General features: G+C 45.7%; 5 protein-coding genes, 2 long non-coding RNA genes, 1 other non-coding gene and 3 pseudogenes across 43 annotated transcripts; 5 read left to right on the forward strand and 6 right to left on the reverse strand.

Moving 5' to 3' along the window:
• The first annotated feature begins 5,906 nt into the window (after positions 1-5,906).
• On the forward strand, positions 5,907-6,008 carry LOC112849198 (U2 spliceosomal RNA; annotated as a pseudogene).
• A 52,357-nt stretch (positions 6,009-58,365) lies between these two features.
• TSN (translin) lies at positions 58,366-68,110 on the reverse strand. Its single transcript, XM_025933587.2, has 6 exons — positions 67,898-68,110; positions 66,647-66,740; positions 64,927-65,023; positions 62,879-62,994; positions 61,445-61,524; positions 58,366-60,548 (listed from the first exon to the last, which is right to left on the reverse strand). Exons 1-6 carry the CDS (start codon positions 67,961-67,963, stop codon positions 60,315-60,317), a joined length of 687 nt encoding a protein of 228 aa, XP_025789372.1. The 5' UTR covers positions 67,964-68,110; the 3' UTR covers positions 58,366-60,314.
• Positions 68,111-75,045: 6,935 nt separating this feature from the next.
• NIFK (nucleolar protein interacting with the FHA domain of MKI67) lies at positions 75,046-87,025 on the forward strand. Its single transcript, XM_025935002.2, has 7 exons — positions 75,046-75,234; positions 76,179-76,316; positions 81,903-82,011; positions 83,909-84,120; positions 85,372-85,437; positions 85,562-85,633; positions 86,245-87,025. The coding sequence occupies exons 1-7, from the start codon at positions 75,130-75,132 to the stop codon at positions 86,431-86,433; spliced, it is 891 nt and encodes a 296-aa protein (XP_025790787.1). The 5' UTR covers positions 75,046-75,129; the 3' UTR covers positions 86,434-87,025.
• Positions 87,026-89,064: 2,039 nt separating this feature from the next.
• Positions 89,065-90,928, forward strand: LOC147578400 (large ribosomal subunit protein eL24 pseudogene; annotated as a pseudogene).
• A 41,159-nt stretch (positions 90,929-132,087) lies between these two features.
• On the reverse strand, positions 132,088-132,187 carry LOC112849105 (U6 spliceosomal RNA; annotated as a pseudogene).
• An 11,455-nt stretch (positions 132,188-143,642) lies between these two features.
• On the reverse strand, positions 143,643-145,308 carry LOC147578401 (uncharacterized). The gene is made up of 2 exons (XR_015255160.1): positions 144,128-145,308; positions 143,643-144,086 (listed from the first exon to the last, which is right to left on the reverse strand). It is a non-coding gene; the product is annotated as an uncharacterized LOC147578401 (long non-coding RNA).
• A 147-nt stretch (positions 145,309-145,455) lies between these two features.
• On the reverse strand, positions 145,456-149,382 carry LOC147578402 (uncharacterized). The gene is made up of 2 exons (XR_015255161.1): positions 149,015-149,382; positions 145,456-148,900 (listed from the first exon to the last, which is right to left on the reverse strand). It is a non-coding gene; the product is annotated as an uncharacterized LOC147578402 (long non-coding RNA).
• Positions 148,152-423,960, forward strand: CLASP1 (cytoplasmic linker associated protein 1). Of its 35 annotated transcripts, XM_086718377.1 has the most exons (44): positions 148,152-148,675; positions 185,880-186,359; positions 243,206-243,284; positions 245,071-245,174; positions 246,039-246,130; positions 248,521-248,596; positions 253,814-253,911; positions 266,748-266,815; positions 297,950-298,102; positions 301,014-301,087; positions 302,194-302,286; positions 303,198-303,343; positions 304,780-304,915; positions 305,932-306,002; positions 309,778-309,837; positions 316,703-316,780; positions 318,707-318,874; positions 319,475-319,524; positions 320,265-320,435; positions 322,212-322,259; positions 322,743-322,766; positions 334,978-335,082; positions 337,363-337,389; positions 338,708-338,875; positions 344,916-345,023; positions 352,743-352,846; positions 354,763-354,786; positions 356,133-356,377; positions 359,131-359,194; positions 360,614-360,682; positions 361,439-361,441; positions 361,565-361,728; positions 368,105-368,183; positions 369,202-369,345; positions 379,549-379,692; positions 380,177-380,283; positions 384,274-384,390; positions 388,821-388,971; positions 393,009-393,255; positions 395,693-395,883; positions 397,646-397,774; positions 412,367-412,573; positions 414,028-414,144; positions 420,813-423,960. In XM_086718377.1, the coding sequence occupies exons 2-44, from the start codon at positions 186,165-186,167 to the stop codon at positions 420,897-420,899; spliced, it is 4,785 nt and encodes a 1,594-aa protein (XP_086574503.1). In that variant the 5' UTR covers positions 148,152-148,675; positions 185,880-186,164; the 3' UTR covers positions 420,900-423,960. The 35 variants fall into 35 exon arrangements, with proteins under 35 accessions (XP_086574503.1, XP_086574476.1, XP_086574479.1 ...); XM_086718350.1 differs by lacking the exons at positions 360,614-360,682; positions 361,439-361,441 and adding an exon at positions 349,740-349,802; XM_086718351.1 differs by lacking the exons at positions 360,614-360,682; positions 361,439-361,441 and adding an exon at positions 349,740-349,802 and having other exon boundaries at positions 148,643-148,763.
• On the reverse strand, positions 231,402-248,115 carry LOC147578403 (uncharacterized). Its single transcript, XM_086718385.1, has 3 exons — positions 247,966-248,115; positions 247,713-247,766; positions 231,402-231,656 (listed from the first exon to the last, which is right to left on the reverse strand). Exons 1-3 carry the CDS (start codon positions 248,091-248,093, stop codon positions 231,485-231,487), a joined length of 354 nt encoding a protein of 117 aa, XP_086574511.1. The 5' UTR covers positions 248,094-248,115; the 3' UTR covers positions 231,402-231,484.
• On the reverse strand, positions 242,530-242,655 carry LOC112849170 (U4atac minor spliceosomal RNA). Its single transcript, XR_003222596.1, has one exon. It is a non-coding gene; the product is annotated as a U4atac minor spliceosomal RNA (small nuclear RNA).
• A 35,924-nt stretch (positions 423,961-459,884) lies between the features above and the next one.
• Positions 459,885-522,443, forward strand: TFCP2L1 (transcription factor CP2 like 1). 2 transcript variants are annotated; one of them, XM_086718386.1, is made up of 16 exons: positions 459,885-460,070; positions 460,677-460,706; positions 463,494-463,645; positions 492,551-492,627; positions 493,160-493,265; positions 493,954-494,060; positions 495,305-495,457; positions 498,621-498,731; positions 501,161-501,252; positions 503,582-503,630; positions 503,718-503,811; positions 506,399-506,489; positions 507,517-507,620; positions 510,032-510,174; positions 514,361-514,412; positions 515,201-522,443. In XM_086718386.1, the coding sequence occupies exons 1-16, from the start codon at positions 459,886-459,888 to the stop codon at positions 515,245-515,247; spliced, it is 1,593 nt and encodes a 530-aa protein (XP_086574512.1). In that variant the 5' UTR covers position 459,885; the 3' UTR covers positions 515,248-522,443. The 2 variants fall into 2 exon arrangements, with proteins under 2 accessions (XP_086574512.1, XP_086574513.1); XM_086718387.1 differs by lacking the exon at positions 460,677-460,706.
• Positions 522,444-575,034: the final 52,591 nt, after the last annotated feature.

Raw genomic sequence — 575,034 nt, forward strand, 5'->3', positions numbered from 1 at the left:
TGGCTCTGTCGGTTGAGCATCCAACTTTGGCTCCCGGGGGTTCAAACCCCGTGTCAGGCTCTGTGCTGACAGCTCAGAGCCTGGAGCCTGCTTCTGATTCTGTGTCTCCCTCTCTCTCTATCTCTTCCCTGCTCACAGTCTCTCTCTCCTCTCTCTCTCTCTCTCTCTTTCAAAAAACAAACATTAAAAATTTTTAACATTTATTCATTTTTTTTTCAACGTTTATTTATTTTTTTGGGACAGAGAGAGACAGAGCATGAACGGGGGAGGGGCAGAGAGAGAGGGAGACACAGAATCGAAAACAGGCTCCAGGCTCCGAGCCATCAGCCCAGAGCCCGACGCGGGGCTCGAACTCAGGGACCGCGAGATCGTGACCTGGCTGAAGTCGGACGCTTAACCGACTGCGCCACCCAGGCACCCCAACATTTATTCATTTTTGAGAGACAGAGTGTAAGTGGGGGAGGGGCAGAGAGAGGGAGACACAGAATCGGAAGCAGGCTCCAGGTTCTGAGCTGTCAGCACAGAGCCGGACACGGGGCTTGAACTCATGAACCACGAGATCATGACCTGAGCTGAAGTCAGACACTTAACCGACTGAGCCACCCAGGTGCCTCCTAAAATGCTGCATGGCTTAACGACTCCATCCAGAGGCCCTCTCTTGGTCCCTCCCTTCTGATAAAACTGGCCCTTTCCACCACTCCCTGGGAGGCCTCAGTCAGTTCACCAGGCCTCTAACTGGAGCCCCCTGAGGGCCGGGGTCAGGTCTTCCTCCTCCTCCTGATTGCAGGACCCAGAAGGGGCCGGGCACCATCCCACCCAGAGCTGGGCCCCCATGTGTGTGTGTGTGTGTGTGTGTGTGTGTGGCTTCTCCCAGCTTCTGCTGCATCCTGATTTCCTAACTGCTTCCGGTGGCTTTCCTCCAGGGTCAATGTAAGTGACTCTTTCTACCTGAGGTGTGAAAGGCTAACAGCTCACCCGCTGCTGCCCCAGGTACCAGAGGCGTCCTCCTGGGGCCTCGAGCACCTTCACCAGAGGAGGTACCAGAGGCGTGTGTGAAATGTGGGGTTCTCTGGGCTGAAGCAAGGGATGGCTGGCTGCGACTTACTGTTCCCTACCCTACTCTCTGTTACAGGGAGTGAGCGGGCTGCTTCCTGCGGCAAGGAGGATCTGGACATACGCCAACAGCCTTCGGAAGACCAGTGCAGGTGTTTTCTTTCTGAGAATCTGGAGTGTTTGGGGACTAAGTCGGCAACTGTCAAATGGTGAAGGTCGAATGCTCCTTCTAAGCTTATGGAAGATTCAAGAAAGATTCAAGAAAATGTGAGATTTGCCCTGGAGTGACTGGTGAAGTGACAAGACACGCCTGAAGGACTTCCAGCGAGACGCAGGTTCAGGTGGTGAACAATCTACAGATGTAGTGGTTTACGATTTGGGTTTTTTTTTTTTTTTAAACAATTGACCCTCTCTCTACTCTCATTATAAGAAATTATGAATGAAAGGCTATGAATTATATAAGAACGGTGACTGGGCGGCTCTGTCATTTAAGCGTCTGACTCTTGATTTCGGCTCAGGTCATGGTCTCATGGTGGTGAGATTGAGCTCCACGTCTTCAGATTCTCTCTCTCTTTCTCTCTGTCCCTCTGGCCCTCCCTTGCTTGCTCCTGTGCTCTCTCTCGCTCTCTCTCTGTCCCTCTGGCCTTCCCCTGCTTGCTCATGTGTGCTCTGTCTCTCTGAAAATGAATAAACATTGAAAAAAACCACAAACTATGAATGAGAAGTATAGAGCCCCCTGGTAGGGCTGATATCGCTGGGAAGGAGGCAATGGAAATAAGGCAAAAGGGCCTAGTAATAACCCCAAGACGCAGTGTCAGAGCATAACCGATGAAAGCTATGGCATGAATGTCAAGGTGGTACCAGGATTCAGGGAAGCCTACTATGTATTCCATTGGCTCATACTTCCGAGGTCAGAGACCCCGTGTGCCTTACCCACTACCAGCATGGCACCTCTTTACATGTGTCAGTTAAAGTAATTCATCGGTGCTGTCTGTCTACCTACTCACCTATAACTAAAGCCCTTTCTGGCCGTGGGCAATGAGACGGGGAGGAGGACAGACACTGGGAGTAGCTTGTAGCTGGAGGCCGTCTCATCATGAATGGTCCTTGTCTGCGCCACACCTAGTGGCTTCAGACAGGGACACATCTGAAAGGCTGGTTAAGTTTGCCTGCCTGATGCCCCACCCCTCAAGGTCAGGACCAAGGACAAAGTTCTGATAGGCAAAGAAGAGGGGAAAGAATATTACAAAATGAGGAAGGGGACCATATCTATGCTTATATTTTGACTACTCAAAAGCAACAACACACTTTCTGAAATTTTGGTCAAAGAACTGATCAAAGAATAGTACCTGCTAGCATAAAACACCAAAGAATGCTGGATAGATATAATAAGCACCCTTCCAAACCATAACAAAACCCCTAAAGAAGGAATGGGATTCCTGAGAGGTGACCCTATGAAACTCGGTCAGGAGGATGAGGCCAGGAGGGGTAGCGAGAGACCAAAACTGGAGGAGTTGGGATCTGGTGTCTGTATGGAGTGGAGATATGAAAAAAAAAAAAAAAAAAGCAAGAAAGTACAAACTAAAAAAAATGTGTCACCAACACAGCTTAACAATAAAGAAATCTTAACTGGATGGATGGATGGATGGATGGATAAAATTTTTCCCTGGAAATTCATAACCACAAACTTTTTTTCACACAGGTGTGGGGCTCAAGTTTATACAACCTAAGTTGACCCAGGACCCGCCAAGGTATAAAAAGAATAATAACTCAAAAGTCGGTTCTAAGCTAACGATGCCCTGGGGGACTTGGCAGACGCAAATGCTCTGAAGGCCGATATGTTATTGGAAAACCTAGTATTACAAATGTGCATGCTCTCCAAGTACATTCATAGATTCAATGCAATACTAATCAAAACCTTAGAGGGTATTTTTGTGAAAAGTGATAAGCTGATTCTAAAATTCACACGGAATGCGAAGAACCAAAACGCTTTTGAAAAGGAAGAGCAAAGCTGAAGGTCTTACACTATAGACATAAAGACCTTTTGTAAAACCATAGCATTTAAGGGGCGCCTGGGTGGCTCAGTCGGTTGAGCATCCAACTTCGGCTCAGGTCGTGATGTCATGGTTCGTGGATTCGAGCACTGCACCAGGTTCTGTGCTGACAGCTCAGAGCCTGGAGCCTGTTTCAGATTCTGTGTCTCCCTCTCTCTCTGCCCCTCCCCTGCTCACGCTCTGTCTCCCTCTGTCTCAAAAATAAGTAAACATTTTTAAAAATTTTTTAAAAAACCCATAACATTTAAGACAGGGCTGCACTGGTACAAGGACAGACCAATGGGGAAAGTCCAGAAGTAGACCTTCACATAAATAGTCACACCATTTATGAAAAAGGTGACACAGCAGTGCAAAAATAAAGCTTGACCCCTACCTCACACCATACCAAAAAAAGCAATAAAGCAATTCCCAGTGGATTGTATATCTTGTTTGTAAAAGGTCAAACAACATTTCTAGTTACTAATATAGGAGAATGCCTTCATGGCTTTGGGTAGGCAAAGATTTTATAAGCAGGACACAAAAAGCACTAACAACCATTAAGGGGGAAATTAATAAATTGGACTATATTACATTAAGAATTTATGGGGCACCTGGGTGGCTCAGTCGGTTAATGTCCAGCTGTTAATTTCAGTTCAGGTCATGATCTCACGGTTCATGAGATTGAGCCCCACATCAGGCTCTGTGCTGACAGTGTGGAGGCTGCTTGGGATTTTCTCTCTCCCCTCTCTCTCTCTCTCTCTCTCTGTCTCTCTCCCTCTCTCTCTCTCTCTCTCTCTCTCAAAATAAATAGACTTTAAAAAAAGAAAATGAGCACTGTTGCTATATACAATGGCATAAATAAATCTCACAAGATAATGCTGAGGGGAAAAGCCAGGTACTGAAGGGTACACACTATGATTGTGTGTATCTAAAGTTCAAAAACAAGCAAAATGAATCTATGTTGTTAGAAGTCAGAATATTGCTTACCTTTGGGAAGTAGTGACTAGAAGAGGGTATAAAGGGGATTCTGGAAAGCTAATAATGTTTTTATTTCTTGATTTATGTGGTGATTACACACAGATCAAGAGTTTATTTTTTGAAAATTCATTAAGCTGTATACTTGTAACGTGTACTTTTTGGTATGATGTTACACTTTAATAAAAAGTATACTTAACAAAATTGCTTAAATCTTTTGGAAGAGATATGCCCTTGACCCATACCACACAGGATTGCTATAAACAAAGCTCTAGTAAAGATCACTTGAGAATCCCAAGTTCCAAAATATGCAAAGAAATGATTTACCATGAGCAAGAGCCAGAAAATGCCAAAGAAATCCGAAAACAAAAACAAAACCAGGATTTGACTTCCAAGAACATCAGACAACAGAGATTATGAAATTCCAGGCCAGTGGCTCCTAAATTGTGGTCCCAACCCAGCAGCATCAGCATTAGCTGAGAACTTGTCAGAGACGCACTCTTTCCTCTGCCTCACACAAGCTGACACTGAGTTACCCAGTATCTTATCCTGTTTTCTTACTTCACGAGTGAGTCCACCTCCCCCAAAAAAGCCTGTAAGCTTCCAGACAGCAAGGGCTGGGTCAGCACTAATAGAGCCAGAGGGATCCAGGCTGGGGTGTCTCCTGGACAGAGCTATGGTCCCATCTTCTCATTTTATAGATGCGAGAGCAGAAGCCCCCAGGGCCACCTGATCCACCTGGAGCATGGTATCCAGAACGCAGACTGCCAGAACTCTTCCCACTATGTGTTCTACATAGGGGACGTCTAGCCAATGTTGCACCTAAAACAGTACCCTTAGTGCCTGCTGAGATCACTGGCTGTGCTCTTCCCCTGCCCCTGGGACATCCCAACACATCGCTGGTGGTGACGTCAGCCACTGACTGGGTGATGTTCCCACCCCCATCCAAACTGACCCTCTTGAAAGACACCAAACCCAGGGTCCTAAAGCCACACTGCTCCTTGGTGGCGCTTTCCAGAGTTTAAAAACAGCCCTGTGTTTCTCCTACGTGAGTGATTCCCTACTGATGGGGAGAACGGAGTGTAAAACAGAGAACAGCCTTCGGTTACTTCATTTCATTAACAATTATTTGAAATTCAATGCTATAAAATGAGAGGACCAAAAAAAATTAATGTTCTTCAATTGGAAGCTCGTGAATCTCTGGTGGTGTCAAAAAGTATTTTAACTACTCTGGGCTTCAGTGAAAGAGAGCTATTGCCTTCGGAGCTGTGGGATCATGGAGCTCACAGGTGCAGCCAATGCCAGCCTGAGAGGCAGAGGTGGCCCATCTAATCTAAGAGTGGCTGTGAAATAGGCCCCATTAGTAAAACCGTGGGCACCAGATCCCATGAAGCTTTGGGATGGAATTATTCAAACAGTGTCATTGTGTATCCACCTTCTTCCTGGTGGAGAGCTCATTTTCCAGCTTGGATTCGCATCAGGGCTTTACTCTTCTGGCCAACTGGAAAAGAATAGAATACTAGCACCGTGCCACATCGCACCTTGACCACATCTGGAACGAAGGCATTAGACCCAGGCAGATGTGTAGGGCCTTAGAACAACGTAAAAAGGTGGAAACCTTGGGCGCCTGGGTGGCTCAGTCGGTTAAGCGTCCGACTTCGGCTCAGGTCATGATCTCGCGGTTCGTGGGCTCGAGCCCCGAGTCAGGCTCTGTGTTGACAACTCTGAGCCTGGAGCCTGCTGTGTCTTCCTCTCTCTCTGCCTCTCCCCCACTTGCGCTCTCTCTCTCTTTCTCTTAAAAGTCAATAAACATTTTTAAAATTTATTTTTAAAAAAGTGGAAACCATCGCTTCTCGGCCTTTTGGCTAAGATCAAGTGTAGTATCTGTTCTTATCAGTTTAAAAAAGTGGAAACCATCCCCAGGTTGGTAGGAGAAGCACATCCCCATCTCTGGGAAGCCTCTGGGGACCACGCCCAGCTGACTGCGGGCTCTCCCTCTCCTACAATCCCACGGTTCCAAAGATAATTCCATCATGGTCGTTAGCTGGTTACCTAAGGATGGTTGGCTTGAATGTGTCCTCCATAGACCATGAGATTCCCCATCTCTAACCCCCAGGGTCCCAGTAGAGCTGGAAGAGGAAATGAAGTCAGACGGATCCCAACGCCATCACTTATGCCCTGTGACAAGTAGCAAGTTGCCTACCCTGCGCCACCTGAGCTCCCCAGTGGTGGGATGGGATTCACCCCGCGCTTGCCTCCTAGGTGAAAGCAAGTTCAACAAAATTGTGGTTTTTTAAGATTTTATTTTTAAGGACTCTCTACACGCAGCACGGAGCTCCCGCTTGCAACCTTGAGATCAGGAGTCACACGCTCCCCTGACTGATCCAGCCAGACACCCCCAAAACTGTCTTTTAAAAGCACCCAGAAAAAAATAATAAAAGCACCTAGCACAATGCCTGATCTGTAGCAAGCACTCAATAAATGTTAACAATTATTAATAGGAGTTACTAGGAGCTCCATAAATGTTATTGTCGCTGCTGCTACTCGTAGGAGAAAATTACAGAGTATATCCGAAGGAAGAAACTTCCACAGGAATCAATAAAGATCACACTTCAAGAAATTTATGAGGGACGCCTGGGTGGCTCAGTCGGTTAATCATCCGACTTCAGCTCAGGTCACCGTTTGTGGGTTCGAGCCCCACATTGGGCTCTGTGTGGGCAACTGGGAGCCTGGAGCCTGCTTCAAATTCTGTGTCTCCCTCTCTCTCTGCCCCTCCCCGACTCACAGTCTGTCTCTCTCTCAAAAATAAATAAACATTCAAAAAAAAAAAAAAGAAAAGAAATATTTGAGCATCCCCAGCACTATACCAAGTGGGGACTTGATACAAATTAGAAAAAGTGTCCCACAAGACACTTCATGGCCATCTGCCCCAAGATTGTTACAGTCACTCCCCAGATCTGCAATTCTTGGATTTCCAGAGCAGTCCCTGGAGGTCTGCGGCGGCTGCTGGAGGGAGTTCTCAGTCAGGAAACAAAGGTCAGGGTCTCTGGGAGTGGCCCTCCAGCCGGACTGCCCATGCCACATGGACAGAAAGAACTGGGCCCACAGGGAGAGAGAGTGGTCAAGAAGTCCCCTAACAAAGGATCAGTCCCTCAGCAAAAGATTTTGCATTGTTCTCTTTGGATTATGTAACTTCAAGGGAGCCAAAAAAAAAAAAAAAAAAGTGGGGGGGGGATGCAGGCATCACTCTGTGTACGTAGAATTTTCTTATCTAACATTTCATACATTTCTCTCCTTAGAAAAGCAGAAGAGAACTTCTGGTTCTGGGAAAACGGTGAAAAAAGCTAACGCAAAACCCTCCTATCACAAATACATAGAGATTCTAGATAAATTAATCCTAAAAATACGTTTTTAATCAACTATTTTTTTTATTTTTCCCGTAAGGCAGACAAAACGGTAATTAGAAACCTCGCTCCCAAATGGTTCTTGGGAGGAAATACACCGGCAAGAGAGTAGCGGTTACTATTCCCAGAGAAACAGGGCAAGAAAGCTGTGCCCTGAGCTAACAAACACCACGGGAAAAACACCCACCACGTGGGCAGAGGTAGGTGGTTGGCACCCACTTCCCTCCTGTCCATTACATCCACATAATGAGGCCTCTTTTTCTTTTCTTTTGTTTAATGTTTTATTATTTATTTTTGAGAGGAGAGACAGAGAGCGCAAGCAGGGGAGGGGCAGAGAGAGAGGGAGACACAGAATCCGAAGCAGGCTCCAGGCTCCGAGCCGTCAGCACAGAGCCCCACGCGGGGCTTGAACTCACGAACCGCAAGATCATGACCTGAGTCAAAGTCAGATACTTAGTCAACCAAGGTGCCCCGAGGCCTCTTCACTGGCCACGTTATAGACAGAACTCAGCTTGGGTGTGCAAGGGAGGATGATTGACACAGATCATCTGCAAATCTCCCAGGCTGGTCCCAGGCTGGTCCACAGGCTGGTTTGTTATTCCACAAACTGCCTGCTTCTCCCTGCCACGGAATGTGGCTTTAACAGACATTATTTCTATCAAAAGCAAAAAGGCAGCCACATAGAATGCTTAAACGCCTCCTTTCCCTTTGGGGTGCCTGGGTGGCTCAGTCAGTTGAGCATCCGACTTTTGCTTTCAGATCAGGTCGTGATCTCACGGGTTATAGGTTCGAGCCCTGCATCAGGCTTTAGGCTCTGCGCTGAGAGTGTGGAGCCTGCCTGGGATTCTGTCTCTCTCTTTCAAAAATAAATAAATAAACATTAAAAAAATAATAATAATAATAGAAAAAAAAAGACCTCAGGCTTCAGGCTTTGCACTGACAGTGTAGACCCTGCCTGGGATTCTGTCTGCCTCTCTCTCTCTTTCTCTCTCTCTCTCTCTCTCTTTCTCAAAAGTAAATAAACATTTTTTAAATTAGTTTTAGGGGCGCCTGGGTGGCGCAGTCGGTTAAGCGTCCGACTTCAGCCAGGTCACGATCTCGCGGTCCGTGAGTTCGAGCCCCGCGTCGGGCTCTGGGCTGATGGCTCAGAGTCTGAAGCCTGTTTCCGATTCTGTGTCTCCCTCTCTCTCTGCCCCTCCCCCGTTCATGCTCTGTCTCTCTCTGTCCCAAAAATAAATAAACGTTGAAAAAAAAAAATTAAAAAAAATAAAAATAAAAATAAATAAATTAGTTTTAAAAGACCTCCCTGGCCAAAAATGTCTACCATTAGCCAAGAGCAGCCTGAAATTTCACCAACAAAGATTCATTGTCTGGAGTTAAACACTTCAAAGACTAGTGGAGACCGGGGGGCCCAGGGAGGGGGAGGTCTTCACGGCCTCTGGGTTCTACGGTAGTGGGAGGGGGAGGGTCGTGAGAGGGGCCAGGGGGCCGCCGAGGGCCAATTCTGCAGGCTTGACCGCTTGACCGGGGCCTGCGGCGCAGACACACTTTGGAAACCCTTGAGACGGAAAGCCAGAGAGAGGCATGTGAAGTCAAGGCCCAGAGTAAATCAGCAAAGAGAAAATTAAGAGGATCAATAAAAGAGTTTAATGAAACATAAACAGGTTCAGGGAGGGCTTAAATAAATTCGCAGTCAATCCATAGCAGGTTGTTAAGGAGCATCCCTGACTCGGGGGTTGATGTTGCAGGAAAACACCGGCCCCCTCCTTGCGGGTGCCCTGGGAGCCCTGCCAGGGGCTGAATTCCTGGCCTGAGCTGCAGACACCAGAAGGGGGACATTTCCTTGTGAATTTGTAACCGAGGGTCCAGAATGAAGGGTGAGAGGATGTCCCCAAGCCATTGCAAGGCCAGCAACACTAGCCATTGGCTGGAGGCAACTGAGGGCCCTGAAATGGTAGGAGCAGAGCCAGGACACCTGGCCCCTGGCACTTCACAGCGTCTCACCTGTCCCAGGCACCCCCGCTGCTCCCAGGGCGACAGGCCCTCCCACGGGGATGTAGGAACCTGAGGTCACCACCGTGCCCTGACCCAGAAGTGCCAGCTCAGGACCTCTCCCTGCCCCCGCACCACACGTCCTCCGATGCAGGCCCCCATGTTGATATGGGGACAGGGCGCCCCACAAGTAGATCCATGCTGGGGAGAAGGGTAAAGCCTCTCTTCCTTCCCGCTTCTTCACACTACCAACCCCCCGCCCTCTCGCCTCCCCCAGCATCTCCAGGGTTCCCCAGACTCTGCTCAGAGGGGAGAAACCAGGCCCCAATCTGGCAGCTTGCCTGCCTGCCTCTGACTCTCCCACCAACCCCCACTCCCTTCCCAGGTGGAAGGAAAAGGCCGGCCGCGTCTGCCTGTCTGGCTGACGCTCTTCTAGCAAATCCTCTACCCTCGCCAGAACAGCAGGCCTCAGCGCCAACCATGCGAGATGGGAAAGGCATTCTCTTCACCGGAGAGGAAACGCTTTGATCGGAGGCCATGGCACTGGGCTTTAACTAGGAAGCCATAGAATAGAAACTACCGAACACAACCCCGCCACATTTTCCCGTAGGAAACTGTGTAGCCCACAAAGGACTACTATGCTTCCCTAGATGCCTTTGGCTTCCAAGAAAATGGGAGTGGAGTCTGCCCGGCCAGAATCCTCCAGGGTTGGCTGGGCACATCTGGATACTAGGTGAGGTCCCCAGCTCCTAAAACTCATTCACCACAATCTTGCTTTCTGCCCATCGGTCTCAATCGATGCCACCCAACCCAACCAGGAAGCTTGGCCAGGTGGCCACGCAAAAGGTCCCCAGCCTTAGGGAATAGCCCCCTGGAGGGTCTTGCATCATAAGGCAGGGAGGCAGATGGAGAGCAGGCATTTCTACTTGAAGGAAGTGGGACGCAGCCTGAACCCCCCACTCCCCAGAATCAGACCCAATTGCTCTAGGTTGACCGAGGCAGGAGACAGCATGACCCCTCTCCACAACCGCTGCACTGGGCCTTGGCTTTCACACTAGCATCCTCTTACTGGAAAACTCAGGAGGCCCAGCCGTTCCTCCAAACATGCTCTCTCTGGCTCAGGTCGCCATGTATGTGGCCTGACTTTCTTCTCTTCTTTGAGAAGAAATCAGGACCTTAAAATATCTTAAGCCCAGTGGCGCCTGGGCGGCTCAGCCGGTTAAGCGCCTGACTTAGGCTCAGGTCATGATCTCGAGGTTCGTGAGTTCGAGCCCCACGTCGGGCTCTGTGCTGACTGCTCAGAGCCTGGAGCCTGCTTCGGTTTCTGAGTCTCCCCCTCTCTCTATCCCTCCCCAACTCATTCTCTCTCTCTCTCTCTCTCTCTCTCTGTCTCAAAAATAAATAAATAAAATATTCCAAGCCTGAGTAGGGCCCTTTGATAGCTTTGATTGTTCCCCCACTTTCCTCCCTTCCTGGTGACTCCCCAGCCCCTGCCCCTGCAACCTTTTCCCTCCCAGGCCCCTGCTCTGACTTCACAAAGGCCAGGCTCTCCGATGGCAGTCCAGGGTGGCAAGCAGCCCACAGGACACAAAAAAACTTCCCCAGCTTCTAAGCGGTTCCTGGCAAGACTGCCAAATAAAATAGGTACAAGTTGAGCAGCTTCTGTTCAGCCAGGCGCCAGCCTGAAACTTTTCGTTTATGTTCACTGCTAGTAATTTTGCTGAGTACCCAACCCCTCCGCAGTAACAGAGAAGTTAGCTGCGGGAAGAGGGTAGTGGAGGGAAGAGAGCTTGGTCTTCCCAAATAAATGTGTCTTTGGCCCTCCTGATAATTTCTCAGCCACTTCTGGCCACGGCGGTGCAATTTCAGGTAAACGCGATCACAGATAGATACGGTTTTCTCAGTGCTAATGAGCTCATAGCCTGCATCTCAGAGCCTGGGCAGAGAGAGGGCGGCAGCCAGGCCTCACCCTCAGGGAAGGGGTTCAGTGTCTCGAGGGAGCCTCTTCCAGAATGTGCTCTTCTCTCCCCAGGGCGACCTGCTGGCTCCTGCAGATACCGGATGGTGGGATCATAGAGCCTCCCAGGTGCCTTCATGGCCCTCCCCAAACCAAGAGATACTGATGGAAGCCTGTCCTGTCCGCCTCAGGAGGGTGGGCCCATCACGTCCCCATGCCATTAGAAACAGACACCTGGCCCATGACCCTGAGTCACCCTTGAACCTCATGGGCAATTCTCTTGAGGCTTCTCTCCCTACACACACACACACACACACACACACACACACACACACACACACGCACAGTGCTTGGCTGGCATGAGGAAAGAGCAGAGGCAAAGAGGCCCCTCCCACAAGGAAAGGAGGAGAAAGGGAGGGTCCCTGCCATTCTAATTCTGCTCCACTCAGAAGACAGGCCCCTTCTCAAAGGCAAAGGAGAAGAACGCCAAGGAAGCCACTGCCCAGGAGTCCTGGGGAACACTTATTCTTCAGACAGAGCACAGAGGACCCGGGCCTCTCTCGGCCGGCCCCAGCCGTGTCTCCTCACAGTGACCAGGGCACGACGGCGTGGAAGATGAGTCTTCATTCATGACTAGATCCAAATACGGCAAAACCTTGGGTGGCGAGTAGCTTGCTCGGCGAGCGTTCTGCAAGACGAGCAAATATTTGTAATACATTTTAACTTGATAAATGAGCGAGGTCTCGTCATACGAGTAGCACATGATGCCGAACATCACACGATCACAATGGTTCTTCTCCCTGTCTCTCCCTCTCCCTCTCTCGCTCTCGCTCTCACTCTACGGGATTGTGGGTGATCGTCTCCCATGCTTGGATGCTTCGTCTCAGGCCGCGGTGTTTGGCAGACATCAGTAATTTTTCAGAACATTGGAAGGTGCCCACAACTGGCACTAGGGTATTTTTTGTCACTTCAAAGCACCTACGGACAGTCCTTTGCTCTTCCATCCAAGACTAAGCTTAGGAACGCTTTGCTTCATTCTAGGTCTGGCGGCCTGCAGATATAGACCCTTTCCTCTGTTGCCATATTGCCAGTTACATTAAATACAGTATATGACATGAGTTTATCAATACTGTAGTGTAGTCAACATCCGTTAGCGATAGTGAAAGTCGTCCTACACAATCACCCTCCTCTCTCTCGTCTCCCCCACACCAGCCACGAAGGTTTTCAAAGGTCAGCGCAGGTTAACTTATTTTTCTTTATATTTTATACTTGTTTTATGATTTTGTATTATATTACAGTATTGTAATCATTTTTATATGAATATTTTCGGGTTGTGGAACAAATCATCTGAGTTTCCATGACTTCTTTTTTTATTTTTTTTAATGTCTTTATTTATTTTTGAGACAGAGAGACAGAGCATGAGCAGGGGAGGGGCAGAGAGAGAGGGAGACACAGAATCGGAAGCAGGCTCCAGGCTCTGAGCTGTCAGCTCAGAGCCCGACGCGGGGCTTGAACTCACAGACTGTGAGATCATGACCTGATGTGAAGTCGGACGCTTAACCGACTGAGCCACCCAGGCGCCCCATGAGTTTCCATGATTTCTTATTGGGAAATTCGCTTTGATATCCAAGTGCTTTGGATTACAAGCATGTTTCCGGAACAAGTTGTGCTCCCAAACCAAGGTTTTACTGCATTTAGATTTTGCTCCCATGCAGCGCATTCCTGGATAAGGAAAGGAAATTCCTTGTCCCAACCAAGATGCCAGGGTTCCATTGCATCAGCCCCTATCAGATGAGGAGGAGAGGGGGGTGGTCGGCCAGGGAGAAGCATGGGGCCCTGCGCAGAGGGCTGGACCAGAGGGCAGCCGCGGCCAAGTCACCACACAGAGGTTGAAGGCCAAGCAAGTCACCCTCTCCCAGGGCCTCTCCTCCCTCCCCTCCTCTCCTGGACTCACTGACAGAACACCCCCCTACAAAAAAGCTCAAGGAAATTCACACCTCCTGTGAAAGTGTAGGAACCTGCTGTCCACACCCGCTGGGCACCAGTGACCATGGGCCTATCTCTGGGCCTCAGTTTCATCACCTGTAAGATGGAGATGACAGGAGAGGATGGCTGCAAGGCCAGAGGCTGTCTGTCGTCAGTTAGAAAGCGGCCATGGGGTCACCCACAAAATCCTCATGGGGCAGGGCAGCTTCCGGACCGTCAGGGGCCAGGAGCCACGGGCATCTCCATCCCCCTCCAAGTCGCCCCTCCCACTGGTGGGCGGGGCCTGCCGTGGGCGGGGCGAAGCCAGGTTGGATGCAGCCCTATGGCGGGCTAGGCGCTTTCCTGGAGGGGACAACCTATCTCTCTAGTCTCCCTTGCTTCTCAGGCTTTTCTTCTTTCTTATCCCCCCACCAGCTGGCCTCATTCCCACCTTACTTCAACATCCACCTGACCCTCACGGCCACCCCAGCCCTGTTGAGGTCATGGCCTCTCTCACAGACACCTGACAACCTCTCTCCCCATTTTTTAGTTCAAGTTCAAGTTGAGAGAATGCATCCAATTGGTCCAGCTCCACCTGTGGTGCGAGGCTATAATCACCAGTCCACCACGGCCTTGGCCCACAGGACTGGCTGGCAAGCTACTCCCTGGGCAGAGGCGAGGGCCTCTGGGTAGTGACTGGCAGAGTCGTTCTTAGGTTTAAACGAGATGCGGAACGGGTACTCCTGGCTTTGAACTCGGTGCACGGCAGGTGCCCACTTCCCCTCTCACCTCCAGCCCTCTCGGTGGTGGGACAACCTTCCTAGTGGTCCTCCTCCTCCCTGCACAGTATCCCTAACACCCCTCTCCCCCACCTTCGCACCTGGGCCTCCTCTCAGCCCTCACTGCTCAGCAGCACTTGCTGCCCCGAGTGGAGTCGATTAGTTGCAAAGCTGGTGGTGTGTGGACAGCCACAGCCTCTTTCACTGGGGGAAGGGATGGGTGGAGTCTTCAAGAGAAGAAAGGGGGTGAACAGAAAGAGGACACAGCTGCCAAACTTCGCGACGTGCCCGGCACTGACCGCTGAAAGCCAAGCCTTCCCCAACTGCAGAGAGACTTGGCTAACAACAGTTTCCATTTACTCTTCCCCATCTCTCCCCAGACCCCTCTCATGCCAGAGAATTTTTCTAAGCAAAACGGACCGTCCACCCCTCCTCTGGATGGTGGCCAGGTGGACAAGGAAGAAGGTCAATGACAGCAGAAAGAATAGAGGGATACAGAAGGCATGGGGTGGAGGCAGGGAGTGGAGACAGTACTTACTTCCCCGAAACATAAGAGCTTGGTTTTCTCTGGACCCAGGGACCCATGGACTTGAACATGAGCAATAAGATGCCACCTCAGTCATGAGAGCAGGAGGGTGTGGAGCATCTGCAGCTGAATCCCACCTTCTAATCAGACCCACCCACCAGTGTAGAAGGCTCCAGCACGTGACATAACTCTGGGACGTCATCTGCAAAATGGGGGTAAGTAGAACCTGGCTCCTAGAGCTGATGCAATCTCTAAAGGAAGAGAGGTGTGTGCAACACTCAGCACAGACCCTGACATTTACTAAGTGGTCAGTGAGTGACGGCCATTATCTACTTGGTCAGAGAGAGACAAAGAGCGCCATCACATTCCCTGCGTCTTGACAACCCTGCCCAGTGCCTGAAGTGCCCTGCAGCGTCACAGAGACGGGGCTGGCCAGCTGGAGAAGCTGTGTGTGAAGCCGGACTGTTGTCTCTGGTCCCTCTGGTTAACATTCCACTCATCTGCAAGAAGTAAGGAAAGAATTGCTTTACAGGACAGCTCTGCCCTTTTTTGCCCCCAAGGAAACTTCTGGTCTTTGAAAGCTAAGCTTTGTGCGCTTCTCCGGTTCATTTCCTTAGTGCTTCGCCCACTTCTGGGGAGTAGTCTCCCCGAACATCTGAAGATTTCCATTTTCTTTATTGCTTTGCCTCTTCCTCCTCCGTTTTTCATATTCCTCTCCTCTTTTCGTGTCTAGCTAAAGCGAAGACTTGAGTCTTATTAACATTGCCGGCCCTGCACCTTCTCCACGGAGCACGTGGGTGTCAGAATATCATAACCCGGGTGTCACTCAAACCTTCTCTCCGCTTCAGGGTGTCACTCATACAGCACCGCGGACCCGAGCCGTAGTTGGTGGGGGTGAACATGAACCAGTGGCGTGCAAGGTGAGGAGGAGGGGTCTTAGAGAGGTGGTGGGGCGATGCCACCCTGGGCTCCAGCCAGTTCCACCACCCCCAGCCTTTGTCCAGCCCCGGGTCTCTCCACAAGCACCCCCTTCCCTTCCCTGGGGGAAGGAAGCGTTCCATCTCTTCAGGGCCAATACACCACCCACAGGGAGGGGACAGTGTCTACTGTGAGTGGCATTTTCAGACCGAGCCTGTGCCCTCCAGCACTCCTGTTTAGCCAGGAAGCATTCCCTGCCACCCACCACCACCCCTTAGCTCTCCGTCAAGGCAGCCATCGGCCTAACAGATCACAAGTAGACCCGTCCAGATGCAGCCCTGCCTGACCCATCCGCTTAGGAGGAGAAGGGAGATCTGTGCTGTGCCCAGCAGGGATGGCCTTTCCAACCTCTGCAAGGCCATGTAGAGCCACTCGGGAGAGAGGAAGGAAGAGAAGGGAAGGAGGGAAGCAAAAAGAGAATTGAAGAGAGGCTCCTGGCGGCTAGAGTCAAAATCTGCAGGAGGTGCACATACGCGCGACTCTCCAGAAGCCCCAGTGGTCAGGTGGGAAGGGGACTGACTCTGGCCGCTGCTCACATATGCGGCCCTCCAGATCACCTTCTGCCGCTGCCTTGCCCCATCTGGAGCCCCATTGGTGTTTGGTCCATTCCACAGACATTTATGAGGTGCCAACACGGCGACAGTCACATCGCACCGTCCCACCGCTGTCAGCTTTGGGCCCACACACCGGAGGGCTCCCCAGATCTGACCCTTGTCAGCAATAAGCCAAGAGTGGCCAGACGGGTCCAGCGTACAGACGTGCCCCGGGGGGCTGGAGGCCCTTCGGGAAGATGGGAGAGGAGACCGGGCCTGAGGCTGAGGGCGGCAAGCAGCTGGGCGAATGGGAATGCAGGGACAGGATATGAAGGCCAGGTCCTGGGCAGACCCGCAGAGGTGGGGAAGACTCCAACAAAGATGCCGCCAGGGCTGGAGACTGCAAAGTCTCAGGAGATCTAGAATGAAACTGTAGGCCACCACTCCCTACCCCTCTACCCAAGACCCCTGAATTAAGAACCTTCTGGGCTGAGCTGGGGGAAGGTAAGCGAGCTCCCCTGGTGCCAGCTGGGGGGGCGATGCAGCCAGCCAGCACTCTGACATTGCTAATGCAAGCATTTTATTCCTTTGCTCGGTGTTATCTTGTTTATTGGCTTCCTTTCATTCTGTTTCTTTTCCCGTTTTTGGCTTCCTCATTAACATCATGTTCTACTCAGGATTATGTGCTTCAGAAGCTTAGGAAAAGGCCAGGAAGCCCGAGTAGGATAGGGGGTTTAGGCAGCTGTGAAAGCGCCCTGGCCTTTCAGCCGGGTGGAATCATTTGTGTCTAGCGCCATCTTTCGGCCATTTTCCGAAACTGCAACTGACGATACTAAAGTAAGGAGCCCGCTTGCCCTCTATGCTTGAAAACCTTTTTCTTTGCTGCCAGCTTAGGGAAAAGGCCAGTCCAACGTAGCAAAAAGTCTGAGCTGGAGAGCATTTCTTTATTTTTTTAAGTGGGCTCCGTGTCCGGTGTGGAGGAGCTTGAACTCACCACCCGAGGTCAAGAGTTGCATGTTCTGGGGCACCCGGGTGGCTCAGTTAAACGTCCTACTTCAGCTCAAGTCATGATCTCACCATTCACGAGTTGTAGTCCCGCATAGGACTCTGTGCTGACAGCGCGGAGGCTCAGAGCCTGGAGCCTGCTGCGAGTGAGCCTGCTGCGAGTTCTGCGTCTCCCTCTCTGCCTTTACCCTGTGCGCTCTCTCTCTCTCTCTCTCTCAAAAATAAACATTAAAAAGTTTTTTAAAAAGAAAGAAAAGAGTTACGTGTTCTACAAATGGAGCCAGCCCGGCCACCCTGGAGACCATGTCTGGGTGAAACAACTGTTCTAAATTTTTCAAGAGGTTATAGTAACAGTTACTGGGCCAGGAGGCAGGATCAGGAACTGGTTTAGTCTTCTGCAAAACTGGAAGTTCTTGATGGGTAAGATACAGCACGTAGCTCAATCTTCATGTTAGCAAACACCTGGATAAAATCGTTTTTTTTACATGTGAAAGCAACTCTGGGTTTTGACCTTAAGAAGAGCACGACGAGGAGGTTCCTGGGTGGCTCAGTCGGTTGAGCGTCCAACTCTTGATTTCAGCTCCGGTCAGGATCCCAGGGTCGTGGGATGGAGCCCCCCAACGGGCTCCGCACTGAGCGTGAAGCCTGCTTAAGATTCCCTCTCTCTTTCCCTCCCCCACTCTCCCCTGCTGGCGCGCTCTTGCTCTAAAATAAAAAATTGAGGGGCGCCTGGGTGGCGCAGTCGGTTAAGCGTCCGACTTCAGCCAGGTCACGATCTCGCGGTCCGTGAGTTCGAGCCCCACATCGGGCTCTGTGCTGACCGCTCAGAGCCTGGAGCCTGTTTCCGATTCTGTGTCTCCCTCTCTCTCTGCTCCTCCCCCGTTCATGCTCTGTCTCTCTCTGTCCCAAAAATAAATAAACGTTGAAAAAAAAAAATTAAAATAAAAAATTGATTAGTTAATTTTCAAAAAAAGATTTTGTAGAGTGAATGTTAATTACATACAACAGGCCCTTATGAAACTATTTTAGATTTCACCTTCCAGTGTGATTTGCTGGGAGGTGTCCGGGCCATTCTCACTAACCATGAAAAAACCATGAGCTGCGGCACGATGGAATACTAGGGAGCCATAACAACAGGGAATGATGTGGAAAGATCTCCAAGCCCTATTGTCATGTGCAAACGGTGCACAGTGCGCTGCCATACACAAGTGTGGGCACGTGTGTGTCGGTGTATGAAGTAGACACAATTGAAAATTTGTGAAAAAGCACACAAGAAAGAATACACAATAACACTGGAGCCTTTGGGGAGGGGATCTGAGTGGCTGTGGACAGGATTGAGAGGGAGACTTTTGTACTAACTTTAAACAAATTTATTTTAAATAAGGGTTTATTTTTTCAAAAGTATTCCAAGAAACAGCACCTGGCGCATGGAGGCTGGCCAGGAGCTGGAAGGGAAGCATTCTGTGGTGGACTATATGCAGAAAACAAAACACATTTTGTAGCGAGATTAGCAGCTTTCATGCATGCCTCTGCATTTGCTTCTCTTGTTATTCCAGAGCTTTTGGTAAGGTACTGTTTGCGTATTCCAGGCTTCTGTCAGCCATGTGGCAGGATTCAGCTAGCAACACTGAAAATGCTAAGATGTGGGTCCTGCCTTCAAAGAGTTTCCAGTTTCCTGAGGTCAAGAAATACATGTAACACCTTGCAATTAAAATTTTGTGATGAAAATTTTATCTATCGCGATGCGATAAACTGCCACCGTACCGAATGGCTTCAAACAATATTTTATTATTATCCCCTTGTGTTCCAAGGGTTCACTGGGATCAGCTGGTGGTTGCAGTCTGAAGGTGGCTGGATTGGAGTCAGCTGAGGGTTCCCGTGGACTGGACATTGAAGATGATGTCTTCACTCACACGTCTGGCTCCACAGCTGGGTGCTGGCCCAACACCTCTCTCCATGTAGCCCCTCCAAAGGGCTAGTTTGGCTTCCTCACAGCATGGCTGTCATAGCTGGTGAATGGCTTCTCCCAGAAGCTGTGAGGCTTCTTAAAACTCAGAAGTCATGCAGAGTCTTCTGTATTGGTCAAAAGTGAGTCACGGGGCCAGCCCAGATTCAAAAGGAGGGGACTATCCAGGACATGAATAGTAGGAGGACTGGTTTATTAGAGGGTCATCTTTGGAGAATGGCACAGCAAAATAATATAAAGACAAGGTACAATAGGACCCAGAACTTGATCCTGACTGACTGTCTCAGAGCTTATTCAAAACTAGAGCCTTTTCCAAACTATAAAAGAGTCTTAAATACAGAGAACAAACTGAGGGTTGATGGGGGCGGGCAGGGGAGAGGGGAAAATGGGTGATGGGCATTGAGGAGGGCACTTGTTGGGATGAGCACTGGGTGCTGTATGTAAGCAATGAATCATGGGAATCTACCCCCAAAACCAAGAGCACACTGTATACACTGTATGTTAGCCAACTTGACAATAAATCATATTTTTCCATGCTTTGGGGGGGAAAAAAAAGCTTCTTGGAGGGTTATTATTCAGGACTTCAAATTTCATGCCTAAAAAAATTAGAAAACCAATCATTTAAACCTTGTTTCTCATTTACTGTATTAGAAAGACACCTGGCCCAAAAAAACTTACCTCAGAATCAACTTTATCCAGCTCAAAACTGAGGAACATCTGGAACATTAAGGAATCAAAATGCCCCTGGATAGCATGTGGCGGGCCTTCTGGGTATTGAAGCCACCACCCCGTCTTCTCTCCACAAACTGCAGACACGTATGTACACACATCCTCTGGGAAAAGAACGGCTTTCTCCACCTGCTCCCTACCCCATTCACCCTGAAACAACACCATCACCCCTGCGGGGTTCTTGATGTATCCAGAAATGGACCCAAATAATCAACAAGGAAGTTATATTATAGTAAGCTTCATCCTTAGACTTCATTCAGATATATATGATATAAACAGAATAGACTATAAATAGAATAACATCTTGTAGAACTAATTAAAATTACATCTTTTAGGGGTGCCTAGGTGGCTTAGTCGGTTAAGCATCTGACTCTTGGTTTCAGCTCAGGTCATGATCTCACAGCTTGTGGGTTCGAGCCCCACATTGGGCTCTGTGCTGACAGCACGGAGCCTGCTTGGGATTCTGTCTCCCTCTCTCCCTGCCCCTCCCCTGCTCGCTCATTCTCTCTCTCTCCCGCTCTCTCTCAAAAATAAATAAACATTTAAAAATTTTAAAAAGAATAATAAAATAATAACTTTTCAACAAGATTTAATGATGAGTAGGTGGTCACAATATGTTCTTAACTGAAGAAAGAAGGCACACAAAACTATCTACAGTATTTATAAACACAGGGGAAAATATTAGTGGAAAATACACTGAAAACATTAACACTGATTCTCTCTGTTAAGACTATGGGAGACTTTTATTCTTTTTTTATTTTAAGTTTATTTCTTCATTTTGAGAGACAGTGCACGTAAGTGGAGGAGGGGCAGAGAGAGAGGGAGAGAGAGAGAGAATCTCAAGTAGGCTCTGCACTCACCGCACAAAGCCCAACACAGGGCTCGATCTCACAAACCATGAGATCATGACTTGAGCCAAAAATCAAGAATCGGAGGCTTAACCGACTGAGCCACCCAGGCGCCCCTTTCTTTTTTTTAAGATTTTATTTTTAAGTAACCTCTGTGCCCAACATGAGGCTCAGAGTCACAACCCTCAGATCAAGAGTTGCACGCTCTACTGACTGAGCCAGCCAGGCACCCCGGGAAACTTTTATTCTTTATACATTTCTGTATTTTGTACAATGAACATACAGTCCTCTCATAATCAGGAAGAAATTCCACATATGCATATGTATCCACTTTGATCTCTTTTCTCACAATCCCCTTTCTCAATTCTCCCATTAGAACGTCCCCATGGACTCCAGTTTGAAGTGACAGCTTGACAGGAGCTGTTAGGGCAGGAAATGGGATGTTCTGAAGTCCTCCCCAGGTTGACAACAGTCCCCTGTTTGGATTCTGCTCTGGTTCTCGGTGTTGGTATCAAGGGTATACAAATGTGAGCTACTCATGAACCCGTGGGAGGGGCTGGAGTAAAGTGGTGGCATGGTGAAGAAACCTGTGAAGGTGGTAATTTGAACAAAAGACATTTGACTGCTAAGAACAAGGCCAAGGGAAGAACAGAAGACAACAGCAAAAATAGAAGACATGTCCTTTAGGAAGGTTTGCAGGTCATTCCACTCCACAGACTCCCTCTCAATGTTTGTACACTGCTGACTTCCTGCACCTCACAATGGCATCTGCTATTGTCATCAGCATCGTCACCAGCACCATCATCACCATCATCACCAGCACCATCATCACCATCATCATCATCACCATCATCACCATCATCACCATCATCATCATCATCATCATTACCATCATCATCACCATCATCACATCATCATCATCAACATCATCATCACCATCATCACCAGCACCATCATCACTATCACCATCACCATCATCACCATCATCATCATCACTATCATCACCATCATCATCATCCTCATCACCATCATCATCACCATCATCACCATCACCATCATCATCATCATCAACATCGTCATCACCATCATCACCAGCACCATCATCACTATCACCATCACCATCATCACCATCATCAACATTATCATCATCACCATCATCACCATCATCACCATCATCATCATATCATCACCATCATCACTATCACCATCATCACCATCATCATTATCATCATCACCATCATCACCATCATCACCATCATCATCATCATCATCACCAGCACCATCATCATCATCACTATCATCACCATCATCACCAGCACCATCATCACCTTCATCACCAGCACCATCACCATCACCATCACTTCTTTAGCACGGCAAAGAATATCTATTTCAACCCAGCTGCCCACAGCATCCATCACAGTGAAATCCTAAAGCAGCACTTCCCAGAGTGTGTCCCTAGATCACCAATACATGACAGCCTCTGTCAAAAGGCGGTGGGGGAAGAAGAGGGTCCCTGCCTGCCACACCCATTTCCCGAAGATGTATGGTGAGCACTGTCACACCTAAAACTCAGAAGCGGTGCAGTAAAAAAAAAACAAAAAAACTTTTTTTTTTTAACCAAGTCTTACCCAAAACATCTTGGAAACTCAGAATCCTGTGGAACACATTTTAGGAAACACTACATTCTAAATAAAGTTGTAGGCCTTGGGGCGCCTGGGTGGCTCAGTCAGTTGAGCATCTGACTTCGTGAGTTCGAGCCCCACTTTGGGCTCTGTGCTGACAGCTCAGAGCCTGAAGCCTGCTTCAGATTCTGTGTCTCCCTCTCTCTGTGTTCCTCTCCCTCTCGCACTCTGTCTGTCTGTCTCTCTCTCTCTCTCTCTAAAATAAATATTCAAAAACAGTTTTTTTTTTTTTAATTACAGGCCAGGGGCACCTGGGTAGCTCAGTCAGGTAAGCATTCAACTTCGGCTCAGGACATGATCTCGAAGTTCACAAGCTCAAGCCCCACATTGGTCTGTGCTGACAGCTCGGAGCCTGCAGCCTGCTTCAGATTCTTGTCTCCCTCTCTCTCTCTGCCCCTCCCCAGCTCATACTCTCTCTCTCAATAATAAATAAAACATTAAAAAAATTATTGGGTGCCTGGGTGTCTCAGTCGGTTAAGTGTCCGACTTCAGCTCAGGTCATGATCTCATAGTTCACGGGTTCGAGCCCCATGGTGGGCTCTGTGCTGACAGCTCAGAGCCTAGAGCCTGCTTTGATTCTGTGTCTCCCTCTCTCTCTGCCCCTCGCCTGCTCACACTGTCTCTCTCTCTCTCTCAAGAATAAATAAACATAAAAAAAATTTGTTTAAAGAAATGAATATTTTTTAAATAAATAAAATTAAATTAAATAAGTAAATTAAAATAAAATAAGTAAATAAATATTAAATAAGTAAAATTACAAGACTAACCCTATGTCAATTATTGTATATATACTTTTTCCATATTTTTTTGCCAATATTATACCACATGAAATGGAAATAAAAGTTGAAACTTTTAGGAAGATAGAGAGAGGAATCACACTGTTGGCCGATGTTTTGTTCATCGATATATTAGAAAAGAATAAGCTCTAAAACTATTAGAACTAGTAAGAATTCAGCAAAGTCACTAGGATGGAAGCTAAGTATTCAGAATAATGGATATAATAGCTCAGCAACAACATATTAGAAAAATTAAGATATTGAATTCCAACAATAACGTTTTTAAATTATCTGGACATTGTTTTAAGTAAAAAAGTTAACATTTCCATTAGGAAGATGAGGTTGCATTTTTTGAGTAAATACATAGTTCTTATTCATAAAACTATTAGCTTCTTATAATAACATGAATTTAAGGGTAGAGCAAAATAAATTTTGGAGCTAGTTGGCCTTTCCCTGGAATAATGCCCTGCCCCTTCCCTGTGGCCTCCAACATTTCTTGTGAGAATATTTCTCTCATTCCAATCATTTTCTCTCACAGATAATGCCTCGCCTCTCTAGATGCTTTCAAGATTCTCTGGCTTTGTCTTTTTTCTTTGTGTTTAGTTTTTTATTGTGATGTATCATCATAGATTCTTTTGGGTTATGCTGTTTGGGACAGTTTCTAGAATCTGTAGGTTTATGTCTTTTGCCAAATTTGGACAGTTTTCCATCATTATTTTTCCAAATCTCTTTCATCTCCCACTTCTTCTCTCTCATTATAGGACCCCCCACAATACAATGTTAGATCTTTTGGGGGTGCCTTGGTGGCTCCATCAGTTAAGTGTCTGACTATTGATTTCAGCTCAGGTCATGATCTCACAGTTGGTGACCCTCCCCCACCCCAGGTCTGCGTTGGCAGTGCAAACCCTGCTTGGGATTCTCTTTGCCCCTCCCTTGCTTGTTCTCTCTCTCTCTCTCTCTCTCTCTCTCTCTCTCTTTCTCTCTCTCTCAAAGTAAATAAATATTTAAAAACAACAACAAATGTTAGATCTTTTGTTACTGTCCCATAGGTCCCTGGGGTTCTTCTCATTTCCTTTCAGTTTTCTCTGTTGTTTTCTCTCTGTTGTTCAGGTCAGGCAATTTCTATTGTTCTGTCTTCAAGCTCATTGATTCTTTCCTCTATCATATTTGTTCTGATGTTGAGCACATCCAATGAATTTTTTTTAATTCTAATTAAATTTTGCAGCTCTTAAGTTTGTTCATTCTTCTTTATATCTATTTCCTTGTGAGACTTTCTATTTTTTCATTTGTTTCAAATATGTTTAGAATAGCTTGTTGAAGCATTTTAATAGTGGCTGCTTTAGAATCTAATTTCTGTATCATCTCTGTGATGGTGTCTATTGATTGTCTTTTCCTGTTCAAAATCAAATTTTCATGGTTCTTTGTATGAGAAGTGATTCTAACTGTATCTTAGACATTTGGGTTATTATTCTATGAGACTCTGGATCCTACTTAACCTTCTTATGCAGACCGTAACATGTTTAGATGTAGTATTCAGGTCCAAGTGTAGTGGGATTTCCCTGCTGGGCCCCACTGACACCATCCCACCAAATGTACAGCATAGACTCACTCCACCCCATTGCCAATAGGTCAGGGTGGAAGCTCACTGCCAGAAGCCCACCAGCACTGCAGGGTGGGAGTGAGGAAATTCAGGGAAGTTCTTCCTTTGGTGTTTGGCTGCAATGGGGTAGGTACTGTCTGCTGTTCTGCTCTTTTCTCGGTCCTTTGACTAGAGTGAGGAGGCTCTCCATGGGGCTTTTTCTTTTCATGCCTGTTTATGGTTCCAGGTCACTGGCTTCTCCAGCCCCCCATCTGTGATACATGAGAGGCAAAATGAAAATCCTAGGAATCCACTGACAAGTTATTCCTCAAGCCCCAAGGTCCCTCACCAGTCCTAGCCAGCCTAGGGAGGAAGACACTTATGAAAAGAGACAGCTGAGCAGTCTGAACACCATGAGAGGGGGAAGCTAGCACCTTGTAGAAGAGAGGGGGCTTCCCCACACACATCCAGAGGTACATATTCAGACACTAATATGTCCCAGGTGCCCTCGAAGACCTCCCTAAGAAGAGCTCTGGGGTCTCAAAGTGAAATCATTCCGTTTTCCCTGAGGAAAGCACAGACTCTTTACTGACATTTTTATTTTTCTTTTTTAAAAAGAGTTATTGAAATATAGCTCACATGTCATACAATTTGTTCATTTAAAGTGTAAAATTCAATGGTTTTTAGTATATTCATAGACTTGTGCATCCCATCAATTTTAGGATATTTTCATTACCCCCCCCAAATAAATCTCCTACCACTTAGTTGTCATCCCCCAACTATTCCCCCAGCCCCTGCCCCAGGAAGCCACTAAACTACTTTCTGTCTCTACTTTCTGATTTGCCCATTTTGGACATTTCATATAAATGGAATCATAGGATACATGGCTTTTAATGGCTGCTTTCTTTCACTTAGCATAATATTTTCAAAATTCACCCATGCTGTACCATGAGTCACTACTTCATTCCTTTTTATGATGGAACAATATTTCATTGTATGAATATACTACATTGTGTTTATCCATCCATCAACTGATGAATGGTTTAACTGTGTGAGAAACTGTTAGACTATTTTACAAAATAGCTCTACTATTTTTGCACTCCTGCCAGCAATGAATGAGGGTTCCAATTTCTCCACTTCTTTGGCAACACTTGTTATCATCTGTCTTTTTTATTATACCCATCCTAGTGGATATGAAGTGGTATCTCATTGTGGTTTTGATTTGCATTTCCCTGGTGGCTAATAATATTGAGCATCGTTTTATGTGCTTATTGGCCATTTGTATATCTCCTTTGGAGAAATGTCTATTCAGATACTTGGCCAATTTTTAATTGTATTGCCTTTTATTGTTGAGTTGTAAGAGTTTATTTTATATATTCTGGATACTAAACCCTTATCAGATATATGACTTGCAAATACTTCCTCCCAATCTGTGGATTGTCTTTTCATTCTATTGATGCCTTCCTTTGATGTGTAAAAGTCTTCCATTTTGAGGGTGTCCAGTGTATTTTTTCTTTTGTTGCTTGTGCTTTTGTATCATGTCTAAGAAACCACAGCCTAACCCAAGGTCATGAATATTTACTCCTATGTTTTCTTCTAACAGTTTCATAGTTTTTGTTGCTATGTTTAGAGTTTTGATCATTTTGAGTTAACTTTTGTATAGTGTGAGGTAGGGATCCAACTTCATTCTTTTGCTTGTGTCTATCCAGATGTTCCAGCACTATTTGTTGAAAACATTATTCCTTCCTCGTATCATTATCTTTACACACTTGTCAGAAATCCATTGACCATATACACAAAATGTCAAGCAATTTTTTTTCCTGGTCTGAGTGAAAAACCCAAACCAGGAATAGAAAGTCTTCCTAGAGAAGAAGATGCTTGACTTGTGTCTTAAACAATGAACAACAGATTAAATGCAGAGATAGCAGGAGAACTCACATGGGAGAATCTAAAGGAGTGACGTCTTGGGCTAAGATCAAGAGCTACACTTTAGGATGTGAAGCAGAAGACGGCCCTCGCTCTCCCCAAAGGCTTCACCACCAGTTTGAAGGCAGCAGAAAAGTGATCTTTCACAGAAAAAGAGAACAAAGAAGGAAAATGACAGAGAACGTAGCCATTTTAGATCTCCCAAGGACACCAGATGAGAAAAAATCATTAGTCTTACCATAATCTGCCCTCATCTTCCCCTCACCTATCTTTCAGCAGCAAGTGTCTTGATCATTACTAAACAGAACTAACCAGGAAGGAGTAAATAGCCTCCCCTTCTAGACCAGGAATTTCTTTAGTCACCTCAACTGAAAAGTGGTTCTTCTCATCACCTCCAGAAAAAATTAGTATGCAGACTCCCCACAGGGCCCTTCATATTTGGAGAAGTCTCCCGGGGGTGGGGGGGGGGGGGAGAGTCCAGATCAAGTCCAGTGGGTTGGTCACTTGTCACAGAGGCAAATATCTTCTGAGAGGTGCAGAGCCTGCTCACAGGCTTATGTTGTGTACAACCAAGCAACCTTGTGGCCAGAATCAGATCAACACCACTGTCCAGGAAATATCAGTTTAACTCCAAACATCTTTTTAAAATGAATAACTTCGCCATAGATTTTCTTGTGAAGCAGCTCAGGGACTTTCGAGAAAGCACACACAGCAGACCTTTGTTACAACCCCATGACATATGACATCCTCTCTCACAAGCTCCACCCTCCACCAACCTATAACCCTTCATGCAACCTCACCTCCTTTCTGTGGTCCACGATTCAAACATATGACACACCCTGTCACTGGGCAGTGGAGCATGTGTCCCATTCTGACTGCTCTTCTCACTGTGGGCAGCATCCCAGGAACTTTTGTGAATAAACTCTTCCATTTTGTTACATGGACAAATCTAACCATTGTCCCTAAAGCCCAAGAGATCAACTGAAACTTGGCATGACTTTCCCAGCCACAGAAAAGCAAGCGATGAGAGCTGAAAGTGTCCCTGAAGTCCCTTTTCCAAACATGAAAACACTCCCAACAAGAACCTTATCTCTCATTAAAATAAGTATGCATTACAGGTTCCAAGAGGCCCTTCACCCCAAATCTCTCCAGCATCAGGCTGACAATGCATGCCTCTGGAGTCACTAACGGTTGGACACAAAGGCAGAGGATTTGATTTGTGAAAGGCCATTTAAATACATGAGCAATGGAATGCTGCCTGAGTCAATTATAACACAATTTTTTCCAAAAAAATTGCATGGCCAACGGAAAAGGATAGTGTAATGTAAGAGATGAACAAAAACCAAACTTTTAACAGTCCTACAGTGTGAATATATTTAATGCCCCTGAACTGTACACTTAAAAACGGGTAAAATAGTCAATTTTATGTTATGTGCATTTCACCACAATTTTTTAAAACTCCATAAAGAGAGTACATAGAGTTTTTTCCCTTTTCTTTCTGCTTTTTTAATTTTCTATAGAAACTATACACATATGGTCTCTCTGTATCTACATCTATGTATCAATATACACGCATATATATTCTATATATGATACATAAATATATATGGCATATATGTATATATAAATTATATACATATACACTAATAAGCACGCATTACTTTTATGGGCAGCAACATAGTATATTCAACATACTACATCAATTATTGTGGAATGGGCATGCCCTTCAGAAGCAAACAGACCTGCATTTGAATACTTGTGTCATCATTCACTATCTTTGTACCTTTGGTTTCTAAATCTCATTTTTCTCATCTATAAAGTTGGCATAATACCGATCTTGCAGATTTCTTTTTTTTTTTCATGTTTATTTATTCTTGAGAGAGAGAGTGAGCAGGGAAGGGGCAGAGAGAGAGGGAGAAGGGGATCCCAAGTGCGCTCTGCGCTGACAGAAGGAGCCCCATGTGGGGCTCAAACTCATGAACCATGAGATCAAGAACTGAGCTGAATTCCGACACTCAATCCCCGGAGCCATCCAGGTGCCCCGCAGCGGATTTCTTAGGGAGACAAACAGGAACAAGCACAAAGCACAAGATGCAGCGTCCAGAACACAATTGAAGACCAGCTCGTGTTTGTTCTTATGAGGAGAGAAAATAAGCTTTATTTTCAATTGATGAATAAACAAATATACAGTAAACATGAACATGTTGCTTGGTAATGGCTCCCATAGTCATTTCCTATTTGTTAATTCAATTAACGTCTACTTATGGAGTGCCGACTGTACGCCAGGCACCTTAGCCCAGATTAGCTGCTGAATGAATGTTCTGACACTTCCAGATGCCAAAAAGAGAACATTCAAGGCCAGCAAGATCCAGAGGAGCCGGTGCTATGCAAGCACACGCTCTGGGGGAGGGAGAGAGAAATGAAGAGCATCCGACCAGGGAGGTGGTATATCTGAGCCAGCCACCTAAGATCCTGGAACCATTCTCAGGTGGGTTCTTGACTTAGGACCCAATTGCAGTCAGTCTTGGAGAACTTTCCTCACTGCCCTTTTAGCTGATCCTTGCCCCCACTGAACCCAGATGGCCAGATCCCAAGCCGTGCTGTAGGAGTCGGGGCTGCATTCAAGCCGAAAATCACTGCCGTAACAACATCACAGACAGGCTGGTGTTCACAACAACAGTTTATTTTCTCACAGCTCTGGAGGCTGGAAGTCCAAGATTAAGGTGTCATAAGATCTGGTTTCTTCATTAGACTCTCTCCTTAGCCTGTAGATACCTGTCTTCTCACTGGGCACTCATATAGCCTTTCCTACGTGCATGGGTCCCTGATATCTCTCTGTGTGTCCAAAGTTCCTCTTCTTACAAGGACACCACTAAGATTGGATTAGGGCCCCCATATGACCTCATTTAACCTTAATTACATCTCTAAAGGTCCTATCTCCAAATACAGTCACATTCTGAGGTACCGGGTGTTAGAACTTCAACATATGAATTTGAAGGGACACAATTCAGCCCACAGCAGCCACCAAAAACCTACGTTAAAATAAGGAATTATTGGGGCGCCTGGGTGGCTCAGTCGGTTGGGCATCTGACTTCAGCTCAGGTCATGATCTCACGGTGCGTGAGTTCGAGCCTCGCGTCAGGCTCTGTGCTGACAGCTCAGAGCCTGGAGCCTGTTGCAGATTCTGTGTCTCCCTCTCTCTCTGAACCTCCCCCATTCATGCTGTCTCTCCCTGTCTCAAAAATAAATAAACGTTAAAAAAATTTTTTGTTTAAATAAATAAATTAATTAAATAAAATAAGGAGTTATTTGTCACATGTAATGAGAATCTAGAAGAAGTTGCTCAGGGCTAGTGCTCAAAGATATGATCAAGGACCCTGCTTCTTATATTTTCCTGACTTCCATCCCTAATGTGGTTTTCAATCTCTAGGTCACAAAATTTTCACTGTGCTTTTACTCCACCCAGAATCTTCCTGCCAAGCAGATGGCAAAGGGCCAAAAGTTATGCTAATTAGAGCATGTCCCTTTTCAGTATTTCCCCAGAAGGACCACCAGGCAACTTCCACTCCCAGCTTATTGGCCAGAATGTCACACAGCAACCTCTAGCTGCAAGGGACTCTTGGAAGATGAGTGTTTTTTTCACTGTGCTCATGGTTTCCCTGAAAGACCAGATTTCCACTGCTAAAGGAGAAAAGGAGAATGGCTGTTGTGTAAGGATTAAGCAGTGCCTTCCCCAGTAAGGTGGTGCAGGTGCTCGTGTTCTAATGGTGGACATTGGAAGTCCTGGAGAAAGAGTGCTGGGTGACTGGGGAAATACCGTGAACGCCATTTTGGGAGGAAGCCAACGCCACGCTCTGGGCATCAGCTAACATGTGGCCATTAGAGCAAGGGGGGAGCTATCCCTCATAATCCAGAGGAAGATACTTAGAGCTTCCAGAGACGATGAGAGGGGGAGAGGATGCAGCCAGAAATAGACTCTGGGGAGCAAGAGAGAAGGAGAAGAAAGTTAACGGGATCTGATAATCCAGGGCAAAGATGGGCAATTGAAAATTTAAAAAGGAAAAGCCTGGTCATAGAAGGGCCAAGATGGGATCTGGGGAGAACAAAACTCCCAGAAAATAAGGGATGGAAGGGGAGAGTGCAAGGCAAACCCCTCCTCCTCTGACTCCTGGATCTTCTGCAAAGTCCACATTGCTCATGAATGTTTTGTTGGGCCAGGGAGAGAGGGCACTTTGAAGGGACAATGCGTTTCAAGTCAGAATTGGTGGTGGCTGCCTAGAGACTGCTCACAGTCAAACCCAGGAGCTTCAAAAGAGAGCATACGAATCTCTGGGAATCCACAGAAATGAGGGACATGTGTCAGGCTTGCACAGATCTAGACCTGGCAAAGGGTGCAGCCAAAGCGTATGAGGGCCCCAACCATCATCCAAGCTTCATAAGGGAAGGACAGCGGCTAGAAAAAACATGATTTCTTTCTGAGATCTCTCTTCCACTGGCACCTGACCTGAATAAGAGGAAGCCACCATATATAAAAAGATAGCCCCAAATCCGCCCTCCCCAGGTCACCTCTGTTGGTCCCAAGAGAGAATCTTCTAAGGATCTGCTCTCAGCCAACTGCCCCAGTAAGGAAGGATTCCACTAACCCTGCCCCCAGCTGCACACTCCCCCTCTCCCTTCCTTGCTCTATATTTTACATAGCATTTATCATCATGTATACTATGCATACTGTACGTTTTACATATTTAATTTGCATATTGTTTATCTCCCTCAAGTCAAATAGAAACTCCATGAGGGCAGGGGTTTTGTTTGTTTTCTTCATAGCAAATTCCCAGCTCCCAGTACATAGGAGATGCTGAGTAAACACGTTGTGTGAATCAGTGACATGAATACCCAATATAGCATTAGCTGAAAACTGGTAAAATCTGTACACTGTGTCCCTAAGGTGTTTGCTTTTTAATATAGGAATCCAAGAGCTTATGTAACATGAACAGTCCATTGAGTCTAAGTGATGGAATCTCAGGGGCGCCCGGGTGGCTCAGTCGGTTAAGCCTCCAACTCTTGATTTCAGCTCAGGTCATGATCTCACCAGTTCGTGAGTTCAAGCCTCGTGTCTGAATGCTGACGGCACAGGGCCTGCTTGGGATTCTCTCTCTCTCCCTTTCTCCCTCTCTCTCTCTCTCTCTCTCACTTCACTCGCACACTATCGCTCTCTCTCGCTCTCTCTCTCTCTCTCTCAAAAATAAATAAATAAACTTAAAAAATTGTTCAAGTGACGGAATCTCAGACAAAGTGACAGACTCATTTGTGGGAGATATTTGAAAGCAGACAGAACTTCCTGACCCACTTGTGGTCACCCCTTGGAATCAGCTGTTTGCTTCCTTGGAGTAAATCCCACAGGAGAGGTCTACAGGTGCCAGGTGAGCTGGGAGAGTGGGGAGTCAGGACCCGGGTCCAGCCTCCCCGGACACGGCCGCAGCCACTTCTCCTTCCGAATATCACAAGCCAGCCCATGGCCCTGAGTCAGAGCCTCTGAGCTGCGAGGGGCCACAATGTCATCCTGGGGGAGTTTATGGCGTTATTAATATGGAAATAGGCAACGGTGCTGCCGCGCTGCTCGCCCCTTTATTAATAACGGTTATTCACGGCCCAGGAGTCAAAGGCGTTTCTGCTTGGGTGCTCATTAAAACTGGCCCCATAAAGAGTAGGAGAAAGGCAATAAATCAGCACTGGATCCAATCATTTCGTGTCGCTGGGGGTGGGGGTCTTTGCCACCCGAAAGCGGGGTGACAGCCAGAGAAACCACCTCGGTGAGATCCTGCTCACCAAGCAGTCAACGGGACAGACCAGCCCACGATCATCACCTCTGTGCCACCCTGGGCCCGACCCCGCTCCTGAGGAGGCAATCTAGGACTAGGTGTGTCATCTTCAGAGACTCTCCAACAATGGAGAGGTGGGGAAAGACAGAGGGAAAACCTGGAGGCCCCGCGGACACCCAGACTCCCACAGCCCTTCCCACAAGATCCGGTGACCCTGGAACCGGAGGTTCTGGGTTATGACAGGGAAGGGTGAATACGGATCCAACACGTAGACGCTTCCTGAGGGAACATGGGGGCACTTTTCCTTGACTTGTCTCAGAGCTGAGGAAATAAATAATGTCCATGTGAGGTTCAGAGTTGACACAAATGCGTTGTCACCACATTTCACACTCCACGTGTGTTGTGTCTTAACTCTGTGTGCCATGATGTTTATTATTATGACCACTGCTTCTATTACAGGGATTCCTCTAATCGCCAGAAACTTCAGCAAGGTTACTTAGAAAATTAATCTAGGAGCGCCTGGGTGGCTCAATCGGTTGAGCGTCCGACTTCAGCTCAGGTCATGATCTCACGGTTCGTGAGTTTGAGTCCCGGGTCGGGCTCTGTGCTGACAGCTCAGAGCCTGGAGCCTGTTTCAAATTCTGTGTCTCCCTCTCTCTCTGCCCCTCCCCCCGCTCAAAAATAAATAAAAAAAAATTTTTTAAAGAAAAATAAATAAAAACAATAAAAATTTAAAAAATAAAAGAAAGAAAATTAATCTAGGGCTCCTGGGTGGCTCAGTTGGCTGAGTTCAACTTCATCTCAGATCATGATCTCATCGTTCATGAGTTCGAGCCTCGCATCAGGCTGTCTGCTGTCAGCACAGAGCTCTCTTCAGATCCTCTGTCCCCATCTCCCCAGCCCCTCCCTCACTGGTTCTCTCTCTCTCTCTCTCTTTCCCTCTCTCTCTCTCTCAAAAATAAATTAAAAAAAAGAAAAAGAAAACTAATCTTAAAAATGCATAAATGTTGGGGCACCTGGGTGGCTGTCAGTTAAGTGTCCAACTTCAGCTCAGGTCACGATCTCGCAGTTCACAAGTTCGAGCCCCACTTTGAGCTCTGTGCTTACAGTTCAGAACCTGGAGCCTGCTTCACCTTCTGTGTCTCCCTCTCTCTCTGCCCCTTCCCCGCTCACGCTCTGTCTCTGTCTGCCTCTCTCTCTCTCTCTCAAAAATAAACATTAAAAAAAAACTTTTTTTAATGTATAAATATTTCCAAATGATAGTTGAACATGACTTTCCATTATCTATGGCTACTTAACAAACTACCCCAGAACTCAGTGGCTTAACACAATGATTTGTTATTTCCCATGATTCTGTGGGTTGCCTGGGCTTGGCTTCCTGACATAACAACGAGATCTAAGATGACTGGCACAGAAGCTACAAGACCTCTGAAGGTCTGGGCCAAGGAGTTACACGGTGTCCTTCCTACCATATACAGTGGTCAAAGTCACAGGGCCAGCCTGGGTTCAATAGAAGAAGCAAACTCCCCCTTTTGATGGAAGGAGGGGCGTGCGTACAAGCTTGGCTATCCATATGCCACAGCCAAACACCCTTCAACAAGCCAGACCCACTTTCTCCCTGGGTGAGCATGTGCTCACCTCCTGGCCTACATGGGCCTTGACTTTCTCAACAGGAAAATGGGGATCCAGCGTCTGGTCTGACCAAAAGGAGCTGGGTAGGAGAACCTTCTAAAATTCCCTTTCAAGGGGCACCTGGGTGGCTCAGTTGGTTAAGTATCCAACGCTTGGTTTGGGCTCAGGCCATCATCTCGCGGTTCATGAGTTCGAGCCCTGCATTGGGCTCCGCACTTACAGTGCTTTGGATTCTCTCTCTCTGCCTCTCTCTCTGCTCCTCCCCTGCTCATGCTCTCACTTTCTCTCAAAATAAATAAATAAACTTCTTTAAAATTTTTTTAAGAAAAAAGATAGTAAAATTCCCTTCCAGAGCTGAATCTGTAGCTTCTGCTACCTCACAAATGCTTTCAGCTAAAAATGCTCCAATTTATTCTTAGAACTTTGAGACATTAAAAAAAAAAGGTGAAAAATCTATCTTCCTTCTACCACCAAGTCTTTTTAAAGTTTAAACTATGTTTAGTGATCTTTTACTTCCACAGTGAGGTCAGAAACCACAGACTCGGCTGACTTTGTTCCTTAAATTTCTCTTGGCCCGCGTTTTTCTACCGTAAAGGAAAGACGACAATTTGGATCAAGAGTCAAATAAGAAGATCCTTTCTCGGTATTTCTGTGGGAGAGCATGAGATTGACAAATGAGAGGGAAAATTGCATCAGACTGTACGAAAAGAGGTATCAGCACGGGATTTTTGAACCAAACAAACACGAGTTATGCGAGATGATGGGGGGCTAACTGACCCACGCAAACAATAAGAAGGCTCTTCCTTGGAAAGTACCCTAGAATGGTCCAAGTGTGCAACCATAAAAAAAAAAAAAACTTCCTTTCTGAAAAAAAGAAAAAATGTTAAAGTATCATAAACACAATTTCTCTTACACAAAATTCCAAATACTGTTGAATACATTTACTCATGAAGCCAACCAAAATTCCCTCAAGGGGTGCCTGGGTAGCTCAGTTGATTGAGCATTCGACCTCGGCTCAGGCCATGATCTCATGGTTCATGGGTTCGAGCCCCACATCAGGCTCTGTGCTGACAGCTCAGAGCCTGGAGTCTGCTTAGGATTCTGTGTCTCCCTCTCTCTCTGCCTCTCCCCTGCCTGTGCTCTCTCATGCTTGCTCTCTCTCTCTCTCTCTCTCTCTCCCCCAAAAATAAATAAATAAGTAAATAAATAAATAAATAAATAAATAAATAAATAAATGTTTAAAAAATAAAAAAAAAAAGAAGTCCCTCAAAGTTCCAAAATTTACTTGTGTAAATCACTAGCCTCATGCTCCTCTGTACTATTGCTTGAGGTCCTTTTTTCTTTTCCTTCTTTTCTTTTTCTTTCTTTTTTTTTTTTTTTTTTTTTTTTGGCTTTTGCTTTATCTGCACACAATGTCATCAAAGCATCAAATAAATTTGATGTGTAAGTACAACATGTCTCACACCCACAACCCTGACCGTCTGCATATGGGCATCTCGACCTTCTGCTCTGAAGACGTCTCTAGAACAGGACCGAGAAGAGCTCTTAGCGTGGGATCCAGCGAAGACAACAAAAGATGAGTCATGGCTTAGCTGGACGCTCGCTACAAAACACAAACTATATGAATCTGAGCATCAATAGTAACACAAACTAAATCCATAACAGGATCCTGAGAGTAACTTTCAGTCCTTCCACCTAAGGGCTACAATTTCCCTGGGAAGAGTCATTTTGTGTTCTGCCCACACTCCACAGAAAAGAGGGAGAGTTTTGTCTTTCTTGCTAGCTAGTCAAAGGTGACTTCCGTAATCAGGATCCTCTCTCCCCCTCTCTTGCCATCTGCTCAGGCCTTCACGGACGTATTCACAGCTGCTGTCACACGTGCCACACAAGCACTGAAAGCCCAAGTCACGATTGTCTTAGAGCAGCCAGTGACTCTGGAGATCACCACTTCCCATCCCTCCCGTTGCAAAGATGAGGAAACTGAGACCCAGAGAAGAGAAGTCATTTATTAGTGTTTGCACAGAGGGAAAAGAATAGAACTTGAGTCTCTGAACTCCTGACCAATTCAAATGTGACCTACTCTGGATTCCAGACTAGCCACAGAGACTAGGCAGCGAATGGGGACCTCTCGATTCTCGGGCTCTCCTCCCAAGCCCAAGCCTTCCATCTGCCCCTGACTTCTGAGTGTCCTTCTGCCTCCCTTCCCTGGGCGTGGCTCACAGATGTCTAGCATAAGTGTCCACAAGAGAGCCAGCCTCATGGGGGCGGGACCAGTGTGGTCAGTGACTCAGAACCTTAAACCCACCCAGCTGGGTTTAAGGTTCTAATGCCACCATCTTGAAATCTTGCATAGTGTCTGGACACAGAGCCCCATCCTGTCGCTTTGCACTGGGCCCTGAAAGTTACGTAGCCAGTCCCGTGCACAGTCCATACCAATGATGCAGCTCTGACTACTGGCAACACACCCAGAGCTTAGAACTCTCCTTCACATCGTGAGTGTGGGCAGAACACAGTGATTACAAAGCCACGGTGACCTCCCTCATATTTCTCATCCAAGGAGGATGAGCAAGGAGATCAACACGAATCATTGCTAAGTCTCCCCTCCCCGCGCTGTGGGCACAGGGAGACAACTCTTGTCCCAGGATCCCTGATCCTGTACAGCAAGTACAACCTTGGGCTAATTAACTAACCTCTCTGAGGCCCTGCTCTTGCTTCTCTCCAGTTATAAAAGTAATAAATGCTCATTATAGAAAATCTAAAAAGCGCAGGAAAACAGAAGGAAGAGCACCTATAACCTCATTATCTAAGTACCACCATTGTGAACACCTTTCCTCCAGCCTTCTCTCCAGACCTCAGTTTCACACTTCACATGTGTAGGAGAGAGTCCACCCTCTTGCCCTTCCCCTCAAAAAAGAGGATCAGTAATCTCCGGGGGCTTCTGCTGCTGGTGGCCTAGACAGCCAATAGAAGGAGCAGAGAAGTGCTAGCTGGCTTCGGGAATGGTGACAGAAAGTGGGCACTGCCCAGCCACTGTGGCTCCCAGGGGCCTGTTCTTTCGAGATAGAGATGGGGCCTGGGAGAAGAACAGGATAAGCAACCCAGCCCCCACAGGTGACACAGACCCTCTGTCACCCAGGAGCACCCTGCTTCGCTGGTCTCCACAGCAACAAAGACAACCAGACAAGGGAGCAAAATAGGGAGGGCGAAATCTTCAGTTTGGGAGAGAGATGGTCAAGGGCTAAGCAGACATGGGTTGACGAGTCATGTCTTCCAAACCACAGCTCTCGAAGATTAACAGAAAAGATGTTTGTTTCTAAGATCAGCATCCCTCCATGACCGGTGGCGGGGATTTGCAGGGGGCTGCTGGGAGGACCAGAGTGGGGAGAAGGGAGGAAGAAGCTGCAGGTGGCCACCATTCCTGCTGCCTCCAAAGGCCAATGGCATCTGGGAAAGACCTGCTACTAAGGGGGTAATCACATTGCATATATATATATATATATATATATATATATATAGTTGCATATCTTGTTTTTTCATGCAACATTACATCACAAGTGATTTTCTATCTTATTATTAAATCTCATAAACTTCATAATTTGCCGTTACATGAATGTACCACAATCTATTTGGTAACTGCAACGAACATGTTTGTAATTAAAGATTTTTCAATATTTAGGATTATTGCCTTAGGCTATAACCTAGGAAAAGAATAATTAGATGAAACATATTGTACATTTTGTACACTGCTTTCCACATGACACCAATATACGACCCACAGGATTAGGTGAGAGCCTTTTAAGGGCAAAAATGTGTAGACGGTGTCTGTTCTCTCTTGGCCGTGCAGCCTCCAACTTTGCTTCCCACCCACACTGCTGGCACACGGTGAACCTGGCTAAATTTGGGGGGCGCCACCTCCCTTTGGTTCTTGCACATTTTCCAAACCTGGTTCTCCGACTTCACAGTCAATTCCCAGTGGCCTTCCACGAAACATCTTTTCTGCTTCGGTTAACCAGAGTCTGTTCCTGATGCTTCCAAGCAAGAACCCTGAGTGATAAGCCACCCGTGCGTGTCCTCTCCTCAGGACCCCTCAGAGACAAAACAGGCTCGCTCGGGGAGGCAAAAATGCACCGGGGAGAGTTGTAAGAAGTGAAGGAAAACCACAAGACACGTCTCACCCGCACCCCCACCCCCAGAAGGGAGCCGAGGATGACCTCTGCTGGGCCGGTGGCTGGGCGTTGGCTTTGCTGAGTGAAGCCTTAAGCACAGGCGAGGGGCTGAGTGAGCCAGCCCAAAGGGGTTTGGGGAAGCCAGGGAGGTAGAGGAGGAGAAAGAGAGAGTCCCGGCTGCAGAGAGCAGCAGAGACTGGCAGGAGAAAGAGATGGTGTTTGGAAACCAATTACAATTTGCTTCGAGGAGTGTCCTCTTTGTGATTCGCACCTTAGAAATGAGTCTTGTCTTATGGGAGCACCTGGGTGGCTCAGTCGGTTAAGCGTCCGACTTTGGCTCAGGTCATGATCTCACACTCTGAGTTCGAGCCCCATGTCAGGCATCTGTGCTGATGGCTCAAAGCCTGGAGCCTGCTTTGGATTCTGTGTCTCCCCCTCTCTGCCCCACCCCTGCTTGTGCTCTCTCTGTGTGTCTCTCTCAAAAATGAATAACGTTAAAGAAAATTTTTTTAAGAAGTGAGTCATTTTATTTCTGCAGAGAAGTGTCATCGCCATTGTCTGTGTCCCACTCCTGTGCCTCTCAGACCCGGCCTGAGGCCTCCACGCTCCCAGGAAGCAGAGTCCACGTTCAGTCCCCTCTTCTAGCCGGAAGCCCGTCGGCTCTTCAGAGGCCACATCCCACCCTCAGAACAGCCCAGAGTAGCTGTGGAATTGCTCTTGGGGACAGAGGACCCAGGGAAGCTGGGGACTGGGACACTGTGTCTCTGTAACAAAGGGGGCATCTGGAAGGGCCTGGTCCTGCCAACCTGCAGGTTCTGCCCCATGGCCCCCACGGGTGTTGTCACCTCTGCAGTGTTAGCTAGCACAGCATCTTTATCTGAAAGGTGCCAATATTCAAAACTTGCAGCTGCTCTCAAAAATCAGGAGACCTGAACTGAGAACAAACTGAGGGTTTATGGGGGGTGGGAGGGAGGGGTGGGTGGGTGATGGGTATTGAAGGCACCTGTTGGGATGAGCACTGGGTGTTGTATGGAAACCAATTTGACAATAAACTTCATAATAATAAATAAATAAATAAATAAATAAATAAATAAATAAATAAATTATTAATTAAAAAAAAAATCAGGAGACCTGAGGGGCACCTGGGTGGCTCAGTCGGTTAAGCGTCTGACATCAGCTCAGGTCATGATCTCAGGGTCCCCATTAGTTCGGGCCCTGCGTCAGGCTCTGTGCTAACAGCTCGGCTTCAGATTTTGTGTCTCCCTCTCTCTCTCTTCTCTCTCTCCCTCTCTCTGTCTCTCAAAAATAAATAAACATTAAAAAAAATTTTTTTTTAATCAGGACGGGCACCCGGATGGCTCAGTCGGTTAAGCCTCCGACTTCAGCTCAGGTCATGATATCACAGTTGGTGAGTTCAAGCCCCACATCAGGCTCTATGCTGAGCCTGCTTCGGATTCTGTGTCTCCCTCTCTCTCTGCTCCTTCCCCGCTCATGCTCTGTCTCTGTCTGTCAAAAATAAATAAACATTAAAAATAATTTTTTTTAATAAAAAATAAAATCAGGAGACCTGGCAGTTCTGGGCCCACATGTCCACATGGTGACAGCCATCTAGACACAGAGCCTATGTGCTGAGGCCCCTCCGCCCTGGCTCCTCCAGGACCTGAGGCTGAGGGCCAGGCCATCTCTCCCCTAACCTGCTCCTCAGCCCTCAGGCCTGCCTGCTGTGGGGAGCGCTGGGGTTCAGCGGCATGCAGGCCCAGGGGAGACGCTAAACAATGCTCCTATCTTTTGTACCTATGCTTTCTATAGTCTACTCTTTTCACTGCTCGTCATCACAGAAGCAATTAGTAATGAAGGAAAGGCAACCGAAAAGCCATCAGCATTATCCCAGTGGGAAATTCACCCAGGACCAGGGGCTGAGCTACTGTTAACCTGAACTTTGTTTGGTACTTCTTACCTAATAGTATCAAAGAGAGGTTCCCATGGCAATGAGGGCTTGGGGCTTGGTGTCAGCCTTGCTGGTGCTGACCACTCAGTGTTTAGAAAGCAGGGGCAGGGGGAGACGACAAAGCCAATGAGCGAACGTTGGCTACAAATGAGTTCTGTTGGCTACCTTAGTCTCGTCGTGAGCTCTCTTCTGTGGCCATCCATACGTTCGGCAACGGTGGACAGTTATGCTTCTGAATTGTGACCTCTAGATTTTGGGGGTAGCAAAGGCTCACTCACCCAGTTTTTCTTTCTTTTCTTTTCCTCCATCATGTGTGGGAGCAGTCCCCCCTATATTGTTATGAGTAGCTCTCCACACATGTTTACCATTCACTCATTCATTCAATAAGCACCTACTGGGCTGCCTGGGTGGCTCAGTCAGTTAGGCGTCCAACTATTGATTTCAGCTCAGGTCATGATCCTAGGGCGGTGGGATTGAGTCCTGCATCAGGCTCCATGCTAAGTGTGGAGCCTGCTTAAGATTGTCTCTCTCTCCCCCTCTGCCCCTCTCCCCAACTCATGCTCTCTCTCTCGCTCTCTCTCTCTAAAATAAAAAATAAGTGTTTTCAATAAGCACTTACTGAGCCTTTACTATGTGAACAAAACAGACATGGCCCCTTGCAGAGGTAAACCATGGACAGAAATCACACTGTGATAATAGTGACCGCTGCTCTGAGGGGGTAATTTAGGCAGCGATAAAAAGCATAAGTGGAGGGGCGCCTGGGTGGCTCAGTCGGTTAAGCGTCTGACTCTTGATTTCAGCTCAGGTCATGCTCTCACAGTTCGTGGGGTTGAGCCCTGTGTCAGGCTCTACACTGATGGCGTGGAGCCTGCTTGGGATCCTCTCTCTCTCTGCCCCTCCTTTGCTCAGGTTCTCTCTCCCACCCCTCTCTGAATAAGTAAATGTTAAAAAAAAGAAAACTGTAAGGGCAAGCCTAGCTTACGATGGAAGGGCCTAGAAGTTCTCTCTGAGGAAGGGCCGTTTCCCTGAGACCAGAGGATGAACATGAAGAAGTCGGGCAACGAGCCTTCCCGGCAGAAGAGGAAGCACAAAGGCCCCAAACTGTGCAAAATACAGGCACATCCCAGGAACCGAGCAAGCACTGTGACACACAGTAAACAAGGGGGACAGTGGCCCACGATGAAGCTGGAGAGAGAGGCAGGGGCCAGCTTGAATGTGGCTGTGTAGTCTAGGCAATGATTTTATCCTAAAGACAATGAGCATTTGAAACAAAGTGGCTGTATGGAGAAGAGATTAGAAAAGAGATTAGAAAAGGGTTTATGACAGATTGAATTAAGTAGTGGCCGGCAGGGTGAAGGGAAGGGAATGATTTAAGATAATTTTTTAGGTAGCATTGACAAGCCTCTGTGATGGGGGTAAGGGGCCAAGGGAAAGAGTATCCAAGGCTGACTCACAGTAATTAATTTTTTAAAAGTGTAAAAGCCTCTTAAATATATGAAAAGATGCTCAACCAGGCTCACAATAAAGGAAATGCAAATTAAAACAACACAGGGATGCCTGCATGGCTCAGCTGAGCATTCAACTCTTGATTTAGGCTAGGGTCGTGACCCCAGGGTTGTGGGATGGAGCCCGCCACCCTCTGCCCCATGCTCAGCTCAGAGGCTACTTGGGATTCTCTCTCTCTCTCTCTCTCTCTCAAACAAAACAAAACAAAACAAAAACAAAATGGAGGTACCAACTGTGCCTTACCAAATAGACAAAAATCTATAAACTCCACAAAACACACTGATGATAAAGCTATGGAGACACAGAAATTCTCTTACGCTGCTGACAGGAATGCAAAATGGTACAATCCCTCTGAAAGGGAATTTGGCAACATCTGGCAGAATTACATACGCATCTTCCCTTTGTACCAGATCTTCTTCTGTCTCAAGGAAATACCAGAGAAATAAAGGGAAAAAAGATCTTTGCACAGAGCCCCATTAGTAATAGCAAAAGACAGAAAAAAACCCAAATATCTACGAACAGTTAAACATGTACTTTCGTATCAGACAGCAATTCCATTCCCAGATATTTACTCAAGAGAAATAAAAGCGCATCTACAAAAAGACCTGCATGGGATTGTTTATAGCAGCCTTAGTCATAATATCCAAAAACTGGAAACAATCTAAACACCCACCCACCGGTGAATGGATCGATTACAGCACGCCCATACAGTGGAATCTGCCCAGGAATAGAAAAGGAACAAACTACCGATATACATAAAACACAGATTAATCTCAAAGGCAGGATGTTAAGTGAAAGAAGCCAGACACAAAGGCTACATACTCTACAACTCCATTTACACGAAACTGTGGAAAAGGCAAGACTATAGTGACAAAGCAGACCAGTGGTTGCCAGGGGCCAGGATTAGGGGAGAGGCCTGACAACAAAGAGACACAATGGTTTAGGGTTGCTAGAAATGTTCTACATCTTGATAGTGATGGTGGTTACATGATTAAATTCAAAACTCGTTGAAATTGTATGCTTAAAATTTGTGACTTTTATTTTAAAGTATACATCACTAGGGGTGCCTAGGTGACGCAGTCAGTTAAGCATCCGACTCTGGATTTTGACTCTTGATTTCAGCTGGGGTCATGATCTCACAGTCTGTGAGTTTGAACGCCACGTCAGGTTCTGTGCTGACAGTGTGGAGCCTGCTTGGGATTCTCTCTCTCTCTCTCTCTCTCTCTCTCTCCCTCCCTCCTTCTCTGCCCGTCCCCAACTCAAACTCTCCCTGTCTCTAGAATATAAAAAAATAAACTTAATGGGGCGCCTGGGTGGCTCAGTTGGTTAAGCGGCCGACTTCAGCTCAGGTCATGATCTCGCGGTCCGTGAGTTCGAGCCCCGCGTCGGGCTCTGTGCTGACAGCTCAGAGCCTGGAGCCTGTTTCAGATTCTGTGTCTCCCTCTCTCTGACCCTCCCCCGTTCATGCTCTGTCTCTCTCTGTCTCAAAAATAAATAAACGTTAAAAAAAATAATAATAAAATAAACTTAAAAAATTGTTTAAATAAGGGGCGCCTGGATGGCTCAGTAGATTAAGCAGCTGACTTCGGCTCAGGTCATGATCTCACCGTCCATGTGTTCAAGCCCCGCATCAGGCTCTGTGCTGACATCTCAGAGCCTGGAGTCTGTTTCAGATTCTGTGTCTCCCTCTCTCTCTCTGCCCCTCCCCGCTCGCACTCTCTCTCTCTCTCTCTCTCTCTCTCTCTGAAAAATAGACATTAAAAAAAAAAAAAAGATTTAAAAAAAATTTTAAATAAATAAAATAAATAACTTACACTTCAATAAAAGCCAATTTTTTTTAAGAATAAGGAGAAAGGGGGAGGGGGATTCTAACTGGCGACTTTTGAAGGTTGTTGAAAAATTACAATTAAAGGGAAAGAATCAAGCAGTTTGTTTCCCGTACAGACTGTATTTCAGGGTACAACCTCTACCGTGGTCCTTTCAGATTCTGCTAAACACCAAACTCACAAGCCAACAATGGGCCATGCTAGGGATCAGAGTCACTGGAAGGTCATAGTGCAGGAACACAGATGGCCAGCAGGGGTGGCACCAGGTACTCCTCTCCATGGATGTGTCCTCACAGAAGTCCATGCAGCAGCCCTCGGGCCACCCCAGGAGCTGTCCTCTCTCCAGGGGACAGTTCAGTGCCAGGGAAGGAGACCTCTCTAGGGCTTGTGCAGGAGCCATACTGGCATAGAAGCCTTGTGTCCACAGGAAGAATTATCTCTGTCACAAGTCCATAGACAAGAGTTTCCAGGGCCTCCACAGGAGTCCCTGCACTCAGGGAATCTGTGGTTGATTTTCCAAGGCATTTTCCAAAAAGGGACCTAACAGTACTCTGAGTGGACCTGCCCCTCCCTCCACACCTCCATGGTGGATTAGGCTCTTTGACGGACACCATTCTTCCAGCTGGCTAGCAACTGACAAGGCTGGCTCTCTCACCGACAATTTAATTAACCCTACCTCACACCATACACAAAAAAATTAATTCTAGAAGGTCTGAAGGAAGACCTACAGGGAAAAGCAAAATAAAGCTCATAGGGGAATTTCTCATGAATCTCTAAATGTGGGCAAATACACTTAAACAGGGAACAAAAGGTATTAACCACAAAAGAAAAGATTGATAGTTTTGATGACAGCAAAATTAAAGATTTCTGTTAAGAGTCGCCATTAAAGAGTCACCATTGAGAGAGTGAAAAGACAAGTCAGAAAGATAAGTCACAGAATAGAAAAAGGTATTTGTGACACATTTATCTCTGAGAGGATTCCTATTGAAAATATACAAAGAACCGTTACAAATTACTATGAAAAATACAATCCAATTTTAAAAAGGACAAAAGACTGGCACCATTTCACAAAAGAGGGTATCCAAATAGCCAATAAATGTATGAAAAGGTACTCAACATTACTACGTATCAGGTCAATGGAAAAAAATAGGGAGGAAAAAAAAAACCCAGTTAAACACCATGACACATACACCAGGATGGCTTAAAATAAAAGGCCACCAGCAACAAGGATGGCGAGGATGTGGAGCTCCTAGGTCCCCAGGGTGCTGCGGGAGGCCCAGTAAAACTGTACAACCGCTTCCTAAAACAATATGGCAGCATCCACTCAAGCCAAACTGACCTTTATGCTATGACCCAGAAACTCCCCTCCTAGGCCTAGCCCCGCCCCCAGAAATATACAAGAATATACACAGTAGCTTTGTTCATAGCAACCACACCTGGAAACTCAAACGCCCAGCGAAAGGAGGATGGATTTTAAAATTGGTGTATTCACGCTGTGAACAAAAGAGAGCAAAAAAAAGAGAGACAGAATTGTTGCCCCACACAGTGTCATGGCTGAAGCCCAGAGACACATGACCAAAAGAAGCCAGACACAAAAGAACACATATTGTTTGATCCCATGTCTACAAAGTTCAGCAAAACAAATCTGCAGCGATGGAAATCAGAACAGGGAGAGGTTCTGGACCGGGAAGGAACATGAGAGCTTTCTGGAGAGCTGAAAGAACTCTCTATCTTGATATCAGCTTCATCGCGTGTAGAAATTCATCTGTAACACTCTACTATGTTAAATTTAGTACCTATGTTAAGTCTCATCTAATCTCTGTTAAATTTACACATGTTAAATCTTAACAAATAAACTCATCATTTAACTAGCAGTGCATGAATCTGAAAACACACGCAGGATAAGTGCCAGAGGAAGCCCAGAGCAGGCCCAGGTTCCAGGGAGGAGGGTAGGGCTTATGGCAAGGAAGCCAGCCCCAGAGCAGAGAATGGGGCACAAGGAGTATAGTGCGAAGAGGCTCCAGCTGCCCCTGAGACTCAAAGGTCATTACTCAGTCCCAGCCCCAGCTCCAAGTCCTGACTTCCTTTCAGTGAGACCTCAGCCTTCTGATAGCAAACTCCACTATTACTTGAGGTGACTGGCACGGATGGAACCCAAGCTTGTGATCTGCTACCCAGTCCATTAAGTTGTTTCCAAATGTAAAACCCACAGATGGGGAGGGTCTGGGCAAACGGATGATAGGAGTACAAATTGGTGTACATTTTCAGAAGACAGTTTTTGTAATATAAAGCAGAAGCTTTAAAAATGAACCATCCCTAGGAATCCTAGGACAATATTTGGATATTCCCAGAGATTTATTTAAAAAGCAAAAAAAATGGGGCGCCTGGGTGGCGCAGTCGGTTAAGCGTCCGACTTCAGCCAGGTCACGATCTCGCGGTCTGTGAGTTCGAGCCCCGCGTCCGGCTCTGGGCTGATGACTCAGAGCCTGGAGCCTGTTTCCGATTCTGTGTCTCCCTCTCTCTCTGCCCCTCCCCCGTTCATGCTCTGTCTCTCTCTGTCCAAAAAAATAAATAAACGTTGAAAAAAACATTTAAAAATAAATAAATAAAAAGCAAAAAAAGGAGGTGGCGGGGGGTGCACCTGGCTGGTTCAGTCAGAAGAGCATGCCAATCTTGATCTCAGAGTTGTAAGCTCCAGCCCCACATTGCGCATTGAGATTACTTAAATACATAAATATTTTTTTAAAAAGGAAAATAACCAAAATGTTTAACAATAGTATTAAACTATTTGTCCGTCCCATGATTTTTTACGATTTTATTTTTAAGAGATCTCTACACCCAACGTGGGGCTCAAACTCACAACCCCGAGATCAAGTGTGGCACATTCCACTAACTGGGACAGCCAGGCACACCACACGGTTTCTTTTTAAAATATGTTAGGATATCAATAGAGCAGTATTTATAACAGAAAAATTCAAGACACCTTAATGTCTATGAAAGGGATGATGATTAAATTACATAGCCACACTATGGACTATCATGAAATTAAAAAGAAAAAAGAAAAAAGAAAAAGAAGGGCGCCTGGGTGGCTCAGTCAGTTAAATGTCTGACTTCAGCCCAGGTCATGATCTCACAGTTTGTAAGTTCGAGCCCTGTGTCGGGCCCTGTGCTGACAGCTCAGAGCCTGGAGCCTGCTTCGGATTCTGTGTCTCCCTCTCTCTCTCTGCCCCTCCCCACTTGTGCTCTCTCAGTCTCTCAAAAATAAATAAGTGAAAAAAAAAATTTTTTTAAAGAAAAAATTAGGCAAACCTGTATGTCCTGACATGTTGACTGATAAAATGCTGATACAAAAAAGCAAATTGCGAATAAAATGTATAATATGAACAGATTTTGTGGAAAATAACAAATATAATGCTTATATATTTACATTTGCATTTGAAATATATTATTAAAGTATAATTATTTTTTAATTTCATACTCATGAACTATTTCGGTTTTTATAATGAGCACACTATTGATGTAATTTTTTTAACTAATATAAATTTATTTTATTTTATTTTATTTTATTTATTTTAGAGAGAGAGAGCACACCCAAGCAGATGAAGGGCAGAAAGAGAGGGAGGGAGAGAATCCCAAGCAGGCTCTGTGCTGTCAGCACAGAGCCCAGCGCAGGACCCAAACTCATGAACCATGAGATCATGACCTGAGCCAAAATTAAGAATCAGACGCTTAACTGACTGAGCCACCCAGGTGCCCCTGAACTCGTGAAAATTTTTAAATAATAATAAAGTTGGTATAAAGAAAATATATGGAAACCAAGATCCACAATTAGTTTCTAAATTTAAAAGAAGAAATTTGTTAAAGAGAATGTAGAAAATGATGCTATTTTCTGCAAAATTTAGAACCACACCTATTTTAACAGTGGATGTTTCTAGAGGTTGGTGTTAAGGAAAAGATGAACCATAAAATGGTAACAAGATACTCTGGTAAAAGTAGGCAAAACTTTTAGACAAAAAATAAGCTATACTAATGACAATGTGTTGAGACAGTCACTTTCACACATAGCTGTGGAAGCATAAACTGGGACTTTTCTGGAAAACAATTTGAAATGTTATTATCCAGGGTCTTAAAACTATAATCTTAGTCCAAAAATATGATCTAGAACTCTATCCTCAGGAAATAATCTCAGAGATGCAATCAGAGATGGTATCCCAAGATATTCATAACACTATTATTTGTAACATTGAAAAGCTGGAAACTGTACAGAGCTCCAATATGACTCTTTATAAAGACATAGGAAAAAAAAATCGGAAGAATATGAACTAAAATTTTCACAATGGTTTCTTCTGGGTGGTGATAAAAGATTTTTTTTTTAATTTTTTTAATGTTCATTTATTTCTGAGACAGAGAGAGACAGAGCATGAGTGGCGGAGGGGCAGAGAGAGAGGGAGACACAGAATCTGAAGCAGGCTCCAGGCTCTGAGCTGTCAGCACAGAGCCCGACGCAGGGCTCGAACTCACAGTGAGATCATGACCTGAGCCGAAGTTGGACACTCAGCCGACTGAGCCACCCAGGCACCCCAAAGATTTTTATTTTACTTTTTTACAGGTTCCTGTATTTTTTAAACTTACTAGTGACCCTCTACTGCTTTTTAAAGCTGTAAAGAGAAAATATTTTTCTAAAAACAATAGAGAAGCCAATAAATCAATGTTTGTTGTAAGATTTCACTCATACGAGTGACCTGAAGTAGTCAAATTCATAGAGACAAAGTACAATGGTGGTTGCCAGAAGCCGGTGGGGAGGGAGAATGGGGGAGTTGTTTAATGGGTAGAGTTTCAGCTGGGGAAGATGGCACAATTTTGGAAATGGATGGTGGTGATGGTTGTACAACAATGTAAATGTATTTAATGCCACAGAATCGTACACTTAAAATGGTTAAAATGGGTGGGGGGTACTGGCTGGGTCAGCTGGAAGAACATGCGACTCTTGATCTCTGGGTTGTGAGTTCAAGCCCCACGTTGGGTATAGAGATTACTGAAAAATAAAATCTCAAAACACAAATGGTTAAAATGGTTAATTTTGTTATGTACATTTTAGCCACAATAAAAAAAAAAAAGGAAGAATGAAGAAGAAAGGAAGAAGAAGAAGAAGAAAGGAAGAAGGAGGAGGAGGAGGAGGTGGAGGGCACCTGCATGGCTTGGTTGAGCATCTGACTTCAGCTCAGCTCATGATCTCAAGGTTCATGAGCGTGAGCCCTGCATTCGAACCCTGCGTCAGGCTCGATGCTGTCAGCGTAGAGCCCGCTTTGGATCCTCTGTCCCCCTCTCTGCCTCTCCCCCACTCACGCTCTCAAAAATAAAATAAACATTTAAAAAAAAAAGGGAGGGGTGGGGTCCATAAGATTTTGAATAGCTACTAGACTATTCCACATCTTTCCAAGAACTTTTTTCTTTAATGGTTTACAACTCTTACAAGTAAAGGTTTCTAACTAATCATAAGGAGTGATCAGATGTACAATCTGCATGATACACCCAGGAAGAAAGCCACCGCAATGTGCCAAAAGATAGCAATAATCTTTGCACTACAGAATTTATGTGGATCTTTCCCATCAGTTCCCCCATGAATGAGAACAAAGCTACACACACACACACACACACACACACACACACACACACACACACACAGACTCCCAATGCCTTCAGTGTGGGGCCATGGTTGACCCCAGTCTAGACAATGAAATGGTCACGTGCCCTCATCTGAACCTGCCACCCATGTTTCCTGATGGTACTGGATCCTTCAGCTCTTCCCTAGGGTCTTCTTTGCCTCTTCCCACCCATCTCCCTTTGGAAGCAACAGCCCACTGACAGCTGCAGCATCATAGAAGAGGCTCAGAGAAGAGGGCGAGGCAAGATGCCAGACTGCTGTTCTCCGTGCTTAGAGAGAGGCTTACAGAAAGGTTTTTGACATCTGAGGGGTTAGCATGTTTTATCTAGTCTCCAAGCGCTAAAAAAGAAAAAGGTCCGCAAAGGCTAACAATTTTTCCCTTTGCTGAGATAAAATTTAAATTACGTACTTCCTCTTTTCAATTCAATCTCAAAAATACCTGTTGAGCTTTTTTTTTTTTTTTTTCAACGTTTATTTATTTTTGGGACAGAGAGAGACAGAGCATGAACGGGGGAGGGGCAGAGAGAGAGGGAGACACAGAATCGGAAACAGGCTCCAGGCTCTGAGCCGTCAGCCCAGAGCCCGACGCGGGGCTCGAACTCACGGACCGCGAGATCGTGACCTGGCTGAAGTTGGACGCTTAACCGACTGCGCCACCCAGGCGCCCCCCTGTTGAGCTTTTTTTACACGCCAGGCACTAGTACAAGAGCCTGGCATTCAATGATGAGCAAGGCAGCGAGCCTGCCCCCAAAGAACTCAGATCCGGTGGAGAATACAGACAAGTAAACGGGCAAGGACCACACAATCAGAACTCAATGTTGGACAAGCTATACTGCAATGAAGTGTCAGGCGTCATGGCGCTGGGGGAGGGGCCTGGAAGCGAGCATCACGTGCTAAGCGGAAGCCCAAACTCACCCTCTGCTCAGCCCCACGTCTCAATGTGGCCTTCCTGCGTTGCATTTGCTAATATGCAGAAATCTTTATGACACATTTGTAATCTCTTAGTATTTTCATTTATTCTTTACTGCGTATCAACGGTAAAATTATTTGCTTTAGCTCATTGGTTTCTCAAACTTGGCACTACTTACATTTAGGACTTGACAATCCTTTGCCATGCACCATCCTGTGCAGGACAGGATGTCGAAGCAGCATCCCTGGCTTCAACTCACTAGGTGCCAGTAGCACTCCTTTGCCCAAGTCATGGTGATGATTAAAAAAAAAAAAAAAAAAAAAAAAAAGTTTCTAGATGTTGCACAAGTCCCCTAGGGGACAAAACTGCCCCCAGTTGAAAATCACTGCTCCTCTCTTACTGACAGGCTGAGGAACCCTAAAGGTCCCTGAATGTTTCCCCTTTGAGTTGTCAAAGTATGATTCCCTCCTGAGTGGTCAGTAGAGCCTCTGCGAATTCCAACCCGCTATGGCTGTGCTCCAAGAGCACACACAGTGAGTAGGGTTCCGGGGCATGCAGGGAGGCGTGGGCAGGCAAGCAGAGAGCACTGCTGTCGTAAGCCTTGGATGCCAGCCTGAGGAGTGTGCACTGGGGCACAGGCAGCCATGGTTTTAGAGCAGGCGAGTGATCAGGCTTGAAAAATCAGATTTCACAATGTGGCAGCAGCAGAGTGCTGGGTAGATCAGGGGAATGACAGATTGCAAGACAGGAGACTAATGGGCTCTCGGAACAGGCCTGGCAACAAGTGACAGCATTCTAATCTAGGGATGTGGTATAGACTGAAAAGTAGAAAACAGGCACAAGAGGCACGGAGAAAATAAACTACTCAGGAACAGGTGGAGACGCAAGGGAGAAGAGCCAAAGTTGGCTCCCCCGTGTTAGGCGTCAGTGGCCCAGAAGCGGAACGTAGAAGGGCTTGGGGCTGGTCAGGATAAGCCGGCTGGGAACCACAGATGGGCTGGGGGATAGCAAGGAGTCACCCCTGTGCTCCCGACTTCAGTTTCTTCCTCTATAGATGGAGACAACAGCCAATACAAAATGCTGGCCAGATTAAATATTTCATGTGAGCGCCCCACCCCCAGTGCCACCAGCAGAAACCACAAGCAGCAATTTGCAAAGATAAATGGCAAGATCAGTTTGGGCTTTTTATTAAGATATAATTTGCATACTACAAAATCCATCCTTTTTTAAAAGAGTACAGTTCACTGCTGCTTAGTATATTCATCACCACTATCTGCTTCCAGAACACGTTCGGCTTCCCAGAAAGGAACTCCATCCCCCTTAGCAGTCACTTCCCGTTCCCCCCACCCCCCCACCCCCTCCCCATGGCAACCACTAATCTACTTTGTCACTATACATTTCCCCAGTCTGTGGACTTTCCTATAGGTGAAGCACACAGCATGTGGTCTTTGTGATGGCTTCTTTCATTTAGCATGTGTCCAAGGTCATCCATGCTGTGGCTTGTATCTGTACTTCATTCCTTTTTATTGCCAAGTAACATTCTATTGCAGGGATATACCACCTTTTGTTATCCATTCACTAGGTGATGGACATTTAGACCGTTTCCACTCATAGGCTATTATTATAAGTAATGTTGCCAAGAATATTAACGTGTAAGTCTTTGTATAGACGGAAGTTCTAGCTCTCAAATACATATCTAGCACTGGAACTGCTAAGTCATGTGCTAACTCTAGGTTTAACTTTTTGAGGAACTGCCAGGTTGTTCCCAAAGCAGCACAAAGCGGAGATCAGAATTCAAGACTAGAGAATAAGCCGATCAGCTTGAGTGGATGGCGGCCCAGAGGAGACAGGCTAAGGAAGAAAGGAAAGTCCCTGGGAATACCTCCTCCTTCATTTGTCCGGGCCTCCTGAGTTGTCACAAGAATGTGGTAGGACAGCTTCGAAAGTCAGATGTGGTGATAAATGTAAAAATACTTTGACAAAGCAGAAAGGGACAAACATTCCTTTCTAACTCCATTGGAAATTATAAAATCCAATTATAAAACTGTAAAATGCAATTAGAGTATGTTTGTTTCGATGCCAGCAATGTGAAAGGTGCTGCTGAAGGACAGGGGAAGCTTGATCGTGGCGCCTGAGTGTCTCCACGGAGCCTGGGGAGAAGACATCCATCTGTATCTCTGTGAAAGGAGCTCAGGAAAACGAACAGACATTTACAAAGCCGCTAGCTAAACGGTAATACTTCTGATCAAAAGTTACCAGCAGAATCCACAATCACCTCGAAAGAAAGTTTTTAAAGTCAGTAGTATACTTAGGATAAACCACAACACAAAAAATATATACGCACCTTTACGATTTTTGTCATTTCCCAATTTACCACAATGCTTACACAATTCTTTTGTAATCACAAAAGTAACACAAGTCCACAGTGAGAAAAATGTATGAAATGTATCATAAACCAATGGTGTGCACATTCACATATTCCCCAAAGTGTCCCTGTAGCCCCTATCGTATCACCTATTCCTTCCTTCTGATGTGTAAACAATACGTAATGATCAGAGTTTTTCTGCAGCCAGTTCAAAACAAGCCTGTGCCAATCCAATTTCCTTTTGTTTTTCCCCAGTGAGGGTATTTTGTAAATGTTCCTATTTCCAGACTGTTCTGAGCTCAAGGCAAGGTTACAGCTGCTTGATGCCACAAGGCAGGCCACAGCCCAATAATCAGGTGCCCCTTTGGCCAGTTTTCTTAAACAAGATGAAGTTATGTCCTTGTCCTGTGACAGGTGGGACTGTAGGTGAGGAATGGAAAGGCTCACTAAGCCACACAACCCTGGGCTCATGTTGTTTCCCTGCCAATGCCCACCCCCAAGACTAGTCCCCAGAAGACTGACGGCTAAGTATTACCAGGCATGATTGAAGAAGAGAACGTAGGTCCATCCCTCTGATCCTCTGGGATGGAAAATTAACTTCTGGGTGCAAAAAAAAGAAGCCTTAAAGTTTATTAATGTTAGTCTTTTTTAACACTGATTATCGGTCTCTTAGTTGTGTCAGTTCTGGGTCTAATTAAATAGCGTCTTATTAAAGTAGAAGGGCCCAGCCCCCTGACGGATTCTGCTCCCCAAACCACCCCGTCATGATTAAAACAATCTTGTAGCCTTCCCCAAAAAGCGAAAACAAACATCCTGCCCTTTGTTATCTCCCAACTGAGAAAAATAATCTGGCTTCACTTCAATTGCCAGAGTGAACGAAAAGTTCATCAATGGAAGCTTTGACAACAGGGACATGGCAGAGGAGGCTGAAGTCCCCCCTCGACTTCTGAACGGGTCTCAATGGCATGGCAGGTCCAGCTGGTACATACACGTAGCAAGGCCAGCATTCTGTCACTGAAACACACAGCTGAAATGGATGAACGCAGAACTCAAGCCAGAGCAGATGGCGGTGGGTAAATGTTAATTAATATTAAATGACACCAGATGATCATGAGTAATGATTTAAGAAACAGGGTAAATAAGGAGGAAAAAAACCAAAATCACAAAGTAACTAACAAGCCCAACTTTCTTGTCTGGGGATTCTACATATTTTCATAGGTTTATTTTGTTTTCTTTACAGTAAGTAAAGGATTACTATGGCAATGGGAGAGAGCAGGGGACATACATCACTTTTCTATTGGTCCCGGCTCCTGCTTGGGACAGACCTGAACTAGAGAGAAGGACAAGGGCCTCTGGCTCCTCTGCCATCTTCTCCTCAGGGTCTTCAACCGCCTCCAGGGACTCGCTGGGTTGATTATGGTCCAGAGCCCTACATTTCTCCCCCTTACCTCTCCCTGGCTTCAGGAGCTCCTCTGCAGTCAGTCAGATATCCACTCTACCAAATCTCAGGGACTCCCTCAGCTCCAGTCTTAGGGCCCCAAATTCTACTCCAGAAAGTACAGCCACGCCTGCACCATCTACCACAGAAAACTCAACACTGGCAAAACTAACCTTCTCATCTTCCCCCAGAAACTAGCTCCCCCTTTTCCACATTCATTTTTTCAGCTTAGGCATCTCTGATTCTTCTCAGTTGCTCTTCCCCTGTCTTGGTCTGTTCAGGCTGCTATAAAAGAACTACCACCTTCCGGGTGGCTTCAACAACAGATCTATGAGCAAGGTGATCAGGCGCCAGCTGATTCAGTATCCAGTGGGGGCCCGAATCCTGGCTGTGTCCTCCCATGGTGGAGGCATGAGGGAGCTCTGGGTCCCTTTTATTCAGGCACTAATCCCATTCCTGAGAGCCCCACCTTCATGACCTAATTACCTCCGCAGGTCCCACCTCCAGTACCATCCAACTGAGGATCAGGCTTTACTGTATGAACATGGAGGGACACACACATTCAGTCCACAGCATCCCTCCTACCCCGGATTCCAAGCCTACCCCTTTATAGCACACTGCATCTGTGTCAGCCAGGACCGCGACCAGCTGCCCAAGCTGACCTTCACAACCTCAAAGACAGCAAGCACTTCCTCACAGGTCTCCCTGCCTTTGGTCTCTTCTATTGGTAACATGACAGCCAGGATTCAAAACTACGGCTGACTCCAAAGCTGCTCTCTCCCCTCTTCAAAATAAAAGGAAGGAAGGAAGGAAGGGAGGGAGGGAGGGAGGAAAAGAAAAGAAAAGAAAAGAAAAGAAAAGGAAGAAAAAGAGAAGAAAAGAAAAAAGGAAAAGAAAGAAAGAAAGAAAGAAAGAAAGAAAGAAAGAAAGAAAGAAAGAAAGAAAGAAAGAAAGAAAAGAAAAGAAAAGAAACCATACAGCCCCCAATGCTTATCATTCTAAGTCCAAACTCCTTAACCTCCCAATTCAGGCTTTTCTAAACTTAACAGTCCGACCTCACCACGTTCTCTCCTGCCATCAAATGCATGATATCCCCATCCCTATGAAATTAACACCGGCATGCCTCGTCTGACTGCACTTCACAGATACGGCGTCTTTTACAGATCGAAGGCTGTGCAACCCTGTGTCGAGCAAATCCATCGGCCCCATTTTTCCAGTGGCATTTGCTCACTTCACATCTGTCACGTTTTGGTAATTCTCACAATATTCCAAACTTTTCCATTATTATATGTGTTATGGTGATCTGTGATGAATGATTACAACTCGCTGAAAGCACACATAGCATTTTTAGCAATAAAGTATTGTTTAATGACGGCATTTTTTTAGACATAATGTTATCGCACACCTCATACACTATGGTACAGCATAAACGTAACTTTTATCTGCACTGGGAAAAAACTCACTTGGCCTGTTTCATTGCGATATTCACTTTACTGCAGTGATCTGGAACTGAATCCACCATATTTCCATGGCATGCCTGTACCATTTCTATTTGGTTTCAATTCTGTCCCCCGAAAAATGACCGTCTCCTAGTTCCATGCTTCTCTAAATCCTACCTCTTTCATGAACCATTCCATATAACACATCCCCAACTCCTACAGCAATCATTCACGACTTATTTAGCAATAAAGTTGTTATAACGTCCTGTCTAGTACTGTCTTGACTATTAACTTATAGGTTGCTGAAAGGAAAACAGGTCAAGTTTCTTCAAAAGCTAAACATAAAATCACCATTTTTACAACAGACTCCTGGGTATCTATGCAAAAGAAATGGCAGTACCCACTCAGACAGACTTGCACAAGGTTGTTCATAGCAACATTAGTTAGAACAGCCAAAAAGTAGAAACTTAAATCTTCCTCATCTAATGAATGGATAACATGTGGAATACCCACAAAGGAATGCCACTCAGGAATACGAAGGAACAAACTACCAACACATGCTGTGCTGGGACACGGACAAACCGTATAAACATTACGCTAAGTGATGAGACACAAAAGACCACAGACTGCATGATTCCATATATAGGAAATATCCTGAAAAGGCAAATTTATGGAAACAAAGTAGATTAGTGGTGGCCTGGGGCTGGGATCTTTCTGGAAGATAATACATGAGGATTGTTGCACTACTTTATAAATCCCTTGATTTGAGTCATTTTATTTGTAAAACGTACTTCCATAAAGCTGTTAAGAATTCCAAAACATTACAAGAGGTGCTCAAATATTAGTTGGATGTTTCATCTCTTACCTGTTTATATCTTTCTCACCACCCTCTCCCCTGTAACTAGACCCTAAACTTCTGGAGGGCACAGACCTAGCTTCCCACTCGTTTTTTATGCTAAGTTCTAACAGAGACGGCACCCAACCCAAAGCTACGCATACACTGTGTTCGTAACTCTTGGTGGATTTGGGATTTTCCTGGTCAGGCTACAGAGGCCTTCAAAAGCATCAGGGAAGAAGCGGCATATGTGGATGCAGGGGCAGAGTTAAGTGGGTCGGAATCACAGCCTTTCCGTTTCATCGCTGTGAACTCAGGGCAAGCGGACTGCCCTCTCTAAGCCTGCTCCCAGTCTAAAACGGGGGAAATGGTGGTAGGCACCTCACAGGGTTTATATGGGCAGGAAATCAGATGATCTGGATAAAATGTTTAACCCGGTGCGTGCAACATACAAAAACTCACTGAACGTTGGCCTAAAACACCCATACACAAACCGACACAAACGCACACACCAGAGAAATCTCTTTCAAACGGGAAACCACCTTCAACAGCAGAGGGGACTACTGACGGGTCCACCCTCTTCTCGTCATCTGACAGGTAAGAGCGGCCCCTCCCAAGCCCAGTGAAGTTCACGTGTGACCAGAAGTACTACTATTCATCCAACCGAAGGAAGTACCCATTGCTGAAGACTTTCAACATTTGGTTTGACCTTCCATCTGCAGACTCCCATCCTACCAGGCCCCCTTGCACTTTGTTTAGCAGGAAGGCGTATCCAGTTCTAACCAGTGAACTGTGAGAGGAAGTGGCAGGTCACTTGGAAACCGGAACATGTGTTTGTAGAAGACCCTCCACAACTGATTCCCTCTCCCACGGCAACAGGCAATGGGCCAGTTGATGGCTCCTGTCAGCTAGATGAGGACAACGTGGAGCACGTGCCCCAGCAAACCTGCAACGGACACACAGTGTCAGTGAGAAATAAACTCTGTACTATGCCTGTTGAGTTTGGGGGTTTATTAGCACAGCATAACCAAGACTCACCCGACAGTGTCACAGGGCTCTCAGGCTGTGGAGAAAGTTTATTTATTTTGAAAGAGAGAGAGAGGGAGAACGCTCGCACGAGGGTGGGGAAGAGGGAGGGAGAGACAGAATCCCAAGCAGGCTCCTTACTGCCAGGGCAGAGCCCCACTTGGGGCTCGAACTCACAAACCGTGAGATCATGCCCTGAGCCAAAATCAAGAGTCAGACGCTTCACCGACAGCCACCCAGGCGCCCCTGAAAGTCTGTATTTTAAATCTCTTAAATCCCCCTCCCCCGAAAAAAGCCTTCTAGAGCCTCTTTATTCCCCTGGCTTCTGTGACAAGCCACTCTCACTGTTCTTTCAGTCTCTCTAACCCCTTCTCCATTTCCTCATGGTCTCTCCCTCTGCCTAACTCACTAAACCCCACCAACCAGGGTTTTGTCCTTAGCCCCTTACTCTTCTCATTCTACACGCTCTCCTGGGGGGTCATACCCACTCTCCTGACCTACCTTCCACGTACACACTAATGCTGCCCCAAACTATCGCAGGCTGGCTCCGAGCTTTCCTCACGCCCAAAGTCCTGCTGGCCATCTCCCCCTCAGGCTCAACTAGCATCATGAACCCAACACATTCAGAAGTCTTCCCACGCCAGCCCCTCCCCCACCCCGACCTCAGCTAACAGCACCTAAATCGACTTAGTCTCCCAGACTAGAAACCGGACCATGAAGTCAGATTCCCTCCTCTCCCCTCTCTCACCCTCAGTCAAACCATCAGTCCAGTCAATCCATTTAACCCTCTGTAGATGTTTCTTATTGTTGTTTGGAGCGGAGGGGTGATTTTTTTTTTTTTTTTTTTTTTACTTGTTTACTATTCATTACAGTGACTACTAAGAAAACAAATGACTTCAGGTTCAGGGAATACCTTATTTTGGCGTCAGGCAGACAATGATGCTCTGCCTGAAGAGTACAGTCCGGTCCAGACCGCGAAACAAGAAAGCCATGATTTCTGAGTGCACGCCACGAACTTTGCCGGTGGCTTTCTGCATCTGTACCTCGACTGCAGCCACTTAAGTAAAGGACCCAAAACACTGCCAAAGAAGCTTTCGTTCTTTATTAAATTCTCTTAGGCGTTACCAGTATTATTCAAGTTTAAGACAGGGCAAATCTTATGAAGTATTTAAGGGTTCTCTTCTTATAAATAAATTTATAAAGAAAACATCCACTAATTCATCTCTACTTTTTCTAACCCGCTCAATCTTCTAGAGTCGAAAAGAACAATTCTGGTGCACTAAAACCAGAGCCGAGGCTTTTCAATACCGTCAATTAAAATACTTTCAATTTAACTGAGCGGCTGGTGTCGTTCAATAATTTTAACTGTTACACAGCAGGATGTGCTTGTCACCCCTGGTCTTCTTCAGCCTCAACACACATTCAGAGTCCACTCTCCACGTAGAAGAAAACTACTACTGAACTTACTGCATGTATTTGATCACGTAATTTGAAGCCTTTTGTGCTCAATCCGGGCAGTGCTATTACTGCATATCTTAGATGACCACCCTAGGCACTTCAAAGACCCAAACGCCTTTCTTCCTTCTACACACTCTTCCGCAGAAAGAGCTGTCAAGAAAGTTGTTTAAAACCCAAAAATGCATAGCGATTGATGCTTCATTTCTACTTGTCCTCCTCATGATGGAAAATCTGGTCAGTCCTTAACTTGGCCTGAGAACGGCTCTGATAGCAATGCCAAATATTCCACTGCACAAACGGAACGCCTAAACTGGTAGCAGGCAGGAGAGGATGACACTTCTAAATGCTTTCTGTTATTCTGGAAACACTAGCATCTTCCTTTCAGTGAGCTCCAAAAAACCGTGGATGACGTCACCATTTTAAACCGTTTCAACAGCAAAAATTACACGGCGAGTATTCTTAGCACTACCTGAAAACCAGGAGGGGGAGGAGGGTGCCAACAAGGTTTACAGGACTTGCCCCAAACTGTAAATCTAAAACCTGACCGTTGGGATAGCTGCCAAAACCTGAAATTGCTTACTCTAAAAAACATTACCAAATCAGCTGGTCTTCCTTTTTAGATCCAAGGTTTTCTCTTTTTTCCAGACAAAGCACAGCATTTGTCTCTCAGAACATACCAGTCAGGGTATTGCTAATTAACTTGACTGGGTGGCTTTGTAGTCTCAGACCAGCCGGTCTAGCTGGCTGCTAGGAAAAAGGTTTCATAGCCTAAAAATATATTATATGAAGTGTTAGTTCAAGATGTGTGTGAAAACGATCTTTAAATTGCTGCAAGAGCAGAATGTTAAGGCAACATCAGAAAACAGAGGTGTTGTAAGACACTAAGCCCTACTCCCCACCTGGCAAAGAGAGCCAAATGATAAGATGTGACTCAATCCCTTAATACAAAAACGTCCCGAGATAATCTGAGCTTGACTTTGCAATTTTCTCTTTTATATTTTGATGGCAGTGAGAGAGACCCTGGGGCTGTAACTCCCTTGCAAAAAAATGTCAACATATGATTTACTCACGAGGCTTAAAATAACGAAAGAAAATATAAAATAAGTTGTCCTTTGCTTGGCAACCATCCTTTTTAATTACTCATTTTTATCCGGTATCCAGGCTACACACACCTGGGTATGGATGGCTAATTTGGATATAGAAAACACCAAGGATCACTTCTGGAAGAAACACAAGACCATAAACTTCTCAATCAGTACATCAACAGCATCAGGGTGAGCAAGAAAAGGACTTTACCAAGAGACTGACATTTACACTTTCTGACAGAACTGAAATACACTGAATTACAGAGCAAATTCACTGAAACGACAAAGAAAGTCTGTCCTTGAAAAGGCTATTGTTTCACCCCCAGAAAAAAGCGTTTCCATTTGGATACTTCCACCACACAACCAACCGGTTAAGAAAATAAAGCGCGGTGTTTAGCAACGGGGCAAGGCTAACTACCCGAGAGGCAAGGGGTCCACCCCCACCGGCGACCGCTGAGGTCAGCAGGGCCCGGCGCCAGCGGAGCCTCCGGCTTCACTTCTCGGCACACGCCGCGGCCGTCTCCTTGTTGAAGCCCCGGATGGAGAGATCGTAGACCACCTCCTCCACCTTCTTCACGTCATACTTCAAGCCGTCGTAGCGCTTCCTCAGGGAGTCGTTTTTCAGGTTGAGAAGGCGGAAGCCCGAATCCAGCTCGTTGATGAAGGTGGAGATGTGGAGCGGCCGGGAGTAGTCTCCGGCGGTCACGCTGTTGACGGACAGCCTCGACTACACGAGGGAAGGGAAACCGAGACACCTTACAACAGGCCTCGTGAGCACGTCTTCCTCCGCATCACAACCAAGAGACCCCCAAGGCCCCCAACTTTCCCACGCTGCCTTTCCGAATTACATGTTGACCACCGCTTAACATTACGAAGTTACTTCAAGACTTAAGAGATCGTTCCCTTTCTGTTGGGGGTTTCTGTGGTCTACAAGTTTCCATCCATGCGAATCAAGACTAGTGGGAACACCTTTATGACAGCCTTTTTTTCTTCTTTAGAATTATCTCCATAGGACAATTTCTCAAGAGACAGATGAAGAGAATAAAAGAAAAATAACCTATATACAGTTAAATTAGTCCCCGAAGCAAGTATACGTATTGACACAGTTACTAGGAATGTGTGTGTCTTGCCACCACTTTGAAAGGGAGAGGCATTACCATCTTTTAAAAATTCACACATTTGGGGCGCCTGGGTGGCTCAGTCGGTTAAGCGTCCAACTTCAGCTCAGGTCACAATCTCACGGTCCGTTAGTTCGAGCCCCGCGTCGGGCTCTGGGCTGATGGCTCAGAGCCTGAAGCCTGCTTCCGATTCTGTGTCTCCCTCTCTCTCTGCCCCTCCCCCGTTCATGCTCTGTCTCTCACTGTCTCAAAAATAAAAAAAACGTTAAAAAAAAAAAATTTTTTTTTTTAAAAATTCACACATTAGTCAGTATGCACAGGCCGCTCATCGTATGAACTGGCCTTTCTCTGATGACTAGCAAAGCAGCACACACAGCACATGATGACAAACTGGTGACAGATAGAGGGCTTAGAAAAGACTTCCTGAATTTTTGTGCCCATTTTAAAAACTGACAGCGAGGTGGGAAGATCAAAAACGCAAATGGCAAATTACTAAGCTTCTTACCAATTCACTGGCAAGAATTAGAACTCCCGAGAGATAATCTTCCACATCCAGATGAAAGCCTTTCTCCCGATCTGGCTCAACTAAAAAATACACCAAAGTAAAAATAAGGTCATGATGTGAACAGAATGTGAGCCTAAGAATATAAAATACTATATATACACACACATACATATACACGCACACACATATTGTTTCTCTCAAAGGAAAAAAAGATCTTTTAAAACTATATGATGTGCTCATACTTTTGGCAACTAGGCCTCATTGTGGATTTTTGAGCTCTTAAGACTTCAATTTTTCCTTTCATTCTTCTCTCAGAAAGTACTATCACCCAGAACGTTATCTAGTTATATCAGAGAATACCTATGTTTTTGGACAAAGCATGTCGCAGCATTTAAAGGAGAAGCCATGACACCCTTAAGTGACATTCACATGGTTCACACGGGCACACGAATGCATGAATGCACATACACGTGCACAAAGTGAGAAGACCTCACAAATGTGGCAAAATGTTGGGGAGCCTGGGTGGCTCATTCGGTTGAACATCTGACTCTTAATTTCAGCTCAGGTCATGATCCCAGGGTTGTGGGATCGAGCCCCACATTGAGCATGGAGCCGGCTCAGAGTTCTCTCTCCCTCTACTCCCCACCCCCTTCACGCACACTAAAATAAAAATTAAAAATTAAAAATTAAAAATTGTGGGGGTGCCTGGGTGGCTCAGTCGGTTAAGCAACCAACTTCAGCTTGAGTCATGATCTCACGGATCATGAGTTCAAGCCCGTCAGGATCTGAGCTGTCAGCTTCAGATTCTGTGTCTCCCTCTCTCTCTGCCCCTCCCCAGCTTGCACTCTGTCTCTCTCAAAAATAAACAGTAAAAAAATAATAATAATAAAATAAAATAATTTTTTAAAGACATGGCAAAATGTTAACAAGCAGAAAATCTAAGCGGTCTTCACTGTACTATTCGTTCAACTTTCTGTAGGCTTGAATTTTTAAAAAAAAATTTTTTTTAATGTTTATTTATTTTTGAGACAGAGACAGAGCATGAACAGGGGAGGGTCAGAGAGAGAAGGAGGCACAGAATCTGAAACAGGCTCGAGGCTCCGAGCTGTCAGCACAGAGCCCGACGCAGGGCTCGAACTCACGGAGTGTGAGATCATGACCTGAGCCGAAGTCGGCCGCTTAACTGACTGAGCCACCCAGGCGCCCCTGTAGGCTTGAATTTTTAAAAACTAAATTTTAAAAACTAAAAGCAACACCCAAGTACAAAAAGCAAGCCACTACATGTTCTTACTTTTTGTGTTTCCAAGTCACTATTTTTCCATTTAGTTCTCGTATGTTCTAATAAGTAGGAAGTACAAGCAACAGCCTCCCCCACAACCAAAAATTAAGCGACCGTGCCTGATTGTGTAGACCGACGCTATAGGAGACACTTACTGCCAAGAATTTCTGTAACTGCTTCTCGAGTCACTAGTGTTTCTGATTCCAAGTACACAACAAATGCTGCCAAGAAGACCAAACGCTGCAACACAAACCTCCAGTGCTCATGAAATCTGCACGGATAGAAGCTCATTTAGGTGGAACGATTAGGGGCTTTATAAAAGATAAATTTAGTACGGTCGTAGTCAAACATTTTGGAAATACAATGCTTTTCCAAATCAAATCCATGTGAAACCCCAACATAAAAAACATGTAAAAACATGCCATTTAAGTATATTAGATGGATTTAATATAAGTTTTACAAGTTCACATTTATAGCAATTACTTATTAGAAGTTTAGTAGACAAACGAGAAGCATGATCCAACTTCAACGAATATAAAGATATTTACAATCGAAGATTATGGACAAGAACAACTGTGCTTGTGAAGTTTAATCAGTAAAAACAATGATACTGCTGAGAAAAATTAAAACTGGCGACGGCAGATTGATGAGAACTGCACTGTACATCAGCCTCAATACCTAACTTAATCTCACATTTTGAGTGTAGAATATTAAAAAAAAACCTTGATTTATACATATAATAACTACCATTTGGAATCACTAAACCGACACTTAAACCTTCAGGATCCTGCAGTTAAACTGAGCTAGAAGCCTGAAAAAAAAAAAAAATAGGAAATTTTATACCCCCAAATATTAATGCTATGCCTCCTGAATTTCAAATATGGCAAATTCAAAAAAAATTTTCAATACAATACAGGTCAAATAAAACCCTCTAAGGGCCAAATCACCCAGAGGTCAGCCTCTGTGTGACCTCCAAACTACCCGATCTCTCAAGATCCTGCCAATCCTATCGTTCAAGGTCTCTCTACATCCGTTATTACCTTACAGCAGGGTCAGCAAACTTTTTCTGCGAAGGGCCAGATAGTAACATTCTAGGCCTTGTGAGCCACATTCAGTCTCTGTCACATATTCTTATCTGGGTGTTTTTCTTTTTTTAACAACCCTTTAAAATATAAGCAATTCTCAGCTTCCAGAGGCGGCGGGCCACAGGCAGTGTGCCAACCCCTGCCTTAAATTATTCTGTGGAGCTGTATTACCCACTTCCCACATACATGTCTTGTTTTGTGCCCACGTGTGTCTTAACAGAACATCTTTTTCAGTAGAAAAGAGACACAAGTAGAGATTTTAGGTTCTTATTCACTGTATTTCATCAATACTCAGATGCAGTTCTTTCCAATTTAACATCTGTGAGGCTGGGATGCTTTTTACAATCTATAAATTTCACAATTATGACTGGCAGCAAATTTTCTTCCCTAAATAATGGAGACTCTTAAAAATTAACGGTGCTATAGGTCAACAAGTTACAGAATATTAGCTAAAATGTTATTTGGCAGTATAATTCAAACTTTGAGGAAAAACTCAACTCCATTTATATAGTGCCCTCTAATCCCATAACCTTAATAGCATAGACATGGTTAGGGGCGCCTGGGTGGCGCAGTCGGTTAAGCATCCGACTTCAGCCAGGTCACGATCTCGCGGTCTGTGAGTTCGAGCCCCGCGTCCGGCTCTGGGCTGATGGCTCAGAGCCTGGAGCCTGTTTCCGATTCTGTGTCTCCCTCTCTCTCTGCCCCTCCCCCGTTCATGCTCTGTCTCTCTCTGTCCCAAAAATAAAATAAATAAATGTTGAAAAAAAAAATTAAAAAAAAAAAAAAAATAGCATAGACATGGTTCACCCAATTTCACAAGCAACTTAAATATACTAAAAAGATACTCTATTTGACCTTAATACAACAAATATTTTTTAATTCCTTTTTCATTGTAAAAATTATGTTTTCCTTAGGAAAATTCTCAAAGGAGGGGAAAAAAATCCCCATCTCTGTCACCATTAAAATACCACCACTAGTAATAGTCTGACTCTTTTTCCTTGTTTCTTCTACATAGAGAGGTTTTTACTTCGTTCTCAGCAATCATTCAGTACATATAATTTTTGTCCTGCCTTTATTTTTACTTGACATTACAAAATAATACGACTTTTCTTACAAACCTGTAATACTGTTCAGCAGGGAACTTGGTCTTCAACGATGTTAGATGTGTTTTCACTGTACCAAAATGTTCTCGAGCTTTCAAACACCTCTTTGGAACTGATCACAAAAAGATAATCAAACACAATAATGAGTAAGATTTACCAAATTTCAAATACAGTTCTGGCTTAATAATCTACAGTCTCTCTGGAAATAAATCAACTCTGAAAAAAAAAAAAAATCTCATGACTAAATGCAGGGTATGCATCTCTACTTTCCAATCTGGCTCTCAAAATTCCAACTCTAGTTTCCCTACTCATTAACCAACACTGAAAAATAGACAAAAACTTGCTGAAAGGGAATAATATTTAGCAAACAAGTCAGTAAGCTGTCATAAATAATGTCATCCTTGGGGTGCCTGGGTGGCTCAGTTAGTTAAGCGTCCAACTCTTGGTTTCTGCTCGGTTCATGACCTAGCAGTTCGTGGGTTCGAGCCATGCATCAGACTGTGCACTGACAATGCAGAGCCCGCTTGGGGTTCTCTCTCTCCTTCTCTCTCTCTCTGCCCCCCCCCCCCATCCCATATATCTCTAGCTCTCAAAATAAACTAACTTCAAAAAAAATTAAAAATATAATAATAATTGTGGGGCCATGCACCAGCTGCTATTCCAAAAGGATGCCTAAAATTGGACAGCTTCTAGCTCCCACATTTGGTCAAAAAGCTTTATCAATAATACTCAGACTGACCGACTCCATATCACTGAGAAAAAAGACTTTCCTGTGACACCTGTAAGTTACACCATTTTATCATTCTCTACCTGAAAATATATTTCAGCTCTTTTAGTTATGCTGGCTACATCCTACATTGAAGGTCCCATGTTTAAACTTATCATATGATTTCCATGAAAGGTGGTGACTATAAACCCATTAGGAACCTTTTACACTGAACATTTCTTACATACAAATGCATATTAAACCATATTCAATGAATCAAAGACTGTGTTTATTTCTCTTTTAATGTTTATTTTGAGAGAGAGAGCAAGCAAGCAGGGGCAGAGAGAGAATCCCAAGCAGGCTTCATGCCATCAGTGCAGTCGGACACGGGGCTCAATCTCACTCTCTTGGACTGTGAGATCATGACCTGAGCTGAAATCAAGAGTCAGACACTTAACTGACTGAGCCACCCAGGTGCCCCACGAAAGATTGGGTTTAAAAACAAGAGAGCCATATAAAAGATACACAAGAGAACTACAAACCTACAACAATTATCACATTAGAATCACATTACTACATTACTACGTGGAAGTGGAAAATCAACCGTAACACACAGAATTCCAGAATTCTGTAAACCTATAAAACACTCAACTCACCTACTTCTCCATAGGATATGAGGGACATTTTTCTTAATAAAATGATAACAGACTTGAAATGTCTTCTGAATGGAAATTAACTCTTTTAAGTGAAAGACTCATAATTTGGACTCTTAAAAAATATTCAAAATCAATGGGGCACCAGAGTGGCTCAGTCAGTTAGGTGTACGACTCTTGATTTCGGCTCAGGTCATGATCTCGTGTTCGTGGAATCAAGCCCCACGTCGGGCTCTGTGCTAGCAGTGCAGAGCCTACTTGGGATTCTCTCTCTCCCTCGTTCTCTGCCCCTCCCCTGCTCTCTTGCGCGCTCTCTCTCTCTCTCAAAAGAAATAAATAAACTTAAAAATCTTCAAAATCAAAACAAAGAACTTACTGTCCTGAAAACCAGCACCCTGATGGACCCCTTGCAGTAAAGTTAAAATCTCTCGAGCTGTTTGTTCTAAACTCTGTACAACTTTTCGGATTTCCTAGAAAGAATTAAAAATCAAAGTATCAGATAAACTCAATGTAACTATTTTCATAACCTCAAACCAGATATATCAGACAGCACAGGTTAAGTACCTATGACACCTTCACACACATTTAAAACTCCAACCATCTTTACTGAACTGAACTGGTACAGAAAATATCCAGGTTTGAATCCCAACGTTGCCACTTACTTCCTCTGTGAGACCTTCAAGAGGTCACTACAGGGCCTGAGATTTCTCATGCAGCCTTCAAAGGATAATCGCCACCCACCCCAAATATCCCACTGAAACACCATAAATATCAAAAGAAATGAAATATCTGAATGCAATTTGTAAAAAAGAAAAATGCAATGCAATACGAAGACTGGGTGCTTTTCAATCATTTTATGAATATTCACAGCACATTTATGTGAGAAGCACTGTGTAAATACTGGTTCCCAATTAGTCCCTTCCTTCTTGCCGTTTAGAGAATAGGGTAGACAGACGTTTAAAAAATACGGATCGCACAAAATATTCTAACGTGAATTCTCTACTAAAAAACATGACAGATTGTGAGGTCAAGAATATGAATACGAAGTAACCACCAGGAAAGGAGAGGAAAGATGCGAATTCCAGGAAAAGCATACAGTACATGCAAATATCCTGAGGCAAGAAACTCTCTGCGGAACTAGAAAAAAAAAAAAAAGATAACTAAACTGAACATAAAACACAACGGAAGATGGCGTAAAATGAGATGGAGGGAGGGGAGAAGACACCTGTGGGCTACAGTAGAATCTGGATTATTATTCTATGTGGAATAAGAAGCCATAAGAGAGTTTTAAAGAGAGGAGGCCACACGTGCTACAACAAACAGTGAAACGCGTGTTCTCTGAGTCCCAAGCGCTGAGCCTTCGACATAAACAAGCGCCAGAAAGCAGGAAGACTGACACTCAAACGAGGTGGGCGATGCCGAAGAGCCGAGACTCGAACACACAGAATCAGGACCGGAGAGCAGAATCGGGGGCGGGAGAGGAAGGTTCCCTAAGCTGATACAAGAGGGGAAGCAACCCATCCCCGGAGGCTTCCCCACTGCTCGAGACAGAGCGACAGAGGAGGGCCGGGCGCGGTGGCCAAGCAAGAAAGGAAAGGGAAAGGGGAGGGGAAGAGAGGAGGCTCGCCTCTCGGATGTCCTGCTCGGCAGCCAAAAAACCCTGCAGCTCCACGAAGATCTCGCTCACAGACATGGCGCCGGCTGCACAACAATCGACCAGAGCGGCGAGTGTGGCCGCCGAAAAGCGTTTCAGAGCCCACCGGCGCAGTCAGTCGCAACGCCAGCCGCCGCCGCCGCGTCCACCCGGCCCTACGCTACGGACGTCGCTGGGGTCCTCCGAGGTCCGCGGCGCGCAGGATCCTGGGCTGTCCGCCGTGCTGCCTGATGTGCCGCGGCGGGAGCGAGACGCGCGCTCAGGGGGCGGGGCGGGAAATGCTGGGCGGGGCTTTCATCTGGGGAACTTCGAACAGGCAACGCCGGAAACCTTAAGCTAAGCGGGGAGAAGGGTGCCCGGGGGCCAGTGGGCCTGAAGGGGCGGGGCGGGCTTGGAGGCTGAGCAAACAAGCGCAACGCTTAACGTTGTTTTTTGCTGTGGCGGATGGGAGGAGAAATGTTTCAATACTGAAGCATTTGCGTAAAAATACAGGTGCAGAAAAACGTAGAGAGAGTGCCATCTCCGTGTGGAAACATGCGTTCGTATTTGCAAAGAATACACGGGAAATAAAAGGGGGGGGGAGTACAGGATGGATTGCGAGGGAAAAATTTTAATTCCTTCCCTGTATGACTGTATAACTTATTTAAATTATATGGATCTTTAAAGCGTGTATGGTGGGAAATTTCTCTTCTACTCAACTAACACCTCCTTATCCCGATTCCCTTGAGGCAAGCGCCTTAAGGATTTCTTGACGTTGCAGAGTTATTCCATACATCTGTTCTACAAATAGAAATGTGTATGAATGCGTTGGGTCAACCTGAACATAAAAAGATACTATGAGAGCCAAACAAGTGTTTGAGATTTAAGAATTGCAATTCGGTGAGCACAGACTCCAGCAATAATCAAATAAGTGTCCCTCCTGCAGGGTGAAAGCAAGGGTTGGGGGGGCGGGTGGGAAGGCGGGGAGAACTACATGACTTTGATAAAAAAAAAAAAAAAAAAAAAAGATAATTTATACTAACAGGCTAAGGGCTAATACGCTTTTGGTTACACACTGATAACTATTCTGTTGACAAACGAAGCTATTCTTGATATATATTACTCTTATGATTGGGAAGAGTCTTATGATTGGGAAGCCTGTGGTCCTGTTGATTTTAGGAGCAATTGCTTGTGGAACAATGGCTTCTAGACCAGTCCTTTTGTCCAGTTCAAGGGTTAATTAGCCATTTGTTATAGAACGGGAAATGGAGCTTTTCTCGAAATAGGGTCTCTCGTGTCTAGAAATTTTATATTTATATACATAATTGTACACGATTCCACAGTAGAATGCACTCTCCAAATGATTTAAAATGATTACTTATTTCAACTAGATGGGGGTTGTTTGCTTTGTGTGAGAGGTTATTCTAAAACTTACAAGAAAGACATTGTAACTTCATTATACTTTTGTAAAGTGGATATTAATGTTACCTTATAAATGAAATAACTATAGTAACAGATTAATTGACTTGCCTAAGGTCGTATGCAGCTGGTAAATGTTGAAGCTGGAATCCAAATGCTTTGTCTTAATTTCTATGTTATTTTTCGTCTATGTACCATTTAACAATAATATTTGCAAGAGGATTCAAATGCCTTATCTAACTTGACCCCTACAACTTTAAAATGTGACAGGCTAGAAAAGCTGTTTTGACAAATTGCTCAAACCCAATATTTTTTTTTTTTTAATTTTTTTTAATGTTTATTTATTTTTGAGACAGGGAGAGACAGAGCATGAACGGGGGAGGGTCAGAGAGAGAGGGAGACACAGAATCTGAAACAGGCTCCAGGCTCTGAGCTGTCAGCCCAGAGCCCGACGCAGGGCTTGAACTCACGGACCACGAGATCATGACCTGAGCCGAAGTCGGACGCTTAACCGACTGAGCCACCCAGGCGCCCCTATTTTTATTTTATTTTTATTTTATTACTATTTTTTGCCTGTGTTCCTCTGACATCAGATGCCATTTTGTGGTGTAACATAAGCAGTAGAATCTCCTAATTCACAAAAAAGAATGAAAATAGGAACAGAAGCTCATTTTTATTTAGACTTGGTACTTGCCAAACACGTTCTTAGCACCACCACTTTTTGTGTATTGACTGACTTCATATAAATCCGAAATCATTTTTCAAATCCTGCAACATTTCTCTCTATTCCCACTCAAAATAAAGATCATGAGTTTTGAAACTAGCAGACATAAGAGTCTGCCAAATCTCTTTTTTTTCTAAAAATCTAAATGATTTAAGCATCCCCTAAGGGTGTCTTTTCTCAATTGTCAGATCAGCATTCAATAACACCTGTCTCTAAAAGTTTGGAGAACTATAAATGTGCACAAGAGTACTTTCTGTCCCTGTGAATTTGACTCTTCTAGGTACCTCAAAGAAGTGGAATCATATGGTATTGTCTTTTTGTAACTGGCTTATTACACATAGGATAATGATCTCAGAGTTCATCTGTGTTGTACCATGTGTCAGAATTTCATTCCTTCTTGAGGCTGAATAATATTCTATTTTATGTGTGTACCACATGTTATTTATCCGTTCATCCTTCAATAGAAATTTTGGTTGTTTCCTCCTTTTGGCTGTTGTGAAGAATGCCGTTATGAGCATAGCTATGCAAGTATCACTTGAAGTTCCTGTTTTCAATGGTTTGAGGTATATAATGTTAACCTGAGAAATAAAACAGACAGTTATTTTACCAGGAAAAGGTGTTGTTTGTTGGGGAATAACAGAGAATTGCAATTCAGGTCAAACAAACTGTGGCAAAATTATAGCCAAGTGGGGGAGGGGGGGACAAACGGGAGGAATCCTCTTGTAGAGAGGGCAGTGGGAAGTTGGGAGGCTGTTATAAACAAAAAGTTCATGGATGTAAACTGGGAGTTCCAAATGTAGTGATTTTTCATTGGCTGGCCTGTGACTGTTTCTCCGTTGGCTGGGCTATTGCTGGGGCCAGGGAGGAGGAAAGCCTTTCTTCTTCCTGCTGGGGGAGTAAGGTGGTATCCGAGGGGGAAGTCAGTCTCTTTCCACTGGAAGGGCAATTGACCACAGTAGTGGGACCCGGAAGCTTTCCCAGCCAAAGTTCCCAACCCTATTTTAGTGAGGTTTCCCTTTCGCCCATCCCCCCACAGCTCAAATGGAAACATCATGAGATTATAACTCTTAGGATAGTGTTTTATAGATGTACATTATAGAGATGATCTTACTTATTTCTACATAGGGAAAGCGGAGTGTGCTCCTGAAGGGGCTGAATTACCGATCACCTGACCCTCCTCAGAACTTTTCTCAGTGTCTGTCAAACACTCAATAGACACGCGGTGAGTGAATCTGCTTTACCAAATTGCCCTGCCGTGTCGTTGTGACAATCACACTCTGTTTTAATGTGTAAATATCTTCTAAGTGCTACAATCTGATCAGGGAGTAAGGGAGCCTCCCTTAAATTTGTAATGTGTGTTTAAACTTTTCTTGGGGCGCCTGGGTGGCTCAGTCGGTTAACCGGCCGACTTCGGCTCAGGTCATGATCTCACGGTCCGTGAGTTCGAGCCCCGCGTCGGGCTCTGTGCTGACAGCTCGGAGCCTGGAGTCTGTTTCAGATTCTGTGTCTCCCTCTCTCTGACCCTCCCCCGTTCATGCTCTGTCTCTCTCTGTCTCAAAAATAAATAAACGTTAAAAAAAAAAAAAACGTTTCTTATTATATTGACATTTCTTTGGGACATTCCCGATTTATGTGTTTTACACATATTTCTATTAAAGTTTTCATTGGGGGGGGGCGCCTGGGTGCCCCCAACTGACCTCAGTCAGTTGAGCGTCTGACTTTGGCTCAGGTCATGATCTCGAAGTTCATGAGTTTGAGCCCCACATCAGACTCACTGCCATCAGTACCAGAAGCTATCAGCACGGAGCCCACTTTGGATCCTCTGTCCCCCTCTCTCTTGGTCCCTCCCCCACTTGTGCACACACTCTCTCTCAAAAATAAATTAAAAAACAAAGTTTTCACTTTTGTCTTACTCATTTCTAATAAATTTTGTCACTTAAAATTAATATTTCTCACTTTTTTTAATGTTTATTTATCGGTGAAGGAGAGAGACAGCATGAATGGGGAAGAGCAGAGAGAGGGAGACACAGGATCCAAAGCAGGCTCCAGGCTCTGAGCTATCAGCACAGAGCCCAACACAGAGTCTCGAACTGTGAGATCATAACCTGAGCTGAAGTTGGACGCTTTGCCGAGTGAGCCACGCAGGTGCCCCAATATTTCTCACTTTTATGTAATTTTTGAAATAATCTTTTAAATGGAGACAGTGTTAATGTGGTTTTATTTGTGGAACAAAGATGCCATATTCATTAACTCAGTCTTTTATCAAAGGCTGTTTTGTTTGGTTCCAGTTTTTCCCATTATAAATAGCATTGTGATAAACGTCTTTGTAAGCCCTTCTCAAGATTGCAAATCATTTTTAATAGGTCCTATTTTTAAAATTCTTGATATATTTTGCCAAATCACTATCCAGAGAGATTAAACTAATTTCCACTCCCCTGCCCACCACAGCCTGAAAAAGCCAACTTGGCTACACTCTTCCCAGCGCGAATATTAACACCGCAAACATTCCAGGCTAATTTCAGGGTGAAATTATACCTCTCTTAATAGCATGGAAAACTATGTAACTGGTGATGCGCTTCTGCAAGGCTCTTTGAAGGGCAAAAGAGTAGAAACCGAAGACAGTTTGGGTGTCATTGCCTGCAGTCAGAGAGCAGGGAGAAGGGGTTAGGGAATCAGCGAAAGAGGGAGAATAGGAGACAGGACTCAGGTTCTGTCTCATTTGTACCCATGGGATTTTATAATAGATAACGGAGTGACAACATGGAGAGGTCCGTGTCATTGAAAGAAGAATGTATCACATTTCCCAAGAGGACAGGGCATCCCATGCCCTGCAGGGGACCGCATGGGGAAGCTCCAGGTTTGGTCTGGAGGCAGAAGCAGGACTGAGGGAAAACCTGAACCAGATGCCTTTACTGGGGTTTCTGCAGGAAAGGCAAGGCAGGGCAAGGTAACTAGCCTAGGACTGGCCAGCCTGAATAATCCTCATGGGCTCTACGCTGGTATCTGGTCATGGCATGATTTAAGACCAGGGAAATCTTGACTTGCCATAAGAGTTGGGTAAGGAAGTGGCATAAGAAAGACATACCCCAGGGGCTCCTGGGTGTCTCAGTCAGTTGAGCGTCCAACTGGGGCTTAGGTCGTGATCTCGCAGTTTGTGGGTTTGAGCCCCCTGCTATCAGTGCAGAGTCTGCTTCGGATCCTCTGTCTCCCTCTCTCTCTGCCCCTCCCCTGCACTCTCCCCCTCTTTCTCTCTCTCTCAAAAATAAATAAACATTAAAAAATAAATAAAAAGTAGTGTCCCTACTGCACCAGAGGGCACAGACTCCCCCAAGAGATCGACCTTCACAATCATGTCACCCAAACTCTTCCTTATGGATGAAAAAGCTGGGGATTTCCCCCAGCACAGGGCACAGGGGTTAACGGTTCCCAGGCTCTCTGAACAGGATGCCACATCAACTCCTGTGACCACCTGTCCAGGTCCCAGAGTGACCCTTGGGTCCTGGGCAGCAGAGGCACAGCCCAACGAGATGTTACCCAACAGGGCCAGGGTGAACATCACCAGCGGTCGCTGTTAACGGAGAGTGACTGACAAAGGTTTGGAAGGGGAAAAAAAAAAAGCCGGTGAAGTCTGGGCTGCGGTGAGAACCTGGGGTCAGAAATCCAAATTCGAGATATTGGCACGGCCATTGTCTCTCTGAAGACTATAGGAGAGAGTCCTTCTTTACCTCTCCTAGCTTCTGCTGGTTGCCAGGCATCTTTCACATTCCTCGGCTTGCAAACACATCACTCCACTCTCTGCCTCTGTTATCAAGTGGCATTGTGTGTGTGTGCATGTGTGTGTGTGTCCAAATTTCTCTCTTTATGTAAAGACACTAGCTATTGGAATAGGGCCCATCCTACTCCAGCATGACCTCGTCTTGATTACACCTGCAAGGGCTCTGTTTCCATCACATGTACGGTGGCAGGGGGGAGACTTAAATTTATCTTGGGGAGGACACATTTCACTCAGTACAGTGATCAATCCCCAAATCTCTGCTCCTGTTACCCAAAGTGAGATCTATGGAGCATATGAATTGCCTGGTGGGCGAAGGGGGTTTGTTTCTAAGCAGATTCTGATTCATAGGTCTGGGATGGGGCCCCAGATTCTGTGTTTCTACTGTACAGGCTTACTGTCCGCTCTTCCCACACATACACCTGGGCGCCAGCCAAACTTGGCCATCCCGGGTGCCAGAACACCTGCCACCACGATCCCCCGCACCAGCTCTGTTTGGACTGCTGCTGTCGCCTCCACTCCACTCCACACCCTACTTTCCCTGTGTTAAAGAACAAAATCCAGGGGCACCTGTCTGGCTCAGTTGGTAGAGCATCCAACTCTTGATCTCAGAAACTCTTGATCTTAGAAAACTACTAGCCCCCAACGCAGTCACTTATGTTAAGGACCCATGTGAGTAAATGAAGACTTAATACTTAACTGGACTATAGTTCACACCCCACCCCCACCCCCGTAAACTTTAATCTGCCAAACTGGAGGTCATTCTGATAGATCCCTTCCCTCTGCCTTAGGAGGGTGACAGGTGACAATGCATTATTTTCTAATAATTCCCCTCCCATCCCCTTTGCCTTTAAAACCTTTCCTTTTCTGCAGCTCCATGGAGTTCCTTTCTACTTGGTAGATAGGATGCCGCCTGGTTCATGAGTCATTTAATAAAGCGATTTAGATCTTCAAATTTACTTGGTTGTGTTTTATTTGTTTTTAAAGATTTTATTTTTAAGGAATCTACACCCAACGTGGGGCTCGAACCTCTCTTTGAAATTGGCTGGCCGCAAAGTAGACGGGAACAAGTTAGCGTCTGCCATTTTAGACAGGTGGCCGGAAAGAGAGCAAGGCCAAGCGGGGCCCGGCCAGCAGTGGGCGCCCGTGTTCGCTCGGGCCCCTCCCGGCTCCGCCCCATCCCGCGCTTTATGCCCCGCCCCCCGCGCCTCGCCGCGCAGGTCTCCTGCCTCCACTTCCGCTTTGGAGGACCTGAGGGCTCGGCGTTTCCGGGGCCGCCGCGTGGAGCTCTTCGGCTTGGAAGCTGTCGCCATGGCGGTCTTTGCAGGCCCGGCTAAGCCGTTCCTGTCGCTGAACCCGCAGGAGGAGGCCAAGTTTCAGAAGGAGGTGGCGCAGTCTCGCCGGCGCGCAACCCAGGTGAGCAGCCACCGCGGGCCGAACTGAGAGGGGAGGCGGCAAGCCGGGTCTGGGGGTCTCCGGGACAGCGCGGAAGCCCGTGCGGTTCCCTGCCCCCGCGCTCCTCGCCTTCCTCGCGCCAGCGTCTCTCGGGGTGGCCCGCCGGCCTTAACGAGCTTGGAGGCCAAGGCCTCCCCGAGACCGGAAGGGGTATGCCGATCGAGAGATGGAGTTTGGCCGTGTAGGCCTTAGGGTTCTCCTATGGAAATACGCGGGAGGTAATCAGGGTGATGCCAGGGGAGAGAGCCAGCTGTTGGGAATGGAATCAACCCCAGCTTAGAGCTGTCACGCCTCCGCCTTGCCCCCGAATTTGAGAGTTTTGTTTGCCCAGTTGGTGATTTTGGAGTTCTTAAAAGACAGTGTTTGCCGAGTTTCATTGGCTGACTAGGGCCCTTGACATCAAGTTGTATTTGCCTTGGTTTTTAAGCATAAAACACACATTTGGCAAAATTGAAAGTTCTTGCTTATAGAAAGCAAGGGCATGACTGAGGTGCTAGAAGGTTGTTCGGGATCGTGAAAGTCAGTGTCTTCAAATTGTTCAGTTCAGTGGGTGTGAGTAAACGGTGAACTGCAAGCAAAATTGAAGGGTATGTTTGTGTGGAGTTTGGCCAGAAGATTTAAAACGATGTGTGCAAATATTGCTTATCCATCGATTCAGCATATACTTACTGAACGTTTACAGGGCGCTGGGTGCTGCGATACTGGAGGCTAAGACTACCTACCACTAGACCGCTGCCCTCTTGGGGAGGTAGATGTTAAACACCAAAGTTTTTAATCACTACTTTGTCATTGGAAATGCAGGGCAAGTCTTTTGTCTTGGACTGAAAGCCAGCAGTCTTGAAGTTGTGTTGCAATGTGATTTTTTTTAATTAAAAGTTTTGTTTACCTGGTCTTTACGTCTTCAGCGAAAGGAGAAAGAGAAACTTACTCCTGGAGTAATCTATGTGGGCCACTTACCTCCAGCACTTTACGAAACCCAGATCCGAGCATATTTCTCCCAGTTTGGCACTGTTACGAGATTCAGACTGTCCAGAAGTAAACGGGTAAGATTAGATCGTTTTATATCTTACAAGTAAGTAAGTTATGACACTTTACAGTGCACGTTCATATACTATTGTTTATCCCAGTTCATATCAGAAAGGGGAGGGTAAGATTTAGAACCTGCAACAGTCAAAGGCACAATCAGTATTAATGTAAATGTTTGTTTTGCTATTTTTTTAAATTGCTCGAAATCCTCAATTTAAATTGATAATCCTGATAAGTGAATCCTATTTATTCTATGGTTACTAGGCCACGGGTACATGAACTTCAGTTTGAAGAGCAAGTATGAATATCTTTTTTAAACAGAGCTTTTTTTTTTTTAATTTTTTTTTTTTTAACGTTTATTTATTTTTGAGACAGGGAGAGACAGAGCATGAACAGGGGAGGGTCAGAGAGAGGGAGACACAGAATATGAAGCAGGCTCCAGGCTCTGAGCTGTCAGCACAGACCCGACGCAGGGCTTGAACTCACAGACCGTGGGATCGTGACCTGAGCCGAAGTCGGCCGCCTAACCGACTGAGCCACCCAGGCGCCCCTATCTTTTTTTTTTTTTAATATTTAAAAAAAAATTTTTTTTTAATGTTTATTTTTGAGAGATAGGACAAGAGCAGACGAGGGGCAGAGAGAGAGAGGGAGACACAGAATTCGAAGCAGGCTCCAGGCTCTGAGCCGTCAGCACAGAGCCTGATTTGGGGCTTGAACTTAGGACAAGCAAGATCATGAACTAGGCTGAAGTCAAACACTCAACTGACTGAGCCACCCAGCCACCACAAAAATATTTGTTTGTTTATTTATTTAATGTCTATTTATTTTTGAGAGAGACAGAGACAGAATGCGAGTGGGTTAGGGGCAGAGAGAGAGGGAGACACAGAATCCGAAGCAGACTCCAGGCTCTGAGCTGTCAGCACAGAGCCTGACACGGGGCTCAAACTCACGAGCTGTGAGATCATGACCTGAGCTGAAGTCAGGCACTCAACTGACTGAACCACCCAGGCGCCCTGAGAATATTTATTTTTAATGTTTATTTTGAGAGAGAGACAGAGCACAAGTGGGGGAGGGGCAGAAAAAGGGGAACAGAGTCTCCGGGGTGGGCTCTTTGCTGACAGCAGTGAGCCCAGTGTGGGGCTCGAACTCACACGCCTGATCATGACCTGAGTCAAAGTCAGACATGCAAACAACTGAGCCACCCAGGTGCCTCAAGTACGAATGTCTTGTATTAGCCTCTGGCACAGGCATCCCTATGATAGCAAAGGGCTATATACTGAGTAGTTAAGTATAAGGACACTGAAGCCAGACCACCTAGGTTTGAACCCTGGTTGTACAGGTCACTCATTGTATGACCTTGGACCAGTTATGTAATTTCTCCATGCTTCAATTTTGTCTGTAAAATGTGAATAAAATAAAATAGCATCCACCTCCTAGGAGAATATGATGAAAAATTAAACAAGGTAATGAATGTAAAGTTTTAGAACAGTGACTGATACCGGCAGTAAATCCTTTATAAACGTTGCTGTTATATTGTATCTTCTTTCTAGTAAAGAAAAAGTTTCTATGCTTTGTTTTCCTAATAGAGGAACGGCCACTGTATTTTCTTCCCTGCACACATCCGCTTTGGGTTATAACCATAGACGTCTCACTGTTGGAATCTGTTTTTTCTTGATACACTTTTTCCACGTTTTATCAAAGTTAACTTTTATATTCGATTTGGTGTGTGAGGGGAGAGAGATGCACCTGTCATCTGCTGATTGTCATAAAAGCATAGATCCGAAGTTTTTTGTTGTCAAAGCAACATCTCGACATTAAAGAGAATTTTAACCTTAAAATGCCCTAGTGTCTCCCATCCTAAGCAAAATAACATTTGTCTGTATTCTTCCCTTGTTTTCCCATTTGCCTCTTTGTAATGGTTGTGTATTATGTGGGTGAGGTATTTTAAACATCCTAAAGTCTGCTGGCATATTTGATGACTATTCAGTGATCCACCATTCACTTTCATCAGGTGTCAGCTATATCTCATACTTGTTTCAGATCTTTGTTCTTTAAGAAATAAATTGTAGGTAGACTTGAAGGTCCCCTTTTGTACCCTTCCCCAATCCTTTTCATTTTCTCCCCAAGTCTAGGGAATTACTATTCATGAATCCAGTTCTTTTCATTACTCTTTTTTTTTTTTTTTGAGAGCAAGAGAGAATCCCAATCAGGCTCTATGCTCAGCACGGAGCCCTCCATGGGGCTCAGTCCCGCCACCATAAGATCATGACCTGAGCCGAAACCAAGAGCCAGACGCATAACCTACTAAGCTAGCACCAGGAACCCCTTTATGTGTGTTTAAGTTTTTACTACATGTTCATGTGTGAATGAACATACGTGTCATATTTGTTTCAAGTTTATATTTTATTCTTTAGCTCAATTTTTTCAGTTAATAATCAGAAGATTATTCTTCCCCTACCCATTCTGAAATCCAATCAAGGTTCATGCATTGTGTTTGGTTCTAGCTCTTTAGCATATCTAGAACAGTCTTCTTGCCCTTTTGGCTTAATTGTTTTGCTTTTCTTGACATTGGCTTTTTTGAAGAAGAGTTCAGGTCAGTTTTCTTTTAGAAAGCTCGCTCCTTAAGGAGATGCACTAAAATGTACCATTTTCAGCATTGTTGCATAATAAAGCTGCCACCTTCCCCACTCACCCCAATTTTGACTGTTTGCATAGTACTTCCAACATTCTGATACCACTAGGTAAAAGCTTGGTGCTTTTTTTTTTTTTTTTTTTTTTTTTTTTTTTTAGTTTATTTTGAGAGCTCACAGGTAAGCAGGGGAGAGACAGAGGGAGAAAGGAAGGATGGGAGAAGGTGAAAGAATCTCAATCTCAAGCAGGCTCCATGCTGTCAGAGCAGAGCCCAACACAGGGCTCAATCCCACAAACCAGGAGATCATGACCTGAGCCAAAATCAAGAGTCAGACACTTAACGACTGAACCACCTAGGCGCCCCTACAGATTTATTTGTAAGTAATTTCTACACCCAATGTGGGGCTCAAACTTACAACCCTAAGATCAGGAGTCACATGCTCTACCAACTGAGCCCACCAGGTACCCCTGGCTTTTTTTGGTTTTTTATTTGTTTCTTTTTTTAGACACTTGACATGTATTTTCGAGTCACTTTTCAGAAGGTTTATGCTTGTTTACAATGTGGTACAGTAAGTTGGAATCAGTGTGTGTCTTCCACTCCACCATCTTCCCCCTCCCTGTTAAGAGTTGGGATTATAGGGGGCACCTGGATGGCTCAGTTAAGCATCCAGCGCACCTCCGCGCATATCATGATCTCTCAGTTTGTGGGATCAAGCCCCGCATAGGGTTCTGGACTGATGGTGTGGAGCCTGCTTGGGATTTGTCTCTGCCCCTCCCCTGCTTACACCCACCTTCCCTCCCTCCCTGCCTCTTAATAAATAAACAAACAAACAAACTTTGAAAAAAAAAAAAAAAGAGGTGGTATTATGAGGGGTTTTCAGACATACAAAGTTTTACCACAATCTTGCTGTAGGTAACTGACGGCCGACGCGCCCAGAGCTGCTAGTTAGCGGCACCGCTGTGTTACAAACGAGCCTCCTGCTCATTTCCTTAATTTCGTCACCAGTGTTGATCCGTAGCCAAAGATATGTTTAATGCAAAATTGTGAAATAGTTATCGTTACTGATAATTGGAGCCGTAAGGGAAGAAAGATTGGCTTCCACCTACACTCCTAGATTTTCTGTCCGGAACCCTGTAAATTCGTGTCCTGCCTAAGGACACATTTCGGGGACCCAGGTGCCCCGAAAATGAACACAGTATTTATTGCCCTCAGCTCAAAATAATCCTTATGCTGGAGTAGCATATTTGGGGATGGCATCCTCTGCCACTCTAAAGAACATTCAAGTACCTGACTAACATCCCCTGGAGAGCTTACAGATTATTTCTTCATAGCAGCCCCGCGAGAGTGCTTATTCTTCCCCCATTTAATAGAATGAAACACTGAGGCTTAACATTACTTGCCTAACTGTCACAGCTAGGATCCAGACTTGGGCATTTGGACTCTAGAACCCGTGCTCTTGTTATTAAGACAAGTGAGAAGATACACTATGTTGTGTGGAGGGCAGGAACCCAGGATGTGCATTTCAGGAGATGTTGGCAGCATCCCTTTACCATCAGTCATGAAGACGACCGGTCACTAGAAAACGTGAAAAGGAACACAATATTTATTTGTTTATTTATTTATTTGGTGCCATGCTGGGTGTGGAGTCCAACACGGGGCTTGAACTCACAACCTTGAGGTCAGGACCTGAGCTCAGATCAAGAGCTGGCTGCCAGCGGAGTCACCCAGGTGCCCCGAAAATGAACACAGTATTTTATCGATTAGCTTGGTGACACTGAGGAGTTAGTGTCTTCCCAGTTCTTATGTGTAGAGTGAAAATTATATTACCTGCTTTCTTTGTGAACCACCACGCTATCTGCTGAGCGTTGTTTTGGGTTTTGTTTTGTTTTTTAAATGTTAACTATTTGGGGTGCCTGGGTGGCTCAGTCAGTTAAGCGACCGACTCTTGATTTCGGCTCAGGTCACAGTCTCACAGTTCTCCAGTTCGAGCCCCAGATCAGGCTCCGCACACTGACAGTGCAGAGTCAGCTTGGGATTCTCTGCCCCCTCCCCCCACCTTCGAAATAAATCAATAAACTTCAGGGAAAAAAAAAACAACCTAAGTATTTGTTTTGAGAGGGAGAGAGAATCCCAAGCAGGTTCTGCACCATCAGTGCAGAGCCCAACACAGAACTTGAACCCACAAACCATGAGATCTTAACCTGAGCCAAAGTCAGGAGTCAGACGCTTAACTGACTGAGCCACCCAGACACCTGTTTTTTGTTTTGTTTTGTTTTGTTTTGTTTTGTTTTTTGTTTTGAGTAGGCTCCACTCCCAGCGTGCCATCGTGGGGCTAGACCTTACAGCCCTGAGACCAAGAGTCCCATGTTCTACAGACTGAGCCAGCCAGGCACCCCTCTGCTGGGCATTGTTAATACACGAATAAAGTGACTACCGTTGAAACTGGTGATGAGTAAAGGACTGTGGGCCCTACCAGATTTCCTTTATACAGTAAATTCCAGTTGTACTAGTAGTGTATTTATCACGTGATCAGAATCTCAGGTATACCTCAGGGGCGCATGGGTGGCTCAGTCCAAGCGTCTGACTCTTGTTTCAACTCAGGTCACGATCTCACATATCACGGATTCAAGTCCTGAGTTGGGCTTGGCACTGACAGTGTGGAGCCTGCTTGAGATTCTCTCTCCCTCTCTCTGCCCCTCCCCTGTTTGCTCACTCGCTCTCGAAATAAGCAAATGAAATGAAAAATACAAAAAGAAATCCCAGGAACAACTCAAGATAGTTCAGACTATTTTGGATTTTTTCTTTTCCCGTAACAGTCCCCACACCGTGCATTGAAGTTAGAATTAAAGGTGTCGTAATGTTATTCGGTAATGGGGCTTACGTACGTTATTTAAATTAATGGCATTTTAAGAGTTTCACTACTGGTAAGAATTTGATTGTTCTACTTTTGGTGGTGTGTGTTCCATTGCAGACTGGAAATAGTAAAGGCTACGCGTTTGTGGAGTTTGCGTCTGAAGATGTTGCCAAAATAGTTGGTGAAACAATGAACAACTACCTTTTTGGTGAAAGACTCTTGAAGTGTAAGTGCTCTTCTCTCGCATTCTGTGGGGATGCATTGTAAGGACTTAAGTGCAGAGATAGGAGTGCACTTTCTAGACAGATTTCCAGTTGGGATTTTAAATTTTTTTTTTTTTTCAACGTTTTATTTATTTTTTTGGGACAGAGAGAGACAGAGCATGAACGGGGGAGGGGCAGAGAGAGAGGGAGACACAGAATCGGAAACAGGCTCCAGGCTCTGAGCCATCAGCCCAGAGCCCGACGCGGGGCTCGAACTCCCGGACCGCGAGATCGTGACCTGGCTGAAGTCGGACGCTTAACCGACTGCGCCACCCAGGCGCCCCTCCAGTTGGGATTTTAAAATCTGCTCGAGTGAGAGCCGTGTGTGCCGAGATGGAAGTAGGACAAGTCACTAGGAGTGCATGGGAGGGCAGGTGCCCGATCACTCATGGGATGTGGAAGGCTCCCCCGAGGAAGGGTCTTTAGGTGGAAACCTGAAGATTAAATGGGAGTGTGCCAGGGGACAGCACGTGCAAAGCGAGAGGTGACTGATGCTACTTATTTGCCTGTGAAGGAGTGTGAGGGGAGCCAGGAGATGAGAGGAGGTCAGGTTACCGAAGGCCGGGCATGTAAATCTGGGAGTTGAGAAGATATCCTGAGGGCTAGGGGACGCCATTAATGGGTCCTAGATGGGATAAGGTTAAAGGCAAGAAATCCCATCTGAGAGTCACGTGAATGACGGTGGCGGTGGCCATGGCTCGTCCGCAAGAGAGGAGTAGAGGGGGGCGACGCCAGCTCAGTGCGGCCCACGGAGAGTGGAGCTGCCAGCTCTGTATTCGCAGAGCACCCCTGTCCGCAGCCCGGTGCCTCTGGAGGCAGAGTCTAAGTTTTGGCTTCTCTGCGCTGATGGTGGGATTGTGTGACCATCCCAGGTGCCAGAGCCACACAGCGGCTGGCGACCTGCCCAGGCAGCGTCACTCTCCCTCGGTTCCCGCCGCTGGGAGAGAGAATCCCAGCAGCCTCGTCGAGGTCACGGATTCATTTCGCACATAAAAAGCATGGCTCTTGCCGGGAGGAGATGGGCCCAAGAGGCGACCGAAAACATGTCAGGACGGCATGTGTAGGATCAGTGCTGTGCTGGGTCTGACTTCGAAAGATCACACGAGAGGTTCTGAGCTCTGTTAGGAGTTCAAATGGAGGATTAGCCACGTTGTCTCTTTTTTTTTTTGAGTGGAAGTAGTGTGTTTTGGAGGTGAGCTGAGGAAAATACTTGTAGGGAGTAGAGAAATCCGGGGAGAAGGAAGTCACTGAGGGTGAGCTGGCAAGCACCATAGTGTGTAGGCGGCTGGGCTCCATCCTGCTGGGTAGCACGGGGAGACCGAGTTACCCCAACTCCCAGGCGAGGGAACTGGGGTACTTAACCAACTCCCCACCTGTCGGTTGAAAGTCGATGCCGAGGGTTGGGCCTGCCTTTGCGAACGGTCCCGTTGTGCCGCCACGGCCTGCAGAGGGCCCGTAAGCAGAGAGTTGGAGATCAGGGGAAGCTGGCTGAGTCCTGGAGAGGTAGGTACGCAGAGATGAGCTGAACGGGATCTTTCTGCTACGGCAGGTCACACAGTCTGAGATCCTGCGAGCTTTAAGGACCCCTGCCCCCAGACTTGATGCCACCACGACATGCCCTTCTACGACTCCTCTTGTTCACTCACGTATTCCTGGCTCCTGGATTAGTTCTTGGTGTTTAACAATAATTGTTGGCTGTGTGTCTTTCCTTTAGCCGCCCTCCCCCCCCCCCCCCCCCCCCCCCCCGTATTCTTTCACTCTTGCTCTTGAAAACGGGAGACCCATCATCTTGACAAAAACATTGAATCCTCTCCGTCGCGTTGGTTTGGAAACACTTTTCTTTCTTTCTCTTACATCTAGGTCATTTTATACCACCTGAAAAGGTACACGAAGAACTTTTCAGAGAGTGGCATATTCCATTTAAAAAGCCATCCTATCCAGCAGTGAAACGGTATAATCAGAATCGGACACTTCTTCAAAAGCTACAGATGGAGGAGCGATTTAAAAAGAAAGAAAAGTTACTCAGGAAGAGATTAGCCAAAAAAGGAATTGATTATGATTTTCCTCCACTGGTAAATATTCTTTCACAAAATGTTTTTCATAGTTTTTCACGGGGTGGGCTTTGTTCCTCAATAATTACAGCCTGTTTATGGTTTTATACATAAAGTGTCTAGCCCAGTGTTGAGGCTTTGTCTAAGTTTTTGAAACCTTGCACTGTAGGTTTCTTCTAAAAGTTTGTTAGCGCAGATCCCGTTATTTCCATTATACAGAAGAGGAAACTCTTGAAAGGGATTAGGTCATTTGCAAAGTTTTTATGATCTGTTTTTAAGTTACTGAAGTTAAACCACTGTTTAACCAAAAACTATAATGCTTATAGAAAACTATTGAAGATGTCATTCAGAATGAAATGTTTGGTTTATTATATGCTCTCCTTAAACAAGGCTGTGAATCAACGATCTTTCTTATTGCCATTCTGATTTTGGAATTAGAAATATTCTTCTTAACATACAGATCGGAATTAACCAATAAGCGTCAGTTCTGCGAATTAAATGAGCCAGGGGTTGAAATATACGAGACAACTTAACGAAAATGAGTTAGCACGGATTTTCAAATTCCTAGCTGTTCACTTCTTGCTCGAATCCTAAACACACACTTTCGCAGTAGTTGTTAAAAGAGTGTGTCACCGTCCCAGGGCCCTGGCGCTCGTGGGAGCCGTGTGGGAGCCGGGACAGTGAAGCTGCAAAACAGGCCTGCAAGAAATGCCTCTCCCGTAGCCTGTTTGCTGGCTTTTGCAAGAGCAGCTCTGTTTCATTGCCCAATCCTGAACTTGGCTAAGACAGGGCCCGCCTTTTCGCATTCTTCCAGTTCACGTTTCTTTTTTTTTTTTTTAATATATATATTTGTGTGTGTATATATATATTTTTTGTTTGTTTGTTTTGTTTTTTTGAGAGAAAGAGAATCCCAAGCAGGCTCCACACTGTCCATGCGGAGCCCAGTTGACATCACAACCCAAGCCAATATCAAGAGTCGGACTTTAACCAACTGTAGCTTTTGTTGTTACCGTTCCTCTGGTTCACATCTGACTCGGGTTTCTGTATGGCCAACTTCAGGTTTGGCCCTACTTCAACCTCCACAGCTGTGCCCATTCCTTAGTGAGGGTCTCTCTCCCGGTTTTGCCTTAAGATCATGGGTTTTGGTTTTTAAATTGAAATGCTTTGTCATTTGGAGAGCATTTACTGATTATGCGTGTAAGGATCTAATGGTAAGTTAAGCATGTAAATGGCATACGTATGTGACATTGCCAGTTCATTTCTTTATTTAAGGTTTTATGTAAAAAGAAAAAAAGAAGTGTTTCAGACGCTGGTCTTCAGAAATCTACAAATAGCCAGGTAAAATTGTTTTTATCATGTTATATGCCAGGTATAAGGGAAAGATAAATGGGGAAATACATATTCAAGACTACTGTCACTGATAAATACGCAGATTGGTAACGTCTCTTAAAATTTATTGAAGGTCTTATCAAAGAAGAAGAAGAAAAAAGCTCCGTGCACTCCTGGCACCCCTGAGCAGACTGTAGATAGCCAGGTAAAATTGTGTTCACTGTTGTGGAAATGGGGTATTATAGAAATGATTTGGAAGAGGAAAAGCAGGGGCACCTGGCTGGCTCAGTTGGTGGAGCGTGTGACTCTTAATCTCAGGGTTGTGAGTTCTAGCCCCATGATGGGTGTAGAGATTACTTTAAAAAGATAAAAGAGGAAAAGCAGTCCATGCTGCTGTCACTTTATTAAAATTTCAAATTTAACCTTGTGATTGTTTTAGTAAACCCTGGTGATTTAGCGGATGCAGTGAGCTTAGCAAAAGTTACTGTGAGCGTATGGCAGTTTACCTTTTCGGCAAAGTGACTGAGTCAGTAGGGAGAAATGAGGCTAGTATCTTTACAAACGTGGACTAGTTTTCTCCCTAATACCCTATAATGGAGCACGTTCTATTCCAGTTAATTGTGAGCTTGATACTAACTTTGGTAAGGGCATAGGCTGTGTTATGTGCACTTGTATCACCAAAAGGTATAAACAGGCCTAAAATAACACAGGGGAACTTGTAAAAATATAAGGCAAGGAGTATGGGGGGGGGGGGTAAAGTCATTCCTAATATCTTCCTTTATTTCTCTATTACAATGTTTTACTCATTGAATCCAGGGCCCCACACCAGTTTGCACACCAACATTTTTGGAGAAGCGAAAATCGGAAGTGGCTAAAATGAATGTTGACGATAAAGATAACGAAATAGTTTTCAAACAGCCTGTACCTGGTGTAAAAGAAGAAACACAGCAGACTCAAACACCTACACGCTCAAGGAAAAAAAGACGAAGAAAAGGCAATCAGTGATTCTAAATGTATTATATTTCTTCTGAAAAATGTGATTTTATTGTGAGGGCCAATTCTTTGTATTTAACTACGTGCAGTGAAATGCAACCATTGACAGGGTTCTTGGAGGACAAACTGTCAGTAAGGAAAGCGGTCAGTAACCGGCTTACCTGCCCTTGCTGGCATTTCAGCGTGCAGTAGCTGGGCTCACGCTGCCTCTTCGTCCTGGTCTCTAGTTTTCTTTGCACATTTCATAGCTGTCTTTAGTTTCTCTTCCTGGATAGAAAAGTCCCCACTTCCTGCAGCTTTTATTGTTACCATCAGATAAAGAATACAGACTCTTGCTTGACCATCTACATGGTTCTCTGTTAGACTGTGCACGGCTAACCCATTAGAGCACTTGAACATCATGTGATGGAAACTGGAAGTTAAATTACTTGGAGAGTGAGAAAGCCCTTCAAGTATATGTACGTGACCGCTTTTACCAAGTTAAGTCTTTGAGGGGCTAGCAAGGTTTAATGACTCATTTTGTGTTCGTATCATCAATGTGGAATTGTATCTCAAGAATCAGTGACCAGCAAATAAACTTTTTCTACAATTCATCTATATGCAAGTGGGATTTGGGTGTCTTTTCCTTTTTAAGTGCTTATTTAAATTCCAGTGTAGTTACCATAGAGTGCTATATTGGTTTCAGGTGTGCAGTACAGTGACCCCCCCCCCCCCCCCCCCCACACACACACACTTCATACAACACCCGGCGCTCAGCACAGGTGTCCTCCTCAATCCCCATCACCAGTTTCACCCATCCCCCACCCACCTCCCCTCTGGGGACCATCAGTTCTCTATAGTTAAGAGTCTGTTTCAGGGCTCCTGGGGGGCTCAGTCGGTGAAGCATCCAACTTCAGCTCAGGTCATGATGTCAGCGTGTGAGTTCAAGCCCTGCATCGGGCTCTGTGCTGACAGCTAGGAGCCTGCTTCAGATTCTGTCTCACTCAAATATAAATATTTTTATTTAAAAAAGAGTATTTCTTGGTTTGCCTTTTTTTTTTCATTTTTTCTCTTTGTTTCTTAAATTCCACATGTGAGTGAAATCATGGTATTTGTCTTTCTCTGGCTGACGTTTTGCTTCGCGTAATACTCCAGCTCCATCCATGTTGTTGCAAATGGCAAGATTTTTTTTTTACGGTTGACTAGTATTCCATCATAAGGACCTGGGTGTCATGAAGTAAACTAGTAGGTTTTCGCCTTCTCAACTATTTTAAGGTTTCTGATACTCTTGAAATTTGCTTTTGTTTAGCTAATCCAGATTTACTAAAAATGCCCATTGCCACCAAACATTTTTTCATCCGGTATTTGTTAAGTCTTTAATAATGAGACACTGAGCTGGGTGTTCTGACATAAAATGGAAATAAGGATTTGTTTCAAGTGTATGCAAAGAGCAGATTTTTACGTCTAGAATGGTAGCTGGCCTAGAATACACTCAATAAGTATTTTTGTTTTTTTAATTTCTTAAATTTACATCCAAATTAGCATGTAGTGCAACAATGATTTCAGGAGTAGATTCCTTAAGCCCCTTACCCATTTAGCCCATCCCCCCTCCCGCAGCCCCTCCCGTAACCCTCAGTTTGTTCTCCATATTTATGAGTCTCTTCTGTCCCCCTCCCTGTTTTTATATTGTTTTTGTTTCCCTTCCCTTGTGTTCATGTTTTGTCTCTTAAAGTCCTCATATGAGTGAAGTCATATGATTTTTGTCTTTTTCTGACTAATTTTGCTTAGCACAATATCCTCTAGTTCCATCCATGTCATTGGAAATGATTTCATTCTTTTTGATTGCCAAGTAATATTCCATTATATATATACACACACCACATCTTCTCATCTTCTTTATCCATTCATCCATCAATGGACATTTGGGCTCTCTCCATACTTTGGCGCTATAAACATGGGGGTGCATGTGTCCCTTCAAAACAGCACACCTGTATCCCTTGGGTAAATACCTAGTAAGTGCAATTGCTGGGTTGTAGGGCAGTTTTAGTTTTTTGAGGAACCTCCATACTGTTCTCCAGAGTGGCTGCACCAGCTTGCATTCCCATCAAATACGTATTTGATGCGTAACATCTTGCTCCCCTTTTTGAACCACTTCTCAGCCTTGTGGATCTGGATGTCCGTCTGGTTCCCCTCCTGGGAAAGCTCCGGGAAGAACGTCATTGCACCTTCACCTCCCAGCGGGCATATGCACTGAAGCTCACACGTGTACATTGCAAGAGGAGTTGAATACTTCCTTCTTCCCAGCCTGCCACCCATCCACCCCGTTCAGGCTGGCACCGTTCACCATCATTTAATGTGCAAATTATTTTTTTTTTTTTAATTTTTTTCAACGTTTTTTATTTTTGGGACAGAGAGAGACAGAGCATGAACGGGGGAGGGGCAGAGAGAGAGGGAGACACAGAATCGGAAACAGGCTCCAGGCTCCGAGCCATCAGCCCAGAGCCTGACGCGGGGCTTGAACTCACGGACCGCGAGATCGTGACCTGGCTGAAGTCGGACGCTCAACCGACTGCGCCACCCAGGCGCCCCGATGTGCAAATTATTTTTTTTAAATGTGCCCTGGAGCTGGGAGGGGGGGAATTCCATCTCTAGCGTGTCGTGGCCATGGGTATTTTTTGTAAGAAATAGAAATTCTGTGCTTCTAAAGAATATCTTCCTGTGGACTAGATGAGGGTCTTCAAGAAAATCCATCAAGCTGGTGTTTTGATTTTCAAGTTCTGTAGTGAGAAAAACAGACGAGAATTGAATGGAAATTCTCAGGCAGTAAAATATAAAATTTTGCAGTGATACGGAGCAAACGAGGGTACAATTCAAAACTACAATCAGTATGACCAGGACTGCAAAAATGCAGTTTTTTGAAGTGAGACGATAAGCATTTAAATAATGTGGAAGCAAAAGTATGTGTTATTATTATATACTGAGCAAAAAGCTAAAGGAAGAAGAATCAATCCACATACTAGGTTCAACGAGAGACATTACAGACTGTATGTTTGCTGTGAAATGGGGTGGCCAGTGAGCAAACCAGTGTAAAGTGAGGCTTTCTGTATTTTGCCGGTAGTATCTGCAATATTGTGTGACCACATCCAAGGCAACTGATCATTATGTTCCAGAAACCGGAACCCTGGCTGATTGGTGGCATGAGATGGAAATTCAGATCAGCTGTGCTGGTAGGAATTCCAAAGTCAACTGTCCACTGCAAAGGCTGTCTCTTGTTCAAGGACTGACCCAGGTTAGGGAACCCAGGACAGCTGTCCTCCCATACAGTGGCTGTGATGCAGATGGCTGCTATCCTTTAACCCAGAAGTGGGTGTGTATGCATGCACACACACACACACTCACACACACAATTATTTTACACTTGAGGCAGAAATAGTCCCGCGGCCCAAAGTGAACTATGTCATGGGGCATCCCGTGTGGTGGCCAAGTCAGATGCTGCCTGTTGTGATTTTACATTTTTAAAGGTTTAAAAAGTCAAAGTTACAGCAGATGAAAATTCTATGAAGTGCAAAGCTGAGCGTTCCTAAGTAAAGGTTGGTTGGAACACAACCATATATATATATTTTTTTTTTTTTTGAAGTTTATTTATTTTGAGAGAGCTCATGGACACACAAGAAGGAGAGGGGCACAGAGAAGGGGAGACAGAATGCCAATCCTAGGCTCTGCACCATCAGAAACCCAGTGCGGGGCTTGAACTCGCGAACCGTGAGATCATGACCTGAGCTGAGCTAAGATGCTTAACCGACTGAGCCACCCAGTCGCCCCAGCTCAATGTATTTTGCCCCATGTTATTGGGATGCCATGAATTTTATGTGTTTTTGTTACCAGTTAGTACCCATCAGCTCAAAACAAGAAAAGCAGACTTCGAATGTCACACGTAGGTTCATCGTGCAGAGTGGATTATTTTCTTATCAAATTAGATGGCACAGAATTGTGCCTGTTGTGCGGTGATGCTCCAGCTGTGCTTTTTTTCTCTTCACCATCTTTCCTTCTCGAGGCCGCTGCAGCCACGAAGTTCAAGCTGTCAGTTTCTCTGGGTACAAAATCTACCCTGGACACGGGAGGCCCTATGCTGGGACTGAGGGGAAGGTTTTCTAATTTCTTAATGAAAATGCAAGTCAGCATTCCTTTCCAAGAGGAATCCTCAGCAGAGAAACTGGGCTTTACAGAAGAAACACAAGAAGGGACAGAAGAAATTTAAAAAAAAAAGAACCCGCCTGTACGGTCCAATTCCAGAGGGCCGTCACTGGTGCATCTCATGCTGGTAAAATGGCCAAGAGGGGTCAGAAACCTGACGTCAGGAAGGCTCAACGAGAATAAGCCATCAGGGCTACCAAGGAAGCAAAAAAGGCTAAGCAAGCACCTGTAGACAGCAACGGCGGCTGCTGAGGCTCCCACGAAGGCAGCACCTAAGCAAAAGATCGTAAAGCCTGGGAGGGTTTCTGCACCCTGAGTTGGCAGAAAACGCTAAGTTGGTGGATCAGATTTTATTTTATTATTATTATTTTTTAAGTTTATTTATTTTGATAGAGCACAAGCAGGAGAGGGGCAGAGAGAGAGGGGAGAGAGAATCCCAAGCAGGCTCAGTGCTGTCAGCACAGAGCCCGACGCAGAGCTTGATGCAGAGCTCGATCCCACGAACCGTGAGATCGTGACCTGAGCCAAAATCAAGAGTCAGACGCTTAACTGACTGAGCCATCCGGGCACCCTGACAGATCAGATTTTTAAATAAACATCTGACTATTAAAGAATCCAGGGGCACCTGGCTGGCTCAGTCAGTTGAGGGTCTGACTTCGGCTCAGGTCATGATCTCACGCTTCGTGAGTTCAAGCCCTACATTGGGCTCTCTGTTCCTCCCCCACTTGTGCATGCACACTCTCTCTAAAAAAAAAAAAATGCATACACATATATATATATATAGAGAGAGAGAGAGAGAGAGAGAGAGAATGTGTTGACATTGGCACACTAAGCATTTATTACAATATCCCCGGCTCACAGGAAAGCAACAGCCAAGAGAGTTAGAACACTTTGAATGGAGTATCTCAGGATATGATTTCTTGTCTAAAAAAATAAGGAGGCAGTAACTAAAGTTCCCAAGTGGCCTATTTGTTAGCCACGCAAGAAAAGCCATTTACCAATGATGAAATTAAACTGTGTTTGTAGACGCTAAATAAATGTGTCCAGATAAAATATGCTTTTTAGGGGCGCCTGGGTGGCTCAGTCGGCTGAGCGTCCGACTTCAGCTCAGGTCATGATCTCACAGCCTGTGAGTTCGAGCCCCACGTCGGGCTCTGTGATGACAGCTCGGAGCCTGGAGCCTGCTTCAGATTCTGTGTCTCCCTCTCTCTCTGCCCCTCCCCTGCTCATGCTGTATCTCTCTCTGTCTCAAAAATAAAACATTAAAAAAATTTTTTTTAATAAAAAAAATATGCTTTTTAAAACTATTAGCCTTTTCCGGTGCCTGGCTGGCTCAGTCAGTACAGCATGCAACTCTTGATCTTGGGGTTGTGAGTTTGAGCCCCACGTTGGGTGTAGAGTTTATTTAAAATAAATACGATAAAAAATAAATAAAACTATTGGCCATTCAGTGAGAACAGCTGCATGAAGAGTTAGGGAAGCAACATCAGTAAATTTAAATAATTTTTTTAATGTTTGTATTTTTTTTTTCAACGTTTATTTATTTTTGAGACAGAGAGAGACAGAGCATGAACGGGGGAGGGGCAGAGAGAGAGGGAGACACAGAATCGAAAACAGGCTCCAGGCTCTGAGCCATCAGCCCAGAGCCCGACGCGGGGCTCGAACTCACGGACCGCGAGATCGTGACCTAGCTGAAGTCGGACGCTTAACCGACTGCGCCACCCAGGCGCCCCTGTATTTATTTTTGAGACAGTGGGAGAGCATGAGCGGAAGAGAGGCAGAGAGAGAGGGAGACACAGAATCCGAACCAGGCTCCAGGCTCTAGGCTGTCAGCACAGAGCCTGACACGGGGCTTGAACTTGTCAACCGAGAGGTCAAGACCTGAGCCAAAGTCCGACATTCAACCGACTGAGCCACCCAGGCGTCCCACAACATCAGTAAATTTAAAAGCAAGGCAAATGATTTCAAATGTTTTTCCTGGGCTCTTAATGACTTAATCGATGTTGCCAATATTGCTCAGTTGATGATTCAAGAAGTCAATGCCAAGTTTGAAGTGCTAGAGTGACCAATTCATCCCAGTTTGCCGAGAACACTTCTAGGTTTAACACTGGAGGTCCCGTGTTGCAGAATCCTCCCTAGTTCCGGGTGAATTGGAATGATTTCTCACCCTAGAAATGACTGAAAAATTAGCCTCTTATGAGTAGTTTGTGTGGAGCAAGTATATGCAAACATATTTTCAAAGTTGAGAAAAAAATCAAATCAGTACAACCCGAAGTGGAATCTTCCAAGATGTGCACAACCAACGGCGGTAAAAATATGTGTGGAACAGAAAAAGGTTTTGTTGACAAACTTACAGTTTGTGAAACTGTAAGGTATTTAAGGCCTATTCACTGTATTATTCATCAGCACGTACTTATCAGGAAATACACGAACCCATCATGTGTTATTGAACCAATAGCATCCCTGACGTATTTCATTTATTCTTGTGGACTCGGCAGCCATCGTCGGGTCTGTGAATTTTTGACAGAAGCTAAACATCCTGACTTGCCCTGCCACACAGAAGCTGGACGGATCAGCAATGATAGTTTTCTTGAGACTTTCTGAGTTCAGGGCCAACGTTGCAAATTTCTGAATGAAAAGAACCTCCCTCAGCCATGACTAAACACTGAATACCTTTGGAAAGTAGCTTTTGCTGCAGACTTGATGAATTTTATTTTTAATTTTTTAAATGTTTATTTACTTTTGAGAGAGAGGGAGAGCATAAGTCGGGGAGAGGGGCACAGAGAGAGAGAGAGAGAGAGAGAGAGAGGGAGACACAGAATCGTAAGCAGGCCCCAGGCTCCGAGCTATCAGCACAGAGCCCGACGCAGGGCTCAAGCCCCAAAACCGTGAGATCATGACCTGAGCAGAAGTCAGACACTGAACCGACTGAGCCACCCAGGCACCCCCAGCCTTAATGAATTAAACTTATAGTTACAAGTCAAAGCACCACCTGTACTTCAAACCTACATGGCACTTATGTCATTTTGATGATTCACATGAATGCAAGAAATGGCACACTGCTATCTTTATGTGCTTGCTGTGTTGCCAAAAGTTCAAACGAGAAACACTATCTCCATTCCCACACAAATTTGCAGCGGATATATTTTCAAACCTCAAACTACAGTGCCAGCAGTGTCTTTCAGACCTTGATACAAGTGCAATGGAGATGTCCATATTTCAAAATTCATTTCCTTGTGGGATCGCAAAGCTTCCACCCGTCAACCACAGGTGGTTAACTGAAATGTGATGAATGACATTCGAAAAGGCAAACATCAAAACGAGAAGCTAACAGAGTTCTTTCCACAAATGCCTTCTGGGGCGCCTGGGTGGCTCAGTCGGTTAAGCGGCCGACTTTGGCTCAGGTCATGATCTCACGGTCCGCGAGTTCGAGCCCCGCGTCGGGCTCTGTGCTGACCACTCAGAGCCTGGAGCCCGTTTCAGATTCTGTGTCTCCCTCTCTCTCTGCCCCTCCCCTGTTCATGCTCTCTCTCTGTCTCAAAAATAAATAAACATTAAAAAAAATTAAAAAAAAAACAAAAAACAAATGCCTTCTAAGTGAGGGATATACTCAGAATCATGCTTGAGGATTGACATCAGCAGTTGACAGTACCTGTGTGCAAAGACATTTCAAAAAATGAAATACAGGGGCACCTGGCCGGCTCAGTCGGTGGAGCACGTGACTCTTGATCTCAGGGTCATGAGGTCGAGCCCATGTTGGGTATAGAGAGTATTAATAAGGTTTAAAAAAAATGAAATAGACAAAATCTCATCCCATATCAACATTAACAAATGAATATTCACACATGACTTTGATGGTAGGAAACACTAATTTCACACTTTCTACAAAAAATTCATTCCGAATGGATGACAGACCTAAATGTAAAACATAAAACTAAACCATTTTTAGAAGAAGACATAGGACAGGGCGCCTGGGGTCTCAGTCAGTTAAGCATCCAACTCTTGGTTTCGTCTCAGGTCACAATCTCATGGTTTGGTGAGTTTGAACATGGAGCCTGCTTGGGATTCTCTCTCTCTCTTCCCTCTCTGACTCTCCCCTACTGTTCCCTCTCTCTCTCTCTCTCTCTCTCTCTGTCTCTAAATAAATAAATAAATAAACTTAAAAAAAGAAGAAGAAAACAGGACAAAATCTTTATGATCTGGTTTAGGCAGAGTTCTTAGGCATGACATCAGAACCATGATCCATAAAAGAATTGATAAATTGGACTTGATCAAAATTTGGAATTTAGTTAAGACACTGTTGAGAGAATGAAAAGACAGGTACAGAGGTACAGTCTGGCTGAAAATGTTTTTAAAGAACTTCTAATCCAGAATAGACCTGTCGAAACAATCAGCCCAAACTGTCCTAGGCAAACCCAGCTTCTGCCAAATGGAAAGTAATTTAGGCTATTTTCAACACGATGTGAGGTATGTGATAATACCTAATTTTTACTCAATATTTCCATGTGTCAGATATCATTGTAAGCATTTTAAATATATTAACTTATTAAATCAGAAAAACCCTATGAAGTACATATTTCTTTTCTTTTCTTTTTTTTTTTTTTTAGAGAGAGAGTGAGCTGGGAAGAGGGGCAGACGAAGAGATAGAGAGTGAATCTCTTCTTTTTAATGTTTATTTTTGAGAAAGAGAGAGCAAGGAAGGGGCAGAGAGGGAGGGGGAGAGGGTGTGATCTCTGTGCTGACAGAGAGAGCTCCATGCAGGGCTCAAACTCACAAACCATCTAGACACCCGTAATTATTTCTTTATTTTTTTAAGTTCATTTATTTATTTTGAGACAGAGAGAGAGAGACAGAGACACACAGAGAGAGGGAGCACAAGCAGGAGAGGGGCAGAGAGAAGGAGAGACAGATCTCAAGCAGGCTCCACACCGTCAATGTGGGGCTCAATCCGATGTGGGGCTCGAACTCGCAAGCTGCGAGCTCGTGACCTGACTCGAGATCAAGAGCCGGATGCTTAACGATTGCACCACCCAGGCACCCCGAGATATTTCTTTCCCATCTAAAGATGAGGAAACAGAAGCCCAGAGAGGTTACCTAACTTGCCCAAAGATTGCATACGGTGAGCGAATGAATAATGCGGACTCAGGCCCTGACGGTTCCCCTCCCACAGGATGAATGCGAATGCGAGATTGCTGGTGGCGGTGGAAAAAGGGAAATGTGCAAAAACCTTGCACCGACAAGGACTGCTGACTTTTTGAAATGGAGGCAGAAATGGGGCACTGGGGCAGGCACGAGAGGAGGCAAATCAGCGCTCCATTCTTGTGTCCCCAGCTTTACACTGAAAACAACTGACACTAGGTGGCAGTAGATCCCAGGCACTTAAAATCTACAGTCCACTCCTTTCACGGAAAGCCACGGACAAAACGCAAGGTTTGTTGAAAGCATTTCTACACTGATGTTGGCATTTTTTTTAAAGACCTCCCTGAGAGGCACCCTTTCACACACACGCATCCACCACCACCACCATCAATTTCCAGAAAGCTGGAGGACACAAACTGCCACTATGAAAGGACTCTTTAGCAACTGGGTGTCAATAATGTCCTTCGGATAATTGGTTATTACATGAAAGTGCATGCAGTTATGAATAAGTATAGCTTAGGGTAATTTGTGGGCAAATTTTTTTATATATATAATTTTTTCATTTATATATTTTTTAATGTTTATTTATTTATTTATTTATTTTTAATTTTTAAAAAATGTTTATTTATTTTTGAGACAGAGACAGAGCATGAACAGGGGAGGGGCAGAGAGAAGGAGACACAGAATCTGAAACAGGCTCCAGGCTCTGAGCTGTCAGCACAGAGCCCGAGGCGGGGCTCGAACTCACGGACCGCGAGATCACGACCTGAGCTGAAGTCGGCCGCTTAACCGACTGAGCCACCCAGGCGCCCCTATTTTTTTATTTTTGAGAGAGAGAGCAGGGCAGGAGCAGAGAGAGAGGGAGGCAGAATCCCAAGCAGGCTCCACGCTGCCAGCACAGAGCCCAAGGCAGGGCTTGAACTCACAAACTGTGAGATCATGACCTGAGCCTAAATCAAGAGTCAGAGGCTTAACTGACTGAGCCTCCCAGGAGCCCCTCATACTTTTTGTTTTGGAGAGAGACAGCACAAAGAAGGGAGAGGGGCTGAGGGAAAGGGAGAGAATTTCAAGCAGGCTCCACACTCAGCACGGAGCCCAATGCAGGGCCGTGACCCTAGGACCATGACTTGAGCCAAAATTAACAGTCGGATGCTCAACCCACTGAGCCACCCAAGCGCCCTGCAAATAGTTTTATAATTTGGTGTTCCACAAGGTATATGAGAAATTGATGGCTCTATTTAAAAAGGAAATTTCAGGGCGCCTGGGTGGCTCAGTCGGTTGGGCGGCCGACTTTGGCTCAGGTCATGGTCTCACGGTCTGTGAGTTCAAGCCCCATGTCGGGCTCTGTGCTGACAGCTCGGAGCCTGGAGTCTGTTTCAGATCTGTGTCTCCCTCTCTCTGACCCTCCCCCGTTCATGCTTTGTCTCTCTCTGTCTCAAAAATAAATAAACGTTAAAAAAATTTAAAAAAAATAAAAAGGAAATTTCATGCAAGAGAACTTTGCTTCACTACCATAATCACTCTAGACACAACCTTGAGCCCATGGTGTTCAGAGTATTTCCTATTTTCTACTCTCTGTGCTCATTTCGGCTTTATTTTTTGTTCATGAGGCCTGAATTATCAGCACGAAGTAAACACTGGACTTAGAATGTGGAGCGTTTTTCTATTTCAGTTAGTAAATCTCAGCATTTGGGATGATTTTTCAAGTTATATCTAAGTGATATATTTCTGGCCTTTTCCCTCTGTTTAACAAACAGAAGCGAAAACCCAAAACTGTTTAGGCAGTCAGGGCCTCAGGTGGGTCTGGAGTTCAATCCCATTGATCCAATTAGAGAATGTTTCACATACCTATCTACCAACTCTTCCTGTTCCAGTCGCCCGGTCTGTTTTATAATTAAATTGCTTACCAAGAACCTCGGTGGCCTGATCTGCTTCTATTTGTGTTAACAGAAAGAAGGAAATGAATTTGCAGCAGTATTATGGAAGTTACTTTTCTGTGTTGATAAGTGGCCAATTTTAGAATCTCCCCTGTTATAAATAAGTCCTGTCAACTCTAGGATGCCCAGGAAAAGAAATTCAGACATTTGATACTTGCCAAACATAGTTTCCGCAGCAAATGTGCCATCAGTAATGCTGCTGTCCTCCCGGTAGCTTCATTCACGGGTCCTGCTGTGATTTGAGTATTCCAGAGGGAAGTGTCTGTAATGCCAGTTTTGGGGGAAGCAGGACCTTTGCAAGAAGAACCAAGGAATCATCCTAATTATGCTTCTAAAAGAGAAACCATTCAGATGTTTTTCGGCAGTGATGGCGGGTAATCACTGGCATTTTTTTTCCTCTGAAGGAATGTGTCTGTTTTTTCTATTTCTGCTTTAGCAGTTAGAGAGATGATAAATATTGTGGTGTTTTTTTCTAATTAGCTTTTTAAATAATATATATCACTGCCAGTACATGCCTGGTGTAATAACAAATGCAAACAAGTAGGTCAGTAAATGCAAATTGTGTGTCTGTTTCTGACCTTGCAAATTTGCGCTTAGCCAGTTATCTGATGTGATGTTAACGTAGAAGCAGCCATATAAAGTCACCAGTTGCTCAGCTGGCTCATTATGGATGATCTTCTAGTGACTTTTTCCTTTTAGTTTTTCAGCTTAATTGATTACCTGAAGAGGTAACACATAAAAAGGTACAAAAACTCAAAAGATCCCAACAAGTATAGGGTGAAAAGTCAGTCCCTTTCCTTGCCCGCACAGCTAGCTACTTACCGGGCTCCAGCCCGCTGGTCGGTTGGGCGTCCGACTTCGGCTCAGGTCAGGATCTCCCAGTTGATGGGTTCAAGCCCCACATCGGGCTCTGTGCGGACAGCTCGGAGCCTGGAGCCTGCTTCGGATTCTGTGTCTCCCTCTCTCTCTGTCCCTCCTCCACTCTGTTTCTCTCCATCTCTCAAAAATAAATTTAAAAATGTTAAAAAAAAAAGTTTTTGAAGGATAATCTGGGCTGCTGTACTGAGACTGGACTGAAGACACACAGGAGGAAGTTGATGCTATTGCAATAATCCGCAGTGGTGGGACCAGGGTGGTGGCAACTCAAAGGAGGTGAGAAGTGCTCCCCTTAGGGATATGTTCTGAAGGCGGCCAACAGGGTCTGCTGATAATTTTGATATGGGTGTGAGAGAAATGGAAAGGAGTCAGGTTTGGCACCAAGGATTTTGGCCAAAGCACCCGGAAGAACAGAGAGGTATACACTGAGATGACGACGATGTGTATAAGAAAGGTGGTGCTGAGGAGTTACATTTGGGCCAGAATGGGCTGGAGGTGCCTATTAGACAGGTGGACATCCAAGTCTGAAGTTCAGAGGAAAGTTCTAGCTGGAGGTAGAAATGCAAGCTATAGCCCTGAGACTAAATGGGCTGGAGGTGCCTATTAGACATCCAGGTGGAGATCCGAGTGTGAGGTTCAGAGGAAAGTTCTAGCTGGAGGTAGAAATGCAGGCTATAGCCCCGAGACTAAATGGGCTTGCACGGGAGCAAGTTCCCTGGAACATTCCAGCGTTTAGTGCTCTGGGCAGCAAGCAGGAACCAGCAAAAAAGGAGAAATAGAGAGGTGGAAGGAAGCCAGAGCGAAGGGGTCCCCGATGTCAAGAGAAAAGAGTGTTATCAAGGAGAGAGGGTGATCATCTGGGTCCCATACTGCTGGACAGGTCACATAAGATGAAGCCCGGGATGGACCATTGGCTTTAGCAACATGGCAGTGACCTTGCAAAAGGACTTCTAAGCTCATTTCTAGTCCCAAGATTCTATAAATACCCTTTTCGTTTATGCAAGTTATTATATTTAGAATTAAACAATTAAATAATGAAGGAAGAGTCCAATCAGGCTAAAGCGGTCCCCTCATCAGCGGTAACTTGACACTTCCCATATGGTAGAGCCAAGTGTAGAAAAGCCTGAAGCCCTCCCTCCACCTGTTTTCTGTGCTTATTTGCCCTCGGGACATTGACTCTGCTTAGAGTCTGGCTTTAAGATTGGAGTCAAGGGGCGCCTGTGTGGCCCAGTCGGTTAAGTGTCCGACTTCGGCTCAGGTCATGATCTCACGGCTCGTGAGTTCGTGATCTCACGGCTCGTGAGTTCGAGCCCCACGTCGGGCTCTGTGCTGACAGCTCAGAGCCTGGAACCTGTTTCAGATTCTGTGTCTCCCTCTCTCTCTCTGACCCTCCCCCATTCATCCTGTCTCTATTTCAAAAGTAAATAAACGTTAAAAAAAAAAAATTAAGATTGGAGTCAAGATTCAAACCCAGTTTAGCCGAGTTTCGTCTTTCTCCTCATTACCTTTTTTGTTTCTTTTTAGAGCAAGATGTTTCCGGCACTAAAACTTCTGAAATTACAAATCAGTTCCTTCTTCATCTTTCACTCTGCTTTACAAAAATCTGACCCTGTCCTATAGGATGTTCTTCTGATTCTTCTCCACGTATTTTTGTGCTGCTGATTGGTCTGCAGGCATCATTCCTCTAATTCTATATTTGAGACATTCATGGACAGGTCAAGAAAGAGGATCTGTTTGGAGAGAACAAGGCAACAAGGACCCAGACTCCTAGAACACCATCAATTTGTTGTGGATGTTTACAGAGACTGTCTCAAACCTCTGCTGGGATACTCAGCGTTCAAACTTGCGTAACCTACACAATTTCTCCTATTTCAGTCCTTGGCCTGCCCTTAGCCATGCACCCTCTATCCATCCTTGGCCCTATTCTTCCTACTCTTCCTTGGGGAGATCTGTCTACAGGCCATGAATTTGACCACAGATATCAATGGTGTATCAGAGTTTAATCCAAGTGTTTTCTTTCTTTCCTTTTTTAAAAAATTTTTTGTGTTTATTTATTTTTGAGAGACAGAGAGCCAGAGCATGAGCAGGGGAGGAGCAGAGAGAGAGGGAGACACAGAATCTGAAGCAGGCTGCGGGCTCCGAGCTGTCCGCACAGAGCCCGACGCGGGGCTCGAACTCACGAACCGAGAGATAATGACCTGAGCCGAAGTCGGATGCTCAGCCGACTGAGGCACTCAGGCGCCCCACTTTATTTTTTTTAAGTTTATTTATTTATTTTGAGAGAAAGAGAGAGAGAGAGAGAGAGAGAGAGAGAGAGAATGAATGAGAGGCAGAGAGAGAGGCAGAGAGAGAGAATCCCAAGCAGGCTCCACACCCCTCACTGAGACTGATGCAGGCTCAGTCTCAGAACCATAGGATTATGACCTGAGCCCAAATCTAGAGTCAGATGCTTAACCCACTGAGCCACCCAGGTGCCCCCAGAGTGTTTTCTTTCTTAATAGTACATAAAATAGTACATAGGTGTCTCAGGTTCAAGGATCCATGATACTGGCCAGGTGCAAACTATCCATGCTAAGCACCTGGGCTGCTGCAAATGCCCCTTCCGTGTCCCTTGGTCCCTGCTTATCTCTATCTCCTGTCTTAGCTCTCAGCACACCATGTTTCCCAACAGTATTAGCTACTTACTATGTTCTCATTTCCTGTTTGTACAATGGAAATATTCTGTAGGAACTCATCTTTCCTATTTAGAAATGGTACTCTGTAAACTAAAGGCATTGACTTTTGTTTCTTTCCTCACTTGATTAATTCTTTTCCTTCCCAGGAAATGCAATTGACACGCACCACATAAAGCCAGGGCCCCCATGGTGGTGGGGACAGGAGACCTGGGGAGGAAGTCAGGGATCTGGGTGTTCTGGCTAGTCAGGAACTCGCTGGTTGCCATGGTGCAGCCCCTTCCTCCTCACTGAGCCTGGCTGTTTGGATCAGGGAGAGGAGGCACCGAGTTAGCCAATCTCTGAGGTCCTTCTTGCCTAACTTCTAGAGTTCTTCATTTGAGTTGGCCAGAAATCCTCACAGGAAAAGAAGTTCTCACCTAGCCCCACCTGCCCCGGTGAGGGAGGGCACTGAGACCACACAGGCCTCCTCTGTGGTGTGGAGCAGAACCTCACCTCCCACCCTCTACCACCTGGGGCCCCCCGGTCACAGATCAGTGTCTAACATCCAGGGAGCTATTCTGAGGTGCATATACTGGGAGCATGAACTACAAGAAGCCGAGGGCCACACCTCACTGTAATGACAGTTTACCTGTCTGTCGTGCTAGGACATGTTCAATCTTGTGCCCACCCTCACTCCTCCACACTCAGCAGTCAACAGCGCAGAACAGGCACCCAGGAAATGCCCAGGGACTAAAGAGTCCACATGTGGGTGACTCACGACAGGGTAAGTGGGAGAAATGTCCAGTCAGCTCATTGGGCAGGAGTAGAGCAAACGAGGAAATTATCTGATGCCACCGTGGATGTTGGGGAAGACCTAAGATTCAGAACACCAAAGGCCAACATGGTGGGAAGTCATTAAGAAACAGAAAAAAGGACTGGCCGATGCATGTTGTTTTCCCAGCATCTTTCCCTTGTGCATCATCCCCCGTTTTCCTTGAGTTAACCACCTCTCCCCAGTGTCAACCCATGTCATTTGAATGGAATGACTCCATCCTGAGATCTGGAGGGGACCACAAGACCCGGGCCCCAGGAACAGGCACGCTGGAGAATTTGAGCGCCCGCCCTAAGACACTTGAGGAGCGACTGAGAATAGGTGCTTCTTCCACGGGGCCTCTGAGTTCCCGGAATGCCATCCCAGAGCCGCTGGTGGCCCCTTTGTCACCACAGGGAGCTCCAGCCTGAGCATGTAGCCAGCCCAAAAGGAAGCTCATTCGAATGTCTTGATCCAGCCAAGCCCAACTTTTTATAAGTCATGCCAATAATTTTCTTTTTTCCCCTTTTTAAACTGGTTTGAGTCAGGTTTCTGTCACAGACGACCCAAATCGCACTAATAAGAGCAACAGAATTTTTTTTTCTTTAAACTGGCAGATTTGAGGGGCGCCTGGGTGGCTCAGTGGGTTGAGTCAGCTCAGGTCATGATCTCAGGGCTTGTGAGTTCGAGCCCCGCATCAGGCTCTGTGCTGACAGCTCAGAGCCTAGAGCCTACTTTGGATTCTGTGTCTCCCTCTCTGTGTGCACCCCCCCTCTGCCTGTCCCCCACATGTGCTCTCCCTCTCTCTCAAAAATAAATAAATAAACATTTAAAAAAGTCAACTGGCAAAAAAAAAATTTTTTTTTAATTTAGAAAATTAAAAAAAAAATCAACTAGCAGATTTGAAACAGTGCTGCTTAAAAGAGTAAAGTCTTGTCATAACAAATAGGGAAGTTCTATAGCAGAACTTGCACAGCCACCCCAGGCCTGGCATGGCTCATGTGGCCGGGGACAGGGGCCATGGGGGCCGGGGGGGGGGGGGGGGGGGGAGGGCTGACGAACATTCCTCTCATCCCAGTGAACTCAGGAAATAGAAACCTCACCGTGTGTCAGCAGGTGTTGCTGCCTTCAAACAGGGCCCCCCCCTCCAAAAGTCCGAGCAAACTGACAGCTTTCCGAAGCCCAGGGGGTGGTTGACATCTGTTTGGCCAGTAAAACTCAAAGAAGCCCATACATAGGCTTGCCACCCCCAGTGTGACCAGTGGGGGAGCTCCCCCCACCCCCACCCCATTTACATTGTAAACGTGTCTTGCATCATTTAGCCCCTCTTTTTCTGGTTAAACATTACACACAGCTGCCCACTAGATGGAAAATATGGGCAACAAATCACCGCAGGTATGTGTCAGGGAAGAATTTCCCGCTGGCCAGCAGGGAGGCTGACCCTCCAGTTGAACGGCCTGCGGCCTGCGGCCTGTGGGTGGGAGGCCATAAAAGTCATTTGTGCAGGGTGTGGGGGCTGGGGTCAACCGACCCTCCCAGGTGCTACATGTGTCAGGAAGCGGGGCTCTCTCTGCCGTCACCGTGAACTCACGTTCATTCAGCGGGCGGCCGCTGGGAGCAGGCAACACGGGCCCAGGGGCAAAGATTTTATTTGTTTTTCCTTCCAAAAGCCATGTTTTCAGAGCCGATTAAAGTTTGCCTCCTGCTTTCCAGCATTCCTTAGAGACAAAACAGGATTCCCTGTCACTTTGTTTATGGCACTTGTGGTTGGGTGGGTTGATGCTATTTAAACTACATTCCAGGTACTGGGAGAAGCTTTCCACATACTTACCTCATACATGGATGCATAAAACATGTATGTGTGCCTCGGAGTTTTATTTATTTTTTTTTAATTTTTTTTAACGTTTATTTATTTTTGAGACAGAGAGAGACAGAGCATGAACGGGGGAGGGTCAGAGAGAGACACACACACAGAATCCGAAACAGGCTCCAGGCTCTGAGAGGTCAGCACAGAGCCCCACACGGGGCTCGAACTCACGGACCGCGAGATCATGACCTGAGCCGAAGTCGGACGCTTAACCGACTGAGCCACCCAGGTGCCCCGAGTTTTATTATTTTTATTTATTTATTTTATTTTATTTTTTTAATGCCACAGTATCATACAGACAGGCAAACTTAGTCTCAGATGGGCTAAGCAAGTGGACCAAGGTCACAAAGCTTGTATACAGGTGCGAGAGGGCTCCCTGAGCCTGTTGGACCGCAAATCTTATGTTCTGTCCACTTTCTGCCACCTCCAACCATATAAATAAAAGAATGGCAAGTTTTGGATTTAAGTGAGGAACAAAGCCTTAAACTGATTTTCCCCTTCTTGGTATTCTAAAAGCACGTACTGTTATTCATTTTTAGTAAGGGTTTTTTTTGTTTGTTTTGTTTTGCTTTGTTTTTTGAGAGAGAGAGAGAGAGAGAGAGAGAGAGAGAGAATCCCAAGCAGGCTCTGTGCTGTCAGCTCAGAGCCCAATGTGGGGCTCGAACTCACAAACCGTGAGATCACGACCTGAGCCGAAACCAAGAAGTGGACACTTAACTGAGCCACCCAGGCACCCCACTGTTCCTCATTTTTAGAAAATCAGCTTTATTGAGATATAATTTACATACACTAACATCTATTTTATTTTAAAAAGTTTCAGCGTGCAGTTGGAAGAATTTGGACAAAAGCATCTACTTGTACAACCAGCACCACAATCAAGATACAGAATATTTCTGTCACCCCAAAAGTTCCCTCATGCCCCTTTGTTGCCAGTCTCCTCCCCCTGCCCCTGGCTCCCAGCAACCACTGCTCTCATTTCTGACCCCACAGTTTGCCTGTGCTATAATTGTATATGAATGGAATCACGAACACACCCTCATCTTTGCTTGTTTCACAGAACCCAATGCGTTCAAGATCACCCGTGTCCCAGTACTTAGTCCTTTGTATCCTGGGTGGTATCCTGCTGTGTGAAGGAAGACTGTCCCTTTACGAGCTGGTGGGCATTTGGATGGTTTCCAGTTTTGTACGATCGTTAATAAAGCCGCTCTAGAGACAGACCCAAATATACAGAGAGCAAACTGATGCTTCCCAGAGGGGAGGAGGTGAAGAATGGGCAAAATGGGCGAGGGGGAGTGGGAGGCACGGGTTTCCAGTTATGGAATGATTAAGTCATGGAATAAAAGGCACAGCGTAGGGAATATGGCCAATGGTATCATAATCGCGTTGTAAGCGACAGACGATAGGTACACTATAAACTATAGACCTATGGAATCGCTATGTTGAAACTAATGTAACATTGTGTGTGACTATATTTCAATTTTTTTTTAATGTTTATCTACTTTTGACAGAGAGACAGAGCATGAGCGGGGAGTGGGTGGGCTGCCAGAGAGAGAGAGGGAGACACAGAATCCGAAGCAGGCTCCAGGCTCTGAGCTGTTCGCACAGAGCCCAACTTGGGACTTGAACCCACAGACTGAGAGATCATGACCTGAGCTGAAGTCAGACACTTAACTGACTGAGGCACCCAGGTGCCCCTACTGTACTTCAATTTTTAAAAAATAGTAAAAAAGATAAACAAATTGGGGTACCTGGGTGGCTCAGTCAGTGAAGCGTCCCACTCTTGATTTTGGCTCAGGTCACGATCTCACAGTTCGTGAGATCAAGCCCCCCATCAGGGGCTCCCCACTCCTCAAAATAAAGAAATAAACTTAAAAAAAATTTAAAATTAAAAAAAATCAAACTGTTCTTTTTTTAATATAATTTTTTATTTTTTTAAATTTCCATCCAAATTAGTTAGCATATAGTGCAACAATGACTTCAGGAGTAGATTCCTTAAGCCCCTTACCCATTTAGCCCATCCCCCCTCCCAGAACCCCTCCAGTAACCCTCAGTTTGTTCTCCATATTTATGAGTCTCTTGTGTTTTGTCCCCTTCCCTGTCCTTGTATTATTTTTGTTTCCCTTCCCTTATGTTCATCTGTTCTGTCTCTTAAAGTCTTCATATGAGTGAAGTCATATGATTTTTGTCTTTCTCTGACTGACTAATTTCACTTAGCATATTACCCTCCAGTTCCATCCATGTAGTTGCAAATGGCAAGATTTCATTCTTTTTGATTGCCGAGTAACACTCCATTGTGTGTGTGTGTGTGTGTGTGTGTGTGTGTGTGTGTGTGTGTATACATATATATATATATACCACATCTTCTTTATCCATTCATCCATCGATGGACATTTGGGCTCTTTCCATACTTTGGCTGTTGTTGATAGTGCTGCTATAAACATGGGGGTGCACGTGTACCTTTGAAACAACACATCTGTATGCCGTGGATAAATGCCTAGTAGTGTGATTGCTGGGTCGTAGGGTAGTTCTATTTTTAGTTTTTTGAGGAACCTCCATACTGTTTCCCAGAGTGGCTGCACCAGCTTGCATTCCCCCCAAATTAAACTGTTCTAAACATTCATGTACCAGGCTTTGAATGAGCATGTCTTCATTTCACTTGGGTAAATACCAAAGGGGATCTCTGGGTATATGATACATGTATTTTAGCTTTATAGGAACCTGCCAAATGATTTCCAAAGCAGTTTTATATTTCCAGCAGCATTGTGAGAGGTTCTCAGTTGCTCCACACCCTTGCCAGTACTTGGCATAGTCAGTCTTTTTAATTTCAGCCATTCCAGTGGGTGTTCAGAGATAGCGCATTGTAGTTTTAATTTCTGCCCCTTGTTTTCACAGAGAACCATAGGCTGGAGGGTCACAGCTTAGGACACCACACTTGTTGGTTTACCTAAGGCCACAGCTGGGGTCGGGGGGCAACTCCCATGGACCCACGTCAAAACACATGGAGATGGGGTGCCTGAGGGGCTCAGTCAGTTGAGCATCCAACTTTTGATTCCAGCTCAGGTCATGATTTCATGGTCAGATCGAGCCCAATGTTGAGCCTTCTTGGAATGCTCTCTCTCCCTCTCTCTCTCTCTGTCCCTCCTCTGCTCGTGAGCTCTCTCTCTAAATAAACTTAAAAAAAAAAAAAAAACTGGGGCGCCTGGATGGCTCAGTCATTTAAGCGTCCGACTTCAGCTCAGGTCACGATCTCGCAGTTTGTGAGTTCGAGCCCCGTGTCGGGCTCTGGGCTGATGGCTCAGAGCCTGGAGCCTGCTTCCGATTCTGTGTCTCCCTCTCTCTCTGCCCCTGCCCCGTTCATGCTCTGTCTCTCTCTGTCCCAAAAATAAATAAACGTTAAAAAAAAAAAAAATTAAAAAAAAAAAACATATGGAGAAAAGCCTACACTTCGGAAGACAAAGCCCACACCAGGATTTGTTTCAAAGTTTAGTTTACCAAGGAAACCCTTTATTCACCTGTTCTGTTACCAAGACTTGTCTAAACAGAAGCCCCTCTGGTGTTGAAAGGAGGGGGGTGACTTAGCTCTACTCCCTGGGCCTCCCTGAACCCCCTGGGCATTTCCTCAGGACCCTGGCCAAAGAACAGATATATTGGGACACCTGGCTGGCTCAGTCGGTAGAGCATGTGACTCTTGATCTTGGGGTTGTGAGTGCAAGCCCCAATTTGGATGTAAAGATTACTTAAAAAAAATAAAACCTTAGCGGTGCCTGGGGGGCTCAATCTGTTAAGTGTCCAGCTCTTGGTTTCAGCTCAGGTTATGATCTCGCTGCTCGTGAGTTTGAGCCCAAGAACAGGCTCTCTGCTCTCAGTGCAGAGCCTGCTTTGGGTCCTCTTTCTCCCTCCCTCTCTGTCCCTCCCCCACTCGCTCACTTGCTCTCTTTCAAAAATAAACATTCTACATAAATAAATAAATAAATAAATAAATAAATAAATAAATAAAATCTTAAAAGAAAAGAAAGAAATTACCAAACTCTTTCCTAGAGTGGCCATTTTGTGTTCCCAGCCAAAGTGTTCGAGGATGCCAGTCCCCCCACGGCTGTGTCAACACTTGGTACATCAGTGTTTTTAAAATTTTTTTTTTTAACGTTTATTTATTTTTGAGACAGAGAGAGACAGATCATGAACAGGGGAGGGGCAGAGAGAGAGGGAGACACAGAATCGGAAGCAGGCCCCAGGCTCCGAGCTGTCAGCACAGAGCCCGGTGTGGGGCTCGAACCCACGAACCGCAAGACCATGACCTGAGCGGCAGTCAGATACTCAAGTGACTGAGCCACCCAGGCACCCCACCAATCTATTTATTTGTAGCCTCCTCCCAAGTGGGCCCAGGACAGCGAAAGGGCATAAAAACACAGCCAGCGTCGCTGCAACTCTGTCGACAAGGTGAAGTTCATCGCACTATCTGTGCAAGGACCGATTAACATGGTCTCCATCTTGCGGGGTGGTGGCTGGACCGCTGCCGGGGCCTCAGGTCCTGAGTGGCTCCCTGCTCGGCTGTCCCCCAGAAGCCCCGCGAGCAGGCGCGTTCACCCCCACTCTCAGGGCGGACTCAGACAGGGGTGGCCGCGGCAAGCACACCGGGAAGACGCAGCGGTCACCAAAGCGTGCCAATCAACCGCGCGGCTCCCAGCTCACCAGATGTGTCAAGAGGCCAATCAGCTCCGCGTGTTCCCGAGGAGAAAAATGTTCATTATGGGGAGAGCAGAGAGTGGAGCCCTGGCTAAAACCACTTTGCCTTCAACAGCAACTTTTTAATCCCTTTGTCTGGCGCATGAAATCAGTTCCCAGAACACAGGGGTTATTAATAACTGTGGGACCTTTTCCCAGTCTCCGGATCAATTGGCAGAAGCCTCTGCTTACTTCCTTCTGGATGCTTCTACGATTCAGAGGTGGGCAGTGGCCTCCCCCCCTGCAACCTCTACAGTGTTTTAGCTGGCTGGGGAGTTGCACGGCGCCCCCTAGGCCCCCACCCAGCACACCAAATGCACCAGGAGGCCTTGCCTGCCCCTGCGCCTTCCCCAGCGGGCTCAGGGTGGCTGGCACCTTTGCTTCCGGGGAGACGCTCCTGCTCCTGCTGTCTGGGAGGAGTGCAGCGTTTACCCTCTCCTCCTGGCTGGCTCCTCGCTGGCAAGTGCGGTCCAGAGTGTTGACAAGGATTGAGATCACTTTGCTTCCTCTCCTTGTGGCTGCTGAAGGCCCGGGCTCAGCGGCCGGGCGCAGGCACTACAAGGCCCAGGTCTTAACCCGGGGACCCTGGGGGTGGACACTTCTGCGGGAGGAGTGGTAATCACAGCAGCCCCGAGGCCGGCGCGGTCATGAACGTAGGACCGCCCCCAGAGCTTGCTTTCTGCTCTCCTTCACCCTTCCCCGGCGCCTCACCGCGCAGGTGGCCTTACCAGGACCTCCGCTCAGGAAAATGCCCCTCCGATTCTCATCCTCCAAGCTCCGCGCCACCCCCAGCATGGCACGGTGGGACCGACCGGCCTGGGGTCACCTGGCCCCGAGCCCGTGAGCCCACCTGTGAAGAAATTAAAACAAGCACACCTGCCTTGGGGAAGATTGGAGATGCTGAGAACAAAGGACCGCCCAGCCGCAGTGCACGGCAGGCACGCGCGACCTGACCGCCAGGAGCTGACTCTGTTTCCCCACAAACCTGCTCACCCTCCCCTCCTGCCTGTCTCCGTTAATGGCCTCATCACTCTTAGTCACTCAGACTGGATGACACGGCAGTATTCTTGTACGTCTTTCACTGGTCTGTTGTTTTTGTTTTTTTGTTTTAAATCGTGGTGAAGCAGACATAACTTAACATTGACCATCTTAACTGTCTGTAAGGGTAGAATTCGGGGGCATTCACATTGCTGTGCATGTCTCCCTGGTACTTTTCCATCCTTCCAAACGGAAACTCCGTACCCATCAAACACTCCCCGATCCTCCCTCCTCTCAGTCCCTGGCAACACCCTTCTACGGTCATCTGTCTCTGCGAAGTTGACTACTCTCGGTGCCGCATCCAAGGGGAATCATAAAGTATTTGTGCTTTTGGGTTGGGCATAATGTCCTCAAGTTTCACTCAGGTTGTAGAGCATGTCAGGATTTCCTTCTGAATAACAGTGAAGACTGAATAATATTCCATTCTATGTATAAACCACAGTTAAGCAATCCACTCATTGGTCTATTTTCCAAAAGGGGTTTTGGAGGGGAAATTAATGCACAGAGTTTTAAAACATTAAAATATAGGGGCGCCTGCGTGGCTCAGTCGGTTAAGCGTTGCACTCTTGATTTCGGCCAGGGTCATGATCCCAGGGTGGTGGGGTGGGGCCGTCCATCGGCGCACAGTGAGGAGCCTATTTAAGATCCTCTCTCTCCCTTTGCCCCCTCCCCCACTCACATTCTTTCTAAAATAAAATTAAAAACAAAACAAAAAAACGTAAACACACATCACAGAAGAGTATACAGAAACTTGTCTCCTCCTAGCCCCTCAGTACCCAGCCCCCTGAGTCTCCTTCAGTGGTGACCTTCCAATTCTCCTTCCTTTATGTGCCCACTGCCCAGCCTCTGCCTTCTGGAAGTCGTCCTGCACACACTACCAGAGGAGCTGTCCTAAGGCAAGCCCCCCACCCCCCTTCATTGCAACTGGCCTTCGAGAAGGTCCGCCAGCTGGTTCCGGCTGACCAATATAGCATATGTGCCCAACGCTGAGGCTACTTTCTCCCCAAAATGCCTGAAGAGACCTTTTTCTCACTCTCACCAGAGTTGGTACTAATGTCTCCTTCCTTAGAAAGGTGTCTGAGGGCACCTGGGTGCCTGGGTGTCTGTTAAGCGTCTGACTTTGGCTCAGGTCATGATCTCACAGTTCATGGGTTCAGGCCGTGCTTCAGGGTCTGTGCTGACAGCTCAGAGCCTGGAACCTGCTTCGAATTCTGTGTCTCCCTCACTCTCTGCCCCTCCCTTGCTCACACTCTGTCTCTCTCTTTCTCAAAAATAAATGAACATAAAAAAAATTTTTTTTAAACAAAAAGGAAAGTTGGGGTGCCTGGGTGGCTCAGTCAGTTAAGCGTGAGACCTCAGCTCAGGTCATGATCCAGCAGTTCATGAGTTTGAGCCCCAAGTTGGGCTCTGTGCTGACAGCTCAGAGCCTGGAGCCTGCTTTGGATTCTGGGTCTCCCTCTCTCTCAGTCTTTCTGCCCCTTCCCCACTTGTGCTCTCTCCCTCTCTTAAAAATACACACATAAACTTAAAAAAAAAAAAAAAAAAAAAAAAGGAAATCTACTCTTTTACCATTCACCCATTCAGTAACAATGTTTATTTTTTTAATTTTTAAAAAATTGTTTTATTCATTTTTGAGAGAGAGAGAGAGAGACAGTGTGAGTGGGGGATAGGCCAAGAGGGAGGCTCAGAATCCGAAGCAGGCTCCAGGCTCTGAGCTGTCAGTAGAGAGCCCGACACGGGGCTTGAACCCACTAACCACGAGATCATAACCTGAGGCAAAGTCGGACGCTTAACTGACTGAACCACCAGGCGCCCCAGTAACAATGTTTATGAAACACCAGATGTCAGGCACTGTCCTGTGGGGTATCGCCTGCTGTTACACAGACACAACCCATCCAGTTGCCAAGACCATCCAACCCTCCCCTTGTCTGGTGCCTCCTGAGCCTAGATGCTCCTATTCCCTCAACCAGCAGCCCCTCTCTCCAGAGTTTAGATTCTAGCTTTCTCTAGGTAATAACGCCAGTTCTCTTTGGTCTCTTGCTTTTTGCCTTCCTAAATCTTGTGGACGTCTCTGATCTACAGTCACGTTCTTTCCCCATTTCTTTGTCTTTTAGATTTATGCTTATTTTGATCCTTTCATTAACTTTTGGTGGTGTTTCCAGTAGGAAGTAGACAGAAATTCTGCTGTTGCAGCTGCCATATTTAACTAGAATTTCCTTCCAAATAAGTTTTCCCTTGCAATATTTTTGCAACGACTTAAGGATTTGGGGTATTTTGAGTTATGAGATAGTATTTGTTTTTAGAAATTTGGAAAAATATAGAAGCATTCAGAAGAATATAAAGATCACTCATAATTGCCAAAATGCAGAAATAACCACCCTTAACATTTCGCCACATGTATATATATTCTTTAAAGGAGAAAAAGTCACCTCTCTTCTGCTTGTTTGAATTTGATGCTGACACTTCAGGACTACTGGCTCTACCAAAAGCTTTTATTATTGGGAGGCACTTGCCAAGCCTTGCTTAGACACCCCAAATATCCACTGTTACAATGACTGGTGCCTCTCTCCATCACACCCCATTTCCCTTTGTATGCATTGTCCAATTCCATATGAAGTCATTTACAAGAGTCAAAATCACGATTCTCACCTCAGTGCCAGGAAGAGGGTGATAAGTGTGAGGAGTGTCCTTCCCAACCCTGTCATCCCCAGGGAATGTTCTGCCGGGAGAGAGAACCCAGAGAAAACCACCTGCAGTGACCTCACGGCATTCCACAGTCGCCTGCCAGTGCCCCTGGCCCTTGTCTGGCCCTTGGGGATCCCTAATGGGGAATTTGGGGATTCTTTGGGAGTCACTGGTTTGGGAGAAGGTGGGTCATCCTATGAATGGACGGCTGTTTAATCCACCGAGCCAAAAATGACCCACCACCTGAGTCTTAACACACTGAAGCTCTGGATTCAGACCTTGGGCCAAATATGGAAAATGTTTACACTGAAAGTCAAAGAGATGCGAATCGGAAAAATGAGGAGATGTATCCTTATGTATTATATTGCTGTTGGGGTTGTACACTGGCAAGATGCTTTTGGAAAGTAGTTTTTCAGTAGCATTAAGAAGCTGAAAATGTTTACACTTTCCGATCTAATAATTTTACTTACGGGACTTCAACACAAGAAATCTAAATGTAATCAAGGGTTCTGCACCAGAATGTCAGTTGCAGCATTATGGTAATGTCAGAAATGGTAACAATATGATCCAAAAGGCCCAACAATAAGGGAATGGTGTCACGAATACTGTTTGTGAGAAGTTTATTGCCATATGACCAAAATGATTGCTACTGAAATTAGTGAAAACAGATAAACCCAATATTTAATGTATAAATATTTGATAATATATAAAGTTTGATGATGGCTGTCAAGACAAAAGTAATATAATACTGAGAAAAGGGGAAGAACACACTAGTATTTTATACGAGTTATCTTTTTTTTTAATGCTTTATTTTTAAGTGATCTCTACACCCAACATGGGGCTCAAACTTACAACCCCGAGATCAAGAGTCACATGCTCTACCAATTGAGGCAGCCAGGAGTCCCCAATACTAGTTATCTTTGAATGAAGGGGGACAGAAAAGACTTTTTCCTCTCTTTTTTTCTGTATTTTACAAATTGTCTATTATTCAGGATTATTTTTAGAATTGGAAAAACAACAGTAGGTCTACTTTAAAAAATTGTTAATGTTTATTTATTTTTGAGAGAGACAGAGTGCACGTCGGGGAGGGGGAGAGAGAGAGCAAGACAGATGTGAAGCAGGCTCCAGGCTCTGAGCTGTCAGCAAAGCCCAGTGAGGGGCTCAAACCTACGGACCATGGGATCATGACCTGAGCTGAAGTCGGACAATTAGCCAACTGAGCCATCCAGGTGCCCCAATAAGCCTACATTTTAAGGAAAAAATAAGCCAGTTAAGTCTTTTTCAGTTAAGTGCTTTAGTTAAGTGCTACTGTATATTCAGACCACAGATTTATTTTTTATTGAAAAAAATTTTTTTTAATGTTCATTTATTTTTGAGACAGAGAGAGAGACAGAGTGCAGGGCAGAGAGAGAGAGACACACACACACACAGAATCCAAAGCAGGCTCCAGGCTCTGAGCTGTCAGCACAGAGTCTGATGTGGGGCTTGAACCCACGAACCATGAGATCATGACCTGAGCCGAAGTCAGACACTTAACTGACTGAGCCACCCAGGCCCCCCCTGATTTTTCTTATATGCACATCAATAGCTTGAGCTAAGCCTTGTAGCTCTTGGAGCCAAACTAATACCTAAGAGGAATATGTTGTGTGGTTGGGTATTATGTGATGTTTTCTTTACAAGAGTATCTTGTAAAAAAATTTTCTTGAGGTTGGCAGGTGACCTGGTGTCAATGTAACCCATTCCATGACCAACTTATCCTAAGTTGGAGTCTTAGGGTTAGGGGGTGAGCACTCTAACAGCCTTTAAATGCCTGACCTGGGGCGCCTGGGTGGCGCAGTCGGTTAAGCGTCCGACTTCAGCCAGGTCACGATCTCACGGTCCGTGAGTTCGAGCCCCGCGTCAGGCTCTGGGCTGATGGCTCAGAGCCTGGAGCCTGTTTCCGACTCTGTGTCTCCCTCTCTCTCTGCCCCTCCCCCATTCATGCTCTGTCTCTCTCTGTCCCCAAAAATAAATAAACTTTGAAAAAAAAAAATTTTAAATGCCTGACCTGTGTCCACCCATTTTGTGGCTTTGGCTTGCAAGATGCCCTTTAGCAACAGCCTTTACCTCATGTGCACGTTAACCCACAGCAAAGTTTGTCTAAACAGACACCGATCTGGTGAGAACTGTGAAATCCCCACTCTGTGAGCCTGGCTCAAACAACAGGCTTATAGGACCTATGCCTACATCCTGCCCTATCACCTTGTTTTTTTTATTTTATTTTTTTATTTTTTATTTTTTTTTAACGTTTATTTTTGAGACAGAGAGAGACAGAGCATGAACGGGGGAGGGTCAGAGAGAGAGAGGGAGACACAGAATCGGAAACAGGCTCCAGGCTCCGAGCTGTCAGCACAGAGCCCGACGCGGGGCTCGAACTCACGGACCGCGAGATCATGATATGAGCTGAAGTCGGCCGCTTAACCGACTGAGCCACCCAGGCGCCCCACACCTTGTTTTTTCTTAAAAAAAAAATTTTTTTTTTCAACGTTTATTTCTTTTTGAGAGACAGAGAGACAGAGCATGAAAGGGGGAGGGGCAGAGAGAGAGGGAGACACAGAATCCAAGTCAGGCTCCAGGCTCTGAGCTGTCAGCACAGAGCCCCATGCGGGGCTTGAACCCACAAACCGTGAGATCAGGACTTGAGCCGAAGTCGGAGGCTTAACAGACTGAGCCACCCAGGTGCCCCTCATCTTGCTTTTTATGGCAAACAACACAACAGACAAAGAAAAACAGTGACTATCTTTGGTAAGAAAAGGAACCATAAAGTGCAAAATGCAGCTTTCACAGGATCTAGAAAGTTCATTCCCAAACTTAACCTAAGAAAGATTTAGCAGCAAATGGTGTGACCCACATTTCTGTCCAGCCATATCTAGCAACAAATGAGATGTAACCCATATTTATAGTGAAAGTTGAGGTGACAAAGGTCCCTTATGGACCAGGACCCCTTATGGCAAATTCCCCTGAGAGCTGGTACAGTTGGACAAAGAGAGCAAAGTGTGTTTAAATAGATAACTCTTGGGGCGCCTGGGTGGCGCAGTCAGTTGAGCGTCCGACTTCAGCCAGGTCACGATCTCGCGGTTCCTTGAGTTCGAGCCCCGCGTCGGGCTCTGGGCTGACGGCTCAGAGCCTGGAGCCTGTTTCCGACTCTGTGTCTCCCTCTCTCTCTGCCCCTCCCCCGTTCATGCTCTGTCTCTCTCTGTCCCAAAAAATAAATAAACGTTGGAAAAAAAAAATTTAAATAGATAACTCTTGGATCCACAGCCTCTTTGGCTGTCTGCCAGACGCATGCCGGTCGGTACATGCATCCTCTGGATGGCAGAGTCCAAAAAGAATATTCTCACTGGTCATAAAGCCACACTCTTAAGACACAGAACAAGATGAAAGGAAAACCCAATGAGCCCTATTGTTCTCCATGTTTCATGAGAAATGACACAAAAGACAAAGACAAAAGAAAACAATGACCGTCTCTGGGAGGAAAAGGATCAACATGAAACAAGAATATTCATAACAAATTTTTACCAAAGTTGCTATACCCAAGAAACTAGTGTACAAATATTTTTTTTTTCCTGCAATTTTAAATTTAGAGGAGAAAAGGACTCTCACCACTTTCATTTCCATCAGACCCCATAGACGGAGATCTGGGAGGCCAATGTGGTAAGAAATGTTATTTTCTGCCAGCTTTTATCAGATATCCCAATATCTTTCAGCTGCAGTGCCTCAAAATGAACAGTGTCCGGCCTGGGAAGTTCATCCTGTGGACTATACCAACTGTTGGGGAGGAAACATTTTCCTCTATCCTTCAAGATTCTAGCTGTCCTAACAATTAAACTGACATGAGATGGATTAACAGAAGAAAATAAAATTTAATTATGTATGTACAGGGGATCCACATAAACGTAAGATATTCCAAAGACAGTCAGGCACAATGAGGTATATATGCCATTTTGGACTAAGGAGAAGGGGTCGGGGTCCAGGGGCTCAAAGGGAAGGAAGGTAATTCACAGGAAGAATGGAAAGAATAAATGTGTGGTAAACAAATGTTTGCTGGGCCACCCAGAAACAATGGTACATAATATTTTTCCTAAGCCTTCTGTTTTTAAAAAATAATCAGCCTAAAATAATCCACATGCCAAAGATATGTTTTGGGGTGGAAAATTTTGCTCTCCTGCATCCCTCAGTCTAAATACCTCTGTTCCTGTAAACTCAGGCTCAGCCTTCAGATCTCAACAGCAGCTCCCTTCTGGGAAGTCTTCCTTGACCCCCAGACCAGATTATGCTCTCTTTGTTCTTTTCCTCCATAGAGAGATCATCACTGTAACAAATAATCATCTACCTGTTATGTGTTACTATTATGTGTCTCCTCCTCCAGACCACAGGACCCTGTGGGATTATTCACCTAACATCTCTGGCAACGAATTGCGTTGGCAGATAGTGAGTGCTCAAAGTATATTAGATGAATAAATGAAAGTAATTGATTCCGCCTGCTCAACCCGAGGACAGGGGCTGTGGGTGCCTTTTCCGGTATGCTCCCTGGGACTGCTAAAAACCATCTGCTCTCATCGCAATGGAGAAAGCTAGCATAGCCTTACTAGTGTCTTTATGCTTTCGTTTGTTCAATAAGTATTCATTGAGAGGCTCCCATGTGCCAGCACTATTCTAGGCATTTGGGATTTGCATAGGCAGTGACCATACACTCAAAATCCTGCCCTCATGAGATTACATTCTATACTGAGGGAGATAGAGACCGAGCAAATAAACAGGAAACATTGTTTTAAGTGGGTGGTAGAGCCAAAGGGATTTTGGGGAGCAGTGGAGGTGGGCTGCGATTTGAAATAAAATGGTTGGGAAAGACCTTCATGAGAAAGTGATGGTTGAACAAAGACGACCTGCATGCGGTTAATAGGGCAAGCTATGTGGCAATCTGGCGGAGGAGTGTGCCAGATCAAATACAGGCTGCTCAGGTACATTTGAATTTGAGACGAACGTTCAATACCTTTTTTGGTATAAATACGTCCCACATTTCGTATGGGACACACATCAAAAATTATTCATTGGTTGTCTGAAACCCAAATATTTATAGTGAATCATTTCACTTGTTACAGTAATAATGTGTTACGATTGTTAATTTGAAAAGCACCAAATAAACTTTTAAGATAAAGAAATACGAACCACCCTTTAAGGAGTCTTTGTGCCCAAATATAAAGGTAAAGCTAAAAATCTATACCCAACCAAATGCCCTCTGAGGTAACCACTCCTCTGAGGTAACCATTAGTAATTTCCTGAATACAGCCCTCTTCCTCCTCCTCTGCTACATGTAAACACGTGTATTAGCGTCCTAGGGGTGTTGTAAAAACGTTCTACAGACTGGGTGTCTTTTTTTTTTTTAATGTTTATTTTATTTATTTTGAGAGAGTGAGAGAAAGAGGGAGCATGAGCAGGGGAAGGACAGAGAGAGAGAGAGAGAGGGGGAGAAAGAATCCCAAGCAGGCTCCACATTCAGCAGGGAGCTGACACAGTGCTTGATTCTACAAACCATGAGATCGTGACCTGAGCCAAAATCAAGAGTTGGACGCTCCACCTATTGAACCACCCAGGCGCACACCCCCCCCCCCCCCCCGCCCCGGTGTCTTAAACAACAGACATCTATTTTTACGGTTCTGGAGTCTGGATGTCCAAGATCAAGGTGTCAGCAGGACCATGCTCTCTCTCTGATGACTGTAGGGGAAGACCCTTCTTTGCCTTTTCCAACCTCTGAGAGCCCCGGGACATTTCTTGGTTTATGGCAGCATGACGTCTATTTCTGATTTCATCTTTATGTCTTATTCTTTCTCTTCCAAATTTCTCTCTTCTTTTTTTTTTTTTTTTTAATTTTTTTTTCAACGTTTATTTATTTTTTTGGGGACAGAGAGAGACAGAGCATGAACGGGGGAGGGGCAGAGAGAGAGGGAGACACAGAATCAGAAACAGGCTCCAGGCTCTGAGCCATCAGCCCAGAGCCTGACGCGGGGCTCGAACCCACAGACCATGAGATCGTGACCTGGCCGAAGTCGGACGCCCAATCGACTGCGCCACCCAGGCGCCCCAAATTTCTCTCTTCTTAAAAGGATACTGTCATTGGGTTAGGGCCCACCCTAACCCAGGCTGACTTCATCTTAATTACATCTGAAAAAACCCCGTTTCCAAAGAGGATCACACATTCACAGGTACTAGGGATTAGGACTTCAACATACCTTTTCGGAGGACACAATTCACCCACAACACTCAGCTTCAAGGACTCCAAACCATCCTAGGTTGTTGAATTTTTGGGTGGCAAGGGGGTAACTTAAGCATTGCTGTAGGGGCACCTGGGTGGCTCAGTCAGTTAAGCATCTGGCTCTTGATCTTGGCTCAGATCATGATCTTGCGGTTCATGAGTTCGAGCCCCCCATCAGGCTCTGAGCTGATGTCATGGAGCCTGCCTGTGATTCTTTGTTTCCCTCTCTCTCTGCCCTTCCCCTATTTGTGCTCTGTCAAAAAAAAAAAAAGACAAAGACAAAGACAAAGACAAAGACAAGACAAAGACACCATTCCCCAGATCAAGCTACAGAACATTTCTAGCACTCCAGAAGGCAGTGCAGTGTCCCATCCCAGTCATTCACTGCAGCATTGGGGAATCAAGACCACCCTCACATCTGATGCTAGTTGCAAGGGCTTAAGACAGCCCTCAGTGTCAATAAATCACTAGGAGGACTCACAGAAATCACTGAAAGGTGTTATATTCGTGGGTATGGTTTACTACAGCCCACAGACACGGATTACAGTCAGTCAAAGGGAGAGGCACATGGGGCAGAGCCCAGGAGAGTTCCATGTCTGGCAAGTTCCGGCTGTCTTCTCCCCAGAGTCATGGGCAGTGCTAACTTCTCCCAGGGACAATGGGCAACACTACACACTGAGTTTCACGAACCAGAGAATCTTACCTGAGCCTTGGTGTCCAGACAGTTTGTATAGGGGATTGGTCATGTTGTTATGACTGACCGACCACCTGCATGGCTGACCTTAGCCTCCAGTCCCTCCCAAGGTCAATCTGATATTGCACAGCCAAAAGCCCCCAGCATAAATCACATCATTAGAGTATGCCAGTATGGCTTAGCCCAAGGCTCCCCCAAGATAAACAAATATGCTTTTACTAGGCAGGACATTCTAAGAGTTTAGAGATCACCTCCCAGGAGCTAAGGGCCAAGGCCAGATCTCTCCTTAGGTAAGGTTAGTTCTTTATTACACATTAACCTTCCCAAAGGGAACTACAATTCTGACCTCTATTTCCATAGGTTTTCCTGGGTTTTTTTTTTTTTTTTTTGGTATTTATTTTTGAGATAGAAGGAGAGAGAGAGAGCACACGGGAAGGGACAGAGAATCTGAAGTGGGCTCTGAGCTGAGAGCAGAGAGCCCGATGTGGGGCTCAAAGTCATGAACTGTGAGATCATGACCTGAGCCAAAGTCGGACACTTAACTGACTGAGCCACCCATATTACATAGTATATTCACGTAATAAAAAAAAAAGATTAGTGCTGGCGCTTTGGTAGAGCACTCGTTGGTAGGGCACGCTACTCTTGATTTCCAGGTTGTGAGTTTGAGCCTCATGTTGGGCATAGAGTTTCCTTTTTAAAAGTAAAAACAAAAAAGGACTAGTTCTCACTCTGCCCGTTGCGGCAACAATCATCGCTCGTCTGGATTCCAGCAACTGCATCCAGTTCGACCCCTATTCCACCTATAGTTAGTCTATTCTCAGTACAGAAAACAAAGTGGTCCTGAGTCAGGGCATAACACTTTTTGGTTCAAAACCCTCTAATGGCTTCCTATTTCATTCAGAGTAAAAGGCAAGGACGGTACTATGGCTTATAAGGCCCCAGGTGGTAGGACCCTCACCTGTCTCTATGACCCCATTTCCTGCAGTTTTGTTTTTTTTTCCTAACTCACACCATTCTAGTCACACAATCTCTGTGGTTATGTCTCCTTCTTCATTCCTATTCTTGCTTCTTTTTACATGTGCTCTTTTTTTTTCCCCCTTAATTGGGCTCATAAAAAGTTAACCTATTTTATTGGTCTTTTCATAGTTGTAGCTTGGATTTATTGATCACTGGTTTCCTCCTTCTCCTCCTCCTCTTTCTCCTCCTTTTCCTTCTTTGGTTTGTTTTCCGCTCTATTCTCAGCCTATTATTTATTAATCCTTTCCTCCTTCTTTTTCCTTCTTTTTTTTTCTTAATATGATTGTTCTGGAAGGTGGTCTGGATCACCCAGTGGAAGAACCAAGCGGCACTTGGAGATCTTGGAAGGCAGGAGGTTTAGTTTACAATGGTGGGCTCAGAGAAGATCAATTTCCAGAGGTCTGAGCCCAAAGCATCAACAGAGGGGACAATTTATAATCTGTTACTTCCGCATTCCTCATTAGTAGTAATTTGGGACTAGTGGCAAGCAGGGTGGGAAGAAGAACCCGGAAGGGGAGTCTTCAGGCAAGGACTGGAATTTCCCTATCAGTACTGTTGGCCCTTTTATAACAGGTTTTTTCCCCTATCATGATAGTTATTTTCCATGTGATTTTTCTTCTTTGTCATTTTCTTTAGCAATGAAATAAATTTAACTTAGAGCTTGATGTGAGGCTTGAACTCGTGAGCCATGAGATCATGACCTGAGCTGCAGTTGGATGCTTAACCAACTGAGCCACCAAGGCATCCCTGCTCCAATCCACTTTTGGTGTGTCCTACAGGTTTTGGTAAAGGTATTCTCCTTGCATATTACTTACAATGTAATTTATAATTTCACAGTTGATACATTGTAGAGGAGGGAAAAAACTCTTCCTCTAACCTCTTAGGTTCAGTAGGTGGGGCCAGTAAATCAAACTGATAAAAGACAGGGGCGCCTGGGTGGCTCAGTCGGTTAAGCGGCCGACTTCGGCTGAGGTCGTGATCTCTCAGTCCGTGAGTTCGAGCCCCGCGTCGGGCTCTGTGCTGACAGCTCAGAGCCTGGAGCCTGTTTCAGATTCTGTGTCTCCCTCTCTCTGACCCTCCCCCGTTCATGCTCTGTCTCTCTCTGTCTCAAAAATAAATAAAAAAACATTAAAAAGAAAGACAGATTAACATGGCGGGGGGGAAACAGATTTAATTACATACCTACACACAGAAGTCCACAAGGAAACATGACTCAAGGTGCTACGGAATCAGGCTGGAACACTGGTGGAAAAACCAAGTGGCACTCAGAGACCTTGGTGGATTGGATATTTATTTAACACCGGTGGGCTCAGAGGAGACCGTTTCTCCAAAGATCTGAGCCCTGAATGCGAGCGGGAAGGGTAATTTATAGTTATCAGCCTCCATATTGTGTGTGTGTGTGTGGGGGGTGGTTTTCATGTGGCAGCAAACAAAGGAAGAAGAACCTGGAGGAGGGGTCTCTAAGCTAGAGACCAGAGTTTGTTTTAGTCCAATCAGCCATCTTTGGTATACTTTATCCACTTCTCCAACAAAGGAGGCAGTTATAATTTGGACCTTATATATCATCTTTACAAAAGGTGATAAAGTGTGGAGAAGAGGCTAAACCAAGAAAAAGTGGTTTGGGGCTTCTGAGGGTAAGTTATAGGAAAGTGACTAGACAATGTATGATAAATAAGGGCTGATTAGTAAGGTTTGTTATGCAAATAAGACTCATCTCAGATGATAAGAGTTGCCTCATGAGGCGCCTGGGTGGCTCAGTCGGTTAAGCAGACGACTTCGGCTCAGGGCATGATCTCGAAGTCCGTGAGTTTGAGCCCCGCTTCGGGCTCTGTGCTGATAGCTCAGAGCCTGGAGCCTGTTTCAGACTCTGTGTCTCCCTCTCTCTCTGACCCTCCCCCGTTCATGCTCTGTCTCTCTCTGTCTCAAAAATAAATAAACGTTAAAAAAAAAATTAAAAAAAAAAAAGAGTTGCCTCTTAGGAGTAGTTCTCTTCCCCCCATAGGAGACAGAGACACCCTTACAAATGGAAATTTGTGTTACCCTCCCAAAGGGAAACTTACACCCTGCTCTCTGACCGAAGGATGGAGGGCAGGAAGCTATTTGCCTTCAATTCAAAACAATCCTTATGCCAAAGGGGCATATTTTGGGGTGACAAGGCTGATCCCTTTCATGTCCTTTGATCTAATAATTATTGGGGAGTATATGTCTTAATTTCCAAGTAGTTAAGATTTTCTGTTTTTTTTTTTTAATGTTTTTAAATTATTTTTGAGAGAGAAACAGAGAATGAGCATGGGAGGGGCAGAGAGAGGGGGAGACACAGAATCTGAAGCAGGCTCCAGGCTCTGAGCTGTCAGCATAGAACCCATCATGGGGCTCAAACCCACAAACCATGAGATCATGACCTGAGCTGAAGTCAGAAGCTTAACCGACTGAGCCACCCAGGCGCCCCTAGATTTTCTGTTTACGTATTATTTTTACCATGTTGGATTATCATCAGAAAAATAAGGCTGCTGCTTTTTAAAATTTGTTACTATTATTACACTTTTTTTGCCAAAGACATGATCAATTTTTGGAAATGCTCCAGGGACATATGATTTTTTCTACATGAGGGACATTTCTCCATACTTCTGTTAAATTGTATATAAATTGTATTGTCTACTTTCTCTACATGGTTCACTAATTTTTATCTATTAGGCATATCTTTAGTTTTATTTATTTATTTTAGAGAGAGATTGAGTGCAAGTGGGGTGAGGGGCATAGGGAGAAACAGAGAATATTAAGCAGGTTCCACACTCAGTGCAGCGTCCAACATGGGGCTTAATCCCCCCACCCTGGGATCTTGACCTGAGCTGAATTAAGAGTGGGACTCTCAAATGACTGAGCCACTTGGATACCCCAGGCATATTTTTAGTTTTTAAATTTTTAAAACTAAAAATATTTTCAGTTTTCGACTCTTTAAGTTGTGTAGTGTAGTGTATACAGGTTTATTACTATTAGATCGCCTTCATTAATTGTGCCTTTTATCATTACATAACACCCCTCTATTTAGGTTGATGTTTTTTACCTTAATTTTTACTAATTTTGCTTTATTTGCTTGTAATTTCTTGGTGCCTCTTTGTCCCTTTAATGTCAACATTTATCGCCTTGTTTTATCCTTACTCGTTATCAGCATATAGCTAGGTTTGGTTTTTAACGCAATTTGACTTTTTGTCTTTCTTTGGGAGAATTCAGTCTGTTTCCTTTTCATCCTCCGGATTTTATTAACGTGCTCTTTATCTCCCCCCTCCACCCCCCACCCCCGTTTTAATTGGTGATTTATATCTACTTTTTAAAGTCCTGCTGATTAGTATCCACATTGATAACTATTCTCACCTCTGAAATTTACCTTCTCTACAGCTTTACTCTTCCCCAAAATAACTTGTTTAAATCAGTATTTTTCAAACATTTGAGTTCCAACCCACCAAAGAGTTGCAAAATTAATTTAGTGAATTGTGACTGAGATAGGGAAACTGAAGGGACCCCATGAAGAACTGCCTTTTTTGCTCCTTTTCCTCTTCTCTTCTTGCCGAGACCCCTACCCCCACTCTACACACACCTTACAGTATGTCCTCCTTGGAAAGGTCAAGGAGTTAATGATGTCTTTGGAGTTTTGCAGCCCAATGGCATCTAAGGAGTGACCAGGTGGGGTTGTCATGAACATTTTCCCAGACCACTGTGTAATAGGTCAACTTGCAAGATATCAGAAAGCTTATTGTCTATAAGTTCAGCTTAAACTCACCTTTCATGAATAGTTGAGATAAAAGGCTTATGTAGTTCCCTATTAGGGTTATCAGAAATTGCTAACCGCCCTATCTCACTTCTGTGACCTTGCCTGCTTGCTAAATAGATAACTTAGGATGCAAAACGCTCCCCCACCCCCTCTACCAAGATCTGGACTAGGCAAGACCAACATGTAAAAAGTCATGTACTCACTGCCCTACAGCATCTCAGGTGTCTAACTATGATTGGTCATTTTAAACCCTCTTAGGACAAAGACCTTTAAAATTTATGGGTTCCCGCCAAAACTAACGTCTGTGTGTCACAATATAATTGGCTACCATGAAATGCTGTAGATTGTAATTGGTTAACCAAATAATGATGTATTCTGCCTTGCTAAAATCCATATAAGCCCACTGTTGCCTTTGTTCGGGGCCATTCTCTGCACTTTTCTCCTTAACATCAGGAGATCAGGTTTGGCCCGGCCGTGAATAAAATCTTGCCTCGCTTCTATTCGGCATCTGGTGGGTTTTTTTTGATATCACCCTGTTTCACACCGATTGACCAAGACCTCTGGCTCCAGGGCATAAGTGACAGAAGGACACCAGCACACTTAACTTTGTACCTGGATGCCTGAGAAGACACATCACGGGCACCGAACCACAATCCTCAGTAAAAACCCCAGATCCCAAGCAAAGATGAGATGAGACTCCTTCTTTCCTTTCCTAGTCTCCCGGACACTCTGTCTGTATTTACACATTCTATGTCTTCAATGAAGTCGGCTGTTGCTTCCTACTGGCTTGAGTTTGATTTCTATCCTGCCAGTCAGCCTGCATCATGATCACTTTTCAAAGAAAAAAAAAGGAATTATGATAGAAAAATGTCAGAGAGCATTAAACATAGTAAGATACCTTGTTTCAAAAAAACCCACGCCTTTGATTAAATGTATGGCGTATGTGTGCATGCACTTGTGTGCTGGATTAGGATATAAAATGCATTTCTTTTCTTTTACTTTTTTTTAACATTTATTTATTTTTGAGAGACAGAACACAAGCAGGGGAAGGGCAGAGAGAGAGGGAGACAGAATCCGAAGCAGGCTCCAGGCTCTGAGCTGTCAGCACAGAGCCCAAAGCAGGGCTTGAGCTCACAAACCGCGAGCATGACCTGAGCTGAAGTCAGATGCTCAACCAACTGAGCCACCCAGGTGCTCCTAAAATGCATTTCTTCTTCTTCTTCTTCTTTTTTTTTTTTTAATGTTTATTTATTTTTGAGACAGAGGGAAACAGAGCATGAGTGAGGGAGGGGAAGAGAGACAGGGAGACACAATCCGAAGCAGGCTCCAAGCTCTGAGCTGTCAGCACAGAGCCCGATGCAGGGCTTGAACTCACGAGCTGTGAGATCATGACCTGAGCCGAAGTCGGCCGCTTAACCAACTGAGCCACCCAGGCGCCCCTCTACTTTTTAAAATTAAGTGTTGAATCCCAGTAGCTAATATTTTATATTGGATGTTCAAATATGTGTTCAGATATGACAGCAAATTGACATTAAAATTTTTGTTTAAGGTTTATTTATTTTTGAGATAGAGATAGAGAGTGGGGGGGGGGGGGCACAGAGATAGGGCAAGACAGAATCCAAAACAGGCCCCAGGCTCTGAGCTTCCAGCACAGAGTCTGATGTGGGGCTTGAACTCAGGAACGTGATATCATGACCCCAGCTGAAGTCAGATGCTTAACCAACTGAGCCACCCAGGTACCCCTTGACATTTTTAATAATGTCGCTATTCAGTTTTTGGATTCAGAGTTATACTAGCCTAAGAAAATGAACTTGACAAACTTTTCTTATTCTCTGTTTTCTAAAACAAATAATATATAAGAGTGAACTATCCCTTGACAGTTTAGTAAAACTCCCTTATAAAACTGTTTGGGCAAGTGCGTTTTTGGAAGAAGTGTTTATTTGCTGTTTCATTTTCTTTAATGTTTATTGGTCTATTCCGATTTTCTCTTTCTACTTTCATCAACATTAGAAGTTTTATTTTTCTAGAAATTTATTCATTTTTTTGTGGGTTTTAAAATATTGGGGTATATTTGTTATAAAATTATTGTATAATTTAAACTTTTAGGGGAGCCTGGGTGGCTCAGTCAGTTAAGCGTCCGACTTTGGCTCAGGTCACGATCTCACTGTCCGTGGTTTTGAGCTCCGCGTTGGGCTCTGGGCTGACTGCTCAGAGCCTGGAGCCTGTTTCAGATTCTGTGTCTCCCTCTCTCTCTGACCCTCCCCCCGTTCATGCTCTGTCTCTCTCTGTCCCAAAAATAAATAAATGTTAAAAAAAAAAAAAACTTTTAAAAAGTATTTATTTTGAGGGGTGCCTGGGTGGCTCAGTCGGTTAGGTGTCTGACTTTGGCTCAAGTCATGATCTAGTGTGCAGTTTGTGAGTTCGAGCTCCACATCGAGTTGTAGGCTGTCAGCACAGAGCCTGCTTCAGATCATCTGTCCCATCTCTCTCTGCCCCTCCCCTGCTTGTGCACTCTCTTTCTCTCTCTCAAAAACAAATAAAAACATTAAGTGCACGCAGGGGAAGGGCAGAGAGAGAATCCCAAGCAGGCCCCATACTGTCAGTGCAAAGCCCCACATGGAGCTCGATCCCACGAACTGAGAGATCATGGCCTGAGCCGATGTCAAGAGTTAGATGCTTCACTAACGAGCCACCCTCGTGCCCCAAATTATTTAATAATTTACATCTCATCTTCATCTTCAGTTATTTCTCCTTTCCCATTTTGTTTTTGTCTATTTGCTTCTTTTTTTCTTGTCTTTTTTTTTTTAATATCTTGAGAAAAGTCTTACTCTTTTTGAAGAGCCAATTTTGGTTTTATTCATTTTCTCATCATTTTTGTTCTTAACTTTGTTTTCTACTCATTCTTAAGTGATAGAGGGTAGACAAGGGACTTATGTTTCTGCATTATTTGAGTCTTAAAACTGTATAATGTTATAAAAATTCAATGAGTTATAAAAATTTAAAAAAGAACTGATAGGGGAAACCTAATAGAACACTAAAAAATTTTAAGTCAATGAAATAAGTAGTGATGTTTTGCTTCCTAACACACAGTTATACCTTTTTACTTCTTTTTTTTTTTTAAGTTTTTAATGTTTATTTATTTTTGAGACAGAGAGAGACAGAGCATGAATGGGGGAGGGTCAGAGAGAGGGAGACACAGAATCTGAAACAGGCTCCAGGTTCTGAGCTGTCAGCACAGAGCCCGACGCGGGGCTCGAACTCACGAGCTGCAAGATCATGACCTGAGCTGAAGTCGGACGCTCAACCGACTGAGCCACCCAGGCGCCCCCTTTTTACTTCTTAATGTATTATTTGTACAAGCATAGTAATCACATTTTGAATCAATTAGCATAATGTACTAAGTGTTTAGATCACAGGAAAAAGAACAGAGCAGATGATACAAACTTAAGGTTAACTGTTGGGGAGGACTGAGGAATTAAAGATGGCCTCCGAGAGAGGTTTTATAGTTGTTTCAGGTCCCTATTTTTATTTTCCTGAAAAAATTTTTATTATGAAAATTTTCAAGCACATAGAAAAGAAGAGTATAATGAACACTCGTGAAACTAACACTTAAGATTTCACAGGTAACGTTTGGACACCATGTTTCATCTCTTTTTGTTGTTGTTGAAATACTTTAAGTAAGTTACAGGTATAATTTCTTTAAATAGTCTAGCAAGCGCCTCCAAAAAATAAAGATCTTTACTATACAACCATAATAAAATTGTTCCACTTAACACATTTAACAAGAATTAAAGGGATGCCTGGGTGGCTCAGTCGGTTAAGTGGCCGACTTCGGTTCAGGTCATGATCTTGCGGTCCGTGAGTTCAAGCCCCGCATCGGGCTCTGTGCTGACAGCTCACAGCCTGGAGCCTGCTTTGGATTCTGTGTCTCCCTCTGTCTCTAGCCCTCCCCCATTTGTGCTCTGTCTCTCTCTGTCTTTCAAAAATGAATAAATGTTAAGAAAAACATTTTTTAAAAAAGAATTAAAAAACTACACTGCACGGGGTGCCTGGATCGCTCTGTCAGTTAAGCCTCTGACTTTGATTTTGGCTCGGGTCATGATCTCACGGTTCCTGAGTCCAAGCCCCACATCAGGCTCTGTGCTGATAGTGTGGAACCTGCTCAGGATTCTCTCCCTCCCTCTCTCTCTCTCTGCCTCTCCCCTGTTGTGCTCTCTCTCTCAAAAATAAACATTTAAAAAATTAAAAAAAATATACTGCTTGGTCCATATTCAGAATACTGTAATATTCCTGATATGGCTTCTAGAGTTGATTTTTTTATTATTATTTTTAAAGTTTATTTATTTAAGTAATCTCCATACCCAACGTGGGGCTCAAACTCATGACCCCAAGATCAGCAGTTGCAGGACTATGACTTGTTGAAGAGGTCAGGACAGTTCTCTTACAGAATTTCTCAACTTCTAGGTTCATCTGATTGTTTCCTCTTGATAATATCTATCTTGGTCCTTTCCCCCTGTAAATTGGAAGTTAGATTGAAATCTTGATTGGAGTTGATTTTAAATATTTTGACAAGAATTGTTTCATAGGTCATGCTGTTTACTACATATTACACACCACATTGGTGTGTGGTTGTTGCCCCTTTTTACTGACAATGATTCTTGTGCAAAGGGCGGTAATAGTGTCCATTGGACAATTTTGTGTATGATGGGACCATAGTTTGACACGATGCAAATACAAAGTTTTCCATCAGACTTTTTAAACTAGTAGTTTTGGTATCTGCTGATAACTGTGTGAATTAACCATTTCATAAAAGCTGACAAAACGTAAACTTCATTTGCTCTAAATTAATTAGGTGGCATCATTCTCCAAAGAGCTTTCCCTCATCACGTGGGAACGTTTCATTACCCAGAGATACATTTCTTACTGGGAAGGAAGGGTAAATGCTTAATTCTTTCCCTTTAATTAACAATTTTCTAATAATGGATTAATGGCAATCATCTCAACTTCGGGTGGTGGGGGCCCCTTTCAGTTTGCTCCTGGGTCCCTCTGACATAACCCCGTCTTTGAAGGCGTCTTCGCTTTTTTTCAATGTAAGTATTCCCAAGCGTGCCTTGTAGGTTCCCAGCTCCAAACCTGGAACCAGCCATTTCTCCAAGAGTCCCTGGTTTCCTTTTGTAAGCAATGGTATCTAGGAGTGGCTTGCTCTTTCGCCTCTCATTCTTTTGATGCACTCATTCTATCTCTCCAAACAAGAAGAGCACTTATAACTTTCGTTTATTTAGTGTTGCTGACACACAAGGAATTCTACATGCGTTAGTGTAACTAGTTTATGGAGAAGTTTCACACGCGAATTACGTGAAATGATTTTATTTCTTGCGTCATCCCCACCTTCCGCTGTGCCCTGATAAGCCTTCCGTCTCATGCCTAAATGATGTTTGAGGCACCTATCATTATATTTCCATCACTTTTGGTCAGTGAAACAACCCAGTCTGGTTTAACTCTTTTATTTTTCATATCTAATTCAAAGCAATCTTCCTCTTCATAGAGTAGGCTACTGGGACCTTGTGTGCAGCATGGTCTGCTAATTGACTTTCTCCTCCTTGTCCCACTTTTGGTTCTAGCTCTTTGGGTATTGGAGATGGAAAATAGAGGGTAAAAAGATGCAAACATCTTTTTTGAGGTAATTTCTTTCTTTATTGAGTTGTAATTCACAGGTCATTAACTCTGTGTTTTAGAGTGTGCAATTCAGTAGTTTTTGGTATATTCACAAGGTTGCAACCATCACCCCTCATTCCAGAACATTTTCATCATGCCCCAAAGGAATGCCTCCAGTCCCCCAACCCTCCCTCTACCCTAGCCCTAGGCAACCAGTAATCTACCGTTTTCTGGACATTACATATAAAGGAAATCATACAATATGTGGCCTTTTATTTCTGCCTATTTTCAGTTAGCATAATGTTTTCACAGTTTTCTATTCGTGGCTCAATAATATTCCATTGTAATGATACATCACATCTTACTTGTCTATTCATTAGCTGGGGTGTTTCCACTCCTTAGCTACTATGCATACCGCTGCTACAAACCCTAGTGTACAATATTTTGTGTAGATAAATGCTTAACATTCTCTTGTGTATATACATAGGGCTAGAACTGCTGGATCATATGCTGACTCTCTGTTTAACTTTTTGAGAAACTGCCATGCTGAGCGCTATGCAAAGCAATTGCATCATTTTACATACCCAGGGGTTCCAATTCTCCACATCCTCACCAGTTCTTGGTATTGTCTGTTGCTTTGTTTTGTTTTGAAATTACAGCCATTCTAGTGAGTGTGTGTAGTATCTCAATATGGTTTTCATTTGCATTTCCCTAACGACTATTATCTTTTCCTGGGCTCATTGGCCATTTGCACATTTCTTTGGAGAAATGTCTATTCAGATCATTTGCCCATTTTTAAATTAGGTTACTTGTCTTTTTAGTATTGAATTATAACAGTTCCTTACATATTCTGGATACTAGACATTTATCAGACATATGATTTGTGAATATTTTTTTACCATTCTCTGGGTTACCTTTTTTTTTTCCTTTCTAGTGTCCTATGAAGCACAAAATTTTAACATTTTAATGTAATTCAACTTATCTGTTTTTCCTTTTCTTGCCTGTTTTTGGTGTCATATCCAATAAACCATTGCTTAATCTGAGGAAAAGCAAATTAAGATTTATTCTTGGGGCACCTGGGTGGCTCAGTCGGTTAAGCATCTGACTCTTGACTTGTCTCAGGTCATGATCTTATGGTTCATGAGTTCGACCCCTCATAGGGCTCTCTGCTATCGACATAGAGCCTGCTTCGGAACCTCTGTGCATCCCCCCCCCCCGCCCCCCCATGCTCTCTCTCTCTCTCTCTCAAACACAAATAAACATTAAAAAAAAAAGATTTATTCTTGTGCTTTCCTTCAAGAGTTTTTATTTTTGTTTAGAGAGAGAGAGAGAGAGAGCACAAGTTGGGTAGAGGGACAGAGGGAGGGAGAGAGAGAATCTCAAGGATCAATGCTCAGCATGGAGCCCAACGCAGGGCTCGATCTCACAACCCCAGGATCACGACCTGAGCCGAAATCAAGAGTTGGATGCTCAACCAACTGATCCCCCCAGGTGCTCCTCCTTGTAGGGTTTTATAGTTTAGATCTTACATGTAGGTTTTCAACCTACTTAGAGTCCTTTTTTTTTTTTTTTAAGTTTATTTATTTTTGAGATAGAGGGAGAGAATCCCAAGCAGGCTCCATGCTGTCAGCGCAGAACCCGATGTGGGGCTTGATCCCACAACAGCGAGATCATGACCTGAGCTGAAATCAAGAGTCACTTAACTGACTCAGCTACCCAGGGGCCCCAGGTTTTCCTTAATTTCTTTCAACAGCGTTCAGTATTCGGAGTTCCCTCTGTCAGTGTGGAGCCTGCTTGGGATTCTTTCTCCCTCTCTCTCTCTGCCCCTCCCATGTTCTTTCTCTTTCTGAAAATAAGTAAAATAAACTTAAAAATACCAAAACAATGTTCAGTATACAAATCTTCTACTTCTTTTGTTAAATCAGTTCTTAAGTATTTTATTTTTTTAATGTTTATCTTTATTTTTGAGACAGAGAGGGACAGAGCATGAGTGGGGGAGGGCAGAGAGAGAGGGAGACACAGAATCCGAAGCAGGGTCCAGGCTCTGAGCTGTCAGCACAGAGCCCGACGCGGGGCTCGAACTCGTCAACTGCGAGATCATGACCTGAGCCAGAGTCGGACGCTCAACAGACTGAGCCAGCCAGGCTCCCCTTAAGTATTTTATTCTTGATGCTATTATAAATGGAATTGTTTTCTACTCAATTTTCACAACAAATGTCTTTTTACTTCACTAGGAGCAACTGGAATTCTCTGTCGGTTGCTGTTGCTGTACTTAGTAACGCTGACCGACCACAAGGCCTTCTGTGGGAGTTATCCAAAGTGCGGATCTGTCATGGGACACACGTGTGAGCTCTGTGACACGTGTGTGTCATACTTGTGCAGGGGCCGTGCTAATCTCTGTATCGTTCTGGTTTTGCTATGTGTGCTGCTGAAGTGCCCCACAGGTCTCCACAGAGCATGGTCTCCTGGTACAGGATATCAATCTCCAGTTCAGGGTTCCAACTTTGCCACTCACTACCCAGTGGCAGGCCCCACTACCCCACTGCCTCTTTCTGGGTTTTCCTTCTTGCAGTATGCATCCTCTTTGGGGTGGGGGGAGGGTTCCAGAGAGATGGCTCAAATACTGGTAGCTGCCACTGTGTTTACTTGACGGTGGGGGTTTATTTTCCAGACGATGTAACTTAGCAACAAGGTATGGTAATTAAGATGTGCATTAAGGCACAGGGATGAAAGAATAACCTAACGGAACGAAAAGAGAATCCAGAATGTGTATCAAAGTAGCGTTACCCACCTTTGGGAAAAGGATAGCATTGTCAATAAAAGGTTTCAAAACAATTGGTTGTCAATTTGGGAAAAAATAAAATTAGTTTCCTACCTCACACCACATATAAAAGTAAATTCTATGTGAGGGGTGCCTGGCCGGCTCAGTTGATAGAGCATGTGAAGCTTGATCTCAGGGTTATGAGTTCAAACCCTACATTGGGTGTGGAGTTTACTTAAAAACAAAAACATATCCAAAAAACACAAAGTAAATTCTACGTGTGTAAAAGGCCTGAAGGTTGTAAAGCCAACCAACCAAACAAAAAACCCCACCCACACTTAAAAAAAAACTAGAGGGAACCAAAGGAGAATATCTTTAAGACCTTAGAATGGGGACAGATTTGTTTTTAGAAGAAAAAACAATCGGGGCACCTGGGTGGCTCAGTCAGTTGAATGTCCGACTCTTGATTTCTGCTTAGGTCATGATCCCAGAGTCGTGGGATTGAGCCCTGCGTCAGGCTCCACACTGAGGGGAGATTCTCTCTCTTTCTCTCTCTGCCTCTCTTCCCGGCTTGTGCTCTCGCTCTCTCTCTCTAAAAACAAAACAAAACAAACAAACAACAAAATAGTAAGTGTACACCAAAAAGAAAGGATTGATAAACTTGCTCATAAAAAGATACCATGATAAAAAAGTAAAAAATCAAATTCCAGATGGAGAGAAGAAACTGCCGCATATAACCATGAAAAATTTATATCCTGACTATGGAAGGATTTCTAAAAATCAATAACAAAAAGACAAAGCTTGCCTGAAAAGTGGTTCAGGCAGAAAAGGAGACCCAAATCACCAGTGAACATGTGGAAAGACGCTCAGCTCCATGAGGAATCCGGGAAACAACTTAACACCATTAAGGAAATACCATTTGAGACTCTTAAAAATTCATAAAACATTACAAACTCTGAAAATACATAGTGCGAGTATTGGACACGCTCATAGTCTGCTGGTTATTTTTGAGATATGTTTGTCAGGTTGAAGACATGCATATGGTAAGACCTCATAAATGTCACTAGAGAAACTCTTGCATATAAGCATCAATAGAGGGGTTTATAAAAATGTTTATATAGCAAGGTTAAAAAAAAAAAAAAAAAAACAACCCATGAGGCACCTGGGTGGCTCAGTAGGTTAAGCGTCCGACTTCGGCTCAGGTCATGATCTCGCGGTCCATGAGTTCAAGCCCCACGACGGGCTCTGTGCTGACAGCTCAGAGCCTGGAGCCCGTTTCAGATTCTGTGTCTCCCTCTCTCTCTTACCCTCCCCTGTTCATGCTCTGTCTCAAAAATAAACGTTAAAAAAAAAAATTAAAAAAAAAACCAGCAAATAAAACAAAACTAAAATCCTGCAAACGCACTAGATGTCCATTAATAGATTAGAGAAATGTCAAAACATTCATATAGTAGAATACCATAGAGTAGGTAAAATAACCTGACACTCCAGCTATCCTATTTATCCATAAGATATATCTCAAAAACACAGTGTTGAGAAGGGGGGGTGAGTTGCAGAAAGATATATATAATATGATAGCATTTATATAAAACTTAAAATATGAAAATAATACTTACGGATGTTAGGATTAGCATCACTTATGGATATGTTCATATGTAGGAAAAACACAAGAACAGGTATGAACATATAAGTGCCAAATTCAGGAGGGAGAGGTAGAAATGGGGTCAGGTGAGGCAACACGAGAAATTCATCACAGTTTCTATTCTTTTTTGTATGCCCGATACTTCATTAAATGCAAGCAATTACAAAATAACTCCCAGTGTTGTGAGATAGCCCTGAATTCAAGTTTCTGTAAACTGCTTTCTTCGGTTCTAATTTCAGTGTACTGCTTCTAAAAAAGGTTGTCAGCTCTCAGGCTGGAGACACAATCAGTTTTGAACTTTAACCTCGTGACTAAGACTCTCCTTTGTCTTGGGGAAGCCAATGACTTGCTTCCAGTTAGCAAGTCTGTACAGGAATTTCTTCCCACTTTATAAATCAGTGTTTTCTTTTCAAAATATTTCAGCCTGTTTGCCCAATTTTCAGAGAAAGGGGTATTCAGTAGCTGGCTATAGGCTACGTTCTGGAAGAGGGTCCAAATGTTCTTGTCTGCTAGCTGTAAGACTACTGAAATGGGGTCAGGATCACCCAGATCTAGTTCTGAATCTGCCACTAACCAGGACTGCAAGACTGTAAGTGAATCTCCGGTTTTCTGTGGCCTCCGGTTTTCTCAGTCAAATAAGGGTGGTTGATGAAATGATCTGTAAGGTACCTTCTCAATCCAACCTTCTGTGATTCTCGGGCAGATTCTGAGGCTTTGTCAAAAAATTCCTTGGCTCTAAAATTTTTCTCTTCTATCATTTCCACCAAGCTGGTTGGATAAATACTGATGAACTCAAATCTCTGGACAGTTTTTAGGGATGCTAGATTTTTCATATGCCCAAGTTGAAAGTTCAGGGTGAGATTACCCCACTTGCCATTAGGCAAATGTCCTGGCTTCTCATCTAGGTACAGATGAGCCTTATCTTTGTAATTTATACCAGCAGTTGTCTGGTAAATCCCTTAGAAGTGGTTGGTAATCTCTTTGTAGTAAAATTTTCCTTCTTTCCCCCTGCTTGGCACCAAGAGGAATCTAATTTATTCTCTGAGGTATGGTGCAAATACTTTTTGTTTAAATTGAGATACTGTGTTATCGATGAACAAAGAGTCCTGATTGATAAGGTACGATCTTGCCTTCTTAATTTATATAAGTGTAAAATATTAAGTTCTGTGAGAGTTAAGAACTGTCGGCTTCTAGTCAAACCTGTTAGTTTCAAGAGTTGGCAACTACCTGTGGCAATCAGGAATTACAGGTTGAAAGCAACTACCGTCAGTTTAATTCACGTGGTGTTTGAATTCAAAAGAAGACTGGTAAGTGCAATTTAAATATTACACAGTTAATAGCAGGGAGGGTGCCTAACCCCAGATGACTCAGAATGCCAGTGCAGTGTGGTAGATGACCAGAGAAGTGCAGTCAAGTGCATGAGACAGAGGAGTTCGTAGAAGAGTTCTATACCTAAATCACACACGCGCAAAGGCAGATTTTGGGAACTGAGAAAATCAAAATACATTTGAGGATATTGGTTTAGTGACTGTGAACAACTCATATTGTGTATGCTATGATTTACTTAGAAATTAGATGAAGCAATAAGGAAAACTAGAACACATGGCATGAATAGAAGGAGATTATCTGAAAAGGAGAAAAAGGACTTGAGTCACTGCAAACATCAGAAGGCGAGATGAAATTATCCAGGAACAGGAAAACTCTAAATAAATAACACCAGCTAGGAAATATGGCAAACACAAATCTTATAATTTAAAAACTTGCTGATTTCTTAATGCGTCACTTAAATTTTATTTATTTTTTTATCTTAGAGAGAGAGAGAGAGAGAGAGAACATGAGCAGGGGAGAGGGCAGAGGGAGAGAGAGACAGAATCTCAAGCAGGCTCCACACTCAGCGCACTCAGCTCCACACTGACATGGGGCTCAATCCCACGACCCTGGGATCATGACCCGAGCCAAAATCAAGAGTCAGTCGCCCAACCAACTGAGCCACCTAGGGCGCCCCTACATCATTTAACTCTTAAATTGCCAGCTGGCAGAGTGACAGACTCCACCTCTATTTCAAGTACTACATGATATAATCAATGGGGCAAAAACAAAACGAGAAGAAACACAATTGTGCAATTTGGGGGTAGTAAAGATTCCCATGCATGACAACCAGGCATACCCTGCAATTTACAAGGGATAGTTGGAATTATTTAATCCTTAATACAAATGAACAAATGTAGGCAGGGAGCTGTTATTCTGTTAAAGCAGACGTAGTGGGGCAGCTTCACTGACACATTCTGATCTAGCTAACGAACTCTGTTCTCACTTTGTTGCCATGACCGAGAAGTGTGTATATGTATGTGATGGTCCACGTGTCAAAACAGGCCCATTTTTGGAAACTTTATCTGTGAAACTCTAAACGACCTTGTTAAAATGGAAAGATTTAGAGTGGCTCAAAATTAGTATTATTTATTTTGAGAGAGGGAGCAGCCGAGGGGCAGAGAGAGGGAGAGACAGAGAATCCCAAGCAGGCTCCGTACCACCAGCACAGAGTCCAATGCAGGGCTCAATCCCACGGACCATGAGATCATGACCTGAGCTGAAATCAAGAGTGGAACGCTCAACCGACTGGGCCACCCGGGCACCCCGAGTTGCTTGAAATTATTAGAATAAATAAACCCTGTCCAAGTGGGAACTGGTCGAAATCATCATTGTAGCTCTGAGATCCTGAGTGTCAAAATGGTGAGTTTCAATGTTTTGTTTGGTATAGCTCAAGAACATTCCCCTCATTCCTCCTTAGCTTTGACCCATCCACACTTGCTAAGTGCCCCCTTTTATGTTCCATCATTGTAGTAATTACATAGTCTAGTAATTTCTTTTCCTTACTAAACTGACTTCTTAGACTGTAAAAATTGTATCTTTTCAGCTATGCATACCCAAGGGCAGGTCAAGTTCTGGCAAAGGAGAGGCTATTAGATAATGTAAAAATAAAGGCACTTCACTTGGTTTTGAAAGTCTGTAAAAGTCTCTTATTTGGATGGGTTGATTAGGCCACTGGCACAGGAGTCCATCTGACCAATGGCACGGACCAATGTTGCTTGAGAGATCTCACTGATGGCAGTTGAAATCCCAAAACTGTCAACTTACTGACAAATATGTCTGGTTACTTACTCTTTGGCATTTGTCCTTTGTTCTTATGAAGTGTGAGGAATAGTCTCCAAAAAGCCTGAGCAAATCCAGATTATGACATATTGGACAATGGGATAATGTTTAAAGGGCTATTTAATCATTTGTTTTGCATCAGAGCCATCATTGAATCACCTGGATTTGTCATGCTTCTGATGGTAAGTACACAGGCTTTCATACTGCCATTGTTATTGACAAGTGGGTTTTTCTAATGTCAATTTCACTAGCTATGATAATATTGGAAACTAGGACTGTCCTCTTCATTAAAGATGAAGTGTCCTTGGTGCTTGAGACTAGGCTAAGTGACTTGTCTAGGTCACACAGTGAGTTCGATGGCCATAGGGCAGTTCTCTAGTAACTGCCACTGTGGTGTCTAATGATGGGCATATGGGCAGCATTTGGGTGCCTGGGTTGGTTAAGCATCCGACTCTGGTCTTAGCTCAGGTCTTGATCTCAGGATCGTGAGTTCAAGCCCTGTGTTGGGTTCCATACTGGGTGTGGTGCCTACTTAAAAAAAAAGGGGGGGCAGCCTCGGTGGATTAGTCGGTAAAGCATCCGTCTCTTGATTTTAGCTCAGGTCATATCTCAGGGTTTGTGAGATGGGGCCCTGCATTGGGTTCTGTGCTTACAGCATGGAGTCTACTTGAAGTTCTCTCTTCCTCTTTCTCTGCCCCTCCCCTGCGCTCCTGCACTCTCTCTCTCAAAATAAGTAAGTGAACATTAATTTAAAAAAAGATGGGCATATGAGCAGCATAAGACCTTGCCAGGTGAGGAAACCCATGAGAGGGAAGTCAGACACCTGTATTGCCTCCTTTAGGTGGGTGGTACTTAGCAGGTAAGTCAAATACTGAGACAGGGAGTGGTTATGAACAGTTTAGCAAACTAGTTTCTGATCTCCTGTTTTCATCACATACAAAAGACACACCCTGCCTTTGCCCAAATATTTCTGTAACACTCGCTACTTCTCTAGCCAAGAGACTGTCTGTTTCCCAAGTGCAAATTCAGATTCCATATGGGTGATGGCAGATGATAACAATATGCATTGTTGCTATTCTTGAATTTTAATTTCTGTCGGCATAAAAACCTTTTTTTTCCACTGAGATTATCAAAGAAGATTAAGTAAAGCCATCCAATTAAATGTAAGTACCTATTTCTAAAGTATTTAGGCTAACCTACAATGGAGGGTACTGCCTAATGGAATCATAGGAAGAGAAAGAAATCTTCTTACCCAGGGTCTGGTGATTTGTTCATTAGGGCATGCTATCAAATCTTTTAAGAATGACTTGGGGCGCCTGGGTGGCTCAGTCGGTTAAGTGGCCGACTTCAGCTCAGGTCATGATCTCGCGGTCCGTGAGTTCGAGCCTCACGTCGGGCTCTGTGCTGACAGCTCAGAGCCTGGAGCCTGTTTCAGATTCTGTGTCTCCCTCTCTCTGACCCTCCCCTGTTCATGCTCTGTCTCTCTCTGTCTCAAAAATAAATAAACGTTAAAAAAAAATTAAAAAAAAAAAGAATGACTTTCGAAAAATTGCAAAAATGTATGCTGATAGAACAAAATGAAGAATACAGACATAAATTTTAAAAATGACCAACAATTTTACCACCCACAGACAACCACTTGCTAATAATATTTGAATGTATTCACTTCCAAAAAGTTTTCTATGTCAAAGATGCACTTCACACACGAATTGATACCTAGGGCAGGCACCTGTCAATCAGTTGCTCAGTGGAATATAAAACAGATAAAAACAGGGAGGGCCTGGGGTGCCTGGGTGGCTCAGTTGGTTAAGCGCCTGACTCTTGATTTTGGCTCAGGTCATGATCTCTTGGTTTGTGAGACGCAGTCCCACGTTGGGCTCTGTGCTGACAGCACGGAGCCTGCTTGGGATTCTCTCTCCCTCTCTCTCTGCCCCTCCCCTACTCATGCATACATGTTCTCTCTCTCAAAATAAGTAAATAAACATTAAAAAAAAAAAGGGTAGGGCTGAAGATATTAATAAAAATATCATCCTCAAAAACTGTGGGGAAAAATTTTAAAAAGGACATAACACCATAAAGCTTGTACACCTTTAGAGAACACTAGCATAATCTTTTATTTTGTGGATAGGACACTGAGGGAGAATGTGACCCGCTGAGAGCAGGCACAGCCCGACCTAGAATCCAGGAACCAAGGCTTCTGACAGTCTCCCTACTCTCACAATGATTTTGCCTGACTTTGCTATATAGATGATTGGATTTAATGATTGATTAAACTTAGGCTTTGATGGGAAGTGGTTTGATGGGAAGAATAATACAATGTTAGCGGATCCTTTTTGTTTTTTAAATTTTTTTTTTCAACGTTTATTTATTTTTGGGACAGAGAGAGACAGAGCATGAACGGGGGAGGGGCAGAGAGAGAGGGAGACACAGAATCGGAAACAGGCTCCAGGCTCCGAGCCATCAGCCCAGAGCCTGACGCGGGGCTCGAACTCACGGACCGCGAGATCGTGACCTGGCTGAAGTCGGACGCTTAACCGACTGTGCCACCCAGGCGCCCCGTTAGCGGATCCTTTTTAACCCACCGAAATTGTATCTGCTAGGGATTAAGTTCACTACTTAAGCGTTTAGTCAGAGTGTATTAGAATAGCAAGAAACCTTAGAGGTCCCTTATAGTTTATATCCACATTCTCTCTCTTAAAAAAAATTTTTTTTTGAAAATTTTTTAGAAAGAGCAAGCGGGGAGAGGGGCAGAGGGAGAGAGGGAGAAAGAATCTTAAGCAGGCTCCACGCTCAGCACAGAGCTTGACACAGGGCTTGATCCCACACACCTGGGATCATGATCTGAGCTGAAATCAAAATCAGTTTTGGTTTGACTGACTGAGCCACCCAGGCGCTCCCCCATTCTATAGATAAGAACACTGAGGCCAAAGGGGAAACATAATTTACTAAAGATGTTTACCTAGGATCCCATATACTCTGGATCAATGGGTATCCACTTACTCTGACTTCAGTTGAACTATTCAATTGTAACAAGGAACTTAGGCAACGGTCATTAATTACTGCCAACTTCACAAAGAGAGACAAAGAGAAATTAGGTGCCTTCTGATGGATGCATGAGGGAGTTGTGCCAAAAAACTCAAACTTGAATCAGAATAAGGCATACAGCACTATCAAGCATCTAGGGGGTAGAAGAGCATGTTAGAGACTCCCAGGAACACAATCAGGAAAATCTAGAATGTGGGAAATACGTAAGGTAAATAACTAGGTTTCTGTAATTAATAAGTATCAAGGAAAAATGAGATGGGGTGGGGGGGATCTAAAGAGACCTAAGAGAAAAATAACTTAAATGACATGTATTGGTATTTGGATCCTGATATGCACAAACTGTAATAAAATAATTATAAGACAGGTACATTAATACCAAACTTACAGAAATAAAAAAAGATCGTAACAGTCTGAACAACCGAATGCCAACAAATTAGACAACTTAAATGAAGTGGATTCATTCATAGAAAGACACAAAGTGGGGCGCCTGGGTGGCGCAGTCGGTTAAGCGTCCGACTTCAGCCAGGTCACGATCTCGCGGTCCGTGAGTTCGAGCCCCGCGTCGGGCTCTGGGCTGATGGCTCAGAGCCTGGAGCCTGTTTCCGATTCTGTGTCTCCCTCTCTCTCTGCCCCTCCCCCGTTCATGCTCTGTCTCTCTCTGTCCCAAAAATAAATAAACGTTGAAAAAAAAATTTTTTTTAAAAAAGAAAGACACAAAGTACTGAAACTGACTCAAGAAGAAACAGAAAGGAACTCTCTTGCCCTGTTGGTGGGAATGCAAACTGGTGCAGCTGCTATGGAAAATAGTGCGGAGGTTCCCCAAGATATTAAAAACAGAACTACCCTATGACCCGGCAATAGCACTGCTAGGAATTTACTCAAGGGATACAGGAGTGCTGATGCATAGGGGCAAGTGTACCCCAATGTTTAGAGCAGCGCTTTCAACAATAGCCAAATTATGCAAAGAGCCTAAATGTCCATCAACTGACGAATGGATAAAGATGTGGTTTATATATACAATGGAATACTACTTGGCAATAAGAAAGAATGAAATCTGGCCAATTGCAGCAACGTGGATGGAATTGGAGGGTATTATGCTAAGTGAAATAAGTCAGAAAGACAGATACCATATGTTTTCACTCATATGTGGATCCTGAGAAACTTAACAGAAGACCATGGGGGAGGGGAAGGGAAAAAAAAAAGTTACAGAGAGGGAGGGAGGCAAACCATAAGACTCTTGGATACTGAGAACAAACAGAGTGCTCGCTTTGGCAGCACATATACTGAGAACAAACTGAGGGTGGATGGGGGGGTGGGGGAGAGGGGAAAGTGGGTGATGGGCATTGAGGAGGGCACTTGTTGGGATGAGCACTGGGTGTTGTATGGAACCCAATTTGACAATAAATTATCTTACAAAAAAAAGAAACAGAAAACCTGAACGGATCTATAACAAGAGATTAGTAATAAAAGAACAAAGCAAAATAAAACAAAACTACCCACAAAGAAAATCCAAGGCCCAGATGGCTTCACTGGTGAATTCTACAAGACGTTTAAGAAAGAATGGATGTTGGGGTGCCTCTGTGGCTCAGTCGGTTAAGCATCTGACTTTGGCTCAGGTCATGATCTTGTGGTTCATGAGTTCAAGCCCCGCATCAGGCTCTTTGCTGACAGCATGGCAAAGATTTATCTCCCTCTCTCTGCCCCTCCTCTGCCTCGCACATGCTCTCTCTCTCTCAAAAACAAATACACTTTAAAAAAAAAAAAAAAAGAAAGAAAAAAAAAAGGACCATATGTGAAAAACGCACAGCTAACATCATATTTAATGGTAAAAAACTGAATGCTTTCCCCCTAAGATCAGGGACAAGGATGTCCACTCTCACCACTTCTTTTCAACATTGTATTAGAGGTTCTAGCTGGAAAAAAATCAGTCAAGAAAATGAAATAAAAGGGATGCAGACTGGAAAGGAAGAAGGAAAAACAATCTCTATTTGCAGATGACATGATTTTGTAAACAGAAAATGCTCAGGAATTCACTAACGATCAATGACTTTGGCAAGGTTGCAAGATACAAGATCAATATACAAAAATTAATTGTATATCTATACACTTGCAATGAATAATCTGAAAATGAAACAAATAATTCCATTTATAATTACATCAAAAAGAAAATATATAGGAATAGATTTAATAAACGAAACGTAAAACTTATACTAGGAAAATTACAAAACATTGTTGAAAGCAATTAAAGATGATCTAAATGAATGGAAAGGCATTCTATGGTCTTGAACCAAAAGACTTCATATTATTAAGATGGCAACAATCTTCAAATTGATTGTTGTTACAGATTCAGTAAATTCCTACCAAAATCACAACCGAATTTTTTTTTTTTGCAGAAATGGACAAACTGATTGGAAAATTCATATGGAATTTCAAAGAGTTCTAAATAGCCAAAACAACTGGAAAAGAAAAACAAAGTTGGAGGACTCACATTGACCAATTTCATGAACTACAACGCTATAGTAATTGAAACAGTGTGTACTGGCATAAAAATAGATGTATACATTGATGGAAAATAGATTTAGAATCCAAAAATAAACCCATATATTTATAGTCCATTGGTTTTGGACAAGGGTGCCCAGGCAGGGCAATGGAGAAAGAATAGGTTTTTCAACAAATGATGGCGGGACAACTGGAAAGCTACATGTAAAAAATTTTTTAGTTTATTTTTGAGACAGAATGCAAGTGAGGGAGGGGCAGAGAGAGAGGGAGACACAGAAACTGAAGCAGGCTCCAGGCTCTGAGCTGTCAGCACAGAGCCTGATATGGGACTGGAACCCATGAACTGTGAGATCACGACCTGAGCTGAAGTTGGATGCTTAACCGACTGAGCCACCCAGGGTGCCCTAGAATTATACACTTTAAGTGGATGAATTATATAGTACATGAATTATATCTCAATAAACCTTATAGCAAAAAAAAAATATGAGGCAATTCGGGAAGTCTGAAGATTGACCAGGTAGATCATGAGACTAGGTATTATTAAATTTTTAGGTGTGATGGTGGTATTGAGGTTATATTTTTAAAAAATTTAATGTTAGTTATTTTTGAGACAGAGAGAGAGCACAAGCTGGCGAGGGGCAGAGAGAGAGGAGGGGAACAGAGAATCTGAAGCAGGCTCTGTGCTAACAACAGAAAGGTTATATTTAAAAGAATCCTGGGGCACCTGGGTGGCTCAGTCGGTTGTGTCCAACTCTTTTTACTTTTTTTAATGTTTATTTATTTTTGACAGAGACAGAGAGAGAGAGAGAGAGAGAGAGAGAGAGAGAGAGGGAGGGAGAGGGAGACAACGAGTGGGGGAAGGGCAGAGGGAGACACAATCCAAAGCCGATTCCAGGCTCTGAACTGTCAGCCCAGAGCCCAACATGGGGCTTGAAACTACCAGCTGCAAGATCACAATTTGAGCAGAAGTTCGCTGCTTAACCAACTGAGGCACCCAGGCATCCCTGGAGTGTCCCAACTCTTGATTTCACCTCAGGTTATGCTCTCAAGGTTGGTGAGGTCAGGCCCCACATTTGGCTGTGCACTGAGTGCAAAGGCTGCTTGGGAATCTCTCCTCTCTCTGTCCCTCTCCTGCTCATGCGCTCTCTTGAAATAAACATTTAAAAAAAATTAAAAAGAATCTTATCTTCTAGGAATACTAAAATATTTTGGATGAAATAATAAGTTCTTTTGGCCCACCTGTCCCTTAAAAGTATCACTCCCCTTTTCTGCTGGCCCACCTGTCCCTTAAAAGTATCACTCCCCTTTTCTGCTTCCCTACCCTTACAATCAAACTCCTCCTCCAAATGATCTCTCCCCCTTCTTTCCAGTTCTGTTCCCACCATTCTTTTTTGAACCCGTTCCAATCAGGCTTCCATCCTCACCATTCCAATATTGTGGCCAACAGTCAATTCTAGCCCATTAGCAATTGACTTGGTTGCTCTTCCCAGTTTACTTTCTTGGTTTCCCCTTATTTCAGTGGCTGCCCTTTCTGTCTCCTTTGCTAGTTTCATTACTGTCTCACTCCCTAAATGCTAGAATGGAATGCGTCGGGGCTCAGTCTTTAGATAACTCTTACAAATTTTTGTCTACACTTTTTGTCTAGATGATCTCATGGCTTTTAAAACTCTCTACATGCTAGGGTCTCCCAAATCCAGCCTAGACTTTTCTTCTCAACTCCAGACCCAAATATCTGCCTTGATATTTTCATATGGTAATAAGCATTTCAAACTTAACGTCTCCCATCCTGAATTTCGCAGCGCTTTCAATTCCCAACCTGCCCGTCCCAGGCTTTGCCATTTCAGTAAATGACAACTCTATTCTTTAAATCGCGCAGTCCAAAAATCTTGGAGTCCCCTAATTCCTTTTGCTTATACCCTGTATCAATCAACTCAAATCCTGGGTGCCATCCTGTCTGATTATATCCAGACACCTCATCAATCTACTGCTTGCACTTTTCCCAAGCCACCATTGTCTCTCATTTGCAGAATTGCAATGGCCTTCTAAATTGTCCCTCTCGCTTCCCTATAATCTATTCTCAAAACTCCCTTACTCCCCAACAGAATATTCTCAAAATTGAAGCTAAAGGGATTCTTTAAAAATATTAGTCATTTACTTCTCAAAATCTTTCAATGGTTTTCCCTCTCAGTAAAAGCCCAAATTCTTACAATACCCTGTAAATCCCTACACAATTTGGCATCCTGTCACCTTTGACCTCATTTCCTACTTTTCCCCTCCCACACTCTTCTTTCACTCTGACCTCCTTTCTGCTTAGAATGTAGTAGACATCTTTCTGTAGGCTCAGAATTTCTGCACTTGCCGTTCTTACTACCTGGAATGTTCTCCCAGATAAAGGACATTTCTTGCTCCCTTCCTCCTTCAGATCAGTGCTTAGAGTTGGTTTCTTAGTGCCTCTCCGCCCCCCCCCCCCCCTGCCCCGGCCTATTTAAAAAGAAATCTCTTTCCCTTCCTTAGCACTCATTATTTCTCCTTTACTGCTTCATTTTTCCCCCCATAATACTTACCATACCTGACATAGTTTATATTTTACTTACTACTTTATTTTCTATCTAAGTACAGGGATTCTTTCCCCCTGCTTTGCTAAGTGTTTGGCACATAGTTGGTACCCAGTATTTTTGAGTGTATGAATGCTACTTAAAATGCACTTATATTCTCTGCTTCATTGTTTAACTGGCGCTAGCTTCTTAAGTTTGGGTATGAATCTCTGAGGAAGGTGAGACTGATTGAATAGAAACACTATCCACTCACTCAAGACTATGCTATCTATCTCTGCAAGGGTGATCAAAGCAGAAACGTTCACATTTTAGTTGCAGCCTTGGTACTAAGCAGCCAGGTGGCATAGGGCAAATCATTTTTCCCTTCTGGCCATTAATTTCCTCAGCTGCCAAATAGATCATTGCTTTGAATGATCCATAGGATTTCTGAGAATGTAAAATGAAAGATGAAATGTTGAGTAGGACATGATAGGTCTTATTAATTTCTCCAGTACATGCAAAGATATACTTACCTGGGATTTTTTTTTTTTTTTTTTTTTTTTTAAAGGCCACGAACATACCTGGAGTCAAACCTCTGAGTTCTTTTAGGGACCTTGGATGATGCAGTTTTGCTGTGTTAAGCCCTTACACATACGAGTAATTTGAGCGATAGTTCTTGATGTCACCCTGTTCTTTCTTCTTAACAACTGAATTGTTTTCTTTTATTCCCATGTCCAAATCAGTGAGTAGTCAGTGCCCAAGGGTGCCCAGCTCCCATGGGAATTTTGTTTCCTAATCATTTGTGTGTATGTGTGGTTGGTGAGTCTTTCCACAGCCCATTTGTAACCCAGAGCCTTGATTTTCTCACTGGCAAATGTGGTGAATAACCATCAGGTCATGTTTATTTTGATGGATTCAATGGCATACCAATACTTTACATAAAGTAGGACAATGCCTGGGAGATCTCCGTAAATGCTCTGCATAAATAGGGTATGTATTGAGCTTCTACCGCCAGGGTCACTTTCTAAAACAGTTCTTTTTGATGGCTTTCTCTACTTAGTTTGTAAGTCTTCCCCATCTTACTGAAAGCAGGGTCTCAGAGATATTTGCACACCCACGTTCACAGCAGCATTCTTCGCCACAATCAAAAGATGTTGGTAACCCAAGTATCCATCCTGGTATATACAATGGAACAGAATTCAGCCTTAAAAAGGAAGGAAATTCTGACACATGCTACAACATGGAAGCGCCTTGACATTTATGCTGAGTGAAATAAGCCAGTCACAAAGAGACAATTACTGTATGATTCCACTTATATGAGGTATTTGAGGGGTCAAGTTCAGAGACATATGGTAGACTGGTGGTTGCCAGGACTTGGGGGAGTGGGGATTGAGGAGCTGTTTAAAAGGTACAGAATTCCAGTTTTATAAGATGAAAGGAGTTCTGGAGATGGTTGTACAGCAATGCAATGGTACGTCACTGATCTGCGCAGTTTAAGAGTGGTTAAAACGGTAAATTTTGTTATGTGTATCTTCCCATAATTAAAAGTTAAAAAAAATTCCCCATCCTATTTTTTAATTTTTTTAACGTTTATTTATTTTTGAGACAGAGAGAGACAGAGCATGAACGGGGGAGGGGCAGAGAGAGAGGGAGACACAGAATCGGAAGCAGGCTCCAGGCTCTGAGCTATCAGCCCAGAGCCTGACGCGGGGCTCGAACTCACCGACCGCGACCTGAGCCGAAGTCGGACGCTTAACCGACTGAGCCACCCAGGCGCCCCCCCCCCCCCAATCCTATTTTTCAAACCTTACTTTCCACTCTTCCCCTGTATCCCCCACTACCGCCTTTCAGTTAGACTGCTGCCTTCATTGTACTCCCAGTAAAACACTCCCTTTTCAGCCTTCGCTCCAAGGAGTTTCCTCTCCGGAATGTTTTCATCAACACCCATCCATTTGGGTGGTGCTTTCGCCCCCAAAGATGCTAGTTCTTCTAGATGCAACCAGGAGTCACATCCTCCAGATATCCTTACTTACACCTTCAGACCACGGTCCTTCTTCTTTCCCGCACTGCACACAGGAGCGAACACGTGCCTTTGTTTCCGCTTAGTCTCGCCGACCCTTAACATTTAAGCCCTGAGCATCAGGGGCGTTACCTCACCGTTCTCCCGCACCCGTCTTCTAACACAGAACACTCCACCACCGCGGAGCTCGGCATTCAAGAGCTCCCGGTGAAAACTCAACGCACTGGACATCGAGAGGGGAGGGAAGTCAACTCCCACTCCCACGGGGTGATCTCGTTGAGGCAGTGTGTTAATTTCACACACAAGCTCTCAGTGTCAAATTACCTGCGAACATAGGGGTTCGACGCCGCAAAACTGGGTCCTGCAGGATCCTTAATGGCAGCCCTATCATTTGCACAGCTTTGTACCCTCCGAAACACTTTCTCACGTGTCAGCCGAAAGTCACGCGAGAGGGAGGCCAGAGGCAGCGTTATTTGTTCAGGCGCTCACGTAAAAAAGGGGTTGTGGCTGGCCGTCTCGAGTCTCCGAGGCCTCAACCGGGCCGATTTCGCTTCAAGAACGCCAGAGAACCGTTAAAAAGTTGTGCTTCCGGCTCAAGTGTCCGCGCCCTGTCGAAAAGGGAAGGGGGAACCAACGCAAGCCCGGGTACGGAAAGTCACAGGGCACAATTTCCTTCATCTGAGTCGCCCGACGGTCGGGCGGGACGCGCGTAACCCAGAAGTGAAAGCTCGTTTCCTTCAGGTATTAGACCCCGACGGCAGGAAGTCCCGGCCAGATGACTTTTATCCAGGCTTTCGCGACTCCCCCCTCAGCTCTATTCACTACACTCCCTGCTTTGTGGTGCCCTGTCGCCGTGGCCACTGCATCCGACCCTCCTGGCCTAGCCTGAGTTTCGCCGCAATTTCGCAGCACCTTCGCCGTCCTTCCCTTAAAGAACCTTTATTCTACGGGTCCCTATCGGGGTCAACTGACGTTCTCGGAGGAGGCGAAAGCTCCTGGGACTTGCAGCTCCAGAAGCCCAGTACAGGCCGGCTGGCGCCTGCGCGGGGCGTTACCATAGAGAGCAGCCGCCTCTCTGGTCTCGGTTTACATTCTCTATGGTCCAGCCGGGTCGGTGGCGGTAAAAGGGAGACTGCACTGCGCAGGCGCTCTCGGCTTCTATTTTTTTTTTTTTTTTTTTTTAATCCCCGCACCAAGCGCTTAACCTCATTGGGGTGGAGGAGAAGGCGGCGGCTGTCTGGTCCGCAGCGGCAACAGTAGCGAATAATACGGCTGTAAGTACCCGGTTGGGGAGAGGAGATTTAGATCCAGCCCTCCGAGGCCCTTGCCCCTTCGCCTTGCGGTAGCAGACGCCGGGTCCGGGTGAGGGCGATGTCCAGCGCTGTCATCGGCTCTTGGGTGCACTTTGGGGGGAGGGGGCGGCCCTTAGGTGGGAGCCGGGCGGGGAGCGGGATGGGAGGGTGGGTTGTTTATCCCACCGGTAGGTCGCTGATCCCAGGCTGCTTTGCAGAGGGAGGAGGGGGCGACCGTGGGGTCAGCCCGGCTTTGTGTGCCCCTCTCTCTTTTCCTCTCCCAGACCCCACCCCGGGCCCCCTTCCTGACCCGAGTCTTACCGGCCCGGTGGGAGAAGCCAGCGAACAGCCAGTCGCGTTTGAAAAGAGCCCGGGATTGCGAGGGGAGGGGGCGAGGGAGAGAAACCCATAACAACTAGTCATCGGCGAGTGATGGGTGTGGAGAAAGATCCAGAGGGAAGGGGTGCCGGGGAGGCGGGCGGCCGGGGCTCCCAGCCGGGCTAGACAAAAGCTGAGCGAGCGGCGCCGAGCCGAGCCGGGGACCGGGCGGGATGCAGAGGGTCCCTTGGTCCCTGAGGCCCGCAGAGAGCTTCTTTCCGAAGCTGGGAAAGCGGACAAGTGCTGAGTTAAGCCTTGTGCAGCCTCCTCAACTTGCCTTTGTTGTTCTTTGGTATTGGCAGAGCCGCTCTGACGAAGAGGAGTGCACGTTAGCCTGGTTGGGTACAATGGAGCTAATCGAATTTTGCTTTCCATTTTTCGAGCCGCTCAGATGAATATGGGGTTTTCCAGGGTCTAACTTATTACATAATGTTATTAAAATAGTTGTGTTTATTTCTAAGATTAAAAAAAAAAAACTAGGTAGATCCTTGAAGCATGTTTTGTTGCATCTGGATGAATTTCTCTTGCGGGGTTCGATGATTAAATAGTGACCGTTCGTAGAACCTGCGAGCTCTTTAATCGTGATACTTTAATTTGTAGATGTGGCAGTGAGAGATTCGGATTCTCAATTCCTTTGGGAGGCAGTGATGCAGAAGAGTCAGAAGGGAGAAATAGTTGCAGGCTGCCATGTGCCTTGTCCCCTATTCTGGTGCCACAGTCCGGTATAAATTCTAGCTTTAGAGATTGTTGCTTTTATTTCTATTATTATTTGTGACATTTACTGAACTCTTGGTAAGAGGGATCCTGGACAGTGGGCTCCTTTTACTCAAAGGGAGTTGGGAGAATAGTAACATTGATGCAGAGACCTTATAGATAAAAACAAAACCACAATGTCCCAGAGTTACTGAATATTATGTATCTTCTCCATTTGCTAAGAAAGATTTAAATTTTTGTGAGCCGCTGACTTACTCATTTTTGTAAAATCGTGCAATTGCACCTTTTTTTAAAAATCTGTTTTTGTAATTTATAGTTTATCAGCTAACGTGCAGCACTATTTTTGAATTTTAAGTTTTAATTTTTACCGAAGAGCTTTCAACCCTAGCTTTATATCTTCTAGACTAAAGTAACCAAAGTCAGAAATCCTTTGAAGTGGCAGTTGGTGGTGGAGGTGTCAAATATTGTATCTCCATGTTACAATCTAAGTGGTAAATAGAGAAAAGGCCTTTGCTAACCTTACACCTTAAATTAGTGTTGGAACTGAAAACCTGGATCTCCCTGTAAGTCAGGATTTTGGCCACAGACTCAACCTTATGTAAAAGAGGCAAGCATTTTTTGTGCTAATGGGAAGCAAAAATCTGAAGCTTGGTGTTTATGCTTCAGTAACCACTGTGATAGAATCTCTTAAGTGTAGTTTGGATGATGGGAACTTACTTTTTATAGAGCAAGATTTCAGATCCTTAAAATAGTTTGACAGGGATGTTGAGAAATGATTGGCCAGAAGAACGTTAGGTTTATTGTTCATATGTGTTAGGTTTCGTTCATTGGTTTGGATTTAGATTTTTTTGCTTCAGTAGTCTGTTAACTCTATTTTCTTGAGTGGCTCAGTCTCACAATTTATAAGTTGAGTGAGAGATAGTTTCTTGGATCTGAGACTTAAATTTATCTTTGAGATTCCGTTTCTTCTTAACAATCCTCTATTTATAAAATCATAGTTCTTAGAGTATACTTTTAATTTAGTACTATTAGCAAATATTATGACCATTTAAGGGATTGTAAATATTAGAGCTGAGTTATTAAAACTGGCAGTTTTAACAACTGCAAGAAAAACAGAATCATCTAAAAGATTTCCTAAAAAATAAGAGAAGGATCTGTTAGTCTTAAAAAAAAACAAAAAACCCAACACAAAACTAAGCAAAGAACAAGTCATTGATGATAGAGTTTTTGGTTTGTAAAATGTAATAGAAGAAAGTAAATGAACCTTTTTTTTTTTTTAATGTTTATTTATTACTTTTGAGAGGCAAAGTGAGACAGAGCACGAGCAGGGAAGGGGCAGAGAGAGAGAGAGACAAAGAATCCAAAGCGGGCTTCCAGGCTGTGGGCTGTCAGCACAGAGCCCGATGTGGGGCTGGATCCCACAACCTGTGAGATCATGACCTGAGTAGAAGTCGGATGCTCAACCAACTGAGCCACCCAGGCACCCTGTAAATGAATTTTTCTTAACCCAGTGCGATCAGGGCAACATCCATAAAATGTGTGTGTGTTTGACTAAATGACCTCTAAAGGCCTTTTCTTTTTAAGCTCCGGAGTTTACTATTTCTGGTAGGTCTTCATTGCCCCAGGGCTTTCCTGCCTACTCTGTGCTCAGACCATTACTGCCATACTGAATGCTTTTCTTCCCCAGATTGTTGTGGCAGCCCCAATCCACCTCCCCACATGGGTCCCTAAAGTTGTGGCTCAGATGAGGCCTTTCTTTCATAATGCCTGTGTTGACTTCCCTCTTGTTTCCTGCCTGGAAATCTCCTCACTCCTTGCTGATTCCTGTTTTCTCCACTACCTTCCTCTTTGGAAGATTCATGCCTCTGCTTTTAGTCTCCTCTAGATCCTTGAGGGCCCTGGGAGTTTGTAGAACACTGTGGTATCCTCTGTACTTAACTACCAGGACTTGTGTAACTAGGGACTTGTGTAGCTAGTCATGGTTAATGTATGAAATATGAAAGATAGAATAGTAGAATCTGAGTTTGGGCAGAGTTCTTAGAGGCTCCATTGACCATTCTCCTATCTTTTGTCTACTGTATTCTGGTCCTCAGTCTTACACTGCAAATCTGCTTTTCTGTTCCTGGACGGGTCTTGGTTGCTAGAAAGCTAGTTGAGACCGCTCCAGAATCTGCCCCTTCCCTGTTGCCTGTTTTTCTTGGGCATAACCCTGAAGCAACATGTATTAAGTCTGTTTCTTCTCCATGTAATACATGTAATAGCTTTTCATTTCCTAGGACAGTCATCAAGCCTTCTCTAGATTTATTGATGAATTAATGTATTAAACCCTGTCTTTAGCTCGGTACCACGGGGTACAGTTGAAAAGACTGCGTGGTCCCCACATTTCAAATGCTCACAGTCTAATAAGGGAGACAGACAAAATGTTACACGTTGATGCTGCTTAGGCTGTAAGTAAGTAAATAAATAACCCTGCCCTAGATCCTTTGTCCCCTCCTGTGTTGTTTTTATTTTTTTTTTCTTTCAAGGTTTTATTTTTTTAAAGTATCTCTACACCCAGTATGGGTCTGGAACTCACAACCCCTAGATCAAGAGTCTCATGCTCTACAGACTGAGCCAGCCAGGTGCCCTGTTCTCTCATGGTTTAATCAGATTTCCCCATCTTTCTTTAGGCAATTCTGTTTTGTTAGTGTTCTTTCTTTCTTTCTAAAGTTTATTTATTTATTTTGAGAGAGAAGTGTGAGTGTGAGAAGTGAGCGGGGAGGGACAAGACAGAGAAGGAGAGAGAAAGAGAGAGAATCCCAAGCATTTCTGCCCTGTCAGCGCAGAGCCCAAGGCAGGGTTCCATCTCACAAACCTCCAGATCATGACCTGAGCTGAAATCAAGAGTCCATCGGCTAACCGACTGAGCCACCGGGGCACCCCCATTAGTGTCCTTTAAATGCAGTGTCTGAAATGAAACAACTTGCTGTGACCTGACCAGAGCATACAGCTGTTGTCTTAGGTTAGGAACTGTATCAAGGGTTCAGACTTTGTTGTACATTCTGACTATGCCACTTGCTAGCCCTATGACTTTGGGCCGTGGGCCCATTAAATCATCTCTTCATGTTTTAATGAATTCACCTATAAAACAAATGTGAGGGGAAGGGAAGGCAGTGTTAAAAGTAATATCTACTTACAGGGTTGTAAGGATTAAATGAGATATGTCAAGTGCTGAGAATAGTGATTGGCATATAGTAAGTGGCTATATACATGATATTCCCACTATGTATTTGTGGTAGGAGTTGATAATATTAATGACAAGGCAGCATACATAGCAATAATCAAGTCACCAGAGTCATTTGAGGAGCTTGTTAAAATACAAATGGTCTGACCTTATTTATTCCCCATCTACCCAGAGATTTTTGGTCAGTTAAGCCTACGAGGCCTGGGTAGACACAGTTCTAACAGTCCCTGGTGAGTCTTTAAAACAAAACCCTAATGAAAACCTTGCGTTTTATGTTAATTTTGTCAGTGATTGCGTTTGCTCTTACAAATTAAAAAAATCCCCCAAGTAATAGATGAGTAGATGCTCCTGACAGATACAAACAATGCAGATAAGGGAAAGGCTTGGCCCCAGACCTCAGGCCCCCTAGGAGGCGTATCCACTTATCAGTGTGAAATGTATCCTAAACAGTGTTGCCTGTTTTGGTAGCTACGTGTATGTGAGTGTCTTCATAATAATAAATAATAGCCAGATTTAAGGGAAAAACCCCTCGATTTTTAAATCACTTTTGCATTCATAATCTTCTTTGCTCCCTTCAGAATCCTGTTAGGTAGACGGGGAAGATAATGTTGCTATCCTCTCAATTTACAAATGAGAAACTAAGACCTGCAGGTTAAATCCCAGTCCGAGATAGAGCTGGGAAGAGAGCAGGACCTTCTGTTTCCAAACTTAAGTGTTCTTTTCTTGTCAGCTGCCTCTTAGCTACATAATTTTGTTGACTTACTGAAGTTATGGTTCATGAAATCCTCTGATCTCTTTGCCATGTCAATAAGCTGCCAAACCAGGTTTCCTCCTGTGTTTTAGTGTGTTTATACTTGCTGTTAAAAAAATGTAAATTCAAGGTTTAATAGTTAACATGTATCTGGGAAGATTGATTGTTTTGTGAAAAACATCCAGAACTGGCCTTGTAGATGTCTTTTACTCTGGCACATTTGGGTGAGTTTATGTTTCTTCAGGATAGCCGAATCCACTTTGCACCTGTCTCTGTAAGTGTTACCCTATTAACTTTCCAAGCGGAATCAGTTAAATTTATTTATAGTCTTATTATAATAATATAGCGATAGCACAGAAACTTGAGGGACCAGAGGGGAAAAGCCACATCAAACCATCCTAACACAAGGTATCATTTCTTAATGTATCACCCTGTCTGTATGTTTGTACTTCTGAGTAAGTAATGTTAGGTTTTGCATGTTTTGTGAATACTTTCTGTGTAATGACATATTATGCATCATTTAAATTTTTAATAGCTTTGTCATATTTGAGTTGACATGGCGAATTTTGGTAAACTGGGATCCTTGACAAGTAGGTGTATGTGTGTGTGTGTATATATACGTATATATACATATGTATAGATATATATACATATATATGTATATAAAATATATGTATACATATATAAATTTTAAAGTTTATTTATTTATTTGAGTAATCTCTACACCCAGCTTGGGGCTTGAACTCATGGCCCTGAGATCAAGAGTTGCGTGCTCTTCTAACTGAGCCAGCCAGGCTCACCCCCTTTCTTTAAATTACATATACTGTAATGGTGACTGTCTTTTTGCACATAGTTTGCTTCTTTGGTGTTGTTTCCTTAGGATAAATTCAAAGAAGTGAGATTATTGGGTGACTTTTGATACATACTGCCTGATTGCTGACCACAAAGTTGTACCAGTTAATAATTTTCCCAGCACCCTAAGAATGTATCACTTTCACAGAAATTTTACCAACTTCTGGCAATACATTTTAAATGTTTTTTTTTTTGTTGTTGTTACAGTGAGAGACGTGGAATCGTACATTATTTTTCATTTATTTTAAAAAAGAGCAAGGAATAATGATGGGCTTTTATATGAACCAACTGTATGCAATTTGTATTGGACATTACATGCAGGTGCTCTGTCTTACTTGCTTGGTTTTCACTCCTGTCCTGTGTGGCTACAGCTATTGCATTTCCAGATCGATGTGGAGGAAAATGCAGCCTTTGCTTTGTGGGACAGAATAGTCTATTTGTCGACATCACAATGTAATCTTATTACATTTTTATGGCCTACCTTTAAGCATTTTGTGTGTTTGTGTGTGTATGTGTGTGTGCGTGTGTGTGTGCACGTGCTCAAGGGCCCTGCCTGAAATATTTAGTAATCAGAATGTCTGGTGGTGGGGGCGAGTTAGCTGCTTTTTAAACAGATTTCCCAAGTGATTCTCAAGCCACCAGAGTTTGAGAGCTGCCTCGGGACTACCTTCCAGCTAATTTTTTGCTCGGTTTCTCCACAGTGTGTCTTTCCTGTGGGTAGAGGCAGACTCTGTTATGAAGGGTTGCTCAAACATGTTAACAGAGGCCTGCTGTATAGAGAGAATGAATTGTGTAGCAGTGTCCTTCCTAACGTAGAGTAGCTGGGTTCATTCTAGGAACAATAAGCCAGTCTTTCTAAGAGCAGTTGAACTGCATAAAAACAGCTCCTTCTCTGAAGCCTCTTTGTGGTGCTGGTGGCTGTGTTTTGTTTCAGTTCTGGTAAGTCCTAGAGCTTTCCAGACCCAAGCCATGAGGACATGGCTTTGGTTGGCCCGAGGATGGTAGGTAGACCTAGCATCCCAATGGCAATGGCCACCATGGATTGAACACCCAACTTCTTGTAGGTATGCTTTGGCCATTTTTTAAAGCAGCATTTATTAAAAAAAATATTTTTTATGTTTATTTATTTGTTTTGAGAGAGAGAGAGAGAGAGAGAGGGAGAGGGAGAACAGGTGGGGGGTGGCGCGGACAGAGGATCTGAAGCAGGCTCTGCACTGACAGTGGAGAGCCTGATGAGGTGCTCAGACTCACAAACCGTGAGATTCCGACCTAAGCTGGAGTCAGATACTTAAGCAACTGAGCCGCCCAGGCACCCTTTCTTACAGCAGTATTTAAAGACAGATGCTGTCTTCATTTTATAATGAGAGGAAGCTGGGGAACTTACTCGAAAAGTTGAATAATGGGGCGCCTGGGTGGCTCAGTCGGTTAAGCGTCCGACTTCAGCTCAGGTCACGATCTTGCAGTCTGTGAGTTTGAGCCCCGCGTCAGGCTCTGGGCTGACAGCTCGGAGCCTGGAGCCTGCTTCCGATTCTGTGTCTCCCTCTTTCTCTGCCCCTCCCCTGTTCATGCTCCGTCTCTCTCTCTCTCTCTCTCTGTCTCAAAAATAAATATAAACGTTAAAAAAAAAAAATTTAAAAAAAAAAAAAAGAAAAGTTGAATAATTTGTCCACAGTCATGCAGCTGGAAAGTGGTAGAGTCGGTTCTCGGATTCTTCAGCTTCCTTTCCATTTATTTCTGTTTTTTGCACACAGGCTATTCCTCATTCATGAAAGGTCAGTGGGGATGTCTTGGGAGAAAGTCTGCTCCCGGCGTCTGGTGGCATCTGGAGTTGCCTCCTCACTGGTCAGGAAGGACATAGAGATGCAGGTTGGCACTGGCATTTCCATGAGGGTTAGATCAGGTGATATACAGTCTCTTTTAGATTTCATTACCCGATTTGAAATCTACCCTTGGACAATCCAGGTCACTAAAGACATGATATAAACCTTTTTAATTTATTTTTTATTGTGGTTAAAATATATATAGCATAAAATATGCCATTTTAACCATTTTTAAGATTATAATTCAGTGGCATTAGTTACATTCACACTATTGTACAACCATCATCAGAGTCAGCTTCCAAATCTTTTCCATCACCCCAAACAGAAACCCTATAACCATTGAGCCATAAATCCCTGTTCCTCCCTCTTCCTCAGTCTCTGATAATTTAGAATCTACTTTCAGTCTAAGTAGACTAGGCAAGTCTAGATAATTCTAGATAACTCTAGGCATGCCTAGTCTAGATAATTCATGTAAGTGGAATCATAATATCTGTCCTATGACTTATTCACTTAGCATAATGTTTCCAAGGTTCATTCATGTTATTCCTTTCTAATTGGTGAATAATATTCCATTGTATGTATATAGTAACATTTGTTTATCCACTCATCTGTTGATAGAACTTGAGTTGTTTCTACTTTTTGACTGTTGTCAATAATGCTGCAGTGTCTTACAAATTTCTGTTTGAGTTTCTGTTCTCAGTTCTTTTGGGGATATACCTAGGACTAGAATACTAGGTTGTGTGGCAATTCTATGTTTAGCTTTTTGAGGAATTGTTGAACTCTCCCACAGTGGCTGTATATTTATACCCCTAATGGCAATGTACAAGGGTTCCAGTTTCTCCATATCTTTTTTTTTGTTGTTGTTTGTTTTTATGTTTATTGATTTGAGAGAGTGGAAGAGAGAGAATCCCAAGCAGGCTCCACATTGTCAGCACAGAGCCCGATGCAGGGCTCAAACCCATGAACCATGAAATCATGACCTGAGCTGAAGTTGGATGCTTAACTGAATGAGCCACCCAGGTGCCCCTACGTTTCTTGATAATGTTCTTTGATGCACAAAAGTTTTAAATTTTGATGGAACCCAACTAATCTGTTTCTTTTGCTGCTTATGCTTTTGGTGTTATAGCTAAGAATCCATTATCATCTGAGGTCGTGAAGATTTACTCCTATGTTTTTACAATTTTATAGTTTTAGCTCTTACATTCAGGCTGTTAATACATTTAAAGTTATTATTATTTTTTTTATATGGTGTGAGGTAGGGATCCAACTTCGTTGTTTTGCATGTGGATATCCAGTTGTCCGAGTAACATTTGTTGAAGACTGATGTAAATGTTTTAATTACTCATTTTCTGTGTCATTCACTGGCATTTATATTTTGCTTTAGGTATTTGATTTCACTGCCTACCCTCCTTCATTCTTTTTTTTTAAATTTTTTTTTTTTTTTCCAACGTTTATTTATTTTTGGGACAGAGAGAGACAGAGCATGAACGGGGGAGGGGCAGAGAGAGAGGGAGACACAGAATCGGAAACAGGCTCCAGGCTCTGAGCCATCAGCCCAGAGCCCGACGCGGGGCTCGAACTCACGGACCGTGAGATCGTGACCTGGCTGAAGTCGGACGCTTAACCGACTGCGCCACCCAGGCGCCCCTACCCTCCTTCATTCTTACTCCATACCCCTACCCTGTTTTCTTCCTTTGAAACAGGATGCATGTGTATTTTGTGTGAGTTACAGCTTTGCTGTTTGACATGTGAGAGACACTTAATAAATGTGAGTTCCCTTTCTTCCCTTTTAATTTTGTATAGTTACTTCAAAAAATTTTTTTAATGTTTATTTATTTTTGAGAGAGACACAGTGTGAGGGGGGAAGGGCAGGGAGAGAGGGAGACACAGAACAGGGTCTGGGCTCTGACCTGTCAGCACAGAGCCCAACATAGGGCTCGAATTCACGAACCCTGAGATCATGACCTGAGCCAAAGTTGGACACTTAAACTGACTAGGCCACCCAGGCGCCCCTAATTTTGTATAGTTACTTTCTTTTTTCAAAGTTTATTTTTTTATTTTGAGATAGAGACAGCACAAGTTGGGGAGGGACAGAGAAAGAAGGGGAGAGAGAGAGAGAGAGAGAGAGAGAGAGAGAATCCCAAGCATGTTTTGTGCTTCCAGCGCAGAGCCTGATGTGGGGCTTGAACTCATGAAAGTGTGGGGTCATGACCTGAGCTGAAATCAAGAGTTGGGACACTTAACCAACTGAGTCACCCAGATGCCCTTGTATAGTTGCTTGTGGTTTGTGTTTCAAAATAGATTGTGAGGACCTTCAGGGTAGGGTGTATGTTATATATTTTTTTGTTTCCCCATGTCCGCCTCTCTCTTGTCCCCCCCACCCCCATTACTCTAGTGTCCAGTTTTGGGCAAATGATGCAAGTGATGTCCTTACTTTTTATTGGCTGAATTGTGAAGCTGAATATAGATCTTTGTGGGTACAGTTAGGTAATTGTGGAAAATTCTTTTTTTTTTTTAAATTTTATAGTTTATTTATTTTGAGAGACAACGAGCATGCAAGTGTAGGGGAGGAGCAGAGAGAGAGAGGGAATCCCAAGCAGGCTCTCCATCACCAGCACAGAGCCTGACGCGGGACTTGAACTCACGAACTGTGAGTTGGTGACCTGAGCTGAAGTTGGATGCTTAACTGACTAAGCCACCCAGACCCCCAATTGTGGATAATTCTTGAAAGATCAATAATCAGTATATTATAAGGTTCTTCAAGGTTTTTAATTCAGGTCCTTTTAAGCAATTTTTTCACATGTGAGGATTGATATAGCATCTAAGCCTTGAAACTTCCTTGGGAGTTTTTTTGTATGTGACATAAGATATTTTGATAAACCTCAGTTAGGTTGCATAATACAGAGTTCATTTCATGGATGACTGGAAAAATTTTAACTCATTATTTAAGATTATGGTAAGTTTTGTATCAGGAATTTTACTCCTTTTAGGGGTGATTTTTATATATCTAGTTTTATAGGGTTAGCTGATTTATTTAGATTGAGCCATTTTGATTTACAGTTTTTAAAAAATGTGTATTCATTTTTGAGAGAGAGAGCACGAGTCGGGGAGTGTCAGAGAGAGAGGGGGACAGAGGATCTGAAGCAGGCTCTGAGCTGACAGCAGTGACCCTGGTGTGGGACTTGAAGTCACAAACCGTGAGGTGATCACCTGAGTCAGAGTCAGACACTCCACCAACTGAGCCAAAGCCGAGTGCCCCTCGATTTGCATTTTTGACAAATGTTTAATTTAAAAAATTAAAAAAATTATTTGGAGTTTGTGCAATAGCGTGTATTATTTTTCTAACAAAAATATTAAATCTCATTAAAAAGGTCTTTTGCCTAGAAATCCCCAAAATTAACTAGTGCAGAATTATCTGATCTTTCTGGGTTTGTATTATCAGATTTCCTTCCATCACACTCTTTAGTGTTCTTTAGGGTCTAATATTACTTGTGCTAAGTGATCAGACCTCCCGTAAGAGTCCATTTTGTAACCTACCATCCAGATGTCAGCGAAGGGAAGGTTCAGTTTGAAGGCTGGCCTTAGGTGTTTTGTTTTCTACTAGGTTTTGACTCTTAGTATCTTGTTATATAAACACTTTCATGTATGAGATACTGGCTTCCACTGTTTATTTTATCAGTTCCTTATTATTAATAGTGAAAACAGAAAAGGAATTATTTTGTTCTTTTATTTTCTATTTCAAGCAACATAACAACATGAGAGGTCAGAGCAAATCCAGTATTTGACTTGCTTTCAGGTAATTGTCAACCAGTGAAATGATTCACAAAGAGCTTGAACTCCCTTAGTTGGAATAACGGTTTATTACAGGGAGAGTAAGAAGAAGATAATGCAGACTGTTTTCCGTAACTGCCCCTGGCAAAGTTGGCCTGGTAAGAATCTGAATCTGTAGCCATGCATCTGTGTGCACAAAGTTGGACCCAACTTCTTCGTAAATAAGGCCAGAGGGAGTATATAGCTGTATCTTTATACACAAAATTTGATTCAAGAAGTGTTTTTGTTATTTAATAGATCACCCTTCAGACTTAGGATCCCATGCTGAGAGGGGTGGCTCTTTAAAAACAAATGTTCTCAGTGCCCGGGTGCCCTCTGTGCACTGATTTGGGCTAATGGGTGTGGTATTTTAGCCAGATGCCGGTTGTGTTTACCTGTTGGCATGCCAAGTAGATTTCCTATGGCCTGTGACTGGGGTTTTATTTTTTTATTATTTAAAAAAAGATTTCTGTCTATTTGTTTATTTTGAGAGAGAGAGAGTGCAAGCAGGGGAAGGGCAGAGAGAGGGAGAAAGAATCCTAAGCAGGCTCTGCATTGACAGCATAGAGCCCGACCTGGGGCTTGAACCCACGAACCGCGAGATCATGACCTGAGCCAAAACCAAGAAGTCGGTCACTCAACTGACTGAGACCCCCCAGCACCACTGTGACTGCATTCTTAAAAGTGAACATGGTGGGAAAAACTGTCCATTCTCTCATGGTTTTAGAACTTGGAGGAAGTTTCTGAAATTGCCAAAGGAACATTTGTTTGGACAAAGTAACGGTATTTAGCCTAATTATGTAGTAATGATTTTACAGAATCACAAAAGGATGACAGCTGGGGAAGATAAAGAACATCTTACAATCACTTGATTGGTAGACCTCTTTTGGGGTGGGGTAAGGTGAATGGAGGGGATCCAGAAAGGGTATATAAGTAGATGTTCATGAGAAATGGACCTGAAAGCACAGAGCCTTCATGAGAACTGCTCCCATTTAATTAAGAGAGTTATTCTAGGGTGTATCCTGGGTAATTAGTAAAGAATACACAAACTATGTGCTTTGATCAGAATTTTTGCTCAACACACGTTAACTGTTGTGCCACAGGACTGAGAGAGAGGCTCTTTTTAAAATAATTTTTTTAATGTTTAATTTTGAAAAAGAGAGAGCATGTGAACGCAGGCGTATAAAAGGGGGAGGAGCAGAGAGAGAGAGAGAGAGAGAGAATCTGAAGCAGGCTCCAGGCTCTGAGCTGTCAGCAAAGAGCCTGACGCGGCGCTTGAACCCACAAACCGTGAGATCATGACCTGAACCAAAATTTGTCACTTAACTGCCTGAGCCACCTAGACGCTCCTGAAAGAAAGGCTCTTAGCCCTGTTCCCAAAGAGCTCCACCCCAAGAGGGAAGTCAGACAAGTAAGGAGACAGGATTCCTGAGTTAAGTGCACTACTGTGGGAGGACTGAAGAGGGAAGGGCTCTTAATCTGGGGGTAGGAGAAGAGGTGTGTCCTTACCCTGTTTTAACCCAAAGTTATGTAAGGCCCTGAACCAGGTCCGCATGCCTGGTTGGGTACTCTGGGGCCTGCTTGTTGCCTTCCATTTATGAGAGCTCTGTTGGCTGGGGACCTAGCTTGTGACCATGGGGCGAAGACCCGGACTCTTGGCCATGTTAATGCCATGGTCTGACTTTGTGAAGTGGCCACAGACAATGGCCAAGAAAGCACCCTTGCTGAGAGAAGACTGTTTCAAACTAGCATCTTTCGAGAGCCCTACGTCTCCATAAAATCAGGATTATTTTCAGATCTTTACTTGAATCATCAACAGATCAGCGATACAATTTTGGAATTTTGGGGGGCGGGGGTTAGACATTGTGCTTTTGGGAAATTGGTTGCTATTGAGATTGCTTCTGGAGAGTGATGGCATTATTAAAAATATGTTATTTTTATTGTAGTCACAACCTTATTGCATGCTTATTGCATGCATTATTGGCTGTAAATTTTTTTTTAAAGATGCCTAGGGGATAGTCTGTGCCCCTCTTTTACTCGTAAAGATTTTATTTTTAAGTAATCTCTACACCCAACATGGGGCCCAAACTTACAACCCTGAGATCAGAAGTTGCACATTCTAGTGACTGAACCAGCCAGGCGCCCCAGTGTCCCTTTTTATTATGAGTGAGTTTAAATCTGTTGTGGCTTTGTATGAAGGTCCTTTTCATCTTGTTTAAATTCCCTAGAAAGGAGAAATAGAACTGCTAGTTAAATGCATTAGTTTTTTAAAATTATAAAGTATTTATTTTTTGAGCAGGTACTACATACACATGGTTTAAAAATTAAGTTTTCCTCTTCTCTTGTTTGCCACCCACCCAGTCCCCTTCCCTGGAAGCAACAGTGGTACTAAATATATATGTGAAAAAAATGCATATGTATAGACACACCTTCCCCTCCTCCTATTTTGTACAGATGGTATCCTGCTACAGACCACCGTGTATTTTACCTTTTTTTTTTTTTTTAACTTTATGTATCTTGGAAATCATTCTGTGTGAGTACATGTAAAGTGTTCCCCATTTTTTTAAAATGAAGAGTATGGCTGAATAGGATGCCATAATTTATTTAGCCGTCTATTGAGGAACATTTAGTTTTTTCTAGTCGTTTGCTTTTATAAATAATGCTAGAAAAATTAATCCTGTAATTTATTTTGCACTTGTATGACTAAATTCCCATACGTTGAGATTTGGGGTTGAAAGTTATGTACCTTTAAAATTTTGAGAGATATTGCTAAGTTATCCGTCTTAGAGGTTTAAAAAAAACCTAGCCTGCAGTATGAGAGTTCCTGTAGTTAAAACACTTAAAAATATAATTTTGTAAAAGCATATGACCCTGTTTTGTCATATGTATTGTTCAGTTAAAACGTGGCTATAGGGGCGCCTGGGTGGCGTAGTCGGTTAAGCGTCCGACTTCAGCCAGGTCACGATCTTGCCGTCCGCGAGTTCGAGCCCCGCGTCAGGCTCTGGGCTGATGGCTCAGAGCCTGGAGCCTGTTTCTGATTCTGTGTCTCCCTCTCTCTCTGCCCCTCCCCCGTTCATGCTCTGTCTCTCTCTGTCGCAAAAAATAAATAAACGTTGAAAAAAAAATTAAAAAAAAAAAAAAAAAAGTGGCTATAGTTCAGTGATAAAAAAGCAATCCAACACTAATTCTCATTGTTTTTCTGTTTTTGACTTTGCACGTATTACATGGCTGGATGAGGTTCAGAAATTAGCTTTGTTTCCTTATACACATTACCAAGGCTCCTTTTAGAGAGGAGTGCCAGAAATGGGTGGGCATTTTGCTGAGTAACTGCCTCTTTTTATAGTTTTCAATTTTTTTTTTTTTTTTTTAAGCGAGAGGGAAAGTGGGGGAGAGAGAATCCCAAGCAGGCTCCCCGCTGTCAGCACAAGGCTCAATCCCATGAACCGAACCGTGAGATCATGACCTGAGCTGAAATGAGTCAGATGCTCAACCAGCTGAGCTGAGCCATCCCAGGCACCCCTCCGGTTTTTTTTTTTTTTTTTTTTAAAGTAAGGTCTCTGTAGGGATTGAACTCCTGACCTTGAGATCAAGAGTTGCATGCTCTCCCAACTAAGCCAGCCAGGAGTCCCTGTAGTTCTCAGTTCTCGTAATAACTGGTGATGCCTGTGGTTTCATGATGGTAATTAAATTTGACTTTATAAACAGCTTTTTGGTATTTATTGTATAAACTGTGGTTCAACTAGAAAGAATATTGTCATTCTTTTTAATTTTTTTAAAATTTATATTTCCTTTGACTAGATAATATGTACATGGTCAAAAAGTTCAAAATATGTGCACAGCTAGAGGTGAAATGTAAGTCTTCCTCCACCTTTTCTTCACATTCTTCCACAACCTATTCCCAGAGGCAACCACTGTTTCTGGTTTCTTAGATGGTCTTCTATATATTCTGTGCATATATAAGCCTTTATATGTATGAATGGGTTGTAGCATTGTTCTGCAACTAATACCACTATTATTATTATTATATTATTATTTAGTTCCACTCTTAGTTTTAACATGTACTTTTTAAATTATGTAAATAGTATATTTTAATTTTAGAAAAGAGTGTTAACATCTTGGTATGCTGTTTCCCTGCATACTTTCTCTGTGCATGCAGAATGTGACTATTTTGTATTTTGTAAACAAACATGATGTCATAAGCATGCTATTTTCTAGCTTGCTTGAAAAAAAATTTTTGGGGGGCATCTGGGTGACTCAGTCAGTTAAACATCCGACTTCGGCACAGGTCAGCATCTCACAGTTCCTGGGATCGAGCTCCACATCGGGCTCTATGCTGACAGTGCAGAGCCTGTTGGGGATTTTCTCTCTTTGCTGCTCTCTGCCTCTCTGCCACTTGTGCTCTCTTTTGTCTCTCAAAATAAATAAATAAGCTTAAAAAAAATTTTTTTTAAAGTAAGCTCCACACCCAACATGGGGCTTAAACTCATGACCCTGAGATCAAGGGTCATGTGCTCTACTCACTATGCCAGCTAGGTGCCCCTCTAGCTTGCTTTTTTCACTAAATTGACCATAGATATTTTCCTAGGCCACGAAGAACATATTTTTACTATAGAGTGACTGTATGGTACGCTATTGTTTGGATATATGGTAATTTCTTTCCTAATTCCTTGTTCTTGTACATTTAAGGTTATTTTCATTTAAAAAGATTTTCTTGGGGGTTCCTGGCTGGCTCAGTTGGTGGAGCATGTGACTCTTGATCCTGAGGTTGTGAGTTTGGCCCCATGTTGGCTACAGAGATTACTTAAAAATAAAATCTTAAAAAATAAACATAAGTTTTGCATGAACAGTCACAAGGAACAACTTTGTGTGCACATTTCAGTGGACTTGACAAATTATTTCCTTATGTGAATTCTTGGATTTGTACGTGTGGGATCAAAACATCTATTTGGATAGATAACCTTTCCAAATTGTCCTGGATAGTTAGGGATTTCATTCTCATCAGCGTATTAAAGTTGTGTGTGTGATTATATGCAGTTACATTCTCAAGTGATCTTTTTGTTTAAATGGAAGATTACATCTTCTATTTTATTTTTTATTTATTTATTAAAAAAAAATTTTTTTTTCAACGTTTTTTATTTATTTTTGGGACAGAGAGAGACAGAGCATGAACGGGGGAGGGGCAGAGAGAGAGGGAGACACAGAATCGGAAACAGGCTCCAGGCTCTGAGCCATCAGCCCAGAGCCCGACGCGGGGCTCGAACTCACGGACCACGAGATCGTGACCTGGCTGAAGTCGGACGCTTAACCGACTGCGCCACCCAGGCGCCCCTCTTCTGCTATTTTAGAGAAAACCATGTTAGTGATGGGTAGGAATAAGTCACGTTGGAAAAATACAGAGGCAGTAACAACTCGGATTGGAAACTGTAGGTATGATTCAGTATATACTAACATGGTTAATGCACAGATCTCCTTTTATGTTTTTCTTGTGGATTTTTTCCCTGAATCTGTAAAATATGAATGTAAAAATATCATTTTAGTAATAGCAGTGTTCTAATTGACCTGAGAAATACAGAGAAATTTCCCTAGTTTTATGTGTAAGCTTTGTGGAAAGTACAGATTTAAAAGTCTGTATGCTTGAACTATGGTTTCCTATGGTGGGTAGGAAGCTGTATATGAGACTTTGCAGTAGTCTTTGTCATTGCTTGATTGATGTTCCACATTATCTTTCTTTGCCACTTCACTTTACTGCATTGAAAAGATGTGAAGTTAAACCTAATACCATCTGATTTGTCAATGAATAAATGAATCTCTAAAGCCTTCCGTTCAGTTCTCTATCTTCAGCAAGCACAAGACTCCTTATCATTGAAGGCTCTGTGACTATGTGAGATTTCCTAGTCAATCAGATTCTGTGTCTTCAGTATGAATCTTGCTGGAGCCAGGAATGGAAGCAAGGGAAATGATTTGGAGGGTGAGAGTAATGAGCAAAGCATGTGTTTTCATGCCAGCCCTGAAGACAGAGGTTTGCCCTTACATTTCATTGTTGCAGTCTTTCTTTTTTCCCCTGTTTACTAGGGAGTCATCAGAAAAGTAGATAGTCTTCCAGGAAAGCACCTTGATATACTGTGTTAGAATAGAGTGCTCACTTTTATTTGTTTCCCTGGTGAACCTGTAACTTGTTGAAGGCAGAGCCTGGCAGATTGGCTGACACAATATGTATTTAGTGAATTTAGGAACTGAGCACCACGAGCCTGTCCACATTGTGTGTAGCTTTTCACTTGTTTCTTCTTTACATTTTCAAATACTTACAGATTCACGAGAGGTTGAAAGAATAGTACAGAGTTTCTGTTTATCCTTTACCTAGTTTCCCCCTGGTTATGCACTACCCTTTTTTTTCTCTCTTTTTCCTTTTTTGATCATGCCTTTGGCTTGCCATCAGCATCTGTGGGAAATACTAAACCCTCTGAACTAAAGATTGCTGATTACTCTCCTAGGGTTACTTGTGGGAATGCATATGGTTCTTCCTCTTTATTTGTTCTTGATGGAGCACTTGCTTAGTACGTGGTGCTGTGCCAGTTTCTAGTTGCTTCTCTTGATTTAGACTCTTGTGCTCTTAGTTTGGTAACAATAAGCATGGTGGATATATCCTTCCTTTGTGGATCTTCTTCCTAAATTGTATATATACGTACATGTCTAAAGCACCCAGCGACCTGTGGGTGTTACAATGAGAAGCAGGAGCTGTGACTTGGTGGAAATAGCCCTGGATTTGGAGTTAGAAGCCAAGGTTCGAATCCTGATTCTGTTTCATACTTGCTGGGTGACCCTGGGAGTTACTTTGCTTCTGAATCTGATTACTCTTCTGTAAAACAGTGTGAGGGTAACAGTTACGTACAGAGGTTTTGTGGGTGGATAAAGAAAGTAGCATTTGTACAATCACTTGGAAAGTGTTGTTTCAAATGTGAAGTGGCCTTGCTTTTTCTAAATTGCTGAAATGAAAGCCAAATTTTAAACTACTGCTGTGTTACTTCTTTAGAGCTTGACTTTATGCAGTAACAGGAAAAACTCTCCCTGCTTCTGTATCCCAAGCCTTCTTACACCCTGAATACCCAGTACTTCTGTCTTCACACTGAATACCCAGTACTTAATAGGGTTTTCTTTTTTCAACTGGGTGTAACCCAGCTCCCTTGAGAAATTTGGGATGGCCCTGTCAGCTGTCATGCTATCAAATGACATATCGAATGCTTGCCCCTCTTCTTATTCACCTAAGTCTGGGGATTTCATGTTAAGAAACCTCTTTAAAAAATCTCTCATGCAAATATCTTTTTGGCTTACCATTTTCATAGGTTTTGCTCTTAGAAACTAACTCTTAATATGGTTCTAGAGCTGAGATTTTTATTTTTAAAGGGAGACCTGATGTTTTTAAATATGTAAATACAGGATATGTAGCCAGAATAAAAAGTAGGGGATACCATGAAAAATCTAAGATTTAGATAATGGAGAATTTTTTTTCTTAAACCTGGTTAGTCTAGGTGCAGACAGACTCTTAAATCATTAACGCACAGACATATATAGAATACTGTACCTAATAGTAACACTGTTCTCAAGTGCATGTGGAATATTCTCTAGGATAGATCGTATATTATGCCATAAAACAAGACTCAAATTTAAAAGGATGAAATCACACAAAGTATGTTCTCTCTCTGACCATAATAGAATGAAGTTAGAGATCAATAATAGAGAGAGAAACCGGCAAATTCACAAATTTGTTGAAATTAACACCCTCCTAAGTCATCAATAAGTGAAAGAGGAATTACAAAGAAAATTAGAAAATATCCTGAGATGATTGAAAACAAAAACACACCATACCGTGGTGGCTGTGGTTGCACAACAGTGTGAATGCACTTAATACCTCTGTACTCTACACTTAAAAGCGGTAAAAATACTAAATCTTATGTATGTCTTACCACAAATAAAAAAAAAAAAGACTGTCACCCATTCATTGTTCCACAATAATACTGAGCACCTACTATACATACTCCATGCCAAAAATAGAACAATGTACCATAACCTAGGGAATGCAGTGAAAGCAATGCTCAGAGGGAAATTTATAGCTTTAAATGCTTTTATTAACAAAGAAGGATCTTTAATCAGTAACCAAAACTTCCATCTTAAGAGACTAGTGAGAGAACATACTTAACCAGAAGTAAGCAGAAGAAAAAAAAGAAAAGACTAGATTAGTCTTTGGATTTCGGCTCAGGTCATGATCTCACTGTTTGTGGGTTGGAGCTCTGCATTGGGCTCCATGCTCACAGTGTGGAGCCTGCTTGGGATTCTTTCTCTCTCTCCCTCTCTCTGCCCCTCCCCTGCTCGAGTTCTCTCTCTCTCTCTTTCTCTCTCTCAAAATAAATAAATTAATGTAGATGGAATTATGCATTCCTGAAAACACTCTACTGTGATTGGCTGCAGAAAAAACAGACAATATGGATAAACCAATAGCAAGTAACAGGTTAACAGTCAAAAAACATCCCACAAAAAAGAGCCCGGCTCAGATGACTTCACATTCATTGATTCTACCATAGCTACCAAATGCAAATTCTTCACAGACTTTTTCAGAATAAAGAGGACGATGAAATGTTTTGAGCATGTTATTACTCTGTTAACCAAAGCCATACAAAGACATCACAAGAAAATTACACACCAGTCTCTTTTACGAATATAGATGTCAAAAATCAATAAAATACTAGCAAACTGAATCCAGCACCGTATCAGAAGGATTATATACTATGACCGAGTAGGATTTATATCAGAAATACAAGGTTGGTCTAATATCTGAAAATGAATATAATACTCCATATTAATAGAATAAAGGATAAAAACCACATCATTGTCTCAATAGCTGAAGGAAAAGCATTTGACAAAATCCAGCACCTTTTTGTGATTAAAAACCCTCAACAAACGAGGAATAGAAGAGAACTTCCTTAATGTGATAAAGGCCATATACCCATAGCTAATGTCATAGTGCTAAAAGATTGAGTGTGTTCTCAAGATCAGGAACAAGAAAAGGATGTCCTTTTATGCCCCTTCTAGTCAACATTGTACTGGAGGTTCTAACCAGGGCAGTTAGGCAAGAAAAAGAAATAAAATGCATCCGATTGGAAAAAGAAGTAAAACTATATTTGCAGATGACATGATCTTGTGTGTAGAACATCCTAAGGATTCTGCTATGGAACTATTAGAACTAATAAGGGAGTTCAGCAAGGTTGCAGGATATAAGATCAATAAACAAAAATCAGTTGTATTCCTGTATACTTGCAATGAAGAGTCCAAAAACGAAACTAGAAACAATCCCATTCACAATAGCTACAAAAAGAATAAAAAAAAACTTAGAATAAAGTTAACAAAAAGTGTAAAACTTATACCCTGAAAACTATAAAACACCATTGAAAGAAATTAAAGATCTAAATAAATGGAAAGAAAATAAAGATCTATATAAATGGAAAGGGGTGCTTGGGTGGCTCAGTCCGTTAAGAGTCCGACTCTTGGTTTCGGCTCAGGTCATGATCTCACGGTTTGTGAGTTTGAGCCCCGCGTTGGGCTCTGCACTGGCAGTGCAGAGCCTGCTTGGGATTCTCTTTCTCCCTCTCCGCTCCTCCCTTGCTAGTGTGTGTGCGCATGTGCGCTCGCTCTCTTTCTCTCTCTCTCTCTCTCTCTCTCTCTCAAAATAAACATACATTAAAAAATGAAATAAATGGAAAGATATTTTATGTTCATGGATCAGATTACCTAATAATGTTAAAGATGGCAATATTCCCCAAATTTTCTACAGATTTGGTACCCTCACTTAAAATCCTAGCTGCCTGTTCTGTAGCAATTGATAGGCTGATGTTAAAACTCATACGGAAGTACCAGGGACCCAGAATAGCCAAAATAATCTTGAAAAAGAACAAAGTTGGAAGACTTTCATAACTTACTACAAAGCTATAGTAATCACAACAGCTTGGTACTGATAATAAGAATAAACATATACATCAGTGGAATAGAATGTAAGTCCAGAAATAAAACCTTACATTTATAGTCAGTTGATTTGCAATGAAGGTGTTAAGACAATTCAGTGGGGGAAAGAATGGTCTTTTCAACAAATGGTGCTTGGACAAGTGGATATCCACATGCAAAAGAATGAATTTGGACCCTTTCCTCACTTGTATGTATAAATGAATTCAGAATTATTCCTAGACCTAAATGTAAGATCTGAAATGTAGATGTAAATCTTTATGACCTTGCATTAGGCAGTAGTTTTTTTTTCTTTTTTTCTTGTGGTAAAATAGACAATGATTTCTTCGGTATGATGTAAGCCACAAAAGAAAAAAACATAAAGTGGACTTCATCGAAATTGAGATCTTTGTTTCAAATGACACCCATCAAGAAAATGAAAGCACACTCCACAGAATGAGAGAAAATACTCAGAAATCATATATATGATAAAGGACCTTTATTCGCGACATATAAAAACTCTTTAAGAGTCAGCAGTAAAAAAACAAATAACCCAATTAAAAGATAAACAAAAAGGGGCGCCTGGGTGGCGCAGTCGGTTGAGCGTCCGACTTTAGCCAGGTCACGATCTCGCGGTCCGTGAGTTCCAGCCCCGCGTCAGGCTCTGGGCTGATGGCTCGGAGCCTGGAGCCTGTTTCCGATTCTGTGTCTCCCTCTCTCTCTGCCCCCCACCCCCCCGTTCATGCTCTGTCTCTCTCTGTCCCAAAAATAAATAAAAACGTTGAAAAAAAAAATTTTTAAATAAAAAAAAAAAAGATAAACAAAAGATTTGATTAAACATTTCTCCAAAGAAGATGTCCAAGTGGCCATGCCCATGAACAGAAGCTCAGTATCCTTAGTCTTCAGGGAAATGCAAGTCCAAACCACAGTAGAATGCCATTCCACACCCCCTAGGATGGCTGAAATAGACAGTAAGTGTTGCTGAAGATGTAGGGAGATTGGAACCCTCACATACTGCTTGTGGTGGGGCACCTGGGGGCCTCAGTTGGTTAAGCATCCAAGTCCTGATTTTGGATCCGGTCATGATCTCATGGTTTGTGAGTTTGAGCCCTGCAGTGGGGCTCTGCACTGACAGCAAGGAGCCTGCTTGGGATTTTCTCTCCCTCTCTCTCAGCCCCTCCCCTACTCGTGTTGTCTCTCAAAATAAATGTTGCTTGTGGGAATGTAAAATGGTGTATTTTGGAAAATAGTTTGACAGTTCTTCAAAGAGTTAAAACAGTACCATATCCTATATTCTAGTAAATTAAAAACATATCTGAAGAGAACTTGTTCAGAAATGTTCAGGGGCGCCTGGGTGGCGCAGTCGGTTAAGCGTCCGACTTCAGCCAGGTCACTATCTCGCGGTCCGTGAGTTCGAGCCCCACGTCAGGCTCTGGGCTGATGGCTCAGAGCCTGGAGCCTGTTTCCGATTCTGTGTCTCCCTCTCTCTCTGCCCCTCCCCCGTTCATGCTCTGTCTCTCTCTGTCCCAAAAATAAACGTTGAAAAAAAAAAAAAAAAAAAGAAATGTTCATAGTAGCAGATTTATAATAGCCAAAAAGTAGAAATGATCCAAATGTCCATCAACAGGTGAGCTTATAAACAAAATGTGATATATCTGTACAATGGAATATTATTCAGCCATAAAAAGGAGTGTTATACATGGTACAACATGGATAAGCCTTGAAAATAGTATGTTGAGTGAAAGCCAGACAAAAAGGCACGTATTTTATGACTCTACTTACGTGAAATGTCCAGCATAGGCAAATCCATTCAGTCAGAAAGTAGATTATTGGTTTTCATGGGTTTAGGGAAAGGGGTTTGGGGAGGGACTGCTAAAGGACATAAGGTCTTATTTTGAGATAATAAAAACGTTCTTGACTTAAATAGTGGTGATGGTTGCACAGCCTTGTGAATATAATAAAAACTGCTGAATTACACCCAGTATAAAAGGGTGAACTTAATGGTAAGTGAATTAGATCTCAGGAAAGCGGTTACTAAAAAGTCATGTAAGCAGCTTAGCTTCAGTGATCTATTTTGTGTTAGCGTAGTAAACACATGAGAAAAGAAATACTATTTGACCAGGACTGTGAGTGAAACTATAAATGAAACTCTCTGAAAAATATTATAGAAGTCAATTGTTGCTAGGTTGAGTGGAAATTTAGATCTCCTCTTTCTAGATGAGCCAACGTTATCAGTCACACTCTGTCTCTCATAAGGCTTCTCACCCCAATAAGCTGGTCCTTTACTCGGGTGTCTTGTCTTCATGTAAGATCCTTCTGTGGAAAGCTGTGATCTGTATTATTATCCTCTCCTATCTGGGGTCACTGCCTTGGTAAGGTAAGAGTGTGGTATGCTAATGCTGAGAGCCAGTCTTGTGTATACGTTAAGTAATTTGCGTTGAGAGAGGAAAAAAGTCAGCAGTGAATAAAGAGTGAGGTTAGTTTTAGTCTTACAGTTCTTGAATGAATAAAATTGGGTGCTGTTCTGTTTTTCTCTTCAGAGACTTATAAAATCTTTATCTCTTTTTTTTCTTTTTTCTTTCATGTTTTTATTTTAGCAGGAGAGAGAGAGTGGGAACAGGGGAGAGGGGCAGAGGGAGAAAGAGAGAATCTTAAGCAGGCTTCATGCCCAGCTCAGAGCTTGACGCGGGGCTTGATCCCACGACCCCGGGGTCGTGACCTGAGCTGAAATCAAGAGATAATTCAAGCAACCGAGTCACCCAACCACCCCAATCTTTCCTGTTTCACAAGTACAAAAAGTAGAATTAAAAAAAAAGTGTTTATTTTTGAGACAGAGAGAGACAGAGCAGGAGCTGGGGAGGGGCAGAGAGAGAGGGAGACACAGAATCCGAAGCCAGGCTCCGGGCTCTGGGCTGTCAGAACAGAGTCCGAGGTGGGAGTCCAACCCATGAGCTGTGAGATCATGACCTGAGCCAGAGTTGGACTCCCAACCAAGTGGGCCACCCAGGTGCCCCAAAAAGAAATTTTTAAGAAGTAGGACAGAAGCTCTCATAAGCCTATTACTCAGAGGTCACACATTAATATTTTATATACTCTGTTTTTTTCTGTAATTTTCCCCACATTTAGGCTATACTGTACCATATATGTGTGTACTTTAATACAGTTTCACATTCTAATTTGTTTAGTTAATGGACAGTTTTATTACAGGTAATTCATAGTTTTTTCCACCAAGTGGACTGAAGCTTTATAGTACCTTAAAAAAATGATGTACAATTTTCAGCACCTACAAAAGTAAAGAGAATATTATAACAACCCTCATGTGATAATCACTGAATTTCAGCGGTTCTCAGTGCTTATCTGTCTTGTTTCATTTTTGAGGAAGTTTGAGGAGCAGAATAAAAATAGAAGCCATTCCTCCTATTTTAAACCTGCTGCAGGAGAAGCAGAAACAGAGCTATCTCCTATTTTTACAGTTCACAGTTAGAGAAAACAGAGAGAAAACATTAAAATGCTAGTGAAGGCAGGTATTGACTGCTATGAATCACTTATTCGGTGCCGGTGCAGTACATTCTGTCCTTTTCTCACAGTCTGCGCACAGTAATGTGGTGGTGCTGGGTTTGTGTGTGTGTTTTTTTCTTTTCTTTGCACTTATTTTTCTTCACCAGTGTGTGGTTTTTCGCCACGTGTTTTATGGAAGTAATTGGTGCATACTTCCATCTTCTTATCAATTTGAGACTTTGTTGTTCTACGCTTCACTGACAGTTACACATTATATCCCATGATACCGGAAGGGAGATTTTCCTCCATTATGAAATGGTAGTGCCTGATTTTTGAATAGTACTTACCTGTTTGTAATTACGAAAGTAGCGTATATTCAATTACAGAAAATACTTCGAGGGGCGCCTGGTTGGCTCAGTCTGTTAAGCATCCAGCTTCATGATCTCGCGGTTCAGAAGTTCAAGCCATGCCTCAGGCTCACGGCTGTCAGTGCAGAGCCCGCTTTGGATCCTCTGTCTCTCTCTGTGTCTCTCTGTCTTTCCCCTGCTTGTGCGCTCTCTGTTAAAAATAAACACTAAGAAAAAAATATTTCTGGAATACAGAAAATTGCAATGAAAAATCTATAATTTGATCACCAGGAATTAACCATTGTTCATGATTTTTTTCCCCTCTATTCATATGGTCTGGCCTTTTAATATAATATGGTGAACCTCCTTTTTATTCATTTTTGGGGATTTGCATTATATAACTGTTTTTTTCTTGACTTCACTGTATTTGATTATTGTTCATCTCTATATATGTATAGACTGTATATATATATGTATATATATAGACTATATATAGAGAGACGCTATATAGACTATATATATATATATATATATATATATATATTTGTATATATATTCACTCTCTCTCTGAGAGAGATTGATTATCTCTGATTTTTTTCCTCCTTACCACAGAATCTTACGATCTTGTGATCACTTGTATAATTCCAGATTTTAATGATCTTTTCAAGGTAAATTATATGCCCACCCTAAGTCTGATTCTGCTGTTCATAGATAACTTGTAAAGAGCTCCCTGAAGGCCTGTTGACTTTTAGGGCTGGAAGTAGACTCTTGGGCACTGTGTCTAGTCTTCCTGCTCTATGCCTAACTGATTGTTTCCAGAGTTTTTGAGGCTAGTGTCCAAATCACAGAGCTCTACAGAAGTGGAATTTCTAGTGTCTGTTAATTGAGAAAAATTATCAAACTAGAAGAATTTAGAATTGCTTTTTACATTACCATCACATTGAACAATTCAGTGTGTATGTGAGTTTGAAAAACGTGGACATGAGGACATCTGGACAGTGTTTGGTGTGTGTATGGAAGAATTCTCCGACATTCTTGTAATAACCGTACGCTCTCATCTCGGGGGTGGGGTCAGTGTTTACCGGCTGGGAGCCAGTGCCCTGGCCTTTCCAAATCGCTGCCTTTCCTCTGGTGAGCCAGTCTCTCGTGTTTGTGCTTTGTTCATACGTATTCGCACAATCCTTTCACCTGGAATGTTTTTCACATTCTTCTTACCCACCCCGTTCCTCCCACTCCTCAAGAAGATAACGAACTCAGTTAATGATCGCCAGTGACTTTTGATTTTCAGCTCAAACTTGAATCATTCAGCAGACACTTCTCAAGTGCCTTGTGTGTGACATGGTTACAGGCTTCAGGTGAACACAACAAACGAGATCCCCTCCTGTGCCAGACTGACAGTCCTGGGGAAAACGGCCAGCAAATAGTGAAACATGCAGTAGAATTATGACTTGTCACAAGTGATTTGAAGGAAGGGAATGGGATGCCGTGACGAGGGGCTTCCTGTGAGTGGTCTTTGAAGGACTTGTTGAGGAGGTGAATTTTAAGCTGAAGCCCTGAGGCCCATAGCACTGTAGGCACATGGAGAGGGTTTAAGGCAGAAGAAGGAAGAGCAGGAGTCAGGGTGTACAACGGGAGTCCACAAATACTTGGGCTGGAGATGCCAATTTAGAAGTCGTCAGTTCACGGGAAGCTTTTAAACTCCTGGGAACGGATGTTGAGTGTTCTGGAGTGAGCAAGGTTAGAGCACGAGAGGCATCGGTCTGAGCCCGTCAGCAGCTCTGGAAGCAGAGCAGAGATGGTTAGAGAGATTCGAGTAGGTGTGCCCAGAAAAGGGGCAGGAAGGCACGACTGTTTATTTTCACGGAAATGGGAAATTTTTTATGAAGGATGGAGGGGCCAGCTTTGGAATGCTCCCGAGAGATGGAGTTAGAAAGTGTAGAAAGGGTATTGCTTGGATTTGCCGGCATGGAGGTTATCCGTGACCCTGACGAGAGCAGCTCCAGTGGGGCAGGGGCCAGTGAAGTTGCATCAGAGGGGCTTCAGGGTGAGCAGGAAGCACGTCAGTGCAGCTGGTTGACATCCGAAGAGGCCGGTGGGTGTAGGCTGCAGGACAGGGTGCATGGGCGCTTGGGGAGAAGATGGGAAAGTGGTTTTGGAGAGAAGGGTGGGCCAGCTTACTGGAGAACATGAATTAGGATGCTGGTTTGGAATACTTTGTGAAGTTTGAGATGATCAGTGTAAAATGACACCCATCGGGCACGTGCGTGTGTTTCCTTCCACGTGATGGACTGTTTGCCGCAGGCGTGAGAAGGCAGCTGGTTAAGTGTGTCCGATTCTTCCAGGGTGCAGATTTACAAGGCAGCTATCACAGGAGAGAAAGTCGAAAGTTTCAAGCCCTTAAAATCCCCACGGAATTGAATCCAGACTAAGGAAGGTCAGATTGGGAAGGCGTTTTATGGAATTGAGGCTGGAGCCAGGGGCTTGAGCCTAAGGGCTGGAAGGATGGTCAGTTGTGGTTGGAAAGTGGGATTGCAGAACACGTCAGGGGGGCTGAGAGACAAGGAGGGGTTGCTGACACCTGAGAACAGACACCTGGAAGGGTAGAGGTCTGAGGTGGCTGAAGAGAGAGGCCATTGCAGGATGTTGAGGCAGGGAGGGAGGGAGGGAGACAGGGAGGCTGGAGGCCGAGGGGCCGTGAGCCAGTGACCTCAGGCTGACAAGTGAAAAGGTGGGGCTGGCTGGGAGAGTGGGTGCTCTACCGGCATGGTGTGAGCTGCCCTGCCTGCCCCGTCCCCGAAATTCCCACTTGAATTTCCTCAGGCGCCATCTTGTCTCCTTTCTCTGCTACCTGCAGCACCTTCTACAAACATCCTGCTTAAGACTCCTATTGAGGGGCGCCTGGGTGGCTCAGTGGGTTGAGCGTCCGACTTCGGCTCAGGTCATGATCTCATGGTCCGTGAGTTCGAGCCCCGCGTCGGGCTCTGTGCTGACAGCTCAGAGCCTAGAGCCTGCTTCAGATTCTGTGTCTCCCTCTCTGACACTCCCCCGTTCATGCTCTGTCTCTGTCTCAAAAATAAATAAAAACATTAAAAAAAAAAAAAAAAGACTCCTACTGATACCATCGCGGCTGTTTGTGTTTCTGTTTCTTCCTTCTTTTGGGGCAGGGGGCTCCTTGAAGTCTTGACCAAGCCTTACGTTCTGTGCTTTCCTGTCGTTAGCACCGTACAATGCGTGCCACGTTGTAGGAACACTGTAGAACTGTAGAACACTCAGTGTTCCCTGAGTGACTGTGTGGGCTCAGAAATGGGTGGGGCTGGGGAGGGGGGAGGAGAAGGCACAGGTAGAGTGAGAACAGAGATTCACTGCTGGCAGGACAAGGCAGAGTGTCTTTTAAAAATTTCAGACCATGTTATAAAAATCTTATAACGCCAAAAAGGGTTGTCTTATTGATAGAAACACACTGCTTTTGACTTAATGTCAATAAAATTCTGCTAATTTCAAAGGGTTGTCTTATAGATAGACGCACACTGCTTTTAAAGACTTAATGTGAGTAAAATTCTGCCACTTTCTGGCTTCTAGAGTTGGCTTTTTAAAAATTTTTTTTTTTTCCAACGTTTATTTATTTTTGGGACAGAGAGAGACAGAGCATGAACGGGGGAGGGGCAGAGAGAGGGAGACACAGAATCGGAAACAGGCTCCAGGCTCTGAGCCATCCGCCCAGAGCCTGACGCGGGGCTCGAACTCACGGACCGCGAGATCGTGACCTGGCTGAAGTCGGACGCTTAACCGACTGCGCCACCCAGGCGCCCCTAGAGTTGGCTTTTTAAATATCATGCCTGCTTTCTACATATTTTCCAGGGAGAGTTTCGATGTGGCTATTTATTTTGCGTACTGCTAGTTTGAATTGTCTCTCTTGATACTGTAATGAGGAATATTAGTTTACTAAAGTTTCCTAAGTACTTGTGGTTTGATTCTTTGTTTCCTACTCCTCTACTTTTTATGCCCCACCTGCTATAGCTGTTGAACATTTTTTTCACATTTCCGTTATTAAATGCCTGTACCTTGGATTTTCAACGTGGTAGTAGAGGGTCGTAGTGAAGTGTTAAGAATACAAACAGGGGCGCCTGGGTGGCTCAATCGGTTAAGCGTCCGACTTCGGCTCAGGTCATGATCTCGCGGTCCGTGAGTTCGAGCCCCGCGTCGGGCTCTGTGCTGACCGCTCAGAGCCTGGAGCCTGTTTCAGATTCTGTGTCTCCCTCTCTCTCTGACCCTCCCCCGTTCATGCTCTGTCTCTCTCTGTCTCAAAAATAAATAAACGTTAAAAAAAAATTTTTTTTTTAAAAATTAAAAAAAGAATACAAACCTAAAAGGGGCGTGTGGGTGGCTCAGTTGGTTGTTTCCGACTCTTGATTTTGGCTCAGGTCATGATCTCAATTTTTCGTGGGATCAAGCCCCACGTCGGGCTCTGTGCTGACAGAGCACAGCCTGCTTGGGATTCTCTCTCTCTCTGCCCTTCCCCTGCTCATGCTCTCTCTCTCTCAAAATAAATAAAGTTAAAAAAAAAAAAGAATACAAACCGTAAGGCGAGGCGGCTCTGGTTTTCGACTACTGCCTGATATTATTAGCTTTAAAACTGTGGGCAGGTGTTTGTATTTTTTTACCTAACCTTTCTGAGCTTTCATTTCTTTGTCTTTGAATTTTTTTTTTTTCAACGTTTATTTATTTTTGGGACAGAGAGAGACAGAGCATGAACGGGGGAGGGGCAGAGAGAGAGGGAGACACAGAATCGGAAACAGGCTCCAGGCTCTGAGCCATCAGCCCAGAGCCTGACGCGGGGCTCGAACTCCCGGACCGCGAGATCGTGACCTGGCTGAAGTCGGACGCTTAACCGACTGCGCCACCCAGGCGCCCCATCATTTCTTTGTCTTTGAAATGGGCATAATGAGGCCTATGTACCTCACAGTGTTTCACTGTCTCTGCCTTAGCACACTTCTTCCCTCACCTGTTCACAAGTATCTCCCGCCCTCATTTGCTTATGCTTTTCTTCCCTGTTAAGTGTTTTTATTTTTTTAAGTTTATTTATTTTCAGAGCCAGAGAGACTGCGCGCGTGAGTGTGGGAGCATGAGCGCATGTGAGCAGGGCTCAGCTCCACAAACCGTGAGATCATGACCTGAGCCGCTGAACCCACTGAGCCACCCAGGCGCCCCTCCCATTAAGGTTTTCTTTTGGTTTGTTTTTTTAAATATTTATTTATTTATTTTGACAGAGAGAGGCACAGAGTGCAAGTGGGGGAGGGGCAGAGAGAGGATCCCAAGCAGGCTCTGCGCTGTCAGTGCGTGGAGCCTTGACTCGGGCCTCTGTCCCACAGACCGTGAGATCATGATCTGAGCTGAAATCAAGAGTCGGACACTGACTGAACTGTCTGAGCCACCCAGGCGCCCCTCTCCCATTAAGTTTTATCATTTCTCCTATTAAGTGCACCCAATTACCTAATGAGCATATATAGTTTTAACTTGGTCATTCCACGCCTTCTGAGTTACCCCTCTGAATTACCACAGAACTTATTTATATCCCTTATTTTTTTCATTTTTTATATATTTTTAAACGTTTATTTATTTTTGAGAGACAGAGACAGAGTGGGGGAGGGTCAGAGAGAGAGGAAGACACAGAATCTGAAACAGGCTCCAGGCTCTGAGCTGTCAGCACAGAGCCTGATGCAGGGCTTGAACTCACGAACCACGAGATCATGACCTGAGCTGAAGTCGGATGCTCAACCGACTGAGCCACCCAGGCATCCCTTCATATGCCTTATTTTGCAGGTGTAACATTCCACCTGTGAACTGTAATGTGCATCTTATGTTTGTATTGACTTCTTACATTGATAAGCTTTTTGTGAGTGCATTTCATTCTCTCCAAGTAAGTTGGAAGCATTTTCAACTCATGGATTATAGTAACTTCTCTTGTATTTTCTGTGGTGAGATGTGATATATGATAAGTTGAATCAATGCAAGTAATTGAGATTAGCCTGGTAATGGATAAACAGTACAAATGTATTCATCCCATCTATTTATCCATTTATTTATTCTGCAAATACCCATTGAATACATCTGTGTTAGACTGAAAAACGTGGCCAAAATATTTTGTAGCTCCTCCTTATAAATTTGTAGAATCGATTTCCTCACACTTATCTAGGCTGGCCTTGTGACTTGCTTTCACTAGCCGGATGGAGCAGAAGTGATTTACAGGTTCTGGATTCTGGGCCTTGAGAGGCCTGGCAGTTTCCCCCTTTGCTACCTCAAAACGCTCTAGCCACTCTGTAGTGAGATGCAGCCTCTGTCACCGAATGGTTGGAGATCATATGTGGCAGGTGGTCCAGCCGGCAGCTAGCCTCAGTTTCTCAGCCATGTGAGTGATGCTGCTGTGTACTCGCACCCAGGTGAAGCTGGCATGAATGTTCCCAGGCGAGATTAGTAGAAGAGCCTTCTAGATGGGCCCAGCCATCCCACAGACTCATGAGAAGTATTAACTTGTTTTGAGCCACTAGGTAAAAATGGTCCTGCTTGTAACTTCTCTTATGGAGAAGTCTATGGAGCAGAGCTTAGAGTTGGTTCGGTTCTCTGCCATCCCTGCCCACCAGTCCTCCATTGTTAATACACCTCCATGGTTGTGTATGCAGGTGCTGTAGAGTAGTTATGATAATTAAGGGGATAGAGATAACTAATTTTTTAAAGGTTATTTATTTATTTTGAGAGAGAGAGAGAGAGAGACAGAGGACACAAGCAGGGGAGGGGCAGAGAGAGAGAGAGAGAGAGGGAATGAATCTCAAGCAGGCTCCGCACTGCCAGCGCAGAAACCGATGTGGGACTCGAATGCATGAACCGTAAGATCATGGCTTGAGCCAAAGTCAAGAGCTGGACATCTACCCAACTGAGCCACCCAGGCACCGCACAGAGATAGGAGCCAGTTTTTAAAAATTCCCGTGCAAACCTTTTCCACTTTTAATTTTATTTAATGAATGAGGAGCCAACATTCTCCCCAGTGCTACTCAGGAAGTGGCAGAGTCAAGACTAGGGGCTGGAATTTTAAACTTTGTTGCTCTTTTCATTACCTCAGGCTGTGTAATTGTGTGTTTCTTCATTCTTGTTGAAGCTGGTATTTTTTAACTTCTTCCTGTTAGTCCCTGGCAGAGTTGGGCTCACAGTTGGGCTATTGTTCTGATAAACATTGCTCTGTTAATTTCCACTTTCCTGGCTACTGCAAAGGAGAATGGCTGTAGGGCCATGGGCTTCACCTCTTATTGTTACTCCCCCCGCCCCCCCCCTCCCCCCCCCCCCCGCCCCTGGTTTAGACCAAGATGATGCGGCAGGAAAAGGTTGAGGTGCTTATACCGTAGCGGGGGGCAGAGAAGGGTGATGCTGGGGAATGGAAGAGCCCTTTGCAGTTGGGGAGGAGGAGTTTAAGAGGAGTTGGGGCATTTTTTTGGAAACACCTGGCATGTGTCCCTTTTCCCAGGAACTGATACGTAAGGTCTAGTGGCTCCATGGCTTTCGTGGTGAGATCTTGCTCAAGGAGAGCACTTAGCGTGATACATCAAGAGGAGGAAAGGTAGTTGGCCATTCTAACCTCACCTGCCTTTTCTTTTGTATCATTTTTACATTCTCTTATTATTTTGGAAAACGTGTGCAAGTGGGACTTTTTTTTAAACTTACAAATAGTGTTACATTCTGAGTCATTTTGTTTTTGTTTTTGTTTTTAATTGAAGTACAGTTGACACGCAATGTTACATCAGTTTCAGGTGTATAATATAGTGATTGCGTAAGTCTGTACATTATGCTGGTGCTCCCCACAAGGGTAGCCACCGTCTGTCTCCACACAGTGCTGCTGACTGTATTCCCTGTGCTGTCACTTTCATCCCCGTGACTTACTCATTCCAACAGTCTGAGTAATTCCTAACACTAGCACTGCTGTCAGGTAGTCCTCTGTGCGACACCGCGCCCTCAAATGATGATTTCAGAACTGATGACCGATCGTGAACAGACGCTGTGCCGGTTCGTAAGGTCTCTCTGGGCAAGTGCTGAGTCCTGTTTATCGCGTCCCCGTGCCTTCCAGCAATGCCTTGCACATAACAGACCTGGTTTTTATTTGGTCTAACCATAGGTCACCTCTGGGACTGCAGGTTAACTTGAGACGTGTTTCCTTGTTGGGCTTTTCCCTGGTAGAGAGCCTGGACAGGATGTGGCTGGAAGGAAGAGATGTCTTACCTCCTCCTCCCCCCGTTTGTTTATATTCTATTTTCTGCATCTTTTAATATAACGTGTTTTTTTTTTTTTTAAGAATGTTTTTGTATAATTCTGTTGCTGTATGAAGTTTTGCTGGTGTTTTTGTTGGTTTAGAAAATTCCCAGGGGGTACAGGGAGAAAGGCACATATTTATTTACCTGGGTCACTAAAAATATCTCTGCAAGGGTACACAGGAAACTGGTGACATTATTTGCTGTTAGGGAAACTAGGTGGCTGGGGGGCAGGAGTGGGAGGGAGGTTTTATACTTTTGTACCTTGTGAATTTGGGACTATGTGATTGATACTCCCTGAATGCTTCTGAAAGCAGAGATGGAGAAAATGCTCGAGAGTATCAGTTACTTTTTTTTTTTTTTTAATTTTTTTAATGTTTATTTACTTTTGACAGAGAAACAGAGCATGAGCAGGGGAGGGGCAGAGAGAGAGGGAGACACAGAATCCGAAGCAGGCTCCAGGCTCTGAGCTGTCAGCACAGAGCCCGATGCGGGGCTCAAACTCACAGACCGAGAGATCATGACCTGAGCCGAAGTCGGACACTCAACCGACTGAGCCACCCAGGCGCCACCCCCCCCCCCCTTTTTTTTTTAAGTTAAGGAGAAAAAGAGTAGAGAGGACCCAATCTACTTAACGCTTAGGGACTAACAGTGTCTTTCATTCTGTGGGTTTTGTACATAGGAGTTTGTGACCTACTTTTGAGTATCTTAAGCCTTTATTGCATAATTACCCTCAAGAAGCATATAGTTTTATTTGTTGGAAATCCTACACAATTCTTAGGGCAGGGGAGCTTTTTATATATAATACGTATTTTAAAAATTATAGAGAGGCTGAAATGAACAGAATCATTCCTCTCCCAGCAATGGAGACCGCATTCTCTTGCCTGTTACTTCCTAGCTGAGCATGATGTCTGACCTCCTTTCCCTGAGTGAGAACAGAACTAGGCCACGCTTGTAATCACAAGGGTTTGAAGGTGGGGAGAGGAAACTAAGTGGCCATGTGGCCTTAGAAATTTACTTACCTGTACTTTTCCTCAGTTTCTTCATCTGTAAAATAGGGATGCTAATACCTACTTTTTACAGTTGGTTGGAGAATTAAAGGCAGTCCATATACATCATCTGGCATTGAACTTGACACCTCAAGTAGAGGCTTCAAAGTTGTGTGATCATTATCATTATTGGTTAGTGTCCGTTGATTTTAGGTCCTCGGAGGAGTAAAGGATAGGAGATTGTTGTCACTGAGAAGGAAAGATAGATGTTTGGGGGAGGGCAGAGTGCATCTGATATCTGCAGGTGTGTAACAAACCACTGCAGACCTGTGGCTTACAGCAACAACGAGATGTTACCTCTTAGAATCTGTGGTTTGGCTGGGTGGTTTTTTGCTTGTCTCCTCAGACTTGTGTAGCTGCAGTCAGATGATGACTGAAATGGCTAAGCGGTCCCTGACGGACTCACTCCCACGTCTGGCGGCTGCTTCTGACCGTCGGCTGGAGCGTGCTGCTTGCCTTCCACATGGCCTCTCAGGTTCCAGGAGCTTCCTCCCAGCATGGCGGGCCCTGGGCAGCATTCTAAGGGTGGGCGGCAGCACTTGCCTCTCAAATCTCTGCTTCCTTTTGCAGTGGCTGGTTCCCCACCGGCCAAAGCAAGTCACAGGGCCAACCCCAGAGTCACTGTGGGAGAGGACTTAGGCCCCACCTTGATGAGGGAAGAGAAGCAAAGAATTTGTGGCCATTTTTAATCCACCACAAGCCCAATCTTGTTTGATTTGCTTCTTGGGCTGATATTGGACAGAGAAAAGAAAAGGTTCTGTTTGTCCAGTTTTCCTGTATCACTGATGCCTCCTTTATAAAGCTCAACATAGCTGATTAAGGAGCTGTGGTTATTTTGTTTGGCTTAAAAATTGGAATAAAGGGTAATAGACGCTTTTATGTATTTGAAGGTCCTTCTTCTGAAGGAGGGACCAGTTCCACGGTGTGGAAGTGATGGAGAGCGGCTGTCTCCTCCGCCGTGTGAAGCAGGGTCTTCTCGAGGGCCGTCCTGCCCCCAGCACCATGCATGTAGAAGATGGGTAATCAGTCATGTGTCAGGGACTTTGAAGGAGGGTCTTCCTCACTGAATGACTCGACTTGAATGATTACTGCCGGTGTCAGAAGTCTCTGATTCTAGAACTCAGAAAGTGCATTGTGCTGTTTTTTTGTTTTTGTTTTTTAAATGTTTGTTTATTCTTGAGAGAGACAGAGCATGAGCAGGGGAGGGGCAGAGTGAGAGGGAGACACAGAATCCGAAGCAGGGTCCAGGCTCCGAGCTGTCAGCACAGAGCCCAACATGGGGCTCGAACCCACGAGCCATGAGAACATGACTTGAGCTGAAGTCGGACACTTAACCGACTGAGCCACTCAGGCAGGCGCCCCATCGCATTGTGCTTTTTATACCGAGCGTAGGGACGGATGAGGTGATGTCAGAAAGGAAAAAAATCTCTGTGCTCAGACTGGAAGAATTATTCTGTGCAGAATTTTAATTTTACTTGATTTATTTGCCTGCTAGAACCCCTGAGAGCTGGGACTTACTGCTGATGTGCGGAACAGTTCTCGTTCCTGCAGCGTCAGGGAGGTGCTGCATCTGGAAGACAGGTTTTCTGTGGCTCTTGTTAGGTTGGAAGACAAGGAGAAATTGCATAAGAAATAAATGTGTACAGTTGCTGCAGCAGCTATAGATTCACTTTTCAACTTGTTCAGTCTGATGAAAACAGTGTTAGTGTAACTTTTCTCGAATCATGTGTTTTGCCCTCAAACATGATTTTGAGATCTCCTGATTTTATAACAAACACCAGGTCCAAATGGTGCTGTTGTCAGCTGAGGATACTGTCCGTAAGTGATCAGAATTGAGCCTGTTCCCTCTTCTCCTCTCCCTGTCCCCCCACCCCCATCACTCCCTTTTCTTTCTTGGAGGGAGGATGACGAGGCAGGGATGACTGCTCACCCTGTTGTAAAGCTCCTGAGCAAGAAGTTTGATGGAGATGCTGTCTTTGGTTCCCATTACCAGGCCAGCCACTTTGGTCAGTGGTCTTTCTATGGCGCCCACCCCATTTCCAGCAGTGGGTTTTTTAGAAAACTCAGAGTAAGGCAGTAAGAATAAGCTACAGTACCTACAGTGATTCACACGTAGAGTGGGGTTAAGTTTTTGGTGGGAAGCAAAATTGAAGCCACGAATAAATATACTAGCTGAAGCAGAAGACTGCTTTCCTGACTGGCGCATTTACAAGCTGGAAAATTGTGAAAAACGTCAACCTACCAACTGTGTAGCTCATTGGCTCTTTGCTTTGGGTTTCCATGTTCTTCCTGATAAAAATAATAATGATGTTATTCTGATATGGTTGCCAAACGTTCATGCTTCTCACTCCACTTGTGATTGTAAATGATTCTGCAGCGCGAATTGCTTTGTCTGTGGTTTAATGTTTCAAAACATTTGAATGTTACGTTATCTGTGCTGATTTGTCGCTCTCTGTTACTTTTCAGGATGGACTGCTGAATTATGAAGAATTTCAGACCCAAGAGTAGAACCTCGCTCTGCCACTCACTCCTTTATCTCCTGCTAGTTATTTAAATTGGACTTTTAATATCCTACCAGCTGCTCTTCAGACACACATGGTGCATTGTTGCCATTCCCCGGATTGCATCTTTGAAACACAGGCTCTTAGTAACCCTCAGCGAACAAAGAGGCAACCTCCCGGGTACGTTTACTGGGAGGGTGTCACCCTGACTGCCCTCTAGCTTCTGCTGGATCTGGATTTGAATTCCACCATGGAGCCTCGCATGGAGTCCTGCCTGGCACAGGTGTTGCAGAAGGATGTGGGGAAACGACTGCAGGTTGGCCAAGAACTTATAGACTATTTCTCAGACAAACAGAAGTCTGCTGACCTTGAGCATGACCAGACCATGTTAGATAAACTTGTGGATGGGCTCGCTACCTCTTGGGTGAACTCTAGCAATTACAAGGTAAGTCGCGCTCCGGGAGGCACTTGTATAGGTGGCTGGGCTGCCTTGGTGGGTCCGAATCGGTCCTTAGGAGAAAGGATTCCTCTGGGAGAGATGAGCAGGATTCTTTGGCCTCCAGTAGGACACTCTGGTTGTGGCTTTTGGACATTTCATTCTGAAGCAAGTAGAGTTTACTCTGATTCTTGTTGGAGATTGAAAGAATCCTTATGCTTTAGCACTTCGAGAGAAGGCCAAGTGAACACATAAAGAGAGGCCCTTGTGTTGGAAAGTTTACAGGCATTTGCAGCCTTGAAGTTGAAGCGAATGCTGTATCTTGCAGTGAATGGGTCATGAGATGTTGGTGAGTGGCCCTTCAGGAAAAGCAAATGTATTCACTGGTTTCCTGTGGGGAATAGAATTGGCTATAGTACGTGGAGCATTTTACCTTCAGGTCACTGTGTTGAAGTTGGCCTCGGTACCTGGCCAAAAATAGTATGGGTTGCCAAGGACTCTTCTGCAACCTGTATGCAATGGCCTGGAGGCGATCCTTCAGCTTCTAAAGATCAAGGTGGGCATGTGCCTTTGGTGGGTAGTGGGTGGAGGCAGGGGTCCGAAGACCCAAATGACCATTTTACCCATTCAAGGACTGAGCTTTCATGAATAAAGATGGGACTTGAAGCACTGAAGAGATGTCATTCCCTCTACCTGTCCCCTCCCCCTTCCTCTCTCTTTCAGTTTGACCCTTTGGGTCAAGATTGGGGTGGAAGACTGGGGTGTCGGCATGACTCCTAATAAGTGCTATAAACATTGTGAAGGGAGCCCATGAGAAACAGAATCTCTTGTGCCTTTTTCATTGACCCGGTTTTCTGAGATTGGTTTGGACCTGGAAACTGGTGTTTACAGACTCTTGTTTTCCAAATGCATTAAACCTTGGTCTCCTCTAAGAGTCAGTAGGCTTTATACTCATTAAGGGACCTACGACCCTAATATTTTACTTACAACTGCACATAAAAGTTATCCTGTCTCTGAAAGGTGAGCTTAACTTCTATTTCATTCACCTATTTATTCATTTAGCTGAAGTTACACGTGCTGCTTATGTGCTCAGCCTTGGTGCTGGATGGTGGGAGTGTTACAGGAGAGGTGTGGAGGGTCTAGTCTAGAGACACCTTATCTGTGTTTGGATCACAGTTCCGCTGCTTTGTGTGCACATTATGATGCTTTTGGGTGAGAGTAACTGAAGTCTGACTCATTGGCTTAAAGCCACTGTATGGACGTCAGGTGATTTTCTGTAAGAATTTAAGAAGCCTGCAGTAGCTAAAGCAATGTCCAGGGAAGGAGAGTGTCCGCTTGTGTCTCTCTCAGAAGCTCCCCAGCAGACTCTTCTACATCAAATTGGCCAGAATGGCTTTGCCTGCCCACCCTAGCATTACTGGAAAGTGGATGGGTGTCCATGATTATTGTCTATCATCATGCTTGACCTCCTGATCTTAAGAGTCCGGCCTCCTTGGAGTGAAGCATGTGCCCATGTGAAGGAGGGGGGAATATTTGAGCCCTGTCAGACTCCTGCTCAACAAGTACTGGGTCGGTGAGTGAACAAGCACTCCCTAAGTGTTCAGTTCCATAAAGGCAGACAGTGAAACAGAGATTGGCTCCAACTGCACTATACTGACTGTGCAATAGCAGACTGCTGTTGGTGTACAAAACTCAGGTTTTTTGTATATTATGGATTGAAGGAGGAAGTTGGGGATGGGACTGAGGTAATATGGCTATTAAATAAGTAGCCCACAGGGTCTGCTGTACTGTGTGAGCTCTTAACCTCTCGGGCTCTGGTTCCCTCATCTACGGTGTTGGGATAACAGAATTATTATAAGCACTAAATGAAGGAGTGTATAAAGTTGTCCCGCTCCTGCCCCATAACAAGCACTCAGACGTTAGCAGTCGGTGTCAAGACTGGATCCTGCCTCCGAGGAGCTCATAGTCTGGCACTGATCAACAAGCAAAGGGTTTTACAGTACAGTAGATTGGGAGCAGTTCAGTACAGGTGGGAGACCCACCGGACTGGGTGGGAAGCCAGAAGAACATGGTAACACTGCCTGGAGGAATCCAAGGTGCTTGAAGGTTGGGTAGTTTTTTCAGAATAGCGTCTTCCGGGTCACAAAAGCATGAAAGATTAAGACTTGACCTTTCACAAAGGAATTTTTAAGGAAGACAGCTTGGTGGGAAGAAGTCCGCGAGATGACATTTGCTACTGACTTGCATGTAATCATGGACAAATCACTTTACCTGTCTCTTCAGTGCAGGTGTTTGACTAGGTAATCGGGACTCCAAGCTCTAATACCTTATATGACTTCATACTGATGGCTTTGTGGTCTTGGCCATGTCATATGGTTCTAATGTTACATGGTAGTGAGCACCCCCTTTCTTTATAAACTGAGTGTGATGACACTGCCCTTTGCACACCTGGTGCCCAGAGCTTGGAACACAGTAGGTGCTCAATGAATACTGGTTTCTTGAGTGAACCTGGGAGCTTAGACTGTTCTGCAAGTACTCCTGGGGGCTTTACCAAAATCTGGAAACTTACCTTTTAGACCTCTCCCCCACCCTTTTAAAATTATAGATCAGGATTTCTCACAGCTTGATGTGCATTTTCAGTTTTATTTGATATGTTTTTTTAAAAAAAATTTTAACGTTTATTTATTTTTAAGAGAGAGAGAGAGAGGGAGAGAGAGAGAGAGAGAGAGAGACAGAGCATGAGCCTGGGAGGGGCAGAGAGAGAGGGAGACACAGAATCTGAAGCAGGTCCCAGGCTCTAAGCCAGTAGCATAGAGCCTGACATGAGGCTCGAACCCACAGATCGTGAGATCATGACCTGAGCTGAGATTGGACCCTTAACTGACTGAGCCATCCAGGTGTCCCTTGACATGTTTTATATATTATGGATTGAAAGGATTCACTTTATGTTAAAATTTTGCAGCTTGGCTTCTTGAATTTTTTTAAGTTAAGGGCTAAAAGGATAGGAGAAAAGGGAAACAATTTTAGTCTTTTAAAACAATAGTACTTGAGTATTGTTATTTCTTAAAAGAAAAAATTTTTTAATGTTTGTTTATTCTTGAGAGAGATACAGAGTGTGAGTGGGGGAGGGGCAGAGAGAGAGGGAGAGAGAATCTGAAGCAGGATCCGGGCTCCAAGCTGTCAGCCCAAAGCCCAACTTGGGGCTCGAACTCATGACACTTGAGATCATGCCCTGAACTGAAGTCGGACACCCAACTGACTGAGCCACCCAGGCGCCCCGGGTATTATTGTTCCTTAACAGAGAATGTAGTTGAATGTCAGCACAGTGTCTCACTTAAAAAAATAGTTGGCTGGTGCTTGAATCATTTTATATTTGATTCTTTCTTTCCTTTTTAAAAAAAAAAAAAATTTTTTTTTTAATGTTTTTATTTATTTTTGAGACAGAGCATGAGCAGGGGAGGGCAGAGAGAGGGGGAGACCACAGAATCTGAAGCAGGCTCCAGGCTCTGAGCTGTCAGCACAGAGCCAGACGTGGGGCTCGAACTCACGGAGCATGAGATCATGACCTGATCTGAAGTCGGACGCTTAACCGACTGAGCCACCTAGGCTCCCCGACATTTGATTATTTCTTAAAGTGGTAAGCAAATTTGTATTTGGCATTAATTGCAGTTTAATAGCTGCTATTTATTGCTAAGTTACCATATGTCTGGGATGTTACCTATTTAATCTTCGCAGCACCCATGCAAGGTAGATGGTGGTACCCTGATTTTGTACATGAAGTAACTGAGGTCACCCAGAATTTTGAGGTATAATTTCTACTAGCGATTATGGAACTGGGGCTTCACTGTAGGTCTCCCTGATTTCCTAGCCTCTGCCCCTCTCATAAGAACACAGTAAGCAAAGTTTCTTAAAGGACATATAGTAAATACTTAAGGCTCTGTGGGCCAAATGGTCATCTCACAAATATGTAAATAGTTTGGGTCCATATAGTGTGAGAGCAGCCACAGGCAACACGCAGATGAATGGATTTGGCTGTGTTCCGATAAAACTTAATTTACAGAAACTGATGGAGGGCCAGTTTGGCCCATGGACCGTAATTTGCCAGCCCCCAAACTAAAACATCAAGCCCCTACTATGTATAAATGCTTTTTCTTTTTTTTTTATTTTTTTTTTTCAACGTTTTAATTTATTTTTTTGGGACAGAGAGAGACAGAGCATGAACGGGGGAGGGGCAGAGAGAGAGGGAGACACAGAATCGGAAACAGGCTCCAGGCTCCGAGCCATCAGCCCAGAGCCTGACGCGGGGCTTGAATTCACGGACCGCGAGATCGTGACCTGGCTGAAGTCGGACGCTTAACCGACTGCGCCACCCAGGCGCCCCTAAATGCTTTTTCTTTACTGGTGGGAACCATTCATGATTCATCTGAGGGAAGAGTAAGGTTTATGATTTGCATGTGATTTTTGGAATGGGGAGAGCATTCTTACAGGTTTGTTTTTGAAGCGCTGTATCTGAATTTTGAGAAAACTTGCCCTTTGTAGCCTTCTCTCACTCAGACTCCTGTTATGATCAGTTTGCATTCTGTTAGCCTATCACTGATCATTTTTTTGTGAGTTGGCCTCGGACTTTCTTTGGTAATAGAAGTCATCCTGGGGATTGAGGAATTGGTTATCTGTATAAGGCCCTCATACATCCAGAACACCAGGGCTACACTGTGGGGTGCTGTTCAACCTGGAAGCATTTACTAAGTGTTCTTTGTTGTCACAGTGACTGTGGGAGGCACAGAAGGAGAGGAGAGACTCTTGTTTGTTTTCTAGATTACTCGGACATTAAAAATAAATCCCCAAACATTGAATACGGTTGCCCTCCTTGATCTGGTCTCTTCCTTTAGTAAAACTTGAAGAACGAGGAAGATGGTGGAGTAGATTTTTGCCCGAACCTCCAGCCACTGTTGAGTTTTCCTTCCCCGTCTTTCTTGTGTAGGTGAGAAGGGATGAAAGGAAAGAGCGATCTGACCCAGAGAGGCTGCCTGGGCTCCGGCAGCTGGGGGGAATGAGGGAGCACGATGCTGTGCACCCCTCCCCGGTGCTGACACCTTCCATTCAGCCGGGCAGCCCCACACACCTTACATTTGCGGGCACCTGCACGTTTAGTGGGCTTGGTGGGGACCACATGCTTTTTGTGAGTACAGTTCCGCAGTCCTTTCTCCACAGTTCCCAAATCCCTGAAGCCCCAAACGTAGTGATTTTCATTTGTTGTTTGACCCAAAGTCAACTGACCTGAAACTACGTGCAGTCTTGATTCACCTGCTCAGGGCATGTTTCACAGCAGAAATACTCATGTTTGATTGTGGGCTGCCCTACGTACTGTTTAATATATGTATATGTATTCTCTCCCCACCTTATACATTCTATATATATTTCCTGTCTTGTATGTGTAGCTGTGTGTATTACCTTACCTGTGTAAAACCTGAAAAATTTTGTATTCCAGAGCACCCCTGGCAGCCAGAGTTTTGGATAAGTGATTTGTGGACCTGTATATATTATTGTAGACTAATAATGATAACCTGTGATTATGGGACATTTACTGTGTACCAGAAATTGTGTTAAATATGTATTCATTTTTACCTTCTAGTTACCATATGAGATAGATACTGTTGATTACATTCTCCAGATGAGGAGACTGATGCTCAAGGAAGTCAGATCACTTGTTCAAGGTGACAGAGCTAGTAACCAAGCTTTTTGGGACTTGACCCCAGGTGCTTATGCAACAGCGGAAGTTAATTAAGCACTTATGATGTGCCAGATACTGCGGTGGGGGCTGGGTGTCCGGTGGGGACCATCGGGCTCCGTCTGCACCCTGACCGTGCTACCGGTGCCTGGGCAGTCTTGCTCTAAGTTTGGGACATGCGGACTTCATCCCAGTGCACTCTTGTCTCAAGGCCCATGCCAGACTGCTTTGTATTTGAAATTTTAGGTTCTCTGTTAACCTAGGGCTTCTTTTGTCTCTGCCCTAATGGTCTTTATGGTCTAACTGGGGACCAGGGGTAAGGCAGGTGAGAGGACAATGGACAGTGTAGGATAAGATATAATTAGGATATCTTAGGAGTGTCTATCATAGGAGTGTCTATAAATGCTGTAGGGTGGAAAAGAAAAGAAATGTTAGGGTTTGCTTAGTTGGAGAGCCCATGATGGTGAGGTAGAATTACACAGGGCTATGAAGAATCAAAAATAATGTGTTTTCTTTCTTTTTTTATAATTAAAAAAAATTATTTTGAGAGAGAGAAAGCACAGTTGGGGAGGGGCAGAGAGAGAGGGAGGGAGAGAATCCCATGGAGGCTCCGCACTCAGCATGACCTGTGAGATCATGGCCTGAGCCAGAATGGAGTCAGACGCTGAACCGACTGAGCCACTCAGGCGCCCCTAAAAGAAAGGAACGTGTTTCTAGCGTTCAGAGAAGCCTCACTTCCTTTCTTGTTCCTCCTCTCTGGGCAGCACCATCTCTGTAGACCATGGAAGATTTAGTCTTGCCTTAAGCTTCTTTACCTCTGCCCTGGATCAGGTGCCCTTGATAGGCGTGAGGGAAGGAAGGTGTTGACAGATAAGGGAGATTCCTCTCATTTCCCTGGCCTCTGTTGCTACAACCTTGGCTTTCATTGAGGTTTTTACTTCCCCCCGTGTGTCCTTGAGGGGAGAGCCAGAAAAGATTATTGGATTCAGATGAAGTGACTTCTGTTTCTTTTTCTGGCAGTCTGCTGGGTGCTGCCATTAAGCCATGCCTCCGTTCAGAGGCTGTTCATTTCTCCCAGAGTTTGTCCCTGCAAGTGTTGTTCATTGGTTGTAAGATCTGCATTTCTTGGGGCGGCCTCCCTCCCTTCTCTCCCTTCCTTCCTTCCTTCCTTCCTTCTTTCTTTCTTTCTTTCCTTCCTTCCTTCCTTCCTTCCTTCCTTCCTTCCTTCCTTCCTTCCAGCATTTACGCTTTATGAAACATTTATTAAAAAAATCTTCTTAGGGGAGCCTGGGTGACTCGTTGGTTGGCACCTGACTCTTGATTTCAGCTCAGGTTGTGATTCCAGGGTTGTGGGACTGAGCCTTGCGCCCGCTTGATTCCCTTTCGATCTCTCCCTCTGCGCTTCTCTCCCACTTGCGCTCTCTCTCTCTCTCTCTCTCAAAAATAAAAAAAAAGGTATAGTTGGTGCACAATGTTATCTTAATTTCGGGTGCACAACATGGTGATTAAACTTCTCTATACGCTATGCTGTACTCATGACAAGTGTAGCTACACTCTCCTCATACAACACTATTACAAGATCATGGATTATATTCCCCATGAATACATTTTATTCCCATGATTTATTCATTCCACTACTGGAAACCTTTACCTCCTACTCCCCTTCACCCATTTTGCTCCCACGCTTCTGGCAGTCATTCATTCATTTATTACTTTTGTTCCAGTGTAATTAACATAGTGTTACATTAGTTTCAGGTGTACAATATAGTGATTCAGCAGTTCATGTATTACTCAGCGCTTATCAAGATAAGTGTACTCTTAATCCTCTTGGGGTATGTTTTAAAAAGACAGATGTCTCGGGGCGCCTGGGTGGCTTCAGGGGGTTAAGCTTCCAACTTCGGCTCAGGTCATGATCTCATGGTTCGTGAGTTTGAGCCCCGCATCGGGCACTGTGCTGACAGCTCAGAACCTGGAACCCTCTTTGGATTTTGTGGCTGTCTCTTTCTCTGCCCCTCCCCTGCTCACACTCTGTCTCTGTCTCTGTCTCTGTCTCTCTCTCAAAAATAAATAATAAACATTAAAACAAAATGAAAAGATAGATGGCTCTGGTGTTGTAAGTAGAAAAGCTATAGTGAGCAGTACTAAGCAAAAGCAGAAACATGTCAGGAAAAGTTATTTCAAGAAAATTTCGTGGATCGTCAAGTAAAAATGGTACGTTTGATGTATGTAATTAATGCACTTCTTTCAAAATACGTGTTTATATTATATGCAAGAGCATCAGAGTGTGTCAGAAATAATTCAGATTTGAGTGTGAATAGTCTGGATTCCTGTGCTGGCTCTGCAGCTTTGACTTCTGAGCAGGTAACCTCCCTCATGTACACAGCGTTATGTGGATTCAGTGAGCCAGTGTACATAAGGTGCCGGTAGTGATTAGTGTGTAGCATGTGGTCAGTGAAAGGAAGACAGTGCAGACATTATGTAGTTATGGAGAGGAAATATGTAGAAAGTGGACTTGCTCATGGGGCTGAGGTTGCCTACCTTCCCGTAGTCCTTCCCGGCCTTGGATCTTTTGTAGTGAAGAGCTGTGCACTATTGATAACCAAGAGCAGAGCAGCAGCTGTTGGAGAAATCCAAGGGTGAGTTTACAGCCTACTGGTGGGGGCGCCTGGGCGGCTCAGTTGGTTAAGTACCCAGTTCTTGATTCTGGTGCAGGTCATGGTCTCGTGGTTCTTGGGTTCGAGCCCTGTATTGGGCCCTGTGCTCAATGCGGTCAGAATCCCCCTGCTTGGGACTGTCTCTCTCCCTCACTCTCTGCCCCTCCCCCGCCCGGCTTTCTTGGTCTCTCTCAAAAGAAATAAATAAACATTAAAAAAAAAAAACCACACAACTTTAAAACCTACCGGTTGAGGACCCCTTTTAGGAGGGTTTAGCAGGGGTGTTTTTATTTTTATTTCTAATACTTTGCCTTGCTAATTTAGAAAGCTAAAATTTAAATAAGGATATGTATAATAGAAGAAATCTTAAATTGAATGTCACAGCAGAAAGAAAAAGAAACAGCTGGGGTGAGAAAATGGAGCCAAAAATGAGGCGGATGAATCCGTACATGACAGCTAATGTTTACTAATAGCTAACATTTATTTATTTATTTATTTATCCATTTATTTATTCACTTATTTATAAGAATTATTTATTTTTGAGACAGAGAGAGTGTAAACAGGGAAGGGGCAGAGAGAGGGGGGACAGAGGATCTGAGGCAGGTTCTGTGCTGACAGCAGTGAGCCCAATGTGGGGCTCGAACTCATGAACTGTGAGATCATGACCAGAGCCGAAGGTGGACGTTCAACTGACTGAGCCACCCAGGCACCCCAGTAGCTAACATTTCTTAAGTGCCCGTTATGGGCCAGAAACCGTTAAATACTTCGCATCTGCTGCCTCGTCAAATTATGACGTAGGTACTACGTGAAAAGTCTTGTGATTAGTCCTATTCTGCAGTTGTTGGAGAAACCGCCTAAGAGAGTGAAGAGAGTCACATAACTAGAAAGTGTGAGAGGCGGATTTTAATTTGAGTAGTTTGAGCCCACATCTGAATCCATGTGCAATGCCACTTTTTTGTAATGTTGCAGCAGTATTAATAATTTCTACTGGAGCGTAAAGAATAGAGTGTAAGGACTCACCCCGGAGTTCACAGTGATTGCTTTAGGAGACTGGGTCCTGAGTGAGAGATAAGCAACTCATTTTGTACTTTAATGAGAAACCCAAATATTTAAGGTTAATATTTTAAACAGTTCTTTGGTCCTAGTAGACTCATGACCATGAATAAATACTCTCTTATTTTGGAAAATATTCAGACGTATCGGAAGGTTTCAGAAAATAGTGCAAAGAACTTTCATGTAGTTTCGCCCAGATCCCAGTGTTAACCCTTCACATTTGTTTTGTCTTTCTGTCTGTGTATGCACGCATATTATCATCATTTGTGGACTGCTGGAATGTGAGTTGTAGACACAGTGCTCTGTTGCTCTTAAACACTTGCATGTATTTCCTAAAAACAAGGACATTTGCTTATGTCATCTTAGCACAGTTATCTTAAGTCAATAGTAGGATCAGTAGAGGAAGATCTGTCTCATCTGTGAGCCTTATTCACATCTCACCTGTTGTCTTCCTAACGTCCTGTGTAACAAAGGCAAGAACAGTTTTCTTGTCCACAATCCAGTCCAGAACCACAGTTGAATTTGGTTCTCATCTGGATAGTCTTCTTAAATCTGAGGTGGTTCATCATCAGTCTTGCCTTTGTCTCTCTTAATACTTTGGAAGAGCACATTTATTTGTACAGCCCTTCGATTTGAGCTTGAATGTTTCTCATGATTAGATTGAGGTTGTGCCTTTTGGGCCGAATACCATGCACGTGTACTCTGTGCATCATATCAGGAGAGACACGGTGTCTTTCTCTTCCCTGGTGAAAGAGGTCTTTGCCAGGTAGCTTCCGAAAGTTGCTATTTTTATTTTTGATTTGTCTTTTATAATGAATAGGTATCTTATGGGGAGGTCCTTTGCGACTATGTAAATACCCTGTTTTTGACCAAACTTTCACCTACCAGTTTTAGCATCCATTGATATATTTTGCCAAAAATAATTATTACTGTGTTGTCTGCCATAGGGTGACTTTCTGATTCCATCATTTCTTCTTCATTATTAGTTGGCTCCAAATATTTTTGAAATATACATCCTATGTCTGTTTGTATAGCAGGAATTAAGCGTGTATTTTGATAGTTATCCCCAAAAGGAACTACTGTGAAGAAAGAAAAACTTTTTCAAATTAGTCTCATTTAGATACATTTATACTCATAAAGAATTTAAGGTAGTCTAATGATTTGTGAACCTATAAGACGCATGATGTGATGAAGTTTGGTTTGGGCTAGCAGTAATGGAGAGATGGTCGGCTCTACGTTCTCATAACGATTGTGCACGGGATACAGAAAGGCAGATAATAGCAAGACGTCTTCCTGGATTTAGGATATTAAAGAAAGGACACTTTGCAGGAGAGGGAAAAAGCAGAGCATAGAAAACATGAAACAGAAGACAGTACTGAGTGAGATCTAGGTTATTTTGCTGTACTTCCTGTGGACAGAATCCACCAGCTTGTGCTTTGGACTGAGGGGGAAAATGTCGTAAATGGGGAAGAAGTGCTTCGTGCCAAGTTCAGTGGCTGGTAGGAGTCTGTTTAATCATCCTTTAAAAAAAAATTATTTTGAGAGAGATAGTGTGAGTGGAGGGGGGGCAGTGCAGAGAGAGAGGGAGAGAGGTCGAGAATCCCAAGTAGGCTCCACACTGTCAGTGCAGAGCCTGACTCAGGGCTTGAACTCATGAACTGCGAGACCACGATCTGGGCCGAAACCAAGAGCCAAACACATAACCACCCATCTCTGGCATCCGCCCCATCTCTGTTTAATCATCCTTAAGCGCTTTGTGGAAGAATGGCCCTTAGGATTCTTTGTTTAAAAAATAGGTATTGGTACACATTCATATTACAATATATATTTGTAAGGTGTATTTTAATATATATTGATCCTGAGATCAGGGGTCTCACGCTCTACCGACTGAACCAGCCAGGCATCTCTTAGGACTCTTGGGTGAGGGAAGAGAGATGGCTCAGTGGGCTCCACGAGGAAGCATCTTGCAGGTGACATTAATGGAGGTAGTGTTCTGAGATCCTACACTAGTGGGGCTGAGCAAGGTCCTGGGTAGAGGAGCCTGGAGAGATCGTGGGACCTTGGGACTGACTCCAGGGGCAGTGGAAGACATCGAAGGACTGCTGGGTGCTAACGATGCCTTAGGAGTTAGGGATGTAATGAAAGTGGCGTGGGCTAATACCAGGGGGAGAGGGGAGAAGCAAACTGGAGTAAGGGCATTAGAGAGGAGGACAGGGTCAGGGGGTTTTGCTGTTAGCTTGGGTATGTGAAGGACTGGGGTGAATTTGAGAAGTCCTCAAGGTTTCAGGCTTAAGGATGCAATTTATTGACTGTGGGTAACCTTATGGAAAAAGGTTCTTTTCCTGCACTATGCATTTTTTTTTTTTTTTTTTTTTTAATTAGAGAGGACATTTTGGGGCGCCTGGGTGGCTCAAGTCGATTAAGTGTCTGACTTCAGCTCAGGTCTGATCTTGCAGTTTGTGAGTTTGAGCCCCTCATCGGGCTCTGTGCTGACAGCTTGGAGCCTGGAGCCCGCTTTGGATTTTGTGTCTCCCTCTCTCTCTGCGCCTCCCCTGCTCACGCTCTCTGTCTCAAGAATAAATAAACATTAAAGAAATTTAATTGGAGAAGACATTTTAAGAAAAAAATACCAAATAATTTGGAGGAACATTTAGGAAAATTTTTGTCTTTGACTTACTTTGGCAGAGGGTCTTAAGCCTTGTATGCTTTGTGATTTACATATGTATCTTGGGAACATCTTTTTTCAAACACTTTTTTTTAATTTAATTTTTTATTTTTTAAAATTTACATCCAGATTAGCTACATATAGTGAAACAATGATTTCAGGAGTAGATTCCTTAATGCCCTTTACCCATTTAGCCCATCCACCCCCAACCCCTCCAGTGACCCTCAGTTTGTTCTCCATATTTATGAATCTCTTCTGTCAAACACTTTTCTTTTTTTTTTAAGTTTTTTTTTCTTTTTTTTTTAAGTTTTTTTTTCTAATGTTTATTTTTGTGAGAGAGAGAGAAAGAGAGAGAGGGGGGAGGAGGGGTGGGGGGAGAGAGAAGGAGACACAGAATCTGAAGGAGGCTCCAGGCTCTGAGCTGTCAGCACAGAGCCCGACGCGGGGCTTGAACTCACAGACTGCAAGATCATGACCTGAGCCCAAGTCAGGTGCTCTACTGACTGAGCCACCCAGGCGCCCCTGTCAAACACTTTTCTTGAGGCTGCCTAATTGAAGAATTTTTGCAAATGCTGATTTAGAAAAAAAGTTTTGTTTTTCTTATGGTAAAAGTGATATGTGCCTGTTATATGAACAAGAACCAACTAATAAAACTTCTGAATATAAAGTTAAAATGAAAAAATTGAAGATCAGTCACAGTCTATTGCCATAACTAGTTTATTTTTATATTGGTACAAAAAAGATGGAAAAAATATTTATGTAAGACTGCTCTTACTATACATGTTCTGTATGCGTGTGTGTTGTTTTGTGTCTAGTTTACACATGCTATTTTGTGAGCTTTTTTTTTGGTTACGTGTATGTCACGACGATTTTTTCACATCAATAAATTAGACCACTTATGAGTTAATATAACTTTAACGTATTACTCTCTTCTGTGAATGGTTAGCCATCATTTCTTTATCCATAGTTGGTTGCTAACACATAGGCAGTTTCTAGGTTTGTTTTTTGTTTGTTTGTTATAAGCACTGAACATCATTGAGTGTACATATGTTCACGCTCGTGTGTGTGCGCGTGCGTGCATGCGTGTGTGTTGACAGTTCTGAAAACCTTTCAGCCTGAATTGCTGGGTCAGAGTGGGCCAGATTGCGCGCCCAGCAGTGGTGCAAGAGTGCGTGCTTCAGTACCACCCGTGGGTATTACCGTTTCTTTGGACAGCCTTCCGTTTTCATGGGCAGAATATCTCTGTGTAGCTAGAGCAGCACTTGATAGAGAGGATGTGAAGCAAATCATTTTATTTTTGTTAGTCTCATTTCCCCTCTATTTATTTTTTAAAGTTTTATTTATGTAAGCACTCTCTACTCCCAGTGTGGGGCTTACACTCAGGACCCCGAGATCAAGAGTCGTGTGGTCTTCTGATTGAGCCAGCCAGGCACCCCAATCTCATTTCCCCTTTAAAAGATTGACGGAAAAAGGTTTTGTCTTCTTAAACATGAGCAGAGAAGAAAATGTCTGTAGTTCGGAGAAGGAAACCCTGATACCTTGACAAAGTCCACTTTGTTGGATTAAAGAAATTAGGTCTCTCTGTCATTTTATTCCCATTAGGTTATCTTTTTTCTACACAGGATGAGAACAATATTGATTTATCTCCCAAGAGAGTTGTGGGGTGGGGGGAACCATCATAATCCATTTTTTGGAATGTTCCTTTCCTTTTCCCAAGTGCTTTCACACCTCTTGTAACCTAAATGTCAGCTCATCTTAACTGTTCTGTGTTGGGAGACACTAAGTAACGCCAAGTAGATGGTAATTTTGGTTTTGTTGGGCAGCGAGGGATAGGTATGTGATCTTATTTGATTCTTCATATGATTCTAAGGAATTTTTTGTTTTTAAACAGCTTTGCAAAGAAAAGGACTGATATTAACCTTTCTGATCATGGGAAGGGAGTCAGATAAACTTTATGTTGAACAGGATTTGAGTTCAAAGCAGTTTAAGCTGTAAAGGGGCATTATTGGGGCAAGTCACACCCACAGTGGTGATTGAGATTACTGTGGAGACAGCACTGGTGACTCGGGTGGGGGAGGTCTCTGCTTCTGTCTGGCCAGTGCCTTCTTTTCTGTGTTGCACTCATGTCCCACTGTGGGTCCAGTTCACATCTTGTAGCTTCACCATCAGAAGAAAGAGTCTCTCTTTCTCCAGCTTGGATTACAACCACACCCCTCCCCTCCCCAGCTTGGGATTTTTGAGTCCCCAAACCCTTGACCCACTCATGGTGGCCAGGTAGTTGTGGCAGTGTAAGAAAATGGTGGCCCCCACTCAGTAAACCTCATGTCAAGGGATGGAGTAAGGAGGACAGGTTGCCCTAAAGGAATGAAGCTTGGCTCAGGGCAGGTGGCTTGGGTGTGACCACTGGGGGAATTACGAAGTTTGTCAGAGAAATTCATATTTTACAGTTTATTTATTTGAGAGAGAGAGAGAGAGAGCAGGGGAGGGGCAGAGAGGGAGAGAATCCCAACCAGGCTTCCTGCTGTCAGTGCAGAGCCTGATGTGAGGCTGGATCCCACGAACCACAAGATCAGGATCTGAGCTGAAATCAAGAGCCAGATGCTTAACCAACTGAGCCACCCAGGCACTCCAGAAGTTTCTATTTTAGATTGCTTGAAAGGCTGCAGGGCTCTACTGAAGTCTCAGACATTGGGATCAGAGGCCCGAGTTTGTATCACAGCTCCTTTTACCATTTGTGTGGATTAGCCCCGCCATTGAGGCTGTGCTCCCTGAGATGAGGTGTGAATAACCTGAGTGTGCGACGTGTTCCACAGTGCTTGGCAGAATTCTCTCTCTGCGAATGTACCTCTCTTTGCTTCTTTTCTCTCCGAAGACCTGTGTTATTTGAGCTTTTAGACCTATCTTCAAGCGAGAGCTTTTCTATCTTTCCCGACCCCTTTAAACTGAGCACTTTACCCTTTGTGATTGTCATTGTGGCTTTTGGAATCACAGTGCCAAAATGCCCATGATGTTAGGGGTATCATGCCATTCTTTCTGTGTTTTAAAAACCTGAAGTCCGAATCGTTTATGTGTGATGTACATAGCGATATGCTGCATTTAACATTTCACATGTGCTCTTACCACCACCTGCCTGTCCTGTTTAAAACCTTTCTTGGGGTCCCCTGTAGTAACTAAGGAAATGGGACTTTAAAACAGCTAGTGAAGTTGTGCCTTTAAGTCTGTTCATCACTTATATTTTCCTGAGAACCATTTTGGGGCATTTACCTCTGTTAGAGCTCCTAAGTCGTTTTAAACTTAGGAGGGAAGTCTACGGCCATACCACCCTGAACGCGCCCCATCTCGTCTGATCTCGGAAGCTAAGCAGGGTCGGGCCTGGTTAGTACTTGGATGGGAGGTGGGAAGGGTGGACTCTGAGGGTATTGAGAGGAGGAGGTGGAGAAAGCTCCAGGCCTCGTTTCCAGCCCTCCCCTGGATCTGGACCACTTCCTTGTTCTCAGGACTAGATCCCCTGCCCCCTTCTTGTCCCTTCAGGTGCAGATCTGTTCTCTCAGGGCCAGAACTCTCCTCCTCTTGGGTGACTTGATGTTAGCCAGAATCAGCCTTCTTGCCCAATGATGCCGCTTTGGGAGCAGTGTGTTCGGAGCAGGTGGGCGAAAGCCAGTGTTCCTCACACTAAGTACCTCTTGGGGACTAACTGTGCCGCACGCTACCAACCCAGCCCCGAGGGGCCGCCCGTACGGACTGTGTTTGTGACTCTGCTGCTTTACTCTGCAGCTCTTCATGTAAAATGGATGAGGACGATTTAGACTCACGGGGCCCCAGAGCACAGGTGGTATGGGCACAATGGAAACATGCACACACACTGAAGACAGCTGACAAAAGATGGGCTTCTTTTCCTTAATGCTTCCTAAGCCTGCTTTAGTTCAAGAAAACCTTATGTATGTGCACCATGTATATATTGATGTTACATAGAGAGCTATATGCTGCTTTAACATTTATGCTTTTACTCTGTATCTACATTAATACATCAGTAGTTCAGACGTCACGTTTTTAAAATACAGAAAGGACAGTATTACACCATAAAAACACTGGCATTTTGATGCTAGAATTCCAAGGAAAAATCCAGTATGACATGTGCCAGACTATTAATAGAGTATTTTTAAGGGGGAGGGGAAGTGTTATAAGCGAATGTGTACTTACTACTTATGTTTTTCATTGTTGGAATTTTTTTTATATATACAACTAGCATTAAAATTATTATTTTTTCTTTTTTAGGAATACTGTAGGGCCCTCAAAAAAAAAAAAATACTGTAGGGCCCTCAAAAGGGCTCGTTCTCTATGCATGTCAGCTTTATTTGTATTAGGTACATGACTGTTTACTTTCTGCCCAAGACTTTTATCCTTTTTTTTTTTTTTTAAATTAAGTGTTTTATTTTTTATTTTTGAGAGAGAGAGAGAGTGAGTGAGCGCAAGCACGAACGAACCGAGGAGGGACAAAGAGAGAGAGGGAGACACAGAATCCGAAGCAGGCTCCAGGTTCTGAGCTGTCAGCACAGAGCCCGACGTGGGGCTTGAACCACAAACTGTGAGATCATGATCTGAGCCCAAGTTGGATGCGTTAACCAACTGAGCCACCCAGGCGCCCTAAGACTGTTACCCTTGACAGAGGAGGAAGCGGAGCGATCAGGTTGAAGGTGGCAGAACAGGAAGCCATCTGGAACTCCTCATGTTTTTCTGTGCTCTGAAGAGAAACCTTGGTGGAAGGATTTATTTTTGTAGAATGAGATCCTGATCCACCCCACCTCTTTTTTTTTTTTTTTTTTTTTTGATTCCTTTCTTTAGGGAAAATAGATCTTTCTTTTTTTTTTTTTTTTTTTGCCATCCCCCAAACTAGGTATACCCTGTTAGGGCAAGGGATGCCCTTCTGGAAACAGGAACACTGACAAAGGAGAGCTGACGGGCTTAGTCTCTGGGGAGTTGTGCTCTAGAATCCTACTTTGGCGCTTGCTTTCATATACCTCCGGCTGTTCCAGCCACTGCTTTTTTGTTAACTCGTGGGCAGATGCTCCCAAGCTGCAGCGATGCTTAGGAAGCCCTTGGTAATGTTGGGGCTCCCAAGTATCAGTCCCTTCTTCAGAGGGGTGGCTCCAACTCTGTAACACAATAGGCAGTTTTTCATGGAAAAGTTAAGAGCCTGGAATCTGGGGCCACACTGCTTGGGTTAGAGCTCCTCTCGCTAGCTGTGTGATGCTGGGTAAGTCACTTAACCTCTCTAGGTCTCAGTTTTCACCTGCAAAATGGGTACAATACTGATCTCACAGGGTTATCATGAGGGTGAAGGAGTTTATACACGACTGCAGACTTGTTAGCTTTATGATCATTTCATAGCATCCAGTGGGGTACTCTTTCTTCATTTCTTTGTGGTTGATCCGGCACTACCCCTGCCTGCCTTTGGTTACTGTCACAGATTTAACTTGTCCAGAACAACCAGACAGTGGCAGCAAGAGAGGCCACAGAGGAGTCTGTCAGGTTGCAGAGCAGCTTCATTCCAACAGATCTTAGAGGGAGCACTGGCTGAAGGGGTGGGGGGGGCGGGAGAGGAGGAGGAGGAAGCGGGAGGAGTAGCGCGGAAAGTTTACTGCCCAGGTCTCTTTGCCTTCAAAACACTAAAATGGATTGTGGGGTGTACGCCCTACCTTCCCTACCTTTTCTCTCTTTCTTTGTTTGTAAAACTATTTTGGAAGCAAATAAACAATCATCTTAAGGGTGGGGGGAGTCACATTCACTGCGGGGTCGTTCACTTATCCACCTCCCTCCGGAGAAAAACCACAGGGTTAGAGTGTGACTTCAGGTGTTTGCTTCCGTACCAGGCTGCGGTGAGGGAGAAGTTTCAAGTCGTGTGCACGCGGTTTGACTGGCTGTGTGTCAGGGAGCCGTGGAAGGCTGTGGACTGACTGTGTGTCAGGGAGCCGTGGAAGGCCGTGGAGAGTTTCCGGTGTTGGAGGAAATTGCACTCAGACGTGCACGAATCAGATCACAGTGAAGGGCATGAGTATGCATGGTAGCAAGAATGGGAAGGGGTTTGGGTGGGATGACACTAGCCTGGTGGGCACTTGAGAAAAGAGGAAGGTGATTTTGCTTGAGTGAAGTCAAAAGTGAACTAGAGAAGTGTGGGCTTTTCATATTTTGCCAAAAGGAATAAATGCTGGTGGAGATTGTGGAAAAGATTGTCACCAGACATCTGCTCTCCCACTGAGACTTAGAGGTAATAATAGGTTTTTCTCTGGATTATTCTTAAATCTTAACCCCACTTCCCAGAGGTTAGTTAGCCCTGAGACCCCTCAAGGTGAAGTAATATCCCCTTTAGGCACATAGTCAGCTTTTGACTCGAATTTGAGTGGAAGTCTGTAGAACATCAAGGCTTTTAGGCCCATTCGGCCTTATGGCTGGTAGGTTTAACTTTTTTGCCCTGTTGTCATGTTGTTTCGGGAGTATGGTAGGAAAAATAAAACAAGTCTTGGATTTCCTGCTGGGCTAATAGTAGTGGGTAGTGAGTTTAAATTTTCAGTGGAAGGAATAAAAAAAATTCAGCAGGTGCTTAGAAGAACAACATCTCTTATCGTAGTGGATGGGAACTGGCTTGGTGTCCACAGGTGAATAAAAAGAACCCACCATAAAGACTATAGGTTGACTAGCATTCTACTCTTAACAGCCAGAACAATGTCGATAACCTTAAATCCAAGAAAGAAAACACGGATTTCTTACTAAAAACAATAAGGGCTTTTGGGGAGGGAGAGAAATGATTTTTAGGCACTAGTTAATAGTACCGTGCATCAGAAGGAAATCTAGCTGGATATGGTCAAGCAGCAGATGAGGTAAAGTCAATAAGCAATCTTATTTTTTAAATGAGGGGCAGTCAGGATCAAATTCATTTTCCTTTTTGGCTGGTTTTGTTTTAATATTTGATTTGGAGTCTCTGAAAGTTTTCAGTGGAGCGTTTTAATTTTCAAAAGTAGCATGCTCTTGGACTGAGGCAAAGAATTGCGAGTTTCTGCTCATATTTATTGGCCCAGGAAGTAATTGCAAATGGGCCCTGTAGGTCTTTGGTTCTATTTTGCATCCTGCCCTGCGGTCCTGAGGGCTTGGCTGGCCGTCCTGGAATTGCGGCAGCCTTCTTCCTGAAGCGGATCCTTTGCTCCGAGGTCACCTTTATGTGATGCTGGTCTGCCTGAGAAGAGAGTCTAAAGTGGAAATTCAAGGTCAGCTATGTAAGATAGCCATTGCCAGAGTGACCTACAAGCACACAAAATGAATCTTCCCTCCTCCCATTCTTGGTATTAGAGGTCAGCGCAGGGGTCTCATTGCAAGTTTAGGGTAGGAGAGAATGCTTTTTGACTGATTGAGGGCATGGCCTCTCATTTCTAAATGGTTTAAAGAGTTTATGCCCCATTGTTTGTTCATTCCAAAGTCCTAATGATATGGGTGATATTTTTTTCTCAGACGGGAATGTGGCTTTTGGCAGTGACTCTGCATCACAATTGCTTGAAAATAAACAAGTCCTTTGGTGCCAGTAACCAAGGCCTCTGTGCATGTGATGTGTGTCCATGAAAGAAAAGTGTGGCCGTTGATTAAAAAAAAAAAAATCACTTGAAATTAGAACTAGTGGCTTTCAAACTGGGAAAATCTCAACTGTCCGGCATTAGGAGAATAAAAGATACATGCGTGTAAATGTTTCCACACATTTGTCCAGAAGATGGTGTGCTTTGCAGCAAGTATGGTTATAAAGTGTTTTCAGTGACACGGGGAAATGCTGATGGAATAATGTAAAATGAAAAAAGGTAGGTGCAAGATTTATATACACTGAGAGCTATGTACGAATGTATAGAAAGTGATCTGGAAAGAGATAATGAAAATTTTAATGGTATTAATCTATATGATGAAATTATAGAGGATAGGGTTTCTTTCTGTGTTCTCGTATTTTCTAAATTTTCCACAGGAGGCACATATTATTTTTATAAACAGGAATTTAAAACTTTTCTTCTATACCTGCTTTTGAGAAGGTGTACTAGTCAGGAAATTATAGGGATGAGATCAATACTCTCTGTTACATGAAGAAATAAACAGAACTTGGATTTGTTGCAGAAAGCACTGCCTTTGTAACTTAGAGTGATTCCTTCATTTTTCTCTTGGAATTAAGGCAGCAACAAAAGTAACTTTTCAAATTTAAAATACATGATGCCCAAACAATACTGTAGTCAGGATCAAGAAACCACTGAGCATATTCAACTGCTTCAGCCCCACTTTTCCCCATAAATGTGCTTATAGTTGCTCTAAAAAGAAGTAAAACTCTGTAGAAAATCTGTTGCTGCATTTAATACATGAGTTGTTTTGATAAGTTTTGCCAGCTAAATGAGCAAACATTGGTATAAATTTAGCTTATCTTAATGATTTACTGCTTTTTTTATATACATTTTTGTGGTAATTGCTAGTTTTTTTTTTTTTTCCTTTTTTTGCCTCAATTTCGAGATAGGAGATGGTGAAATATGTCATGGCCAAATGTTCAGAGTTGATTAGCAATGCAGTCAGAGTAAGCCAAATCTGGGTGATTTGATTTCTGTTTTATAATAGGAGCACTAATTCAAGAGGAGAATGCTTATTTATCTTCCCTGATACCTAATGATGGCGTGAGTGGAGTTGAAGCGTGTTCTGAATATATTGCAAGCCTTGTAGAATGGAGATCTTTTGGTTTAGAAGGAATGTGTTAAATCTTATCCCTTTCATTAACAAAAAACAGCCTTAGTAAGAGTTATAATTGCATTAGTGGCTGTCAGGGACCGAGGAGAGAGGCCCAGGGCTTGGGGAGTGACTGCTAATGGGTAATGGCATTCTTTGTGGGGTGATGAAGATGTTCTGGAATTAGGCAGTGGTGATACAGATGCAAAATCTTGCATATACTGGAAATTAGTGAATTGGAAACTTGAAAAGGATGATTTCCATGGCGTGTTTACAGTATCTTAATTTTTACAAAAGGGGGAGAGGATAATGGATTCCATATGTGAAGAAGTCCCATATACGTCCCACCAACCCCGTCAGTACTCTTCAATAGGAAATTACAGAGATGGCTAGTTCTGAGAGAATGTTGAATTTTCACAGGCTTTTGACATGAGAGTAAAAAACCCTCTGTGATTCAATGATCCATCACCTCTAAAATGTTAACTATGCAAAGACAATCTAAGGATATGGATAATGGTGTAGTTAACAAAAGATCTGTTTCAAAAGTAACATTATGGGGATGTGTTAGTGTAGACTGAACTGTTTTAAACTTTGAAATGAAACAAACGTGTGTTAGGTGTCAACAAATAATTACATGAAGGAAAAGGAGGGAAGTAGGTAGGTTTTCTAAAGTCTCAAAAGTGAGGGTTTTATTTTATTTTTTGTTTTAAGAAGCAATTGCTTTCTTATGATTTTTAAATGAAAAAAAAAACTAAAAAGAAGAACTCTTAACATATTTTGAATGTCTGGTTATACATTAGATCCTTTGATCATTGCTTTCCATATCTTATGCCATTTGATTATCAGAAGAGCCATATTTCCAACCCATTTTAAATTTGGAAAACTAACAACTTACATTCCTCACTCCCTCTGAGAAATTAAAATTATATGAATGAATGCCTTCCTAAGAAGTTCCCAAAGAACAGTGAGGAAAATAACTTACCTGATAACTTACCACCCAGAGATGCCCCCGCACCTCGGTGAACTTCCTGGCCATTTCCCTTTGCATATTATCACATTTCTACAGCCTGTTGGTTCTTTGTTACTTTGTTTTACTCAATGTGAAAAATGAGTAGTGTAGCCTGGGTGCAGGGTTGCAAGAACACCTGGCCCTGGGGGTTCCAAACAGACCAGGTTTGGCCACTTGTCGCAGACAACGTCTAAAGGCAGAGAGGAGCAGTGGTGATACAAGAAAGGAATTTATTTCAGAGAGGCCAGCACCGAGAAGACTGCAGACTAGCGTCCCCAAGACTGTCTGTCAAGTGCTGAAAATACTTCCAGGTTTATATAAGGAAAGTGTGGGCCAAAGGTCTGTTACTGCATGCAGGTGGCCAGTACCTGCCCAGTCTGCCTGTCTTGGGGTCAGTCACGTGGGGTTGTCAGGCCAATCCCTGTTGTTTGAAGGCATAGTTTTGGTTCCCATCAGGGATGCTTTGCCCTTAGGGACTTTTGCCTGAGTTCAGACATAAGCTGGAAAGAGGAACTTAATTAGAAAGTTCGATGTCAAAATGCAGGTAGGTACAGTAAAACCTTGGTTTGGGAGCATAATTTGTTCTGGAGACATGCTTGTAATCCAAAGCACTTGTCTATCAAAGCAGATTTCCCCATAAGAAATCATGGGAACTCAGATGATTTGTTCCACCACCCAAAAATATCCATATAAAAATGATTACAATACTGTAATATAATACGTAGGAAGTAATTAAGAAATACACAATATAAAGAAAAATGAATTAACCTACACTTACCTCTGAAAACCTTCGTGACTGGTGTGAGGGAGACAAGAGAGAGGAGGGTTATTGTGTAGATGACTTACACTATCCCTAACGGAATCACTTCTGTTGGCTCAATGGAATCTTTTTCTTTTCATGCACCTTTAGCAAGAAACCTTTCCAATGACACTTGCTTTTGCCTCCTTTTGAGGATTTTGCGGAAATGTGACGTTGCATTGTCATTAAACAGATTCCTTGCCAGCACTGCTACAGCCTTATTCGGGTGGTGCTTTTCTACAAAATTTTGTGCTGTTTGCCACATTTTACACATCTCCCTAATCTCATTTGTAATGAGGGATTCCTCCACCTTTTCCTCCTCCTCTGCAGACGAGATGAGGACGTAGACTTCTTAGAAAATCTCGGAAAATCGGCCACCTGCATACCTTGTTCATACTTCTTGATTTCCTTCTTAACTTCCACCATAGTCATCTCCTTCTTTTTACCTCATTTCTTTTCAACCTTTTTCAGCATGGGGGCCATTGCATACACTCACATGAATGTTGACTAAAGTACAGTATTAATAAACTCTTGTCATATACTGTATTTTTTTAATGTTGATTTATTTTTGAGAGAGAGAGAGACGGGGGAGAAGATCCATTGGCTCAGTTGTGATCATGTGACATTAGGCGTCACGTACGATCCATTGTAAGACATTGCTTGTTTATCAAGTTAAATTTATTAGAAACGTTTGCTCATCTTCTTGAACACTCACAGAACAAGTTACTCGCAATCCAAGGTATTACTGTAGTAGAAACCCTCTTTCAGTAGAATTTTTTTTTGTTATTAGAAGATGGTCATTTCTATAGCCTTATGATATTCCTTTTTATGTGTGCTGTGATTTGCTCTTAACTGTTAGTGATTTAGGCTGTTGGCAAACTTTTTTTAAGTTTTTTTTTTTTTTTTAATAACAGCAGCTGATGTTTATTGAGTACTTAACTTTTTTCAGGCACTGTGCTAATAACACAATACATGCATTATCTTATCCTTCAGAACCTTATGAGAGAAATGGAATTATTAGTTCTTTTTTACAGATAAGAAAACTTGTCCTAAATCATTTCAAGTTTTTATTTAAATTCCAGTTAACATACAGTATAATATTAATTGCAGGTGTGCAATATAGTGATTGCAAGTTTTTGCCATTTAAACCATATCGTGATGATTATGCATAAGGGTTGTGTCTGATTTTCTAACCTTTTGTCATGGAATTTTTTCAAGTATACACGAAAGTAAAGAGAATAAAACAGTGAGTCCCCTTATACCCACCATCCAGTTTCAACAGCTATTGGCATGCTACCATTCTTATCTGTTCTCCCTTCACTTTCTCCCCCTGGAGGATTTTATTTTATTTTATTTAAAAAAATTTTTTTTTCAACGTTTATTTATTTTTGGGACAGAGAGAGACAGAGCATGAACGGGGGAGGGGCAGAGAGAGAGGGAAACACAGAATCGGAAACAGGCTCCAGGCTCTGAGCCATCAGCCCAGAGCCTGACGCGGGGCTCGAACTCACGGACCGCGAGATCGTGACCTGGCTGAAGTCGGACGCTCAACCGACTGCACTACCCAGGCGCCCCACCCCCTGGAGGATTTTAAAGCATGCTCCACACGTCGTATCATTTTGCCTATAAAGATCTCAGTATGCATCTCGAGTAAATAAGGGCTTAAAAAAATACCCACAATACCATTATCACACCCAGCAAAATTACCCCAAATTCCTTAATATCATCTAATAGCCACTCTGTTCAGTTATCCTCCATTATTTTGAAAATAGCTTTTTATAGGAGATTCGTTTGAAGCTGTATCCAGATGATGTCCCGTTACATTTAAGTTTTTGTTAAAATTGGCAATGGTTTCTCCCTGACCAACTTTTTTCCCATATAGTTTATTTGTTGGAGGGACTATATTATTTGCCCCATAGAATCTCCCTTATTCAGGATTTAAATGATTGCATTTTTTATTGCACTGCGTCATCTAGCACATTCTTCTGTTTCCGGAAAGCTGGTAGTTCGATCTGATTCTAGAAGCTCTATTAGCTTCAGTTTTTCTTTTTGTAACCAATGCTGCTTAGGTAGTATGTTCATCCATTGGCATCACATTAGCAGGCCTGTATTGTCTGTCTGTCCCACTTTTCGGTGATGCTCAGATTGACCAGTGGGTTCAGGTGTCCTCACTGATCCTTCTGTTACATAATGTTACACTTAAAGGTTTTAGTAGAAATTGATGATTGCTGCCAAGATTATTTTATTAGATGGCAACAGGACAGTTTTCTAATTCTGCATTCCTTTTAGTTCTATTATTTATTAATAGATTCTTATGGTTCTCCCATAAAGAAGAACTTTGACTCATCAACTAGTTGCTTACTCTGAACTACATTCTGCATAGGAAAGCAGTTAGACTGCTTTGTTCTTTCCTTTGGTTTATCAATTTTCAGATCACGAGGTGGTACCTACCAGCTTCCAAAGATGACCAAGGAGGGTCTTTTTAGTATTAATATAACCAAGGGATTTAAACATATTTGTTTTACATTTGACCATCTTCTTGATGTCCCCTGCTTGACCAGCAGGAGCCCTTTCAAGTTGTGTCAAAGGGCACAGAGCCAGTTCTAAAGGAACTTTTCCAGTAAAAGGAATTGGGATACCTTAGAGAAGTGGCTAATTGCAGGTCTAGGCAGGAATTGTCCACAATATGCCTGGGACAACTTGTCAGATTTGAAAACGGGGAAGCATTTTATCTGGTTTCACACTATATCGAAGTCACCTGTTCACATGTGGGCTCCCCCCACTCGATTATGAGCTTCTGGAGGGCAGGGGCTGTGTTTTGTTTTGGGGGTCTAATAATTCAGATCTGTCCCTGCCGGAGGTTCTGCATCCTGTCCCCGCCTCAGCACATACTTTTTGTTCAATAGAATTTGCCTAATGAATGAAAAAAACCCCTGACCCTTCCTGTGCATGGTGTTCCATGTGATTTTGTGATAGTCAAGTGAGAATAATGGATGTGAACCAGATTCCATAATACCTTGCCGTTATAGCGACCTGTCTGTCAGGGCCTCAGGGCTTTGTCTTGGCTCGTGGTAGCTCTTAAGTAGGCCATTTTTCTATTGTTGGTGGGAATTTGCACCTTCCGGTGTTGGGCAGGGTTTTAGCTGTGTCTCTTTCTCCATAGCTCATAACATGAAGCGGCTCAGTAGGTCGTGCACCTTGGCTTACTCATCTAGGTACTGCTGGGATACTGCACGGTTATTATCAGTTTGGGTGCTTATAACCTTCCACGTTCCTTTCTCTTTCCTCCCCCTCCACCCCCACTCCTCTGGAAGTAGGAACTAAGACTTTTCCTTTGGCATTTTTATGCTGAGCTGGGAACACTTGATTTCGCTCAGCTCTACTCTGGTGTGTAGTCTGGAGCAGATCGTGTTCCCTCTGAGCCGTGGCTTCCCGAGGAAGATGGGTGAAATGGAGAGCAATGATGGTCCCGGCCTCGCTTACTGTATGTAAAGCTGGGGATAGAGGATTGGTATTCACTGTTTTCCTCTTACTGTCTCCCTTTTACTTTGTGGCCACTTGAGATTTAGAATCTGATACATCTGTATGCTCTTACCTATAAGCACTAAGCACTTAGCTCTAAAACTTCTTTTTTGTTTTTAGTCTATTGTGTGGTCAAAATAAATAGCATTTCACAGGACAGAGCTGCCCCTGGGTTTTTTTTTCTTAAAAAGATCCCTGTTTTAAAAACTGAGATAATTATAAATTCATATGAGAAATAATACAGAGATCCCTTGTACAGATGTTGTTTCCCAAAAATGGTTACTTTTTTGCCAGACTGTGATTGAATATAACCAGGATATGGACATGGATACAACCCAACATCAGACTCACAATATCCAGCTTTATTAGTACTCATTTTTGTGTATCCTTTGCTTACAACCTGAAAAGTTTTTTTTTTTAATCCAGCATTTCAGGTTTGTGATGCCAGGGTAATAGAGAGATATATCACACTTAATATGAGAGAATTCATTTATAGATTAAGATGACATATGATATCCTTCCTTTTAATTCTACTGAATGTAGGAATATAGACCATGATAGTTTTGGGCCAAATAGTACAATAATATTATCCAGCTGATGTTTTAAAGAGTAGATAGCTGAGCGCCTGGGTGGCTCAGTCGGTTGAGTGTCCGACTTTGGCTCGTATCATGATTTCACAGTTTCAGGAGTTTGAGCCCCGTGCCGGGTGCTGACAGCTCAGAGCTTGGAGCCTGCTTCAGATTCTGTGTCTCCCTCTCTCTCTCTGCTCTCCCCCACTCATGCTCTGTCTCTCTCCCAAAAATAAATAAAAGCATTAAAAAAAATTTTTTTTCAAGAGTAGACAACTAATTTATTGCATGTGCATTCTTGCATATCAAGCACACTTTGAAAATGACTTAACACATACTTGAAAACTATGGGGCTCCTGGGTGGCTCAGTCAGTTAAGCGTCCGACTTCGGCTCAGGTCTTGATCTCATGGTTGTGGGTTCGAACCCCACATCGGGCTCTATGCTGGCAGCTTGGAGCCTGGAGCCTGTTTTCCATTCTGTGTCTCCCTCTCTCTCCGCCCCTCCTCCCGCTTGCACTCTGTCTCTCTCAAAAATGAATACATGTTAAAAAATGTTTTTGGAATACATACTTGAAAACTGATGATCAGTATCCAATTTTCACTTTGTTTACACTGTCCTTTGTGTACGTTGGTCCTCTGCTTTGAAAACCATGTTTTCTTGAGCACCATAGAGTACTTTACCTACGTCCAGCCCTGGGTTAGTGGAACCTGAACTAGATTTAATATGTTTGGTGCTCCCTCTTTCTGTTTTAATTAATTGGAAGAAGATGGTGGACAAACCTTACAGGACTGCTCCTTACAGGACCTTTCCTCTTCTGTTCTTGTTCAGGTTGGAGGCATGACCAGACACCATCCGTGGAGGTCTGGGGCTGACTCTTACTCCTTACTCCCCCAACACACCCGACCCAATTATCGATCAATTGTGGTAGTGTTTTTCTGAAGTAATCCTTTTTGTATTTCCCCTCCATATTTAAGAATATGTGCCTGCTGGAAAATAGAAAAGCATAAAGAAAATGTTAGCAATTATTTAACCTGAAGTATCTTCCCAAGCTTTTGCGTTCTTTTCATTTTAGTCTGTCTCTAACACAGGACTCAGACACCACTTTCCTCTTTCCTTGGCTGTTGAAGGAGCTTTCTGACTGATCTGCCTGTCTGGGCCAAGTAAGCTTTCTAAAACACAGATCTGTTGTGTCCCTCCCTGCTCGGAAGCCTTGAGTTGTCTGCTGTCTACAGAAGAAAGCTTGAACACCAGGGCACAGTGTTCAAAACCTTGCAATATTTTTTGTCCCAAACATGCCGTTCTTTGCTTTCCTTCCACCCTTTTCCCTCCACACTGTGGCCACACTGACTTGGTGTCTCTCTTCCCTTTGCTCGGTATGGATCACCTCTTCTTGGCCTTGCCAAACTCCTTTACATGGTTGAAGGCTCAGCTTCAATGCTGTGACCTCTGTAAAGTCTGTGCTGATCTTCCCCGGTTGAGAATACTACAATGGCTGGTGCCCCCAGAGCCCTTGGACCACATGGCACTTTTGCCAGACCATGTTGTGCCTTATATTGTGTCCCTTTGCCCACTTGTTTTAACTGTATAGTCCGTATTCTTGCAGGTGAGGACCACATTTTATCTGTCAAGGGGTGTCTCTGATTCCCTTGTTTGCACAGAAGGACCAGCATATAGTAATGGCTTATTAAATGTAATTATATTCAGCTGTGTAATAAGTAGTTCCTGCCTGCTTGTATTTGAGATGGCTTTTTCTTTTTCTTTGTATTTTCTGTTAATCTGCCTTGTCACTTAATAAATGTCACTGTGACAACTTGCTCTTTGATAGTTGTGTCCTAACATAGTGTAGTTTTATGAGAGGGGCTAGCTTTGGGATGAATTTGTAGAAATGCTCCGTGTAAGGTAGGAGGATTCTGATGGGCCTCCAAATCCCATGGGTGACTTTGATCTCTCGTGAGGATGAAGTGAGGTGGGGTTGTAGGGCAGTGGGAGTAGATACCTGGGTATCAGCCAGGAATATTCCTTGTTTCCTTCCTAGCCAATAAATTTGGAAAATGGGTTAGTTGGATGAATGCCTTGGCATCCATCCCAACCTTTGTTAGTAATTTAAGATGTTGATTTTAAATTATGATTTGTTCCCAGAAAGTTCCAAATAGAAAAATCATGAGTGTCGTAACATTTAAGATCCTAGTGAAGAAAATCTAGAAATACAAAGTGTAGTTTTGACGTTGTAAAAGAAATCAAAATATTCATCCTGTCCCCTTCCCCCTACCCCCCTCCCGGAAGGGGGAAGCTGGGCTTTCTGATTATACTGAAAACTACGTAGGCTCTGTGACAGAGGATGCCTGGCAGGCGGGAAGCCTCTTGGATCATTAAGAGTTCATTGGATTCTGTTTGCAGCTGTTAGAAAATGAACAATCAGGCATGTGGGGCTCTATCATGTTGCTCAGATGCTCAGCGTGAATAACTGTAGCCACAGAGCTGTTTTTCATGGAGAGAAGGAAAACCTTTTCAAGACAAGAGAAGATTGTCTTTATCTTTAAGAAACAATGTCCTACTGCGTGGTGCATTGAATTCTAGTTCACATTTGGGGATACTCCTTCCCCCACCCTAGTAGTACCTTCTGACAGTGAAAAGGAGGGACACTGGAGCGCCTGGAGGGGCTCAGCCGGTTAAGCATCTGACTTCCACTCGGGTCATGATCTCATGGTTCATGAGTTCGAGCCCCACGTCAGGCTTTCTGCTTTCAGTGCAGAGCCTGCTTCTGATCTTCTGTCCCGCCCCCCTCCGCCCCTCCCCCACTCGCCCTCTCCCACTCTCAAAAATAAATAAACGTTAAAATAATAATAAAAAGTAAAATGTTAAAAAAGAAAAGGAAGGAGGACACTTTTTCCTTTGTGAACAAGACTGTTTGAACCGTCCGTTTCCTCTTTCAGAGAGAGAGTGTGTGAGTGAAGACTGATATTCTAGAGGCTGCTTGGTCATAAGTGCTTGCATTATCAGGGACTTTAGACACTTGATACCTTTTTGTTTTGCCTTTGTCCTTACAACTGAAACTGGAGCAATAATTATGAGATATTCATGTGTATCTCCATTCTACATGTCAGGAAACTGAGGCATACAGAGGAAATAATTTGCTCAAAGTTACCAGTAAGTGTCAGAGTCTGGGTCCAGAATCTGTATGCTTAAGTACACTGTTGTTGTGTCAACACAGTTTAAAAACAAGATTGGCTATGGTCAGCCTCCAGTGTATACAGCGTTCTGAGTAATTTTTTAAAATCATAATTCGGATTTTCTCATTTTTCAGCCCGTCTCCAGTGTCTTCCCAATTTACTTAGAATAAAGCTAAAACTTGGCCTCATAGTGTAAATGACCTTGTGCCCATGGCCTGGCCCTGTCTGTCTCTTGGCCTTTTTCCCCCCTCCTGCTGACTTTGCCTCTTACTGTGCTCGGGCCATCCTGGTCTTTCTGCCTTTAAAACATGCTTTTGAGGCCTTTCTGATGGCAGGTCAGCTTTCCCCCGGTTCTTTGTGTTGTGACCCGTATCTTACCATTCAGCCCTCTCTGACTTCCCTAAGTAGTTTCTACCCTCACCGTTACCTTTACCCTATCTGAAATCCCCCTCCCCCCACTTGAGTGTATGTTTCCAGACTGGAGGGTGCTTGCCTGTCTTGTTTAACCACGGAATATCCGTTTCCTAGAACAACAGTGCTTGGGATGTGGTGGCCACTCAGATATTTATTGAGTAAATGAACATCATGAGAGGTTGGACAGATGTCTCTGGAAGGCCCATGACTTAAGGGACAGGTGACACCATCCCAGGACAGCTAGAGACTGCTTTATCAACTCTGTCCCTCCAAACTCCACCACCTCCCAAAAGAAAACTTGTGGAGAGAGGTTTTCTCCTCCAGTGTCTCCGTGAAGGTAGGAGAAGGCCAGCAAGGGCCTGAATGGCACAGAAGACTTCCTCGGATTTGTTGCTGGGCCTTGTAAAGATCCTGGATAGAAACTCTTGGACTTTCTCACAGTGACTGTGTTTGTAATGGTGACCCTGAGACATCGTGAAAGGCTAAGTTCCTGAATATTCTCTGTAATATAGATGTCCAGTCCATTTTCTGAGCTTTCTGGAAGCTAAATGGAAAGTTCAGATACTTAGGATCAGCCTTAGCTATTTAGCAACACTTCTCTCCAGGCAGGCTCACCCTTCCATCCTTCTGTGGGCTTCTTACTTGCTTGGTGCTGGGGAGCCTTCTCTGAGGTTGTGTTATAATTATTTAAAGTTTGTTTTTTTGAGAGAAAGAGCGAGAGAGAGAGCAAGCACAAGTGGGGAAGGGGCAGAGAGAGAGAGAGGGAGAGAGAATCCCAATCAGACTTCAAGCTGTCAGTGCAGAGCCCAGCTCAGGGCTTGACCCCATGAACTGTGAGCTCACGACCTGGGCTGAAATCCAGAATCAGACGCTTAACTGACTGAGCCACCCAGGCACCCTGGTTGCGTTTTGATTATTAAGCAAATGTCTCTTTCATATGTTCTCCTGTCGGTCTAGAATACAACATGTTCCTTATCTGAAATCAAAGGCACTTTGAGTTTTTTATGGGTCATTTGGTATCTGATTGGACTGTCCCAGCACGAGGGCCCAGAGGCTCTGAAGGCCACTTAGAGCCCCCCTCTGCGTTGGTCACCCCTGCCCCTGTCTCACGAGGGAGGGAAGCTGGGAGGTCTCACGAGGGAGGGAAGCTGGGACTTACTGAGCCTGCTGGGCAGAGACTGGACCTGACCAGATTCAGGCTGGGCTTCATGAGCCACCCCTCTCCTGTTGCCAGTTGGCCCTGAGCCGGATAGCATGCTCCACATTGGTCTGAAGTCCTCTGGACAGGTGTATAAATCCTTCTGTTCTGTACTGGGCCTTTCTCCCTCTCAGCTTTCAGTGAGCATTTACTGCTAAGAAAAGGAAGGCCTTAATCTTTCTCTTTTGTTTCACTGGTGTAAAAGCAGGCAAGTCTTAGAAGTTATCAGTCCACAGAAACTTTTCCAGCTTACCAACCCCATCTGAGAAGACACTGGTAGTCACGTAAGGGAAGAGACACTGTAACTCTCAGCCACGATAATTGAACTCTGAGTCTTGTGGGCCTCTAAAGGTATTTCTTTTCTTTCCTAATACCTTTTTACCATCACATTTCTCTTTGGGTTCCCTTAGTCACAGATGACCGCAGGGTAATTAAGTTGGAAATTTCTTTGTTCATTTCCCAGTTTTTTTCTATTTTTTGAGAAGGTAAGAAGTGCCAGTTGTTGAGAGAAAAAGGATATTTCTGCCTTCAAACAGGATTGTAACAGAGTAGATGAGATTTGCGTACGAGGACCCCATGTTTTATGTCACAACTGACCTGTTGGAAACAATGCTTGACTGTAGGTTTCCTTTCAGGTGGGCAGAGACAACCAAAAGCGTCCCAGAAGTGGTGGCCTGGGAGCTGGGTCTTAAAAGATGGCAGGATTTGGGCAGGGAGGAGCGCACATTTATGGGGGAAACTGTCTGAGCAAAGTGGTGGTGGCCACAGCAGGCTGGGGAAGGTCCCACTTTGACTGGGTCGGTCAATGAAGCCATGGGCACTGTCCTGCCCCATGCATCTACGCAGAAGCTCCAGGAAGGCAGGACTGTATTTGGTTCACTCTGTAAGCCTGGCACTCAGCACAGGGCCTGGCCTACAGCAGTACTCAAATATTTGTTCAGGGAAAGAAGGAGGCTGGGGATAATGAAAATAGCTCACGTTCATTCACCAGCTCTGTGTATCAGGCATGTGCTGGGCTCGTAAGCAAATCAGCACCTAACCCTCATGACCATCTTTGTTAGTTACTGCTACAGTTCCCCTTTAGTAAGTGAAGATAAGTGGTAGAGCTGGCGTCTGAAATGGGCCATCTGGGTTCAGAACCCAAACCCTCCTCCTGAACTGTGCTCTCTAGAAAGACCGATTGGGGCCAGGCCTTGGAGAGGATGGATGCCACGCCAAGGCAGTGAAGTTGTTTTCTCACAGGCCTTGAGGAGGCTCTGAAGATGTTTGAGCAGCCCCCAAGAGTGTTCTTTGAGAAGTTAGAAAGTTGTGATGGTGTCTGAGCTCACTTGGGGATGAATAGGAGGTAACCAGAAGCTAGTCCAGTGCGATGAGAGGTAGTGAGACTGGGGGTGGATGGTTGGGATGTTGAGGGAAAGTTGGGGAATGATACGAGCATTTCCTATGGTGTCTGAGAGTAATCTAAGACTAAGTAAATCCTCAGTAAAATAAATCGATTGCCTTTTCTCAACAATGCCTGCTGTTTTGGAACTCTGAGTCTCCCCGACCTAAGGAACTTCTGGCTGCAGACATCAGAGGCATTAGGCTTCTACATGACACCTCTTTTTTTTCTTTTCTTTCTTTCTTTTTTTTTTTTTTTTAAGCTGTCATAGTTTTACTTGAAAACAGAGCCTTTCAGGAAAAGAAAGAGGCCCAGGTCATTTCCATGAAATACTTAACATTGATGATACTAGTTTTTTTTGACACACAAAGTATAGTGGAACCTGGAACATGTTACACTGCAGTAGAATTGTGTTGTTTTGTAACATAATTTCAGGATTTATAAAAATGAGAATTCGTATCATACCTTTGGCATGTGATAATGGGACCCAAGAAATGCAAGGCCTTTGAGACCTGGCCAGAGTTTCCCCTGGGGAAATGGGGTTTGCTCCCCTTTTTTTGCACCCCCCCCCCCCACCTCCTAGCCCCCTGTTGTGGGAGAACCTTGAAACAGTTGCTTCAGAGGCACCTGAATAGCTTATGGGCTGGTCTCAATTAGTTGGTAGCTTGGATTAAACCAGTGAAATCTAAGAGGAGTGCTAGAGATCCATTAATAGGAATCACAGCTGTCAATCTCCAAGAGAAGTGAAGGCCCAGAGCCCCGTGCTAACTCCCACCAGCTTGTTTGTGGCCTTCCCCGAAACCTTTCCCCTGCAGGAAATCTTCACTTGTCTTTCTTGGTGTTTTCTTCTCAGAAAAGAAGCAGATTCCAGGGCTCCTGTTAACCTTCCTGGTGGATGACTTATGGCAAACTGACTCAAAAAGGGAAGAAAGGAACTTAGAACACGTTTTAGAATCTTCCTTTTTTTTTTTTTTTTTGGCATATCGTGTCTCTTGGTATTGCCATAAACACGTAGGCCAGAGCGTGCGAGTCTGCTGGTCACGTCTGATGACCTTTGTTTGGAGTTACTAAGCCAGAGAGTGGTTAAAGGGGGAGCGGCCCTGCTGGAAAAAGGCTCTGTGCCCCGGGCATGGGGCATCAGCTGTCGTGGCAGCTCCCAGGGCTCTGACAGCCTTTCCCAGCCTGGGACAGGGTGAACGTGGAAGGTCACAGTGAATTCAGTGGGCAGGCAGCTTTAAGGCAGGAATATGGTTGGCGGGGGATACGGAGGAGGTTCATTTCAAAGATCATTGAGTTTCTTTTGCTTTTTTAATTAAAAATGTGTATGCTAAGTAAATAAAGCAGAGAAAGGCAAATACCATTATGATTTGACTTATATGTGGAGTCTACAAACGGAAGAAACAGAGTCTTCAGTACAAACTGGTGATTGCCAGAGGGAGGGGGCGGGGAATGGGCAAAATATGTGAAGGGGAGCAAGAAGTACAAACTTCCAGTTATAAAATAAATAAGCCACAGAGATGAAAAGTACAGGATGGGGCATTAGAGTCAGTAATATTGTAATCACGTATGGTGACAGATGAGCGTTGAGTAATGTACAGACTTGTCAAGTCGCCGTGCTACACACCTGAAACTAACATAACCCTGTACATCAGCTGTACTTCAATAATGAAAACAGCGTGTGTCTCCTTTTAGAGGAGCGCACCTGCTGCGGAGGACTTGGACGGGGCCTCCTGCAGTTTGCAACAAGGAGGCCCGGGTAGCAATAACACTCAAGTTGCTTTTGGCAAATTCGGAGTTGAAGCAAGTAGTCAGGTCAGTTGTGCAGTCATCATTTACCGAGGGCCTATTTGGTCTTGTGAATACACAGCAGAGTAAGACATGGTTCCTGCCCTTGGGGACTCATGCCTTCTGAGACAGCCTGTCCTTTTTGCCTGGGATGTCGCAGTTTATGCCTGTTGTCCTGGTATAATTACTAGTAGCCCTCCCTTTGAACCTCAGAATTCCCCAGTGAGGATGATAAATTATTTGGTTACCTTACCTTACCAGGGAAACATGTGAACACTTACCAGAGAATTATCACTGACTTGAGCCTGATGTGCAAAGGGGACCCAGCCTGGCCTGTTCCTAGATGCTCCTTCCCTGCCCTCCTTCCCTGTTGACAACACTTCCCTCCTCTTCCCTCGGCAGCCCCTCACCTGCCTGCGTTCCCCTGCTCCATCCCGGCATCCTAATCCCTTGGTGCCTCACAGCTGCACTCAGGAGCCCTGAGCCGGCTTGCTATCCGGTGGCTGAGCTTTCATTCTCCCTGCAGCCCCCTTGGAGCATATTCTGGGGTGTGGCTTCCCTTCTCCCAGAATTGTGTTTGCAGAAAAATGGCATTTACGTGGCCACCTGAGTTCTGCCCCCACCCCAAGTTGTGTGGGTCGTTTTGGAAAGAATCTTCTGTGCTTCTGTACTATCATTTTCATGGGCCGTCAACCTTTCATGGAAAGGTTGATGATGTAAATGTGTGCTTGTTTCCTATCTGCAACCGGCATGCCTCTGGACCCTGGATTCGGGACTTCTCTGCACCCTGGGAGGAAGACTGCTCTATTGAGAGTGCTGGGTTTTGGAGACCTTCACAGTTGGATGTGAGGCTGGGTGACAAGGCCGTCACTAAGATGGAAACATTACACGCAGGGTCATATCCAAGGCCCTTTATGTCCAGGGCCTCTTCCATAATTCCTCTTCAGTTGGTTTTGAGTTAGGGAGAAGCCCAAACTGCAGAAGTCAAACCACTTTAGGGGTTGACAGATCATCCACTGCTAGGCTAGAGAGATGAAGTGACAGCACAGAGCAGAGTGGGGTCCTAATGGGCATGTATGGAGGAATGGGTAAATGTTAGCTTTTCTCTTTCTTTTGCTTTCCAGCATTGCCCTGGACTAGCTAGTGAATTCCTCATTTGAAATAACTACACTGTGGGGCACCTGTGTGGCCCCGTCGGTTAAGTGTCCGACTTGTGCTCAGGTCATGATCTCACGGTTCGTGGGTTCAGGCCCCGCGTTGGGCTCTGTGCTGACAGCTCGAAGCCTGGAGCCTGCTTCCGATTCTGTGTCTCCCTCTCTCTCTGCCCCTCCCCCACTCATGCTCACTCACTCTCTCTCTGTCTTGAAAATAAAGATTATGAAATAACTCTGTCTTGAACTTTCATTTTCATCCCATGCTCCGTCTTATTTCTTTCAAATGTGGTCTTGCGTACTTTTGAGATTTGAGTTCAGAATTAGATTGAGTAGGAAGTAGTACAGGAAAGGCTGGCTTCCCCATAGCTGAGAATTTATTCCCAGTTCACAGGGCCTTTTTGTTTTCCAAGGGGCTGGAAGTTAGAAGAAATCAGAACAGCAAATTTATTTTGATCTCTCTGTTCTGCCTTTAAGCTTTCTGTGCTGGAACAAGTTGGCTATTTTTCATAAGTGAATTCATTGAGTGTGTAGGCGTGTATGATGTTCTTCATTTCTGGCAAGGCCACCATGCATTGTGTGTTTGAAAGCATGAATGAACTTCTGGATTGGAAGAGGAGAGGCTCAGCCCACGACCGAGGTTTTTGCGGATTCTGCCTGCCTTCTCTTCAAACTGTTACTTGCTCCCTTTGATAAAACCACACTGCTTTTCCCTGCCTCGGTGTTTCAGTGTGATGTAGCCGCTTCCCCCAAATCATCACGCAGGCGTTGTACAGATGAAGGCACAGAGACCAGAAGGGCCTGATGACTCCCTTTCCAGATCAAAGAGAACAAAGTCAAACAAAGGCAGGGAGGATCTCCTGTACCCAGCCACCTTGTGGAAAGACAGAACTTAAAAAAACGTGAGCAAAACCCCAGAGGAGAAAGCCCAGCTTAAACAAAACCTGCCTGCTGTGTTTCGGTGCTGGTGTTTGATCTCCTCGTCAATAATTGAAGAGTTTGGGATGGCTCCAGAGCTGAAAAGTTTCCAAATTGTATTTATCTGAAAGTGTTTGGAAGAGCTGTCCAGTTGATTTTTAGTAGAGGGGAAAAAAGGACTCCCTTGGTGTTCGGGCACCTCGGTTGTGTTCTAGCCTGATGGGGCTTTGGAGTTCTTTATTCATTGCTGGATGACTAGGGAGATCAGTGAAAGGCAGAATATAGCATGAGGGTGGAGAGATGTAGTTGGGAGAACCGAATACTGTATTGAATGCCTTCTCTGAGGCTGTGTGCTGGCTGGCTGCCCTGAGTCATCCCCCACTACCCCCCCCCCCCCCCAAGCTCCCAGGAACTCGATGTCAGCAAATGTGTCTTCAGCATACACTCAGGCCCTGGAAGGTAGACTCTCTGCCTGGGTTTCTGTGCTTTGTTCAGCACTGGGCTTTGCTCTAAAGAGACAGAAGGCGATCGGCCTGTCAGGCTCTTTCGCTCAGGTCCATAGTAAAGAAATCTCTTTTATGTGCAACTCACAGGAACACGTTATTGCTGCGGTCAGAGGAAAAAGTTTTGTCTCCAGAGAAACCACGGAACACAAGAACACCTTGTCCGACATTAAGTCCTAATATAAATGAAACCTTGAGCCCCTTCCTGTGAGTTGCTGGCTCCCTTTACCTCCGGTTTTAGCATCCTGGTGCCCGCAGACCTGTAACGCCCCTTGTAGATAGACTGGCTGTGGGAGGAAACTGATGGTTTTCCACAAGAGAGAAGAGTGAACGTATTCATTTTAACTGGTTTTTAAAAACCCTTTAGGAGGCCCAATTGCCCTCCCCTCAACTCTAAATACTTGTCTTACTGTTTCATATCACGGGAGTTTTCCTTTGATAGTGGTTGTCTGATGTCAGTGTACTGCAAGATGCTGTTCCGAGTCACTGCAGCATGTGGGGTGAGGGCCAGAGGACCTCAGGATACAGTTAGATAGTGAGTGATTCATTGATCCCGAACCCTGACTACTAGTTAAGGAGAGCTGGGCCCTGAAGATCAAAGATCTAAGCACCCGTATGTTTCTTTCACTTTGTACTGTGAAAAATTTCACACCCGCGTGGAAGTAGAGAGAATGTATAACGAACGCACGTTCACCTTGTCGCTTCAGTGGTCGTCAGTCACTGGCTGCTCTTAGAATACCTGCCACTGAAGTGACACTCTTCTGTCAGAGGTGGAATAACCTGGGGCAGAGGGGCGTTCTTGGGTGCGGATTCCTTCTCCCCTGTGCAGACCAAACCTGGACCGAAGGCGCCTTCCATTCCTTCCTGGCAGGCGGCCTGGCAGGGAATTGAAATTTATTTGTTTAACACTTAAACAGTTTTTTATTGTGATTTTCTTACACTATGAAATTATATGTGCTTGTTGTGCAAATACAGACACGTATGAGGCAGGGTAAAAGGCCTTTTCCTCACAATGCAGACTTACCCACACATAAAAACTGCATGTAAGTTTAAAAAAAAAAAACAAACCAGAGAGGGTCACACTACATATGACAGTGCTGCAGCTTGGCTTTTCTCCCTTCCTTCCTTCCTTCCTCCCTCCCTCCCTCTCTCTCTCTCTTGCTTTCTCTCTCTCTCTCTCTCTCTCTCTCTCCACAGCGTGGCTTGTCAATTTCTGCAGAAAAAGGCAGCTGGAATTTTAATAGCAAATGCATTGAATCTGTAGATTAGTTTAGGGAGTATTGCCACCTTAGCAATGTCGTCTTCTGTTCCATGAACAAAGGATCTCTTTTCCATTTATTTAGGTCTTGAACTTCTTTCAACAACAGCATTTTGTAGTTTTCAGTGTGCAAGTCTTGCACTTTTTTCTTGTTAAGCTTATTCCTAAGCATTTTTTTCTTTTTGGTGCTGTTGTAAATGGAATTGGTTTCTAATTTTATTTTTGGATTGTTCATTGTGAATGTATTTGTTATTGTTTTTAATTATTCAGACAGCACACAACCACATATAACTATATACACACACCCAGTTACCTGTTGATGGATATTCTTATTATTATTTATTTATTTTTTTAAAGTAAGCTCTACACCCATTTCTGGGCTTGAACTCATGACCCCGAGATCAAGAGTCACATGTTCCACTGACTGAGCCAGCCAAGCGCCCCCAGAATTATTTTTAATGTTTTTCTTTCACAAAATAATGCTGTAGTGATCACTGTTGTATGCACACTGTACTGTTTTGCATACTTGTGTTAATGTTTCTGAAATGGATTCCTAGATGAACTTGCTGGGTCAAAGTTTATACATATTAAAAATTTCATAGCCATCAAATGTGTGCCCAAATCCTGTATCAGTTACACTTACCAAGGTTGTGAGCAGCTTATGCTAGTGTCTGTTTTCCAGAACCCTCCAAACACATAGGTCATTACTGATCTTTTAAAACGTATCTCAACCCAGTAGGTTGTACATGGTGTATCATGATTTACAGTTCTTTGGATATAAATGAGACTGAGTAAGTTTGTATGTTTATTGATGTTTTATAGGATGAATTGTCCATTTAAAAAAATAAATGTTTATTTTTAAAAATTATTTGTAGGTTTTTTTTTTAAGTCATGGATGTGATCCTTCACTACATATTTTACAGATTTTTTTTTTGTCCAGTTTGTTATTTCTCTTTTATTTGTGTGTGTTCTTGTTTTTTTCCTTTAGGAATATGACATTTCTCTTCATATGTTTGTACTTTATTTATATCCATTAGTAAAATTTTTATAATTTCTTCACATAGGTCTTATGGTTCAGTCCTCATTACTATGTGTTTGTTGTTGTTGTTGTTGTTGTTGTTGGAATTGTAAATCTGATTTTTTTTTCCCTTTAGACTTTCTTCCTGGTTCTGATTGATATAGTGAAAAGGCATAGATTTTTCTATATATGCATGAGATTTGGCCAACTTACTCTCTTGTTGCTTCTAATTTTCAGGTGTTTGCCTTGGATTTTCTTAGTAGACAATTATTATTTGCAAGTAATGGTAATAATGCCTTTTCTTTTTTAGTGCTCTTATCTCTTTATTCTTTCTCTTTTCTTACTGTACTGCTAAGGCTTGTCAGAATGCGAATCAGAATATTTCTGTGTTCCCACCCTATTTGACTATGGTAATGCCCTGGTGTTTCCAGTCTGCTGGACGGCTATTGGTTTCTAGTAGGATACTTCTGATCTTTTGTGGCATGTCCTTACTGGGGAACTCATCCATATATACCGTTCTTAGACTGGTATCTGCATCTCAGATGCAGCAGGGTTTGGCTAGCAGACATCTGCCTACAGGATATTTCTATTTTGAGATCCCATAAAGCCCCAAAGCTTAACATGCTAGGGCCATGGTTACTGTGTGTGTGGCTCACTGTGCCAGGTAATTTAAATAGATTGCTTCAGTAATTCTCCCAGTCACCCGCAGAAGGGCATATTAGGTATCCCATTTTACAGATACATACGTGGACTTCGAGATGTTAACTTTCTTGGGGTCCTGTAGCTAGTAAGAGTGGTGGTTGGTGGTGTCATGTTCTGAATCCATTTTGTCTGCCTCCAAAGACTATTCTCCATCTGCTGCTTGGACCTTTCTCCTCCCCGCGTCCTCAAGTACTGGGTTTCTGAAGATTGAGCATTCTGCTGGTTTGTCTTACACTGTGTGGTTTACACCTCTCACCAGATGTGGTCCGCACCTTGCCTGCCTTCATCACAGTGACCTTAAGTAAGGCTTTCTCCTTGAGTTCAGACAAAGGATGACTCTGTATATTCTGCAGTAGTTTTGCTGATTGCTGCAGTTCAGTGGATTGATTTTTCATAAAATGTTCTTAAAGTACCCAAGCCATGTTGAAAGCTTTGGTTTGCAAGATCATTCTCGTGAACTATCTGAACAAAGTGAGCCAGAATTTCGCTAGTTCTGAAATTCGTTCTAGGGGTGCCTGGGTGGCGCAGTCGGTTAAGCGTCCGACTTCAGCCAGGTCACGATCTCGCGGTCCGTGAGTTCGAGCCCCGCGTCGGGCTCTGGGCTGATGGCTCAGAGCCTGGAGCCTGTTTCCGATTCTGTGTCTCCCTCTCTCTCTGCCCCTCCCCCGTTCACGCTCTGTCTCTCTCTGTTCCAAAAATAAATGAAATTCGTTCTAATTTGGAGTTTGAGGGACTTGGGATTATAATGTTTCCCCTTATTGGCAGTGAGTTGCTTCCTAGGAAGTGGGACCCTGGAGGATTTCTTTTTGTTGTGATGATGTTCTCTCCTTTCCACTTGGGCTCAGTACAACTTCACAGCTAATGCTGTTTCACCTGTCAGTGGGCTTCCTGGTGGGGCTGGGGCAGGCCATCGAGCCAAGTTAGAGCCCCTGTTAAATTGATTTTTAATTCTGTTCTTTACTTTTTAAATTTGTTATTTTTTTATTAGAGAGAGACAGAGAGAGAGAGAGAGAACATGAGCAGGGAAGAGAGAGAGTAGCCCAAGCAGGCTCCACGTTCAGTGCAGAACCTGACACAGAGCTTGATCCCACGACCCTGGGATCATGACCTTAGCCGAAACCAATAGACGCTCAACTGACTGAGCCACCCAGGTGCCCCTAATTCTGTTCTTTGAAAGTATTGTATTTTCCATGTTATTTTAGAATTTTACGGTAAATCTGCCTTAACAGTATTTTATTATTGATACATATGAGGTATTCTAATAAGGATGTTCAATCAAGAAAGTAGAGGGGCCGCTGCTCTAAGGTATCAGCTAAGACGGGCACCAACAGAATTTATTACCTGCACTGAGAACCGGGACAGCGTCCGTTCCGGCACCCGCTCTTGAGGGCTAGGGGAAGGCCCAGCATCCACAGTGAGCACCACTTCAGAAGGGGGTGAACAAAGAACAGAATTCAGACCGTGGGGTTTGCAGGGCCTTGGGGACCACTAGTTTTAGTTTCGTAGATAGGGCCCAGAGAGGATTGACACAGTCACTTGGTGGCACAACTAGAATGCAGATTCGTGACCCAGTGCAGGGCTTCTTACGTGGGATCAAGACTTCCCTGATGCTTCAGTTGTACTAGTTTCTACTTATGTTTTAGCCTCACTTTTTAGCATCAAGAAGTATAAAAGGAGCAAGTTATGTCAAATTATTTGTTCTTTTTAAAAAAATTTTTCTTTTAACGTTTATTCACTTTTGAGAGAGAGAGAGAGCACGAGCGAGGGAGGGGCAGAGAGTGAGGGAAACAGAATCTGAAGCAGGCCCCAGGCTCTGAGCTGTCAGCACAGAGCCCGACATGGGGCTGGAACCCACAAACTGTGGAATCATGGCCTGAGCCGAAGTTAGACGCTTAACCAACTGAGCCACCCAGGCACCCCAGTTTGTTCTTTTTTTTTTTTTTTTTTAAGTTTATTTATTTGGAGAGACAGAGCTGGAGAGGGGCAGAGTGAGGGAGGGAGAGAGAGAATCCCAGGCAGGTTCCGTGCTGTCAGTACAGAGCCTGATGCAGGGCTTGAGCTCATGAACTGTGAGATAGTGACCTGAGCTGAAACCAAGGGTCAGATGCTTAACTGACCAAGCCACCCAGGTGCCCCAGTTTGTTTATTTTCAATGTAATTTTTAATTTACTTATTTATTTATTTATTTAGTTTTTAATGTTTATTATTTATTGAGAGAGAGAGACAGCACAAGCAGGGGAGGGTTAGAGAGAGGGAGACACAGAATCCGAAGCAGCTCCAGGCTCCGAGCTGTCAGCACAGAGCCCGATGCGGGACTCGAACTCATGAACTGTGAGATCATGACCTGGGCTGAAGTCAAATGCTTAACTGACTGAGCCACCCAGGCACCCCTGTAATTTTGAAGTTAGAGGAAAGACACTTTTCCAGGTGAGCATTAAGGCATGTCAAATGGAATTCATGTATTTATTTAACAAATGAGGTTCTAGAACACAGCAATGAATAATTAGATAAAAATGCCTTTCTTCACAGAACTTGTGTTCTACTTGGGGGAAAGAAGCTGCGAGCAAGTTAACTGAGTGAGTGAATTTTCTAGAATGCTGGAAAGTGATAAACACTTTGGAGACAAATGAAGCCGAGTGGGTGGAGGGGCGCACGTTGGACAGCACGCCCACATACACCCACGGTATTGAGTAGGGTGGTCACAGCTGGCCTGGCCGAGAAGACGACTGTTTGCAAAGACAGGAATCATGTGCTGGGACAGGCAAGATGAATATCCTGGGGAAGAGCATTCCAGAGACAGAGCCTCAGGGGTGAGGAGGGAATGTTTGAGGAATAGCCAGGAGGCCACTTGAAAGTGAGAGGGGCGGCAGTGAGCTCAGAGAGGGAATGGGTCAGGCTCTGAGGGCTTGTAGGCCATTGTGAAGACCAGCTCTTACTCAGCGTGGGGAGCCATTGGAGGCTTTGGGACAGAGGAGTGACATTACAGGAGTCACATTTTTTTTTTTTTTTTAAATTTTTTTTTTCCAACGTTTTTATTTATTTTTGGGACAGAGAGAGACAGAGCATGAACGGGGGAGGGGCAGAGAGAGAGGGAGACACAGAATCGGAAACAGGCTCCAGGCTCTGAGCCATCAGCCCAGAGCCCGACGCGGGGCTCGAACTCACGGACCGCGAGATCTGACCTGGCTGAAGTCGGACGCCCAACCGACTGCGCCACCCAGGCGCCCCTACAGGAGTCACATTTTAAAAGGGCCTTCTGATTGTGTGGTGGGAATGGACGGAATGAGGACAAGTGTGGAAGCAAGAGTACAAGTAGGGGACAGTGAGAGTGTCTTCGCCGGTGATTGTATCTGGGACCGTTAATCCGAATGCCCAGTGCAAACATGACCTAAATAATAGTTTACACTATTATTACTGTCTCATCCAGCCACTTCCCATCCACCCCCAGGCCCTCAAATTTGCTGGCAGTATGGTTGATGCTGACGACATAGGGATGGGGAAGATCTGGAGCCTGCCTTACAGAAGCTTAGAGTCTAGACTCTAGGTACTAGGCAAATAGATGATCCGGAAATGAGTGTGACAGCTAGAAGAACTGGGTATGGTGGGCATGCTGGAAACACAGCTTTCTGTCTACGCCCAGGGGATATATACGGGCAGGCACTGGAGTTCATGCAAGGGGAGAAGATCAGGCAGAAGAGGGAAGGCAAAATGTACGTAAGGAAGAACATAGCACATTCGGGAAAACCACAGGTGGACGGTGGGCCACAAGCGGAACTGTTGAGGTGTGTGCACGCCGTGAGCTCTTCAGAGAGTTCTCGGGGGAGCCGGGAGGACTCCTGGTCCGCACAAGCTCCGGCCCGACCCCTGGCCTTGCTCTCCTTCTACACCCGGCACTATTTCCGGATAGATGAATAACCAGTACCTGCCTTTGGCAGATGCCGTCAATTCTTTGGGATCCAGTCGCTGGAAAGATCAGAGTTTTGTTCAGCCTAATAACTGATTTTTTTTTTTTTAACAGCATTACTGAGATATAATTTACATACCGTACAATTTACCTGTTAGTGTATAATTCAGTTATTTTTAGTAAACTCACCAAGTTGTGCATTTGTCCGTCACTCTGAAAAAGACCCCTTATGCCCGTTTGCAGTCGGGCCCCTTCCAGCCCCCAGCTGTAGGCAATCATTTACTTCCCATCCCTGTAGATCTGCCTTTTCTGGACATTTCGTATAAGTAGATTCATACAATATGTCGTGTTTTGTGTCTGACTTTGGTTTCTTGCATCATGTTTTCAAGGTTCATCTATATCGTAGCATGTATTTGTACTTTGTTCAGCAACTCTTTATTGTTGAATGGTATTTAATTTTATGGATATACCACATTTTTTGTTGATCTGTTTACCAGTTGATGGCTGTTTGGATTCTTACCACTTTTTGGCTGTGAGGAATAATGTCCACTTTTTACCAGAAGGGCAGCCAGTGGGCAGATGGTTCTCTGTGATAAGCACACAAGAGTAACCAACTTTGTTATTACAGTCTTGGTGTTCTTGGTTTGCCCCTTTTGTAAGGCTGATTGATTAATGGATATTATTTGAGCCACTTAATAGCTGAGTGACTCTGCCCAGTTGCTTGCTTCCTTATCTGTAAAGTAGGGGTATTTATAGATGTGGTACTTGGCGCAAGGTGTCGTTGTAAGGATTAAGTAATATTATAAAGAGGAGGATATATGCAAGGTAGCAGTTGATTGGCCCTGTGCCTCTCCCCTCCCCCACCCCGCTACCTCTGGGGAAGTGGGTGGGAATGAGAAAGGGCATAAGGAACTGGCCTGCTTTGGGTGTTTAGTGCTCATTTTGGAGAGTTGCACGTTCAGGTCTTGGCCTGGGTGGACTTGGAGGCTGGAAGGCCTCCTAGACTGGGCCAGCTGGGGAGACCCACGGGAGAGTCGGGGGCAGGGGCCACAGCTGTAAGCCTTGCTGGCTCGCTGGGGCTGCGTGGCCCCGGAGGGAAACTGGGGTCTTGGTTTCGTCCCGCAGACAACCGTGAATGTTCTGGTGCCTGTCTCCCATTGATGAGTTGTATCTGGAAGAGAGAAGTGGCAGATTTAGGGATCTTTGGCTGGATTTGAGCCACAACGTGTTTTCTTTGGGCTCCTCAGGCCCTTAAGATTCATTCAGTAAGTTGCAAGTGTTTAACATCTGGAGATGTGGTGTGTGCACGTGCGCTCTCTCTCTCTCACAAAATAAATAAATAAATGTTTAAAAAAAGCTTTAAAAAAACTGTGAAAGGGGGCCGCCTGGGTGGCTTAGTCGGTTGAGTGTCCGACTCTTGATTTCAGCCCAGGTCATGATCTCACGGTTCGTGGGGCTCTGAGTCGGCCTCTAAGCCTCCTTGGGATTCTCTCTCTCCCTCTCTCTTGGCCCTTTCCCCTTGCTCTCTCTCTCTCTTTCTCAAGATAAATAAATAAACATTAAAAAAGAAAAAAGCTTTTGAATCTGGAGATCTGACCACAGGGACCTTCTTACATGGTGTCAAGTGAGCAGAGCTTAAGAGGTGGTCCCTTGCCCCTCTACACGCTGGCCTGGGTTTTTACCTCTTGTGTTTGCAACCACTGGTGTAGAGCTGTGCATGCCAACAGCATAGCCGTGAGCCTCCTGTGGCTTATTTAAAATTAAATAACTTCATGTTTGTTTAATTTTTTTTAAATGTTTTTATTTATTTTTGAGACAGAGACAGAGCACAAGCAGGGGAGGGGCAGAGAGAGAGGGAGACACAGAATCCGAAGCAGGCTCCAGGCTCTGAGCTGTCAGCACAGAGCCCAATGCGGGGCTCGAACTCATGGACCGTGAGATCATGACCCGAGCCAAAGTCGGACGCTTAACCAACTGAGCCACCCAGGCGCCCCGCGTAACTTCATGTTCTAAGTAAAATTTAAAGTTCTGTTTCTCATTCACACTCCTATTTCAGTTGCTCTCTAGGCACGTGTGGCTAGCGGCTGCTGATCGATCGCACAGACACAGAACGTTTCTGTGACCCCTGAAAGTTGTAGATCTGTAGCGGTTACCAACTGCCTCTGTCTGTATTCAGACCTTGCCTCCTAGCCTCATCTGACCTATTGCGGCCCATGTGTAGAACCAAGTGGTTGGGTGATGTGATGGCTCGAAGTTCCTTTCTAACAGTAAAATCCTTGTATATGGGCAACGACAGGTAACACGCCGAGAACTTGGTTAGTCCCATTAATCTCTGGATTATTGATGTTTTAACAGACTTCCATCCTTTAACAGACCGGAAGTCCTTCCAGAGGAATACCCAGTGACATTATCCTTGGGATGAGTGTCGCAGGGACTCCCTTGGTGACTACTTTGAAGGACAGCCAGTTTGGGTGAATAATTCTCCCATTCTATATGTCCGTACACAAAAGTCACTGACTTTATCGCACTCTTTTTTGGTATTTGTGTTGTGCTGTTATTCTTGGGATTAAAAGTGAGTACAGCGTAGAGTGCTAATGAACTTCTTCCTTACTTAATAAGGTTGCAACGTGGAGTCTTTTAAAATAACCAACAAATTTGTAGAAGTCAGCAGCCTGTAGCCCCACAGGGCACCAAGTGCATTATGTTAAAAATAGAGCTCATCTAGTATACAGTGTGTGTTCTCTTTGACCCAGCAGTTTGTCCTTTTCAGAATTTGTCCTAAGGAGATAGCCGTACATGTGTGGAATTGGGCACCCATCACAGTATTGTTTGAAGTAATGAAAAATTCTAACCAACCCTGAGTGCCAGCATCGGTTTGGAAGATTGGATCAGTAGTTATGGTACTTGGATACAATAGGGTATCAGATAGCCACTGAAAATGAGGGTATAGATCCTTGTCTGTTCATTTGGGAAGACTTCGTGGCATATTGAGTGAACCCCCCCCCCCCCCCCCCCGTTTATGTAAAATTCACATGCAGATATGCTCCTGCAGAGATGTCCTGTGGGGACAGCCATCAAAGTGTTAATAAGGTTATTATCGAGTGATGGGATTTGGGGCAACCTTATTTTCTTCTTCAGACTTCTGGTCCTCTTTCCCCCTAGTAATCTAGGCTTGTTTCTTTTTTTTTGTTTGTTTGTTTGTTTGTTGGCTTGTTTCATTTTTTATTTTTTAACATGGTGCTCTCATCACTTACTGAGTACCTACTGTATTCCAGGCATTTTCTTAAGACTCTTCACCCTCAGGTGTATTCTTTAAGGTATTATTGTCGTGATCTTACTGATAAAGCATGTGAAGCCTGGAGACGGAGCCATCCAGCTGGCCAGTAGTGTTGGTAGAGCAGGTATTGAGTCCCAGATCTGTGTGACAGAGCCCTGCACTTTGTCCTGTTGTGGGCGCTGTCAGGGCAGCAGGAAGTTTGAGCGAAGGCTCACCCGAGAGGTTTTCTGGTATAACTGGCAGAGAAGTACTGTGTCTTGCTTGAGGTCATACATAAGCTAGCTCGAGAGTGATGAGAAAGACGATAAACATGGGGTTCTGGATACTGGGAGTTTGTTCACAAATCTGAAGATGGTCTTGATGAAGTCAGGAGGCTTGGGTTTGTTTGCAGTTCAGTCAACTGCTCAAACTTCGTAACTTTGGGTAAATCTTTTGGCAAACTCTTTGGTCTTTATTTTCCTCATTTGCAAATTCAGGATAGTATAGTCTGCATCTCAGGTTACTGTGAGATTATTCAGATTCACCCCAAAGTGCCTTAAAAACAATAAAGTACAACACGAGTGCAAAATATTATATTTACTGAAGCCAGTCCAGTCTTCTGAGGCTTAAGGAATGTAGTGGTCTTCCTACCTAGTTTGTCCCTTACGGACTTTTTTGGAGAAAAGAATTTAGTATTTCATACAGATGTCACGCTCTAGGACGAAAACTGTGGTGGTTTCTGTTTTGGTGCTTTTTTTACTGGTGGTTTGGAAAGTAAGGGAGGCAGAGACTAGTCACAGACTTACAGGTCAAGGGGTCGAAGGAGCACTGCCACTTTTTTAGTTTTTAAATTTAAAAAAAATTAGAAACTATCTGTAGAAAGTGCATGGAACACAAAGACACAGTTTTATAAGTTGTGATAAAACTAATAGTTGTTAACTGCCACTCTGGAACAGATGTAGAACATTGCCAGTGTTCCCCAAAGTAACCACTCTCCTGAATTTTATGGTAATCGCTTTTCTTTTTTCTTTTCTTTTCTTTTCTTTTCTTTTCTTTTCTTTTCTTTTCTTTTCTTTTCTTTTCTTCTTTTCTTTTCTTTTCCTTTTCTTTTCCTTTTCTTTTCTTTTCTTTTCTCTTTTCTTTTCCTCTTTTCTTTTCTCTTTTCTTTTTTCTTTTCTCTTTTCTGTCTTATCACCTAAATATGCACTTTAAAATTATAGTTTATGTTTGCTTGTTTTTGAACTTCATACAAAAGTTTCATTACTTAGTGTCTGGCCTTTTCACTCGTTATTACGAGATTTATCTATACCATTGAGGATAGTTGTGATTCATTCATTTTTATTCTTGGGTATGAAAACCACAACCCATACATTCTACAGTAGATGGACACATGGATTTATAGATTTAGGCTATTATAAATAGTGTTGCTTTGATGAATTTTGTATATTTCACCTGTTCTATATGTGCAGGTATCTCTATTGGGCATATTCCTAGTGGTGGAATTGCTGCAAATTTTGTAGATAATACCAGGGTGTTTTCTTTTCTTTTTAAATGTTTATTTATTTTGAGAGAGAGAGCATGTGTGTGTGGGGGGGGGGGGGGCAGAGAGAGGGAGAGAGAGAAGCCCAAGCAGGCTCCGCACTCAAAGCAGAGTCCGACACAGAGCTTGATGACACAGAGCTCGATACCATGATTGTGAGATCATGACCTGAGCCAAAATCAAGAATCGGAAGCTTAACTGACTGAGCCACCCAGGTGCCCCCAAAGATGTTTTCTGAAGTGTTGTTTGTACCAATTTACATTCCAACCAGCACTTATGAGAGTTTGCATGTTCTTGTCACACTTGGTATGTCAGTCTTTAATTTTAGCCATTCTGGGGAGTATGTATCAGTGTCTCTTTATAATTTCACTTTCCATTTCTCTGATGATTAATGGAGGCTTAACAACTTTTCATATACTTCTGACCATTGCTGTCTTTTATGAAGTGTCTGTTCAGCTATTTTGCCCATTTTTGTTCTGGGTTGCCTATTGATTGGTTTGTAGAAGATCTCTATATATGTACTGTATATTCTGGAATCAGGCCTGTGGTTGCTTATTTGTTTTATAAATACCTTCTTTCAGTGTGACTTGCCTTTTGCTTTCTTACAGTGTTTGATATGCCAAAGTTCTTAATTTTAGTTTGATCCAGTTCATCAGTCTTTTCCTTTAGGGTTTGTGTTTATTGTGCCCTGCTATTTTCTTATGTCAATTTCTAAAAGCTTTATGGTTTTGCCTTTCCACACTTACATCTGTTACTGGGAATTCATTTTTATGTATGGTGTGAAGTAGGAGTCAGTTTCTTTCTTATTCCGTATATTCAGTTGACTCAGGGGCATTTATTTAAAAGAACAACCCTGTTCTCACTGGTCTGTAGTACCCACTTTCTCATAAGTTAAGTGCCCATATATGTGTGAGTCTGTTTCTTTATTCTGTCCTTTTAATATAGTTGTCTCTCCTTGACCTGATAGCACATTGCCTTAATCATTACCATTTTGTAATAAATCTTGATATCCAGTGGAAGCAAGTTTTATCACCTCTTGTCTCACCATTTACATTTCCGCATAGATTTAGGAATCAATTTGTGAACTTCTTAAAAAATACACAGTTGGAATTTTGAGTGAAATTTTACTGAATGTAGATCAATTGAGGAAAAATGAGAATTTCACTGTACTGAATATTCCAACCTATAGTTTATCTTTCCATTTATTTTAGTGCTCTTTAATTTTTTAAAATTGTTCCATAGCTTTTTGGGTAGATATTTATCTTGGCTAGCTTTATTCCTAGGTGTTTATTTTTATGCAATTAAATATGGAAACTTAAAAAAAATTCCTTTTTGGCTTGTTGGTACGGAAATGTAGTTGATTCTTTTATATATTGACTTTGGATTATTCAGTCTTGCTTAGCTTAACTTTTTAATTTTATAATATACCTGTAGATCTTCTAGATCTTCTATTTATATAGTTTCCATTAATAATGGCAGTTTTGCTTCTTTATGAGTTTTATACCTCCAGTTTGTTTTTTTTTTTTTCCCCTCAGTATTTCATCATGAAATATGCTTGATTTGACACTTGGATCAAGATTTGGCTCTATCCACCTTTGGCAGTTTTGAATAATGCTGTTAGGAACATAGTTGTACAAGTATCTTTTGGAATCTGCTTTCACTCCTTTTGAGTATATACCCAGAAGTGGAGTTGCTGGATCATATGGTAATTTTGTGTTTAATTATTTGAGGACCCACTGTATCATTTTCCATTGTTTTATATTCCTACCAGCAGTGTATCAAGAGTTCTAATGTCCCTGTGTCCTCACCAGCACTTGTTATTTTCTTTCTTTATTTTCGTTTTCATTTATTTTTTTATTTTTTTTATTTTTATTTTTCTTTTCAACGTTTTTATTTATTTATGGGACAGACAGAGACAGAGCATGAACAGGGGAGGGGCAGAGAGAGAGGGAGACACAGAATCGGAAACAGGCTTCAGGCTCCGAGCCATCAGCCCAGAGCCCGACACGGGGCTCGAACTCCCGGACCGGGAGATCGTGACCTGGCTGAAGTCGGACGCTCAACCGACTGCGCCACCCAGGCGCTCCTCGTTTTCATTTAAAAAGGATGTTTATTATTTATTTTGAGAGAGAGAGCAGGGGAGGGCAGAGAGAGAGAAGGGAAGAGGGGAGAGAGAATCCTAAGCAGGCTCTGCACTGCCGGCACAGAGCCTGATGCAGGGCTCAAACTCAGAAACCGTGAGATCATCACCAGAGCCGAAATCCAACCAACTGAGCCACCCAGGTGCCCCCTTTTGCTTGTTTTCGGTTTTTTTTTTTTTTTTTTTTTTTTTAAGCAGGCTTTACTCCCAGTGCAGAGCCCAGTGTGGGGCTTGAACTCACAACCTTGAGTTCATGACCTGACGTGAGATGCTGGATGCCTAACGGATTGAGCCACCCAGGCACCCCTCTTCCTCCCTTCCTCCTTTCCTCCCTTCTGTTATAATAGTGATCCAAATGGGTCACAGCTATTGCTTTTTACCTGCTGTTGCTGACTGTCCTTTTTGAACTCCATTTGAACTTATGTTCGTTCTTTTCTGTCTATTCTTTGTCTCTTACCTATTTTTTTTGAATATTTTATCCTTTTGCCTTTTCATTGTGGATTTTTTTCTGCAGACTTAGCGTCCAGTGTGCTTTTAAACCCATCCATTGAATACTGAATTTTGGATATTGTATTATTTGGTGCTTTTGAAAATTGATGTCACTTTTTAAAGTTCGTAATTTCTCTCCCCCAAATTTTAATTGTGTTTTATCTTCTTACGTATAGTAAGAATTACTATTATTATTATTATTATCATTATTATTATAAGTAAGCTTTATATCCAACATGGGGCTTGAACTCATGACTCTGAGATCAAGAATCACATGCTCTACTGACCGAGCCAGCCAGGTGCCCCAGAATTATTATTTTAATATCTAATTATTTTCATGCACATAGTTCAGTTGTCTGTGTTTCTGTCAGTTTTCATTTCTAGGTATCATGTGTGCCTGGTTATCTTTGGTTGTATTTTGGACATTGTATTTGCAAATTGTTTAAGGAAGTAAAATGAGGGGGTGCCTCAGTGGCTCAATTGGTTAAGCGTTTGACTCTTGATCTTGCCTCACATCGTGATCTCACAGTTCGTGAGTTCGAGCCCTGAGTCAGGCTCTGTGCTGATAGTGTGGAGCGTGCTTGGGATTCTCTGTCTTCCTTTCTCTCTGCCCCTCCCCAGCTTACATTTTCTCTCCCTAAAATAAATAAACATTAAAAAAAGAAGTAAATCGAAGACTAGATTGGATGATGTTCTCTCCATCCAGAAATGCTTTGTGTTTTCATCTGCCTAGGGCTTTAGGGCACCACTAAGCCAAGATCATTTCCATCTGATGTCAAGGATTGCTATTTTTTGGGGCCACCCAGATTCTTAGAAGCTAATCTGTGGTTGTTTAGGCTGTTTTACTTTCAGTTCACTCTTCTGAGGTCTAGCCATTTGGATTTCTAACTCAAGTTGTAGGGGGCTATGCAAGCCACCAACCTTTGGGGGCTCTGGAATCCAGTCTGTTCTCCCGGACCCAAATGGATATTGAGAGTGATTCTCAGTGTTTTGGTTGTCCCTTCCCAGTGTCTAAATGGCCCGAGGGCAGAAGTGGGGCATTTGCTGCAGGCTCCTCCCTCTGGATTTTACTTTATTTATGTTTCATGACCTGGTAACTACTCTTTGCCTTCTTAGTTCTTTGATGTTTCCAACCAGATGTTCTTTTATAATTTAGCTAGCAATTTTAGTTGTTTTCAGCATGAGGGTGAGTCTGAGTTACCTCGCAATTATTGCCTGCTTTTAAAAGCATTTTTTTTTTAATGTTTATTTATTTTTGAGACAGAGGGAGACAGAACATGAGTTGGGGAGGGGCATAGAGAGAGGGAGACACAGAATCTGAAACAGGCTCCGGGCTCTGAGCTGTCAGCACAGAGCCCGATGCGGGGCTTGAACCCACGAACTGTGAGATCATGACCCAAGCCGAAGTCGGACGCTTAACCGACTGAGCCACCCAGGCGCCCCTAAAAGCATGTTTTTAAAGTTGTAGTAGGATAAAGGAATTGTGTTGGACCTTGAGAACTCCTCTGTTCTCATCTGTGCAACGAATTCATTACTAAGTTAGTCAGGTAGCTTGTGTTTTGTTTTTGCTTTTGGTAAAGTAGGGGTTGATTGACCACCCACCATGTACCCACTACTGTGCCATATATGTGTGTGTGTGTGTGTGTGTGTGTGTGTGTGTGTGTAATGGAAAGTTTGAAAAGAATAACAAGGCATAATATTCCTTACATGCAAAGAGTTTAGTTGTGAAAACAAGCATAAACTCAGAAAATTGAATAGAATATTAAAGGAGGTGCTCAAAGGTAATGCCGAATCACTGGCTTAGTGAACACCAAGGCATTAAGTCCTGGGTGTGAGCCTGACCTCCTCCTTACCTCTGCCCTCTCTCTCCCAGGCTGCCTTCCTCATGCTGGTCACTGTGCCCCCTGTTCCAGCCCCCTGTCACCTCTTCTTTGCCGTTATAGCTATTCAGGGGCTGTCCCATCGTCTTCAAGACGTGTCTGAAGCCCTTGAGGAGCTGCCTCCCCTGCGACTTCTCAGCCCTGTCGTGTGCTTAAGCTGTCCCCATCGTGGCAGCCGTCTGTCTGCATGCACGCTTCCCTCGGCCTGCTTCCTTTGGTGCAAGGCTGGTTTTTCAAAACTTAGCTGCACACCGCGTGACTCTTTCTGGGAAGCCTTCTTTGCTGTCTGGGTCCCTTGCTGTCGGGAATCACAAACCTCTGCTGGACCACTGGTCAGTGTCTGTTGCCCATGGTGATGGCAGTGACGGTGAGCTGGCTATAACACCCAGCATGTGTGTTTGGTCCAGCCCTGACCATGCACCAAGCACTATTTCAAGCACTTGACGTACACAAAGCGACCTGTGAGGGAGCTGTTACTGTTGTCCCCATTTTACAGGTAGGAAACTGAGGTACAGAGAGGCTTCACGGCTAATAATTGTGGTCTTCCAGGCAGTGGCTTTATTCATGTATCCCCTTCTTCAGTAGGGAAATGGAAACATAGGAGCAAGGCCTGAGCTGCGAAGATAAATGTTTGTGGGTGACGATTCCCTTTCTTGCCCACTGGGGCTGTGACTCAGGGTGAACTAGACAACTATATATGAACCCCCCTCTCCCCCCCCCACCCCGCTTCCTTCCCAAGTTTTGTTGTTGATTCTGTTCTGTCCTCTCCTGTCCTATTTCCCTGGGTCTTAGCTGCCAAGCCAGGCTTCTTGGGGGAATCTCTGGACTTCCCAGTCCATCTGGGCTAGACTTTTTGAAATTTACTCTGTAGGGTTTAGCTAGGCGTGATCTGGTCCAACCTACCAAGTTAAACCTCCATCTTGGAAAGGATTGAAGTCTGTGCTCCCTCCAATTCTACAGGTAGCTTAACTGATGATAAGTGCTGTGATATCTGACAGAATTTTGAAGCCTTTGAATAAGGATTATTATACTTTAGTGTTGAATGAGTGATGAAGGGATGTGGTGAGAACTCGAAGGCGGCAACATTTAGTATTTCTGTAATGAATAATGCTCCCACCTCCAACAAGTTATGCAACCATACTCATGCTTAGGATTCATCAGGGAAAAGCCAATTCCATTTAATTAATGGGCTGCTCTTTTTAAAATACAAGCATTAATGTTTGGCACAGTTTTGGATTTACAGGAAAATTACAGGATGGTGCAGAGATTTCCAGTGTACCCCCCACTCAGACTCTCCGTTAATATTAACATTAGTACGGTATTGTTGTTACGATTAATAAAGCAATATTGATGCATTCTTATTAACTCAAGTCCAAAGTTTATTCAGAGTTCCTCACTCCCCCCCCCCCCCCCCCACTGTCCTTTATCTGTTCCTGGATCCCACCCAGGGTACACACTACAGTTAGTTGTCATGTGTCCCCAGACTCCTCCTCTAGGTTAGGACAGTTTCTTGGACTTCCATGTTTTTGATGACTTTATCAGTACTGGTCAGGCATCTTGTAAGATGTCCCTCTATGGGAATTTGATGTTTTCCTCATGATTAAATGGGCTTATGGATTTTGAGGATGTAAAGTGTCATTTTAATCACACCATCACAAGCATAGATATGTGAACATGATTTGTGACTGTTGTTACTGACCCTGATCACCTGGTTGAGGTGATGTTTGTCAGGTTTCTCCACTGTAAAGTTATTCCCCTCTGCTTTAATACTGTACTCTTTGGAAGGAAGTCAGAGTGTAATACCTAATCCTCTTTAGCCCCTCGAGTTAAGCCACCATTTTAAAATGTATTATACCATGACGTATTTAAAAAAGAAAAAAAAAACCTGTTCTTTGTAAAAGAATTTTAGAATTACTTCCTTTAATATCTCCAAGGTGCCAGCCCCTTTCATAGGGCATGTAGTAGACATGTTTGTGTCCTGATTAATGGGCAGTTTGAAGCAGTGAATTCCAAGCTGAAGAGAAAAGCCTGCGGTCTTTGCTTCTTCAAGCTCCTGCGGGCAGGGGCAGACAGATGAGAATTCGGAATCATAATTATATTGCCTGATGTTAGGATTATTATCTTTGCCTCAGTCTTACGTGGTCTGTAAGATACTGGACTTCGTTTTTTTGTTTGTTTTTTTTTAAGAGGCAAACCATAAGATAGACTTTTTTTAATGTTTATTTTTGAGAGAGAACGTGTGAGTGGAGGAGGGACACACACACACACACACACACAAAATCCAAGGCAGGCTCCAGCCTGTCAACACGGAGTCCGACATGGTGCTTGAACTCAAACAGCAAGATCATGGCCTGAAGTCGGGCGCTTAGCCGACTGAACCCCCTAGGTGCCCCTGGTTTGTTTTTAAAGCTCTTGCAACAAGGCAAGACTGCTTCCTACTGAGCAGGGAGATTTATTTCTGATCGTGTATTGAAGCACAGAAGCGGATTTCGTGAATTAAGCTTGCGTTTTGGGGGAGCATTTATGGTCTGTATATACCGATAGGTCTGCGAAGTGAGCTTTGGTGCAGTTATATTGAATTTGCTGTGAATGCTGTTAAGAAAGTGTAAAGAAACTAAGGAAACTGAAGTGGCAGGGAGCGAGCGCCGCTTATAGGTTGGGAGGGGTGTCACAATCAGCGGCGTATGTTCAGTTTGGCTGTTATTTGAACTCAAAAGTCGTGGAAAAGAGGTTTTTCATTTTTCCAAAAATTGCACCAAGGTAAAGCAGAGCTTTAGTTGATGCGGGTGTGTTGTGCAGGCGTTAGCAGTACTGCCCTCACTACACGCTCATTGGACAGTAGCGCAACCCCAAGAAAAGGATGGTTAGCAAAGGTTGTGCGTGCGCTGCTAGCAGGAAGCGCCAATACCGGGTTGGGTTGGGGTGACTAATTCTCAACTGGCCTTGCAGTCTGGTAGCTAGTGTCCCTTTATACTGAACACAGCTTCCGAAGGAAACCACCAACTCCTTGTTTCCTGAGGCTTCTGAAGGTCGCGACGTGGCCGCTTAGTTTTACCCAGAAGGCCACGCGCCAGATGCGGGTAATTTGCATACGTATTCCTCGTCGGGGCGGGGCTGTGGGGGGCGGGGCACCGGCGCCGGTTTACACGCTGGTCCGCTCGCGTTCTGCATACGGACCCGCCGTGGCTTTTTATTTCCTTTCAAGTGACCGGTTGTTTTCTATTTAAGCTGTGAACAGCTCTTTGCGTACCAGAGCAGCCCTCTTGATAACCAGTTTATTCTTCCGTCCACATGCACTCTCCGGGCTCACGGACGGCGTTTGAGCCAGGAATGGGGGGGCATCCCGGCAGCTGGTGGGCGCGAGCTCAGGCCCCGAGGCCGTCAGCTAACGGGTTCCCGCTGTTTTCCCTTGCAGGTGGTTCTTCTCGGCATGGACATCCTGTCTGCGCTGGTCACCCGGCTGCAGGATCGGTTCAAGGCGCAGATTGGCACAGGTGAGCTGTGGGTAGGTGTGGAGCGGGCCCCCACATTCTCCACCGTCCAGCCCCCAGCCTTCCCTCCGTCTCCCCAGCGCCTCCACTTAGCTATATCCAACCCTTAGAGCTGGAGCCCCCCACCTCTCGCTGTCCTAGCCAAACCCCCTCCCAGCCAACCAACCCTCGTCTCTCCTTCAGTCTCCCCCTGCTGGCTCGGCACCACTGCTCCCTCTCCCCTCCTGAACTCACCCCACAACCGCTGGCCTCACCGCACCTGCTGGCATGTTCACTGTTTCTGGTTTTACCATACCTTTCCGCCGGCTTCTTTCTGTGTTCGTGTTTTCATACACAGTGTCACTGCCTGTTCTTTCTTCTACAGATTAGCCGTCACATTTTAGTGCCAGCCAAATCATATTTGCCCCTTTTGAGGGGCATTGTGTTTTCTCACTTGGAGAAGGCCTGCAAATCTAATACGGTTATATTCTTTCCAGGTCATTATCGTTGGTGTTAGTGTGTTCCCTTTGATCGTAAATGTTACAAGTGCATGTTAAATGACCACTTTGTATTTTGGAGGGAAAACAGTATGTCAGAAAAATGAAATAAAAAATAAGCACAGGTTTCGTTTTAGAGATGACACAGTCATTTCTCAGTTCCTGACCTCTGGGATTTCATGGTAGTATAAGCACCAAGCAGCTCTGTTTGTACACACATTTCCTTATAGAACTTCTCCCTTTCAGTTGCTGCATGTGTATTTGTTATTATTATTATTACTATTTTTTTTGCTAACTTCCTGGTCAGCATGCTCTTTCAGACAAGGTCAAGAACTCTTTCCCACTCTGGCACTAACTGTCCATCTGTAAATAAAAACCTCCCTTTTATTTATTTATTTATTTATTTGTTTGTTTGTTTGTTTTTAAAAAACTTTTTTTTTTAATGTTTATTTTTGAGAGAGAGAGAAACAGAGCTCGAGCAGAGGAGGGGCAGAGAGAGAAGGAGACATAGAATCCAAAGCAGGCTCCACGTTCTGAACTGTCGGCACAGAGCCCGACGAGGCTTAAACTGTGAAATCATGACCTGAGCCAAAGTCAGACGCTTAACTGACTGACCCACCCAGGCACCCCAAAACCTCCCTTACTTTTAGACATTTCCTATTTTATAGCATTATATTTTCCTCCTAAATTAATTATTCAGGGATAGCTCTCATAAAAGAAAAGTTTATGGGAGAAGCAAAGTAAGCCGATTTGTTAGGTGAATGCTCTTGGAGTGCTAGCTGGTGGCCCACACCTGGGTGTGTGGAGGATGGGTGGGGACCTTGACTCTCTCTAGAGCACGTGCATGTACATTATGTAGAATTCACAAGTGTAGATGAAAGAAGGATGGAGTCTTGAGTGCCCGCTCCTCTTACCTCCGGTGAATATGCCGGACCCCCTCCTTTACCTAGATTTCCATTTGTGTTGACTCTTTCCTGCCAGGATCTGCCACTGACATCCATTTTAATTTTTTGCCAGCTTAAAAATGTGTTGATAGCTAGCTGGAGGAGGGTGGGCTAAGGAAGAAGACTGGTATAGGATGTCCGAGCAAAGCACTTCCGGATTCTCAGACCAGCTCCTGTGGATTTTAGTGAGGAAAGTAGAACCGCGCGGATCCGTGGGTTTAGATTGGCGCACATCATTTAGGCCAGGATTTTGTCTTCCTGGGGATTGAAATACCCAGTTGGTGACTGCAGGACCTGACCTCCCCCACTCCCCCCCCCCCCCCCGCCCCCACAGGCTTTCATTTGATGAATTTGCATTTTGATTTTCAGTGTTGCCAAGTTTAATAGACAGACTGGGAGATGCTAAAGACTCTGTGCGAGAGCAAGACCAGACTCTGCTGCTGAAGATCATGGATCAAGCTGCTAATCCCCAGGTAGGGCGGGGAGGTGCGTCTGCCTCACTCAGCATCCCTGGTGACTCCATATAAAAAGAATTTCTTTCAAAGCTGTCGTGTTTCACGTGAAAAATTCCGTAGCATTTAAGCTGCACCCCCACGCCCCCATACAGGATGGTTAAATAAGTAATACGTAGCAAAGGGTATACTTTGAATAAATTAGTGGACTTAACATGAGTATCGAGTGCTTGGTTGAATCCATTAGATTCTTGAGCTCGTGTGTGTAACTGACTCGGTTTCTCTGAAAAGAGGCGGTTGTGGTGTCTGGAGGGTCAGGAGCCCTGGCTGGAGCCCTCATTCCAATCTGCTAGTGAGCTGGGGCTGCGGGGACAGGTGGACAGAGAGACACAGCCCTGCCTTCCAGGTTTCCATTGTGTCATGTTCAGGGGGTGGGGTGGGGCGGGGTGGTGGAGGGATCAGGAAAAGCCATCCAGGGAGCGTAGAACCCAGAATGTGTTACGAGGTGAGCGGATGTGTGGCTTGCGGATACAGCGGGGACCGCTGTTGTGGACCGGGAGAGCGGTAGGAGCATGTGATCTTTTGCATGCCACCCAAACCTCTCTCGGCTTTCATTTCCTCACCCACGAAACGGGGGCTGGTTACACCTTTCTTTCAGAGCTTTTGGGATAATCACATGCAGTTATATAAAGGCATGTGTTTGGAAAAGCTGTGTGTTGATATACGAATATAAGTCACTCTTTTCCAGTGTGCTCTGGAGAGGACGAAATGGGTGACTCGAGGCTGGGCTGACTTGGCACCTGCTGAGAGGTCCCTCTCCTGTTGGCCCTGTATTAAATGAAGGCTCCTCCTCTCCTCTCCTCTCCTGTCCTTTGTCGCCTACAGTATGTGTGGGACCGGATGCTGGGAGGCTTCAAGCACAAGAATTTCCGGACTCGGGAAGGCACGTGCCTCTGCCTTGTTGCCACACTCAATGCGTAAGTCTGGGTGGGGCCTAAGGGTTTCCCTGGCCAAGCATGTTTATTTTCGTTTTATTTTTTTTTAAGTTTACTTATTTATTTTTAATTTTTTTTTTTTCAACATTTATTTATTTTTTGGGACAGAGAGAGACAGAGCATGAACGGGGGAGGGGCAGAGAGAGAGGGAGACACAGAATCGGAAACAGGCTCCAGGCTCTGAGCCATCAGCCCAGAGCCCGACGCGGGGCTCGAACTCACGGACCGCGAGATCGTGACCTGGCTGAAGTCGGACGCTTAACCGACTGCGCCACCCAGGCGCCCCTATTTATTTATTTTTAGAGAGAGAGAGAGGAGGAGGGGTGGAGTGAGAGAAGGAGAGAAGAGAGAGAGAGAGGGAGGAGGGGGTAGAGAGGGAGAGAGAGAATCCCACGCGGGCTCTGCACCATCGGCATGGAGTTTGAACCATGTGGTCGTGAGACCACAAGATCATGACCTGAGCTGAAATCGAGTCGGACGCTTAACCAACTGAGCCACCCAGGCGCCCCAGGTGCCCCAGGATTTTTATTTTTAACTTTGTGTTTTGAGGTAACTATAGGTTTCAGGAGGTTGCAGAGAAACATCCCCATAGTCCCTCAGTGTTAACATCTTACATCTTGTATAACACAGTGCCAGCACCTGGAAACCAATCGATGCAGTGCACAGGGCTCCTACAGATTCCTCTGGTTACACACAGGCGTGGTGGGTGCCGACCTGTCCATTTCTGTCACGTGTGTAGCTCTGGGGAGCCAGCCCTCCAGCAAGGTACAGACCTGCACAGCACCCCAGGCTCCCTCACGCTAGCCACCCCCGGCAACCACTAATCTGTTCGCCATCTCTGTGATTGTGTCGCTTCAAGAGTGTTATACAAATGGAATCATACAGAATGAGAATGTAACCCTATGAGATTGACTTCTTCCACTGAACATAATTCCTTTGAGGTTGCGTATGGGGTATCGCCTACACAGCAGTTCCTTTCTTTTCATCGCCCAGCAGAATTCCACGGTACAGTCTTAGCCACTCGTGTCACCATTCACCTGTTGAAGGCTATTTGAATAGTTTCTGCTTTCTGGCTAGTACAAATACAGGTGCTGTGAGCGTGTATGTACACGTCCCGCCATCAATATAAGCTTTCCTTTCTCTTGGATCGGTGTCCAAGAGGGCCATTGCTGGGTCGTTTGGTAGGTTTAATTTTAAAGAAGCTGCCAGACTTTTTTTAGTTTTAAAAGGAACTGCCAAACTGTTTTCCAGAGTCGTCTGTACCATTTTACATCCCCACCAGCCAGTGTATGAACGATTTAGTTTCTTCGTATCTCTGTTAGCTGTGAATGTTCTCATTGTTTTTTATCTGACCCATGTTCTTAGGTGTATGGTGATATCTCATTGTAGTCTTAGTTTGTACTTTCCTAACGACGAGCGACATGGAATATTTTTTCATGTGCTTATTTGTAGGAGAGGCAAAGATTTTTAAAACAGAAAAGTTACATGTCACTCCTTCTGATTATAAAAGTGACACTGTATATGTCCGAAAACGTGCATCAGGAAGAAAATAATGATTACATACCTTTCTGCCACCTTCGTGCAATCACTGTCACCTCGTGGCGCGTTGTAGTCCAGCCTGTAAAGTTATATTATTTTCAAAAACAAAACTGGGATGCCATCTATGTCACCTCGTGAAATTTTCCCCTTCTCATTAGCCTTTTCAGTGCCGTTAAGTTTGCCCAAACGTGTCTGGAGCTTTTAAAAAAAGCGTTTCTTGGTTTGGATCACAGTAGTTTCACTTCTGAGAATGTGCCCTAAGGAAGACATGAGCTTACCAGAGAGTTGTATTCGCAAGGGCTATTTGGGGCCGTGTCTGTGACGGTGGAAAGCGGTCAGGGACTTCGGTGCTGCCCAGCTGGGCGGTGTTCAGCTGGAACCCTCCGCGGCCACTGTGTCTTTCCATCCAGCGGTCATTAACCGAACGTCAGCCTGGGCAGGTGGAGAGTTAAATGAGGACCCTCTAGGGACTTGCGGTTTCGTTGAGAACACGGAGTTGGGCAGAATAGGAAGTGCGTGATAGGATAATATCGCAGGGCAGCCGTGTGGGAGGCAGGCAGAGCTGTGGGAAAGGCTGGCAGCCAGATCGGGGAGAGCCCTGAGTGCCAGGGAGAAGGCGCGTCAGCGAGCAGCACGGACGGCTTTGAACTCTGTGCAGAGGAGGGCTTTGTGGTGCGCCCCAATTTTGGAACCAGGTGGGTGGAAGATTGGAAGATGGGAAGGAGGGAGAGCCTAGGTGTGAGGGGGCGATAGGGCCCTGGGGAGGGAGAGGGAGGGGGGAGCGTTTCTTCCCTTTGTTCTCACCAGCAGTAAAACACTCCTTTTGTTTTCAGCTCTGGAGCACACACTTTAACACTAAGCAAGATTGTGCCACATATATGTAACTTACTTGGAGACCCCAACAGCCAGGTGAGTATATTTTGGTGAGGAAGAAGTATACTGCTTACAGACCATCAGGATGCATTTCGGTGTCCTGTGTATACCTGGTAGGTGGGTGGGACTTCATTCCTGTTTGTAATGCTCTGATTATCGTTCCAGATACTAGCATTAGAGCCCGTTAGCATTAATAAGGTATCACTGGTGAACGTGGTGGCCCCTCTGCCCTGTTCTGTGTGTGGCTGAGGCCTCACTACCTGTGAAGTGACGTCCTCTGTGCCGGCCTCCAAGATAAGGTTGCCGGAGTCACTCCCTCTCCAGCCAAGAGGGGGTGAGCTCGGGGGAGAGCGATCAGTGCTGATTGAAGTCAGATAGGGATTGACTCTTGGGGGTAGGGGGACTAGATGGAAAGGGCCTGAGCAGTGTGTTCTGAGGGGATGGAAACTTCCCTGTATTTTGTGTGGGTGGTGACCCCTTTGGTATATGTAGCTGCAAATTCCTTGACCCCAGACAAACTCTGGATGGTGTTTTATGTAAATCTTCCATAAATTCAAAAACCAAACACCAGAGCACCACCTCGTTTGTGTAAGGGAGGGAGAAGAGCCAGCAATCTGGGCAGTCACCAGGCAGCGAGAGTCCTTTGTGTTACATTAGTTCGCTCGTACGGGCTCATCAGAAAAACACCTCAATAGATAAAGGGGCCGAAAATTGCAACAGTAGTTCACCAAAGAAATACACGTGGTAAGCAGGCCTCTCGTTTTAGGCTGTGACTGGTGATCGCTGACGTGCCCCCCAGGGAGGTCGTGCCAGCTTGTCCTCCACCTCCCACCCCACCCCTGCTCCAGCCCCTTCCCACTCTTCTGGCTTTGCCTTTTCTCACCTCCAGGCCTTCACTCCGCCACGCAGCGCTGCTTCCGTTCAGGTGCCCGGCCCCTCCTCTGGGCATGTGTGCTGACCGCTCCCCCTGCCCCCACCTGCTTTCCTCTTGCCACTCCCTCCTTTGTCCAGCTTCACTGAAAGTGTATGACACTGGAAGTGGGATTTTTGGATTTTTTTTTTTTTTTAATGTTTATTTTGAGAGAGAGAGAGAAGGCATGCAAGCAGTGGAGGGGCAGAGAGAGAGAGAGAGAGGAAGAGAGAGAGAATCCCAAGCAGGCTCCACCCCATCAGCACAGAGTTCATCTGGGGAATTGAACTCAGGAACCTGTGAGATGGTGACCCGAGCCGAAATCGAGAGTCAGTTGCTTCACACGCTGAGCCACCCAGGCGCCCCTGGGATTTTTAGACGTTTTAATTTACTGAATCATGCTTTCTGTTTCAACATTAATTTGAAAAGAAACTTAAAAAAAAAAGTTCTAAGTACCAAAATGGGTTATTTTGTCTTTTCTGTCTTTTTGGTTTTCTTTCCATTTTTGTTTCCCGTGGGGAGAAAAGTCCATCGTTGATCACTGCTATCACACGGTATCCTTTAGTCCAGCAGAAAAGCCAGCCTGGCTGGCGGAATTTCCTTGTTCCTAACTCAGGCGCTGCCCCTGGCCACTCGGGTGACGTGGAATATGCGCGCTGGGCCTCCGGGACACCCGGCCCTGGGGCAGAATGAGGTTGGCGCTCAGTGGGCAGGTTTTGGCAGTCTGCCTCAGAGCCAGATAGAGCCAGAGTGCTGAAACCACACTCAGGTGACCATCTGCAGCCTCACGTCTGCCTTGGCAATGGCCATCTGCACCCGTATGCATGCGCCCACAGACACGCACGGTCCACGTCTCCCAGAACCCTCCCGCCAGGAGACTTTAACCACCCGCTTCTCTGCACTGCCGCACTCCATCAGTCCTGCTCCTGGGGTGTGGGAGCATGCTGCAGGTGCCCGTGTTCTTGCCCTTACTTTAACCTTCACATCGGTCTTTCCTGCTGTGGGCCCCGAAGGTGGCCCGCCTCCTCTGTGTCCCAGTAAACAGTGGTCCAGTGAGGGAGGGTCATAGATCTGAAAGACCTCAGATTCCATAAAGCATTCAGCGTGGGCCTGCCAGGTAGCGTTTAATATATGGGGCTCTTGGAGTCCCAGCGGCCCCAGATGTCGGGGTTCCTTTTTTCTGGTGAGCCTGAGGGTGGGCAGAAGCCGTAGGGGACCCATTTGCTTGCGTGTACAAGTGAGCACTACGTTGTGCCTTCATCCTGAGCGAGTTACTTTTACAGAACTTGCTTCTCGTTTGGAGTACAGTACTTTGTAGTGCCAAAGAAAACGTGTGCCTCTGTATCTCTTGCATCTGGGGTGCTTCAGACCCTCAAATGCTGTCTGACCCTGTAGCTTTGTGGGCCTGAGGAATGATGGTTTCAAAGGCTTAGCATGTTGGTTTCGAACATGTAGATAGCTCCACTTCCACTAGCCATTGTGTTGTTCTGTACACACAGAGTGTAGGTCACAGACTGCTGGCTTGAAACCGAATTGCATTCTAACAGACTGGCATACGTGTCTGTGTACACGTGTCTGCACAACGTTTTAGCTTTACGTTTAGCGTTTTAGTGTTTTTTCTCCTTAAATGTTTATTTTTGAGAGAGGGAGAGGGTGCACACACGTGACTGGGGAAGAGGCAGCGAGAGAGGAAGACAGACGAGAGAGGAAGACCGAGGAGCCGAAGCAGGCTCCACACTGTCAGCACAGAGCCCGACACGGTGCCCGAACTCACAAGCCGTGCCATCACGACCTGAGCCAAAGTCGAGCGCTTAACCGACTGAGCCACCCAGGCGCCCCTAGAGTCTTGGTGTTTTTACATTTGTCGTATTTCCGACTTCCCTTGAGAGATGAGGAGATGTGACAGAGCTGCCCTCTATTCCTCCAAGGCTAGGTGATGGCAGCCTGTGTGCCCGACCCTCCATATTCCCTTCTCTGTCTGCCAGTGGGGCCCCGGCCGATGCCATTTGTTGTTCCACACCCGCCCTGCTGCGCTCGGTTATCGTGCTCCCTGCCTGGGCCATGTAAGCACTTTAGCTGGGCATCTAGCAGGCACTCAAATTTGTTGAGTGAGTTTGTTACTTCCTGTGGCCTTCAAAGCAGCCTTCAGCTCACAAAGGAGAACTTTGGGACTAAAATAGTTTATGTATTTTATGCAGGATGACTCAGCCCCTAAAAGGCCAAGCAGGTACCCAGATCTGCGTTGACTCTCAGGCTAGTATTTCCACTAAATCTGTTGATGGTCCAGACTTTCTAAGTAGGACAAGATCTTGCTTGCTCATTAAGGTGATCGGCTGTGAACAAATGCCATCGTTAGAAAGTGAGCCAAGCGATGTGCTTACTAGTGATCCTCAGGACACAGTGGCATTAACTATTTGTGTGATAACATACGTGTCTCCATATAAAACTGCTGCCTGACATCAGAAGGTGTTTCTTTTCCCAAATAAACTGATAATCTGTTTTAGTCAGCTTGGGCCGCCATAACAAAATACCATGGACCCGGTGGCCTGCACAGAAATTTATTTCTCACAGTTCTGAAGGCCGGTAGTTGGAGATCAGGGTGCCGGCGTGGTCTGGTTCTGGTGAGGGGCCTCTTCCGGGTGTGCAGACTCCTCCCCCCCCCCCCCGTGTGCTCACCTGACCTCTTTGTACACGAGTGGAGAGTGGAGCCAGCTCGTGGATGTCTTTTCTTACGAAGACACCAACGCTGTTGTGCCAGGGCCCTACTCTTAGGACTTCATTTAACTTTAATTATCCTCTTACATAGGTTCTGTCTCTAAATGCACTCATACTGAGGGTCGGGGCTTCAGCATACGGTGGTGGTGGGGGGGGACACAGACATTCGGTCCATAGCGTGAGGTTTCCCTTTTCCACCATAAAGGGAAAAGTTCTCAGTGAGGTTCCCTGTCCTGTAACACTGTTCAGGAGTAGTGTGCAGGATCGAGGACTGTACATTGTTCTTTGTGTCCCTACTTCCTTCCTCTGTCTTTTCTCTGTTATTTTGATTTTCATTGCTTGAGACCCAGTCCAAAATCATGTTGCTCCCCTGTCTAGGCCTGCTGGAGTAAGGACACATCTCCCCTCCTCCCCAACCCTCACAGGTTGGCCTTGGTTCCAGGGCACAGCATACTAAAAATTTTTTCCCCATGTTTTTATTTGCAAAATGTTCAATCTAAAGAAAAATGGTAGGGCCAGTAGTAACCTCCGTATTTACCAGTTAACGTTGGTTTTCTCTCTCTCCGTGTGCGTACACACACCCACCGCAGAAATGCACTCTTTTTTTCCTGAGCCATTTGAAAGTATCTTACACGTGTGATAGTTTGACGCTGAGATACTTCAGTGGGTATCTCTCAATAGCAAGGGTATTTTGTCGTGCAACTGCCTGCTGTTTTCTCATTCAAGAAATTTCAACATTGCTACAATGATCATGTTTGACAGACAGACAGTCCACATTCAAATTTCCCTGTTTCTGTTTGTTTTCAATCTGTTCTGTTTCTTAAGCCTCGCTTATTGCTGCTTTCTGAGTTCATGTTTGTGTTTGGCCAGCCACTCACCTGCTCTTCCTGAAGCACGTGCCCTGCATCTCTGCTCTCATACCTTTGCACACAGGCTGTACCTTGTTTGGAGCCTGTCTCATTCCGTCTTTACCTGGTAAAACGCTGGTCCCCAAGCACATTTTAAGTGGTCCCTTCCTCTTCCAGGAAATGTTTCTTGGTATCTTCTGTGTGCTTGCTCCCTTCCCTAAACTGTGGGAGCTCTTTGTACTCTTACATAATGTTCACAGTATCGTCCTCCGTATTAAATATAGAATTTATGGGCTCCCCCCGACCCCCCAGCCCCTGTCTCCTTGCAGGACTGTTAGCTTCTTGAATACAGGGCTCTGTGTAGACTTTACTACCCATTTTGGTTGCTCACTAAGTATTTATTTTATTGAGTTAAATCTAGAATGCTTTTTACATGGTATTTTGTTTTTGTATAATTCACTTATTTGTAGTGTTTTCTGTTTGGGGAGGATGGTCTGAAAATTCTGGTTTCCTGACATCATCTGAAAGAATTGAAAGAACGAAGGGATGTGGACTTCACATGTCTACCGGGATGGGACCTGAATTTACTCACTGGAATTGTACAGCGACGTCAGCCTGTCAAACATGGCTCTGTCTAGTCAAATGTCTATAAGGGATTGTATCACAGTCACCTTGGTAGATCGGTGATACACTCGGGGTGGTGTATAGTCTGTTGTGTCCCAGCAGCGAGTGCTGTGGATTGACACAGAGCAGCTGTAAGATCTCTTCTTTTACATCTAGGTTCGAGATGCAGCAATAAACAGCTTAGTGGAAATTTACAGACATGTAGGAGAACGTGTGAGGGCAGATCTCAGTAAAAAAGGATTACCACAGTCCCGGTGAGTTCAGACTTTTTTCCTTTCTTCTGCTCGTCTTCCCCTATTCTTTTTTTCAGTTAACGTCTTGGTTTGCACTACTTAATTTGTTGTAATTTTATGCAAAGAATATATGGTTGGAGGATTGGTGGTTGGGGATCTTGTCCAGATCCTGTGTCCTGGCCCCTCCCATTCTACTTCTTCAAAAGGAGGATTATCACCCAGACACCTAGCCATGTTTCATGCTGCGTGTTGATTTTAGAAGTATATTTAAAATTGAGTGGTGTTGAAAAATTCACCATTCTTGTGGTTCCTGTAGCTTCTATATCTTGTATGCACAAAGCACCTCATGTACTAGGTGCTTAAAATATATTTGTTTGAATTAACGAAGCCTTTCCAGAATGAGTCTGGATAGAAATAGAGAAGTAATTCTTTGAAATGGTAGTATTCTGTCAATCTCAGTACATCGAGACCAATGCAAGGAGCTCAGCGTCTCATCAGGTCCAAGACAGCCTGAGTCCACAGATGTCTCTGTTGTAGTCAAAATTGTAAAAAATAATGAACAACTGGATATCCATAATTTTAAGTGTGATGGACAAACCTTCAACCTTTTGGTGCCCCGTTACTTTAAGTAAGAGAGTAATGCGTGAGTCCTGGGAAGCTGGATGTGGCCTCAGCTTATGGAGTAGCTTATCCGAGCTGTCACTGCGTCCCTGGAGATACCAAAAACCCAGAAACCTGAAGTGACTTGGGAGAGTACACAGAAGCCCTGTCTCCTGACTCCCCTTTTAATTTTCTGTACCCTGTTTCACAAGAGGTTAGAGAGTCTTGGGAGTCCAAATATGGAATGGGACTTTGAAATATATAGGAGTCCTTTGTCTTGATGTCCCTTGATTGGATGTGATGGAAGTGGACCTTTTACCCTAAAGTAGGAGTTCCATGAGCAGTCAAGTGGGGCTCTACTCTGTTGTCGTGAGTCCTGTCTGACCCCAGGTTGCTCACCATGGCACCTGAGCTGCGTGCAAGATAATTAGGTGGGGATAAAACTATTTTCATGTTTTTGTATAACATGTCAGCTGTGAGAATAGACTTTTTTGTTACTGTGTTTTATGAACCTCAACTTTCTGGTCTTTGCGTATATGGGAGAACACTTAGGAGAAAGACGAACCCAAAGATTAAAGCACTGCACAGTGTTCCAGGGAAAATTGGAGGGCCCGGGTGAGCAGGGAGAGCAGGGCTGGAGGGAGAGGGCTTCTTACTGAAGCCCTGACGTCAGCATCACCGTTGGGAGACAGGCTGTGAGCACTGAAGCCCTTCCCTGCTCTCCAGGGATGGCTTCACCAGGCTATGTAGCTTGCGGTGGCCCCGGGCCACGAGCACGCCATCTCACCCAGTGGGACTTCCTGCATCCTGTCTGAAGGCTGCTCCTGGGTCCGGGAGGTGACAAGGGAACACAGAGCTCTCGAGAGGCGAAGGTGCGAAGGAGACTACTGTCCTTGGGGAGGCCTTCTCGCAAGGCTGGCTTTGGGCTGGCAGCTGGCAGCTACGATCTGGGGGGCTTCCCACCATTCCCAAAGAGTGGGTCACTGTGCCCCAGCAGTGGGTGTTATGCCGAACACCTGCTTTCCTTCTGGGTGTCCGGCATTTTGGTAAGTGCTACGCAGGGGGTGTCTGCGTGACCAGCCCGGCAGAGAGCGGGGAGACAGCACGGCACACACGTCGTCACAGCTCGCTGCTGGGGCATTCAGCACATCTTCTGTGACTCCCCTCCACTGGGAGGGGCTCTAGGAAGCTTGTGCCTGGTTTCCTCCAGACCTCACCCCACGTACCTTCTCCCGTTGCTGGTTTCTCAGAGAGTCCTTAAGTATGGTAGTGATTGCTCTGAGTGTGACTGTGTGCCGAGTCCTGAGTCCTTCCAATCCGTCATTAAACCTGGGGCTGGTCTTGGCGACCCCAACACAGAGAGCGATTTAGGTAAGGTTCTAGGGGCATTTAATGCCAGCCAGAGCTGGGGCTAGAACCTTTTTGTCCAGACTCCCAGTACTGGTGTTTTTCCACTACCACCCTCCTTTTTTTTTTTTTTTTTTTTTTTTTAATATTGAAAAGCTACAGAAGAGCTTGGGCCTCCGAATGAGAATGAGGTTTTCCGATATTTCATGTGACCTAAATTCCTACAAATTGTAGACCACACGGAGAGGGCAGTCCTAGGGAAACGGGCCCACATCCTTCACGGCTGTCGTCGTAAAACTGGTGGACACAGTGCCTGGAGAGGGAGGCTGTTGGTGCTTCAACGGCATCATTCCGGTGAAAGAAGCCAAAACTTCATGTTTCTTTGTATTGATTACAAGACCTTTCACTAGCACTGTGATGGTCCGAGGCCCTGCCTGCCACCTTTATTTCGATTTTGCCGGTGATACGTACAAATGGAATGAAATTCTGCTCTTTAAAGAATCCTCTGGTTGTTCAGAAAATTCATTGTCTGCTATATGTGGCTCCAAGTGGCTGACGGGAGGACTTGAACGTTCTAGACTTCTGGTACATCGTTTACATACACCTATTTTGCTGTTATGTGAGCATCGTTGATTTTCAGCCTAGCAAGATGCCACAGGACTAATAAAATATTGTGGGATGTGCACAGTGCTTTCTGACACTTGGATTTAATCCTGAAATAGAAATGCTGTACTCTTAAGAGTTTGTCCATTGAGTAAGTGTTGTATTTGAGAAAATTAATTCGATCTCTAAGAAATATATGATGAAACAGATGCCTTCACATCAGCTGAGTGACTTAAACGATAAGAGCCATAATGTGCTTTGAGGTGCGGTTTCTTTTTCCATTTCACAGCTGGGCAGACGCTTGGCCTTTTGTCAGCTTCACGTTGGGGGGACTGGACCTTCGCTTTTGGGTCACGTATTCAGTTATTATTTGGGTCTCGTTATCTATCTGGTGGCTAAAATCACATGGAACCAGATAATGTGGAGATAGTCAACAACATCTGCACATTAGAAGGTCTCAGCATAGTTGAGTTTGGTCAGTATAGCATTTTACAGTCTTACACACACTGTCTTCGCAGTTCGTGCACATGGTGTGGTCGGAAAGTAATGTGATGAATTTCTGCCTGACTTTGTAAGATGCCACGTTGTCGTGCAGTATTTGTGAGACGTGTGGCACACCTGTAGTTCCTTGTGGCTTACTTTCCTAGACACAGGCTTTTAGCCCACTTTGACATTCACTGTCACCCCATGGCACATTCCAGAAAATATCTTTATCCACCATGACAGATTTTAGTTCATGAAGGTTATGGTGTTAAATTGCTTCTGAGACCGTCATTTGGGAACCAGACTCCTCAAACAGTAGCTGCTTTAAACCTGAAGGTCCTTTAATTCATAGATGTAGCTGTGGCCTGGTCCTCTGCTGCATTTGTTAGCGCTGGCCTTGCCCACCTATAGTTTTGCATGGCTCTGTCAGTGTATTTGTTGTGCTACCTCAACTTAAAAAATTTATGAACATCCACTAGTCATTACTAACAGTTGTGTCGCTAAGGGAAGAATTGAAACTTATTTTTGTGTTGCTTGTGTAAGCTTTAGCGGTATAGAGAGGGCCCAAGGCAAAAGCAGGGGAGAAATGTGTTCTGTGATGTTCCTTCATTTTTAACTTTTATCTTATATGCGAGGCATTTACACAGAGTTGACTCAATTTATAAGATACACGGAAGAAAGGCAGTCCCTTACCCTTCTGCCATCTCCCCCCAGAGGCAAACACTGGGTGCTGACTGCCCTGTCTCTGTGATTGTAAATACCGTGCGCGTGTTGTCCTATGTGGTTTCTGTCGCTGTAAGAATTGTACTTTGCATGACGGAGGATGAATTTCAGCTCCTCCTGACCATGCCAAGCCACTTGACATCTCCTTGTCCACCAGTTGTAGCTATGTTTTACTTGTGGTTATGACAGCATTTTGTTTATATTATGACCGTGTGTGCTATTTACAGCCCACTGTACCCGGGGAACTGATGGCTTTACCCTTTTTTTCTGCACAACCTTTTGTTTTCCCTGGGTTAATGATGGTCTTACTTTCATTTGAGTAGTTGTCTCCATGCTTACCGTGTGCTAGTACCGTCTACACACTGCCCTTGAACCTGCTCCAGTCTGGACTGGCTGCCCTCACCATCTCTTCCTTTATCGTCCTGACGTCTCTCTCTCGTCATCATTCTGGGGCTTCACTTCCGTCTTCTCTGCCGGTGCACCTGTTTCTCAAAGACCACATCTTCTCTTTCCTGGTATTCTCTCTCACTTGAGTTGTACATATTCTTCAGTAGCTGTCCGAGAAGAGACATGGAGAAGGAAAACTTTTTGACTTTGAGGTGTCTTTGTTCTATCTTGATATTAATAGTGTGCTGTGGTTTAGAACTCCAGATTGGAAGGCTTTTTCCAGAATGTTAAAGCCAGTGCCCCATTGTGTCCACCTTTCAGTGTTTCTACTGAGAACGCCAAAGTCCTTCTGATTCTTCATCCTATGTAGATAACTTTGGTTCTCTTTGCACCCAGAGTTTGTCTGAAACTTTATGTCAATGGGGTTTTTACGAGCCTATACTCATTTTTTTGTGCAGTGCGCTTGGAGGGCCTTTCAGTCTGGGCAGGGACTTGGACCAGTCCTCTGATTTCATTTTTTCCTCCCATTTCTGTCTTGATAATTTTGCTCCACCTTCTGGGAGATTTTCTCAAATTTATCTTCCAACCATTCCATTATTGGATATTTGATTTAAAATTTTTTCCTTTTTTGTTATAATTGTACGTTCCCTTTTTATAGCGTTGTTTCGGGTTTTCTAAAATAAGAGCCTTCTTGAAATATTCTTATACCATAACTTTCGTATTTTTCATAATTTACCATTTCCCCTTTAGAGTGAACAGTTCAGTTTTTACTGTATTTAGAAAGTTACGTAGCCATCACTGCTATCAAGTTTTAGAACATTTGAAAAGAATCCCTGTTTCCATTAGCAGTCACTCTCCATTGCTTCCTTCCACCCAGACTGGCAACCACTCGTCTATTTTTTATTCCTATGGATTTGCCTGTCTTGAGATTTGCAGATAAAATCACACAAAGTGTAACTTTTCCGACTGCCTTCTTTCACTTACCACGGTGTGTTCAGAGTTCAGTCACACTGTAGCATGAGTCATTCCCTCGTATCGCTGAATACGATTTCACTGTGTGTCCTTATCCATTCCTCTGTTGTTTATCCATTCCTCTGTTGATGGGCACTCGTTTCCACCTTTTGGCTATCGTGAATAATGCTGCTATGAAAATGGATGTGCAGATAGCTCCTACGTTCCCTGCGTCCGGTTCTTTTGGTTAGATTTTAGAAGTGGACTTGCTGGATCGTATCCTGTTAGGTTTAGGTTTTTGAGAAACCGCCATACCGTTTTCCAGAGGTGGTGTACCATTTTGCATTCCTACCAGCAGTGCCAAAGGTGGTGGTTTTTGTGTTTTTGTGTTGTTTTATTTTTGATAATAGCCATCCCAAGGCGTATCTCATTGTGGTTTTTAGAAATTTTCTTTACCTTTCTTGAAGATCACTTGACCGTTAATGTAAGGATTTCTTTTTGTAATTTCGTTGATCTGTATGTCTGTCCTCCTCGTACCTCACTGTACCAGCTTTGTAGTAAATTTTGAAATCCAAGTTTGTTCTTCTCAAGATTGTTTTGGTTATTCTGGGTGCCTTGCAGGTCCACATGAATTTTAGGATGTACTTGTCAATTTCTGGGAGAAGGGCAGCTAGGAATTTGGTAGAAACTGAATTCACATTGAGTTTGGGGAATACTGCCCAGAGATCAAGAGTCGCATGCTCTTCCAGCTGAGCCAGCCGGACACCCCTAGGTGTTATAATCCAGTCTCTTTACTTGGTTATAGGCCTGTTCAGATTTTGTCTCCTTTTGAGTCCCTTTTGGTAGTTTGTGACTGTCTAGGAATTTGTCCACGTAAGGTTATCTAATTTTTAACACACAGTTCATGGGCTTTTTTTTTTTTTTTGTAAGGATAGTTGTACTGTGCCTTCCTTTATCTTTTAAGTTTAGTAATCTGTGTCTTTTTTTTTTTTTTCTGATCAGATTAAAGATTTGTCAAATTTGTTTTTTTTTTTCCAAAGAACTAAGTTTTGACTTCTTGATTGTTATTGTTTTTCTTTTTCCTATTTCATATATTTCTGCTTTAATCTTTATTTTTTCCTTCCTTTTGCCTGGTTTGAGTTCCCAGTTTTTTAAGATAGAAAGTTAGGTTATTGATTTAATATCTTCTTTAAAAAATTTTTTTTAAGGTTTATTTATTTTTGAGAGAGACACACACACATAGAGTGTGAGTGGGGGAGGGGCACAGAGAGAGGGAGACAACAGAACCTGAAGCGGGCTCCAGGCTCTGAGCCATTAGCACAGAGCCTGATATGGGGCTCGAACTCAGGAACTGTGAGATCCCGACCTGAGCCAAAGTTGGACGCTTAACTGACTGAGCCACCCAGGCACTCCTAATATCTTCTGTTTTAATGTAGGCAATTACACCTGTAAATTTCTTTGTAAGTACTACTAAAGCTGCATACCGTGTTGTGTATATTGTGTTCATTTTTATTTGTGTTGGAGTATTTTTTAATTTGCCGTTTGCTTTTATCTTTGACATCTTTGTTATTAAGTGTTTTGTTAGTATTTTAAGTGCTATTTAACTGTTATTTAAGTGCTGTTGTGTTATTTGTGTTTTATTAAATTTTTACATTATTTGTGATTTTCTCATTTTTGTCATTGATTTCTAATTTTATCATAACTGCGGTTATAGATCATAATTTCTATGTTCTGTGATTTCATTTCTTTGAATTTTGTTTTAGGCTTGTTTTATGTTCTGGCATGTGATCTTCCCTGGAGAATGTTCCATGTGCACTTGAGAAGTATCTGTATTTTGTTAATTATTGAAATGTGTGATATTGAAGTCTCCAATTAATACCGCTAAATTATTTATTTCTCTCTTCAGTTCTGTCACCTTTTGCTTCATATATTTTGGGGCTCTGTTCTTAGGTACATAAAATTACTATATCTTCATGATATGTTGACCCTTTTGTCATTGTAAAATGTCCTTGTCACTGGTAGCAATTTTCGTCTTAAAGTCTATGCTGTCTGATAATAGTATAGCCACTCCAGACCTCTTTTGAGCACTGTTTGCATGGAGTATGTTTTTCTGTCCTATTATTTTCTGTCTCTGTCTTTGTATCTAACCTGAATCTCTCGTAGGTAGCATATAGTTGAGTGTTATTTATTCAGTCTGGTCATCTTTGCCTTTTCAATGGAGTGTTTAATTCATTCATATTTAATGTAGTATCAATGAGATAGATTTTATTTCTGCTATTTTGCTGTTTGTGTTTTGTATGTCATGACTCCTTTGTTTCTTCTCTGTTACTCCCTTATTTTATGTGAAAAATATTTTTTTGTGTACCATTTTAATTTTCTTGTTTCTTTTACTATTTTTTGGAATTATTTTCTTAGTGTTTGCTCTGGGGATTTCAGTTGACATCTTAATTTATAGAAGCTCAGTTAGAATTATTACCCTTAATTAATTTCAGTATTAAAAACTTTACTTTTCTGTAGATCTGTTTTCTCCCTTCCTTTCTTCTGTCGTGTTTATTTATATGTCTTTATATATTACAGCTCACCAACACACACAGTTTTATAATTATGGCTTTATGTAGTTTCCCGTTAAGTTATGTAGGAGAAGAGAAGAGTTAAAAAAAAAAAATTATATATATATATATTTATACCGTCTGTTATGTTTACCTAAGTTTTATGTTTACCTTTGTAGTTATTTTTACTGGTGTTTTTTATATCTTCATGTGGATTTGGGCTAATGTATGGTCTCCTTTCATTTCAGTCTGAAGGATTCCTCTGTTTTTTTTGTTGATCTAGGAATGTCTCAAATTCTTCATTTTCCCCTACCCAGAGCCTAAAATTCGTTCATGTAAAGACTGAAATATCATTGGTCCGGAGAGGTTTCTCTGCTTCATTTTTGAAGGATAATTTTGTTGGATACACAATTCTTGGTTGAGATTTTTAGGTTTGTTGTTGTTTTTGTTGTTGTTTTTTAATGTGTGTATGTATTTTCAAATTATTGAGGTATACTTGGTTCAGATTTAAAATTTTAAGACTTTGAAATCACTGCCACTTGATCTCCACTGTTTTTTTTTTTTCCTTTTTTTTAATGAGAAATTATTTATTTATTTTATTGAGGATTCGTTGTACACAAAGAGTGCCTTCCCTGTTGTTGCTTTCAAGATTTTGTCTTTTCTTCCAGCAGTTTGTTTCTCATGTGTGTTGGTTAGGATCTCTTTAAGTTTATTCTATTTGGAGTTTGTTGAGCTTCTTGAATATGTAGGTTAAAATTTTATATAAAATGTGAGAAGTTTTTGGCCATTATTTCTCCATATATTCTGTCCTTTTTTCTTTCTTCTGGTATTTCATTATATGTTTTGTTGGTATGTATATATGTATATATGTTGGTACGTTATAAGAACATGAACTCTTAGGCTCTGGTTTGTTTGTTTGTGCCCTGTTCCTTTTCTTTTGTTTCTCAGACAGAATATTGTCAACTGACTCCTCTTCAAGGTTGCAGCTTTTTTCTTCTCTCAACTCAAATTTGTTGTTGAGCCCTTTTGTGAATTTTTTTTTTTTTAAGATTTTGTTTTTTTAAAGTAATCTCTATGCCCAACGTGAGGCTCAAACCCACAACCCAGAGATCAGGATTTGCATGCTCTATCAACCAGTCCAGTCAGGCACCCCATCTAGTGAATTTTTTATTTCAGTTTTATACTTTTCATTTGTAGAATCTCTATAGGATTCTTATGTTTTCTGTCTCTTCAGTGATATTCTCTATTTGGTGAGACGTTCTTATACGTACCTTCAGTTCTTTAGAAATAATCTCCTTTACTTATTTTCAACATACTTATAATAGTTGATTTCAAATATTCATCTAATAAGTTCAGTCTCTGGGCTTTCTTTAAGGATAGTTTCTGATGACTGATTTTTGTGTTTTTTTTCTCTGTATGGGCCATATTTTCTTGCTTCTTTACATGTATAAATTTTTTGTTGAAACAAGTCATTTAAAATAATATATTGTGCACCTTTGGACATCACAGTCTGTTTTTCTGTGCAGATTTGTTGTTCTTGGTGTTTGTTCCTCCCTGCTTGTTTAGTAATTTTCCTGAACTAATTCCATAAAGTCTATATTTTTTTCTTATGTGTATGGCTACTGAAGTCTCTACTTGGTTAGCATAGTGTCCAGCTAATGATTTGATAGACATTTCCTTGGATGCCTTAAACCAACCAGTCAGCCTCGCAGCCTTTGCTGAAGTGCTGTCTGTGTATGTTGGGGAATGTTTTCCGTGTTCTGGTGGGCAGTTTATGCATCTCTGCCTTCCCCTTTTCTGTCTGCTTGTGCAGAGCATCAAGGTCAGCCAGCGATGAGACATTAGTGTGTTCTCAGGTCTTTTCTTAGACTTTCCTACAGTCTTGCACCTATGCATAGTCTTTCAGATTCCCTGGAATGTGTCAGATTTTTTTCAAAGTCCCCTGTGGACATCTCATTCTCCATTTTTCTTTGTAAGTTTTTTGGTCGGTGTCTTTGTCCCAGTTGTCATCATCTTAGGCAGCTGCCATGTTAAGCAGTTGTTGCTGATTCTTTTTGATCTTGGCTTCAGGCGTAAGAGTCTCTCCTACTGAATGTGCTGTGAATCATGTAAAATAAAACCCTGCGAATGGGGATTCTAGGATGTGCCAGACAGGTCAAATCATTACAGTTCTCTTGGAATGGGGATTTTTATGGTGCTCCAGACTTGCTCAGCTCTTCCCAGTGGCTTCGAGGCTGCTGGTTTTCAAACTATTATGATTGTGAGGCTGTTGATTTTCAGCTGGTGAGTTGGTGATGGAAATAAGACACAGCAAAACAGTGAAAAGCTTGCTGTCCTTACCAAGATTGAGCAGTTTTTCTTGAAGAGGGCTCCTTGGACTGTAGCAAACCTTTGTTTAATTTCCAGAGCTTTGAAAAACTTGATTTTGACATATTTTGCGAATGTTTGCTTTGCTCTTTGGAGGAGCAGATTTTCTGTCATTTTGAAGGTCTCCTTTCCTGTTTGCTTTTATAATCGCACTATTTTCTTTATCTCTTTGGGAGTATTAATGATATATTTTAAAAACTTCTCATTCTTCTTTTTTCCTCTGAATTGGGATTCTGGGGTATACGTTTGTTCATCTTGGGACTCCCTTTTTCACTTTAGAAGCTTTGCTCACGCATCTTTGAATTGGTTTGTCTGCTCACATTTAAGAGTAGTAGACTAAAAAGTCACTTAGCTCTGAGTGTATGACTGGAGCTTGTTGACTGTGAGCTTACTAGTGCTTTTAGGAAATTATTTTAAATTTATATTATAGGTTATTCTAGGAAGGAATAACTAGATCTCACACTAAAAAAAAAAGCAATGCCAGTTCGGATTGAGGAGTTGGATATAAATTTTGAGTTCAGAAAAACCAGGAAGAAATGGTACCAGTTATTTGTGAGAATAGTAAAGAAATTTAATTCAGATTTGAGATCCAGAGATTTCACAGACAAAAATGAAAAACACTTGGTGGCTTCAGAGGGTAATCGTTACTTTGACACATCATTCAGTGTCTCTGAATGTATAAAACTCACCCTTTTTGGCTTGTGCAAATTCGCTGGTCCCAGGGAGGCGTTGTGTATTGCTGTGTTCAGAGCTAGCAGACGAAAGCCATTCCTAAGGAATGCTCTGTTGGGGTTAGACTGTCCTGAAGCCAGGTTACTGATCTCTTGAGGTGGTAGCCTTCTTAGGAGCCGCCGTATAGGCATCGCTGAGTAGAGAATGAGGTGCAGCTACTAAGATGGGTGTGGGTAGAGGAAAAGGCATGCCTTCCCGAGGGATTTCTGCATGAATGTGCAGGTACCGAAAAGGCAGCAATCATTTTAGCCCTCTCATCCCTAGTTGTTTGGGCCTGCTAGTTGGAGGTAATGTGGCCCCAGTGAGTGGACATTATCCCAGATGGAGCGTCTACAGTCTTGTTCTCATTTGCCATTGACAAGGTGACTACTCTACCAGGAACGGATGAAATACTTGCCCCTCGCAGTAATTTTAGGACCAGCGAGGCTAGAGGTATACCTTGTCCCTATCTTGCAAACTTGCAGGCATGCTCACGTCAGAGGGTGTAGTTGTGACACAATAAAGCGGTAAGTTGGTCAGGGCATGCCCTGGCAACCTGTGTAGTGATATTATTTATGCGCTTTTTTATGCCACTGGAGATCTTTGGTGCTCATAAAAGGGAAGGTGATGGAAACATCATAGGAAATTGATTCTAAGACATTTTTCCAGATCTTTAGTAGCCTCTGGATTTGAAAGTGAGTTTTACTCATATCTGGTCCTCAGGTGACACAAGTTTTTTGTAATTCAGTGGTGCCAACTTTGATTAATGGTAGTGGCTGCCTGGAGCAGGTCGGGGAAGGATTTTGAGGCTACATCTGGGCTTAGATGGAAAGATGGGCCAAGAAGATTGATCTCTGCCCTGGTGTGGGAAGGGGGAGAGGCAGTGTGTCAGGCCCCTTTATCCCCTCCATTTTACCTCTCTTTGCTGATGCGTAGTTTTGGCTCCCCTGTGACTTAGAATGTAACATCCTAAGTAGGAAAGAATGAAGTAGAAGCTGTGGAAATTAGGGACTTTACACACCTCAGCGTCTGGCCAGCTCAGTACTAGACTCGGTGAATGAACTCTGAAGGAACGGAGGCCAGAATGTGTGCAGTTTCTGTAGCGAGGGCAGGAACAGTCTTCACGCCGTGATGTAACTCTCCTGCATGACGTACAGAATACCAAAAGTACATGGTTCCCATCCCTGTCCTGAAGAAGAGTCCATTCTAGTTGCGAAGAAAAGACAAATATGTTTGAAATGATTAGAGCTTGTATGAAAGAATGGTTTGTAAGCAAGTGCTAAAATTTCTCGCCGGGTCCCTGGAATGGGTGGTGTAGGTTTGAACGCAAAAATATATTGCTTTCGAATCTCTGCCTTTACGCTTATTCCAGTGTATCTGTTTGGGCTTGGGAAAGCCTAGTTTTTTCTTGACTTTTTCTACCAGGCGAGATTAGCACCCATCTACCCCACCCCATTTTCCTCTCATTATTGGTGTCACTAGGATGGAATATTTTGACTGGTTAAGGGATTTTGTTTCAATTAAAGTGTCAAGGTGAAAATGATCCATTAATAGAAAACGTCATGTAGATTTTTTTCAATTAAAGATTACCTAGTCACTGTTTGTTTCTGGAGAAATTACTTAAGCATTTCTGAATTAAGCGTAAGTCACAGAAAAGCCTTTATATTGTAATGTTGGTGCATTTGAACAATAACAGTCTGTGCCTAGAAATAGGAGAAATACAGGCTTTTCATAATGTATACACTTTGTGTCGAGTAGTCAGTTTAATGCAGTGTCTGAGATCACGGGCTCTGGATTCTTACTCTCCGGGCTAGCATCTCTACCCTGTGTTACCCTAAGCAAGTTACTGGGTCTTGATTTCTTCATCTGTAAAATGGGGATGATAATCTCATACATGGCTGTGGTAAGGATTAAACAAGATTTTTCAGAGAGAGCCCTAAGTCAGTGCTTGGTCTGTAAGTGCTTGATTATTATTGGATGTTATTAATGTAGTTACTGTTTTTGTTATTAAGTGGGTTTATATCATTGACTTTTTTTTGGACTGTGATTCAGTTTCACATTAGTGTTTTAATATAATTGACTGTGAACAGTGATTGTTAACAGTCTTTACATATATGTGTGCTTTTTTTCATACAGGTTGAATGTAATTTTTACAAAATTTGATGAAGTCCAAAAATCTGGAAACATGATCCAATCAGCAAACGGTGAGTAGAAAAAGCAGTTGTTCTATTTTTGCCTTTTCAGTTTTCGGTCCGAAATGCTCGTGCTATTTCTGAACAGCTGAATTTGATACCTTGAGAACAGTTTCTAGGTCTGAAGACTTAACCTCCATTGACCCTCCCCCTTTCCCAGGCCAGAAGCTATGAGGTTGTTGGCTTTCTTTTGTAGCTCGCACTGAATTCGGGAACTAATCCTGTTGGCTTTACTGTTACAAGCACATTTGGACTCCCTGGGCCTCTGCCGCAGTTGTTGCCCTTCTCCTGCTACCGAGCTGTCGTGCTCTTTTCCCTGTGCTCTCACGGTAGACACGCAACCACTGTCCTTGCTGTTACTGTCTCCCGGCGCCCCCGGGCTGTTTTCCATACAGCCATCAGAGGGATCCTTCTGTTTTTATTATTTTTTTAATTTTTGAAATTTAAGTAGGCTCCATGCCCATCATAAGGCTCGAACTCACGACCCTGAGACGGAGTCACACGCTCAGCTAGCTGAGCCAGCCAGGCGCCCCCAGAGTAATCCTTTTAGAATGTAACTCTCCTGGTGTTAATCCCCTGTTCAGAATCCTCCAGAGGTTTTCCATCACACAGAGACTGCAGTTCGGTGGCTCACCATGGCCCACCAGGCCCTGACACGATCTGACGCTGGCTACCATTCTGATATCATGAGATGTTCTTCTCCAAGGTTCTCTTGGCTCTACTTCCATTGGCCTCCTTACTAATTTTGAACATTCCACGCTTCTCCTGCTTCAGGGCCTCTGTGCTTACAGTTCTTTCTGCTTGAAACATTTGTCCCCTGGGTGTCCCCGTGGTTCTCTTTCTCATTCCATCCAGATCTCGGCTGCAGACACACTCCATTACCGAGGTCAGCCAGTATAGCATATCCAGTGTTCTAAGGGTACTCTGTGCCTTCATCCTGTTTAATGTTCCTTCTTACTGCGTATCACTGCAAAATGTTTGTTCACGAGGGCAAGGACTTTGTATTATTCCTTTCTTTACCTTTAGTGCCTCAAAAGGTCCCTGGCATGTGGTATAGGTGTGCAATAAATATTGTGGAATAAATAAACAAAATAACTTAGACTTGAATTGTGACTTACTGTTTCTGGTACCTTTATTCCTTTCACTATACCTTGTGAGGATGTTTGAGGACAAATGGATATGTCTTGTGATTCCAGAAGGGGAAGAAAAGACAAGCGAATCACTGTATGAGTGAAGTCCTCATAAAGCAGTTGCCAACAAGGACTTTTTCTAACTCTCAGATAGCTCATTGCATCATGGTGATTTCAGGGCTCTTAGATCACCACATAGCTTTCACGTTTTGAATATCTTGAGGTTGTAAAAAAGAGTTTGTCACTTTCAGGAAAGTTCCTCCTAGTACATAAAGGCAGAGCAGAAACAGGATCCAGGTCTTTTGACCTCTGCTCAACTGTGTATCTACCATATCAGTAGGGAATTTGTCATTGGATAGTATGTTTCTTATAAAATGCTTAAAGACCTCTAAACATACTTTCATTAATCCCTCTTAACTTCTCTTTCGTATGTTTGTAAAAACATAATATTAAGAGGGGAAAAAGAATATTTACTATTATTATGCTATCACCAACAAATCAGTTTTCATTTATTTCATATTCACTTGTAGTTCATTTTCTGTAACTATATAATTTGTATGTAATTTTATTATGGCATAATTTCTGTACATTGCCCCCTACTTTAAAAAAAAAAAAAAAAAAAGAACTTATTTATTTATTTATTTTGAGAGAGGGAAGGGCAGAGAGAGAGAGAGGGAGAGAATCCCAAGCAGGCCCAGCACTGTCAGTGCAGAGCCTGACATGGGGCTCCATCTCAATGAAACGCAAAATCATGACTGAGCCGAAATCAAGAGTCAGATGTGTAACCAGCTGAACCACTCAGGCACCCCTATTCATTTTTCTTTTAAAGTTTACTTATTTGAGAGAGAGAAAGAGCGCATGTGCACAAGCAGGAGAGGGGCAGAGAGAGAATCCCAAACACTCTCAACCCTGTCAGTGCCAAGCTCAGTGTGGGGCTCGATCCCATGAACCGTGAGATCGTGACCTGAGCTGAAATCAAGAGTTGGATGCTTAACTGACTGAGGCCCCCAGGTGCCCCTGAAGATTTTCTTTTTGAGTAATCTCTCGTCAACATGGGGCTTGAACTTAAAATCCCAAGATCAAGAGTTGCCTGACCTCCCAACTGAGCCAGCCAGATGTCCCATCCCCTGCTTTTGTATATACTTTTATATGTGCTTTACAATGTATCTGTGGTGGAGCTAGGACCAGGACTCTGGCCATCCAGTGATGAGTGGCACTGCTGGTGTGGCCAGGCAGGGCAGCCCAGCCAGTTGCAAGACACAGGCTCCCAAGTGTGTGTGTGTGTGTGCGCGTGCACGTAGTTGGTGTGTTTTCCCAGTTTAAAACTTGTTGGTACCAAGATAGAAAGTACCAGGTAAAGAGGTAAGGGCGGTGGCTGAAAAGTGAGTTTGTGCTTTATAGCCTCTGTTATAAATTATAGCTATGAAACAGAATCCCATTATGCTGCTGGCACAGGGAGAAGGACCACACCCATGTTGGAGGCTTGTCTGGGAAAGTGTGTGTATACTGAGTTTTAATGAACATGACACACAGGATTTAATCGTCAAGAATACTAAAATCCTGTGGTATTGGGTGCATCATAGCAACATTTTATTCTAAACGTCCACATGTAAATATTGCCCCTGCATGTCCCTATATGTATGTATATGTGGTAAAGCGGTAAGGACTGAGAATGAAAACAGTACTTTTAGGCATTTGTGTTAAAAATAATAGATGGTAAGGAAATTTTAATTCAAAACTTCCTGAAGGCCTTAAAATTTCAGCTTTCTTCTGAATATATGTAGTATTATTTTTTAATTGTTAGGGCCAAAACAGAATAAGGCATATATATAAAGATTTTAGAATTCTTAACCCAGAGAAGTTTAGTCTCTTTACTGTAACTTTGAGAGACTTAGGAAAGATGTTCAGTAGCTGTCAAAAGCAAACCACTTAATTTCTTTCTTTTCTTGAGTCATTGAACATCCTGATAGCATAGAGAAACCATAGTCAGAACATAATAAAACCCATCCCCCCTTCTAATTTTTGGGTTTTTTTGCCCATTGATTCCCAGTGGAACCAGTTTTTTAGTTGCTCTGGACATCAGACCATTGACTGCTCTGCTTACTGCTTTCTCCAGTTTGCTCCTTATATAGGTAGACTCTGACTTTTCTGAACTCTTCTATTTGTTCTTAGAATTTTTGTAGATTCCTTGGCATTTTCTGCATAAACAAATCATCTGCAAATAGGAATAGTTTTATCTCTTTGAGATCTGTATACTTTTTCTTTTTCTTGCCTTATTGCATTGGCTAGAATTTCTTCCACTACATTAAGTACAAGTGGTGAGAGTAGACATCCTTACATTGTTCCCAGTCTTAGGTCCTTCACAACTAAGCATGATGTTAGTTGTAGTTGTTTTTGTAGATATTCTTGAGCAAGATGAGGCAGTTCTCATCTATTCCTATTTAAGTTTTTATCACAAGCAGGTGTTGGATTATTTTTGGAGGGGAAATCATCAGCTTATTTTAAATATTGAGATATAATGGGGGTGCCTGGGTAGCTCAGTTGGTTAAGCGTCCGACTTTCGCTCAGGTCATGATCTCACACTCTTGGGTTTGAGCCCCACCGCAGGATCTGTGCTGACAGCTCAGAGCCTGGAGTCTGCTTCAGACTCTGTGTCTCCCTCTCTCTCTGTCCCTCCCCGGCTCATGCTTTATCTTTCTCTTTAAAATAAACAAACATTTTTTAAAACGTAATAAATACTGAGATATAATCTATAGACAAAAATTTACTTTTTTAAAGTGTATAATTCTGTGTTGTTTTGTATATTTACGAAACTGTGCAGTTATCTAATTCCATAGTATTTTTATCACCTCCAAGGAGACCTATGATCGTTAGCACTCCCTGTTTTCTTCTCCCAGTCCCTGACAGCCTGCTTTCTGTCTCTAGGGAGTTGCTTATTCAGGACATTTTATATAAGTGCAGTCATAGATTTTATGGCTTTTTGTATATGACTTCTTTCACTTAGCATAATGTTTTCAGGGTTTATCCGTGGAGTAGCATGTATCTGTATTTCATTCCTTTTTATGGCTGAATAATATTTCACTGCTGTATAGATACGACCTTATGTTATCCATTCATCAGTTGATGGACATTTGGGTTGTTTCCACTTTTTGACTATTGTGAGGAATGCTACTGTGAATAATTTGTCTGAATGTTGTTATGTGGAGATGTTTTATGTGGGAATTGAAATTCCTTTGCTGTGGAATTGCTGGGTCATGTGGTAACTCTGTGTTTAACTTTTTGCCTAACTGGCACATAATTTTCTAAGTGTGTACCATTTACATTCCCACCAACAACATAATAAGAGTTGTAATTTATTCACATTTAAGTCAATACTTGTTATTGTCTGTCTCTTTGATTATAGTCATCCTAGTGGGTATGAAGTGTCATTGTGGTTTTGATTTGCATTTCCCTAATGACTAACAGTGTTGAGTGTTTTTTCATGTGCTCATTTGTAGATCTTCTATAGAAAAATCTCTGTTGAAGTCTTTTGCCCTCCCTTTTTTTCTCTTTAGTGTTGTTTGTGTTTTTATTTTCTTTGATTGAAAGTATCATTCAACACAATGTCACATTAGTTTTGGATCCACAACATAGTGATTCAACAACTCTATAGGTTATGCTGTGCTCACCACAGGTGTAACCACCATATGTCATCATACAGTGCTTTTGCAGTTAATACTGTATTCCTTATGCTATACCTTTCATCCATGAGACTTACGCATTCCATAACTGGAAGCCTGTGCCTTCCATTCCCCTTCACCCATTTTGGCTGTTTTTCTACCCTTCTCCCCTTGGCAACCATCAGTTTATTCTCTATTTATGGCTTTGTTTCTGCTTCTTGTCTCTTTATTTGTTCATTCATTTGTGTTTTAGATTCCACATGTAAGTAAGATATGATATTTGTCTTTTTCTGTCCGGCTTGTTTCACTTAGCATAGTACCGTTGGTGTCCATCCATGTTGTTACAGATGGCAAGATCTCACTCCTTTTTATGGCTGAGTATTATTCCATTATGTGGAATATGCATGCGCGTGCGCGCGCACACACACACACACACACACACACACACACACCTCATCTTTATCCATTCATCTGTTAATGGACATTTGGATTGCTTTCATATCTTGGCTATTGTAAATAATGCTGCAGTAAACATATGGGTGCATGTATCTTTTCAAATTAGTGTTTTTGTTTTCTCTCGGTAAATACTCTAGGATCATATGGTGTTTCTGATTTTTTGAGGAACCTCCATAGTGTTTTCTACAGTGGTTGCACAAATTTACATTCCTATGAACAGTGCACAAGGGTTCCTTTTTCTCTGCAACACTTGCCAACACTTATTATTTCTTTTTGATTCTGTCTATATGACAGGTGTAAGGTGATATCTAATTATGGTTTTGATTTGCATTTCCCTGATGATTAGTGATGTTGAGCATCTTTTCATATGTCTGTTGGCCATCTGTATGTCTTTGGGAAAATGGCTATTCAGGTTCTCTGTCCATATTTTTATTGGATTGACTGTTTTCTTGGTGTTTAGTTGTGTAAGTTCTTTATGTTGGATATTAACTCTGTGTTGGATATAGCATTTGCAAATATCTTCTCTTCAGTAAATTGCCTTTTCATTTTGTCAGTGGTTTCCTTTATTGTGCAAAAGTTTTTTATTTTGATGTAGTCCTAATAGTTTATTTTTGCTTTTGTTTCTCTTGCTTAAGGAGACAGTAAAGATACTGCTAAGGTTGAGGTCCAAGAAATTACTGCCTCTGTTTTCTTTTATGAGTTTTAGGTATCACCTTTAGGTCTTTAATCCATTTTGAGTTTATTTTTGTGTATGGTGTAAGAATGTGGTCCAGTTTTGCGTGTAGCTGTCAGGTTTTCCCAATATCATTTATTGAAAAGATACTTTTCCCCATTGTATATTCTTCCTTTGTCAGAGATTAATTGACTCTATAAACATGGATTTATTTCTCGGCCCTCTGTTCTGTTCCATGGATCTGTATGTCGGTTTTTGTGCCAGTACTGTGCTGTTTTGATTATCGTAGTTTTGTAGTATATCTTGAAATCTGGAATTGTGAGATCTCCAGCTTTGTTCTTCTTTCCCAAGATTGCTTTGGCATTTAAGATCTTTGTTCCATACAAACTTTAAGATAATTCTGATTTTATGAAAAATGCTATTGGTATTTTGGTAAGGGTTGCATTGAATCTGTAGATTGCTTTGGATTGAATGGACATTTTAATAATTAATTCTTCAATCCATGAGCATGGTATATCTTTTCATTTGTTTTGTCTTCAGTTTCTCCTTTCCCCTCCCTCCCCTCCCCTCCCCTCCCCTCCCCTCCCCTCCCCTCCCCTCCCCTCCCTTCCCTTCCTTTCCCTACCCTACCCTACCCTACCCTACCCTACCCTATCCTTTTTCCTTCTTTCATGAGGTTTAAACCCATGACCCTGAGACCAAGTGTCACATACTGCCCTGACCATGCCAGCCAGGTAGCCCTTTAGTTTCTTTTATCAATGTTTTATAGTTTTCAGAGTACCGGTCTCTTACCTCTGTAATTTTATTCCTAGGCATTTTTTTCTTTTTGGTGTAATTTTAAATGAAATTGTTTTCATATTTCATTTTCTGCTACTGTGTTGTTGGTGTATGGAAGTGCAACAGATTTCTGTATCCTAATTTTGTATCTTGCAACTTTACTGAATTCATTTATAAGTTCTAATAGTTTTTTTGGGAGGACTCTTTAGAGTTTTCTATGTATAGTATCATGTCTGTAAACAGTGACAGCATTACTTCTTCCTTATCAATTTGGATGCCTTTTTTTTTTTTTTTTCCATCTTGTCTGATTGTTGTGCTTTGCCCATTTTTAAATTGGTATTTGTCTTTTTGTTGTTGGGCTATAAGAATTTTTTGTATGTTCTGGATATAAGACTCTTACCAGATATATGATTTGCAAATATTTCCCCCCATTCTTTGGGGCTTTTTTGTTTTTTGTTTCTTGGTGTGTTTTTTTTCTTTGTTTGTTTGGGTTTTTTTGCTTTCTTGTGTTTAAATTTTGATGAAATTTATCATCTTTTTTTGTTAACTGTGAATAATAATGCTCTTTTGAGTAAGAAATAAAAACTCTGGATTTGAGCTAAGGTGAAAGAAGCTATTAATGTAATAGCAGTACTTGTAGGGAAGAGATGGGTTTCATCTTGGGTTCTCTTTCTTGACATATTCAAAAGTAGGTTGTTCTAAGATACGTAATTGAGTGTGTTTATGGTAAAACCCATGGACTTAATTTTTTTTAAGTGCAGAATTGTGACTAAAACAGTAATGGAAAAGCAGCTGAGTAGCAATTGGAAAGGAGTGTCCTATCTCTAATAGAACATTTCGTCTTTGTAGGATTCTTTTTTGTTGCTAGGTTACTCGAAGGCCATTCAGCTTTGAATGGCAGGAGTATGGGAGTTAAAAATATGTTGTTTTATAGATGTTTCTTTTTCTTTTTTTCCATCTCCATATAATTAGCAAACCCCTTGAAGCAAAAATTACAGTTTTGTCTCCCATGGGTTTCAAAAAGCAAATTATTTTCTATGTAAGTTTTTCTCTTAATCATGCAGATGTGCTTATGCTCATGGGAGAATTGGATTTTAAGCATGAAAGAGCCAGTAATTATAGACTAGTCAGTGTCCTTTATCTGTGGCCACTTAATGATCTTTAATTGGATTTGATTGAAGCGAGGCCCATGGACATTAATTTGGTTAAAAATGTGCATGCTTTTGAGTTTCTTGAGCAAAGCTAACATTGTTGATGAGGAGAGAATGAAAGTACCATGTTGATTAAATCCATGACGATTCCATAATGAATCTGCAGCTAGAGAAAGAGACAAAATATTGGTTGCTAACAAACTGTAAACCAGATAACAGATGATCATAAAATTTCATGAAATTATCAGCTCTTACACATGCATGTATCTAGGGCACCATTTTGCTGCCAAATGCATCCTGCTTTTTTTTTTTTTTTTTTTTTTACTAAAACAACGTATAATTTGCAAAATGTTCGATATCTCTTCTAAGTTGTTGAAATGAGAAATACCTGTGCAAATCTGAAAGCGAAAAGACCAACGTTGAGTTGTTAGGTAAGATTTGAATTGTTGCCCAGAGGAGCTAGGACAAAGCATCCATTTAAAGCCGAACTGAGTGTCTTCTTTCTTAAGAAGCCAAGCCATTATTATCTTGTGTAGCCTTTCAAAACAGTGATTGTGAATAAGTGTATCCGGTGCTGGTGATGGGTTCCCATCCTCTCGCCTGCCTGTTTATTAGACTCTGTATATGACAAGGTTTGGGATTCTGGTTAAGTGTCTTAGGAAAGTGCTTCCATAGCCATAGGTCCAGGGATAACATGTTACAAGACTAGCAAGTATGCTGTGCTGTTATAAGGACAAGACCACCTAAAATAGCTTGGAAGAGACTGTTCCTGATACCAGTTCAAGCAGCTTATGCTGCACCTGACAGCTCCTCTGTGTGGAAATAAGATTGCTTTTTGACATTATTTTTAAGGTTTGTGCTAGGAATGTTCTTCCCTGTTTTTTTCAAGGGGAAAATTCAGATAGTTAAAGAGAAATTTAATAACACCTTTAAAGAAAGCTCTCTTACATGAGTAAAGTCAGATGGAGAAGGTTCACCTCCTACGCAGTCCCCCTTTTAAAATAATCACTTATATATAGTCCAGGCTTTTATTTTGGAATAGGGTGGCAGTTGCCATTGGTGCAGATCACACTGGAGTCGTGTGGGTGGGGAGTTGGCTGATGCTTAAGTTGCTGTGAGTAGGTATAGCTTTCAGAGCAGTGTTTGTATTTATTGTACCAAGATCCCTGACGATCATGACTACTGGGAAAGGTAGGCTATTCTTATATATTTTGAAATGCATTTGTAATTATTACTGCTTTGCTAGGAAGTAAATAACATATTTAAGATATTTTACAGTTTCTTTGATAACTAAAAATTTGTTGGTGAAACTTAGGGAAAAAAATTGCTGTGAGCATTCGGGCAGGGAAAAAATTGTGAAACCTATAGATGTATAAGCCTTAATGTTGACCCTCAGGAACTAGGAGAGAGCTTCAAAGGATGAGGTTAGATGCATTTCATCAGCCTCTCTTTCTCTTTCTTTCTTTCTTTCTTTCTTTCTTTCTTTCTTTCTTTCTTTCTTTCTTTTTAAAGCCTTTGTTTATTTCATGTGCTTTAAATTGTTTTCTGCAGCTCTTGTATTCACAGTACGTGGGTTATGAAAATAAATTATTTTGCAGTTACAAGACATTTGTTACTGAGTATAAGCCCTGTCTCGAAAGGAATCTGCTGGCCAGAAATTTCTAAGATTTTTCAACAGTGGATAGAGAAAAAGCATAGAACTCATAGTAGATCAGGGATGCTGCCTCTGTCTTGAGAATCATCATTTCAGATTTTTCCTTTCCTGTTAAAGACTGCATTTTAAGGATGCAGAAAAGGAACTGAAAAACTACAAAAGAATTATTTTATTAAAGTGTTACTAATTAGCCTTCAGTCTTTGCACAGAGGTTTTACCCAGGTTTTGGCAGCATTGAAATGATTTTGAGAGAACTCTGTGTGCACAGGTTTGTGTTTGAAGAAAGCGTAATTTATGTGATAGGAACAGCCTGAATGCTCGCCTGCCTTCCTGTGAGATGGTCTTGCTGATGAGCTTTTAATTTGTTGTCTCTGAAGGATATTTCCCAAACGCTTCAGCTGAAACAGGTATTAACACAGAGTAAAACTGTGCATGATAACAGGTGTTCGTTTGCCTCCCACTCCAGGGAAACTGGCACACATCCAGCTCACTCATTCTGTGTTTATTTTGTAGTGGACGGTCGCGGTGTGTATATTTGTCTATCTGAAGCTAAATTTGGTTAAGTTTGTTGAAAAATTTCTGCTTGCTCTATTTTAAAATTGACAGTTTAAAGTATACAGGGCCGGTATTCCTTTTCATTTTGTCCCTCATTATAGTACTCTATATTCAGGTTAAGCCGCTGTGGGAAATCAATACCTGTGCAGGAGAGTTAAATAATTCACGTTCTGAAGTGACCTTTTCTAGTTCCCTTCATTTGAGGATTTGAAAGCGTGTTTCTTGCAAGTAGCATTTATCTTAGGACGTTGTATTTTGGATTATTTTTTTAACAGGACGAAATAATTACGGGATGGGATTTGACTGTGTTACATTAAAGGCCACGGAGAAAGCCTGTGGCTCTGAGTTTAAAATAAGATTGTTCTTTTGCTTGATAATTCCTTTCAAGTTGCCTGCTTCTTGTTACCAGAAATGCAGCCTTAAAGGATTGGTGACTTCGACCTTACGAGAAACTGTAAAGGCAGTAGGAGATAAGGACCTACTACAAGCTGCCTCTTGGAGCTGTGGCTTGTTTGAATTTTCCTGTGTTGATCCACGAATAATAAAGGGCCCGTTAACAGTCTGCAGAACAGAGTACCAGCCATTTTACCACAATTGTGTATAGAGTATTTTAGTATTTTCAGAGCACTTTCCTGAAGGTTTTTTGGTGGTTTTTATGATCTTCGTGAAGCTCCTTAACAAGTAGTAGGCAGGGTGGCTTTCCAGCCTGGATACATGAGGTTTGGGGTTGGCTATAATTGGCTTGGTGGCGGGCGGACAGCAGAGCCCTGGATTTTGCCCTCTTAGACCACTCTTCCTCCCGCAAGCTCAGTGCTTCCTTCCTGCCGTCAGGATATAACGTTGGCTTTGTGTTTTTCTTTGATCCTCAAATTGTGCAGTTTCCAATAGTTGTCTTAGGAAATAATTTAAAAGTGAAAGCATTCAAGGAGATCTTAAAACAGGCATTAGCACTCCTTAACCAAGTGTTAGATGCCTCGGAAATGTGATGTTCCTAGTCATTTTTTTTTGCCCAGTGAGGGGATGAGGGAGGAAATTCTGGGAGATGAAATTATACAACGAACATGATGAGTTTTTTTTCTTTAAAGCAGTTCGGTATGCTGGGGGCTCGGGGGGAAGACCCAGGAGAAGATGGACAGGTGCCTTGTATGCTGAGCCGAGAAACTGAGATTTTTAGTGAAGGCCATTTACTGCTTGCTCAGAGTTAAATTTTAAAAATCGGATTGTGGGGAGAGAGACTAATGACAGGGCGACCAATTTTAACTTTACAAAATAGAACATAGGATTTAAGCCGATCCTTTTCATCTTGTGGTATCTCATAAAATCAGGGCCAGCACAGCAGTAAGGAAAATAAATGTAATTTAGAATAAAGGATAGTTCTTTAAGTGACAAAAATGAAGCTCTGTGAGTTTACAAGTTTCCCTTGTAGTTGTCAGTTTGGTTCAGACTAGTGTGAATTATCCAGAAGTGTCACCGGTCCTTGAAGTGGCTTTGGGGACTACTGGTCAAGGTGACTGGACTGTAAGTGCACAAGTGACTTTGGGGCAGGAATGAGTAAGCCCGTGGACACTGGAATCCCTCAGACCAAGCGTGAATGCTGCGTCTGAGCTGTGTGACCCGGGGCAGGCTCCCTGTGTGTCAGCCTCGATTGCCTCCTGTGTGAGTTGGGAGAATACCACTTCCTGCAGCAGCGGGAGGAGAAAGCGAGATGGATAGCTTGGTACAGGACCTGGCCCAGAAATACTGTGCCGTGTGGTATAGGGACACTGTCCACTGTGTGATCTAATGGGAGATAGAAGTTGGATTTAGGTTTAAAATGATATGTTTGATCCTTTTGCATTTATAGGGAAAACTCTGAAACAAAACAAGATGTGGAATCAGATGTATAATAAGATCTTTTTAAAGGAAAGTGCCATCCAGTGCCCAGATCTCAGTTTCCACCGCCACTGGGGCTCTTCGGGAAATGGCCGACTCTCGGGCTGGAGCAGGGGCTATGCAGGATGAGCCTGTTGCATGTTGTAGTGCCAGAAAGTGAGAAAGCGCTCTCAAAGCAAAACGATGATGGGGTTATGACAAAAGGACCTAGGAGTCAATGGAAAGATTTCTACTGGCCACAGCTGGGACACTGAGCAATAAAATAATGTAGTGTTGGATGATGGTTCACAGTATAAAATGAGTGCATACTGATAAAAAAAAGGAATGACTGAATAAATAGGTAAATGGAGGAGAAGAGACAAATCTCCTCGGCACAGTTGCTCCGTACCATCCGTGCAGCCCCGCCGTGCTAGAGGAGGAAAGCCTGCTTCCTGCTCAGCGTGGGCGTGCAGAGTGACTTCCTTCCAGAGAGCACAGTGTGCACAAGGGGAGGAGAGGAGCCTGACAGTGGGGAGACCTGGCCTCCGCTGGGTGATCAGGGTCCACATCGGCAGGCCTGTTGAGAGCACGTACTTGGATACCATGTGGTAGGAATGGCATTTGACCTCTGTGGTCTCCCTCCCCCAAATCCATAAGCTATGTCCGGACATGACAGAAACCCCAGGTAAACCCAGATTGAAGGCTATGCTGTCAACTACAGAAGGAGGACTCTTCAAAGCTGTCAAGGTCATGTAAAACAAGGGAGGTGGAAGAAACCGTGGTAACCTAGAGGGGCCCGGAGACACATAATGACTAACTGTAGTGTGGCGTCCTGGGTGGGATCTGGAACAGATAAGGGATATGGGGAAAGTAAAGAACTCGGAATAAACTATGGGCTCGCGTTAATAATAATGTGTCCGTATTGATGCATTAATTATACATACACTAATGTTAAGTGTTAATAATAGGGAGATTGAATGTGGGGTATTGGGACCTCTCTGTACGGTCTTCACAACTTTTCTGCAACCCTGATACCATTCCAAAATAAAAACTTGATTAAAAACCAGAAACCCACAGGTGCCTGGGTGACTCAGTTGGTTAAGCATCCAACTCTTGATTTCACCTCAGCTCATTATCCCAGAGTCATGGGATTGAGCCCCATGTTGGGCTCGGTTCTGAGTGTGGAGCCTGCTTAAGATTCTCTCCCTGTGTCTCTGTCCTGTGTGTTCTCTCTCTCTCTCTCACAAAACAAAACAAAACAAAACAAAACAAAACAAAACACCCAGAAACCAGTGAAGGAGTTGTTCTTATTCTGTTTTCTCCTGGTGATATTTGAATTGTTTAACCATGCTTCTGCATGCATTAATACTGTTCTCTGCAAAAGGTTACATAATTTACTTGGGCAGTGGAATTATTGCTTTTATTGTGTTTTTAATGTTCTGTATATTTAGAACACTTAATGTTATTTATTAAAAAACAAAATCGGAGGCAGAGAGACCAGTTAGAGGACTATGTCGACAACAGAAATCTACCTAAGAGATGAGGAAGACCTGAATTGGGGACAGCCTCGGTGGGACCAGAGAGAGTGCAGTGACAGATGGTCGGATGCAGCCCTGGCCACACTGGGGATTATTTGGGTGGTAGGTGAGAAGGACGCGGCGGGAGATGGGGAGGGCAGAGGAAAAGCAGAGTAGAATGCCGCGTTTTGGCGTGGCCGACTGGCTGAATGGTGGCAGGAGGACCAGCGGAAGGAGGGGACTTGCACGGTCGCAGGTTTTGAGAGTAGGGAGAGGATTATAGTTTTGGATGTTTTGAATTAGAATTTTGATTTGTGCATGGGTTTGATTCAAGTGGGTTTATATCTTGGAGTAGGCATGGGGCTGGTATCCAGAGTAAGATTAGAATAGGTGTTTATTCTCCACTGTCATTTTGTTTCTCTGCCTTATGCAGAAATAGTGTTGTTGAGAATGAAGTCATTAGAGCAGGGAATGGTTGATTTGAAGGGTTATTGCACGAGAGTCACAAATAGCTCTTGGGGCAGTCACACTGTGGTGGGAAACTTCCAAATTTGGCTCTGAATATTTCCAGCTGGCTCACTTTTGTGCCTTTGGTCACAAAGAAGAATTGGGGCACAATTGACACAGTTATAATATGACATTTTGTAAGAATGCAGAGTGTGGATCCAATATCTGACCATTATTACGTATATTGCCCTTTTAGGGCAAGTTCAAGGGCAAAGTAAATACTGCCATGGAAAGGAGAAAAGAGTATTTCACCAGTAAAAGGATACATTATGATTTTTGTTACTGAGACACTCAGAGATTTTTCTAAGGTGTTGAAATACTAGTTGTTGATTCATAAATGTTCAGTTTTCATTCTCATCACCAACATACAGTGTTTACAGCTCTTAGAGTTGCTTAAAACTCCCCTTTCCTGTGAGAGTAAAATTTCAAGTCTGAGTGTCTGTGTGTTCGTGTCCCATGTCGGGCTCTGTGCTGACAGCTCAGAGCCTGGAGCCTGCTTCAGATTTTGTGTCTCCTTCTCTCTCTGCCCCTCCCCTGCTCATGCTCTATCTCTGTCTCTCAAAAATGAATAAACATTAAAAAAAATTTTTTGTTAATTTTTTTTTAAGTCTTGAATATGTTCACTTAAGGGGCGCCTGGGTGGCGCAGTCGGTTAAGCGTCCGACTTCAACCAGGTCACGATCTCACGGTCCGTGAGTTCGAGCCCCGCGTCAGGCTCTGGGCTGATGGCTCGGAGCCTGGAGCCTGTTTCCGATTCTGTGTCTCCCTTTCTCTCTGCCCCTCCCCCGTTCATGCTCTGTCTCTCTCTGTCCCAAAAATAAATAAAAAACGTTGAAAAAAAAAAAAAATTAAAAAAAAAAAAAAAAAAGAATATGTTCACTTAAAATAAACGTCTACACTGTACCTTTTGAGTACTTTCGTGAGAAGTAAGTAACAGTTTAGATGCCTTACTTTTCTCTAACTTACTACCGCATGGACGTTTGGGGTTAGTATCACAGTTGGTGTTATTAACAGGGACAGGTTCCTGGTAGGCATGTCTGTGTACGGGTACTAGAGCGGTGCCAGTCCTTACCGCTGCGTCCTTTCTTGGTTCACGGTCTTCAGATACATTGATCCTCCTGGACTACACTTTACTCATCACCCCACTTCCAGTGTCAGTTTGCAGGCACCATTTTTCCTGATGCACAAGCGTCCCCAGGAATGCCTTCTCTGGACGGCTGGGGGGTCTAGGAGTTTACTTTCCGAAGGCTCCCCGTGCTGCCCAGCTGTCAGCTCAGAGAGTAGGGAGGAGGCTCTGCTCTGTTCTCTGACTTGTCAGCATCCCGCTCAGGGCCTGGCACAGGGTGAGCATTTAACACACACCTTCTAAATACACAGATAAGAGTTACATGAATGATCCCCATTGTGCGAATGAGAAACAGGCTCAGAGAAGTTCAGTGACTTGTCTAGACTGAGAAATCTGGCCAGGACTTTTGAAGCGTGGAGAGTGTTTTTGAGTCTCTTATACGTTGCACCACTCTCCCTGCTGCCTCCCAAGGTTATAGTCTCGTGTGGAAGATTGAACTCCAATTACTGTTTCATTTTCTTAGGGAGACTGCACACAAATTGATTTACCCCCAGTGCTCGAAATGCCGAAACGTTTATTCAGCATGAGTGAGGACAGCCCTGAGAGCAGGAGGCTTTCATTGGTCTGTCCCCCATGATGCACATGCATAGAGGTTGCTCCCAGGATCCACCCACACAGGAACTGAGGCAGCTCCATAACCCAGCCACACGCCATGTGACCACTTACCTACAGGGTCCCATTTGGCATGGTGCCCAGTCATTGAGACCAGATCTTTAAGAGAACTGATCGAGCAAGGCAGAAGAAAAGTTCTTGTAACATAGTTAGAATGGGCTTCATGAATTCTTATAACCAGGTTCAAGGTTGAATAGGCATATACATTTGATTTTTAAAAAAATGAAACTGAGGGAAAAGCCACAATTGAAAGGCCCTCTTTTGTATCCTAAAAATTCATTTTAGCGGCTACTTGGGTTTATTTGTCCATAAATGAAAACCGCGCTTCGTACTGTATTCAGTTATCCGCAGGTCAGGCCGTAATAACAAGCGATGGAGCCCCTGCCTGTGTATGTCAGAGGCCTTGAGGCTGGTTATAAGGGTCATGGATTCGTGGCACCTTTTCAAAGAGGAAGCGTAACTTCATGGGAGGGCCTCTTTTCCTGCTCAAAGAGTGACATCAACCCTAGTGTCTAATCAAAGGCATTCTTTTGCTTCATTGTTCATAGTAAATTGGAACCTTCCTTCTACCCTTTCCCCAACTCCTACTCTTGAATTCCCAGTCCATGACAGAGATGCCTGAGTAATCCTCCTCCCCTTTGTAGATGAACGTTATGGCTTTGGTGAAAGCCCTACGGAATGATTTGGCCTTCCCTGAACCACCCTGTCCAAAAGGTCTCTCACCACCCCATCTTTTTCCTTCTTCTGTTCCAGGACACTGTTCTTCTCCTGCATCCCCCTTTTCACGGGTTTGTTGTTATATTTGTGTTAACAAAATCGCTCTTTGTGCTGGAAGTTCCCTGTGGGCAGTTAGCATGTGTGTTTTGTTCCTGCTGTATTCCTAGGCCCTCGCGAAGTGCCTGAAAGGTAGTAGATCCTCATGCATTTATTGAATGAATAGACAAAGGAAGGAGGTAGTTACCCAAGACAGGTGGCAACTAGCCTTCTGTTCATTCTATAAATTACCATGGCTGTTCTTTCTTCAAGCAAATTAATACTTTGCTCCCGAACTTAGAGCTTCAGAAAGAGAATCTGTTGTTTTCCCATTCTGTTTTCATCCCTTTCTTTCTGCCTCTTTTCTTCCCTGCTCCCCACGATTTCCTCCTATAACTTTCCCTTTTCCCCCTCCTACTTCTTTTAAGGGGCCCGCTATCTACTGGAAGAGAACCCTTGTCTCTTAGGTCAGAGCATGGTTTTGAGCTGGACTTAGGGTCTGTGATGGGTTATGGGGTTCAGGACTCGAGCCCTGTCTGGTGTGCTCACCAGTGCCCCATCAGGTAGAGTTTGTGCCCAACAAGGCCGACTTTGACAGGCAGACAGAGGGGAGTGTAGGTTGTCAATGCTCAGTGAAATAAATACTGGTCTTCTTTGGGATAAGTTGGGCAATGTGATTATTATATGGGGAGTGTGGTGGAGAGCTGAAGGTGATGGTGAGTGGGCCTCAGAGGTTGGCCAAGGTAATGGAGATGTGGAGTGTGGTGTACTCAGTTGACCTTATTCTTAGGGCTAGAAAATAAGCAAGTGATCAGTGTGAAAAGACAGTTATCAAACACATAATTTCAGTCATACTCCTGTAATTTACAAAAAACTCTTTGAGGATATCCTGTACGTTATGTAGCATAACTACTTCCCTGCACTTTCTCCCTTTAGAAATACACTTGCTCCCAACCTCCTGTGATACTGATACCTCCCTAAGCTTTTCTTTGCTTGTTTCCTATCTTGAGCCTATAGTTGTGTGACCTCTACACATGGCCATGGGTGAGAATGTCTTAGAAGCTCTTAGCTGGCGGATACAGAATCTGCATCATTCTCTAGACAAATAACAACACACCTGAGTACGATTTGCAGTTCACGGTACCCAACTGTAATTAAAAGAATTTTAGAAAGCTGACTACTTTGAAATTTTGAAACAAGTTATTCTTGACTTCTGTTTCTTTTTGCTTTGTAATTATGTAAATAATTACAGCAACCTGAACTCCAGGTAGCTATTGGAGCAGGCTTAATAAAAGACACTACTGCCTTAGCAGTAGATCTGTTTGAAGTGTGTGTGTATTGTAGTTATCCAAAAGCCCTATTTTTTATGGACGTAGGAAACCATCAGCTGTAATATGTGACTTCTCACTTTTCAAATTATAAGACTGGAATTGTTTAGACTTGAATGAATGTTGGACTGAAGAAACAAAGAAGCAGTAATAATTGGAGAAAATAAAACAGACCCAAATTCTTGATGCATTTACTCAGAGGTATTTGCTAGGAGAGATCTCTTTTTCTTTAAACAAGACAACTATTTCTTCACACAGTGGTTAATTTTTCCTTAGCATCTCTTCTGAGGTTTCCTGAGCTTGACTGATCCATGTTTCATAGGATATGGTAGCGATTTTGATAACCTTGTTTCGGAGGAGAAAAGTGGCTAAAAGCTCATGGTCAGAGAGTATGAGTCAGTAGTGAATTGATGAGGCGTGAAGACTTTTCCCAGAACACCTTTGACATCTAGAGGAGAAAGTTCTACAAATGACCACTTATTGAAGCCTCCTTTCCCCTCCTTCTCTTCTTCCAGCCAACAAACTTCAGGTTAGGTGACTTGTGGAGGGGCAAAAGGATGGTCCCAGCTCTGAGAACCTGTCAGACAGTAGCAGCAGGAGAAGCTCTCTGGGGGAAGGCTTGTTCTGCTTTTGTCTGAAGCCTGGACCTTTCCAGAGTTTAAGGCACTAACACACAGGTGTCTGGGAATGATGGCCCTTAATAGCCATGTAAAACCAGGTTTTCAGTCTGCCTAAGAGTTCCTGTGGTTCACCCAAAGATATTAATATGGAGTCAGATCAGGTGTTCACAGACCTCAGTGGCTCGCTGTTCCAGCAGTAAGGATGGCTCATTCCCATGTTCCCCAATGCCCCTTCTGGCGATGTCTTTGATGCTCAGGGTATTAAAGTAGAAGTCTCTTTGTGTTCCCTTCCTTTTGGTTTAGTTCCGAGGGTGAGCTCATAGTCTTTCTGAGGTGTGTTCGGAGATACTCTTCCTCAAGGTTTTTCTGTACCTGATTATTGTTGTGTTGTTACAGGTTCTTTTCTCCTGAGAAAGTATAGTATTAACAGGGTTTTTGTTTAAATTGGACTTTCAGATTAGTCAAGAGGTGCTAACTTCTAATTCTAACTTCTAATAACCCTAACTGCTGGGTATGACTTGGGGACTTTGCCTTCAATCCTCTGCTCCTTGGTGCCCAAGATGGGACAGTCCCAGAGTAGTGGGGCTTCTAAACCCCTGTGTGTGCAGAAAGCAGCTGGCCAGCTGTTTCATTATTCCTGTCAGGAATTCCTTGCCTGTCCTACTTCTGCCTAGGAGTCATCTTTGGAATTTGTTCTTTCTCATTGTAGATTCACTCTGTATGGTAGCCCAAGGTGTTCCTGAATTATGTCTGATGTGTGCACATTTAAAACATCTCACATCTGAAGTCATTGTTAAATTGCTCAGTATTGGACACCAGTAATAGAGTGAGTCATGTTCGTAGGAGGGCACAGTGGATCCTTTCTGCGTTTATTTGGCCCTCTGTTATTTACTCCTGTTCTCTATTCATGTGGCATATCCCGTGTGTGCCTTTAGCAAAACATCACACTGAGTCATAACGGCTGCTGGTTCTATATGTCTGTTCCCTGTGCTGGACTGTGGGCTCCAGAGTGAGAACCGTGACTTTTCTGTCTGCATCTCCGCTCCCGGCAGAGCACCTGCACACAGTTGTGCTTGGTGAATAACTGCTGAAGAGGTGAAGGAAGGAGAACACGCATGCTGTGTTCTCCGTGTTCGGGGGAGGCGTCCTCTCCAGTAGCCTCCAGCGAGAGGAGGCTGATGCTTCTGGGCATCCGTCCAACTTTATTCTAGAAGTGACAAAGGGATTACTTTGAGACCAAACCACCTCTCGGCTGACCCTGTGCCCTGGACTTGAACTTCTAAGTTACAGTGAGGCTGTAGAGGACTTAGGGAGATTTTTAAAAACTGATACCACTCAGTGGAAGCATATCCCTAATCGGCTTTTTTTCTTTTCCTTGTAAATGCTGAATTTCTTTCCTGTGACCCTGAGAACACCATTGTCGAGACCATCCCCAAGTCATCTTGACAAGGGGGCGGGTGAATCCTTTTAGAACGAACTCTAGGGAAGGTGATTTGGTTGGGCCTTGCCTTTCTCAGAAATGCCCATATAGTTTTTTCTGCTGTGTAACCTGAATTGTTGTATGCCTCTGAATAGCATTAAAAAAAAAAAATCTGCTCCTGGAGTACCTGGTTGGCTCAGTCAGAAGAGCATGTGGCTCTTGATCTCAGGGTCATGAGTTCATGCCCCACGGTGGGTGTAGAGATTACCTACGCAAATAAATTTAAAAATCGATTCCTGATTCTTCAGCCCCATCCATGTTTTTGCAGGGCTTACTTTTTGTACTCCCAGCATAACACAAGCAACGACGGCGTAAATAGCCACCTTTTGTTGTGTGCCTGTGGTTTTTCTGTCTTTACATATATTGCCTGACCTGCATGAGATCCTTCAATCTAGCACAGGGACCCTGTGGGCTGCAAGGACAGGTGAAGCAAGCCCCTCTCCGATTGTGCGGACAGGGAGACCAGCTGGTTCATGTCACTGGGTGTGCTCTGGGAGGGCTCGCTGTGGCCTCTGGGGCACAGGCTTGGTGGTGCCCTCTCTGCCGTCCCTCCGCCTCTTGCCCTGCTTTCTTCTGGTCTGCCTCACGGATAGGCGGGTTCCTCCATTCTGTTGGCCCCGGCACCTCTGGGCTTGCATCTACACAGCCCCGGTCCAGGAGAGGGAGGCTCTAGAATTAATTTACTGCTAAGGCCCCAGAGCAGAGCCCTGAAGCTTTGGCCAGACCCCGGTCCGGCCTGCTCCCTGAGGCAGGGGTGAGGTCACTCTGAGGGGGGCGGGAGAAGGGTGAGCGCCTTCTGTACAAGAAGGAGGTTGTACTGGTCAGGCAACACTTAGGATGCTCCGTGTAGGTGGGCAGTATTATCCTTTTTTTTCCAGACGGGAAAACAGAAGCATGTGTCCATTTTCTTTACAAACCTTGAAGTTGGTCTTAATGAAAGTGCAGGCCGGTCACTGATAGCCCCGCCTTTGGACGGGCTCACTGCCAGCGGTGCCTTTCCGCTCCCACAAAATCGTCCTGGGGCCTCTCTGTGGTCCCCATACCTGTGTCTGTTGTGAGCTCATTATCACCGCATAGACCAGAGAGCGGCGGCCAGACCGCTTTCCGTCCGAGACCCAAGGAAAAATGGGCCTTCATCTGAATCTGCAGAAGGCACGTGTCACTTACACCATGTGAACGTTTCACTTCTGCCAGGGCCTCTAAGGAGCAGGTTTGCCCCATGACCTCCTTACGTTGTTTCCCTTTCCGGTTTCCAATGGTGTTTTGTTTGCCTGCCTTCTCCCCTCTTTTTCCCTTTTTTAGCTCTTTGTAAAGGATTAGTAAAACTAAACAAATTTTTGCCTCTTCATCCTGCCTGTTCTTGCTTTAACTGCACTAGAGGTGTTATGGCTGAGATAGTCTTAAATGCCAGCCTAGCTTTCTGGCAGAATGTTCTTGGCTGAAGGAGTGGAAACGATCTCTTGCCATGAAGCATGATTGTGTTTCAGGTTCACCTTTTCTGTGGTAGCGAGTGGGTTACCGGTGCCAGAAGGGCAGAAGTGGCCCTTGTTAGCACCCTTGTAGCTTCCATTATGCCATTTCCATTTTTTAAATGTTTGTTTATTTAACGAGTGCCAGCGGGGGAGGGGCAGAGAGAGCGAATCCCAAGCAGGCTCCACACTGTCAGCGAAGAGCCCGACGTAGGGCTCCAACCCACGAACTGCGAGATCATGACCTGAGCCGAAACCAAGAGTTGGACGCTTAACTGACTGAGCCACTCGGGTGCCCCCTGCCATTTCCATTTTGTACTGTGAATTAGGCCAGTGTTTCCAGTCAGGTTCAGGCTTATTATATCCCTTGTGCTCTGACAAAAGCATTTGTTAACTATTAACAGTGGAGAGGAATGGCATTTTGGGTTCAGGATATGGATATTGAAGGGTGTTTTCAGAGAGCATTATTAAAGGACTGATCCTATTTAATACGGATACATACTGACTGGACTTGGAGGGAACCCGTACCACACTTGCCATATTTTGAAGGGAAGGGAATGTAGAAACTTGGAAGGAAAGCAGTCTTTTGCCCTGCTACCTGGTTTGGACAATGTGGCTTGCATTTCTGTGCCTCTCTAGGCATCATCCAACTTTGTTTAAAATTAAAAGCTAGTGAGGACAAATGGGCAAGAACTATAGTTTGGATAATGAGCAAAGTAACTTTTTATAAATCTTCTGATCCCTGAACGTGGGATGTCTTTTCATTTATTAGGTCTTTAGTTTCTCATAACAATGTTATGTAGTTTCCAGCCTACATGTTTTGTTACTGTTTTTAATTGAATTGTTTTATTTCATTTTTGGATCATTCATTGTTGAGGTACAGAAATACAATTCATTTTTCTGTATTGGTCTTGTATCCTGGCACCTTGCTGAGCTTATTTATTAATTCTGATAGTTTTTTTAAATAAATTCACCAAAACTTTCTTTTCAAAATTTTTTTCATTTTGAGAGAGAGAGCACGTGAGTGGGGGACAGTGGAAGAGGAGGGGAGAAAGAGAGACTCTTAAGCAGGCTCTGTGCTCCGTGTGGAGCCCAACATGGGGCTCGATCCCACGACCCTGGGATCGTGACTGGAGTTGGACACTCAACTGCCTGAACTATCCAGGCAACGCTTTAGAACTTTCTGCATACAAGATCATGTTCTCTCTGGCGGTGCTGGGTGCCTGGGTGGCTTAGTCGGTGAAGCGTCTGACTTTGGCTCAGGTCATGATCTCATGGTTCATGGGTTTGAGGCCCGCATCAGGCTCTGTGCTGATGGTTCAGAGCCTGGAGCCTGCCTTGTTTGGGTTCTGTGTCTTCATCTCTCTCTGCCCCTCCCCAACTCATGCTCTCTCTGTCTCTCAAAAAAAAAAAAAAAAAAGATGTCATCTGTGAATTGAGATAGTTTTAGTTCTTTCTGTGTAATCTTGAGGTTTTTTTCTTTCTTTCCTGATTGCCCCGGCTAGAACCTTTAGTACAGCGTTGAATAAAAATGCAAGAGTAGGCATCTTGTCTTGTTCCTGATCTTGGGGGTAGAGTCTCTAGTCTTCTGCCATTAGATACGATGTTAATAGTGTGTTTTGTGTGATTTCCCTTCTAATCTTTGTTGTGTTTTTAGCTTGAAAGCGTTTCATTTTGGTTATTGTCAAATACTTTATTGCATCTACTGAGCATGTGGTTTTGTCTTTTATTCCATTAATACAATGTATTAAACTGATTTATTTTTGTAATTTACATTCCTGAGATAAATTCCACTTGGCTATGATGATAATTCTTCAACGTTTTTATTTATTTTTGGGACAGAGAGAGACAGAGCATGAACGGGGGAGGGGCAGAGAGAGAGGGAGACACAGAATCGGAAACAGGCTCCAGGCTCCGAGCCATCAGCCCAGAGCCTGACGCGGGGCTCGAACTCACGGACCGCGAGATCGTGACCTGGCTGAAGTCGGACGCTTAACCGACTGCGCCACCCAGGCGCCCCGGTGATAATTCTTTTTGTGTTGCTGGATTTGGTTTGCCTAGTACTTTGTGGAGGATTTTTATGTGGATATTTGTAAGAGATATTAATGATTGTGTGTTTAAGAAATTGTCTTAAGTGAATAACTTTTTTAAGTAAGCAAACGTCTGTTATAAGAATTAAAATAATGCACAGAAAGCATTTAGCACAGTGCTCAGCACATAGTAAGTGGCCAGTTTATATGAATTGCCTTTTTTTTTTTTTTTGGTTGATTGGCATTTATTATCGTGACTCGGATCATAGGATTTTGAGTCAGACAGACATGGGCTTATTCCTCCTTCTAGTTAGCCATGTGACTTTGGGCCCATTATGCCTGGATGCTTTAAGTTTTTTCACTTTCAAGAGTGGAGTGATGATAGTCTGAGAGTTGTCAGGAGGATTTGATGAGAATGTGCAAAGTAGCAAGCGCAGGGCCTGGCACGCGTTTGTGCACATAGCCAGTAATAGGGTGAGATGGGGTGAAAGACACACGGCCACATAGCATGGAGAAGGGCATGGTTGGCTCTTTCTGGATGGAGCTGGGCAAGAACCCAGAGCATCAGCCAGCAGCAGACGAGTGTTTTCAGGAGTAACCTAGGAATATATCAGGCACATCAAGCAAGACTGTAGAAAGCAAAGCCTTGGATCTGTGAAAGATCAAGGAGCAAGAAATTTTGGGATATTTACAATAGCAGCCAGCCTTTGGGCTTATTATCAGGTCTCTGTGCAGCCTCTTTTGGGAATGCTAATTATATTCTAGTTACTAGGCTGCCACATTTCTTACTCCCTTGGAGGAGAATTTCCGTAACAAGGGAGTGGGTGAAAATGCAAGCCTGTCAGGAATATGAGCTTCCACAAAGTGACCCTGATTCAGTGAAACATAGAGTTAGTTGTCTTTGCTTTCGAAAATGAGACGCTTCCTTCCCATCAGGCTTCCAGTAGTCAAAGCCTGCCTCTGGAGAGAAGTGGTTTAGGTCCTAGCCTTCCTGGCAGGTGGACAATGGAACAGACATTCCTTAGTTTCTGTGACATTTTGTTTGTCCTCATAGGTGAGTGTATAAATTTTCTAAATGGGCCATGTAATCCAAAGCTTGTAATTCTAGGTTCCAGACACTAAACTTGAAGTCCTGTCTTTAGACTGAGAGTTTCTCTGCCACTCCTGTTCCCAAACCTGTAGTCACAGTTGTGCATATACTGGTCTTTCTGATCATTTTTGACCCCTAGAATCTATGGCTCGCCGCTTGATGCCTTTCCCTATCCAGCGCAATTCAAGTTCAATTCTGAGGCAGCTGCGGCCCTACTTGGGCTTCTTCAGGGATTTCAGAAGCTGAGTCCCTGAGGCTCATTGGACTGCTTCTGCCTTCCAGGCCGGCCACAGCCACCCTCCACCCTCCACCCTCCACCCTCCACCCTCCACCCAGCCCCTTGACCACAGTTCAAGACTCATGCAAAACAAGTTCACAGACATGTTTAGAAATCTGCTGGTTTCCTTCTGGGTACATGGATGACTGTGTTTGTTCTCTGGCCTTTTGTTTCTTCAAAGGGTCCTGTCTCTTCTGTGTTCTAAAATCTCTTTGGTGCCAGTGGCCCTTCTGGGCGTGTTGTTTTGCTGCTGTCTTTCATTCCACTGTGCCTACTAACTGGGTTGCCAGGGATGCGGTGATAGAGAGTTAGATGAAAATTGCACTGTCACTCCGAAAGAACTTGATGAGTCATTTAAAAACGTCTTGTCCCAGTGCTGTAAAAGGGGGGGTGCGGGGCAGCGGGGAATGGAGCCCAGGTTATAGAAAGGATTAAAAGGCTAGGAACTGAAGGTTCAATTAGCCTGTTCCAGGTTTCTGCTGCAGACTGTCCAGTGACAGTAGTGACCCTCAGATGATACTCTTTGCAGTGGAGGCTAGAGGTAGAATCAGTTAGTTACTCCTTCGGGCTCAGGGAGACCATTTTCCTGTGTAACATATGTTGTCATAACAGTGTGAAAAAATTTTAAACTAATGTAAGTGGCACAAGCTAGCATAGCTAAAAATACTCATTTTCACATGTTTTTGTCTTAAAGGTAGGAAAAAAGGTTGTATCCTAATGTTTGCTCAGCTGAAACCCTAACAAAAAGGGGGTTTAAATGACAAGTAGAGCTCTGTATGGGCTGCTTAGTTGTTGAGAAAGCACTCTGTCGGAACCTGGGCCTTGGAGGCTCCTCCGGGGCTGTATCCAGAGTGGATCCGCTCTGTGACCACAGCCAGACACAGATACGAGTACAGCTTCTCTGTCCAGTTAAGGAAGAACATGTTCTGTAGAAGAGAATTTCCTAGTTAATTGGAATTGGTACTTTTCCGAGGGCCTAACCTCCTTTTTAATTTGACTTTAATTTCTGGGTGTTCAAAACTCTGGGAAGCACAGGGCAGACTTATTTTGTGTTGGTTTTCAAATGAGAGGCCCAGCTGGCTGTTATTCTCCAAACACCTTTTCGGGTGAAGTATCTCAATGTAAAGCAGTGTGTCCAGCTGCTAATCTGGAAAACGAATACATTCTTTTCCCTTTCCCCCTGGATTTCTAATTCCAACAGAACATGTGAATTACTTTCTCTGTTAGTACACAGGTCACATGGAGACCATTGAATCTTGATGGTACAGGCTTGCGGTTGGGAGCAACCGCTGCTGTGCTCTCAGGCTGCGTGACTGTGATTCGACCTCTGTGCTGATGCTGGCATTCGGAGCAGTTTGGGTTCGGGGGTTTTTCTAGTCGCGTGTTTGCTTTTTTTACCTTCTGTGTAGCTATCGGGCTTTCAACTGTCACTTGTCATTAACATCACTGTGCTTAACACCCATGCCCCCTTCTCACTGTTCCTATATTTAGTTGCTTCTAATCTGGTTGGGGGTGGGGGGAGGGGAACAACGATAAAGTGTGCTAGATTTTATTTCCAAAGGGAGTAAATAAAAAGACTGATTGGGACTCTTAAAGCTCATTTAAAAAAAACTCAACACTGGCTGCTCGGTGACCCTTTCCCCCACCTCCCTTCCTAGGGAGGCGTTTCCATGCAGACATTGGTGAAGAAACACACTCCTCCTCGGGGCATCGCATCATTATGTGACCTCTTGAGTACATTTGGCCAAGTTATAATTCACTGTTAGAAATACAGGCCCGCTGAGGGCCGAATCTGCACTGCTTCCGTTCTCTTCGCGCTTTGCCAGTGTCCGCGTGGCATCCCCCTACTGCAGCCCGTAGCCCAAGCCCCGCGTTCCTTTGCCAACAGGCGTCCTTCCTCTGGCTGCCAGGTTACCTGCCCAGGACAGGAGGATGTCAAAAGAATAGAAACTAAATGTTGAGGGCTTCTATGTTTGCTTTACGCAGCCAGTTGTCCCTCACAGATATTAAAATATGAGGAGAAAGTCTTCTTATCCACCTGATTACAATCTCCCGTGCGCTTCATTCTGTTGTAGATCCACGTGTTCGGTTGGTATCATTTTCCCTTTGCCTGAAGATCTCCCTTGAACATTTCTTAGGAGTGCAGGTCTCGTGGTGATGAATTCTTTTTTTTTTTTTTTTTTTTTTTTTTGGTGTTGTCTGAGTACATTTTTATTTAGCCTTTTTAAAAATTTATTTATTTTTAATTTTTTAAAATGTTTATTTATTTTTGAGAGAAGGAGAGACAGAGCGTGAGCAGGGGAGGGGCAGAGAGAGAAGGAGACACAGAATCGGAAGCAGGCTCCAGGCTCTGAGCTGTCAGTACACAGCCCGACGCGGGGCTCGAACTCACAAACTGTGAGATCGTGACCTGAACCGAACGACTGAGCCACCAGGATGCCCCTAGCCTTTATTTTTAGAAGATAAATTTTTGGTGGATAGAGAATTCTAGGTTAATACTTTCTTATCACCATTTTCAAGATGCTGTTCCTTTGTCTTTTGGCACACACAGTTTCTGATGAAGCCCACTGTCATTTTGTTCCTGTGTAAGTATTGTGTCTTTTTTTTCTCTCTGGCTCCTGCGGGAAGTACAATTTCATGTGTGTTTGATGCTTGTTACTATCCCACAGGTCTGAGTTTCTATTCTTATTTACTTTTCTCAGGCTTTCTTCTTTTCTTAATTTTGGTTAAATTTTATTGCTAGGTGTTTAAATTCCCTGTTTGTTGTTTTTTTTTTTTCTAGCTGATTGTGTCTAATCTGCATTTATCCCATTCAGTGAAATTTTCATTTCAGATACTGTGTTTTCTTAATTTCCAGAAGTTCCATTTGGTCCTTTTAATAAAAAACCTTAGGAGCGCCTGGGTGGCTTAGTTAAGCGCCCAACTTCAACTCAGGTCACGATTCCGCAGTTTGTGGGTTCGGGCCCTGCATCAGGCTCTGTGCTGACAGCTCAGAGCCTGGAGCCTGCTTTGGATTCTGTGTCTCCCTCTCTCTTTGCCCTTCCCCGGCTAGTGCTCTGTGTCTGTCTCTCAAAAATGAATAAAAATGTTAAAAAAAATTTTTTTAAAAAACCTTCTTTCTCATTATATCTATTTGTTCTCTTAATATTTGGACACAGTTGTAGCAGTTTTAATATTCTTACCTGCTGGTTCCATCATCTTTGTCATTTCTTAATTGGTTACTATTTTCTGATGTTTTTTTCCCTCCTGATTGTGTGCCACATTTTTCTGTTTCTCCTTCTCTTGATGAAATTTTGATTAGGTGTTGTGTATTGTGAATGCTATATTGTCAAGTGTCTGCATTTGTTATGTTCCTTTAAAGAATGTTCTGCTTTGCTTTGGCAGAGCAGTTTTTTTTTGTTTGTTTGTTCGTTTGTTTTAAGAGAAAGAGAGCATTCGCATGCACGTGGGCATGTGGTGGGAAGGGGCAGAGGGGGAGAGAGCGAGAAAGATTGAGAGAGAGAGAGAGAGAGAGAGAGAGAGAGAGAGAGAGAAAATCCCAAGTAGGCTCCACACTCAGCATGGAGCCCTACATGGGGCTGGATCCCACAAACCTGGGATCTCATGACCTGAGGTGAAATCAAGAGTCAGACCTCACCTGGCTGAGCCACGCAGGCGCCCCTGGCAGAGTGGTTTTAAGTTACTTGCACGTCTAACCCCCTTGAGGCCTGTTTTTAAACTTTGATAGGGTAGGCTTAATGTAACCTTCCCTCCAGAAATAGTTCAGCCCTACTATTAAGGCCTGCCCTTGCAGGGTCTCACTGAGTGCCTTGGGTGAGTCTCCAAGAACATTCTACTCTGGTGCTGGAACACTGACCTACTTTGTGCAGACATTGGGAATTGTTCAGTTTATAGCTTCCTGGTCATTTTTCGCCTTCCCTTGTGTGCGGAATTGTACTCCCACATGATGGCCTAGAACTTGGTACATTTCTAGAGCTCTCATTTTGTGTAGCTTCCTGTTTCCTAGCACTCTGCCTGTACCTTACGGCCCAGCCCCTCAGCGTCCCTGAGCTCTGATTTCCGTTTTCTCAACTTGCCGAGGCTTCTAGGTTCAATTTAGGGTCTCGTTCCTTGTACTTGGTGGTCTGGGAATTATCTCCAGGCGGGAAGTTGGGTAACTATGTAGCTCACCTGGTTTGTTTCCCTCTCAGGGCTCACAGTTCTGCACTGTCCCTTGCCCCATCTGAAATAGTTGTTTTATGTACCCTGTCTGGTTTCTGGCTGTTTGCTGAAAGAGGTTGAGTTTGGTCCTTGAAAATCCATCATTGCTTCAATAGAGAAATCCCAGGAAATCCAGTGACATGGGCCCTCTGAAAATAATTTCCACTAAGTGAATATAGTTCTCAGTGGAGTGCCTGCCCATGTTAGAAAAATTACACAGACTTTACATGAATTTCTGAGTGAAGCATGATGGTGTCTTCACTTCCCCTGTTCATTATGCACCTTTCCCACAGACTGGAACTGTTCCTGTAGTGATTAGAGCTCCCCTGAGGGCGGATGGGCTGAGAGCAGGTCTTGTCACTGCTAATACTGGCAGCGCTCAGTGGTTGACCTTCCCTTTGGGTTGTTTTCGTTCTTTACATCAGACTCAGTTTTACTCTTGGAAGGGACCTTGTTAATATGCTTACAGTCCAAGAATCACCTTTTGAATCCACATAGGTAAGTCGATACTAATAGACCAGTGAACATCTGAATCAGTGGGAAAGTGATGTGTGTATTAAAGGAACCATCTGTGAAAGAGGATTGCTTGATAAGGTGATCTAGGAAATTTAAAGGAATGTTGAAGGCAGGTAATTTGCACAAGGATATGCATTTAGAAGGATGGATCAGCTCCCAACAGTGTCGAATAAAAGAAGCCGTGTAGTTTGAAGTGGATTGTTGGTGAGTTGTGAGAAACAGTAGGGTCATGATTAGACACCGGACTTGACTGATGATAGTTGAACCAAGCAGCCAACAGGTCAAGAAAACAGGCTTGTATTTGTGTTTTCTGTTCGACATTTATTTACTTCAGATGTATTGGAAAAGATCTAGCTCCCTTATTCAGAAATCGTGAACATTGCCAGCTACAGATGTTTGTTTCCTTTATTTTAAATTACTCTTGGTTCTCTGTTTAAGCCTCCTGAATGACTCAGAGTTGCTGTATAAGCCCATGGTACTCTGTATAAGTGCACCATGATAGCGTTAATTGTGTCATCCAAATGTTGTTCCTAAATATGTTGATTATTTTAAAAGCCCAAAGATGTTTTTTTCTTTTTCTTTCTTTTTTCTTTTTTTAAAGGTCTGTTTATTTTGAGAGAGAGAGTGTACGCAAGCAGGAGAGGGGCAGAGAGAGAGGGAGAATCCCAAGCAGGTTCAGTGTGGTCAGTGTGCAGAGCTTGAACTCAGGAAACCAGGAGCTCATGGCCTGAGCCGAAATCCAGAGTCGGATGCTTAACCGACTGAGCCACTCAGGCTCCCTTTTCTTTTTTCTTTTTAATTTTAAATGCAACCTAAGGAATATTCCTTGGATCCACTAATGCTTAGAAAATTTTGGAATTAATGAAGAAACAGTGCTCAACTCCAACAAAAGAGAAATGAAACATTGACGAGGAAGCATTTATTTCCTCTTGTCAAACTGGTTGACATTTAAAAATGGTCATACTGTGTTGGCAGAGGTGTGACCAGTTGGGCACTTCTTTGAACTTCCAGGGGAAAAAAAAATACATGACCTCTCTGAAAATAAATTTGGCAGTGTATACTAAAAATTTTTATACTCTTTGACCCAGTAGGTATTGCTTCTAGGTTTTGGTTTTTTTCTTAAAATTGTGATAAATTTAAACAGAAATGCCAGTAGGAAGGTGTTTGTTGCAATGTTATTTCTAATGGTGACGTATTGGAACTACCCTGAATGCCTAACAAGACCATTTCAGTTGTGATATTTTCTCATCACAGAGTACCATGCAACCACTAAGACAGCATTTACAAAGAATATTTTATCACCTGGGAAAATGCGCATATTTGAAATAAGCAAAATGCCAAATGATGTATAGTCTCACATCAGCTGTTATTAAAAAAAAATGCATGCAAGAAAGGTCAGAAATATGCCAAAATGTTGAAGTAATTGTATGAGGTGGTGGTTTTATGAGAGGTTGTTTTCTTCTTTATGTTTTCTCTGTTTTCCAAAATTGGAGCCAGGAGAGCATTCTAGATATGTGAAAGCAAACATGATGTTTGTATCTGCATTCTGGACTTACCCTAAGGCCTTTCTAGACCCCGGACTGGCACCTCACATCCCAAGAGTAGGCACACCGTTCATCTCTAAGGCTAGTTTGTTGTTTTACATTCGGGTGGAAAAGTACCTTTTTTTTTTTTTTTTTTTTTTTAAAACAATGATTTCTCTGCTTACTCTTCAGATAAAAATTTTGATGATGAAGATTCTGTGGATGGTAATAGACCTTCCTCTGCTAGTTCTACATCATCCAAAGCTCCACCCAGCTCAAGGAGAAACGTTGGAATGGGGACCACCCGCCGGCTTGGTTCCTCCTCTCTTGGATCCAAGTCTTCAGGTAAGACCACCGAGTGGGGTGCTGTAGAGTCAGCTCTGCCAGCTCTTAAAACCAGATGTACTGCCTTCCGTGTCTGTCCTTCAGGGATGAAGTGGTCCTGTTTGCAGTATGTTTCTACTCACTGTGATTTATGTTAGCACTGTGCTGTCCGTGCTGATAGGGTAGAAGTTTGAGCCGCTGTGTTGCCACGGGTTGGTAAGGGGGGAGCCGGTAGGAGAATATGGCTAGCTCAGAGGCCAGCATAGCTAGGAGCCAGGGCAGGAGTGCACCCTGATGGCTTTATTCTTCCACGAGGCTCCAGCGATGGCCTGCAATTACCATGGGGACTTTTTTGTCCGTTTCTGTCTACCAACACTGAGACTTCCCAGAAGTCAGATGGTGTGCCTTCTGTGTTTTGTTCCTACGAGTAGCATTATTCCTTGTGAAACCGGAATGGATGTTGACCTAAGTAAATGGTAGGGCTCAGCTCCCTAAAGCTTTGAACATTGATTTACAAAGATACCTTAGTCTCAGTCTATCCTCTGCCACTCCCCAGTGCAGACGATTTGAGTCCTTGTTATACACAACTTGCATTTTGCTGTCACATGTTAAATTGACACACAGATCTCTTTTCGCTTTACATTGTGTGGCCTCTGCCTTTAGAACTGGTTTTTAGCGTCGGGCTTTTGAGCTTGGCTGGATGAGCTAAGTTAAAACAGCGGGAAGGATTGACTTAGAATGCCACCTCCTGGTGTTCTTTCTGGCCTGCTGAACTGGCCCTAGAGTGTTGGGGTCGTGCCTCTGTCAGCTTGGTGCCTCTGCTGCCAGCTTCTCTCTCCATGTTAAGTAGCTGTGCTGATGGCTGACACGGGTGTTCACACCACAGATGGCAGGAGGAAAAAGCTGTGCCTTTGTTGGTGTTCTTAGTCCTTTCTATCTGTGTTTTTGTTTATGTTTTTGTTTGTTTTTGGTGCGTTAAAATTTTTTTTTGTAATTGAGTTTAAATTCACAAAACATCAAATTAACCATTTATTTATTTTTAATAAGTTTCTAAAAGTTTACTTATTTATTTTTGAGAGAGAGAGAGGCATGCCGACAGGGGAGGGGCAGAGAGAGGAAGAGGGAGAATACCAAGTAGACTCTGCAGGGTTGGCATGGAGCCTGATACGGAGCTCGAACTCATGAAACTGCGAGATCACAACCTGAGCCGAAATCAAACGTCAGATGCTCAACTGACTGAGCCACTCAGGTGCCCCAAATTAACCATTTTAAAGGTAACCATCCAGTGGCATTTCATGTATTCACAGTATTGTGCAGCCACCACCTGTGTCTAGTTCCAGAAAAGCTTTTCCACTCTTGAAAGGAAGCCCCGGACCCTTTAAACAGTCGCTCCCCATTTCTTCCTTCCCCCAGCCCCTGGTGATCAGCAGTCTGCATTTTGCCTCTAGGCACTTGCCTATTCTAGGTATTTCAGAGAAATGGAGTCATGTAAATATGATCTTTTGTGTCTGGCTCCTTTCACGTAGGGTAATGTTTTTACAGTTCATCTGTGTTACAGCATGTACCCAGTATTTCATTCCTCTATGACTGAACCACCTTTCTCATCTTTCATTGGAAAAATCTATTCTTGGGAGGCATCAGTTCCACAAATGAGGCTTAGAAATTTCTACATCATTAGACCCCTTTGATTTCCTTCCCATCCCGCACCCATACCCCTTCCAAAAGTCCCGGCTCTAGATTATGTAGAGATCTTGGCCCTGCTCTTACCCTTTTTTCTATTTTGTTTAAACACCGCAGTCATGAATTTCCTTGTTGACTCCTCCTTGTCTGATTCTGGGGCTCATGGACCATGGTTGGTCTCTGAGTCCCTTTACGTATGTGGGTACGTGATGCAGCACTTATCCAGGGCAGCGCTCCAGACCTGTCTGCTCAGGGGGATTCAGTCTTTGTACCAAAACAGGTACTGAGCACCAAGTGATGGTGTGATGTTACTGTCATGTGACCACAGCTATGAACTCGGTGTGAGGAATCTTCATTGAAAGTGAGGACACGCATTTATTGCTCCCAGAATCGTCTTTAAAGCCTTGTCTACTTTTGAGGACCCTAAACACCAAATAACTTGTCTGCAAAGAAACACTAGAAAAGCACTCAGACTAATCAGTGTAATTGATTTTTTTAAATATGGAATTTATTGTCAAATTGGTTTCTATCAGTGTGAATCATTAACAATGAGGGTTTCAAGGGTGATCTTAAACCCCAATTTTAAAACCTTTATTCTGAAAAAACAAAAAAAGATTTGACAAAATGTCACATGATCTTCATGTGTGAAGTAGAGTTCATGTTAGCGAAAGAAAAAAACTCTCTCTCAAATGATAGCAATTAACCTTGAAGTATACAGAGCATCTTACAACACCTTTAGGAGGGAAAATTCTTACTAGTGCATAAGTAAAAAATTGACCCAGTTACCATGTGTTCAAGGAAATGGAAATGTTTTGAGAGCAATACAAAGTTGAAATGAAATGTTAAATTCTTGAGCACTTATTTGAATATTTCACAAATTTGTTATACTAGATGCCTAAAAATAACATAACCTAATTTATTCCCCGAAGGATTAAATTTTCTATTATATACCTGTTTATTAGATTACTATACGACTGCAGTATAATTGATGTATGTCGCTTAAAGGCTAACTGTCCTCCTTTAACACGTAGTCTCTTTAAGTGACTTTACACTAACGTATGTAGTATTGTAGAATCATGACATTTCATCTCTATATTCAGAGTTAGTAATGTTTGTCAGTTCCACAACACTCTAAATTTTTATTAAGGCTTGTAAAAAAGCCACAAATCTTCCATAATGTAATGAGGATTGTGTGTGTTCAGACTACCCCTGTGCACACCATTCACATTTTGAAAATCGATCTTATTTATAGCTGCAAAAGAAGGAGCTGGTGCTGTTGATGAAGAGGACTTTATTAAAGCATTTGATGACGTACCTGTAGTACAGGTGAGTGAGAATATTCGAGTTTGATTAAAAACAGGTAGGCTTAGTCGTCAAATTTTAGTTTTCAGATACATGATATGTGAGGCCCCCTTCTAGGTGAGGTATTTTTACCTCTTAAGACCTACTGCAGGTCTGCACTTGCAGATGAGAGGACATCGGTGCCTTGTATAGCTAAAATGCACAGCAGAAGTGAAGTGATCTTTCAGTAGGGACTGGAGAGAAGTTGCTTGCTTGATCTAGTAGTACGTTTGTGGCTTAGGTCACGTAAATGAAAAAGAAAATCAATGACTAGGTGTGAGAACAAAGAAGCATGCCTAGAAAAATTTGTAAATTTCAAGGACTGCGATGTCTGAAAAGCTATAAAGAACAGATTAATAAAAGCTCAAGTTTATGCCACCTTGATGCTTCATTTAAGTGCCTAACAGACGAAGCAGGGATTACTTATACGTTTGGAGTATGCACATTTTAAGTGCTTTGTGCCTCAGTGTCCTTTGTTGTTGACTGGGGGCTAATAACACTTGTCCTCAGCCTGCATCGAATGTGGTGCTCTGCCTGCGTGAGTCACTTGTTACCTGTTGCCTGGTTGCCATAAGTACCATAAGTCAGATAACCGGCACCATAGGCTCAGCTTGGGTTCAGCCTTACCTTAAGTCCTTGACCTTCCAAGCTTGCATCACTGTTGGTTGATTATTCCCCTACCTACCTTATTAGTAAGATGTAAGCGTAAATGAGAAAGAAGATTTGAAGAGAGTGTTGAAGTTACGTGTAAAATGTGGTGTTCTAAATAATACTAAGAGTAATAAAGGCCTTGTGCATCACTGACAATTCCCCAGTCGGCTCCTTTCTCTTCTGTACATGAGACCATCTGTTAAGTTTACAGTGAAGTTGTGCTCAAAGCATGGTTATCTGTACTTGAGCATCAAATCTAGTGGGTACATATTCCCAATGGGAAGGAAGCTCATTCGAAGACAGATGTATCTGGAGGTTATCTCATAAGTCCTTCTGAAAAATGAAATTACTAAGTATTCTTGACTTTCTGTAATTAAAAACTAACCTTTGTTGATTCTGTAAATTTTCTTACATTGGTTGTAAATTAATTTTGCTTACAGATTTATTCCAGCCGAGACCTGGAGGAGTCCATAAACAAGATTAGGGAAATATTATCTGATGACAAGCATGATTGGGAGCAAAGAGTAAATGCTGTAAGCCGTTGACTTCATGTGATTACATTTTCATTAGATTTATTTCAATGTTCTAAATACTGAATTATGCAATTGGGGTATAGCTCTGATGAATTTTAAGTAGTAAATGTTTTAAATATAAATCACCATATTTACACTTACCCTTTTAGTAGAGTACCTCATTTCTCTTCCTGTTTCTAAAACGGGCCAACCTGTGCCTTTAAGTATATCCTGTACTTTTAAAAAAGATGTAATGTGGAACGTCTGGAAACAGCCTCCACTCTTGCCTTAGTCCAGATTTAATTGTGACTGTTGGCCAGTAAGTTGGCTTTTCTTAGTGGCATTTTCAGGGTGTGTCCGTCTCTTCCTTTCTTTCTTCCTATCACTTGTTGGAAAGTTCTCTCCCTCTGTTTAAAAAAGTGGATTAATGAAATGTGAGGGGAGCATTACAGTGCTCCCAGTACATATCTTATCTGAGGAAAGCTGTTTTACAGCGGTTGGCTGGGCAGGAAGCAAGGCTGTGAAATGACTGCTACGTTCCATTCAAACTCAGACTAACCGTTTAGTAATGATACACTGGAGGATACTATATAAAAGACTGTAGGATCGCTTCTTCCTTCGAGTCATTTAACGGATAGCAGTTGGAGTTGGGTATTGGGGAAGGTAAGCTTTAGGGGAGGAGCAAAAATGTTTACAAGTAAAATATCTATTTTGTAGAATTGTGAGATATACTACATTTAAAACTTCTTACTTGTGATATGTGGATTTGTTCAGTATGGTAGCAGGTACTGAATTGGCTGAATTCTTTTGGGAAAACTTTTGAGATCAGTTAACTTTGATGTTGATTTCTCACAGTTGTTGGCTTCAGTTGTTTTATATATCCTGTTTTAAGGATTGTTGTATGTACCTTTTAATTTTTTCCGTTCCACCAGCTGAAAAAGATCAGATCTTTACTTTTGGCTGGTGCCGCCGAGTACGATAACTTCTTTCAACATCTGCGTCTTTTGGACGGAGCCTTTAAACTATCTGCTAAGGACCTGCGGTCTCAGGTAGTGCGGGAAGCTTGCATCACATTGGGGTAAGGACTGCCACGCTTTAGATTCTCACACATCCTAAAATAGTCTCATTGCAGCACTTCAGAGATGGTTCGTTGAATGTGCCCAGCAGGTCCCTTTAATGTACCTTCTGACTAGTCTCCAGGACCTATTCCATTTATTCTTCTGTTGGTGCTTTTATAGTATTACAATATTTCCTGCCCAATTACATAAAGTTTGACAGATTTTATTTATTTATTTTTTTTTTAATTTTTTTTTTTCAACGTTTTATTTATTTTTTTTGGGACAGAGAGAGACAGAGCATGAACGGGGGAGGGGCAGAGAGAGAGGGAGACACAGAATCGGAAACAGGCTCCAGGCTCTGAGCCATCAGCCCAGAGCCTGACACGGGGCTCGAACTCACGGACCGCGAGATCGTGACCTGGCTGAAGTCGGACGCTTAACCGACTGCGCCACCCAGGTGCCCCAAGTTTGACAGATTTTAAATGTTATTCAGTGACTTAGCTCTGAAGCCTCTATTTTAAACTCGAAGCAATTATTATTAATAATTTTAGTATATGTGCTGCCGAAGCGAGCACAATTATTATTAATAATACGAAAAAAGAAATAATATAAACTTCTGTCTCTTGGCTTTTTCATTGATTTTGCTGACAGGGTATAGCATTATCAAAGTTTTTGTTTGTTTCTAGAAGAATACTGTATCTATAAAGTTACAAGTCAAAGGCAGATAGGACAGTAAAGTTTTACCCTAGCTAAAACTGTATCAGTGTTTGCAGCTGGAACTTCTGTGTTGAAAAGTATGTCAGAATGTCAAAGAAGCAGCAACAGCAAGGAGGTACTGCAGCTGTCTACAGTTTTGGCTGGGATCAGATATGGAAGCGTGTATAATACATGTGAAAGGTTAACAGGGCAAAAGGAGAAGAGGGTGAGGGAGCTCTCTCAGTTCTACACTTAATTGATATATGACCAATTTGTCTTTTGCTGTTTTTTAAAGAAATTTTTAACGTTATATTTATTTTTGAGAGAGAGAGCGTGCTCACGTGGGGGGAGGGCATCGAGGGGGGATGTGGACAGAGGATCCAAAGCAGGCTCCACACTGACGGCAGTGAGCCCGATGCGGGGCTCGAACTCACGAACTGCAAGTGATCGTGACCTGAGTCAAAGTCCGGACCTCAACCGACTGAGCCACCCAGGCGCCCCTGTCTTTTGCTGTTTTAAGACTAATTAGTTGGAAATGATTTATTTAAAAGAAATGAAAGGAACGAGCTCATGGGCTAATGTCTTTTGGCCAAGTCCACAGCATGCACACGGGAAGTGTTTTTAAAGTGTCTTACGTAGACATTTGCCTTTTATCTCTAGATAACTTTAAAGGAAAGCCTTACAGAATGTTAAGAGGTTTATATTGTTTCACTGTTTGCAAGGGATACAGCTACAGTGCAGTGTTCATTTCTTGTTGTAGGCATCTGTCATCAGTTCTGGGAAATAAATTTGACCATGGAGCTGAAGCCATTATGCCAACTATCTTTAATTTAATTCCAAACAGTGCCAAAATTATGGCCACTTCCGGTGTTGTAGCTGTTAGGTTAATCATTCGGGTAAGTATATTTTGGGGCCATACATAGAATAAGCAAGTGGTAATAAATGATGGTTGATAAGCAGTACTAGAGGCATTTTTCATTAGCAACATTATGGACAGTTGGAACCATGTTGTATATACAAATCAGCCTCCCCCCTCCTTAATTATCTATAGGAGTCTTTTTTTTTAATACTCCATAATGTGAATTATGAATATGGTGTACCTACTCATGTGTTGATTATTTACTCATTGTTGGCTTTAAATATTTGAATATCTGTATCTGCTTCTGGGGTTACACTTGGTTCTTTACTCCCAGTCATTCCACTTTAGGTATTTGTGTTTGTGGCTTTGTTACTCACCTAAAGTTTTTATTTAATTACTTGTGTTTAAGCCCAGGAACAAAATACTCTTTTCAGGTTTCTAAACACTCATTATTTAAATTTAAATAATTATCCAAGTAATTTATATACACGTTCCCAGTAAAACCTAATAGCTCACAAAGGCTTAAAATGAACATTCTCCACATCACCTTCTCCCCACCTTCAAGTCCCTTTTCCCCAGAGGCAACCCTTGAAACTGGGACGTGGTGATGCTAAAACCTATCCAGAATATTCCTGATTAAATCATTGTGGGTTACTTATTTGTATTATTTTTAGTTCTGTTTGCACTGCCTACTTGAAATATTAAACCCAAAGCCATCATTGAACATTCCCATTGAAACAGCATCAAAACACGTTGCTCTGCTGACCGCTATTGAACTCACTTAGATCTCCACTGCCGGATTATTTAGACTTCCCACCAGTCATTTGTTTTGCTGTTAGATTTATTTACGTATCATCGGCTGGTCTGTTCAGGCTCTGTGAATTTTGTCATGGCCTTTGGCAATATCCAGTGAAATTTTTTTTCCTTTTTAAGCTCAGCGACATTCTAATCTGAATATTTATGTGCTTTAGGTAGTTTAGTAATGAAGTGGTTGTCTTAGTTTTTAGTTTTGTATTTTCAGGTGTTCACCTCCGTTTCTGTTCTTCTCTGCAGCACACACACATCCCTAGGCTAATACCTGTCATAACAAGCAACTGTACCTCTAAGTCTGTCGCAGTTAGAAGGTAAATTTTTAAACAGCTTCCTCATTATTTTTGAATTGTTTAAAAACCAAAATAAGTTCCAAACTTCCGTCCATGGAAACAAATTCATGTTTGAGATGTTAAAATTATTTTAAGATCACTGCAGTAAATGGCTTTGGGTTGAGGGATCGTGATCTACATAGTCTGGAAAATAAATTTGGACAACCTCCATTATTTTGTGTGTATGTGAGAAAGAGAGGAGAGGGAGAGAGAGAGAGAACACGTGTGTCTGTGTGTGAGTTTATGAAAGGGGGCTCTGGAGAGAGTGGGGTAGAAGATGGCCTGTACATTTTTTCTAAGATAGTCCCTCTACTTAAATTGTTGGTATACCCCTTCTCTGAATGAAAGTCGTAATTGCACACAAGGAAAAAAAAAACATTATAAAAATTAACAGTAGTTCTTTACTATTGACATGGGTAGGAGGAGGTATATGTTGTCTCTGTCTTCTGACAGTGATTTCTGAGATTCTGAATCCCAACTAAGAGAGAGACCAACTATCCAGGAGATACCGTAGCTAGCTAGCCCTTTGTTCCCAAGTCCCTGCCTAGTGTGTCCACATGAGCTGCCATAGATCACATCCCAGGAGTAGGCCTCTTCTATCTGGGATCTGTGGTTCTTGACTGTTGAGAATCTAATAAAATCTGTGACCCCTCTTCCCCAGAAAATGTAAACACACAGAATATTTTATGTAGATTTTGAAGGGATTCATGGACACCAGTGGATATTCAGTGGACCGTATCAGGAGCTTCCTAGGGTAAATTCATGGTTGGCCTGGGCAGCAGTCTCTTGACCACATTCCTGGAGTTCTTTGTCCGATCCTAGCCCAGTGAAAGAGCCCTTCAGTCTAAGCTTGGAACCCAGCTTACTTTTGCTGCCCGCCATTTCCCTTCTTTTCTGGCATGTCACGTTGGTCCTGCTGGGTTTCCACGGTAGGGGAGCCTGCTAAGCGTGAGGTGGCCCCATAGCCATCTTATTAACAGCTCTGTGAAAGTCATGAGGGAGGAGGGGAATCATCCACCTTTGTAAAGCCAGGAAGGAAGAAATTGGCACCTTCCACTGAAAAAGCTTCATCTCTAACCGCATGGCTCACTTGTATATCACTGAGGAATGCAATCTACCCTTGACCTGCAGTCCAGCGTCTCCTTCTAGAGATGAGAGGGTGAAGTCAGCAGGAGAGAGGGATGGTAGTGAACTTCAGAACCTGGCAGACTGCAGCTGAAGCATTACCTCTTCCCACTGACTAATCCTCTGACCCGCTGGGAACAAGAGTACCCCTGGGGCAGAGCTGTTCTGGGGGTTCAGTCATTGGGTAAAGGAGTGTGACACCTAGTATAAGCTTAATAAACGATGCCAGCTGTTAGAATTTGTTGCTGCTGCTGATGTTATTGTCACTATTGTTTTAGGTTTCCAGGAGAAATTCAGAATGTGCAAGGCCAAGGTCCTCTGATGAGGTGAAACGGATGTTTGTTGTAGGATGTGTAGTGTATTAACTGGCAACAAAATACCATATACTGCGTGCTTAAACAGCAGAAGTGTATTTTCTCACAGTTCTGGAGGCTGGAAGTCTGAGATCAGGGTGCCAGCATGGTTGAGTTCTAATGAGGGTCACTTGCAGCTGGCTGACTTCTTGCTGTGTCTTCACGTGACGGAGAGAGATCTCATGCTCTCTGGGGTTTCTTCTTGGAAGGGCACCAGCCCAATCATTAGAGCCCCCATCTCATGAACTCGCATGAACCTAATGATCTGAAGACCCCATCTCCAGATATTATCATGTGGGCATTGGAACATAGGAATTTGGGGAGAACACTGTTCAGTCCACAGAATTGAGCAATTCTGGCCTTTGCTGCTAAACGGATAGTAACCTACATTCACTGTGACAGTAGAAGTGTCTCCCCCTTTACCACTTTCTGAGTCACACACTCAGATTACTGTTCTTACATTTAGTCAGAGTGTGTATCAGTCAGAACCATGGGTCTTAATGCTGAAAGAAGTAATAGGGACCATCTCGTCCCTTTGCCTTCAGAAAGGTTAGGTCCTTCTGTTAGGTCCTCAGCCTGTACCTAGCTCAGCTTCGTAGAATTTGTAAGAAATGGATCGTACAGTCTCCCTGCCTTTGAGAAATTTATATCATTTAGATAGGGAGATTAAAAACAGTAACGCAGAGCAGTGTAAGAGTGAGTTACAACACCTGTATTGTGGAGTTAGGAATTCAGAGAGCAGTGATTAAAACCAACTGGTATATTCCAGTGACACTTGATAGGCAGGTTGAAAATTGAGTTGCATTTTGAATGATGGGTAGGAGTTGGTAAAGAAAAGAGACGAGTTCTAACCTGATGTGTTTAAATAATGATGTGTTAAACAATGCCAACATTGATAATACTTCTTTGTATGTTAGTCTGAAAAGTGGAAAATAAAACCTAACTTAAAGGTCATATTTTTGATTAAATAGATTGTTCTAACATGCATTTAAGACCAAAATTAGCACCAAAGATGGCTGTATTCACTAAGAGATAGATAAATATAAACATATACACACATGTTAAAGAAAAAAAGAGAGACAAGAAAAATCAGACCAGGAAATGACATGAAGAACGGAGGAGAGGTAGAATAAACACGGCCTAGGTTGGGGCCAGTGTGGGGAGAGTGACAGAGGAGAGAGGATGCAGGTATGGGTAAGTGTCCTTCCTTGGAGAAAGTTTGCTTCACAACCAACATGCACACACGCGCAGACACGCACACTGTTGGCAGCCCCAGGACTGGGTTGAATAGCTCTGTGTGGTTCTAAGAAGAGCCCCCTTGTGCTCGTGGCACATGGGAACTGTCCCTTGTCTGTCTTGTTTGCTGGTTTATGTCTTGGTTACCGTTGTTATCTCTAACATCGAGGGTAGGTTTATTAAAGATTTATTGAGTAATTAATTATATGGGTTATTGAGGTTGTGAATTGAGAGGATCATGGGAACGACAGTCTGGTCATTAGAGAAAAATTACCCTCTTACTCGTTTCCTTGAATGAGTTCCTAAGACTATTAAGATTTACCCCCACGGAGATAAAGACCCTGGGCTTTTGACAAGTTCTAAAGAGGTAGGACGCAAAGCAGTGATGTAATCCAAAGGAGATGAGACCAGAGTTGTTTTCGTGCACAAATCAGACCAAGAAAGATTACAAAGGTGAAAAGGCTTGACAAGAAGGGATGTTGAAAGATTAAAGAGAGAAAAATAGATGAGTAAATTAGGGAAAAATCCATTTTAAGCACTACCTAGGATCTTCTTAGGAAAATTTGGAAAGCACTTTGTTTTTCAGGGTATTTTTTACTTTTTTTTCTTTTGTACAAGGCATTCTGTGAAATTAATGCAAGGAGCAATCGCCTGGTTCTGTAATAATGTACGCTGATTTTTTTTTTTTTTTTGCACTTGTACATCATATATTAACATATTATTTGAGGTGGTATAAAAACAAATGACAGTGATAGGCCCTTTTGGTAATGTTGCCACAAGGCTGCGGTTCCTGATTTGAGGGGAACTTTTGTATCCTGTTTCTTCTGTGTCTTGTGTATTTACTTTCTGATCGCCATTGATGCTTGATTACTTTTACTAGGTTTTCAGTCACTGTTGATTCCAACTCGATGTTCCATTTTTTGAAGCCCATTAATTAGAAGGAATTTGCCAGTTCTAAAAAGTAGCATGGGAAGAAAAAAAGCTTTTATTTTCACTAACATAAAAATAACCAAATTACATATTTTTTTCTTTACAATCTTTAGGCGCTGTTTTGAATTTTTAGATTTACTTTTACAAGAATGGCAGACACATTCACTGGAACGGTAAGCATTTCTTTGGCTGTTTTTTTCCCCTCTGAATTGAATCTTGAGATTTAATGTCTCAACAAGTGGTCCAACCTGCTTTTTTGTAGGAATCAAAGGAATCTAAGCATTTGTTTGCATGGCTACATTTGTTATTTCTACTGATGCGAGGCACTTAATATTGGCAGAAACTTTTAGTGAATTTCATTGATTACAATATTGTGTGCCTAGAGATGTGGACCAGTGTGCACTATACCAACTACAAAGCCACAATTAACTTTTTTTTTTAAATTATTTTTTAATTCCTGTGTAGGTAACATACTGTTACATTAGTTTCAGGTGTACAACACAGTGATTCAGTGATTCTATACGTTATTCAGTGCTCATCATGATAAGTGTCCTCTTAATCCCCTTCATCTATTTCCCCCAATCTCCCCATCTACCTCCCCTCTGACAACCATCAATTTGTTCTCTCTAGTTAAAGAGTCTGTTTTTTAGGGGTGCCTGGGTGGCTCAGTCGGTTAGGCATCTGACTCTTGGTTTCGGTTCAGGTCATGATCTCATGGTTTCATGAGTTCGAGCCCCACATCCAGCTGGCAGTGCACAGCCTGCTTGGGATTCTCTCTCTCTCTCTCTCTCTCTCTCTCTCTCTCTCTCTCTCTCTCATTCTCACTCTCACTCTCTCTCCCTTCTCTCTCTGCCCTTCCCCCACTCGTGTTGTCTCTGTTGCTCTCAAAAATAAATAAACTTAAAAAAATTTTTTAAAAAGAGTCTGTTTTTTAGTTTGTCTCTTCTTTGTTTTGTTTCTTAAATTTCACATCTGAGTGAAATCATATGGTATTTGTCTTTCTGCGACTGACTTAATTTCACTTCTGTGACTAGATCTAGAGAGTCACATCTAGATCTAGATCCGTCCACATTGTCACATATGGCAAAATCTCATTCTTTATGGCTGAGTAATAATATTCCATTGTATATCTTTTATTATCATGACTGGATGTTGTACTTTGTCAAATGCTTTTTTCTGGATCCATTGAAATGATCATATGGCTTTTTATCCTTTCTCTTGTCGATGTGATGTATCACATTCATTGATTTGTGAATATTGAACCACCCTTGCATCCTAGGAATCCTACTTGCTGGTGGTGAATGATTTTTTTAATATATTGAATTAAGTTTGCTGATATTTTGTTGAGGATTTTTGCATCTGTGTTCGTCAGAGTATTGGCCTGTAGTTCTCTTTTTTTGTAGTCTTTATCTGGTTTTGATATCAGGGTAACGCTGGCTTCATACAATGAGTTTGGAAGCTTTCCTTCCTCTTCTGTTTTTTAGAATAGTTTGAGAAGAATGGGTATTAACTCTAATTTAAATGTTTTGTAGAATCCACCTATGAAGCTGTGTGGTTTCTGGACTTTGGTTTCTTGGGAGTTTTTGGTTTACTGATTCAGTTTCATTGCTGATAATCAGTGTATTCAAATTTTCTATTTCTTCTTGCTTTAGTTTTGGGGAGTTATATATTTCTAGGAATATATCTGTTTTTTCTAGGTTGCCCAATTTGTTGGCATGTAATTTTTCATAATATTCTCCTAATCTTTTGTATTTCTGTGGTGTCAGTTATTATTTTTCTTCTTTTGTTTCTGGTTTTGTTTATTTGGGTCCTCTTTTTCTTTTGATGAGGCAAGCTAAAGGTTGATCAGTTTTGTTGATCTTTTCAGAGTACTAGCTCCTGGTTTCAGTGATCTGTTCTGTTGTTTTTTTAGTTTTTATTTTGTTTCTTTCTGCTCTAATCTTTATTATGTCCATCCTTCAACTAGTTCTGGATTTTGTTTGCTTTTCTAGTTCCTTTAGGTGTAAGGTTAGGTTGATTATTTTAGATTTTTCTTGCTTCTTGAGGTAGACCTGCGTTGGTATAAACTTCCCTCTTAGAATAGCTTTTACTGCATCCTAAAGATTTTGAACTGTGGTGTTTTCATTTTAACTTGTCTCCATGTATTTTTTAATTTCCTCTTTGATTTCTTGGTTGACCCATTCATTGTTTAGGAGCATATTCTTTAACTTCCATGTATTTGTACTCTTTCCTGGGTCTTCTTGTGGTTGATTTCTGGTTTCATAGAAACCAGGTTGGAAAAGATGTATTGTATAACCTGGATCTTTTACAACTTGTCAAGACTTGTTTTGTGGCCTAATGTGTGATATACTCTGGAGAATGTTCTGTGTGCACTTGAAGAGAATGTGTATTCTGCTGTTTTAGGATGGAATGTTCTGAATATATATGTTAGATCCATCTGATCCAATGAGCCATTTAAAGCCACTGTTTCCTTACTGATTTTCTGTTTGGATGGTCTATCCATTGATATAAATGGGTTGTTAAAGTCCTTTACAATTGTATTACTATTGATTACTTCCCTTATGTTTCTTATTTCCTGCTTTATGTATTGGGTATTTTTTTTTTTTTTAACATTTATTTATTTTTGAGACAGTGAGAGACAGAGCATGAACGGGGGAGGGTCAGAGAGAGGGAGACACAGAATCTGAAACAGGCTCCAGGCTCCGAGCCGTCAGCTCAGAGCCCGACGCGGGGCTTGAACTCACTGACCGTGAGATCATGACCTGAGCCGAAGTCGGCCGCCCAACCGACTGAGCCACCCAGGCGCCCCTGTATTGGGTATTTTGTTGATACCCATGTTTGGTGCATAAATATTTGTAATTGTTATATCTTTTTGTTGGATTGATCCCTTTGTGATATATGCTGTTTTAAAATCTATTTTGTCCATTATAAATATTGCTATTCCAGCTTTCTTTTCACTTCCATTTGTGGGATAGATACTTTTCCATCCCTTCACTTTTCTGTGTATATGTGTCTTTAGATCTGAAATGAGTCTCTTGTAGGCAGTGTATAGATGGGTCTTGCTTTTTTATCTGTTCTGTCACCCTGTGTCTTTTGATTAGAGCGGTTAGTCCATTTGCATTCAAAGTAATTATTGATAGGTATGTATGTATTGCCATTTTGTTACTTATTTTAGTGTTGTTTATGTACTGATTCTCTGTTCCTTTTTTTTGTTGCTCTCTTCTCACAGTTTGCTGCTTTTCTTTAGTAATACACTTGGCTTCCTTTATCTTTATTGTTTGTGTATGTATTACTAGTTTTTGATTTGTGGTTACCATTAGGTTTGTAGATAACATTTTATGCATATAGCAGTCTAGAGTTGCTGATTGCTTAAGTTTTTAAGTCTCTACTCCTCTCTCTCCACGCTTTAGGTATGTGGTGTTATACGTTATATCCTTTAATTTTGTGAATCGTTTGATGGATTTTTATAGATGCAATTAATTTTACTGCTTTTGTGCTTCCTACTTTTCTTGCTCCTGCTTATGGTCTTTCCATTCAAAGAGTTCACTGGTTTAGGGGTTATGCATTTCTTTAACTTTTGTTTGTCTGGGAAACTCTTTACGCAGCAAGGCTATCATTAAGAAGAGAAAAGAAGAGAGAGAGTATTCTTGGCCGAAGAATTTTTTCTGTCAGCACTTTGAATATATCATGCCACACCCTTTTGGCTTGCCAAGTTTCTGCTGAAAAATCAACAGATAGCCTTAAGGAGTCTCCCTTGTATGTAACTGTTTTCTTTTATCTTGCTACTTCTAAAATACACTCTTTATCACTTCTTTTTGACTTTTTAATTACTGTGTCTTGATGTGAACCCCCTTATGTTGTTTTATTGGAGGCTCTTGATATCTCCTGTATCTAGATTTCTGTTTTCTTCCCCAGATTTGGGCAATTTTCAGCTATTATTTCTTCAAATAAATTTTCTAACCCCTTTTCTCTCTTTTCTCCTCTGGGATTCCCTATAATGCAGATGTTACTATGCTTGATGGTGCCCTAAGTCTTCTCATTTTTTTTCTCTCTCCTTTTCAGCTTGATTGCTTCCCATTATTCTGTCCCCAGTTGCTGATTCATTCTTCTGCTCCGTCTATTCTACTATTTATTCCCTGTGGTGTATTTTTTAATTCAGTTTTTTGAGCTCTTCATCTCTGATGGGTTCTTTTTAATGTTTTCTCTCTCTTTGTTAACGGTCTCACTGACTTCCTCCACTCTTTTCTCAAGTCCAGTGAGTATCTTTATGACCATTACTTTAAATTCTCTATTAGGCAGATTACTTACCTCCATTGTGCTTACGTCTCTTGCTGTGATTTTGTCTTATTCTTACACTGGGGACATAGTCCTTTCTCTCCTCATTTTGTCCAACTCTGTGTCTGTTTCTTTGTGTTAGGGAAGTCAGCTGCATCTTCTGCTTTTGAAGGTAGTGGCCTTATGAGGAAGAGGTCCCGTAGTGCCCTGCAGTGCCGTGTGCCCAGTTCACCAGAACCTGGCACTTCAAGGGTGTCTCCATGTGTGTTGTGTGTGCCCTGCTCTTGGGGCTGAGCCGCTTTTCCTTTCAGTCCAGTCGTCTGCATTGGCTCTCTGCCTGTTGTGGGCAGCATTTGATTGCCGTGTTGTTAATGGGCCGGTCCAGGGCCACCTGGGCTTGAGTCACGTCGGACTGGGCATTTGCCAGAGAGGTGGTGGTACCGAGCTGCCGGGCACTTTCCTTGTGTTCTCCCATGAGAAGCTTTCATTAGCGGGTTCATTAGACCAGCTGACTCCAGCCCACTGCTGGGGCCGCAGTCTGGCTGGGTGTGTGCTTATCTTCCTTCTTCCCCTCCTTCCCCAGGACAGGAGTCACGTTGCAGAGGTGCTGATCCCTGTCGGGGCTGCTTTCCTCCTGCCTGACTTATGGTACAAGTTTTGCATAGGTTTGCTGTGGAGAGAGACCTGGAACCAAAGGCTTGGCTGGACAGGGTGTGTCCACAGGAGAAGGCAGACATGCTGTGAGCAAGCTGGGTGGAACGTGTTGGCGCTGAGCTGGTTCCCCCAAGTGTTGGTGTGTCTAGGCAGGGGACCCACTAGCTCCTTTGTGCCTAAGGATTCCTGCCCCCCAGCACATGCTTAGAGATTAGTAAAGAAACGTCCCTCTTGTATACCCCAGGCATTTTTCAAAGTGTTGCTTCTGTGCTGTATCTCTGAGGGGCTGCTGTACTCTTTAAGGGTGGTGCCTCAGTGTCCTGTTTACCTCCTGCTGATGTTTAAAGTTTCAGGTGGTAAGCCCCATGATTGTAAGAACTCAAGAAATTGTGCTCCTCTGGTTTTCATGTGGGTTCTTGTGCCTGGGGTGCTTGGTGTCAGGGTTTGGTCCTCTCCCTTGCGCGTGTCTTGAGTGTCTCTCCCTTTTGGGGAAAGCCGGTGAGCTCGTTTAGCTCCTACCACATCTGTGCCCTTCCTGCCCTCTTCAGGGTGGCCTCCTCTCTACACGTAGCTGTGGAGAGTCTGTCTGCCAATCTACAGGTGGTTTTCTGGGTTATTTCCACAGATGTGGGTGTTACCTAGTTACATCTGTGGGAGGAGGTGATCTTGGGGTCCTCTACTCTGCCATCTTCCCGAGAAGTCAGCCACAATTAACTCCTTATTGGCTCTCAGCCAGCTGCCTGACATTCGTGTCAGTTCCAACCAAGTAAATGTTCCAAGCTGCTCTTTGTAGGCCAGGTGTAACTCTTAGGTCCTTAAAGGAGTTCCACTCATCTGAAGGTTTTCTTTTTGATCCCCCTGTATCAGACACTTAGCAGTTTTCTCTTTATTCAGGTTGATGTGTGGTAAGTTTCACATCATGAAGATAAAAGGTAGGATTATGGCAGAATTCTTAAGAAGCAGGTATCTTAATTTTAAGATTCATTCTTTCCCATTTTTAGTTCCTTTGAATTTCAGGTGCCTGTTACTCTTTCTGCGTTACACTTGGAGAGAATAGATGATGATGTTTTGCCACCCATGTTTTCATGTTACGTAGTTTGTCAAGAAGCTTACAGCATACTAATCATTTTACTAGTGGAATTTTAATGAAGTGAGTACTTACGGGAGCCCCATTCTGTACTGCAGGGGTCAGAGAGGAAACAAAGCCATCCCTCCCAGAGGTAAAATTTCATCTGCAAAGTTCTTGAATCTAGAGGATAGTCACACATTGTTTCAGTACTTTCTTGTTCTTAAATCTCTTGATAGGCAGTGATAGTTCTAGAATTGAGAGGTGGAAATCGGAATGAGGAATCTGATGTGAGGACCTGTGAGTAGAACAGTCACGTGTGAAGAACTCCGATCTGGCCTTGTGTATTTGTTCATTCCCCTCCTTGCTTAGTACCCACCACTTAGCAGACACTCGCCAAATACTTACTGAATGAACGAGGCATGAGGCAGATTGGTAACTACTCTTTGTTCTGGAGACTAATTCATTCCAGCCTTTTTTTCTTTTCTTAAAAAGCTGTTAGACATTCAAAGAGATACTTTACTAATTTCTTCTCTGCTAGGTCAGAATGTAACTAAAGAAAATACCTATTTATAACATTGTTGCATGATTTTATAAAATTATTTCATTTTACACAGTGGAACTTGAAGAAAACATTGTGTTTATAGAAATGTGATGTGGGTAGCCTCCTCATATTAAGGTTATTATTACCTCATGATTTCTGTAGAAACTAGTTCTGACCGTGGAAAAGTAGAGTCTTACTGGTTGGGTTCATAAAAGATGGAGCTAAATAAGTGTGGTGTGAAAAAAGTCAGCCATCGTTTAACAAACTCGCCCACAGGGTAGGTAGATAGGGGCAGCTGGTGGAGGGTGGAGGTGGGGGGACCGGGACAGAGGTAGAGGTTAGAGCTGCCGAGAAGGGAGTGCTTGGATTTTCTACTCTGCGTGATAGTTGGCTAACTGGGCACAAAGCCACGATGCCATTTTGTAATTTTCACACCTGATTTCATCTGCATAAAACCACATGTTAATGATGATCACTGCTTTCTCTCCTAAATTTCTAGACACATATCAGTATTAGCCGAAACAATAAAGAAGGGAATACATGATGCCGATTCCGAAGCAAGGATAGAAGCCAGAAAGTAAGTGTTTGTTGTATACCATTTGTTTTTAATTCACTATTTTTATGTTTCAGATGTGTTGTTTAGATTGCCTTATTTTTTAAAAAATTTTTATGTATTTTTGAGAGAGAGACAGACACAGCACAAGCTGAGGGGTGGTGTGGTGCAGAGAGAGAGGGAGACACAGAATCCGAAGCAGGCTCCAGGCTCTGAGCTGTCGGCACCGAGCCTGACGTGGGGCTCCAACCTGTGAACTTTGGGATCATGACCTGAACCAAAGTCACCCAGGAGCCCCTAGATTCCCTTGTTAAAAATTCGTTAAATGGGGCGCCTGTGTTGCTCAGTTGTTTAAGAGTCTGAATCTTAATTTTGGCTCAGGTCATAATCTCACAGTTTGTGAGATCGAGCCCCACGTCAGACTCTGCACTGACATCCCGGAGCCTACTTAGGATCCTCTTCCTTCTTCTCTCTCTGTCTCTCCTCTGCTAGTGCTCTCCCTCTCAAAATAAATAAATAAAAACTTAAAAAAACATTTGTTAAGTTACATGAATAATGTTTTGTTATTCATGACTGTTAAATATGACCCCAAAAGCCTTTTCACAATATTTCTCTATTTTTCTGCTTAGAAGGTTGCTCGGTGCCCAGACCTAAGAGACTGAGTGATATTATTTGAGTATAAACAGGACTGAAGCACACAATAAAATGTTCCTTTTTAAATTTATGAGAAATTATTACATGAATCTGCAAAGCACTTGTTTGCATGCTCAGACTTACTCATTAGGCTCTGTTAAAAGCCAGGTCATAATCCCCAGGGACCTTTTGATTTCCCTTGAAAAATTATGGGCCCTGGGACCCTTCACCTGAGAGGGCATCTTTGCAGGTGTCAGGTGGCTGCTCTGGAAGTGTGAGCGTGGTGAGGGGCAGGCGGGTGATGGGACGCAGCGGGGACGCACACTCACCATCCCACGATCGAGGCAGTTTTGCCATTAGGGCTGGTAACGCTCCCGTCCTGTGGCTGTGGCCGTGCATTCTGTGCTCCCCTGGGCAGAATCGTGTCCTTGTGACCCACGGGTCAGATGCTGAGACTTCCTCTGTCTCGGGCAGTGTGTAGGTGAGTGCTGTGAATTTTGCACCCGTGGCGTTTTCTCTGTGCCTTCACAGTGCCCGGCTCTTCTCCTTGACACAGGCAGTCTGTTATTCCTCACCTGGAACGTTACTGTTCTATTTAGCTGCACTCGTACATCCTCCTCAAGTCTGTGTTGCTCCGTGACTGCTCCCTCAGTCACATTCCATCCTCCTGGTTTCTGAGGTCTTCGGAGGACCTCCTTGAATCACTGAAGCGCTTACCATAATCTCAGCTTGGGTAGTTCTTGCCAAAATAAGGGCCCTCGTTAATAGTTGCTCACAACTATTAGGAATGGATTCGTTAGTCACCCGCTTCAGTGGCTTTTATCCTGGCATGTATATTCCCTCCCTGGTTTTTTCTGCTTCTTTAGTCACACTGCAATACAGATTTCAAGTAGCTGCGGGCATCTCTGCGCCTCTCTGTTGTACATCATCTAAGGCAACTGTAAACACCTCCAGTCGATGAGTGTCGAGCAGCGTGTGGAAAAGCTGCCACTGATGAGTGCCCTCCATGTTCTGGGTCTAGTTCTGGGTGTTTAAGCTCCATCTTCTCTAAGGTTCAGCCCTTTAGTTTGCGTTTTGTAAATGAGACTCGATTCAGAGAAGTCAGGTAACTTGTCCAGTGTCAGAAGAGCCAGTAAGTTGTGCGGGCAGGATCCATACCCGGCCCCCTTTGTTCACTCTCCCTTCCTGGTCCTGTGTCGCTCCTGGTAGCAGCGCCCCGAGGATTCTAGTCCTTGACCGCGTCACATGGTGGGCTGCAGAGCTGGGCGCAAGCCCCACGTGATCCTGACCGTGCGGCACGCTGCGTGTCTTCCCTAGGTGCTACTGGGGTTTCCACAGTCACTTCAGCAGAGAAGCAGAGCATTTGTACCACACCTTGGAGTCCTCCTACCAGAAAGCCCTGCAGTCCCACCTGAAGAACTCGGACAGCATCGTGTCTCTGCCGCAGTCCGACCGCTCGTCCTCAAGCTCTCAAGAGAGTCTAAAGTAAGCACTTCAGCCATGCTTCTCGTTAGTGTGAGCTTTTAGGTTTAAAGGTTTGCTACATGAGAACACAAATGCCAGCTGTGTTTTTACATATACATGCCTGTGCTCATCTCCCCTTACTTCAGACAGGTTCTGCTACGTAAGATACCAGGGGAATGGTAAGGAGTAGGGCGCCTCGGTCTCTGCCATAGCCGTGTTTAGTGAAATTTATATGGCAGTCCCAGAATACGGTTTTGGAGTCGAATAAGTGAATTCTTGAAAGGGTCTTCTAAGAGAATGTGAATGTTAACTTGGAGACAAGTCTGGAAAGGGAGGGCGTTCGGCACCTGGGAGTGAATGTATTACCATCCTCGCGCTGTGTTTCTAACTTCTGTCTCTAGCCACGACTTCTCTCTGTATGTCTGGAAGATAGTCTAGTCTATAATGCTAAAGCTTTGTTCAAAATTGAGGATTGATAAGATTGTGGTCCCAGTTACCTGAGAAATCCTGAAAAGTCTACAATGATTCCTTCATCCTCCTAGTCTCCTGTTGTAGACTGTACTTGTGTGAACACAGATGGAGTGCTCATTGGATAATAATAAATGCGTGTATACTTTTCAGTCGGCCACTCTCTGCCAAAAGAAGTCCTACCGGGAGCACCACCTCTAGAGGTAAGACTGACGGCCGCGGAGAAGGTGGTCTTGGGGAGGCCTGTTTCTGTGCGGCTCCCAGAGGCTGCTTGGTTGCTGGAAGCCGGTGACCTGCTTGCAGGTGCCCCTCAGGTTTGCAGAGGGCACTCTCGCAGCGCTCCTGCTGGACTGAGTAGAGCCCCGCTGTCCCAGGGGCTGAGGGCTGTGAGGAACCCACGCTGAGGATGCCTTGGGCAGGTGGAAGTGGAGCCCTGTGACCTTTCCTCTCCCACCTCCCTCCAGCATGTGGATCCCTCCCCAAATAGTGCTGCTGCTTTGCTCTGGTCACTTGACAGGAGACTAGGGACAGTGTGTGAAGCTTTGAGCAACAGCAGCGGGATAGCGGCTGTTCGAGGTGGGAGAGTGGAATGTTCCCCGGGAGCGGGAGGGTGTCTGAGAGTGCACGCCTAGGCCACAGCGTGCAGGAACTGTCCACGTGTGGGCGCTTCTTCATGGTCTCACTTCTCACATTACCCAGAGATAGGGTCCATTTCTTTGGGGTTTATAGTCGATCACAAGAAAATAAGTGTAATGGGTGTGTGTGCTTGTGGTTCTTCAGCGGTGGCTGAATTCTGTCTTCGGTGACCAGGAGAAACTGTGGTCAGTGTGCACGCACTCCAGCCTTCCTTAAAATTTGATAGGAAAAGCCAAACAAGTTGTGACGATGTATGTTTACGGTTCTCGTGTGGTCCTTACTGATGTTTCCTCCTTCCCCACTCAAGCTTCTACGGTCAGCACCAAATCCGTGTCAACGACCGGGTCCCTCCAGCGGTCTCGAAGCGATATTGACGTGAACGCAGCAGCCAGTGCCAAGTCCAAGGTCTCATCGGCCTCGGGTGCTACGCCTTTCAGCTCTGCAGCGGCCTTGCCTCCGGGGTCCTACGCATCCTTAGGTAACCAGACCCCCACCACCTTTCCCCCGGTTTTGCTGTTTGAGATGACATTTAGCCCTGCTCAGATTTGCTTAGCAAATTACAAAACACCGTCATTGAGGAAATTCTCACTGTTGCAGGCCTGATTTTTAAGTATAAGTAGCTCTGTGCATTTCCTGCTGGTTACCAGCCACCCTTTGTTGAGTGTTCCCTTTCTCTGGACGAGTAAGTAGCTAGGTGCTCACGTGGTGCGTCACGCAGAGCCACCCCTCAGCTTCACTTTCCCCTTCGTGGCAGCCCAGCCAGCGCCTTGTCACCTCCCACATTGCCTCATGACGTGGGTGGGGCAGAGCCAGAACGGTTTCCTGAGGGATTCGCTGAAGACAGTCACTGTGATTCGGTATTTCCCAGTTCGGGAATCTGACCGGAGTGGCCGAGGTGCAGGATTGGGGGGCGAGAGCGAGGGGCATCTCTAGAGAAATGTGGTGGATTTACTGGCCAGCATAACCATATTCCTCAGAAGAGTGCCAGGAGGAGACTGTACCTACTCTTAACAATAGCCCAAAGGACTTTTTGAAACATTATTAAATTTATATCTGGCAGAATGGTAGGTCAGTTTCTCAGTTTTTTCAGCAAATGAACACCTGTGTGTAGGGCTGATAGTTGACTTCATCTTATTTTTGTTAGAGCAAAGTCATTCAAGCCAGAACCTGGGGACTCTGGTGGAGACTGAACACGTACAATTAAAATTTCATGAAACATTGAGACTGAATTGGTTCACAAACCGATTCCAAAGTCTGTTCCAAAACTGACGTTCTCAAGGTGTTCCGAGCACGGAGTCACAGGCTAGAGCGCCAAGGGGAGATTACTGGGCTGCCGTTTATTAGCTTGCTAACCTTGAACAGGCCATGCAGTCTCTGCATCTGGTTTCTCTACCTAATTAGTTGTGGAGATCGTCACCCAGCTCAGACACACGAGAGGGATAAATTAAATAATTTAATAAAAGTCCTTTGTAAGCGATTACCCCGTAAGGTGAAAAAAACGGATTGTGCTAAGTAAGCACGTGAGAACGTGAAAGGAGTGTGTTCTGGAATGTTTGTTAAGTCGGTCTTGTTTTCTCTCGGCAAACCCCTCAAACACGGGTACTTTTGATTGGAAAGAAGCCCAGTAAGTGCTCTCCCTTCCCATCCCTTCACTACTGTAACATTACATTGGAGTGTTTATGACATTAGGTTGGTACGTAGTCATCCAGTAAGGGGGACGTCAGAACAGCTCTCTCCCAGGGTGGGGTAGCTCTGTTCATTTGAGTTCCGTTTTTAAATATGTACCCGTGTTTCAATACATTTGATCCACCTTGAGTATCTGTAGTTACAATTTGTTTCGCTGCTTGAGAACTTGAGTAAAAACTGTCTTTTAGAGGACTCTGTAGTCTTTGTTTTTTCTGTGCATACCTTGGGTATTTTAATATGGACCATGTAGACTTCCCTCAGTGCTAGCAAAAGCACCCAGGTCTTTTGGTCTGACGATACAAATGGACCTTTTACAAGCAACTGAGGATACATTTTCAGCCTAGCATTAGCTCTTCAGGTAACAGGACTGGAATGTTCCCACTCTCTCAGCATTTCCGAGAACCCTGCCTCCACTTGTTTCGTGTCCAAAACCACAACACGACAAAAAACCTGGGAAGTTGAGCATAATCCTACTGAGAAATTGTTAATGATGACTACTTAGGTCGGCACATTATATCCGTGCCGGAAGTGTAGCATTAAAGCTGACGATCCTTTTCCGAACTTCTAGAGTCCAGACACATGAGGGAAGATATGGAGTCCGTAGGCCATGACTCAGGTACCCTGCTGTACAGCTTCTGCCGCTCACCGTGTAGTTGGGTAGGCGTCATTGCTAGAGCTAGCTTCTCTCAGCTTCCTCTCTGCCTCTGTTCTTTGGGGGACTCTTCAGTACTTTAGCTTTTGGTTTCCCCCCCTTATTCTGCTGGTACTTGGTTCTAAGAAAAAGAAACTCTGAGAGGATGAGGGTTGGCTAAAACAAAAGCCCAACAGTGTATCAACTGAGGCGCTACCCTGGGTTGACATTTTTTAGCTTGTTTTCCAAAAGCAAAAGCAACATTCTACTCAGCCGATTTTAATCGGAGGCACACGTACTTGCTTCAGAATCTGCTTTGCTGTTGAACTTGTTTCTTTTTTGATTTTATTTTAAATTGTACTTCTGCTTTTTTAGTAGCTAATAACATTCTGCTTTTTAATTTTTTTTTTTTTAATGTTACTAACTGTTCCCTGTTATCCCCTCCCTTGTTTTTTAATTTGCTTAAAGACGGTACTTCCACTAAAGCGGAGGGTAAGCGGTTTGTTTCTGTGACTGGGGTGTGTCTCGCCTTCACCCGTCCTATGTGCTCACTGAGTGTTGCCTGGTGCCCACTCGCCCCCACCGAGGTCCCTGCATGACGCATTGCACGCTCCCTCCACTCTTCTTCATTCTGTCTCCCTGCCTCTCTGCCTCCCCCCTACCTGAGTTCTCCTCGCCCTCCTTGTCCTGTCGTGGTTCTGGTGAATCTGTCACTCGTGTGCTGTCCGTGGTTTCCGGCGCCCGGCCTGCCCCAGGGAGGAGCCTTGTCCGGGTGCTGGGTGCTGCCGTGCCCAGGGGCTACTGCTTTCAGATCTTGGTATTCCCGAAGCAACCCCTTCGCAGCTTTCGTTCCCTTCTCTTTCTTCCTCTCTTTACCTTTGTGCTTCTGTGGGCCTCTCCTGTTTTGAAAATAAATTCAGTGTCATTTACTTAGGTCAAAAGGCCGGTAAAGGTTTTCTACCAGGTAATTGATCGAAATTTTTAAAAAATAACTTTTCTCTTTCCTATAGATGCTACTGAGTCATGTGATGTCATTTTTATTTGTATCACTGACACATACCCGTTCATTCGTTGACCCTCAGTCTTCCCCTCATCAACCGTGTATTAAATGCCTTCCATGTATTAAATGTGTCACGTTCTGCGCTCCACACGGGCTCTGGCATGGTGAACGAAACACACACATCCAGATCCCCTTTGGTTTCTTTTTATGCCATTCTCTGGAAGTTTTCTCCTGATTTTGCATTGTCTTTTGACTTTAAGACATAACCATTTTGGCCTGTCTAGCTCTTGGATTAGCACATGCTAGGCTACACCGTCCCTTTGTGCAGCCTCTACCCGGAGACCAGGATAATGCCTCAAATCATTGAAATTTAGAGGAACCTCACATGCTTAAGATAGTGGCTTAGACCCACCAACCCTCAGCCTGAGATTTAACACTTAGCAGTTGCTAGTTTACTGTCATACCTTATTTAGCAGCTCCAAAAGGCTAGCCTGCAGTGGGCTGGCTTTTATCCTTATGTGTGCGGCTCAGAGCACTTTTAATCAATACGCTACTTCTTTAGGGACTCATAAAGGAAAAACTCGGAATGGAATTTTTTTAAAGATGGGCATAGTCCCAAGGTCAGTGTTCTTCAAACTTACCTCATAAAAATTACCTGCAACGTACTAAAGAAACAGAGTCCTGGGTCCTTCCTCCTGAAAATTTGGATCAAGTTTGGAAGGGGCAACAGAATCTGAATTTTCAGTAAGCCCCAGTCAGTGGTGGTTCTTTGGGTTGGACAAGTGTGTGAGGTGAAAAGTTTCCCAGGTGAAAGTGGACAAGAAGCCTATGTCACAGTGAGGACCTCCTTTGTGAGAGCAGACGACAGAGGGCTGGCGGTGACTGCATTTTTTAGCCTGTAACGAGTGATCTTACATTTCTCCTTCCCAGCAACATGATCGTACGTATTTCCTCGGTGTAGGTGGAGGAGAGGCGGAGAGTGGAATTCTGTAATGTAGATGAAGTGGAAAGTGAAGATGTTCCAAGGGGGTTGTATTTTTTTTCCAGATGCTCTAATTTTATATGCCTGTGTGATAAGACTTGAAATCAGCCTGCTGTTCTCCCCAGCGCTAGGAATTTTTCACTTTTATTTCTTTTTATCAGTTTTCTTTTTACCAGTGCAGAGCAAGGTCAGAAGATTACCTACTCCGTTATTGTGCAGGAGACCAAGAACGAGGAGTCTCCTTCTGGTTCCCCTTCCAGTAGAAGTGGGAGAATGAGATGGGGGCCTTCGTCGTAGACGGTTCAGAATCTGACAGAAGACAAGCTTAGTGAGGGTAGCCGGTGAGCCTTTTTCTCTGTGTCCCAGGGCTGTGCAGGCTGTTGAGAGCCGGACATCAGTGCCTCGGGCTTGGAGTGCCCGTGAGACAGAAAGGACACAGTGCTGGTGGGCCGCAGACTCCAGCGCTACAGACGCCCTGGCTGTTTGAGCAGTGAGGCCTAGTGGTGGTTCTCAAAAGAGCTGCACACAGATATTAGAAAAAGGCAGCAGTAAATATCACGCTGGGCCTGAGTTTTCTATCTGAATTTTTGGAATCATTGCGGTCCTTTTTAAAATTTGTCAATAAGCCTATGAAATTATTTTCCTGTCTAGCTCCCAGAGCAAGAAGGGACAAGTGCTTTCATCATTAGGAGACAAAGCTATGACTTGGAATCAATAGTTGGATGCTCTAAATTCGAAATTCAGATAATGCATTTGAATTCCAGCAACTTTGTTAGTGTGGGAATGGAGAAAAATACATCTACCTGGGAGTTTTTTTTTTTAATCATACACATCAAGTAGCCTTTCTCACGTTTATAACTAGTCAGAAAACATTTTTGGGGAAGAGCCCACAGAACCTCATCTTCTGGACAAAAGTTTATTTCCCCGTCACGTTTGAATAATCTGGGGGATTTTAGAAAGAAGCATTCATGTCATTGGTTTTGGCACTCGTGGGATGAGTCTGTGATGAGATGCTACGCTTGTGGTAAATGAGTACATTCCCATCTACTACTGTTTTTTGTGGTTTGTTTTTGGGTTTTGGGGGGCCTTTTTGTTTTAGCTATTGTACTTAGGAAATGCCTTGTTCATATTTTTTTTTCCCAGAACACATACCTTTAAATGAAAAGTTACCAGGCTCCAATGGCTCCAATGAGTGGGAGCTGATGACTTCTTGATCGTTTCAGAGGATAGATGATCCTATGTTAAGTCCAAGGCCGTGCTTAACTACCAGTGATTTTAAGATTATGGAATAAAAGCGATGTAGCCTTGTTTGCTCTTTAGGAAAGGGAATTTAAATTTTAGTTCAGTTTCATTGGGAAATCAAACATTTGGTATCACTTATATATTTATTCCAAGAACTCTGACTTCCAAGTGATTGGCTTTTTTACACAATGAAAAAAATATGTGTTTGTCTATTGGAGTAAAAGAGTGCTAAGATTCTTTTAGTTTTTTTTTTTTTAATTTTTTTTTCAACGTTTATTTATTTATTTTGGGACAGAGAGAGACAGAGCATGAACGGGGGAGGGGCAGAGAGAGAGGGAGACACAGAATCGGAAACAGGCTCCAGGCTCTGAGCCATCAGCCCAGAGCCTGACGCGGGGCTCGAACTCACGGACCGCGAGATCGTGACCTGGCTGAAGTCGGACGCTTAACCGACTGCGCCACCCAGGCGCCCCAGATTCTTTTAGTTTTATTGGTAAAAAATATGAGGAGAGTTGTTCCTTTGGGAGAAGTGCTTGTAGGTAAGAGAATTTATAAGTGGTCAACTTCCCAAATTTTGATTTCATCAAAAATACCACTTATGAATAAGTTGAGGTCGGTTTAATTATGCCTGGAGGCTGTGAGTTGTAAAATGGACACATATGCCAGAATGCCCCTGTGTGATGATGGAGATTTACCTAGAAGACCTTTTAATCTGGATAACCTCTAAATTGAGAATTGCCTGAAATTTTGCAACTATCATAAGGGGGACAGAAACCCTAGTGACTTGAGACTATCTGATAGGTGATTTTTTTTTAAATGTTTGTTTATTTTGAGGAAGAGCGTGTGTGAAGTGCACACATGCAAGCAGGGTGAGACAGAGAGGGAGAGAGAGAGAATCCCAAGCAGGCTCTGTGCTCAGAGTGCACATGGACACGGGGCTCCATCTCACAATCTGTGAAATCACGACTTGAGCCGAAATCAGGAGTTGGGAGTCCCAACCGACTAAGCCACACAGCCCCCCCGATCATGATTGTTTAATTGCCTTGGACTAAATGTAGGAAAACCATGCCTGCAAGTTAAACCAGGTGCACAGGTTTTGTTTCCCATTTTGAGGGCTCTTCTGCAAGAATGGAAGTGTGATGGAAAGAAATTCTCCAGCAGCTTTATTAAAAAGCCACTCGGTATGGCTGTTCTGTTTCACATATTCCATGAAAGTCAAAGGCTGTCCTCCTCCAATTCTTTGTTTTCTTCTAGGTCTGCTTTTCTTGGGGTGGGTGAGTTTGTTTGTTGTCCAGCTCCAGAACTTTTTTTTCTGTTGGACAGTTCTCTATTAAACTCTTCTTTTTCATTTTATTTTAAAATTATTATTCTTATAATTTTATTTTAGAGAGAGTGTAGGAGGGGGAGAGGGGCAGACACACACACACACACACACACACACACACACACAGAGGAGAGAGAGAGAAGGAATCTCAACCAGGCTTCATGCTCAGCACAGAGACCAACACGGGGCTTGATCCCACAACCCTGGGTTCATGACCTGAGCTGAAATCAAGAGCTGGATGATGGACTGACTGAGGCACCTGGGTGCCTCTATCTCTGATTTCTGTTTATCTTACATTATTTTTCTTCCATGTCTATTCACTCTCTGTCTCTGTCATAACACAGTATGAATGAACATGAATGTCAATAACAGGTCATAATGTAGAAGTGAAGTATAGTTTTACTCTTCGTTGCATTTATTGAATAGACTTTGTTTTTCTTAAAGACCAAAGGGTATTTTGTATCATCTCTTTATAATATCATCAATTAATACAGTGAACCAAACGAACCAACAGCCTTCTCTTTACAAAAGAAATCTGTATCTGAATACAACACAAAAAAGGCCCTTTTAATTCCCTGAAATTGATTTTAAGGGTGCCCTGAGGTCTTAGTGACTCATGTGAGTCCCTGGGCAGATGGAATCAAGCCACTGTGTTCCCCCAGGTGACAGGTAAGGTTGGTGTCGAGGCAGCATTGTCAAGGTGCTATAAATCCGTGACAAGGTGGGCTAGGAGCAAAACCTCTTTATCTTCAGGTTGACACGGTAGCTCTTGACTCTGCTTTAGGTAGGGGAAAAAAAAACAGCCCCCCAATTTGTAACTGAGCTCTGTTCTCCTGCAAGCTGTACCTTCAGTTTTTATTAATCTGTGGTGTCTGATGAAGTCAAGTGGTCTGCGTTTCTAGCCCTCAAGGGCGCCTGACAGGAACGGTGAACTTCTACAGAGGAAGACCCTCAAATCTGGTTCCTTGGGGTTCCCACAGATTAAAACCTGCCAAGTGTGAGCTCTTAAGCTATAAGTGCATCTATAATGAGTGAGAAGCAGCAGAGAAAAAGAATACAAACATACTTAAAATTTTTTTTAATTTAATTTTTTATTTTTTTAAATTTACATCCAAATTAGTTAGTATATACTGCAACAATGATTTCAGGAGTAGATTCCTTAGTGCCCCTTACCCATAAAAAAAATTTTTTTTTCTTAATGTTTATATATTTTTGAGAGAGAGAGAGGGAAACAGAGTACGAAAGGGAGAGGGGCAGAGAGAGAGGGAGACACAGAATCCAAAGCAGGCTCCAGGCTCTGAGCTGTCAGCACAGAGCCCGATGCGGGGCTCGAACCCACAGACTGACCTGAGCCGAAGCCAGGCACTCAACTGACTGAGCCACACAGGCACCCCAAGAATACAAACATATTCAGTCCTTCAAGACTTAAGGACCTTTTATGTAATATGAAATAATTAAATGTTTAAGAGAAATAAGAAATTTTTTTTTTAGCATTATGTAGAATTGAGTAGTCTGAACGATCCTCCTTGTTGAGGACACATCACTGATATGGAATAAAAACAGTGAATCCCCAGACCTAAGCAGAAACAGAAACCCTAGCAGGTGAGGGTCCAAGCTGGCTTGTACCTTGAGGTCTTTAACTGAATGTCAGAGATTTGGGGCATTTACTGCAATGGGTATGCAGGACATGGGAGGACAGGAGGTGAAGGACAGACCCAAGACCTGATCATCACTGGTGTCCAGGAAGTTAACTCAATCTTTATACTGGCTACAGGGAGAAAGTAATCTTCCCTGATAATTTGCAACTGTAAATTACACCTTCACACAGTTTTTTGATCAGAATACACTGTGGTCTTTGTGATCCGAAAAACCCAAATAGATAAATGATATTAAAGTGGCTGTGGATTGCTTGTGTCCACAGGACACTAGCAGGAGCAAACATTAATCCTCTTTGGAAGAATTCAACTTCAATCTGGATCTTAAAGAATTCCTATAAGGTTCCAAGAAAAGGAATCCTTTCATTTCACGAAATAAAAAAAAAAATTTGGAAAGACAAGCAAAAGGAGCTGTAGACTATAAAGAATGACCAAGTAGGTTTTGAAGAACAGTTGGATCTTCTGAAAATGAAAATATAGTAAACTGTTAAAACCAACAACTCAGTGGATAAGTTGAGCAGCAGAATCCATGTAGATGAAGGGAGAACTCCTGAACTCAAGACAGGAAGTGCTGTCCAGAGCACAGTGCAGAAGGGGAGAGTTGTGAAATGTGACAGAGACATCAAGTCACGTGGAAGACGGTAAAGACATTTAACAGAGAACGGGACAGAGGCATCTGAAGAGGTGGTAGCTGAGAGTTCTCCAGAATCGGTGAAAGACACTAAACCACAGACTCAGATAACCCAGCAAACCCCAAGCAAGGCAGATGGTGACACCACAGCTTGAGGAAGAAGGTAATAGAAGCAGCCAGAGGGACCAAGAGACTACCCACAAAAGAAAGCCAGGGTTTACATACAAATAAAGCTGGGAACATCTGAATGAGATGGATGGAGCATGCCACCGTCCACGTCCTGCTTCTGATTGTCCCCTGCAGTTTTGCAAGATGCTACCATGGCGGGAAACTGGGCCAAGAGCACACGGGCTCTTTTTGTATTCCATTTTATAGCTGCATGTGAGGCTACAATTGCCTCAAAGTAAAAAGTTTAATTTGGAAAGGGACGGCTTTTAAAACTCCCATCTCCCCCAAAAGTATGATTTAATTGAAGTTGTGTTTTTAGTAATGTTATTTTAATCTATGAGACCATTATCTTAGGAGATAGTAAATCATATACTTAAAAAATTAAGACAAAAGATAGGGAGCCTGGGTGGCTCAGTCGGTTGAGCGTCTGACTTCAGCTTAGGTTGTGATCTCACAGCTTGTGAGTTCGAGCCCTGTGTCAGGCTCTGAGCTGAGCCTGTTTCAGATTCTGTGTCTCCCTCTCTCTCTGTCCCTCCCCCAGCTCATACTCTGTCTCTCTCAGAACTAAATAAACATAAAAAAATTTTTAATTAAGGCAAAAGAAGGAAACAACAGACTTAAAGGAAAATGAAAAATCAAAACAAGTAACCATGCATATAAAATAGTAAAAATAAGCTCAGATCAGCTAAACTTTCCAGTTAAAATAGAAGGTTTGTTAGACTCAGTTATTGTTGTTGTTGTTGTTGTTGTTGTTGTTGTTGTTGTTTTAAATGTTTATTTTTGAGAGAGAGTGTGTGTGCAGACAGGGGAGGGGCAGAGAGAAATGGGGACAGGATCTGAAGTGGGCTCAGCACTGACAGCAGAGAGCCTGATGCAGGGCTCAAACGCACAAACTGTGAGATCATGACCTGAACCAAAGTCAGCCGCTTAACTGACTGAGCCACCCAGGCACCCCAGGCTGGATTTTTTTTATTTTATTCACTTGAAAAAAAATTTTTTTAATGTTTATTTATTTTTAAGAGAGAGAGAGACAGATCATGATCAGGGGAGGGGCAGACAGAGAGGGAGACACAGAATCCGAAGCAGGCTCCAGGCTCTGAGCTTTCAGCACAGAGCCTGACGCGGGGCTCGAACTCACGGACCACAAGATCATGACATGAGCTGAAGTCAGATGCTTAACCGACTGAGCCACCCAGGCGTCCCAACTTGATTGTTTTTAAAGATCCAGCTATGTGATAATTAAAGGGACAAATCTAAAATACAAGGCTGCAGATAGAGTAAAAGACAAGAATAAGAAATACGTAAAAGAAAGCTGTTGAAGATCTATTAATAACAAACAGAAAATAAAGCAAAACCTTTACAAAGGTGGATTGCTATGTAATAAAAAATGAGTAAGTGGGAAAGATGTAATTATCCTGTTTTTATGGGCCTAATAAAAATAGCCTACAAATATATAAAGAAAACATTTGCAAATTCTCCTTTGGAGTGAGCGATATGTAAAAATATAAATTTCTAATAGGTAATACATTTATGTGGTTCAAAACTCAGAAAATAGGAAGAGGTAAACAGTTAAAAGTCTCCCTCCCATCCTTTCATTTGCCTAGTTATCATGTCTTTCCCTTCAACCCTAGTCTTACAACTTGTAGTTTCATTTTTGTTGAGTTTCTTTGCATATAGAAGCAATACAAAAATCGTATTTTCTCCTTTTAAAACAAGAAAGGTAGCATATTTACTATTCTGCATTTTCACTTATGTATCTTCATATTAGAGAGGCCTTTCCGTATTAGAGAGGACCTCGTCATTCTTGATTACCACTGTACTGCATTCTGCTATTACCTTAACCAGCCAGTTCCCTATTGACCGACATTGGAGTTACCTCCAGACTTCTGCTATTACAAGTAACATTGCCATGAATAAACTTTTATATACATCCGTTTGCATGTTTGCAAGCATATTTGATAGGATTATTTGCCAAAAGTGGAATTACTGGATTAGGAAGCACATGCATTTGTAATTGTGATAGATATTGCCAAGTAGTTTTCTGTAGGGGCCACATTAATTTCCACTCCTCAATGAAGGAGAGTGCCTCTATTTTTACACACCAGAATATTGGCATATTCTTAGATTTTTGCCAGTCTGATAGGTGATAAATGGCATTCTCAGTGTCATTTTAATTTTGTTTTCTTACGAGTGAGCCTGAACAATATTTCATACACTTAAGAGCCATTTCTATTGCCTGTTAACTGTCTGTTCCTAGACTTTGTCCATTCTATATTGGGTTGTGCCAGTGGTGTGCTGGAGCTGTCTTGAACTAGTTCATGACAGCTAATTGTTAAATTTTCAGGCATTTTGTAATCTGGTTGATTTCATGTCAGTAGCCTGAACTTGGCCTGGGAATAGGAATATTGACACCAGGGAAATTGGAAAACACAAATCAGTGAGGAATCCTCTCCCACAGCCAATTGTTACACATTTACCAGCACACTACTGGTTGGTGGACTTCTTACAACTTTTTATATGTTAAAGGAATTAACCCTTTGTAATATGAATTGCAAATAATTTTTCCCAATTTAACTTGCTCATCATTTTCTTCTTGTCATGTTGAGGTTTTACAAAATAAGTAGTCAGATTTACCTATCTTTGATTCTAATGGCTTTCATAGCTAGAATGGACTTTTCCACTGCAAATTACAAAGGATTTCTCCCATGTTTTCTTTTAGAACTTTTATGGTTTCATGTTTTACATTCTAATCTTAGGTTCATTTGCTGTTTTTCTTAGTGTAAAGAGTGAATGTGAAATATGGATTCAACTTATTTTTCCAAAGCAAAGCATTAGCAAATAAGATCTAGTAATGTGTTTTTTTAAAGCAACATATGATGTTGAACTATATCAGTCCTTACGGAATGAAGCAAAAGCAGTACTTGGAGGAATATTCATAGCCTTAAGGTTATATTCGAAGAGAGTGATTTAGGAGTTTCTTTCCAATTTGTTAGAAAAAGAACAGAATAAACCCAAAGGAGAGTAGGAAGGAAATAATAAAGATAAGAGTGCAAGTTAATGAAATAGGAATTAAACATTCACTTGACAGGATAAAGAAATGCAAATTGTATGAGGCATTGGAGAATCACAGTCTTCCCTAAATTCTGAGAAGAAAAAGTGGGAATACTTCTTCACTCATTTAATGCAGCCTTTAGTAATAAACCAGAGAAGGTACAGTCAAGACATCTTGTGTATGTGAGTGTGTACATCGTGAGTGTGGGGGTTTAGCTCAGGTTTCAGAGCTTAGAAACTTGCTGATGGAGCTCAGCACATTTAGGAGAATCCTTTTATCTCAGACGATGCAGGGAAAGCATCAAAAAAAAAAACATTTTGGCAAATTCTTAGCAATTAGGAATAGAAAGAAGTTTTCTTAGCATGTTGAAATACCATACTTTTTGTGAAATTCCAGATTTTTTTTTTTTTAATGTGGCTTAAAGGAACAAATCCTACCCATGTGGGCGTGGACTACATGTCCTAAGACAGCAGGATAAAGGCAGAGAAATGAAGGGGTAGAGTTTTAAGGGAAAAAAACTGAAGTCTTATTTGTAGATGGTGTTCTATTTAGATAACCCCAAATGATCTATGTACAAGCTAGTAGAATTAACACAAGTTTAGCAGGGTTCCCAGAATTAAGATCAAAATACAAAGATTAATTCATATTTGTCAAGAAGTTAGAAAATATAATTTAATAACATATTTATGTGTCATCAAAATAAGGCACCTTTGAATAAGTCTGTAAAAATTGAGTAAGACTTTAAAGTGAAATAAGTAAAGGAAAAAAAACATAGAAACATCAATATCATAAAGCTGTCTCCTTTCCTCCCCAAATTAACCTTGCATTCCACATAATGCCAGTTAAGATTTCAACAGAGACCATTTTAACCTGTATCTTTATAAGCACTTGGAAGAGAGCAAAGGGCCTTAGGAAAAAGTGGGTTGATTTTCTCTGCCAATTAGCAAGATTTTTTTTTTAAAGCTAATACTAACATTGTGATGTTTACTGGTGTAGACACGCACATCAACGGGACAGACTAGAGAATTGAGAAACAAGTCCACACATGTATTTTAAGTACTTGGTAAATGACAAAGACAGCTTTGTAGGTCAGTAAGAAAGGGGGTAAGAAAGTTCATTTGGACACTGGTTAGTAATATGGAAAAAATAAAGTGGATCTTTCCTGTACCTCCTACAGAAGAATCAATTCCGTAAGTGACCTCACAAATAAAATGTTAAGCGAAACAGTAAGTTTTAGAAACATACATACCTTATGATATAATTAAAAGCATTTTAATGTATAAAATGATGCCATCTGTTGCTTGGTTATGCAACTAAATGTATTAAAAGTTTAAAGAAATGCTAGAGGATGATGAATGCTAGGTTTAGGATCAGGTTACCAAATGTTGGAAGAAGGTAGGGGGTACAGAGACACTAGCAAAGATTTATATGTTTTAAGCTGAATGGGTATGGATGTTCACTTAAAATATGTTTTTGTGACCTAAATATTTTGTAGTAAATTTGAAATAGGAAGTGAGATTCAGTTGGTTTTCATGTTGACTTTGCCTTGGTGACCACCTTGATTCAGTGTGGTTACTTCCTCACTCAGGTTGGCCAGCCAGTTGGCCAGGCAGACACAGGTAGCTAAACTAGTGGTGTGACCTTAGACAAATTAATTAATCCCCATTTCTCAGTTTCCTCATCTGTAAAATGGGAATAATTATATGTTCTTATGAGGATTCCGGGTTCACGTACATACAGCTCTTAATATAATACCATATAATAGCTGTTAGTACAGTTTCTAGAATTTGTGTGTTTTTACTTAAACTGCCATTAAAAGCCATGGATTCCTTCTAGTTTCAATTTTTTTTTCTTAAGTTAGTACTTTTATTGCTCCTCCCCTCCCTTCTTGAACCTTGTTCAAGTCTTAGGGTTTGAATTCATTTTTGTTTTTATGGTTTCATGGTTTAATAGTGGGAGTTAACAGATTGCTTTACTTACAATAGCAAATTTTTTTCATACCTGCCTATGACATTGCGTTATTTTTAGGTGGTTGTTTCTCTAGGTACTCCTAATACTGATTCTGCCTTCTTCATCCTTTGCAGCCTAGAAACTTGTTGGCATACATGCTTTAAAATAGAAGTTTATTGCTACCTGTCAAAACCTATTTATTCTCCAGGGTACTGTAGCTTTTGTTGCTTGCTGAGTTTTAAGGGTTTTTTTGGCGTGTGTGTGTGTTTGCATTTATTCTTTTTTCTGTAGTATTTTTCTTAAGATGACTTTTCATATTTTCTGCTTTTGGAAATTTGACAGGTTTGTAGATGATAAACTAGAAAATGTCATGTGTAAAAAATTGGGGGGAAAATCCTCAAATAGCTGTCATCTCCTCATCTGAAAATATAATATGCTAGAATAACAAAAACAGAAGCACCTTCCGGGTTCATGACTTACTCTCAGGAGTAACTAACATATCTGTAGAACTTCTGGGTGCCGGTCAAATACACGGGCGTGCACACAGGGCAATGGGTGAGGACCGCTCGTGAGGAAGACCCGCGCCCCCTGTAGGTGGCCCCGTCGGTGCCTCTTGTTCGTGGTGTGGGTTGCGTTCTTGAGTAGGTCACACTGATTGAAAACATTATGGAAACCCCGTTTTTGCTGCACATCCTCCAGGTCGGATCCGCACGAGACGGCAGAGCTCCGGGAGTGCCACCAGTGTCGCCACCACACCTGATAATCGAGGCCGCAGTCGCGCCAAAGTGGTTTCACAGTCCCAGCGTAAGAAGTATATTTTGTACTCTCTGTTGTGTCAGTTTTGTTCAATCAGCTCACTCTACAGTTGAAAGATTTATAATATTTTCAGTACTTCAGGAGAAAACCACATCTGTGTGGCTGTAAGATACCGTGAGTAGTCTTGATGTTCGTTGAGTAAGCTCACAAAATGGAGTATTCAAGTGTACTTTTGTCTCCTTGCCAGGTGATTTAAGTTTTGTATTATTAAGCATTAATGATTAAAATGTGGTTTCTCTGCCTTTCCTCAAGCATCTCAAATTGAGATAAATCTGGGCTATGACCCATTTTACTGTCGATAAGGACTCCCTCTGATACAATTTAAGAGCAATACCTGGGGATTATTTTAATGTGGAGTTCTCTTTCGAGTGGTAATAAGCAAATCCATTAACAGCTGTCCCCTTTAACCCTCTGTTCTAACATTTGCAGCCTGCTCCTCTCTTCCTGCCAGCGTAGGCCCCGCTTTGCCCAACTACCCTCGCTTCCGTTACTGCGTGTCTGTACGTGTCGAGTCACTTGGCTTGCTAGCATCAGCCACGAAAGCAGCCGTAGATGGAAGGAATGTATTCAGATCGCTCTTAGGAACCACCCTGGTGTCTCACTCCCCAGCCACACTTGGCTTTTGAGTCTCCCACTCCCTCTGTGCGTGTGTAGAGTAGTGCTGGGGGTCCGAGTTCTCCTGGGCAGGATGAGTGTGGCCGAGAAAGGCTCTCCTTCCCCGGGAGCTGCACACAGGCCCTCAGCACAGCACTCTCTAGTAGATGTGTGTCTGCTTCCTTCATGGCCCGAGGAGCTGTCTGGTTTGTGTCAAGAATATTCCATCTGTGGCCAAACCTTAGGTTCTCCTTAGTATTTAGAATGCCTTTCTCAGCTCCTTGTGAATACTCCCATGTCCCTCTGGTAACTCCAGGCCTCGTGTTAAACAAGCGTATCTCCTTTCTGAAAAGAAAAGTAGAATGTCAGTCATACATTCCTGCCAGGATTGTCTGAAGCAGAAGCCCACGCGTCTAGCGTATCACAACGTACAACACGACACGGATTGTACAGCTGTGGCCCAGCAGCTTCTACCTTGGGAACAATATCCAGGCTCTGGTTATTCTCTTGAACCCTAGCGATGCCTGGAGTCACAGATGGATCTGATACTCTGGTCATGAGTCAGGTCTTCTTGCAGAGAAATTTTTCTTGACAAAAGATACTCAAGACTCCATATTGAGATAGTATATTAAGATTGAATTTAATAAAAAATGTTCTTTAGCTGTGAAGTGTTATTTCCTTTCTTGGAGTGAGGTTGGATAGTACTTTACAGTTCTCGGTGTCTGCTATTTATTGCCATTGGCCTCTGCAGGGATTCCTGCCCCCTAGCCTGGCTCCTCTGCTTAGCAGGTGGTGAAGATGACGTTCTTGCAGAGGAATTTTCTATAGTCTCGATGATTAGAGCTTCCGTTCCTCAGTCTTATAGAAATACTGCACTCTGTCTTGGGGCTCCACTTTAAAAGTCTTCAGTTTCATTTTACTCACCAAATTCCCCTCCTAGGAAGGGAGACAACACCAGCAAATGATCAAGGCTGGACCTCAAGCTTAGTCATATAAATTAAGTATTTTTTGAACAGTTATTTTAATAGGAAGTAAATATGAGCATATTTATATGTTTTACAAATGTAGGTATACTTAGCATTCATAGTGCCAGTAGAGTACTAAGTAGATTTCGTTAACATTAGATTTAGGGCCCTTAAGAGTTAACAAGCATATTTTAAATATTTGAGGACTTAAATATGTGAAAATTAATGTTTTAATATTTGAGGATTTGGCATAGGACATTCAGGTGAAACTAGTTAATAGCAGTTTCTTTGAATTCATTGAAGTTTATTGAGCACTTCCTAGGTAGTAAGCAGCACCACTTAAGGTGGCAGTAACACATAAACGAGTAGGATGCGGTCACTTCTCTCGGTTGCTCAGAACTAGAGAGTATAGATGTGCTTCTGGAGGGCAAGACACTTGTCTTCTCTGCATCTCCTGCACCTGACACATGTAGGTTCCTAAATGTTACATGGACAGACCTGAAGTTAGTGCCAATAGAGTATGATATGAGTAAAATCAACATAAGTACAAAAGTGGGCAAAAAGGAAAGAGACGTAGAAGAAATAGCTAATTTGTTAACGTGTTTGTGAACAAAGACATTTGTGTTGTGTTGCATGCTGACCTTCTGTATTGTGCTATTGTCTTTTAATCCACTTTTTGCCTGTCCTTTGGTCTGCTCTCATAATCAAGGATCCAGATCTGCTAATCCTGCTGGTGGTAAGCCGTTTCTCTTCTTGCTTTTTTTTTTTTTTTTTAGTGTTTTCCCTCACCCCATGTTCCTTGCACAATGTTAATTTCTCTCCCTATTATGAGCTTAATCTTTCTGCATTTTTTTTTCTGTTATGTTCAAATTCTAGTGTTTAAAATGGATTTTTCTCTTTTTACACAGTTTAATAATTCATTTGTGTGCTCAAAGTTTATGGGCAAGATTATGAAGTCCTAAGACAGGTTCTTCATGGTGATGCGTACTGGTGATTTCTATAATGAATTTCACTTTAAATTGTAGCTAAGTCATTATAAAGTCCTAATTTTATGATTTGTCACCTTAGTGATTCATTTGAATGATGGAGTGTGTGTGTGTTTAATTTCCAGGTTGTGTTCCTTTAAAGGTTTTTATTAGTTACTAGGTTCAGTAGTTAGTATCTTTCTTAGAGGTACATTAATAATCATGGTCTTCTTAATTTCTCCCTATATTTTTATCAGTTTTATGTTTTATATTTCAAAGCTATGTTATTTGGAACATAAGGGTTTATGACAATTATATCTTTATGGACAGTTATTCTTTTATCAGTATGAAATATCCTTTGTCCTTTTTTAATGCTGTCTTACTCTGTTTTGTTGTTTTGTGTTAGGTATGTTGTTTCTTTCTTACTAACAGTATGTAGTTGAATTTCATTTTATTTTTTAAACCAATCCAAGAATCGCTGTTATTTTAAGAGATTAATTTAGTCTAGCCACATTTATTATGATTAGTGACATGCTTGAGTTTATTCGTACCATTTTATTTGTGATTTTTATTTATTATTTTTTTTTAGTTGCCTCTTCTTCATGCCCTCTTTTCTTCCATTTATTAAGTTAGTGGGGTGTTCTTGGGTCTGTTTTCTTCCATTAATGTTTAGGAAGTTTCTATTGTAATTCTCGCAGTTATACTTAAAATTTTCAGCATATCAACTCTTACAGAATAAAAAAGCAAAACAGTAAACACCTTTGTGATTGTAGAAATTTGCTGTGGAACGGGGAGCTGTTTATACTTAGTCCACTGTTTTGAATCAGAAATCTTGCTGTCATTTTCGTAGAACTCCGCCAGTAATTCTTCTTTGTGGATACATTCTCTTATGTTATTTGAAGCTCTTTTACGCTCCTGTATTTAAAAAAAAAAAAAATCAGTACTACTACCCACAAGAAAGCCATTTTTATATGAAATTCTTAGTATTTGATCCAAATTAATGTGTAAGCTGACTTCTGAAATTGTAATATTATAGTTGTATTCCCTGATTTACATCCATTTTTCAGTTTTGTTTTGTTTCATTTTTAGCTGGCAGCCGGTCAAGTTCCCCAGGAAAATTGTTGGGAAGTAGTTATGGTGGCCTTGCCGGGGGTTCCTCAAGAGGCCCGCCTGTGACTCCCTCTTCAGAGAAGCGAAGCAAGATCCCCAGGAGTCAGGGATGTAGCCGAGAAACCAGTCCAAACCGGATAGGATTAGGTAAGGATCCTCAAAGACCTTGAAATACCATTCCTAACTTGGTGGTAATTTTTATTATAATCTAATGGCTTTGTCTAATGTTGGAAGTAGAGATTTACTTTTGAACTGGGGGTGTCACTTTGCCTGTGTTAAAAAGACATTCTGATTTGCACTTTTTACAGATTATGGCCTGTTCAGGTTTGAGTTACAACTAAAAAAATACATGGGCCTCACCATTCAGATTGACGGGAAAGAATTACATCCCTCTGGGCTTTTGTACCTGAGAGCTCTCACAGAATGTTAGAACTGGGGGAGTGGGCAGGATTGTTCTCTTCACAGCAGCATTGTTGCTTTTCATCCTTTTTTTCATGGATTAGCACTAAGTCTCCATTAATCTGTGTATGTTTTCAAAAGCAATTTGTAGGGTCCACATTTATTTTGATTTTGATCTTCTCTAACCTGTTAGGTGGAACTTATGGTCAAAAGAACATGAGTAGTTACTTTTGACATAGTATTGTTCGAACATGAAACCTAGGAATAAATTAAAGTCAAATATATGATACTTTCGTGTTACAGTATTTAGTTTCTCTGTGACAATGAGTAGAATTACGTGAATTACTCTCAGCAGCTTAGAGACCTGTTATTCTATTCAAATCTAAATTATACACCACCTATTTAGTACTAAGAAGTCTTTTGTAATATATTATGAGAAATTTATGTTTATACTCTTTCTTATATTTCTACCTGCTTTCTAAGGATAAAAATCTATTAATGTGAAATCAGAGTACTGCTGTATTCTTAAGTCCTGTCGGCTTCTTGTTCTCATTTATCTCATCAGCAACTTTCACGTGAACGTTTCCTGTGATGCACCAGGCACTTTATTACACCTTAGGATCAGAAGATAAAATAGATGTAGCTTCTGACTTCGAAGAACTTGTGGTCCTAAGGGTGGAAACGTGAGAGACAGTACAGTAGATACTGTGACATAGTGCTCTGGGGCCACAGAAATGGAGTGTCTTGTCTGCCCTGCTCTGGGACCACAGAAACGGAGTGCCCTTGTCTGCCCCACTTCTCCCAGATTGCCTGCTAGGAGAGGCTTCCCAGAATAGGTCATTTTGATGGTGAGTAAGGTAAGATTAGGCGGGGGACAGAGATGAGGAGAAGGGTGTTCTAGGGCAGACAGGAGCGTGTGCCGGAACAGTGAGATGGGAGGGAGCATAATGGGCTGTGAGAGGCACAGGTCGTTCATTTGGCTACAGCAAAGGGAGTTGGTCAGGGTGAGTGCAAGAGGAGGGCAGGTGGGCTGGGAGGGTCCAGCTCATGAAAGTCCTTACAGGCCGCCTGAGCTACAAGAAGGCAGGGCCACATATTTAAGAAGTGGAATGGGTAGGAGTTGGTTTGACTAACATTTCCAAAGCAAATTTGAAACGTATTCAAGCAGTGGTTTTGTTAATTGTACATGATCTCAGCTTTCTGTTGGGTGTTACATAGCATGGTCCCTGAGCTGACAGATTATTTGGATCCAGTGATTACAAGTTACATGGATACAACCAGAGAAAATATCATGACTGGAATGTCTAAATTTCAGATTTGAGGCTGTAACATGTATGTTTGGATCTAGTTTTGTTTGGAAAATGCATTTGATTTCATACCTGGTGGTGAGGTTTTGGCTGTCCTTTTTCAGTAGTTAATTAAATGTATAGAATGTCTCTTGGCAATCCAGAGTAGTTTCATCCTTTTAAAAATTCTTTGCTTTTTCGGGATTTTACTTTTCATATTATTAAAGGTGCCATTTTTACCTTCTTCCTGAAATTGGGAAAGAAGCCACCCTAGGTTGTCTGACATAACTCTAGGACCTGGTATTTCATGGTTTTAACTATGAATTTTGTGTTATGGATAGTTGAAAAGACAACACTTAATAAGCATTTACAAGAGGTACTGTGAAACATCATCCATTAGTAAAAACTGAATAGGAACCTATTTTCTTCTGAAGAGTTCTTTTTTGAAACAATATTTTGAAGAAAGTTCTCACCTTGATGCCCATTAAGGGGGAGTAGTTATGTGTAAAGCTTAGAGGTCATATATGTCATTCTGACTTAAAAAGGTATTTTATTTAAATTTCTGTACATGGTGAGAACATACATAGATACAAAGGGAGATAAATGAGTAAATCTTTCCACTTCTTCCTATAGTACTGCTGAGAGATTCCATTTTATGCGGTGTCGCATATATTAGTATCTTTAGCAGTAGATTGTCCACTGTTGTGATCATTTAGTCAGTAGTGGGTGTATGCCTATGTGTCTATAAACATTTGGTTCATTGTATAGCAACTTTAAATAGAAATACTTAGAGAAAAAGGGTAAGCATCTTTTAAGAGTATTTCCTTTTGTGCCCAAACCAACTAGTATTTTTAATCATTGCTAAACTAGGCTTGGAATTTGCACTGAGAATTAATTCTACAAATTATCTACAAATTACGTTTGGTTCAGCTATGCTTCATCTGTGGTAAAAATGACACCAAATATCTTCTTCTTCAGCATGTAAGGTTTCTTAAGCAAAACAGGATGTAATTCCTGTTATATAACCAAGAAACAGAATAAAACCCTGCTGCTCTCTTTTTTCTTGGCAATTTATTCCTTCACAAACTGTTCAGCCAAATAGAATAGATTATAAATTGTTTCATTTTGGAGTTTTACTCCGTTTTTGATGGATAATAAAGTTGTACAATGGAGTGCCTGAGTGGCTCAGTCGGTTAAGCGTCCGACTTCGGCGCAGGTCATGATCTCACAGTTCGTGAGCTTGAGCCCCATGTCGGGCTCTGTGCTGACAGCTCAGAGCCTGGAACCTGCTTCAGATTCTGTGTGTCCCTCTGTCTGCCCCTCCGCTGCTTGTACTCTGTCTCTCGCATTGTCTCAAAAATAAATAAACGTTAAAAAAATTTTTTTAATAATAAAGTCGTACAAATAGGTAATATCTATAGCAATTATATTTTGGAAGCTTAGTTTCCTTCCACTCATGTCTTGAGAAGGCAATAAAAACTTTTGATTGTTGGTAGCTTACATCCTGTGGATATACATTTAAAATGTTTTCAGATTTTCTGGTTAAAAATATTTTGAAAACAAAAATTTACAGGTGTCAGTGTCCCCTGTTAAGTTAGACTCCTGTGTGCAAGACCAAAACATGAAAATAACAGACTATAGACGTACTTCAGGGTAGTTCTCATTATTCCTCTTGGACTTTTGCTTTTGATGGGAGTTCTGGTAGGACTCATCTCTGCCTTAAAGGGCAGAAGTCAGGATTCCCTGAAAACTGTACAGAAGTATAGTGTCTCTTAAGAAATGAAAGCCCATCAAATGGGTTTTCAAGGCTTCCTGGCCTTTCCTGTAAGCACAGCACCACAGAACCACCTAAGAATACTGCTTCCAGAAAGTCACACAGCAAGCGTCTCTTCATCATCTCTCCCTCTTCTGTTATGCCTTCACATCACATATTCTCCCAGAGAACAGTTTTGGCACTCCCTAATGAGGTTAATTTGGTATGTTGTTTTTTAGCTTTGACCACCTAGTTAATTGGCTTTATAAAAATCATTTATGGATATACTTCTTAAAATCCTCCGGGTAGAGTGGTCTTTGGAAATGGTATTAGAAGTAGGCGTTACTCCTCTCGTGTTTTAAATTACCCAGCATTTGAACTATTGCTGTCATCACTGATACTCGTTAATGACGCATGGGGCAACTGTGGGCAGATGTTTAGAAAATTGTAAACAGAATTCTTTCTGTATATGTTACTACTGGCCTATGTTGAAGAAGCCAGTCAGCACGAATGGGTGACTTAACTTTCTCTGGCTGAAATAGTAAGAGGGTAAACCTTGTTAAGAATTATGCAGATTATTGTTTCTGAGCATGTCTGCTTATCCCTTTTCATGATCTTTTTTGCCTTCACAAAGCAGGCTCAGCCTGGGAGAGAGCAGGGATTTCCCATTGTTCTAACATGTGCATTAATTGAAGGAAGGGAGTGGAAGCAGAGTAACAAGTAATCAGTCAAGAACCATAAGAAAATGCTCAACTTAAGTGTGTGCATGTGTGAAACACCATCAGGACTGTTTTTATTGTTTTTGATTATTTGTTTTGGAGTGGGTGGTGGAATAAGATAAGATTTTCGATGCCTTTCAGCAAGGAACTCGGAGGTGCTGATGTAGGTACCTTATGTCACAGTACCCTTCTCATTTAATTGATTGGGTTCTTTCTTCACCATTCCTAGGGGGGGCAGCTGAGACAGGAGAGGCAAAGTGGCTGGACCAGGGAGGTCATTTCACAAATTGGATGTGGTATTGATCCTCTTAGGGATAAGCAACATTTCTTCATAGGTTCTAGGCGACTTCCCATGTGTTGGTATCAGTGGGTGCTCCCTCGTTTTTTGAGGCTTTTAACATTCAGGCCATGTGCCATGAGCTGGTTTAGAACTATCAGGAAGAATCTGTTGATCAAATAGTCACTGCTACTTTGAGTGCCTCCACGTCACTGTGGCAAAATGAAGGAGAATGTAGGAAGCACTGGCGAGTCCCACATGAGGCCCGTCTTGACGGATTTGCTCAGATTGCACTCCTGCGCTTGAGTTTTTCCTTGCTTGCCAGTGCAGACCAAGCGTTGGGCCGTCTGTCACATAACCGTAGGGTCTGGTTCAACTCTAGCACTGAACAGAGACCACAGTGGGGAGCTGGTTTGGTTTCTCACTTCCGTGTTCTCCTTTGTCAAGGAATTTAATGATTCTGGTTTGTAAGACGTTCTTGTTCCAGTTTGCTCATGTAGTAAATCCACCTTGGCTCTGAAATCATAGGCCATCCTCATTACGATGTAATAAACATGGCTGCTTTTACATCAGTGAATCAAGTTTATTTTTTCCAAAGTTTTCGGGAAGACATTTCTGTCCAGCCCAGAATTGTAGACCCACTCAAGATGGACAGATTTATTGTCCCCACATTCAGTAAGCAGGATCATTTCTGAGTATTTTGCCAGTTGTGTCTTTGTTCCTCAAGTTAAATTAAAAACCAAAAACATCATGGTCTTCTCTGAGCTTTACCGCCCAGTTATGTTAGACCTTCAGTTATTCATGTGACTCTGTCTTCTCAGCATTTTATAACGTGACAATACAGTCATTGTTAATCCATTATCCACAGATGATTTTATTGCAGTATAACGAATGAGTATAATAAAGTTATCCGTGGATAATCATACAGTAATTGGCTGTTCTTAGGTCAGTGGGGGGATCTTTTAGCACGAATATTGGGATTGTAGTTCACATGCTGTCGACTCATGTGTAAGGCGTGCCGGATAAGAGTGCTTGAGTAGGGGACCACAGGCAAACCTGTTTGGGTTCCCATAGAAAAAGCAGAGATTAAATGTTGGGACCAGTAAATAAAGGGATAGCAATCCCAACCCTTTGTTTATGCTGGTTTAGATAATTAAGTATGTTGGAAGCATCTAGATACTTACTTGGAGTGGGCAGGTTCTCCAGCTGAGTCAGTCCTTAGGACTTCTCTTTGTAAAGAAGCCCAGGCTAGAAAGATGAGCCCCCTTCCTTTTAATTAGGTAAGTTCATGTATTTCAGTGACCAGAGCCTTTATTCTGCTTTTTAACCCAAAGTAAATTATCTTTCTAACAACAGAGCGTATATGAAAATGGCTTTAGTCTTTTATCATCTTGATGAGAAGTTGGCTAAAGCTGTAAAAAATGATCATTTTCTGAAACGCTTTTGACCTTGTATTTCCTGATTGTTCTTTGGAAAGCTTTCTTTTCATTTCTTACATTTAGGTGTTATTTCACCTCCATTAAAAACCCCACAGCTTTCCGAAGCATTGAGCATAATCGAGTTTTTACACAGACCCTCTCCTGTTGTCAGCACGCGAGTCAGTGAGGCCTCAGCGGGGAGAGTCCTCAACGACGAACCCCCGGCGCGGGCAATGTCATGATTACGTTAACGGAATGTAACTGACGTTTTGTGAGTTTTTCTGTCTTCATTAAACTTCTTCACCTTCTCTGAAACCCCTCATGCTGCACACTAGCACGGAGCAGCCGTATCCCTCGACCCAGCATGAGTCAGGGGTGCAGCCGCAATACCAGCTGTGAGAGCAGCCGCGATACGAGCCCCGCTCGGGGCTTTCCTCCACTCGGTGAGTACACGTAGGCGCTGGCTCTCAGAGCAGAGTTCCTTGCCCTGCTCCCAATGCTTGTCCCACACACTGCGAGGCGGAATGACCTGCTGTCCTTCCTCTCCTGTCCTTGTGGTCCTTTCTTCTTTCTTTCCTCCTCCCTAGTTACCCTCTGTTGCCCCCCTCTGCATGCTTGAATTTTGGCAGTTTCCAGTTTTTATATATGGGAGGAAAAAAACACCACTTCACTCTGTACTGTTGCCATTTGTGACCACCTGCCAGCATCCAGGTTGGCAGACAGGCAAGCCCATCTTGTGGTCACTTCTAACCTAAGGGGACGCTTAGCCAAAGTCAGTTGCTTCTTAACAGTAGAGTTAATCCAAAATTTATCCTCTGTCCTTGTATTTCGACAGTTTGTGTTTAATTTCACCAAAGGTCAGGACACACGTGATTCAGTTCAAAGACGGAAAAAAATTAAAATCATGAGAATGTCTAGGAAATGAAATGTGCTCAGTTTAGGGCTGATAATATTAATCTAAAAAGCCTTGTGGCAGAAGGTACTAGCCATGCCTTGGCTAAGCGAGTCATTTCAGTGCTTTCTTTAAAGCAAGCCCACAGTAGCTTTTTGATAAACTGCTTATGTGTACAGCACAGTGTACGACTTTACAACGTTTATTGTTAATCAGAGATTTTCATTCTTCCTGGGCTCAATAGGCTATGCAATGTCTGTGACCTGATGCCATCCCAGGGCAGGAATTTACAACAGTTGGTCGCCATAAGGTGGTGTCAGTACCTTATCTCGGGTCACGAGCCACGTGCCAGTTTGGGGCTGCTTGTCCACAACGCTCCGTCTCTCTTACAGCCAGAATTTGTATTTTCACAGTTTTTAGGATTCGAGAAAAACAGACAAAAGAGAAACATATTTCCTTTATGAAATACTGTGTTTGCCTTTTCTTTTCAGGCTCAGTAGTCTAAAATGGACATCTATTTTTACCTAGTGCAAATTATTAATCCCCCAAGACCTCTAGAAAGAGCACATACGTTTGCAAAAAAAACATTTTGTATTATCCAGTAACTGTGTTTCAGTTCTTCGCCACATTAATTGCTGTAAAGCTGTATATTTTCCTCCTGATAAGCATGACAGGTGGAAATTATAAGATTAGGCCTAGGCCTGACGTTGTTATATGGAATTGTGGACTGCAGCAGTCTGTTATTTTGACTCTAATTATGTAACATTAGACATTAGGTCTTTCAAATATAAAAAATGTCACTCCAGAAGCTGGATGATAGATCAAAAGCACACAGTCTTAATATTTGCCTCGTTCTTCTCCTGATGTCATACACTTCTTTCTAATATCCTTTTATCGCATCAGTAGCAATAATACTTCCTTATGACCTGTTGTCCTTTATGAACTTAAAGCCAGGCCACATGGGTCACTTGACTTAGTGAGAAGACGCCTTTGTGAGATAGTCTACCTGATTAGCATGAGATCCCAAGTGGAGCGACTCACCTTGAACACACCAGCTACTCCACAGCAATCTGAAGCAGCAGAACAGAATTCTCAACAAATCAGGGGCAGCAGTGATGATTTTTTTTCTGAATGAACTGGTGATTTTTCCTTTTAAGTTAAGGCTGTATATCTCTGCGTCCTTGCTGACTATTTGGCCTTCTAAACAACCTGTTCTATAAGTGAACAATTCAATCTGCTTATTGGTTATTGGGTCTCTTAGAGGCAGTTCCGTGTTTTTCTTTCCTATATGCACTGGTATTTTTGTTACTGTCCACGGAAGCAGCCTTTGTAATCCAGGATGTGGTCAGTGGACCAGGCAAGGTGTGCTGAATTCTTGAGTTCCTAATTGAACCCTGAGTACTTGAGTGATCCAGTTTGGTTTTCACTTTCTTTGGTGAAATTGATCTGCATAAGGGTCTTGGTGACAACCCAGAAGGGTGAAATGTGCAGTCGCTCCTACCAGGACAGAAGATGTGGATGAGGCGTTTCCCTTTCCTAACAAACTAGCATCAGCACGTGCTTTCTGTTGGTCAGGGCAGAGTTAACATCTTGTCAGCTGAGTTTGTAGGCATGCCCTCTTTTCCTCCTTGGGGTAAATCTGTCTGTAAAACTTTTACCCAGCAAGAACAAGAGCGGTCCTCATGCGCACGGCCCCCCATCTGAGCAGGTACCTGTTCACACTCTGGGACGGGTGTTACCATTATCCCTTTTTTATGAATGACAGAGTAGAGACTGAGGGAGAGTAAGCCAGCTGTCCAGGTCACACAGCTAAATGGTGGAGCTAGGTTTTGAATCCAGTCTGACTTCAAAGCTTGGCTGCTCCCTTGCCTCATTTGAAAGTTCTGATAATTTAGCGTCTTTCATTTGTTCCTCGGAAGTGTATTAAATACTTTCTCTCCAGGCTTAAGCACAGAGAAAGTGTCCGGTAATGTTTCTCCATTACGATTTCCAGGTTTGGAGTTAAGCCATGGGAATTCATAGCTCAGTCCCTGAAGGTGGTGTCCAGCGGAGCTCACTGTGCCCTTTAGACAATATGAAGTTTCCTTCTTATTCACGTTAATAATTGTTTCCCACCCTCTCTGTAAATTAGTGAGATTTTTGTGTTAGTGCCCCTTTGGGTCAGTTTATATAGCCAGGTTTTGTTTCAAAAAAGGTCGGTGGGGGGGTGTGTGTGAAAATAATTACAGTTTGGTGATTATATACTGGTTTTAAGTTTGCTTTTTTTTTTGTTATAAAGTTATCTTGGACCATTTTAATAAGGATGTTTCTGTGGTTACAGTGACAATATCAAAATGAAAGTAAGGGCTCAGCTGTAAATCAGGCTCTGATTGTAAGAGGGTCCACCTCGGATTCCATTGTTGGGTGTTCACTTGAGAACAAAGGATTCATTCCATGACAGATTTACTGTAGAATAGCCTGTTGAAACAGAACCAAAGGACGACTTTCTAAGCAACCTTCAGGCGTTGCTTAAAAGGTATTTCCAGTTTAAACTACCAGGATATGGCACTGATTAATGTTGCACAGTAAATGGTATGCTTCAGTCTTAAAAAGTATTTTGCCAGTTTGTTTGTTTAAGGAAAGTGATTATTTTATATGTGTTTTAGAGATTGCCAATTTATTTTTGTGCATCCTGAGGAATTAGAAATTCCCTTTTTGTGAGCTGGTAGAAATTTGTCCTTATCCACGAGGTAGCTTTTGCTATTTGATACCACTCGTACCACTTACGAAGATACGTGCATTTTCATCAAGTGACATGAGCTTAAAAAAATAAAATTATGGGGGCGCCTGGCTGGCTCAGTCGGTAGAGCATGTGACACAATCTCGGGGTCGTGAGTTTGATCCCTGTGTTGGGTGTGGAGATTACTTTAAAAAAAAAATTTTTTTTTTAAATTCTGTCCAAGAGTTTGAGGTTTTGGTATTTTACAACGAGACGGAAGTGTTCACGTGCACAGGATACTGCACTCTGTTAGCATAGGTGAGAAGTGGTAGCACTGCTGGGTAGTACTTTGTTTGTCAAACCTGGGAATTTCCCATGATGCAACCACCGGGTTCCTTTCAGAGTAAGGAGTGTAAGCGTGTTATCTCTTGGGGTTTTTTCCCTGAGGTAAGGAACCATATACTGCATGGCACTCTGCTCCAGAAATTGGTGATTCGAACCAAGTCAGTTTCATCGTCATTTCTGAGAGTTATTCTCTCTATGTGAAGACGGAGTTGAGCATGTAATTCCTCCAATTGCTGAATTAATTCGCTCGTGAATATCTGCTAATCAAGTGATATTTGACGTAGACATGTAAGTCGCAGTTTACTCGTAACCATCGCTGCCACCGCCAGCACCAGCAGCGTACCAGCCCCCACTGCTACCGCTACCACCATTTTACTCAGTGCCCGGCACTGCCTTAAGTGCCTTATATAAGATCTCTCGCACCCGTCTCTACTCCCAAGAGGTACGTACCCTTTTTAGCACATTTCCAGATGCGGAAGCTGAGACACAGAGATGTAGAGCTTCGCCCAAGGTCGTCCCGCTGGTTGTGACCAAAGCAGGACTCGCCCCCGGCTGTCGTGCGGAGCTGGTGCGCGGTTAGCCAGGGTACTGCCAATGCCTCGCCAAGAAAGCTCCTTAAAACCGTTCCGACTAAATTCCCATCAGTGAAACGACAAGTTCGTTAATCGTTAGGATTTTTGTGCAGAAAAACAGCAAAAATTGGGGGAACACAGGATTTCATTTGTTGAGCCCCCTCTCTTGTGACTTCCTTCCATTTCTGTTCAAATAACGTTATGAACCTTTATGCTTTTGTGTTTGGTGCATGGTCGCATATGCATCATGTACCGATGAGGCATCTTGTGAGCTGAGTAAATAATCCATTCTCCTGATGCTCCACCGGGTATAGACGGTGCTCTGTGACTCCTGACGTCCTTCATGTTGCATACTTCCATAACGGCTGACTGAGGCTTCGCGGTGCGAATATAAACGTGGAGTCTGAGCTTAGGCACCGCAGACAGTGCCTTCGTTGTGCCTGTGTGTGTAACAGCCGTGTGAGAGCCAGCAGGCTGCCGCGGAGCTTGGGGATCGGCACTTGCTATCCATTCATCTCCAGCGCCATTTCCGTTCATGAGAAAACATGGCCTTGTTGGGAGCAGTCCCTGCGTTTCCTTCAGACTGTGGCATTTTCTGTGTCGGGTACTCGTGTGTTAATCCTGTGGGTGTTGCCGTTCCTTTTACCTGCAGCCTCTCGACGTCATTCCAGGTCCACTAGTGCCCTCTCCACTGCTGAGTCTGTTGGGCAGTCAGGTGAACAAGTGCTAACTGCATGATTCGGCTTCTTCATACGTCCCGTCTCACGCTCATTCTAGCATTTGTTTCCGTCAGTGTCGCCTAGCACTTGGCATGTATGCACTTCATGTTTGTTTTCCCCAGTGTGCTTTGGTTTTTTTCCGTTGTTGAATGTTTATGGTTCTGTTAATAGGCCGTAGATGCTTTATCGCCTGTTTGACAACATCATCTCTCCAGTGCTCATGTTTATGTGAAAACAAAACAGAAACACGGGGAAGGGCTTCTTCCCCCTCTTTTTAGTCCCTCCCTCAGGAGAACAAGCACCCAAAATAGGTATCATGAAAAGTCCCTTTGGGGAAATAGGGTATGGGTGTCATCCAACAGTCTTGCATTTCCAAAGTCTTTGCTCCCAGAAAGTGGTGATTACTGATGTTAATCATTAGTGTCAGGTTCTGGTGATCTGGAGGAACTATCTAGTTACCAGACGTCCCAAGTCACAGAATACATAATTTCACAGGTATAAATACTGTCCTAAAACTTACGGAAAAACAAGGTCACGATTCAGATAATCAGGTCAGGCCGAAGGTAGCCTTTGCAGCCTGTGGTCCCCAAATGTTTCATCCCAGCCCGCTTTAACGATACCAAAAATCCCCTGGTTAGCCATTTGGGGCAAAAAGTAAGCATACAGAAATATGTAAGTGTGCTGGCTTTTTATACGCTAACAGTCCCTACTGACCTGAGTCAGAGTTCCTCACCTGAGCACGGCAGTATGTATTAAGTCACAGACTGTTGATGGTGACAACTGTCACCCGTTCACGGAGTTACTTTCTCTGTTCTTCCTCGAAGTGAAGCGGGCTGTGCATTTTATTACTTACACTCTGTTGGGTACACCCTCCAGAAGATGAGGGCACAGGCACACGCATCCGTCTCGGGGAACGGAGCTTCATGATAACACAAGAGCAGTGAGAGCGTAGAAGAGATTGTGGTCTGGTGAAAACAAAAGGCTTGTAACCTTGCTCAAATCCAGACAAGCATTTCCCCCTCAGATTTGAAATTCAAATGATCTGTGACATCTATCCAGTGACGTGCAGTCACTGTATGGCGGAGCTGGATGCATCTGGGAAGCACAAAGTAATTGCATTGTTCTTACAGCTTTAATTTTGTGTCTAAAAGCAAAATATCAGTATTATCCCTGGAGCAGGAATTGCTGGCATGTGATATACTTTTTGTTTTTTAATTGTTTTAGAGTCCGTTTTATTTAAGTTTATGCTGGGTAATTTTTAAATGGCTTATAACTGAATTACTTTCATTTTGTTACTCATAAATCCCTTACTATCTACCCTTTTTTAATGGAAAAAAGAACAAAGATGATGTATAAAACTATATGCACAGCAAATTTCAAATTTACATGAGTTTTATATTTCAACTGATAATACACACACACACACACACACACACACACACACACACACACACACACAGGGAGACATCTAGATATTATTGTTTTGTGGTCTCTTATATGGCACATTTAATCATCTTTTACATAATGACTTAAGACATCATGCAGTCTGACCAACAAGTACATTAAAAAAGGGGATAGTATAACATACAATTTTTGTTTCTTTATAAAAATTCATGAGTGTATAACGTTTTGGTTAGCAGTGTTTAAATTTTTTCCCCTTTCTGTGGCGCTGGAAGGTGAAAATTTTGAAACTGACATGTTTAATGAGCTAAGGAACACCTCACTTTGAAACTTCTTGTTTCCTAAAGAACTCTCGTTACATATCCAGAGTTTTAAACATATCACTTTACAAGAAAGATCAACTCATGTAAAGCAGATTTAGCTTTCCTTTTCCCCTAAATGCTCCATTATGAGAATATATATATATGTTTGTATATAGTCCAAACAGTGTTTTATTTGTTCATAAAAAGAAAGCACTTTTTTATCTAACATTTTTCTTCAAAGATTTTTTTTTACACGTTAGTGTTTTAAATAAGAAACGTTTGCCAGTAAATAGGTGTGAGACACTTAGGAAGTATGATTTTTATATGAACTTTTCTCCTGTTGTATGTAGCTCCAAGCTCAGCACCTCTCAAGGAAGGCTGCTCACCTGACATAATGGGACTTGTAAAAAGTTTGCCTTCTTTGTCCATGATCCTTAACATAATGGAACTTAAAATAATTAAACTGCTGGAATTTGTTTTAAATTCCTTGGATTGTATCCATTTTGTTTACATGTATAAAGACTATCATTTGAAATTCAAATCCTTTGAGAGACTCAGGAAAATTTTATACTAATGTTATCTGAGTGATTAATGGTTTGCAGTGGAGATACTAGCTTTTTCTGATGATCATTGAAGACTTTGAATAAAATGAAGTTTAAATAACCTTTGGTGACACAGGCATCATGAACAAGTACCCAAAATTAATTGAGCTCAGTTAATAAGAACAGTTAAACAGTAGTAGCACTGACGAAAATTTGCAGAGATCAATTGAACACATTAGTTTCAAATTTTAACTTCTTATTACACATTGCATTAGAACTCACTTGTCAAACCACAAAGCTCCCTAATTAGTTTGACCCGAACATAAGGGCCACTTGCCTCCAGAGGGAATGCTAAATAGATCAAAAGAGTCAATGCCACCGCCCAGCTCACTTCTAGAATAAGCTCCCCTCTCTCCCAAGTCTCAACACTTTGACAAAACAAAACATCATTAAAGAGCCATTTCAGTTGTCAGGACGCTTTGTGGCACGATAGCATTCAGCGCGAACAGCTTGACCTCTGCCGCTGGTGAACAAGTCAGGTCTAGTTAGGACTGCAAGGGAAGTGTAGTTCTGTGTGGCTAGAGACTTTCCAGTGCCTCTGTCCAGTAGGTGGGAAGAGGCAGGAGCCCCTGCAAACAACTGAGAAAATGTGAATTAAAGTGACATATCTTTGGTTTTGTTTTTTGAATAGACCGGTTTGGGCTTGGCCAGGCAGGAAGAATACCTGGCTCTGTGAATGCCATGCGGGTTTTGAGCACGAGTACGGACCTTGAAGCTGCTGTCGCTGATGCTTTGGTAAGAGTCACGGCGCGTGCAGTCTCTCTGACTTACTCATCCGCCATTTTCCTCACAGAAGATCGCCTCCAAATCAGCGTCCTCAGGCATCCCCGGCACTGTGTGAATTGTGTAAATATTGTGTACACCCTGTGTAAATAACGTGTAAACTTGTATTATTATCTCTTTCTTTTGAAACTTGGATCCCTGTACAGAAGTGAAGATTGGCCTTACAGAAAACACTAGCATCAAGTATTTCTTCTGTGCTCTTCAATGTCAAGGAAGTTTTGATGTCATTGGGCTGCTTCTTTTTCCCTTTTTTCTCCATGTTTTTTTTTTTTTTTTCTTCAGCGTTTCCTTTTTTCATTCTGTGGCTTCTATTGCTTTACAGGCTCTGATGGCATAGCCTAAACACATCATTATAATAGTAGGTAACAGTGTGAGTGGTTTGAAAATCTCACACTTATTCGATGACCACACTAGTTGTTCCATACAATTTTACATTTGTTTCGTCTTTTAAAATGAGTCATTAAGTCCTTGTTAAGGGAACTTTCCCAAACGTTAATGCCGATGGACTCTGAGGACATAAAGCGCTGGTGGAATGTTTTTGCCTCAGTATAATGTAGTTTCTAAAAATATATAATAATAATAATAATATAAAGCAGTTAGAGATCCTTCAGTTTGTGGTTATAGCAAAACACTCCCTGGTAGAATCAGCTTGTGGTCAGATTGCCTTCTAAAGATGCATTTCAACTGGCAGTGACACTGCCTCTAGCATATTCTAGTTGACGTGCTCAGCATTTAAAGCAGATCTTCTTTAGAACTGTCTGATCTCTGGCCTTACTTGTGCTGTTTTAAGATACATTGTCTTTCTAAGGGAAAAAAGTATCTGGTTTCAGAACCAGAAGTTTTAAACCCAGCCGTGTTTTGCATCTGATCAAACCGTTACAGCCCCTGGCTGCACAGGTTCTCGCTTTCACCCCTTCCTGTGTCGCCCTCATTTATTCTTGCGCAGTCAGAGTGCTTTGACAAGCGACTGTGAGCAAGCAGTGTGCCACTCTCCCGATGCTTTTCCTGTAAGCAGGGGCTGCCTGGCCAGCTCTATTCATCGGCCTTCTGTGCAGAAGGGCTTTTTTCCTGGCAGGTACTGGAGTTCAGGATAATTGCTTTAACCATGGCTTTGACTTCAGAGTCATGAGCTGGAACAGAACTCTGGGAAGAGATTCTTCCTTCCAAGCTGCAGCACTGGGAATCGCTTACTTATTCAGGGACCCTATTTGGAGGTCGGGGGGGGGGGGGGCGGGGAATGATGGATGTGCAAAACCCTTAGTTAAATGGGACTTCCAGTTAAGGTGGGGGAGTTCCCTCCCTCACTCTTTAAAGAGCTGCGCAAGGGACTGTGCACCAAGTGCTAGGAGCCAGAGTCGGACTTGAGAACTTGAGCTTGGGCTTTCCTTGGCTTGGGCTTTTCTGTGAGCTCTAGCCGTCAGCCCACTCAGGCTGCCCTTATTTACTCTTTGTGCAAACTGCCTGGTCTCCCCGAGTGACCCGCTGCAGAAGAGAGAGCTCAGGAATGGTACACAGATGTGCTTCCCAGGATAGAAGCCCCAGGGCAGACAGAAGCTAGCATGGGAATAGGTAGAATTAACAGTGACTTTAGAGATGTACCACGGCGGTGGGGGGAGTTTTTAGCATAGCAAAGGAGTATGGCAAGTACTAGAAGGTGTTTCTAGGAGGTGTAGGAAGGGCTAGGAGATGCCATTGTGAAAGCGTTCTTTGTTATTATTCGCTTGATATGAATTGCTTGCTAACCTGTATTTTTGGTTTGCTAAGATATGTTTTGCTGTACACTTTTGTTGCAAGAACAATCCCCACATATGCTTCTGACATAATTCTCTATGCTTTTTCCCCATCCTTCAATATTTTCCTGCCTACAGCTGTTAGGAGACTCCAGGAGCAAGGTACCAGTGCTTTAACTTTTGTTTTACAACTTCATTTTTTTCTGTTGCAAGTATATTTCCTTTAGGAGCTAGTGAAAGCAACACAGTGTGTAGTATAATGTAGAAATCCTGATCTGAATTATGATTTGTCCAGTCTAGTGAAGCTGTTGTTAGCGATGGAATCAGTCTCCTCTCTCATCTGTTCTAGTTCTTTTTTGTTTTTTGGGTTTTTTTTGGTTTTTGATTTTTGGTTTTTGGTTTTTGGTTTTTTTATGTCAAGCTCTGCTCCTTCTCCTATCAGTGTTTTATTTTATTAACCCAGTTTGTGTCTACTGTTAATGTTCTTATTTCATGGATGGATGTATTCAACATTTTTCTTATTTTATGGATCTAGTTTATACATAAATAAGATGATCTTGTAATTTACCACCCTAACAAGGATGATTGTGAAAGGGGGGATTATTCATAACTATGCTGGGACAAGAGGCATAAGACAGAACTGTCCCGAGCAAGTTGTGATGGATGGACAAGCCGTGTTAATTAGAAAATTACATTTGGGGGGAGAAAAAGAAAAAAGATTACATTTGTATGGTTTTGGCCAATAACTTTTTTTTTTCTTTTAGGGAAAATTGTATTTTATCAGTTTACTAGCTGTTGCTATATTATTTATGGGTTTAACTTCCAGTTTTATATTCAGGGTAAGAGAAACAAATGAAGGATCTACAGGAAGCCTATTTGTGTTCAGATAATTTAAGAATCCTTTGACAGGGGCTACTCTGCTCTGCCATTTCAGTTTTAGACTTTCTTAAGGAAGCATGAATATTCAAACAAATTTTCCCATTGACCGTGCTCAAGATCTATTGTTTTTGATTGTGAAAGGGGCTGGTGGGCACACTTACTTGCGGTGTGGCAGGGGCTGGCCCAGGTTAGTTAGCATATCCTTCCGTTATATCCTCGCAACAAACGTGTGAGAGGTATCGTTACTGTTATTTCAAAGATGGGGAGAGTGAAGCAGGAAGGTTAGGAGGCTTTCCGGGCTTCCTCAGCCCGTCAGCGGCTGCAGGCTGACCACCCAAGTCTGTCTTACTGCAAAGTCCACACACCGGACTAGAGACCGTACTCTTTTCGTCTCTGCTGTGGATTGCTCTGCTTGTTATCCTATCCCGACTGGACGTCTGCTTTTCTGTTTTCATTTCTCTAATCTGTAAGCACAGGAAAGTGCAGTGCTTGTGTGCGTGCCTGCGTGCCCGTGTGCGTGCGTGTATCTTTTTACCATTAACTGTTGCCGATTTTGTTTGGCGTGACTCGCGGTCATTTCGCCTTCCCATTTCTTCCTCCGTCACTCCCACCTCCGTTGGACCTGACAGAAGAAGCCGGTGAGGAGGAGGTATGAGCCGTACGGGATGTATTCTGATGACGATGCCAACAGCGATGCCTCAAGCGTTTGCTCTGAGCGCTCGTACGGCTCCAGGAACGGCGGCATTCCCCACTATCTGCGGCAGACCGAGGACGTAGCAGAAGTTCTCAACCACTGTGCCAGTTCCAACTGGTCGGAAAGGAAAGAAGGGCTTCTCGGCCTGCAGAACTTGCTGAAGAGCCAAAGAACACTGAGGTGAGGGGACAGGAGGCCGAGGTTGTGAGCCAAGTTCTAAGTCTCATGGTCTGCTCATCAGCACCTTAAATGGATTCCTTGCCATTCGTGCAGTCCTTCCAGAGTTCCAAGGCTCAGGGTCAGGCACTACGAGTGCTAAGATGGCTAAGACGTGGTCTTTGCCTTCCAGAGACTTTGAAACCTCTGGCAAATACTCTGTACTTTATTAGGTGTGTAAAACATTTGGTTCCCTTACAGTTCATATGTATCAGGTAGGTGTTGTTTGAGAAATCTTGGTACAGTTTGCAGTTTAGGTAAAAAAATCAAACAACTCTGCAGGTTGATATGGTTCATTACACTTTGGGATCGTGGGTAAAATGATAGCAGTCTCCATCTAAAATGTTTCAATATGCAAACACATATATACCTTATAAATGTGTATAGTAATGACATACTAAGAGTACTTGAAACTTGTAACGGTATTATCACTAGAAGTGATTACTTTGTTTTTGCCTTTGTTTCTGTGTTTCATAAATTTTCTCAAATGAGCTTGTATTACACACACCAAAAAAGTATGTGTTTATACCATACTTCATCAAATCTAAGGCACCATTGATGCACCGTTATTTTACATCCCTCTAAGAAGAAATGCTTACTTATTAAACCATGGCAATACTAATATGTCTTTGATTGTAAGACAAAGCTGAAAATTATAGAAATGTTACAACGTGAAGAATTTGAGAAAGTTAGAATCCATGAAATGCAGTATATTCTTTGGATAATTTTTTTTTAAAGTTTATTTCGAGAAAGAAAGAGAGCAAGCACGTACATGCGGGAAGAGGGGCAGAAAAAGGCGGAGAGAGAGAGAGAGAGAGAGAGGGAGAGAATTCCAAGTGGGCCCCCAGCTGTCAGCGTGGAGCCCAGTCCTGGGGCTCAATCCCACCCAAACTGTGAGATCATGACCTGAGCCGAAACCAAGAGTTGGACACTTAACCGACTAAGCCACCCAGGTGCCCCTGGATAGTTTTTCTAAGATAAATTTTGAACGTGTGTAAGTTTATGGTCACAGGTGGGCCCTGCGAAGCTAAGTGAACATTGGCTGATGAATCCTCATGCTGTTAAGTGTGCCCCTCCAGTCAGTCAGACTCAACCCTGCCATATTCGGACTTGTTATGTGCTGTCCTCCTACCTCCCCCCAGCCCCCCATTATTCCATTCTGGTCACGAAGAGGTCTTGAGCAGCTTTTTCCTATGCCTTCTGAAATTCAGGTAGCCTCTGACATTCACTAGTGAGCTGTCAACAACAAAATGAGGATGGTTTATTGAGATGATGATTCCTCAGAATCTGCTTAATCTGGTGGTCCCCTTTCTTAATATGTTAATGTTGACCAAGTATCCGTTGAATAATCTCTAGAAATCTATTGATTGGGACTGGTCTAATCTAGAGCACTGTGTTACTGATGTTAAAGTAGATCATCAAACCGGCTGTCTCGTATGTGTGAAGGGGGATTACTCAGGGGGTAATTTGGGGGCAAGATGATGATCCTTATACTCAAGCCTTGAAGTAAAATGGGCCTCAGTGGTATAGATAAGGATAAGAAAAAGCAAAAGGGCACTAACAGGAAATGAACATTTGCTTTGTCTCAGTAGCTGTAGGAAGGAAGTGTGTTCTCTCCTTAACCCTCCCTGTAGTCATTTGTTTGATACAGATCTAAAGACATCTGAGTACTTTGTAGCAAAACTGAGATTAAAATCCAGGTCTGTCTGACCCCAAACCACCATGCTTTTCCTAGTTTATCTCATTGAGTTTCATCTGTGGCAGGTGGAAGACAGACCTCAAATGAGTGGGGTTTAGCTCATGGCTTTGCCTCCCCCATGTGTGTGAACTTCAGCAGTCACTCTGGAAGATTGTTTCCTCGTTTTCAGATGAGAGCCCAACTATCATGATTTTATATTTCTACTTAATTTCATCATGACTTAAATAAGTTAATTTATTTGTGAAAAAAACTTTGTTATATAAAAATTATTTAAAAAAAATTTTTTTAATTTTAGTGTTTATTTATTTTTAGAGAGAGAGACAGAGTGTGAGCAAGGGAGGGACAGAGAGAGAGGGAGACACAGAATCCAAAGCAGGATCCAGGCTCTGAGCTGTCAGCACAGAGCCTCATGTGGAACTCGAACCCATGAACCACGAGATCATGACCTGAGCCAAAGGTGGAAGCTCAACCAACTGAGCCACCCAGGCGTCCCTGTTACATAAAAATTTTTTTTTTTAATTTTTTTTTTTCCAACGTTTATTTATTTTTGGGACAGAGAGAGACAGAGCATGAACGGGGGAGGGGCAGAGAGAGAGGGAGACACAGAATCGGAAACAGGCTCCAGGCTCTGAGCCATCAGCCCAGAGCCTGACGCGGGGCTCGAACTCCCGGACCGCGAGATCGTGACCTGGCTGAAGTCGGACGCTTAACCGACTGCGCCACCCAGGCGCCCCAACATAAAAATTATTTTTTACAAAGCTGTCACAGGGTGCACGGGTGGCTCAGTCGGTGAGCCTCCGACTCTTCATTTCGGCTCAAGTCGTGATCTCATGGTCTGTGAATTCAAGCCCCACACTGGGCTCTGCGCTGACAGTGTAGAGCCTGCTTGGGATTCTCAATCGCCCCCTCTCTCTACGCCTCCCCCTTCTCAAAATACAGAAAAAACAAAAGCTGTCACTAATCTCAGTGTTGATTCATGAAATTCCAAGTTCATTTCTTTCCATTTTATTTCCTCTAGTCGAGTAGAATTGAAAAGACTGTGTGAGATCTTCACTCGAATGTTTGCTGACCCTCACAGCAAGGTAAGTGTGGGAATCCTGCCTGCTGATGCCCCCCCTGCATGCCCACGTGAGCTGTATAATACACTACTTAAGAGTGAGAGACAGTTCCCCATAGTGCAGTTTAGACCTTCCAATTTAACACCAGTTTCTGCAGTAGTTGATGTTATATCTTTTAAGCTGTTTTTTTGTTTGTTTGTTTGTTTTTGTTTCTGTTTTTTGAGAGAGACGGAGAGAGGGTCCCAAGCAGGGACTCAGTCTCACGAATAGTGAGATCATGACCTGAGCCAAAATCAAGAGTCGGAAGCTTAACCAACTGAGCCACCCAGGCACCTTCCCCCCCCCCCCCCCCGTTATATCTTTTAAAAATGACTTCTGGAGAACTTAAAATGTCCATAAAACTTCGGGCTGGATAAAGTATGTTTTAAGAGTTAATGGAAAAGAGTCAGATGTATTCTTACTCATTCAGATACTTTGGGTGCCTCCTATTAGCCAAACAGTGGTGCTAGAATAAAACATTGTATTATAATGTAGTGCCCCCTTTTTTTTTAACTTAGAGTAAAGAAGATAATCAAATACATGATTTTTTTTTTTTTTTTTTTTTTTTTTTTTTTTTTTTTTGTATCCCACGTAGAATGTGTCTATATAGGACAGGACAGAAAAATAGAAGCATTTATGTAACGGATTTATTGAAAAACCAGGTTAAACTATTTCTCCAAATAGAATTTGCTGTCCCTAAGAACTTGCTGTCCCTAAGAACTTGCTGTCCCTAAGAACTGCGGCCATTTAGCAGGTGTCCACACTCCCGGGGTCCAAGGAGAGTGCTGAGCGTGAGGGGATCCCTGCTGCGGGGGAAACAACACTGAGTGTGACCCAGGCCCTTTCTAGGAGTGGTGCTGAGAGGGGGTCTCTACAGAAGCTTACTTGGAGTCCAGATTTGAAGCACATACCATCAGTTGGGGAGGAGTCCTAGAGGCTGTCGGGTGCTTTTAGAGAAAGAAAATAGGGGGAATGAGTTTATTGGGGAAGTTTAAAGATTGGATAAAGGACAGAAACAACCTATGGGTCCTGTCCTTTGAGATGCTCATGAGAGCCTAGGAGAATGAATGTGTGGGTTCTCTGGTCTCTACGGGGGGGGGGGGGGGGGGGCGGCGAGTTGGGGGACAGCATTTTTCCTCCATCCTGGTCTTGAAGCATGTCTTAAAAGTCCTGTGATGATCCTCACAGCAAAGTCCACATTAACAACATTCGTAAAATTCAAAAAAGGTTGGGTTCTAGGGCCACACAGATATCCAAAGATCTAATTATCATGATTTTTCTCTAAGGTAGTGTTTAAAAGCAGGAAGATTTTAAGCATAAGCATAAGATTCATAAGACTTACAGCATAAGGGGTATTAGGTGGTATGGGGCATTGATGAAATTTCTATTACCTGTCACCTCTAGATTGCTGATTCAGAACCAGAATATGAGGATAAAGAAGGAAATTTGTTTCCATCAGAAGGCTCTTGTACAGTGAGTTTGGAGGTCTCAGTTTAGTTCATATTTGCTAGCTGCCTTTGAGCTAAGTCAGGAATCCCTGGGGCTCAGTGAGTTATTTCTGAGCTGTCTCACCGGAGACCCCTGGTGGTTAATAGCTGCTGTGCTAGAACTGAGCAGGTCTATAATGGCTGGATTGTCCCAGTAGAGCACGACTCATTAGCCAAATAGGGTACTTCTCTCTCTGAAATTGGTTCCAGGATAGTCCACTGTGGACTCTTATCTCACCTTAGACAGCGTTAGTGACTGCACGGCAGCATAAGAATTATGCGGACTGTATACCATACTTTTTTACAATAAAGACTATTATCACTTTTACAGTATCTTCTTATAAAGATATTCCTTTGCAGTATCTGAATTGGAGTCATACAGTGCACAAGTGTTTTTCCTCCCTCATCCTCCAACATCCAAATAGTACTTGTTGAGTGCTAGATAATGAATAGTAATAGTATAGAATTATGATGGTTAAAATACCTTTTTTTTTTTTTAAGAGAAAGGAAGGAAGGAGGAAAAGCCTTCAGGAATAAACTGACACTTTTCAGTACAGTTAATTTCTCTCAATACTGTATTTCGAAGGCATATTGAGGGAGGGGAGAGTATCAGATATCAGAGATCAGTTTGTAGTCTTTTCAGGTCTTTTAAAAAACTGCATGAAAATGGTATTAATTCACTGTAGACTAACATGGAATTTGTTTTGTTGCATGGCCTGGTTTGCGGTGGAATTCACAACAGAGAGTAAGTTCCAATCCTTTTTCCTTTATTTTTTTAAATACATTTGTCTTCTCTAATATGACCTGTCCGTGTTTTAGAGACTTTGGAGACAATTCTGAATTACATATATGAAATGTTTCCGTCTAGGTTTTCAGTATGTTTTTGGAGACTCTGGTGGATTTTATAATAATTCATAAGGACGACTTACAAGACTGGCTTTTTGTTCTTCTCACACAATTACTTAAGAAAATGGGGGCAGATTTACTTGGATCTGTGCAAGCAAAAGTTCAAAAGGCTCTAGATGTCACAAGGTAAGTTTTTAAGGAACAGACCACTTTTTTCCCCAGCTTTTGAGTTGTAACTGACATTCTAAAACGTTCTATAAATTTGAAGTGTATAACATGATGGTTTAATACACGTGTGCATTGCTAAATGATTACCACGGTGTTAGTTGACACATTCTTCACCTCACATAATTACCATTCTTTTGTTGTGCTCGTGGTAAGAACATGTAAGAGCTTATTCTTTTAGCCACTGTCAAGTGTATAATCCAGTCCTGTTAGCTGGTAATCACCATCTGTACTTCAGATCCCCAGAGCTGCTGCGTGTTACGTATGCTTGTTCCCTTTGACCAGCATCTCCCCATGCTTCCCACCCCCGCATCCCCTGACAACCACCATTCTACTCTGTTTTTATGGATTTAGGGTTTTTTTGTTTTGTTTTTTATTTGTTTCTTATTGTTTGTTTGTTTGATTCCACGTATAAGTCAGATCACGCAACATTTATCTTTCTCTGTCTGGCTTATTTCACTTAGCATAATGCCCTCAACGTCCATCCATGTTGTCCCAAACGGCAGCATTTTCTTCTTTTTTATGACTGAATAATATGCCATTATTTTTCTTTGTCCTTTCGTTCATCTGTTGACAGACACTTAGGTTGTTTTGTATCTTGACTATTGTAAATAATGCTACAGTGAACATGAGGTCAGAGGTCTCTTCAAGATAGTGGTTTCATCCCCTTTGTATTCATACCCAGAAGTCGAATTACTGGATTATATGATGTTTCTATTTTCAATTTTTAATTAATTTATGTCTTCAAGTTTCTTTATTGGAGGGGTGGGGGGCTTGGCACAGAAGGAGAGAGAGAGAGAAGGAGAGAAAGAACCCCAAGCAGGCTCTGCACTGCCATGCATAACCCGACGTGGGGCTTGATGTCATGAACTGTGAAATCATGACCTGAGCCAAAATCAAGAGTTGGATACTTAACTGACTGAGCCACCCAGGCGCCCCTTTATTTTTAATTTTTTGAGGAACATCTATACTGTTTTTCATAGTGGCAGCACCAATTTACATTCCTGCCTACAGTGCACAAGGGTTTCCTTTTCTGCACATCCTCAACATTTATAATAACTAGGAGGTGTGAGGTGATAGCTCACTGTGGTTTTGATTTGCATTTCCCTCATGGTGATGTTGGGTACCTTTTCATGGATTTGCTTGACACTTGTTTGACATTTGTTGATGTCACGTTTGGGAATGTATCTGTTCACGTGGGCTAGACAATGTTGATGTTACAAGACTCTTCTAGTGTTTTTCTGGCATTCTCTTTTGTTTTTGTCAGCTGCTTGAATAAGTCCTCTCTTACACCATTTCCACATTCTCTTGTTAACAGATTTGTTGAAATGTCCCTGCTTTCCATGAGATGAAAAGTTGGCGTTATTTTTGTGAATGCTCAAGACAAATGTAAAAACAAGTATAAAACCTTGCAAATTGATCCTCTTATCTTTAAAAGACATTTTAGAGTATTTATGTACATCCTTCTGAATACCTCAGTATTTTTAAAAAATGATTATTTTGAGAGAGAGCACGCATGTATGTATGCACACATATGTGAGTGGGGGAGGGGCAGAGAGCGAGGGAGACAGGGAATCCCAAGCATCCTCTACACTGTTAGCGCAGAGCCCTACGCAGGGCTCAGTCTCACAAACCGTGAGATTGTGACCTGAGCCGACGTTCAACCCACTGAGCCACCCAGGCACCCTAAGACCTCGGTATTTTTATTTATTTATTTTTAATTTACATCCAAGTTAGCTAGCATACAGTGCAATAATGTTTTCAGGAGTAGATTCCAGTGATTCATCCCCTGTGTGTAACACCCAGTGCTCATCCCCAGCAAGTGTCTTCCTTAACCCCTTACCCATTTAGCCCATCCCCCCACCCACAGCCCCTCCAGCAACCCTCAGTTTATTCTCTGTATTTAAGAGTCTCTTATGTTTCGCTCCCTCCCTGTTTTTATATTCTTTTTGCTTCCATTCCCTTATGTTCATCTGTTTTGTATCTTAAATTCTTCATATGAGTGAAGTCATAGGATATTTGTCTTTCTCTAACTTATTTCACTTAGCATAACACCATCCAGTTCCATCCACGTAGTTGCAGATGGCAAGATTTCATTCTTTTTGATTGCCGAGTAATACTCCATTGTATGTATATACCACATCTTCTTTATCCATTCATCCACCGATGGACATTTGGGCTCTTTCCATACTTTGGCTATTGTTGATAGTGCTGCTATAAACATGGGGGTGCATGCGTCCCTTCTAAACAGCACACATGTATCCCTTGGATAAATGCCTAGTAGTGCAATTGCTGGGTCGTAGGGTAGTTCTATTTTTAATTTTGAGGAACCTCTATACTGTTTTCCAGAGTGGCTGCACCAGCTTGCATTCCCACCAACACTGCAAAAGAGATCCTCTTTCTCTGCATCCTCGCCAACTTTTATTGTTGCCTGAGTTGTTAATGTTAGCCATTCTGACAGGTGTGAGGGGATATCTCATTGTGGTTTTGATGTGTATTTCCCTGATGGTGAGTGATGTTGAGCATTTTTTAATGTGTCGGTTGGCCATCCGGATGTCTTCTTTGGAGAAGTGTCTCTTCATGTCTTTTGCCCATTTCTTCACTGGATTATTTGTGTTTTGGGTGTTGAGTTGGATAATTTCTTTATAGATTTTGGATACTAACCCTTTATCTGATGTCGTTTGCAAATATCTTTTCCCATTCCATTGGTTGCCTTTTAATTTGGCTGATTGTTTCCTTCACTGTGCAGAAACTTTTTATCTGGATGAGGTCCCAATAGTTCAAGACCTCAGTATTTTTAATACTTCCATCTTCTTACAAGTCACACTAGAAATCTTGCTAACCACATATGATGTAGGGCTCCCACTCGCCCAGGTACAATCTCTGTTAGCATTCACTGGCTCAGAGGTTGATAACGCATAGCAGTTGTGACCTGTTACAAGGAAAGAAAGAAGAGCTGTGGAGATTCAGAGACATGTGAAAAACTGACTGTGTGCTGTCATTTTTCAGAAATCTCTTATCTACTGCGTCTGCAGTTGTAGGTTCGCAACATACGAGTATTAGAAATTAAATAGCCTCAGAAGACACCTCGCTGTAATGACTCAGTTGCTATTTGGTGGAACATAGAGGGTTATAGGTCAGATCAGTGAATTTTTAAAAGAATAAGCCAATGACTCCAGATCAACTATCCTCAGTAGAGTAACTTTTATATGACTCAGTTACTACACACTGGAATATTACTATATATCATAGAATGTCCAAAACAGAAGGACCCACCTTCATTTTATTAATGAGGAAACAGACTTTACTTGACTTGCCCGGGTCACAGTGCGTGTTAGTGGCCATCTGGGAACTGGAATCCAGGACTGCTGGTTATTACACAGCTGTGTGTTCCCCTTACTGCAGACTGGTCTGTGGATGTGCGGCTTTCTCTCCTGAAGGAGAATGTGGATAGTATTTGCGCTTTTTCTTTCCTCTCTGGCTCCCTCCACTAACAGTAGCACACGTCACCCTGCCATCATCCCCCATGTATGTGTCTGTTAGTTGTTTGTGACTGCGAAACATGCATTTGTTCCTCTGTGCTCTGATGCCAACTGTTTTCTTTTGGTTCCTGACCCTGTAGATCTGTATAATTTGTGCTGCTATAGAATTTTATTATCCAAAGAGCTCTCCCTTGGTATTCAGTGAGCTCAGTATAATATACTATATTTACAATAAGCTTTTCAAATGCCGTCCCTCCTTTGGATGAGCGAGTTTAGTGGAATTAAGGAACATTCCTGCGTGCCGGTGTATTACTGGATTTGTAAAGGTTCAGCCAGGGATTGACTAGAAGGGCGAGGCGGGTCCAGCTGATAGTAACTGAGTGAAGTAGACAGGAGGGACAGTGATGCTGTGGGCTAGGGAACTTCCGTAGAGAGAGGTGGCCATGTTGGCATGTGGGCCCAGTGGTCCCAGACTTCCCAAGAAAGGTCAGAAATGTGGAATAAGGCAACACATTTGAGCTTTATTTTTATTTTTTTTCAACGTTTTTTTATTTATTTTTTTTTTGGGACAGAGAGAGACAGAGCATGAATGGGGGAGGGGCAGAGAGAGAGGGAGACACAGAATCGGAAACAGGCTCCAGGCTCTGAGCCATCAGCCCAGAGCCTGACGCGGGGCTCGAACTCACGGATCGCGAGATCGTGACCTGGCTGAAGTCGGATGCTTAACCGACTGCGCCACCCAGGCGCCCCTGAGCTTTATTTTTAAATGACACTCTGAAAGCCAGATAAAACATTTGTGTATCAGACTTGGCCTAAAGGTCTCTTCCTTCATATAGGTGAATTTGTGAAGGGCAAAAACTTTCAGATCTTTAGGGATGGCAGGAATATTAAGATTTTACTCCTAAACTTTGGTGATTAAGGAAAACCCTCTGGTTATTTTCCTGGATGCCCCTTTCCTTTAAGAATCCTCTCCTGGGTAGATTCGACCCAAATCTCTAGAGCACGTTCATTATTCAGTTTTCTCAGCAGCTGAGATGCCTAGCTATTTATGCATATTTAGGACCCATCAGTGAGTATTGGCGGGGAGGGGAGAGGAGGGCCTTTGTAATGGCTGAGGGGGGTTCCTAAGATAACAGGTCTGATTGCGAGTCTGCCTACTTCCTTTCCTTTGGCTGTGCCTGGCCACAGACACATTACCAGGTTAAACACGCCAGCTTATACTGAAATGGATTCTCCGTTCTCCCCTTGCTGCAGAAGGAGACAGAAGTTTTGTGTGTGGTTTGTCAAGCTCGTTTCTCTAATTTATAGCTGGTGTGAGTCACTTAAGTCATGTATGCTAAAGCGTACTTTGCTTGCAGAAGTGGTCCTCCTGGCTTCCTGGGTACAAATACATGTGCTATTGGGTCACGTTTACTTTTTATTAGTAATTATAACAGTAGTAATATTAGTACCCAGGATGTGCTCTGTGCTTTGCATTTTCTTTACATTATGTCATTAAAATTTCAAATTCAGGGGCTCCTGGGTGGCTCAGTCGGTTAAGCGTCCGACTTCAGCTCAGGTCACGATCTCGCGGTCCGTGAGCTCGAGCCCTGCGTCGGGCTCTGGGCTGATGGCTCAGAGCCTGGAGCCTGCTTCCGATTCTGTGTCTCCCTCTCTCTCTGCCCCTTCCCTGTTCATGCTCTGTCTCTGTCTCAAAAATAAAAATAAACATTAAAAAAAAAAAAGTAAAATTTCAAATTCATCCTGTTGTGACTTCACAGATCTGAACCTGCTTCCCCGTTCTTGTTACTATACTTCTGTAGATTGGGAAGAGTCCCTTAGAGAGGCCAAAGGAAACAATGCCGTCACTCAGCCTCAGTTGTAATAGATGTTTGCATTGCACCATCTTTCCTATTAGTGTGGAAAATACGTCTACGTCTTCCTACATGGACACGATTATGCACTTTTAAACTAATGCTGGTAATTGCAGCATTTTAAGGGAAGGAGCATGGACTTTGGCTAGCCAAGAGTCCTCGGGGTTACTCAGATGTATCAAAGATGTGAAATGGCTGCAAGAAATGAGATCAGGAACAGGTGAGAAGCGGAGGGCCCTGGTTTCTGCATATGTGTTGTAGCTGGATGGGGGATTCCCTTGCTGGGTCTCCCATATTCTTTGTGGTCACCCTACAAAATAGAGACCAGAAGCAGTTGCCCAGTAGGACCAAGGAGGACAGCATGGTTAGCTTAAGCAAGGGCAGCTGTAGGCAGCCTCGTCAGGATGTAAATTAAGATTTCGGAATTGGAAGTTTTTCTCATGAAGCAATTTCAGAAAGGTACCTGGAAAGAAGATGAGCACATTCTAGAAGGCAGGTAGGAATCTCTTTTATCATTTGGTCTTCATTTCTAAAATAGCATACATAACTCTAAGTGTCGTGTGTGTTTTGGGACTTATAGCAAGATTTCCCATTTTCTGGGGCACCTGGGTGGCTGAGTTGGTTGAGCGTCCGACTTCGGTTCAGGTCATGATCTTGCACTTCATGAGTTGAGCCCCGCATCGGGCTTTGTGCTATCAGCACAGAGCCTGCTTTAGATTCTCTGCCCCACTCTCTCTCTGCCCCCCCCCAAAAATAAATAAAACATTTTTTAAAAATAATAAGTAAAAAAAAAGATTTTCCATCTTCTTAATTTTATATGTAATGTCTATTACTCTAGTATTTATATAAAATGGAAAGTACAATTACCTGTGTAGAGGCTTGCTTCCGTGTCCATCAGACTTATCTCTAGTGGTATATTTCTGTTTCTGAGATGGTTTTGCATTATTTTTTGTAATGTATCTTTCCTTAAAATGAGCACTTTCTTTCTTCTCTTAAACCTAGGGACTCCTTTCCATTTGACCAACAGTTTAACATTTTGATGAGATTTATTGTGGATCAAACTCAAACTCCTAACCTCAAGGTTGGTGACTATTTGTCATTACAATTCAACCTCTACAAGTCAAATTTGCTTAAAATGTCCTTTTTTGTACATGACTCGTATTTGGCTGTTCTGAATAAGTCTGCTGTGAGCATTCTTACACAACTGTTTGAGGCCCTGTTTCCATTTTTCTTGTTTAAGTACCTAGGAGAAGAGTCACTGGTTCGTTGGGTGGGTCGTGTTTAATGTTATTTTAAACTGTTCAAATGGTTGTACCGTATTATATTCCTACCAGCAATATAATGGCAGGCCTAGTAGTTCCACATCCTCACCAACATTTGAGTATTTTTGCTATTTTCCACCGTATTTAAACTAGAAAATTCTGGTGTGTTGATATAAGGTATCTTACTGAAATGTTTTCCATATTAATGTTCTAACACATGAAAATTAGTTGTCACGTATTTTGGAAAATCATAACTATAAGACTGAATTTGAGGGAGGGTATTATTAATTTCAGTTAGGTCGTGTACATCATCTCTTCTTTATTCATTAGCTTTTGTTGGGGTTTTAGGATAGCTGCAATCAATAACCGCCCTCTTCTCCTAAGGTCAAAACCAATTGAGGCATCAGTGGAGAAGTTAAGGTAGAATATCAGCGTGATTGCTAAAAATGCTACCTTGCAAGACGTGGCCTAGGATGCCCAAAAAACAATACTAAGTGCTTCCTGGTCAAGCAGCAGAGTCCGTAATCCTGTGGCCTGCCCATGGGGGCTCATGCCCTGCAGGTGTCTTGCTGTGTATGTGAGGAGGCAGAGCAGGCCTTCTCCACAGGCACAGTGATCTAAAACTGAAGAAGGTTGATCTGTATGCCAGTCTTCCTGTTCCCAAACTTAACCTGTCAGCCATTTCATGCTTTTGTCCCTGATGGACGTGGCTCTATGTGAAAACACAGATCCAGGAGAAAAGAGGGGTCCCCTCAATTGTATTTACTTTTCTCTGATCAGAATTCTATTCAGAGATTCATAAGTGTACCTAATGAGTATAATTGTTGGATCTTTCAGGTCAAAGTTGCAATCCTGAAGTACATCGAGTCCCTCGCTAGGCAGATGGATCCAACGGATTTTGTAAACTCTAGTGAGACGAGGCTTGCAGTTTCTAGAATTATAACCTGGACGACAGAACCAAAGAGTTCAGACGTGAGAAAGGTATGTCCGCGAGAGCTCAAGTGCAGCTTTAAACACACCATTCTCAGGCATGTGTTAGGAAAAGAAATGTACTTGGGAACTTGCACACCATCCCACACACCTACATGGGATCCTTTATTACTCCTTTTCTGTGAAACCAAGACTTTGCTGTTGCCCCTTATCTTCTTTCTCCAGTTCCACCTAGTCCCAGTCTTCCAGCATCAAAATGAAAATCGGAAATCGTGTATGATTGGTTTGTGGTTTTCTTAGGCATCTATTTTATTCTTTTTAAGTGAGAAATCACTCATGGTTTAGTGTCTCTTCAGGCCGTCGGTTTTCCACATATCAGTTTTGTGACATGGACTTTGAGGACAGAATTGAAAATCTAAGGCTGCCTGGCCACAAGGTGCCTCATAGCAAAAGGTGGCTGAAAATCTGCTAAGAAATGAATTTCTGAATTTAAAAAGAGCAAACAATTTCAGATTACATACCATACTTGGAACACACTCTGACTTGGGGAGTGACATGGGGAGATAGAATTCAGATTTTGGATGCACCCTGATATCAAGGTGTTGTTTTGTTAGTTTATCAGCTGAAGAATATTGGCTACTTTTTTCAGAAATGACACATTGAGGAGCAGATAACATAGGAAAGAGCACAGAGTACTATTATTTCTCTTTCAAGATAGTACGCTGCATCAGGACCATTACAAAGATTAATTATTACATGTGAAACACTTTGTCAGTTCCTGACGAGTTGTAAGCACACCGCAAGCGTAAATTACTGTGTTTGTCTCTCTTACTCTCTGCCTGTCAATGTCGTTCTGTGCTTGAGCTTCCTACTGCTTGAGTTTGACACGTGGCCATTATTCTTTTTACTTTATGTATAAACTAGCCTTTATGAAGTACTCTTAAAAGCCAGCTTTCTCAGTTCTGCTTCCAGACTGGAGGTACGTGATTTTGGTTATTTGTGTAAAATCACGAGCCTTGCATTTTTTCTTCTGTACCACACTCCTTCCATCCTTGGCCCTACCAGTGGAGTTGTTTGGCCTTAAGCAGAGTTGATAATGTGGACCACTTGGGTCCAGCAGGAAAAAAGGAAAGGAGAAATCCAAGCAATAGTTAGCAGGAGTGGTAAATTTCCAAATGCCAATAAACACTTAGCTCCTCTTCCATTGAAGTTCAAAGACAAGAACAGAAGAATTCTGTGAAAGGTTTCTTTAGAAGGGTTACGGATCATATAAGTCCTGTGTCCATTGTATAGTCATAAACTAAGTTGTCCAAGGACAAGGAACAAGGGCAAATCCTATTAAAGCACTCATTCAAAATTGTTATCAAAGAGGCATTTCACTGGCAACCTCTGATTTAGCCATTAAACCAGTTTGGGATTAGGGAGGTACAATAGGAGGTGGTTGAATGATTTGCTTGGTGTGTAAGTCACAAACAGATATTTCTGTTGTAGTTTTTAAAATCACAACAGTGGCCAAAATACAAAAGCCTTAAGGGTAGCTTTCTGTCTTTAGTCATAACATGTAAATGTGTGTGTGTGTGTATATGTGTGTGCCTTTTGTAATTGAATGTTACTTAAGTATTCCTTCCTGTAGGACTGAAACATTGTAGACTTACGTATCACTTTCTCTGGACGTGCGCATTAAAAACTTGAACTACAATTTATTTTCCTAACTTTTCTAAGGAGGATGTCATAGGAACTTTCTTCCTTCAGTTATTTAGCCTTAGGCTCCCAAGGCTTGAGTCAGTTATGGTTAGTATATTAAACTTATTGCCAGAAATCATGTGGATTGTTTACTGTTTGATCTTCAACACTTAATGTCAGTCATTTTGGGTCACGCGGTGCTACTTCACAAAGCCTGGTCTCCATTGGTGTTCCACTCCTGTTGCCTGCCCTCACTTCTTCCCCTTCCCCGAGTCGAGGACTGCTCAGCACCTCGCCTTCAGACTGAGTTCAGATCCAGGTTCTGGGCCAGTAATCCTGATCTTCAGGAAATTTGGAAAGCTTTTTTATTACATCAGTAGTTCTCAGTCCTGGCTACGGTTAAAATCTGCCTCCATTCCTGGGCTCTACCCCAGGTAATTTGACCTAATTGGTATAGTGTAAAGTATGGACATTGTTTTGGGTCTCATTGGGATTCCCTCCACCATTGGCTGTTTTTTAACGCACAAGTTTGCGACCTGGTGTTTTAGACCATTACCCTGGAGTTGCACCTCAAGACATACAAGCTGCTGGTACAGTGTTGACCTGGTTGCGATCGATTCCCTTGGTCTGAGCCTTCATCTGCAGTATCTTCAGGCCTGGGGCTAGACTTGCTATTCCCCAGGGACTTCTCACCCTCCCTATTTTCTCTCGCCCTGTATCTCTGCACCTAGCACAATACCTGTGTGAGCAAAGTAAACATTTCATAAATAGTTTGAATGAATTAATGAATGATAAATGTCCAGAAAGAGGTGATCTCATTTTAAGTAGCATTTCGAAACCATAATGTCGGAGGCCCCCTGTTTTGACTTCTGTGTTCGTTTTCTGTTGTATACTGAAACACCACAAACTAAGTAGCTTGAAACTACACACTATTATGTTGTAATTCTTTTTTTTCTTTTTTAATGTTTTTATTTATTTTTGAGACGAGAGAGACAGAGCATGAGCAGGGAAGGAGCAGAGAGAGAGGGAGACACAGAATCCGAAGCAGGCTCCAGGCTCTGAGCTGTCAGCACAGAGCCTGACGTGGGGCTCGAACTCACAGACTGTGAGATCATGACCTGAGATGAAGTCGGACACTTAACCAACTGAGCCACCCAGGCGCCCCTGTGTTGTAATTCTTTGATTCAGGAATCTGGCACATGGTCTTTGGGTCCTCTGCTTAGGGTCTTAACAGACTGAAATCACGGTGTCGTCTGGGTCTTTGGTCTCATCTGAGGCCTAGTCTTTTCTTAATCACTGGTTCTTGGCCGAATTCCATTCCTTACAGGAGGGCCGAGGGGCCTGTTTTCTGGCTGTCAGTAGGGGACATTCTCAGCTCATGGGCCACCTGCCAGCCCTGCCACACCTCCCTCTCCCCAGCTTGGTAATTTGTTTCTTCAAAGCCAGCAAGAGAATATTTGGGGAAAAAATTTCCCCAAACTTCCCAAATATGATGAAAAACCTTAGTCTACCCATCTAAGAAGCTCCATAAACTCCCAGTAGGATAAGAAAAGATCCCCAGATAGACACATCATAATCAAACAATTGAGAGACAGAGACAAGTAGAGAATCCTGGAAGCAGCAAGAGGGAGGTAGCCTGGCATCCCCCAGAGACCCTCTGTAAGACACACAGCTGGTTTCGCCTCAGAAACCGTGGAGGACAGAGGCAATGGGATGGCATTCAGCGTGCTGACAGAAAAAACCTGCCAAGCAAATATTCTCTGTTCAGCAACACTATTCTTCCAAAGTGGAGGAGAAATTAAAATGAAGCCAGCACCTCCAACCTGGCTTAAGGGTTTAGGTCACACCCATCCAGGATAATCTCCCCTTTGATGACCTGAAAGTCAACTGACTGGGGAGGGACTTTTCATTACACCTGCAGAGTCCCTTCTGCCATAACAATTAGGGGAATGATGTTCCATCATTCACAAGTCTCACTCTAGGGGAGAGGATCGTACAGGGATTGTATGTGGGAGATGGGAGTCTCAGGGACGTCTTAAGTGTTTTGCCTACCAAGGCTTTATCTCACTTTCAGTGAGTTGGCAGGAATCTTCCACAGTTATTTGTTAATTCACTAACTCTTACTTAAATAGGGAGCTTTTTAATCTAACTATTTTTTTTTTTTAAGTTTTTTTTTTTTCAACGTTTATTTATTTTGGGGACAGAGAGAGACAGAGCATGAACGGGAGAGGGGCAGAGAGAGAGAGGGAGACTCAGAATCGGAAACAGGCTCCAGGCTCTGAGCCATCAGCCCAGAGCCTGACGCGGGGCTCGAACTCACGGACCGCGAGATCGTGACCTGGCTGAAGTCGGACGCTTAACCGACTGCGCCACCCAGGCGCCCCATTAATCTAACTATTTAAATTGTGGTGAGGGTCAAGATGCATCTCTGCATCCTGGGTACCCTCTAGGGTTTTGTTTTTTTTTAAGTTTATTTATTTTGAGGGAGAGAGAGTGCGCGAGTGGTGGAAGGGACACAGAGAGGGAGAGAGAGAATCCTCTGCACTATCGTTGCAGAGCCCAATGCAGGGCTCAGTTTGCATGAACGGTGAGATCCTGACCTGAGCTGAAATCAAGAGTCGGACACTTTACCCACTGAGCCACCCAGGTGCTTCTAGATTTTTTTTTTTTTTTTAATCATTAAAAATGTCAGTGGTTGGAGGGGCGCCTGGGTGGCTCAGTCGGTGAAGCGTCCTACTCTTGATTTTAGCTCAGGTCATGATCTTGCAGGTTCGTGGGTTTGAGGCCCGCGCCGGGCTGTGTACTGACAGCTTAGAGCCTGGAGCCTGCTTCGGATTCTGTGTCTCCGTCTCTCTCTGCCCCTCCCCTGCTCACACTCTGTCTCTTCCTCTCTCTCTCTCTCTCTCTCAAAAATAAATAAATGTGAAAAAAAGGTTTTTTTTAAATGTCTGTGACTCAAGATTGCTTGGCTTTATACACATCCAGCCTTGTTGTTTGATTAAAATAGGTGCATTAAAGCACGGTATTTGGATATGTGTTCTTTTGCCCCATAACTACTTACCCACAGACTGTACATTAGGGCACTGCAGATTAATCCTTCATGGAGACGGCATCACTTTTATTTAAATGCTCTTTTCTGATGTGCCATCCAATGGACATTATGTAAATACAGATGCTATTGTAAGTAATACAAACTGCCTTGCACAAGAATTTGGACCATATTTGAAAGCTTATCTAAATGAACCGAGCACCTAAATAAATTAAAATACTTAAAAATTGGGATGTGATATATATCACTCTGCTCTAAGATCTGAACTTGTCATTATCATTTTAAGGCTGTAAAAAAGTAAAACAGGAACTATTTTTATCTGGGTAAATTAAAGCACCCTGTCTCTTTTAAATAAACTTAATGTTTTTGCACCATCTTTCATTTGCAGTTACTAAAAGTTTCTATCAGGTGCTAGGAAAACCTTGGTGATTTAAAAAAGCACTATGTGATCATGAACCAAGTTTTCCTATTGGTGTCCTGCTTTAATTTCTGAAGAGTAGGGCAAGATTATATTCTAAATGTTAGAAGAACCCTTCAGTCTGAAATTTGTGCAGTAAACCCTCATATTGGCCCTACTCTAGAGAAAATTAATTTTCTGCAAACAATACTTGGGGAGTTTGCAGACAGTATAATTCATCCTATAAGGTCCTATTTGAGAAAACAACTTAACTCTAATAGAACTCTTAATTTGTTGACTTCAGCATTTTTAATATTTTGACATTTACTTTGTTTCCCTTTTTATCTGTGTTTTGGGTGTTTGTTGTTGGAGAGAGAGAGGTGTTTAAATATTTAAGATGTTTTGAAGAGGAAGGAAGAAGCACGGCCAAAACCAGAACACAAGCCAGTCAGCAGTGGAGTGGGCTTACCAGGCCAAGACTGATGGGGGCCAGCAGGAAAAGCCCCACCCAGACCCTCACTGGCCCAATCTGTTCCCAGAGTAACCTTGTTCTTGTTTTAGGTGCGGGAGCGCTGACTGTCCTGTTGGCCAAACTGTACCTTTCTGAAGGAACTGTGTTTTGTGTTCATATAATGTATTAACAGGAGGAAGTGGATTCTAGAGTTTGACCGTCCTTTGACTTCTGCCCCTGCCACTTGGTGGTTGTGCGAGCTGGCAGCTGAACCTCAGAATTCTTGTTTGTTCTCCGTAAAATGGGAATAATCACCCCTGCCTCAGGCTTCATTGGGGGTCCTAAATGCAGTATAGAAAACATAGGTAGAGACTCCTTCATTTGCTATTGCAGCCTCTGCAGCCCCGTGGGAGGCTTGTTTTGGTTTTGCTCTGTTATTTGTGAAGCACATGGAGACCTCAGGTTTTTTCCAGCATTAGGAAGATTTTTTTTTCCCCCAGTCAACCAAAGGGAATGTAAATGCAGTAGAACTTTTAATGCTATGTTTACATTTCAGGATTCAGAATCCCTGTGGGTTTGCGTAGCATACATGATTTTCTACCATTGAGCGCCTGCTTTGTCAGATGAGATAGCGGATTTAGCCCCCGAAATGCCGTAAATGAAGTCATGGCAAAGAAACCTGGAAGGTATATAAAGATGCTGTTGTCTGGATCAGGAAGAGAATAGAAATAGCCCTCAAAAGTTGAAATTTCCAGCTGAAAAATTTTAATGTCTACTTACAGGTAGGCAGTGTGGCCTAGCCACAAAGCTCAGGATTTTCCCATCAAACAGGATTTGAGGCTCAGCTTAACTGTGACTGGCTCTTTCCAGAAATGAGTTGACTTTTTTGATCTCTTTGCTCAGGAACGCTACTGCTGCCAGCAACAAGGCTGGGTAGGGAGCACCTAGCAAATGGTAGAGGTTTGAAACCAGTAGTTACCGTCTTCCTGTTCTTAGAGCTGCTAGATCATATATGTCCAGGTGATGTTGCAAAAGAAGCCACATACTTTCACAGCTTACAAATAACCCTGGTTTTAGCACTTGCTTCTTCTCTCATTAAATCCTGCCGCCTTTCCTGTTTGTCAGTCCCCGCTTCAGCGTAGTCGAGTAGGTGAGGATTTCCCCACTAGGTCAGCTTCCACCTGCTCTGGGCCCGGAGAAGGAAACTTGGAAGAAAATTGTAAACAGGTAGATTTTAAACTATGTACTAATTTGAAAAAAGACACTTCACTGTTTGCATTGTAGATTATTAATACTGATTACCCTTGGCAAGACACTGAAAAGATTGTGAAGAAACCTAAAATTCATATAATACTATGTTGAATGTGTGTGTGTGTGTGTGTGTGTGTAAAGGTTTGTGTTTTGATGTGTTTTATGATTAACTACCTGCCCAAAACAAAAAGCTATGTTGAGTGTAGTCCCCTACCATATGCAAGATACTAAATAAGGAATGTCTGGAGGTTTTGAAGTAACCTTTCTTCGGCGATTTTCTAAAGCAATTTTAATGACCATCTGGAGGGAAGCAATAATTGTTTAATAAATTAGAAACCTTCTCTTTCTCCCAAAGTTTAAGTTTTCCCCAGTTAATACCAGCGCTGAAGCATTTGTCAAAAGCTTTATTGATCTCCTGTCTCAAAGAACTCTTTCCTGCCTTCAAGGCAGTTAGTTGATAGCCCCGGGAGTTCTTTCCATAGAGTGACTGTAAGATTTGAAGGACCTTTTGCCCTCATCTACCAGTTTCTACTGCTGAGTGGGCGTGAGTGGGAGTCAGTTCCTTTTAAGTTGCCATTTGGTCTTTAAAATAAATGACCCTAGAGTTGTCCGTTAAGAGAAGTCAGCAGCAACCTTGTGTTTTTGGTCGGGCTGCTCACTGGCCCTGCCTCTTATGAAAGGCAAGAGTTCAATGATGGAACAAGAACAGTGGTGCACTCCACTTTTTGATCCATTATTGAACACGAGCTGTGCCCCAAGCTTTTTAAAATGAATCTCTTCAACTTATCGCTATGTTTGGAGTTACTCCTTTAAAGAGAATGTATTGATGATAATGATAAATATAACCCAGTTTTCTTCCTTGTTTGGATTCTAGTATTCTGACTTCTCACTAACACAGAGGGTTGTAGATAAAATATTTTAGGACCATACAGTCTCATTCCTTTTAAAACTGTGATATAAAATATTTTTAAAATAACAGATTTAAATCATATTTTCTACCCATTTCTGGAGCTTGGACCTCATTAGAAAGGATTTTACTTTGAAAACAGCTTTAAATCCCCAAGGGTGACTTTTGAAAAATGTATAAAATCATTTACATTTCATATTTTGGAAAATGTAAAAATAAGTTACATCCATTTATATGTATAAATCACCACACGTACCATCTGTCCAACGAGTTATATTTTCACAATTCCTCCATCTCTCTTTTGGATTTCTTATCAAAATTCACCGTTAGGGTTATTGAAAGAGAAGTTTCTGTAGTGGGCCAAAATGTAAAGTCTGCTGCAATGGCTTTCCCACGTGACTAAGTCACTGCTAGCACATGGCCACTAGTTAACACAATTTCTAGGCCTATCGTCTTGCGGCTCCTTTGTTCCTGAAAGATCCCGCTGATTTTTATAATTTGCTTCGTGAAAAACCTCAAGTTAATTTGTGATATTAGATATCCTGTCATTCTGGGAAGAAACACGTTTTTTTTAAGTAAAGGTAGTGGCACATTTCACATAAAAATACTGATACATTTTATAATTTTGAAATGCCATTGTCATTCGTTAAAAAATAAGTCCCTAAACTTTCTTACTAAATTGGCAACATTTTCTTTTTTTCTCTCCCTGCTAAAACTCAAGTCTGTTTCTTTCTTTCTCTTTGAAGTGCATTTTTTTCTGCATGCGTTTTTTTCCTAACATCTAACAAAAATGTCTTTTTTCAATGCACAGGTTACTTTGCATGATTTTTGGAATTTAATCTTATACAAATATAAAGGTCAAGTTAATGTATATTACATTGGTGGTGAAAAAGATTCCTTCAGATAACTATTAAGTATGTTTCAATAATATGAAAATGTGTAGTACAATCGGTAATAGTGTGTTTTGTCTGTGTCATGAAAGCACACGGGCCCCTTGGGATTTAATTTGGATGGAAAGGCTACTGATGACTATATTTGGAGGTCAAGGGAAGAAAGTAAGATACTTTTGCCCAGTCTGTGCTTAATAAATGCTTTTGATAGGTCTAAAATCTGGTTTTTGATTCTGTAAAAGACATTCTGATATTTTAAAATTCATAATTAATTTTTATTTCTGGTTAAATACATTTGGGTCCTTGGATTTTTTTGTTTTTCTTTCTTCGGACACAAATAGTAGGTTTGTCTTAACTGGGCCCAGGATTAATTTTAACATTGTGAAAGCATTGAAATATTTTGTGGTGTTTACTTCCAAAGCATTTCTCAAGCAGATATGTATTTTTTAATGTTTGTTTATTTTCGAGAGAGAGAGAGCAAGCGGGGCAGGGACAGAGAGGGGGACAGAGGATCCAAAGCGGGCTTTGTGCTGATAACACAGAACCTGACATGGGGCTCGAACTCGCGAACTGCGAGATCACGGTCTGAGTCAAGGTTGGACGCTCAGCCGACGGAGCCACCCAGGTGCCCCAGCAAATATGTTTTTTGTAACACCTTATGTCACGGGTAAAAATATTCCGAAGAATTACTACAATCCTAGAAATTTTGAGTCTTTGGAAAAATAAATGTATCCTTTTAGTCAGAAGAGTATGTGATGCATTTTTCTTTCTTTTGACTCTCAGAAATTTGAAAGAGATGCTATTATATACCAAAGTCTTCTCTTGGCCGTTGTTCTAAATCAAAACCCTTGGAACTAATTCCTCAGGCATTGTCTTTCAAGCTCACTGTGCCTGCTGCTACTTAGAACCATAGAAAGACTTGCTGGAGAAATCCGAGTCTCATAGGGCTACTGTTGCTTCAGCTCATTGCTTTCCCACCTTGCTGCCAGAGTGCTCACTGCAGTACATTGTCTCAGTTAATAAAGTAGAACGTTTGCCAAAACACCGAATTTGTACCATTTAAGTCTGGTTTGCTTCCCAAGGACTGGCCTTTCTCACTTGGCAGGTGCAACAGGGGTTTTTCAGATGTATTTAAACTCTTTCTCTAGATTTTCTCAGTCAAAGTGGGGCTTGAGGAAAAGTGGTTGCTCAGGTTAGCCCATTGGCAGCTCCTGTAGAAACTTGTTCCCTCCAGGGGCACCAGGAGCCCTGTCCAGTGCTGACTTGGTAGAGTGAACCATCTTCAGCCTTTCCATGTCCTCTCGTTGTTTTCCTTACTTACTTAGCAGCTTTGTCCCTCGTGCTAGACAGCATGGGGAAGGTCATTGAATATGAACATGCTGTGGATATCCCAGGCCAGGGCGTGAAGGTGAAACAGGGGCGTATTTTCCAGATTGAAGTCAGGCTGTTTATAACCGGTGATCCTATTTTCTCCAAATGCCTTTTGTGTGTGTGTTTTATGACGAAGCTGTCCTCTTACTATTGTTTGACTCATATGAAGAAAGTTTTGTGAGACCATTATAATGAATGTTTTGACCAGAATATGCTGTTGTCCGTTACATAATGAATCACATCTTCTTTTTCCAGGCAGCACAAATTGTGCTGATCTCTCTGTTTGAATTGAACACTCCCGAATTTACCATGTTACTTGGTGCCTTGCCAAAAACCTTCCAGGATGGTGCCACCAAACTCCTGCATAACCACCTCAAGAACTCTAGTAACACCAGTGTGGTGAGTGCCTCAGTCACGACTGGTGCCTCTGTACTGACCGTGACCTCTGCGAGTCCCTTGTCTAGACTTGCTCTGATAGAATGGCCAGCTTTCTTGTTCTCTTTCAGTAAACTGTGGGTGTCTGGAGGGTGGGGGTGTGTCTGGCCCCTGCAATAGTCCCAACGAATGAGCGAACCTAGTGTTTAAGCATACCCTTTTTCTTAAGTGAGATTGTTCAATCCATTAAATTTTTACTTGGTCACTTAGCCCTTTGTTCACTGAATTACTTATGTTTTTCATGCTATAAAGATGGAAGGACTCAATTGTGTGTGTGACTCTGGCACAGGTGACATCAGACGGTTCAACTTGAGGAACCCCTGCGTGACAGCTATCCGTTTGGGGTGTATCTGCACTTAAAATTGACCTTATCATTCTTTAAAAAAAAAAAAAAAAAAAAGTTACCCCGATTGTGCAAGTATTTATCTTCATTCTGCTTTCACCCCAGGGCTCTCCGAGCAATACAATTGGCCGGACTCCCTCCCGACACACCAGCAGCAGGACCAGCCCCCTGACCTCACCCACCAACTGTTCCCACGGGGGCCTGTCTCCCAGGTAATGCCATTTCCCCAAAAGTGAGGAAACCACCCCAATGTCTGTCTACCCCATTCCTAGGTTTTTAGACCAAGCTTAACACCAAAAAATGGATGGGTATCAGGAGATCATGGGGTCTAGTAGTCTGTATAATCTTGGGCAAAGCAGTTGACTTCTATGGCAAAATGGCCAATTTGTGCTGAATGTTCTTGGAGATTCTTCCAGCTCTAAGCACTCCCTAGTAACTTAAAGATTTTAAGGCTAAAAGCCACATTTAGTACTGTTTCACGTAGAAACGATTTAGAAATTCATCACCTATTTTGTAAGTGGTAGGAGTGCCTTATGGTATTTGTCATCTAAATAAATCCCTTGTAGTCCCACACAAGGCCTAGGGTAGTTTTCCAAACCAGCAGTCAGTCATTCCAGGCATAGTTGCTGTAATTACAGGCTCACGTTTGAAGCAGACTCCTGCTCCAGAGAGGTATTTAGAACCCGAGAACTGAAATTAGATCATTGTTTTCAGACTTTGTTGGGACCGTGCAAGCATTGGTCTTACAGACTCTGAGTCAGTGGCTTTAAATAAGAAAAATGCCTTGTCCCAGCATCTGTAGACTTCTCCATCTGGCCAGAGCCTGTGGAAGTCTCTGCATGGTGACTTTAGTGACCCCCCCACCCCCCCACCCCCGGTGTGTGTTGGAGCCTTCCATGGCCTCACACTGAGTAGTGGCCGTAGAGACCAGACTTGACAGTGCCCAGACGTGTGAGGGTCGTACGTACATGCTGTATTTGTCTCCAAGAAGGCCACATCTTTGAGGTCTCTGGGCACAAGGATCAGGGGCTGTGTCTTCAGGGTTGCCGACACCAGGATGACAAGAAGATACTGCAAGTACATGCCATCTTCCCTTCAAGGGTTGCCTCTTTAGTAGGAGAATATTACAAGTGCCTTTAAATTTAGATTTTGAATGATCAAGAGTCTCCCCAAATCTTCTGTCATGACCAATGAAGTCCTCTTGAGTTTCTCAAGTTGTCATCTAAGTATTTGGAGCATACCAAATTTGTATTTTTCTCTTGGTGACACAAAGTATTTTGTATACTTACAGTATCCTACCATTTGTATTGCCCTACTTATAATCTCTCTAAATGCCCCTGGTGCCATGTTTAGGTAGAATGAAGAATGATGTCACGTCTCCAAGTTTGGTCTGTGTTGTCATGATTTTGGCAGGCTGTTACGATCAGACAATTGAGATCAGAAGTGAGTGAAAATACGTCTGAATTTCCCCAGGTGTCACTGAAGCTCCACTATTTTTTTTTCTTTTTCTACGTTAACATCTGTATCTTAAGCATATGGCTAGTCTTAAATGACCAGGGTCTGGTGTTAATGGTAAAATCAGAGTTCTCTTTCTTGGGGCAGCGGAGTGGGGAGGGTTTTATGGAAAACTTGTATTCTCTGTAAATTGTTTCTTTTGTCTAGAAGTAATACTTCACCATTAATTGGGAAATCTGCTCTTCCATAATACATGATTCATACTCCTTACCTTTTATTTCATTATTAGGGTGGCACATTCCTTAGGTAATAAGCAAAAGGTAAAATGCAAGTTAAGTATTTTATTATTATATGTGCTACTAGTCTAAGTAAAGGATCAGTGGCGGCTGCTAGCATAATCCAGCAGAGCTAAGAATTGGCTGGGTGTTAATCTTCATGGATCCCCAAATTATTAAAAATTTAATTTATTTTTCCAGCTCACCATTTATTTTTAATTGGTCTGGTCATAATTTTTATTGTCAGGATTGCAGATCAGTGGAAGGGATTAATTTTCAGTATTAATATCATTTTCAAGATTAAGGCCAGTAGTGGCATAAATGTTTTCTTGTCAACAAATTCCTCTTTAGGGAATTATTTAGTTGTGTGGTTTCTTTATTTTTTAAAAGAATGTGCCCTCCGTCAGTGCGTACCTAGCTAGATGGCCTTAGCCAATTTGAACTCACAACCAAAACTGTCCAGAAGTGGGAAAAAAGGCTTCCTGTCATATCACTGGAAATACTCAAATAGGCCTCATACTTTCACCAGGAAAATTATAAAAGAAATGAACTCTTGCATTAAATAGGAGAATGGACGAGGTTACCCCATTCCTAGGGGGGCGATAGACAAGTTCCACCACACATAATCCCAGAGTTTTCTGAGCAGTGCTCTTGAGGCATTTATTTTCTGTGACCTGCAGTTCTTTTGAATCATCTTAACCATAAAATGTTAGCTTTGTTATTCTTACAGGAAAAAGTCATTACCAATTACTGCTTTTTAATCGAAATTTTTTGTATCAAAACAAACCATAGTATCTTTTTTTAGTCCCAAAATTCTAATGCTCAGATCATGGTGTGTTATTAGCAAATACTCTAAAATGATGAAAAAATCTAATTTGATAGTTACAGAAAAATTGCTAACGAGGAAGTTGTTTTTGCAATAGTATTAGAGAAGCCGGAGCTAACACTAAACCTTGGTGAAACATTCCATTAATTGTTTTTTTGTGTGAGGGAAGAATTACTCCTTACCCGTAGCTAGTAAACAAATACTGCTGGGTATTTGAAGAGATTTGTAATCTGGAGTTTTGTCTTTAAACACATCCGTATATTTTAGCTCATTTTACCCAGTGTGATTTGTGTTAAATGAAAAACCGAGTTGCAAGGGGCTTCAGAAATCACAGGACATCCATTCCTTTTGAGATGAGAAAACGGATGGCCTTCCTCGCCTTGGTCTGCTGAACGTTCTTGACAAACGTGGTGTAGAGCAGAATGACACTAATAACAGAGCATCCCCTCTGTTACCTCCAGCAATAAAGGGTAATTTTAGGTGGATTTTACAGCCATTGCATCAGAGGATCAACAGTTTCCATAGAAGCCAAGTGGGGATTAACTGGGAAACTCAGCCTTCCGTAAGCTGTGGAGGGGCTGGTGCACCTCTCTGCTTTCCGCTGCACCTGTTAGCAGAACTCCAGGAGACATGGTCACCCGGATTCTTCTTGTACCTCTGCCCCGATTCAGTGTGTGACTTAGAGGTCTGTGGGCCCTCCTATGCTGTGGTGACCTCTCCTCTCTCCACTTACTTGCCTTCCAAAATAAGGCCACAGCTGTCTTTGGTGGAGACTAGCTCTCAGGACTATGATGAATGCCAGCCGCAGGCGGTGCTGCCCCCTGGGGACGTGGTCTCTGATGCCACGACTCCATCCTGGGCCTCAGATCACATTTCCTGCCAGGTCAGCGCACGCCTCTCCCAGTGTGTGTGGCTCTTCTGAATCGCAGCAGCTGTTAGAACTGTCCGTCAGGGCCTCTGCAGACCCAGGCCACTGAGTGACATTCACGAAGTGAAGAGGGCTGCCTGTGTTCTCAGATGCATTTTAATTCTCATAGTAGGTGATGTGAGTAGGGGAATTGTAACCCTCTAGTGGTGCTGTTACTCTTTCAGAAGGAAATTGCTTGTGGTGGCCTCTGAGCTCCCATCTGACTGGATCCTGGCCTCAGGGAGCACCTTGCCCCCTGCTTGAGTGCTCTGGACAGAATGGCACGTTCTCTGAATCTTCCTGCTGTGGTCCCTTGGTTCTCGTTTGAATTAAGGCCCGAAATTCCTTGTCTGGCTCTTTGTAAGACAGTTGGTTGCATTACCCGAAACTGAACATCCGTGCCTATTTGTGTGTAAGTGCTCACAGTGTCCTTCCCCGTGCACACACACACCCCCAGTCTTACCCTTGGAATCTCATGTGATTTAAACATGTAACACACGATCGAGAGGGGAAGGAATAAAGCAGCCTCATCAGGGGCCAAACTGTAAAACAAAATTTGTTCAGTTTTCCTCTGTATGGTGAAGTGTACATTTTGCTGCAGTTAACTCTGACAGAGCCTGGTCAAGGAAGGAGGAGACCGGAAGACATTCAGGATATCGTGTCTTCCTGTCCCCTCTCCCCTCCCCTCCCCGTTGCCTTGTGTTGTCTCTCTCTGATTCTCCTCTTCTGATCACTGCAGTCGGTTATGGGGTTGGAGTGCCGATGGGCTATCGAAGCACCCACCTCCCTTTTCTCAGCCTAACTCCATTCCCACCGCTCCCTCCCACAAGACTCTCAGGCGCTCTTACTCTCCCAGGTAACAAGCTACCTGTTAACCTTGTCCGAGGTGTCACAATATTATTGCTTTTCCAGGGTCGTCTCAGGTCTTGTGGAAAGCCTCTGGCTTAGATGAGCAGGAGTAGAGCCTTGGTGAGAAGTGTGAGCAGGCACATGGTCTCTGGACCCGCATGAGTGCAGCTCCTGCCGCGGCCCAGGGACAGATGACTGTTTCATCAACTGGCCAAATCCGTCAGCACCCACTGTGGCCCAGGCAGAGCTGAGCCCCCCACCCCAAAAGGTGCTGGGACAGTGCCGTGCAGTCGAGGCAGGCGAGAGGGGCACAGTTTCCTTCGTATTCTTCTCAAGCAGACAAGGCATTCCCACCCAGAAGCAAATGAGACCTGCCCTGTCCCAAACCGTACCTGTAGCGCTCGTCCTGCTGTTGATGACGTGGACTGCTTTCTTGCATAAGGTACCCTCACGTGGCGATAGTCTGATCCAGAAGGGGAAGTCAGGAGGTTTTCACTGCTGCATCTCACTGAGGTGCCCTTGCCTCTAGGCAGTGGAGGGGTCAGTATCTAGAAGAAGGAGGTGGGGCTTCCTTCAGATTTAAGACAGATGGTAAATCAGTGGGACAAAGTAGGGCCCATGGATTCCTTTAGTTTACTGCTTGAGAGTCCTTTAGGTGCTTATTATAAAGGTCCAAAGATCAGAGGACCCCTTCCGTTGAAGCCTATAACTGCATGAGCAGAGCATAGGGCAGTTCAGCCATCTTTGTGCTGTGCAAAATGAGTTTCTGCCCTCTGATAGGATGGGGTAAAAACAAAACAGAAAAAGGTCTGCTACTTCTGAATGCTTCACAGATAGCTTTTGCACAGAAGCTTTACATTTCTACTTTTGGGTCCTCAGCACAATGAAGCTGTACATATGAACAAGTCCGCTGTGTCGGGTTTTAACAACACCTTTCTTTGGAAACTCTTATAGGTCTAAGAGTAGCTTCCCAAGTGTTCAGAGTATCCTATAATGACTGTTACTAGATACGCAAGGTTAGGGAAAGGGCACAGCAACAACGTGACCACTGCTGTGGTCAATGTTAATGAAGCGTGTTGCTTTACTTCCTTTTTTAAAAAAAAGATGAGCCAGGCCTCGAAGTAGAAGTCCCATTTATGACTGTCTTCCAGTACACTGACCTGTGTGCCCTAATGGGCACTAAACTTCACCCCCAGCCACTCTCAAGACCCCATTTCCAGAATCATCCTTCACACATACACAGTAACACAGCTGATGCTAATAAATACCCATTAACTTTTGTTGGCCATCGGAGGGAGAGAGCATTGACAAGAGACTTTTACATTTAGAAAAACCTGTCCGTTACATAAAAATAAGAGGAAACCTTTGTCTCTTTGCTCTCTGTCAAAACTGTGTTGATGGCATAACACGGAATGATTATCCTAATTCCATACCTAGAATCTTAGTGTCCTTCCCACTGCAGACATATTTTCCCTACAAAATGACAAAAGAGGAAAATCTGAGAAAGCAACCTTCCTGCCTCTGGTGTCTCTGTTCTTGGAGACCTGACCTCACCCATCTCCCCACCCTTGATATGGACCCTTTACAACAGGGCAGGTCCAGAGCTCTATTCTGCCCCAGTGTTGGGTGGCATGGCCTGACCTTAGGCCAGTGAATATTGACCCATTGAGCAACTCTTCCTAATCTGAAGAATTCTAAGGAAACCCTCTGGGGTCTAATCGCAGTGTTTACAGAAGACCGGGAGCTGGCCTGTAACTAAAGGATTACGTCTCTGAGCTAGGGGGCAGGTGGCAGACTAGGGTCTACCTAAGCAAAGCCTCCTCTAAGAAAGCCACTGCGTCCCTCTTGCTGTGCTCTCTTATGTTCTGCTGGCCGGGACCACGGTATCTGGGATTCCCCGATGACAGCTTTCGTGGGAATTTCCTTTTTCCCTACAAAATGAGGGCTCGTAGCCATCGATTCGGAAAAAAACAAATGCCAAAACATGAACTAGCGAAGAAAGTAACGTTATCTGGTTCGTGTTGGAGAAAAGCAATGCCGTCTCTCACCTGCCGCTCACAGTTTTAGCTTCGTACCAAGGAGATACTTCAAACCTCAAGTCTAAAAGAAGTGTCACCCCGGATTGCAGCCGGTCATGCACATGTACTCCTCACTATTAATTGAAAGTAAGAAGGAGGAGCATTAACTGGCAGAATCCTTTATTTTCTTATTTTGAGACGAGGCTATAAAGTTCTGTGAACGGAAGTGAAATATTTTAAGGCCATTGAGGTTACGAATAATGAGATGAATGAAGTGAAAGCTAATGTTATCTGAAGCGACATACGGAAAATAATATTGTGACATCCCTTAAAAAGCTGAACGTTCCGCCAGACTTGCTCTTGTCCATCTGTCATTCTTTCAGTTGTTTTTTTTTTCCTTTTTTGCATGGGCTATGCTATTATTTTTGGTTGTTGTGATTAAAAGTATTTTAAGGCATCTTTTTTACATCTCGTATACATAATTTTTTGTTTGAGTCATACTCAGTCTTTATATATAAAAAATAGTGTACTGGCCAGATGTATAAATGCCTTTGCTCCCACGGAAGCTGGTATTGTGGTGTTCTAGAAAGGAGGGGCAGGGACCGACCCCCTGTGCTCCTCAGTCACGCTTTCTTCACATTAAAGTGATGTTGCCCCATAGACAGACAACCTTATGAACTTAGCAGGGGTTGACATCTTGAATTCCATTCAGGTTTTTCCTTCCACTTCCCGTCAGTATATACATGGGACTTTAGCTGTTAACATGTTCATTCACATTTCTTTGTGTTTGCTGCCAGAGCCCGTCTTTGAGTTGGCATGTATTTTTGTGAGCTCTCCAAGCACAGTTGGGGTATAGATTTTCTTTCATTCATCAGAAAACAAGAAAGTTCTATCTGGGCGAGTTTTGCAATTTTAGGCAAATAGCTCCCATCTCCAAAGGTGAGTTCAGATGTTATGCCCCAGCAGGACGTGTCCAGCCACAGAAAACACCTGGATGGTTCCAACCGCGAGCCAGTAGAGGTCTGGCTCCTCCCAAGTGAGGACCGTCGACCTCTTATCTTGCTCATCTGCCCAAATCATTAAAGAAGAAAGAAAAGAAAAGGTGGCGAGGGGGGCTTAGTAAATATTATTTGTTTGTAAGCTACAGGAAACAGCCTCTTGTGAGAACGTACAGGGTTGGTTGTGTCGCACGTAGGAAAGGTTCCTGCCAGCGATGGTATAGTTTCAGTTACTTCTTTTGAAGAACGAAAGACTGCATGTCTTTAGTCCTGAATGATGTTGTTGAATGCTCACTTAAACACACCCAAGGATTCTTTGTCCCTAGCAATCCTCAGTGTAGCTCCAAGACTTTGTGGAAGTTCACTTAGACCAACTCATCTGATCTTCTCTTCAAGTTTGTTTGAAACACGTGACACTCAAATGAACACAGTTGTTTTGCCTTTACCCTTGGTTGACTGTTGCTTCATGTTTTGCCTTCTTTATGCTGTGCTTTATCCTGTGCTTTTCTTGGATACTCTCGGTGAGGGACGGCGGGCTATTCTCGGGACCCGCTTCCGGGCACTCTCCGGACCGTGAAAGGCTGCCTGTTGACACCCTATACATGACACCCAAAGGCTACTTGGGATTTTTGCTTAGTTTCTGATTTTGCCCTGCTCAGCCCACTAAAGGAACAATCATTGGCATCACTTTTCTGTAAGGGACGAATGTTTCTTGCTTTTTCAAATACTTCTAGACATCCATCTAGGAACGTGACTCATCTGTATAAGATCTGTTTTTATTGTAAAATGCAAAATGTCAGCACCTTGGAAGAGTTTGATATTCACAGCAAGCTCCTGGGTTAGATGGCACAAGAGAGACTGTCGGGAGCCTTTCGGTAGGGTGGATCTAACTTGGAATCGTTTTTTAACGTAGGGTTTTATTTCACAAGTTTCTAACCCCGGTGAGCATTACCCAGTCTTGTGAGGTCGTTAGCTTTGCCCCTCTGAAACTTGCTTGTGACACTAGCTTTATTTTGAAATGCCCACCCCTCTTACCCGTTTGTACATTTGAGACCAGTAACAACCAGACTCCTTGTTTCCATCTTCAAGATACGAAAGTTATTTTTCCACTTTCATTACCTCGTGCATTGTCACCAGTTGTCACCCTTTGAGTTCTTGCATTCTTGTGGTTATTGCTGTGCCCCCCACCGGGTCTTACCGAGTGCTGATGTGATGTGTTTGGGGCCTGGTTTGACAAGGAACACGTGCAGTTGTCCAGTGGTGGCACTCTAACAGGTGTCTCCTTTTCATTCCAACTCGCCTAAAGACACGAAATTGTAATTATACCTCACTCCATAAACTGTTGGAAGTAATTTATACCCATGCCTCAAATTTATGCGTGTGCTTCAATTTAAGAAATACAATATCTTTTGATCCTTTAGCATGCTGGAATATGATACAGAGAACCTGAACTCTGAAGAAATTTACAGTTCTCTGCGTGGAGTTACAGAAGCCATTGAAAAGTTTAGTTTTCGAAGCCAAGAGGATCTGAACGAGCCAATTAAGCGAGATGGCAAAAAGGACTGTGACATTGTAAGTATCCCCGGGTTAACAGAGAACTGTATTTCGGTGAAGTGAGAACTCTGAGGACTGACCACGTGAACACTGAGCTTCATCATCGTTTGTGTCTTGTAGCTAGAAGAGTATTATCTTAAGAGGCCCGAGGCAACTTTAGAAAATTTTGAGTGACCCCCAGCTCTCTTTGTGAAGATTGTAAACTATCTTGTCCCCCGTTTGCCTTTGTTTATCCTGGACATATTTTTGTTCCTGTGACGTGATGAAAATAGTAGGCCTGAATCAGACAGCAGCGTGGTTCTCTGGGAGCTGTAGTTCCTGCAGAGGCAGGCGGATCCGTGGGGAGTGGTGGTGCGGCGGGAGCGGGCAGGGCTCAGTACTGATGAGTCAGGCTGGGCCGGTCCCGGTGCCCAGAGGTGGTGCTGTCCTCGGAGCCGCGTGAAGCAGGGTTCGAGGGGAGTGTGTGGTCAGATAGGAGGACGGGCCTGGGAGAAAGCAGAGAGGTGGCAGGGGGCATGGCATGAGTTCTCTTTGCGGTGGCTGGTGTGCAGAGAGCGGGCCTGTCGTGTTGGTGGCCAGGTTTGGGGAGGAGGCTGCAAGGGTGGCTCAGGAAGGGTACTCCCTTTCCTGCTGGTGTCTGACTCCACTCGGGAGTCACTGGAGATTTTTAACCAAGGAAGTGGCGTGGTCACACTTAAAATTTTAGGAAACCTGCTGCCCCTCTGAGATGGAGAATGACTCTGGAGGAAGTGGGGTCGGTAAGGCATGAGCTGAAATAACAAGAGTCCGAAGTCTCTGGCTAGAACTGTTAGGTGCTTGTGCCGTTCAGTGAGATCATATCACAGAAGGAGAAAAAATGTGTGTTAACCCCTTTGGAACTTAATGAGTTCAGTTTTGGATGTGTGTGACTTGGGAGACATAGGGAGTATCCAAGCACACATACTCCTTAGGCCTTTGCAGATACCAGTCTGCAGTTCAGGCTGGCCGCTCGGCCCAGAGATGAAACATTGGGAGACGTTGACTGGTTGCCTGATGGTAACTAGAAAGTGAGTGAAATCAACCAAGTAAAGGGTAAGGACAAAATCCTGGGGAGCATCAACACTAAAGGGAAAGACAGAAGAAGAGGACTTGGGAGAAGGGCTACAGGTTATTATTGCATGGGAGACCAGGAGAGTGGGGTATCAGAGAATTTAAGGGAAACTTTGGGAAAGGCCTTGTAGCCAAAGAGGTGATGCTGCAAAGACAGCGACCAGCCAGACGTGAAGGGAAAGGACTCCGCTGGATTTTTTTTATTTTTTTATTTTTTTTACGATCTGCATCAAATATTGTATTTTAGCTGAAAGTATATAAAACACACGTTTATTCACCATTGTTCTGATGTAGAGCCACGACTTCTTCTTGGAGAATGGACCCACGGTTTGGATTTCCATGTTCTTCTTCTCAAATAAACTTTACGCACAGTCCTGGTCTACGGTTTCCAGATCTAGTTTCTTCCAGGAGCCCCATCTGTTTTGTGAGCACCGTTCAGAGCAGAGCTGAGCGTGGAAAGCAGAGTGCAGTGGGTTGAGGACCAGCTTGAGTAACAACCTGGACATTGAGGAGGGATCATTCAGGACCTTTTCCCCGGGGAGACCTGCCCCGTCTGAATGCACATGGGACCAGTTAGGAGAAAAGTGTGGACAATGCCGTGGCAGGGCGTAGGTGATTGGTGGACACGGGTCCTTGAGGACATGGCAGAGGAGGCAGTCTGGGCACTGGTGGCCGTAGCTGGGAAGCAGGGTGGGCTGGGTTGATGTGGGGCCAGGAAGTGGAGGGCATCCCCACTGACCGCTCCCACTTTCTATGGGCAGCAGAAAGAGGCCGACCTGACTCCGGGAGTTCAGCTGTGGTGAGGAGAGTGGAAAAGGGCTTCCAGAACACCTGTGGGGAGCGAGGGGCTCAAATTAGGGAATCCGAAGCCCTGCTAGGAACAATAGAGGCCCTAAGAGAAGGTGGATGCTTTCGTGTGTATTTTTCTATTTCTTTATATATATTTATGCAGCTGTATGCTTGGAGTAGGCTGTAGCATGTTTTTGTTTGTTTTTGATGCAAGTGACATCACGGTGTGCATTCTGTTGAGTGTAGCATGTGAGCACTTTCCCCCCGTCTGCATTCTCCTGTGGGAATTTTTATGGTCAGGTGAGAATTTGTCACATGGATACCACAATCATGTACTCAGTGCCCTATTTTGGAACATTTGAGTGATTTCCGCTTTTTCAAAGCATAAAAATTCTCTGGCGAAGTTGAAAGGGGTGAAACTTGCCGAGTGAAGGTAGCAGGCGAGGCATGGAAGCAGGATTGTCATTGGTGGGATCGGCAGGATGGGGTGCAGGAACCCCCAGGCCAGACAACAGGGTGGGTGACAGGATAGGAGAACATGAGAGGACGAAGTGGAAATTGTTGAACAGGTTCGAAATTCACGATCTTAGCTGCTGATTATCAGAGTGTGAGCGAAGAAGCTGGGCTGGGTGTGAAAATGCATTATGTGTGAAAGACTCGGGAGCCAGTGTACCTCTTTGGTTTGATAAGTGACCCAGTGTAATAAGACAGACCTCCGTAAGGATGAATGTCAGAGCCACTAGGAAGACAGTTCCCCAAAGCAGAGATGAAAACGTTCAACGTGCAGGAGAAAGTCCATCCTTACGGGTGATTACAGAAATGCAGCAAACATACATTTGAGGCTCCACTTTATTTCTAAATTGTTCCGCTTTGTTTCGGGTAGAAAGTAGAATATTTAATGCTTCAGGATATGAGGGAACTAGTGAAATATTGGTGGCATGGGAACTTGATACAGTTGCTTTGGAGCTAAGTAAAATTATATTCGGCATAGGTGATTTTAAGTTTCATATCCTTTATCAAGTAATGTAACTTTTGGCAATCTGTGCTAAATAACAAATGCAGCAAAAGGTAAGAAAAGTATTATGTTACAGTGTAGTTTATTTCAGAGTTGTCTATAATAGCAAAAAATAGAAGCATTAAAAAAAGTAGAAGGGGAATGGTTGAGTAAATCTTACTAGAACACAAGTAGAAATAGTGGTGTGATTAAACAATATGTTATTTTTTTTTAATTTTTTTTTTTTAACGTTTATTTTATTTTTGAGACAGAGAGAGACAGAGCATGAACGGGGGAGAGTCAGAGAGAGAGAGGGAGACACAGAATCCGAAACAGGCTCCAGGCTCTGAGCGGTCAGCACAGAGCCCGACGCGGGGCTCGAACTCACGGACCGCGAGATCATGACCTGAGCCTAAGTCGGCCGCTTAACCGACTGAGCCACCCAGGCACCCCATTAAACAATATGTTATTAAACACTTTATTTACACGGGACATTCTTACACTATGAGAAAAGCAAAATATATGACAGAATATGTGCCGTGATTCCCACTCTGCAAAGTCTGCATGAAGATAAGGACTGGTTTAAATATACAAGTTTAGAAAGTAAGAATTTTTTTTAGGGGCACCTGGGTGGCTCAGTCAGTTAAGCATCCGACTTTGGCTCAGGTCATGATCTCACAGCTTGTGAGTTCGAGCCCCGCATCAGGCTCTGTGCTGACAGCTCAGAGCCCGGAGTCTGCTTCGGATTCTGTGTCTCCCTCTCTCTCTGCCCCTCCCTGACTTGTCCTCTCTCACTCTCTCTCTTTCTCTCTCTCTCTCTCTCTCTCTCTCTCTCTCTCTCTCTCTCTCTCTCCCTTTCTCAAAAATAAATAAAAATTTAAAAAAAAATTTTTTTAAAGAAACATTTAAGTCAAAAGTCATCACCACCTACAAAACAGACTTCAGATGTAAATTAACAGACTTTACATGTAAATTAGCGAGTGGAGAGGGGAAAACATAAGTGTTCAGTTCCCGCTCAGGTAGTTTATGAATTGGATGGTTTACAGATTGAAACCTAGTAACTATCCTTTGGTCAGTGGCCAGATTTCAAGGGAGAAATCTGGCTGTCCCAATACTTCTGAAAATGTAAAGGAAGAGTTTGTTAAAAGTCCTAAAAAGGAACTGACCGTGTGCCGTGCCTCAGGTGTCCCGCGATGGTGGAGTTGCGTCGCCTGCCACGGAGGGCCGGGGAGGCAGTGATGTGGTGGAAGGAGGCAGAACGGCCCTGGACAACAAGACGTCCCTCCTCAACACCCAGCCCCCCCGCGCCTTCCCTGGGCCGCGGGCGCGAGACTACAATCCCTACCCCTACTCGGACACCATCAACGCCTATGACAAGACAGCCCTGAAGGAGGCCGTGTTCGATGATGACATGGAGCAGCTTCGAGATGGTTTGTTCCTCTTTGCTTGACCCCCATCCAACTCCCCCCCCCCCCCGCCCCCCACCATCCAGAAGAGCTTTCTGTGGCTCTCTCTGGGGTGTAGAGGGCAAACACACATGCAGACAGTCCTTCGTTTAGCCACTTACTGAGCCCCCACCATGTGCTTAGGCATGGAAAGCACATCTGTGCACAGAAGCGTGCACAGTCCCTGCTCTCTGGAAGCCAGCAGCCTGGCTTTCGTAGAGCCAGTCACGAAACCAGGAACTACCCGTGACCCAAACTTAGGGCTGCACACTGTGCAGTGAAGGAAGGTCAGCTGTGCCCCTCGGAAGGCTTCCGCGAGGCACAAGGGCCTGAGTGGAGGTCAGAAGCGCGAGGGGAGTAGCAGTTAGCGGGTGGGAGGCAGAGGCACAAGCCATCCCAGCACAGGCTCCGCGTCTGTGTGTCCTCTCCCAGCCCTGAGCTATGGAAGGAGGGCCCGGTAGCACCACTGAGAGCCCCCTGCTTTTCTCTCACACCAGCGTTTTAACCAGGCCTTCCTGGAGCTGCTTTGGTTGACTTCTGTCTCGTAGTTCAGAGAGAGGGGATCTGGCATATACTGAGCTCCTGCATTACCATGTGCTTTCCGCTCAGCTGCTTTCTGTACATACCTAATGAGATAGAAGGGATTATTCCCATTTCACAGGTTAAAAAACTAACATTCAGAAGGGTTAAGTTACTTGCCCCAAATATAACATACTTGGCACGAACAGAACTAGTCTGATGACGTGCTTTGTTTTCTGACACTTGTGTTAAGACCAGTGTCCATTACTGAGTAACCGGTGAGTAAGCGTGCATTGGAATGATGCTGTTTTTGTCTGGAACTTAATTAGTTCTTTTTTCACCTGATCGTCACGTTCACATAATAGTTATTTTTTTTTTTTAATATACGTATATATCTGTTTTGTTTCCAAGCCTTTGTTTTGTTTTTCAGTTTTAAATGAAGAATTAAATCAGAACCCTAAATTAGAACCCTAAACAGGTAGCATTCACTGTGTGTCATGAAGTGTATAGCTTGCTGGGGACAAGGAGGCAAATCAGACAGAGTCCTTGGCCTGAGAGCAACTCATGGCCTGTCCGAGAAAAAAGACCTAACACAATGGCACTGGAAAGAGAGGGCGCCTCGCTAAAGCAGATGCTGGTTTCAGTGGGGACACAAAAGAAGGGGAACTGGGGGGCGCCTGCCTGGCTTAGTTGGCAGAGCACGTGACTCTTACTCTCAGGGCTGTGAGTTCAAGCCCCACAATAGCGATGGGATCCTAAGACAGAAATGAAGTCCTGCAGTCGTTTGAAGGCATGTGCCTAGGTGGTTACTTGCCGTGGGTAGCAACTCCGTAAATTCCCAGGGATTCCCAGTGCCTGTTCACTGGGCCCAAGGCTAATGGCTTGGTGGTTATTATGAATTGCACTTTTTAGGAGTAGTGGGCTGTTTCCTTTTATTGTTCAGACAGTTGACACATCATTTAACTTACCCATTTGTTGGTCTTGTTTAAGATAGAACAGAGATTGGGGTGTTGGTTGTTCCCTATTTACCAACTGCGTAAAAGGCTTCCTAAACTCACTAAATTTATGTAAGGCTTACCAACTGACTAAAAGGCCTAAAGAGAAAAGTGGAAAGGCAGGGGGGAAATGATTGAGTTCTTTAACATTTCACACTTCCTGTGTGTTTGTTCCCTCACACCTTAGAAGCTAAAAAAAAAAAAAAAAAAAGAGTATGAAAATACAGATTTAAGTAGTTCCTAATGACTTGTCTCTGCCTTTTCATCCTTTCTATTGAAAGGAAGTGTTCAGAGTTGAGGTCTCTTAAGTTCATGGGAAGAGAAAGGATAGGTGTTTCATGGCTGAAGCCCTTTTGCTAAGTGGTTTTGGCACGTTGTACAGTCTGTGCATAGACAGTCCACGCACAGGCTCAACACCTTGATTAGTATTTGTTTGCTGTGCTAGTTACTAAGCTCTGGACGTTCGGGGAGGGAAGGAATGTCAGACGGGTCAGTGAGGAGGGCCTGGAGGAAAATGTGCCCGTGTCAGTGGGTGTGACGGCGGGAGGGGACTGTCCAGGGGTGGCCTGACTTGGAGCTGCTGCAGTGGAGATAGATTTGGGGGGAGGAGGACAGTCACGGAGAGACTTTTAGGTGGCTTCTCCTGTTTGTCTGAACTCGAAGGGGGAAAACGACGGTGGGGGAGGGTAAGGATGTTGGTATTGGTACTTGACATCTGTTCCCACATCTCTGTTTTCCTGTTTGGTGAGACGGCCTGCTAAGGGTGTCACGAGCGGGCAGCAGAGAAGGGTGAAGGGCACGGGGCAGGAATGACGGAGGGGGGCTGCCTCTGGGAGCGGAGAGCGGGCGGAGGGCGCGTCCACAGCGCGGGGTCCTCGTGAGGTGACTTTGTCTCGGTGTCTCTCCAGTGCCCGTTGACCATTCTGACTTGGTGGCTGACCTTCTGAAAGAGCTGTCCAACCACAACGAGCGGGTGGAGGAACGGAAAGGCGCCCTGCTGGAGCTGCTCAAAATCACCCGGGAAGACAGCCTGGGCGTCTGGGAGGAGCACTTCAAGACCATTCTGCTCCTGCTGCTGGAGACGCTCGGAGACAAAGACGTGAGGCGCCTTCCTCGTCCTTGCGTTCCCGCCTTCCCGTGTGACAGGCTGTTAAGTCCTGTCGTTCTGGACTTTGGCTTCAGCTTTATTTCTGTACTGTGCCTGCTGTTTACATCAAAACGTTTTCCAAATATTTTCTGAGCACCAGCTAGTGAGGTCATGTTTCTGTCAGAGACGGGCCCCGTTCCTAGCTTATTTATGTGTGTGTTTTCTTCTGTAATTGGGTTTGTAGGAGTTGAGGGAAACTTGTTCCTGCTTCAGGTTACTTTGTTTAACACAGCATTTCTTAAACCTTTGTTAGCATGGAATGGTTTTTTACAATGAGGTTTTTTTCTGTGTGAGTTTTAGGTTCCACGTGTAACTGAGAAATAGAGAAGTTCATTTTTTAAGAGACCCTACTAGATGCTGCCTTCCCTGAAGTTCTGTGTAGATGCAGCCGGCATCTGTGAGCAGCAACAGTGATTTTAACTGGTTAAGCAAGCAGTTCTGGAGCATGGGTTGTTTTCTGTTATATTCTGTATTATTTTTTAAATCAAAAGCCCTCTTTGCCCTGTGACCTTTGAGTGTGACCAACGAGGAATTTGTGCCGTGCCCGGTCCGTAATCCACACCTGGGACCATGTAGATGACTCTTAAAGGGGGGAGTAACCTAGTCAGAGTCCTGCCTTCTCCCAGCTGTGTGCCGGTCCCTTGTGCGCAGACAGCAGCAGATGTTGGGAATTGTCTGAGTGAAACTCTAGAAGTAAAAATCCACCTGTGCACTGGGCTTTGTGGAGGCCGCGGAAACAATGAAGCAGGTGTGATGAAGAACTCAAGGGCAGGACCAGGTGGATTTTGAGGAAGCTCAACACAGCCCACGGTGAAGGTCCCTCTCGGGGTCACGTTGATGGTGACTCTGATGGAAGACGGGTGCACAGGGGGCCGGCGAATGCGGTGGCTCTGATTGCTTTCTGATGCTTCGGGTTAATGGTTTGGCGGAGGGTGGGGACAGACAGAAGTACAGTGATGGAGGAGGGTGGGGACAGACAGAAGTACAGTGATGGAGGACCTACAGTCACTTCCCTTACAGCCTGCTTGGTCAGGCTGTGTTGGGAGATAGTGATCTCACGTAGAGAGCAGGTAGATGGTCCATTAGTGAGCCAATAGCACAGACGAGTGACGAAGAATCAGGATGTAGTTTTTGGCTCAGTTTGGTGTAAACCCCTTTTCTTTTACTGAGATTAGGAGCCCATGTGGAACGGTTTTCCTCCAAACGCACAGCTTGGGCCTCAGACACCTCGAGGTGTGTACACACCACCCGCCCCCGTGATCTCATCACACAGAAGGTCGGGAGTAAAGACAGGTCTGTGGCTATCTTACAGGCCGTGTTGATGAAGTGGTTAGATGCTTGTTACCTGTTCTTTACCAAAGGGTAATTTGCATACCGACATCTCAGAAAACGTGGAAATCCTCCAGGAGATTGATAATGAACTTAGATGTATCACCCTCATTCGGTCTCATTTGGTCCTCTTTTGGCTCATTCCAGAAACCTTCCTCAGGTCTTAGGTGCTGGGTCCTGGGAATGTCAGCATAGGCATAGCACCCGCCTCATGGGACTGGCTGTCTCAGCCTGTGCCACGCTTGCAATGTGACCTGCGTTGGGTGCCAGCAAGACGCCAGGGGAGCCCAGGGCTGGGTGCCTGGCCTTGCTGGGTGCTTCTGGCTAGTATGTTCAGTGAAGCACTGTGTTGTTTGCTGATGTCTTCCTTTCCTCTTATACTCAGCATTCCATCCGAGCACTAGCATTGAGAGTTCTGCGGGAAATTCTGAGAAACCAGCCCGCAAGATTTAAGAACTATGCCGAGCTGACGATTATGAAGACTCTGGAAGCCCACAAAGACTCCCATAAGGAGGTAAGCCGGCCTCTGGCCCAGGAGTGCCGAGCAGATGGGCCTGGGGGTGCAGTGAGGGTGTGGGGAGAGAGGGGTGTGGATCAGTGTGCAGCCTGACTAGGAGTCGCTCCCTTTGGGGGGCATCTTGGGGGGGGGGGGCTCAGTCAGTTAAGTGTCTGCTTCTTGCTCAGGTCGTGATCTCACAGTTCGTGAGTTCGAGCCCCACGTCGGGCTCCCTGCTGTCAGCATGGAGCCTGCTTGGGATTCTCTCTGTGCGCCTCCCCTGCTCTCTCTCTTTTGCTCTCTCTCTCTCAAAAATAAATAAGTAAGCTTAAAAAAAAAAAAAAAAAAAAAGTGAAACAAAAAAAGAGTCGCTCCCTTGGAGCTCGGCCCAGGCCGTGGTTCAGGGTGACAGTCCCAGTGCTGGTGTGGCGGCTGAGCCCAGGTGCCATTCAGGGCCTGGTGCCACTTGGTAGGTTCCTGACTCCCACGTGTACAGCGGGCCTGACCTGTCCTCAGGGATTTCCTGGTCGGTGGTTCCCAATTGCTGTGGTCAGAAGGAGGGGGCTGCCGTTTTCCTGGTGGCATTCGGCACCTGCCAGACTGTTGTTGGGAGATCGAGGTTGGCTCGAGAGACAGATGTGCAAGTGCTGGAACCCACGCTTCCTTGCTCCACGACCTTGGACAGGTTCTTTCAGCTTCTGTGTCTCAGTGTGCTTGTGGGTAAGGTGGAGGAGGACGTTGTCACAGTTTCTTGTGAGAACTGAATGACATGGCCAGTGACGACAGGGTGCTACATATACCTGTCGGTCTTCCTCCCTCCCCTCCCCTCTCAGTGTGCCCCTCTCTGCAAGTTCAGGATGAAGGGAGGCAGCCATGTCCTGCCTCTCCTCGCTCCTGAACGTGTAGAATGCTAACAACTGTCCTGGCACCTCAGACGCCTACTGGAGAGTTGGAAAAATGTGTTTCTGTGCCCCGCACACTTACGACCGGCCCTGATTGGACCCGCAGTAAGTCCAGCCGGTTGCTCGTTGCCTTGTCCAGCCCCTGGGGCTCACCAGTCCTTCGAGTGCCTAGAGACCTACAGAGAACAGTGAAATACAGATGGTTTCAGTAACGCCTTTCCAATCAAAAGCCCTGTGGGAAATTGGACTGTATACTTAGAGCATTAGAAAACCTCGATGGATTGGACCCCAAGTGAGAATAACCTGCTTAGTTGAGTCTCATGGCTCACACGTGATTCTCACGGGCACACTCGTGGATTAAGGGAACGGCAAGAATATGTCAACAAAAAGAATCTGGACCCCAAATTGTGCTGTTTCTCTGTTTAGCAGCTTATGTGGCTGCCCAGCGGTGACAGGTTTGATCTCCTGAAACCCGCACCACAATTGCAGGCTCAACAAGGGTAGGGGTCTCGCGCTCTGTCTAGGCATCTCCACCTGATGGGCCTGGCACAACACGGGTTCATAAAGTGATAGATACATTTTTGTTTGTTTGTTTTTTTTTTACATTTATTCATTTTTGAGACACAGAGCACAAGTGGAGGAGGGACAGAGAAGGGAGACACAGAATCCGAAGCAGGCTCCAGGCTCCAGGCTCCCAGCTGTCAGCACAGAGCCCAATGCGGGGCTCAAACCCATAAACCGCAAGATCATGACCCGAGCTGAAGTCGGACGCCCAACCGACTGAGCCACCCAGGCGCCCTAAGTGATAGATACGTTTTTAACCTGTTGACGCTTCAGAAATCTGGCTTCGTCGTGTGCTAGTACAAATCACTCATGTTTGAACAGAACACTTTCCTGTTACAATAACTCCTGTAAAGTGTGAGGACCCGTGAGCTAACATAGCCAACGCCATTATTCCTGAGTGAGGGAAGAGGGTCCAGAACATGCTGTCATTTGTCAGGTGATGCATGGCAGGTATTGGCAGAACCAGTATGTGAAGCAGGTTTTGTGTCTCTTGGGGCAAGTGGCCTGGCCTGTGCTGACCTTTTTCTCTTCTTTTTTAAACCCTAATAGCCTCTTCTTAAATACCTGACCAAAAACCGAAGTAAAACTGTTCTCTTGGAAGCACCTGATGTTGTTTCCTCTGGAGAGGACCTACTTAGAATGTGGCATCGAGGTGACACTAAGCCCTCCATAGTGTGTGGCGCTTACTGACTATCCCCTTGGAGGATATCTGTGTTTAAAGCTGGCATCCTGATCTTAAACTGTGAAACTTTGCCAGTGGACCCTAAGAAGTACAGCTGAGCAGAATTAAATAGTCCGTTTCTTACTGAGCTGTCTTCTTGAGGGATCTTGTTTCTTTGGGGTGTTTTTCCTCCTGCAAAATGAGAAATTCAGTAGAGAAAGTTCTTTGGCGTGAACTCTTTTAAATTGCCTGAGGGACAGAAGCAGAAAATACCTGTTGCTTAAAGTAAGCTTAGCAGCCCTTAGTTGTCCTGTGGCATCCCTGTGACCCAGGGTCTCCTCACTGCCGTCACTGATCACCTGACCAAGCAGGTGGGGAAAACATCCTGTTCCCAGTAAAGGAGTGCCTTTATTGGCAGGCCTGCCCTGCTTTGCATACTTTGATACTCACCTTGAGTGCCCTTGTATTTTCCTTGTGAAACTTCACTCTGTCACTTGGCCAGAAGCTCCCAGCCTTGGGCACTTGTGTATATTTAGGATTATGTATGGTTTCTTTGTCTGTCTTTTCTTTTGAAATTCTTCTAGTCTTTCTCTTATTTTACCCAAACTGTCTCCATCCATCATTCCCTTTTTTGTTTGTTTGTTTGTTTGTTTGTTTGTTTTTTAGGGCAGAATAGTTAGACGCACATCAAGTTCGTGCTGTGGCCATCTTGTTGGCATAGAATATTGCACATGGTAGTTCTCTAGTGTTATGTTTTTTTTGTCACTACATTCAGACATGGTTCTGACATTTCTTGGGAAGGATCTAAAATGTTTCTAAACCCAGTGACTGAGTCAGTCATGCAGAAGCAGAGTCTACTCTCCTAGCTAATTGGTACTTCCAAAGCGTGTTCATTCCATTGAGCTTTCCTGGAACTTCCCTCCCTTAGGAAGCTCGTTGGTTTTGTATTCACAGACAGAACCCAGGCTTCGGCAGGACACAACAGGCTGACACAAGGCTGCTCTGGGAACTTAGCCCCAGATGTCCTTCCTTGCCCGCTGGGGCAGAGGCCGCACTATGGTGCACACGGGCAGTGGCTCTGGGACTGTAGCAGTGAAGGACAAGTTACTGAAATGCCATTTCTAGAAGTTGAAATTTGTCATAAAAGCTCTCAGGGGAGATGAATATCTCATCCTTTAAGCCACGGTCTGTGTTCTCAGGGTCTTTTAAAAGGAACCGTGCATGCAAAACATGTTTGTTACACATTGGAAACATACCAGGCAGTAGATCTCGCTCAGGCGTCCCTCATCTTAAGCCAACACAGATTTAGTAAGCACCATAGAGGATTTGGATACCAATTTAGAGTTTCTATTGAAGAAGTTGGTGTTTGTCAGCTAAGACATGGTTTCATATTCCTTATTTGAATAAGTACATCTCCTTCATTATCTGACTCCTCCTTTTTTTTTTTTTAGTGTTGTATTATAGTTTTATTTTTTTAATATGAAGTTAATTGTCAAATTGGTTTCCATACAACACCCAGTGCTCATCCCAAAAGGTGCCCTCCTCAATACCCATCACCCACCCCCCATCAACCCTCAGTTTGTTCTCAGTCTGACTCCTTTTTATCTGTTTAGTAAATAAACATTGCTACAGAGTTTCAGTGTCTCCTTAATGAAGTCACCACGGTTTACAGTAGTGTTAGCTTATAGCAAGCATCTTAAAAAGGGCTGAGGACTTGTTAGTGACCTTCAGAAATCTGAAGCCCATTTTCTGTTTTAAAAGAAAACTCCATTCATTTAACTCTTCTCCTCTTAGAATTGGCAATCCGTTTGTTAGGACTGGCGCAGAATCTCTCCTTCATCGATGAGGAGGGGATTTCATAAGAGAATCCATGGTACGAATAAGATTCTAGGATCAGCATGGGGTGTGACTCCTGAGGCAGAAAACCTGATTTTCAGTCCACTGTGTGTGCTGTCCAGCTGTGTTGTTGGGTCTCATCACCTCTGGGTGAGCCTGTTATAAAGCTTGACTGTCGTGAGACTCAAATACAGGACAGGGTGGAAAAAGACAAGAGAGAGAAAGAGTGTGCGTGTGAGCACGTAAGCTGGGAAGGGGCAGAAGGAGAGAGAGAGAGAGAGCGAGGGAGTGTGTAAGCTGGGCAGGGACAGAGGGGGAGAGAGAGAGAATCCCAAGCAAGCTCTGAGCTCAGCTGGGAGCCTGATGCGGGGGCTTGATTGCAAGACCCAAGATGCTGAACCAGCTAAGCCACCCAGGTGCCCCTGTCATTGAAACTTTTTGATCATTGGGTGTAGCTTTTTCTAAACTTGGCCACATTAGTGAGTATTCAGTTGTATTTGTCTGTGAAAAGAAGGAAATGTCAGCATCATTTTGTGTCCCATACTGACTCACCAGATGTTTCTTCATCTGGGTGTTTGAGGCATCACAGTGCAGCCTCGGGCAGTTTGGGGAAGTTGGATTCTTATGAAACAACCATTGTTGGTCTTTGGGGGCTGTATTTTAAATCATAGAAAGTTAATTTTACGTTCTAAGACTGTAACGAATTACAAGTAGAGCTACACCAAATTATTTTAAACAATAAAAGAGGAGGTTTCGGGCGCTTGTTTTCTGACTTGGGCTTCGCCCTGCTGGCGTGGTGTGTTCTCTACAGTCATTTTGACAAGCGTCCTGGCCAGAGAAGAGCAGTGGTGTGTCGGGGAGGACGTTGGATTTTAGCAAGCTGATAATTCTCCTTCACATACCAATTAAAACCATTGTCTGACCACGACTTAGCCAGCCCCGCTGTGCTCTGGAATGGTCCTTAGAAGCCTCCTGGGGCAGTGACCACCCGCATATCAGTGGTTCTGGAGGACAGCGTGTTATGTGAACCTGGAGAAATTACTTCACCCCCTCCCGGACCTTGGTTTCTCTTATCTCTTACCCCAGGGAATGGACTGAGTGGTTATCTGTGTCTCATCCAGCGTCAAGGTACTAGAAGTTGCTATTAAGTAACAAACCTACCTTCACAGGTCCTAAGTATCCAGTTTTCCCTGAGCCCACCCAATCTTGGGAGGTGGCTAGGAACCCTATTTCCTTTGCAAGTTCTTGCTCTTTTTCACGGAAAGGCAAAACCAGAAACCTATATAATCCTCTAAAGGTTAAAAGTTGCCAAGCCAACATTGTCTGACACAAAGAGCACAAACTCTGGTAAATGTTTTGTTTTTGGAGGCAGGAGGTTGGAAGTGAGGGGCAGGGCTCCAGTCTTCAAGAAGCTCATAGTTTAGTTGAGGTTAAAGCACATGTGCGTTCAGAGTGAGAGGCACTAGGACTTTGGAGTGGGCTGGAAGAGTCCAGGAAGGCTGCCTGAGGAAGTGAGAACCTGAGGTTGGCTGCGAGGAGTAGTTACGGGGAGAATTGTAACAGTGAGCCGGGGCGGCCTGGCCTGGAGGAGGGAGCATGGGCTTAGAAGACCCTGGGCTGACTGCACGAAACCAAGATTGCTTTCATGCTGTATATGTCACGTGGAGATGCCGCGTCCCCACCCCACTGGCTCGCTGTAGAGTGCCAAGCATAGAGCCCGGTTCTGAACGGCAGTGCCGCTGCTGTGCCACTGTTTGGGGCAAGTGACGGGTTCCTCCTCTCAGGTGAACCGGCCCTCCTGGGAGGCAGATAGGACACCGGGCCGCCTTTTAGCTCCTGTGGCTTCAGAAAAGGCATCCTACTAAGAAACAGCTCCTACAAAGAGACAGGCAAGAGGGCCAGTGTTCAACGTCACAACCTTTGAGTTTGGAGTGTGAACGTGTGGATCCTCGTCCTACTCTGGTCATTCACTGGCTGTACGACTGAGGACAAGTCACAGGAGCTCTCTCTCTGGGTCTCTAAAACGCTCGTACGCTGGGTGAGCCCGGGGGAGCAGAGAGCGTGATGCCCTGCAGGGCTCACGCTGTGGAAAACGGAAGATACTGTCTCCTCTGCCCTCTTGCAGCGAAGAAAGTAGACCAATTCTGAATAGAATTGTTGACAAGCTTTATAGATTTTACACAAAGCACATATAGTGTACTTTTTAAAATATATCTAAGAGGGCTATTGAAATTCGATTGAGGAAACTGTAAAACACCAATGGAAAACAGTTTTTGTCTTGGCTGCTGTGCTGGCTGAATCTATCCATGTCCACACTGGAGTAGCTGTTACATTGTCACCTCCAAGCCGGAGGGCACCCTGAGTTTTGAGACATGCAGAAGAGGAGGCTTCTGTGTGCCGCTCAGCTTCCCATCTGAGGAGGTTCAGGTTGTCTCTTTTTTCTTTTTTTTTTTTTAAGTTCTTTTTTTTTTTCTTTTTAAAAGCCTCTAGCGCCTTCTTTACTGACTGCAGGGTTTGATGTTATCTCCAACAGTACAGCTTCTAGTTTTTTGTGGGTTTTTTTTTTAAATGTTTATTTATTTTTGAGACAGAGAGAGACAGAGCATGAACAGGGGAGGGTCAGAGAGAGAGGGAGACACAGAATCGGAAACAGGCTCCAGGCTCTGAGCTGTCAGCAGAGAGCCCGACGTGGGGCTCGAACTCACGGACCGTGAGATCATGACCTGAGCCGAAGTCGGACGCTTAACCGACTGAGCCACCCAGGCGCCCCTAAGTTTACTTATTTTGAGAGCAAACGAGTGGGGTAGGGTAGGTGCAGAGAGAGTGGGGGAGAGAGGCTCCCAAGCAGGCCCCACACTGTCAGCTCAGAGCCTGATATAGGGCTCGAACTCACAAACCATGAGATCATGACCTGAGCTGAAATCAGGGGTCAAATGCTTAACTGACTGAGCGACCCAGGGGCCCCTAGGTTGTCTCTTTTGCCCTTCCTGACAGGCCAGCCAGCCTCCCAGGCCTGTCTCCCACCTGGCTGCCGTAATGCAGTTGAGAGAGATAGTGTTGCCCTGAATCTGCTTTTGCAGGCAAAGATGTGACGGCTGTCTTGTTAGACATCATGTCTATACTCTGCCTCTGGAAATTCCACGTGCATCTTTTTAGGGGAACGCACTCCTTAAGTAGGGGCAGAGATAAGATTTTATAACAAGAATGTGAAAATTCTTGATTCACATTCTCCCTCTCATTTTTCTGATGAGAGAAACTGAGGCCTTGAAAGTAGAAGAAATGTCCTCCCAGACCACCTCACTAGTTGATGACAGAACTGGTTCCAAAACTTGGGTCCGTGGACGTTGAACCGGGAGCTGTTTTTTCTTTCCTCCCTTTCTCCCTCTAGTATGGCACTGAGCCTAGTTAAGTGAGGGCTCACATGCAGCTTAAATCCTGGAATTTAAAGGAGTGCCAGTCTTTTGCAAAGGATGGAATCTCCCCAGGATACCCGTGGATACCACAACTCCGTGTGGATCCGGATCCCATTTGTATAAGGTCTTTCCCGTTTTTCCCCAGAAGGTGGCGCCAACCTTTTCCTTAGCTTCCACATGATTGAGGCACTAAACTAGGTTTGCCAGACTGGAAAGAGTTCTTTGATTCCAGTCATTGTTTAGGAACATTTGCCGCACCCCGCCCCTCCACCTTTTTTTTTTTTTTTTTTTTTTTTTGCATTAAAAAAAAAATCTTTTCTTATTCAACCAATTTTTCTCGTGTGTCTGTGACAGAGCCAAATCAAACTTTGGACTTAAAACACACAATCCAAATTTTGACAAGTTCTGTGCTCTAAAAGAAACCTTATCTTTAAGCAAACACTCATCAATATTCTGAGTAATGATCTCATTTTTTAAAAAGTTCGATGAGGAAATTGTACTTTTCCTAGCTAGCTTCACTGGCTTTGAAAGGGAAAAATCCCCATGTTTCTAATCAGAGTAGCAAAATCAGCAGACTTGGGACAATTTTGGTCACTTCAAGGTAGATTATAACCTGCTTGATGCTGCTGTCTCATAAATATGCCCCACCCCACCCTCCTTTTTAAAATCCTTGCTGCTTCTAGCCACCTTGTCTACCAAACAGTATTGTTCTCCTTTCTTTCTGGTGCCCGTGTTTACTTTTGCTCTCTGCTTGCTTACATTTATAATCTTTGCTTCTTAGGTTACATAGAACGCAGGGGCAAAACCTAAAGTTCACCCTGATTCAGGCAGCTCGCCAAAAGCTGGGGGCTTGGCACAGAGAGGGAAGTCCAGAACACCTACTTGCCTTGGCAGAAGCGGGTGTCTGTCTTGGGAAACTTGCTGTAACCTCCGTAAGCAAGAGGGCCTCAAACTTGCCGCCTCGAAGTATACCTTCTGGCTTTTCGTTTTCAGACGTTTTTCAGAAAACCTTTGTGTGTTAGATACATTGGATTAAATGCTTCATGCAAGTGACATCAAGAATTCCTGGGGTTAGAAGAGGAAGTTCTCCTTGGGTGTCGGTTTTGGCTCAGCAGATCTGGAAATCCTTTGACCCACAGCTCACTGCAGGGCAACTCACTTTCACCCTAATGACAGGAGAGTACAAACAGGTTGGAGGCAAGGAAGGAAACCTTACGATGGCACAATCACCACGAGCCCGCCAGTATGTTTCCTTGTCTCACTGATGCTCTCCGCATCTGAGGGGCGTGGGGAAGTTGTTTGTTCCTGTCAGGACTGTTAAGTGGCACTGCTGGCACTTGGATCCCAGTCTGTTTCCAGGCCTGTCTTCCCACCCACTGAGCTGCCTCCCGTTTCCCAGCTGGGTCTTAAACATGTACATCAGTGTCTTCTACCTTGGTTGAACCCACAAGGTTATCCAGTATTTTCTGATCCTTCTGGTTTTACCCCATCTCTTTAAAAACTAAGACACACTGGGGCGCCTGGGTGGCTCAGTCGGTTGAGCATCCGACTTCAGCTCAGGTCATGATCTCACGGATCATGAGTTCGAGCCCCGTGTCGGGCTCTGTGCTGACACCTCGGGGTCTGGAGCCTGCTTCGGATTCTGTGTCTCCCTCTCTCTCTGCTCCTTCCCTGCTCACGCTCTGTCTCTCTCTCTCTCTCTCAAAAATAAAATAAAGCTTAAAAACAATTAAAAAAAAAAAAACAAAACTAAGACACAGACTTTCCTCAGTACGGCTCAGATTTCTGAGCTGTATGTTAGGGTACTTGCAAACAGTATTTCGCACAGCAGAAAGGCATTGGCTTCGGAGCACGCCTTCACTGCGGGACCCGCTTAGGGAAGAGATGATCCCCTCTTCCACTGTCCACTGGCTGCCCAGCTGTACGTAACTCAGCCACGTGCCCGGTGCTCGGCTTTCCCGAGTGCACCGTGGACTTGCGGCAACTGGAGGGACGTGCATGAACTGAGGAGGAATAAAAGCACTTCATCTTAGAGTAATTCGTTGCACGATGGAAGTCTTTTAAGCGGTATGCCACCCCTCTTCAAACAGCGGGTTGCTAGGGAAAAAAAAAACCAACCTGAACTAAAGTCTCTTTTCCAAAGGACAGAAGTGTCGCCTTTCCGCCCTGTCACCGGGAATGGGACCCTCCGGGCCTCCTATAGCTGATTTTGCCCAAGGGCCAGGTGGCTCGCCTGCAGATATCTTGCTTCCCCCTCAGTTTCTGGGCCAGCTCCTCAGGTGGAACGCGTCCGTGCAGTTCAGTGAGGCATGCCCCAGAGGTGACTTTGCCAGTCACGAACATTTTACAAGATATGTACACGGGAGAATGTGCTTGACAAACCTTTCTTGAGTAGCTCATGTATATTGGACGCTGTGCCAGGCGTGGGGGGTATAGAAAGGTAGCTGAGGTGGGAGCTTGCCTTTGAGGAATTTTCTGTCTAGTGGGAGAGACCATTTGAGCAAGATGTTGAGTGCAGTGGTGGAGGTGTGCACACAGGGCTCCCCAGAGTCGTACCGCAGCAAGCGGGTCCTGAAGGAGACCTGGCCCGGCCAGGTGAGGAGCACCAGTGAGCGACGCTGAGGAGGAACGGAGGGGCTAGTCAGGCTCCGCAAAAGGGCCGGCAGGGCATGTGCAGGGCCTGCCCTCAGCTCAGTGTGACCAGGGCACAGGGGGAGAGGGAGGGCAAAACCACAGCTGGACACAGGCAGGGGCCAGGCCATGCTGTCCTTCCATGCCGTATCAACAAATGTGGGCCTGGTTCCAGGAGAGCTGTTTAGAGGGATTCTTGGCGAGGGCAGACCCACTTGATGTGGGCACTAGACTGGGTCGGAGGGGTCCCCTGGAGGGAGCTCTGCTCTCTGGCAGACTCAGAACTCCCTGGTTCTCCGCTGTGTCTCTCTGTGACCCCTTACCAGCAATCCTTTATTTGTATGTTCTCTCTCTTACTCCAAAATCCACCAAAGTGGGTATTTTTTAAATCCCTATCTTAAAAAAATTTTTTAATGTTTTTATTTATTTTTGAGGGAGAGAGAGACAGGGAATGAGTGGGGGAACAGCAGAGAGAGAGGGAGACACAGAATCCGAAACAGGTTCCAGGCTCCGAGCTGGCAGCACAGGGCCCAACGTGGGGCTCGAACCGACGAGTCATGAAATCATGACCCAGGCCGAAGTCGGATGCCCAACCGACTGAGCCACCCAGGCGCCCCTTAATTCCCCTAGTTTAAAAATCGAGGTTCAGACCGATAGAGTGTCTTGCCAGAGGATTGAACTCCGATTTGTCTGTGCCCGTGCAACTTGGAGCTGCCTTTCTTGGGGTGAAAGGTTAAAGGTTATGCATGCACACCAGGGCCAAACAGTACTCTGCTTTTAGGGGACCTGTGTGGAAAAAGCTGCACTTTGCAGCAGATTGAGTTGGCAAGAAAAAAAAAATCACAGTGAGTTTTCTTTAAGTAGCCTCATTCTCGTGTGTATGTGAAGTGGAGGGCGATGCCATCAGTGGGACTGAGGTCATGCTTGCTGCCTGGCTGACCCCAACCACCCACTTTCTTTGGAGAAGGCAGAGGCGGGGAGGGCTGGCTTCGCGTGGCCAAGGGCCCTTGAGCCAGAGGAACCCCCGAAGAACACCTGGGAAGCCTTGTGCAGACATTCATTCTGTGTCCCGCCCCTCATCAGCTTCCTTTCATCTAACCCCGGCCAACTGCAGACACTCCTCAGCTCCCCGCCATCCGCCCCCACCTGCTTCTGGGCTTGGTTCCCCACTTCCTGGGGCTTTGCACCCTCTGCACAGACCAGCCCATCCTGCCCAGCACCGTGAGGACGGGGTCCGGGCCCACCCGTCATCCTCACTCCTGTGGCCTGCCCTGAGCTCAGTCCCTGACACACAGGAGTGAATGAGTGTGTGCATGTTGTACACAACAAGGCAGGGCCAGTCGTGGTATGAAAGAAAAATTGCTCTTACGGGCTTACCGAGAACAGGATTCTTTGAAAGTAAAATGAGCTGTCTGCAGTGCTTTGCACCCAAGCCTGACTTTGCACGTATATAGTAAGCGCAGACAAATCTTGGATATTCTTGACCCCTGTCTTCTCTCGTGTACACAGTATTTACTCTTGAACCATGCTGATCCTGGTCCCCATTTTGACTCTCGGAAGGATTAATCCATAATCCCGATGTATGCCCCCACAGGTGTATGCATTGTGTCCACAAGCGTGCTGGTCAGGTGACGGGGGTGTGAGCTTACTTAATGAGACCCCTAGACTTCGGTCAGTGCCTTAAGGAGGTAGCAGGTCCTTCCAGGGAAAGTTCAAGAGGCCTCTAACAAGAAATAGAGAACTTTGAGAGTTCAGGAAGGCAGGGCTTTAAGTAGGAACATACCCTCAGGCAGACAGAATGAAGTTCAGTCCATCTGTAAATGTTGAACACCTGGTAAATGCCCAGCCTTGCTGTGTACTTTGGGGTACAAAACAAGTGCCCCAGCCCGTCTGCTAGGCCTTGCAGCCTGTTTGGGAAGGAGACACATGTGGAAATGTTGGCAAGAATGTAAAGCAACCGACATGAGGTGCCAGCAATAGAGAAAAGCTCTACAAGGTGAGAAGGAGAGGTCATCCCGCTGTTCAAGGAGGGGACGTGGTCAGCCACGTTTGTGTGAGAGACAGCGAGTTTCCTAAATAGCAGAAGAGAGCTTATGGAATCAGTAGGCAGTAAGCAGAAATAGCGATTATTATAATCACAGTAACGTTCTCAGCCAACACCCAGGGAGTGCAACTCCATGCCGGGGCTCAAATTCTGTCCCGGGTGACAAAGGGCCGCCTGCTTCTGGGGTGCAGCACCCTGTCCTCCCTGCTCTCCGTGAACCAAGGGCTGAACTGTGAACTTTCCCTGATCTCAAAAGCACACTTAAATTTTTATGAATACGTTTTCCTTACCAGGAACATTACTATGGCAGTTTTCCATGGCAACTTTTCAATATAAAAAATACGAAGAGGAGAATAAAATTACCCGTAATCTAACCCCCTGAGATAATGAGGGAACGTTTTGTGCGTTTCCTTCCAGGTTTTCCACCGCGTTAAATCCCAGTGTTGGGACATGAGCAGCCCAGGGAGAACCTCCAACTGTCAGTGCAGCATGACCAGCCTTAAAAATACCGGGCTTTTGTTTTACGTCTATTTGTATTTATTTTGAGAGAGACAGAGTGAGCAGGGGAGGGGAAGAGAGAGGGGGAGACAGAATCCCAAGCAGGCTCTGCACTGTCAGAACAGAGCCCAGTGTGGGGCTTGACCTCACGAACTATGAGATCATGACCTGAGCTGAAGTCAAGTGTCGGCTGCTTAACAGACTGAGCCACCCAGGCGCCCCAAATATAATGATTTTTAAGTGAGATGAATTCAGCCCCTTGTGTTGGAAGGAGTCCACTTTACCGTTCAGAGAGCAGAGCAGACACACGGACCGATGAGGCACACTCCGGGAAGTCAGTCCTGTTCACAGGGTGGCGTAGCCCCAGCTAAACTGAGCTGCGTCTTGTCCCAAAGCCATGACTGCGGAGCCCCAAGATCTGGCCCTGTCCCTCCTAGAGTGAGGGCACAGTGGTCAGGGCCCTACAGTGACCTCCTGCAGTCCATGTGTCCACCATATGGCTCAGGGTGCCCCTCTGTGTGTCCTGTCCTCCCTGGCTTGTATGCATGGATGTTTCAGCCCACCCTTGCCCACATCTAGAAGATGCTTTCCAGGTAGTCTGTCTGCTGTTTTTGTTGGTCAGTCTGCTTCAATCACAAGAGCACTGGGGAGATTGAGGCTTAAGCTGGTAACCTTGGTCTTGTTGCTGAGTTAAAGACAGCTGCCTTGTTTCAGTAGCAGAACACAAAACAGAGAAGAATCTGGGTGGAATGAACAGTCCAGGGCTGGCAGTCGGAAAAAAAAGATTAGATTTTCATTATATTTTATGAGAAAATGCATACACAGGGACGCCTGAGTCAGTCGGTTAAACCTCCGACTTCAGCTCAGGTCATGATCTCACGTTTTGTGAGTTCGAGCCCCGCGTCGGACTCTGTGCTGACAGCTCGCAGCCTGGAGCCTGCTTGGGGTTCTGTGTCTCCCTCTCTCTGTCCCTCCCCCACTCCTATTCTGCCTCTCTTTCTGTCTCTCAAAAATATATAAAAAATTTTTTTTTAATTCTAACTAAAAAAAAAAAATGCGTACATGTTTACAGCCTGGTGTTTTTTGTTTATCATTTATATACATACCCCTGTGTCATGAATAGGAGTAACTATCATTTACTGAACATGGAGTACATTTTGACACCACTTAACAAATGATTTCTGTGAGGTATCCCCATTTTACAGAAGAGGAGATGGGGGTTAGCACTTGCGAATGGCACGGCTGGCGTTTGCTTCCAGCCCTCAAAGGCCGCAGCCCGCACTCTTTGTTTCTTGCCGGGTTTTGCATTTAGCTTCTATCTTTATTACAGAGGCTCTTTTTGTGGCGCTCCTGGTGACCTCTAGCACAAGGACTCGATGTATCCTAGTGCGCTGGGATCTCTTCACAGGTCAGAGGCCGCTCCTTTGGCTGTGAGGTGGCCATTTTGTGCACTTCCTTCAGAGTACAGGGTGTGGTGATACGGGCACGGAGGCTTTCCTTGGAAAAGCCTCTCCAACTGCTTTACGATTAGGTGCCTTCATGGAATCATAAGTCTTGAAGCTACTGATTTTTCTTCCCGGCTTCTCTCCAGTTACTTTAATTGCAGCTGTACCCCAAGCTGCTGGAAAGCATTTATGTTTACTTCTTTTTGAGGTCCTAATCTTCTAGCACAGAGACTCTCAGATTTTCCCGTACGGGAGACCCTCTGAAGCGCTTATTAAGACAGCTTGCTGGGCTCCAGGCCCCAGTCTCTGATTCGGCGGGTCCACGGTGGGGCCGGGGAAGTTGCATTTCTAGCACGTTCTCAGGAATGTCGCTGCTGCTGCAGGGGAGGTAACACTTGGAGAACCGCTTCTCCGGGGTTTCTGGTGGAAGCCGCATTCCTACCTTCCTGTGCCCCCCATCCACTGGAGAATCACCCTCAAGACCACCTTGCTCTTAACTGTCTTGTACAGAATTAGCGCGAGGCGTTGGGTGACGAGTGTCCTCTGGCTCCCGAAGTTAGGCAGCAGATCGCTTGGTCTCCGGGAGCTCACTTGTTTGGGGGAACTGGTGTTTCAGGTGGTGAGAGCAGCCGAGGAGGCGGCGTCCACGCTGGCCAGCTCCATCCACCCGGAGCAGTGTATCAAAGTCCTCTGCCCCATCATCCAGACGGCCGACTACCCCATCAACCTCGCCGCCATCAAGATGCAGACCAAAGTCGTCGAGAGGATCGCCAAGGAGTCCTTGCTGCAGCTCCTCGCCGACATCATCCCGGGCTTGCTGCAGGTGGGCCCCCTGGGCAGCTGGCCGGTGCCTGTCGTGCGGGGCTGTGAGGCCGGGAGCCGGTGCTGCCCAACCTGGGTGCCTGGGGCTTTGCCCCCCTCACTCACTTGAGGGGCGGGTGGGAAAGGGCAGGCGCCAACCTGTTTCAGAACCCGCGCAGCTGTGTGGCTCGGACACCTCGGGCCCTCTCTCTCTTGTTTTCTAACGCACCCTCCCCTGAATGTGGCCGGAAGAGCTTCCCGGCAGCCTAGAGCTATGGCTCCCAAAGTGAACTTTCTGTTTACTGTAAATATATTTTGGTCCTTTCCTGGTCGTCATTGTTCATGCCTTCAACAAACCCTTATTGCACATCTGTGGGCCCCAGCCCTGGGCAGGGTGGGCCGTGGGAGTGCAAAATCAGATAATGGTCCTTGCTCTGCTATCCAGCACATATTCGTGGAGAGCCTTCTAAGTGCAAGGCACTGAGTTAGACTCAGGAAGATGTTTTGCTGCTCCACGGCATAACCACAGGGGTGTTTCAATCTGCGTGGGGCACAGTACAGCTGAGCAGGCAGCCGGAGATGGGGGCACCACCTGCAGAGTTACTGTAGGTGCGAGTGGGGGTTTCCTGGATCAGAGGCCAAGAGGTGATTTCACAGAAGAGCTGGTTTAGAGTCGGGCCCTGGAGCGAGAGAGCGACTTCAGTGGGGAAGGTGGAGAGAAATCAGCTTCACGTTTAAGAAATGCTGCTGCTCGCCGAGCGCTCGGCTTGGGAATTTAAGTACAGACTGTTGAGACTGGATTATTCCAGGCAGAGGAAAGAGCAAGCCTGAAGCATCCTCAGGGCTGTTTGGAGAGCAGCAGGCTGTCTCATTTGAGTGGGGCAGGGGCCAGGCCGACAGGTAGACGGAGGCCCGGACGTAGAGTGCACAGGTGTCAGGCTCCGGGCCCGGATGTCCCCCACCCGCTTTGGGTGGTACAGAGGTTCTGCCCACAAGAGCGAGGGGGGCAGTCCTCATTTTTCTTGAAAGTTCTCATTTCACACAAGGTTTGCTTTGCCATTGGGAGAATATGAAAGAACCGAGCTGTTTTCCCCCTTAATTTCCTTTCCCATCTCCCTCTCTCTCTCTCTCTCTCTCTCTCTCTCTCACTCTCTCTCACTCTCTCTCCCACATGTCTTGCGTGGTGCTACTGTGGCAGCTCACGTTGAGCAGCACATAGTGCAGGGGAGGGCCGCTGTTACTTGCCAGCCTCCCTTCTCCACCTGCAGGAACCAGTTCACTCTCGACACTGTTGAGTTTTGACCTCCCTGGAGCGCAAGCTCCCTGGGTCCAGTGGCCGGTCTCGGGTGTGTGGTGGTTGTTAGCGCCAAGTCCAGGGTTGAACTGTGAGGGTATTTGCGGAAACCTTGACGAGACATTGACCGTGAAGCCGATCTTTGATCTCATTTCCTTTTCGTGTCCCTTCTGCCTCTGTAGGGTTATGACAACACCGAAAGCAGTGTGCGTAAGGCCAGCGTGTTTTGCTTAGTGGCGATTTATTCCGTAATCGGAGAAGAGCTGAAACCTCACCTCGCACAGCTCACGGGGAGCAAGGTACGTATAGTGTTACACGGGCCAACGGCACGCCTGGGCTCTGCCAGCCGCCGAAAATCTGCTTGTCTGCAGCTCTGGCCTCCACACGGGCTGGGTCCCTCGTGGGCATCGACGGTGACGACCACGGGCTCTCCCCCTGGGCCTTGCCGACGTGCAGGCGCTGTTGTGCGCACTCTGCGTGTGTCGGTGCCTTCATTCGTGACGATGTCCCTGTGGGATGAGGACACTCATCCACATTCAGCTGCGCAGGGGCACACAGAGCTCTCACGCCAGAAGCCAGGCCACGCTGCCTGTCTTGTTCCTTTCAGGGTGTTTTAGAATGGGGGGCAGAAAATGGGACAAGAGGCCTGTTGGCTCATTGCAGCTGAGAGAGGCCAGAGTGCTTACCGGTTTAAAAATAACCTTCAGTCTGATGAGCCTGCTGGGGGACAGCAGGTGGAGCTCTGGCAGGAGAGGCAAGGGCGGGAGCGGCCGCTTGACCGCTGGGGCCTTGCAAGGCCTCTGGCCGGCCGTGTGACAAGGCGACCCCAGGGGCTGCCTGGGGGGAGTAGTGCGGCAACATGGAGTTCAAAACGCCCTGGTGGTGGTCTGGGTAAAAAAGCGTGAAGCTAGAGGTGCCTGACATGCTCCTTATGAAAGGAAGAATCAGCAAGTGAGGCCGCGTTTCTTTCCACATAGAGCCGTTCCTTTGGCACGGCCAGCGGGGCATCTTAGCCAGAGGCTTGCCTCCCCAGAGTCCTGGCAAAGCCAGAAGGGCATTCCCCCCTGTGCTGGCGGGGGCTGTCCTGGGCGTTGTAGGGGGATAAGCAGAACCCCTGACGGCCCTCTAGATTCCGGTAGCGCCCACCCCTCAGTCATGAGAGTCACCGTCAAGGCTGCGCGCAGCCAGATGACCCCTGGGGGGCAAATCACCGCTGGCCGAGAACCCCTGAGAAGTCAGCGGCTGGGTTGAAGGGTGGTTTGGGGGCTACTTCGCCTGACTGCATTTTCCCCTTCTCCTTTCCTTTTCTCATCACTGACCCCTTCCCCAGCCACGATCTGGAAACTCCCAAGCCGAGAGTCACCAGCAGTGTGCTAGGCCCGGAAGCCGCCCCTCTCTCCGGCCTCTGTCTGGCTTTCTGTCTGTCGGTGGTTCCTGGCAGCAGTGAAAACTAGAAAACTATATTCACCAAGGGGGTTCAATTTTTAAGGCTCATCCCCAGATAACAGACCCGGTTTTGTCTGGCAGTTGCCCTGTGCCATCACCTCATTTGCCCCTTCTAGTCAGGGACTGAGAAGACGCAGGTGTTTCCTCATCCCTGTTGTGCAGCTGACCTGCTGCCGTTCCTCTCAGCGGTGGCCTTGGCTCTGGAGCCCACGTCCTGATCGGTCCGCTCAGAGGGCGTAGGGAGTCTGGGCCTCAACCCTTCTTCCTCGGTAGCCCGCTTCGTCCCGCTGCCCCAGTCCTTGGACGCGATAGCTCTGGTGTGTTAGCAGGACCTTCGGAGACTCGCACACACCTCTCTACCAGCAGACATCAATCGCTGATGGACGTGGTGCCAAGACGGCCTCAGTTTCCTAGACCGGAAATAGACGGACTCCGGCTGTGGCTTCCCGTTGCTCTGTGTGACCCGGCCGATCAGAACACTCTTCTGTTGCTTAACAAGTGATACCAGGCTCTGCGGAGAAAGGCCTGATGCAGGGTCGTGGAAGGAATGCATGGGGGGCATTTGAGAGTGTCCCGTTGCCATGGCAGCAACACCAGTTTTGGGGTCAAACAACCTGCCTTCTGGTCTCTGCCCTCCACTTCCTAGTCGTGTGACCCTGAACAGGCTTTCTTTTCTTTCTCTCAGTTTTTAAAAAATGGTGGCAAAATACCCATCACATAAAATTTGCTGTCTTAAGCATTTCTGAGTGTACCTTTCACTGGTGTTAATACATTCACATTGTTGTGGGACCATCCCCACCATCTGCCTCCAGAACTTTGCTCCTCGTGGAAAACCGAAACCCCACCCCCTTAAGTAGTAATTCCTCAGAACTCCCTCCTCCCAGCCCCTGGCCACCACCATTCTACTTCAAGTCTCTGGATTTGACTCCCCGGGGGCCTTGTAAAAGCGACACCATTTGTCTTTTTTGCGACTGGCTTATTTCACTTAGAATGATGTCCTTGAGGTTCATCCATGTCGTAGGTTTGTCCAAATTTCTTTCCTTTTTAAGGCTGAGTGCTACTCCGTTGTGCGTACGTACTGCAGTTTGCTTGTCCGTGTTTTGGTGACGGGCGCTTCTTTCCATCGTTGGCTGTTGTGAACAATGCTGCCTGTGAAGGTGTGTGTACAAGTGCATCTTTGAGACCCCGCTTTCGGTTCTTTTGTGTCTACAGCAGGACTGGAATTGCTGAATTCCATAACTTTTCCGCGGTGGCTGTACCCATTTACGTTCCCGCTGACAGCACCCGAGGGTTCCAGTCTCTCCACCTGCTCACCGACACTTACTGTTTTCTCTCTCTTGGACGGTAGCGGTCCTCATGGCTGATACAAGGTGGTTCCTCAGTGTAGTTTTGTTATGTGGGGCATCTTTTCACGTTGGCCAGTTGTGTATCTTCTTTGGAGAAATGTCTGTTCAAGTCCTCTATTTTTGAATTAGGTTTTTATTTTTTTAGTTGTTGAGTTTTAGAAGTTCTCTATATATCTTGGATATTAACCCCCTGTCTTTTGCTGCATAATTTTTTTTAACTTTCATGAAGTCTCTAGGAATTTGTCCATTTCATCTGGGTTACCTAATCTGTTGGTGTACATTTGTTCATAGTGGGGTTTTTTTTAAGTTTAGTTATTTACTTTGATTTTTTTTAATGTTTATTTTTGAGAGAGACAGAGAGAAAGAGAGACAATGCGAGCAGGGGAGGGGCAGAGAGAGAAGAGAGACAGAACACAGAATCCAAAGCAGGCTCCAGGCTCCTTCCTGTCAGCATAGAGCCCAATGTGGGGCTTGATCCCATGAACCGTGAGACCGTGACCTGAGCCGAAATCAAGAGCTGGACGGTTAACTGACTGAGCCACCCAGGTACCCCTCATGGTGTTCTCTTCTAATCTTTTTTATTTCTGTAGAATCAGTAGTAACGTCCAAACATTCATCAATGCTTTTAGTAATTTGAGTCTTCTTTTTTCCTTAGGTAACTGAGTTAAAGATTTGTCGGTTTTATTTATCGTTTCAAAGCACCAACTTTTGGTTTCCTTGGTTTTCTCTATTGCTTTTCTATTTCATTTATCACTGTCCTAATCTTTATTATTTCTTTCCTTCTGGGTTTAATTTGTTCTCTTTCTAGTGCAAGGCGTAAAGTGCGGCGGTTGATACGGGCTCTTCCTTTTTTATTCTAAGCTACACGTTTCCTTCTTTGCGCTACGTTTGCTGCATCCCGTAAGTTTAGGTATGTTGTTTGCATTCTCCTCTGTCTCCAGATACTCTCTAAGTCTCCGTGTGATTTCTTCTTCGACCCATGGGCTCTTGACCAGTGTGTTGCTCAGTTTCCACAAATTGGTGAATTTTTCCGTTTTCTTCCTGATACCAATTTTTAACTTCATCCAGTCGTGGTCAGAGAAGACACTCTGTATAATATCTATTTTTGTGAATCTGTTGAGACTTCATATGTGGCCTTATTTTAGTCTTTTCTGGAGCATGGGCCACATCCACTTAGGAAGAACGTGTATTCTGTTGTTGGGTAGTGTTTTGCTGTGACTGTTAGATCGAGTTGGTTTATTGTGGTGTGTTAGTTTTTGATGTCCTCGTCTTCTCTCTGGGTCTTCGGTCTATTATTAAGAACAGGGTACTGACGTCTCCAAGCGAACCCTCCAGTTCTGTCAACATTTCCTTCTTCTACTTTGCTGGCGTGTTATTATACACAGACGTGTCTGTGCTTGCATCTTCTTGGTGTTATTGGCCTTTTATTAATATATAACGACTTTCTTGCTGTCTTGTAAACTTTTTGATTTAAAGTCTGTTTTGCTTGGGGCGCCTGGGTGGCTCAGTCGGTTAAGCGTCTGACTTCGGCTCAGGTCATGATCTCGCAGTGCGTGGGTTCGAGCCCCACATCGGGCTCTGTGCTGACAGCTCAGAGCCTGGAGCCTGCTTCAGGTTCTGTGTCTCCCTGTCTTCTCTCCCTGCCCCACTCCCACTCGCATTCTGTCGCTCCTTCTCTCTCTCTCTCATCTCTCTCGAAAATAAACACTAAAAAAAAACAAATTTAAACTCTGTTTTACTCAGTGTAATCAGTACAGCCACCCTTACACCCTTGGTTACTATTTGCGTGGAGTCTCTCTTTTCAACCTGTCACCTTCAACCTCTTTGTGTCTTAGTAGATCTAAACTGAGTAGCCTCTTGTAGACAGCGTAGTGTTGGAGCGTGTTTTCTTTACCCATCCTGCCAGTCTCTGTCTTGTGACTAGAGAGGTCCACCGTTTCCATTTGAAGAGACTGCTTGCCGCTAAGGAGAGACCGCCGTCACAAGCTGGGGTGTGTTTTCAGTATACCGTAGAGCTTTTCCTGTCCCTCGTTTTTCTGCGGTGTTTGCTTTTTGTACTGAAATGTTTTAGTTCCCTCCTCATTTCCTTTCGTGTATATTCTGTAGCTGTTTTCTTAGTAGTTGCTGGGGGGATTACATTGGACATCCTAAGGTTATAACACTCTATAATTTGAATTTATACCAGCTTATGGAGCAAGCTTCTGAACCCCAGGCGTTTCATTTGTAAGACAAGAGAGCCTGTTCTGCCTCCCTCAGAGGATTTTTGTGAGGCTCAAATATGATCGTCAGTAAAAGCTTCTTGTAAACTGTGAAACCACGGCCATGTCATTAACTCTGTTACCATCATTTCCTTGTACTTGTGCTTACATTCTGGACCACACTGGTGGATACGTCAGTGGTTTTGATCGCAAATAAGTATAACGGTGTTTGCACCTCATTTTTAATCAGGCTTTCACAGAAATATAACTACCTTGTCTTGTAGAACGTTTTTTCTTCTTTAAAAAAATCTTTGATTCAACAAGTATGTGTTAGGAATACTTGCTGTCCTCACTGTACCACTAAGACGTGTGGGAAAAGCAAAACTTCGTCCTGCCCTGGAGTGGCATGAAATGTGTCCGAGGACAGGACTGACCCACAAGGAAGCCTGCCCAGCAGCCCAGGAGGGCCCGTTGCGTGGAACAGTCCCTTGGGACTGAACGGGGGTGGGGCTTGGCAGCACAGGGCTGAGCTGCAGAGGGAGGGAGGCGGGAGCAGACTGCAGGAGGGGACCGCAAGAACAACTGAGGAGGGGTGTTTGGAGGACATGTTTTCTGATGAGGAGCTACGGAGGGCACGTGGACGTGTTTTCAGTCTTCATTTTGCAGGAGGGGAAGCTGAGGCTCAGAAAATGTTTTGCCTGTAGTCACACAACTAGTTGGTGGTGGAGTTGGTTCTGGAACCGTGTGTGTGGCTATCCCAGGGATGGATCTCCCTTTATGGGAAGACACACAGCACAAGTGTTTATTTCAGCCTGTATATCTACCTTTGGGTGAGCAGTCAGGGAGACTTAGCCTCTCTCAGTAGCTCTGTGCCATTGCTGTTCCAGCCCCCACTGGAAGGTAGTTGGAGGGCCCGCTTTCCCACGCACCACACGCTGGGCCTCTCTTCCTGGGTCCCCCTGGAGACCAGCCTCTCCTCCCCTGGACTCAGCCTCCTTGTGGCCTGCTTAGAGCAAGGAAAGCAGGTAAAGAGCCGTGGATAGAAAATATTTCCCAGTCCCCTTCATCTTGCAAGTTGTGTGTTACGTGGACGTTTACGGGCATTCTGCTTCCACAAACACTTGTTTCTTTTGGTTCTTAGTATGAGCAGGCAAATTGTCAACATAACGCATTATGATTTCGACAAGTATTTAAGAACGAGCACTTAAGAACCTACAGTGTTACACGGTGTTCTGCATATCCGGAGGGTCCAGGGGGGCTTACGTTAAAAGCATGGGAGATCTCAGAAATGAAAGCCTCTTTCGTCGTGAAGCGCTGTGCCCATCCGAGGTGATGTGACTTCACGACACGCCGTTGGCCTCAGTGAGCTCTCATCTTACGGGAAGGAGCAAGTGAGTGCACTGCCAACTCCACGAGGCAGGTGCCCGAGCCACAGGAGCTGATGAGCAGGTGGGGGGAAGGCCATGGAGGCGGCCTTCTGGATAGGTCTCCGATGCCACAGCACTGTGGTGGGCCCAGAAGGGGGAGGAGAGAGGTGTCCGTGTGGAGGGCACAGCTGCAGCCGAGGGGTGAAGGTCAGAAGACCCAACCTGTACCTTGCCTAGCGGATCTCGTCCCTGTGGAGCTGGGCTCACACCCTTCTTTCCCCGCCAGACCGCGTGGAGCCACTGGCCTCAGTTGCCCCTTCACACAGCTGCTTCCAGGGAGCCCTTGTGCCCCTGCTTAGAGTGCTTAGAGTGACGCTTTCATTCTTTCTTGAGAACCCACTGCCCCTCCCCCCCCAGACTCTGACCCCTCCCGTGGCCGTGGCCCTCCCCGCTGGCAGGTGTGTGCCGAATGCGTGGTGGGCACTCAGTGTTTGTGTCCTGAATTTCTCAACGAAGGGACGTGCTCTCTTCTGATTGTCACCTGGGGTTTTTCATCTCCTGCTCCCTGATTGCCTTCCTCCTGCTAATCTGTCACGTCTTCTCTTTGCAGATGAAGCTACTCAACTTATACATAAAGAGGGCCCAAACCACAAACAGCAACAGCAGCTCCTCCTCCGACGTGTCCACACACAGCTAATGGCAGCGCCAGAGTCTCTTTCTGTCGCCCTAGAAGCAATCGGTGGTGCCTCTCAGAGACCTTCCCCGCCCCCCCCACCCCCCCATCGGCTGCCCAGTCAGTACACGGAGGCCCGCAGATATTTATTACAATCAGTATTTTGGTCCCTTCCAGCTTTTGTGTAGAATCTTACTGGTATTGAATGTAAAGGAAGCAAGGCCTGTTTTGCAGTCTTCGTACGAAACAAGCGGAATAAGAAAAGAGCCATACTTAACCCATGTCTTGTACAGCCTGCTGAGATCATAAAACCATGTGTGTGGGGTGCAGTTTTCGCAAATCAGAGCTCTCTAGCCAATACGTGGTAGAAAGTAGCATTTTCTCTTAGTTAATAACATTGAGGAGGGTGTGTTAATTTGTGTTTCTATCTCATCTTCGCTTACTTCTTCTGGACACGGCCTGTGACACCAGGAAAGGGTCGTATGTCCTGCAGTTGGATTGTGAGACCTACTAAGAACGTGAGTCAAATCCCGGCAAGAAACAAACAGAAGCCTGAAGACCGTCTTTTAACAAACACGTGGGATTTTGCTTGTACACTTTCTGGACTGGAGGCCCAGGGCCCCCTCCTCAGGCCCCTTCCAGGACGGGCTCCCAGCGCCTCTGAACCCTCCACTCGCGCTATCCCCACCCAGAGCTTCTACTCGAAAGAATTGTTTCTTCCGTTTAAATCCAAACAGAAAAGTCCAGGTAAATGTATAGCATCCCTTAGGGGGAGTGCCTAAAGTGGCATTTCGTGAAGCCTGGAAGATACAAGAGAAGGGGTGTGTGTGTTTATTTCACTACGCAGATGTTGAGGAAACACTATGTTAACAGGGCCTCCCCTGTGGCCCTGCTTCTTGGTCAGGGTTTTCCGATTCAGCACCGTCTCCTCTCCTGTCCCCCAGCCTCCACCTCAGCTGCTCAGTTCGAAGTGTTCTGGCCAGTCTGATGAATGATAACTCTGCCACCCCAGTTTTGACTTCTTGGTTTCATTTGGGATTAGGATCGAAGGAAAATCTAGAGAGACCAGGTATCAGAATCCTTTTTTTTAATTTTATGGACGGAAGTACTTCCTTGATCATCTGTTGAAATAGTTGTTTGAGGAAAAAGCAATGGTGAGTGGCACATTGCAGGAAAACAAGATTTGAAACCCAGTTTTAACGTTTCTTCACTGAGAAATTACCAGAGAAACTACCCTTCCTAAACATTTTTCTTAAGGGTTTCACTCTCCAATAAAAGGGACTATAAAGATTAGAGTCTGGTTAAAATAAGTTTTGAGTAAAATTCTTCAAGTGAAATGGAAATTCTTGTTGCAGTCGTGAAGCCTTCTATCCTCTCTAAATTGAACTGGGTTTTCCCTGAGGAAAATGCCTGTTCTGGTGTTACTTTGTAATGAGGTGTTTGCTGTTCTGATGCAGAACCCCCCTTGCAGCCAGAAGCACCCAGAAGCAGAGACTGGGCGGTGGTCCCGCTGACACCTACAGACCGCCCCCCAATCTCTGACCCTCCCGCCTTGTTTGGAAGTTGCAACACTGTAGCACACACAACTCATTTTCACTCAGAAGGTATTTTTAGATACTTTATTTGGAACTAGGCACTGAAAACAAAGGTCCAGGAACAGTGAAGCCAGGGTGCCTTCACTGAGAGAGAGAGAGAGAGAGAGTGAGAGTGTGTGTGTGCGAGTGTGTGTGTGTGTGTGTGTGTGAGGGGGGTATCTTGCACTTGGAGGGAAGTACCCCGCTGCTGCTGTTGAAGGAACTTCAGGGGTGCATTTTAAGTGGTTGAATATTATTGACTTATTTTTGGCTCAAAACATAGCAGGACCAGGCCTTACTTTCATTGATAAATGACGTTTGTTAATATCTCACTAATGGGATTTCCTTTTTACACTCGACAAGTGAGTCAGGGCACCTTTTGATTACTCCTCTGTTGTAGAAATGTGCGTTCTGCTAGGTTATTTATGAGTTCTTGTATGCCTCATGCGTTTGGAAAGACCTTGCCCCTTGAACTCTGTGACTCCCTGCCTCATGCCCCCCCCCCCCCCCCCCCCCCCCCCCCCCCCCCTGGGAAGAAGGTGGGAAGAAGCTTGAACATTGCCGAATGTCCTCATTGTACTCACAAAGGGCTAGCCTCGAATGTCACTTCCCCGACCTTCAATCTCCCCACCTAGAGAGGGATACAATCACAGGTCTCTTGGCCTCAATCAGAACTGCTGCCCACGCCGGCACCGCCACTGGGGAGACTCGCATGCCGCCGCCACCACCTCACCGGGAGGGAGCCGCGCCCGCCGCCGCCCCCCGAGCCCCGACAGCTGCCTCGCCTTGCCGCCGCCTCCCTGCAGGGCTCCTGTTTGGACGAAACACCCAAAACTGCGAAACCGTGTTTGCCTCCCCTGTTTACCTGACAGTCCGGGGGCCCCCGAAGAGCCCCGCCCCGTGCCCTCCCTCTGCAGGCCTCGGTGCGCCCCGCAGGCTGCGGTGGGCGCGGGCACGCAGCTTTGTTCAAGTTCGAGTCCACTGTGTGTGCTTCCGCGCGGGCCGCAGGCAGCCCAGGACGGCCTCTCTGTGGCTCCTCACTGGCTTGTCCTACCCTGCGCAGGTAATGCAACCAATTTTGGTCTCATCAGTCTGGTTTTTTTCCCCTGCCGCCCTTTATTTATCGAGCATAATACTACACGTGAAAGAACAGCAAATAAGAACTTTGTAGAATCCCACCAGGACTTTGCTAACAATGATATTTGGAAAATAGAAAAAAAAAAAAAAAACGCTCTGAAAACTAGCAGCCACCAAAATAGTTTTGTTGGCACTGTGTTCACACGCATGGTCCCCACACCCCCAGGTTGGGTTTTTTGGGTTTCGTTTTCGTTTTCGGGGGGCTTTTCATGTTACATCCATATCTGTATTTATATCTTATTTGTTTCACTCTCAAGTGTATCATGGCAAATGTACAGATTTTTTTGTTAATAATGTGCTAGGATTTGCTAAAAAAGAAAACAAACAAAAAAAACCCTTTTGAGTTTGCCCTAGAATAAATGAATCTTAATTCAGTTTCTTGATGAGAGCAGTCTCTTTCCTCTCCGGGCCCTGTAGATCGCTTGCACCGTGTCCCAAAGCCAGAATGTGGCCACACTTGTGGGAACTTGGAGAGGATTCCATCAGGGGAGCTTCCTCTAACACATACACAAGTCACACTCCAGGGGGCGTGCCCCCCCCCCCCCCCCCCCCCGCCCTGGGGGCTGTTGTGAGCAGGCTGGACCTCGGGGAAGGACATGGAGAGGGTCCCCTGACAGCTGACAGGACCACAGGCTTAGGAGGAACAGGTCTAGGACACCAAGGGCACCAATCCACTTTTTGGAGTTAAAAAAAAAGGGGGGTTTTAAGTTTGTTTTTGAGAGAGCGTGAGCAGGGGAGGGGCAGAATCGGAAGCAGGCTCCAGGCTCTGAGCTGTCAGCACAGAGCTGGAACCAATCCACTTTTTCGAAGCCTTCCTTTACTTTTACTAAAACAAGATTGAGTTTTCCGTTGTGCCCATGATGCATCTCAGTTACCGCCACCCCATGACTCTGAGCCCCTCTCCCTGTGGCCCACCACCTCCTACCCCTGTTTGACATGTGACAGCATGGTGAACGCAACCAAAAATACCTGGGCTCAAGTCCCAGCCACCCCATCCCCAGCCCCCACAAGTCACTACTCTTCCTGCCCTGGTGGTTCCTATTTTTTTTTTTTTTTAATGTTTATTATTTTTGAGAGAGAGAGAAAGAGAGACAGCAAGCAGGGGAGGGGCAGAAAGAGGGAGACACAGAATCCGACGCAGGCTCCAGGCTCCGAGCCATCAGCACAGAGCCTGACGCAGGGCTTGAACTCACAGACCAGGAGATCCATGACCTGAGCTGAAGTCGGCCGCTTACCTGACTGAGCCCCCCCAGGCGCCCCTGGTGGTTCCATTTGTAACGTGGAACAAGAACGACTTCATGGAGGGGCTGTGAGGGTTAATTGGGGTGATGTCAGTGAAGCTGCCGATGGGTCGGGTCGGTGGGTCAAGTAGGTGCTGCAGACACCCCTGCCCTGCCTCCCGTGGTCAGGAGGGAAGTAACCGCGGACGGAGCCACCCCCACAGGCCTGCATGTTCCGTCCATCGTCCCGTTAGCCAATGTGGAAAACCCCCAGGGGACAGACCGCCCGTCAGGCAAGGCAGGCAGCACGGCTTTACATATTTGGGTCTCTAACTCCTGGTGCCATTGCCCTGCCCTTCCCAGGGCTGCCAGTGAGTCCTCCCCATCTCGAAGAGGGTCACGGCCACAGCTGTGGGGCGGGGGGCACAGAGACCTGCTGCAGTCTGCAGCACTTGGCTCTGGGTCTGAATGATCATCTGTCCAGAAAGTACACACTTCCACTCAGGCTTGCACTCAATCGTAGAAGATTCCAGGACCCCCTGAAACTGTCCGAGCTTCCCAAGGTGGAAACCTTGGGAAGCAGACAGCCAGGCGCCACCCCCAGAGCAGCAGTTTCCGTAGGACTGAAGGGGGGCCCGGGAGGGTGCGTTTCTAACAGGGTCCCCGGTGATGCCAGCGCTGCTTGGTCTGGGATCGCAGCTGGAGAACCACTGCAGAGCACTTGCCTTGAAACACGGCGGGTGGTTTGGTCCCCAGCTTTCCGACGGTTCGACAGAAGCTCTTGCAGAAAACAGCATTGGCTGCAGCAGCATCGGCCAGATGGCTGCTGACATCACAGGTGATGGGTGGTGACTGTCTGACTTAGCCTCGCGACTGGGACTTCGGAAGGGAATGGGGTGCCGTCAGCAGAGGGAAGCCGGGAGCGTCTGGGGCAAACGGGACGTAGGGCTCCCCCCCCCTCACCGGGCACAAAGCCCCCTGCTCAGGGGAACGCTCTTCCCGCAGAGCCTTCACCCAGGCCTCCCGGCCCCTCAGTTTCCTCCGGTATTTATTAACTCACCCTGAAGTGGCTGCAGGCAAGAGCGGACAAAGGTCATGTGAATGGGCATCTAATCCCAGATTATGTATTTAAAAAACATGAAAACGCTTCCACACCAGTGCCCTCCTCAGACGGCGGGCCCGCTGCCAGTGCCGAGGCCCCAGAGGTTGTGCGCTCCGGAGGCACAGTGTCCCCGGGCACATTCCTGGAGGCTCTGGGGTGCCCCCACCTCCCCGGTGCCCTGCCCACAGCCCCCCACCCGGGCCCAGGCACTACCACCGCCTCCTGCAGCCGTGGTTCTGGTTCTGTGCCTCCCTGGCCGTCTCCACCTTCGACGGCTTGGGGGATGACATGGGTGTCCCCAACGCCAGCACCTGTCAGCGCCTCTCCTCTCGCCTCCTGCTCCCCCGCGTGCGGGCCTGCAGTTTCCTCACCCCGAGCCTTTTGGTGCCACGCTTGGGGCACGGCTCACCGGGCCTGGCGAGGCGGGGAAGGCCCCCCCCTGCCCCAGCTGGCAGGAGGTCTGGGAGTCTGGATCTTGAGCCCAACTGGAGAGTTTCAGGGTGTATGGCCTTCCCCAGATGACTCCAGCTCAGGATGACCTCAGTTTCCTTCTCTGCAAAAGCCTGGGAGTGGAGTGAGGGCTTGGTGGGGGTCAGGGGGAGGAGAGAGGGGGGCAGCTGCACCTCCTGTCGCCAGGCTCCTTGGGCACCCTCTCCACAGGGCACTCGGCCCCCCTGCACCTCTGCACGCCCGCCGTGTCCGGTGGCCACACCTCATGTCCTCCGAGCTCCTGACTCACACGCCCAAGTGCCTTCAGGGTTCCTGTGCGTGGACGCCTCGGGGAGTGTTCAAACAGAGCGTGTCCACAGTGCTGGTCTCCCAATCCCACCACCCTCCGTTTCGGTACCTGCTAAGGCCTGGCCCTTCCCCCATCCTGCCCGCCCCACACCTGCGGCTCCCAGGTACACCGAGCCCCCTCCACAGTGGGCCCTGAAGGCTCCCCTCACTCTCCCCTCCCGACCACAGCTCCTCTGTCCCCTGCGCAGCCACCAAGGAGCTGTCCCATCCTCTGCTGCCCACCCTCCCCCCCCACCGCCTTCTCCTTCCTAAAGGGACACGGCCCCCTTTTTAAAGAATGCTCATCTGACCTGTCATTGCTGTGCTTCTGACCTTGCAGTGGCTCCATGCACACACACCCGCACACACGCACACGCACCTGTGCACACGCGTCCCTTGGCTTTTACACGTGCTTTATGTCTCAGCTTAAATGCCAGGTCATTACTTCTTTGGAGAAGAATCTAAATTAGTCCCTTTGGGGCGCCTGGGTGGCTCCGTTGGTTAAGCGTCCAACTCTTGATTTCGGCTCAGGTCGTGATCTCACCGTGTGAGTTTGAACCCCATGTCGACCTCAGTGCTGACAGCACAGAGCCTGCTTGGGATTCTCTTGCTCTCTCTCTCTCTTTGCCCCTCCCCTGCTTGCTCTCTATCTCTCAAAATAAATAAAAATAAACTTGAAAAAAATTATAATAAATTCATTCCTTTACTGTTCTTTACTAACATGTTATATCCGTTTGTGTGATTATTTGTCTGTTTCACCCATACTTGTGGGACGGAACTGGGCCTGTGTCATTTACGTCTGTATCCCAAACACGGCCCGTGTGCTGGTTCGCGGTAGGTGCTGAATGAGTGAATGAGTGAATGAATGCGGTTCCTCGAGTGATCTCAAGGGCATGCCCTGTGACCTAGACCTTTTTCTATTTCTTCAGGAGCCCTGAAGAAGGGCACAAGAAGACAACCACTGCTGCTACCCTGCCTGGGTTCAAGTCGCAGCTCTGTGTGACCTTGGGCAAGTTTATAAGGTCTTCCTGCCTCAGTTTCTTCCTCTGAATGGGCAGAGTGCCAATAGTGCCTCTCTCACAGGATATCTGTGCGTCACTTAGATAAAAAGTGCCCCTGGCCCCCGCCTGGCCTGTTGTGTAGCCGCTACTTTTTATCAGTGGTCCAACCAATCGAGTGCAGAAGTGAGCCTGGGCCTTCTAGTCGGACCTGGCTTCCGACGCTTCCATTTTTCATCTGTGTAAACTCAGGTGAGTCTTTCGGCTTCTACCAGCCCTAAAATCATGGAGCAGGATGACCACTGTGGAAAAGTTCGACGTTCTCTGGTAACGCTCCAGATTCAGGTACCCGACGACGCATCCATTCCACTCGTGGGCCAGGGCCCTGGACGAACCAGGCATGAGCGCTTTGGAAGACAGCCTCAAGCCCTGGAGGCGGCATAGTTCCTAAGAGCAACACAAGACCCAGCGCGAAGCTGAGCCCTAACAGGAGGGAGGGCGGAGGCTTTGTGGACTAGTCACGTAATGGGGTCCCACACAGCAGGGCAATGAACATAAATCTCAGGAACACCATTTGGAGGGAAAAGAAAGCCCCAGAAGAATGTGGAGCACATGTGACCATTTTTCTTAAAGTTTTTAAAGGTGGAAATAACCAAAACTAAATAACCATGTGTCTTTTAGAGGCACGTAGGTTGTGGTAAAACTTGACGAAGTAAGCAGATATGAAACAAATTGAGGAGAGGGGTTGGTTGGTTCGGGGAAGCAGGTTTCAACGATCCAGAACAGCAACAATTCAACCCGGCTCAGTAAAACGGTATTTAGTAAGCGTTGAGTGAAAATGAACTTTTTTGACCTCGATAATGATTGGGGATCAGAATGGGGGTTTCTAGACGGCAGGGGATTGGTTAAAAGGGATTATTTCCTATAATTTTAGGAAATGGGCTTAAATTTCTTTAATGGTTTCTCAGAGACATCTATAAGAATAAGACGTTTTTGTACTTACGTTCATGGAATGAGCTAGATCTCGTTTTGTTTGTGTGGCTTACGTGGTTTCGTCTGCTCGTCTCCATTGTGTATTTTGCTTTAACACGGGAGAATAAGGAGAAGCAGGGGGCCAAGTTCAATGACATCCATGATGGTCTGGCTCATAATTTGGGTGGTGAGTTCACAGGTGTAAATTTTATTTTTATAGCTCATTACTAACATTCATGTTACGTATACATTTGTATTATGAAACATTTCATAACTTAACAAAAAAAGTGCGAGAATCCTAAACTATAAGGTGATTTAAATGTCTCCTATTGGTTTTGATCACGATAGACCTAGAAACTCACAGGGTTTTACTTCTTGCCGAGAACTTGCCGACCCCTGAGAATACATCTGTGGACCACCATTCAAGGAATGCCACACTACATGAGACCATCCCATGTCCTAACAGGCCTGTGTCTGGGGAGACATCCGAGTATAGAACAACATCAACCTTTATAGGACACCTTTTCTGCACATGACAATGGGGGGCAGAGGAGGGATAGAACATCTCCTTCCCAGCAACAGTTTCCCATAGCCCCTTGGACCCCTAAATGTGAGAGCGACTTCGTGTCTCGTGGTTCTTTTTCCTGCTCAGCTCACTGCTCTCTCACCTGGTTTTGCTTCCTCATAAAGGCCAAAAGGAGTAATGGTTCTGGTGATGTCCACACTGCTATCGATTACAGAGGATCCTGCTTTCTCAGCCAAGTCAGGTGGCTTATACCCTGTGTGAGACATTCTCCAAAGGATGGGAAAGAGAGCCCGGGGAAAGACACACCCGGGGGCGGTGGGGGTTGGGTGGCGGGGGGGGGGGGGGTGGTGGTCGGGAAGATGGTTGCTCTTGAAAGCGTCGGGTTGCAACGCAGAGGTGCCAAGTCCGAGGAGGACTGGCTTGCTAAACGCCTCTCCCAAGCTTTCTAGTGTGCCTTCCTCTACTGCTGAGCAAACTCCATCTGTACTGGGTTCTGGGGGTGGCTTGGTTCTGTCAAGGAGAGGCGCCTCACGTGATGGTAAGCAAATCGCGTTGAGGATGGACACGGCGGTGGTGACGTTCGGTTCTTGGCAGACAGCCCAGGAGCAGGTTCCGGCTGGTCTGCGGGGCCCTGGCCAGCAAGCGGTAGGTGGGCCACGAGGGTTTGTCCCCTTAGGACAAGGAACTTTCTCCGTCTGCCGTTGTTCCTGGCTGGGTGGCCCCCCAGCGGACCCTCTGGCTCTTGCAAAGATAGCGTCCACTGCCAAACGCTCTGCAAGAAACCCCTTCCCGCTGAAAGTACCTGCGGGGGACTCCATCATTTGTCATGGGTAACCCTGAGCCCCAGAAAGACAGACAACCCACAACATCCACCGGAAGATAAAACAGCTAAATAAGTCACGGCTTGGCCTTTTGATCGAAGACTATCCAGGATGCAAAAGGGGATGTTCAGGGGTGCCTGGTGGCTCAGTTGGTTGAGTGCCCGGCTCTTGGTTTTGGCTCAGGTCGTGATCCCAGGGTCATGTGATGGAGCCTTGCATCGGGCTCCACTCTGAGCAGGGACCCTGCTTGAGATTCTCTCCCTCCCTCCCCCCACCCCCCCGACCCTGTCTCTCTCTCTCTCCACCCCCCCCCCCGCCCCACCCTTCTCCTCCACTTGCTCTTTCTTTCAAAAAAAGAAAAAGCGTACGTTCAAAAATTCTTAAACACATGGGGGGGATGCTCACAAATAATGTACAGTGGAAAATAAAAAGATAAGGAGGATTGCCTCTTTTTATCGTGTTTATTTATTTTGAGAGTTAGAGAGTGTGTGTGAGCAGGGGAGGGGCAGAGAGAAGGAGAGAGAGAAAGAACGCCAAGCAGGCTCCGTGCTGCCAGTGCAGAGCCTGATGCGAGGCTCCAACCCACGAACCGTCAGATCGCGACCTGAGCCAAAATCAGGAGTCAGATGCTTAACCGACTGAGCCATCCAGGTGCCCCTGAGGATTTCCTCTTCTGATAACAGTGTAGCAGATAATTTGGGGTAAAACTCTCTACAGAAAGTAACTAAAAAAGTTGGGCAATGGGGAGCCTGGGTGGCTCAGTCGGTTGGGCGTCCGACTTCGGCTCAGGTCATGATCTCACGGTCCGTGAGTTCGAGCCCCGCGTCGGGCTCTGTGCTGACAGCTCGGAGCCTGGAGCCTGCTTCGGGTTCTGTGTCTCCCTCTCTCTCTGCCCCTCCCGTGCTCATGATCTGCCTCTCTCTATCTCAAAAATAAATAAAAATGATAAAAAATAAAAATAAAAATGCGAACCAGGAAGAACACCAACCTGTTAACCATAAAATTAAAAAAAAAAAACAGTTGGACAATATATTTTGCAAATTGATTGACACATCAGGGAGTTAAAGTAATGAAAAATTCCTGGGAATTACTAGGAATTAGCAACGAGAAGATGGAAATCTGGAGAGATGAGCGTAGCATTTAGGGCAACTTGTGTCCTGGGCGTGTTTGCTGATCCAGAAGAGAAAGCTAAGGCAACCGAGATGTTGGAGGAAGGCTTTTGACAGCCTGATTCCCTTTAGTAGAAGTAATACGATCCAAATCGCTAATGCCCCAGCTCCTGGCCGAAGCAAACAAAATCTCCTCTAGAGGAAGACAACATCATGTGGGCCATAAACACGTTCATCTAGTGTTTCAAGTACACTGTCCAGCACACAATAAATTATAACCTGCCACACGAGGGGGCAACACAACAAGAACTGAGACCAACAGAATAAAACCGACAATGGGTGATGATATCTGCAAGCGCTCCAGCAAGAGGGTTTATCAAACACAGATTTTAACGGTAACATGTTCAAAGAGCTAAAAGATAAACTGAGAATTTCCACAGAGGACTGGAAACTTTTAAGAATCCACCACATTTTTTTAAAGGGCATCATAGAATAAAAAAAAAAGAGCTTCTAGAACTGAAAACTACAACTCACAGCAATTAAGAACTCAGGAAATTGGGGCACCTGGGTGGCTCAGTCAGTTAAGCGTCCGACTCTTGATTTTGGCTCAGGTCGTGATCTCACAGTTCGTGAGTTTGAGCCCCATGTCAGGCTCTGCGCTGACAGCATGCAGCCTGCTGGGTACACACCCTCTCTGCCCCTCCCTTCTTGCATGTTCTCTCTCTCTTTCTCCCTCTCTCTGAAAATAAATGAATAAACGCTGAAAACAACAACAACAACAACAAAAAACTCAGGGTAAATTTAACAACAGATTAGACATAGCTAAAAAGATGATCAGAGAACTGGAAGGCAGGCCAGAAGACAGTATTAAGAATGAGGCACAGAGGGGCACCTGGGTGGCCCAGTCGGTTGAGCGACTGACTTCGGCTCAGGTCATGATCTCAAAGTTCGTGGGTTCGAGCCCCATGTTGGGCTCTGTGCGGACAGCTCAGAGCCTGGAGCCTGCTTCCGATTCTGTGTCTCCCTCTCTCTCTGCCCCTCCCCCACTCATGCTCTGTCTCTCTCTGTCCCAAAAATAAACAAACGTTAAAAAAAAAAAAATTTAAAAAAAAAATTTGTAACAATGATATGTAAGTAAAAAGGGGGCCAACTGAGGTTCAAGTGTTCTGAGGAAAAGAAGTACTAACATTAGGATTTTAAAAGCCAACGTTGCATTTTGAAACTCTAGAGAAAACCAAAAATAAAATTAAAGCAAGGTGAGGGTGTGACTTCCAAACTCATAAAAAGGGGGAAACTGTATAACAAAAAAATAATGAACCCAAAAGAAGGCAAAGAGGATAGAAAAGGAAATATTGCTAATGAAACAAATAGAATGCACATAGTGACATGTTAGATTTAAGCCAACGTCTTACCAATTACACTACATACAAATGGACAGAATGTATCAAGCAAATGGGGGAAAAAATTACACTGGATGAAAAAAAACCACACACAGCTATATACTGTTTCCAAGAGGCACATCTCAACATCAGGATATAGGTAAGGTGAGAATAGGTTGGGAAAGATATACTTACGCAAGTACTATATTTAAAGATACACTTCCAAGAAACCCAATGGACAAGGAAGAAATTACAATAGGGATTAGAAAATATTTTTAACTGGATGAGAATGAAAATATCACATATCAAATTGTGTGGAATGCAGCTAAAGCCAAGCTTAGAGGAAAATTCTAGCCTTGGATGCGTACGTTAGATAAAATAACTGAACACTTACAATTTAACCATTTATCTCAAGATATTTGAAAAACGATAGCAAGGTAAACACAAAGTAGAAGGGAAATAATATAATGCAGAAAATAATTAAATAAAAAACATGTAATAGAGAAGATCGATAAAGCAAAAAGCTAATTACTTGCAAAGACTAATATCATTTTTTAAAACATTCTTTTTAATGTTTATTATATATATATTTTTTTAATTTTTTTTAACGTTTATTTATTTTTGAGACAGAGAGAGACAGAGCATGAATGGGGGGGAGGGTCAGAGAGAGAGGGAGACACAGAATCGGAAGCAGGCTCCAGGCTCTGAGCTGTCAGCACAGAGCCCGATGCGGGGCTCGAACTCGTGAACCACGAGATCATGACCTGAGCCGAAGTCAGACATTTAACCGACTAAGCCACCCAGGCGCCCCTATTATATATATTTTAAGAGAGAGAGAGAGAGAAACAGAGCGTGAGCAGGGGAGGGACAGAGAGAGAGGAAGACACAGAATCCGAAGCAGGCTCCAGGCTCTGAGCTGTCAGCACAGAGTCCGACGCGGGACTCGAACTCACGAACTGCAAGATCATGACCTGAGCTGAAGTCTGTCGCTTAACCGACTGAGCCACCCAGGCACCCGGAAAGACTAATACCATTAACATCATCCCCAAATCAATATATACTTGGCAAGATTAACTGAGATTTAAAAAGGGTACAAATTAACACTATCAGGAATGAAAAGAAAAACATCTTCAGAAATCCTATAGATGTTAAAAAGATTATCTACCCCTGAAGCCAAGACTGCACTGTATGTTAACTAACTTGAACTTAAATGAAAAATAAAAGAATTAGGAGCAATTGAAAAACACGTGCAAAAGAAAAGAATAAATTTAGATCCCTACCTCATGCCATATACAAAAATTAATTAAAAATTAATTAACAATGGGGCATCTGGGTGGCTCAGTCAGTCAAGTGTCTGAATCTTGACTTCATCTCCGGCCGGTCATGATCTCACAGTTTCCTGCATTTAAGCCCCATGTTGGGTTCTGCACTGGCAGCCTGCTTGGGATTTTCTCTCTCCTCTCTCTCTCTCTGCCCCTCCTCCCACTCGCACTCTCTCTCAAAATAAACAAACATTAAAAAAATGAAAACATAAGTTAAAGTTCTAATGTAAGCGAAATTTATAAAACTCTTAGAAGAAAACACCTGTGAAATCTTCACTTTGTTGTATTAGGCAATATGACACCAAAAGCACAAGCAACAAAAGAATAAATAGACAAATTAGACTTGCCCAAAATGAAAAACTTGAAAAAAAAAATTTTTTTTTTTGAGAGAAAGAAAGCGAGCAAACTTGAGCAGCACAAGGGCAGAGGGAGAGGGAGAGAGAATTTTAAGCAGCCTCCACACCCAGCATGGAGCGGATGTGGGCTTGATCTCACAACCATGAGATCGTGACCTGAGAGAGTCCCACGCTTGTCTAAGTGAGGCACACAGGCGCCCTGAAAATTTTTTTATGTTTCAAAAAACATCATCAAGAAAGTGAAAAAGCACCCACAGAATGAAAAGAGTATCTGCAAATCATGTGTCTGATAAGGAGCTTCTATCCAGAATATATAGGGGCGCCTGGGTGGCTCAGTCCGTTGAGCGTCCACCATCGGCTCAGGTCATGATCTCTCAGTCCATGAGTTCGAGCCCCGTGTCGGGCTCTGTGCTGACAGCTCGGAGCCTGGAGCCTGCTTTGAATTCTGTGTCTCCCTCTCTCTCTGCCCCTCCCCTAGTTGTGCTCTCGCTCTCTCGCTGTCTCTCAAAAATAAATGAACATTTAAAAAAAAAAAAAAGAAAGAAAGAAAAAGGAAACTCCAAGACCAGAGGGCTGCGCTTGTGCATTTCACCAAACACGTAAGGAAGAAAAAAATGCCAGCCCCGCACGACCTCTGCTGGAAAATAGAATGAGACCTGATCAGGTCAGCCTAACCTGGATACCAAACCCGAGAAGACATTATGAGAAAGGAAAATTACTGGCCGATCTCACTCATTAACATAGACGCAAAAGTCCTAAGCAAAGTATTAGCAAACTGCAGCTTGCAACATACAATGTCTAGTAGTGTTTACTCCAAGGTTGGCTTAACATGAGAAAACCAATGAAATTCATTACATGAATAGAGTATGAGGAAAACCCATGATCACTTTAATAGATATAGAAACAGCATTTGATAAAACGCAACATCCATTCGTGATGTTAAACATACTTTTCGAAAACTCAGAATAGAAGGAAACTTTCTTAATCTGATCAAGGTTGCCTTAAAAACTTAGGGCAAATATCATACTTAATGACGAGATGTTGACAGCTTTCCCTTTGCGATCTGGTACAAAGCAAGGGCGCACGTGATTGCTACCTCCAGGGAATGTCGCATTACAGCCCTGAAAAGACCTACATGTAGAAAGTCAAGGCAAAAAGAGATTAAAGTCATAAAGATTGGAAAGGAAGATATAAAACTGTCACAAATTGAGGATGAAATGACTATGTAGACAGGAAATCCAAACAATTTACAGATAAATTGTTTGAATTAATAGTAAGTTCAGCAAAACTGCTGGACAAAATTCAGTAGAAAAAAACCCCACATCTCTATGTCAACAGCAAACAGAAAATGAAAAATTTAAATATATACTGCTTACAACAGAATAAAAATTGTTAGTACCTAGACACAAACCTAAAAAAAAAAAAATGGACAAGACTTCTTTAAAAACGATACGAATATTCTTGGGAAAAATGAATATTTAACTAAATGGAGAGAGATGTTCATTGGAAGATACAGCATTATAAAGTTGTGAATTCTCCCCCAAATGATCTACATATTTAACAAAATTCTAATAAAATTTCCAAGTATTTTTTATATATCTTGAAAAAGCTGATTTCAAACTGTATCTGGAAATGCAAAAGGACAAAAATTGCCAAGAGGCTTAAGAAGAGAAAAAGATAGGGGCACCTGGGTGGCCTAGTCAGTTAAATGTCCAACTTGGGCTCAGGTCATGACCTCATGGTTCGTGGGTTCCAGCCCCATGGGCTCTGTGCTGACAGCTCAGAGTCTGGAGCCTGCTTTGGATTCTGTGTCTCTCTTTCTCTGCCCCTCCCTTACTCACGCTCTGTCTCTCTCTCAAAAATAAATACACATTAAAAATAATGTTAAGAAAAGGAAAAGAAAAAGGTAGGAGAATTTGTTCTTTCAGAAATCAAGAATTTTTAAGAAAGCTCACAATAATTAAGATCGTGTGGTAGTCTGCATAATAGACAAACAGGAAGAGGACAAATACAGAGACCAGAAAGAGACCCAGGCATAGTCGGACATTTAATTTATGGCAAAGGTGTACTGCAAAGCAGTGGGAAAAGGCAAGTATTCTCAATAGATGGACTGGACCCACCAGATACACATGTGGAGAAAGAGAAACTTGACCCCCACCTCACACCATGCACATAAATGAATTCTAGGGGGATTTAGACCTACACATGAAAGGCAAAACAAAATATCTTTGAGAAGATCATTGAGAATTTCTTCATGACCTCGGGGTAGAGGAGATTTCTTAAATAAGACACAAAGAGAAACTGTCATAAGGAAACGGATTGAAACACTGATTCAAAAACATCAATTCCTACTCATCAAAAGAATCATTACAACCGTGAAAAAGTGGGGCTCCGGGCCGGTTCAGTCAGTAGAGCATGAAACTCTTGATCTTGGGGTTGTTGGTTCTATACCTGCACTGTGTGTAGAGATTACTTAAACATAAAAATCTTAAAACACACACACACACACACACACACACACACACACACACACTGAAAAAGTAAGTTAGACAGTGGGAAAGTTTAACCACCAAAGGGCTCGATATCAAAACATATAGAATAAAACTCTTGTAAACCAAAAAGAAAGACACTAGAAGACAAGTAGGTCATAGGCTACCAGTTTACAAAACTGAATATCCAAATGAGAGCCAAGAAAAGGTGCTCACCCTCATTAGTGACCAGTGAAATGCAAATTAAAACCGCAGGGAGATATTTCAACGTATACCCCTAGGAGTTTCTGCGCCACGAGCACACCACAGTTTCATTGAGGGAATTCAGCCCTGAGTTAATTGCCAAGAAAGATCAGAAGGGACAAAAGCAGAAATCCTGCCTTCAAAGAGTCTACAGTTTTACTGAGGAGAGAAAAGGGCATTTAGTGAAATAATTGCCAGGTTCCCACCAAAAGAAAATGAAGGTCTACCTTCATGAACGGGGGAGGGTCAGAGAGAGAGGGAGACACAGAATCTGAAACAGGCTCCAGGCTCTGAGCAGTCAGCACAGAGCCCGATGCGGGGCTTGAACTCACAGACCGCGAGACCATGACCTGAGCCGAAGTCAGCCGCTTAACCAACTGAGCCACCCAGGCACCCCGGAAAACCCCCCTTTTGGAAGGAGTTGACCTCACTGTAGGATCCAGACATATCCCATTGTCTGGATTGCGTCAGCACAATCCAGGCACAACATGTGTGTGTCAACACATATGACACATAAACACACACAAGAGTTCCATTTTAAAAACGAAGCTATCAAATTGGTAGCCGATGGGAAGGGGCGTGAGGGAGTGTGCAAGGGGGCACTCTTACACCCTGCTTGTGGCAGTGTAATCCGGTACAGCCTTTCTAAGGGACAATTCAGCTCGACGAAGGAGAAATCTTGAAGTGCAAACCACGTGGCTTAAGTGAAATCTTGCCATTTGTGACAAGGTGGATGGAGCTAGAGTGCATTACGCTAAGTGAAATAAGTCAGGCAGAGAAAGACAAATACCCTATGACTTCTCTCATATGTGGAATTTAAGAAACAAAACAGATGTACATGTGGGAATAGGGTGGGGGGGCGGGAAGAGAGAGAGGGAAACAAACCATAAGAGACCCTTTGCAATAAGGCACCAACTGAGGATTGATGGAGAGAGATGGGTGGGGGCGGGGTTAACGGGTGATGGGTATCAGGAGGGCACTTGTGATGAGCACTGGGCGTTATACGTAAGTGATGAATCCCTAAATGCCACTCCAGAATACAGCATTACACTGTATGTTAACTAACTGGAATTCAAATAAAAATTTGAAAAAAAACCAAACACAAAAGAATTCTATTTTACAGGACAATCCCCTAACAAAATCATAGGACAAGGGTCCACAGATACATATACAAGAATGTGATTTAACATGCGACTGGGGGGGCGCCTGGGTGGCGCAGTCGGTTAGGCGTCCGACTTCAGCCAGGTCACGATCTCGCGGTCCGTGAGTTTGAGCCCCGCGTCGGGCTCTGGGCTGATGGCTCAGAGCCTGGAGCCTGTTTCCGATTCTGTGTCTCCCTCTCTCTCTGCCCCTCCCCCGTTCATGCTCTGTCTCTCTCTGTCCCAAAAATAGATAAATGTTGGAAAAAAAAAAAAAAAACACATGCGACTGGGATCTAAATGATGATACGTCCATACTCTGTGTGGTTACTGGAGGTCTAGACAAATATTGTGGCTCTAGACAAATATTTAGTGATATGAGAAAATGCTTATGACATATTAAATGACAAAAGCCATTTGTAAAAGAGTATCCATTATATGAGCCCAGGTTTATTTTGTATGTTTTCATATAGGAAATAAACACACCATGCTTACCGTAATAGCTTTCGACGGCTGCGTAACCAATTCCCATGAGCAAGCGGCTCTAGACAACACACGTGTATTATTTCGGTCTCCACGATCGAGAGTCCAGTCTCGGGTCATGAGTCCTCAGCTCAGGGTCTAGTAAAGCTGAAATCAACATGTTAGCTGGGCCACATTCCTTTGTGGAGCTCAGGTCCTCTTCCTGAGCTCACACAGATGTTGGCAGAGTTCAATTCCTTGTGGTTGCAGGACTAACACCCCTGCTCTCAGCCCTCAGGGCTGCCCTCTCCCGTCGCCTGTCCTGCCCCATAGCCCTCTCCACAACACGGCAGTTTGCTTCCCCGAGACCAACCAGACAGCACCTGTTGCGGCTTCAAATCTCTCTCACTTCCTCGGTCTCCCGTGGCTACACCCAGATTTAAAGAGCTCACGTGATTAGGTCACATTCACTTACACTCAAGTGGAAATCTGGGGGCCATGTTCAATTCTGTACCCCACTTACCCTGAGCAGTAGGATTAAGGGCTGACATTTATTAATTTGTTTTGTATTTTATTAACTAATTGCCATTTTACAAAATATTCATTTTACTGTAAACCTAAAGCTGCTCTAAAAAAAAAAAAATCTCCATTCGAAAATGAAACGGCTTGGGGTGCCCAGGTGGCTCAGTCAGTTAAGCGTCTGACTTCGGCTCAGGTCACGATCTCATGGTTCACGAGTTCGAGCTCTGCATCGGGCTCTGTGCTGACAGCTCGGAGCCTGCAACCTGCTTTGGATTCTGTGTCTCCCTCTCTGTCTGCCCCTCCCCTGCTCATGCTCTGTCTCTCTCTCTCTCTCTCCCTCTCTCTCTCTCTCTGAAAAATAAATAAACATTAAAAAATTACCAAAAAAGTGAAATGGCTTTACCTTTGCACATGTTGCAGGTGACAGAAGCAAAAAATAACAGCTTATAGAAGGTGGAGTTGATGCCCTTCTTGTGCAGAAGTCCCGCCGCCCCCCTCCCCCCTCCCACCGCTACCTGCCGGAGGGCTGGCTGTGGCTGCACAGTCATCTGAAATGAGGCTGCTTCCAGCATCCCGCTGCACAGCCCATAGCGTCTGGACCGCCTATCATCCAGGACGGAGTGCCTGCCAACATGTGTCCAAGCAGAGCATGGAGGAAACAGGGAAGGACAGATGCCCCAGTATTTAAGGGCATGCCTCAGTAACGACACACGTCACTTCCCCGCACATCCTATTGGCCACAACTCGGTCACGTGGATTCACCCCGCCACAGGAAAAACGTATTCTGCCTTCTGGAGATCCATGTGTGCAGCGAGAGGTTGGAGATATTAGCGGACGGGGAGCAGTCGGTTACCGCACCTGTGGCCACTTTCCTTTTTCTGGGCTACTGTCACTTAAAAGAAAAAAGGGCTTCCTAGGCTCCTGTATCTCAGATCTGATGTACTCCTGGCCCTGTGTCTAAGTTATTCTTTAAAAAAAATTTTTTTTAACATTTATTCATTTTTGAGAGACAGCGAGAGACAGAGCATGAGCGGGGAAGGGGCAGAGAGAGGAGACACAGAATCCGAAACAGGCTCCAGGCTTCGAGCTGTCAGCACAGAGCCCGACACGGGGCTCGAACCCATGGACCGCGAGATCATGACCTGGCCGAAGTTGGACGCTCAACCGACTGAGCCATCTAGGCACCCCTAAATTATTCTGATTTGCTCTAGAAGACTGGAACATAGAGACTGTTATAAAAAGCATTGACATCTTCCGCCCAAATATTGCAGAATGCTTTTAAAAGTTGCAAATTTGGGGCTCCTGGCTGGCTCAGTCAGTGTAGTGTGTGTCTTTGATCTCAGGGTTGTGAGTTTGAGCCCCACATTGAGTGCACATATTACTTACAAATAAAATCTTAAAAAAAATAAGAAACTAAAAATTAAAGTTGCAAACTCAAAAATAATACCATTCATTCTTGCTAAATTATTGGTCACTTTTTTTTAACGTGTATTTATTTTTGAGAGAGAGAGACAGAGTACAAGCGGGGAAGGGGTGGAGAGGGAGGGAGACAGAGAATTTGAAGCAGGCTCCAAGCTCTGAGCTGTCAGCACAGAGCCGGACACGGGGCTCGAACTCACAGATTGACAGACCATGACCTGACCTGAAGTTGGACGCTTAACTGACTGAACCATCCAGGCACCCCTATTGGACAATTCTTAAAATGAACCACAAAATGTGAGAGTTAAGGACTAATTTTGATTGACCACTTAGTGTTTATTTTCTGCCTTTTCCTTAAAATTTTGTTGATGTTTAATTCACTTTTGAGAAAGAGAGAGAGTCAGAGCATGAGTGGGGGAGGGGCAGAGAGAGAGGGAGACACAGGATCCGAAGCAGGCTCCAGGCTCTGAGCTGTCAGCACAGAGCCCGATGTGGGGCTTGAACCCATGAACCGTGAGATCATGATCTGAGCTGAAATCAAACACCCAACTGACTGAGCCACCCAGGCGCCCCTGTTTTCTCACTTTTTCTAAAAAGTCTTTGCAGGAACTGAGTGCTAAGGATAGCTTTTGGTTTTGCACTCCTACACGCTTGACTTTTACATCCTCACAGGGATATGAGTTCATACAGGAAGACTGTATTTATTAATTAGGCTACTACTCAAATGTTTTGTCAGACCTATTTATTTAATTACCTCTATCTTTACTGAAAATGTTGCCTCACTGAATGTGTAGGATTAAAATTCCATGATGAGGGCCTCCTGGGTGGCTCAGTCAGTTAAGCAGCCGATTTCGGCTCTGGTCATGATCTCACGGTTCATGAGTTCGAGATGGGCCTCTGTGCTGACAGATCAGAGCTGGAGCCTGCTTCGGATTCTGTGTCTCCCTCTCCCTCTGTTCCTCCCCTACTTGCACTCTGTCTCTCAAAAATAAAGATTAAAAAAAAAAAAGAATATATCTGGTCTTTCCCCGCCCCCCCTCCCCCCAGTTCCTGGCACAGAGTTTCAAAAATGCTTGGAATTTCTTGAGTGATAAGAGCATCTTTTATTTATAACAAGTCCCGTTCCACCATAACTGAGTTTATGCTAATTAGGTATGCTAACTAGGTCCTCAGTTCCAAAGGAAGGAACTGGCTCCCACAGAAAGATCGAGCAGGTGAGTAGTGGGTTGGAATTTTCAGCCTGACCCCACAATCTCTTGAAGGCTCCAGACTGAGCTCAAACGGCCAATGATGCAAAAGATTCCAGTAACACTCAGGATATCCAAGGCTCAAGGAGCTTCCTCATTGGTGAACACACTGATGTGCTGGGAGGGTGGTGTGGCCTAACTTCGTGGGGTTAGGGCATGGAGGCTGTGCACAGGGGACCCTGCCAGACGTTGCCCTATGTGTCTCCTTCACTTGGCTTTTCCTGAGTTGTATCCTTTTTTTTTTTTTTTTTAAGGAAGTTCTGCGCCCAACAAGGGGCTTGAACTCATGACCCCAAGATCAAGAATCACATGCTCTACCAACTGAGCCAGCCAGGTGCCCCAGGAGTTGTATCCTTTATAAAAAAACTGTGATCATAAGTTTGGTGCCTTCAGTGAGTTCCAGCGAACTGTTGTAGTGAGGTACGAAAGCTGAGGGGAACATGGGAACCCCCACATTTTTAACTGATCAGTCAGAAGTGCAAGTGGCCCCTGAGACTTGCAGCTGACATCTGACGTGGAAGCTTCTGAGGTGGACAACTTTGCCCTTAACCTGTGGAGTCTGTGCTAACTCGGGCAGTTAGCGTCAGAATGAAATGAAATTGTAGGCCGGCCAATTGGTATCAGTAATTTGATGTCAGAAGAGAAGTAGTTTTATAATGAAACAAAAATACACTTGGTCTTGTCCTTAAGTTGTGGTTTTAAAATACATCCATAAAATCTTTGATATTCCTCCCTTTAAGAGATAGAGTCCTGGGGTGCCTGGAGGGCTCAGTCGGTTAAGCAGTCAACTTCGGCTCAGGTCATGATCTCGAGGTTCGGGGGATCTCGCCCGTGTTGGGCTCTGTGCTGACAGCTCAGAGCCTGGAGCCTGCATCGGATCCTGTGTCTCCCTCTCTCTCTGCCCCCCCCCCCATTCATGCTCTGCCTCTCTCTCTCTCTCTCAAAAATAAAATGAACATTAAAAAAAATTAAAAAAAAAAAAAAGAATACCTCATGGTCACAAAGTATCCGCTGCTGCTCCATCATTCACTTCTTTGATCCAGGCACAGAGCACAGGCCAGGGCGAACAGGCACTTGCAAGCGGAGTAAGATTTCCTTCTCAGAAGATTTCCCTAAAGTGCCACTCAAATTTCCTTTCACTTCATGGGCCAGAACCTTGTCACACGGTTATGCCGTTTGTCAGAAAGGCTGCTGCACGCGGTTTTTGTTGTTGTAGTGAGACATTGTTCCCCGAACAAAATTAGGGTTTGGGAAATAAGGAAGAAAGGGGATTTTTCTACGGGTGGGGGCCTAGCAGTGTCCGCCTAATCTCCTCCTCGGGCCGGGTTCTGACCTCTGCGAGCATCTTCAGAAGCCCTCGTCCTCCACCCTCACAGCTGCTGTGGACACCGGGGACATGTCCCTCCCAGGAACCGTGCTTAGGGCCCTAACAGCTGCTTCCTGTTGGTGCGAGACCCTATGGCAAGCCTTCCGTTTTCTAATTTTTGGCGGCATGGTAACGCACTCTACTTGGAGGCTGCTGTTCCTCTGGTCAGCTCCATGTGTGAGTCACCCCAATCCAGAAACTTCCCTCCCCACGGCCTTTTGTGTTGTTCTTCTTGCGAGATGTGTCCTACGTCGAAGAGTGCATGTGGTATCACAGACATTTTTGTTCTTTGAGGTTTTATTTGCTTACTTTGTGTGTGTGGGTGTGAGGGAGAGAGCGAGGGAGGGAGGGGCAGAGAGAGAGAGGGAGAGAGAGAATCCCAAGCAGGCTCTGCACTCACGGAGCCCAGCTCGGGGCTTGAACCCATGAACTGTGACACGTGACCCGAGCCCGAATCAAGGGCTGGGCGCTTAACCGACTGAGCCCCCCAGGTGCCCCACTCCTAGTTTTTATGAACACTGCTGCCCCCTCCCAAGGCTTTTTTGTGAGCGAGTTCTGGTGCACGAGTTCAAGAACTTCTGCAGGGAAAATACTTACGGGCAACTGCTGGGGAGTGGGAGTACAAATGTAACTGTTTCCTGCCACCCTCCTCTACAGCGGTTTGCAGGTTCCTACCACCCTCTGCCCTGTTCCACATCCCGCCCAACACTCAGTGTTTTCTGACTCTAAATTTTTTTCCGGGCTGGGGCGCCCGGGGGGCTCAGCTGGTGAAGCAACCTGCTTTTCATTTCAGCTCAGGTCCCGATCTCACGGTTCGTGAGATGGAGCCCTTTGCTGGGCTCTACCCTGACAGCACAGACCCTGCTTGGGACTCTCTCTCTCTCTCTCTCTCTCTCTCTCTCTCTCCCTCTCTCTCCCCCACCCCCACTTTCCTTCTCTCTCTCTCAAAACCAATAAATAAACTTAAAAAAAAACATTGTCCCCCAGGCTGTTAAATTTTCTTGCCGTGTAAATTGTTACTTTCCCGACTACTAATTAGATTCAGTGATGTTTTTATACGTTGAAGGGCCATCTGTGTTTCTTCTCCTGGGCAATGCTGCCTCACTTCCTTTGCCTATCATTCAGTTGAAAGGTTTTTCTTATTCTCATTGATTTATGGGAATGCTTAATATAGTCTGGACCCTTCTCCCCATGATTACACTTACCGCAATGGGCTTTTTAAAAAGTCTGAACGATGCGGGCCCTGATCTGTTGACCTCTGTGCTGGCTCAGTCCTTCCCCTGTGGCCCCTCCTCCTTGGCCCAGCCCCCTGTGCCCCTGCCTTGAGGTCATTTAAAACAATCAGTTTGGGAGGGAAGGTTCACCCGTAATCTGATTTTCCCGGTGGGTTTTGCAGGTCCTCTGGCAGAAAACTACTTTGTCTTCACTGGAAGGAAACTGAAGAGGCTCGAAGGAAGGTGCATTTTCTCATGCTCTGCTAAAGTTGCTTCGCGTTCATTTCGCTGCACTCCCTGCGGAAGGGAGCAACTGAATTCAACTGTACAAGTCTCCAAATTACAGGACCCTCAATCAATTGAGAATTCAGGCTGTATATTAAAAAAAAAAAAAATTGGGGCGGGGCGCCTGGGTGGCTCAGTCGGTTAAGCGTCCGACCTCAGCTCAGGTCATGATCTCACAGTCTGTGGGTTCGAGCCCCGCATCGGGCTCTGGGCTCTGGGCTGACAGCTCGGAGCCTGGAGCCTGCTTCGAATTCTGTTTCTCCCTCTTTCTCTGCCCCTCAACCACTCATGCTCTGTCTCTCTCTTTGTCAAAAATAAATAAATATTAAAAAAAAAGTTTAGGGGCGCCTGGGTGGCTCAGTCGGTGAAGCGTCCGACCTCAGCTCAGGTCATGATATCACAGTCTGTGGGTTTGAACCCCGCGTCGGGCTCTGTGCTGACAGCCCAGAGCCTGGAGCCTGCTTTGAATTCTGTGTCTCCCTCTCCCTCTGCCCCTCCCCTGCTCATGCTCTGTCTCTCCCTGTCTCAAAAATAAATAAAAACATTAAAAAAATTTTTTTTTTTGAAAATTGGGGCTCCTGGGTGACTCAGTCGGTTGAGCCTCCAACTTCGGCTCAGGTCATGATCTCACACTCCGTGAGCTCCAGCCCTGCGTCCAGCTCGCTGCTGTCAGCTTGAAACCCGCCAGGGATCCTCTGTCCTCCTCCCTCTCTGCCTCTCCCCGACTCACGTGTGTGCGCTTGCACTCTCTCTCTCTCTCTCTCTTCAAACTAAACATTCAGAATTCAGGCTGTAGGCAGAGCGGTGTTTCCCTCATCTCTGACCAGCTGGCTCTTGCCTGGGTTTTCTCTTTCTTGCAGCACATAGTTCAAAGCAGTCAGAAGGAGCTGGGCCTACATATGCCAACATTCTGCCCCCTTTCCAACCATGTGCCCTGACCTACTGCCTTGGTGGCACAGAGTCCGGTTTCCAAAGCATCACAGGCAACGATTCGGCCAAATATTTCACTACCACATACCTAAAGGTAACAACTCTCAGTCTTCCAGCCTCTCACATCTGTACCTTTACAGCCCCAAACCTGACCCTCTCCATTACGCCGATTCCAAAACTTTAGATTCTGTAACTTGCCGTCCTCACTCTGAGGTATCAGATTAGGATCAATTAATAATATCAATGAAGATTTGATCCGCAATCCAGGACTGAAATGGTGTCTTCATGAGGTTTTTAGGGACGTAGGCTCCTTTTGTATTTCTGCTAAGACGGCATTAAAATGGACATTTAGCCTTCACAAGATGGCTGCCTGAGCGCCGGCCTTCACAGCTGCCTTCAAGGCAGCAGGGAGGAGCAAATGGCAAGGGCAAAGGAGATTGGTTAACTGATTCAGCTCTCCCTCCCCTTATTCTTTGCTTGGGATTCTCTGTCTCCCTCGCTCTCTGCCCCTCCTCTGCTCATGCACCAGCGTGTATGTGCTCTCGCTCTCTCTCTCTCTCTCAAAATAAATAAATAAACTTAAAAATATATATATATTTCTATGAGCATTGAGCCACTTTTAGGTGGGAAAGATGATACTCAGATTTCAGTACTCGATTCAACAGAATATAATGTGGAAAAATGCTATATTCGGTGTGGGGGAGGCAGTGGCCTATCGAAACAAATGTGAAAGAACACTTAATCCACAAAGAAGCTTATAGTAGTGGGGCGCCTGGATGGCTCAGTCGGTTAAGTGTCTGACTCTTGATTTCAGCTCAGGTCATGATCTCACGGTTCGTGAGATCGAGCCCCGAGTCAGGCTCCGCACTAAGGGTGTGGAGCCTGCTTGGGATTTCTCTCTTTCCCTCTCTGTCTGCCCCGCTCTCTCGCCCTCTCTCAAAAATAAATTTGAAGGGGCGCCTGGGTGGCAGAGTCGGTTAAGCATCCGACTTCAGCCAGGTCACGATCTCGCGGTCCGTGAGTTCGAGCCCCGCGTCAGGCTCTGGGCTGATGGCTCAGAGCCTGGAGCCTGTTTCCGATTCTGTGTCTCCCTCTCTCTGCCCCTACCCCGTTCATGCTCTGTCTCTCTCTGTCCCAAAAATAAATAAACGTTGAAAAAAAAAATTTAAAAAAAAATAATAAATTTGAAGAAAAGAAACTTCTAATAGTAATTTAAAACTTCATCAAGCAGGATTATTCCAATTGAAAACACTAAGAAATAGGACCATCAGGAAAACCAAATCAGCTTCTGAAGGTACCAAACGGATGTAGGGTGAACTAGATGGAAAATTAGAATCTGTCAAGTTATAAATAGTTTTACCTAAGACAGACATCCATTTTCCCCCTCGCCATTATTGAGGAGTAATTGACAAACATAAGTGTATATATTTAAAGAATACAAAGTAATAATCTGGTATACATACACACTGTGGAATGATCACCCAAATCACCATAATTAACATATCCACCACCTCACTTAGTTAAGGACATTAATTATTATTCAATGACAAACCCTGCAAATCCAAAATAAGACTCAATTTTGCAGTCAGCTAATTAATAATCTACCTGGAAAAAAAGGCGAGGCAATAAACTCAGAGTCTAGCCTGTCGTGTATTTCTTGCATGACATTAGCTGCAGACGCACTCTGTGAATTTGTGCCCAGCGATTCCTTTTACCGCTGACTGTGGTTCAGGCACAAAGACATTAGGTCTAAACGCGTGTACCGAGCTGAGAATGAGCATTCCCCGCCCGCTGGGGGGTTATCAATAGGCAGCAGGGGACCTAAGGTTCCCTATCTTTGTTGTCTTACCATAATTCCAAATATGCATCTTAAGGTGATTTTGTTCTGAAGACAAAATCTCACCACCTTGAGTAGGTGTCCTATGGTCACAATTAACAATAATAAACGAAACTCCAGCTTTGAAGAGCTGGCCCACGCCACCCCACGGAAGAGACATGACCTTGTGAGCCGGACTGAGGTCGGCTCACCGTCCGAGGAGTTTCTCCAAAAGCCCCACCCACCAACTTCAACTTACATCTCATTGGCCAGAACTTAGTCATGTGGTTAGCTCTCTCTTTGAGGGTCTCTGGGAAATGGAGTCGTTAGCGGGCACAAGTTGCTAAGAGCCAACAAAATCTGGGTTTTGTTAACAAATAAGGAAAGAAAAGATATTTCAGGTGGGCAATCCTAACAAGCTGGGACCAAAAGGAATCTATTTCCTACAGAATTGTTAGAAGGGATGGAGAAACAAATGAAGGCAATGCTCTCAGAAGCAATGTGGCTTATTTGGTCCGATCAGTCTCAGAAAATTAACTTTTTCTGTCGCCAACCATTCCAGGAAAATGGATGACCTCCGCCCAGCCTGTCACTCCTTGTCCAACTTTCTTGTCAAGTCCAAATCAGAGCCTTCGATGGGTGTATCTCATGGGTGGGAACTAGGTCACAGTCTGCAAGGGAGGCTGGGAAATGTCGTTTTTTTTAACATCAGGCCTTAACATGGAAGGATTCACCGCTGTGTAAAGCCAGCACATTTCATTGATTCAAGACACATAACTTTTTCATGTTTCCATGTCTCTAAAATTAGGATGCTTCTGGGGGCGCCTGGTTGGCTCAGACGGTTGAATGTCACACTTGAGCTCACGGTTTGGGGGTTTGAACCCCGCGTCTGGCTCTGTGCTGACAGCTCAGAGTCTGAAACCTGCTTCCGATTCTGTCTCCCTCTCTCTCTGCTCCTCCCCTGCTCACGCTCTGTCTCTCTCTCTGTCTCAAATCAACGTCAAAAATTAAAAAAAAAAAAATTAGGATGCTTCTGACCATCAGTACTGGCTCTTGGCCATTGGCAATTTTGTAACGACATTGGCATTGTTGCATGTTCGTGGGACTTCCTTACAAAGTCAAGAAAGCATCTCTATTAGAAGGGTCAGATGGCCTCAACCATCTGCTTTCCAGATCCCAAACCCTTGTGGCTGCCATCTCTTCCCACTCTATTTGTCTTTATGCACTTATGACCTAAAAAAAGAAGTCTTCTCTCCCAGTGTGGAGGGTTTCTGGAAGATACAGTGACAGACACAATGGTAGGTCCATCCTCTCTGGAGCACGGTGGGGATGTATGCGTAGGAGGGAGAGAGCCCCTCAGACAGGAGACTCCAGGGTGTAAATGCACAGAGGCAGTAGGGACAGCCTGTCTAAGGAGAGCAGGGGGATAAGAAAGTTCTCGGAGTCTGAGTCCTGCTTCTTTCTCTCAGGAGCTAAGGCTCCACAACCTGTCGGACATCTCCAGCCTCCCTGAGGAGCCAACCTGACTCAGGTCCCAGCCAGGTACTCTCCTTCTAGCCCAGTGCTTTCTGTCCAGAAACCCCGAGCCCCATCCAGACTCCAGCTGTACAAGTTTGAGCAAGTGGCTGAAGCTCTGAGCCTTGGTTTTCTCATCAGTGAAGTGGGTGTGATGCCATCCACCTCCCTAAGACATTGCGAGAGTTCAAGGCCATCATGAGCAGGGGTGGGGAGTGGGGTGTCAACACCTCGGCTGTGCCTGTGGGAGGGGCTCTCTGAGTGCCACTCCTTTGCTTTCCCCATTTCTCTGGACTAACAGCCCCCTGGCAAAGAGGCACCAGATCCGGCCTCCCTGCAGAGGCTGGCACTTGGAACCGGGGACGTTGGCAGAAGGGGGCATAGAGCAGATGACAGGACTCTTGTCCGGTCCCTGGACACAAGGCACTGTGCCAAAAGTGCCAGCCAATGACATTGGCGTTGTTGCATGTTCGTGGGACTTCCTTACAAAGTCAAGAAAGCATCTCTATTAGAAGGGTCAGAAGGCCAGCCAAAAGGCTGACCCTGCCCAGGGCAACTCGCTGAACGAGGAGTAGGGGATTTCTCATCAGAATGAGGAGACTTGATGGCCCAAAGGACTGGTGGGAGAATCTAGATAGAGAGAGGAGGGTCAGTAGAAGGCAGCGCGTCTCTGGAGTGGGAGGGACTGGGGCTCATATCCAAGCTCCTCTGGTTGTTAGCCATGAGCCCCTGTGCAGGTCACCCGATGTCTCAGACCTCTACGGTCTCATCTGTAAAATGGGCACAAGGGTGTATACAGGACCATTTGTGAGAACCAGGCAAGCTCGGAAGCATTATGTTCCCATCCACCTCTTGGAACACGCTAAGGGCTGAAGTACACTAGTTATGTGTTAGAACATATCCGCCTGTCTGGGCTGTTTGGTGAATGATAAATGTTAGTGGTGGAGATGAGCTTTGCTTTAAGAAAACCAAAACACTCCTGCCCAAATGTATCAATTTGACTATTTCAATTCCGAAGAGGGACTTACTATTTTTTTTTATTTTGAAAGGTGTATTTTTACTTATTTTGAGAGAGAGAGAGAGAGAGAGAGAGAGAGAGAGAGGGAAAGAGAGAATCCCAAGCAGTCTCTGTGCTCTCAGTGTGGAGCCCGATGTGGGGCTCGACCCACGTGCCGTGAGATCATGACCTGAGCTAAAATGAAGAGTCAGACAGATGCTTCACCGACTGAGCCACCCAGGCGCCCCGGAAGAATTTGTTTTTAAGGCTCTTTTTATTTTGGAATAATTTTAGACTTACAGAAAAGTTGCCAGTCTAACACAGACAATTCCCATATCCTGCTTGCCCAGTTTCCACCATTGACACCCTAGACTTCTGTGTACATTTGTCAAAGCTAAGAAACTGAGATTGGTACAGCGCTATTAAGTAAGCTCCAGACTTTGTCTGAATCTGAAGGAGCATCTCTGAGAAGTCACTCTCTTCCTTGAGAGAGCGAGTGAGGTTCTTGACAGAGAAACTGGCACCACGGGCTTGCGGGGGACAATGTGCACAATCGGCCAATGGGATTCAAAGGACAAAATGAGGGGCACCTGGGTGGCTCCGTCGGCTGAGCGTCCGACTTCAGCTCAGGTCATGATCTCGTGCTTTGTGAGTTCGAGCCCCGTGTCGGGCTCTACGCTGACGGCTCAGAGCCTAGGGCCTGCTTTGGGTTCTGTGTCTCCCTCTCTCTCTCTCTCTCTGCCCCTCCTCTGCTCATGCTCTGTCTCTCTCTCTCTCTCTCTCTCCCTCAAAAATAAATAAACATTAAGAAAAAAAAGGGGACCAAACTGTGATTTAGCCAAGCTTGCAAGGTAGCAGGGTGTGAGGAAGAGACAACTTGAAGTCAGGAGGCCTCAGTGCGCGCTTGAGCCTGCCATTTAATCTGTGTCTGCACAGCTCCCCTTACCCAGGTGCCTCTGTTCCTTCATCTGTAAAATGGGAATAATATTCCTTGCCTGGGGCCCCCGGCAAGGCATGGCAGATACCAGTCTCCCCCTCACACCCATTCTCCCATCTTCCTCAGTAAGAAACTCCTGAGTTTAAGCTGGGCACGTGTCCCTCCACCAAGGACTGCATTTCTCAGCTTCCCATACAGCAAGATGAGGCCAGGTGACTAGGTTCCAGTCAATGAGGAGTAAGCAGAAGGGGTATGTACGTCTTCCTTGAAGACAGAAAGTATGCCCTTATTCTGCCCTCCCTCTTTGTGGCTGGGTAGAATGCTGTCATAATGGCTGGAGCTCCGGCAGCCCTTTTAGACCGTGCCACAACCTTGCCAGTGGAAGGCACGAATGGCAAAGAAGGTGTAAGAAGGCCAGGTTCCTGAAACTGTAGAACTCCATGGGCTAATTACCTCTGGACCAGGGTTTTCGCAACCTGAGCCCTACTGATATTTTATGCTGGGTAATTCTTTGCGGGGGGAGGCTGTCCTATGCATTGTCGATGTTTAGCAGCTTCCCTGGCCTCCACCCACTAGATGCCAGTAGCACCCCACTTCCCAAGGTGTGACAACTGAAAATGCCTCTAGAGATTGCCATCTGCCAAGGTCACTTTTGGTTAAGAACCACTCTTCTAGGGGCGCCTAGGTGGCTCAGTCAGTAAAGCATCTGACTCTTGACTTCGGCTCATGTCATGATCTCAGGGTCATGACATAGTGCCCGTGTTTGGCTCTGTGCTGACAGCGTGGAGCCTGCTTGGGATTCTCTCTCCCCCCCGCCCTCTAAAATACATAAATAAACTTAAAAAAAAAAAAGAGCCTCTGATCTAGAGCAGTTCTATCCAATAGGAATAGTCACAAATGCAAACCACATATTTAAATTTAAATTTTCTAGTAGTCACATCAGAAAAAGTAAAAATAAACAGGTGAAATCAGTTTTAATAATGTAGTGTATTCGACTCAATATATTAAAAATACTGCCAGGGGCTCCTGGGTGGCTCAGTCGGTTAAGCATCCAACTTTGGCTCAGGTCATGATCTCACGGTTCGTGGGTTCGAGCCCCGTGTCAGGCTCTGTGCTAACAGCTCAGAGCCTGGAGCCTACTTCGGATTCTGTGTCTCCCTCTCTCTGTTCTTCCCCTGCTTGCACTCTGTCTCTCTCTTCCTCTCAAAAGTGAATAAATGTTTAAAAATATTTTTAAAAAATTACTGTCAGGGTGCCTGGATGGCTTAGTCAGTTAAGCATCTAACTCTTGATTTCGGCTCAGGTCATGATCTCAAGGTTTTAGAGTTCAAGCCTGCATCGGGCTCATGCTGACAGCGGAGTCTGCTTGGGATTCTCTCTCTGCCCCTCCCCAGTTTGCTCTTTCTCTCTCTCTCTCTCAAAATAAATATTTATAAACTTGGGGCACCTGGGTGGCTTAGTCGGTTGAGCATCCAAGTTCAGCTCGGGTCATGATCTTGCAGTCGTGAGTTTGAGCCCCACGTAGGGCTTGCAGCTGTCAGGGCGAAGCCTGCTTCAGATCCTCTGTCTCTTTCTCTCTCTGCCCCTCCCCTCCTTGGGCTCTCTCAAAAATAAATAAACATCCAAAAATAAATAACTAAACTTAAAAAAATTATGGTCTGGGAATGCAAGCTGGTGCAGCTATTCTGGAAAACAGTATGGAGGTTCCTCAAAAAACTAAAAGCAGAACTAACCTATGACCCAGCGATTGCACTACGAGGCATTTATCCACAGGATACAGGTGTGCTGTTTCGAAGGGAAGCATGCACCCGCATATTTATAGCAGCACTATCAACAATAGCCAAAGTATGGAAAGAGCCCAAATGTCCATCGATGGATGAATGGATGAAGAAGATGTGGTATATATACACAATGGTGTATTACTCGGCAATCGAAAAGAATGAAATCTTGCCATTTGCAACGACGTGGATGGAACTGGAGGGTATTATGCTAAGTGAAAATAGTCAGCCAGAGAAAGACAAAAATCATATGATTTCACTCATATGAGGACTTTAAGAGACCAAATAGATGAACATAAGGGAAGTGAAGCAAAAGTAATATAAAAACAGGGAGGGGGACAAAACAGAAGAGACTCATAAACATGGAGAACAAACTGAGGGTTACAGGAGGGGTTGTGGGAGGGGGGATGGGCTAAATGGGTAAGGGACCTCAAGGAATCTACTCCTGAAATCATTGTTGCACTATATGCTAATTTGGATGTAAATTTTAAAAAATAAAAAATAAAATTAAAAGAAAAAAATTATTGTCACTTACTACAGGATTGGTATAAGAATTGTTGCCAGGCTATATTGCATTCTTTTATTCATACAAAACCTTTAACACCGGGGTGTTACAATAGTCCCCCCTCATCCAGGGAGGTATGTTCCAAGATCTCCAGTGGATGCCTGAAACCACACATAGACCTGAACCCTGCATACACCATGCTTTTTTCCTGTGCATACGGACCTATGGTAAAGTTCATTACAGACGAGGCACAGAGATTCACAACTAATAATACAATAGAACAATTATACAACTTCCTGTAATAAAAGTTATGTGAATGTGGTCTCTCCGTCTCCCTCACAGTATCTTATTCTTCCTGTACTCATGCTTGTTCCTGTGATGCCGAGAGATGATAAAAGATCAGTGTGATGAGACGAAGGGAGGTGACTAACACAGGCACGGTGTCATAGCGTTAGGCTGCTATTGACCCGACGATGCCACGGAAGGAGGATCATGTACTCCCGGCCGCAGTTGACTGCAAATAATGGGGAAGCGCCGCACTTTCTGCTGTGTTTTGGGGCGCCTGGGTGATGCGGTTGGTTAAGCATCCAACTCGATTTCAGCTCAGGACATGACCTCACGGTTGTGGGATCGCACCCTGTGTCAGGCTCCACGCTGAGGGTAAGATTCTCCCTCTCTCTCTCTCTCTCTCTCTCTCTCTTTCTCCCTCTGGCCCTATCCCCTGTTCTCTCTCTTAAAAAAAAAAAAAAAAAGACTGGCCATATCTCAAGCGCTCCAAGGCTACATGTGGCTCATGGGGTACCCACCCAGATGGTGTTAACTCTAGACGTTTAGGACTTAAGGGAGAAGAAAGTGTCTATGTCATTTAAGCACTCTTTATTATTTTTTAAAAATTTTTACATGTTTTTATTTTTGAGAGAGATAGAGCGTGAGCAGGGGAGGGGCAGAGAGAGAGAGGGGGAGACACAGAATCTGAAGCAGGCTCCAGGCTCTGAGCTGTCAGCACAGAGCCCAATGTGGGGCTCGAACTCACGAACTGCGAGATCATGACCTGAGCCGAAGTCAGATGCTCAAACGACTGAGCCACCCAGGTGCCCTGAACTCTCCTTATTTTGGGGCCTTTGCTTCTTGCAGCAGAATGAAACTAGCACCTGGGTTTTGTTTTAATCCACATCCATCACACTTTCGAGCATTCAAGAAGTAATTAAAAGCGAGATTGGTGATGTGCAGTTGAGAAAGGGAAAAGGCTTTCCAGAAGGAGGGAGAGGGCACTCTGTAGACCCCAGGCATTGTCTCCGCACCCCCCCCCCCCATGTGTCATCCTCTCCACTGGAGAATGAGACTCAGGTCAGAGGGCATGGTGGGTGCTGTGCCCCGCCGAGGTCCCCTCCCTGCCAAGGCACTCAGGCCCCTGATGGCAGTTCATGCCACCTACTGGGTCCCTCTCCAGGACTCCTCTCCAGCTGAGTCACTTTGCTCAAGGGCATGTCCTTTCCCCAGGGGCAACCTGTGTCTGACCGGCACTGGTGAGTGGGGATGTATCCCTTGCCCAAATTCTGGACAATTCTGAGGGCCATCCCAGCCCCAGAGCTCCCACAGGATCCACGAACACCTCACAGCTTAACTCACTCCTCTGCCCACTCCGACCCTCACTCACTCCCAGACAGCTTGCTGATCCCAAGAGCACTCCTCAGTAAATGTCCATCATGCAATCGGCAGCAGAGAGGTTAAGTGACTTGCCCAAGGTGACACAACCCGTCCACTCCCCAGAAGTCAGAGTTCACCGGGGCTTACTGTCCCTTGGCCCCTTCTTACTCCAGGGGTCTGCCCTATGGCTCCCCGCTGTTGTAACCCTAGAGAACCACACTGTTTCCTCCCTCTGCACCTTTGCACACATTGTTGCTTATGCCTGGGGAATCACTTCTGTTCCTTCACCATAGAAATCCTACCCCCCTTGGGAGGGTGGGGAGTTGGGGGGAAGCTCAAATTACCCATCCTCTCCTCCCCCAGGAGGCCTGCCTGGGTTAGCCAGCTCTAAAATCTCTAGATGGTTCTAAATCCCTAGTGTGCTTCCTGTGATCTGTGGACACACATGTGCAGTAAGAGCCCATGGGAACTGTTAAGCCTGAAGAGTTGGATGAGGACACAAGTGGAAGGGGACAGGAGAATATCCTTTCTGGGCACCACCTTGTGAAATTTGTGTGCATTTCCATGTTACTCCTAGAAGATTAGTTAATTGCGGACTAGACTGTACTAGGGAGTTTCCATCTGAAGCATCCACCACGGTGTTTCATGGCAGCTTAGGTCAATCTGGTTAATCTGGCAGCCCTTGAGTAGCCTCTCTATGAGGTCCCCATGTCAGGTGTAGGACATGAGAGGAATATCCTGCCTGGGAGATTCCAGACCCTGGTCTAGGCTGGGGGTCAAGAGGCTGTGCCAAACAGGACCCAGTACCGAGGTCCACAGTCAGACGGCTTGGGTTCAATCTTGAATCTCAGGCACCTTGCCTTGGGTAAGTCACTGCAGCATTTGGAGCCCGTGTCCCCTCCTGGGGTAATCTCACTGTAACTTGCACGGGTGCAGTGGGGATTGAATGCATTACATCAATACCTATGCAGAGCCAGCGCTCAGCAGGTGGGAGCTTCCTCCGGGTCCCCTGCGTAGGGCGCTGCGCCTCAGCGGGCATCCAGGCCTGAGGTGCTGTAAGGAGAGGCTGGCAGGCCAGAGACTGGGGCTACGAGGGCTCCCTCCTGCCAGTCTGATTCTATTTTCTGTCTGGGCCGTGGGAACAGCAGTGAGGGCTGGCCGGGCCTCAGCCTGATGGGGCTGCACACCCCATTTTTGGGCAACCCCCTGTCCACCTAGCCTATTGGGGTAACAGTGTCCCTTCTCTCCCCGGAGAGGCTCTCCCCCCAGGAGGAAATCCCTGCCTCTGAGCTCTGCAGAGGCGTCTTACCTAGGTGAACCTGCCAGAGAAATTAACAAGGGGCAGACCGCGCGTTTTTCTAGTGAGGGGTGGATAGGCAGACACCTGGTCTGCACCTCTTCTTGGCCCTTTGGCCTTTTCCTTCTAGCTCGTGGTCTTGCAAAGTGTGGCTGCTCCCTTACTCTGTTGGAGCCCGTCCTTCCCCATCTGCCAAAGGGCCCGCAGCCCCTTCTTCCCAGGGCTACTGTGGGAAGTGTCCAGCCCAGAGTAGGTATTCCCAAAATAACAGGGAGGATCTCAGTCCTTCTCCCCTTCAGGGAGTCCAAGTCAGGAAAATCAACAGCTTTTTGGTATCAGACATCACTGAGGTCCTCTAGCCCTGCCCTCCCAGTATGTGGACAGCTGGGGTGGGCACCTCCTTTCTACCTACCCCCAAAATGAGCAGTCCCTCCTGTGTGTGTGGGCCCTGAGTGGCTGACATCGGGGCATGGGGCACGGCCTGTGCAAGGAAAGGTCATGGGGTCTGGGCAGATGCGAGCTGCTTGCTACCCGCAAATACCTGGGGGCATCCGTACCTGCCTTTTCCAATTGTTTTAGAAGGGGCTCTGTCCTCTCCAGGCAAAGCCTGTGAAACTTGAATTCTGGAGCTGGGCAAACGTGATCCTTTTCTTTTCTCTCCTGTGCCACACAGGCTGCTGAGGCTTCTGGCTTTTACGTATACATAGAAATAAATCTATTTCTAAATGAAATATTCCAGATTGCCAAAATACATAGTGTTCTTTTTTTTTTTTTTTTTTTAATGCTTATTTACTTATTTTGAGACAGTGACAGGGAGAGCGTGTGGGAGGGTCAGGGAGAGAGGGAGAAAGAGAATCCCAAGCAGGCTCTGTGCTGCCAGCATAGAGCCCAACACTGGGCTCGATGTCACTAACTGTGAGATGGTGACCTGAGCAGAAATCAAGAGTCAGATGCTTAACCGACTGAGCCACCCAGGTGCCCCCATAAAGAGTGTTCTAATGGCCATTCATGTTCCCACTATCCAGCCTAAGGGAGAAATGATTCCATAAATAATGGTAATGGCCTTCGGTTAGTTGAAGGCCCCTATGTGAGCCCGCCTCCCCAGAGTTAAGTCCTCCTCTGAGAATGCTGTTTATTACTTCCTGGCCACATAGGTGAAGACTCCTGTGCAGTATCTAGTGTTATTCTGCATGTTTCTAAACCTGAGAAAGCGTGTTATACAATGTGCAACTTATACTTGGCTTCTCTCTGCTCTGCCCTTAGGTTTCTGGGCTTCATCTACGGAGTTCTAGTTCATTTGCAGGCTTCCGGAGTCCTTCATCACGTGAACAGGCCACAGATGGCGTAGCTAGCCTCCCATTAATGGACATTTAGTTTGTCTCCAATTTTTGCTATTACAAACAATACTGGGATATATATAATTATACAGACTTTTCCCTCTGGCTAGCATACCTCCCTTCCCCAAACTCGGTCGCCCAGAAACTCCTATGCATTTGTCAAAACCATCCTCGCAGGCATCAGGACCCGGACTCTTCAGGGTGACCTCCTCCCAGAGCAGCTGGAATCCCGGGTGGAGCTGCCAAGAGGTGTTGCCCCTTGAGGACTCTGTGGGGCCCCGGGCTGCTACTCCTCAGGAACAGACACGCATCGGGGCCCTGGCACACTGGCCAGTCTTGTTCCAAGAAAGGAATGCAGGGCTTTAGGATAGGAATTGATGGTAGCCAAAAAGCACGGGTTCTCGAATCTGCATTTTGGGCGAGGCTCGGTGGCAGGGCTCATGTTCCTTCTTGCAGCATCTGCTGGTGGCTGGAATGGCGGGGGGCTGGCTGGGCTTTGATCTCCAGTGGGGCGGTTGGACGCTCTACACAGTGGTCCAGGATTCCAGAAAACCAGAGGCAGAAGCTGCCTGGCCTCCTAGGGGCCAGCCTGGAACAGGGCCAGGATTATTTCCACTGCATTTTGCTTTTGCCCATGCTGTGTGCTCAGTTGGAGACACTCCTCCAACCCCCACTTCACGGATTGGCCTAACTTCCATTTACCCATCCATCAGGAGACATCACTTTCCCCGGGGACTCAAAGCCCTCCCTCATATTCCCAGAGCAGCCTGTACTGCCTTGATCACACTGCACTGGAATTGTTGCTTTCCCAAAGGCCTCTCCAGGTAGAATGCAAACTTGCATCCCGCGCCATGCCTGGCACATGGCAGGTGCTCTCGGCATATTTGTCCAGTGAAAGGATCCAGTAAAGGGTGTGCTCTTTGCACAGTACCCCAGAGAGCCTCCCATTTAGATGCTGCACTTGTCACGGACCCTGAGACAGAGCTTAGTGTTCAGGATGTTTATTAGGAAGTTTCCTTGAGATTAATACCTGTGTAAAGGATGGGAAGGAAGCAGGAGTGGACTGAGGGAGATCCCTTGGGAGGAACCCAGGACAGGTTTGCCTGCCCCTAGGCGTGTCCTGGGGCTAAATTAGCCCATCAGCAGAAGATGGCCAGACTTTCATTCTCCTGTCTCAGTAGTCATTGGGATGTAGACCACCCCTACCTGGGTGTGACCTTGGGGGAGGAGGCTGTCTGCAGTGGAGGCTATCCCAGAAGGGGCTGATGGTTGGGGGGCTATCGGCTTACGGCCCTCTCTGTGGCTCACACAGTAAGTCCTTCTTTGGAGGGGGATTGGAATGACACGCTTTTGTTTTCCTCTTGGGATAGAGGAACATCTTGGTGGGGGGGGGGGGGCAGGTAGTAGTCCCTGAGAGCTAAGAGGAAGTGCCTTGCCAGCTGTGACTTGTGGCTGGAGGAAGAGTTGCTGTGAGAGCAGAGTACTGACATCCATGCCTGGGGGAGCTGGAGTTTCACTTCCAGGTCTTCATGGGGCTTCATTCCATTAACACTCAGAACGTCCACCTCTTCTATGCCAGGCACTGTGACTTGTAGTGGGGGGGTCTGGGTATCACTTGGGTGTGAATCGTGTCTCTATGACCTCCACTCCATCCTTTCTGACCACTCCCCCATTACCCACTGTCTACACTTCTTCCAGACTGATCTTTCCAAAAAGCAAATCACGTATTCAACTCTCCTCCTTAAACCGTACTTAGAAATCCCAGCTCCGGGCGGGCCAGGGCATGCCAGGCCCTCTGTCATCTGCTCCGTCCAACTCTCTCACTTTATTTCCTTATCCCCTTGGTCACCCGGCCCCAGACATGCTAAAGTGGATCTGCCTTGGCAATTACTGCTGCCCTTGCCTTGGGCCACTTTCCCTCCAGATGTTCAGAGAGGCTTCTTCCAAGTCTGTAAGATCCAGGTTCAATGTCACCTCCTCCGGGAAGCCTTCTCTGATTACACACTCGATGCATTTTTTTTTTTTTCATATTTATTCAACAAATATTTATTGAGCACTCACTATGTCCCAAGCACTTTCCAGGCAGAGGGGATATTCGAGGAGTTGGACTCCGGGCCTTGCCCTCTTGCAGCTTATATGCTAGTGGGAAAGACAATCAATCAATCAGCGAAGATAAAAGGTGCCACGATTTCGGAGTGTCAAGTGCTACTGAAAAAACACAAACACACACACAAAACAAGAGCAAGGTAAGGGGGGCGAAGAGTGTCCGGTCGGGGTCCGTCACACACAAGTAGCCTCCCCCACCAAACACGGTGCAGCTGTGCGGACCCGCCCTGGGCGCGGAGTCAGGAGCGGCGCGCGGAGGAAGCCCGGGAGGTCGTCGGGGCGGCGGCGAGGGTCACCTGGGCCCCACCCTCGGCTCCAGGCCGCCGCCGCGCCGCCGCGCGCTCGCTCCCGGGAAGGGCGCGCCGGAGCGGGTCACCCAGGTGCGCGGCCTCCGGGAGCCACCGCCCCGCCGCGCGGCCTGGGGGGGGCGGGTCCGACCGTGGCCCCGCCCCCGTGCCGTCCATAAATGCGCCGGGCCGGCCGGCACCCCGGGTTCCGAGCGCGGTTTCCAGCGGGCGGCCGGACGTCGGCGCGGCCCGCGGCCGGTTTGCTGCCACGCCTGGGTCGCGGCGGGCGTGGAGCCGCAGCCATGCTGTTCTGGCACACGCAGCCCGAGCACTACAACCAGCACAGCTCCGGCAGCTACCTGCGGTAAGGGCCGCGCCGCCCCGGCTTTACGGGCGCAGCCCGCGGAGCGCGGCCGGGGTCGGCGGGCGAGGCGCCGTCGGACGTCCCGGGGCGGGGCGGGAGCCGCAGGGCCCCGGGTCCCGAGCGCCCTCGCCGCGCCCCGGCCTTCCCGCTGTCCGCCCTTTGGGGACTGGGAGGGACATCGCCAAGGTCCCGCCTAGGGACGGACGGACCCCGGCGGGGCCCGTCCTCCCTCGACGACCCTGGCGGGCGCGGAGCGCACACCTGCTGGCCGCAGCCGCCCCGTCCGGCCGCCTCCCCCGTCTCTCCTCTCCACGCTCGCGCGGGAAGAGAGAGGAAACTTCCTGCCGTCAGTCCGGTGCCCGTCGCGGGGAAGTCTGGTCCCCTGCTCTTTGCCCCTCTCTGGCCGGGTCCTTCTCCGAGCCTCGCGCCCTCTCCAGTCACCTTGGGCCGCGAGGCGAGTGAGCGGCGAGGACGCGCTTCTGCCTCGCGCGCCGGCGGGCGGGGGCTCCGAGGAACAGGTGGCCCCCTCCTTCCAGGTGGTCTTGCGTTATCGGCCTGGGGCCCGCACGTTTATTACCCTTGATGGAAATCTTTCTTCTTCTGCAGGGACTTGACTAGTGCTCTTCAAAGGGAAAAGTAAGTCGTGCTTGTTTTTTTCAAAGTTCTCTCCCATCCCCTTTGAGGAAGTACGAGCCCCGTTAGCTTCGGTTCCTGGAGGATTGTTTTTCCCTGTTCTGCAGCTGGCTGGGCACTAATGGGCAGTCATTTCATTTTCTGAACTCGCCTGAACCAGCTTTAGCCTGTCTTTATTTCCATCCTAGTCACGGTTTATGAAATGTGCCTAATTTAACCCAAAGGGCATTTGGTATGGGCTCGGAGAAAGTGAGTCGTGAGACCCAGGGAGAGGGAGTCGCTGGCACTGGTAGCCCTGAAGTGAGAGCCATTCTGAGTGCCCCCCTACCCCCCCCCCCCACTTTTTTGCCCCAAGAAGTTCTCAGATGTAGCAGTCCACGTTATTTGGAAATCCTGGCTTCTGATAAGTATGCGTCCAGTAGTCCTCTCTGAAGCCATCGCCCTTCGGGAAGCAAGGAAATGATTGGGTTTAACTGATGTGTCTTCTGTTCCTTATTCCTGGGTCTGAGTAGTAGAAGGTGGCAGAGGGTAGCCTCTTAATTGAGGAATGATGGCTTCCCTGCAGACCCCGGTGATGTCATCCGAGGGAAGCTGCTGGGGGAGGGTGTGGGGGATGTCGGGAGTCTGCTGGGGGTTGTTAGACCCTGCAAAATTGTATCCGTTCACCTGTATGAACTGCCACAGTGGAATCCCTTTTTATGGTACTGTGCCATGTGGTTACAGTTGTGGTGTTTTGGCCAAATTTTAGTTTGTGGCCATTAAATATGTTGCCGTATCTTAAAAACAAGTTTGAAGGTGACCTTGAGTGGAATATGAGTGTATTTAAAACTTCCTGGATACTTAAAATGTCATCCCATTGGGGAATAATGCCCCACTGTGTAGGAGGCTCTTCTACTGAGATGGAAATTTGTCTGTGGAGTTCCTTAGATACCTTTTTAGGATTTTGGTGTTGTATTGGGGGTCAGGCGGTGGGGTGGGAGTTGGGGTGCAAGGTGCCCCAAAACCATATTGGTTTCTGGGGTCATTTTGGGGGCACGGATAAAGAAACATTTGGTCCATGGTATTTATTTTATTTTTTATATTTTTACTTCGCTCTTTGGAAGCTAGGGTTTTCACCCTTATAGAGGCTGGCCTCGGTGAAGGCCAAGGTGAGGGTCAGTGACTATTGCCACTGGTTCCCGCAACTCCAGAGTGAGCGTCTTGTCCTTTTCCTTGGTTTTTATATTTTATTTTTGGTCTCCTCACGCTGCACCACTTGTGCAAATCGTCTGACCTTACCAGTAGTGGCCTTTACTCTTTTCTTCCTTTTTCTGTTTGATGTTCTCGTGACTTTTATTCCTTGGCAAATAAGGATGCCAGGCTTGAAACAAGTTACTGTTGAGTGATGGTTCTTACCACCCCTGCCTTTTCTTCTTCCTTTTTTTTTTAATTTAAAGGCAGCAGGCGCATGGATTATTAACTTAACATGGTCTGGGCAAACATGACCTTATGCAATCCCCAGGTGAGCAGGCCTGCCTACTTCTCCCATGTTCCTAGATAACCACTTAGGCTGGGAGTGAGCGCCAGTCTGGCAGAAGGAAAGTGTGGTGTTCGGAGGGCCAGGACAGCACTGCGCTCCTGTCTTTGGGCTGCACATGGTGGCCCGGGAGGCCCCCCCCCCCCTGCTCAGGAGAGTTTCCAGGTGTGCTCTGAGCCAGACTTTAATTCCCGCGAATGGTTTGGCATTGCTCGGGTGTGTGCCGGGTTTGTGTTTTAGAGACTACTGGTTTATTGTGTCAAATGAGGAACAGATTGTACCAGTGACTCTGTGGTTTATATAGTGAAGCGGGGTCAGTGGATGTGATTCATAACCCGGGACACTCAGAGGGAGGAGGGTGATCAAGATAAGGGCCCCAGCGCTTTTTTGGCCCTGGTTTCCTAGCTGCTTGTAATTTAGAGGTCTTAAAGCCACTCCTGCTCACAGGTCATTCGCGTTCTCAAGAATTTCTTTTTCCTTTGTGAGGACACTTCAACAGTACATCTAGATACAAGTCCTAGGCTGATGTGAGACTGATTTTTTTTGGATAATGTCAGGGGGATTTGTTCAGAGGTGGAGGAAAAGAATCTCTGAGCATCTTGATGTTTTCTGGTTGGGTAAAGAAAACTGAATTAAAGCCAAGGTCTTTCCTGCTTGTTTTGCATTTAGGAGATACTGTATGACCCTTAAAATTATGAGTCGACTGTCCTTTTTTTTTGAAGAGTGGTGGTGGTAGGGTGTCACCTGAGTGAGTGAAATGCAATTCCTACATGTTTGCATAGTTTACAGAACCCTAAGGACAGGGGTGAATTGGCCCGAGAAGCCACCAGTGAATAGAATGGCTGACTTAAAAAGTTACAGGTTTTGTTAAGATTCTTATGCTAACTAAAAGCTAGCCTTCCTAAGGAGCAGTCTCCTGTGGATGGAAACCATGTGGCATTTACAGTTTACCCCACTGCCGCTGGTCCCTGTGACACAGAGAAGACTTCTGTAATTTGTAGATAGTAGATAAGTTTGCATTTTTGCCTCCTTGATTCGATTCTGTAAATCCCTGCAGGGCCACTGGGGACAGGTGTATTCTGTTGGAAACCTGCCTCTCTGAGCGTTGGTACTCGGGGTTCAGAAAGCTGAGCCAGCACGCTGCCCTGCATTTCGCTGCGCTGCCCTGCCCTGGGTGCCCCTAGGTCAGGATCCGCTTGTCCATCGAGGCTGTGTCTTCGCCCTGGGGCTCCCGGGGGGGCCCCATGCCTGACTGCCCCCTCCGTGTGTTGCAGCGATGTGCTCGCCCTGCCCATCTTCAAGCAAGAGGAGCCACAGCTGTCCCCCGAGAGTGAGGCCCGCCTGCCGCCCCTGCAGTACGTGCTGTGTGCTGCCACGTCCCCGGCCGTGAAGCTGCACGAAGAGACCCTAACCTATCTCAACCAAGGTAGTGGCTGGAACGTGGGGGCCGGGGCAGAGCCTGGGGGCGCCGGCGCGACCTCCCAGGAGGGATGGGGAGTCGGCCTGAATGACCCCCTCCCGGCTTCCTTACCTTGTCACAGTGGGGTTAGTCGGGAGGGAGGCTGTCGCGTCAGACACATGCATTTCCCAGCCGTGGGACCTCCCTGAGCCTCTGTGTCTTCATCTGCAGAGTGGACGCAGCAGCTGTGTTGTTATTCAGGCCAGCCGCGGGGTACGCGCGGTTTCTTGTGCACGCCCTCCGTGGGGCAGGTGCTCAGCGATCCGTGGCCACTGGTGTGATTACTGTTGACTGTGACCACGACCGATGTCCTTGCCTGGACGTAGATGGAGCACGTGAGGTATAGCGGACCTGCTGTCCTTTCTGGAGCCGCAGCAGTCCGTGGCGGGAAGACTGGCCCCGTCCTAATGCGCCACGGGGGCTGGACCCCGCACATGCCAGACGGAAGCCCTGTGTGGTGCTGGTGACAGGGCCGTGCACGCGTCCTGGGAGAAGTGGCGTGGGCTTTGCAGTCTGAATCTCAGGTCCGTGACTTTGAGCTGCCTTCTCTGTGCTCCGCGTTTTCACATGGAAACCGAGAGGTGTAATTTTGGGACATTCGAAAGGAATGAAGTTGTTCTAAGTGTCTGCAATGATAACGGCTGTTGGGCTGCTGATTGCCTTTATCAGGACACGTGGATCAGCATCCCAACAGATGGCGTTTTTGCGGTTTCTATGTGAGCCTGTGTGTGTGTTTATTGAACTTCCTTCCTGGGTCACCTCCTAGACACCCCGGCATCAAGTGGGTTCGCTGACCCTGTGTTTCTCCGTGGGGAAAGCAGAGGGGCAGGGAGCACAGCCGTGTCGGTGGGCCTGCACTGTCCTGCAGGGTGCCACGGCACTTTTGTCTTACGTGGGCTGCCTCCTTTCTGGAAAACTTGGGAGTCCTGAATTTGGAGGGCCAGCCAGGGGTGGAAATGCAGCCGGATCGTCGGCTGTCCTCTGCCCAGCTTCTGGCCGGGGGGGACCAGCTGAGTGCCAGCAGATGGCTCTGCGTCTTCTCCGGAAGGAAGCAAGCCCCCTCCCATGGTTGACATGACCCAGTGGAAGGGCATGCCTGTCCCCCTGGGTGACTCCCTGGCCTCAGCTGGTTGCCTGGCCCAAACTCAGTTAGCAGTAGGGGGCCTGACTCAGGCTCTGACTGTATGAGGTGGCCATGGGGAAGAATGCCTCTGGGCTGGTCTGTGGAGGGGCTTCCGCCATTTTCCTTTCTCTTTCAGAGAAGGTCAAATGCTACAAACTTGTGTACCTTTGCTTTCTTGTCTGGGCCTCTGCTCTTTTGTCTCAAGGTAGCCTGGAGAAATTGGCTCCTGTTTGCTGAGCTTTGAGGCCCGAGGCTGGTCTTGTTCTGGTCTTGTCCTGTGGTGCTGAGGAGTAAGTGGTTGGGGGCCATGAGTCTGGCCCTGGACACTGAGTGTGCACCCGCCTCCCTGCCCCGTCTGCAAGGCCTTTGCCTGCCTTCCCTGCCTTCCCTGCACCCCTCCCCCCTTTAATCAGCCAACTTTGGACCATGTTTGGCAGTCCGCATACCGGGCCTTTTTTAAGAGTTTCTCCTTTGTTCAGTGCAGAAAAGTTAAGAGGGGAAAAGAGTTGCCTCATGGTCTTACTATCCTGTGTCAGTTTGGTGTATTTACTTTAGATACTTTTTAAGTTGCATTTTCCTGATTATTAAAATAACACGTGCTCATGATAAACAGTTTGGATGATTTAGACAAGTATAGGAAGAAAACGGGAAGAGAAAAAATGTGAAATCTCCTAATTACACCTGAGAACCCCTGCTAACCTGATTTCCATGTGTATTTGTGAATGCATCTTTTAGAACTGTGACCCTACTCCAGAAGTATGTCTGCCTTTCATTTTTTTTTTTTTAATGTTTGTTTATTTTTGAAAGAGAGAGAGAGAGAGAGAAAGCCTGCGTGCACATGAGCATGGAAGGGGCAGAGGGAGGTGGGGGGCGGTGGAGACAGAATCTGAAGCAGGCTCCAGGCTCTGAACTGTCAGCACAGAGCCCGACGGACGTGGGGCTCGCACCCACAGACTGTGAGATCATGACCTGAGCCAAAGTCGGACGCTTAACCGACCAAGCCACCCAGGTGCCCCTGAACTTCTCTCATTTCATTCGAAATGCTTTGAGAACCTAAATTTTTGTAATGGTTGCAAGATATCACATGTTCTAGGTCTGTTGCTTCGAGCAGTGTCATGGATGGACACTCAGCTTTCAGTTGCTATCTTTGTGTGAAATGTTGATTAAAAAAAAATTAATAAATTACCTTCGAAGTAGGATTACTGGATCGAAGCCTTCTCAGCAGAATGTCCCAGCAGGGCACAGTTCACTGTCTTTTTCCCAATATTGGATGTTGTGGCTTTTCATCTGAATAGTGAAACATGGAACTTAAAGCAGAATTTCTGTCATCGGGGTTATCGTAAGCTAGCATCTGTCAGTCGGTGTGGTCAAATATTTATTGTAAAATAGGTTTCTTGATCTTTTAGATTTCTCCATCAATAATGTTCACGTTCTTTGTCCATTTTTCTATTGGGAGGTTTATGTCTCACTGATTGTAAGAGCACATCATATTAGAAAAGTATCAACTTTTAGTTGCTATATGTTGCAAACACTTTCCCTTGTTGGCTGCCAGCCGTTTATATTTATTGGGTGACAATTATATTTATGCTGTGGGATCTGTGTCATAATTTTTTTTTTCTGTGTAAAAATTTATTTGGAATGTCTATTGTAAAATCTTTCAGTCTCTTAAAACAGTTTTTCTTCTATGCTAAGAATGCCCACCCACCCCAAAATCACTTAGTAGTTTCCTAAATTTCATTTCATGGTTTCCAAGCTGTAACACTGAAATGCATTTGCAATATTTTTTGAAACGTAGTAATTAGGCATTTAATGATATTTTGGATTATTATTACTTAACATATATATATTTTTTCAGCCTTACCAGTGAGATTTATACTGTCACATTACATTTGGAATTTATGATGTGATATAAAGGTCTAACTTTGTTTATTTTTCCAGATAGTTAACCTACTAGTTATTGCCTAGTTTATCCTTTTCTCACTGGCTTAAAATGCCGCTTTGGAAACATTTAAAAAAGCTGTATTCTAGGGTATTGGTCCAGAAACAACGCCTCGCCCCTTGTATAGGTAATTGTCCTGTAGGCCAGATATTCATTGATTCTTGCCCCCTTTCACACTGACCTGTTTATCGTGGCTTGGAAATTGTTTCCCTATTTGAGTGTAGAAGTCCCTTTAATCATTTTTCTTAGTTCCTCTTGATCATATTCTTACAGATGGATTTTACAACCACTGAATCTGCTTGGTATACCTTTTTTCTTTTTTTTTTCACAGCGATGAGATGATACACTTTATGAAATTGTTTCTTGATTTTATTAAACACTCTTCTTGTAATAACATTTTTTTGTCATTAAAGCCTCTTTAACCTCATTTAAAATGTTTGCATATTATTTCACTATTTTTTCTTGTTATTTAGGATAGCATAGTGGCATCACTGCTTGAAGAAAATATACAATGTAGGGTTTTGTTTTTTTTTGGATGTTTCCCATAATAGAGTGGAAAGTCTGAGGACAGAGCCATGTTTTATCTTTTTAAGTGCTGTATCCCTGCCATTAAGCTTGGTGCCTGTGATACCGAAGTAGGTGTTCTATTGATATTTAGAAAATCAAACAGTAGGCATGATTTACTTTCCATTCTATTTTTCTCTCCTCTCTTTAAAAAAAAAACTTAAATGTGTATTTATTTTTGAGAGAGAGACAGTGAGAGCCAGGGAGAAGCAGAGAGAGAGAGAGACACAATCCGAAACAGGCTCCAGGCTCCGAGTTGTCAGCGCACAGCCCAATGTGGGTCTCGACCTCACGAACTGGGAGGTCGTGACCAGAGCCGACATCGGACGCCTAACCAACTGAGCCACCCAGGCGCCCCTCTTCTCTCTTTGTTGCTGTTACTAATAATGCTGAACTGAATATCTTTTTCAGTGTCTTTTATTTAAAGTAGTCTATACTTCTATGTCATAGGACACATTGTCAGTGATTCAGTTAAAAACAATGGTTTTGATACGTCATTTAAAACCTTTTTGGTTAATTGAAAAGTTAGATATTAATGGTATTTTTTTTTTTAATTCTTAAAAAATTTTTTATTTTTTTCAGTAATCTCTACACCCACCTTGGGGCTCAAACTCACAGTCCTGAGATCAAGAGTCACCTGCTCTTCTGACTGAGCCAGCCAGGCGCCCTGCTATTAACAGGATTTATTTAATGTTTATTGCGTTGGCTCTGTGATGTCTGTTGTACTATTTCTGAGGCCACGCCATATCCTCTTCCTTAAAATGGTATTTTTAAAGCTCTGAAAACATGAAGGGATGCACTGTCTGGAAGACATTTAAACCATCAGATGCTCATTTCTCGCCGTAGTGTCAGGACAGTGTGTTCCATATGGGTGTCTTCTCACCAAGCCTATGGCTGATTTTATATGTGGTAGAAATGATTTGTAAACAATGTATGTCTTCTTCCTCTGACATGGAGTCCTAAGAAGTGGGTGGACAGCTGTTGCATGGAGGTCTGCAAAGTCCCAGATCAACCTTTTTGTCAGTGGCCAGATCTTTCCTGAAGGCTGGAGCCAGAAGGCTGGGGTAGGGGGAGGAGTCAGGGAGAACCGAGGAGAGAGCCCCAGGCAATTTGTGTAGGGATTTCTGGCTTGGAGATAAGGAACAGCTTTGCAAGACTGGCTTGTTTTGGAGAAGGCTTTTGGTGTTTCCTTAAAAAGAACTCTTGAATCTTAAATATAGTAATAGGTTCTTACAGGAGTCATGAATGAACTTCCTGTCCTTCAGAATGAGAGGTGGTTTAGTGCAAAGAAAGAAAAGCCACAGGCAAAGGCAAGAACGAAGTGTGTGTGTGCGTGCAGGGGTGGGGTGGGGGTGCAGTTAAGCACACTGTCTATCTTGAAGAACCCTAAGTGGTTTAGGTTAACTAAGGTTGGGGGAACACGAAGAGTTTGAATGATACGGCTGGAGGGGTAGACCAGATGGCCGAGTTCTCCAGCTGCCTTGTGAAGGCTGAGCCATTGGGCAGCCACCTGGGCAAGTTACTTAACCTATCAGTGCCTTCAATTCCCCATTTATAAAATGAAGGAAATAAAGTCCCTACAAAGAAAATGCTACTATGTGGACAAAATGGGTTAATACCTGTAGAGCCTCGAAAGGGGTGTCTGGCACATAGTAAGCACTCAAAATTGGCCATTATTAATAAATAGAAACCTGTTTACCCTAATTCTGTTTTTGAGAGAGAGAAGGTGCAAGTGAGTGAGGGACAGAGAGAGAGAAAGAGAGACTCCTACAAAGGTAGATCGAGAAGTGGGGCTCACCTGAAGCAGGGCTTGAGCTCCCCCGATGTGGGACTCAAACTCACAAACCATGAGATCATGACCTGAGTGGAGGTCAGAAGCTTAATGACTGAGTCACCCCAGCGCCCTTTATCCTTTTTGTAATTCAAAGATGAACACAGGTTGGTTCTAGAGCTAAGAATTGCAAGGTGGGAGCTTTGGGACAGATTAAAGGCAGGAAGGCCTGCTGAACTTTTCTTTTCTACATTCACTGTACAACCAGATGATAGACATAACCTGGAGGAGACATTTCCTACACAGGCTGTTAAAATACCGTCTTTAATTTTGTGATTCCAGAAGGTATCGGACCCCTCCCTAGATGATGTCACCTGTTGTGTCAACGATTGCTTTGCTTGGATCCTCAACCACGTAAAGCTTTGTGGAGGACCTCTGCCTTTAGTGTGATACTTTGTTCAGCCCTGTAGAATTTACAAACTCTTTCTGATGTTCTCTTTTGAATAATTCCCCCAAAATGTATGATCCCCATATTATAGGTAGGCTGAGAGAGGCTAAATCTGCTTCCCTCTCCTGTGTTAGGCAGTTAGGCAAGTCTGGGGAGTGGTTGAGCAGGGGTGTGATAATGAATGGAGTTCTGGAAGGAGAGAGGTGTTTTTTTTTTTTTTTTTTTTTTTTTTTCCTGGCCTGGAACTTCCTACAAGGCAGGATTCTCTGCTGGGCACTTCTGGGAGCGATACCTGCCACCTGGTACTCCTTATGCAGTTCTCAGGATGAGTGTGTGAAACTTGGAGGGGAGACAACTTGTGGAGGAATGGTAGGGGGTAGAAAATGCCTTCTTGAGCAGAAAGCATAATCGGTTGCTCTTCCCCTCCCCCGCCCTTTCAGGCTCTCCACCCACCCACAGTGACCTGAGGGAATGGCCAGGGAGATAAGAACTCAGGGCGGGGAAGTCTTGTCTTCCAGCTCCAAGACCAAGAATGAATGGCCGCCGTCTTTTGACCAGCTTCTGCTCTAGGGGAAGTCACTTAATCTCTAGAAGCCTCAGTTTCCTCACCTGTGGGATGGAGATGGTTTCATTTTTGTGTTGCTCTTGAGAATTAAGTGAGCAACAAGAATCTGGCAAGTGGTAAGCAGAGTTATGTGTCCCCTGTCCCCAGTTTTTTTATTAAAAACATTTTTTTATCAATGTTTATTTTTGAGAGAGAGAGAGGGAGACCCAGAATCTGAAGCAGGCTCCAGGCTCTGAACTGTCAGCAAGGAGCCTGATTCGGGGCTTGAACTCACAAACCGTGAGATCATGATCTGAGCCGAAAACAAGAGTTGGACGCTTCACCGACTGAGCCGCCCAGGTGCCCCTACTTCCGTTTTTTTAATACTTCTACCCAGCACGTCAGTGAGCCTTCATGTTCACATATCTTTGTGCTTAAGCAGGGGTAAGACTATCTGCAGGATAAATATCCAGAAATGGAATTGCCAGCACAAAATTTCAACAGATATTGCCATACTGCCCTGCAGTGAAGGTGCACTTATTTGTACTTGTATGAACAATAAGTACTGAATAATTGTTTAGTTCTCCCTGCCGTATCATCTGTCCCTTGATTCTACCACACCTGGAATATAAAGTCCTCGAAGGCAGAGCCCTGGTTCACTGCTGCTCCTAGTTCAGTGCCTGGAATACATGACTTCTTTGAGTGAATGAAGAACTTCCATTCTTCTATACCTTTGCCAAAACGTTTTCACCTCAAAAACCTTAAAATAGGGGCACCTGGGTGGCTCAGTCAGTTGAGCGTCCGGCTCTTGATTTTGGCTCAGGTCACAATCCCAGGGTCGTGGGATCAAGCCCTGCTTTGGGTTCCATGCTTAGCATGAAGCCTGCTTAAGATTCTCTGTCTCTCTCCTTCTGTCCATCTCCCCTGCTTGTAAGTGCATGTACACACACATACTCTCTCTCCCCACCCCCCCAAACCCACCGAAAAACCCACTTAAAGTAATGGGGAAAGCATAAGGTATTTGTGCTGTAATATTTGTGTCCTTAATGATACTGAATATGTATTTTATTTTTGAATGTTGTTTTTAAGTAATCTCTATACCCAATGTGGGCTCGAACTCGGAATCGCGAGATCAGAAGTCCTATGCTCCACTGGCCGAGCCAGTCACGTGCCCCTGAATCTGTATATATGTTTTTTGTTATTTGGTTTTTACTGTTCTGTTTGCTTTTCATGTGCTATATACCTATTTGTCAAGTGGGCTTTTTATCCTTATTTATTTGTATAGGCTCTTTGCATATTTGGGATAACGCGTTAGAAATATTTTTCCACGTTTTTGTTGATTCATTCTTCATTCATTTGTTTGCTTGTTCTTTCTTTTATGCCATATAGGTTTTTACAAGTTTTCATGGGATCAGGGGGTGCCTGGGTGGCTCATTTGGTTGAGCATCTGGGCTCAGGTCACTCGCAGTTCTGGGGTTCAAGCCCTGCATCACATTGGGCTCTGCACTAACACGGAGCCTGTCTGTCTCCCTCTCCCTCTGCCCCTCCCCAGCTCATGTGCTCTCGCTCAAAAACAAATCAACATTAAAATTTTTTTTTTGTGGGACCAGGTTGTTGGATTTTGCCTTGATTCGTTTTGTCCCATTCTTCATATCCCATTTAGGAAATATCTTCTCTACCTCAGGATTTTGATTTATTCACCTGTTTTTAAAAAATGTTTTTCCCAAGTCTTTGACACTGTGGCATTTGTGCAGGTGTGTAAGGAATGAAGCAGGAATCCACCTCCATTACTTCCCAGGTAGACATCACGTTGTCCCTCCGTAATTTATAAATATGGAGCCTTCACGTAGTAGAGCTCTGTGTAGCCGTAAAAAGCATTAGGCAGATCCGTGCGTTCATCCATGAAAGATAGCCAGCATGTGGTGTCAAGGTTAATAAAGTCTTTCCCCTTCTTGGTAACATCAGTTTGGATGACTCTATTCGTTATCCTTTCTTAGTACCTGGGTGGCAAATGAAAAGCTGGGATGTGCCCAGGTTCTGGTTCTGGCTCTCTATTCTTTCCCAGCTTACTGAACCTATTTTCAGCCTGTGCTTTCTACGAAAAACAGAACACCGCCTTCGGGTGTTGTTTGGAGAATTAAATGAGATATTTGTTGCTGTTTTTTGTTCTTGCCATGCATGGGTACTTTACTTTGGGTACATAAAATTTAGAAACAGCAAAGAGTGTTATAAACCGCGTAACATAGATTAAAAAGAAAAAAAAAAACTCACGGAACAAATGCTTTCCCAGTAGTCAGTTCTCCATGATTAATCAACGAATGGGTATGGTTGTTGTCGATTGGTTCTTTGTTTCTTCATTGTTTTTAAAATCGTGGGACGTTTATTGACATGAATACAAGGTTAGTTGGACAGATTGTTTATCTCAGCTCAAAGCATATAGAAATGATTTTTAATGTTTCAGAGGTCTCCTGGTCATGTCAAACTTTAGTGGACCAATTAAGTTAAAATATAACACTGTACAGTCTACTTCCAGAGCGTCCGATGAACTAGGAGTGATATAGTCATAAGAATTCTCTTAATACCGTCTATATTCTGGAAACACTATATTAGAAATGAGAACAATTCTACACCAGTTCAGTAACCTGGTAAATGAAACAGGCCTCCATCAGAGTTAATTAATTAATTTTAAAAGTTTATTTATTTTGAGAGAGAGAAAATGAGTGGCGGAGGGGCAAAGAGAGGGGGAGAGAAAATCCCAACCCATCTGCACTGCCCGCATGCTGCCTGATGTAGGGCTCACAAACCCAACCGTGGGATCATGGCTTGAGCAGAAACCAAGAGTCAGCTGCTTAACTGAGCCATCCAGGGCCTCTAGAGCTAATTTAAAGAGAGAAGACACCTCAGGTGACCTGCTGTGCTTGTAGATGTTTAGTGATTGGCTTCTGTGAATCTGAATCCAATCTGCCCATCCCCCTGTGTCCCTCCCTCACAGCTAACCCCTCCTGCTCCGATGGGGGCCTGATGACTAAGGGGATGTCCTGATCTATTTAAAATGTAGGTGTTCTTGTTTTTCAAGCGTTGGGAGGCCAACAGATAAGGAGACAATTGCCATTGAAAGATAGCTCCTACTCCTCAAGAGAAGGGGGCACACCCCACCATGCAGGGGGGTACCAGAGTCCCTCAGGAGGCAGAGAGATTGAGGGGAAAAATCTGGATGGGAGCCTTTACAGTGGTTTCTAGGAGAAGGAATGGGCGAGGCAGAATAAATATGTGTAGGAGTAGCTCTGGGGCGTAGGGGCTCTCCCAACTCTGGTACCCAGCCCTGGAGTGGCCAAGGAAGGAGAATAGTGGCCTAGAGGGAAAGCTCTGGGAGGAGGTGGTTGGGGTGTGGTCTGTGGCTTGCTCGGTTTGCATATGAAAGCCACACACAAAGGCTAGTTATTTATAATCTGAGAACTGTTTAGCCCTAGGAGGGTTTGCGTCAGCAAGGCCCCAGATACCAAAGCAGCCGGAAACATGGTTAACTAATTAATTGAGTTTTAAAAAGTTTTAAAATGTTTATTTATGTTTTGGGGGGGAGGGGCAGAGAGAGAGAGAGAGAGAGAGAGAGAGAGGGAGAGGGAGGGAGAATCCCAGGCAGGCTCTGCGCCCTGGGCAGACCCAGGGCTTAGTCTCCCTACCCTTGAGATTAGGACCTGAGCTGAAATCAAGAGTCTGCCGCTTAAATGATTGAGCCACTCAGGGGCCCCAGAAACATGGTAAATTTAATACGTGACCTTGGGTGCTGCCCTGGGCTCCAAGTGGAATGGTGGGCACAGAGGAGCTATGTGAGAAAAGCTACATTTCAGACTTAGAGTCAGCCAGTTTTTTCTTAGTTGTCTGAGCTTCCTCTCAGTCTGCACAACCACCGCAAACTTTCTTGAGCCGTAATCTCACGGGAGCTGGTCTCCCTTTGCTGTCTCCGGGCCTTTGACCATCTCCCGGTAGGAGCCACAGTCTGGATGTGCAAGCCTGATGTTTCCACGCACCTGGGGAAGCCTCCCTGTTTCTCAGCAGTAAGTTTCCTCCCCCATGGTTTTCTACAGGGTTGCATGTCCTGATCTACATGCACTCGGGCAGTGTAGACTTTGAGCAGCGGCTCTTTGAATCTCCCTTGCTACCTGTGCATTTCCGCACTGGAGAGCTGCCCGCTCTGGTCGCAGACCTTTGATTTGAACCTCAGGTGCTTTGTGCGCTTAATTTTTGTTGCGTCACTTATGAAATCCTCTGTTTCTCTCTCTAGGCTTTTTAGGGAAACGCGAAGAGCATCGCTGAGTTTCTTCAAAATGACCTCTCATCGTCTTGGTATTTGTCCTGTGACTCTTTGTCTGATGTCAAGGTGCTGTCATTCGGGTAATCTCTAGGCAGAGCCGGGAGTGTGTCATCTCAGAGATTTTGGCTGGTTTCCTTTGTCATCACTGTCCTGTTCCCTTTGTGTGTTGTTCTGCAGTCACTTTATTCTTTTTTTAAAATTTATATCCAAGTTAGTTGGCATCTAGTGCAACCATGGTTTCAGGAGTAGATTCCTTAGTGCCCCTTCCCCATTTAGCCCATGCCCCCTCCACACGCCCTCCAGCAACCCTCTGTTCTCCATATTTAAGAGTCTCATGTTTTGTCCCCTCCCTGTTTTTATATTATTTTTGCTTCCCTCCCCTTATATTCATCTGTTTTATATCTTAAAGTCCTCATGTGAGCGAAGTCATATGATATCTTTCTTTAATTTTGCTTAGCATAATACCCTCTAGTTCCATCCACGTCGTTGCAAATGGCAAGATTTCATTCTTTTTGATTGCCAAGTAATACTCCGTTGTATATATATACCACATCTTCTTTATCCATTGATCCATCGATGGACATTTGGGCTCTTTCCATACTTTGGCTATCGTTGAAAGTGCTGCTAGAAACATTGGGGTGCATGTGCCCCTTCGAAACAGCATACCTGTATCCCTTGGATAAATTACCAACTAGTGCAATTGCTGGGTTGTTGGGTAGTTCTATTTTAATTTTTTTTTTTTTAATTTTTTTTTTTCAATGTTTATTTATTTTTGGGACAGAGAGAGACAGAGCATGAACGGGGGAGGGGCAGAGAGAGAGTGAGACACAGAATCGGAAACAGGCTCCAGGCTCTGAGCCATCAGCCCAGAGCCTGACGCGGGGCTCGAACTCCCGGACCGCGAGATCGTGACCTGGCTGAAGTCGGACGCTTAACCGACTACGCCACCCAGGCGCCCCTCTATTTTAATTTTTTGAGGAACCTCCATACCGTTTTCCAGAGGCTGCACCAGCTTGCGTTCCCACCAGCAATGCGAAAGAGGTCCTCTTTCTCCGCGTCCTCGCCAACATCTGTTATTGCCTGAGTTGTTACTCTTAGCCATTCTGACAGGTGTGAAGTGGTATCTCATTGTGGTTTTGATGTGTATTTCCCTGATGATGAGTGATGTTGAGCATTTTTTCATGTGTTGGTTGGCCATCTGGATGTCTTCTTTGGAGAAGCGTCTATTTATGTCTTTTGCCCATTTCTTCACTGGATTATTTGTTTTTTGGGCGTTGAGTTTGATAAGCTCTTTGTAGATTTTGGATACTAACCCTTCACCTGATATGTCGTTTGCAAATATCTTCTCCCATTCTGTCGGTTGCCTTTTAGTTTTGCTGATTGTTTCCTTCTCTGTGCAGAAGCTTTTTATTTTTGATAAGGTCCCAATAGTTCATTTTTGCTTTTGTTTCTCTTGCCTCCAGAGATGTGTTGAGTAAGAAGTTGCTGCGGCCAACATCAAAGAAGTTTTGCCTGCTTTCTCCTAGGGATTTTGATGGCTTCCTGTCTTACATTTAGGTCTTTCATCCCCCCCCCTTTTTTTTTTTTGTTTATTTTTTGAGAGAGCGAGATAGAGCACAAGCAGGGGAGGGGCAGAGAGAGAGGGAGACACAGAATCTGAAGCAGGCTCCAGGCTCTGAGCTGTCAGCACAGAGCCTGACGTGGGGCTCGAACCCACAAACTGTGAGATCATGACCTGAGTCGAAGTCTGGCGCTTAACCACTGAGCCACCCAGGCGCCCCGGTCTTTCATCCGTTTTGAGTTTATTTTTGTGTATGGTGTAAGAAAGTGGTCCGGGTTCATTCTTCTGCATGTCTCTGTCCAGTTTTCCCAGCACCACTTGCTGAAGAGACTGTCTTTATTCCATTGGATATCCTTTCCAGCTTTGTCAAAGATTAGTTGGCCATACGTTTGTGGGTGCAGTCAGTCACTTTATTCTTTTACCTGCCCTCTTGAGCATCTTTGTGGGCAAGAAGCTTTTTAGGCTCTCCTGAAGCTGACCATTTTCTTCAAAACCAATCACTATTTCTGTCAGTATTCAGCATTCTTCTGGGATATTTTTGAGGTGTCTTTGGCCTCAGTCACTTGGGACCAGAAGGGTTTTGATGCCTCTGCCAGCGACCATGTCTGTCCTCGCAAACGAGCCATCGTTACTCCATAGAATGAAATTTTAGGGGACTCGCTTTTCTGTTCTCTCTCGAGGAGGTCTCCCGTACCCCCGGTGAAAAGGTGGACTCATTCGTATCTTTGTTGTGTGCTGCCGAGCACAGAGTTTGCAATGCCAGAGGACTGGCACCCCGTTGCAGGGAGGCTCTGGGGGCTTCTGTAATGCATCCAGTCTGCTCACTGCCTTGACGTATTCTTTAACTTGGGCAGAAAGTCTTTTGTTTTCCTGCAAAATACCTTGGCTTTTTACTGTAAAAGCAATCAAACCAGCATATACCCAAATTCCCAGGGGAAACCTCAAACAGACTTGATCCTAGTGCCCATAATTCAGACAGCCTCATCAGAGCACTGTGCAGCTGTCACATGGTCAGCAGCAGTGACATTTATGTGGTCATCAGCAGGCTCTCCCTGGCACCAAAGGGCACTGCTGCTGGCCAGGGCCCTGAGTGTCTTACCCCTAAACCAAACAAGCAGTAGGCAACCGGGACAGACCATCAGGCTGAGGAGACAGGGTACCCAGAATGAATGAACTGGTCACTGCACAGGTGGACAAAAGTTTATAATTTGTATGGTACGTCATACTTAAATGCTAGGTGTATTGCCGGGTCTCAATAAACGTTAATTCCCTTCTGTTAAGTTTGGCTGTTTTCCACAGCTGTTTGGAAGGGAGGAGAGCAGGAAGGGAGGTCAGGGTAGGACCAGCTTAATCTGGTCTCTGTATTGATTGATTGATTGATTTATATTTATATTTTGTTTTTTTAGATGTTTATTTTTGAGACAGTGTGCGTGTGTGTGTGTGTGCGCGCGCGCGCGCGTGCGGGAGGGGCAGAGAGAGAGAGAGAGAGAAAGAGAGAGAGAGAGAGAGAAGGAGACAGGGACAGAGGATCCGAAGTGGGTTCTGAGCTGTCAGCACAGAGCCTGACGCAGGGCTCAAAATCACGAGCCTTGAGGTTATGCCCTGAGCCAAAGTCAAGACGCTCAACCAGCTAAGCCACCCAGGTGCCCCTGGCCTCTCTGTTTTCAAACGGTTTTATTGGGATGCAGTTCAAATACCATATAATCCACCTACTTAAAGTACACAATCCATGTTTTTTAATATATTCAACTAAATGGATCATACCACCACCACTATTAATCTTAGAATGCTTTTGTCCCTCTTAAACTCTGCACCTGTTAGCAAGCAGACCGTCTCCATTTTCTCCTTCCTCCCCACCTCCAGCCATAGGCAGCCACTATCTACTTTCTATCTAAAAATTTGCCTGTTCTGGATACTTTCTGTATAAAGCATTATACAAATGGTGGTCTTCTGTGACTGACTTCCTTCTCTTAGCATAATGTTTTGTTTTGTTTTGTTTTGTAAAGATTTTATTTTTGAGTCCTCTCTCCATCCAATGTGGGGCTTCAATTCACAACCCCAAGATCAGGGCTCGCATGTTCATACCGGGCGCCCCTGGTATGTTTTCACGGGCCATCCGTGTTGTAGCATGGATCGGGACTTCATTCTTTTTCATTGCCATGTAACACTGGTGTGTGGGTGGGCCTTATTTTATTTGTCCATTCTTTCGTTAATAGACGTTTGGGTTGTTTCCACTTCTTGGCATATTATGAATATGCTGCTATGAATATTCATGTACAAGTGTTCGCGTGGACCTGTATTTTCATTTCTCTTATGAATGTATCTAGGGGCAGAATATCTGGGTCATATGGGGACTCCATTTAAATATTTGAGGAACTGCTAGACTGTTTTCCAAAGCAGCTGCCCCATGTGCTAGCAGCATACAGGAGGATTCTAGTTTCTTCACCTCCAGCACTGGTTATTGTCCATCTCTGTGATGGTGTAAGGATGGGATGGTGGAGGCCTCTTCTGGTGGCCACGGTGGCTGTCTGCTGGCATCACATGGAGCAGGGGACCTCAAGGCATGGCCACAGCCTGGCCGCAGAAGCAAACTGAAGCCAGAGGCTCGAACGCCATGAGAATTCTCCGCCTTTCTTGCCTGTTCCTCTCTGGGGATCTGCTTTATACTCTTTCTGCCTACCAGCTTCCCGGCTTCTGTGGCCAGAGGGCAGACAGTAAGGCCACCAAAAGCTCCTGAGAACATAGGCCCTCAGCCCAGCCACCCAGAGGGGCTGGTGTTCTCATTCCCTGCCTGTGGTTTGGCATTCCCAGGGCGGGAACCATTGGCCAGGCCAGGTTGCATGCTCACCTGCCGGGATGTGGCCAAGAGCCGGGCCCTCTGTAAGCATGGCTGCTCCCCCCTCTCCCTTTCTCCACCCTCAAGCAGTTCCTTGACATGGTCCCTAGGTGCTTGCTCTTCTGGAAGGCCTGACGGTGAGGGGAAAGCACAGACAGGGACTACAAAGTCCTTCAGCTTGCCAGAGGCTGAGAGAGAAAGTGGGGCTGCCCCAGGGCCAGAATGTTGGGGGTTGGGATAGGAGTGACCAGGAACTCTGGCTCCTACCTCCAAAATCTTGGCCAGTAAAGGGCATGTGGACACGTCAGCCCAGGATATGGTGCAGGGCACGTCTCAGAGGGGAGGGGACCGAGTGAGTCACAGCTCTGACCTGATCTTTGAGATTTGGTTTTCTACTCTTTACTGTTCTTTGTCCTAGTAGTTTACCATTCATACCCCTGCCTGAGCAGGAGGAGACCTATCTCTCCACACCCATATCTGGACTCTATGTTGTCAGCCTTTTAAACCTTTCTAAAATGCATATAGAAAATAAGCTCCTTATTTTAATTGGCATCCACCTAATTTCTCATAACTGTTATGAGTGTAATTGAACATCTTTTTATATGCTTACGTTTCTTTTACAAAAGACTGGCAGTTTATATCCCTTGCTCGTTTTTCTGTTGCCATTTTGCTTGTTGCTCTGCAAGAACCATCGTGTTAAGTTGAACCATAAGCAGTTACCACTTACTTTAGCTTACCATTAAATTCACCAGTTAAATTGAAAAGGGTTGACAATCTGTAGTTACTTATTGTTCATTTTAATAGAGTAAAGATTCAATTTAGCACTGCGGCTGGATGCCAGTTCAACATACAAAAATCAGTGAATTTCCTATGAACCAGCAATAAACACACAGGAGACAAAATAGGAAGAAGATAGGCTAATTCCTAGCTTATGATTATGACCATTCCTGGGTCCCCTCGAGGTCTGCTGTCCACAGTTGTAGGTGGAACTTGGGAAGCCAGAGCATTTTGGGAGGGAGAAGAGAATAATTTTAGACTTAAGGAAAAGTGTCTGAGGGGATTAAGAGATACAAAGTGTCAAAAATAGTATCGATATTCTATACAGCTTCCCATAATGTTAACATCACCTATAAACATGGTACAGTGGGGCACCTGGCTGGCTCAGTCAGTGAAGCATGCGACTTTTGCTCTCGGGGTCGTGAGTTTGAGCCCCACAGTGGGTGTAGAAATTATAAATAAATAAACTTTAAAAAATAAAGAACCTCATAAGCTTTCTATAGTTTTCAGTGAAAAAAAAAAAATAAAGAACCATGGTACAGTGGTTGAAACCAGGTACTTCCATTGCTGTGATGCTCTACACCTCTACTCGTCTTGCATTTTACCACTGCCTCTGTTGCTGACCTTTTCTGCTCCAGGATCCAATCCAGGATCCCACGTGGCATTTTTTTTGTCTGGTTTTCTTAGTCCCCTGCAACTGGTGATAGTCCCTCAGTCTTCTCTTGTCTTCTATGACCTTCAGACTTAAAGAGTGCTTACTGGTTAGTTATTTGGTAGAATGCGCTCAGTTTTGGTTTGTTTGATGTTTTTATTTTTTTATTTTTTTTTAATGTTTATTTTTGAGAGAGAGACAGAGTGTGAATGGGGGAGAGTGAAGGCAGAAAGGGGGGGGGGGCAGGGGGGGCACAGAATCTGAAGCAGGTTCCAGGCTCTGAGCTGTCAGCACAGAGCCCGATGTGGGCCTGGAACCCACGAACTGCGAGATCATGACCTGAGCCGAAGTCAGATGCTTAACTGACTGAGCCCCCCAGGCGCCCCTTGTTTGATGTTTTTAAATAATGAGATTGAGGTTTTGTTTTTTGGCAAGAATGCCACAGAAGTGACATTGTGCCCAGGCTAGTGTATCCTATTAGGGGTTCATGATGCTGATTTGTCTCATTGCTGGTAGTGCTGGCCTTGATAAGTTAGTATGTCGGCCAGGTTCCTCGGCTGTGAAGTTGGTATTTTCCCCTTTGTAATTAATAGATATCTTGGGGTGGAGGAGATGGTTGGGGACTATGCTGATACCTTGATTGTCCTCAAACTTATGCCCACTCTTAGTTGATCCTTTGGTTGATCGTTTTTGCACCAATTTCTACTGCAGCATTTGCTTAGTGGTGATTTTCTGTTTATTTTTCTTTCTACATTTAGTAATTGGAATGCTACTGTCAGAAGGAGCTTTTTCTTCTCGACCGTTAATTTATGCACTCACTGATCTATTGCATGAGTTCGGACCTGTGGATGTTTATTTTACTCTCTGGGTTAAAATTCAGCATTATTGTTTCTGAGTTCTTGTCCAATTTGTGCCAGTTGTGGCTAGTGGGGGCTCCTTCCGATGGGCCTCCGTGACACTTTGACACGCCTCTCTCCTTTTTCTGAGCCTGCTCTCACTTTTGGTGCTACAAGATGAGCCTCTTGAATTTTGCCTGCTCTGGCCCTGGAAACAGCCCCTTCTCTAAAGAGTTTCTAGGACACGGACACCTTTACTTTGTACGTACGCACACATACTTCCTGTGTGTGTGTTCGGGATCCATTGTGTGCCGGGCATGATGCCTAGTCCCTGACACGAGTGGCTGTGAGGAGGTTAAGTGCCCTGTCCAAGGTCACACAGGTGACAGACCATCATCAGGACCTGGGTGTGTTGATGGCAAAGCCTTTTCGCAGAAGCCTGCCTTGTTTCGACACACTGGCATGGTAGTGCCCACATGCAGGTGACAAGACAAAGTCCTGTGCGGGACACGGTGTGTGCGGTGTTAATGCTTCCTCCACCTGCTCTTGCTACCCGACGGCTGGCGGTCAGCCCTCCCTTCTCGGAGGTAATGACGGCCTCCATTATGTTTTATATGGTATTAATTACCCAAAGCAGTAACTGTTGGAAAGTAAACAACCTTTAAATCTTGGCCGGCCCAGGCAATTGCCTCCTGTTCTTGGGAACACTGTGATCTGGGCAGGAGGCCCTGCACCGGGTTCCTCTCACTGGGCACAGCCGCTCCTGAGGGGGCGCCTGGTGGGCATGGCCTGGGGGAGGCCAGCAGGGCTGGGCCTGCTCTGGGCAGCAGAGGTGTCCCCCACCTGCCCCCCCCCCCCCCCCCCCCCCCCCGACGGTGGCAGAGAGACTCAGGTAGCCCTGGTGGAGTCGCCCCAGGGCGTGTCCCAGTGTGGCTGCCTCCTGGCTGTGTGACCTTGGGTGGCCGGGTCACTCGGTGCGCAGAGCTCTTGTGAGGGCTGCAGGAGTCCGTCTGTGCAGCACTGAGTGCAGTGGTCAGTGCATGAGTCGGGCTCAGTACCTGAGCGCATTTCACGCCCTTTCGCAAGTGCTAATTGTGACTGGTACTGGTTGAACACTTACTGCATGCCAGGCTGCAAGTATGTTATCTCATTCAGTCTCCCAACCACTCTGCAAAGGACATTTTGCAGATGAGGAGGGGAAGATTCAGAGAAAGTCATCAACTTGCCAGGATATGGGAAAGTCTAGGCTCAACGCCAGTGCATCTGACCTGACCCCGGCTGCCCTCCCCGTTCTTGTCTTGGGCCAGGCCACAGGCTGCTGAGACTTTGCCATTCACTTGCAACGTCACCTTGGGTACATCAGTATCTCTCTGGGCCTTGGTATCCTCCCCTCTAAAATGGGCACGGTCATAATGCACTGTGGGTTGTCAGGGTGGGCTCTCAGAGAGACGCTGGGCACTCCCTGTGTCTGCCCTTGTGTGCACGTGTTTGGTGTTTTGTTTATTGGATGAAGTCTGTTTTCCCCAAATGCCCATCTGCCTGGTTGGGTTTTGGGTGCTGGCCTGGCACTGGGAAAAAGAATACCAATCATTGTTGGGCATCTGTTACATGCCTGGGACAGTATGAGACACTCCCTACTGTTTGTTTCATGTTTTTCAAATTCACGTGTAATATATTTCTAGTTTTCAACAACGTTAATGCTGAAGATGTATATAATTTAAGAGGGAAAGGTCCTTTTCTGTCAACTGTTAGATATGTATATTAGACTCAGAAATATATGGGGGCATGTATAACATTTAAAAATAAAAGTGCAGTTACATCGTGAACATGTTATTCAGCAACTTTTTTGACGGGGTTTTTGCATCGTAGACTGTGCGTATCCTCAGTATTGATGGGTATTGTGAAAATACCCAATAGGCTGTGATGTTATCTGTCCCACCTCTAGTGTGTTTGAGAGTCCACGCCCATATTTTGTTCTTTGGGGATGCTAGCAGTCGGTTAAATTTTTGCCAGTCTGATAGATGAAACTCGCATTGCATCATTGCCATTTGGCATTTCTTTGACCATCAGGGAGGCTGGGCATCTGTTCATGTTCTTCTTGGTGTGACTGACTAGTTCCAGCTCTGTTAATTGCTTTAAGGAATTAAAAAAAAAATTTTTTTTTTAAATCTTTATTTTTGAGGGGCGCCTGGGTGGCTCAGTCGGTTAAGCGGCCGACTTCAACCAGGTCACGATCTCACGGTCTGTGAGTTCGAGCCCCGCGTCGGGCTCTGGGCTGACGGCTCAGAGCCTGGAGCCTGTTTCCGATTCTGTGTCTCCCTCTCTCTCTGCCCCTCCCCCGTTCATGCTCTGTCTCTCTCTGTCCCAAAAATAAATCTTTATTTTTGAGAGAGAGAGAGAGAGACAGAGACAGAGTGTGAGCAGGGGAGGGGCAGAGAGAGAGGGAGACACAGAATACGAAGCAGGCTCCAGGCTCTGAGCTGTCAGCACAGAGCCCGATGTGGGGCTCGAACTCACACACCATGAGGTCATGACCTGAGCCAAAGTCATAGGCTTAGCCGAATGAGCCACCCAGGCACCCGTGCTTTAGTAAGGGAACTTAATATCAAATCCTGCCACCATTAATTCTGAGCCTGTCACATGCCACTACTGCACAAGAGGGTGGAATGTGAATGTGTGTGTGTGTGTGTGTGTGTGTGTGTGTGTGTGCATGCGCAACTCTGGTTCAGGTAAACCAGTAGCTGGCCTGTCCTCAAGAGCTTCCGGTCTAGCTGAGGACATCCAACTTAGGCATTGTGCAAGAAAGCCAAGGGGCAAAGCTGCGAAGCATCAAAAGAAGTTGGGAGGGAGGGAGAGGGAGAGGTCAGCAGAAAGAGTGAACATTATATAAAAACTCGAATGTCAATGTCTATAAATAAAGTTTTATTGGACCACAGCCACACCCATTCACTCGTGTTGTGTATGGCTGCTTCCTTGTTACAGTGGCAGAGTTGAGTAGTTGTGACAGATAACCTTATGGGCCACAAGGCTGAACATAGTTACTGTCTGGCCCTTTAGGGAGAAAGTTGGCTGATGCCTGGGCTAGAAGGTGTTAGATATTACGGGTTGTGAGGGAAGAGGGAATGAAGGTCTGTTGAGCACTTGTCTGGAGTGGGTGCAGTGTAAAGTGCCCGATGTATATTTTCCTCGGAAGAGGTTGCTCTTGTATCCCATGTAGTCCTTGCCCTCCTTCTTCCATTCCTGGTAGTGCTCCTGCAGGGTGGAGGCGAGCAAGGGCAAAGGGGCAGGGTGGAGGGTGGACATAGTCTTAAGGGTGGGGGAGAGGGAGGGTTCTACACCCCTTGGAATGGCGTCTGGGCCCACTGGGCAGGGTCCTAACCATTCTTGGGGAGGATGGCCCAGTTCCCTACTGAGCCTCAGCTGGGGCCCCCCCCGCTGCTTCCTGGGAGCTAAAGCTGGAGTGCCAAGGTGCTAGGGGTCACCAGGGCTCTGCTGGTTAAGGTGGGGAGGTGGATGTGAAGACTGTGACCGCCCCTCCTCCAGCTCAGGCCATTCCTGGCCTGGTGGCCACCTGCTGAGGGCTAGTTTACATCACCAAGTGCCAACCCTGGGGCTCCTTCCCTTTTAGCCTTTAAAAGACCTTTAACTGCTCCAAAGTAGAGGGTGGGGGCTGGGGATGGTAGAGGGCATTGCCCTGAAGACTTTGGGGGAGGAAGGACCACCATCCCCTGGTAGGGCCCTCTTACGTCTGCCTGTGTTCTCACTGCAGGGGGGGGGGGGGCGGGGGGTTGAGATCCAGCCAGAGACCTATGTGCTGCTCTCCATTAGGGCCTTCAATCCGCCAACAGCCTTGTGCCCCTTAAATACCGGTGTCGTCCACATTTTCGAGACCTGGAAACTGAGACTCACAAACGGAGTGATTTACCCATTAGTGAGTGGTGGGTCTGCCTATGACCCCAGGCTCCAGACACGTTCCCAAAGTAGTTTTGGGAGCTTGCAGAAGAACACTGGCAGATGCTTATCTCTGTAATTTTTCAGTTACTCTTTATTTCCGGTATGTGATTATGATTGTTCTGTATGCAGCTCTGACACACTTTTCGAAACTAAGTTTAAAAAGTGAGTTGATTAAATAAATAGCATCCTCACTTACAGGCAGTTTATTTCAGTGGCAGAATTGTGGGGTAAATGAGGGTGGTGAATGCTGTCCCCGCTAGCATCTTGGTACGCCCTGCACCCAGCGTGTCACTGGGCACAGAGCGGGTGGCCGTGGGGGATGCAAGGGTGACTGCTGAGTAACGGAGCCCAAGGGACCCTCCCTGTGAGGTGGGGGTGGGGAGTCAGAACACACATGACCGAAATGCAGTGCAGATGACAGCTGGCTCCCAAGTGTCCTGCCTCCACCCCGTTGTTGTGTGTGTGTTTTAATTTCAGATCGATTGAGGACTACAGAGAAGAAGAGAACACATACTCGTGTGCCCAACACAGTTTGCAACCTTGCCAAATTTGCTCCTGATTGTCCCTCTTTCTAATGCTGTTGCCTTTCTTCCCTCCTTAGAAGCAAAACCACTTGTGAAATTGGCGTTGGTTTGAAATGTTGGTGTTGGTTTGAATGTCCACGCAGATTCTTAATTTTTTTACTGCCTTGCGTAGGTAGCTATCAAATTAATGGCATCATTTTTTGTGTCTTTTTTTTGTTAAAAAATTTTTTTAATGTTCATTTTTGAGAGGGAGGGAGACAGAACATGAACATGAACAGAGAACATGAACATGAGAGGGGCAGAGAGAGGGGGAGACACAGAATCCAAAGCAGGCTCCAGCCTCTGAGCTGTTAGCACAGAGCCTGACGCAGGGCTCGAACTTACAAACTGGGAGATCAGACCTGAGCTGAAGTCGGACTCCCAACCAACTGAGCCACCCAGGTGTCCCATCACTTTCCGTGTCTTTAAACTTAATATTAAGTAGTTTCTTATGTGTCACCAGATACCTTTTTTAAAAAACTTGTTTATTTTTAAGTAATCTCTACACCCAACATGGGGCTTGAATTTACAACCCTGAGATTAAGAGTTGCATGCTCTACCCGCTAAACCAGCCAGGTGCCCTTACCATATACCTTTTTTGCTTACTATTATGACTCTGAGATTTCTCCATGTTGGTGTGTGTCACTAGAGTGCTCATTTTAAGGGCTGTGTGCACTTCCGTTCTAAGTCAAATAATAGAATCAACGTATCTCTTTTCGTGGTGCTGGATAGATAGGTTGTTGACAGTTTCTCCCTGTAAGGAGCATACCACAGTGAGCAAGTTTTGTCTGTCTCCTGATATACATGAAGAGCTTCTTTAGGATATGCTTTTAGAATTGGATTTGCCTGACTGAGGGGTTTGTACATCTTTAATGAAACCTTGTTGCCAGACCCTTCTCCAAAATGCTTGTATTGGTGTAATACTTCCATCAGCAATGCCCAAGAGTACCCATTCTCTACCTTGTAATCGGCACTTGATATCGTCCGACTGTAATTTTTGCCCCTCCGATGGACGGAAGATGGTATCTTACCTTACTTTGCGTCACCCTGCACACTTGTAGAGACCAGCATCTTTTCATGTGCATGTTGATCATTTTCTCTTGCCGGAGAGTGATCATTATGACCCAGTTTTCCAGGTCAGTCCCCACTTGTAGAGACCGTGTAATTATTAACAGCACCCTTGGCGTTTTCAAAAGTGTCTGGGTATAAATGTTATCATGGTTTTCCTATATAATATGAAGGGCATCATTTTTCCTTTGTGTATTTGTGTCTACTTTAAAAAAGATCCTTTCCTACCTCATAGTCATAAAATAATCTCCTATTTTTTTCTAGAAATGTTAGGTTTTGCTCTTATTTTGGTTTTCATTAACTTAGAATTATTATATACGGTATGAGGTAGCCATGTATTTTTTCCATATGCATAACCAGTTATTCCACACTCTTTTTTTTTTTTTTTTTTAAATTTTTTTTTTCAACGTTTTTATTTATTTTTGGGACAGAGAGAGACAGAGCATGAACGGGGGAGGGGCAGAGAGAGAGGGAGACACAGAATCGGAAACAGGCTCCAGGCTCCGAGCCATCAGCCCAGAGCCCGACGCGGGGCTCGAACTCACGGACCGCGAGATCGTGACCTGGCTGAAGCCGGACACTTAACCGACTGCGCCACCCAGGCGCCCCTGTTCCACACTCTTAAAAAGTCTGTGTCTTTTCTCACTGTCATAGATCAGGTTTCCAAGTGTCTACAAGTCTATTTCTGGCTTTTTTATTCTTTTAGTCTGTTTGTTTCCATGCCAAATTACATGATTTTAGTGATTATAACCTTATATCTTCAGAGTATTTTATTTTATTATTATTTTTTATTTTATTTTTTAAATTTTATTTATTATTTTTTTTAAACGTTTATTCATTTTTGAGAGACAGCGTGAGCAGGGGAGGGACAGAGAGAGAGACACAGAATCCGAAGCAGGCCCCAGGCTCTGAGCTGTCAGCACAGAGCCCGATGCGGGGCTCAAATCCACAAACCGTGAGATCATGACCTGAGCCAAAGTTGGATGCCCAGCTGACTGAGCCACCCAGGCACCCCTATTTTTTTTTTTTTTTTTTAGAGAGAGAGAGAGAGAGCGAGCGAGCACAAGTGGGGGAGAGGGGCAGAGGGAGAGAGAGAGGATCTTAAGCATGCTCTGCACTCAGAGCAGAGTCTGACACGGGGCTCAATCCCACGACCCTGGGATCATGACCTGAGCTGAAATGGAGTCGGGTGCTCAATCGACTGAGCCACTCAGGTGCCCCCGGAGTATTTTAAATGGAGCGGTATTTTAAATGGAGTGTTTCAGGGAGACTAGTTTGTCATGAGGAAACAAATATCAGACCTCATGCAACAGTGTAGTCACATGTCCATTAGACTTTGAAGGTGCATCTTGGTTTAGCAGGTGTATAGGATATTAGGGATTTGAGCCTTAAAGGAAGGGGAGGGTTTAGGTGTGTGGGAGAAGGTCATACAATAAGATGAATATAAAGAAATTCAGGAGAAACATAAAGTGGACTCCTTGAATGTTAGAACCAGAAGGGACCTTTGAAGCCACTAGAGACTGTATGCGGTGGTTTGGCCAAGTGATCAGTCTTTGGAGTCTGATAAACCCAGGTTTGATCTTCACCAAGATTCTTAACATCTCTGGATCTTAATTTTAATTTCCTCATCTATAAAATGGGAGCAGTGATGGGTTTTCCTCATAGGACCGTTGGGGGGACCAAATCCAATAATGCATGTGACAGGCTTGTCTATGTCCTGGCATGTAGCCGTACAGAAACTGAATGACAGTTACTTATTATCCTATTTCCTTGATTCTAGGGCCAACTTCTCTTTCTTTTGCCACATTTTACAATTTTGGAATTAGAACAGGCTTTTACCTTCATTTCCTGTAGTGCTTGTTTTTCTTCCCAGGTTGTTTAGAATGTGGGAAACAGAATATTTTATAGACCAGGAATTGGGGCCAACATGCTGTATTGCAGAATCCACCCTCCAAGTTGATTTGGTCATCCTAGGAATCCTCTCTCTTGTTGATCCTAAAGAGAAGAAGGAAGGGGAAAAAAACCCCATCTTAACTTGGGATGGGGATATATACCGTGACATGCTGTAGCAAGCTGGTACCTCCCAGGAAAGAGAGAATCATGTAGAACTATAGATGTCCCCCGCCCAGTGAATGACACCCACCGGGTAGGATGCGGTAGGATCTGGAAACATTTAGTGTCTGCTCCTGGCTGTGCCAATTGTGCCCAAGTCAGGGAACCTCTGCCCCCTCCTCTCAGTGGGGCCCACGACCCCAAGCTGCCCGAGTCACGGGCTGTCTGACCTGTGCTGAGATTCAGGTGAGTGAACACCTGAGCAGATGCTGCCACCACGGGAGCACCCAGCGACTGGGAGCTGCCAGTTATTGTCCCCCAAGGCACGCCTCTCCCCTCCTGCCAGCTTGCCTCAGTTTTGCTTGGGATCGCTTTCTCATTCATCCCCTCTGCTCTAGAAATCCTGTGCACTCTTCAGAGTCCATCTTAAATGTCATCTCCTAGTCCAAACCTTTTGTCACCCTTCCCCCCCGTCACACCCTCATTCTCTGTGAGTATTGCTCAACTTTGGATCTCTGTTGTCTCTTAAGGAGATTTTCCAAATTCTGCCTTATATGACTACTTTTCCTACGCGGTGTGATGTAGCCTGGAAGACTGCTAACCTTCGAGGGCAAGAGTGTGTCTTAGTTTTGCAAACCCTGTATGTAGTTCTGGCACAGAACAGCATCGCAAAGAGTATGAAATGACATTTAAGCACACACTTGCGGAATATCTACTGTGTGTCAAACAATATAGTAACCAGCGGAACAGATGTACTCTGTGCCCTCATGGAGCCTGCTTCCCTTGGCTCTCACTCATGCCCTGAAATGATGCTGGCCAAGCAGAGAGGTGCCCCTGTGCTCAGGTTAGTTCAGCTTTCATGACCTCGCTGATTGGTGTGTGAGACCACGGACAGTGGCCTTCTGATGGCGCTGTGTGAGAGCTGGGTTTGGGGAGTTCGGTCTGGCCCTAGCGTTGGCGTCCAGGCACGCATGGGAGAGAGGTGCCCCGGAGTGTGTGTATGTGCAGGAGGAAGGGATAAGGACGGGAGATTGGAGAGGCGGTTGGGGAAGCACGTGGGTCAGACCTCGCAGCAGGTGGAAGAGGCTGTAGCCCCAGACCCAGGGCCCCACTTACTAGCTCTGAGCCCAGATTTCGCTGCCTCTTCTGTTCAGGCTCAAAACTGCCCTGCATGGGGCAGGAGGGGAGCCTTGGTTTGCTTGAGCTGGGGCTGTCCCGCAGAGCCTGGGGTCAGTGCTAATTGGGCCCTGGGGCACCTGTAAACCCGTAGTGATGACCGCTTGGGCCTCAGACCTCATGCCAGAGCTGGCTACGTTTTCCGCTTTCCCTCGGAGAAGGTGGAGGACGCTGGAAAAACCAGTTAGGGTGTGTGAGGCTCCATTTTATGTTGCTGTTAAGGGAGTGTTGGCTCCAGAGCCCGGAAACGTATATTAAAAATCTGGCTCTTTCAGAAAGCTAGAAGCATTGGGTAGGTCAGCAAGTGGCATCTCCCGGACTGGTAAGTGGGCAGGACAAGAGTTTGGGGCTTGCGCCTCCCCCCTCTGATGTGAAGGGCACATCGTCCTGAGTGGTAACTGGGGCTTAGTGCATCACTGTGTCCCTTGGTCCCGTCCCAGAGGCTGGTAAAATATCAAGTGGGCATTTCTGTGCTTGGCCGGCCTCGTTTCCAGGCCTGGTGGGAGCCGTGGGAAGGAGCTCCGTGGCACACAGCCCTGTGTCCGTCCTGCTCACTTCCGAGTCCCTGCGATTCACATGGTGTCGGGCAGTACTTGTTGTAGGCGAATATTTGGAAGCAATGATTTAATCTCATGTCCTTCGCCCATTCTGTTGTTCGTTGCAGGGAGGATGAACAACTTTGTGGCTGCTTTAACAAATTACTACAAACATGTTGGCTTAAAACAAAACAACAGAAGTTTATTCTCCCAGAGTTCTGGTGGCTGGAGGTGGGGAATCTGATGGGGTCGTGCTCCTTCCGGGGGCCTTAGGGGACAAGCCAGTCTTTGCACCTTCCGGCTGCCGGGGGCTCCAGGTGTTCCTAGGTCTCCAGTCTCTGCTGCCTCTGCGGTCATATTGTCTCCTCTCTGTCTCCCCCGTGTGTCTCTTATAAGGACACTTGTAATTAGATTTAGGGACCTCTGGATAATCTAGGCGTATCTCTTCATCTCAGTATCCTTAATTTAATTGCATCTGCAAAGACTCTTTTTCCAAATACAAGACAACATTCACAGGTTGTGGAGATGAGGGTATGGACAGGCCTTTGCTGGGAGGTGGCAGCATTCAACCCACCCCCAGGGCTCTTAGGGTTTTTCAAATCATGGCCGTTTTAGCTATTTTAAAGCTGCTAGCCGCTGGGTTTGTGCTGTTTGCAGTCAAGTTTCGTGTGTGTGTGTGTGTGTGTGTGTGTGTGTGTGTGTGTGTGTGTGTGTATAAAGAGAGGGAGAGAGGGAGAGGTGGGTTTTAATATAGGTAGATTTCCATTTTCCCCAGTTTTAGTTTCAGAAAGTCCTTCCCTATTGAGTGTTAGCTAAGTATGATTTATGTTCACATAAAACCTTAAGAAATTGGGGGCTCCTGGGTGGCTCTGTCAGTTGAGTGAGCGCCTAACTCTTGATTTTGGCTCAGGTCATGATCTTGTGGTTGTGGGATTGAGCCTCTCTGTTCTGAGCGTGCAGCCTGCTTAAGATTCTCTCCCTCTCTCCCCATTCGTACTCTCTCTAAAAAAAGTAAAATAAAAACCAACCTTGAGAAATTTACTGTTTAGTCCAGTGGTAACTTCTTTTGATATTTGCTGTGAGGTGAATACCTATAAAACCCAGAGAAATCCGAGTCAGGTCTGTAGTTTGGTGAATTGCATGTGCGTGGTCAGTTTCCTGGTTTTGCTAATGAACCGTTTTTACCTGGATGCCGCCACTGGGGAAAATGGGGGACAGGCACTCAGGATCTTTCTGTTCTACATTTGTAACTTCTTGTGGGTCTATCCTTATCTTAAAAAAAAAAAAAAAAATCAAACCGCCAATCGGATTTACCAGTTCCAATCATCGAATCATTTATTCTCTGCTAATTTGTAAAACATCCTTTATTAGTTGTGAAATATATTAGGGTGTTTTAGAGTTGTGGTTACGCTTATTTACTTTGGGATGAATTGACATCATTTGATACATGGTCTTCCTGTCAACGAATATGGCATGTCCTATTTATTCAGACTGTATATTATTTCCTAATAAAACGTGTATAGTTTCCTTCAGGTTATTCGTAGATGCGATTCATAGATGCAAGTTCTCTCTGTTACTGTGGATGAGTCTTTTCTCCACGTATGTTCTTTAACCAGCTTGTGCTGGTTGGAATCCCCACACCCTTTAAATACATGAAATTCTTTTAACTTGGGAAAATGCTTTTCATTCTGCAATTAAAGACAATGTTTAACAGGCTTTTACTCGTTCCTTTAACCTGCTCTCGGGAACGGTATGGTCAGTTATTTACTGTAATGTGGATTTGGGTGAGTGATTATGTTCTCCATCCAAGTGAATTGGAGGGGGGGGCGTCCTTTATGAAGAAATGTTAAGTTCTGTAAATTTAATGTTAACTCCATTTTGTTGAATTCTGTTTCTTTGAAAATTGTGGAAGTGCTGTGTCTTGGGGTACACATGGTGTGCTACTTGGGGTGCCCTAGGTGCAACCAGGCTGAATGGACAAGCTGGGGTGTGCAGTCCAGAGAGTCCATCTAAGTTGGCCACGGACTGATGCCTCTGCTTTGTCGCCTGGGGCCATAAGGCCTGTGTGGCCACTCAGGAGGTCAAGAAGGCCTCTATCTGGGTGAACCCCAGATTTGAAAGCACTCAGAAATGGAAAATGTATTGTTAACCCCCCTCTAGGTCAGTCTTATGAAATCAGGCTGCTGGAGAATCGGAAGCTGGGAGACTTTCAAGATCTGAACACGAAATATGTCAAGGCAAGGCTGTGGGGCCACCCTCCCTCCCCAGGGGTTGATTGGGGTCTGGGAACCTGGGCTTGCCGAGGATGGGGCTCAGGAGTGGCCGGGAGGTTTGGGGAAAGCTCCGGAGTGGGAATGGGTTCCTGTTCCCTGGAGCATGTTGTCTCAGGGGCCAGGGGCAAGCCGGTGGCACTGAGGACCAGAGTGTCCTGGGCTGATCGAACGGGCTCTGGGTTGGGCAGACTCAGGTTGGAGCCAGGCTTTGCCACTTACTGAACTTCCCTGAGCTGTTGTTAGCTCATCTGCACAAAAAGGTATATATGCACGTGAAGCACTTAGTAATCCTGGAAAAAGGGGTCGCCATCATTTTCACTGTGTTATTGGGGTTCTGAGCGGGGAGAAGCACGCAGAGCTTGCGAGCAGGGAAGGGAGGCTCCAGCAGGAGGGGCCTTGGTCTTGAAGGGTAGGAGGTTTGCCCTGGTAGGTGCTTCCTCTTGGGTCCTTGTTGGCCTCACACCTGGCTGTCCCCTCCCGGCCTCCCCTCCTCCAGAGCATTATCCGAGTGGTTTTCCACGACCGCCGGCTGCAGTACACGGAGCACCAGCAGCTGGAAGGATGGCGGTGGAGCAGGCCCGGGGACCGGATCCTGGACATCGGTGAGTCCCTTGGGCTACGAGGGGCCCAAGGCACTCCAGGCACATTGGGGTTCTTCCTGGATGCTATCGGACTCATGCCTGTGGGGGACACTTTAGTGCGCTATTGCCTTGGGCAGAATGCTGTGGGAACTGGCACAGGTGACCGTGTCCTCAGGCCTGCCCTCGGGGACTTCCCCTTTCAGTGGCATGAGAAGGCCTGTAGTCGGGGATTGCCCGGAGGCTTTGCAGAGGGTCCTGCCTTAAAGGATTGTGATCTGTGATGGAGGGAAGCTTGGGCATCACGGAGACGGGCAGCAGAAACTGAATTTTGGAGTCTTAGGCACGGATCCCGGGGTCTTTTATCTATAACCCTGGCAGCCATTTGGGTTTTGGAATTTAGAACTTAGAATGACACCAGGGTGCGTAGACCCCCAAGCTGCACGGAATGCCTCCAACAGGCAATCAAGCGCACTGATATTTCTGCAGCACAATAGAATGACTGGTCACACGAAATGGGACAAAGACTCTAAATAGCTTCGTGGCACTTCAAGTCGGGCTTTCTGCCAAATGGGTCACGCAAAACGTACTTTTCAGAACTTTTGGCATTTCAAATGGTGGTTAAGGCATTTGGACCTGTAATGAGAGTCCTTCCCTAAATACTTGGGAGTGGCTGACACTTGCACTTTTGTGTATGTGTATGTGTGTGCAGATATTCCACTGTCTGTTGGTATCTTGGACCCCAGGGCCAGCCCGACCCAGCTGAACGCTGTCGAGTTTCTGTGGGAGCCTTCGAAGAGAGCCTCTGCATTCATTCAGGTAGGCGGGGGAGCGGTTGTCCTCTGGGGAAGCCAGGAGTCTCGGGGCCCACGTGTAGTTCCTCAGAACAGTCCACCTGCAGGGCCCTGCTGGGCTCCTGTCCTCTTTTGCAGGGACATACCCCGAAGGGGAGGGGGTGCAGGAGTGTTGCCCGTGCACAGAGCTAGCTGGTCCCTGGGGCTGGAAAAGGACTTGGCATGTTGTAGAATCCTGGGTGGGGTTTGCTTATCAATATATAAGCTTGCTACAAAATAAGCATGTCTTGGCAAACAGAATATGAAATAAGATTTTTTTCCATGATAGTTTCTAAGATTAAATTATCTAGTGGTCAAGCACCTGGTATGCATTCAAGGGCATGGCAGGGCCGCTGTGCTTCTGGGCTGGCACAGGCTGTCTCACTCACTATATGTCCCTTTCTGAGCCTCTTTGTTTTTCCACCTGTCTTACAAATCGGACAATGAGCATAAAGTCATTACTGCAGTACCTGGTCCATAGTAATTGCTCAGTAAAAGTTGTGACTTTTTTTTAAAACATAATTACAATATTCTTACTTTATTTAATTTATTTTTTTAAAGTTTTTTTTATTTGGAGAGAGAGAGAGAGTGTGCATGCATGCAGCAGAAGGGCAGAGAGAGGGAGAAAGGGGGCTCAATCCCATGAACCATGAGATCATGACCTGAGCTGAAACCCAGTTGGTTGCTTAACTGACTGAGCCACCCAGGCACCCCTCTTACTGTATTTTAAAGTCACTATTACAATAGTGTTGTATTGCCACAGTAATACATTATTATAGTATTATAGTGTTAAAATAATAAATATACATTGAGTGTGGTAGGTACTTAGCAGAAACACAGAGATGGTTCCAGCCCCCTGGTCATGCTTCTGGCCTGGCCCCAGGAACCTGGACACCAGGGCCACTGGGGGCTTAGCTGTGGTTCCACCTGCTCTGCAGTCTGTGGGGTCTGCCTGGGGAGAGAGGTGAGGGTGGGGCTACTGGGGTCCATGGGCCTGAGCAATGGCAAGGACTTCGCTGGTCAGGCAGGGCCCCCGAGGTCAAGGGACAAAGGTGGGAGGGCATGTCCTTTATAAAGCGGGACGGAGGGCCATTGGCCTGGGGAGAGCGGGGAGGCTGACACAGATCTGCACCTGACTAGGCAGGATGGAAACCTTCATTTGGCCAGGGGCACTTGCGGAGCCCAGGGCCGGTCCCTCTTCTTGCTTCTTGCCCACGTTTCCCCTTCCAGGTGCACTGTATCAGCACAGAATTCACCCCGAGGAAGCACGGGGGTGAGAAGGGGGTGCCTTTCCGAGTGCAGATTGACACATTTAAGCAGAACGACAATGGGGAATACACAGAGCACTTGCACTCGGCCAGCTGCCAGATCAAGGTGTTCAAGGTAGGACATCCTTGCCACGTTCCGCCCGGGGTCACACGTGCCCACGGGTCCCTGCCTGCGCTGGACAGTGACACCAGCACGTTGACCTGTGCAGTCCCCCTGGAGGCCCAGCAGGGGGCTCGGCGTCCCTGTAGCCCGGGGCTCCCTCCTGGATTCCTGAAGAGCACGAGCAGTATGTCTTGGGGTGACGGGCCTGGCCGCTGTGGGCGTCCTTCTGCGTGTGGCACCTTCTGTCTCCCGTCACCACAGATGGCCGTGCCCAGCTCTACTTTGTAAGCATGTCTGGACTTGAACGTTTTTAGGTTTTTGTTTTCCTCCCATGCACTTTGTAGCTGGCCACAGATTCTGTAGTTCGATTCTCCTTAAACTCAAGCCAGGAGGCCCCTTGCAGGAATCCTGGCCACAGATGTTCTTACCGAGGGCCCGAGGCCATGTCGCTGTCTGCAGTGGCCTCCTGTCAGAGAAAGAAATGTTTTTGGAGGTACCTCCTCCCTTGTCCTTCCTTGCTCACCCCCTGCAGTTGCCCGTTACTACTTTTCATCTCCTCGGTCGGGACCGATACTTCCCAACGATGATTCGTGGCCGGTGACGCAGCTGAAGGTCCTGTGTGGCCTGGGGAGATGCAGGGTCACGACGGAGCCTGTGGCACCCCCAGGGGCGAGGGCGGGCGGGCCGTGTGGATTGGGACACCTTGGTCAGTTAGCGATGCCGCGGTAGCACCCTTCGCAACCCTGCTTCAGGATCGGGACTCCTTGAAATCAAACCCACTCTTTCGGTTGCCTATTGCTGCTGTAACAAATTACCATACGTTTAGGGGCTTAAAGCCACACACATTCACGATCTCCCAATGCTGGAGGCCCGAAGTCTGAAAGGGTCTCCCTGGGCTCAATTCCTTTCCGGAGGCTCCAAGGGAGGAGAAATCCCTTTCCGTACCTTTTCCAGCTTCTAGAGGTCTCTGCCTTCCTTGGCCTGTGACTTGTCCACCTGTCTTCAGAGCGAGCGAGAGTGGCCGGGCCCTTCTCGCCACCCCTCTCCAACCTCCTCTCCTCCCTTCCTTGCCCACTTATGCGGCCCTGTGGTTACATTGGACCCCCTGGGATGATACAGGATAACCTTCCTGTTTGCATCTTACACTGCTGGCTCTGTTAACTTCACATGCAGCCTTACCCCTTTTGCCACATAAGGCGACAGCCTGTCGGCTCTGGGGATCAGGACGTGGCTGTCTCTGGAGAACACGCTTCTGCTGACCTTGTCCACTGGTGCACCGGGTGCCGCGGCCTCTGGTCTTATTGCCTGCTCTAGGATCTCACAGTTCTGGGTCCGGTGGACAGCTCCACAGCTGTGCTGCTGGAGGTCTTTGCCTGTCCCCAGTCATCCCTCTGTCCTTGTCATATACAGACCACATTTGTGGTCCTTCTAGCCGTACTTGTCCTCAGGTCCTGTGGCATCCAGTGGAGTTCCTAGGGATCAGAGGCTGTGCTGGGCAGCAGGAGAGAAGGGACAGTGTCTGCCCCCCTGGAGCGCCTAGGCCTCCCTATGCCCCCTACCAGCTCCCCTTTCTACACCTTGAGGCAGAAGCTCAGTGGCGAGGGCTCTGCCCACCACACTCCTGGACCATACACTGGCTATTATTGAGGAATTGGTCTGGAAGCTTCTTTGAATGACTCAAGAAAGGTCTTGGCATCTCCTGCAGGGGTGTAGGGGCCCCTGTCCCCTGAAACTGGCTTCTCAGAATGCCTGAGGAGGTGTGGCCACCCCATGCATCCAGCCCCATCACAGAAGCAGTTCAAGCAGGTGTGCGCAAGCACCGGGCGGAGCCTTGCCAACCTGTCCGTCATTCTTCCACCCCTACTCACCCCCATCACTGGGAAGCCTCCTGCTTGTTGGAGCCATGCCCTGAGGCTCTGGGTACATCACGGCCTCTGAAGAGACAGGCAGGACCCCTCTCTGTCCAGCTACCTCCCCCAGGCCTCGCTGGGCCGAGTGCCAGCCCCACACGCAGGCTCGCCCATGTCTACTGAGTGGAGAATCCCTCCTGTTAGGGACAGGAGCGGGAGGCAGACGAAGCGGGGTATGGGTCCCGCAGGCCCAGCTCTTTCTCTGAACACCGGATCTGTCGTTCCTGTCCCCAGGTGACTGACTCCCTGCAAACCCATTTCCATCTAACATGGGTATCACATCCCCCCTGAGGGCTGTTTCCTAAAATGCCCTTGAGCTGGGAGCCAAAAGCTATAGCCTGAGGAAGGTGCATAGAGAGTCTGTGAAGGTGCCATTGAGCTTGGGAGCAGGCGGATTTCGCTTCACGCCAGGCACAGTCCACTGTGTATGCAGTGAGACTGCTCTGTTCTGGGGCTGCTTGGAGTCTTGATGTCTGAAGCCACCAACCAGGCTGTGAATGTCCAGAGCACCCCCGCGGGCAGGGCCGCTGTGGCCGGCCTGGTGGTGGTACACACCCGGGCGCGCTCTCTTGGACTCTTCACCTGGTCGACACTTAGTTCTGCTTCAGTTTTTTGTTTTTTTTTTTTAAGACCCCAAACAGCCAAACAGGTTCCTCTTCATATTAGACAAGTGACTTGAGCCTCAGTTTCCTTACCTGTAAATGAAAGAACTGATGGAGCTTGTGAGGCCTGGGCCCCTCTGTAAGTCGCTTACGGGTGCTTGGCGCCCAGGCGAGGCTCTGTCAGGATGGGGGTGTCATCCTGTGTGGGTGGGGCGTGGGAGTGGGGAGCTGCAGCATAGTCCCAGGAGCTGGGGGTCAGGAGGCCTTCACGAGTGTCCAGGGGCTCCTAGCCTGCAGGTGTGGACCACACTTCCCGCACCGGTAACCCAGGGAGTGCAGTGGGATCTGCCGTGGCTCCTAAGGGTTTGTCCATGGGCCAGTGGCATTGACCTTCCCCGTGAGCAGCCAAGTGGCAGGACCCTGGCAGGCTGTGAGTTCCCTTGGGTGGGGAAGCGCAAGGGCTCCAGGAAGAGGACTGCGTGCTTGCTGCCCGGGAGGCGAGGGAGACGCTGTCCTGTGCAGAGATCCTGCCTGGGCTTCTGGGCCCTGGGTGAGGTGGGTCGTGTGCAGGCCTTGGGGACTGTCGCTCAGCCCTGGGTCTTTCTCTGACAGCTCCCCCTGCCCACTTTGGGCTAATTGGACCTCTGTGCTCTGCACTTGCAGCCAAAGGGAGCTGACCGGAAACAGAAGACCGACCGGGAAAAGATGGAGAAGAGAACTGCCCAAGAGAAGGAGAAGTACCAGCCGTCCTACGAGACCACCATTCTCACAGAGGTGAGCTGGCCGGGTGCCCGGTGCGGGGCCCATGCCTTTCTGCCGGGAGCAGGACGATGGCACTGTTGGTCTAGATTCTCGGGAAATTGCCCACCTTGAAGGAATGCTTCTTTTGAAAGTGCCCATTAGATTGTGGTAGGTTCCCGGGTCCAGAGCTGTGTTCATGCGATAAGGCCGGGTGGCCAGAAATAGCTTCCAGCTCTGGGCTGCCATTTGCACTTTCCAGAATCGGGTTATTATTATTTTTTTGATCGGTAAAGGCCCTAAATCTGAAAGGTAGAAGAGAGTGTATGTACCTCAGAAAATACCTCTCCCAAAGGTGCCCTAGCCTTGAGCTTTCCCCAAGGGCAGCTGGTGTCTCTGGGTCTACCTGTGTCTGGCCCAGCTTTCTCTGCAAAGGAAGCCAGCTCACACACATTTGCTCCACACCTGCTTGTTTTGCACCAACAGCACGCACAGACATGCTGTTCTGTAACTGTATTTAATAGCCTATGGGAGTCTGTTCCCCATCTGTTCACAAAGAGCATTCTAGTACTTTATCCAGTGGCGTGGCTTCCGTTGTGTAGCTGGATGGCCTACTGGAGGACATCGGGTTCTTTCCAGGCTCTGGCTATTTGAGACAGGGAGCATTGGATGACCCCGTGCACGTGAGGTTCTGCATGTGGTAGAAAGACCCGCGGGCTTCCTTTCTCAGCGGGCTTGCTGCTTGGTGGTTTGGACAGGTGTTGGAATGGGTTTCCTCCTAACCCTGACACCCGCTGCAGCCATTCTCTGTCCAGGGTACGTCTGAGACCCTCGCTGTCACAGGCTCTCCTTCCTCCTGTCACAGGTCACCGCTGGTGCCACCTCTTCCTGGGTGGGCTCTGTTGTTTGTTTAAACAGCTGTTCTACACTGTGTTCTGTAATCAGTATAGCCAGTGGGTGTCTGTTCACCGAATAACTTGAAAGGCCCTCCACACACGCATGAGGCCCAGCGCCGGCCATGGTGGGGTTAAGGCAATGTCAAGGGTGAGGCCTGGCTACGGAGCATCTAAGAGAACAGTGGCCGGTCCTGGTCCTGGCTGATGGGGTGTGTGTGTGAGCACGTGTATTCAGCCATAGGCAGAAGGCTGTCTCCAACAAGGTAGTCTGGAAGCTAATTTGGCACAGGCCGATACGTACTGGTGTTTCATCTAACTCAGGATACTGTGGCCAGTGAGCCCTGGGGCAGGAAGAGCCTACCTTACTCTCGGCAGCAAAGCAGTGCAAGGCCCTGCATTTAGGAATTAGGGCTCAGACCAGTGGGTTCTCCCCAGGCCTCGATCCCTTCCCCTGTGGGTGATGCCATCCGGGGTTGGCCTCCATGCTCCCACTGCCCTGCATCTACAGACACCTCTTCCTTCCAGGCTGAACCTCAACCTCTCTGCTCCGGGCTATCTCCTGACTTCCCCAGGGGAGGAGAGGTCTGGGGGTGCTTCAGAAACCCCCCAAGCCCTTGTCAGAGCGGTGTGGTTGGTCAAAACCCCCACCTGGTCTGTGACCTTGTGAGGTGACAGTTTGTCGGCTTTCCTCCTTGGCTCCCGGATTTAGCACCAACAAATTCCAACCCACGCTCACCACAGAGTTAAATATTTGCCAACCTGTGGTTCGGCGGCTGATAGTAAATCTTCAGGAATGCTTCAAATTGGCCCTCTCCAAAGAGGTGTCCTCACTGGGAAGGGAAGAAGTGAATACTGGATCTGCTGGCTGCCCCAACAGGCAAAACCTGTATGTCTGTGCTTTCTCTGGGCGATTCTCACATACGTTCATTTTTGGCTTCTGCACAAGAAGTTCCTCGGAGGCCGAGGATCACATCTTCCGTGTGGCTTGTCTCCCTGAGCTCCTAGCAGGACACCTGACCCACACTAAGCACGCACAGAATGATGGTGAAGGGGGGCTGCCCCCGGAGATTGAGCAAGTGCCTCCTGCTCTCCAGGGCCCGTCGGCTGATTCTGGTTTCAAATAGTGCAGGTTTTAGTTCTGAGCTTTACTGATGATTTTTGTTTGGGAGTTACCTGGGTCCAGTGCTCCCTGTTGCTTGCATTCACCCACATTTGTCTGTGCCTGGGAAACCTGCCTCTGGGCAGCTGGCTCTCTCCTTGTGGACCCAGGTGATGGATGATGTTTCTTGCCCTCGCTGGTGTGGCTGCTGGGAAGCTCAGAGAGACACATGCCACACCTTGCTTGCTCTGGGTATGACTGAATGGCAGGTGTCTTCTCTGCCATACTTGGTTTCTTCTGTGTGGCCCAAGTAACCCATGCTTTGCTGGCTCACACGGGCCCCGGGAGAATGTGGGCCAGGTGTTGAGGGCTCGGTGGTTGCATGCACCGACCTCAATGGCTGCTGCTGCCCAAGTTCCTCCTGAGTACGATGGCCCCCGAGTCACCGCTGCCCTGTGCTCTTTCTGCAGTGCTCCCCGTGGCCCGACATGGCCTATCAGGTGAACAGCGCCCCGTCTCCCAGCTACAATGGCTCTCCAAACAGCTTTGGCCTCGGCGAAGGGTACGTCTGCTGTTTTCTCCCTCTAAGAGTCCATGGAGTGATCGTGGGTATAGGCTCCTTTCTGGATCTTCTTCTCTGCCTTTTCCCTCCTTTAGTACCTTGGCATTGATTTGGGTTTCGGAGAGGTGTTTGTAATATTTGCACAGCTTTCTGTGCGTGGACATGTGTCTGTAAACACCCATCTGTGGGGCAACAGCCCACAACCTGCCTGCCCACGCCTTCCCCCGGTAAAAGCAGGTTGGTCTGCAGGGGCCCTCCAGGGCAGAATGGCCCCCTACACAGATGGGGCCTTGGGAGGCAGCTGTTTGGGTGGCTGCAGTGGCCGCGAGGGGCCTTCTTGGTTCTCTCTGTGATCCTTGTGCACGTTCTCTGGGTAGCAGGGTCAGCCCAGGGTGATCCTGGCCCCGGGTTTCAGGGCTTGTAACCCAGAAGTGGCCTCGTTACTGGTCACCCGGCTCTGCAAATGCACAGGCCACGCTGACTCTAAGGTGACAGTAGTACAGGGGCCGGTGGGCGTCGGTCCGGCCTTTCCCGGGGTTTGTGGCACAGGAAGGGCCCTCGGCGCCCTGTGATGGCCGTGCACATCTTGATCCTGTTCCTGGGGGCAGGGGGAGATGTGGGCGTGGAACCTGGGATGCCTCAAAACTTGTGCTTGTCACACAAGAGTGTCTATGAACTTGATTTCACAAGGTGAGGGGGGTTGGGGGGGCATAGAAAAGACTTCATGTTCAGAATCAGGCGGACCGAGTGTTAAATCCCACCTTTTGGGGGGTCAGTTCCTTAACCTCCCTCAGCCTTGCTCTCCCCACTACCAAGGGAGTCAGGATTCCATGCAGGGTCAGGGGAACGTGTGTAAGGTGCCCCGGGCCTCAAAGACACGTGACAAAGCGTAGCTGTTTTTACCGATGACTGGTCTGAGGGTCATCCCTACAAGGGCCTTTTCTTCATTGTTACTGTGATAAGGTACACACAAATTGAAACTTATCATTTTATGATTAAAAATTTTTTTAATGCTTATTTTTGAGAGAGAGAGAGAGAGAGCGCGCGCGTGCCTGCAAATGGGGGAGGGGCAGAGAGAGAGGGAGACACAGAATTCGAAGCAGGCTCTTGGGTCTAAGCTGTTAGTACAGAGCCCGACGGGGGGCTTGAACTCGCGAACCGCGAGACCATAACCTGAGCCGAAGATGGATGCTTAACCAACTGAGCCACCCAGGCACCTCTGGGAGGGTCATTTTAAAATGTATCTCTCTCTTGGTGTGCCTGGGTGGCTCAGTCACTTAAGGGTCCGACTCTTGGTTTTGACTCAGGTCGTGATCTCATGGTTTGTGAGATCGAGTCCTGTGTCAGGCTCCACGCTGACGATGTGGAGCCTGCTTGGGGTTCGTTCTCTCTCTCTCCCTCTCTCTCTCTCCCTTTCTCTCCCTTTCTCTCCCTTTCTCTCTCTGCTCCTCCCCTGCTTGTGCTCTCTCTCAAAATAAATAAACTTAAAAAAAATAAAGTGTATTTTTCTCTCAACTTAAAAATCCAGATATTTAGGGGTGCCTGGGTGGCTCAGTCGGTTAAGTGTCCGGCTTCGGCTCAGGTCATGATCTTGCGGTCTGTGAGTTAGAGCCCCTCGTTGGGCTCTGTGCTGACAGCTCAGAGCCTGGAGCCTGTTTCAGATTCTGTGTCTCCCTCTGTCTCTGGCCCTCCCCTGTTCATGCTCTATCTTCCTCTGTCTCAAAAATAAATAAACATTGAAAAAAAAATTAAAAAAAAAAAATCCAGATATTTAGGTCTGTGCCTTCTCTGTAGCAAGCCCTTGAAGGGAGGTCGGTGTGCCTCCAATGATGAGACTGTTTTTCTCGTGGATGGACGTCCCGGGGTGGCTGTCGTTCACTGTAGGACGCCTCCCTGGGGAGCCCCCAGCCCTCTCCTGTCTCCACAGAGAGAAGTGTTTAGCTGCTGCTGTCCAGGCACCAAGTCACTCTGCAGAGTCGTGTTTGGGGCTTTTAGGGCTGGTGCCCTTCCCTGGGGCTGAGGCTGGGGTGGAAATGGTGTGGGAGAGAATCGGATGCAAACAGACCCTGAGCTTGGGGTGGAGGGGTTATCGCTGGCCCGGCTGTGTTGCCAGCCAGAACATCATGTCTACCCTGAATGGTTGGTCAGGGATTTTGAGGGGCTGTGCAGGTGGTTACTGCCTACACTCTCTGACCTGGGAAATTCTGGACGCCCTGCTGCATTTGCAGCCAACACCATACCTGAGGGGAGGTGAGAGCCCTGGCCCGGGGACCTTCCTGTGTCCTGGAAGGCATCCTCATACCTTATGACCTGTTCTCTTCCTTTGCAGGAACAGCTCTCCGACCCACCCAGTGGAGACCCTGCCCTTGGGCAATGACGTAAGTGTCTGCAGCCAGGCTCTCTGGCCGCGTGTCCCTGGGTAGACTCTGCCTGGTCATTTCAAGGCCCTTTCTCTCTGCCTGCAGCACCTGCTTCCATCGGCCTCGATCCAGGACGCCCAGCAGTGGCTGCACCGAAACAGATTCTCACAGTTTTGCCGGCTCTTTGCCAGCTTCTCGGGTGAGAGCATCTCTGTGATTTATTTATTTATTTATTTATTTATTTATTTATTTATTTATTTATTTATAATTTTTTTTTTTCCCCTTAACGTTTATTCATTTTGAAAGAGCATGAGCAGGAAAGGGGCAGAGAGAGGGAGACACAGAATCTGAAGCAGGCTCCAGGCTCTGAGCTGTCAGCACAGAGACCAACATGGGGCTCGAACTCATGAACTGCGAGATCATGAACTGCGCCGAAGTCAGATGCTCAACCAACTGAGCCACCCAGGCGCCCCTATTTATTTTTTATTTTTTAAAATTAATTTATTTATTAAAAAAAATTTTTTTAAACGTTTATTTATTTTTGAGAGAGGGAGAGACAGAGTGCGAGCAGGGTAGGGGCAGAGAGAGAGAAGGAGGCACAGAATCTGAAGCAGGCTCCAGGCTCTGAGCTGTCAGCACAGAGCCCGACGTGGGGCTCGAACCCATGAACCATGAGATCGTGACCTGAGCTGAAGTCAGATGCTTAACTGAGCCACCTAGGTGCCCCTGTGTTGTTTTTAAGACCCACGTCTTAGATCTTAGAAACACTTAACAAAGCTAGTTACCTTCCAGGACTCTCCCGCTGTGCCTGCAGGGCCGTGGTTTTGTCCTGGGGACCCAGCATAGCATTGGTCACTCACTCACATTTGCCGACCCTGGGCCAAGTGCTAAATTAGGACATCCTGCCCCTAGAGGTTTCCAGTCGAGGGTGGCTGTTAGAGCGGACCATGTGGGTCCCATGGGGCGGGCTCTAGTCTACCTGGGAAGGGCCCCCTTGGCCAGGCAAACGAGGCCGCTGCATACTCAGCAAGCCTTCCTGGTAATGCTGCCTTTCGGTCACATGGTCTCCAGAGGCACGACCTGTGAGATGGTGGTGAAGCCACAGGTGAGAAGGGGAATCTGGTCCTTCCTTCTAAATGGTTGTTGAAGCCCTTGCTGACAGGGCTGTTAGAGACCCAGAGCCAGGGCTGTGGGGTATAAGGGTAGACTGAGCAGTGAACATTGCCACCAAGCTGAGTCAGTCCAGAGTGACGGGGAGGAGAGTTTTGGCCAGAACTAGAGGAGCGACCCCCAAGGGCATCTGTGGCAGTGGAAGGATCACCGCACGTGGTCATCTTTTAGCCCAGCTTCTGTTAGACCTTCCTCTGTGCTGGGGGGGCAGGTACGAGGACGGTGGGACAGGGACGTTGTCCTCAGGGGTCCTTGCAGCTTCGAGTCAGTGCAGCTGTGTGAACCAGGCGTCTCAGCGCAGTGTGACCCTTCTGTGATGGGCAGGCTGTGAGGAGGGACGTGGCCCCGGCCGGGGAGGAGCGAGGAGGGCTGCCGTCTTAAGGTGGGGTGCTCTGCACAGGTCTTCCTGAGAAGTGCCCTTGAGCAGAGGCTGGGCCAAGGGAGGGACGTGAGCCACGTGGGGAGGGGGACAGTGAAATTTCCAAGCGGGGCGAAAGTGCAGAGGCCACAAGGTGGATGCCTGACTGGTGTGACCACAGAGCACAGCACCCAGGTGACTGGGGCCAAGGGAACCGGGGAAGGAGGTGAGGTCAGAGAGGTACTGAGGGGCCTGGTAGAAGAGTGGAGGGAGTTTGGCTTTTACTCCGTGTCGGGGAGCCATTGTGCCTACAGAAATACACCTGAAACTATCTTAACTGTGGCAGGAAAAGGGGAATATGGATATTGTCACTCCTGGCCATGTGGCTGTTGGCCGGTTTTCAGCAGAAGGCTCGTAGCATACTTGTGCCTCGGAGAGTCCACATGGGCACAAGCCTGTAGAGGACTCCTTGAGCTTTGAGGAAGAGACTGTATCTGCAGACGAGGATGTTCATAGACCTTATTCATAATCGCTCCCAACTGGGAGCATGCCCAGTGCCTATCGGCAGAAGGGACACGTGAGTGTGGTGTATGCACCCAACCAATAATGTCTGAGAAAGGGCATGAATGATGTATAACCACAAACAGCATGAACGAGCCCTTAAATAGAGCTTGGAGGGAGGAGCAGACATCAGAAAACACAGCCGATTCAGTTCCACTTATGTAAGTTTCAAAGACGCACGCAAAACTCCTGCCTGTGAGAAATCAGGACAGCAGTTCCCCATTGGCAGGGCGGGGGGCTGGCTGGCACGAGGGGCCTGTGGGGGGTGGGAGCATTCTGCCTCTTGATCTGTGCGCTGGGAGCACGGGTGCCTTCAGAGCGGCCGCCTCTGGCGAGCCATGTACTTTTGTATTCAGGCAAGTGCATGTGCGACCGGCATCCCGTGCTGGGTGCCATGCCCATGTTACGTGCCGGTGAACGGTGTGGAGGGAGTGGCAGGCAGGCACAGGCTGTGAGGACCTCTCAGCTCTCATAGATGCCCGATTTTTTAGTTTTGAGAACACTACTCCTCTCTTGTGCGGTGGTTCTCTGATGTTTATCTTTTTGCTGTTTCTTTCTCCCTGCAATGTCTGATGCTCCCTGAGGATGAGGCAGACTCTTCCCTGTCCCCCCGCCCACGGTGCAGCATCTGCAGGTGCCCAGGGAGGGGACCTTTTCTGTGTGTCCCACTAACGAGTGGCCTCATTTACCTACCTAGGTGCTGACTTGCTTAAGATGTCTCGAGACGATTTGGTCCAGATCTGTGGCCCTGCCGATGGGATCCGGCTCTTTAATGCCATCAAAGGCCGGTGGGTGTCAGTGTCCAGCTGGATACAGGGGGTGGCAGGAGGCCCCATCCCGGTGGGCTGGCTGGTAGGGACAGGGCTCCTCAGGGAGCAGGTGCAGAAGGAGGCCCTTTGAGGGGGGATCAGGGTCATGGGGGGTGGGGCGGGGCTGTGCCGGCCGGCTGCTGCTCATCTTGCCTGGAGGCCCCTTCTCTCTCTCTCTCTCTCTCTCTCTCTCTCTCTCTATCTATCTCTCTATCAGCAGGAGCCTTGGCTCTGGATGTCAGCCTCTCCCTGGGTGCCCAGCGGCTTTCATGGTCCTGGGTTTCCAGCTGCCTCCTCCCAGAAGGAGGCCTGGATTGTCTACTCAGCCTCATGCCGCAGCGCCCGGTTCTCTGGGCAGACTGGAGGGCGGGGCTGGGTCTGAGGGAGCCACCTGCTGCGGCGGAAGTGGTCTGGGCCTCGCCGCTCAGTACGGCAGCCCCGGCCTTGTGTGGCCGTGGGGTGCCTGGTTTCAGGCTAATGTGACTGAGCATGTGACTTTTAAATTTCATTTAACTTTCACACGTGAACAGCCCAGTTTTAGAGGGAGGGAGAGAGCCGCGGTGTGAATCTCAGATCTGATCTGCCTCTTACGGGTTTTACAACGGGGTTAAAGCCTTCATCCATGTGAGCCTCAGTTTCCTCCTCTGTAAAATGAGGTTCCAGCTCGCTCGGTGTGTGAGGATGGAGGGCGGTGGGCATGTTGAGTTCTGGAAAGCCGGAGAAGGTGTTTGCGCTTGTTACCACCCTAAAAAACGCCTTGTGTCTTGAGCCTCGTGTTCTGGGCAGAGTGCCCTCATGGCCTGTTGTGGGACCTCCTGCCTGCAGGCGAGCCCACGCGCAGCCGTAGAGGCCCAGCACAAGTATGGGCCCCTGCATGCTGGAACGTTCCGGAACAACAGAGCCTGGTCCTCCTCCCCCTCCCCCATCCCCTCTCCCCCCTCCCCCCTTCCTCCTTCCTCCTCCCCCCTCCCCCCTCCCCGCTATTTATTTCCTCTGCTCCTGCCAGGAATGTGAGGCCGAAGATGACCATTTACGTCTGTCAGGAGCTGGAGCAGAACCGAGCGCCCCTGCAGCAGAAGCGGGATGGCGGTGGGGACAGCAGTCTGTGTGGTGAGTTGTGGGCACCCCTCCCCAACCCAGGGCCGATTATAGGGGTTGGCAGAGTAACAGGAAGATGTAGCAGCAGCCTGAGTCCTCTTGCAGAGAACGTTGCCACTGAACCCATCTCACTCCGGCTTCGTGCAAGACGAGTTTTTGTTCAACTTCCTCCTGGGATCAAAATGTTTTAAGGTGGAGGTCATCCCGCAGAACGTGTGGTCCAGCGTACTTCCTTCCTACCTGGGGAACAGGCCCAGGGAGGGGGTATGTTCCCCCAGAGCCACTTAGCCACTTGTGGTATTGGGAGTGGGGCCTTCTGGCTCCCAGGCTGGTGACAGGTGACACTCAGTGGCCATATTCCCGCAGTGTGGCCTCCTGTGGTTTCCCCCAGCTGGATAAGTCTTTCCCATGTGGTTTGGTGGCCGCACGAGGGCTGAGGAGCACCTCAGGGGCACGTGGCTCTTTCCGGTCGGCAGTCTAGTCTGGAGGCAGTTTGGTGAGAGGACACGGCTGAGGTCAGGCCCAGTGCCGGCCGTGTGGCCTGTTGGCAGTGTGGCCTCGGGCAGGGTACCAGGGCCTGTGCCGCAGCTTCCACATGTGTGAAATAGAGACAGCAACCCAACCCCCAAGGCGTGCGGTTTCAGCGAGACGATGCAGGGAAGGGGAAGCGCTTTGCTTCTGGGCGCTTGCCAGTGTCAGTAGAGTCTGTGCTCTGTGTGTGTCTGCAGGGAGTGAGGGAGCACCCCGTGTGCCTCTGCGGGTCCCTCCAGATCGCTCTGGCCCTGTCCAAAGGGCTCCGTGTGCTCACTTATTTGCTTCTAGCAGGAACTGTTGGGAACGTTGTCTCACTGTGGGGGACCCTGAGGCACAGAGTGGATAACTGCCCCAAAACGACAGCGTCGTACAAGGCAGAGCCAGAACCCAAACAGTTGGACCCCAGGAACTGGCTTCTGAGCCCTGGGTCTGGCGCCTGTACGCTTCTGGAGGATGTCTGGGTCCTCCCCCTGCTTTGCAACTGTCAGCCTGTGAAGAACGGATTTCAGCTCGTGGAGCTGACCCTGCGTGTGCCCCGAGGCTCTGGGACGTGTAGAGATCGTTCGTGGCCTTGCTTCTCGTGTGGCCGGGTTGGGATTTGAACCTGGGATTGCCTACTCTAGAGCCTCGTGCTTCCCCAGGCTGCCCCCACCAGACCCCGGATGAGAGGTGGCTTGGGAGGCGTTCAGGGGAGTGTCTCACTGACCCTGTCAGCCGCTCCAAGCACTCCTGGTGGGCACCACACTCAGCTGGGGGCAGGCAAGGCCAGTGACAAAAGGTTACAGCACAGGGTGCTGGCCTGCGAGCCATCTGGGTGTTTGTGGCCAGCCTGATTTGTTGGCAGAGTGAACTCAGAAAAAGTGGAGCAGGGTAACCTAAACACAGGTAGGTTAGAAGTGTTATAAAAAGGACTCCCACGAGAGAGGCTGGCATTTGGAGCTGGTGTCTGCACGGGAAGGGGCAGCACACAGCGGCCACCTCCTCTGCGGAGTTGGACGGCCGGTCAGCCTGTCTGACATCCTGGGACGGCGAATCTGTTGCCTGGCTGGCACCCCTTCAGGGGGAGCTGATGTGTGTGCGTTTGCACGTGCACGCACACACGCTTTTGAAAGAATGGGGTCTCTGTTCCTCGGTTGAGGTAGGAGTTTGGGAATCTCTAATTCAATCTGGTTGTGCACCCCTCCCCCCACCCCTGAGTGTGTAGTCCACCGCCGGGAGCCCAGAGTTGCCTCCCGCCTGGCGGGTTTGGGTTTCGAATAAGGAAGCGTTTCCAGCCTCGGGGTCACTGCTGTCTTCCAGCGGGCTGGTGACACTCCCAGCGCCCCCCTTCCCTTTGTGGTCGCAGTGCTGGAGCCGAGTAGTATTTGTGCTGCGGGGAAGGGCAAGGACAAGACTCGCCTGCTGTCAAGTGGCAGTTATCCTTAAATCCCGCTCTTTGCTCCCCCAAAGCCATCCTATGGCCCCTCTGTGCAACGGAGAGGAAGGAAAGGGGACACAGGATTTCTCCTCTCTCCTGCGAGGGTGCACGTCTGGCCGCGTGTCAGAATCGCTGGAAGCTTGTTAAAATACAGAGTTGTGCCAGCTGATCTCGCTCTAGCTCCCAACCCTAAATGGGTGTCACTGGGTGTGGGGCGGACGCAGGAATTCTACATTCTATGGAAGATCCCCCCAGGAGAGATGGGTACGGGAATGAGGACCCATAGCCCCGCTGCGGTTCCCCTGTCACTGGGCCGTGCAGGGGCTTTGTGCCTGTTCCAGCCAGGTCCTGGCGAATCAGTCTGGGCATGGGCATCCTTACAACCCAGTGACTGATGGGGGGTGGGCACAGGGGTGGGCTTCTTAGAAAGCAGGCGTGTGTTCTACAGAAGGCCCTGTCCCTCACCCTGCAGTGTACCACGCCATCTTCCTGGAGGAGCTGACCACCTTGGAGCTGGTTGAGAAGATTGCCAACCTGTACAGCATCTCCCCCCAGCACATCCACCGAGTCTATCGGCAGGGCCCCACCGGCATCCACGTGGTGGTCAGCAACGAGGTGAGCGCTGCCCAGCCCCAACTTGCGGCCCGGGTCTTGGGGCTGCAGGGAGGCACCCCCTGGGGCTTGGGGATGACTTCCGTCCAGAGATGGCCGCTAAGTCTTCTCCGCGTGCCACATGCCCTTGACTGCGCCCGGAGCGCAAGGGGAGAGAGTTCTGTGGCTCTAAATAGTTTTCTAGTGTCCACTCCAGGCCCCATCCTCAGCCAGGCGCCATGCAGGAGCCACGGCACAGACTGCACCCCTGCCCTCAGGGTGCTCACAGTCGGGGCTGGAAGAAGTTGGGAGGAGGGTGGGCGGCGGGTCCCAGGGGGCTGGGTGATGGAGAGGATGCAGGTCGTGTGAGAGAACGGAGCCCTCCTGTGCTGAATGGTGGAGGCGCCGCAGCCTTCCCGGGTCTGTCCTTGGCCGCACAGACCTGTACACGGCCCAAGCGGCCGCTGGCAGAGGGCACACGGTGATCTGATCGCACTCACGGCTAAGGAGGGGGTTATTAATTAAACTGGTTTGCCGGGATGTTTAGGCATTCCTGCACACGGCAGAACAGAGCTTTCAGGCCTGTTCTATCCCGGTCCCTCCTCTTGATAATAACAGTAAGGAGTGTCGGTATTTACCCGCTGCTTACTGTTCTAAGTGCCCGCGTAGTGATTCGTTTAATCCCAACAGCTTCCTGTGAAGTGGGTAAAATGATCCCACTTCATAAATGGGAAACTGGAGGCACAGAGAGGCTGAGTAATTGCCCCAGGTCTCACAGCTGGTAAGGGGATGGGAACCCTGGTGTCTGGCTGTAGAGCCCAGCTCATAGACAGCAGGCTGTGCCACCTCCCCTGAAATGAGCCCTTTATAAACACAGTTGGGCTAATGGGGGCAGGGGCAGCCCCCTGAGCCCCCTGTGAGAACTCTGAAAGCATCTGGAGAGGACTGTAGGTGACATGGCACCCGAACGGTGGCTGGGAGTGCAGAGCAGATGTGGGCTTTGGGATTGGATGCGTGTCCCCGCCTGGACCTTGCTCCCAGGAGCGGAGTGACCTGGGGCAAATTTACGTAACTCTGTGAGCCTCAGTTTACACAGCTGTAAAATGGGGATAAGTATACCCACCAAGGAGGTTGGAGTAAGGATAAAATGAGAAGATAGCATCAGGCACCAGGAGACCCCAGATAGGGGTGGTGAGAGCCCCCCATTTCATGGCAGTTTGGTCCTGGAGGTTGGCAAGGGGGCAGCGATTGCCTTCCTTTTGAACTCAAAAGCAATTCACAATTAGTATAAGTCAGGAAGTGTAAATCGGGGCGCCTGGGTGGCTCAGTCGGTTAAGCGTCTGACTTTGGCTTAGGTCATGATCTCACGGTTTGTGGGTTCGAGCCCGGCATCAGGCTCTATGCGGATGGCTCAGAGCCTGGAGCCTGCTTCGGATTCTGTGTCTCCCTCTCTCTCTGTCGCTCCCCCACTCTCCCTCCACCTCAAATATAAACAAACATTAAAAAAAATTTAAAAAGTGTAAACCAGCTGAAGGCAAATGTGAAGGGTCCTTATCTTCCCCACTCTTTTCCTAGAAGAGTTTATGTTAGCTTTGAAGGGACTCTGCCAGACGACGTTTTGTGCGAGCGTCCGTCATGTGCCCGAGCGTTGTGTAGGTTGTGTAGGTGTGGGTTTTAAAAACACATGACAAAGATGGACGCCTGGCTGGCTCAGTGGAGCACGCAGCTCTTGATCTCGGGGTTGTGAGTTCAAGTCCCATGTTGGGTGTGGAGATTTCTTAAAAATAATAAAATCTTTAACACACACACACACACACATGCACATCCCAAAGGTCCAGCTGTACATTTTCTGCAACTTGCTGTCTTTGTCACCGGTTCAGAACTCCTTCCATGTCATTACGTTCAAATCCAGTGCAGCTATTTTTGCACCCCCGTTTCACAGATAAGATGAAGCCCAGAGTTCCCGACTTGAGCACTAACTTTAGAGTAGCCAGGAAGGTTGAGACACCCTGAGCGATGGACTGCTGTAGTGGCACGGAAAATGTGTCACTTTGCATTTCACAATGAATTTCTTTGGTGAAGACAAAGGCCAAGAATGTGCGGAACCCTTGCAATTTCACGGGTCCCTGCAGGAAGTTCCTTCCCCAGCTTGCCCTGTGCCCTCCAGAGTGAGCAGTTAAGCAAGTGAAGCAGAGAACAGAAGTCAAAAGCTACCTCAGCTAAGTAGGCGATTCTTATTCCCCTGAAGTCTCCTTGCCTCTTAACCCTGAATCAATTGGAAACCTTTGGTTCTTAATTGCCAGAGTGCTGGAGGCAGCCTGGCCAGCCGCGGAGCCAGCCCCTGAGGTGCAAGGGCACTTAATTAAACAAGGGAGTTACTGATTAAGCCCAAGTGGGCTCTGCTTAGGGCTTTGCATGCCCAAGTGGCTGGGCCGCCAAGAGTCCTAGAGGGCACAGGCCAGTAGTATAGAATAAATGTACTTCATGCATCATTAGGCCCTGCAGGGAGGGGCAGGAGTCGACAGGTGGATGGATTTGCAGGATTTGGGGGGCAGTAAAATGTAGCTTGAGTTTTTTAATTTGGAAAGGGGTTTTGCCATCGTGTTGGCTAGTCTGTGTGTGTGGGGGGGTATGTTTAAGTATATTTTTAATATTCTTTCCGTTGATATTGTGAAATATGGCAGATGTATGCTTAAGTGCCCGATACCTGCACTCAGGTTAGTGCCATATTGTGTTAGCCCCTTTGTGGGCTCCTTTCCTGTTCCACCCCATCCCTCCACCTGCTGGTCTGAATTTTGTGTTAATCGCTCCTTTGTTCCTCCTCAACATATTTAATTTTGCCTATTTTAAAACTTGATATAGGTGGAATAATAGCATATTTTTCTGTGACTTTCTTTCATTTCCCTGTATATTTAAAAAAATTTTTTTTGAATTTTTATTTATTTTTGAGAAAGAGAGAGACAGAGTGCAAGCAGGGGAGGGGCAGAGAGAGAGGGAGGCACAGAATCCGAAGCAGGCTCCAGGCTCTGAGCTGTCAGCACAGAGCCCGACGCGGGGCTTGAACTCACGAACCGCGAGATCATGACCGGAGCCAGAGTCGGACGCTTAACCGACTGAGCCACCCAGGCGCCCCGATTCCCTGTATATTTTTGAGATTTCACACAGGTCAGATGCTGCTGGAGGCCAGTGGTGCACTGAATGGCGTAGCATGATTAGGCCACAGTTTGTTCGTGCCTCCGCTGACTGACACACGCACAGTCTCCAGTTAGCAGTTTCTTTTAAGTTTTTGTTTAAACAATCTCCACACCCAACGTGGGGCACGAACTCATGACCCTGAGATCAAGAGTCCCATGCTCCTCCCACGGAGCCAGCCAGGCGCCCCCTGTAGTTAACAGACAGCGCTGCTCTAAACATTCTCAGGTGCGCTTTGTGTGTCCACGTGCCGGAGTTTATCTAGAACCCTAGCCTGTAGGAGGAATGTCCTAGATCCTGCGGGCAAGTTTCATACAGCGGTCATATGGCTGAACACTCCACCAGCAGCGGGTACCAGTTTGCATTGTTCTACACCCTGGTTCTGTTCTTCTGTTATGGAAACAGCCCCATTTTACAGATAGGGCATGGAGACCAGCAGGAAAAAGGTTGACTTGCCCAAGGTCACTTGGTAGTTAATCAGAATGAGAACTGGAGAGACTTGGCTGAGTAATGCTTTCATTCCTGCCACTTTGTACACATAGGGGGGTGGCGCTGTGTTTCTATTGGTCCTCCTGGGAGTCTGATATACGGAGGCTACCAATCACCAAGGTATTTTTTTTTTTTAAGCACTGTAGTTTTTTTGTCGTTGTTGCTATTGTACACACACACGCTTCTGTAATGTGGCCACTGTAGGGACTGGAGGACCAAGTAACTAGGAGAACGCAAAACGAAAGCAAACAAACACGTAGTTCTGTATTAAATGTGCACATTTTGCTTCCCTGCCAGGCTCCTTTCTGTCCTTTCTGTTCAGTTTTTGTTACTTAAAATGGTAATCATTTTGTACATTTATCTTGTTTCATGTTTCCTTAGTAAGTGTTAGTGGAACCGTTCTCCTGCATTTGTGCAAACACAGTGACCGTCATTTCCGCCAGCTGTGGTGGCTTAGCTCCGTGTCACTGAGGCTTTTCATATTAGGAAGTCCTTGTTGAAGGGACATGGTCTGTCTTTTGCCTTTCAGATGGTGCAGAATTTCCAGGATGAGTCTTGTTTTATCCTCAGTACCTTGAAAGGTAAAGCCCCCTCACCCCTTCTGGCTGCGCCCCCTGCCTCCTCTCTGGGTAATAGGGTGAGTGGGGCCTGCCTGCGCGGTGGGTCCCTGGAGACAGCGTTATCTGGGGACATCATCTCGGGAAAAGGAACGCAGATTTCCTGTGAAGCCTTGCCCTGGAAATGCGAGAACTATTGAGATTGGCCCCCATAGTCTGTTCTGAAGGGGAAATCCTTGCCAGGAGATGTGTTCTCCATGAACTCCCTCACTCAGCCTGTAGGCCTGGTGGATCAGGGATCTGGGGCTGGGGTGGGACATGAAGGTTCCACTTGGGGAAGGTGTCAGAGAAGGAACTCGTGTGCCAGGAGACAGAAAGACTAGCTGTGACCCTCCTTAGGCCCGGGGCAGGTGAATGTATGGAGTATATCAGAATGAATGCCCTATGACCGGGTCACAGACTCTGGACTCTGACAGGGCCATTCCTTTCCCCCCTGTTCTCTGGATCTAGCCAGCAGCTGCCTTCAGAGAGCTGGGGGCCGTAACACCCCGAGAACCACAGTTTGTTCAAAGCCTTCTTGGACATAGAGCCTTCAGTCCTTGGGCCCAGGGCTGTAGTAGAAAGGCTCGTTGCCATGAAGCATGTGTCAAGATGCCTGGTTTTGTTAGCACCCTTTGCTCTATGCATCTGTTTGGAGCCAATATCCGTGGCGGGACTCCTGCCGGTACACCCGTACCGTGCCCTCCCTCCTTCCCCAAGGTCATGCTGTCTTGCCCTTCTTCCTGTGAAATGTCCAGTGTTTCTCTTTGCAGCTGAGAGCAATGATGGCTACCACGTCATCCTGAAATGTGGCCTCTGAGCGAAAGTCCAGCGTGTGAAGTACGGCCCCCACCCCACAGCCCAGTGGATTCCCTCGGATGTAGAAACCGCACCACTCTACGCCGCAGCCTCCCCTGGCGGGCTGTGGCTGGGAGGGACTTGGCCCAGTCCAGGAAGATCACAGCCCACGAACCAGCAGAACCCTGCGGATGCAGTCTCTGGTGTACGGAAAGCCAGCGGCTCCTCTCTCCCTTCCTCTTGGCCTCCAGCTTTTGAATGTTCCTCGTTCTTTTCCCAGCCCTGCTATCTTAAAGAGGCAAATGGCAGGGCCATCTTCTCTGAAACCCCTTGCTCCCTAGTTGGAGGCCAGTTCACTGAGTGTCTCGGTGCCTTCTGACCATTCCCCTGCCTCCCGGGAAGGCTGTGCGTCCCCCCGACCTTCACCTTTTCTGGGAACCGGCTCCATGACCAGGACTGCTGACTGGATGTAGGTGGCTTGCCAGTGTTCTGTCTTCGTGTTGGTTCCCCATCTCAGCGACCCTGGTGGGCATCTGTCTTTCTGCTTCTTGGATGGATCGGTGGGAAGGGGACTTATTCTGTGCCTTCTGCTGCTTTCACCTTGACTCCGTTTCTAAGGACCTGCTTTTGCAGTGCCCAGCGATGGGCTCCTGTCTCTGCATTGGTGATGTAGACACCACGATGCTTGTGTAGGACTGGCCACATAGACCTAGGTCTGTGCCCTTGGAAGGAAGAAGGAGAGGATAGAACAACTATTTTTCAGGTACGTTCTCACGAGTATGAAAGGGATGAGAACAGAATGATATTTTGCTTGAGCCCCTTTTATGTAATTTTATGCCCTAAGCAATCATGGGTAAGGAAGATTAGGAAAGGAGTATTCGGCTATGTGATCAGATGACCTTGATGGTCATGATAGCAGGCCCTGTTGGATGGACTTAACCAGGTCCCATTTAAAGAAGACCTTGGCTGACGACTGCCAAACTTACCAAGTTTCCTAGGGTTCATCTTTTCTGTGCGGCCCCAATTTAAATGTTTATCTTTTTTCATGCATGGAGGGAGTGTTTAGGGCATTTTGCCTGCATTGGAGTGGTTGGATCACGTTTCTTAGTGGCTTAATTCTGGGGAACTCTGATTATCAGTAACCAGTAAACTCAGCAATTAGGCTTTGTCTTGCGTCTGTTTCCCGGCACGCAGTGATCTATACTCTTCGCTAACTTAGGTTTAACTTTCAGAGCATTGAGAAGCCCTATGATCAATGGAGCAGGATTTTACACCTTCTAAAGCAGAGCTTTAGGAGATTATAGCGCTGGGGTCAAAGATGATCTGAACTGGGTAGACCTTGCTTTCCAGTTGGGGAAAATGAAACCTAGAGGGGCAGAGCCATCTGCCTGATATCACACAGTGATAGGGCGATGATAGAAACTCATTATATAAATCAAGACACTTCTCAGGGTGAAAGGGGCTCTCTAAGTAAGAGTTATGTTGGGACCACAGGTGGTATGGTGTTCCTACAGAGTAAAACAGGCTCCTGATTCCTTTCCTGTTTTGCGGGAGGGGGTGGGAGCAGGTAACAGCTTTATTGAGATATAATTCACATACAATACAGTGTACCCATTCAGAGCATACCGCTCTAAGGTTCTTAGTAAATTCACAGAATCAGCACATTCAATTTTAGGACATTTTTCTCACCCCCAAAAGAAACCCTGTTTCTTTTAGTGATCACCCTCTCACTTTCCCCCCAGCTCCCCTTGTTTTAGGCAACCACAAGTCTCCTTTCCATGTAGATTTACTTATTCTGGACATTTCATGGATATGGAATTACAGTGAGTGGCCTTTTGTTACTGGCTTTTTTTTTTTTTTTTTTTTTCTCTTGCGTAATGTTTTCTGGGGCATCTGTGTTGAACATGTATTCATACTTCAGTCAGTTCTGTAGTTGAGTAGTATTTCATTCTCTGGATAGATGTGTCACAGTTTGTTTATCCATTCATTAGCCGATTGATACGCGAGTTTCTACTTTTCGGCTGTTTCGAATGATGCTGCTATGAACATATTTGTACAGGTTTTTGCATACATAATGTTTTCATTTCATTTGGGTATATACCTAGGATGTATACCCTACATACATCTTTCGCCAGGGCGTATACCCTGGCGTTGCTGGGTCCTACGGAACTCTATGTTTAACTTTTTGAGAAACTTCCAGATTGTTTTCCAAAGCAGTGGCACCATTTTAGCCTCCCACCAGCAGTGTAGGAGGGCTCGTTTTTCAACATCCTCACCAACACTTGCTGCTTTTTGATTAGAACATTCTCTAATGGGTGTCAAGTGGTATCTCACTGTGGTTTTGATTTGCATTTCCCCAGTGACTACTGACGTTGACCATCTTTTCATGTGCTTATTGGCCATTTCTATGTCTTCTTTGGAGAAATACCTGTTTAGATCCTTTGCCCATTTCTATTTGGGTCACTGGTCTTTTTTTATTGCTGAGTTGCATCAGTTCTTTGTATATTCTAGATACAGGTCCTTTGTCAGCTCTGTGATGTGTAAAACTTTTCTCCCATTCTGTGGATTGTCTTCACCTTCTTATGATGTCCTTCACAGCACAAAAGTTTTTAATTTCGATGATGTCCAAGATCCCCTACTTTCCTTGCTTGTGCTTTTTGTGCCCTATCTGAAAAACCATGGTGTAATCCAAGTTCAAGAAAATTTGTGCCTGTGTTTCTTTTTAAGAATTTTCATAGTTTGAGCTCAGTAGTGGCCTTTGATTCATTTGAAGTTAATTTCTGTACATGGTGTGAGTAGAGGTCCAGCATCACTCTTTTGCCTGTGGGCACCCAGTTGTTCCAGCACGAGTGGTTGACCTCCTCTCCCGTCCCCAGCCCATGTCTGGCTCCACCATTTTTATAACGGGCTTTCTGTTCTCTGAGTGTCTCACCCTTACTCCCCCTTAACCTCAACAGGACAGGGTCATATTGTGCTCTGATACTCGGTGGCCTTTCATGGTGCATGTTCTAACTCCACACATTAGTCCTAGGGGAAAGTCAGGACCAGTCATTTCCTTTTTTGAGGACAGTGAGCCACAAGAAGTAGAATAATTTGCCCAAGGTCACAAGAGTCAGGACTAGACCTTTGGTCTTCTGACTTCCAGCCTTTCAAGGGGTCTGTCAGTCACTAGACCTAAGTGATGCCACTCCCTAGGCCAAGCGATGACAGCCTTGATTTTAATTATTAATTGTGGCAGACTCCTTTTTATTTAGTTCCAAATGGGGGTCTGATAAAGATCTGTTACCTTAAGTTTGCTGTTAGTGGAATCTTCCATTTTCTGGAACCCCCCACTGCTGTCTGTGTTTGTTTGTTTTTAACCTTCTCCTTTTTTTAAAGATTTTATTTTTAAGTAATCTCTACACCCAACGTGGGGCTCGAACTCATGACCCCGAGACCAAGGCCCCACCACCTGAGCCATCCAGACGCCCCTTTCACCTTCTCCCTGTGGTTCTAGTGGAGTCTTGTAGCTTGCAAAGAAGTAGGAAATAAATACGCTTCTTAATTTGGCACTAAAATGTTTCAGCTGCTTGGTTTCGACAGCTTGTCCTCCTTCCTCAGAACTCAGATGAGCTAGCTGTCCATTTTATTTTTTTCATTTCAAAGCAGAGAAGCCATAGCTTCCCACTCCTGTCCACTCTCTTTCCCAAGGGCTCTGAGGCCAGGACCTTGGCCTGGGGGGTGGGGCAGCCCCTCCCGGAACTGTACCCACTGGCCCCCCCCACCCATGATTCTAGGCTGTGGCTTCTCCACGGCAGCAGCAGTTTTTGAAGGTGCGCGCCGCCCCCCCCCCCCCCCCCCCCCGAAGACAGAAAGGATCTCCTCAAGTGCTCAGTCCACCATCTTGAACCAGAAGCTTCGAGTTGAGGTCCTTATTCTCAGGCCATCGCATTTCTTTTTCCATTTGCAGGGTTGTGATAAACCTTTTCCTGTTTACCAGGTTGCACCTTTACCTTGACGACACAGAGGGAGAACAATAGGATTCTCCGGGAAAAAGGGATGGATGGAAAGAGCAGGATAGGGGAGGAAGCTTGAAGCCTGGGGCTTCGGGTCCTAAGCAAAGGCCAGACAGCGTCCCTACAGACCTCCTGCCCGGGCAGCTTGTGGCCCCTTGGGAAGAGCTGTGAACCTAGAGGGGGGTTCACTGGGAGCACACTGGGGCTGGGCGAGCAGTGTGTCACAAGTTTCCAAGTCCAGTGTGGCTCCGGGGCCTGGCCTGAGTGACCTAAGCTCTGAAAATCATTAACGAGTTGATGAGGAAAATGGAAAACCTGTGCTGTTGTTGGTGGAGCAGAGGGAGTGAGCCCGGAGGCTCTAGGAAGGTGGAAGAGCAGAGCATGAGGGGTGAGGGTGGTGGCATGACAGTGCCCGAGGTGCAGGAGGAAGTGGAAGGCGCAGGGGGGCGGGAGCCAGGGCCCCCAGACCCTCGCTTGGCCTGAGTGTCTTCCTGTCTGGAGTCGTGGGCGGCTCCGTCGTGAGGTGAATGTGAAGGGCGGCAGGGCTTTCCCTTTGTCCCCTACCTGAAGTCCTCGGTGGGCCAGTAACGGGTCGGGGCACGCATCCTGGTCGCACAGGGCACCACCAGTGCTCCTGCTCAGGCCGCTGTGTGCGTGTCTTTTTTTTTTTTTTATTAAAAAATTTTTTTTTCAACGTTTATTTATTTTTGGGACAGAGAGAGACAGAGCATGAACGGGGGAGGGGCAGAGAGAGAGGGAGACACAGAATCGGAAGCAGGCTCCAGGCTCTGAGCCATCAGCCCAGAGCCTGACGCGGGGCTCGAACTCAACGGACCGCGAGATCGTGACCTGAGCTGAAGTCGGACGCTTAACCGACTGCGCCACCCAGGCGCCCCTGTGTGCGCCTCTTTTAAGAAGGGTTCCCTGGCAGCCTGAGCCCAGACTCTGTGTTGGCCAGCTCCACGTCTACACTACCGGTGCGCGCGCGCGCGTGTGTGTGTGCGCATGTGCACACGCGTGCATGTGCACACGCGGGTCCCTCTCCTCGCCCCTGTATCTGGCCTGAGTGCAGCTCTGGATATTCTCAGCTCAGCTGGATGTGGGGGTTGATGCTCTTGCTTTTAGATCCTGTGTGGCACCCTGGTTCGGATTCTGATGGAACGGGTCAGGGGTAAAGTTGCCCTACTTGGGGGGAACGCACACCCTAAGTCCACCTCTTCTGGGGAGGGGAGCAGTGCCGGCAGCTGACCTCTGACAAGGACCCCCGAAACAGGGCTCATGGAGTCGGTCTGCCACACAGCTGCCTCACGGTCACATGCTCTGTGTGATACCATCAGTCAGGCCGGCTGGGAGGAGATGGTTGGACTCCCTTTACCCCCTGGGGGCAGGGCAGTGGGTCTGCGAGCAGCAAGGTGCTGGTCAGGCCCCCCACCCAGGGCACCCTGCGAGCTCCTTGAAGCCTCCTCTGAGCTCTCCAGACCTCTCTGCGAAGCCTTCTCTTGTACCATCCTTCCCCCTCCTCCCGTGGGGGACAGCCAGTAGCTCTGAGTGGTGGCAACCCCGGCCAGTGGCCCAGCGCTAGACCTGCCATGCCCCTCCTGCTTTAGTGGCCGTCTAGGGGCAACGTCCCCGAGCAGTGGCTCTTGGAGAGGTGGGTTTGCTGCTCTGTGCAGGGCAGCTGACTCATCTAGCCCTTTATGGAAAAACTTTGCCAACCCACTGAGGAGGTCAAGCTTTCTGTTGCTTTCTGTCCCCACTGGAAATCCCATTAAGTAAGGACTCTCAGACAATAGTAACAATAAAGAGTACTTAACTTGTTTTGAGCTTTGAGGCAAGAGATGTGTTTGGCCGAGCAGTGCTGGTCTCCCCTGCCTGTCGCTCCCTCACTTGTGAAGGGTTCACCCCAGCCGTCTGGGTTTTCCTTCCTCTTCCTGGCCGCTGGCCTGCTCCTGGAGACCTGGTGGGCCTTTGCACCCTGGGCACATGCCAGGGCTTGGTGTCAGAGCGCCGTGTGTGTCGAAGGGTCCTTTGCTGGTATTAACAGGTCGGCAAGCTGTGGAGGGCGGTGGCCTCCTGACTGAGGTCACTGGAGCTTTCCTATCCTGGAGCTCACAGCCTGACCTTCACCTCCACCTGGCGCCTTGAGGACCTCTTGGCTTCTCTGGGTCCCGCAAGTTTCTCCCTGAACGTTTTGCTCTTTTTTCAAACCGAGGGAACCGCTTGTGGGAGCCTCAGCTTGGTGACAGAGAGAGGCCACTGTCTGGCTCCGAGGAAGGGTTCTATGGGCCTGGACTTCTGGTTCTGTCCCCAAGAGAAGCTAGAGTGCGGCCAACAGCTAACCTTATGGGCTGAGTCCCACATGCTGGGGTCTGTCTTCCTGGGGGGTGACTCTGGTCTTCGTGGGCCCCTTGCTTCTCACTCCAGGTGCAGCGGCCAGACGCTGCATTCAGCCTCCCGTTAGCAGCAATGCCAACACAGTAGTGGCAGATGCTGTCTGGTCTCTCCTGGGTCAGGCATCGAGCTCACCACTCTTGCCATTGTCCCTTTCCATCCTTCCCACTCTGCTCTGAGGCCACTGTGACCCAGCTTTGCAGGTGAGGAAATCAAGACAGATCAGATGCCGGCCCAGGGTCCTACAGCTGCTGGTGGACTGAGCCAGGATGGGAATCTGAGTCTGGGTCGCACATCCACACCCCACGTTCTCACACGCCAGATTTGGGGGGCTAGCTCCTTCCCCAGCGCTAGCTTTCATCCTGAGACTGCATCACCGGGCTTGGTGCGTTCCGGACGGTGGGGAAACATTTGCGGGGCTTGGTTGTTACAAGAGAAGGGGATTGTTTTGTGTGCCCCCTCCCCCCCCAGCCCTCCCCTTTTATTACCTTTACGCTGGGTAAAAACTTGGTGACTGTGTCCTCGAATGTTCCTGTATGTAATGTGATTCTTTCTTAAGATGTAACTTCCCCAGCGTTCTCCAGATCGGGTGACCCTTTCCCAAAGGTGGTGGGAGTCTATTGGGGTGGCGTGGGCTTTGGATGGGTCAGGTGGGTGTGATGGGTCGTGGGGAGGTGGGCATCGAGTCGGAAGTTGTCATACTGCCACATTGTTTTTTGTACCTGGAATAAAGCATATTTTGCACTTGTTACTGAACCATTGTGCAGATGAGAAATCTGCCTGTGGGATCTGTGCTTGGGTCAGAATGCAAATAAAACTCATTTGTAAGAAACCCCTGTGGCTCAGGCCTGCAGTCTCTTTCTCTCTTTTAAAATTGTGGTCAAATGCAGAATAGCACGAAATTTGCCATCTTAACCATGTTGAAGTGCACAGGTCAGTAGCATCAAGTACGACCACCCCCACCTTCCAACTCCAAGGACCGTTTCGTCTTCCTCAGTTGAAACTGTACCCTTTCCCCCACACAGCGCCCTGTAACCACTGTTCCACTTTGTCCCTATGACTGTGACTGTTCCAGGTACTGCACGCGAGTAGAATCATATAGATAGTATTTATTTGTCCCTTGTGACTGGCTTATTTCACACCTGCATAGTATCTTCAAGGTCCATCCACATTGCAGCACGAGACAGGTTTCCTTTTTTTTTTTTTTTTAATTCATTATTTTTAAAATTTTTATTTTTGAATGTTTATTTTTGAGACAGACAGCACGAGCAGGGGAGGGGCAGAGAGAGAGGGAGACACAGACTCCGAAGCAGGCTCCAGGCTCCGAGCTGTCGGCACAGAGCCCGACGCGGGGCTCGAACTCAAGAACTGGAGATCATGACCCGAGCCGAAGTCGGACGCTCAACTGACTGAGCCCCCCAGGCGCCCCTAAACAGGCTTCCCTTTTTTAAGGGTGGATAGTACTCCGCCATATGTACATGCCACATTGTGTTGATCCCTTCATCCGTCCGTGGGCACCTGGGCTGCTGCCACCTGTTGGCCGTTCGTGAATCATGCCACTGTGGACACAGGCAGGCAGGTGTCCGTTTGAGTCTCTGCCTCCGCTTCTGGATAGACACCAGAGGTGGATTTGCCGGTCTTGTGGTCCTACTGTGCCCACGATGGCTCCACACTTTATATTCCCGCCTGCAGCAAACGGGGGTTCTCATTTCTCCACGCCGGGCCAACACCTCTCCCAAGCTCACCTGTCCCCCGGGGCTCCATGCAATCGTGTACATGTGCTGTGTCCTTAACCCCCCACTGCCCCGGGGCTGCTGCCCGTCGGAGCCTCCTGCCTCCCAAACCCAGGGGTCACCGTTCCGCTCCCCGCCACACTCCGGTAAAGTCCCCTTCTCCCGGCTTCTCTGTGCACAGGGTGTGCATGGCGGGGGCTGATGGTGGTGTGGAACCGTGGGGTTACATGATGGAGAGCAAGCTCCTCAACCTCCCCAAACCGATCTTTTCATCTGTGACCCGGAAATGTCACCTGCCTTGAGACCATGCATGGGAAGCCATGAGAATGAGCCGGGTCACACAGAAGAAGGTTCCCAACAGAACCCAGGAGCAGCTTCCCAGGTTGGGGGGGAGGGGGAAACAGTTGGGTGTTTTCCAGGATCCAAAGGAGAATGACATCATGGAGGGCTGGAGTAGAAATAGATGGGGACTGGTCAGAAAACGTCCTGCGGCACAGCCTGTGGCCCAGCTGCCTTCCCACGCAGAACCACGCCGGAAGCTGGTCTGCTTCCAGCAAACATTCTGATGGCCGTGCAGTGGGCATGAAGCTTCCAGGATGAGTCCCGCTAGAAGCTCCATTTTCAGGCATCGGGGTGAGCCGCTGTGGTCCTCAAACAGCATCAGAATCACCCAGAGGGCTTGTTTAACAGACTGTTGGGCCCCACGCCCACCTCTGAAACCTAGCGGAGGTTTGAGCTGGGGTCTGAGAATGTGCGTGTCTAACTGGCTCCCAGAAGCGGGCTGTTGGAGGGCAGAGGGCTGTGCTTGGAGAACCACGGCCTGGAGGAACTTGCTCTCTTGAAGAAACATCCAGGAGGGGAAATGAGTCATTCGAGATGCAGACCCAGGTGTGAGCTAAGGCTGGGTGGTGGGGTCAGGGGGACTGGGGAAGGTTAGGGTCAGCTGATGGGAAGGTCGTCTAGAGCCTTGAGGGGTGCCGTCAGTCAGCCGTGGGACCCTCCCGTCCTACCGTAAAGGAGGCTGATTTTGGTCCTGCAACCTGTTGATTTGGCCTTCAGGGGAGGCAGCGGGGCCTCCCGGGTGCAGGCTGCTGGCTCCCCGACCCCACTGTGCGCTCTGGGCCAGGCATGGCGGCCACACCCAGCAGCCTTGAGCCGGAGGTCCTGAGCTGCGGCTGCCCCCACGTCCTCGACTGTGGCAGCCCACATGGGAGACCAGACGAAGCCAGCAGTGGGGGTGGGGGCGCCCGGTGTCTGGGCCTCTGTCCTGCAGGCTGGAGATTCCACCGGGAGTGTGTCACAACAGGGTAGGCTGTAGGAGACTGACTCCCGAGGACCGAACTTCCAGGAGCCCGAGGGAGTCAGCCAAGGGCCCGTAACACAGAATCCCCAGGGGGGTGTGTGGACATATTCTCCCAGCGGAGGACGGCGGTGGAGAGTTGGCTTTGCCTCTGCCTCCTTCGGTGGCCAGAGCAGTTTACACTTCCCAAAGCACCTCTGTCCTCGGTCCTCAGCAGGGAAGGGCAGTTACTGGGGCTTCTGTGCTGTGGGCGCCGGCATGGAGGCCAGGGGAGAGTCCTCGGACTTGCCAGGGACACTCGGCCCGTCTGGGTAGAGCCGGGACTAGATACTCCCCAGTGTAAGCCCCGGGGCCACACGTGCTTTCCAGGGAAGGCGGTGGCCCCGTGCCTCCCCGCCCCAGCCCCTCATCCCTTTACTCCAGGGAAGGGAGCCTGGTGGCTAGGAGGTTTCCAGAGCTCAGCTGGGTTGTATATTAACCTGCCTTGATTGGGTGGATCAATATTTAAACTCAATTACAAGGGAAAGGGGTTATCTGGAGGAGCTTATCTAGCAGAAGGCGGCTATTGGAATATCTGATCATCATAGAGGCTGATCTGGAGTGGGGCGGGGGCTGGGCCTCAAACACGTCCAGAGTGGAAAAAGGTGGATGGAGGGAAACCAGCCAACTTCCTGCCCTTCCTTCCTTCCTTCCTTCCTTCCTTCCTTCCTTCCTTCCTTCCTCTCTCCCTCCGTCCCTTCCTCCTTCCCTCCCCCCTTCTCCTCCCCTTCCCTCCTTTCTTCCTTTCCTCCCTCCCTCCTTCCTTCTTCCCTCCCTTTCTTCCTTGTTCCTTCCTTCCTTCCTTCCTTCCTTCCTTCCTTCCCTCCTTCCTTCCTTCCTTCCCTCCCTCCTTCCCTCCCCCTACCTCTCCTTTGCTCCCTCCAGCTCTCCCTCCCTCCCCACTCCCTTCATTCCTTCTGCGGACACAGCTCTTTCCTGGCTCCAACAGGTCACAGAGCTCACCAGCCCTGCTCATCCTCTGAGCTCCCATAACCAAGTAACCAAGAGGCTGAACTGTTCGTTTGTCAGTCTGCCCCTGTCACTGAGCAGAACTCCTGGAGGACAGAGGTGGGTTTGCCTGACCGTCGCCACTCTGAAGTCCAGCCTGGGCCCTGGCCCGGAGAAGCCACTCCAGCTGTGTTTGTTGGGTGAGTAAATGATAGGGGATTGGCCAGCGAGGGAGTGGGAGCGGAGGCGCTCGTGAGAGAGTGCCTGTACCAGGCAGGGAGCCAGCGGCTGTGCCTTCTTACCAGGACTTCAGATTAGTTTGTTAGCTCAGCGCCCTGAGAACAGGGCTACGGTGGCAGGGGACAGGGGACAGGCGAATTTGGGTGGGAGAGTAGGGAACCGGGCAAAGTACGGAGTGTGTGGCAAAGGGACCCTGGGTGCGTGAACATGGCCAGGGCCTGGCAGGGGCCCTCCCGTTGGGTACCTGCCACGTGCCAGAGGGCTCACAGGCTGCTGAATACACAGGATCCAGAATACACTGCTATGGAGAGGTGTGTGTGTGTGTGTGTGTGTGTGTGTGTGTGCGCACGCGCGCGCGTGTGTTCCTTATGACACTCCTTACCTGCCTGAAAGCTGAGGCTCCCGAAGAATCCAGCCACCACAGGACGCAGTCTACGTGCCCTGGGGGCACACAGCCCTCAGAGATGAGGTTTTGGGGTGATGGTGGGGGGTCCGCAGCCGAAGACCAAGAAAGGATTCTTGAAGACGTCTCTGGTGAAAAAAAGGTGATCTTATTAAAGCGCAGGCACAGGACCCGTGGGCAGAAAGAGCTGTGCTGGGATATGTGTGTGGTTGGTTTTATGCTATGAAGTTGGGGAGGTAGAGTCAAGTGGGAAATCTCCAGAAGGATGTGGATATCCTAAGGAGGACTCCGAAGATACCTGAGGCCTTGCTATGGTCAAGCCAAGGTTGTTTCCCCTCTAGTAAGGCATTAACATTAGGACAGCAGGGGGTTCCTGGAGAAATGTCACAGGCTGTATTTGCCTCAAGTATCTGTCAATGGGCTGCAGGTTATGAAGAAATTTAATTTTCCCTGCGACTCCCTTCTTGCCCTTGTTCCCCACATCACTATTGAGGGGTGATGTTGGGGCTCCAGGAAACTGAGTCTATAGGTTTCTGGAGATTAGGCTGTTGATAAGATTGCCTTTTTCTTGTCATTAACCAGGACATTTGTAAACTGATGGATACCGTGTCCTGTATGACTGTGATCTCTATCAGTTGGTCATTTGTTTTCTTTCCTCTCCTTTGTCCTTGGGCAGCCAGGAGAGCCTGAGGAATATCACACACATCCCACCTGGCTGGTTGGGGGAAGGGGAGGTGCGCTAGCTTTCACGTTGTCCTCAGCCCGCCCCACGCTCCCTCATCATCCGGAGTCTGTAGATACCAACGCACCCAACAGCCCTATTCCGGGTCAGCCCTCACTGACCCTACTGTACGAAGGAGGAAACTGAGGCCAGGAGAGGTTCATTTCCTTTGCCCAAGAAAGAATCTGAATCCAGATTTTTTTTTTTAAGTTTGCTTATTTATTTATTGCGAGCAAGCAGGGGAGGGGCAGAGTGGGAGGAAGAGAGAGAGAATCTCAAGCAGTCTCCGTGCTGTCGACGCAGAGTGCAATTTGGGATTCGACGGGGGCTCAATCTCACCAACTGCGAGATCATGACCTGAGTCAAAAGCGGGAGTCAGACGCTCAACTGACAGACCCTCCCAGGAGCCCCTGAACCCAGATGTTTTGACTCAAGTCAGCGTTCCACTACTACTGGATTCTGCCTTAGTGGAGACATAGGCTCACAAAAATAGGTTGAGGGATGCCTGGGTGGCTCAGTCGGTTAAGGGTCCGACTCTTGACTTCAGTTCAAGTCATCATCTCAGGATTTGTGGGATCGAGCCCCGCGTTGGGCTCTGTGCTGACAGTGTGGAGCTTGCTTGAGATTGTCTCTCTCCCTCTGCCCCTCCCCTGCTCACGAACACACACTCTCTCTCAAAATAAGTAAATAAACATTAAAAAAGACAGGTTGAAGTGGGCTGCATCAACATTCATTCATTCATTCATTCATTTTGTTTTCTTAGCCAGCAGTCAATCTGAGCCTATGGTACCATGTACCAGGCACTCTGTTGGATGGGGTGGAGCAGGGACCACCCACTACCATGTGCAGTCAGAGGGGAGACGTGGTCACTGAGAGGAGCCCCATGTCCCCCAGACCCTCTTACAGCCTCTACTCACCTCCCCAACCTGAGAGTGTTCTGCGGTGCCTTTAAGAAAAAAAAGGCATTGTTGTTGGAAAGCTGAAATCCGCCTGCAGGTTCCCAATGTCCCATCAAGGGTGTTTGTGTACAAAACAGAGGCGGGGTGTGGCTGGTGGCACACAGGGCCCACTGTGAGGCGGGCCGAGGCACCCGGCTTGCTTCAGTCCCAACTGTCTCTGGCACAGAAGACGCGGTGGGGAGGACACTGCCCCGGCCTGATGGCTATGGCACCGTGGGGCCCAATCCCAGCCAGACCGTGGGGAACACGGCCCTCGAGGCAATGCTGTGGGCAACCCTGGACATGGCCCATGCCAGTGGTCTGCAAACGGTCCCCCAAAGCCTTCATTAAAGGAAATAGTATGTGGCAATGTGTCCCAAACTAAGAGCTGCCCTGCAGGTGGCTGGGGGCCACAGACTATGATGGGGGCTCTGAGGAGGCCCAGGTGTAAGGTGCCGAGTGTGAAAATCTCAGAGCATGTCTAGCCTCTTTGCTGCTGCTGCTGGGGAACTTGAGGCCCACAGCAAGGAAGCGACATGCCGAGGTCCCCTGGTGATCCGGTGGCTCATCCAGACTGGGAAGGAAACCAGGTGCCCGTGTTACCCCGGCCAGGGCTCTGCCCTTAAATTCAGGCCCTTCCCCCAGGCATATTGGGGATGGGAGAGTCTCTGTTACAGACATTTGTCACCACTACTTGCTGAATGCACGCACCATGGTTCAGGTACCTCACTGGGCACATTGTGGACACTGGCCATTTAATGCTTACAGCACCCGTGAGTGAGGGTTATTGTCCTTGTTCTCCAAGGACAGACCTCAGGCTGACATGTCGACACGCTGTGGCTAGATGCTCAGCCAGAAAGTGTGGGCCGATGCCCCAAAAGCGGGGTTCCTGGCTGCGTAGCCGGGGCTTCTGCTTTTTCACACCATCTCTCCCATCGGGGACACGGCCTGTGCTTAAGACCAGTGGCCTGACTAGCTGTGTGGTGACCATTGAGGGATTTGAGCAGACAGTGCTCGAGTGAAGCTAGTTTTCACTGTGGGGGGGCCCATGTTGTGGGTCTCCAGTTGAAGGAAAATGACCCAAGCCTGTCCCCTCCAGCCTGTCCTCTTTGGGATCCAGCGGTGACACAGGACCAAGAGGGACATTTGGGGATCTGAGGTTAAATTTTATTTCTCTAAGTCAGTGGGATCTTGATCCATGGGTGAAGTTGTAAAAAGACTCAACAATACAGTTACGGAGCATTCACGTTTAAGTGAGTATGTCAAATTTATTTTATTTTATTCTATTTTATTTATTATTGTTTGTTTGTTTGTATGTTTCTTTATTCATTCTTGCTCCTGTCCTCTGTATTCTGTTTATAATTAAAAAAAAAATTTTTTTTTTAACATTTATTCATTTTTTTGAGAGACAGAGACAGAGTGCGAGTGGGGGAGAGACAGAGAGAGAGGGAGACACAGGATCCAAAGCAAGATCCAGGCTCTGAGCTGTCAGCACAGAGCCTCACGTGGAACTCGAACCCATGAACCACAAGATCATGACCTGAGCTGAAGTCGGAAGGTAAACCGACTGAGCCACCCAGGTGCTCCTGTTCTCTGTATTTTAAAGTTGATTTCTACCTGGGCAGGATTCTCAACACTTGGACTTCAAAGGGGCATCATGGCCAGGACAGACCTGGGGGTCATGGTTAGGCCAGGGAGCAGGGACATAGCCATCCCCAGGTAGCTGGCCTCTAAATTAGGAGGTGCCTTGGCCTTGACAAGGTGGCCTAGAAGGGAAAGGAGGCCACCTGGGGGAAGCCTGAGAGATTCAAGGGTCCCACCCCACATGCCACCAGCCACCTCCTGCCCACAATTCCTGGTGTGCCGGCCTTGTCTGGGAGATGTCGCCTTCTGTCTTTCTTTCTAACACTGGTGCATGTGCTCACAGAGAGATGCCCCTCCTGCTGGGTTGGTTTGAAAAGGCAAAGCTTGCAGAGCACGAAGAGTTTTGTAACGTTTTTAGTGGACACGCTTGCACTCTGAGGTAGGGGAATCCAGAGGGCATAGGCAGAATCCAGAGGCCCCTAGGAGGCTGCTGCTAGTTCAGGACTTGGGACAGCTGCTCGGGTCCAGGGCTCCCCTGAGAGCAGCAGACCTTTTCCTCCCATTTCCCTTAAGCCCAGGGAAAGGGTCAGGGGCCAAGAGCACTTTTGCAGAGAACGTGGCCCAAGCGAGATGCTATGGTGCCATCTTGTAGCATCACGCTTTTGCACATAAGGGGGGAAAAGGTTCCTCTTACAGGTGGTTGCTTTATTTTTATTCTCCCACCCCCCCCCCTTTTTTTTTAGAGAGAGAGAGTGAGCAAGGTACAGGGACAGAGGGGGAGAGAGAGAGAAAGAGAATCTTAAACAGCCTCCACACTCAGTGCAGAGCCGAATGCAGGGCTTGATCCCATGACCCTGGGATCATGACCCGACAGAAAACCAAGAGAGTCGGACCCTCAACTGACTGAGCCCCCCAGGCACCCCACAAGTGATTGCTTTATAAGTAACATGGTCTATGTAGCATGAGATTGGGATGTTCACAGCTTGTAAGAAGCGATGTTTACCGTGTGCCTATTTTTACCCAGAATTGCCATCCGTAATTCTGCAAACCATCCTGCAAAGTGAATACTAATTATCACTATTTTTACATAGGAGAAGATGAATCTCAGTGAAACTACGTACCTCGTTCAAAACTCAACTGGAAACAGTGGAGCCTGGACGCAAACCCAGTTGTGGAAATCTTCAGTTGGGTGGCACTCTCTTGTGCCAGGCCAGTGCACGGGTCGTGCCTCAGCCCGTTTACAACATTTCAGATGGGTCGCCCAGGCGCGGGAGGCTAGGTGGCTTGCCATGGGGACGCGGTGGGGCTGGGACTGGAAGCCAGCCAGCCTGGCTCAAGAGTGACGTTTAACCGGAGCTCTAGATGCGCACGTCGGTAAAGAGCTTTCAGTAACCGGCACGTGACTGCACCCCTGCGTCTCAGACACGACAGTGAATGGAAGAAACCAGAAAGAAAGCCCGCTGCCTGACTTCGTGGCGTCACAAAGCAGGGACACCTAAGCAGTGTTTCGGGACGGTTAGGTGGTAACATTGCATAGAGAGGAAGGCAAGGAGGGGATTGCCCTGAGTTCAGAGTAACTCTGGGGTGGGGGCAGGGAAGGGCAGTGGGAGAGGATTCAAGTTTGGGGCTGGTTCTGAGGGACCACAGCGCTCCATTTCCTGCCCCGGGCTGTGACTTGATGAGCAGGGTTCGCTTTGTGGTAAGTCCTTGAGCTGTGTGTTCCGTGCCCTTCTCTGTGTGCGTATTACATTTCACAATCAAACAGGTGTGAAAGAGAGAGTAAATGAATCATGTCACCCTGTGAAAGGGCTCTCTCCACCCCCCGCAACTGCTGGGAGAGCCGCCAGCCGCGGGGGACAGCGCGTGTGGATCTGGAGACCCTTCCGCCTCTCCTCTGCACACCCGTGTTGGCAGTGCTTGGTTTCGGGTCCGTGTTCCTACCACTTGCCCGTCGCCAGCCCACACCCTGGCAGCCTCCCCTGTTCTTCCCCATCTAAGCCGCTCCGGCCGACAGCTTTGAAAAGAGAGGAGGCCTCACGATGGGTGGGAGCAGAAGCCACCCTTCGGCTTCCCCGGCCACCCGCTGGCACGGGAGCCCCGTGCAGGGCCTGAATGGGGGCGGGGTGGGGGGGGGGGTGGGCAGCCGCACCTCGCCAGCTGGAAGGGCTCGGGCAGACCTGGCCCTGACTTTGCCCCCGGGCCTTGGCTTCTGAGTCCGTAGAATAAAAAGAATCACACCCACCCCCCAGGGTGTTTGCCTGGTTTCACTGCAACGCCATCGGAAAAGCACGCGGCGGCATGCTTGCGTGGACAGGGCCCCGCGGCGTGGCTCCCTTGCGCAGGACTGCTTTTCCTTTCTGCAGGCCTCCCGAGTGTCCAAACCCCAACTTCACTCTGGGCTTAACCTCTCCAGTCCCCTCGCGGGCTGCAGGGAGGACTCCTGACGGCCTCCAAACCCAGGCGGGGCGCCCACTGCGCCGAGAGCCCCTGAAGCACAGGGAGTGGTCTCATTCAGCCCCACGTTCCAGGTGCTCCCGCAACAACCCAGCGCCTGGACACAGCAGGAGAATGGCCCATGGATCTCTCTCCACAGTGAAGCCCTGACACCCAGAAGCCCCAGCCGGTGAAGGCAGCTGACCAGCTATCCAGAGCAATCCCCCCCGCTCATTTTGACCCCTCTGGTTCTGCAGATTAATCTGGATCCCTCTCACTTCTAACAGTATCCCGGTTGCTGAGGTCAAATAGAATGCCAGTCAATCAAGCGCTCCTTTAAAGGCATCGGGGGAACCCACCATTTAAGGGAAACCGCTGAGCGACGCCTGGGTGGGTGAGTCGGTTAAGCGTCTGACTTCCGCTCGGGTCATGATCTCACGGTTGTTCGTGAATTCGAGCCCCGCATCTGGCTCTCCGCTCTCAGTGCGGAGCCTGCTTTGGATCTCTGTCTCCCTCTCTCTCTCTGCCTCTCCCCCAGCTCGCACGTGTGTGCACTCTTTCTCTCAGACATAAATAAACTTAAAAAGAGGGGAAAGCCTATGATGGGTTAGCTCTTCGGGAGAGTGAAGGGAGTCTTTTGTAATGTAGCAAAGCCCACCTAATTTTTTTTCCTTATATACGTTCAGAGTTTGGACTTTGGAAGGTCTGGGTTCCCAGGGAAGCAGATTCTGGGACAGTGATTCCCATGCAGGACATTTAATAGGAATGTTCTTGAGGTCAACCCTGGAAAGCGGGGACGGGAGAAGCTGGGCTGCCTGTAGTCTCAGTGGGGGCCTCCACAGGCACATTTGAGTTGTCTCCCCATGGGGTGAGGGGGCCAGGCCTTTATATACCCTGCCAGTCAGTCACTTGAAGGAGGGGCAGGAGGGGTGTGACTTGGAAGGTGGCAGTCCTCACAGGGATGGTGGATGGCACCCCCACCCAGCAGCCTGAGGACAGAGTCTTGCTTCCTGAAGGGGAACCTGGGGGCTCGTCAGTACCCACCACACCCCATCACGTGCAACTTTTGCAAAGAAACATCAGGGCACTGCTGTTTCTTGAGGGCCTACTGTGTGCCAGGCCCTGTGCTTCATTCTCTCAGAAAACTCTCACAAAGGCTTTACGAGGTGGGTATTATTACACCCATTTTCCGGATGAGAAAACAGAGGAGAAAAAAGGTCAGTTATCAGGAGAGTGTCAGGACTTCACTCCCCACCCTCCTGCTGGCCAGTTCCCTGCCTCCCACATTCTCCTGGCTTGCCCAGTGACGGGCTGTAGGTTTGCAGCTTGTCCAGAGACCGTGTCCTCACAGGGCCATGCACCTGCCTCCCCGCCTCGCCCAGCAGCACTCAGGCGTGGTCCTGGCGAACGAGAAGCTGGGCCTGGGGTGAGACCCTGAGAGGCCGACCACCAGGGTCCAGGGCCCAGCAAGAGGTCCAGGGCAGAGCCAAGGCAAGGCTGATACAACCCGGGGTCAGATGGACGGAGTTAGTCTCCCCTGGAAACTGCCCCATGCAAGTGCCAGTTTGCAGACTGGGGGTGATGGGCATACTCTTAAGGACATCCACGCAACAGACACAGGGCCCTTAAACTGTGACAGAAGCATGCTTGGCACTTGGCGGGGGGCAGGAAAAGTGAGGCATCATCCCTCAGAGGGCTCCTGGAGTAGTGGAAGAAAGTGATGGAAAATAGCCAACCAAAGAACCACTGCAGTAAATCCCCCGGAAATGAAACTGGCTCTCATCTGTTGCAAGGCTCCGTGTGCCTGGCGCCGGGCTAGGTACTGGGAGTCAACATGGCTCATGCTCATTTTGGAGACCCTGCAAAGCAGATATCCTCAGGCCCGCTTTTGCTGAGGAGGCGACCAAGTTCTAAGGGTCATTCGAGGCCACCAAACAGGGAGCGTCAGAATTGGAACAGAGGTCTCTGACTCACTTTCCTTCGTCCCAGCTTTGAACCCTAATCCCTGCATGATGATCCGATGAAGGGACTTAGGCCAGCATCGGGTGGTCCACTTGAGGAAAGTACCATGCTTATAGCTGACCTTGGCTGTGATCCTGGGGCAGACCAGAGATCTTGTGTTTCGTGGTGGTGACAGTGGGGTGACTGGGGGAAGAAGACAGTGCTGCAGGGTGTGGAGTGGTCACGGGGCTGTGCCACTAAGACCCCCTCTGGCCTTTAACCAAGGCTGCTTCCTCTTCATGGGGGCTGGGGTGTCAAATTGCACCGGTGGCTTCCCTCCTGACAAGGGTGTGGTGCCTTTAACAGGAGGCCGGGGAGGCTCCCTGGTGGCCACTTGAGGGGAGGATCGGGCCCAGTGTCCCTGCTGAGGGTTATCCCACCACCGGCTGGGGCCAGATCCCACCGAGGAGTCATTTTCTCTCGGCCCCTGGGGCAGGCGGACTGTTTCCCCCGTGACACCTTCTGGTGGACAATTCTCCTTTTACACACCGTCTGTCCATGTCTTCCTCCTCCTTCAAGGGCCACTCCGAGTCCCCCCTCTCTCATGAAGTGCTCTTTGAAACTCTGGTCTAGCGTCCCTGTCTCTAAACTTCGCGCCCTGTCTTAGGATTGGCTAAGTCCTTCGATGGCGAGGAGCAGAGAAGTGCTCAGGGCGGCTCCAGAAGCGTGGGCAAAAGTGGGCTTTTCGTGGGCTTGCGGAGAGGGATGGGACCTCCCTGCCAGGTGCTGTCCTGGGTCCAGGAAACACCTGCTCCTGTCTCCGTGGTGACCTTCCAGGACAACTTGGAGCCAGGGGCAAGAAAAGGGTCAGAAAAGGGTCTGCCTGGACTCTTTTACATCCCAAATCTGCCCACTTGCTCCCAGGCTAATGTTTCCGCTAGGCACGATGGGCACAGCACCGAAGACCCACAAAGATGTTTTAATTTTTATTTTATTTATTTATTTATTTATTTATTTATTTTTAATTTAATTTTTTAGTTTTTAAAATTTACATCCAAATAAGTTAGCATCTAGTGCAACAACGATTTCAGGAGTAGATTCCTTCGTGCCCCTTCCCCATTTAGCCCATCCCCCCCCCACACCCCCTTCCAGTAACCCTCTGCTTGTTCTCCATATTTATGAGTCTCTTCTCTTTTGCCCCCCTCCCTGTCTTTATATTATTTTTGTTTCCCTTCCCTTATGTTCATCTGTTTTGTCTCTTCAAGTCCTCCTATGAGTGAAGTCATATGATTTTTGTCTTTCTCTGACTGACTAATTTCCCTTAGCATAATACCCTTCAGTTCCATCCACATGGCAAGATTTCATTCTTTTTTGATTGCCGAGTAATACTCCCTTATATATACACCACATTTTCTCTATCCATTCATCCATCGATGGACATTTGGGCTCTTTCCATACTTTGGCTACTGTCGATAGTGCTGCTATAAACATGGGGGTGCACGCGTCCCTTCGAAACAGCACACCTGTATCCCGTGGATAAATGCCTAGTAGTGCAATTGCTGGGTCGTAGGGTATTTCTATTTTTAGTTTTTTGAGGAACCTCCATACTGTTTTCCAGAGTGGTTGCACCAGCTTGCTTTCCTATCTTATTTTTATTTTTATTAATTTAATTTAAATTTTTTTTTTGAGAGAGAGAGAGAGACAAAGAGCACAAGCAGGAGAGGGGCAGAGGGAGAGGTAGAGAGAGAATCTTAAGTACACTCCTTGCTGTCAGCACAGAGCCCAATGAGGGACTTGATCTCAAAAACCGTGAGATCATGACCTGAGGCTAAATAAAGCGTCGGACGCTTAATTGACTGAGCCACCCAGGCGCTTATAATTTCAATTTCTTCTGAAATCAACAAGAAAACATGAATATAATAATAATGAATATATAATATATATTTATCTTTATACCAAGTAGTCCTAAAATATAATTAAAAATTTATTTAATGGAGGAAGGGGCCCGTAAGAGCCGTGATGTGGCCTTGACCAACAGCATCATCTTGCCCTGGGTTGCTGCAGTCCCCTCCTGACGGGTGTCCCTGCTCCCACCCTCCACTACAGTTCATCCTCCGTGAAGCAGCCAGAATGATCCTTCTAAAACTGTAAGTCCGATCGTGTTACTGAAACCCTCCTAGGACTCCAGGTCTCCCTCACGAGATTCATGGTGTCTCTAACGTCAGCATCTTTCCCGTCCTCCCCTTTATCCTGTTCCCGCCTCATGGCCTTCTTGGGCTGTTTCTGGAATGCTGTTTGGCCTCAGGGCCTTTGCGCTTGCTGTTCCCACCTGGGAAGATCTTCCTCCCAGTATCTACACAGCTCTGCCCTATTCCCTCAGGGCCCACAGGCAGGGCTCGTGGGAATAGTGCCCCCTGCAGGCCACCGAGCAGAGAGGGCTTCCCCCATGACTTCGTGCAGGAATACACCGCCCCCTTCCAATCCCTCACTCTTTCTGTCCTCTGCTTCACCATACCAAAGAAGGCCAGATACACTGTAGACCCTGCAGTTGTACGGGGTTGACTGTCCCCTGCAGCAGGACATGGGAAGGCGGAGGGCATGAACTGTGTTTCGCCCACTGCTGTATCGCCTGTATGTGAGGTAGAGCCCAGATGGGCACGTGCTCCGTGAAGAACAAGGACTGAGTGACAGGGTGACAAGCCTGGGCTTCTCCGAGTGTCTCTGACACTCCATCTCTCCACTGGTCAACCTCCCATGTCACATACACCTGCTGCGACACTATCTTACAGGGACGCTGAGAGCCCTGCCCGACATCCTACCTTTAGCCCCTGGCCCCCAGCTGCCTGGCCTTTTACTCTAGCTTGTTCCCTTTTGGCTTCCCTGGAGGGACATTAAGGTCTTGGAGAGCTTGGCCCCAGGCTCGTGGGAGTCAGCCGCCAGTGGGTCAGTGGCAGGGGAGGGGTGGCCTGGAGGTTCAGGACCTGGCTCACCCCTACCAGCGGGGCTCACACTCTCCTCTCCTTTTCCTGCACGATTGTGAGCTCTGAAGACCGATATGTCCCATCCTGCTCCAGTAATTTTCAGGGCCCTGAGCCTAGTGCCTGCGACACGCACATCATTTGGATCACAGATGTGAGTTAGTCACTGCCCCTGTCTCCCAGGCGCTCAACTGTCTGATATGGGAAACAGACGGTCCCAGTGAAGTATGACAGGGAACACGAAGAGGTAGAGAAAGGACTGGGGTTGGGTCCCGGGGCACCCAGAAACAGTCGGGGCTGTTTTCTGCAGATGAGGTTTACAGCTACTGGGTTTTTAACTTAGTTTTTGCATTTTATTTATTTATTTATTTATTTATTTATTTATTTATTATTATTATTAAAAAAAATTTTTTTTTAACGTTTATTTATTTTTGAGACAGAGAGAGACACAGCATGAACGGGGGAGGGTCAGAGAGAGAGGGAGACACAGAATCGGAAGCAGGCTCCAGGCTCTGAGCCATCAGCCCAGAGCCCGACGCGGGGCTCGAACTCACGGACCGCGAGATCGTGACCTGGCTGAAGTCGGACGCTTAACCGACTGAGCCACCCAGGCGCCCCAATTTATTATTATTTTTAATGTTTATTTTTATTTTTGAGAGAGAGAGAGAGAGAGACCACGAGCGAGGGAGGGCCAGAGAGAGAGGGACAGAGGATCCCAAGTGGGGTTCAGACATGGGGTTCAGACTCACAAACTGTGAGATTGTGGCCTGAGTGGAAGTTGCTTGCTTAACTTGCTTAACTTGCTTAACTGACTGACCCAGGGGCCCTTATTTCTGCATTTTTAAAGAAACAATTTTAGACCTACAGAAAAGTTGCACAATTAGTACAGTGCTTAATATCCTTCCCTCATATTCCTTAAAATAGTAATATTTTACTTTTGCTTTCTCTCCCTCTCCGTTCCCCCATATCTGCCACCTATCATCTATCTGTCTATCATCTACCTATCTCTCTCTCTCTCTCTCAAATTTTGTCTAAAATGCTTCCGAATAAGTTGCAGATATGATGCCCTTTCACTTCTAATACTCCAGTACGTATTTCCTAAAAGCAAGGGCGTTCTTTGACATAACCACGGTACAAAGATCAACATTAAGCAATTGCGATAGCAATGCGGGCGGCCGTGGCCGTGGCCGTGGACCTGGGCCGTGTGTAGAGAAGTGTTTGCGGCGCTTCTGTGCTGAGCCCCGGGGAGGGCTGGTGGAGACCAAACTTTAGAACAGGAAGCCCGAGGGATCCCTCGTGCAGGCCCGGGAATCAGGTGAGGGTGGGTTGAACTTGACCCGAGAAGCACCGGGGACCCCTGCAGATTTGGGCTCCACATGCACTCTAGTCGGTCTCTCTCGGGTCCTGCGGAGGCGGGGTCCTGGAGCCCATGATCCCAGTCGCCTGAGGCCCTCTGTCCACAGGAGAACCAGGTTGCCCTGTTAGTAAGAAGTTCAGCAAGAATAGAATGTCCTCCAAGAGCCCGGGGATCAGGGAGTGGAAGGACAGGCAAGGAAAGGGAAAAAGTGAGTGAGAGTGCGTGTCTGGCACGAGCTGGGCCTGTTGTGTAACTGTGACAGTGTCTCCCAGTGAGTCATCACCCGGCTCACGCGGCCTGCCTTCCGTGTCACCTCCCCTCTACCTGTCTGGCCGCTGGCACCGTCCCCTCTCAGCCTGCCATGCTCCCAGCCTGGGCCCACGACTTGGAGTTATTCAGAACCACGTTCGGATCCTACCGGGGCTGACGTGTGAGCCTGGGCGAATGGCTTGACCTCTCCGGGCCTCAGTTTTAAGTCTCCAGAGTGGGAATAGCAGCCCACACCTTGCAGGCTGGGGCGGGAGTAGTGAGCGTTCACTCTTCTGCCCCGGCTGCCGGGTGGGCTCCCGTCTGCCGGGGGTAGCCCCGGGTCTGACCTACCTGGGCACGCTTGCCAGGGTACATGGTGCCGAGTAGGGGTTGCCTAGACGCTTGTGGAAGCCGTAAGGGACATGAAGCTGCTACAGTGCCTGGCGTGCACGGGAAGTATCGGCCGTCTTACACGAGGGCTTCAACGCGGCCACCGTCATGACCCGCGGCACCTGCTCAGGGAGCCCGGTCAGTGCGCGCCCGGCAGGCCAGGCCTCGGCCAGCCTCCCCGCTTGAGTGTGCGCTCTCGTCGGGCGGAGAAGCCCACTGCATGTGGAGTGACGGAGGCTGAGGAGGGGAGAGGCAGGAGCTGGGAACTGAAGGAGCTGGTAGACAGGAGCACAGAGGCCCTGAGCACCTAGATGTGGGGACCCAAGGTGGTGCTCCGCATGCGGGAGAACGGGGGTGCGTCGGCAGGAGGGGGGGTCGGCCGCCCTCCCTTCTGCCGGGGCCTTTCCTCTGCCACCCCACCCGGGGTAACCCGACACCGGCCATCCTCCTGCAGGCTTGCACATCACCTGCCTCTCTTGGCTGCTCTAGGAGGTTTGAAGGTGTTGCAAATTGCTCACTGATGTTCTGGAGCCAAATCGTGTCCCTGGCCTGCGGCCCGTCCCCCGGGGCTCGGCGTCGGCTACACTATCCCTGGAAGACAAGCCGCCTCTGAGGGTTTGCAGAGTTGAGGGCTTTGGTTTGGAGGGCTGGGTCGGCGGCATTGTCACCTGCTGGCAGCGGGGAGGTGCGTGCCCCGGGGATCAAGCAGAATCAAGGTCAGAGGACGCAGCTCGGGCCCCTGCCACTCAAAGATGCTTCCGTGATGAGCGGGGTGGAGGTTAAGAGCGTGCGCTCTGGAGTCAGACAGCCTGGGGCCACTCACTAGCTGTGTCGACCTTGGACAACGGACTTGGCCCTTCTGTGTCTCAGTTTTCTCCTCTGTAAAGTGGGGGAGGTGGGAGTCCGTGCCTCTGAGCAGTCCATGAAGGTCTGGGGAACTGATGCAGGTGAGCTGTTTGGAGCAGTCTGGCAAACATGGAATCTATGACGAGGCTGTAAAAACATCCGCAGCCCTTTCCTGGGGGTGGGGTGAGGCCAGCCTTCCCTCGCCTGCCCCTCCTGCTCGCTGTGACCCGGCCCCTGCTCACTGCCCAGCCTCGCCTCTAACCTCTCCCCTCCCTCCACTGCAGCCACAGAGAGCCACGGGGCCTTCCCTGAGCGCCCTCGGGCCTCCAGGGAACCTCCTCCGCCAGGGGCAGCTTTTCCCACAGGCGGGCCACCCCCCTACCCTTCCCTCCACTTCCCTCACCACCTAGCTCCGGCGTCCCCTCCTCCAGGAAGCCTTCCACTAAACACCGTCACAGGCTAACCTCACCAAAGCCTGAGGGTTCTACAGGGGGCCGCTTGCCCCAGGGGGTTAAGCTGCAGAAGCAGAGCCTGGACGGTGCTTCAGGCCTGGCCAGCTCCAAAGCTGGTGTTGTTCCCTCTAGCGTCCTGCTTCTTGCTGGCAGGGTTTGTATGGGACGCTGGCACGAGCCTGACTCAAGATGGAAGGCTTGGTCCCTGACTGCTGGGAACTTCCAGCCTCTCCTGACACTGCCTTTCTCAGGAGAGCTCCCAAGCTGCCTGTGGGACGGGCTGAGGCCCTCCACCGAGACTGCGGCACAGCCTAGCTTCTCCCTCTGCCCACCCCCCGTTGGCTTCCCTCCCCCACCCCATATGGATCCCCAGGGTGCTCCCTAATAAGTCCTGCATGCTGCTCTCTGACCCAGAGTCTGCCTCCAGCAGCCTGGCCTGCCACAGGTTCTTGGTTGTAAGCACCTAACCTGGTTAGAGGGTTTAAGGGGCTCCCCAGAGCCCCGAGGGGCCAGGCTGGGGGGCTACACAGCAGGAAACACTACCAGGCTATCCAGGATGCTGTGGGCAAATACTCCCTCACCACTGTGGCTGGGCTCCAGGCCGGACACCAGATCTCTGTTGTGCTGTCCCCAGACTAGTGGGGACGCCGGAGGGACTCAAGGAGTGTGTGAAGGGTGGATTTATTCAGTAATGAAAGTTGGGGGGGGCGGTGGTTGTGAGGGTGGCTTGGATTAGGGAAAAAGACTTGAAGCCTCCTTTGCAAAACACCATGCCTCCTAGGCCTCACACCAGGGAGAGCCTCTTAGGTCAGCCAATTCCAGAACTCCGGAGGGCAGCCGTCCGGGCTGATTCATCTCTGCCTCCGGGGTCTGGCGCTGGATTGAGGACTGAGGTGCACTCAGTGGGCATCGAGTGAGTAAATGAACGAACAGGCAGTTAGGCCTGTCCCCACTGGAATGTAAACGCAGCGAGGGCAGGGCCACGCCTGCCTTTTTTGTTCGCTCCCTCATCCCGGTGCCCAGCAAGGGACAGACACGCTTGTGGAATGAGTGAGTGAGTGAGTTCTCCAGACCCACAGGTGTCCCCCGTGTTTCAGTGAGTTTGGGAAACGCTGCCTGTGGGATCTTCCTGGGCAAGAGTCATCCCATGCCAGAGCACATTGAGGCTCTGAGAAGGTCCGCAGTGAAGAACCTCTTCCACCTCGCGTTAGCCAACGTTCGCCAAATTTATTCTCCCCCTACTGGCAACTCACCGACGCCAGTGCGCCACGAACATCTTGGGACTTGCTGCTTCGATCTGAGAGTCTGAATTAGAGGCCGTCCTACCAGGGAAGTCAGACATCTGCTTGGGGAGAGGTGAGGGGAACCAGCGCCAGCACAGAGACGGGGGTGAGGCCACCCTGCATGGAACTGGGCCGCCCCTTCGGCCGAGGACATCAGCCGGGGAGAGGGTGGCCAGTAGGAGGCTCTGTGGGGCACATTGAGGGCGGAGTGGCAAACTGATGTGAGAGGGACCGGGGACAGGTTTCACCAGACCCCCTTGACCCCAGCGAGATACCCCTCACTTTTCTGAGATGCGGCTCCCCAGCCTCCACCCTCCCTGGCTGCTTTGCCCCATCACCTTGGCTCCCCTGAACACCTGGCCGTGCCTTCTCTGCCCGGGTTCACGCATGCGTCCATGCTGTTTCTCTCCACTGGAAGGGGGTGGGAGGAGGGAAAGAGAGGGGGCAAGCCCATGCCTGGCCTTAGGCACGTCTCTCGGTCTATCGGGGCTGGCAGCAGAGGTCAGCTGGGGGCACCCAGACTGAGGGATGGCTGGTCCTGCCCTGTCTCCCGAGGGCAGAAGAGAAATTGCTAGAGACCCCGGCCTTCTATTATCACCCTGAGGTGAGGACACAGGCTGTATGGGGACAGACACCGGGGAGCTGGTCAGGAGGAGTGTTTGCCTGGCTGGGTCTGTGCTCCTGGAGACACTGAAGGAAATGCTAGCTGGTCCGAGCAGATGATATGTGGGGCCTTGAGTTCTGCCCATAACTCACATTCTACTGAGGGAGGCCCATGAACGTGAGATTCAGGGCAGCGGGGCAGACCCTCTGTCTGTGTCTTGAGGAGGGGCAGAACTGTGAGGGGCCCGAGGAGGAGTTTGGGGAAGGAGTGGAGCTATCCCGGAAGGCTTCATGGAGGAGGTAGACCTGAGCGAGTGGAGAAGGGTGGGTGGATGTGCCCAGGCTGAGCAGCAGCAGGGACTTTGCAGACCGAGAGACCAAATGCAGGCATTAGGACTGTTAGCACCGTTTCTGGAGAGCCCCAGGGCGAGCTCTGAGGGAGGGAGACTGACACCTGCCTTGGCATGCATCCCCAGAGCAGAGCAGGGTGCCTGCCCGGAGGAGAGGTCTTAAGTATCTGAGATCCTTAATGTGGTACCGCCAATGAAGCCTTAAAAATGAGGGGCGCCTGGGTGGCTCAGTCGGTTAAACGTCTGACTTCAGCTCAGGTCATGATCTCGCGGTTCGTGGGTTCGAGCACCACGTCGGGCTCTGTGCTAACAGCTCAGAGCCCGGAGCCTGTTACGGATTCCGTGTCTCCTCTCTCTCTCTGCCCCTCCCCTGCTTGCACTCTGTCTTTGTCTCTCTCTCTCTCTTTCTCTCTCTCCATCAAAAATAAATAAACGTAAAAAAAAAAATGTGGGGAGCAGACCAGCTTGTGAGCGCTTAGATGTGAGGTTGACAGCATAGATCAGGGAGAAGAACACAGTCCCTTGAAGAGGACACACAGCTCCCAGACCAGCCAGCTCTGCTGCACTCTGATGGAAAGTTATAAGCCATCCTTGACAGACACTGCCCAGCCTCCATCCCCCACCACTTCTCCTTGCTTTCCTTTACGAAAATGAAATTACTCAATTGTTCAATCTCCCCTCCCCTGGGCTCCAGAGCCCAGCAGATGGCTGAAAGTCCCGAGGGAAGGGCAAAGTTTTGCCGGGAAGAAACTTTTGGCCCCTTATCCTTTCTGACTGGAATGCAGCTGTGAGGCTTGAGTGGCAGCAGCCATTTTGTCACCACGAGTCGATAAGCATAAAGGGAAAGGCTTGCAAAGTATTTGAAGCCGGATGTGCTCCTAACGGCTACAACATCTAAAGAAGAAATGTTTCTATCACCACCACCCAGAAAGGGAGTGTCACAGAGGCGAATGTCAGCAGTGCCCATGCCATGCATCAGCCTGAACATTTACACATGTGAGTCCCTTCTCAGACATGCAAATGGAGTGTCCCCTAAATCAGGTTTCCAACCCATTGGGCTGTGGGACACTTACCCTGTGAGCTTGGAGACTACAGAGGATGTGCAATAGATGTTGAATGAAGGAAGTACCAAACCCTGCCTTCCCAATGGGAGTTGTGTCCCTGAGGGCAAGGTCTGAATGTGCTTCATTCCAGAGTGTCCAGTTTGGGGCTTGGCCCAGAGGATGGAGTCCAGTTGTTCTCCACTGCTCCCGGACACCGTAAGTGACCCCAGGTTCTGGGGGGTCCCACACAAGGCTGTGCCTCTCCCAGTGACCTGAGTCACCGGCATAGGGCCCTGGGCCGTGCTCAGGGCTGCAGGTGGGCTTGCTACAGTGGAACCACTCTTGGAATCTGCTCTGCCTTTGCCGGAGCCTTTGTCTGCAAGTGTCTGAGTTCAATTCGGTTAGTTGTCACATGAGGGCTTCTTGAGCCCTCCATGTGGGTAAAGACTGAGGTCTGGGTTCCCGCTGGACCCAGCTAGGGTTCGGTCCAAGCTCGGATCAGGGCCACATTAGTCTCCCAGATAAGGGCAAAGTGTAGATTGAGGGTAATACGAGAGCCAGAGTGAGAGGGTCAGCTGCAAAGTTGGGGTCACGTTGGTGTCCATCTCAAGAGACGTGGAAGCTGGAGTCAGAGTTTTACAGGACTTGAGTGCTCACCATAGAGCGGACCTGGGGTCACCTCCTCGGACCCCCTCCAACCACCCCTCCTTGGCCATACCTCATGCACCTGTTCAGTGCGGGGCTGACCGTCTCTTGTGAGTTACTCCCACATGTGTCTAGTCTGTTTGGTGATGACACCAACTTCCTGCAGGCAGGACCCTGATCTTCCACGTGATGGGCTTTCTTCCTCCTTTGGGCACTCAGGAGACTGGCAATAAATGCTGACTTAGTGAATACAGGAAATAAAGTCAGCATCCCAAGGGCAAAACCCTCCCCCTGGTGGCAACTTTTCAATTCAATTTAATCTAATTATTTTTCATGTTTCTATTGATTGTGGAAGATGTAAAGAAACTTTGGACCTTTTGCTGCTTATAGGTATTCATCCTTCATCCATCCATTTATCCATCTGTTCACCCCCACTCATCCATCCATCCATCCATCCACTCATCCATCCATCCATCCATCCATCCACTTATCCATGTATCCATCCATCCATCCATCCATCCACTCATCCATACATTCACTCATCCACTCATCCATCCATCCATCCATCCATCCATCCACCCATCCATCCACTCATCCATCCATCCATCCAGCCACTAATCCATCCATCCATCCACCCATCCATCCACTCATCCATCCATCCATCCATCCATCCACTTTCCATCCATCCATCCATCCACTCATCCACTCATCCACTCATCCATCCATCCATCCATCCATCCATCCATCCACTCATCCATACATCCACTCATCCACTCATCCATCCATCCATCCACCCATCCATCCACTCATCCATCCATCCATCCACTTTCCATCCATCCATCCATCCATCCATCCATCCATCCACTTATCCATCCATCCATCCATCCATCCATCCATCCATCCATCCATCCACTTATCCATCTATCCATCCACCTATCCATCCATCCATCCATCCATCCACCCATCCATCCACTCATCCATTCATCCATCCATACACTCATCCATCCACTCATCCATCCACTCATCCATCCATCCATCCACTCATCCATCCATCCATCCATCCATCCACTTTCCATCCATCCATCCATCCATCCACTTTCCATCCATCCATCCATCCATCCACTTATCCATCCATCCATCCATCCATCCATCCATCCACTTATCCATCTATCCATCCACCTATCCATCCATCCATCCATCCATCCATCCATCCACCCATCCATCCACTCATCCATTCATCCATCCATACACTCATCCATCCACTCATCCATCCACTCATCCATCCATCCACTCATCCATTCATCCATCCATACACTCATCCATCCACTCATCCATCCACTCATCCATCCATCCACTCATCCATTCATCCATCCATCCACCCATCCATCCATCCGTCCATCCACTCATCCATCCATCCACTCATCCATCCATCCATCCATCCATCCACTCATCCATCCATCTACCACCCATCCACTCATCCATCCATCTACCACCCATCCACCCATCCATCCATCCACTCATTCATCTACTCATCCATCCATCCATCCATCCATCTGTCCATTCATCCATCCATTCATCCATCCATCTCAAACATTTTTTGAGGTCTACTATATTCTGGAACTTTGCTGAGACTACAAAGGATGAAAGAGACATTGAGATTGTCTTCAAGGAAGTCAGACAAGAGATGGAATCAGAATAGTGAGCAGGTATGGGTATCAGAAGACAGTAAAGAGCCCAAGTTGTGTGGGGCCCCGAGGAAGACACCCTTCCCAGCCTGGGCAGGTAGGAAGGTTTCCTAAGGAAGAAGTCCCAGTCTTGAAAGATGAGCATTGCAGTGAGAAGAAACAGAATGAGCCAAAGTCCACATGAGAGAGCATGGTACAGCGTTGGGGGAACTCTGTAGAGTGGGCACAGAGATGGTAAGGTAGCAGAGCAAAGGAGGCTAACACAAGGCGTCTTGGAGAATTTATCCTGAAAGCCTGGGGAGGCTGGAAGGATTTTGAGTGAAGGATCACCCTGATGTGAGTTATGTTCTGGAGCGTCATCCTGGGGACTTGTGGAGGGTGAATGAGCTCGGGCCTTGGCACACCTATGGAATGCCTGCAAGAGGGGGCGCCACAGAGGATGTGACAAACAGCAGCCCCAGCTCCGAAGCCCTCATGTGTGCTAGGCAAGTCGGCGGGGAGAACTGGGAGGGTGGGAAGATTGCTAGGAGCACATGTGTAGGCAGGGCTGAATTTGTAGCCGATGCAGGGACCATCCTGGGCTAGTGGTTCTAGACGGTAGGTTTGGGCGACCTCCAGTGCCCGTGCGTGGCAACCTGGCCGTGCACACTTGCCTCCTGTAGATAGGCCCTCAGTCCCCCTGCTTCTTTGCTGTCAGCCTCTCCCTCTCCTAACCCTGCCTTGACCTCCGGGGCGGCTGGACGTGAGGGGGATGCTGTCAGAGGTCCCCTGAGAGCCAAGTCCCCAGGGGCCATGTGACCCCTGGGATCACAGGCTGACTCAGGCGCGGAGTGGAAGCACTGGGTGAGCAGATGGTTATCTCTGGAGCCTGTTGTGCTCGGGTGGGGCCTGCTTCACTAACTGCCTCTGCTCCGAGCTCCGTTTTAGGGGTATCAGCCAACTGAGCCGCTGAGGGGAAACCGAGGGCTGAGGGGTGGGAGCAGGGTCAGGGTGACAGAGAGGCGTGAAGGCTGGGTTCTGGCGCTCCTCCCCGCTTCTGGAAAGAGGGAACATGTTGTACGTGCATGACCTCAACCAGGAAACCTGAAGTTTGTTGATCTTGAGCGCCCGCCGGAATCTTGGCCCCGATTCTGGGCTCACTACCCAGGGCGTGCAGTATCCAGCCTGTGAACACTGGACCTGGGGGTTTGCAAAGGAGGGAGGCGAGGTTGGAGTGTGTGTGAGATCTGGGTGGACGTGGGTCCCTGCGTCTTCATGGCCAGGCAGTGAGGCAGCGCCTCCTGAGGGACAGCTAGAAAATTCCCGGGGGCCCTGCTTCCAGCCAAGGCCGCCCCGTACTCTGTTCCAGAGCCGCTCCGTGCTCTGTTCATTTGTGTTTCAATCACCGAGCCCCTGCCGGAAACCAGGCGTTGCACAGAGTGCATTGTATGCATTGTTTCGTTTCATCCTTGGAGAAATTCTGCAAGGGCTCAGCCCATTTTACAGAGGAAAGAATGAAGGTCAGCGGGACTCAGTTACCCAGTGAGTAAAGCAGGCAGGGAGGCAAGCCAGCTGTGAGATGAGTAAGACCCAGGCCTCGGCAGTTTTCCCTAAAAGAACATCCTTCCCGGATCACAGAACAGAGGCCTGTGAAGTTCTCAGCCCCCCTGTTGTGGACCTGGGTCCACCGAAGCAGAGTGTTAGGGAGTGTGACTCCAGGGGGACGGGGCGAGGCACAGGGCGTGAAGCGGGAGAGACGGAGAACACGGGGTTGACAGCGGGCTCCCGGGCCCGGCTCTGAGGAAAACCCATCCCAGGGGAGAGAGCAGAACCGACCCACACACGCCTGCATCCCATCTTTCAGGTTGTGACTGTGCAGTCCCCCGGGCCAGGGGTGCAGCTGGGCAAGAAGACAGAGCTGGTCCCTGCAGAGGTACCCAGGTGGCTGGAGCAGGAGGCAGGTGAGATCCAGAGGGTCTGAGGGGGTGCAACGTGGTCGATGCATCATGCAGGGCTGGCTGAAGCCACACGTGCTCGAGATCACCTGACTCCCAGACCACCGAGGTGATCACCGTGGTGGAGGGGTGGCCTGGCCCGGGGTGTGTATGTAGAGTCCACGTGTGTGTGTGGGGGGGGGGGGCGAGAGAGAGAGAGAGAGAGGGAAAGTATTTAGAGGCACATGTCACAGGAAATGGAGCATGAACACAGCCCTCTCTAGAACGTTCTCAGGGATGTGTGCTCCAGCATGAAGAAGGATGCCCCCCATCTCCAGGGCTGGGGCATCCCAGCTGACAGTGTCCAGGCCCCTGTCCCAGTCTTCAGGAGGGATATCAGGCCAACCTCAGCCCAGCCAGTGCAGTGACCCCAGTCGCTCCCAGGAGGATAGAGGACGTGCCACAGCACAGGTCCCGCGCCGTGGAGCCGTTCCCACTGGGTCCTCAGACAGCCTGGGGGCCCAGGTAGAGCAAGAATGATGAATAACTGGGCTTCAGCATCCAAGAAAAACCACCCCAAACCCCAGACCAAACCGCCTCGGAGCGTGCCAGCCGCAGTTGCCAGAGTAATCAATAACCATTGTTCTTCCAGACAAATGTTCTTTCTGCACTTTCGACCACTGTGTTCTGGGGAATGGCTAGGTGTGGGCTTACCTCATGCGATGGACACAGCTTAATGGGATCTGTTCCCCGGCTGGCTCCACCCCCCCCCCCCCCCAAATCCCACAGCAGAGTCACGGAGCTTAAGGAAGTTACCAGGCTGGATCAGGGCGGAGAGCCGGCACCAGACCTGACCCACACTCTAGTCCTTGAAAGCTGGCTGACCTTGGCCTTGGGTTCCTCGACTGCTCAAGAGAGTAATAATAGGTGGCCCGCGTTGTCTCCTAGGGTTGGCATGAAAGAAAGAATGATTCCCGGGAACGTCATCTAGCAGCAATGAGATGCAAAGTGTTCCTGCTACTTTTCCAGTCGTGCTGGGAGGCTTCCGGCTTGGGGCGAGGAGGGCGGGTCAGACGGGTCAGACACTGGCCTGCCCCGTACGAGGCACGTTCTCTCTCTACCTTTCAGCTTCCCCACCTGCAGAATGGAGCTAAGTGAAGCTAGGCGGCAAGATAGCTGGGAGAACTGGAGGATGTCCACGCCTGGCTCTCGGCAGCGTGCTGGGGGCCAGGGATGGCGACGGTGATGCGACGACGCAGGCTCTGGCCGCTCTCCGAGGGCCACCTGCAAGGCGGCTGCCCAGGTCAGGCTGAGCACCACGGACAGAGCAGGGGCCGTGGCCGCTCTGTGCTTAGAGGCCAATGGCAAAACACACCTCTTCCGTGAAGCCCTCTGGAGTTCTTCCAGCCCTCATCGTGGCCCCTCCTGGAAGCTTCTAAACCTCGTGTCATCTACTCCGCTCTTTAAGCTCTTAAGCAGTGCAGGGGTATTGGTTACTAGACTGGGAGGGGACTGTCCTGCAAAGCTACCCCCTCCTTCTCTGAGAGTAAGGCCCCCGTTACATGAGTATCAGCAGATAAGCCCCTCACTGCAGAAGCAGAAGGGGGCGGACGTTCTATCACCCCATTCCTGGGCAGATGGACCCAGGCTTGACGAAAAGGACTCTCCCACGCAGGGCCCAGAATCTGAAGTGGTAACATTATGCGGAGGGAGAGCTGGACTTCACTCCCCGCAGCAGTGTCCAGAGGCCGTGCTGGGGGTAGACCTCGCCCAGGGGACCCGGGGGTGTGACTTGGCCATACTGTTTGCTCTTGGCCTCCCTTAGCTCTGTCCCTTTCTTGAGCTTTGTTCTCCCAATTTCCTGCTGATTCTGAGCTCCCCGGCAGGCAGAATTGTGTTTCTGTTGTTTGTACTCAACGCACACACGTTTCCTTTCCCTGATACCAACTGTTCCAGGCAAGCAAAAAGTTTTCCCCTCGACGGGGCTGCACACCCCCGGGGGCAGGAACGCTGCATTTCACTCTGGTGTAGCTCCCACCCAACGCCTCCTGGGGCAGGCCATGGTGGTGGGCAGGGAATAGGGTCCAGGTCCTGCCACTTATGAAATTTGGGGCTCTGAGTAGTTGTGTGATCCCCATAAGCCTTGCATTTGTCATCTGTAAAATGGGCATAAAAATATGTACTTCCCAGGGCCTGGGAGTAGGCTTGACCCCTACCCAGATGGAAGGAGACATGGGCCTTCGGCTGTGCACAGGCCAGCTCCTCTCGCTGGGACTGGTCCAGGAAAGTGGACAGGGGTGGGGGTGAGGCTCCTGGAAGGGGGTTTGGAGCCCAGGCAGGGTCCCTGCTAACTAAATCTGTATTTCTCTACCGTCTATGTTATTTAAAAAAAAATTTTTTTAATGTTTATTTATTTTTGAGACAATGCGAGAGACAGAGTCCAAGCTGCAGAGGGGCAGACAGAGGGAGACACAGAATCCAAAGCAGGCTCCAGGCTCCGAGCTGGCAGCCCAGAGCCCAACATGGGGCTCAAACTCACGAACCGTGAGATCATCACCTGGGCCAAAATCAAGAGTCAGAGGCTTAATTGACTGAACCACCCAGGTGCCCCCAAAATAATAATTTTCAAATGCATATTATTACTTACTCAGCACATTCTTTATGCCAGGTAAGTGCTCTAAATGTGTTATCTTAGGGCGCCTGGGTGGCTCATTCGGTTAAGTGTCTGACTCTTGATTTAGGCTCAGATCATGATCTCACGATTCGTGGAATCAAGCCCCGCATGGGGCTCTGTGCTGACAGCGTGGAGCCTGCTTAGAATTCTCTCTCTCCCCCTCTCTCCTGCTTCTTCCCTGCTCGCTCATTCTCTCTCTCTCAAAATAAATGCATACACGTTTTAAAAATGTGTTATCTCATCTGGTTGTAGCAAAACCGTTAGGAGGTAGGTGTTTTATCAACCCGATTTTATAAAACCAGAATTTGGGGCTTAGGGACGTGCTCATGGTCAGGTAGCAAATCAATAGCGGAAGTGGGATTTGAAACCAGGTGCATCTGATCCCCCGAATTCACAGCTTTAACCATTGCTTTGCACTGTTTTTTTTTTTTTTTTTAATTTTTTTTTTCAACGTTTATTTATTTTTGGGACAGAGAGAGACAGAGCATGAACGGGGGAGGGGCAGAGAGAGAGGGAGACACAGAATCGGAAACAGGCTCCAGGCTCTGAGCCATCAGCCCAGAGCCTGATGTGGGGCTCGAACTCACGGACCGCGAGATCGTGACCTGGCTGAAGTCGGTTGCTTAACCGACTGCGCCACCCAGGCGCCCCAAAGCCCAACTTTTTAATGGACGTTTTGTAAACACCCACAGAAGTAAAGAAAATCTGAACTAAATATTTAAGAAATGAGGCAGAGTGTAGGGAGAGACTCCTGATGGAGCGTGGGCTTGGCCAGCCGTGTGGCGTCTTGGGGCACCCACAGCTAGGGGGGCTTGTACAGCGTAAAGTGTGATCAGGGCAGCATGAAGAAAGAAGGGGCTGGAGCTATGGGCAGCTCTCGGGAGCTGGGTTACTTACTACGGAAGATGATTATTCCCTATCCTTGGATTTCCACCCCTTGATGGGTGGTAAAAAAAAAAAGATGAAGGGACACACTGATCTTGGATTTCCCCAGCAGCCAGCAGGTAAATAAATACTGCAGTGTGACACAGTTGGGTTCAAGGGTGAGGACTTAAATCTTTCAGCAATGTTGGTTCTAGGCAAGGGATGAGAATCTGAGTCATTCCCATAAAGTCTCAGTGCATGACAGAGCCATGGGACTTGACAGAGCTGGGCCAGGCCCCCGAGCAGGAGGCAGCAGCGAGGGGTGGCCCTGGTTTTTATAGCCAGGGTCCCCGGGCGGTCATTTTCCTTCCTGGCATGTTTATATACAGCAGAGATGATTGTTGATTGGACTTTAAAAATGTTTTATGGTTATAGATTCTAGCACTGGAAATGTCCCCATGTGTCACGTGAACAGTCAAACTTCCTGAGGAGCAGAGGACACAATTCCCCAGGATGTCCGTAGCAATGAAAGTTGTCACCATGCCAGGCCACGGCCCACATCATCGAGGGTCTGGGCTTTGGACAGCTTTGCAGTGTTCAGATTAATCGTCCATTTCTTCATTCATCCATTTACTTGCTCTACTCATTTGCTGCATATTTATGACCCCATCTTGGTTCTGGTCATTCTTCTGATGTCCAGGTCTCATAGGCTAGGTGAAAAAAAAAAAAAAGATGAATAACCCAGAAGGAAAGTTCTCTGAGCCTCCTTCTTAATTTCCTGGTGAGCAAGGAAATAAATGTAGAAGACAAAGCATATCGGAACCACACTGTGGTAAACATCACTCATGGTCTCCTTGTGGACAAGATGGAGACAGAAGTGCCAGGAGGATGCCACTCTCTAGCTGTATGTCCTTGGCGAGTTACTCAATGTCTATGACCCTCCGGTTTCCTCCGAGTAAGGATGAAACCAGTACCTTCTGGGGGTGCCTGGGTGGCGCAGTCGGTTAAGCGTCCGACTTCAGCCAGGTCACGATCTCGCGGTCCGTGAGTTCGAGCCCCGCGTCGGGATCTGGGCTGATGATGGCTCAGAGCCTGGAGCCTGCTTCTGATTCTGTGTCTCCCTCTCTCTCTGACCCTCCCCCGTTCATGCTCTGTCTCTCTCTGTCTCAAAAATAAACGTTAAAAAAAAATTTTAGGGAAAAAAAAAAACAAAAAAAACCAGTACCTTCTGTGTATTAGACATATACCACCAGCCAGAGCCTGTGGTAGGCACATTACCTGTCTGATCTGATTTTGTCTCACGGCAAGTATAATGAGGTTAGTACAGCTAATCCTTTGCTTTCATAGAGGAGGAAATTGGGAACCGAACCTAGAGGGGTTAGTACTTGTGCCCGGTCACGGGACTGGTTAATGGTCTAGCTGGGATTTGAACCTAGGTAGTTTGATTTCGGAGACTCTGTTCTTAGACATTTAACTCTGTTTGCAGGTTATAGGATTATTTTGAGGATAGAATAATCACGCTGGTGTAAAATACCCAGCGTACTGCCCAACACCTAGCAGGTGCCTCGGTATGTGTTAGCGGTGGTCTTTGTTACTTGATGATTGGGTGGAGATATAAATGAGTCACGGCCTGGCTCAGGCAAGCGTGACTAATGGCTTGGGGAAAATTCTGAGGGACATCTCTGTAGGTAGACCATACCCATGTTTTGTCTTTGTCCGTTTCCTGCTTTTTTTTGTTATGTTTATTTTTATTTAATTTGAGAGAGAGAGAGAGAGAGAGGGGGGGGGGGAGGGGCAGAGAGAGAGAGAGAAGGAGACAGAATCCCTAGCAGGCTCCTCACTGTCAACACAGAGCCGATGCGGGGCTCAGACTCACAAACCTTCAGATCACGACCTGAGCCAAAATCAAGAGTTGGTTGTTTAACCGACTGAGCCACCCCGGGGAACCACCCCCACCTTTCCTGCTCTTTACGTTTCAACGAGTGGGATGAGATTAGTATATGTGCACGCTTGTGAGCTCTGCGTGTGTCACAAGGCTGGTTGGCCCTAGGAATACAAAATGGATGATAGAATGTAAATTCAATGAGCTCCTCAATAGACAGTAATTAAGAGCAAAACCTAATGAGATTAAATTTAGTAGGGATAAACATACGGTTCTGCCTTTACATTTGAGTTCAACTTAATAAGCATTTATGTAACACCTTATATGTGCCATTTTCTGTATAAAATATTTGGGGTACAAAGTTGGGCAAGAAGTCGTTCTTACTCTTGAAGACCTTTCTTCCCTCCAAAACGGTGATTATCCAAGTAAAAGTTATGCCTCTGACGTCTTCCTCCTCAGGTAGACGCTCCCTGCCCACTCTGGGACCGGGTGGGGCTGTTTCCTGCTCAACCTCCACCCCAAACTGGATTGGAGATGGATGGCTCAGGAAACACACTCAGGAATCCTGGTGATGTTTGTCTTTCTTCGGGGCCGCACAGCAGTTCGGGAAAAATTCGCCACCTGATGATGATTCGTGGGAGGCAACATCATGTTCAAATTTTCCCACGTGGGATCTAATTCAGGCTGGCCTTTGAATCCTTTTGAAACATCAAATTGGTAGATTTTAAAGAAAAAGTTATTTGGGAATCACTCAGTCTAAGGCTGCAATGTCCAGTGGGGGAGTTGGCTAGTCTCATGTAGCTATTTAAAATAAAATAAAATAGGGGCGCCTGGGTGGCTCAGTCGGTTGGGCGGCCGACTTCGGCTCAGGTCATGATCTCGCGGTCCGTGAGTTCGAGCCCCGCGTCGGGCTCTGTGCTGACAGCTCGGAGCCTGGAGCCTGTTTCGGATTCTGTGTCTCCCTCTCTCTGACCCTCCCTGCTCATGCTCTGTCTCTGCCTGTCTAAAAAAATAAATAAAATAAAATAAAATAAAATAAAATAAAATAAAATATTCAACTCCTCTCATGTTTTCAGTGCTCAGCGAGCACCATAGTTGGTGGCTACCACGCTGGACAGCGTAGATTCTAGAAAGCTTACATCATCACAGAAACTTCTGTCAGGCAGCACTTCTCTAAGGGAAAGAAGTGAGGTTGCCACCAGACATTTTGTCGGAAGCATTTCATGAGCATAAGCCATTAGATAAACATATTTATATTGAAAGGAATAATATGTGAGCTAAGGATTTTCTTTCTTTCCCGAGTGACCTTCAACTATAAAGACCATGAACTGTCAGGCATTCGTAGGAACTCAGAAACTATAATTCACATGAGCCCTGCCTGAGAAGTCTCTCAAGGAACGAGTTTCAGACAACCAGGATGACAGGGGACCCCTCAACATAAGGGCTAATGGTGACATTAAGCGGTGGCCCGTAGAGTTAAGACTGACTTGTGGTCGGAAGGGATGTGGTATAGTAGGTGCAGACCGCCCACTCTCACAAGGTATATATACAACCACCCAAACAAGCCTTCACTCATGCTTGGTACACCGTGGGTCCGGCCCTTCTGGCCCGATTCACCAGGGGACAGGGGGCCAATGAGGCCGCACGGTGATGAGCTGCGCAGGCAGAGGAGAGAAGGGTTGTGTTCTGGCCATGAGCAAATGGAGGCTCAGGGAGCCTGAGACACCTGCCTCAAGTCTCCGGGCTGGTGGACCGTGAGCTCTCTACTCTAGCACCCAAACTTCTACATGTACTGGCTGTTTTTAGGACCGCTTTGCTTATTTCCCAGGAGGCACTGGGGCAGACCTAGGCCGCCTCTGTCAGTTCCCGCCCTTGGCAGGAGCTCTTGGGCAGCACGGCCCAGCATGTGGACTTGGGGCTCGGGCATGCTCCCTGCAGACCTGGGAGTGCTCTCTTTGTGCTCCCCCAGTCCCGGAATCTCCTGACACATTCCCTGGCTCAGCGTTGGCCCCCTGTTCTGGCAGGCCCAACCTGGCAGTGCTGATTGCCAAGCATCTGCTCAGCCTGTCTGGAGGCTGGGAACAAAGAGATCAGCTTAGCCCAAGCTGTCACCTGCCTCTCAGAGGCCTCAGGCACCACGGCGGGGCAACCCCCGGTGGCAGCTTCCCAGGAAACAGGTCTGGAGGGGGGTTCAGACATGCCTGCCCCAAATGCCGAGGGAAGGGGTACTTGTCTCAAGGGACCTGCCCTGGGGGGTGGGTTTGGCAGAGGAGGGAGCCACTGTTGCTCGTGCCCTCCCGAACTGCCCCCTGCCCACATTTACTGTGCGTATTAGGTGCCAGGCACAGAGCTTGCTCCGGAAATACAGTCATTTTTAAAAGTTTATTTATTTATTTATTTTGAGAGAGAGAAAGAGAGAGAGGAGGGGAGGGGCAGGAGAGAGAGGGAGAGAGAGGATCCCAAGCAGGCTTCACACTGTCGGCACACAGCCGGATGTGGGGCTCGGTCTCGTGAACCTTGAGATCGTGACCTGAGCCTAAATCAAGAGACGCTTGACCAACTGAGCCACCCGGGCACCCCTGGAAATACAGTCGTTATAAAGGGAGCAACTTCTCTGCTTTTATGGAACTTAGAGCCAAAGTGCAGGATACAGACCATGGCCGAGTAAGGAAATGAGACAGGCATGAATTCTGAACTCAATCCCAGGTGTGCAAAAACTGTAACTTTGGTTTTCTATAATTTACCTCAATTTCTATTTTGAGACTTCATTTCATCAGGAGAGCAAACGTTTAATGATCGCGGTTAGCGTGGGGTTCCCTCCCACCCCCACCCCCCCAGGGTCATGACTAGGTTCTAGGAGGCTTATGTAGCTTCATGGACAACTTATATTGCAAGGGCCCTGGGTCTGCCTTCTGCCCAGCAGGCCCGGCTGCTCTCTTGGGGCTCTGTCCGTGGGCTCTATTGCCTCTTCAACTCCCCAAGACCTTCCCTGGACCTGTTCTTCACTGGGCCTTGGTGAGTACCCCAGAAATACGATCCCCCCCCACAAGCAAACAAATCCCTACCTACAAATTACAGCAGAGCCGTGAACACTTTGGCGAGAGAAGGAGTTTGTTTTATGTGGAGAAGAACCAGGATGGTCTCTTTGAAGAGGTGACATTTGAGCTGAGACCTAAAAGAGTCCAGGAATGAGCTGGAAGGATCAGGTGGGCAGAGGAAGCAAGAGCCTCGCGAGGGCCCCGAGGGAACGAGTGCCGTGTCCAAAGGCCCATGGAAGCTGGTGTGAGGGGAGCCCAGAAAACCCCCTTCTAGGGGATTTCGCTGGGGTCCATCCACCAGGGTCAGTCCAGGCATCTCTCTGACTTCCAGCGAGCAGGCATGTGCTCTGGGGCCATCCTGCGGCTGCTCTCGCCACTGAAGTGCTAGAAGTTCAGAGAGCAGCTCCCAGTTTACACATGGCTCCAAGCCACCTGCTGGCACTCATTTTTCCAGACTCGGCGGGGGAGGGGGGGTCTACTCTGTGAAACCCTTCCTGATCACATCTCCTGGGGAAAAACTACCCCGGATTCCCACCCCTCCACCCGAGTGCCAGCTGTAAGGTCAGCCCTGCTTCTCTTCTTCCAGTACCCCACCCCCTGTCACCTGGACCTTTCCCTCCCTGCCCCCAACCCTGATGTCTCCCTTGTCTCCCTCCACTTCGTCGCTCATAGGGTGATGAAACCCTTAAAAACAGCACCAACTTTCACATTAGAGCATGAGGGACTCAATTTGTTAGCTCTCCCGAGGACATTCGCATTTTAAAAAGGTTGCTTAGGGGGCGCCTGGGTGGCGCAGTCGGTTAAGCGGCCGACTTCAGCCAGGTGACGATCTCGCGGTCCGGGAGTTCGAGCCCCGCGTCAGGCTCTGGGCTGATGGCTCGGAGCCTGGAGCCTGCTTCCGATTCCGTGTCTCCCTCTCTCTCTGCCCCTCCCCCGTTCATGCTCTGTCTCTCTCTGTCTCAAAAATAAATAAACGTTAAAAAAAAAAATTAAAAAAAAAAAAAGGTTGCTTAGCTCAAAAGAATGACAGAATCTGGGGCAGAAACTCTTTTGAGCCCTTGAATCTGCATCCTGTAGGCTGGCGTCCCCTTTACACACATGAGCACACACACGTGCACACACACACACCTGCCGTCCTCATTTCTGGCTCCGCAGTCCCCTCTATGTCCCTATTGCCTCTGGAGGCCCTCTCCCCCCACCCCCCGAGCAGGAATGTGACTGAGTGGGCCCAGTAGAGGAGGACACATCTGGCGTGTGTTCTGCAAAGGAAGGCCTAGGGAACAGGTGTCAGAGCAGAGAAGGCCATACAGCAGACATGGGGCCTGGCACTTTAATGTTTTTCTTTAGTATTTACCGAGGCTCATTAAGCTCATTAGGTATGTTATCCTCTCCGCTTTCGGAAAGGGAGATTGGGGTTCAGAGAGGTTAAGGGACTCGTCCATGTCAACCCACAAACCCCTTTCCCCACTGCCATGTCCTGCTGTCTTGCTGTGTGCCCCAGTGCCCCAGAAGGTTCAGATCTGGGCACAGTGTGGCAGCAGGGCTCCGTGTTGTCCTTGGGACACTCTAGAAATCCTTTTCAGGGCCCGAACTCAATCCATCCTTGGCCCTTCACCTTCCAGAGCAGGGCCCAGCAATGGAGTACCAAGCGTGATGCATCCTGACGGCTCCCCGGGGGTTCGGTGACAGCCTGGTGGAACCAAGCAGGTGAGGATAGGCCCTTACCCAGGGCGCTTGAACCACCAGAAAGTGGAAAGGGCTCAAGTCTGTGGTTTTCCTGATGCATGAATGGGCAGGGCTGGGGGAGCAGCTGAACAATCCCGGGGGAGACTGGGGTGCTAGGCAGTGCCCGGGCACAGTCTGTCTGGCCCTCGGTGGGGGGTGGGGTGGGGGGGGAGGTGCCCTGTGCCCTTGGAACCCCCTTCCGCCTCCACTACGGAGGGCAAAACTAGGAGTGCTTAAACCCAGTCTCAGATCAGCATGCCTTTTGCAGACATGATGTTTTTTTTCATTTCAAATTTTTATTTAAATTCCAGTGAGTTAACATAGAGAGTAATATTAGTTTCAGGAGTAGAATTCAGCGATTCATCACTTACACACAACACTCAGTACTCATCAGTATGGCAGACGTGATGAAAGAAAACCGAACTACAAACCCCAGGGCACAGTCCCTCTCGGGTCTCGACCCTGGAAGGTTACAATTTCACCAGGTAGGGGGAAAGCCCCCATTAAGAACATCAACAAAATGTCAAGGACCAGGATAACAGCTGGGCTTCTGGAATACATGGTTTGATAGAATACATAATGAAATTAAAAAAAGCATAATATGCAGTTTTTTAAAAACATGAATTTATACTTATTCACCAAAAATAGCATTCAACTGGGGCGCCTGGGTGGCTCAGTCGGTAAGCGTCCGACTTCAGCTTAGGTCATGATCTCACGGTTTGTGAGTTCGAGGCTTGCGTCGGGCTCTGTGCTGACAGCTTAGAGCCTGGAACCTGCTTCAGATTCTGTGTCTCCCTCTCTCTCTCTCTGCTCCTCCCCCACTCACACTCTCTCTCTTTCTCAAAAATAAATAAACATTAAAACAAGTTAAAAAAATAGCATTCAACTGCTTTGGTTGGAAACGGTGGCACCAAGTGAATGTGTGTGATGTTATTTATGCGGAACGGAGACCATTGGGGGAAGTTAATATGGATTCCTAGGTCACGTGCAGGTCCTCTGAGCTACTACTTCACGAGGAGAGCCTCCCCCACTGCTACAGGTGTGTCTGCTTATACCACCTCATTGCCAGGTCCACGGCCCATAGGCCAGGAGTCTTAGATTAGAGGATTCTGGTGGCATCCTTCCCTGAGCTTCCGGGTGACCTTAGGCAAGTGACTTGACTCCCCTGTGCCATAGTTTTCTCCTTCTTACCTATGTATAGGGGTTCAGGGCTACAATGAGATGCTGGCCATAACACTGGCCAGCGGCTACTCCTCTTTTACTGTTCCAGATGGGAACAAATCATAGACCCTCTCCCCCCCCCCCCCCCATCATTATGAAACCCTCATCCTTGGAAGGGGAGGGAGAAAAGCCAAGGTTACTTTACGGAGGCGAGTTGATGGCCAGGACATTATTGCTTCGGCGTTCCCAGAAGAACAGGGAAAAAGTCACCCATGGACTCTAGTCACTTCCCTGAAACCAGGGACTGTTTGGTTTTCCCTTCTACCATACAAAGGGCTGGATCAGGTCCGAGGGACATAGTTGGATTAGATGGGTAAGTTGCTCAGAGCCATAGGAAATTGATGGAGGCATAGGACTAGGCAGGAAACCCAGAGGCCAACCTCTGCCATTTATTCCTCCGTTCATTTCATTACCAAGCTACCCAGTAAAGCTTTTCTGCTGCTTGTTCTGGGCTGGGTCCATGCTAGGTGTGGGGGCCACAAAGTGTATGGAGACCTGTTCCTGTTGTCACAGAGTTCTCTGTCTACTTGGAGATTCTCATTATCATATTATCATGCAGTGCATTAAGTGCTGGGATCCAATGGGGCACAGGAGAGGGGCGCCTCAGCCAGCTTTAGGTCAAAGAGGGCTTCCTGGTGGTGGTCACAGTAGAGCTCACCATGAACGATGAATATCGTTTCAGACATGCGTGCAGGAATAGCATGCTGGGGAGGCAGCTGGCAGGAGGGCTTTGCTCACGGATGGGGCCCTCCTCTGGGGTATGGCTTTGTCTCACTTGGTGAGTACAGCCCAAGTCAAAGCCCCAAGTTCACAGCAGGCAGAAACCACAACCCTTGGGCTTATGGCAAGTGGTCCATGGCTCCTTGTAATTTACTTCTTTGGAAACACAGATGGAAAGACACCAGTGGGAGAAGAATGACTTTAAAGCATCAACAATTTGTGATCCTGGCCCATCGGCCACCGTTTATAGACTCCTGATCAAGGCAGTGTGGTACCGCTCTCAGGAGAGACAAACAGATAAACGGAACAGAAGGGAGAGCACATGAATAAACCCACAAATATATGGACAATTGATCGGTGACAAATATGCCGAGGAAGTTTAGTGCAGAAAGGGTAGTTCCTGCCTCAAATAATGCTACAACAATGAGAAACCCATATGTGAAAAAGTCGACTTTGATTCACACCTCACACTATACAGAAAAATGCACCCAGGATGAGTCATATGCCTAAACTGTATTTGAACTGAACTTAAGGTGGATCACAAACATAACCTGTTTGTAAAATTGTTACAAAATATAAAACTTCTAGCAGAAATCATAAAAGAAAGTCTTTGGGACATTGGGTTAAAGATTTCTTTGATATGACACCGGAAGTATGTTGCATGAGGAAAAGAAAAAAAATAAATTAATATATTGGACTTCACAAGAATTAAAAAAGCTCTGTCTTTTGTATGACACTTTCAGAGAACCAAAGACAAGCCACAGACTGGGAGAAAAAAAAAATCTTTGCAAAAGCATATATTTAATAAAGAACTTATACCTAGAATATATAAAGAGCTATTTATATATTGAGGAATATATGACTATATTGAAAAACTCTATAATAAGAAAACCAGACAACCCAATTAAAAAAGATAAGCATAAGATTGAAATAGACACTTCACCAAAAAAAAATATGTATCTATGAATGGCAAACAATTATGTGAAAAGATGCTCAACATCACTAGGCTTTAGGGGAATACAAATAAAAAAACCACAATGAGTCTTTGCTTCTCACCTATTAGAATGGCTCCATTTTATTTTGTTTTATTTAAAAATTTTTTTTTAATTTTTAATTTTGAGAGAGACAGAGAGAAAGGCAGAGAGAAGAGAGAGAGAATCCCAAGCAGGCTCCCCACTGTCAGTGCAGAGCCCGATGCAGGGGCTCTTGAACTGTGAGATCATGACTTGAGCTGAAATCAAGTTGGGCACTTAACCAACTGAGCCACCCAGGCCCCCTAGAATGGCTAAATTTTGGAAAGACTGACCATAGAATTAATCAACACAGAGGAGGCAAGACTATTCGATAGGGAAAAGGCAGTCTATTGTCTATAATGGTGCTGAGTAATCTGGACCACTTTCTAATACCATACACAAAAATAAACTCAAAGTGGATTAAGGACCTAAATGTGATTTAGGACCTACTTAATCCATTTGACATCAGCCATGGCCACATTTTTCTAGGTATGTGTCTTCGGGCAAGGGAAACAAAAGCAAAAATAAACTATAGGGACTATTCCAAAATAAAATGCTTTTGCACAGTGAAGGAAACTATCAACAAAATGAAAAGGCAACCAACTGACTGAATGGGAGAAAATATCTGCAAACGATATGTCTGATAAGGGATTAATATCCAAGATATATAAAGAACTTATACGACTCAACACTAAAAAAACCCAAATAATCCACTGCCCATAGATAAAGTACACTCTACTCACTGTACTTTTGAGGGCCTCCATGATTTAGCTCCAATTTCCAGAACTCACTTGTTCAAAAAAATTGGAAAGGGCTATTTATAGTTCAGGACTGAAAAAGCAAAAAACATTGACCTATAGTTTGGGGCAGAATTTTTTTTTTTGGGGGGTGGTAAATAACACTGTTTGGAGATAACCCATGAGAGATCTTTCTTTCTTTCTTTCTTTCTTTCTTTCTTTCTTTCTTTCTTTCTTTCTTCTTTCTTTCTCTTTCTTTTCTTTTCTTTCTTTCTTTCTTTCTTTCTCTTTCTTTTCTTTCTTTCTTTCTTTCTTTCTTTCTTTCTTTCTCTTTCTTTCTTTCTTTCTCTTTCTTTTCTTTCTTTCTTTCTTTCTTTCTTTCTCTTTCTTTTCTTTCTTTCTTTCTTTCTTTCTTTCTTTCTTTCTTTCTCTTTCTTTCTTTCTTTCTTTCTCTTTCTTTTCTTTCTTTCTTTCTTTCTTTCTTTCTTTCTTTCTTTCTTTTTTTCTTTCTTTCTTTCTTCCTCTTTCTTTCTTTCTTTCTTTCTTTCTTTCTTTCTTTCTTTCTTTCCTCCTAGAGATATCTTTCTATGTAGCTCAGCGTTTGAGCACAAATCAAGGTTAAGGGTGAACAGGAAGCAGATCAGACATGAAGTCTGAAATAATGAGAATACTCTATATCCAGTAATTTGCTCAGCTGAGGAATTATTTATATAGGTATAAGTTACATATTTGTACTATTTTCATTGATTAGAAAGTGAGTCATGGAGAACTGTAAACTGTGGACTATCCCCTAAACCATAGAATTTCTTTTTTCTATTCTAATTATGAGTGCGGGGAAAAAAACCCACAGAAAGACAAGCTTCTTTTTGGAAGAATTTAGAAGAGATAAAAAAAAATCTTGGAGCTAAATGGGGTTTTTCAAGTGACAGTTCATGTCAGCAAACTGCTGTCACTAAGATGCCAAAAGGTCTGTAAAGCTATAACCAAAACAGACAGAAGCCAACTATGGTGGACAAACCCGGGGCACCTGGGTGGCTTAGTTTCAGCGTCTGACTTCTGCTCAGGTCATGATCTCACAATTCGTGAGTTCGAGCCCCATGTTGGGCTCTCTCCTGACAGCTCAGAGCCTGGAGCCTGCTTTGGATTCTGTGTCTTCCTCTCTCTCTGCCCCTTCCTGCTTGTGCTCTGTCTTTCTCTCTTAAAAATAAACACACAATAAAAAAAAAAAAAAAAGAAGTGGACAAACTCAAAGCAAGAAGAAGTACACAGTTTTTTTCTTGCATCAAAGAACGATACCTATAACATTCATAAATAGAGAAATTGATAAAAGTTTAGATCAACTGAATGGTATTGGTGTATCAATGTTACACTGCTTTAAGACTTGCTCTAGGGGCGCCTGGGTGGCGCAGTCGGTTAAGCATCCGACTTCAACCAGGTCACAATCTCGTGGTCCGGGAGTTCGAGCCCCGCGTCAGGCTCTGGGCTGATGTCTCAGAGCCTGGAGCCTGTTTCCGATTCTGTGTCTCCCTCTCTCTCTGCCCCTCCCCCGTTCATGCTCTGTCTCTCTCTGTCCCAAAAATAAATAAACGTTGAAAAAAAAATTAAAAAAAAAAAAAAAGACTTGCTCTATAATTTTATCTTTGGTCGACGTCAATTTCTCAATATTTATATCACTTTTTAAAAGAATTGCTTTGTATAAAGAACAAGCTAGATATTAGACATTTATACTGGTTTCCTTTGGGTTATATGTTCACAGGGAAAGCAATTCTGACCAGAGTATGTGCTGGAAAGTTAGTTACAGTTGGGGATATAAATCATAGTGCAGTGTTGGAGCTTCGAGTGCAGACGCTGGCAAACCGTAGCCTGTGGGCCCGCTCTAGGACGTGGTCTGTGTGTGTGTGTCCCACAGGCTCAAATGGCTTGTGTGCTTTAAAATGAGTGCTGTATTTTAAAAAAGAAGAGGACGAAAAAGAGAAGGAGGAGGTAGAAGGCTGCGCGACAGAGATTGTATTTAGCCTACAAACCTAAAATGTTTACTATTTTAGGTGTGCCAACCCCTGCTCTAGTATGCAGGAATTGCAAATACCTAGCACGTTCAGCACTCCTCCGTTTTCAGCCCATTGCAGACATGGCTGATCAATTACCACTCTTTTTCCCAGCTAGGCCTGGATTAGTGTCCGCCTCCAGGCGGCCATTCCAAATCAACGGGAATTGGCATGTGGGATAAAACCTATTTGCCATCCCTAGACTTGTGGATACACCTGAATGGTTCAGTCGTCTTCTGTTTTGTAATTTTTTATGTTTATGTATTTTTGAGAGAGAGAGAGAGAGAGAGAGAGAGAGAGAGAGAGAGAGGAAGCAGGGGAGGAGCAAGAGAGAGGGGGAGACACAGAATCCAAAGCAGGCTTCAGGCTCTAAGCTGTCAGTACAGAGCCCGATACGGGTCTCGAACCCAGGAACCATGGATCATGACCTGAGCCGAAGTCAACCACTAACCAACTGAGCCACCCAGGCGCCCCATGAATTGTTCAATCTTCTTAAGGCCAAATGACATAGACTCCAAAGATTATCCACAGTTAAACTCGGACTGTTTCATCAAAACGATAGTACCCACGAACCTCACAGCTCACCTAAGAAAAGTGAATGGAAAAAGTGATATTAGTGTGGTCAGAAAGACAGAGAAGTCTTATTTATATGTTAATTCTTCCGCTTACCATTTAATCCACAAGTGGCTAAGAACTATACTCCATTAGTGCTTACCCTCAGCTTGAAGAAGTCCTTTTAACATGTCTCTGTGTCTCTGTGCCTGGCTTTGAGCTATGAGAGTAGAAAGTTCCTTTGGCATAAGACATTTTAAGCATCTTAAATATAGAATGTGGAAAAAACAAGGACAATATAACCTCGTCACTAAATTGGCTGCCTCAAGGTTCTATGGAGGGTGTGGGAGGGGAGTAGCAGCTCAGGAATAGAACCTACTCGAAGTTCGTAGTTTTATGCAAGATGTGTATTTCAGGTACCATCCCAGCTGGAAAACATAGCCATCCACCCATCAACGCACACACACACGCACGTGCACACACATACACATGCATACACGTGCACTTCTCAAGGTGTGTAAAATATTTACACTGGAGGACTTTCACTTACACTAGAATTCTCTATGACAATAACAGCTGACGTACGTCCAATAGAGATTACACACCAGAAACGTCACATGCCGTTTCTACCCCTTACGACAATTCCATAAGTTAGCTTCTGTTATTCCATTTTATAGAGGGAGTAACAGAGGTTGAGTTTAGAGACTGTGGTCAAAGTCACATTAGCTAGTAAGGACCCTCATGGGGTTTTACACCCCAGCCAGCATGAGGCCAGAGCAAGCTCTCTCTCCGTCACGCCAGGGCATGCTGAGACAAGGAACAGGGTGGTGAGGGGGCATCTGGGCGGGCTCCAAGGCCCCCACTCTGCAGACCAACTGGGCCAGCCGGAGTTCAGAAGCCAAGCAGCTAAGCTCACAAAAGGCATCACTGCTTCTCCATGCCTGACAGCCCGAAGGCTTCCACCTGCTAAAGGCCGACCCAGCAAAGACTTGGCCGAGCATGCTGAGGTAAATCTTTTCAATGGCCTATTTTCTTCAAGATTTAATGACACCATCACATATATCTGCATACCCTCCCCACTTCAAGCAGGAAGATGGGTTTTGGATCTACACACCGTCTTGGACCAAAAGGGGTGGTGGATTTTCAAGTGAAAACAAGCAGGTGTCACGGAGCCACCACTCATGTGGGTTTGGGATTTGTTTTTCTCCCAGGCAACTCGGGGGTACTGAAAGGCTGGGGTTTAGGTGCGGGTACCATTTTTTTTTTTTAACAAACTGCAAACAAATTCTCCCTGTCTTTGCCTCCTACCATCAACGTCTCTGACGACTGGCGAAATAAGGAATGTACCAAAGTGTGAGGTGAGAAAAGGAAATGGAAAACACTTAACTATGCAGAAGGTCTAGGACAAGGCAAAAAAGATGTTGTCTCGCACGTGGAATATATTTCCCGTCAGGCACTTCTTCATGTTCCTCCCACTAAGTACAGCTAAAAACCTTGGGCGGTTTACATCAGACAAACCTAAGAGGATTCTGAAAGGTGGAGAAAAGGAAGGTACAAGTTACACTAGCCAGGGACCTTGGGACCCAAGGAATGACAGCAGTGAGTCCCCAGATGTGTTGTTCGTTTGTTTGTCTAATATACCCTGGCTCTGCCAGCACCCCAAAATGCTAAGAAGCACAGACAAAAAAAAAAAAAAAAAACACGCAACAAAAGCCTGTTCTATATAGCTTGAAGACCAGGAATGGGGCGGTCTGGCAACAGGAAACTTTCATTTTATTCATTATTATTTTTTAAATGTTTATTTACTTATTTTGAGAGAAAGAGAAAGTGTGCGAGCTGGGGAGAGGGGCAGAGAGGGAGAGAGAGAGAGAGAGAGACAGAGAGAGAATCCCAAGCAGGCTCCACTCTCAATGTGGAGCTGGACTGGGGGCTCAATCCCACGAACCATGAGATCACGACCTGAACCAAAATTGGGAGTAGGATGCTTAACAAACTGAGCCGTCTAAGCATTCCAACAACAGAAAACTTTTAGACGACAACCATCCAACTCCAGTCAAACACCAGAGAAAAAGCTGTGGTCCCTTCCCCATCTCCTTCGGCAAAGGCCATGCTGATCATGTTGGGAGCAGTAATGGTCTGTCCCTCTCTTCCCGGTCAGGGTGGTGTCAGAAGAGGTTTCATGGGGAGCCTGACCTTCCAGCCCCATTTAGCAGTAAATGGCTCCCTTTTTTTCTAGGGTGCCAGAGTTTCTGTCCCCACCTGGCAGTGATGGGTGGTATACTTTCCCTGACCCTTTTCTTCCCTGGAGAGATGTCAGAGGAAGCCAGCTAAAACAGAAGATTTAAGTAGGAACTAGAGTATCCTAATATAATGACTCAAATGCTAAGAGTACAATAAAACATCCCTTATTATTGCAAAATCCTGGAAAATATCACCTTGAATGAAAAAAAGATCAACAGATACCAAAATGGAGATGACAGAGATGTTGGAATTATCTGAAGAGGGTCTAAGAAAAAAATTTTTTTTATCGTGTATTTATTATTGAGAGACAGAGCATGAATAGGGGAGGAGCAGAGAGAGACACAGAATCTGAAGCAGGCTCCAGGCTCCGAGCTGTCAGCACAGAGCCCGACGCGGGGCTTGAACTCACAAACCGCAAGATCATGACTTGAACTGAAGTCAGACGCTTAACTGACTGAGCCACCCAGGCACCCCTTATCTGAAGAGGGTTTTAAAGACAGCCATCATTGGGGCGCCTGGGTGGCTCAGTCGGTTAAGCGTCCGACTTCGGCTCAGGTCATGATCTCGCGGTCCGTGAGTTCGAGCCCCGCGTCGGGCTCTGTGCTGACCGCTCAGAGCCTGGAGCCTGTTTCAGATTCTGTGTCTCCCTCTCTCTCTGACCCTCCCCCGTTCATGCTCTGTCTCTCTCTGTCTCAAAAATAAACGTTAAAAAAAATTAAAAAGAAAATAAAAACAGCCATCATAGAGATGTCTCAACAAGCAATTAAAAACACACTTAAAATAAATACAAAAATGAGGTCTCAGCAAAGAAAAAAACCATCTCACAAATAGTGATTTTAGAAGTGTGCGATAAACTCATTGACCTGAAGAAGTTGGGATTAGTTTCACAGCAAAATGGAAAGAACAGAGGAAAGAACATAAAGGTGGAGAAACAGAAATCACTCAATCTGAATAGCAGAGAGAATTTAGACTGAAAAAAGGAAAAGGAAAAGAGAGAACAGAGCCTCAGGGACCTGTCCAACTGTAACAAAAAACCTTACATGTGATCACAGTCTCTGAGAGGAGAGAAAAATGCGTGGAACGGATAAAATCAAAGAATACATAGCAGCTGAAATTCTACCAAATTTGGCAAAACACGTAAATCTGCAGATTCAAGCAGCTGAGTGAATCAAAGATGATAAAACCAAAGAAGTCCACGCTAAGCCCCATGATCGAACTCCAGAACACTAAAGGCAAAGAAAAAGTCTTGAGGGCTGTGAGAACCAACACTATATTTATAAAGTAAAAAATTAAATAGCAGTGAATTTCTCATTAAAAAGCCAACTCTATTTCAAAAAGAAAGAGAGGGGCGCCTGGGTGGCGCAGTCGGTTAAGCGTCCGACTTCAGCCAGGTCACGATCTCGCGGTCCGTGAGTTCGAGCCCCGCGTCGGGCTCTGGGCTGATGGCTCAGAGCCTGGAGCCTGTTTCCGATTCTGTGTCTCCCTCTCTCTCTGCCCCTCCCCCGTTCATGCTCTGTCTCTCTCTATCCCAAAAATAAATAAACGTTGAAAAAAAAAAATCAAAAAGAAAGAGAAAAAAAATGAAGGTCAGAGGAAATGATATAACATTTTTTCATGTACCAAAAGAAAAGATCTGCTGATTTAGAATTTTTGTTGATTTAGCATTTTTACCTCCAGTGAAAATATCCTTCAGGAGTGAAGGGAAAAATCGAGACATTCTTGGATGAAGGAAAGCTGGTGATTTGTTACCTGCAGATCTACACTAAAAGAATGGCCAACGAAAGTCCTGAAATGGAGAGGAAATGGTAAAATACAGAACCTTGGCACATCAAAAGAACATCTGTGCAACTCCCACTCATGTCAAGGAGTAGAACTTCTCTGTATCCCGGAAGCTCCCTGGGAGATGGCTTTCCTGTGGCAGTGATCTTCCTGATTGACAGCTGTATTGAGGGAATTATTGACATACAATAAACCAAAAATATTCAGAGTCTGCAATTTGATAAATTTTGACATATGTAGACCCCCACGAAACCATCACCATAATCAGGACAGTGAGCATACCCATAACCCCCCAGTAGTGTCCCCACGACCTTTTATAATCTCTCCCTTGCCCTCTCCCTGCCCATCCTTGTCCTCCGGTGACCAGTAAGCTGTTTTCTGTCTCTACATTTTAGTTTGCATTTCAAGAATTTTATATAAATGGAATCATACAACTTAAAAATCATATATATTTAATGTAAGTAAAAATTTCCTGTTACATGATTCTGAGTAAACCATTATATACCCTATATAATTATAAATAAACAATTGTACATATATTTACAACGAGGCTAGAAACTCCTTCAAGGCGGGAATTCCACTTTGGACTCACAGCATAATAGAGACTCACAAGATATTATTTCATCACCCGTTTTCTTTCGACTGACCCCATTCTGGTTGAGTGGTGATGCTTTCCTTGGATGTGCTCGTTGTCACACACCCTCCCTGGTGCATGACTTCGGAACATCGTTCCACTGTACTATACTCCGTGGGCATATCTGTCTTCCCCAGTAGGCTGTGAGCACCGGGCAGGTGCATCAAGCTGAAAAGAGAGAATGTCTTGGGCATTGGGGGTCAAGTGTAGAGGAAATTGTTTATGCTGTATTTAAAGACTAGAAGATGCCCAGGGAAGTATTCATTTTTGTGTTTCCAATGGGCATGAGCAGTATCTAGGTGTTTGTGGAATGAACCTGTCCTTCTCGAATTTTCCTTCACGCTTGGTGGCCAAGGTGTTCTTCCTAAAAAGAAAGCTTAAGGGAGTCTCAGCCTCTGCTGTTACCTGCAGAGGCCCCTCCTGCTTCCTGGAGAGAGTCCCCATGTTCTGACACAGCCCCCAGACATCGTGCTGGAGGCTAAGTTCTCCTCTCCCAGCTGGCTCTCACCACCGCCTGCCCGTCTTTACTTTCCAGGACTCTGGACTCTCCCATCCACCTCCCATCACCTCCTCTGTGCCTGCCCAGGCTGTCGCTGCCACCTGTATACTCTTCCCACTTAGCTCTCTCCTGAGAGCGCCTCCTGTCCTAAGACTTGGCTCAGCGTTGCCTCCTTCAGGGAAGCCTCCTCCTCTCCGCTGGCGAAGGTGTCCCGTGGGGCACTTCCTGGGCAGCTGGGCAATGCGGTGTGTCACATGCTTTCTCCAGCATCAGCTTCTGGGGACACCTCCTGCCATGAGTGAGCATCTTAAGCATGGGCTTGGTCTTCCCTAGGAGCATGTGCTGGAGGGTGTTCAGTAAATGTCCATGGGTGAATGAGGGAGAGAGAGAGAGAGAGACAGGGTGTGTGTGTCCATCAGGGCCAAGAGGCAAGAGGTCCTTCAGAGAATCCAGGGTGGGAACTCCAGACGAGGCTTGGGGCTGGAAGGGGTGGGAGAGGAGAAACCACAGCTTTCAGGGAAAAGTCGGGGAGCCGCTCAGAGCAGGCACCTGGGTGGGCTGCTCTCAGCTCATGCGGTGCCTCTCTGATGTTCGAAAAGCGGATCGCACCAGAACCTTCTGTCTGGTCCCTGAGTTCCAGCTGCTACTTTTGTGGCATCTTTTACCCATGCGGAACTCAAGAAACCAGGCTCCTTCTCCTCACTTCATTCTCCTTCCCCCCTCTCCACCCAGGTCTCTCCTTCCCAGCCCACACAGAGAACAGGTGGTTCTTTCCCAGGGCAAATTCAAGTGCCTTACATTGTGTTTTGTTTACACAAGATGGCTGCCAGGCCAACGCTGGTACATCGTTCTTGTTGCATCAAAGTCAAGATAGAGGACGAGGGCTCCATTGATCAAGCATTTGTGAGTGCCCAGCCCGGTGCCAGGGGCCACACGCACACTTCTTGCACCTCACCGCACCTGCGAGAATGGTTTCTCCTCATGTTACACGTGGGGAAACCCAGACCCTTCAGAGACCGAGAAGCTAAAGAGTCAGGGAAACTTCTTGCCTGGGAAGAGTCAGGACCAGATTCAACCCAGGCACTTCTGACCCCGTATAGACTCCCCGAATGTAAAGGGAAACACGGAGAAAATAGAGTCTGGAAAAAGAATCATGTAACATCTTGGTTTTTACACATGGAATGACGATTCTGAAAGAGGCCGTGAGCCCTTCTAGGACTTTCGGGTCCAGGCTCTGGGTCACTGCGCTTTGCCACCAGAGCCATTTGCGATGAATGGGAGAGATCCCGGGGAAGCCGGGCAGGGAGTGTTGTCAGGGAGCAGCTCTTGTGTGCGTGGGAGGAGGCAACTCACGGAGATGGGGAACGGTGCTCCTGGCCAAAGGAACCACATCTGCAAAAGCCTCAGGTGCTGCAAGATCAGGGCACATGAGGGAAGTGGAGAGGTCCAGTCAGACCCCAGGGCTCCTCCCCAAAGGAGCCTCCCGAAGAGCACTGGGGAGCCACCGCAGGTCACATGTGAGGGAGGGTCATGGCTTGTATGTCAGAGACCCTGCTCTGGCCGCAGGATCAGGAGGGACAGGAACTGACAAGACTGAAGGCCCCAGGCGCGCGGTTGGGGCTGCACGGGCTGCAGGCTGCTACAGGCCTTCTCCTTCATACCACTCCCAGACACGCCAGACTCCGGCTCAGAATCTGCCTCAAGAGCTCGCCTTCTGTGAGGTACCTGCCTTCTGGAATCAAGCCTTGCAGACCGGCCATAGTGGGGAGTCTGTGTGGAAGGAGGTTTCGGCTTCTTTCCAAGACGGGTGGGTGGGGTTAAGGGACGTATCTTGCTGCATCGAGACCAGAGCAGGGGCTGGAAGGGACTGAGATGGACCGGGGAGAGCCAGGAGGGGCCTGGGTGGCATGGGCCTGAGGCCAGCGTGGGATAGAGCGGCAGGGATGCTCTCCTGGTGGAGGGGAGACTGGCGGGCTCTTTAGCGCGGCACTAGGCCCTGCGAAGCCGTTCCCCCTCTGGGTCCTCTGGGCCCCTCCCCACCTCCAGAGTCTCTCTTGTGCCAGCTGCCCCCCTTTGGTTTGGGGCGGGCTGAGCCCGCACCCGGGGTCCTCGCGCGTGTCACGCGTCGGGAGGTGGGTGCCGGTCACAAAATGGAACCGTGGGAGGGGCGTTTGGAGCCAGAGCTCACGTTGGCGGGGACCGACCTCGGAGAAATTCCCAGAAACCTTGGGGAAGGCCTTGGAAAGCAGAGCAGGAGGGGATGGGGGCGTTGAGTCATATGCCTTCGTGCCGCTCAAGAGAGAAGTGCCAGGTTGATTTTTGGGCTGGCGTGTTCTGTCTTGTGATTCTGTACCGACACAGTCCTGGCCCTGCGGTTGGAGTACAGTAAGGAAGACGGCCTCGTTCTGGAGTCAGGGCAGTGGGCTGTGGCCCCTGACTAGGAGGGGCGTGAGGGGCTGTCCCTTCACCCTCCAGCCTGGTCCTGTCAGGTCCCATGGAGGCTCCCACCCAGGATTGAGCAGGACACATTTTTCTCCCCTCCCAGGGCCTGACCCTCTGTGTCTGTGACCGCAGAGGCTCCCCCGGGCCCTACACCTGGCTGAGGACCCAGCCCTACTCACAGGGACCATTCTGGCTCGGCAGAGCCCCCATGAAGCTGCGCCTGAGGGCTTGGGCAGACCCGGCCCCTGCACCCCCTCGCCACCCAGGCCACCCTCGGAGAACAGGCTGCCCGAGAGGGTGTTTGTTCCTACCCAGAATAACGTGTTCAAGGCTCATTTCCCTCAGCTCACCGGGCCACAGATTGACGACTCTGATAGAGCAGAGGGCCTGTGGGGCCTGGCTGGACCAAACTGGCCTGGCGTGAAGCAGGCCCACCCCGCCTGCTGCTGCAGCGTCCGGCCCTCACCCCTCCCTCCGGCTGGCCTTGGGTCTGCCCGGGGTCCATCTCCCGGCCTCCCTGTCTTTTTCCGCTGCCTGCTGTCTTCCGCCAGCCCGCCAGCCTCTCTGTTGCCCACCCTACGTCCTTCTGTCTCTCCGCTCTTCTCCCGGCCTTGACCTCCCCTGCCTCCGCCGCAGCCTTTTCTCCGTCACTTCCTGCTTCTCACGTTTCTCTCTCTGGCCCCCACCCCTCCCCTCTGTCCCATCACCCAACCAGGCAGGTTTATTTGAACAACCAATGGCTATATTTCCTTTAGAAAACTAGCTACTGTGTTTATAAGCGAGATTCCCAGAGTCAGCTCTCAGACCCTGCCATTGGAAAAAATGAGTGGGGACCCAGCCAGCAGCGGAGAGGCTCTGGGGGCTGTGGGGACCCCACGCTACAGGTGGATTTGGAGGGACGGAAAATGGTACAAGAGTTTCCAGTTTCTGCCCTTTGACCTTGTCCGCCCGCCACCTGCAATAGTGAGAATAAATACATCAGTAATAATAATTAATATGGAGGTCACCACTGGTGCCGTGACAGGCACCATGCAAGCTACTTTATGTACAATATTGTACCCAACCACCACAACAGTCTTATAGATCTGGTCTCTTTGCCCCTTTTAGCAGACGAGGAAACGGAAACTCAGAGTGGTCATCCAGCCCCTAGGTAGCAGTCCCACACTGATCCCACTGACCCCAAGCTGGGTTGTCCTCTGTGCTAGGACAGCTGTCACGTGCTGATTGCTTTTGCCACCGGATCTGAGGGACCCGGGGAAGGAACCGGTGCCATCTTGTCATTTTCCACGGGAGACAAAATACAGGGAAGGTGGTGTCCAGCGTGCAGTCACTCAGCCAGCCATCGGTGACGGAGCAGAGCCCAGGGTCTGATGTCTAGGAGAGGAGGGGAGAAGTGGGCTTGGGACCATGACTGTGACCCCGGCAGGTCTCTTTCCTAACCATGTGGCCCCAGTTAAGCCCCTGTCCCTCTCTGAGCTCTCTCTGTCCCCACTTGAAAGTGGGAATTCTAGAATCCCCCCATGGGTCTCTGTGGAGGGGTCTGTCCCTGGGCTGGGGACACTGGGAAGAAGCCCAAGGACTTTTTTTTTTTTTTTCAAACTTAAATTTCACCATCCACTTGACTTCTGCCTTCGATTTTCCTACCTGGGAGCTAATGCTGTGAATTCAGAGGAATTAAGCAAAACGATGCTTTGAAAAGAAAACTCCATGAATGTGGCCATAGTAAGATTGGATTCTCAGGGGACACATCGCCCCATGACAGAGGGGACAATTCTACTCCCCCAGATGCCCTTGGCCTCCCAGGCCACCCCACTTTTAGGCTTCACAAGGCTGTAGGCTGGAGATTTCTAGCACCCGTCATTCACTCATTCAACACGTGTTTTGCCAGGTACGTGCCATGCGTCAGCGCTGCTCTAAGCATGAGGGATTCTGCAGAGAACAAAGAGATCCTGCGGGTCTCGCGTTCTAGGAGGGAGGGAAAATAGTAAGTGAGATAAATGAATGAGCCATAATTGCATGAGAGACAGTTTAAAGTGATCAGGGGCCAGGAAGGGAAGAAAAGGCAAGGGGGAGCATGCAGGAGGGGTCGTGGTTCAGACAGGGTGGTGGGGAGACCAGGCTGCGTCACCCCCAGCCCCACGTCCTTCCAGGGGCTCCCCACGGGGCCCACGAGGGCCAGGCTCCTCTCCTTGGGACGCAGGCCTTTCCTGTCCTGCCTCAGCTTCCGGCACGTGCTTCAATGCCCGCCCCCCCCCCCCACCCCCCAAACGATCGACTCTGCTCTGTCTCCTTTCCGGGTTTGTACCAGCTGTGCCCACGGCTGGGACTGCCCTGCCCGCCAGTGTGCAGTGCTTACTTAGAATGTGCTCTGGATTTTGTCTTAATCAGGTGTGGTAAGGTGACAGACACAGACACAGCTGCCTCAAAAGAACAGTGCGTCACCTGCAGTCCCCAGGACGGTGGGGCACACCACACGGCGACACGCAGGAGCACGTGGGGAAGGACCGGGGTGAGGCGGAGGAACAAGGGGACAGCGTGGGGCCCTGAAGACGCCTCCTATCTTACCTGATCGGGATGGTGACTCGCTAGGCCCAACTGTTGCAGCTTTGAGCTTTAGTTTCTCACTTGGCTGGTTTGGGTTATTGGCCATCTGAGTCTCTCTAAGCCTCGGTTGTCCCATCTGTGAAATGGGGACAAACACCATCAGCCTCATTAGAATCATTGTCTTTGTCGGGAGTCCTTTGGTCGCACTCGACAGAAATCCAGCTCAAGCTCATTTAAGCAAAGGGTGGCATTTATGGGGTGATACAGCTGGGAAATCCCAAAGGCCTTCAGTCTTTGGCTGTGACTCGATCCAGAGGCTCATTATCAAGGCGCATCTCTCTGTCTGCCTGTCTTTGCTTTGCTCTCTTACTTCCCAATTTTATCTGCAGCGGGACTCTGCCCAGGTGATGGCTCGGGTGGCCAGCGGCATCTGACCCGCAGCCAGCTCAGGGGATGTTCCAGCCGGGGCTCATTGGCCCAGCTTGGGTTAAATGCCCACCCACGAGCCCATCAATCACGGTGGCCAGAGCGGTGTGGGTTTTGACCGGCCAGCCTCAGTCACAGGCACATTCAGGAACCATTGAGCCACACGGAAGGGAGTCAGGAGTGCTGTGGCTGAGGAAGAGACGCTGGAGAACATACCCTGCGGATGTCCCCACCTGTGGGAGGGTTCTGCAGATGTTGGAGGTAAAGAGCACAGCGCCCCACACTGGTGGGAAACTAAGGGCTCGTGTCACTA

Source organism: Puma concolor, chromosome C1, assembly GCF_028749965.1.
Source record: "Puma concolor isolate L17-30 chromosome C1, mPumCon1.1.hap2, whole genome shotgun sequence".
In the NCBI taxonomy this organism is placed as follows: Eukaryota; Metazoa; Chordata; class Mammalia; order Carnivora; family Felidae; genus Puma; species Puma concolor.

Excerpts from the sequence above, each read along its gene's own strand:
- TSN (XM_025933587.2), bottom strand. The coding sequence starts at position 67,963 with ATGTCTGTGAGCGAGATCTTCGTGGAGCTGCAGGGTTTTTTGGCTGCC. Across the intron at positions 66,741-67,897 it reads CCGAGCAGGACATCCGAGAG|GAAATCCGAAAAGTTGTACA; the intron begins GCGAGCCTCCTC and ends AATTCTTTCTAG. Across the intron at positions 65,024-66,646 it reads GGGTGCTGGTTTTCAGGACA|TTCCAAAGAGGTGTTTGAAA; the intron begins GTAAGTTCTTTG and ends TTTTGTGATCAG.
- NIFK (XM_025935002.2), top strand. The coding sequence starts at position 75,130 with ATGGCGGTCTTTGCAGGCCCGGCTAAGCCGTTCCTGTCGCTGAACCCG. Across the intron at positions 82,012-83,908 it reads TGGTGAAAGACTCTTGAAGT|GTCATTTTATACCACCTGAA; the intron begins GTAAGTGCTCTT and ends TCTTACATCTAG. Across the intron at positions 85,438-85,561 it reads AGAAATCTACAAATAGCCAG|GTCTTATCAAAGAAGAAGAA; the intron begins GTAAAATTGTTT and ends AATTTATTGAAG.
- CLASP1 (XM_086718377.1), top strand. The coding sequence starts at position 186,165 with ATGGAGCCTCGCATGGAGTCCTGCCTGGCACAGGTGTTGCAGAAGGAT. Across the intron at positions 245,175-246,038 it reads ATCAAGCTGCTAATCCCCAG|TATGTGTGGGACCGGATGCT; the intron begins GTAGGGCGGGGA and ends TGTCGCCTACAG. Across the intron at positions 318,875-319,474 it reads AGCTCTCAAGAGAGTCTAAA|TCGGCCACTCTCTGCCAAAA; the intron begins GTAAGCACTTCA and ends TATACTTTTCAG.
- LOC147578403 (XM_086718385.1), bottom strand. The coding sequence starts at position 248,093 with ATGGAAAGACACAGTGGCCGCGGAGGGTTCCAGCTGAACACCGCCCAG. Across the intron at positions 247,767-247,965 it reads CTTGCGAATACAACTCTCTG|GCTGGACTACAACGCGCCAC; the intron begins GTAAGCTCATGT and ends ATAACTTTACAG. Across the intron at positions 231,657-247,712 it reads TGCACGAAGGTGGCAGAAAG|ATACAACTCATCAATGGGAG; the intron begins GTATGTAATCAT and ends TCTCTCTTCCAG.
- TFCP2L1 (XM_086718386.1), top strand. The coding sequence starts at position 459,886 with ATGCGCCGGGCCGGCCGGCACCCCGGGTTCCGAGCGCGGTTTCCAGCG. Across the intron at positions 460,707-463,493 it reads AGTGCTCTTCAAAGGGAAAA|CGATGTGCTCGCCCTGCCCA; the intron begins GTAAGTCGTGCT and ends CGTGTGTTGCAG. Across the intron at positions 503,812-506,398 it reads GCTCTTTGCCAGCTTCTCGG|GTGCTGACTTGCTTAAGATG; the intron begins GTGAGAGCATCT and ends TTACCTACCTAG.